Source organism: Cryptomeria japonica, chromosome 7 (genome assembly GCF_030272615.1).
Source record: "Cryptomeria japonica chromosome 7, Sugi_1.0, whole genome shotgun sequence".
Lineage (NCBI taxonomy): Eukaryota > Viridiplantae > Streptophyta > Pinopsida > Cupressales > Cupressaceae > Cryptomeria > Cryptomeria japonica.
The window spans coordinates 176,481,021-177,057,736 of NC_081411.1; the positions used below are offsets into that span (position 1 = coordinate 176,481,021).

At 36.8% G+C, this 576,716-nt stretch overlaps 3 protein-coding genes across 3 annotated transcripts; all 3 read left to right on the forward strand.

The window, feature by feature from the left end:
• The first annotated feature begins 40,859 nt into the window (after window positions 1-40,859).
• LOC131062404 (disease resistance protein RPV1) lies at window positions 40,860-45,374 on the forward strand. Its single transcript, XM_057996056.2, has 5 exons — window positions 40,860-41,697; window positions 41,822-42,908; window positions 43,054-43,392; window positions 43,485-44,762; window positions 44,849-45,374. Exons 1-5 carry the CDS (start codon window positions 40,979-40,981, stop codon window positions 45,281-45,283), a joined length of 3,858 nt encoding a protein of 1,285 aa, XP_057852039.2. The 5' UTR covers window positions 40,860-40,978; the 3' UTR covers window positions 45,284-45,374.
• A 337,962-nt stretch (window positions 45,375-383,336) lies between these two features.
• On the forward strand, window positions 383,337-387,942 carry LOC131057156 (disease resistance protein RUN1). The gene is made up of 5 exons (XM_057991338.2): window positions 383,337-384,178; window positions 384,304-385,387; window positions 385,511-385,855; window positions 385,948-387,228; window positions 387,314-387,942. The coding sequence occupies exons 1-5, from the start codon at window positions 383,460-383,462 to the stop codon at window positions 387,752-387,754; spliced, it is 3,870 nt and encodes a 1,289-aa protein (XP_057847321.2). The 5' UTR covers window positions 383,337-383,459; the 3' UTR covers window positions 387,755-387,942.
• Window positions 387,943-467,701: 79,759 nt separating this feature from the next.
• LOC131057155 (glucan endo-1,3-alpha-glucosidase agn1) lies at window positions 467,702-469,078 on the forward strand. Its single transcript, XM_057991337.2, has one exon. It carries the CDS (start codon window positions 467,702-467,704, stop codon window positions 469,076-469,078), a length of 1,377 nt encoding a protein of 458 aa, XP_057847320.2.
• Window positions 469,079-576,716: the final 107,638 nt, after the last annotated feature.

Below are 576,716 nucleotides of genomic sequence, written 5' to 3' on the forward strand. Positions count from 1 at the left end.
CACACCCTAGCAATGAAATCGCTTAAGTGCTCAAGTTACTCAAAGTTGTCAATATTCAGCATCGCATTTCTCAGCACTCGTTAATCATAAGAATGAGTTGTTTGATTCTACAGGGTTGTGTTATGGAACTCTAAAAAATACTCTCTTAGTTTAGGTAGACTTGGATCCAATTTCTCATGGTGACACTTTCTTGGTTGCAACAAAAAGCGTCATATGAGTTCAATGAAAAGTTGCACAATGCCCCATCCTTCAATCCGCTTGTTGCGGCACCGAACCGCCAGCTCGTACACATCGGGGTGGTTAGGTTTACACTAGGAATGCCTTCATTTTTCTCTCCAACTCATCTGATCGATGCGGGCCACACCCTACCGGCCATCCCATTTAAGTGCTCAAAGCGTGAAAAGTTGTCAAACTTCGGCGATGCGTTTCTCGACGCTCGTGAGACATATGGATGAGTCATCTGATCCTATGGGGTCATGCTATGACACTCTATTAGGCTATGCATTAGATTAATAGACCTAAATACTCTTAAGTATTATTATTTGTTTGGAGTCATTTAAAGTAGCTCTATTAGGGTATGCATTAGATGAATAGAAGTGTATGGGCTATGCAATTTTTTTAGAATGGGTATTGGTACAATGGTGTCTTACATTGTCTAATTTTGGTTCTTTCCATGTTTCCCTTATATAGTCTTATTTCAACTATAACTATTGAATTTGTGTTGATCCCTATAATCTTGTGTCTTGGATTACAAACACATATTTAGGTTCAAAGCTTAAGTAACAATAAACTTTGTGCAATTACTCATTTAATCATTTGTACTGCAATTATGGATAACCATGATAAATGATTTGCATTAACCAAAAAGCTACAAATCCATAAAACATTGTATACCGTTAAAACTGTCAAATATATCCAATAAAGACAAATAGGCTTGCCAAAAGCCATATGGACATAGAATGTCACGTATTCATAAAACAAAACATATGTTCAAAATTGCTATAAAGGCATGCAACATGATATCCAATAAAGTCAAATAGGAGCTTACCACAAGTCATATGGACATAAAATCTCACATATTTCTAATACAAAACATATGTTCAAAATTGCCATATAGGTATACAACATGGTATCCAATAAAGTCAAATGGGAGCTTGCCGAAATCCATATGGACATAGAATTTCACATATTCATAATACAAAACATAAGTTCAAAGTTGCCATATAGGCATACAACATAGGACCTTATTCTATTCATTTCCCTCTAGGGGAAGGAAATAGATCACACGATATCTTTGCCTGTCAAGGGGATGGAGATGTATATGATGCAGGTGTCTTTTGAGTATGCCTACTCGACATCCTCTCCAGACTCTTTTGTAGCTCCACTTGATACAATGAAAAGAATGATGTTAGCATATACAAAAATTGAATTTTAGAACGATATAATAGAATAATCACTTATCGCATACAAATAATCATGATGTTTATCCACAATAGGTGCACGTTCATGACCTGGAGTGACAAGACCCTCCTGTAAGCATCATAATATAAATTAAACTAAATACAAGTGTCGTTAAAATTTTCAATAACATATTATTAAGATAACAAATGTAATGCTAAATTTATTAAATTTATAAATATGTCTCATACTTTTGTTAAAGTAGTTGAACTTGCTACTAGTGCAGCAACATCGTGCTCCATTGACGTGTGAACAACAAAAGGAGTCTTTGATGTCAATATCTGAAAATTAAACAAAGTATATTGATTAATCGCCAAAAGTATCTATATTATTTAATAACAACATTAAAGATAAATTGCTTACTTGGGTGAAAGATTGTCGATGAAATACATTGCAAGGTGTTGATGTTGAAGCTCTAGCATCAAACTATTTGACATCCAAAATGAGTAATTAGAAAATCATTCACATAAGGTTCATCTATCTACATATAATAATTATACTTCTTCACTTGTTGTATACCTGTGGAGTCAACGAAGTCATGAAAAAGGGTGCTACAGGAATGTTGCTAGTATTGTGAACACTTTGACCCTGATTTTTTTATCATAATAATTTACTAATTTAGATACATTCTTAAATTTCCATATAAAATTTAATAAAAAGAATGAAATGAGCTTGTAATGAAATTCACCTGGGTATCAATGCCAAATGTTTCGTTCAGCAAGGATTCTGTCATGACAATGTTCTCTGTAGCAAACTTCGCTCATGCACGTGCATTCTCAGAACTATTAGGATCATAAGTGCAAAGAGAACCACAAGATTGACAAAAATGAGCTGGAACTCGATGCCTAGAAGAATCATCATCATCACTCGCATCACCCTCTACTAGAGGCCTAGCATACTGTATATGGGTCTGAGTGAGTGAGCTAATGGAGTCTAGAGTTTCGACCTCAATACTCTCCTTCACAATGGAAGGAATAATAACATGCTCCACCATAGGTCTGGCAAAGGGCCTTGGTGGCAGATTTGGGTCACGCTGTGCATGCTCTCTATCATGTGAGGAACCCCCAACTCTACCTTGGAAATATAGAAAATCAAAATAGTTTGGGATCTCATTAAGGACAAACTCATAGTACAACTTTCTCAAAAAGTTTGGGGTACCTCATGATTATTGCATGGGGGCTAATGAAATACGATCCACCACCTATCCCCAAAATGATTCTTAATCCCTTCATGATGACAACAATGAATAGGGAATCTCCTACATCCAGGGTGTAAAGGTTGATTTGTTCGGGGGTCCGTAAAAGAGCACACAAGTCAAATTTATTAATTTTCTTTTTCTTCACTGCCGCATATGATAATTTGTCAGCATAAAATTGTTTTTGTTCTTCCTTCTTACTAGACCAAAAATTTATTTGCCCACTCACAGATTGTATGTGAGATACAATAGATTGCAAAGAACTGTTAAGGTTTGTCCTTTGGGAGTTTGTTCCAGTGGGATCTTTTAGCCTTGTGATTAAACCTTCAAGCTCTTTTTGGCTATTTTCTATTTGACCTAATAGGTTTTCTTGTGTACCTATGGGATGTCTAGGGATTGTAGGAGGTTCTTGATGTGCTTCTTCAATTTGGTCTTCATGAGTAGGTGATTGAGTGTTTTCAACATTTTCTTGTCTAATCTCATTTTACCAGTAATGTTAGATTTGAACTTATTCCTTCTGAATCGGTTAACAGTAAATAAAGTTAAAGTGCATAAACCAAATAACACATAAAGAAGCAACACCATAACACCAATATTTATACATGGAAAACCTTGCAAAGAGAAAAACCATGGTGGGGATGATACCCAAAATATCTATATACTTGATCAAGGTATACAAATATTACATTGAGGGGATTGCACATGCAATTAGGCCGACTGCTTAGAGCTCAATGCTCAAATAGAAGTCTCACTGACTTACACAATATTACAAGATTATTACGAACAAGAATGAACTCATAATATGCATCTAGCCATGTTGGATAAGTTTCGGTTCAAGATCTGTTAATCCTCACTTTGTATCGGTTTTGTTGATGCTTTGTTCTGCTACTGGTTTACCCTATACACATGAAACTGCACACACGCACTTCCAATTCTTGGCCAAAAATCATATCATTAATCTTTGAAAGATTTGCAACCAAAATCGCATTCCAAAACTTATTGAATCCATCACTAAAGGGGTCTCCTTAAATATCCATCTATCTTTTTATCATGTCGACTTCAATGAAGAATATAATCCTGTCAGCTATCGGACCACAATGTATTCCATACATAATCCCAATGATCATTTCGGCCTTTGTACATTACCATAAATTCTATGAAACAAAAAATTGGGGCCACAAGATGTCTTAGTCAAGTCCTATCCATAACCGGGTTCCAAATGCACGTTATTGGGATGATGACTTAACCGGTTGTGAAGCAAAGTGAATATTGGTTGAGTGTAGTGAATGTTAGTTAACCCAAAAAAAGCAAAGTGATAAATCAATGAATCCTGATAAGGAATATCAACACCTGGAGATGAGCTGTAGTTATTTGAAGATGAGCTACCATCAATGACAACCCAAAATGCCATTAACTTTATTGGATGAGTGTCAATTGCCAATAATCTCCCCCTTTGGCATTGATGGAAACACTCATGTGAAAAAAGATGTTGTCACTGAATCTACCTCTGAGTTTGCACATCCTCCTGACCTGTATATGAATATTCTATATACATGTGATACTCCCTGGTGCAGAGCACATTCCATTACACATATATTTTCAAGCACATGGTGGTGTCTACAGGTTCATTTATGATGTAATAATGGGTTGGATCACTGATCACCCTTGATGTAATTGAATGCCTATTTGTATGGTCAATAGTCTCTTAGGTGAGCATATAAACCTAGAGGTCTATTAGGCCATGAAGGCTTGGAATTTGGATTTTCAACATTAGTATGTCTAGGATGCTGTCTTAGGAGTTTGGAGTAAATAATGACCTTGGATATGTTTCCATAAGGTCTAGCTGGTTAATAACTGATGTTGGTCCTAAGTTGCAAAATGTTGCATTTGTTGTCAAGCAACTTTTTAAAGTTGTCGGTAGGATGCCAACTACTTCTCCAATGGTCCTAACTATTCAAAAGTTGGTTATGGACATTGGAAAAGGTTTATATATGTTTGGACAACCGTAGGAAGAATAAGAGTCAAAAGTTTTGTAAAGTTTGGTGGAGAAAGTGAATAGAATAAGTTTTATTTCGCCATACAGTGATATTTTTCCATATGATCTATATAGAGTGTGAGAACTACTGATGAATATTTGATCTGGTTAGAAAGAATCCCGAAACACCCTTCCAATGCATTTGGTCTGGCCTCTTGAAGTAAATTTTAGTGGAAGTTATAGGTGTTTATCTTCTATAGGTTTGAAACCCTCCATTTTCAAGGGTCACAATGCAAATAAGACCCTAACTCGCAATCTACTCACTGGGATCCGATGGCCATGGGTAAAATGCAAGTTAGGGACATGTATTTTAAGTTTCTAGAGGGACAAAGTCAGAGGAGCTGGTTGGTGCTTTAGCACCAAGCCCTAGTCTAAACCAGTTGAGGGTTTAGATTAGATTAGATGAGTTTCATTGAGCATACAATGAACAATGATGAGATGATGAGTTGAATTGATGGAATTGGAGTATTTGAACATAGGAGAAAATTCCTGAAGAGTTGGAACCTTCCTATGCTCCCATTATCATATATCTCTTTTGTGATACCGATCTAACCTAATCAATTAGGCCTATGATCTAATTAGGTGTTGAAGAGTGCAGGAATAGGGTGGAAAACAAATCCTTTTGAATCTGATAGTAATCCCAAAAGGGCGTCTGAAACCTAAATTTATTGAGGTGTTGTTTGGTGTTATCTGGAGAAAAGTCCCAAAAGACAGTGAAATAGGGCTACTAACCGGTAGACCTATGTCAGTAAACCTATGAAACCTATGCCGGTAAACTTGTTAAACCTGTGCCAGTAAACTTGTGCCAATAACCCTGTGAAACCTGTGCTGGTAGACCTATACCGGTAGGCTTGTCTAGTACTCAAAAGACAATATTTGTCTTGTGCTTCAAAAATAGCATTGTGGAAGATCTTGATAGGTCTTAGGAAGTGGGTAGAAGTGTTGTGTCATCTCTGGTTAGGGGTAAGAGTTTGATTTCATAGTTGAGGTGTGAATCATAGCCGTGAGGGAGACTCAAGGTAAAGACGACCAAGGTGTGTAGGTGGGTTTATCACCCTATTGCTACCAACCTCTACATAAGATGGTATTAGAGCCTCAGAAGAGCCTTGGAGAAGAATAAAGAAATGGAAGATGCAACAGAGAATAGTGAGGAGATTCCCACTAGACCCCATGTGACAAACATGGAGTTAGCCAAGATAGTGAGGGAGCAGGCGACTAAGAATAAAAAGATGGAGTAAGAGATAGAAAGGTTGAAGAATGACCAGACAGGAAACGGAGTTGCATCAACATCAGATGGAGAAGGAGAAGAGGAAGAAGAGAGACTATTGTTACCGGCAGATCAAAGGAAATTTCTTGAAGCCTTCAATAGGGTAGGAAGAAGAGACAATAGAGCAGAACTACCTACATTCTTTGAAAAGATGAATCCAGAAGAGTGTATGGATTGGATAGAAGAAATGATCAATTATTTTGAATGTGAAGAGGTACCTGAAAACCAAAGGGTGAAGGTGGCTAAATCCAAAATGAAAGGTCCAACTCTTAATTGGTGGAACTTTCTACAAAATGAAAGAGATGAAGTAGGAAAGAGACCTATAATTTCATAGAAGAAGATGGAGATAGAGATCAAAAGGTAGTTTGTACCTGAGGACTATGAGATAATCTTACAAAAGAGAGTACAAAATCTAAGGCAAAGAGATTTGGATGTCAGTACTTACACTGAGGAGCTCCACAGGATGACCCTTAAAGCAAAGATACTAGAGAGTGAAACACAAAATCTAGCAAGGTACATGAATGGTCTTAAGTTCAGTATTCAAGATGAACTGAGTTTGTTTAACCCCGACTTAGTGTACAAGTGTTTTCAGATGGCACTTAGGACTGAGGAGAAGCAAAAAAGGAGAGGAGAACACAATAATAGAGGAAAGGGTACAAGTTTCAGAGGAAAAGGTAGATTCAATGGAAGAGAATCATCTCCTAAACCCCAATGAGTGTCCAGCCATCAGGAAGAACAGTGAGAATTGGGGAACATAGGTAGCTTTAGAGGAAGGAGGGGAAATAGTAGAGGAAGATTCAGTGGGAGAGGACCTATTATCTTTACCGGTAGGTGTTTTTCATGCAACGAAGTTGGGTATCAATCATTCAGATGTCCTGAGAAACTAAGCAATGGTTTCCAAAGAGGTGATAGGAGGGCACATCTAATACAAGAAGAAGATAGTCAAAGCACAAACTCCTACCACACAACAACTTCAAAGTCTGCAGATCCGGAGCAAGGAGAACTCTTGATGATCAATAGGACCCTCTTGAAGGTGCCAACCATCAAAGAACCACCTCAGAGGATGTCTCTTTTCAGAACCACCTGCAAGGTACAAGGTAAAGTTTGTAAGGTCACTATAGATTCCATATCCACAGATAACATAACTTTTGTTGAAATGGTTACTAAACTTAACTTGAAAAAAACACCTCATTCCCATCCTTATAAAGTGTCTTGGTTGAACAAAGGTCAACAACCCCTGATTAGTGAGCAAGTTTGGGTAGAATTTTCAATAGGTGAATACAAAGATAGGGTGTTGTGTGATGTACTAGAAATGAATGCTTGTCATCTGCTACTAGGCAGGCCTTGGAAATATGATGTAGATGCTAGACATGAGGGAAAGAAGAATGTTTACACCATCACCAATAATGGGGTGAACTTCACTATGACACCTCTTATGGATGACAGTAAGGATAAGCACATTGTGACTAGTGTCATGCTAGTAGATGAGAAAGAGTTCACGAAAGGTTTGAAGGAGAAGGATACTCCTTGCTTTTCCATAGTTGTCAAGCCTAGGGATGAACCAAAGAAGCAGCCTAAGAACCAAGAGACAAAAAGGAAAGTAGGTCCTAAAGAAGTTCAAGATCTACTAGATAAGTACAAGGGAATAGTTGCAGAGAGTACCACAGATACCTTACCTCCTCAAAGAGAAATTAATCATTACATAGACCTTATACTAGGTGCTACCCTACCTAACAAGGTAGCCTATAAATTGACCCCTAAACAAAATGCAAAAGTTGCAAGACGGATCCAAGAGTTACTTGAGAAAGGGTTCGTTAGAAAGAGTATAAGTCCATGTGCAGTTCCGACAGTGCTAGCTCCTAAGAAGGAAGGGACATGGAGGTTGTGTATAGACTCTAGGGCTATTAACAGGATAACAATAAGATATAGGTTCCCAATGCCAAGAATAGAGGATTTGATGGATTGTCTAGGAGAGGCCAAGTACTACTCCAAAATAGACTTGAAAAGTGGTTATCACCAAAGTAGGATCAGAGATGGAGACCAATGGAAGACAACATTTAAGACCAATGAAGGCTTGTCTGAATGGATGGTAGTGTCATTTGGGATTTCCAATGCGCCTAGTACATTTATGAGGTTAATGAATGAGGTTTTTAAGCCCTTTATCAATCATTTTGTGGTAGTATACTTGGATGATATACTAATTTTCAGTAAGGATAAAAATGAACATATGATGCACTTGGATTTGGTATTAAAAAGGTTGCATGAGGAGCAGTTGAAGGTCAACTTGGACAAGTGTGTTTTCTTGCAGGAAGAATTGGTGTTTCTTGGATTTGTTGTTTCCAAAGGTAATCTAAGAATGGATCCATCTAAGGTGGAGGCAATCCTCAATTGGCCCACACCTAGATCTGCAAGTGAGGTAAAAAGTTTCCATGGCTTAGCAAGCTTTTATAGGAAGTTTATAAGAAATTTCAATGGGGTTAGTGCTCCTATGATAGATACCATAAAAGGTGGAAGAAAGTGTCAATTTGCTTGGAATGATGAAGCTAACAAGTCTTTTGAGTATTTGAAAACAAAGATTGTAGAGCAGCCCATCTTAGTCCTTCTTGATTTTCATAAGGTATTCACTATTGAATGTGATGCATCTAAGAAAGCTATAGGAGGAGTCTTGAGTCAGGAGGGTAGGCCGGTGGCCTTTTTTAGTGAGAAGTTAACTAAAGCAAAACATAAATATTCAAACTATGATCTAGAGATGTATGCTTTGGTACAATCTCTCTGAAAAGGAGGCACTATCTATTACCTATGGAATTTGTTGTTTATACTGACAACCATGCTTTAATTTTTTTGAATAGGCAGGAGAAAATCAATCACAAACACATGAAATGGATGGAGTGCCTTCAAGCCTTTACATTCACTATCAAGCATAAGAAAGGAGTGGCCAACAAAGTTACAGATGTGCTTAGCAATAGGAACTTGGTAATCCAAGAAATTCAATTAGAAAGCATGGGAATCACTACTATGAAGGACATGTACCAAGAATATGTAGATTTCAAGGAGGCTTATGAGGTTTGTCAAGCTATGAATGAAAGGTATCATACTGATTTTTTTGAGTATATGCTTCAAGAAGGTTTAATTTTCAAGGGTAGTCAACTTTGTATTTCTAATTGCTTAATGAGGGAGAATATTGTCAAGGAAAAGCATTGTGGGAGTTTATTACGACATTTTGGACTTGAGAAGACACTTGAGTGGTTAGAAGATTTTATTTTTGGCCAAGAATGCAATCTATTTTCAAGCACATGGTGGTGTCTACAGGTTCATTTATGATGTAATAATGGGTTGGATCACTGATCACCCTTGGTGTAATTGAATGCCTATTTGTATGGTCAATAATCTCTTAGGTGAGGATATAAACATAGAGGTCTATTAGGCCATGAAGGCTTGGAATTTGGATTTTCAATGTTAGTATGTCTAGGATGTTGTCTTAGGTGTTTGGAGTAAATAATGACCTTGGATGTGTTTCCATAAGGTCTAGGTGGTTAATAACTGATGTTGGTCCTAAGTTGAAAAATGTTGCATTTGCTGTCAAGCAACTTTTTAAAGTTACCGGTAGGATGCCAACTACTTCTCCAATGGTCCTAACTATTCAAAAGTTGGTTGTGAATGTTGGAAAGGGTTTATATATGTTTGGACTACCGTAGGAAGAATAAGAGTCGAAAGTTTGTAAAGTTTGGTGGAGAAAGTGAATAGAACAAGTTTGATTTTGCCATACAGTGATATTTTTCCGTACGATCCATACAGGGTGTGAGAACTACTAATGATTTTTTTATCTGGTTAGAAAGAATCCCAAAACACCCTTCCAATGCATTTGGTCTAACCTCTTGAAGTAAAGTTTAGTGGAAGTTATAGGTGTTTATCTTCTATAGGTTTGAAACCCTCCATTTTTAAGGGTTACAATGCAAATAAGACCCTAACTCACAATCTACTCATTGGGATCCGATGGCCATGGGTAGAATGCAAGTTAGGGACATGTATTTTGAGATTCCAGAGGGGCAAAGTCAGAGGAGTTGGTTGGTGCATTACCACCAAGCCCTACTCTAAACCAGTTGAGGGTTTAGATTAGATTAGATGAGTTTCATTGAGCATACAATGAATAATGATGAGATGAATTGATGGAATTGGAGTATTTGAACATAGGAGAAACTTCCTAAAGAGTTGGAACCTTCATGTGATCCCATTCTCATATACCTCTTTTGTGAAACTGGTCTAACTTGATCAATTAGGCCTATGACCCAAGTAGGTGTTGAAGAGTGTAGGAATAGGGTGGAAATCCAATATTTTTTAATCTGATAGTTATCCCAAAAGGGTGTCTAAAACCTAAATTTCTTGAGGTGTTGTTTGGTGTTATTTGGAGAAAAGTTCCAAAAGACAATAAAATAGAGCTACTAATTGGTAGACCTATGCCGATAAACCTGTGAAACCTATGCCAGTAACCCTGTGAAACCTGTGTCGGTAGACCTATACCCGTAGGCTTGTCTAGTCCTCAAAAGCCAATATTTGTCTTTTGCTTCAAAAATAGCATTGTGGAAGATCTTGATAGGTCTTAGGAAGTGGGTAGAAGTGGTGTGCCATCTCTGGTTAGGGGTAAGAGTTTGATTTCACAGTTGAGGTGTGAATCATAGTTGTGAGGGAGACTCAAGCTAAAGAAGACCAAGGTGTGTAGGTGGGTTTAGCACCCTACTGCTAACAGCCTCTGTATCACTCCCCCTGAGTAATATATACATCTTTCACTTTATTCCTCCCCCTTTGACATCAGTGACAAAGTGGGGTGCCCACAAGGAATTCTATACATCTATAAACACATGTGAGGTCTATACAAGTTTCAAAATGTTTGCATACATAGACTTAAAAAATGAAAATTAAGTATCCCAACCTTTCTTAAGCGAGTCAAGAATGGAGGTAAATCCATTCAAGAGATTGACATAATATTCAATTGCTTTTGATGTAGTGGGATCCTGCTTTTGCATATTAGAAATATATTCTATATTATGAAATAAATGAGTATCCAACCAGGGATCAATGAGATTCCAGAGCTCATTTGCTTGCTTTATTATACTATCCCTTTCCTTCTCTAATTTCAAAATTTGATCCATGATTACCAAAATTGGACCATCCAAAGATTTGGTTAGGTTAGATGTCGGGTTGTAGGAGCTAGAAATCTGAATCAAATTATTCCTACAGTCTAACTATTGCTTGTCGATAGGGGCTGTGAGCTTAGCAAAATCTAGACAAGTCTTGTATACTTTACCTCCCTCCGCCAATGTTGTATCAATGGATTGTAAGAAAGTTTGGAGTTTCCCCTTTTTAGATGCAATCATTTGCAAAAATGTCTGTTTCTGGGCCTCAACAAATTTATCCTTAGCCTCATTTATTGAAATTTTGAGTAAAGAATTATAATGCTTAGGAATAAAATTAATAATCTCCTCTAATTTTCCAGATGAGCTTGGACTCTCTTGATCCTGGAACTTAGGTACCAACCAGTTCAAAACATCAAAACTATGTTCAATTAATTTCTTGTCTTTTGACTCCTCCTGAGCCAACTCCTGGGTTACTTGAGCTTGAAGTGTTACTACTGCTAAAATTTTCTCTGCAGGAGATATTTTGTGGTATGGCTTGTCAAAACTGATAGAAAATTATGACAAATTTCCTTTGGCTATGGTTGAACTGTCAATTTCCAAGCCGAAAGAGAGATCTGTCACAGTTTCCTTTCCCTTGTCTACCAGAGAGGTATCCTTATAATCCTTTTTCTCTTGTGCTTCAGTGGCTTCATCACTTGGTGCCCTATCCAGATCCTGTACATCCTCTATAACTTTATTATCTGTACCCTTATCTACATTTTCCTATGTACCCTTTTCTTCAATATTAACCTCTGTATTTTGTACATTGTCTATACTCGAGCTATCTTTTGCTATAAAATTTGACTCACTAGCCGCTACAGTGGTAGCCGATGGAGTGCTAGTCGGTTGCTTAGTATTTACACTTTTTTGTTCTATATCTGTTGATTTCTTATCCCCTGGTAATTGCATGTTCCGAGACTGTACAAAACTAGGGCTTAATTCATATCCCAAACTTTAAAAAACTCTTACCTAAATGTCTATGGTTTCCTTTTGGATCTCCTCAAACCTTTCCAACATTAGGTTATTTATTTTGTGCTTTGGATTAAATTCAGATGAGTCATTTTTATTTATTAAATCTGCCATCTCTGGAGGAGTTAATGTTGTACAAAGATTAACCAATTTTGTCTCTTTTATTTGTCAGTCCAGAGTTTAAGCATGTAATTTCCTAGCCTCTAGCTTATCATACAACTCCTCGGTATGTGCAGGATCATGGTGTGCCAAAACAGGCCCTTGAAGGGCAATGAAATTTCAAAAAATTAGAGTTATGCAACTTGACATGAAAAATTGAATAAGTTACAAACATTATTTTTAAAATATGTATGAAGAGAATCTATAGAAAATTGAATGTAGTTTCTAAGCTACTAGTTGTTTTTTGAATAAAAAAAATTCTATTTGATGAAAATTTCAAATTTCAATGCAGTGGTACAAAAACTTCAGGAAAAAGATAAGAAGTAGGTGTATGTCTGACACCCTAATCACAATCAAATCATAATATTTTTTTATAAGATTTATAATATAAGTATTAGACTCATGTCCGGATGTGACACATATTTTTTTATAATTTTTTATAGAGTAAATAATTATTTATGAATGTTTTACTACAACTTTTCAGAAATTCAAAAACTCCTACATCTGACCACCTTAACTTGGTCAAAACCTTATGAAATTCAATTTTTAAAATTTTTTGCCTATATTAGACGAAGCATAGGATGTGACGAATGTTTCAGATTCAAAAAATCTTATGCAGTTTGAAAGTTATGATTATTTTTCAATTAGTCTATCAATCAGGACTTTTGTCAGAATTCAATTAGAAAATAAAAAATTATTATTTATTAAATTCGAAATAAGACAAGCCTTATATTGTTGGAAAGCTGAGAACGTCCTTAAAAAACCCATTTCGTTTTATCAATTTTGGCTATAAAAAAAGTCATTAGCCACCAGTGTAAAGTCTAGAAAATCAAGGAATACTAAAAAAAACAGGTTTTTTCAGTTGACTTTCTAGGCTTGTCACTTCCAAGACAAACCTGAACCAAACCTGAACCAAAAGATGGAGGGAAAAATTTGTGTTTTAAAATTGGATATCCATTTTTGAAAAAATAAAAAAATATATTTTAGTAAATTGGGCATAACGTTTGCGTTTTATATCAAAATTTTGATTTTTTATAGGCATTGGAAAGGTAATTAAGAGCTCTATGGTATGGAATAGGTATATTTTCAATTATTTGTTTTAAAAAATTATTATTATTCATTTAAATTCATCCTTCATTTTTAAAACATAAAAAACGCACGACTTTTTCATATGATTTCCCTATTGCATGAAATTTTGTAACAATCATCTCAAAATAAACTAAATAAGTAATTAATTAATAATATAAAATTCATGAATTTTATTGAGTTCGATAAATTTTGATAAACCATGTTATCTGTGTTTGTTCCTTTCTCAACCTCTCTCTCCTAAACCTATCACTTCACCTATTTGTTTCTTCGTCCCTCTCTTTTGTCCATATTTATACATCTCTCTCTAGACCTATATCTCTAACTATCAATGAATACCTCATTCAATCTCTCAAGCTCTACAAGGTGCTTATATTTCTACCTCTTCATAATTTCCTCCTCTATGTCACTCTCTCTTCCCTAAGATCTAGACTAGTCTCTCTGCATTTCCTTCTCATCTCTAGCAACAAAATTCAAAGGGGAGAAGGAGAGGTATAGGGAAGTAACAAAAAAAGGAGAGGGGGAGAGAGGTGAGAAGGAGATATTAATTGGGGGAAGAGAGAGAGAGAGAGAAAGAGAGAGAGCTATAAGTAATTAGGTGGAAGGCGAAGAGAGAGAGGGAGGGGGTGATTGGGGTGAAGAGAGAATGAGAGGGAGAGTTTGAGATTATTAGGAGGTAGGAGGAGAGGGGGAGAGGGGAAAGTATAAACCAAGAGAGAAGAGAGATGGAGACAAAGGTGAAGAGAGACATAGACCCCTTAGGGCACCATATGACACCTTAGGTATTGTTAGGGGTCATATTATGTCTGAACGGGTCATATGGTGTCCTATGACCCCTTAGGGCACCATATGGTGTCGTTGGGGGTTGTATGGTGCGCTAAGGGGTCATATTGTGTCCTAAGGGGTCACAAGGCATCGTATGACCCCTTAGACACCATATGATCCATTAGGTTTTTTTAGGGCTCATACTATGTCCTAAGAGGTCATATGGTGTCCCATGACCCTTTAGGACACCATATGACCCCTTAGGACATCATATGGTGTCGTTATGGGTCTTATGGTGTTCTAAGGGGTCATATGGTGTTCTATAACCCCTTAGGACACCATATGACCCCTTAGGACATTATATGACCCTTTAGGATACCATACGACCCCTTGGGAAACCATATGGTGTCTTAAGGGGTCATATGGTGTCCTATGAACCCTTAGGACACTATATGACCCATTAGGTGTCAGCATGGGTCTTATTATGTCCTAATGGGTCATATGGTGTCGTATGACCCCTTAGGACACCATATGCTTAGGATACTATATGGTGCTATGGGTCATATGGTGTCCTAAGGGGTCATATGGTGTCCTATGACACCTTAGGACACCATATTACCCCTTAGGATACCATTTGGTGTTGTTATGTGTCGTATGGTGTCCTATGGCCCCTTAGGTGTCATTAGGGTTTATTTTATGTCCGAAGGGGTCGTATTATGTCCTAAGGGGTCATATGGTGTCCTATAACCCCTTAGGACACTATATGAAGTTGTTAGGGGCTATATTATGTTCTAAGGGATCATATTGTGTCTTATGACCCCTTAGGACACCACATGGAGTCGTTATGGGTCGTATGGTGTTCCATGACCCCTTAGGACACCATTTTTATGTTGTTATGGGTCGTATAGTCTCCTAAGGGGTCATATGGTGTCATTAAGGGTTGTATGGTGTGCTAAGGGGTCATATGGTGTCTTATGACCCTTTAGAACACCATAAGACCCCTTAGGTATCGTTAGGCTTCATTTTGTGTTGTTAGGGGTCATATGGTGCCCTATGACCCCTTAGAACACAATATGACCCCTTAGGTGTTGTTAGGGGTCATATTGTGTCCTAACGGGTTATATTGTGTCCTACGACCCCTTAGGCCACCATATGGCATCGTTTGGGATTGTATGGTGTGCTAAGGGGTCATATCGTGTCCTAAAGATTCCTAGGACATCATATAAACTCTCACGACACCATATGACCCCTTAGATATCGTTAGGGGTTATATTGTGTCCTAAGGGATCATATGGTGTCTCGTGACACCATATGACCCCTTAGGACACCATATCATGTCATTATGCGTCTTCTTGTGTTCTAAGTGGTCATATGGTTTTATATGACCCCTTAGGATACCATATGGTGTCATAAAAGGGTCGTATGGTGTTCTAAGGGGTCATATGGTGTTCAATGGGGTCATATGGTTTTGTATGACCCCTTAGGACACTATATGACATTGTTAGGGGTCATATTATGTGCTAAGGGGTCATATTGTGTCTTATGAACCCTTAGGACACCACATGGTGTCGTTATGGGTTGTATGGTGTTCTAAGGGGTCATATGGTGTTCTATGATCCTCTAGGACACCATATTATGTTTTTATGGGCCGTATGGTCTCCTGAGGGGTCATATGGTGTCCTATGACCCCTTAGGACATTGTATGATGTAATTATGTGGTGTATGGTGTCATAAGGGGTCATATGGTGTTAGATGACTCCTTAGGACACCATATGGTATTGTTAGGGGTCGTATGGTGTGCTAAGGGGTCATATGGTGTCCTAGGACCCCTTAGGACACAATATGACCCCTTAGTACACCATCCAGTGTCCTTAGGAGTCATATGGTGTCCTATGACCCCTTAGGTGTTGTTAGGGGTAATATTGTGTCCTAACGGGTTATATGGTGTCCTACTGGTGCAGGAGCACCTGAGCACCTGAATGCTCAAATCATAGCAAGTATAGCATTTTGTTGCAAATTAAGAATGTGTGTTTATTTTATGCTTCTAGTAGGTTTAATAGGTTTTTTTTGTGGTGTAATGAGGTTTGGAACTCATTTTGTTTAAGAGTTTCCAAGATTTTTGGTTTTTGCTTAGTGGGCCAAAAATTGTCAATTTTGGGTCCAAATGAGCATTTTTGAATTTTTTTTGTTGTAAACCCTTGAAACGAATTGGAGCATGTTTATTTAGTGTTTCTAAATGATGTTGAGTCATTGGTTTGAGTGCCAAGTCACCGGAAGTCAAAATGCAATTTTTGAGCAACAAAAAGTTGTCAAAAAGTTGTCAAAAGTTGTCAAAAAAGTGGTTTTTGGTGGTTTTGGTTAGTTCCAGCCTGTACCTATCTGTACAAGGGCTTCAATAAGTTGGCACATGTATAAAAACCATGTTCCCATCATTGTATGGGTTGGTCATGTTGGAAAAGTAATAGAAATACTTATTTTGCTCTCATTTTTGTGAGTTTTTAACTAGTTTTCTGCACTTTTGAGAGTACAGTCCATACCATGGCTCCATGAGTCCATACTACTCTTATTACTGTACTCTCAAAAGTGCAGAAAACTAGTTAAAAACTCACAAAAATGAGAGCAAAATAAGTATTTCTATTACTTTTCCAACATGACCAACCCATACAATGATGGGAACATGGTTTTTATACATGTGCCAACTTATTGAAGCCCTTGTACGGATAGGTACAGGCTGGAACTAACCAAAACCACCAAAAACCACTTTTTTGACAACTTTTTGACAACTTTTTGTTGCTCAAAAATTGCATTTTGACTTCCGGTGACTTGGCACTCAAACCAATGACTCAACATCATTTAGAAACACTAAATAAACATGCTCCAATGCCTTTCAAGGTAGGCTCCATGAATGGAAAATAGCTTTCAAGACAAATGAGGGGTTGTATGAATGACTAGTCATGCCATTTGGGTTAACAAATGCACCCAGTACATTTATGAGATTAATGAATGAGGTGTTACATGAATTCATAGGTAGGTTTGTAGTTGTGTACCTTGATGACATCTTAATTTTCAGTCAAACCAAGGAAGAACACCTCCAACATTTGCAGATTGTCTTACAAAGATTGAATGATGAACAACTTACTATCAATCTAGAGAAATGTGATTTCCTTAAGCAAGAGCTGGTCTATTTGGGTTTTGTTGTTTCAAGGGGTGATTTGAAGATGGATCTGAGTAAGGTAGAAGCCATAGTTAATTGGCCAACCCCTAAGAATGCTAGTGATGTCAGGAGTTTTCATGGACTTGCTCAATTTTATAGGAAATTTATCAGAGGTTTCAGTGAAATATGTGCACCTATGTTAGAAACCATTAAGGGTGGTGTGAAAGCAAAATTTCAATGGACAAAAGCAACCAACAAGGGATTTGAATTGCTGAAAGTCAGAGTTGCTACCCAACCAGTGTTGATTCTACCTAGTTTTGACAAATTGTTTACCTTAGAGTGTGATGCAAGTAATATTAATATTGGTGTTGTTTTGAGTCAGGATAATAGACCTATTGCATTTTTCAGTGAAAAGCTTAATGATGCTAAGAAGAAATATTCTTCATATGATCTTGAAATGTATGCTTTGGTTCAGGCACTTAGGAAATGGAGGCATTATCTTCTTCCTAAAGAATTTGTGGTTTACACTGACAACTAGGCACTTAGTTTTCTCAATTCACAAGATAAGCTTAGTCACAGACATGTTAAATGGGTAGAGTCTTTGCAAGCATATACCTTTACTTTGAAGCATAAGAAAGGACAGTGCAATAAGGTAGCTGATGCATTGAGTAGGAGGTTACTTACTGTTCAAGAAATTCAGATTAGAAGTATTGGTATAGAATGTTTTAAGGATTTATATCCACATGATTCTGATTTTGCTGATATTTACAAGGTTTGTCAAGATTTTCAGAATACTTTTCATAGTGAATATGCTGACTATACTTTGCAGAATGGATTGTTATTCAGGGGTGGATAGCTGTGTGTGCCAAAAGGTTCAATGAGGGAGAATTTGATACAGGAAAAGCACAATGGTTGCTTGAGTGGTCACTTTGGTCTTAATAAGACTTTGGAATTGGTTCAGAGGCACTATTTTTGGCCTAAGATGCAGGCAGATGTCAGGAAATATGTTGAGCAATGCATGGTATGTCAGAAAGCCAAGGGTACTAGCACTAATGCTAGTTTGTATCAGCCTCTTCCCATACCTTCTAGGCCTTGGGATTGCATCAGTATGGATTTTGTGGTAGGTTTGCCCAGAACTAAAGCAGGGTGTGATAGTATTTTTGTGGTTGTTGACAGATTCAGTAAAATGGCACATTTCATACCTTGTAAAACCACTAATGATGCTAGTCACATTGTTTTTCTTTTCTTTAAGGAAGTTGTAAGAATTCATGATTTTCCATCCAGTATTGTATCTGATAGAGATGCTAAGTTTTTGGGTCATTTTTGGAAAACTTTATGGAAGAAATTGGGTACTAACTTGTCTTTTGGCTTAGCTTACCATCCACAGACAGATGGCCAAACAGAAGTGGTGAACAGAACATTGGGTAACCTACTCAGATGTCTTACCAAAGAATATGGGCAAAGTTGGGATCAACTCATCCATCAGGCAAAGTTCGCATACAATGACAGTGTAAACAGATCCACTGGTAAGAGCCCATTTCAGATTGTTTATGGAATGCATCCTAGAGGTGTTTTTGAGTTAAATGATGTAACTAATTTGCAGCAAGTGAGTGGTACAACAGAAGATATGGCACAGTCTATGAAAGAAATTCATGAACAGGTACAGAAGTCTTTACAAGAAACTACTCAAAAAGTTAAGGAGAGAGTTGATGCTTCAAAAAGAGATGTTCAATTTTCAGTGGGTGATTATGTGATGGTCCATCTCAACAAGTCATGGTTACAGAAAGGAGTGCCTACTAAGTTGCAAATGAGAAGAGTAGGACCATGCAAAATCTTGGCTAAATATGGCCATAATGCTTACAAAGTTGATTTGCCTAATGAAGTTTCTATGTCTCCTATTTTCAATGTTGCAGATTTGGTGCCATTCAAAGGGGAGCTACCATCAGATTCACAAAGAGTTTCAGATCTTTCTCATGCCCTTTCTGATCTTTCTCTCCCCTCTTCTTCTACTCCCATTCCTCAGCAGGTACTAGATTCAAGAATCATCAAAAAGACAAGACACCATACATACTTGGAGCATCTCATCAAGTGGAAGGATAAACCAGCTTCTGAAGCCACATGGATACTTGAAAGTGACTTTCTCAAAGCTGGAATTCCTCTTTCTTTACTTCCCAAAGGAGTCACATGACTTCTTTGTCCTTAGGGGAGTATGGTGCAGGAGCACCTGAGCACCTGAATGCTCAAATCACAGCAGGTATAGCATTTTGTTGCAAATTAAGCATGTGTGTTTATTTTATGCTTCTAGTAGGTTTAATAGGTTTGTTTTGTGGTGTAATGAGGTTTGGAACTCATTTTGTTTAAGAGTTTCCAAGATTTTTGGTTGTTGCTTAGTGGGCCAAAAATTGTCAATTTTGGGTCCAAATGAGCATTTTTGAATTTTTTTTGTTGTAACGCCTTGAAAGGCATTGGAGCATTTTTATTTATTGTTTCTAAATTATGTTGAGTCATTGGTTTGAGTGCCAAGTCACCGGAAGTCAAAATGCAATTTTTGAGCAACAAAAAGTTGTCAAAAGTTGTCAAAAAAGTGGTTTTTGGTGGTTTTGGTTAGTTCCAGCCTGTACCTTGTAGGATTTGAGAAATACAAATCCACAGAACCCAAAAGAAACCTGCATGCAAGAAACCTGTCACAGAGAAAGAGAGAGAACGAATACAAGGGTTTTGGCTCTGATAAAGAGAAAAGATATTATCAGAGAAAAATATGAATCAAGAATATGAATAATACAAGAGATCAATCCTTATAAAGGAGATCAACACCAAAAGGAAAACCTAACCCTAAGGTGTGAGCATTTAATAATTAAATATTAATTATTAAATGACTAATGTATGCATAAAGAGAAATCTTAAGAGGAGAGCAAAGTTAATTAATTACTTTACTCTAACACCCCCCCTTAAGATGAGCTACAATGCAGCTACAAACAATGCAGAAGAAAGCAAAGGAACTACAATGCAAAAGAGGGTCCCGGCAACAAGGCCTGATGAGGTACCCGAATACAAGAAAATCTCTATAAAGTGGAGTAAAGGAGAAAACCCAGTGGGAAAAAACTCCTCTCCAAAAAGAGATAAAGAATCATGCTGAAAAGAAAACATGAAGGAAGGAAGGCCTCACTGAGACCCCCCAAGGACAACTTCCTTCACCCCAAGCATTGAGCGCAACTGAAGATAGCACGGAGATGCCAAAGGTTTAGTGAAGATGTCAGCAACCTGCTCCTCTGTAGGAATATACTCCAAGATGAGAGAACCATCCTGAATCAACTGTCTGATGAAGTGCATGTGGATTTCAATGTGCTTTGTCCGCTGATGCTCCACTGGGTTGCGTGAAATGTGAATGGCACTCTGGTTGTCACACCAAAGAATAGTGGGACAATCTGGAGGAAACCCAAACTCTATCATCAACTGTCGAAGCCATAAAACCTCCTGACTGGCTAACACTGCTGCTCGGTACTCAGCCTTTGTAGATGATAATGCAATAGCGGATTGCTTCTTACAAGACCATGTGATAGGACCAGAACCAAGGCAAAAAACGAAGCCAGAAGTAGACTTCCGATCATTGACATCACCAGCCCAATCGGAGTCAGTGAAGCCAATGATATGAGGGGATCCTGAAGAGTAGTGAATGCCATAATGTGTGGTGCCCCGAATATATCTCAAAATACGTTTGGCTGCTTGCCAATGGCTCTCATGAGGATCATGGGAGAACCGAGAGACAAGGCCAACCGCAAAGGAAAGATCAGGACGAGAATGTGTCAAGTACAACAGACTGCCAACCAACTGCCTGTATAAAGTGGGGTCTACTGAAGGAGTAGAGCAAGTGGAAGACAAAACAACACCTGACTGAAATGGAGTGGGGGCAGACTTGCAATCAAGCATGCCAAATCGTTGAAGCATATCAAGAGCATACTTCTCTTGAAAAATGGAAATCCCATCCGAAGACTGAATAACCTGTAGACCCAGAAAGAAGTGCAAGAGACCAAGATCGGTCATCTCAAACTGCTCCATCAAAGCTCTCTGAACACTCTGAATCATGGAGGATGAGCTACCTGTAATGATGAGATCATCTACATATAGCACTAGAATCAAAAGATCACCCTCCTGACGCTGAATATAGACTGTGTGATTGGAATGACAGCGTGTGAAGTGCGAGGAAAGCAAGAAGGAGTCCATCTTCTCATACCAAGCCCTGGGGGCTTGTTTGAGACCATACAATGAACGTCGAAGTCTGCAAACCAAAGAAGTGTCCTGCACAAAACCTTGAGGCTGCTCCATATAGATCTCCTCATGTAGGTCTCCATGCAAGAAGGCACTCTTCACATCCATCTGAAACACTGTCCATCCCTGTGAAGCTGCAAGTGAAAGTACCAGGCGTATAGAATTCATCTTGGCGACAGGAGCAAAGGTCTCAGAGTAGTCAATACCCTCTACCTGAGAAAACCCCTTCGCAACAAGACGGGCCTTATACTTATCAATAGAACCATCTGCAGCATACTTGGTACGATACACCCACTTGCATCGAACCAACTTTCTTCCCTTAGGAAGAGGACAAAGATCCCAAGTATGATTCTTCATCAAAGAAGAATACTCCTCATCCATGGCCCTATCCCACTCTGGGTGTCCTGTCACCTCTGAAAACTTTTGAGGATCATCTGAAAGGGTATGACTCAAAAGACTAGAACCAGATGTCTGAGCACGAGTGCGACGAGTATCTGAAGGATCACCTGCCAAAGAACCAGCTGCATCAACAGTATCACAGGCCCACTTCGGCAAAGACGGAGCAACTGGTGGTGGTGGAGATGGTGGATCATGATCTACATCATCCTCAAGAGATAAGTAATCCTCAAGAGATGAAGAGGAAGGAGTAGGCAATGAGGGAGAAGCTGGTGATGGAGAATCCATCTGAGGATAGCACTCATCAAACTGGACATCCCGTCGAAACAAGACCTCTCTGGAATCAGGATCAAACAACCTGTATGCCTTAACATCCTCACAGTAGCCAACAAATATGAGTGGTCGGCTCTTCCTCTCCATGGCTATCCGTTGAGCATCAGGAATAAATGCCCAAGCCTCACTACCAAAAAGTCGAAATGTAGAAACATCAGGCTTGACATGGGTCCAAGCCTCCTCAGGAGTCATATGTTGTAATGCCTTATAGGGCATCCGATTCTGAATATAATTGGCACAATTGACTGCCTCAGCCCAAAATGAAGAACTCATAGCTCGAGACTGTATCATACAATTTGCCATCTCCCGTAAGGTTCTGTTCTTTCTCTCAGCAACACCATTCTGTTGAGGGGTATAAGGAACTGTAAACTAATGTTGTAAACCATGCTCAATGCAAAAATCTCTGAAATCCTGATTTACATACTCCCCCCCATTATCTGTGCGTATCCTCCTGATAGAAAGTCCAGATTGCTTCTCCACAAATGTCTTAAACTTCCTGAAAGAGTCAAAGACATCAGACTTGTACTTAAGAAAGTACACCCATGTACGTCTGGAGAAGTCATCAATAAAAGTGAGTACATAACGAGCCCCTGAAAAAGGAGTTGGAAAGGACATAAGATCACTGTGTACCAACTCTAGGGCTGCCTTAGCACGAGAGGCTCGACCCTTAGGAAAAGGATCTCGATGATGTTTGCCAAGGACACAACCACGACATACACCATCTGTACAAGAAATCTGTGGAAGCCCAATCACAAGTGCCTGTGTACTCATCTGCTGTAGATATCTGTAATTGACATGACCAAAACGCTCATGCCAAAGCCTGCTCACTGAATCTGCATGTGCTATAAGAGAGGAACCAACAGTGTCTGAACTCTCAAAGCCATCAAAACTATATAAGTGAGATGCAGAATCCACACTCCCAGTAGCCACAACCAAGTCAGGATCATGAAGATCTCGAATAACCACATCATGTGGAGAGAACTCAACTGTCTTACCAGAGCCAGAGTGGCAAATCTGATAAACGGATAGAAGGTTTGTCGAAATGTCAGGAACCAAAAGCACATCCTGAAGACAACCACCATCCAATGAAACAGTACCTGAACCCTGAACGGAAAGTTGTGCTGAGTCACCAACTGCAATATGTCTAGTGCCTGTAGGAGCAAGAGCGGTGACCAAATCCTGTGTGTGTGTCATATGGTGAGAGGCACCAGAATCTAGAACCCAAGTGGACGCTGAGGACAATGCTCGTGCAGAAAGAGCATGACCTTTCCCTGTGGGCTGTGAAGGAGGCTGTGGTGCACTGATATTATGCTGCTGCATGGCTTCCTCCAAAGCCTCTAAACGTTTCCAACACCTGGAAATGGGATGTCCTTCCTTGCCACAAAAACTGCAAGGATCACCTGATTTCTTCTTAGTCTTGGAGGAAGACTCACCAGACTTTGAAGATTTGCCCTGTTTAGAATTGGACTGTGGTTTTGAATCAAACTTAGGTGGTGGCTTGGAGGGATTCTCACTAGCCTCTGAATCTTTCTTAGGCTTCGGTTTCTGCTTCTGTTTTCCTTTGGAGGACTGGGCTACCAATGCTTGGTTCTGTGAACCTGAAAGTGAATCCAACTGCTTAAGTTTAGCTTGCTCATGAGTCAGACGATCACAAAAGACCTCAAAAGAAGGCATGACATGTCGAGCACCCAAGGCATCCATGGTGGAATAGAAGGTCGAAGAGAAGATCTGAAATGGACCCCGAAGCTTGGAGAGAATCAGGAAAATGCACTCTGTATCAGTCTTAGTCTTACCACAACCCTGCAAGATAGATCTTTGCTGTTTGAACTTCATCAGAAAGTCCTCAATAGAAGGAAATGAATCAGGTACCAAGGAAGTTAACTCTACCTCAAGCTGCAAAGCTCTGAACTCGTTGACAGTACCAAAAAGTCCCTCAAACTTGGTCCAAATGGCTCGAGGAGTGATACAACCTTCAAGATGAAACTGGAGACTGTCAGAAATGTGTAAAGCCATCAATCCCATAGCCTGATCCATATTGTTCCTATGCTGCATAATCTCAAAAGGATGTGTCAACTGAGGCTGAACCTCATCCAAACAGGACCATAACCCTTTTGACTGGAGAAGAGTCATCATGCGACCCTTCCAAGTGTGGTAATTATGCGGTGTGAGAGATTCAATAGGTCTGTCTGCCATCCTGTGAACTGTGCCTCAACTGCTCTGAATTTTTAATTATTATTAAGTGGTCTTTCAGAACTAGACAGAAGATGCAGAAGGGGGTTTGATTTTTTTGTATTGGTGTTTGTAAATTCTAGTTTTCTGATGTAAATAACAGAAAGCAAGAGAAAACACCCCCCCACAATGCAAAAAACTAATCCCCAGTACAAACTGAAAGCCAGAAAATGATAGAAAGCAATAACGGGTTGAGACAAAATTTGGAGCACCTGAAGATTTTTCTAATGAAATAGACTGTAGATCTGAAAAGAGCATAGAACCACCTTTCCGACGCCTATTCGCTTTCGAAAAACGGAGTCCGTATGCAAAAGATATGGCTCCTGGACTGCAAAAAACTTGTTCTGCTCGGAACCAGCTTTCCAACGCCTATTTTCATTCGAAAATCCGAGCTAAAATGCTCGAGTTATACCCGATTTAGTAAAACTGCTCCAAAAGAGCCCAAATAGGCCCTTTAAGCCCTCAAGGGCTTAAAAAAATAAGCCCCTGGTCCGCTGGGCGACCAGGGGCGGGCGCAGGAGGCGGCGGTGCGGGGGGCAGCGCTGGGGCGGTGCAGCTAGCGGCGGGCGGCGCGCTGGCTGCGGGCGGGCGGCGCTCGGGCGGGGGTTCTCGGTGGGCGGCGCGGTGGGCGGCAGGCGGTGCAGCGGGGGCGCGGCGGGGGTTACCGCCGGGCTACGCGTGCCTCCAAAAGAGGCTGCGCCCGATTTAAACAAAAACTGCGATTTTTGTTTAATTTTTTTGAAATTTTCGCCTCGGTTGTCGTGCCCTAGGGCCGTACGGCCTTGGGGCCAAAAAAAATTTGCCTCCTGGTGCAACTGTGTCCAAATCGGACGAATTTTATATGGAAATAGGGGTTTTTGGGCGCTACGAGCTCAACAGTGAGGTCCGTTTGGGCTCAAAGTGCACCGAAAAAAAAATACCCCCCTATTCCAAAATAAAAAACAGAAGACAAACACAGATCTGATGCAACCAAAACCTGGATCTCAAAATCTTTCAAAAGTCTGAACAAGCTGCAGCAGATCCAGCTCTGATACCATGTAGGATTTGAGAAATACAAATCCACAGAACCCAAAAGAAACCTGCATGCAAGAAACCTGTCACAGAGAAAGAGAGAGAACGAATACAAGGGTTTTGGCTCTGATAAAGAGAAAAGATATTATCAGAGAAAAATATGAATCAAGAATATGAATAATACAAGAGATCAATCCTTATAAAGGAGATCAACACCAAAAGGAAAACCTAACCCTAAGGTGTGAGCATTTAATAATTAAATATTAATTATTAAATGACTAATGTATGCATAAAGAGAAATCTTAAGAGGAGAGCAAAGTTAATTAATTACTTTACTCTAACATACCTGTCCATACAAGGGCTTCAATAAGTTGGAACATGTATAAAAACCATGTTCCCATCATTGTATGGGTTGGTCATGTTGGAAAAGTAATAGAAATACTTATTTTGCTCTCATTTTTGTGAGTTTTTAACTAGTTTTCTGCACTTTTGAGAGTACAGTCCGTACCATGGCTCCATGAGTCCATACTACTCTTATTACTTTTCCAAACATCACTACTCTTGTTTTTCACTGGTATGATCTCTCTTTATGTTTGAGTAGTGATCTCTAATCTTTTCTTGGGGTTTGGAACAAGTTTTGTTTGGAGTGCTCTTGAGAAAGGCATTGTTTTGTGGTTCCAATGGAAGATCTTTCATGGTCCAACTAATTTCTTCAAAGTCTCTTCACCCATGGCTTTGAGGAAATTTGTTGGAATCTTTGTACATACTGTATCATACATCTATTTTCCTTTTCCAGCAATGCACAAGTATTTGTAAGCCCATGGCAAGTGTGTGAAGTGAGCAACTTGGCTTGGGTATTCTTAAATTTGTTTGAATGGTACTTTGTTGTTCATAGCACTGTACTTTGAAATGTTGAAGAAGAACTAAGTTGGAAAGAGTTATCATTTCCTTTTACCATCCTTGTCTCTCTCATGACTTGGTTGGATGCAAGAAGCAAATGTGTAAACAGATTGTAAACAGTGAATCACTGTTTCATTGTTGAAACCTCATTACCTATATTCAAAATGGATAGTATGGAATGATGGATTCCTCTTTTATATATATGGGAATGTATTTTGAAGTGTTTTCAATGCTAAGGAGACAAGGTGCACAATTTGGTTGTAAAGGACCTAAATAAGGATCCTAGGAAAGTGCATCCTCTGTCATAAACTTATGATGCTGTCATACTTTGTGGGATCTTTCAAGTGTACAAATTACAAGATCTTTGAAGAGATCATATGTATTTGTTTTTTCCTTTCCATTAACACCTTTTGCAGGCTAGGGATAGAGTAAAGAAGCAAACAAAACAAAGAAAGGAAGTTGCATTAACCTTATTGCTGTCAAAAATGCAGTGTTCACTGTGTATGAACAACAGTTATAAAAATCCTTTCCCATTTGCCTTGTAGGATGTTCCAACTTATGTCAAGACATGGTTGCATCTATAATTGATATACTTTCATTGTATTTGGTGTACAAAGGTTGAAAATGTATGCAAAACATTAAAATCATCGCCGTCCCAGTCCTCTAGACTGTTATTTCTATGTAAGCGCAGCAGTATGGCATTTGTTTGATGTAATGACAATATTCTAAGTTGGATTTTGGATCCTTGGAAGTGTTTGGAATATGTAAAAGCAAGGTATAAAACATTTAATTGGGTCTAGTATCATGGAGAAGACTTTCATATTGTAAACCCTCACTAAAACCTTTAAAACCCCTTGAAAAGTGCCTATTTTGTGGGGCAGTCCTCAAATAGTCCGTACAGTACTTGCCATAGCAAAAATCCTTGATATTTCATCATCAAATGACCACATCTCCAAGGGTTTTCCATGAAGTTTAGCAGATTGAGCAGGGTGAACAAATTTCACTAAAAACTAGGGCTAATTCTAGTAGCCTTTTTGGAGCAAATTTTACAATTTCATGAAATCGGTAAGGAAGGAGAAGTAAATGATTGTTTCAAATCATCAAAACTGATCAATTAAGACATGAGACACCCTACTACAAGCTCCACAGCATTGCATTAAGTCACTTGATCAAAATGACCACTTGAACCTAGAAGTTGCCTTGAGTAAACCAACGTTCTTTGCATCCAATTTGGATATTTTCACTATTGAAAGGTGAAGGACAGTCATCATACTTTTTAGACCTGTCCAGATGCTCAATCAACACATTAATATGATTTAAATCCTTAAAGGTGCAAACAAGGTTAGGTAAACCATGGTTCTCCAACAGTTGCCCATTCCTGGAAGAGAGGAGATTCAGCCAGTTGGACAACCAAACTTGTTCATTTTTGGTGAAACACAAGAGGACCTCATTTCAGACTTGAATGCCTTAGCATGGAAGGTAAGGAGGAGTGATGTCCAATACAATAGGGTGCAAGCAGTGTTGAATAGAGAGGAGGAGATAGGAGAAAGGTTTAGAAGAATCCCATTTGTGCTTAGGGATTGATTTGGGAAGCACATTGAGAACAAAAGCCCACCAACCTCAAAGAAGACCAACTTCCTTTCTACCTCCTCATCACCTACGACCCCTTAGGAAACCATATGGTGTCGTTAGGGGTTGTATGGTGTGCTAAGGGGTCATATTATGTTCTAAAGGTGAACCTAGGACATCATATAACCCCTTAAGACACCATATGACCCCTTAGGTATTGTTAGGGGTCATATTGTGTCCTAAGGAGTCATATGGTGTCTCATGACACCATATGACCCCTTAGGAAACCATATCATGTCATTATGGGTCTTCTTGTGTTCTAAGGGGTCATATGGAGTTATATGACCCCTTAGGATACCATATGACCCCTTAGGAGACCATATTGTGTCGTAAAGGGTGGTATGGTTTCGTAAGGGGTCGTATGGTGTCCTAAGGGGTCATATGGTGTTCTATGGGGTCATATGGTTTTTAATAACCCTTTAGGACACTATATGACATCGTTAGGGGTCATATTATGACCTAAGGGGTCATATTGTGTTTTATGATCCCTTAGGACACCACATAGTGTCGTTATGGGTCATATGGTGTTCTAAGGGGTCATATGGTGTTCTATGACCCTCTAGGACACCATATTATGTTGTTATGGGTCGTATGGTCTCTTAACGGGTCATATGGTGTCCTATGACCCCTTAGGACACCATATGACCCCTTAGGACACTATATAGTGTCATTATGTGTCGTATGGTGTCCTAAGGGGTCATATGGTGTTATATGACCCCTTAGGACACCATATGGTGTCAATAAGGGTCGTATGGTGTGCTAAGGGGTCATATGGTGTTCTATGATCCCTTAGGAAACAATATCACCCCTTAGTACGCCCTAGAATGTCCTTAGGGGTCATATGGTGTCCTCTGACCCATTAGGACATAATATGACCGCTCATGTGTTGTTAGGGGTCATATTGTGTCCTAACGGGTTATATGGTTCCCAACGACCCCTTAAGACATCATATGGTGTCATTAGGGGTTGTATGGTGTGCTAAGGGGTCATATTGTGTTCTAAAGGTTCCTAGGACATCATATAACCCCTTAGGACACCATATGACCTGTATGGTGTGCTAAGGGGTCATATTGTGTCCTAAAGGTTCCTAGGACATCATATAACCCTTTAGGACACCATATGACCCCTTAGGACACCATATCATGTCATTATGGGTCTTCTTGTGTTCTAAGGGGTCATATGGTGTTATATGACCCCTTAGGATATGATATGACCCCTTAGGATACTATATGACCCCTTAGGACACCATATGGTGTCGTAAAGGGTGGTATGATATCATATGGTGTCCTAAGGGGTCATATGGTGTCCTATGACCCATTGCGACACTATATGATGTTGTTAGGGGTCATATTATGTCCTAAGGGGTAATATTGTGTCTTATGACCCCTTAAGACACTAGATGGCATCGTTATGGGTCGTATGGTGTTCTGAGGGGTCGTATGGTGTTCTGAGCCTCTAGGACACCATATTATGTTGTTATGGGTCATATGGTCTCCTAAGGGGTCATATGGTGTCCTATGACCCCCTTAGGACATCGTATAGTATCAGTATGCATTGTATGGTGTCCTAAGGGGTCATATGATATTCTATGACCCCTTAGGACACCATATGGTGTCATTAGGAGGTCATATGGTGTGCTAAGGGGTCATATGGTGTCATATGACCCCTTAGAACACCATATGACCCCTTAGGTATCGTTAGGTGTCATTTTGTGTCATTACGAGTCATATGGTGTCCTATGAACCCTTAGGACACAATATGACCCCTTAAGACACCATATAGTGTCGTTAGGGGTCATATGGTGTCTTATGACCCCTTAGGACATAATATGACCCCTTAGGTATTGTTAGGGGTCATATTGTGTCCTAACAGGTCATATGGTGTCCTACGATCCCTTAGGACACTATATGTTGTCATTAGGGGTTGTATGGTGTGCTAAGGAGTCATAATATGTCCTAAAGGTTCCTAGGACATCATATAACCCCTTAGGACACCATATGACCCCTTAGGTGTCATTAGGGGTCATATTGTTTCCTAAGGGGTCATATGGTGTCTCTTGACACCATATGACCCCTACGGACACCATATCGTGTCGTTATGGGTCTTCTTGTGTTATAAGGGGTCATATGGTGTTATATGACCCCTTAGGATACCATATGACCCCTTAGGACACCATATTGTGTCGTAAGGGATCTTATGGTGTTATAAGGGGTCATATGGTGTCCCATGACCCCTTATGACACTATATGACCCCTTAGGTGTCGTCATGGGTCGTATTGTGTCCTAATGGGTCATATGACATTCTTTGACCCCTTAAGACACCATATGACCCCTTGGGACACTATATGGTGCTATGGGTCGTATGGTGTCCTAAGGGGTCATATGGTGTCCTATGACCCCTTAGGACACCATATGAACCTTTAGGATGCCACATTGTGTCATTAGGGGTTGTATGTTGTTTGAAGGGGTCATTTGGTGTCTTAGGGCCCCTTAGGACACCATATGGTGTCATTAGGGGTCTTATTGTGTCTTAATGGGTCATATGGTGTTTTATGACCCCTTTTGACATGATATGACCCCTTAGGAAACCATATGGTGTCGTTAGGGGTCATATTGTGTCCTAAGGGGTCATATTGTGTTCTATGACCCCTTAGGACACGATATAACCCCTTAGGAGACCATATATACTAAGTTTCAAATAAGGAGAGATATAAGGGTGAAGAGAGATGAAGAACTAAAGAGAGGGAAAAGAACTAAAGGACAAGGACATAAATAGAGATATAGATATTAAGGAGTATGAAGTGAGAGGGAAAAAAACTAAAGGACAAGGATGGATAGAAAGAGGTAGACATATCTAGATATTGAAAAGGAGAGAGGAAGATAGAGATAAAAAATGAAGAAAAAGGGAGAGGGAGGTGAATAGATATAGAGAAAGAGTGAGGTAAAGACAAAGATAAATATATGAAGAGATGGAGAAAAATGGATAGAGAGGGGTAAAGAGAGAGATAAAAAAGGAAGAGATAGAGAGATATAAAGGAAGGAAATATCAATAGATAGAGATATATAGATAGTGCAAGAGAGTGAGAAAGAGAGATAGAGATTATAGGTAGGGATAGATAGAGAGGAAGAGAGAGAAAGAGGAAGATATAGAGATATATAAAGGAACTATAGAGAAGGATGTGGGAAGAGAGAAAAATATATATAAAGATGGAGTAAATAAAGAGATAAAAGTAGAGAAAGGGAAAGATACTTCAAGAGGGCGATAGAGGAAGAGACAAAGAAGTAGATTAATCATGTATAGAGGAAGATATATAAATATAGAGGAACATATAAAAAGAGAGATCGATAGGGAAAGAGATGGAGATGTGAAGATGGAGATAGAGATAGATATGGATAGAAAGTGATAGAGAGAGTAAGACAAATGGAGGGAGAGATGGAGTGAATAAGTGAGATTTAGAGATAATGAGATATAAATATACATGAAGATAGATCTATAGGGATATAGAGAGAGAGGGGACAAGATAGGGAGAGAAAGGAGGTGATAAAGACAAGTAATATATAAGTATAGGTAGGATAAGGTAGAGGAGGGAGATAAATAGAGAGAAGAGAGATTATTAGAGAGAAATATATAAATAAGGAGTGACAATGATGGAGTGGGAGATGAAGAGATATGAATAAAAAGATGGAGATATATGCAGAGATGCATGTAACTTAGGAATTTATTTATCTACATGGAATGAGAAAATAATTGACATAAGTAGAGAAGAAAGAGATATATAAAATATATTATATAAGTATAGATAGACAAGTGATAGATTTAAAGGAGGTGATAGGAAAAAAATGAGACTTTGTATGCAAAATTTGTGAGCATTTAAAGTTTTAAAATTGAAGGAATAACTTCAAATGACTATAATTAATTTTTATTCTATAATATCATCAAACTAACTCATCCATTTGATAGGTCTCTAAATTACCTTTCCAACACCTATAAAAAATCAAAATTTTGATAAGAAACGCAAAAGTTATGCCCATTTTACTAAACTATATTTTTTATGTTGAGAAAAATGGATATTTGATTTAATCGGATATCCGATTTGAAAAGTATGATATCACAATAGTGACATCAAAATGGTGACATCACAATAGTGACATCACAAATCAGATATTTGATAATATTAGATATCCGATTTGGTTTGGTATTACCAAACCAAATTCAAATTTTGCCCGACCCAAACAAAAAGTCAAAGTGGATTTTGGCGTGTTTGGAAAGGTTGAAAACACATTTTTTTCTCCATTGCCACTTTTTGCCCCCCCATGATTTTGCACATACCCTCCTTAAGAAATTTTTTCTCTAATTCAATCAATTCTCTACTAAAAGAATCAAGCTATAAAAGAATTGCTTCCTCAATCTGCTTTTTATCCTTGCCATCAAACTCAACAAAGAATGTAGAAATGTTGTCTAAGTTACCATCATTAATAATTTGATCAATTAAGTCCTGAGCATCCAATTTCTTCTTATCGGTTCTTCTCTTGGCTTCTGGTTTGGTTTTCTCATCAGACTTGGGCTTACGATTATGTACAATGGTAATTTTGGGTTTCCGCAGAGGCTCTGTAGCCAGTTCTTTCTTTTTCTCTTCCTTCTTTTCCCTCAGTACCCTTGCAAAAATGCCTTTCTTCTTCGAAACTTCTTCGATGTCTTCATCTGATTTTGTTTCCTCAAAAGAGACTATCATGTGTTGTTGGGTTGTCTTTTGCTTTCTCTTTGTAGACTTAGTCGGTTTAGGACTGGTAGGCTCAACTGAAGAAGCTTCTAGTTGCTTGGAAGACTTAGTATGTACCGAGACCACATTGGGAGTGGCCTAAACTGCCTTCCTGGCTTCCCTCTCTTTCTTAATTTTTTGCTTAATTTCTTATTTCCTCCGAGCTTCAAGGATTTTGGATTTTTGTTCTATTTCAACCCTATCACGTCCTTCACTTATTAGTGTTTTAGCTACAACCTTAGTCATCTTTTTTCTGATAGTCAGTGGAACCCGTTCTTGGTGAACCTTTAGCCCTTTCTCCTGGGCTGTACCAAATTTCTCCCTTTTTCATCAACTGGTGCTTGCAGCAAGTGTTGTGCATAGGAATCTAGTGTGGCCTCATCCACCTTATAACCCATAGGCATGATCCAAATTATTCTAGGCTACACAACTTCCATCATGCATTCATTCTTATTTACCATGCAACATATTGTATCCTTGTATTTTTCTACTCTAGATTTAGGGATTCTAGCTCTATTTTTTATTTCCTCTTGAAAAGTTTAAAAAAATGCCCATAAATTAGTTTTAATCTGTTTATCTCCTTGTCTATCCAAAATTTGGGCTATTTGTGTAGCTATCGGGCGGTCAAAGGCCCATTGCATCTTCCCATAATCGGGAACAGTACCCAAAAAGTAGAATGCTAAACAGATAACAAAGGAACCATATCGAAAAGTGTTTTTAGATTATCTTGCTTGATTTTCTAGAGGTTTGTCATTATCTCCTTTAGCATCACACTGTAGAGATCGTAGTGTGCATCCTCCTTTACCATTTGATGAGTAATCAAACTGTTGTTGCTGGAGACAAAGTTTAGCCAGTTAGACTGGTAAACTTTGTAACCTATTATCTTTGCGGTAAACCTAACATCTATTCCATTCACATCATCAAGCCTCATCGAAAGACCATCAAAATTAGCACTAGTGAGTTTACAAAGTTCTATGTTGGAGAGCTTGCACCTAGGACCGGGTACACCCCCAATTTTGTGTAGGCAGGTGGTGTTCTGGATTACTTCCTTCGTGATTTTGTATGGCCGGTCCAGCCAAATAAATTACCCATTCTGCCTCATCAAATGTGGGAAAATCCATGAATTGGGTGAAACCCTTCCTCTGTAAGTGAGTGAATTCCGGTTTCAGCTTGTTGCCCGTGATCAGATTCTTAGTGAAAAAACATGACAACTCATATCCTCTGAGCTCCTTGATGTCACAGTGAATATATGCCCTAATGTCTTCGATTTGAAGAACACCATGGCACATGCTCGAGAATGCGCCTAATGGTTCATCCATAAGTAATTTGAAGGAGTGCTTCTTGAATATAGGATGGGGGTAGTTCTTGATTTCCACTACCAAAGGAGTATCGACATTGGATGAATAAGCCATGATATGTGGATACTGAAACTAGGGTTTCTGCAAATGGAAAATACCTTAAGATACTTCCGGGAGATGAGATTTCTTTTGGAGAGAAAGTGCTTACACAAATTGCCTTGGTCTCTACATTGCTCTAGAAATTTCTCTTCTGAATTCTCAATCACTATGTGAAGAAATTAACTTTACTTTACCCTTCTATCATCATTAACCCTAATTTTCACTCTCATAAATGCTATCGGGAAGTTTTAGTGGGTCACGTATTTTGTGAGTAGGTTCTAGTAAACACTTGAAATTGCCTGAGTATCCATCCGCAATTAGAATTCTCTAACTACAGATCCAATTTGGGGTATTTGCACACTCTTTAATGATTTGCCTACCCCTAAGGTAGAGTACCTTTGTTACCGGTTATTCCTGCTACCAGTGTAGGACCTGATGACTCTATCGGGTGATCTATCGGTTATGTATCTGATCTCTTTACCCATATTTTATCATGCTATTTTTGGATGTATTCCACCTTTTCCTTTTCCTTCTCATCTGTATTTTTATTGGTTACCGATGGGTTCTTACTTCTACAGTATTTAGCAATATGTTCAATCTTGTTGCATGCATAACAAACAATATTGTTCTCCTGAATTGCTCTGTTAAACCCCTAATTTCCTCAATTTTCTTTTGATCTGCATTGGTTAGCCATGTGTCCAAATCTACTACATGCATTCCATTTTACATTTCCAAGACTGGTGATTGATGCATTGTTCCGATTATTCCTATTTCTGCATTGACTAGCCATATGACCACATTTATTGCAAACAAATCATGTAACATTGAATTTGTGAGCATTAGGTTTTCTTATCGGTGATTTCTGGTTCTAGTTGATGGCATGATTCTTTTTCTGTTCAGATGATTGATCTTACTGTGCAGTACCAGGGCTTTCTCCTTCTTCGTAACCAAGACCTCTCTTGTCATTAGCATCTCTTTGATTCTTCAGTAGTTCATCAAGTTTAGTAGATATGTCTCTAAACTTGTCCTTGTACTCATTTGTAGTGACCAATTCATCTCTCATGATTATAATCTGTCTCTCAAGTTCCCGTTCATTGTTCCGGGACTGGGTCAACTCAAGTTTCAGCATATCATTCTCATGTGTCAGTCTGTTGCATTCATCAGATTTGTCCTTCAATGCTTGAGCTAGGTTTTCTTCATTCTTCTTTCTATCTTCAATCTCTTTCACATTCTCATGGTTAGGGCTTGCCTCTCATTCTTCATGATAGTTTTCTCCTAAAAGAGTTTCTGACATTGATCCTTCATAGCATCTTCCTCATCATTGCTCTGATTTTGCAATTATTCACAGAGTTCCTTCCTCTTAGCTTTAACAATTGAAAACTTTCCTTGCAATGAAATGATGTGTTCCTTGTCTTGCTTTAGTTCATTCTTCAATTTACTTTTCTCCATCTTCTCATTATCAAGATCCTCAAGAGCAATTCGAAGTTATTGTTGCGGACCGATTTCCATTGATTCCAAATTTTGGATTTTCCTGAAGTGGTTAAACTTCTTTGAAGGAACTAGCTCTGATACCAATTGTTGGAAACCAAGAACACTGAGAGGGGGGGGGGTTCAATCAGTGTTCTATCGGTAATATTAGATTTGAACTTATTCCTTTTGAACCGGTTAACAGTAAATATAAAGAAGAAACACCATAACAACAATATTTATACATGGAAAACCCCACAAAGGGAAAAACCATGGTGGAGCTGATACCCACAATATCTATATACTTGATCAAGGTATACAAATATTACATTAAGGGGATTGAACATGCAATCAGGCCAACTAACTAGAGCTCACCACTCAAATAGAAGTCTCACTGACTTACACAATATTACAAGATGATTACAAACAAGAATGAACTCATAATATGCATCTAACCATGCTTGATAAGTTTCAGTTGAAGCTCTGTTAACCTTCATTGTGTACCGGTTTTGTTGATGCTCTGTTCTGCTACTAGTTTACCCTATGCACGTGAAATTGCACACAAGCACTTCCAATCACTGACCAAAAATCATATCATTGATCTTTGAAAGATTCGCAACCAAAATCGCATTCCAAAACTTATTGAATCCATCGCTAAAAGGATCTCCTTAAATATCCTTCTATCTTTTTATCATGTCGGCTTCAATGAAGAATATAATCCCGTCGGCTACCGAATCACAATGTATTTCATACATAATCCCAATGATCATATCGGCCTTCGCACATTACCATAAATTCCATGAAAGAAATAATAGGGGTCGCAAGATCTCTTAGTCGGGTCCTATCCATAACTAGGTTCCAAATGCATGTTACCGGGATGATGACTTAACCGCTTGTGAAACAAAGTGAATATCGGTTGAGTGTAGTGAATGCTGGTTAACCCAAACAAAGCAAAGTGATAAATCAATTTATCCTGATAAGAAATATCAACACTTGGAAATGAGTTACAATTACCTGAAGATGAGTTGTCATCAATGACAACCCAAAATGCCATTAACTTTATCGAATGAGTGTCAATTGCCAACACCATCAACATCAAGATGGAATATGTTGATAATTGATGTTGATAAATTATACTGCATAAAGTACACAATTTTTTTTGGGATATTATATGGAGCACAACATAATAAAAATTGTAAACTACTTTAAATAGTTTGAATAACCTCATTTAGGGTATTTGTAAATGCAATTGGATCATTTACTATTACTAAGTTGTCATCAACTAAAGAATAATATATGATTGTATATATTTTATGCATGAAAAATATTAGTTAAAAGTATAGTATGCAGATGTATTTTGGGTGTAAACTTTATATAACAATTGCTCATTTCTACCGTAACCAAGAAAGAAAAACAAAATATTGGTTTGAATTTTTTTTTAGGGAAATAATTGACGTTTTCAATTTTCTGTAGAGCACCTAGTTGGTCTATTTTCTTTATGGCAATCTTAATTTCTTTTATAAAGTACCAAATTTTGTCTTTTAAAAGAAAATTAAATGTTCCAAGTGATTTTATCTTTGGTTGGTTGAGGAATAGAGCTTGTTTGAAACTTGTTGATATGTAAGTATATTAATATTTTTTTTATCGAAATAGACCCAAAAATAAATAGGAACTACCATAGATATGTAAAGATGTCTATATGACTAATAAATAAAATCTTATATCAATTGAATTTGTGTATTGATATTATTGTATAGTTTTTTCAATTAAAATAATACTTTTAAAAAAAGATTTATTGGTTTATTAGGAAAGTTGAATGGTTGAGTGGTCAAGTCTCCTTGAGTGAAAGACCTTTAACACCGTAAGAGATATTCCTTAATGTTTGACTAAAACAAATCAAATCTCTTTAAGTGCAAGAACCTCAACACAACAAAAGTTATTCCTTAATCTCTAATTAAAAATTTCCACACCCCTCTCTCTCTCTCTCTCTCTCTCTCTCTCTCTCTCTCTCTCTCTCTCTCTCTCTCTCTCTCTCTCTCTCTCTCTCTCTCTCTCTCTCTCTCTCTCTATATATATATATATATATATATATATATATATATATATATATATATATGCATGCATGAATGAATGTATGCATGTATGTATGTGTTTGTGTGTGTGTGTGTGCCTATATACATATATATCCACACACACACACACACACACCTACATATCAAATATGTTGGATAGAACTAACAATTTACATGTTTTCATGTGTAAAAGAGTATTTTTCTCTATGGGATCGTCTTGATTTTGAGGTGCTACTAATTTGGAGGTTTCGGTTAGATAGATTTGGAGACAAGAAACTTTAGATGCTTCGTGTTGTGTTCCAAGAAGAATATTAAATTATCTATGTGATTGTATCTCTTAAATAAACTTCTAATTGATGCATTGGATACGTTGAAAGGGCACTCCCTGATTTGCATAACCAAGCCTAAAATGTTTTCTACACAACTGATTTTTAGTGTTAAGCTTGTTTACGAATCAAACTCTACTCCACAATCAATTGCATTTCCAAGTTGAAAGTTAGGCTTCTTTCAAGGTGTACACTGATGACTTGGGGATTACACCTGATCGCAAGATGAAGAATCCTATCTATGACAAAAGTGAAATTCTTATTATTCCACTATTTGCCAAAAGCTAGACAATTTTGACCTGTTTATTACACCAAATGGCACATAAAATGATCCTAGGTGTGTCAATTATGATAGCATAAATCCTACTTTTGTGTACGCAAAAAAGAGGGGTTGCTATAGATAATTATGTATTGGCTCAAAGAGGACTCTTGGACTCTTGGATAGACAAGAATGTGGGGCTATGGGTTTTCCCTCATCTTTGTAGAGTAATTTGAACTAGAATGTAGCATGGAAAGGAAAATATATGCTCCAAAAGTTTGTGCGAAAAGTAGCAAGTGTACGAAATGAATTAGAAAAGGCTATAGTAGACAAATGATTTGAGATCAATACCTTTGACCAAATTTTCCATATAGTATGAAAGATTATAATGCAAGAAATAATTGGAAGATTTTCATCCAAAGATTAGTACGAAATTCAAATACATTATGAGGAAGTGAACTTTCAATAACAACAAACTCTATATCTACTAGGGAAACATTTAATGGGGATTCAAATAATAAAAATGGGCCACATGGAAGATAAGCACGTGGACAAATATAACCTATAAATGTTGCATTACTCTTGATAAAAAGATTCACAAAAAAATATGATAAGAAAAAGGAGCACATAGAGATCCTAAAATATGTTGCTTCAACAAGAGTGTATATGGGTGGAAATAGAATTCAAATCCCCATGCCATCTCAATACATTATTTTTTACTTACCTTATATGGTTGAAAAGGAGCAATAATTAAATATCAACTGGGCCTATCAATTAGTATCAGCCTAGGTGGACCATGATTGAGCAAACATTATGATTATGTTCGGAGTTCAAATTTTATCAAACAGGCTTCCTTTATTGAAGTGATTGTGACAATATGGATAGAAAAGGACACACATGGGTGCAAATTCTAAGTGAATAATGGCAAAAGGACACCTTGAGATGCAATTTATAATTCAAATATTTGTCTAAATTTGATAGTACCCTCCCTATGCATTAGAACATGGAAAGATACAAACAAAATGACCAAGGTAACTAAGTAGCTAGAAATAAAGTCATCACAATTCCTGTACCTATTTTCCCCCACCTAAATACATCTCTTACCAAGACCTTGATCCCTCGAAAAAAGCCTCTTCCAACTTATACAAGAATTCTTTATCCAAGAGAAAACATGATGCAGTAAAATGAGATGATCTCAATTGCTTAATCATCAAGGATTTCTTAGTGTAGACATATGTTCAAATCCCAAAGAGACATTTTAATACTAATATATACAAATGTTGTGTTTAAATTGAATTTTGATTAACTACCACACCCAATTTCAGGTGTGGTAAGTTCCAACAGATGAGGCGAGATTCAATTATTAGGCAAATCTGACATAAGAGATACAACTTGATTGCAACATCTAAGCTAGAGAACTTTCCATAAAGAGAACTCAAAAAATGAAAATAAAAACAAAAAGATACAACTAGATACAACTTCTATTTTAAATACTCATTTAAATTCTAAATCTGATAGCATCTTTCTTATGAATTAAAGATGTAAGAGAAAAAGAATTAACCTAAGTAACTGAGTAGTTGGGACATGAGTCACTTTAATTGCTATGCTCATTTCACTCCACCTAAATTCATCTCGTACTTACCCTAATTGCTGCCCATTAGCTTATGCAAGAATTTCTTATGCAATCACAAAGAACATAATGCAGTGCAATGAGATGACCTCAAGTGGTGAATCACTAGAATACAAAAACAACAACACACTGTCATAAACCCTAGCACCACTACAACAATGAGATGTGAGGAAAAGAGACAAAGTTTCACCGTCAATCCACATTCTCTTGAAATCTTGCAAATATATTTTTAATTTTACCTTTGTGCCAATTTTATTCTTTCTACTAAAATCTCCATGCCCTATAGTCCACTACAATAGTCCACCTCTAAAATGCATACCCAAAAATCATTCCATTATTGCCAGCTATTCCACTCGATCATGGCCACCCAAACAACATTTCCAACATTTTAGTAATTTAGCAAGACGTCGACAATGATAGTCAAACGTGAACAGGATTCCTGAAGAAGACCATGTGCTTTCATGTTCAAAATGCTTCTGCTTTTCTCCCACTCAGTTTTTAACGGTAAGCGAGTTTGTCATTCACTCAATAAATGCGTTTAGTCACTGTCATCTTTATCACACTTAGATTCGCACCCGTATGGTATTTATCTTTATCAAAAGCTCTTAGCGGTTCCTTGAGTCATACCAAGACTCGAGCAATCCGGTTCCTCCACAAGAAGTTAGCTTGCATCTTTAATTATTGACTCAGACAGGCTGTATTCGGCATCTTTAATTATCGAAATTGATGAAGAGGTACACCATGATAGTGATAGGTGCACAGGATTCCTTACGAGGGCCATGTGCTTTCGTGTACAAAGTGGGTCCACCGTCCACCAGTTCGAATTCTTCCACACACCTGTCAGATGATTCTGCTTTTCTCACACTCGATTTACTATGCAAATACGGTCCCATTGACTCAATGAACCTAATCCGTATGGTATTTTTCTCAAAAGCTATTTGCTCCTCATTTCGTCATAGGAAACAGCAATCCGGTTTCTCAACAAAACCCTGCTTGCATTGGTTTATTGTGTTCTATCTTTCCATCGAAGTTCAATCCAACTGCATGGCATCTACTTCAGATATTAACACAGGGTTTCAGCCAGAGAATGAGAATAAAAATGCTTCTCAAGAAATTCAAGCAGTTACATCTACTCCTGCTACTTATTCAGTGGTAAGCCTATTTTCATCCTGCTTTGAATGGTGCTCTCGCTTCTTTTATACGCGTTTAGATCAGTCCAATTCCGTGGCATCTACATCCACCGCAATTAGTCAATCACAGAATGAGGTTGCAAAAGCTTTTCAAGACATGGCACCATACCCATTATCTTCTGGCACGAAAAAGCTGCCCTACGATATATTCATTAATCATCGTGGCCCCGATGTCAAAAGACCGCTTGCAACCGATCTCTATGACACCCTAAATGGCATGGGCTTAAGGGTTTTCCTTGATTCAGAAGAGCTTGAATTGGGGGATTCCCTGCCTAAAGAATTAGAAGAAGCAATGCGCAGTGCTTCACTTCATCTAGCTATATTTTCCAAGAACTATGCCCAATCTCCTTGGTGCTTAGCAGAGCTTTCATTTATGCTCAAAACTGGCACCCAAATTGTACCTGTTTTCTACCATATCAAACCTGATGATGTCCGATATGCAAATGGAGTCTTCGCTGATGCATTTTCCCTGCACGAAAAGAAGGGTAGGCACACGCCAGAGAAGCTTGAGGAGTGGAAGAGTGCACTCTACAATATTCCATATGAAATTTGTCACATTGTTAATACCAAGGAGTAAGTACCAAATATCCTTGCCCTTTTCTAATCAATTTCTTTCCGAATTTATTCAATTCTTTAATCTTTTAATTCTGTTTAATCGAAGTCAGTGTTTGGTTTCGCTGCTGTTGCATATGTATAGTGACGAGGTGGAGCTACCCAAGAAGATAGTTAATTGTGCTTTGAAAGTAATAAAAAATGTGCCGTTTGTGGTTGCCAAACGTCCAATCGGTTTAGATGAAGTTCTAAATGCCTTTGAAATGACAATTCAATCTGCTGAACACTGTCACCCTGTGCATGTTGTGGGATTATGGGGCATGGGTGGCTCTGGCAAGACTACTCTTGCTAAACAATTTTATAACAACAAATATAAATCTATGGAAAAGTCTAGTTTTCTATTTGATGTTAGAGATGCTGCTGATAGAAATTTATTGCATGCTAAGCAGAAAGAACTACTGGAGGCCCTTGGCCTCAAAGATGTACAAGTGGACAGCATAGAAGCGGGGAAGGGTATGATTGCTAGCCGATTGAAATCTGTTCGAGTATTGATGGTGGTGGATGATGTGGATAATGTGAAACAATTAGATGCATTGTTACCTAACAAGGACAGTTTTGGAAGGGGTAGTTTGATCATAGTCACTACAAGAGAACTTGAAGTGCTTAGATCTTGGGGAATTTCCACGGTTTATAAAATGAAAACATTGGATCCACGTCATGCTGAACAACTTTTTTGTTGGCATGCTTTTTTGCAAACCTCACCACTTCGAGGGTTTGAGTTTTTAGTTAAAGATTTCATTAATGCTTGTGGTGGATTACCATTGTCTCTGAAAGTTGTTGGGGCACAGTTATATGGCAATTCTAGTAAAGATTATTGGAAACAACAATTGATTAAGATCTCGAGAATACTACCTAAAAATATCAAAGGAAGGTTAAAAGTAAGTTATGATGCTTTAGGTGATGAAGAGAAGGAAATATTCTTAGATATTGCATGTTTCTTTAATGGAGAGGAGAAAACTTTGGTCCTTACTGTTTGGGATGCATCAAGAGGGAATGGTCTACAAAGTTGGGAAAGACTTCTCAATAAATGTCTTGTTGAATTGGATGATGATGGTGAGCACATTAGAATGCATGACCATTTAAGAGACTTAGGAAGGGAAATTGCAAATCAACGGTCACCATACCGCATTTGGTTTCCACATCAGATAATTAAAGTTTATAATGAAGCACAGGTAAGATTAATACTTCATTTGATTGTATCATTAATGAATAACATGCAGCAATTTTTTCGTACCTGTTTGTTTCCTTGCTTCGATGAGCTATAACTGTTTCTTTAAGGGTTTTGATTTGATTTATTTACTTTTTAAAATTGACAAGAGTATTCGCATTCGAGGAATAGCGTCTACAACAGCTGGATCCAGAATTGGGAGTGAGGAGTTTCCTCGATGCTCGCCGGGCGGGAAGGTCATGGTTAACACAGACGGAGGACCTTGTGAGCTGACCCCATCTTCGCTTGGATTAAAGATTTTTCAGGTGGCAGGAAGTTCTTACAATGAAATAGTTGGGGATATATCAAGAGAGTTGTTATGGCTTCGGTGCTTTGACGTTGGGCAGAGAAATCTCAGCTCATTTCGTTCATTGGAAAATTTGAGGGTATTAGAGCTCCATGAAAAAGATGATAGACAATTAGAAGAACTATGGGAGACTGACAGTGATGTAAGCATCTCCCTTTGAAGCTGTTTTAAAGCTTTATTGCGATATTCTTATAGTTGTATGTTTTTGTTCATCTCATTGAATTTTTTCTGCAGGCTCCTGTACAGTTAAGAGGGTTGGTTATTTCATATTGTTACAAGTTTCAGAGATTTCCAAATTCAATAGGTTGTCTCAGTCATCTAAAAAAAGTAGTCCTTAATAGCGCAAGTTCTCTGAGGGATCTGCCGACAGAATTTGGCCTTCTGCGATCGCTGGAGCACCTGGAATTAATATGGTGCGTTGAGCTATCATCGCTACCCAGCAGTTTCGGCGATTTGAATAACCTGAGACATCTGAGTTTGGAGGGGTGTGAGAAGTTGAGATCGTTGCCAGCCTCTTTTAAGAAGTTGATTTTCCTGCAACATCTTGATCTGAACGAATGTGAAAGACTCAGCTTGCAGTCAGACCTGCTGGAAGAAATGACAAAGCTCGAGTATGTGAACCTTTCTGAGTGCAAGCGAGTGGGACTGTTGCCTTGTGACATCACAAATCAGGAATCGTTGAGGGAGCTTGACTTACGTAGTTGCAAGAGGTTAAGGGAGATACCAGTCAACATTGGTCATCTGGGCAAGTTGCAAATAATGAGCATAGGGAGTGAGCTGCTGACAAGATTGCCGAACTCTCTTGGAGATTTGTCATCTTTGACCGAACTTCGGATTGAAACCTGTCCCGAGCTGGAGGGTTTACCGGACTCTCTGGGTTGTCTTAATAAATTAGAACGTTTGTACATAATCTTTTCAGGAGTGAAATGTTTGCCAAAATCAATTAGGCAGCTGCATAATCTTCAAATACTTGTTATAGGAAACTGCCCTACGAGTGAATTGAACCTTGGGACAGGGCCGTTTCCTTTTTCATTGTGCAACCTTACGTGGATGTCGCTATCGGTGATAGAAGTGTCCAGCATTTCTATATCTCCAGATTGTTGTCCCGTTCTTGAGACTCTTCGAATTAGAAATATTGATAATCTCACGGATATAGAAGTTCTACCAACAACAATCAAGGACTTAGATTTGCTGGGGTGTAAAATTCTGAGGAACATCAGAGGCATAGTTGGGTTGGTAAACATTCAAAAGCTGAAAATAGACAGGTGTCCTATGTTGGAAGTGCTTCCCAGTTTTGCACAATTAGCTTCTCTCCAAGAACTTGTTCTCATAGGTTCCTACAGAGTTCAGAAAATACAAGGCCTGGAATATTGCAAAGCATTAGAGGAGTTGAGAGCAGATACTAGGTGGGAGATACAGGGTATTGAGAGTTTAGGGCTGGAAAAATTGAGGAGTGTAAAACTCAGAGCAAATAGGAGGTCAGGTGTTGAAGTTTGCATTCAAAGTATTCAGGTAATAATCATTTTTAGGAATTTAGTATTTTAATTGTATTCGTCTTATGGGAGTGTGGCTAATATTGTTATGCAAAGGGTTTGCAGAAATGGCCTGGAGAAATGTTAGTATGTACGCGGGCAGTCGGCGATGCTGCCTCACTTGTAAGCTCCTTCGTCTTTCCAACTCTCTCTCTTGTTGACTCTTTTGCCAACCAGCAAATTTCCTCCAAGCCAAAATTGGTGCAGAAGCGATTGCCCAATGTTGACGCCGTTATTGTTTGTTTTGTTATAAATTGTACGACTCCGCGTATGCAATTGCGAATATCTTTCATAAATGATGAAGTATTTTCAACCGAGGTAGAGGAGGGTACATGGTTGTGGATAGGTTTCTTCACACAATGTTCCAGGTCTCAGGCAGCAGAGTACACGATAGAGAGATATTCAGGCGAAGGTGAAGTGGAGAAAGGATTGTTTGTGACTGGAGAAGAGCAGAGACTTGTGGATGATTTTCGCGGTTTATGGTCGCTTTTAGCAAATTGATATACCGGAGAAGTAAATTGAATTGATTTTATTCATCATTTGTATTCTTCTTTTGTTGTTCATTTAAACTTTTGTATGTCTTTCACTCTCATGCGTGTGACCATTTCTATATATGATGAAGTCCACCATAAAGAGCGTTGGAGAAAATTCTCATTCCTGTAATAGTTTTGAGAGTATGTTTTGCATTATAAACTCTCTGGTTTTATTTTGAGTATAATTGAAGATATTTATGCTGGAAACAAGTCTTTCCTGATCAAAGATGGACTGATTCTAAATGGGCAGTAGTTCATGATATAGCATTTCAATAGTTAATGGAAGGTGCTAGAGAGTCTTAATTAATTAAAAGAAACTTCAATATGGTATTAGTGCAAGGTTAACTTAGGAGTCCTGAGCGTTCTATAAAATGGTTTAAGGGGTTGTTAGGAATTGTCTTAAAAGAGCAAGTGGAAGGTCTGAGTTTGCATCCAGGTTGATCATAAAAAAATCAGCATAATATTAGAGCCAAGCTAAGATCCCCAAAATTCTATGAAGTCACTTAAGGGGATGGTGGAAATAAGCCAAATTTGACCTAAAGATGTACTATCCTTAAGAAGTCAACAGTTAATTGGTAGAGCATTCCAACACTAAATAAAAGGTTTCTGATTTGAATATTTCTTGATACACGAAAAACTCAACAATTTCATAAACCATTTTTCTAAACTAGAACAAGCAAAATTGTAGACCCTGCTTTAAATTGCTTTTCGAAATAAATGTAATTTAGAAAAATAAGAATTGACCAATTTTAGAAGATTGAAGGAAATATTTGGTAACATAGAAAAAAAATTGTTTTAAGTTTTTGTTAGATTTGAAAGCTGCTTTCTTGGAAGGGAGGGTAATGAATGGTTCAAAGGTACAATAGATGCTAAAGGTTTTACATATGGAGTAACAAGCGAAAAGGGTTTAAAGTTGGGGGATGTTCCATGATCAAGTGTGCTTAATTTGGAGTAGTACTCAAATGGGTGACATCTCAGGAAGGCTCAATTTCACCTAGATGCAAAGAGTGCTAATTGTATCTTTTATTCTCATGAGAGATGGGTTCTTGTGAAACACTACTCATGAAACATGAATCAATGAAATTGACTTGAAAACTACACAATTGAATCTTATAGCAATATCATAATACTTATGAAATTTTCATCTTCAGCCTTTTGTGTATAATAGACTTTTTGGAAGATATTTAATATCTTCCAACTTACAATAGAAAATGAAGAGTCAAATTATTCAGGTAGTAAGGGTTTTGAGGAATTTAGATTTTTAATTATCTTCATCTTATTGTAGTGTAGCTAATGTTGATATGCAAAGGATTTAGTATGTACGCGGGCTGTCGGTGATACTGCCTCATGTGTAAGCTCCTTCGTCTTTTCAACTATCTGTCTTATTGACTCCTCCGCTAACCAGAAAATTTCCGCCAAGCTAAAATTGGTGCAAAAGCGATTGCCCAATGTTGACGTCGTTATTGTATGTTTTGTTATAAATTGTATGACTCCACGTATGCAATTGCTGAAGACTTGTATGATCAACGATGACTTCAACTATAGGTACAACCGTTAAAAGATTTGTTTCAATTCAAGATTTGCTTTTACTATTTTTAGTTTTTCATCTACTTTGTAATAAACCTATAGTTGTATGTGCAATACGCTTTTAGTTAGTTTATTTGGTTCTTTTAGTTGTTCTTGCACATTGAACTGCAGCTCTTACGGTGGACAGACTTTAATTTAGGCTGTTAGAGGTTTGATTTTGTAATAACAATTACATGCATCTAAATGCATGATGATACTCTTAATTTATAATTGTTACTATTTTGCTTAGTTTTTCTATTCTTAGCATAATCAGTGATCAAACTCTTGTCTGTAAATTTGTATGCTATTAATGATAATAACATTGATTTCAATTTCTGTTGTTCGCATAGTACAGAGTATTATCTGAATTGATTCTTTATTTCTGAGTTTTACTTTCTGCATAGCATAATCAGTGATCAAACTCTTGTCTGTAAATTTGTATGCTATTAATGATAAGAACATTGATTTCAATTTCTGTTGTTCGCATAGTACAGTGTATTATCTGAATTGATTCTTTATTTCTGGGTTTTACTTTCTCGATAGTGTAAGAGCAGTTAATTTTATTAATCTTTCGATTGGTATCAAAGCTAGCTTGCAGATTTATTCTTTGTGCGGATAGCAATTTTTTTGAAGAAATGTCAATGGCAAACAACAACATACCCTTGCAACTTCCGTTGTTCACCGAAGAGAACTATAAATATTGGAGCATAAGGATGAACACTCTACTAAAGTCTCAAGATCATTGGGAAATAGTAAAAAAAGGATACACCGAGCTTGCAGATCAGAATGCTTATAATGCATTGAATCAAAAGCAGCGTAATCAGTTGAGAGATGATAGGAAGGACAATTGAGCTCTCTTCAACATCCAATTCGCATTGGATATTTCAAATTTTTTCTGTATTGTAGGCATGACAAGGTCAAAAGAGGCATGGGAAGCTTTACAAACTACATATCAAGGATCTAACAAAGTAAGATTGGTAAGGCTCCAAACCTTTCAGGGGGGTTTTGAGAATCTCCGGATGAAAGAAGTTGAGTCTATTCAAGAATACATTACTAGGACTCAAGATATTGTTAATCAGCTCGGATCTCAAGGAGAAACTGTCATAGAGTAGAAAATTCTAGAGAAATTTTTACGATCTCTTCCTTCAAAGTTTGATCTAGTTGTGATAGCCATAGAAGAAAGTAAAGATCTAACTAGCTTCCAAGTTGTAGAATTGGTGGGTTCATTGCAGTCACATGAAGAGCATATGAAGTGTTCCATAGAAAGCCTTGCGCAAGCTTTCCAGTCTACTTTGAGAATTGAAGAAAAGTCTTCGAACCCTCCTTTTCACTCTAATAAATCTCAAGGTTCAAGTCTTCTTCAAATAGAGGATATGGTAGAGGAAGAGGAAGAGACAACAATAGAGGAAGATGAAGAGATTATGTGGATTGTAGAAACATCCAGTGTCGGTATTGTGACCGGTATGAGCACTATGAATCTGAATGCAAAAAGAAGAAATCTGATTTGAAAAAATCAAGAGCCAACTATGTTGAAGATGTTGGGATCTAAGAACATTAAGAGCGGGGGGTGAATCAGTGTTCTGCCAGTAAATGTAGATTTTATCTTTTTATACCATAGACATATAAATCGATAAACAAATAAGCATATAACAAGAAACAAATACACCATCCACATAAATGAAAATCATAACATACATAATTTATACGTGGAAAACCTCAATGAGGAAAAACCATGGTGGGATTTGTGATTCACAATATTAGTTCACAGGCCATATGAAAAGATATTACACATAATGGGGGCCTGCACTTTGCTCTTGCAGGAAGGCAAACTGTCTAGAGCATACTTCTCATCACAAAAAAGCCTCACTGACTACAAGCTTTCTGATAAATAAAATTATGAAGAATGAACTCAAGAATGCATCTGCTATGCCAAATAGAGTTCCGATTCTAGCTCTGCTCTGTACCGGTTCATAAATCCTGAACTACTACTGGTATCCCTTCTCCTCCAAGAATTCTTTCCAACCTATTCACATACAAAATGAACTTTATACATATACAGTTCTGCTATATTCTCCTATGTCCACATCATGTTGCATCGCATTATGTCATGTCCTTTTTCAAAATGACCTAGAAGACTAACCTTTATACCCATTACAAATAATATGCCTTATGTCGGCTTACAATACATTTACAAAAGATATTCAATGTCGTCCTAGAAAATAATTATAAAATGATTCACAAAATAAATCCTCCTTGATGTCGACTTCCAGTGAAGTGATGATGCCGGTGTAGCCCTGAATGCTCCAAAGTCGGTATCTGTCGGTATATGCTTCCCAGTACCGGTATATGACTTCCATTTGATCTTGTTGCCATCAATGACAATAAAATGAATTCGATGAGTGTCAATTGACAACAATCTCCCCCTTTGGCATTGATGGCAACACTCATGTGAAAAATGGATTCCCTCCTGGTATGTTCCCTCTGAGCAATACATTCCTTTTGATATCCTGATATCCTTCCCATGTGTTTTATCTGGTGATTCCTTGATATTTTTCACATATACACATACTTCCCCTTTGACATTAATGCCAAAGACCGGTGAAAGAATACAATTAATTTTCACTATAGCTTGACTATCCTTAAAATTTCAGGGTATGCCTTATCCAGCAACTAAAGATATGTATCCCAGCCGGTTTTGAAAGTTTCAAAAATGGATACTAGTCCACTTAGTAAGTGTGCTAGTGTTTCATTCTCTTTGATATCTGCCAGTATAGGTTTAGCAATCATATCCATGCACTCCCTCTTATGAACACCCAAAGAATCCAATATAGGACTTACCAGTCCTCTAAGAGTTCTTGCCCTGCAAATGATCTTTTCTTTTTCTTTCTCCAAAGTAAAACTTTGGTTCTCTAAGGAAAAAATTGTCCATCAACAGATGTGGTCAGTGCAGTTAATCCATCAAAAGAATTAGCAATGCTAGCTATCTTATCATATAATTCCTTCAGCTTGCCATCTACACTAGCGGTAAAAATTTCTATGTTACAACACACTCTGTAGATATTTGTACATTGCTTTAAACAAACCTCAACAGGAGTAAGTTTTTCCTCAATTTTCTTCTTCTCTATATTTATAATCTGATAAAAAATTATTCTCTTAGCTGCTGTGAATTTATCCAATGCCTGTCAGTCTGCAATCTACCCCAGAGATTGAAAATTATTAGAGATATGTTATGTTAGAGTCTCGAGCTTATCGGAAGGGCTTGCTCCATCTTCAATCTGACAATCAGGTATTAATCCGTGCAACACTATGACCGATTGATCAATTATTCCTTTATCTGTAGTACCTTCCTTCAGTAATTTCTGAGTAGCCATCATCATCCATTCAATTGGACTTAACTTAGAGGCTGATTTCTTCACAACCTGAGAAGTGTCAATTGCCAAAACCTTTGTCGGGGAATCAGTTTTAATTGTCGGTGGAGTATTATCCACAATATTTACAATGTCATTTACATTGTCTTGCTCAAAAGTGGTCTATGCCGGTACAGACTGTACATTCTCCTTAATTGCCGGTTGCGTTTGAATATCTATAGTTACTACCGATGGTGTCAAAATTGGAGTCGAACTGCCCAAAATACCTTTCCCTTTTGATTCAGTTAGGAATGGTGGAAGTTGTTGCCCTTGCAAATTCTTCTTGAGATGTGAGAAAATCTGGGTTTTTCTGAAAGAATTTTATCTAACCCTTACTAGTCTCATTTATCACCTCATTTACTCTCCCCATCATAAGACTTATCTGCCGGGGTTTGCTACTGAAAACTGTCCTATTTGCAGTATCTATGCATCTTCTCATTTCTTCATTATTTATAGCATCACACATTTCCAAAAGTGCTACTTCCTTAATGTCCATATCTCTCTTGACAACGTCAAGTCTTCTAGCCTCAAGTTTTTCATACAAGGATAGAGGTATCTCGTTCAAAATTTCAACTAAGGCTTTCTTATAAATGTTTATATACAACAAAATAGCCTCTTCTATTTCATTTTGCTCATTTTCTACTATAACTTCATAATATCTTAATACATTTTTCAATATGTCATCTTTTGTGATTTCATCAATAAGCTCAGGATAGGTCATTATGGTCTTACTGGTTTTACTCTCAACACCTTTCTTCTTTTTTCTTGTGGTTTCCGGTGTGGATGTTACTGGTTTCCTCTTTTGCATAGGATTCCTTGTCGCTGGTGGAGGTACGGTAGGCTTAGTTGCCTTTCTAACAAGTCTCCTCCTAGGCTCTGCCCGCTTCTGCTCTACCAGTGGTTGTACCACTTTTTTCCTTTGTACTCTTCTAAAAGTCAAAGGTTCATTATCCTCAAGGTCAGAATCAAAAGTGATAGGGGAAATGTGAACTTGTGGCTTCTTCACTTCTGCAGTACCAACCTTTGTCGGTTTAGCTGCCTGTTTGGATCTAGATCCCAATTGAGTGTCTATCTTATGAATCACATCCTGTACATATGTAGACATCTTTTCTATTTTCTTCTCTTTTCTCTTCCTGTTAAAATTGGTTTTTTACTTCAAGAGCCTTCTCTCCTGTTGTACCAAAATGCTCTGTTTTGTCATCTAATGGGGCATCTAACAACATTTTTGTATAGAGTTAAAAAATGTTGGCATCTACCTCATATCCAAGTTCTATAACCCATATTGTCCTCAGTTCAGCTGCTTCCATAAGAGTTTCATCAGTTTTTACCATAAAGCAGATATCAGTGGAGTACCTTTTGACAATGTTCTTTGATATTCTCTCTCTTTGCCTCATGTTTTCTTTAAATGTTTTAAAATAAACCCAAAGTTTATCATCTCTGCTAGTACCAAGACCAGTGATTTCTTCCTTGATCTACATACCAACTGGTATGTCATGAGCCTAACGCTTATTCCCTAGACCGAGCAGCTCATTTAGGAAGTAAAGCATTAAACAAACAATCATGTTTCCATATCTAAAAGTGCCTTTCTTGACTCCCTTGATCTTTCCAAGGTTCAACATTAATTCACTCCTCATCCACTCACATAAATCATACTTAACATTATTTCTCAGCATCTGAGTTACCTTGTAACCTATTATCATGCTTGCAAACTTTACATTAGTGTCGGTAATTATGCTTATCCTCATTGATCTGCTGTCAGAAGTTGCGCCAGTGAGTTTTTAGACCTCATTGTTGGAAATTTTTTTGGTCGGTTCTTGCCCGACCTTTGGTAAAATGGTGACTGCTTGAATAGCCTCCTTCGTGATCATGTAAGGTCTATCTAGCCAGATAAATTCATTGTGAACCCTGCTCAGAACGTATGATAACCTCATCTTTGAATTCTGGTATGTACAGAATACTGGTTAACCCTAGATCCTCAATTGTTTCATATTCTGGTTTGATGGTTCCAGAGTCTCCCAATATCATGGATTGAAACATGTTTGAATGTCCTTTGTGCCCAAATCCTCCAGGGTGCAGTGAATGTATGCTCTCACATTTTCAATATACATCACGCCATCAGGAACCCTAGAAAATGCTCCCGCAGAGTTCCCTTTTTAGCAATTTTGGGAACCTCCTTGAATACTAACCTTAACCTATCCTTGACTTAGACAATGGTAGGATTCGCAATGAAAGTAGGAGCTGAAGATGCCATTTTGAAGAATACCTTATAGTGAACGCCGATGGAAGATTGAATGTTTCGGATTACTGCTCAAAATCCTTTCTTACTGCTTTTGCTTCACCTTTTCTTCGCTTTGAATGCTTGAATGCTTAGTGAGTGAAAATGAATTCACTTACCCCCTTTTATCAACAAATAAAACCATAATTTTCTGTAATAAATGTTTCACCAACAACCTTACGGATGTCGGTTTCACAGTCTTGTGTTGGGTGAACCTTTATCGATGATGAACACAACTCTCCAGATCTCTTCTAGATCTCCTCCAGGGGTAATATGCAATGTTTTGCAATGAATTTGCCAACCCCTAAGGCTTATGCCTCAGTTACCAGTGGAGTTTCCTGCTAGTGGGGGAATACCCTATTCTACCAGTGGAGTTACTAGTGTAGATCCATCTCCACTTGGTTCTTCAAATTTTCTAACCCATCTCTTGGTGAGATCTTGTTGTATTTCATCTACCTTCTTCTTTCCTTTTTCATTATCATTACTAACCGGTTGATTCTTGCTTCTACAATACTTAGCAATATGACCAATTTTGTTGCAAGCATAACATGTAACATTGTTCTTTTGAATTGCTTTGACATATCCAGTATTGTTTATTGACCTACAATGATTAGAAAAATGTGCAAACTTTCCACATGCATGACATTTAACATTCATTCTGCAGTCTTCTGATCTATGACCATACTTCTTGCAATTTGTGCATGACTGGAAATAAAATTTTAGTTTTGATTTGCTTTATTTCTACATTGTTTAGCCATGCCAAATTTGTTGCAAACAAAACATCTACCATTAAACTTATAAGAATTAGATTTCCTTACCGGTTTCTTCTGTTATGATGAGTTCTGCATACCGATTGTCTGATCTTCATTTGTAGTACCGAAGTTTTCACCTTGTACAAATCCAAGTCCTCTTGAATCATCAATATATTTTTGTTTTTTCAATAAGTGATCCAGTTGTGCAGCACTGATCCTAAACTTTTCTTTATACTCACTTGCAGTAGTCAAATCATCTCTCAGAGTAGTTATTTATCTTTCAAGTTCTTGTTCATTGTTTCGGGAGTGTGCTAAATCAGTTCTCAATAGATTATTTTCATGAGTTAATCTGCCACATTCATCAAATTTGTTTTTCAAAGATATAACAAGATTATCTTCGTTATTCTTTCTGTCCTCAATATCTTTTGATAGCCTCATAGTAAGATTTTCAATTTCATTCTTCATGAGCATGTTTGCTTGACTTATTTTCTGGTATTGTTCCGTAAGTGCATTCTTCTCCTCATCATCCTTGTTTTGCAAAATTTCTTTTCTCTTGGCTTGAGAAGATGATAACCTTTCTTGCAAGATAAGAATGAATTCATTTGCAAAATTCAATTCTATTTGTAATTTCAGGCTCTTCATCCTTTCAACATCATAATCCTCAAGAGCCATTTCAAGTTGCTTCTCCATAACCATGTTCAAAGATTCCGATTTCAGGATCTTCCTCAAGATGTTAAACTTCTTCCAAGGTACCAGGCTCTGATACCAATTGCTAGGATCTAAGAACACTGAGAAGTGGGTGAATCAGTGTTCTACCGGTAAATGTAGATTTTATCCTTTTATACCGTAAACATATAAATCGGTAAACAAATAAGCATACAACATGAAGAAAATATACCATCCACATAAATGAACACCATAACCCATAATTTATACATGGAAAACCTCAAAGAGGAAAAACCACGGTGGGATTTGTGACCCACAATATCAGTTCACTGGCCATATGAAAAGATATTACATAATGGGGGCCTGCACTTGCAGGAAGGTACACTGCATAGAGCATACTGCTCATCACAAAAGAGCCTCACTGACTACAAGATTTATGCTAAATAAATACTGAAGAATGAACTCAAGAATGCATCTGCTAGGGCAAATAGAGTTCTGGTTCTGGTTCTACTCTATACTGGTTCATAAATCTTGAACTACTATCGATATCCCTTCTCCTCCAATAATTCTTTCCAACCTATTCCTATACAAAATGAACTTCATACATATACAGTTCTATTATATTTTCCTATGTCCATATCATGTTGCATCGCATTATATCACGTCCTTTTTTAAAATGACCTAGCAGACTGACCTATATACCCATTACAAATAATCTGTCTTATGTCGACTTACAATACATTTACAAAAGATATTCAATGTCATCTTTGATAATAATTACAAAATGATTCACAAAATAAATCCTCGTTGATGTCAGCTTCTAGTGAAGTGATGATGTTGGTGCCAGTGTCGGTGCTGGTGTAGCCCTGAATGCTCCAAAGTCGGTATCTATTAGTATATGCTTCCCAGTGGTGGTATATGACTTCCATTTGATCTTGTTTCCATCAATGATAACCAAACGAATCCGATGAGTGTCAATTGCCAATAGAAGAGTCCTTTGAAGAAGCTCAACACTCTACATTCTTTCCATGCAATTTTGTAAAGGAACCTCAAAAAGATGTGTGGTTCCTAGATAGTGGCTACTCAAATCTATAATGTCCCTAGTAGAGACCCTCTTTTCTTGAACTGATTAATAACAATTAAAAAGAATCTCTGTAGGAACTAGTTATGCATTCTAGTATAAAATCTTTAAGAGAAGTATGAGAACAAATATCTTCTGATATATAAGTATACAATTGGGTAAGATAGTACCCTGATATGTATTAAGATTCTTGAACTGAAAATCTATATCTGATACACATAATATGTATACAAACGAAGACGATGATTCTTTGAAATATATATAGTCACTCTAAAATGAAAATGTCCCCTTATGACTTGCAGATGTAATTATTAGTATCCCTTCTATGGTGATAGGTTGTTTGTTTATGATGTATAAGTATAAACTTGCTATAATGTAATGTCAGCGCTATTTCTGCTATGGCGACAAATATCCTACAGATTTGGTGTCTTCTCTAATTATTGACTTTGTTCACTATGCCCTGATGATGTGTCTTATGTATTTGCACCTAAAGAGAGATCCGGTCACACCAGATGATGGGAGAACAACTCAAGATTATTCTATTCTCTTAATCCATGTCTTTGTTTTATTTCTATATGCATTCTCTAGCCTTGCTTTTATACTTGCCTAGACTAGAAATGGAATTTCTTGGTAAAAACCTATTTGATGTCCCCTTCAATGTTCAATTAATGCTAATATATATATATGTGTGTGTGTGTGTGTGGTAAATCGGTTGTTAATAGATTATAACACTTAATAACCTTAAACTAGATTAAGTACCGATAAAGAAGAAATAGATACCGGTAAGCAAGTAAACTTCACAATGCAACCATATCACATAACATCATGATTTGTACATGGAAAACCTAGAAAGGTAAAAACCACAATGGGAAGCCTACCCACAGTCAGATGATACTTTTGCAGAAAGTATGTGATACAACAAGGGGCCTGCACATGTAGGAAGGGAGACTTCCTAGAGCGTATTGCTCATTACAAAAGAGTCACATTGACTACAGAGAGGCTACAACCATCTCAAGATAAATAGACAACAATCCAAAATAATGAACTGCTAGAGATAGCATCTACCATGTTTGATTACAGTCCCGGTTAAGCTCAATACTGAAGGCCTTTGACATCTTTCTTAATCTAAATTGCTTTGCATATGATATTACAATTCATGACCATGATACCCTTTTATTTACACACCGTTTTCTACAATGAGATCTTACATTCATTTATACCAACCCTAAGGCCTAAACCAATTAGCTCGGCGACCTAAAAGATATTACAATAAGATCATTAAATAAATCCATATTACAATGATATGCCACATAGTATTAAGACCAAAACAACAATAACAAATCCATAAATCATCCCAAAACATCCCAGTAACTTGTAGAGTACACGTTAACATGATACCGATCCATAACCTAGATAGGCACTAGACCTATTCTAGGTCCACCACTCCTAATCAATGTCTTCTGGCAGTTAAAGCATGATCAAAGAACATCTTCAACATCCTGAAATGCATCTAGAAGCCGCACCAACATCACTTATGCATCTTGTCATGATTCCTCAGTGAAAGCTTTATCGGTAAAACCTTAAACCAATATTGGTAAGGGTTTACAAGAATGTATGATAGCATCCTATTACCAAGTCAATACCAACTGACCATAACATGCTCTAGAAGAACGTATCACATGTAACAAATCACATTCCATAGATCCAAACATATTGGAAGTGTCCAACAGATAGTCTCTTCTACCAGTAACACTAGATCTTCTACCAGTAACCAGAACCTGTTTGTCGGTAACCAAACATAACAGCTAGTATCGATAACGAACCATTATAGCTAGTGTTGACATCAATGACAAAACATCAATGCAGCACATAATCAATTCATCCATAATGCCAACAATATCCCCCTTTTGGCATTGATGACAACACTAGATGTGAAAAACATCCAAGTACTAAGAAATGTCAAATAGGTCTCCCCCTGTGGAAGACAACCAACAATCTTCTAAATATCAGCAACTCTCCTTGTGTGAATGATATCTCTATAAATTTATGAATATCTCTCTCCTGCTAATGTATACAACTCTTTTTTTTTCACATCAATATCTCTCCCCCTTTGACATCAATGTCAGAAATCGGACAAAAATATCAAAGCAATAATGTAATCGTCTGAATCTCAAAGCTTACCACTCTCCCTGAGTAGTAGCACCACTCATCAGTGCCAAATTGAATAATATCTCTGATAATACATGTCGGACAAATGACAAAATGCATCAATCAAGTCTCTATTGGAGGGGCATAAACCCCTAACCTGTCTCTCAAATACTCAAATGATTCCTTAGACAATGGTTTAGTGAATATATCTGCAATCAGTTCTTTAGTGTTCACATAAACCAATTTGACTTCCTTTCCTTCTACCTTGTCCTTCAGAAAGTTATACTTTATTGATATATGCTTAGTCTTAGAGTGAAATACCAGATTTTTAGACATGTCAATAGCTACAGAGTTATCACAATAGATAACTACCGGTTCACTACAATTTACCCTGATATCCTTCAATATTTGCTTGATGCACAAGACTTGAGTGCAATTAATTGCTGATGCAACATACTCAGCTTTTGCAGTAGATAAAGAAATGCATTACTGTTTTTTGTTGATCCATTAAACCAATTTTTTTCCAAGAAAGAAAGCTCCACTAGAAGTGCTCTTCCTGTCATCAGTATCTCCTGCCCAATCTAAGTCAGTATATGCACATAAAGTGAAATCATCATTTTTTGAATACCATAAGCCATATTTTGTTGTTCGTTACAAATACCAGAATATCCTCTTTACTGCACATTCATGATTTTTTTTAGGATTACTTTGATATCTTGAAACAATACTTACTGCATTCATAATATCTGGTCTAGTCTGAGTTAGGTATAATAGACCACCAATCATAGACTTATACCTTATCAGATTTACCGATGTAGAAGTACCCTTGATAGATAATTTCTCACTTGTCACCATAGGAGTACTTACCAGTTTGGAATTATCCATACCAAACTTCTTCAACAATTCCCTCAGATACTTAGTTTGACAGATAAAAATGCCTTTGTCAGTTTGAGTAATCTGCAAAACTAAGAAAAATTTGATCTCACCAATCATGAACATTTCAAATTCATTCTTCATATTGTTAGCAAATTCCATGCACAATTTATCTTCTCCAAAAATGATATCATCAACAAATACTTCAATAATCAAAATATCATCATTAGTAATTTTGTAATACAAATTACTGTCAGCACTGCCTTTAGTAAAACCAAGCTTCAAAAGATATTTATCCAACCTTACATACCAAGCTCTAGGAACTTGTTTCAAACCATATAAAGCTTTCTTCAATCTGCAAACCATATCTTTATCATCTGTCAGTGAAAATCCATTAGGCTACTCAATGTATACTTCTTCCTCAAGTTCACCATTCAAAAATACACATTTAACATCCATTTGATAAACCTTATAGTTCTTATAAGCTGCATAGGCAAGAAATAGTCTAACAACTTTAATTCTAGCTACAAGTGCAAATGTCTCACCATTATGAATTCCTTCGATTTGAGAATATCCTTTATAAACCAATCTAGCCTTGTTTATTACAACTTGACCATCCTCATTTAGTTTATTCCTAAAAACCCATTTAGTTCCAATAACATTCTTATTTTTAGGCTGGGGAACTAAAGTCCAAGTCTCTTTCTTCTCTATCTGATCTAATTCATCTTCCATAGCCTTTAACTAATGTTTATCCTTACAAGCTTCAATAATAGTTGTCAGTTCAACTTGAGAAATAAGACATACCTCTTTATTTGTCAGTCTTCTTCTAGTCACAAATCCCTTGTTTGTATCTCCAATGATTTGATCTTCAAAATGATTTAATCTTATATACCTTGGTGTCTTCTAAATTTCAGGTTCACTGCTTTGATCATCAGTCACAGTTGAATTTTCTGATTGTGCCGGTGTAACTATCTCAGCTTCCTATACTGGTTGAGGCATTGTCGGTTCAGTTATGATCATTTCCACTATTGGTTCCCTATCATATGATATAGAATGATATTTGTACTGCTCATCTACTTTCACATTAACACTCTCCACAATTTTCTGCAATCTTTTGTTATAACATCTATATGCTTTTCTTTGAATTGAATAACAAAGAAATATCTCTTCATTACATCTAGGATCAAAATTTCCAATTGAATCATCTCTTTTGATATAGCATTTACTTCCAAAAATTTTGAAATACTTAATAGTAGGTGTATGTCCAAACCATAGTTTATAAGGGGCCTTATCAGTTTCACCTTTGATGTGAACTCTGTTGAATGTGTAGATTGTTGTACTCATTGCTTCTCTCTAGTAGATATGAGGCAATTTAGCTTCCATCATCAAAGATCTTGCTGCATCCAAAATGGTTATTTCTTTCTTTCCACTACTCCATTCTGTTGAGGAGTCCTAGGTGCAGATAATTGTCCCCTGATTCCATTTTTCTCAAAATAATTGTTAAATTCATGAGAAGTGAACTCACCGCCTTGATCTGATCTTAGGCATTTGATTTTCAATCCAGATTCAGTTTCAACATTTTCTTTAAAGATCTTGAATTTCTCTAAAGCTTCAAACTTTTCCCTTATAAAAGTCATCCACATCATTCTAGAATAGTCATCAATAATCATCATGAAATACTTATCACCTTGAAATCTTCTAGCCCTTGTTGGACCACATAAGTCAGTGTGAATCAAATCAAGTACATCATTATATTTATCATGTATGCTCTTAAAAGAAGTTTTTACTTGTTTTTCCAATTGACATTCCTTACATACCGGATTATGAGGCTTCATAATCTTAGGTATATCTCTAGCTGCCTTAGTTGAATTGATCTTAAAAATACAATCAAAATTAACATGACACAACCTATTATGCCATAACCAACTCTCATCAATATGAGCAATCAAACATGTCTTCTACCAGTGTTCAAGTGAAAGATGTTACCTCTAGTTTGAGTATCGGTTGTAATCTCCAAACTATTCTTGTTAATGATTTTGCATTTTCTATCTTTAAACTGAAGTTGGAAACCCTTGTCCACCAATTGACCAACACTCAAAAGATTATGCTTTAAACCTTCTACATAATAGACATTATCAGTGTTATGCTTGTCATCCAAAGAAATAATACCTCTACCTTTGATCATACATGCTTTGTCATCTCCAATTTGACTTGACCGACATTGTATTCTTGCAGGGAAAAAAATTTCCCTTTATCTCCAGTCATATGATGTGAGAATCCACTATCAATTACCCATTCATCTTTATCTTCAACTTTTGTTGCCAGGGCCTTTTCTTCATTCTTTATAGCTAGATCCGGTTCATCTTCCTTTAAAGCATAGAACACCCATTCCTTTCTCTATACACCTAAAAATGGTCTGAAGATAATTAATTGAATAAACAATTATTTAATTAATCTCCCTCCCCAATTTAATTGAATTCATCAACAATTCGATTAAATCCTCTCTTTTCATCTACTTATTAATAAATATAAGGATTTATTTAATAGGTTCATTTCAATAATCCCCTTTGATTAATTAATTCAAATTACTTAATTCTTCCCCATCAAATTCATTTCTTCTAATCCTCTAATTAATTAAAACAAATCAACTATGAGTTTTTGAAATTAATTAGTCTTTTCCTATTATTTGAATTTCTAAATTCAAATTACCCACAAATTCTCCTAACTTTTAACCACCTAACCTAACCCCTTCCTAACCTAACCCATTCTATCTAACCACATGTCCCCTTTCCTTGAACACTTTACCCTCTCATGAGCAAAGCATTGTGACACTTGTCACTAAGTGTTCCCTTTCATCTAACCTCTTCTAGAAGCTTTGTGACACTTGTCACTAAGTGTTCCCTTTTATCCAACCTCTTCTAAAAGCTTTGTGACACTTGTCACTAATTGTTCCTTTCATCCAACCTCTTCTAGAAGCCTCTTGACACTTGTCACCATAGAGATGACAAATGTTCCCTTTAATCCAACCTCTTTGCCAACCTCCTCCAATTTCACCATTGATATCTTCAGACTTAATCTTGACTGTTGATTCCTGCCACCTCACCCCTAGCCTTGGAAATCCTATTAATAGACCCCATTTTGGAGCAATAATCATCCCATCTCATTTGCATTCAAGAATTATTACTATAGGCATATAGCTCTTAGCAAATCATTCTTAGCTTTGTTATCATATTCAATTTTAGCTCAATTGCATCTTCATTCTAGCGTATTTTCTAGAATAATCATGAAATCATGTAGCTTAATCATGCTATCATTGCTAGCTTATATTCATCATTTAAATCCTCCATTTAAGTGTAGTCAAGTCACTAGAATTTGAATAGCCAGATCTGAGAGCAAAATTCATACTCGCATTTACTAGGAGGCGATAGATTGATTAGCTATGGTTTTATCTTTCATTGATTAATTTTCTAACCATTGCTTGTAATGATTTATTCAGTGTTCTGTGTTGCAGCTGTAGGTATAACAGGTACACACTTCATAGGCATGAATTTTTGGCACCCACTGTGGGGCCAAAATTATCTTTTTTTGGCCTCTCAAGCTTCATCAACATTCATCTCTGCTGGGTCTGAATCACAATGTCGTACGAGTCCCTTTCTAGCCTAGTACGAAATACTTTGTGAGCTGGAACGACATGAGATCCTAACTTGTACGAGCCTTTGGAAAATTTTTAATGTTGTACTATCTCTCATTCTGACTCTCATCATTTAAATCCTCCATCTAAGTGTAGTCAAGTCACTGGAATTTGCATAACAAGATCTGAGAGCAAAATTCATACTCGCATTTACTAGGAGGCAATAGATCAGTTAGTTATGGTTTTATCTTTCTTTGATTTAAATTCATTAACCATGCTTGTAATGATCTGTTTTGTGTTTGTAGGTATAGGTACACATCACATACACGACATTTTGGCACCCATTGTGAGGCTGAAATCATTATTTTTGGCCTCTTGAGCTTCATCAACATTCATCTCTGCCAGGTTTGGTTCAAAATGTCGTACGATCTTCCTTTTTGGCTCGTATGAACTTATTTGTAAAATGGGATGAAGCTTCATCCTAACTCATATCAGGTCATTTCTGTGTTGTACGAGCTTCTTTTTGTTGTCTCACGAGATCTAAATTCTTATCGTACAAGTTTTTGTCTTGACATTTCTTGACTTGTATTGGCTCATTTATTTGTCGTACGAGCCTGTTTATTCTTATGTGCAAGATCTACAGTTTTGTCATTTCATCTGTTAAAGCATATCGTACGACACTCTGCCTCTTTGATTTTTAAATTGACTAAATTTTAAGGGTTTCATGCTTTAATTGATTACTACTAATGCTAACCCTAGTCTGTTTGTGAGATTTTTGGCAGCCTAACTTGTTTTTGTAGGACGATTTGTCGAAGATTGCACTTGTCAAAGAATCATTGCATAAAACACATCATGACTACTAATGGATCTATTTTGCAAGTTGCCTAAAAAGAATTCAAATAAACTCTATGTCTTCTTTAATCTTTGTAGGCACACTTGATTTCACTAAAGGAATGAATAATCATGTATTTTGTGTTTTTGATGATAGGGGAGTATGCTCTCACCTTTCTTAGGTGATCATAAAGCTAGACTCATCATTTGTTTTCATTAGTGCATATCTTTAGCAGGCCTACCCCCCCGAGGAGCTAATAACTCTTAAAGCCATTACAACCGGTGAGAGGGGAACGACCTAAGTGGGAATGACTAATGCCAAGTAATCCAACCCACTATAAAATAAACATGATTTGATGAAAGTGAAGTCAATGACAATGCTTGGGAATAGCTCTCCTCTGCACCTTTGGGTATATCAAACCTTGGTTTTCAAGGCTGGGAGACCTCTTAATTGAGTATTATACTCGACGCGCCGAATGGATCCCTTACTAGTTCCGGTTAAATTAGAACCTACCCGATTCAACTCCAAAAGGGTGATAATCTTTGTGCAAGAGAGCTAGTAACTCTCCCAAGACACTTGCCATAATGTGCCCCCATTAGCATTTGGAGTCAGATAATACAACATTGAGAATCCATTGCGTGAGACTCAGCGGCCGTATTTTGATTAGCTATTGGGTGTGTACCTAAGTTTGCAAGCAAAGGTTTTCTCTCCTCAGCCAATTTCCTCAAGGTTTAGCATGCTTGGAGTCACTTATCACATCATGTGTTTGTTGTGTATTCATCCCTAAATTGAAAAATCAGACATCTAAAACTGGAAAACATAAGCAAAACATCAAAATTTACTAATCCAAATTCAGCAAAACAAACATATTTTTCATTGTCCTATTCTTTGTCATACGAGTTACATGATTTATCGTACGAGGAATCTGTTTTATCGTATGGTTCATAAAGTTTTGTCATACGAGTCTCTGCTTTTTCAAAGGAAATTTTTGATTCGTCGTCTAATCTTGCATCTTTTGTCGTTTGGGGCTGTGTATTCTGTCATACGAGTCTTTGTTTTATCAGTCTAGAGCTGTTACTTTGCATGACTTTTTCAGGTCTATCATTCTGCTTGATCAATTTTCAGTATTCATAAACAATTTTCAGTATTCATAAACATTTGTTATCTGTCACTTTGTGCTTAAATTGTCTTCTTGGTTTGCTTGTTCAAGTTATCATCCGTCAAAATCAGACTCTAGAAGATAAACACCTCAAGATCTGCAAGTGCTAACCCTCAACAAGTTCAAGATCTAAACATCTCAAAGTGCATTATCACCCTCTTTGAAAAATTGATCACTCAAACATAATTTCTCATCAGGATCAATCATCCTTTATCACAAAACTGAAACGTTTGGTCAGGATAATCTTGTCCTACATCATAGGATATATCGTTCCTGCTGGACTTGGTTCTTAGCAAATCATCATCACTGCACTCCTAAACCGAAAATCGAAAAACTTGCAAACTTTTAAACACTTGAATCATCTTTTCATGTCATATCATTCTAGCGTATCTACATTGACAGTTGATCATTTATCAAAACAATATTTAGACAATCAAACCCCTGAAATGGAAACATAAACATTTGAAATAGCTGAAGATCACATCAACATGACATACCAAAGAAAAATACAAGTAACAAGCCAACATATCAGAGAAATCAAACAAGTTCAAAATTGAAATCCAACTATGTTAAAACCTCACAAGATTCAAATACATCTCAAAAGAAAGGTGGCTCTTTTATGCAACTCTTAAAGATATCCCTAAAGGATTTGGCTAAAAATCATGTACCTATGTCTAGCAATGGCTCATTCCCCCATAAGAAAATTGACTCTCCAAAGGCATCTATTCCTAAACCTCTTGAAAGCTTACAAGAACCTTCCATAGCATCATCACCAAAGAATACATCCAAAGATGAAGTTCCCCAAGGGATATCCATAATTGCCATCAAATCTATTTTAGAGGATCCTATTCAAAGGTCATCTCCTTCATATCCAAGCATTAATTCCTTGCAACATCCCCATAGCACTCACTTGTAAATTGAAGTCCTCATTCATAGAACACTCATTAAACATGTCCTAATAGATGAGGGAGTTGGCTTGAACATTTGCTCTTTGAGTCTTGTCTGTGCTCTAGGTTATTCAGAAGATGTAGTTGATCCCCGGAAAAAGATAAAAATCAAAGCTTATGATGAAGAAGAACATTACTCTAAAGGAATTGCGGTATTACCCCTCAGAGTGGGACCTTTTCTAAAAGACACAACATGCCAAGTTCTAGATTTAGACCTACCATATAACATACTCTTGGGGAGACCATGAATACAGGACATACAAGCTATTACATCCACATGTCATCAATGCTTAAAATTTCCATACAATAGACATGAAATCACAATATCAGCAAACTCAAGTCCATTGCAATGTTGTAATAATCTGAAATCATCTCAAGAGAACATTGTTTCACATAACAAAGAGGCAGCATATTCAAGCACACAATCCAAAGAACAATCATTTGCATCAATTTTGTCAAACATGGAAAAACAAATGCAGCTAAGAGATCAAGGGACTGGAGAATACTTGCTATCAAGGAAAAACAAACAAGAGCAACTTGAAATGGAAAGAGAAGAAGTAGATGTAGAAGTCGATGTAGTTCACACGTATGTGGGGCAAACGTTAGGAACTAGCCTACTTGAATTAGAATCACATTTGGCTGACATGGACTTAACTGAGGATGATCCAAAGTTTCTTATGCGAGGTTATTCTGACGAGAATATTTTTCTAGACCTGGAAATACATATTGAAAGCCTTGACATTGCTATCATGACCCCTAATATCTTTGACATAATCCAACATGAGTATCCTTCATCCTTAATCCCTCCTGAACCTATGGACTGGGAAAATGAAGAACATACAGCCATTGATAACTTACCAAATGACCAGGCCATATCCTTATATCTTAATGAAATCAAACCTGTAACAAATTTCACTAGGGATTCTGCTAACGTATCTTCATGTCAAGTGGGTGTTAAATATCCTAGTCGCAAAAATGAAAATCAAGAAAACAATATCAAGTCTAATGCTGAAAACCATTCATTGGCAACATTAGATCGAGAAAAAGTAAAAACAAAGGATGCATCTAACGGTGAAAACCTCCTCGAAGCACCGGAAGATGGGAGATTTGACACCTTACCTGAATTTTATCAAGAGAAGTTATCTATCCTAATAGAACTAGCAGAGGCAGTTATCATTGACACAACTGATCTATATCCAACAATCTCTCTATCAAAACTAGCAAGATAAAAATATTTTGAATCCTCCAAAGGATGGCAAATCAATTTTACCTGGTCATATATAGAAATTCCAGGGTTCAATCCATATCTTACAATGCATCACTCAAATATCAGTCCAGGAGAAAGCATAAAAAATGGAGCACAACACGAATCAGGAGAAGGTATTCTATTCATCACACCACAAGGTCATACAATCCCAAAAGCATACAAATTAAGCTTTCCATGCAACAATAATACAACAGAATATGAAGCTTTGGTAACATGTATCAAAATGGCTATAGAATGGAACATTACACAACTTCAAGTCTTTGGAGACTCTCAACTCGTTATCAATCAAATTAATGACGATTATCAAATAAAAGACAAAAAATTGATGTCTTATAAGAAGATGGTTGATGATATCAAGAAGTACTTTGTAGAAATAACTTTTTTGCAAATTCCAAGAAATGACAACAAAGCAATAGATGCCATGGCTACACTTTCTTCTCTCCTTCAGACACAAGAAAATCAATAGTGTTTTGAATTCCTAGTGCAAGAATTGCTTTACCCTACTCATAATTGTCTGGATTCCCAAACTATTTATCACCTTGTCGGGCATGATTCATCCCGCTATGGCCAAACTTACACATACCTGAAAAATAATACCCTACCTCTTGTCTTATCAAAGAACCAAAAGAGAAACTTTATTCGCCAATCCTCCTATTTTACTCTTGTCACAGATACCCTATTTAAATGAGGTCTAGACGGTACTCTCTTAAGATGTCTCGAACAAGAAAAATCTGAAAAGGCCTTACATGAAGTCCATAATGGCATTTGTGGCACTCATTCAAGTGGTCTTACCCTTTCGAAAAAACTCATACGCTTAGGCTATTATTGACCAACTATGGAACGAGATTCTTTTTATATAGCTAGAACATGCAAACAATGTCAGATCCATAGGAATTTGATTCATGCACCAGCACAAGAACTTCATTCTTTAGCAACATTTTGGCCTTTTTGTCAATGGGGTCTTGATCTAGTAGGAAAGATAAATCCTTCTTCATCTAATGGTCACAAATTCATCCTTGTAGCTACAAAATATTTTACAAAATGGATTGAGGTAGTACCTCTCACAAACATCACAGGAAAACAAATTGCTGCATTTATCTTGAATTATACCATTTGTCGCTATGGAATACCAATGACCATTATCACTGATAATGGGCGACCATTCAAAAATTAGGATGTAAAAGAGCTATGTGAAAAGTTCAAGATCACGCATAGATTCTCCACACCCTATTATCCACAAGGGAATGGGTAGGCATAAGCATCTAAAAAAACTATTTTGAAAATCCTCAAAAAGATAGTGAACGATGCTGGAAGAGATTGGCATATTCAATTAAACCCTCCTCTATGGGCCTATCGTACCAGTATCCATACACCAACAAGTGCCACACCTTTCTCTCTTGTATATAGATCTGAAGCAATATTGCCAATCAAAGTAGAGATACCCTCTCTATGTGTATCACTAAAAGGTCTCATCCCAGATGAAGAACAACCAATATCTAAACTGCAAGAGTTAGAACTGATCCATGAATGAAGACAAAATGTCTTTGATCATTTAAAGGTATATCAACAAAGAATGTGTCGGAGTTATAATCACAAGGTTAAACTACGAGTCTTTCAAGTCGGAGAACTAGTGCTAAAGGAAAATCCATGCAACCAAGCAGATCAAGAAAAGAAAGGAAAGTTTGAACCAAACTGGCTAGGTCCATTTGTGGTCACAACAGTATTTGGATCAGGAGCATATTAGCTATCAACATGGGACGAAGATCAGCTCGAGGAACCTATCAATAACATGCATCTAAAAAAGTTTTATGTCTGAAAAATCAGAAAAATAAAAAATAGTGAAAAATTAGAAAAATAAAAAATAGTGAAAATTTAGAAAAATCAAAATCATAAAAATCCAAAAACAGAAAAAAAAAATTAAAAAAAATCAAATATGAGAAAAACTGTAATAAAAATATACGGTGAAAACCTGGCAAACAGGAGCTATCTATCCACTAGCTCTTCCATCTATTAGTTCATGCATTTTTCCATTTGCATTCATTCATTTTCCATTAGCGCTGACCATCATGAAGCCTTTATATATACACATACATCCTAGGTGGCTTCTTGCCATGGTTTGGATCATTGGATATATCATAATGACTTTGTTTCTAGGCTTGGGGCAAAATCCTACATCTAGCTAGGGGAAAAATCTTGATCATTTTGAGCTAAATCAAATAGGTAGAAAAACAGTTAGACAACTTTATTCAAACAAAAACTGAGACACATCCAACATTGAACACGAAATCAAACTATCAACTATCAAACTATCACAAAGTCAATTTAAGCACATCACACACTTTTCAGTAGATAATATCTTTTGGATAATGATTGTAACATGATTGTTCAACTTTTCTATATTGTTTTTCGCTATCATGATTTCTGGGTGACTCTAGGATGTCTTTGACTAGAGGAACAAGGAAGGAACATGATATTTTTCTTGTTTGCTATCTGAAAATTAATCATTAATATGTGCAAATTTGTCTCGAGACATGATCATCAGAGTATCATTGAAGACATTTCCAATTTGCATATTAAAATGATTAATACTGCCTATTTTACGTAGAAACACTCAGGTCATCTCGGTTCAATTATACCTCGATGCTTGTGCTAACTTGCTATATCAAAATCTAGGAAAGAACTGCTCAGGTCATCATGGTTTAATTATACCATCGATGTTTGCACTCACTTCCCACATTTCAAAAGCTCAATGATGACAAAATGCAATAATCCAGTGACTGGTCTGGTCGTAGCTTTGCAATTCATAGCATTTTCATTTGCATTTAGCTTGCATTTCATTATTGCATGGGATCCCACATGCTCCTTTCATCCAAGGTTAAATCTATCGCAGGAATCATCAAGGTATCATCACAAGTGTATACACAATCAGACTGATGACTCATATATCTTTAGATATTGTCCACCCAGTGAAAACCTTATGCTATCTCTCTCAACAGAATCAACATCAACATATCTGAATCTTTCTACAACTTGATATCAACAAAGTGTCATTTTTTTATCTAATCAATCTTATCATTTCAATCAATCAATCAAACCTAATCGATTCTATCATGTCTTATACAAGATATATCTTTCCTGAAACTAGACAATCTGATTCATGTCTTATACAGGATGTATCCTTCCTGAAACCAAACGTTGTGATCATGTCTTATATAGGATGTATCCTTCTTGAAACCAAATGCTTTGATCATCTTTGTCTTATACAGGAGGTGTCATTCCTGAAACCAAACTGAATCTCAATCTTATCAATCTAATTAATCAAGCTAATAGAAGAACTCACATTTTCATCAAACACAGTTGCAGAAAGCAACTCATTTCTATCGGGATGTCAATTTCGCAAAACTCCAAAGATCAATTATCTCAATTGATCTCTTGAGGGGGCATCATCATATAGTAATTTAGCAATCAAGAGCTGGGGCATCCTATCAAACCAATATCATCATCAAAATGAGATTATTCTTTGAATCAATGCGTCATCACACCTCGCTTCAAAGAGGGGCAAAATGTATACACCTAAAAATGGTCTGAAGATAATTAATTGAATAAGAAATTATTGAATTAATCTCCCTCCCCAATTTAAATTAATTCATCAACAATTCAATTAAATCCTCTCTTTTCATCTACTTATTAATAAATCTAAGGATTTATTTAATAGGTTCATTTCAATAATCCCCTTTGATTAATTACTTCAAATTAATTAATTCTTCCCTATCAAATTCATTTCTTCTAATCCTCTAATTAATTAAAACAAATCAATTATGAGTTGTTGAAATTAATTATCCTTTTCCTATTATTTGAATTTCTAAATTCAAATTACCCACAAATTCTCCTAACTTTTAACCACCTAGCCTAACCCCTTCCTAACCTAACCCATTCCATCTAACCACATGCCCCCTTTCCTTGAACACTTTACCCTCTCATGAGCAAAGCATTGTGACCCTTGTCACTAAGTGTTCCCTTTCATCTAACCTCTTCTAGAAGCTTTGTGACACTTGTCACTAAGTGTTCCCTTTCATCCAACCTTTTCTAAAAGCTTTGTGACACTTGTCACTAAGTGTTCCCTTTCATCCAACCTCTTCTAGAAGCCTCTTGACACTTGTCACCATAGAGATGACAAATGTTCCCTTTAATCCAACCTCTTTGCCAAACTCCTCCAATTTCACCATTGATATTTTCAGACTTAATCTTGACCATTGATTCCTGCCACCTCACCCCTAGCCTTGGAAATCCTATAAATACACCCATTTTGGAGCAATAATCATCTCATCTCATTTCCGTTCAAGCATTGTAACTATAGTCATATAGCTCTTAGCAAATCATTCTTAGCATTGTTATCATGTTCAATTTTAGCTTAATTGCATCTTCATTCTAGCTTATTTTCTAGAATAATCATGAAATCATGTAGCTTAATCATGCTATCATTGCTAGCTTATGCATCTTTATCATTTAAATCCTCCATTTAAGTGTAGTCAAGTCACTAGAATTTGCATAACCAGATTTGAGAGCAAAATTCATACTCGTTACTAGGAGGCGATAGATCAATTAGCTATGGTTTTATCTTTCGTTGATTAATTTTCTAACCATTGCTTGTAATGATTTATTGAGTGTTTTGTGTTGCATATGCAGGTATAATAGGTACACACTTCACACGCATGACACTTTCCATTACCGGATCCACTAGCAGAGTCTTCTGTCGGTTCATCCCCAGAGTCATCAGTTACTCCTTCATCATTTGCTATATAGCATTGTTTACTTTTCTTGAATCTATATCTTTTCTGGTTAGGCTTAAAATATTTCTTAACTATTTCCTAAAACCTTGCATTCCTTTCAGGACATCTAGATGCAAAATGAACAATTTTATTACATGCAAAACATTTAAAAGGTGTTTTTTATTTATACGTACTTCCTGTAGGTCCTTTAGGTACTCTTCTAGCAAATAAGGCTTCAATTTTCTCAAGCTATTCATCTTCTTTCCTCATGTCTTCCAATTATTTTGCATATAGGACTTTCCAATCACTTTTTCTGGTAGATGATGATAATGATGATGCATGAAAAGAAGGTTCAGACTTTACAACTCCAGAGGATCCAAATTCTTCAAGCTCAAAAGCATATAATTTCCCAGTTAGAATGTCTCTGTTAACTGAAGTGTTTTCTATTGTTCTCAACTCATTAATTGCAGTTTCCTTCATCTTGTAAGCTAGTGGAAGGGCTGTCAATACTTTAGAAACTATTTCATCTTCACTCAAAAAACCTCCACAACATTGAATTTCCATAACAATCTCATTCACTCTTTCCATAAACACATCAATTCTTTTATTATCTTCCATTTTCAAGTTTTCATATCTTACCTGGTAACCATCAAGTTTAGCAATTTTGACAATAGGATCACCTTCATTCAGAGTTTGCAATTTGTCCCACATAACCTTTGCCGATGATTTATCAGTTAATCCCATGATCTACTAATTAATAAGTGAACACAAGAGGGCTTCTTTAGCTCTGCAATCATTATCAATATTCTTATCCAAGTTTGCATGAATAGGATTGCCAAATGTTGGATCATAAGGTATGTATCCTTTCTCAGTGATCTCCCAAATATCCTTGCCAAGATATCTAAGATGAGTCTTCATCCGAATTTTCCATATCCCATTATTTATTCCATCAAGCTTAGGGATTTCCCTTCTAAAAAAAGTTGTCGGTGGATTAGAAGTGTTAGCTGCCATGGGATCTACCTCAAGTAGTTAAGCTTTTGCAAAAGAGGACCAAAGCTTTGATACCAATTGTTAGGATAACCAGTGAACAAATGACCGGGGGGGGGGGGGGGGGGGGGGTGGTGTTGAATCAATTGTTAATAGATTATAACACTTAAGCCACTTAATAACATTAAACCAAATTAAGTACCAATAAAGCATAAACATATACTGGTAAGAAAGTAAACTTAAAAATGAAACAAATGATCAAAATAATGCAACCATACCACATAAGACCATGATTTGTATGTGGAAAACTGGAAAGGGAAAAACCATGGTGAGAAGCATACCCACATTCAGATGATACTTTTGTAGAAAGTATGTGATACAATGAGGGGCCTGCACATGCAGGAAGACACAATTCCTAGAGAGTACTACTCATTAAAAAAGAGTCTCACTGACTACAAAGAGGCTACAACCATCTCAAGATAAATGGACAATAATCCAGAATAAAGAACTACCAGAGATAGCATCTACCATGCTTGATTATAGTCCCAGTTAAGCTCAATACCGGAGGCCTTTGACCTCTTCCTTAATCCCAATTTGATCCTTAGTGATCTACTTGAATTCATTCACATATGATATTACAGTTCATGACCACGATACCCTTTTATTTCCACACCGCAATCTACAATGAGATTTTACATTCATTTATACCAACCCTAAGGCCTAAACCAATTAGGTCGACCACCTAGAAGATATTACAATAAGATCATTACATAAATCCATACTACAATGATATGCCATGTCGCCTTCAGACCAAAACAACAATAACAAATCCATAAATCATGTTAAAACATCCTGATAATGTGTAGAGTACACGTTAACATGATATTGGTCCATAACCTAGATAGGAACCAGACCTATTCTAGGTCCACCACTCCAAAGAAATGTCTTCAATCAGTTGAAGCACGATCAAAGAACATCTTTTGCATCCTGAAATCCATCTAGAAGCCGCACCAACATCACTTATGCATCATGTCATGATTCCTTTGTGAAAGCTCTACCGGTAAAACCTTAAACCAATGGTGGTAAGGGTTTACAAGAATGTATGATAGAATCCGATTACCAAGTCAATACCAACTGACCAAAACATGCTCCTGAAGCACATATCACATGTAACCAATCACATTCCATAGATCCAAACATACCGGAAGTGTCCAATAGATAATCTCTTCTACTAGTAACACTAGATCTTCTACCAGTAACCAAAACCTGTCTGTCAGTAACCAAACATAACAGCTAGTGTCGATAACCAGCCATAACAACTAGTGTTGACATCAATGACAAAACATCAATGCAACACATAATCAATTCATCCATAATGCCAACAATATATTCATATATTCCATCGGGTGTGTCCCTTGGAGGATAGAAACATATCTATTCGTATAATTGTGTCCCTTAGTAATTACATGATTAGTTATATTCACTAGTTTATAGTTATTCATACCCATAGTAGCATAGCTTCCATTTATTTAAATATTCACGACAATCCCTTTGCATATCTATTTCTCCGCCGTATTAGGAAATATCAATCTCCATCTTTCATCCGAATAAGGAGTCGATTTACCTCATCGTAATTTCATTCTTTAAATGAGATTTCCTTTATCATCATTGTATGGTATGACAATGTCTTACCTATCTTCTCAAAGGTCTTAATGGGGACATGACAAAATCACATAACAGGTAAATCTGATCTTTTTGTCAAGTTAGATGACTCTATGAAAAGTCAAGTTAAATTTGTTGATGATAAAGAGGTTAATGTAATTGGAAGAGGTACCATAGCATTACCAATTAAGCAAGGAGATACTACTTTAATTCATGATACTTTGCATGTGCCAAAGTTAGAGCATAATATTTTAAGTAGTGGGCAACTTCTAGAAAAAAATCATATGGTTGTGTTTGAAGATAAGTGCTGCAAAATATTTGATAGAGATAAGGGTTTGGATGCTACAGAGGACTCTTATAATACTTTGTTAGGAATCAGTTCAAAAAATCATCAAGAAGTCAAGAATAGAATGCCTAATTGAAAGAGGCTTGGAAATATAGATAATTTCACTACAATGGGAATTTCGACACCAAATTGTGCTTTTGAAATATTTCATGGAAGCATAAGAACTATAGAAAATAAGAACACAGGGGAGAATTCAATGCAAGATATGGTTTCATGGACTGTGACCATATCAAGTGTTGTATTTGCATTTGTCAAAGTGGGAACTATAACAATTCCTTTATGGCTAGATCGATCTATAATAGAGGAAATTATACATCCTACAATTGAAAATGTTTAGTGGTGATTTCTTAGGCTTGCAAAAGTCAAGAGTTCTTTGGTAATAAGTCTTAATTGTTTTGAGATTTAAAGTGAAATTTGTCCAATTGTTAGATTTTGTTGACTCCAACATAGCTTGGAGAGGACTCATTCGAAGTGTTCTTGAATAAAATTTGTCGAAACTAAAGTATTGTAAAATTTATTTGGTTTTGGTTATGTAAATAGTGGAAACACATGGGATATCATCATTTATAGTTATATAGGTTGGATTTCAAGTGGATATTGTTGAGAATGTGAAGTGCGACAATCATCTAACTGCTCATTTCCTCCATTTCTTCATTTTTTTGTTGTCTCTTTAGATTTATAGAGTTATATTTGTATAGAAGAATGAGTGTAGATTATGTACAGTATACCACAAAAATAGTGAATAAACATACTACCCTCCTTTCTCGTGGAGGTAGCCTTTAACAATGAACCGCATAATTCTCTATGTTATGTGTCTATTTTTTTCATTATTTTTTAATTTATCTATTATTTAAAAGCAACCTAACCCCCCGCCCAACAAAAAAAAAATAAAGTTTTGATTTTTTAATAATTGTAATTGAAGAAGACTAGGGTAGAGGAACCAATAGTTGAGCATGTTCCAATTCTTGTGATAGTAGTTGGTGATTCAATACCCATATTTGTTGATTCAATGTCCATATCTTTTTTTTCTATTATATCTTTTTCTGTGACTGTTATTTAAGAAATTCCAACCAAATAGACTAAAAATATAAATTGAACAATACTCATCTACAATATAGCATCTCAAATTCAATATAAAGAGAAATAAAATGCAATGAGCCAAGGAGTATGAAATTTCACAAATGGAAATCAATATTCCAATAATATGCAACTAAATTAGGAGGATTCACGTATGGGCTGTTATATAACAAAAACAATATGGGTAAGTGCACAAAGATGGTGGTAAAAAAGGGGGGTATAAGTGGACACTTTTTTTTTTTTTTTTTTTCTGAAATCAAGTGAACCTGAACTTCGAGGAAAAATTTGAAAGTCATCCACTCAAGATATGAAGATAATCAAAGAACAAATATTGTAGTACTTTGAATTTAGTTTCCAAACTACTAAAATTTTTCAAAAATTGGATAAGATTAAGGGGGTCAAATCCTCTGCGCACGAAAAATAGACCCTGATTTGTTTTGAAAAACATAGCATAGTGTCTGACATGCACATCAAAAAAGTTATAGTTAGATTTAGTATTTTGACAAATCCTTTAGCAGAAAGATAGTTAAGAGTGAGCACTAGAAGATGTGTATTTTTTTGTAATTTTTTGTTGAGTATTTTTTTTTATGATTTTTTCAATTGAGCACATCCTGAAAAATTAGGTACCTCTTCGTGCACAAAGCATAAGTTGCACTAAACAGATTGAAAATACAATTTATTTTTTTAAATTGTAAAGAATCAAGTGCACTACAATAATATATAATTTTTTAAAAATTTGGATAATTATATCAATTTTTTTTTTAAAAAAATGCTGCACCTATGTCTGTGAGAACTATGGAGACATTGGTAAAAGAAATTCAATAATAATATGTTATTGTTATTCATATTGGAAAAAAACTATATGGTTAGAAAGCTCAAAAGATGTGTGAAAAGATGGTGTCAATTTTAGAAATACCCACTTGATGAAGTGTAAACCTGATGATGACAAAGTCGATAAACCAAGTTGATAAAATAAAACACGTAAAAAATGAGAGAAATAGAGGGAAATCAAACTTCCAAACTGTAGCTTTGTCATCCAGGCCTATTTCCAAGCCTAAACAGTCAAAAGAGCATACGGTTATGGGGTACTTATGGTGTAAGAAGCACGTATGCGCTCTTTTTACTATAAACAACACATACTCGCTATTGTATAATATGACATTGTATATATAATATATGTATATACATATAATATATAATATTTATATATACGTATATAATAATATATAATATATTAAGTATATATATAAACATATAAGTGTATTGTCTCCCCCTCTCAAATGCATACAAGGTCTCTCTCTCTCTCTCTCTCTCTCTCTCTCTCTCTCTCTCTCTCTCTCTCCCTCCCTCTCTCACCCTCTCTCTCCCTCTCCCTCTCTCCCCTTCTCCCTTCCTCCATACCCCATCCCTCTCTCTCTACCTCCCTCTCTCCCCTTCTCCCTTCCTCCATACCCCATCCCTCCCTCTCTACCCTTATCCATTCCTCCATACCCCATCCCTCCCTCTCTCACTCTCTCCCCTTCTCCCTTCCTCCATACCCCATCCCTCTTTCTCTTCTTCTCTCCCTACCTCCCTCCATACCCCACAACAACTGTGTTTGCACTTATATAGAAGTAAGTTAATTTATTTCTTGTCTGCAACTTCCTCTTTTATTTTTATTATCGTGCTCTGTGAAGTGTACTTGTACTTGCAACCACAATGCACTCAATAAATCATTACAAGCAATGGTTAGAAGATATAATCAATGAAAAGAAAAACCATAGCTAATCGACTTATTTCCTCCTAGTAAATGTGAGTATGAATTTTGCTCTCAGATCTTAGTATGCAAAATCTAGTGACTTGACTACACTTAGATGGAGGATTTGAATGTTGAAAATGCATGATCTTGCAAGAATAACATGATTAAGCTAAGATTTAAGCTAAAATTAAGCATGATAACATTGCTAAGAAATGATAAACTAGAAGCTAGATGCCTATAGTAACAATGCTTGAATGAAAATGAGATGGGATCATCACAATGATAAGAATTTTGGGACCAATATTGCTCCAAAATGAGGTCTATTTATAGGATTTCCCAAGGCTAGGGGTGAGTTGGCATGAATCAATGGTTGAGATTGATCTGAAGATATCAATGGTTAAATTGAAGGAGGTTGGCAAAGGGAGCTGGATTAAAGGGAAAACTTAGTGACAAGTGTCAAGAGGCTTCCAGAAGGAGTTAGATGAAAGGGAACACTTAGTGACAAGTGTCACAAAGGTTCTAGAAGATGTTGGATGAAAGGGGACAAGGTGGTAGGTAGAATGGGTTAGGTTTAGGAATGGTTAGGTTTAGGAGTGGTAGAAGCTAGGAGAATTTGAATTTAGAAATTCAAATAATAGGAAAAGGATAATTAATCTCAACAACTCATTGATTTGATTTGTTTTAATTAATTAGGGGATTAGAAGAAATGAATTTGGATGGAGGGAATTAATTAATTAAAGGGGATGAAATGAACCTATTTAATAAATCCTTAGATTTATTAATAAGTAGATGAAAGGAGAAATTTAATCAAATTGCTTAGTGAATTTAATTAAATTGGGGAGGGAAATTAATTGAGATAATTGCTTATTCAATTAATTATCTTCAGACCATTTTTAGGTGTATACATTTATCATGTATGCTCTCCTAAGAAAATTGACTGATGGGTTTGTGTGTCTATTGAATACGAGGAATAAGGTTTGAAATTGAACCACGGGTGCATTACCATGACAAACAAGGAAACCTGCAGCAATATTCTTCTCGAACGTGTTTTTAATGAGCATAATAGATGTGGAAAATAGTGTCAACAAAGCAACATGATGAGTCAGAGTACCTGCAATATGTTTTTCAGAAGGAAACAATCGGTAGGAAGAAAAAGAGGGAGAGTAACACAGATGATGTCATGGAGAATGATAGTGGTGGGTATGCGAGAGTTCCCATGTTGTTACACAAGGTCTATCACCTAAAGAAATTAAAGTTTGTTGTATGCATGGCAGTGGTAGTAAATGATGATCATCACTTGTCAAATGGCTTGGAATGGTACATACCCATGAAATAAATCAAGTGTATAATTCCTATAGTCACAAACGAGATCAGTCCTATAACCTTGCAAATTTAATAGCATTATATGTTTTAGAACTTAGGCAGTACTCTTAGGGTTAGGTCAAGCTCTTACACTTGCTTTTTAGTGAAGCCTCGTTGTTTGTTCACTTGGAGTCTCTCTTATGTTGACAATGGTCTAACTTAGCTATATCAAAACTAAACTACTGATGTTCTATTGTATGATGTTCTATTCATAACTTTAAATTTAATATATCATTTTATTAGCCCACCATATGACCCCTTAGGACACCCTATGACCCCTTAGATGTTGTTAGGGGTCATATTGTATTCTAAGGGTCATATTGCATCCTGGATTCGATCTCTCTTCCTCTCCCTCCCCCCTCCTTCTCTCTCTCTCTCTCTCTCTCTCTCTCTCTCTCTCTCTCTCTCTCTCTCTCCTTCTATAATTCCAATAGTCACAATCGAGATCAGTCCTATAACCTTGCAAATTTAATAGCATCATATGTTTTAGAACTTAGGCAGTACTCTTAGGGTAAGTTCAAGCTCTTAGACGTTCTTTTTAGCAAAGCCTCATTGTTTGTTCGCTTGGAGTCTCTCTTATGCTGAAAATGGTCCAACTTAGCTATATCAAAACTAAACTATTGATGTTCTATTGTATGATGTTCTATTCATAACTTTAAATTTAATATATCATTTTTTTATCCCACCATATACCCCTTAGGTGTCATTATAGGTCGTATCATTTCCCAAGAGGTCATATGGTTTCCTGTGACCCCTTAGGACACCATATGACCCCTTACGATACCATACGATACATAAAAACACCATATGGTGTCCTAAGGGGTCATACGATGCCATATGACCCCTCAAGACACCAATAACCCATAACAACACCATATGGTGTTCTATGACCCCTTAGGACACTATTTGGTGTTGTTATAGGTCCTATGGTGTGCTAAGGGATAATATAGTGTCATATGACCCCTTAGGACACCCTATGACCCCTTATATGTTGTTAGGGGTCATATTGTGTTCTAAGGGTCATATTGTGTCCTGGATTCGATCTTTGTTCCTCTCCCTCCCCTTCCTTCTTCTCTCTCTCTCTCTCTCTCTCTCTCCATACCCCATCCCTCTTTCTCTTCTTCTATAATTCCTATAGTCACAATCGAGATGAGTCCTATAAACTTGGAATTTTAATAATAGAACTTAGGCAATACTCTTAGGGTTAGGTAAAGCTCTTACACTTTCTTTTTAGTGAAGCCTCATTGTTTGTTCGCTTGGAGTCTCTCTTATACTGACAATGGTCTAATTTAGCTATATCAAAACTAAACTACTGATGTTCTATTGTATGATGTTCTATTCATAACTTTAAATTTAATATATCATTTTATTAGCCCACCATATGACCCCTTAGGTGTCATTAGAGGTCTATTGTTTCCTAGAGGTCATATGGTTTCATGTGACCCCTTAGGACACCATATGACCCCTTCAGACACCATACGACTCATAAAAACACCATATGGTGTCCTAAGGGGTCATAGGATTCCATATGACCCCTCGAGACACCAGCGACCCATAACAACACCATATGGTGTTCTAAAGGGTCATATGGTGTTCTATGACCTCTTAGGACACTATTTGGTGTTGTTATAGGTCCTACAGTGTGCTAAGGGATAATATAGTGTCACATGACCCCTTAGGACACCCTATGACACCTTAGATGTTGTTAGGGATCATATTGTGTTCTGAGGGTCATATTGTGTCATGGATTCGATCTCTTTTCCTCTCCCTCCCGCCTCCTTCTCTCCCTCCCTCTCTCTCTCTCTCTCTCTCTCTCTCTCTCTCTCTCTCTCTCCCCTTATCCCTTCCTCCATAACCCATCCTTCTCTATCTCACTTTCTCCCCTTCTCCCTTGCTCCATACCCCATCCCTCTTTCTCTTCTTCTCTCCCTCCCTCTTTCTCTTATTCTGTAAATCCTATAGTCACAATTGAGATCCGTCCTATAACCTTGGAAATTTAATAGCATCATATGTTTTAGAACTTAGGCATTACTCTTAGGGTTAGGTAAAGCTCTTACACTTTTTTTTTAGCAAAGCCTTGTTGTTTGTTCGCTTGGAGTCTTTATTATGCTGACAATGGTCTAGCTTAGCTATATCAAAACTAAACTACTGATGTTCTATTCATAACTTTAAATTTAATATATCATTTTATTATCCCACCATATGACCCCTTAGGTGTCATTAGAGGTCGTATTGTTTCCTAAGAGGTCATATGGTGTCATGTGACCCCTTAGGAAACCATATGACCTCTTAAGACACCATACGAAACATAACATCACCATATGGTGTCCTAAGGGGTCATAGGATGTCATATGACCCCTCAGGACACCAATGACCCATAACAACACCATATGGTGTTTTGTGACCCCTTAGGACACTATTTGGTGTCATTATAGGTCCTATGGTGTGCGAAGAGATAATATAGTGTCATATGACCCCTTAGGACACCCTATGACCCCTTAGATGTTGTTAGGGGTCATATTGTGTCCTAGATTCAATCTCTCTTCCTCTCCCTGCCCCCTCCTTCTCTCCCTCTCTCTCTCTCTCTCTCTCTCTCTCTCTCTCTCTCTCTCTCTCTCCCCTTATCCCTTCCTCCAAACCCCATCCCTCTCTCTCTCTCTCTCTCTCTCTCTCTCTCACTCTCTCCCCTTCTCCCTTCCTCCATACCCCATCCCTCTTTCTCTTCTTTTGTAATTCCTATAGTCACAATCAAAATCAGTTTTGTAACCTTGCAAATTTAATAGCATCATATGTTTTAGAAATTAGGTAGTACTCTTAGGGTTAGGTCAAGCTCTTACACTTGCTTTTTAGTGAACCCTCGTTGTTTGTTCTCTTGGAGTCTTTCTTATACTAACAGTGGTCTAATTAGCTATATCAAAACTAAACTATTGATGTTTTATCGTATGATGTTCTATTCATAACTTTAAATTTAATATATCATTTTATTAGCTCACCATATGACCCCTTAAGTGTCATTAGAGGTCGTATTGTTTCCTAAGATGTCATATGGTGTCCTGTGACCCCTTAGGACACCATATGACCCCTTAAGACACCATACGACACATAACAACACCATATGGTGTCCTAAGGGGTCTTAAGATTCCATATGACCCCTCGGGACACCAATGACCCATAACAACACCGTATGGTGTTCTAAAGGGTCATATGGTGTTCTATGACCCCTTAGGATAGTATTTGGTGTCATTATAGGTCCTATGGTGTGCTAAGGGATAATATAGTGTCATATGACCCCTTAGGACACCCTATGACCCCTTAGATGTTGTTAGGAGTAATATTGTGTTCTAAGGGTCATAGTGTGTCTTGGATTTGATCTCTCTTCCTCTCCCTCCCCCTCCTTCTTCTCTCCCTCTCTCCCTCTCTCTCTCTCTCTCTTGCTCTCTCACCTTCTGCCTTCCTCCATACCCCATCCATCTTTCTCTTCTTGTCTCCCTCCCTCTTTCTCTTCTTTTGTAATTCCTATAGTCACAATCGAGATCAGTCCTATAACCTTGCAAATTTAATAGCATCATATGTTTTAGAACTTAGGAAGTACTCTTAGGGTTAGGTCAAGCTCTTACACTTTATTTTTAGCAAAGCCTCATTGTTTGTTCACTTGGAGTCTCTATTATGCTGACAATGGTCTAGCTTAGCTATATCAAAACTAAACTACTAATATTTTATTGTATGATGTTTTATTCATAACTTTAAATTTAATATATCATTTTATCAGCCCACCATATGACCCCTTAGGTGTCATTAGAGATCATATCATTTCCTAAGAGGTCATATGGTGTCCTGTGACCCCTTAGAACACCATATGACCCCTTAAGACACCATACAACACAAAACAACACCATATGGTGTCCTAAGGGGTCTTAAGATACCATATGACCCCTCGGGACACCAATGACCCATAACAACACCATATGGTGTTCTAAAGGGTCATATGGTGTTCTATGACCCCTTAAGACACTATTTGGTGTCGTTATAGGTCCTATGGTGTGCTAAGGGATAATATAGTGTCATATGACCCCTTAGGACACCCTATGACGCCTTAGATGTTGTTAGGGGTAATATTGTGTTCTAAGGGTCATATTGTGTCCTGGACTCAATCTCTCTTCCTCTCCCTCCCCCCTCCTTCTTCTCTCCCTCTCTCCCTCTCCCTCTCTCTCTCTCCCCTTCTCCCTTCCTCCATACCCCATCTCTCTCTCTCGCTCTCTCCCCTTCTCCCTTCCTCCATACCCCATCCCTCTTTCTCTTCTTGTCTCCCTCCCTCTTTCTCTTCTTTTGTAATTCCTATAGTCATAATCGAGATCAATCCTATAACCTTGCAAATTTAATAGCATCATATATTTTAGAACTTAGGCAATACTCTTAGGGTTAGGTCAAGCTCTTACACTTTGTTTTTAATGAAGCCTCATTGTTTGTTTGCTTGGAGTCTCTATTATGCTGACAATGGTCTAACTTAGCTATATCAAAACTAAACTACTGATGTTTTATAGTATGATGTTATATTCATTATTAGTTTTGTCAATAGTATTGTGATTGTTTAATAGTTTGATTCCAAAAAATAGTGATAAGATGCATATTTATGGTTATTTTTTTATTTATGAACTTTTGTTTACATATATATGTAATATGATTCTATTTAGGACAACCGATATCAAATATGGGAAAGAACAAGAGAGGAATGATGGAATAACAAGAGGTTGAAAAAGAAAGACAAAGGCAACGTATGAATAAATTACATGACATAAGAACAATGGGAGAAGAAGGTATGTCATCCTCAACATCTCAATTCGATTTATCAAATGAACATAATCCACCTAATGTAATTGAAGAAGAGACATTTGATTTACCGTATGAACCTAATGCAATTGAAGAAGATACCACATTGAATAATCAATTAAATTATGAACATACACCTTCTCTATTTGATGAATTGAATGTACATAATGCACCGATGTTAACACCTCTTAGAATCATTCGTAGGAAACCAAAGTATCTAATTGAAATTGATGAGAATATATTGAAGCCAATGCCCAATAAAATGAATGAACGAACTTGTAGGAGAATGGTTAAAATAATATGGCAAAACTATTTTGAAAACTTAAATCAAACTGCAAGATGTCAATTAATTGTTCAAATGATTAAAAATTTGAATTTTAGAGAGACAATGAAAATTATAGGCCTAAGATCATCTAAAAGTAACAGTGAAAGAACTATTGTGAGAAATATATTTGATGCATATCAAGCTATTGGTTCAAAATCACGTACTAAAGATTTTAATGGTACTCAACGTGTCATTACATCAACCATAATGAGCAAGAAAATAAAAAAAAATCGTTTGATAAGAAAAACAAGTAAGTCATTAAACGTATGTAGAACAACATAAAGTAAAGCATTAAAGAGGTGGAAAAAAATAGAGGAAGCTAACAATAATTCTCTTTGGGCATTCTCAGGTAGACTACCACGCAAAGACAAGGTTGTTGTTGATGCACTAAGAAAATTAATTGAAAATTTTTGGCATGACAAAACAAGAGTTTCACCCAACCAAAGAGATGTTGTTAAAAGGTGAATTGGGTCTAAAAATTGTGAGCCACATGCCAAACACTATTTGGATATGACTCAAACTAAATTTTATGAAATATTCCTTCAAAAGTTTCCTCAAATAAGAATTTCTCAAAGATTTTTTGAAATGACAAAACCTTTTTATATTAAGATTAATCATGTATGCACCATGTGTTGTTGTAGGATAAATATTGAATTTTCCATGAAATATGATATTTTTTGTCATATTTGTTCTACTTTGCACACTAATGATGTTTTACAGGAATGTAATATACAAGCACCTCCTAAGTCGATAATAGAATTTATTTTAAGTGTGCTATGTAATAGACATGATGGTTGCATTTATTATAAGATGCCTTGTTTGGAAGGTTTTTATGCTATATGTGGTGGTTTGCAACATTTACCAAGATGCGTACATTTGGAGAGCACACATGAAATTGGTACGAAACTAGTTTCTTTCAAAAAATACAAGACAATCACATATGGAGTTAAAGATGGAAAAGATTTGAAGAGATGCGAGCTAGTGAAAAATGATATATGTGTAGCTGAATTTATGAAAATGTTTCAAGAGGAACTAGCTTATGAGTGTTAGGTCCCGGAGACAACTAAGAGGGGGGGGTGAATCAGTTGTCTAATAAATTCAAACCAAAATTAACTTAACCAAAACTTAATGCTTAATACCGATTGATGCTTTGCAAAAAGGGCAAGTGTTAGATCAAAAACCTGTGGTAGTATAACACACAAACAACAAGAAACAAATGTTAAGGTTAGTGAAATTCAACCAAAGATCAACCTAAGCAGGCATATCAAAAGAGACACCAAGAACAAAGTAAAATATTTAACTACGAATGTAAATGCAAGAAGACATCTCCAAATGCCTTCTACCATACTCTTGGCTCTTTCTCCTTTGTTCCTCTCCTCTCCAAGTTCCAAACTAGTGTAGCTCTCAACAACTTTTTACACTATGGATGCTTATGGAGGTTTGAGATTGAAGTATTTGCTCTAAATGTGAATAAAAAGCTAATACTATGCTATTGATACTAAAATGATTTATTTTAACCAAAATGACAATATATGAGTTGATTATGCTAAAATGCTCTCTTAAAATGCCTATAGCTTAAATGCATACAAGTTTTCAGGATCTGGATTATGAAGAAATGGGCTCTATTTATAGGAAAAATGGAGCAATGGATGGTTGAGATTGAACAATCTCAATAAGGGTCAGGATTGAATGATTTGAGATCCATGTGAGGGCTTTCAACCCAATCCCAGAATGACAAGTGTTAATGTGAGATAGGTTGAGAGGAAAGGGAATAAACATTAAATGCTTGACATGACCTGGGAGTCAACTTGGGGGTTAAGGTCAAGGTTGGGTTGAGTGGATAAATTCTTTATTCAAAGAATAAAGTTTTTATCCAATGGATAAACTCTTGTGCAAAGGTAAAAGGGATAACCATGGTCAAAGCAATAAATGCTTGAGGAGACCCATGAGTGCAAGTTTGAAATAACCATAAATGGTTATGTAAGAGTCATAAGTAGTTTGGAAGACTTTGTAGGTTAACTTGTTGAACACACAAAGCATTTAATGCTTTTCAAAGACTTTGGAGTCTTTGAGAAGTGACTTAAAGTTGCTTAGGAATGTGACAATAATTAGGGGATGGATTAGGCTAATTAGGAAGGGCTTAGAAGAATCTAGAAGTGGGTTTAGGAGTGCAAGTGGATTTGGTGGGTGAGGGAAAATAGGATTTTATTAAAATAAAATTCATTTATTTCAATAAATGGGTGCAAGTTGCATTTGTAGGAAAATGCAAGTGGGGGGGGATTTATGATTTAAATAAATATTTTATTTAATTTATTTAAAAGAGGAAAAAGGGGATTTAATTAAATAAATAGTATTTATTCATTTAATTGATTATGAATTTGGTATAATGAATTAATTAAAATAAATTGAATAATTTATATAATTAATAGGAGAATGTTTGAAGATGATTTAATTAAATATTAATTTAATTAACTGATGGCTAGTGGATTTTTAATCAAATAAATAGGAAATATTCATTTAATTAATTTGGACAGATTTATGTGACTACATTTGCCCCTCTTTGAGACGGTGTGGTTTATCGCATCGTTTCAAAGAAAGAAAAATAGGTGTGGAGAAATGCCCCATAAAATGTAGATTTAATGGGTGGTATGCCCTCTCGAGAGACGGGCCGAATTTTTTTGAAAAATCGGGTGATCTCTTGAAAAAGAATGAAAATTGGCAGGGTGGTAGAAGAGAAGTTAGTAACGCGAGTGAAAAATAGAATAAATCGAGGGTAAAATGGAGAAATGGGAGGCTCGGGAAGTTTACGGGGACGACGGTGGTGAGCGGGAGAAAGTTACGACGACTGCGAAGGGTTTAAATGGGAAGAAAAGGGTGAAAACAGGATCATTTGTTACCATGAAAAGTGTGAAACCAGAGTTCTGATAGTGACTTTTGAGAGGAGCGAGCAGTAGTCAGGATGCCGGTACCTATTGCAGAGCACCATTTCGAGCGAGTCCGTTGGTTCTAGCGGCTAGATGACTATGGACCAGTGGTACGCAAATTTAAAATTTTGAATTTCATGCATTTTTGAGACATGTTTTGCTGAGTACAAGTTGAGTCGGGACAATAGCGCTGAAACTAAGTTTTGGCGCTATTGTGCGAAAATGGCACTATTGTGGTGCTGTTTAAGTGCTTTTGAAAATTTTAGTGCTATTGTAGGCTTGTTTAGGCGCTATTGTAGGCTTGTTTAGGCGCTATTGTTTGTTTAGTGCTATTGAGGGGTCAATTTAGCGCTTTTGGCTTTAATCAGCACTATTGGATAGCTGTTGTAGTGCGTTTTTAGTTTTAGCGTGTTTGCATAGCTGATTAAGCGCTTTTGTTAGGGGTTTAGTGCTATTGTAGGGAAGTAGCACTTTTGTTTGCAAGATAATGGATGCTCCAGTTTGTGTGAAGAAATCTCCTGATGTCAAGGATGGATGGATAGGGATGTGAAGTGGGAGTTGTTTTGAACCATAGCAGCCTGATGAGACTTAGGTCATTAGGATAAATGCCTGTTGAAGTCTAGGTGTGCCATGATTGCTTATCTGTTGAGACCCGAAGATACTTGATCAAAGTATCTATTGATAGTTTGAGGTTTAAACTTAAGAAAGTTTGAAAACAAAACAACTGATGATGATTGATTGATGCCCATGTGCAAGAGGATCTATGCGTGTTATAGTTACATGAGAGACATCCAGTGACACAAGGGTTGTGGGATTGGCTGACAGTGGCCGAGATCGATTGCATTACAGCGACTAGGTTATACGATGTGATGCATATGCCCATGATTCGAATGAATCATGGATTGATTAGAGCTTTAGCAAAGCACTGGCACAATGAGACGTGCACATTTCACCTTGCACAGGGGGAGATGACAGTGACTTTGGAGGATGTGTGGCATATCCTTCATATTCCCATTCAGGGTGAGCTAGTCACCTATGACAGAGCATGGGGAACTATAGCAGTTCAGCGAGTTTTTGATGAGGACGTGTTTATTGATGATGGCTCGATCGCCTGGGAGGATATCGCTGCATTATACGAGCCTCTACCAGCAGTTTTGGTAGGCATTGTGGGAAGACTACTGTGTCTTGATAGACACTCGCATGGTCTGGTTGTCAGATGGGGGTAGGTTATAGAGCAGATGATGATGGAGGGGACTCGATTTGCTTGGGGACCGTGCATGTTGGCACACTTATATCAGGAGTTGCATGAGGTGGTCTACCACGAGGGGGGGGGCTCATTAGCAATGGGAGTGACGCTACTGCACATTTCGACGTGGTAGCACTTACTAGTGACCTTACCAGTGAGTCTGAGATTCTGAGCCGTGGACCAGCCATATATGTTTATGTACAGTGGTATGATGAGTCAACCCCACCTGGGGAAGTTAGAGTGGTGGTGGCGGACATTGGATGATTTGGATGCCGTGATCTGGAGACTGTATTTGGAGTGTGAGCCATGGGAGGATGATGTGGAGGCACTACCATATGTTTTCATGACTCGATTCCTCATTGGGAGGACATCTTATCATGTAGAGAGACAGGTGCCGGGTAGGGTGTCGAGGTAGTTTGGACGACAGCAGGGACTGCCGAGAGGATCAAGAGAGTATGCGAGAGTGGTCCGAGAGAGGTATGCATGGGGGCTAGTACTTCCATATGATCAGGCATTGGCGGAGTTCCGGATGCTTCAAGTGAGACCTTGGGATATATGATCGAGGGTGGTGGATGCAGGGGTATCGGATGAGTATACGTAGTACATGGCGGCTCATCCGATTCTTTGGATATCAGATCCGGTGGAGTCAATGCCCGATTTCTAGGATGATAGGGGATGGAGGAGGAGAGGGGGCTGAGGACCTATGGTAGCTGGACGAGGGAGAGGAGATGGTGGAGATGGAGGAGGAGGGGGGGATGGGGGAGGTGGTGGAGGAGGTGGATTTGGTGGTTTGGGCATTCGGATCTAGCGGAGAGGGAGATGCAGATTGCCACTGTAGATATCACAGGGACCGTTGATGAAAGGAGGAGTCAGATTAGGTGGCCATGGTATGGAGAGGGAGATCCCGATGGATAGAGGGGAGGGAACTACTGGAGAGGCACCTATGGAGATAGGGGAGGGAGCGATAGGGGGTGGTGATCTTGGGAGCATATGATAGCACATTTGCATACTCGATTGATAGTAGCTGAGACACGGGTGGAGGATCTGGAGGCAGAGGTTGCAGCAAGAGATGTGCAGCTATTTGCATGAGAGTCAGAGCTGACTGTGGTGCTCGGGTGGTCTAGTTGCAAGAGAGAGTGAGGGTTTTGGAGGGAGTACATGGATAGGGGCCATCTATGGAGGCATTGGCGAGGGAGGTACGGAGAGCAGGTGGAGAGGTTGATTGTTGGTGGGGTTTATATGAGTAGGTGGTACCATCCAGTCAGCGAGCACTAAGTTATTCACAGAAGCAACAGGCCAAATAAGAGCGATCCCAGAGGATGCAGAGTAGTGGGGGTGTGATGGGTCCTCTACGAAGAGATAGGTCAGGGGGTGCAGGAGCTAGTGGGGGCTTGATGGGGGAGGTGGTGGAGCATCTAGTCAAAGTGGCATTTGAGAGAGCATTTTTCATATATGTATTTTATTTTTGGATTGTATCTTGGATGGCTCTTGTTAGCCAATTTTGTAGACTTCATTGTACTCTGATACATGAGATGATATATATGAGGAGATCCCATTTTTTGATTATATGCATATTGTGATGTATGGATGCTATGCAGGATGGTGTTTTTATGAGTTTATTGCTTAGATGGATATGTGTATATGTATGCATTTATGAGATGATTCCTATACGTGTGTTTTTATGATGATTTATGATATTGGATACTGACATATGAATGCAGGTTTATACATGTGTGCATGTTTTGTTTGATGTAATGCTTTATGTATGTAATGCTATGATGATGATGTATGCTTATGATGATTAATGAATAGGATTTTAGTGTTTCCTGTTTGATATATTTGAAATGATGCATGCAATATAATGAATGGTTTTTAGATAATGATATGTAATGATGTTAATGTAAAGAATGAATGGTTTATGTATGGATGTGCATCTAGATGCTTTTTAGATGAATGTAATATGGATAAACAAATGTAAAGTACAAATGTTTATATGATGATGTCTATATGTATAGTGGATATATATATAAAATGGTATGAACCAATGTTTGAGACAAATGGTTTTATGATTTTAAATGCCTAAATATGATTAAGTAAAAAAATGATAATGTGATGATAATGCAACTTATGGTTTAATAACTGCACCTTAATGCAATTAAAAGGATAATGAATGCAATGTAAATGAATCCTAAAATGAGCATAATAAGACACTTAATAATGGATGAATGAATGCACCTTTCAATTAATGAATAGATAAATGAATGTATGCAATGATAAATGATAAAGGATGATAAAGGAAAAATGATAATTGATAACTGACACTAAATGAATGCATAGTAAAAGGTTAATACAATCAAGGACAAGTTGGTCATATGAATCTAATCATCATGATTATGCAATGATGCAAATGATTAATGAAGACTAATGTCAATAAATTAAATGAGCTGTATGCAATTTTAATGAAAAATGACATGAATGTACTTGATGCAAAATGCAACCAAATACAATGATGATATGACCATGATGAATGCAAGGTTTGTGAAACTTTGCATGATGCATTGATGATGTATCAGAGTACTCAGTCACGATTGTATCCAAGACCAGCTCAATTTTTACATAACTGTCCATATTAACCTTGTTTATATTTGCATATAAATCATACATATGAATGAGTGAATGGATAGGTGATATGCAATAGAATGCATTATATAAACAGATGAGATGAAATGGCGATCCATAGTGCTCTTATTTTCATCATTGAGTTTTAAATGTTGTAAGAAAATACAAGCATCTTGACATAATGATTCAAGATGACCAAAGTAGTTCTTACATGGATTTTGATATAGCAAGTTAATACAAACGACTTGATATAATGGGTCAAGTCAACTAGAGTATTGCTTGTGGAACAGACAAGGGATATCTCTGTTTATGCATGACTTGGATCGTCCTCCTTGATCTTGAATTGATCATATCCTAAGACAAGTTCACACCTTAATAAGAGAAAAAAACCTTTTATCCAAATTGGATGAGGAGGAACCAAAGAAGGAGCATTGTTCTTGGAAGCAGACAGTATGTCCATAAAGAATAAAGAATATGGATCCTTGGTAATGGTTCATGCTCATATGGTTGAGGTATACGCTATAGTCAGCAAGCCGTAGTGATCTATGACTGCATTTTGCATAAGATCATGTAGCTTAGTGAACTTCCCACGTAGACACCATTAGTACATGCCCCAAAACGTCATCAGAATAATGCACAGACGATACACAAACAATGCTGTAAGATCCTGATATAGATAATTAAATGAGTTACTTCACAAATCAACCAAGTATTGGATAGTTTAACACAATTTTCTTGTCAAAGAAAATGTCATTTTGTCTTTGTTTTGGTAAGGAAGGATTCATCCTTGTTGAAGATTGTTTGATTGTTGATGTTGATTATTTGGTCAATTTGAGAAGTGATCATCATGCGAGTATTTGGCAATGCATGTTTGGTATCTGCTTTGAAGAATATATGTACAGGGTGTTGCCATGTTTTTGATTGATTTTTGATGTTTTCTGATGTTTTTGGATTTTGTGAGATAGTTTTCAAATGTTTTTGGTATTTTGATTGTTGTTTTGAATGTTTTCGGATTTTGATGATTGTTTTCAATGTTTTTGGTATTTTGATGATTGTTTTGAATGTTTTTGGATTTTGTAAGATAGTTTTGAATGATGAACCCAATAAATCACAAGATAATGTAGAATCCACTTCTATCAATAGGTTAAAGGCATTGCCCCCATTTTTAGACATGACTATAAAAAAGCGGGATGCAAGATGTATGAAGTACTTTCTTAATTGTAGATTAATAACAAGCCATGGTTTGGACAGATGGATGCATGGATGTAGTGAATGTGATCACAACAAGCCTGAAAGACAATGGATCCATAGCCTTTACGAGTGGCACCTGTTGGCTAGGTTTTCACCATCGTACTTACCCAAGGTGCCACCAAAGTGGTTGTTCACCATTTGGATGCATGATTTTTCTTTACTCTTTTTGGTGTTTTTGTATTTTCTTCAGGTCATTTATCTGGATGTTTTTGGTATTTTTACTAGTATATATGGGAGCCTGATGCTCTGTGCCGCTTATGTATAAAACTATTTGAGGTGCATGCTATTGATTAGATCTGCTAGTGGTTCCCCTTCTGATGTTGCCAACTGATATGCCCCGGACCCAAATACAGGGACCCAGCCAATTTGATTCAAACTTCCCTTGATGTTCTCGGTTGGGTTGGTTACAAGAATTTTCTCAAAGAACAAGATCACCTACCTCGAATGTATGAGGTCTAACTTGATGAGTATAGCTTCTACTCATGCGCTGCTGATAGGCTTTGAGGTGATTGTATGCAGCTTATCGCTTTTCATCAAGTAGCTCTAAGTCTTGAAGACAGGATACTTTGTATTCTTCATCATTGATGAGATTGTGTGAGGAAACCCGTAGTGATGGTATCTCAACTTCAATAGGTAAAATAGCTTCTGCACCATAGACCAATGAGTATGGAGTTGCGCTTGTAGGGGTTCGAATGCTAGTTTGATATGCCCATAGTGATGGATTCAATTGAACATGCCAATCATGACCGACATCATTGACTGTCTTCTTTAGGATCCTCAATATGTTTTTATTGGATGCTTCATCCTGACCATTGCCTTGTGGGTAATAGGGAGTGGAAAAGCGATGTTGGATGTGAAATTTCTCACAGAGTTCATTGACATCTTGATTCTTGAAAGGAAACCCGTTATCTATGATGATGGACATGGGTACACCATACCGGCAGATGATGTAATTGAGGATGAATGAGGCGATCTGTTTGTCGGTAACTTGGGTAAGTGGAATAGCTTCGACCCACTTTGTGAAATATTCGGTGGCGGTAATAATGAATTTATGGCCGTTGGATGAAGATGGATGGATTTTACCCACAAGGTCAAGGCCCCATTGACAAAAAGGCCATGGTGTTGTGATTGGTTAGAGTTCTTGTGCTGGTGCATGTATTAGGTCTCCATGAATTTGACATTTCTTGCACTTCCTGACAAAGTAGTAGGAGTCTTTTTCCATGGATGGCCAATAGTATCTAGTGCGTAGAAGTTTCTTGGCTAGTGACGAACCGCTTGCATGAGTTCCACAAATTCCTTCATGTACCTCTTCCAAGGCCTTTGTTATCTCATCTTGTTCAAGACATCGAAGGAGAGTACCATCAAGACTGAGTCGATATAGGGTTTTAGCGATAATGGTATATCAAGCAGTTTGGCGAATGAAGGTTTTACGTTGGTTATTCGATTGGTTAGGAGGAAGGGTGTGATCACGGAGATAGGTGTAGAACTCACCGTACCATGGGGATTCATAACCGATTAGATGATATATCATCTTGGATTCGGGGATATCATAAGCGGGAATCCAAAGCTGTTCTACCAAGAACTCATAGCATGTTGAATTCTGTGGAAGATCTAGGAGAGATGCGATGGTAGCCATAGCGTCAGCAGCTCGATTTTGATCTCTTGGTATCTGCTCAAAGGTGATAGTAGTAAATGATGCCTTTAATTTGTCCACCATGTTTTTTTATGGCATGAGTTTATCATCCTTGGTCTAATATTCATCAGTTGCTTGTCGAATGACTAGTTGGGAGTCGCCATATACTTGTAGTTCTTGTAACTTCCATTGTACGGCCAGCCTGAGTCCTATGATCAAGGCCTCATACTTTGTTATGTTGTTGGTGCATGGAAATGCAAGCCTATAAGACTTTAGGATGCTGTCACCTTGAGGTGTGATAAACAGAATGCCTACCCCCGAGCCATGCCTAGTATACGAACCATCAAAGTATAGCTTCCATGATTGTGCTTTTGTGATCATGAATATCTCTTCATCTGGAAAATTGGAAATGAGGGGATGATCGCCTATGAGGGGTGCATCAGCCAACTGATCTGCAATAACTTGTCCTTTGATAGCCTTACGGTCCACATACTCGACATCAAATTCACTTAGAATCATCACCCATTTGGCCAAGCGGCCTGTCAATGCTACTTTGCTAAGTAAGTACTTGAGTGGATCGATCTTTGCAATGAGTTGTACTTTGTGTGTTAACAGATAGTGCCTTAGTTTAGTGGCTGCCAGGATTACTGCTAGGTAAGCTCACTCAATAGGTGTGTAATTGAGTTCATAGCCCACCAATGTACGAGAGATGTAGTAAATAGCACACTCTTTCCCTTCTGCATTATGTTGTGCCAATAGTACACCCAATGCTATACTTGTTGCTGATATATAGAGTAGTAATGGTCTGCTTGGATTTGGTGGGATCAATAATGGAATATTTGTGAGATAATCTTTAAGCATCTGAAATGCTTGCTGGCATCTTGCATCCCATTGAAAGTGGATGTTTTTGTGTAGCAGATGTGTAACGGGGTGACACTTATCTGCCAGTTGTGCAATGAATCTGTGGATGGATTGTAGCTGTCCTTGTAATGTCCTTAGCTGACTAATGTTCTTTGAAGGTGGCATGTCCATGATTTCTTTTACCTTTGCTAGGTCGACCTCAATATCTTTTCTTGAGATAATGTATCCTAGAAGCTTCCCGGAGGTTACTCCAAAGACACATTTCTTTGGGTTGAGTCGAACATGGTATTGTTCCAGTCTATCAAAGATTTTATTTAATATGTTGAGATGTCCTTCTCTGGTGAGTGATTTTGCTAGTAAGTCATCAACATAATCATCCACCATAGTATGCATCATGTCATGGAAGATGGTGGTCATTTCTCATTGATAGGTCACTCCTGCATTCTTTAGACCGAAAGGCATTACATTCCAATAGTATGTGCCCCATGGACATGTGAAGGATGTCTTATGTTGATCCTCTGGTGCGATCTTTATCTGATTGTATCCGAAACATCCATCCATGAGTGAAAGCATGGCATGTCCTGTTGTTAGGTCCACTATGATGTCGATGTTTGGTAGGGGGAAGTCATCCTTAGGAAATGCCTTATTCAAATCTCTGAAGTCAGTACAAATGCAGATGCCCCCTTTTGGTTTGCTGACTAACATAATATTGGATATCCAATCTACATAATCAATTGGTCTAATGAAACCAACATCCAGAAGTTTCTTGAGTTCTACTTTGACTAGTACTACAATTTGAGGATGCATCTTACGAAGCTTTTGCTTGACAGGTTTGGCTCCTTCCACTACGGTGAGGTGATGCATGACTAAATCAGGATCAAGTCCAGGCATGTCTGCATATGACCATGCGAAGTTAATCTGGCGCTTTTGAAAGAACTCTATGAATTTAGGCTGTTCCTCTGGAGTTAAAAGAGATGCCAGATGTATGAGGTGAGGAGTTTCAGGAGTCTCCACATTGTATTCTTTGTTTTCCTCGATGAGAATTGTTGATCGTTCCCATTGTGTGTTGCAGGGAAGGATGTCAAACCTTTCATCCTCAGGCACCTCAAAGAGGTTTTCACCGTTGGTTACGCTCTTTCTTTTTTCTTTTGTTGAATCAAATAGTGCCATGATGTGGTTTTCACTGGAAGATCCATGTTTTATTGTTATATTTTTGCAGCTGAAAGGTTTGGCATCCGCCTCAAAGTATGCTGCGCTATTAAGTTCTATGGTGAATCCAGCTTTGTGATCCCTGCTTGAAATGTTATCTTGTAATTCCAAGAATTTGATGATTGCCTCATCATTTTGGAAATGGTCAAGGCATGGGGGATTAGGTTGGATCCATTCGATGAGTTCAGGATGGATAATTGGCATTACCTCATCGATTAGGTTAAGTTAATGAGATGTTTTAGTGAGGGTTAAGACATTATGGGTAAGCTCATCGATGGTACTCTCCCTGTCAAAATCGGGCACAGGATGTGACGCAGGGTCTGTGGAAGATATTTCTAGTTCAGGAACCCAAGTGGTCTTTATCTATGCTTCTCCATAAATAGGGATGTCTCTGCGGGGTGGAGGTAATGATGTATCTTCCTTATATGAAGTATTAAGCTGAATGGAATCAAATTCCCATTCATGTGAGTCAGTCTCTGAATCACTTTCCAGCATCTGATTACTATACCATACTAGGATGTCCTTTGTGTTAAACACTGCAGGTGTGATCGATTGATGTACTTTTGTAGATGAAATGATTGGTGTTGCAGGAGGAATTATGGGGATCAATGAATCCGATACGGGGCATATTGGTAGTGTTGACTCAGTTGCTTCTGCTGGAACTGCTGCTGTTGTAGATGTTGTTGCGGGTTCTGATACAGTTGTTGTTGCTAATGGTGCTATTGATGTTATTGCTGCTGTTGATGGGATTACTGGTTTGATTGGTGGGATGATTGGCATTGTAGATGGTTGTGTTGGGATTTTGAGCCTCAGTGGGGCAATTGTGATGGTGTTTGATGCTTCTTTGATAATGAAAGGTGTCCTCTTTGCAATAGGCTGATATAGTGGTTTGTTGGGTTTTCCTTTGAATCTGAGTTTAGGAAAGATCACCTTTTCAAAGCCTAGGCCTGTATTATCTTTGGGCTTTAATTCGGGCAACAGTGGTTCATGTCTTCCTTGTTTGCAAGATCCCAAAGCACTCTGACCATCATAACCCATTCTTTGCATAATGAGGAGGCCTTTTCCATACTGATCCATGGGAAGTGTAGCTTGCGGCATATCAGTGGTGATAGGATCTTTATAGATCCATTCCGCTAAGTCCTCATCTTTGGTTTCTTCTTCTTGACTCTTCCCAAGGATGAAAGGCATCAAAGCACATGCTGGTGTGATCAGTGGTTGCTGAAGTAACTATTGTGGTTTGCCATGTGTTCTAGGAGAAGTGAGCATTTGTCCCACACAAAAGAGTTGACTTAAGTTGTGTTCCCCAGGACCTTCCTCTGCTATTTTCATTTTAAGCTTTTCTTGCTTGGGTATAGTGGTGTTTGAGCTGGCAAGAGAGGCTGGACTTATATATGATGTGGAGGAAATGGCTTCTCTATTGTTAGTAATGGTAATCTTTGGTTGATGACTGATATTATGACAATATGCAAAGGGATTTGCATCACCTAGGATTGTGATCTCTACACCGTTATGTGGGAACTTGATACATTGATGGTAGGTAGATGGAATGACTTGCATGACATGTATCCAAGGTCTTCCTAACAATAGATTGTATGGCAAAGGAAGGTCTAGAACTTGACAAATGATGTGTTTTACCACAAGGCCCACTCGGATTGGTAGTACCACAACTCCTTTGGATGAACGCTCTGCATCATCATAGGCCTTGATTGTGATCTTCTTATGGGGATCCACTGATTCTATTGCATATCCCAACGCTGTGACCAACTACAGTGTACAAATATTTAGGCCTGCTCCATTGTCGATCAAGACTCACTTGATCCTATGTTGGTTGATAAATCCTTCAATGTGTAGCAAAGTGTTATGAGGTTGTTGGAAGGAAGAGTTGTCACTTTCAAAAAAAGTGAGACAAGGTGATGACTTTAGACTTCCAACCATGGCTTGAAATTGGTTGGTATTCAGGTTTGCAGGGACTGATGCCTCTTGGAGAGATTGATCCAAGATTGTTTTATGAGGTGGAGATAGGTGCAATAGCTCTAAAATGGATATAAGCGCAGGAATTTTGTCTAATTGTTCCACAAGATTGTACTACTTTGGTATGGAGGTGGTGCCTTGTGGAGCTGCCTTTATGGTAACCTTACTATGACGTGTAACAACATTGCAATTGGAGCTAGGATTTTTGATGGTTATAGTTGCAATTTATTCACTGGTATCATACAGGTGATTTACAGTATAATTATACGCAGCCTACGTATAATCAGCGGTATCAGTCTCTCTCTTGGAAGTAGAAGGACCCCTTTGATCTTGTGATGGAAGTGGATTTTTGAACATCAGATGATCATTGTTTGTTGTCTTTGGGTCATGCCCTTTGATTTCAATATCACCTCGGTCAATAAGATCTTGAATAAAATCTTTTAACCTATGACAATTGCTTTTCTTGTGTCCTTTTCCTTGATGAAAATCATAGTGTTTAGTATCTCTCCACCATGTAGGTTTGACTTGTGGTTCATAGTTTGATGTTTTGGGTAGGGTACGTTCGCTTCGGTTTTGGTTGATGTTGTATAGGTTCATCTTGAGATGTGATTCATTCTTGATTTGAAGGAACAACTATGTTAGTCTGAGGTGGGGGATTCTATCCTGCTAATCGAACTACAGGTTGTGCACTTTTGATAGTTCTGGCATCCACAACCCCATCGCTAATGATATTTTTGTTTTTGTTCCAGAAGCTTGGTTTGTCACTATTGAAGCGTGGGTGAGGACCATCCTTTGGTTCATTATAGATTTTGATAAGTCCTTTCTTGATGAGAGCTCGCTAACATTTTAAGCCCTTGGTGATCATGTCATTAAAAGAGTCTCTGTCTTTGACATCCAGGTGAAACTCCATTTCTTCGTTTAATTTGGAAATAAATATTTCCACTAGTTCTTGTTCAGGTAACTGAAGAGAACGTCTACTAGACATTTGACGCCATCGTTGCAGGAATATTGAGAATAGTTCACCTAGTTTTTGTTTAGTGTTACACAGATCAGCCATGGTGATATCACGTTCAATGTTATGAGAGTAATGTGCCAAGAACTTTTGAACTAGCTCTTCAAAGGTCCTAATGCCACCTGGTAGTCAGGAAAACCATGATGTGGTTGTTCCTCCCAGGCTTCGGGGAAAAAGTCATATTAGGTATGTGTCCTCTTATGCCACTTCGAGGCAAGGTGAATTAAATTCTCTAACATGATCGTGAGGATCTCCCTTTCCTCTATATTTTTCAAATTTGGGTGTTTCGAATCCTCATGGAAAAGGTGGCATATAAAGACTCCTATCAAAGGGATAGGGACAGATGTCATTGAGTGAGAATTGATTAGTTTTCACACCACTATGAAGTTGTTGGGTGAGATTTTCAACTTGTTGCCGCAACATCTCTATTTCATTTGGAGGAGGAGGTGGTGGGTTACCTCGAGGAATGTTATATCTGATGGGATCTCTACCTCTTTCTTCTTCATGGCGACTTTGTTGTTTTGATGCTTGTCTTAATTGGGCAAGATCAAAGTCAGAGGGGAGCTTGGCTCCTTCTTGAGCGAGCTTTAAAAAGTGAGCATCTGCATTGCTCCTGAGTATTTCGTCAAAAAGTTTGTTAAAGAGAGGGTTATGCTGGGCCCTTTCTATTGTTGCAGGAGTAGGAGTACTTGGGTTTTCGTCATTCACATTTCCTCCAAGTGCTTCTTGAAATTCATTGATATTTTCCTCCTCTTCTTCTTCAATTTATATTTCTCGTTGCCTTGACTGTGATGGGGTATGAGCCATTTTGTTTATGAGTTTTTGTTGAAGTTGGGTGAAAATGATGATGAGTTGTTGATGAAATGAAAGATTGATGGTTGATGAATTGTGTTGCATGTGGATCTCTAGCACTTAAGGGTAGATGTGACTGAAATTCCTTCTTTGAATTGCTTGTTTGTTTGATAAGGTTTGATGTGATAAGGTGTAGAGAAATCTAAGATGCGTTACAGACTTAACTACCTAGTAATGAGAGGATTCACTCATAAACTAGTTTTAACCTATGTAGATGTGTCTCTTAGGATGAGCTTATCCTAGAGGTAGAAACAATCTAAAAAGTGATGGGATGTGTTTGATTCAAGCAATATCCAAAAGAGAACTTAGGACAAAAACCTCTTAATGTTTTGAGAGTTGGAACAGATTGATGATGAAGGGATGATGTATGAATGAGATAATGGATGAAATGTTTTAACTTCAATAAAAGCTTTGTGTCATAAATGGAACAAATTCTACCTCTTCCCTTTCGGGTGTTGGTGGCATTTCTCGAGTTATGTTGTATGTGATACAAACGTTTGGGAAGAAGTTGGGATTAATCTTGCCTCCTTGGTTTTTGTGATAACTCAAAGCTCTATATTGCATAAAAGCTCTGTGGTTTAATGATTCTGAATCAAATTCGTTTGTTTTGCCTTGAAGGTAGAGATGCATGTGACGTAGAAAAACTCTATGAGAGACAAAGATTTGTCTATTTAGATAGAAGAATTTCCTCCTTTTAATCAAAGCCTTTGAGCTCAATGGTCTTCTTTTCAAGTTGATGTTCTGATGACGATTCTTCTTTCGCAAGATGTGAAGAATGGTCATAAAGTTTGATACTTTTCTCTTTGTTTTTGATCTTTTGGTTGTTTTTGGTTTGATGAATACTTGTTTTGATTTTGGGATTTTATGATGTTTCTTTGACAAGAAAACAAAGCAAGCACACAAGCAGAAGAATGTTGCCTTAAAGGCACAACTGAGTATGGGTCTAGATCAACCCAATCCTTGGACTTTTTATGACCCTTTCCTTTAAGTGTGTTTTAGGTGCTTTTCTTTCCAAAGCCTGAAGTCGGCTCAATTTGCACTTGGTCTTTGACTAAAATGAAAACACTTCAAACACTTTGTATCCCTAAGGTCAAATGGCCAGTTGTGATAAATTCAGCCCACGTCTTGATATTTCTTCGACTTTGGTACTACATACCTTATGAATCCTGTTGTGGCAGGTAAGGATGTGATATACTAAGTCTTGCATGAGTATAACAAATAGATGATCCCTATGATGGGGGAGTCACCACTTTTATCAAGCCACAAGTGACTTTTCAAAATGCTATGTTTCAACTCAAGGAAATATGTATGGTGAGTATCTTGGGAGCAAAACCATCTATGCTCTTGCACTGAATTGCATCTCAAATATTCTCAATCAATAGAATGGGTGGGCTACTACTTAAAGGTGTTTAGTCATGTTCAATGTTTTTGGACATAAGTTCATTCTGTAGTGACTCACTTAAGAGCCTTGTAACTTATGGTGGGGCCCATTTGTCCTTTCGGCAAGTTACACTATAGGAATAGCTATACCCAAGGCTATAGCTTTTGCTCTCACCTTTTTATAGCGGCTCTAAGGATTTACCACGCGAGGTCGTTCCTAAGAGTGATGTGTCTCTTGGCAGGCCTCTCTTAAAAAGATAAAAATTTGAGCATTACTAACACTTTTCTCTAGCACCTAGGACCATGAAAGCCAAGGGAGAGGATAGTGTGTGTTAGAAGTAGGACCACTCGACCAACTTTTTGCACAAGCGTGCCAAACATGAAATGCACTTGTTCTTTTTAACTTGCCATCGCAATGTGTTTTAACTATTTGGAGATGTTGCTCCAACAATCATGGTGTTCTTTTTAACTTCAAAATGCAAAGTTTTGAGTAAACTAGAACTTTTGAAAATCCTAGTCAACTTAATTTGAAGCATGTATGCATGAAGGAAAATCGCTTTGCAAAAATTGAAATAAGTTGATTGTGAGTTTTATTTGCACCAAAACTGAAGTGTGGATTGTAAATTTTTGTTTAAGTTTGATGCTAGAAATAAATTTGTCTTGTTGATTTTAAGCACCAAATGAAAAATTAAGCCTAAACTTGCAATAAACAAAGTTGTTTTATTCAATTTTAGAGCACCAAATAAAAAATTTGATCCTAAGCTTGCAAGAAAGAAAATTTTCAATTTTAAAACACCAAAAATAATTTTTGATTTTTTTAAGGAAGTTGGTTTTAGACCTGCACAAGAAACAAATAGTTAGTAAAAACCGAACCTATGGTGGGCTTCTACAAGCCTAAGAACTTTCACTTTTTCGGTTACAGGGTCTTTTTTTACAATGTTTTGTTACAATAGCGCTACTCTGTGTTTAAACAAAAGCGCTATTTAACACAAACATGCTAATATAGACATAACAACGCTAAAAGTAAAATTCTGACAGCGAAAGCAATAGCGCTAAAACAAGTTCAAAAGTGCCAAAACAATTTCAAACATGCTGAAACAAGGTCAATAGCGCTAATTGGTATAATAGCGCTAGAACAACAAGTTGCAATAGCGCTACAATGTGATCAAAAGCGCTAAAGCGCAACCTGTGTGTCAAATTCAACATTCAAACATGTTAGTTGTCAAAAAAAGAAAGTGTTTTTTAGGTGTTTGGATTCACGTCGGGTTCACCAAATGATGCTTTGCAAAAAGGGCAAGTGTTAGATCAAAAACCTATGGTAGTATAACACACAAACAACAAGAAACAAATGTTAATGTTAGTGTTATTCAACCAAAGATCAACCTAAGAAGGCATATCAAAAGAGACACCAAGAACAAAGTATAACATTTAACTACGAGTGTAAATGCAAGAAGACATCTCCAAATGCCTTCTACCATACTCTTGGCTCCTTCTTCTTTGTTCCTCTCCTCTCCAAGTTCCAAACTAGTGTAGCTCTCAGTAGCTTTTTGCACTATGGATGCTTATGGAGGTTTGAGATTGAAGTATTTGCTCTAAATGTGAATAAAAAGCTAATACTATGCTATTGATACTAAAATGATTTATTTTAACCAAAATGACAATATATGAGTTGATTATGCTAAAATTCTCTCTTAAAATGCCTATATCTTAAATGCATACAAGTTTTCAGGATCTGGATTATGAAGAAATGAGCTCTATTTATAGGAAAAATGGAGCAATGGATGGTTGAGATTGAGCAATCTCAACAAGGGTCAGAATTGAATGATTTGAGATCCATGTGAGGGCTTTCAACCCAATCCTAGGATGACAAGTGTCAATGTGAGATAGGTTGAGAGGAGAGGGAATAAGCATTAAATGCTTGACATGACCTGGGAGTCAACTTGAGGGTTAAGGTCAAGGTTGGGTTGAGTGAATAAATTCTTTATTCAAAGAATAAAGCTTTTATCCAATGGATAAACTCTTGTGTAAAGGTAAAAGGGATAACCATGGTCAAAGCAATAAATGCTTGAGGAGACCCATGAGTGCAAGTTTGAAATAACCATAAATGGTTATGTAAGAGCCATAAGTGGTTTGGAAGACTTTGGAGGTTAAATTGTTGAACACACAAAGCATTTAATGCTTTTCAAAGACTTTGGAGTCTTTGAGTAGTGACTTAAAGTTTCTTAGGAATGTAACAATAATTAGGGGATGGATTAGGCTAATTAGGAAGGGCTTAGAAGAATCTAGAAGTGGGTTTAGGAGTGCAAGTGGATTTGGTGGGTGAGGGAAAATAAGATTTTATTAAAATAAAATTCATTTATTTCAATAAATGGGTGCAAGTTGCATTTGTAGGAAAATGCAAGTGGGGGGGATTTATGATTTAAATAAATGTTTTATTTAATTTATTTAAAAGAGGAAAAATGAGATTTAATTAAATAAATAGTATCTATTCATTTAATTGATTGTGAATTTGGTATAATGAATTAATTAAAATAAACTGAATAATTTATTTAATTAATAAGAGAATGTTTGAAGATGATTTAATTAAATATTAATTTAATTAACTGATGGCTAGTGGATTTTTAATCAAATAAATAGGAAATATTCATTTAATTAATTTGGACAGATTTATGTGACTACACTGGTAAACCAAACTTTATGCCGGTAGATAGTTTATCATTTAATTACAGTACCGGTAAAGATTAATGCATGGAATAGAAAGACAATGACATCTACAACACATAACACCAATATTTGTACGTGGAAACCCTATAAGGGGAAAAACCACGGTGGGAAACCTTACCCACAATTAGATGATATTCCTATAGATAGTAAGTGTGTACAATAAGGGGTCTGCACATGCAGAAAGACCAAGCGCCTAGAGCTCACTGCTCAATCACAAATGGTAGTCACACTGACTACAATTGGATGATTAAATCCAATGATAATGTAGTACTCAAAATAACATCTCCATATGCTAGATTCAGTACCGGTTTAGCTCTGTTATGCCTTTTTCATACCTTCCTTCAATCTTGAATGATGTCTGCATGTATAGCTCTGCTTATATTCACATATACCTTATTACAATCTCTATTCTTGTATATAGTTAATCTCACAAATGAGATCTTACATTTATACCTTAACTTAAGACCAATTGAGTAGGTTGGCTCACTAAAACATATTACAATAAGATCAATTACAAATGAAACAATATCCGATGCATGATGTTGGCTCAATGCATTTACAATAATAACAAATCATCTCCATGATGTATCGTGGTGATCTAGAATAGATAAGCCTCCCGGTGTATAACCTGGACCTATTTTCCTGTAACAATGAATATGCAAACTCAAATATACAAATGAAGAAATCTCTAAGACAAAGTATCTAAACGATGTCTTCGACATAACCAAGTATTCTTCAGGTCTTTCCAAGTGTCGGTGAACATTATATCCTGCTGGTGAACCAAATACCGGTGACTGTGCATAAGTCACTTGCTTGCCAGTGAACATAACCAATTCTCCAAGTGCTGATAGGATGACTAGTATTGATAAGTGTTTGACAAGTGTTGACATCAATGACAAAACCATATCAACATATCCAAAATACCAACAATGAGTACATAATGCATACACATAGATCTCGATGGTTAGGTGAGCAATTAAAGTTATGTAAGGACACATTTCCTCTTGGCACCATTGTCTCTATCATTCATTCCGCTGAAAATTATACACTACAACCTCAAAATGAAGTGCAATCTATGTATTATCACTCTACACAAGTTTCTATTTTCGTACACATAGCATTCATGCATGTAGATGATGGCATAAACGAGGATAGAATGGTTATAAGAGAGTATCACTTCTACATAAGTGATGCTCATATTCATTCATCGGAGTTTGTACAAAGATGCTTTAAAGTTTTCTATGATAGTTTAAGGGAAAAGAACATACGATACAATCGATACTTAATATGGTCAGATAATTGCACTGCATAATTCAAGAATACAAGGATGTTTTATTGGTTGACAAAGATGCATATGACAAGCAGTGTACAACATTTTTGGAATTTCACTGAGGTTTGACATGGTAAGGGGGAGCACGATGGTGCAGAAGCATGTGTGAAAAGAGCCCTAGCTAGAGAAGAATTGAAGTACGAAGGTGGTGCTGAGTTGATAGATGCAGAAATAATTGTGCGATGGTGTAAGTCTATGATGGGTCCAAGTAATCCAGGTACGTTAATGGTTTCTAGATATTTTTGGTTGATCACTAAATCTAACATTGAAAACTATCTAGATTATTGTATAGTTGCAGGATCGAGTGACATGCACTCATTTATGAGTTCAAATTCAAGTTCACTGGTAATTTATACGAGACAGATGGTATGTTTTTTCCCTTCATGCATTTATTGTTTGTGGGAAGAATTTGAATCACAAGAGTGGGTTGACAAATGGTCTTGTAGACCGTTGGTTCCCATTGATTCATATCAAATTCCCAAAGCGCTACAATTGAGCTAGATGGGGAACAATGAAGAAGGAACAAATTACTATTTGTGTCATTGTGTTGAGCCAAAAAGAAATTGACAACCACAATCATTGATGGAGAGGTTATTGAGTACCCAATAGGGTTTGTTGTCGTAATAGGAACATGGCTTCGAAGATACCCTATCAAGAATTTTGATGTTTGGTTGTTCGAGGACTTTGAAACACACAAATATATTCTTCATTTCTCTAACATTGTTGTTGCAACAAATATTCATTTGATGAAGTATCGTGGTAGACCTCATATCAAGATTTTATGGAAAGTTCGTGAATATGACCACGAGGCAATTCTCGACACAATACAAGTTAGAGCTGATCCTGAAGGCTCACTTGATTGATTCTATAGTTTAGTGTAGAATGATTTTGAGAAATTTGTATAAATCATCAACGAATTGTTCTATATTCATTTTTTGTATATATAAATGCCCATGATCTGATTTTTTACATGTTTAGGGGCATAATTTTGTACATTTAAACAACAATGAGCTGATTTGTAAATATGTACATGCCAAATTTTGTATATTAAAATGGCGATGAGCTCAATCGCACATATTGTAATGCCAAATTCTGTATAAAAGCCCATGAGATGATTTGTAAGGCATTTTTTTGTATAATCAAATAGCCAAGAGCTGATTTGACCATATTTAGAGGCAAATTTTTGAATAATATGTGACAATGTTTTGTGACTATTTTGTGTGTCATTGTTTTGTGACTATGTTTTGAGTATATGTAATGTGTCCTTGGTCCATTTGAATCATTATCAGTTCATAGGGTTCATAGATTGAGACTAGATACAATTTGAGAAAAAAATATCATTGTTATCAAAAAAATTGTCAAAAAAGTTGTCAAGCAACTTCTACATTGCATCGGAAGGGTATGACTCTCGGCGTTCCGACATTTTGGGATGCATGACAGGGGAATGCCTAGCATAAAGCTGTCCACCCAAACACAATTGTGACATCAGTTTTTGCACACAATGAACCGAATCAATTCTAGCCAATCTTGCAACTTTGCATTGCATGCAACTGGCGGTTTTTGCAGCAAGCAAAAAAATGCTACCAATTGAAAATGGCTCCGAGTCATCAAAAAATGAGATAGGCCATTGTATAGGAGCCTCACATGACCCCACAGGTTCAAACAGATTGACCCTATTTGTCCTGGATTTGAAGAAACAGTCCGTCAAATTTTGACAATTTTTTGGACTCATGGCACTTGAGAGATCGCCCCAGTACGGTATGACTCTCAAATTTTGAATCTTTGGGATGCATGATAGGGGCATGCCTAGCATAAAGATTCCCACCCAGATGCACTCATGACATCGGTTTGTGCACATGATGAACCAATCAATTCTAGCCAATCTTGCAACTTTTCTTTGCATGCAACTGACGGTTTTTGCAGCAGGCAAAAAAATACTACCAACTGAAAATGGCTCTGAGTCATCAAAAACTAAGATAGGTCATTATAGAGGAGCCTCACATGACCCCACAGGTTCAAATGGATTGACAATATGTGTCTTGGATTTGAAGAAACAGTCCATCAAATTTTGACAATTCTTTGGACTCATGGCACTTGAGAGATTGCCCCTGTACGATATGACTCTTGACGTTTCAACACTTTGGGATGCATGAAAGGGGAATTCCTAGCATATACCTACCCACCCGAATGTGCTCATGATGTTGATTTGTGCACATGACAAACCAAATCAGTTCTAGCCAATCTTGCAACTTTGCATTGCATGCAACTAATGGTTTTTGCAGCAGGCGAATGCTACCAATTGAAAATGGCTCTAATTCATCAAAAAATGAGATAGGCCATTGTAGAGGAGCCTCATACGACCCCACAAGTTCAATCAGATCAACCATATGTGTCCAGGATTTGAAGAAACAGTCTGTCAAATTTTGATAATTTTTTGGACTCATGTCACTTGAGTGATCTCTTCGATACGGCATGACTCTCGATGTTCCAATGCTTTGGAATGCATGAAAGGGGCATGCCTATCATAATCATTCCCACCCATATGCGCTCATGATGTCAGTTTGTGCACACGATGAACCGAATCAATTCTAGCAAATCATGCAACTTTGCATTGCATGCAACTGATGGTTTTTGTAGCAGGAAAAAAATTTATACCAATTGAAAATGGCTCTGAGTCATCAAAAACTGAGATAGGCCATTATAGAGAAGCCTCACACGATGCCACGAGTTCAAATGGATCGACCATATGTGTCTTGGATTTGAAGAAACAGTCTGTCAAATTTTGACAATTTTTTGGACTCAGGGCACTTGAGAGGTCGCACCGGTATGGTGTGACTCTCGATGTTCTAACTCTTTGAGATGCATGACAATAGCATGCCTAGCATAAAGCTTCCCACTCAGACGCACTTGTGACATCAGTTTATGTACACGACGAACCGAATCAATTCTAGCCAATCTTGCAACTTTGTATTACATGCAACTAACGGTTTTTGCAGCAGGCTAAAAAATACTACCAATTGAAAATGGCTTTGAGTCATCAAAAACTGAGATAGAACATTGTAGAGAATCCTCACACAGCCCCATAGGTTGAAAGAAATAGACCATATGTGTCCTGGATTTGAAGAAACCGTCCGTCAAATTTTGACAATTTTTTGGACTCAGGGCACTTCAAAGATCTCACCGGTATGGTATGACTCTCGACGTTCTGGCGCTTTGGGATGCACGATAGGGGAATTCTTAGCATAAACCTACCCACCCAAACATTCTCGTGATGTCAATTTGTGCACACGATGGAATGAATCAATTCTAGCCAATCTTACAACTTTGCATTGCATGCAACTAACAGTTTTTGCAGCAGGCAAAAAAATGCTACCAATTGAAAATGGCTCCGAGTCATCAAAACCTAAAATAGGACATTGTAGAGGAGCCTCACACAACCCCATGAGTTCAAATGGATTGGCCATATATGTCTTGGATTTTAAGAAACAGTCTATCAAATTTTGACAATTTTTTGGACTCATGACACTTAAGAGATTGCCTCGGTATGGTATGACGTTTGACGTTCCAATGCTTAAGGATGCACAATAGGGGCATGCCTAGTGTAAAAATCCCCACCTGGAGATTCTCATGATGTTGGTTTGTGAACACAATGAACCGAATCAATTCTAGCAAATCTTGCAACTTTTCATTGCATGCAACTGACGATTTTGCAGCAGGTGAAAAAATGCTACCAATTGAAAATGGCTTCGATTCATCAAAAACTAAGATAGGCCATTGTAGAGGAGCCTCATGCAACCCCATAGGTTCAAAAGGATCAACCATATGTGTCCTGGATTTGAAGAAACAGTCTATCAAATATTGACAAGTTTTTGGACTCAGGGCACTTGAGAGATCGCACCGGTATGGTATGACTATCGACGTTCTGATGCTTTGGGATGCATGATAGGGGCATGCCTAGCGTAAAATAGCCCACTCGGATGCTCTTGTGACATCGGTTTGTGCAGACGATGAACTGAATCAATTTTAGCCAATCTTGCAACTTTGCATTGCATGCAATTGACGATTTTTGCAGCAGGTGAAAAAATGCTACCAATTGAAAATGGCTCCAATTCGTCAAAAACCAAGATAGTCCATTGTAGAGGAGCCTCATGAAACCCCATGGGTTGAAACAGATCAATCATATGTGTCTTGGATTTGAAGAAACAATCCGTCAAATTTTGACCCTTTTTTGTACTCAAGGCACTTCAGAGATTGCACCGGTATGGTATGACTCTCGATGTTTTGGCGCTTTGGGATGCATGATGTGGCATGCCTAGTGTAAAACAACCCACCCATATGCACTCATGATATCGGTTTGTGCACATGATGAACCGAATCAATTCTAGCCAATCTTGCAACTTTGCATTGCATGTAATTAATGGTTTTTGCAGCAGGCAAAAAAATGCTACCAATTGAAAATGGCTCCGAATCATCAAAAAATGAGATACATGTAGAGGAGCCTCACGCGACCCCATGGGTTCAAATGGATCGACCATATGTGTCCTAGATTTGAAGAAACACTTCGTCAAACTTTGACAATTTATTGGACTCAGGGCACTTGAGAGATTGCACCGGTATGGTATGACTCTCGACATTTAGGCGCTTTGGGATGCATGACAGAGGCATGCCTAGCTTAAACCTATCCACCCAAACATTCTTACGACATTGGTTTGTGCACACGACAAACAAAATTTGACCATTGCGAGCGTGAGGGTGCTCTTGCACCAAACACATATTGTTGTTTATATTCATATTGTCGATTTTTGTTGTTTATATTCATATTGTTGATTACATATGCAAATATTCATTTAAATTTATAAAAGGCCAGCCACCAAATATAACGAATACACAATAATGAACTGAATACAAGGAGTTTTGTAGGGTTAATTCAACATTTTAGAAATTTAATCAAATCATATTCCACGATTGCAATGTTTTATATCATATATTTTTGTTGTTTATTTTCATATTGTTGATTGCATAGGCAAATAATCAATTAAATTTATAAAAGGACAACCACAAAATACAACGAATACAAAATAATGAACTCAATACACATTTATTGGATCAAATATCGACATATATATCTATATATATATATATATATATATATTATATATATATATATATATATATAAGGCATGTCTGGCAAGTCAATACAAGTATTACAAAAATGTGGCATATGCCATGTCCAAATCGACATACAATAAAAATGTAGAATATATCTACATGTATTGGTAATTCTATGACTAAAGCTAACATTATATGATCCTAAAATTGTGGTGGATCATCAAAATCAAGCCTCTTCGATGCAGTACTCGACTCTGTAGATGGTTGCAAAACCACAATTCAAAAGCCAAGTTATAATTTTTTTGTAGAAAATAGTTCACAATTAACAACATAACTATGCATTTAACTATAATTCCTTTGCAACTGAAATGTAGATTACCTCATCGGCTGATCTAGGAGCTAATGTCTACACTCTCCTCTCTTTCTCACTCTTAGGAGTTTTCTTAAAGACATACTTAAATGGATCCACATTATGGCCGTACCGCGAAGGGGTCTATTGTAGATTAAATGTACAATTAATACAATGTACTAGCATAAATATATCAAAATCACTTAAAAGCTATAATATAGAGAACAATGATGTACCTATGCCTAAGATGCTTCTCCAATCGAATAAGGATGACTCACCATCGATGGAGAAACTGTCGCTATTACCTATATAATTTCTTTCAAAGATTAAATACAATTAATATAATGATAAGTATTGTAGGTTAAAAACAATTAATTTTGCATATCAAACAAAAGTGTACCGGATCTTGAGATGCTTCTCTAATGCATGGAGGAGGGTTTTCCATTGATGAAATAGGTATGGATATTTCCTGTATGAAAAAATTATAAGATTATAATATATCACAAGTTCACATGTACGTGTGCATATAATCATGAAATCAAGAAAATAAAGTAGAGATACATACCTCCACCCTCTCTTGATCCATGGGCGAATCAGGTACATTCAACAAATCCACATAGCTCAATGGTCATTGTACATGTAAAATAGACAAAAAAACACTAATCAATCTACAAACCCCAACTAATACTTGATTTCAACATTTTCAAACAATTGTACAACTAAAACTGTGTTCAATTATCTTCTTCGCATGTTTTGGCATCCTCGAGGAATTCTTTTTCTTAGGACGAGCCCTAGACGCAAAGGGGGTACCCTAAAAAACAAAATTAACATGAGATATTAGTATAGATAATAAATTAAATATAATTTTAAAAATCTAAAATGAAATGACTTGCATATTCCATCAAAACAATACATAAAAAGGGTTGTACAAAATATGATACCGTATAGCCTTGTAGGCCAAAATCGATCGCTGAGAGTGTGATGTCATCAATCTGGGACATTTGGTCCCCTGTCAACACCTACAAACCAAAAATTGGACCAAGCATTAAAGATAGTTAGTATATCTTGTATTTTTTGAATTCAAAGTGTACTGTTCTATTTTAACATGTTACAAAATTTATACCTCAGGCATCGAAGTTCCAACTATAGTAACTGGGGGAGGAGTATGGGATACCGCTACTGCATCTTGAAATGCATATTATTTGTCTCAATTTAAATCGATGTATAAATGAAAATTCATTTATGTAATTACAAATTTAAAGTGACTGATAAATAAAATGCTATGAATTCAAATCAACACAGCTATGTCTATTGCTCATTGGCAAACACCATGTCCATCAACTCATCTGTCAACATGAAATCCTCACTCATGTGGGCCTGACATCTACTTTTGCAAATCATGCACAGATGAGATGAGGATCCATCTGCATTGGCTACATCATCTATCCCCAAGCATATCCCCGAGCAACTGAGACACATATGCTGGATGGGCTCTTTTTCTCCACCTAATGGCTCATCATCCAATACAATAGGGTGTGCTAATGATGGCCCATGTTGGATGATGGCACCAGTCAACAATGTGGCCACCTAAAGAGTCTATAGCTCCATTGACTCTTTCATCTCTACTAGGACAACCTGATGCACCTTGGGTTTGGGTGCTAGGGGCGGTGACTCTCCGCGGGTAATCGCCTACGGGTTCCAAGTCTATCTTGGGAAGAGCCATCACCTCTACCATGGAACTCTCTCATGTCAAAAAAGTTTGGGCACACATTAAGCACAAACTCATAATATACTTTTCTCAAAAAATATAATGGCACCTCATAATTATTACAAGGTGGATTATCCAAGACCATCCACCACCTCTGCCAAAAAAGATTCTTCATTTGCACATTGGTACACAAATGTATGGGAAACCTCTTTGCATTAAGAGGTAATGCCTGATCAATTTTGGGATCAACGAAAAGGGCACATATTTGTTGTTTACTAATATTTTTGTTTTTTACTCCCTCATATGATAGCCCATCGGCATAGAATTGATGACACCTATCCCTAAAGCTTCCCCATTTGGTAATTTGTGTGGAAACAACTATGGCACCACTGGCTAATATTTTTAGGCTAGTGGTGAGGGATTGATGATGCTCAAGTTTGGATGTTTTCAATTTAACAATCAGTCTATTGATTTTAGACGTATTTTGTCATAACTGATTAATTAATTGCTCTCGTGTTTTGGGTGTGCAGTCCAAAGGAGGAATTGGGGGTGTATCTTGTGGGTTTTCAAGAGGTGCATTTGGTTGTTCTTTTTGGATTAGAAGAATCTGGTTTTTGAAACAAAAAATGAAAAAACCTAATCAAAATTAATGAAATTAAATTCAAAATGTAAAACAAATTGAACAAACGGGAAAGAAAGACAATAATAAACAAAAAATAACCTTGATCCATAGTATGGAGGAAAAATCTAGCACCTCGTTCGTGGTTTAAGAGAGAAAATGAAGAAAAAACAAAGTAAAAACGCACTATCCATGGGAAAATAAGACCTAGTTTTTTTTAAAAAATTTTTTTGATAGGCACTACGTATGCGGTTCTCTTGGGATTATTAGCACGTATGCACTTATTTTCCTATAAGTAGTGCATACGTGCTCATTTTCCTAGAGGTAGCATGTACGCTCTCATTTTCCTAAAATCAGTGCGTATGCGCTACCTTCTCTAGGCTTGGGAACAACAAACCTAAGCGCGTATGTGGTGAATTCAATCTTTAGAACCGCATACGCGCTGCTTGTTTTTCCATATTTTTTTTTGGGTGGTGTCCACTTTTCTAACCACCATCTTTGTGCACATACCCATATGCAATGATAATATAGTCCACTAGTTCACATCTAGTCAATTGATAATGTGAGACAATTTCAATAAAGTAAACTCATGCTCATCTATATATATGAAGGGTGACTTGAATTTGCATTGAGCATATCTTGGAAGAGCTCAAATTATTTGTATGAGGATGCATTATGTGTTCACATTTATCAACAACAATATCCCATATATTGACTGTTGAAGAAAGTGGGATGAGCGAGAACAAGTGAGAGAGCATGAGCAGTCATGGTAGGGCCTTTGTAGGCAATGTATCTGGTGAAAGGGAGGAGGACAGTGACATAGATGGGGTTGGAGAAGGCCTTTCCTCTTTGTCTTCTACTCATTGTGTTACTAGCATGTCTTGGAGTTGGCTTGGTTTCTATGTTGGGAGGGTTTGGGCTAGTTGCTGAGGGGTGTGGGGTTATGCTTTATGTGTTGGAGTTGAGTTAGTTGGTGATGGTGAGGGCATTGTTTCTTTTGTCATTCTTTTTTCTCCCTCCTTATTTTTGGGTGCTGGATGAAGGGCTTTGGATGGTCTTGGGTATGTGGTGGTGGGCTTTTGAGAATTTATGGTGCTAATAATGAGATGGCCATCTTGTCTTGGTGGTTTTTCTCAAGATTTGAGTCTAGATGGTCCCTTTTGTTTTCGACATTATTGATGGCTCCCATCGATGCTTTGCAGTTCTGGAGTTGGTTGGCCCAACCCTCTGGGGGTGGGGTTCTTAGTTTTTTTGGTGGGCTTGCTATGATTTGTATGTTTCTTAGTTTGTATATGGCCTCCATTCATTGTGAATGGGATGGATCCCTTTGGCTAGGAGTTGTGCCCTGTATGTTGGTTTTATGTGATGGGTTTTCTTTGTGAACCGTCTATTTTTTCCTTTCTTTTTCTTTGGTGTGGGTTTCTCTGGCTCCTCTTGGTATGAGTTTGGAGTCTCTTATTGAGGTGGAGACATATTTTGTGGGAGGAGATGGTTGTTCTAGTTTTGTGGCTTTTTTGCTGGGTAGCAAATGCTTTTGGGTTGGGCAGCATTTGATTTTGTTTCCTTTCCTACAGGACCCTCTCTCTTTTCCCCCTATTGAGTGGGGGGTTGACTCTTTGGAGGAGATAATGATTTTTTCATGTGAAGGGATCGTTTCTTTGGTGTGGTTCCTCTACTCTCTTCTTGCTTGTTCTTTTGTGAGGGTTTTTATTCTCTTCTTACCTATTTTCATGGATCTTTGTTAGAGGTAGTTTGTTCTCCTATAGAGGTGGAGAGATGGCATGGAGATTGGGTCGAGAGTGGGTTATTTGGGGAGTCAATCTACTTACCTATTTATCCTATTGAGGTGGAGAGATGGTTTGTGGGCATTTTTTGGCTGCTTCTCTCTATGTTGTTCATTGGGGAGCCTGTCAAAACCCTCATGAACTATGTATTCAGGTTGTGGGAGCCTTATAAAACAAATGCTAAAGGTTTAGGGAGCCTAGAAAAACCCCATGTTTTTTGTTTCTTTCAAGGAAAGGCTAGATGCTAGCTGTTTTCAAGGGCCCACTCTGGCCAATGTTTATTTTTGGTTAGGATCTAGCTTTATGGTGTTTTGTGGCTTGGATAATTTTTTACAGGTTAAGGGATCTTGGGAAACCTTGCTTGTTGGTTGAGGGTTCCTAGAAAACCCTCATTCTTTGTTTGAGGTCTTTGATTTTCTGATTTAGGTCCTCTGCTTGGGCCAGCCTATCTTGTATTGTTGTTTCTTGGATATTTGGTTGGTGTTTGACTTATTGTGGTTGCTTTATTTCTTGTATTTTCTTTGTACATCCTTGGGGTTGTGGGATCTAGATGCTTGTAAGTCCAGAAGGTTTGAGGTCCTTTCTACAGCCTTTGATTAGCTGCTAGGTTGCCTAGTCCACTTTTAGATGGCAGGTCTTCGACTGTAAGGGTTTCGTGGTCCTTTCAAAACTTGTTTTATCCTAATAAAAAACAACATCCTATATCTTCATAGATTTATCAACACTTGCACTCGCTAAGAAATTTTTGCAGTATTATTTGTAATACATACTAAAGAATTAGTTCAACTCATTAAAGATCCTTCTTAATGGTTTGCATGAGTAATATAACTAAACCCTACAAAGATAGACCTCAACACCCAGCTATACTCTGAATTCCATTCTAGACCAAGGACAACATCTGTCTGACTTACATCTTTATTAATGGCAACCTATAAAATAGGATTTGGTGTTTACACAATTCAAAATTTTAAATAACTAAAAAGTAAATAGTGACACTTTTAAAAACTATTTAGGAAACAAAATGAAGTTATTTTGCTCTAAATTTCTCATAGCTATTTGGTGGATATGGCATGCAAGTGCAAAAAAACTATTACTCAATAGAGACAAAGCATATCTAAGAGTAACGATTAGCGTAAAACATCTAGAGAACCCTTATTTAGTTAGTAATTAACATGGAGACACCCTTGGAAACAATGCATGCCACATGCAAGACCAAAGTGAAGGACCCTAGCATATAGGGTGTTTTGGTTTTGGTCTCTCACAATTCTTGCTAGATAAAAAATTTTTCTCCTTGGTTCTTGATTGCTTTTGGTGTTAATTTGATATAGGGTTGTTTCTATAGACACCTAAAATTGTCCAGTCTAATTAAATAAATATATTTATTTATTTAATTACTTTAGCCTAATTCTTCTATTCATTAAATAAATCTTTATTTATTTAATTAATTCATTTATCCTGTTCTAGCCTTATTTCTCATTTAAATAAATATTTTTATTTATTTAAATTATCATTTTCTTAAATTAAATAAATATCTTATTTATTTAATTGATCCCACTTCCTCTATTAATTAAATAAATATTTATTTATTTAATTAATTCATTAACCTTTTCTACCTATGACACATGTCATTCATCTCTTAATTCATACACTACCTACCCTCTAATCATAACCAACCTCTTTTACACCTCTCAATCTTATCCCTCCATTTCTTATAGTGTCTTCTATATAAGGAGATGCTTCCTTCATTATCAACCCTATGCAACCCGATGATTACTCGACTACACTACGCTTTTGAACTTTCATATGCGATCCTGCTTGCAACCACATTTCCGTTCTTTGTTGAGCTCTTGTGCACATATAAAATATGAGAGCAAATATATCAAGCAAGATCAATGGAGATAGGAAGAATGGAGATCTAAACCCTATTGGACATGTGATGGTATAATCTTTGTGATTTCATTTGATTTGCATTGTCTTAGGTAATCTTCATATGTTATGGTGGATCTTTGTTGTTGTTAGGCTAGGGTTTTGTGGCTGAATTCATTTAGTCTTTCAATATTGTTGTTTCCATTTTCACCATAAACATTTTGGCATGCCCAGTGGGACATGAATTTTTGTTAGATCTGTGTTTTTTGCAGATTTTTCTAACCCTATATTGCTGTTTTGTAAAACAATTTGGAGAATAACCTTGTGTAGCTAGGGTTTTGGACACAAAATCAAGATCTTGGAGAGATTCGATCATATCTCACAAACTGTTTGGAAATTTTGCACCAATTTTTTTTCGTACGTTGAAGACAGTATCAATAGCTCGCAAAGAAAAATTCAGATCTATTGGAACATGTTTTAATTTTCTATGAATATTTTATGAATTTTCATAAAAAAATAAATTTTGAGAGAAAATGAGCAAATTTTTTGGATTTTCTTACATTTTTGGAAATCTCTCATAATTATACATAGGATCTATTCTTTGTGATTTTAATTTTGATGCAAAATATTTCCCTAAAAATCAGATCTTTAAAAATTAGGGTTTTTCCTTATTTTGATCAGATCTCACAAATGGCTTTGAATTTTGGCATAAAATTTTGTTTGCACATCAGACATATTATAAGAAGTGTTTTGTAAAAAGTTAAGATTTTTTGGATCAAATTTTCATTTTATATGAAGTTTTTATGATTTTTCATAAAAAAATAATTTTGAGAGAAAATTAGCGATTTTTTTAGATTTTCTTACATTTTTGGAAATATCTCAGAATTATACATAGTATCTGTTCTTTGTGATTTTAATTTTGATGCAAAATCATTCCTCAAAAATCGGATCTTTGAAAATTAGGGTTTTGCATTATTTTACTCATATCTCACAAACGGCTTGGATTTGTTGCAGAAATGTTTTTATGTAGGTTTGGAAGATCATCAAGACTATTGAGTAAAAATTTTAGATTTTGTGGATCGATTTTGCATTTTATATGAATTTTTTATGATTTTTCATAAAAAATTAATTTTGAGAGCAAATTAGCAAATTTTTCTGATTTTCTTATATTTATGAAAATCTCTTAAAATTTTTCAGGTGGTCTTTTTTTTATTATGAATCAGATCTTTGAATTGGTCAACAAAGTGCATTGTTGAAGACCCCTATTTCACAAAGTCTTTTGGATCTAAAATTTACCTAACTTGTGTGCTTGCAGGGAGGGGTGATCATTTGAAACAATCCAAACTACTAATAAATCTTTGTTGCAAGACCTTGATAAGGATTTTTTTTAAATCTTTATTGTGTGCCTTATTTTCATAGATTATCAAACACTTCAATTGGTGCACTAAAATTGAACCAGTGTCCTTTGTGTGTTGGGCAATAGGCTCTTTTTGTTTAATCTTTAGAGGGCCTGTCTCCCCGTGTGGTCATTAGGACTACTAGTGAGGAGAGAACAACCCAAGTGGTAGCGAGGAAAACCCACCTCTTCCGAACCACTATAAACAACTGTATTCATGGTGAAAACTATGGATAACGTGTGCTGATTAGTTCATACCGACACTATGTCTCCCCATAAACCTGTTTGATCAAATTTATTTGATCATTTCTAGGGCGTAACCCCTACCAGCTGGGAGCCTTCTGTATTTATAGAGCTGAAAGTGCCACATGTATGGCCACATGAGCAGATGCCCTTACTAGCACCTTTTTGTTTTAGAAGCCAAAATCCTTCTAGTTGTTGGGGCAGGAGGTCGGACCTCTGGTAGCGGCCCACACACATACGGTTCTTAGTAGAGATACAAAGTTCGCCATGGAGAGTTTTTGTGGGGACTGATGCTTGGCTACCTCGAGAAGTGAGTGTCGAGGGTGGAGCCAGTGGGGTCAAGCATCTAAGTATCCACTCTGAATAGCATAGCCTCAGGGGAAACTCCATGTGGGATCAATAACTATTGTCCTGGCCAACCATAAGAATTGTGCTTGTCTTATTTTGAACTATCAAACATTCAAGACCAAACATTAAAACATTGTGTCTTTTGTGTCCTCAAGTGTATGCAAAACAAATTTTACATCAAACAACACACTTTTCGTTGAGTCATTTTTGAGTCTAAACACTTGCAAACATTGAGTCCTTGTCAACATTGTGTCCTCTTGTCACCAAAAACAGTCAAAAATTCAGATTTGTTCACAACAACTTCACAAATTGGAAAAATTTATAGTCCAACAAACAAGAGTAACCAATTTTAGAATTCTTGAGCTTCCTAAGCTATCTCTTCAGGTTTTCATCTAGCATTCAACCTATCTTTGGGTCTCACAAAGTCCATCATTGCTTTACACCTTACATTACATTCACATTTGTCTAAACTTGAGTCAAAAGGTCACTTGCTTGTCCTCATCATACTTTGTCAACACATTACATACAACAACATTTTGCTAAGTGGTCCCTCATCAAGGTCTATCACCTTTGGGTCTCATTTGGTCTTACTTAGAGTCAAGGTCAACTTACCTCATCAAGAGAAACTATCATCTCTTTGGAAGCCACACCTACTCTACTACATACATACTTGGTCTTACACTTTGGACATTGCAAGTAAACCTCAGATTCATTTACATTCCATCCAACTCTTGGTCTTCCATACTCTTTCCATTTTCATCTAGTCTCAAACATCTCAGTCAATACCTAGTTCATGGTTGAAACTCGTTTCCAAAAATCTAGGAGAGAAGCTAAAGAGGCTCAAGAGTCCACAAACATGAGTGTCTATCAGTATGACAATGATGTCTTTTTCAATTCTGATCATAACACATTACTTGACATGGATGCCTATAGAAACATTCCAAATGTTGAGAACATGGACACTACAAACAACAATGATATACACAATGACAATATGGACAACATTTTAGTACATTCAACAGAAGTGGAAGACTCCATTATGGATCCCCATTTCAATCGATTGGTTGAGGAAATAATGAGGAGGGATAGACAATATTTCTTACAAATGATGGCACAAAGTGGAGCCAAGATACCTCATGATTTTGACATGTCTCAAATAATGGAAAATTAACCTTTGCAACAAACTCACTCCAACATGGATCAAAGGAGGCCTCATAGTGGAGGCAATAGAGGACCACATCTTGTTCTTGAATCACCATCATCTTTGTTTCAAAAATCGGAGGTCCCATACACACATGGTCAAGCATATGATACTCACCTTTGCAGACCATTATGAAAGTCTTATGCAGAAAAATATGCTCAATCACATACCAATGCTTAAGGATCAACCACCAGAGCAATTGGATATTCAAAGGCATGCTCAAAATTTGGACATAAGGAAACCCCGCATCAAATTTGGGGGCAACACACTAGAACAAACTCATGACATTCCTATGGAGTATGGTATACATGGACAAATCAGATATGTCATTCCTCAACATGACTCTATACTAAGTGGTCCATATATGCAACATCACTATAGACCTCCTCCATATGAACACTTGTATGATCAATACCATCCATATATGCAACATGCTCCTCCTCCACCAGGTGGTTCAGGCATGGGGTATGGTCCAAGAAGTCAGTCACCACCTAAGAACAATTTGGAACAAGAAATCAAGGACTTACAAAAGAAAATGGAGGACATAAATACACCAAAGCCAACTTACACAATGAGAGACATATGTCCCTATCCATTTGACAAAATCATTCCAATGCCTCCATTCCCTACACACTTTGTGACACCTAAGTTTTGATAAGTATAGAGGAAAAAGGGATCCTAAGGCACATATAAGACAGTTTTTCACAGCATGCATTGAGGTAGCAACATAAGAGACATATTTGATGAGATTATTCCCACAAAGCTTAGGCGATCAAGCTATGGAATGGTTCTCCCAGCTTCCACCTGGAATTAAGTCATGGGGTGACTTAGTAGAGGCATTTATCCAACACTTATCATACAACATAGAGACAAACATATCAGTCACTACCTTGTGCAACACCAAGCAAAAGGATGGAGAATCTTTTTCATCATTTTTACAAAGATGGAGAAATCTAGCTAGCAGATGCTCTTGTGAAATTCCACAAAAACAAATGGTAGAGATGTTCACCGAGAATGTTAACAAAGACATTGGCTATGACTTGATAAAAGCTTGTTTGTCTACCTTCAAGGACATCATTGAAAAAGGCTTAGCAACAGAAAAGGTCCTAATTGAGAAAGGCATTGTTAAGATATTCAAGGAAAACAAAGATGACTTTAAAGGTAAAGATAAGCCAAGATTTTGGAATAAAAACAAGAACACAGTCAATGATGGTGTTGTTGATGCCAATACGGTATGACCCAAAATCATTTTTTCTGGATCAAGCTCTACAAACAATCAAGTGAATACTCAAACAACTTCCAGATCACGAAGGAAGTACACCCCATTGGGAGAACCACTTATGTCAATTTTCAAAAAGTTAGTGGCAAACAAGATAATCACAATTCCAGATTTGCCTCCATATGAGCCAAAGGTTAAACCAAATTGGTGGAATGATGATGAATATTGTGAATTTCATAAGAGCAAGGGCCACAAGACAGGAAATTGCCATCGACTGAAGAACATCATACAAGATCTCATTGATAGAGGTGACATTGAGATTGAAGGACACTCATCCAATCAAGAACATGAAATGTTTAAGGAACCATTCCGAAAGCATGACAAGGGAAAAGATAAAGCAACAGATGAGCAGACCAACTATACAAGAGCATCCTATAACTATGATTCAACTGTCAATCACATTTCAATGGATAATTATGTCTCTACCATTATCATCAAGGACAAAACACCTGAGAATTCTACCCAAAGACCCAAGATTGTCCTAAAAGGCATTGGATCTTCTTCTGAACCTACCTCTGAATGTAATGTTACAACTCATCGAGGTAAATTCACTTTGTAAGGTCCTCCAGCTAAAAACACCGCTTCTTCATCAACCAAAGCTGAGTATGACCTTGTAGAACAGTTAGGGAAGAAACCCATGCCCATCTCCATCCTTGAGCTTTTACGCATATCCCCCGCACATAAAGCCATTCTTGACAAAATCTTGAGATACACTGCTTTCCCCACTGATCTGAACGTAGACCATTTTCAAGCCATGGTGGGATACCTTTCCATTCCACACACCCTTACATTCACAGAAGTCGACAACGCCTCCATAAGTTAGCCACATAGTGCACTATTACACATTGAAGCCTTCATACACAAAAATCGAATAAAGCGAGTCTTGCTAGATGGAGGAGTAGGTCTAAACATTTGTACATTGAGCACTATTAAACAATTGGGATATTTAGATAAAGTTGTGAATTCTACAAACAAAAGTACCATCAAGGCATATGATGATTAAGAGCGCTCATCCAAGGGCACAATCACCTTACCTCTCAAAGTTGGGCCAGTTACAAAGGATGTGGTTTGTCAAGTCCTATACCTCGATCTCACATACAACATATTGCTAGGACATCCATGGATTCATGAGATGAGCGCAGTACCCTCAACATATCATCGATGTATCAAGTTTCCACACAATGGAGTTGAAGTGATCGTAAAAGCTGACTCAAATCCATTTATATATTGCAACAATCTACGACCTAGATCATAAATAACAATCCTAGTCAATTGAGAAGCTATTCCTTCATCAACATATGTGGATCCAGAATCATTGAAAGCTTTTACATCCAAACAAGCAGAGCTCAAAGAAAAGTTCAAGATTAAAGACATGGGATGTGGTGAATATATCTTTCATGTTGATCAACTCCCACTATCTTCTAACACATTTAATCAACAGGAACAACTTACAAACAATTTGCAATGCTAAGGATTTAGGTATGAAGCACCTATGTGGCTACTAAGTCTAAATGCAAATCTCCTCTAGTGTGCAAGCACCTCTTGATATCAATAGTCCTAAGAGTGGTTCTAGCGAAGAATCTATTAAGCATATCGCCAACCCTCTTGATGACTCACATAGCTTTACCATATCATCCACTCATTCCATTTCAACTCCACTTCCAGACTTGGGTCAACAAGAATCACAAAAGCCCTCACTTATTGGGGATCAAAAATCAAGCTTTGAAAAGAAAAATCTAAAAGTCAATAATAAAGAAAAGTCCTTTAGTCCAAATCAAAATCAAAAGCTACTAGACTCCACAAAAATCAAAGTCAAGGATTAAAATCCTCTGAAGCAAAAAGAGAAAGAGTTGATCTCCCCTAATATAAAAATAACTAGGGGCAAAAGTTCTAAAATTTCAAGTCAAAAAACATACTTGTTGATCCTAAGTCTCCATCATGCTATCCTACTTTCACTTCTTTTCACAATCATAAGCCTTCATCACTCATCTACTTTTTCCACACATCCTTTCCCTTCTAGCGATACATCATGGACCTTTAATGGAGCTTCCTTGAAGGACTTTGTTATCTGGGATGCCCAAACTTCTTTAGGTGACAAACATATGGGAAAACGTAGTCCACACACTAGTAATTCTATCTCAATTCCTTTATCAAGGAAGATAGTCACTCAAGCTACACATCATTTAGTCAAGGAACAATGCAGTTACAATCATAAAGTCAAGCCTCACACATTTGAGGTAGGTGACTTAGTTCTCAGAGAAAATCCTAAAAATCAGCAAGACAGAGAGAAGGGCAAATTCGAACCAAATTGACTTGGTCCTTACATCATTACAACAACCTATGCATCTGGTGCATATCAGCTCTCAACCATAGAGGGTGAACATTTGGAGGATCCTATCAACAACATGCACCTTCGCAAGTTTCACACATAGCTCTTTAGAGTATCCTAATTCAAAAATTCAAAAAAAATCAAAAATTTCAAAATACAAAAAAATCATAAAATAAAAAAATCATTACTTGGTGAAAACCTGGCAAATAGGCGCCTTGTAACACAAAAAAAAAATTTAAAAATAAAAAAAGTAAACAAAAAAATTTCGTCCAACAGTGAAAACCACTTCGGTGGCGCCCTGGGCAAGTACCATGGTGAAAACTGTGTCACCGACGCCATGTGTAGAGACATTGCACACACTCACAACCTATTCATCCATAATAAACTTAGCCACCCCCATCATGGCTTGTTATTGATCTACCCAAGATTGGTTAGCCATTCATAATAACCCCCTTTCACACCTTCCCATCCATAATAGATCAGCTCATATCTGTGGCTAAGGCAAATCCTACATCTAGTAATGGGTGTGGAACTAAGAAAATCACATGTTTCGAGGAGTACAGTTTCTTCCAGTTTCCTTCAATCTATACATGCACAATCCGCAATAAAGCAACACTTGCATCACCAATTCGCAATAAAGCAACATTTGCATCGCAAATCTGCAATAAAGTTTTGTCTTCTCCGCAATAAAGTATTAGTTTCATGGATATAGTCAGTTTCAGATGAGAGACAATAGCAACAATGGACTTCAACAAATCAAATCTTTCAATAGACTCAAACAACATTATGGTTCAGTGCTATCTATCCTTTTTGTGAAAGTAAACATTGTGACCACAATCAAATAAGACTTATACAAGTGACAAGAGACACTAAACTTGAGGACTATAGTGAATGTTGGTGTCGAGTCTTGGTTTTATTTTGATTTTATCTTTTGGTGACATGTCTTTTAGCTTTTCCAGGATGTCTTTGACTTGAGGTTCTATCTCTAGGATGTCTTTGACTAGAAAGGCGAGGATGGGGTATCCTCACCTATTTTCTTTGTTGCTTGTGGGTTTTCTCTTAGTAATGCTATGACTTGTCCAAGGATATGAGGACATTGTGAGTCTAGTATGAACTAGGGCATTCCTTGTTTGCAACTGTCTTATCTCCATGCAAACAGGTACAATGACTTTCTGGGTCAAACATATGCCTCGATCATCATAACCTACTTGCCATAATAAAGCTCAATGATGATAATGCACAAGAAGCTCTTTCACTTTCATATCTTCTATCTTCCATCCCCATTTCTTGATTGACCTCCATCGTCCTTCTTGAGTCCGTGTAGCCTACTATCACATGTCTGAGTATAATGACATGCCAAATTTTTTTACATTTCATATAGTTGCACCTGCATGACCACATATTAAGCATTTCATACATACATATATATATCACAATTGCATCACATCCTGCACACAACACATGTTAGCACATCTTACATTTTCATCATGTAAATTGTTATTTGCATTATCATATTCATTTGCATTTCATACATTCGCATTTGCATCATACATAACATATAAAACATAAAAGAACAAAAATATTGCATTCCATCATGTACATATTTACATCCATATCATAAGCATCATAAAACATATAAAAACATCACATAGATACGCATGCATATAGCTGCCGCAAAGATGGATCATCTCATATATATAATCATAAGTGTCATGATACAATGATGTCAAAATCATATGGCTACAATCACTCAAAGGTGTCTACATCATCATACAAAATGGTACAAAACTGATACAAAGGAACCCACTAATCACTCCTGCCAACACTGCTGGTAGTGCTAATCCTGTCTATGTCATGGTATCCCAAGCCACATGTCCAGCCCTCATCTCTAGTCTTGGATCCTGAAACACTCATCTCAGTGCATCTTTGTCTCCATCTCGATCGTAAGGAACTAACTCCCCATCGATCGATATCCTCAATATCCTATAAACATCCTCTAAGGTGACTGTCATCTCACCCATCGGCAAATGAAAACTACAAGTCTCTGAGTGCCATCTCTCAGCCAGCACAGCCAACAACCCTATGTTCACCCGAAACTCAGGCACATACAGAATGAATCTCAAACCCATAACCTCAATCAGGGCTCTGTCCTCAAATGTCAGTTCCGGTCGTAACCTCTGAGTTGATGGAAATCTCTCCCGTGACTCCAACATAGGTAGGTACTCCTGCAGTCAAGCAAATCAATTGTGTCAGTCAAAGTGGCATTCACTGTTCATCAAAAAATGCTGCTCTTTATCCTAGTGTTTATATCTATCATATGGCACTTTATTCTAGTGACACTCACTGTTCATCACAAAGTGTTTCTATGTATCCTAGTGGTACTCCCTGTTCATCACAAAGTACTACGTGTTTTGCATTCCCTGTTCATCATAAAGTGCAGCTCATATTTGCACTCCCTGTTCATCACAAAGTGTTGCTCATATTAGTACTCCCTGTTGATCACAAAGTACTATGTCTTGGTACTCACTATTCATCACAAAGTGCCTTGATCTATCCTAGTTTTCCCTAGAGGACCTGCTTGAGTGAATCTTCTTAGTAGCTTATCCAATCGACAACATATGTTCATTACAGAGCTGCCGATTTGCCCTAGAAGACATAAATGCACATTTTTGACACAAACGTGCCTTCATGACATAAACGTGCTTACATATTGCACAAACACACCTGCTCTGCACAGACGTGCCTGAAATACACAGACGTGCCTATGCTCTGCATAGACATGCCTGGCACAAACACAGACGTGCCTGGCCAACCTAGACGTGCCTGGCACCAACACAGACACACCTTGGCATTTTTTGACATTTTTTGGCATACCTAAAATGCATTTATTGCACTACCTAGCATGCATTAATGACAACATTTATTGTGACAAAATACAAGGAGGTTTTGGGGTACTTACTGGCTCTCTTGCATCTACTAGCCTCTGAAATCGGCGAATGCAATCGAATCTGTGAACCAATGCCATCACTGCTGACTGTTGCTACTCTTTTCTCTCTTTGCACTCTGATCTCTTGGATGTGTGGATGACAATGAGGATGTATTCCCCTCGTGGTCTATCTTATAGACTACCCTAGCCCTAGCCCTCATTTCCTGAGTCAGTCTTCTTTATCCCGTGACTCTGTCACTTTATCCGGTCAATCCTTTCTAGCCGTTCTTTCTTATCGACAGATTGTCTGTGACCTTTTTAGACATTTTCATCCAATCTCTCGAGGGGGCATATCATTCCCATCTTGGGGCAACATTGTATCAATTCATCTTGTCTTTTTTGAAACAACGCGACAAGCTACATTGTCTCAAAGAGGGGCAAAATGTAGACACCTAAAATTATCTAGTCTAATTAAATAAATATCTTTATTTATTTAATTAATTCATTTATCCTCTTCTACCCTTATTTCTCATTTAAATAAATATTTTTATTTATTTAAAATATCATTTTCTTAAATTAAATAAATATCTTATTTATTTAATTGATCCCACTTCCTCTATTAATTAAATAAATCTTTATTTATTTAATTAATTCATTAACCTTTTCTACCTATGACACATGTCATTCATATCTTAATTCATACACTACCTACCCTCTTATTATTTTATTATTTTCTTTACCTACCCTCTAATCATAGCCGATCTCTTTTACACCTCTCAATCTTATCCCTCCATTTCTTATAGTGTCTTCTATATAAGGAGATGCTTCCTTCATTATCAACCCTATGCAACCCAATGATTACTCGACTACACTACGCTTTTGAACTTTCATATGTGATCCTACTTGCAACCACATTTCCATTCTTTGTTGAGCTCTTGTGCACATATAAAATCCGAGAGCAAATATATCAAGCAAGATCAATGGAGATAGGAAGAATGAAGATCCAAACCCTATTGGACATGTGATGGTATAATCTTTGTGATTTCATTTGATTTGCATTGTCTTAGGTAATCTTCATATGTTATGGTGGATCTTTGTTGTTGTTAGGCTAGGGTTTTGTGGTTGAATTCATTTAGTCTTTCAATATTGTTGTTTCCATTTTCACCATAAACAATTTCCAAGGTGGGATGAACTACAAACAAGATTTTTCCTTTAAAGAGGTAGACATATGAATGTTATGCATTCTATAAATAATTTATTTTATGCAATTGAAATTTTTGTATGTCAAAGGACTATTAAAAATGCTCTGGTAGACATGTATGAAAAATGTGGAAGCATCAAAAAGTCATGTGAATTGCTTGACCAACCATATGTCTTATTGAGAAGAGTTTAAAAGTCTTTCAATAAAAATCAATTGGGAATAAAAAACCCCTTTGAAACTTTATTCACAGATCCAGAATAACTAGTAGAATTAATGAATCAAATAAACATGAAAGTATACACACATAACAAATTAGACACACAAAACACCAAAATTTATATGGAAAACCCAAGAAGGGAAAAAACACGGAGAATGCTAACTCTCAATACATAAACACCAATTAAGGTGACATTGGTTAAGGTAATTTTTATAAAAGATGGCTCACTGTCAAGATGCTCACTTTTGGAGGGCTCACTACCAAGAAAGGCTCCTTTCTGGCGAGCTCACAGTCGATAAAGAGGCTCATTGCTGAAGAGAGAAAGATATAAGAGAATTCACCATTGAAATATGTTAGATGCTATGACAGTCCCAATGACACTGAGAGTGGAGGGGTGAATCAGTGTCTAACCAGTTGATGAAAGATTTAAACTTATTTTCAACTTTACAACCCAAATTAATATACCGATAAATAAATAATAATGCAGTAAAGAGAAACAGAAGTATAACCATCAATGCACACCATAACACAGATATTTTTTGCGAGGAAACCCGGTAAGGGAAAAACCTTGGTGGGATTTGTGACCCACAATATTTACTCACTAGCCAGTATGAATAAATATTACTTGTACAATAGGGGCTTGCACATGTAGGAAGGCCAACAGCCTAGAGCTCACTACTCAACAACAAAAAGGAGTCCCACTGACTACAAATGGATGGTTAAATCCAAATACAATGCACTACTTTACAATAGCATCTGCAATGCTTGATTCAGTACCTATTTAATCTCTAACAAATACAATAACCAAAAACCTCCCGATGTATAACCTTCACTCTACTCTGCTTCTTATTCATTCTCAGAATAGTTACATCAAAGTGCATAAACAACTATCCTACAATATCTCATACACCACTCATTACATTTCCTTGTTACATTACTACTTACATTACAAAATTACTCACAAGATCTCATACATATATGTCTTTATAATACATCAAGTCGGTTGTACAAATATAATTACAATACAAAACAATATTCTTTCCATGTCGGCTTAGAGTGCCGGTATGATCTACTGTCGGTGTAGATTGGATGCTGGTGTGAAGTGTCTACTAGTGCCAGTAAATGATGTATGTTGCCGGTGTAACCTATGAACCACATTACCAGTTGGTTGCTATCAATGACAACATCAACTATTATCATCTGAGTGTATAATGCCAACAATCTCCCCCTTTGGCATTGATGGCAACACTGATGAGAAAAATCCAAAACTGATATCCAAAAATGAAGTTCAAAACTGATCCAAAAATAAGAGTGCTCCCCCTAAGAAAATGATCCCTTCTATATATTTTTCTCCCACACTACTCCCCCTTTGACATCAATGACAAAGGATATAAAAAAGAATCAAAGAATTCAAAATTTTACCTCAAAGTTTGTAACCGATTATTTACAATTTGAAAGATATCCACCAAAACCAAATTAAGACTCTGCATAAATTTACTAATATTAGAAATAATGGTTTCAGTCTGTCGGATCATCCTAGTCAGATAATGCATTTGTTGTTATGGTGATCTTTCTCCTTGAATAGTTGCTTTAGACAACTCATTCCTGTGTGTTAGTAGGTTGTCCAATCTAGGACCAAGTTTATTTTTCAACTCAAAGGTTTTCATTCTTATCCTTTCTTTTTCCCTTTCTAATTTCTCAATCTTTTATTCAAAAAATGCCATTTCCTGATCCAAAATTGATGTAAGTTCTGAAGAACCAATCATTTTATCTGCGATATCATCAATCTAATAGTTCTAATACTAAATATGATTAGTACAGATGCCAAGTTAACAATATGAGAGGGGGGGGTGAATCATTCAAACTTAATCTTCAATAAAAACAACAGATTCAACATCGGTAACCTTATCAGAAAAACAGTAATGCATGCAGACCCATAAATAGATAAGATCACAAACATATAACACCAGATTTAATGTGGAAACCCAAATAGGGAAAAACCACTGTGGGATTTTGGACCCACTAAGAGATATACTCCTCTAGAGTATGCTTAGTTAAAAGCAAGTCTTGTTAAAGATTACAAACACATTGCTAGATGTGACCCAGTTAAGGGATTTCCCTCAGATCTGTTAGGATCTTCACCTTGTTAGAAGTGACCTTGTTAAAGGATTTCAAACACTCAATAAGAATGTCACCTTGCTAGAGGGTTTTACAAATAAGACTGTTAAGTCCACTCGGTTAAGAGATTTTTTGCTACTTCTCAAAATAACAGTAATAAAAATATGTCTGCAACTTCACATCTAAAAATGCTAAAGTAGATTCTTATTTGTTCAATACAATCTAGACATAGAACTAATCTTGTCTATCTGCTGGGCTCTATACTCTGTTATTCAAATAGGTCTTCAAGCTTCAGTGCTCAGTAATCACTATGTAGCATCCCTATGCATACACTTGCTCGCATACATTGTTTATCAATAGTTTCCTATTTATAAACAATCTTCCAACCACTTAATCTCCTTGATCACATTTCCCATGATCAATCATAGCCATTAGATCTTCAATCTTGTCTAGGTTCAATGTATCCTTCGATTTGAAAATGTTTTACCTCACCTCGAAACTTGGATTTTCTCCTTGGAACTTGTGCTAGGGTATTGCAGTTCAATCTGAGTTGTAGATCTTCCTGTCGATCTTTCATTGCCATAGATTCATTAACAATCTTCATACATGTCTTACCAATCATTTAATCCTCTCCAGCTCATCAGCTTCCTTCATTAAATATCACATGAAAACATTTGATGCATTCTGTTATAGCTCGGTTACAACTCAGTAAATACTAAACTTCACTCGGTAGAAATTTAGCCTTCATTAACTGATAGCGATAACCTTAGGGTTTACCGACTAGGTTCTTTGCTCGGTAACATAGTATAGTATTAACCTTTCAAACAATAGCATATGTAGGATATCAAAACAATCTAAACATCATGATCTCATCATTGTCTAACTCAGTAATACTTTCCCATTGAATAACTTATTTCTCCCCTTATTCATCATATTCTTTATGTGTCTTTCATCGACATCTTTATACTCATCAAATCATACTTATTAAGATATGGCAACATCATACTAAGTCAAAAAATCAATTTCTTGACATCAATGACAAAATAATAATATTAAGACAATAAATATCCTTAATCAGTTATATCGATAGTCATCAACAACCTTCTCAATATCCTTATTGAAATGCCAACATTCTTCTTGTTTGTTATATTGCCAACAATCTCCCCCTTTGGCATTGATGGTAAAACCAATTGATATGACTTTATTGATTCAGATTCAGATTGCTGTGAAATTCTAAAATGCTCTCCCTCTGTCATTAGTCTTCTCCTTCAGTCAGTAGACTTCTCCCCCATACATTAGTCTTCTCCCCCTTTGACAACAATGCCAAAAATGAAAAGAACTAAAAACATAATTTCTTCCTCTGAGAAGTGAATTCCATGCTGTTATGTATCAATTCAGTCTCGATCAGAGCATTTTGTCTTCAATTCCTATTCCTTGTTTATTGTTTCCCGCACACCTTTAGAAAACCTCCTAAAGTGTGTAAATCAGCATCAACTCCTAAAAGATATTTTGTAGAGTCATCAAATTGATGCTTTCATCGAACTCGATCAGTGAATGGAAGATAGGGGTAGGACCCCTAACTGACTTTTGAGATACTCAAAAGTGTCCTTTGGTAGTGGCTTGGTGAAGATATCTGCTATTTGTTCCTTTGTGCTAACATACTCCAACACCACTTTCTTCTCTTGAACTTCTTCTCTAAGATAATGATATTTGATAGAGATGTGCTTTGTCTTAGAGTGCATAACAGGATTCTTTGAAATGTTAATGGCACTAGTGTTATCACATAATATAGTTACTGGCTCAGTAACTTGCTCATTTATACCTTCCAACAGTTGTTTGATCCATGCTATATTGGTGCAATTCAGTGTTGTAGCAACATATTCAGCTTCTGCTGTTGACTGTGAAACACATCCTTGTTTCTTGCTAAGCCAACTCACTAGTCTTTCTCCTAAAAAGAAAGCTCCTCCACTTGTGCTTTTTCTATCATCAATGTTGCCTGCCCAATCAACATCAGTATAAGATTTTAAATCAAAATCATTTCCTTTCTGATATACTAAGCCATAATCCTCAGTGCCTTTCAAGTATCTAAAGATTCTCTTGATTGCTATCATGTGTGTTTCCTTAGGATCTGCAGAAAATCTTGCAACTATACCGATTGCATGTGCTATATCTGGCCTGCTGTGAACAACATATTGCAACTTTCCAATCATAGATCAGTAAAGTGTCTCATCAACAGATGCAAATTCATCATTCTTTGATAGTTTACAGTTGGTAGTCATAGGAGTGCTTATTGGTTTTGAATCCTCCATTCCAAATTTCTTCAAGATTTCCTTTATGTACTTGGATTGGTTAATGAAAATCTCATCTTTCATTTGCAGTATCTGCAGACCTATAAAATACTTTATCTCATCGATTAATGACATCTCAAATTCTTTACTCATTTCATTTCCAAAGTTCTTGCATAGAGAGTCATTTCCACTAAAGATAATATCATCAACAAATATGGCTAAGATCAGTATTCCATTTTCATCATTCTTCATGTACATATTGTTGTTTTCACTTGTTCTTATAAAACCAATTTTGATCAAATATGAGTGCAATCTCTCATACCATGCTCTAGGTTCTTGTTTCAGACCATATAAAGCTTTGTTCAATTTACATACCTGATCTTTATTCTTGTCTTCAACAAATCCTTCAAGTTGTTCAATGAAAACTTCTTCTTCTAATATACCATTCAGAAATGGAGATTTGACATCCATTTGATATACCTTTAAATTCTTGTAAGCAGCATATGCCAACAATGTTCTTACTCCTTCAAGTCTAGCAACAGGTGCAAAAGTTTCACCATAATCAATTCCTTCTTGAGCATAACCTTTGCAAACTAGTCTTGCCTTGTTTCAAATGACCTCTCCTTTTTCATTTAGTTTGTTTTTGAAAATCCACTTTGTACCGATTACATTTTTGTCCTTCAGTCTTGGGATTAGTGTCCATGTGTCATTCTTCTTGATTTGATCAATCTCTTCTGTCATAGCATTTATCCAATCTTCACTATTAAATGCCTCTTTCACTATTCTCAGTTCAAATTCAGATATCAAACATGTGTTCTATCTCAGTTTGTTCCTTGTCATCACTGGATCATCCTTATCTCCTATAATCTGACTTGGTGTATGATGTCTTCTGACATACTTGGCTAATACAGGCTCGGTAGGCTCTGTATGATCTTCTTCATCACTCGATAACTGGATATTCTCTTCATTTTCTTCAACAGTCTGCTCGGTAAGACTTCTCGGTTGAACATAGACAAATTCATCATAGTCTTTTGGTTCTTTGGAATTTCTTTCTGCAAATTTATCAATTTTCACATTTGCACTTTCCACTATTTTGTTAGATGATTTGATCAGACATTTAAATGGTTTGCTTCTAGAAGAATAACCTAGAAATGTTCCTTCTTCACTTTTTTGATCAAATTTGCCATTTCTATCATCTTTGTGAACATAGCATCTACTTTCAAAGATTTTAAAATAACTTACATTAGGTTTCTTATCATACCAGATTTCATAAGGTGTCTTCAAAGTTCCTTTCTTCAGTTGAACTCGATTCAAGGTGTAAACAACAGTGCTTATTGCTTCTCTCCAAAATGTTTGTGGCACCTTCTTTTCAATCATCAGTGTTCTAGCACAATCCACAATAGATCTGTTTCTTCTCTCAACTATTCCATTCTGCTATGGAGTTCTCAATGTAGAGACTTGTCTTTTTATACCATGATCATTGTAGAATAAGGTGAACTCATCAGAGGTAAACTCTCCTCCTCTATCTGATCTAAGACATTTCAGTTGTCTTCTTGTTTCATTTTCAACTCTTGCCTTGTACCATTTAAACATTTGAAAAGCTTCTGATTTTTCTTTTAAAAACATTATTGACATCATCCTTGAGTAATCATCCACAAATAATATGAAATATTTATCACCATAATAACTCTAAACCTTCATAGGACCACAAAGATCAATATGCACAAGATCTAAAATTCCCTTAGAAGTGTAAGATTTACTTGTAAATCTTGATCTTGTCATCTTACCCATTTGGCATCCTCGGCACATAGCATTCTTAGGTTTCTCAAGACTCGGTAGACCTCTTACTCGGTGCTTCTTACTTATTTTGATCAAATTATCAAAATTTACATGACAAAACCTTTTATGCCATAACCAGGTATCATCGATCTTTGCATAAAAACACTTATTCCGAGTTGAGTCAAGGTGAAATGTGTGACCTTTTGTTTGTGTCTCGGTGGTAGCTAACTTTCCATTCCTGTCATGAACTTTGACAATTCCATTTTGAAATTCTATTCAGTAACCTGTGTTGTTTAGCTGTGCTACAATCAACAAATTATATTTCAAACCTTCAACCCAATAAACATCATTGCATCTTGCATTATCAAGAAGTGTTATAGATCCTTTACCTCTTACCAGACATGGTGCATCATTACCAAATCTGACATAGCCTCCATCATAATCTTCTAGCATAACAAACTTGTGTTTATCTCCTGTCATATGATGTGAACATCCACTACCTATAATCCAAGAATCATTTTTACTTATATGAGATAGTAGGGCTTTTTCTTCATACCTTTCTTCATTTGATCCATCCTTGATAGCCACATAAACAACTTCCTTTGTATCAGTCTCATCTGATTTATCATCATTAGATTCCTCATCAGCTATTAAGCATGTCTTCTTATCTCTTCTCCTGAAGTCTCGGTGTCCTCTGTAATGATTATCTTTCTGTCTATCATCTCGGTAATCTCTCTTTTCACTAGATTCTTTGTCAAGACATTTAGAAACCATATGTCCTATCTTATCACAATTGAAACATTTTAAAGGTAGTTTTCTTTTATACTTACCTTTGCCTCTCGGTAACCTTTTGGCTAATAGTGCTTCAAACTCTTCTTGCTTTCTGATTTCCTCATACAATTTGTGTACCTCCTCCATGTTTTTGCGAAATATTTCACTTGCTCCACTGTGATTCCCTTCAAAGTACTTATACTTTCTATCATTGTAATCATTGGTTTCATCAATATGAAAAGAACTAAATGCAGATTCAACTTTATTTATCGATGACCCACTGTTATCAAAGTTGCTTAACTCAAATGCATGTAGCTTACCAATAGTAGCATCTAAAGAAACTGGCATATTGGGTACAGACCTTAATTCATTGATTGCAGAGACTTGGATTGCATAAGCTGGTAGAAGGGTTCTCAACAATTTACTTGTTATATCTTTTTCTTCAATAGTTCCACCTGCTCCTTTGATTTGATTAACAATCTCCTTTAGTCTTGTACTATACTGAGTTATGTTCTCACCTTCATTCATCCTCATAGATTCAAGTTGTCCTCTTAGACTATCTACTTTTGCTCTTTGAACATGTTCATCTCCACCATACACAGATATGAGCTTGTTCCACATTGCCTTAGCATCAATACAACCTTCTAGATCATTAAACTCTGAGTCGATCAATGCAGATGTTATTTCAATCATTGCTTGAATATGTTGTTGCTTTGCCTTTATCTCTTCCATTGTCAATGGATAGGTGCTTGGTGTGATGAAATCATTCTCCAGATAATAGACATCATATTCTCCAATTTTTGATAGATGCAACTTCATCCTTTTCTGCCATGTAGAGAAACTTGACTTATTCAGCTTCCATGCATCCCTCTTATACATCTTTTGATCTTTAACTCAAGTGCCTTTAAACTTTCCTTCTGGAGTCCAAAGCTCTGATACCAATTGATAGTTCTGATACTAAATATGATTAGTACAGATGCCAAGTTAACAATATGAGAGGCGGGGGGGTGAATCATTCAAACTTAATCTTCAATAAAAACAACAAATTCAACCTCGGTAACCTTATCAGAAAAATAGTAATGCATGCAAACCCATAAATAGATAAGATCACAAACATATAACACCAAATTTAACGTGGAAACCCAAATAGGAAAAAACCACTGTGGGATTTCAGACCCACTAAGAAATATACTCTTCTAGAGTATGCTCGGTTAAAAGCAAATCCTGTTAAAGATTACAAACACATTGCTAGATGTGACCCAGTTAAGGGATTTCCCTCAGATCTGTTAGGATCTTCACCTTGTTAGAAGTGACCTTGTTAAAGGATTTCAAACACTCAATAAGAATGTCACCTTGCTAGAGGGTTTTACAAATAAGACTGTTAAGTCCACTCGATTAAGAGATTTTCTGCTACTTCTCAAAATAACAGTAATAAAAATATGTCTGCAATTTCACGTCTAAAAATGCTAAAGCAGATTCTTATTTGTTCAATACAATCTAGACATAGAACTAATCTTGTCTATCTACTGGGCTCTATACTCTATTATTCAAATAGGTCTTCAAGCTTCAGTGCTCGGTAATCACTATGTAGCATCCCTGTGCATACACTTGCCCGCATACATTGTTTATCAATAGTTTCCTATTTATAAAGAATCTTCCAACCGCTTAATCTCCTTGATCACATTTCCCATGATCAATCATAGCCATTAGATCTTCAATCTTGTCCAGGTTCAATGTATCCTTCGATCTGAAAATGTTTTACCTCACCTTGGAACTTGCATTTTCTCCTTGGAACTTGTGCTAGGGTATTGCAGTTCAATCTGAGCTGTAGATCTTCCTGTCGATCTTTCATTGCCATAGATTCATTAACAATCTTCATACGCGTCTTACCAATCATTTAATCCTCTCCAGCTCATCAGCTTCCTTCATTAAATATCGCATGAAAACATTTAATGCATTTTGTTATAGCTCGGTTACAACTCGATAAATACTAAACTTCACTTGGTAGACATTCCGCCTTCATTAATTGATAGCAATAACCTTAGGGTTTACCGACTAGGTTCCTTAGGGTTTATCAACTAGGTTCTTTGCTCGGTAACATAGTATAGTATTAACCTTTCAAACAATAGCATATGTAGGATATCAAAACAATCTAAACATCATGATCTCATCATTGTCTAACTTGGTAATAGTTGCCCATTGAATAACTTATTTCTTCCCTTATTCATCATATTCTTTCTATGTCTTTCACCGACATCTTTATACTCATCAAATCATACTTCTTAAGATATGGCAACATCATACTAAGTCAAAAAATCAATTTCTTGACATCAATGACAAAATAATAATATTAAGACAGTGAATATCCTTAATTAGTTATATCCATAGTCATCAACAACCTTCTCAATATCCTTATTGAAATGCCAACAATCTCTCACTATAATTGGAGTGCCAACATTCTTCTTGTTTGTTATAATGCCAACACAATCTCCTTTTGTATTTTCCTTATATCCTTATCGATATCTTCTGTTAGGTGGTGAGGCTTGCAAGCTTCCTTATATAACTCTTTATATTCCAAAATGGTGGAATTAAGTGCCGGTAATAAAGAATCAATCTACTCTGTACAGTCCTTAATTGTTTTATCAAATAATTCACCTTTCTCCTTATTCACCCTTTCCTTTACAGTCTTTTCATTAATTTTATCTATAGTTTGAATATTTGAAGCAATGAATTTGGACAATGTGTCCAATTTACCTAAAGATCCAACAATATGATCAACTTTGCATGCTAGTGCAATCAATTGCAAAATCGGTAAACAATCATCAATGGCCTTAAATGCTAAGGCATTGCATTCAGTGATCTTCTTTATAGAATCTAGAAGTACATTTATCACATTTGTAGGTCTATAATCCATGGTTGAAGTGTTAGGCGGAGTGTAAGGTTCTCCAATTTGTTTCTTTTAATCTCCGGTTGTCCACACATTATCCTTAACCACTTCTTCTGTTTTATCCTCGACCTTATTTTCATCCTTATTTTCATTCTTGATGTCATCCTTACTGTCATCCTTATTGTCTATCTTATTATCTACCGGTTCAGATACATTTTGATCAAGTCCTATTTCAGTTTTGGTTTTTGTTCTTGCTACTGCTTCTGCTGGTAATTCAGTGTTAGGCTGAGTAGTTTCCTTATCCATTACTATATTGAATTCTTGAGTGTCCACATTCATACTAAAAAGAATGTCTGACTCCGGATCATTGTCATATTTTATCATTTCTTCTTCTTTCTCTTCTGCAGGCCGACTATCTGTTTGTGTCGGTGCCTCTGCAGTTATTGGTGGGGTGTCTTGAGTCGGTGGAGGAAGGTTATCCTTGACCGTGATATCAGGTACACTACCAATTTTCCCTTTTCCCTTATCTACCTTCTGGTATACCTTAGAAAAATACTTATCTACTTTCTGTCTGTCCTTCTCTTCTTTGTTCTCTCTTTCCACATAAAATATATCCCACTTATCTGTCGTTTCATTTGCTATTTCCTTAACTCTGTTGGCCATAAGACTGACTTGTCTATGACCACTCACAAAAAGTATTATGTTTGCCTTTGATATCAAATCATCAATTTCCTGTTTGGAGTTAACATGATGCACAACATGTAGAGATTCTACCTTTAATTTCTTATCTAACTCCATTATTGACATTCTCTTAGCCTCTAACCTTAAATATAAATCATTTGGAAAAACATCTATAACTTCTATGAGAACTTTCTTATATATATCTAAGTATAAAATAATGCTTTCTTCTACGGTTTCTTTATCTTAATCATTGAAAGAATGATAAAATTTATTCACATTCCTAAGGTTACAATCTTGGGTGATTTCATTTATTAACTCTTCCAGTGAAAGAGTATCTAGTGCCTTAGGTTTTGATTTATTCTTTGGAGTGACCTTCTTCTTCAGACCACTGGGCTCTCTTACAGCTTGTTGCTTCTTTCTCTATGTCCTTGACTTCTTGGGAGATGGAGCAGGTGTCGGTGAGTGCTTTCTTTTTTTCCTATCCACTCTCTTGAATTTTGCTGCCTGATAAGTGTCAAAATCAGAAGAAGTAGCTAAAGGGGAAATGTGAGCTACCGGTTTCTGCTTTGATTGACTTTCTTTCACACTATCAACAATACCACCAATATTCATCAATCCTTATTTAGCCTCTTTAACCAATTTAGAAGCATCTTTCATGAATCTAAGATGTGGGAATCCACCTCATATCCCATCTCTATAATCCAGATAGTCCTGGGTCTAACTGCTTCCATCCAGATTTCATCTCTTTTCACCACAAAACATATCTGTTTATCATATTTATCTACAATGCTTTGAAGAATCCTTTCCCTTTGTCTCATTTTATCTTGGAAGTTCTTGAAATAGTCTTTCACCAATTTATCACTGTCAAGTCCTATACCCGTAATTGCAGGTCCTTTATCTGTTTTCCAACAGAAATATAATAGGCAAAATCTTTGTGACCAATACTGGGAATCTCTTTTGAAAAGTAAAGCATTAGACATGCAATCATATTTCGAAATTTGAAGGTTCCTTTCTTATCTCCTTTGATCTTATGCACATTCTCTAACAGTTCGTCTTTTAGCCATTCATAAATATCAATCTTTGCATTGTTTAAAATTATTTCATGTGCACTATGAATGCATGAACTTGACACAAAATTCAACCTATTAGTATGAGAAACTTTATAACCAATGACCATGCTAGCAAATTTAATATTTTTATCCTTTATATCATTGACCCTAAGTGACCAGTTGTCAAATGTAGCGTCGGTTAAGCTCATAACCTCTTTGTTAGGGATTTTCTTCTTCTTGTCAGGCCTAGTGCTGGTGGATGGTAAACCAATAACAACCCTTATAGCTTCCTTGGTAATCTTAAAAACTGAGTCCAACCACATAAATTCATCGTGAACCCTGCTAAGAACATAACAGATGACTTCATCTGAGAATTCCAGCATATTGAGGATATCAATAAAACCTAAATCCTCAACTACCTTATGTTCTGGTTTCACTACCCCATTTTTTTAAGTGATTACATTCATGTACATGTTCTTCAAATCTTCAGTACCTAATCTCTCTATGTTGCAATGTATGTATGCCCTAGGGTCTTCAACAAACACGACTCCCTTCGAGATTTTAGAGAATGCACATCATCTAGTTTTTCTATCTTAGGAATAATTTTGAAAACAAGTCTAGGTCGCTTTATGTTCTCCACAATGGTAGGGTTTGCTACGAATTCAAGAACGAAGGATGAGGAAGCCATTGCAAAAGATAAATACCTCTTAACTTAAGAAAACCTTGAATACTCTGAAACACTTTGCTGCTTTGCCTTAGAATGCCTTTGCTCAATTTCGCTCTCTTCGAATGCTTGAATGCTTGGTGAGTTGAAATGAGAAGTTATAGTGCCTTTATAACCAAAAATTAACTTACAACTGCAATAAATGCTTCGTCGATGAAGTGAAAACTCCACATATTTGTGGGTAAAGAAGAATTATAACTTCTTACCACCAATTGAGGGTAAATGCACAATTTTCAACTTGTTGCCATACCCCTAAGGATTATTCCTTAGTTAGATGAAGAATCTCCCGTCGTACTGCTGCAGAGACAGATTCATCAATTCTCCGATCTCTCTTCTTAATCCATTATTTAGAAAATACTTTCTTGATTTCATTCACCTTTTCTTTTCCTTTGTCATTAGATCCTTTGTTGTTTGTCAATGCAGTCTTACTTCTAAAAAATCTTGCAATATGCCCAACCTTGTTACATGCATAATAAGTTACATTGTTCCTCTAAATAGCTTTTCCATAACCTTGACCGGTTTGTGTTTTGCATTGATTAGATAAATGTCCAAATCTACCACAAGCATAGCATTTTACATTCATTCTGCAATTTTCTAAGTTATGTCCATTTTTAATGCATTTGGAACATTGATTGGTGGGTAAGTTTGTATTCCGATTATTCCTAAATCTGCACTGATTTTCTCTATGACCAAATTTGTTGCAATTAAAACATTTTCCATTGAATTTATAAGCATTAGGTTGTCTTACCGGTTTGCTGTGATCTTGATTGTTTACAGTCTCAGAACTTTCTCCATGTTCAAATCCAAGTCCAATTGTATCTCCATCAAGTTTCTGACTTTTCAGCATATCATCAAGCTTCTCAGAACTTTTCTTGAATTTGTCTTTGTACTCTTTTGCAGTGACCAACTCACTTTCCAGAGTGTTAACTTGTCTCACAAGTTCTTCTTTATCATGTTGCATGTGAATCAATTTTGTCTTAAGCATATCATTTTCATGACTAAGCCTCAGATATTCATCACCTCTTTCATTAAATCTTCTAGACAAATCTTCTTGGTCCCTCTTTCTATCTTCAATATCCTTACATAGCCTCATGGTTAAATCTTGCATCTCATTCTTCATGTTAATGTTCTCCTGTCTCAATTTTTTTACAATATCTCTAAGAGTTTATTTTTATTCATCATCTTGTTTCTGCATTTTCTCACAAAGTTCCTTCCTCTTATTTTGTGCCATAACCAGGTTCTCTTGAAGCACTTTAATGAATTCCTGGGCAGTTTTGATATCATCTTCCAATTTGATATTCTTCAATTTTTTTGCATCAAAATCTTCAAGAGATCCTTTCAACTGTTGTCTCAAACTTTCCATCGGTACCGGTTTCAGAATCTTCCTCAAGCTGTTAGGCTTCTGCAAATAGAGGAATAGGCTCTCATACCAATTGTTAGATGTTATGACAATCCCAAAGACACTGAGAGGGGGGGTGAATCAGTGTCTAATCAGTTGATGAAAGATTTAAACTTATTTTCAACTTTACAACCCAAATTAATATACCAGTAAACAAATAATAATGTAGTAAAGAGAAATAAAAGTATAACCATTAATGCACACCATAAAAAAGATATTTTTGGTGAGGAAACCCGATAAAGGAAAAACCTTGGTGGGATTTGTGACCCACAATATTTACTCACTGGCCAATATGAGTAAATATTACTTGTACAATAGGGGCCTGCACATACAAGAAGTCCAACAGCCTAGAGCTCACTGCTCAACAACAAAAAGGAGTCCCACTGACTACAAATGGATGGTTAGATACAAATACAATGTACTACTTTACAATAGCATCTGTAATGCTTGATTTAGTACCGGTTTAAGCTCTAACAAATACAATAACCAAAAACCTCCCGATGTATAACCTTCACTCTGCTCTGCTTCTTATTCACTCTTAGAATAGTTACATCAAAGTGCATAAACAACTATCCTACAATATCTCATATACCGCTCATTGCATTGCCTTGTTACATCACTACTTACATTGCAAAATGACTCACAATATCTCATACATATATGAGTCTTTACAATACATCAAGTTGGCTATACAAATATAATTACAAAAACAAAACAACATTCTTTCCAGGTTGGCTTAGAGTGCTGGTATAATCTGCTGTCAGTGTAGATTGAATGCCAGTGTGAAGTGACTATCGGTGCCAGTAAATGATGTTTGTTGCTGGTGTAACATGTGAATCACATTACCAGTTGGTTGCCATCAATGACAACATCAACTATTATCATCTGAGTGTATAATGCCAACAAAATACAGTCTACACTATCGAAACTACCTTCGATATCAATCCACAACACAACTCAACACAAAAATTAGATTCTTTCAATGTCGCTTGTCTTCAACAAAAATAGCCACACTACAACTCATCCATATCAAACTCTTATATATGTTGTCTCCAAAAAAATATAATCCTCAATTTTGGCCAAGATGGAGATCTAAAATAGGTCTCTATTAAACATTCTAGTGGTGGAAAGGAATGAGAAGTAGACCTCATCACAACGTTCCTCATCAAATACATGAACACACTACGAACATCATCAAAGCTAGACCTACAACACTATCCACACGCTAAATAATTGCCATAGCATAATATCAACTTTTGGATCAAAATGTTTGACTTCCAAATCAATCAAAACCTTAGGATAATGCTAAATAATATTATCAAAACATCTTCCAAAAATCCAAGACATCAGGGAAACCCAGGAAATCTTCAAATGCTTAATACCATCTCATCCATACACTACTACTCAACATACCACACATCCATACCTAATCTTGACCATGGGATTTGACATAAATGATAACATATAACATAATGCTAACAATCTCCTCCTTTGTCATTGATGGCAACATCCATAAATAACATCCATCAAGACAATACAAAAACATTATACTCTCTCATCATTTGACAACAATGACAATTAAGGTGGGCCAAACTCCCCCTATGAAACTCACTCCTACTCCCCCTGAGAGGAATCACTCAAGCAATAGTCTAGAAAAGAATATGCAAGTTTCTCATTGGGCCAATGCACATGAAAATGTACATTAGTTCAAATTGGGAAGGGGTAATACCACTAAATTTTGTTGAGGATACTCAGAAGTATCTTTTCACAATGCCTTAGTGAATATATATGCAATCTGATCCTTTGTAGGTACATACTCAAGTCTAACTTTATTATCCAACACTATTTTCCCTCAATAAGTGGTACCCGATAGATATATACTTTGTTCTAGAATGTTGTACCAGATTCTTTGAAATATTTATTGCATTGGTATTATCACACATAATTGAGATGTGATCATCAAACTTTACATGCTAATGTCCTTTAAAGTCTACTTCATCCATAAGATCTATGTGCAACATGAGGATGTTGCAATTTATTATGCTTCCATTGTCGATAGAGACACAAAGTCTCGCTTCTTACTTGACAAAGAAACTAATTGGGCCGAAAATGTTGATTATCCTCATCTCTCAAGATATAGAATTTGCTTCTATATACTTTTAAATATTTCATTGTCAGAGTTCTACTAGAGTTTTACCATACCAAAGTTCATAAGATGTCTTCCCATATTTCCTTCGGTACAAAAATCTGTTAAGAGTGTATGTTGTTGTATGAATTTCTTTTAAAGTATACTTTCGGTAATTCTACTCCTTTTATTATAGCTCTAGCTACCTCCTTTATAGTTTGGTTCATAATTTCCACTACACCATTTTGTTTCGATGTCTGCGGAGCAAATAATTATCTTCTAATGCCATGTTTTTCACAGAAGTCATTGAACTCATCAGAAATAAATTCTCCAATTTTTTCAGATCTTAAACACTTGATTTTCTTGTCAACCTCATTCTCAGTTTTTTTCATGAATATCTTGAACTTCTCTAATGCCTCGTATTTCTATCTTGGAAATGCAACCCAAGTCACCCTAAAATAATCATAATTCAGTAACATAAAATACCTCACCTTGTAGGATCCTTGTTCTGGTTGGACCACATATATCTTTGTGAACCAAATCAAGCAATCCAGAGGATGAGTACTCCTTTCCTCTGAATGTGCTCTTTGTCTATTTTCCTAATCGATTTTACTTGCAGATGCTATTCTCTAGTTTAGTCAATCTCAGTAAATATTTCACTGCACTCCTTGAACTGATCTACACTAGGTTGACAAAGTTTATAGATCACATCCTTCAATACCATAGCCAGTTGTCATCAAGTTGGGATATTAAATAGTGTCTTGTAGCTCCTTCCAATTGATGCAGATTTGTATTTGTCCTCCTTCCAGTTGTAATAATTGTTCTGAACTCCTTTTGGATCTCACATCCATTGTCCTAAAAAACAACATTATATCCATTTCCGCACATCTTTCCAACACTCAAAATATTATGATGCAAACCTTTCACATAGTAAACATTGCCATTGTTATGTTTTTCATCAAAAGTAGTTGAGACAATTCCAACAATTTGTGTTGTTTGATCATCTCCAAACCTAACAAAACCTCCATCATACTTTTCAAGCTTTATGAACTTACTCTTATCATCGGTCATATGATTTGAACATCTGATATCAATCAACCATTCATTCTTATCTCTTCTAGCATGAAATGCAATAGCAACAATCTTAGAAATGTCAAATCTAAGAACATCCTTTTCTACTAGAAATAAACAATCGCCTTCTTCATTCTGATTCATCACCTAAGATTCTAGCATCACGCTTAACATAATAATCTTTCTTATTGAAATTTCCTATTTTTCCCTAAACTTTTGTCTAGCTCCCTTTTATAGATATCTAGTAGCTATATGAACAACCTTTCCATATTTGAAACATTTAAAAATTAACATACCTTTGTACTTGTCGGTGACTTTCTTCAGTTTCCTCACAAAATTTGCTTCCATCTCATTTGGTCTTTCTTCATCATCCGGACCATCTTCATATGCTTTGAATGTTATCTCTAATTTATCTTTATCCTTTCCAAACTTTCTTACTTCAAATGCAAGCAGGGTACCAAATAGCTTCTCTCTAGTGAACTTCTTTGGATCATAGGTTTCTTTAGTAGTTGAGGTCTTATCACTGTAAGTCACCGATAAAGTCATCAAGTTTTGTCAATAACATCTTCATCATTTAAACTACCTCCAAGTTCTCTGATTTCATCCACAACGATATCAACCTTCTTAAAATAGCTTACAATGTCTTCTCGTTCTTTCATCTTCAGGTTTTCATACCTTTTCTTATTTGTTAGCCTCTTTATCAACTTTACTCTTTCATTTCCTTCATAGATATATTTCAACTTCTGCCACACCTCATGAGTAGTATTTAAAGAGACAAGTTTTATTAATTCAGTTTTCAATAATACACTAAAGATAGCATATCTTGCCATTTCATTTTGTTCATAAGCTTGAACTTTTTCTAGAGTAGTAAGACCATTCATTAGTTGAACATACTTAGTCTCCACAACCTTCCAAGTATTGTAACCTAGAGAAACCAAATAACGTCTCATCTTCACTTTCTAGAAACTATAATTAGATTACTCAAAGATAAGAATGGATAATTTGTGTGTCATTGAATCAGGATCTACCTCAAGCGATTAAGCTATATATAAAGGAAACAAAGCTCTAATACCAATTGTTGAAGATCTGGGCAATTGAGAGGGGGGTGAATCAGTTGGTAATAAAAATCCCATTTTAAACTTTATTCATAGATCTAGAACAACTAGAAGAATTAATGAAACAGATAAACATGAAAGCATATGCACATAATAAATCAGGCACAAGAAACACCATAATTTACATGCAAAACCCAAGAAGTGAAAAACCATGGAGAATGTTGATTCTCAATATATAAATACTAGTTAAGGCGAGTTTTAAAAAGGATGACTCACTGTTAGGATGTTCATTGCTGGAGGGCTCACTTTCCAGAAAGGGGCTCACTTTCCAAAAAGAGGCTCACTACCAAAGAGAGAAAGATACGAGAGACTCCACCATTGAAATACAATTTGCACTACCAGAACTACTTCCAATAACAATCTACAACAAAACTCAACATAAAATTTGGATTATTTCAATCTCATTTGTCTTCAACCCAAATAGCCACACTACAACATATACAGATCAAAATCTTATATATATTGTCTTGGAAAAAACATAATCCTCAGTTTCAGCCAAGACAAAGATCTAAAATAGGTCTCTACTAAACATTCCGGTGGTGGGAAGGAATGAGAAGTAGATCTCATCACAACATTCCTCATCAAACACATCAACATGCTATAAACATCACCAAACCAAGACCTAAATCATTATCCACAAGTTTAACAATCGCCATAGCATAATCTCGACTTCTAGACCAAAACCTTGATTTTCGGATCAATCTGGACCCAAGGATAGCATTGAATAATATTAGCAACACATCTTCCAAAAAGCCAAGACATCTGAGAAATACAAGAAACCTCCAAACACTCAATGCCATCTCATACATACACTACTACTCAACATACCACACATCCGAACCTAATTTGGACCACAAGATTTGACATCAATGACAACATATATAGCATAATGGTAATAGTTATGGACATCCATCAACTACCTCGATAGTCATGTATGCAAAATATGCAAGTGTAGGCAATGCATGCAGATTGTTTGAGATAATTCCTCAAATAGATGTCATCTCATGGAATTGCATGATTGATTGCAGGATATGCAAGATGTGGAAGCATAGACAAGGCATGCAAGTATATTAGCAAAACAATTTTCAGCAGGATACTTCAAAGAAATGTGTTCTCATTGAATGCTTTGATTTTAAAATATTAAAAAATGGTATTTGTTGAAAAGGGTTTATAAGCTTTCACCTATCCCCTTAATTTAAAGAAGATCAAATCTAAATATTTTTTTTATGTTTTAAATAATTTTAAAGAGAAATTTACTTAAACAAATTAATTAAATCAAGTTAATTTTTTGGTAACTTGTATTTAAGCATTATTTTTAGTAGATTGAATAAATCAAATCTAGCAATGTTATCTTATTGGTAATTAATAAATGACAAGTTTTTGAGGTAGACCATATTTTAATAATGTAATTATATATAGTTATAAAGTACTTTGAATGATAACTATTTATCCTACCAAGACATTTAATCTATATTAAGTCAAGTCATATTGATTAAGCAAATGACATCATTACTATATTTAGTAAATTTTAACTCATAAACTTGTAAATCAATTAAGTAAAACTAATGAGGAAATTAATGAGCACTTAGTGTATCTATAGAAGTATCATTTTAAGGCTATAGTATTTGAAATTAGGTCTCAAGAAGAAATATTTTAAAATGAGATGAGCCAAGACCACTCTCCTACAATTGTTGCTTCGACCCATCCCCACATGTAATCTGAATTTTCTAGCTCATGGCATCTCTGTAAATAAACATATTCCATTTATAAATGGTTGAAATAGACAATTCACCATTTTACCCTTTTTCATATTCATTTACACCTTTTTCAATGAATTTTGTCTTATATTTTTAATCCTCTAGCAAATTTAGTAATTAATAAATTATTAATGTTTAAATACAAATTTAGTAATATAATTTTAAATACATGGTCATTTTCATTCTCTATCACACCATTATATCCTATTGACTTTTTGTCTTCATCATTGCTTCATGCAATCCAAATGTTCCCTTGATTGAGAAAACATATACATAATGTTAATTTCTATTATCTAACAATCAAAATGTTGAAATTTTGCACTGAAATTTGATGTAAATCTTTTCCATGGGTTCAATGTATCTTAATTTTTATAAAGGATCAAAGTGAATGAATAGCCACACAAAATTAGTCTCTTTATAATATGTCATCAAAACATAACAAATCTATAGCAAAATATCTCTTCCAAATCCATATGAAAGTAATGATCAGCTTTACAAAAGATGAAATAAATTTATGTGTGATGCATGAAATCCAATTCCATTTATTAGTAATATAATTTAGAGTTGGTTGTATCATGTAATTAATAATGATATTTAGGAAACATAACCTTAGAAAATTCTAGTAATTTTTCTTATTTACAACAACCCTATTGTAGTATATACTAATCGAAATTCAAGTAATATTGATCTTTATAAGGACCAACATAAGTATGAATAACTTGAACAAAATTTAACTATTCGATATAAGACCATTCATCAAATAGTTGAAAGTATAGTACATGTATGATTGTATTTATATATCCTTGTTATAAACTCCCTTTATACAATCAATCTTTATAGTACCTATAGATATTTTCATTTAATGATATTTTGTCCATCATTTCAAATCAAACAATCATGGTTATTATTGTCAACTAGATTGTTGTGGTTAACGATTGTCAATATATATATTGATGGTTGGATAGTTAGTCATAGATGCTCTAGTTATAAAAAGTTGAAATTAATTATAAATATTAACAAAACTTTTTTTTAATTGTTTTATTCTTAACAACATGATATTTCTAATTCTACATGTTGTATATCAAAATATTATTTTTATTTAATTTTATGAAGGATTTCAGACATTTAATAGTATCTATTTAAATTTATTAATTATTATTATTATTATTTTGCGAAGGGGTAGCTCCCATTGCATTAATCAAAAAAAAAATAGATACATGATTCAATTAGCAAAGAGTGAACAACATGACCCTTATGGCATTTATGAACTCTTGGGATCTCCTAGTTGCTCAAGAGGGAATAGTTTCCCATTTACACCTATCATATACTCACAGGTTTCTAGATTTTTCCTTCTCAAACTATCTCTCAGAGTCATTACAGTAGTATGCATATTCTTGTTTTTCAAAATCTCCTCTATTTGAACAGCATCAATGACCGGACCTTTGATGGCTTCAAACTTAAGCCTCTTCAAGACCTTCACAATTGGGTCATAAATATTGGAGATAACCATAAGCTTGACATCCTTTTTCACTACCTTGTGGTCCCTAGTGGTTCACGCCAGAATGTAGACAAAGCTCTTAAGGAGCTCGACATTATGCACATGTGTTCGAACCAAAAATTCTTCCCCCAGAATCTTCTTCACCACCTCCTCGGTTGCATCCCCATCCACAATAAAAATTTCCTTCAGTTGTGCCTGAACCAAAGCCTGGTTGTAACTACAATTATGCTTGGGAATGATCATAGCATCCAACTCCACATATGCAGACCCCGACATGATTTTTTTCAAAATACATACAAATTGTTTGGTTGCATGCTTAGTTTTTATATCCAAAGGTTGTTTGTTCAAGCTGATAATATTGAGACCTTCCAAACTTCTGGATCAAGATTTGCTAGATTATGAAGTGATAGATATAGATCCCCAAAAACGTCTTGATAATTTTTTTAGTACCATCTATAATGTAATTCTAGTCATAGTCAAATCCTGATGATGGTGTCATTTACTAGAACTACGTGCTTCAGAGTGCATCAAAAGAGGCATCAATAGGACATTGTCATTAAGAGGCCAGACCATGCCACAAATCATTTGAGATGATAGCTTCATTTTCCTGATCTATGACATGATTAGATAGAAAATTTGCCTCTTGGCTTGCTTCACGATAAAAATATTTTATCAAGAAGTTCATTCCTTCTAGAAACTCCCAAATTACATTCACCCACATATTAGATTTCTAACTTAGGGTACTACCAGAGCTAACAACCCAAACCACATTTAGGGATTCTACTTCAATATCAATACCGAGGATACTTGTCTCCTTACATATTCTTAGGCTGCTAAGGAGGGCCACAAATTTGGCATCATTATTGGTTCTACCATGAAGATTAATCAAATCTTCCCATATCAAATTTCTATTGTCACCTCTCACAATGAAACCATCACTACATGATAAAAGGTGATCCTTGGAAGCACCATCAAAGTTAACTTTCAAGCATAACTATTATAATATTTAAAAAATCATATTATTTAATACATTAGATTAGATTGAGAAGATGATATCAAATCATACCAATAAGTATAGGTGTAACTTGTCATTCTTTATAAAATCAACATAACCATTACACCTCCATTACAATCTTTAGGTAAAATTCATAAAGAACGTAAACTTAGGATTATATTTGAAAATTGAATACACAAAAAATTATACTTCTATATAATATATTATAAGTTAATAATCGATACACCTAGGGCTATAAATATTGTGGAGAAGGCCAAACCCATATTCAAAAAGTGTTTACACAAATCTAATGAGAATGGAAAATATGGATCATTTTCTCACATTCCCATTGATGTAATTCATACTAAGGACATTTGCATATACATCCATGCACCCTTGAATAAGTACAATAACTTGAAATTGGAAGATTTCATAAAGAAACATTTGCTAGATGATCAATTCATGTTAAAACTTGAGTATGATATCTTGAAAGAGAAGAAATTAGATGTTGGGAAGAGTTTCCCTATGTTATATGAAGAAGAGATGATCCAAATTATGTTAAATTACGTAAATGAGGAATCTATCTGGTTAGATCAAACCTATATGACCACGAAGGAGGCTATATGAGAGGTAACAAGATTGGGTTCCATTGGAACAATGCCAGCCATCCAATCTGTAAAGAATGATGAAGTTATTAAAAAATTAAGGGTGATGTTTGATAAGATAACTTTAACAATTAATGAAATTGTTGATCTAGGAGTCTGCTATTCCAGCATGAGCATTTCTTATAAGCAGGGTTTACTTTAGTGGCGAATATTCGCCAATGGAAAATATTTCACGTTGGCAACCTCAAAAATGATGAATATTGTACCAATCGGGGGTGACCATGTCACCCAGACTTTATAAATATTCGTCAAATACATGGCCCAATCACTCATTGTTTTATGTAATTAATTGTATCTCTATCAAGATTTCGCTAATAGAACCTAGGTTTTCCACATGGTAAATTCAATATTTTCGCCTACACTTTTCGAGGTTGTCTTAATAGATGGCCATAATTCGCTAATAGCCATTTAAAGATTTATTGGTTAGGAGGACCCAATTCGCCTAGCATTTTGCTGAAGCATGTCTCAATTCACCCCATTTTTTGCCAACTCTATCATAATTGCCAATTAATTGGACGACCCATAATTTTCTCAAAAATTACATAAGACGTGTTATAGTTAAGCCTGATTAACCAAATATTTGTATACCATATAAAATTCCCATTGAATTCTCCAAATAAGGATTGGTATAAATATAGTCAAGTATCAGGTTTATCTCTACACAAATTGGTCATTTTTGAGCTCTCTATTCAGATCACTAGAGAAGTTTCAGACTAGGAACCACCATTGTTACTAATTGCATTGGTGACTGCTAGTGACCTAAAGGTAAGCGATCACATTTTTGAAGTGTAATAATATTATTCTGAATTCATCTCTATCTGTTTGCTTTGTTGAGTTCATTCTATATTTCTCTTAGGAACTTACCCAAAAATTTGAATTTGAAACTACTTTTTTTCTCCCTATATTAAAATCAAACCAACTTACATAAAGATTAACATCATATTTTCCTAACACGCTATCTATTACATCTGACCTCCATTATTAACATATCCTTCTATGCTAGAGATCACCACGTCCCAAAACATAGAAAAACACATATCCTCATCCCCCTTAGATATATTACAGAATGATGGCCAAATGTTCTCCAATTTCCATCATAGCTCCAATGGAAGCCTCCGAGAGCCAGTTATCCCCCCTATCAATCATCCTTTGAAATGGAGCCAGGTTATTGTTTATCACTCCTACCCGATACACCTCCCAAGATTCTTCAATGAACAATATTTTATGTATCTTTTCTTCCTTATTCTGAACAACCTCCTCATCCTTCTCCTCGGACCTAACAGACCCATCCTCCTCTAGATCATCCTCATAGTCCGATGAAACATAGTTGTCGGGGTTGAAAAGGTGTGAAACACACTAGCTCCCAAGTCAGCTTCCTCCAGAATGGCATTGGCTACTACATGCCCATCAACTGCCCCAATGAACTCATCAATCCCTTGGTTGCACACCTCCCTAGAATCCATAACATCTACTAGCGGGCTAATTATAGCCTCATACATGAATCCATCACACCAGTGCCTTCCTACACCAAGCATGCATTCGACTAAGCTCTTCACCACAACAAACACTCTTTCATTTGTATGGAATAATTGTCTACATTGAATTCATAGAGTTCCATCTCTGCACATACAACTCACCCCGAAATGATGAGCCATGCTTCCCCTGTGATGACTCCTTTCCTATACATCAAGCTTCCTGACGTCTACCTCCAACATGGTTCTCTCAATCAAACTGGATAACTTTCAGATCCATCTTCCCTCCCATTTATATCCCATCTCCTTCTAGATTCTTCCATGGATGACACTGGGAAAGGAAAAAGTACTCTAAACCTCTATTCTAGACTCAGGAGACCTCCCTTCCAAATAGCCCATAATCAACTTCATGATACAACTGTCAAAACTAGCAAAGGTCACAATGGTACTAATATTCCTTATCTAACTAAATCCCTTGTCCAACTCCTACTCATGCTCGATCATCTTTGCCCAACTTCGACCAATCCTATTCTCTGGATGATCCTCCCACTTCTACATGATATCTCAAGTCTGAACAAGAGCATATCCTCCAGGGAAAATAACTATGGATGGTTGATGCTAATCAATCCCCTTCCTTGAAAGCAGAGATGAATCTCCACCCTCCATGATACCTATCTCCCTTAATTTCAATAGATTCCTCAAAGGACAAAACCGTGGTTAAAATTTGTTTCTTTTTCTTTCTTTCTTTATTAAAAACATTCATTTATTCCTTTATTAAAACCTTTCATTCTTGACTATGCTCACACATGTCTCTAAGTCTATTCCAGGGACTTTTTGAAGAAACCTGTGTCCTTCACAACTTCGGCCTAGAATAGAACTTATTTCATTGATTAAAATTAATTAAGTATGGACTTAGAGTTAATTAAGTATATAATTTATAATAGTTAATTAATTATTAGACAATGCTCAAACTTGTCTCTATTCTAGTGAATTTTTGAATAAACCTTTATCCTTCAGAACTTCGAGCCGAAATAGAGTTTATGTTGTTGATCTGCGATCATCCAATGGTCATTAAGTTGATTGATTAATTTAATATTTAAATCTAAGTAATGAATAAATTTATATTTTATTTGCATGTATTTTTAATTCTCTATTGGGTAATTGTTGAATTAGTTTGTAGATCTAGGGTTAGTGGTTGGATCTTTAGGGTTTAGAAATAGGTCAATATTTAGCATATATAGATGTATGTACCTATTATGTGATAGTTACACACACACACACACACACACACACACATACGTTTTTACATTATAGATAATTATGGATGTATTTATGATGCCTATATGTAATAATTTTAATCCATATTGTTGGTATTATGGATATTTTTCTTGGTTTTGTCATTAATGTCAACATTTATATCAACACTTATCCTTCTGGAGATCTTTGATTATGTTCATCAGCAAGTTCAATGACTTATGCACAGTCATCGATATTTGGTTCACTGGTAGGTTATATTGTTCACTGCCACTGAGGTAAACTTGTTATCATCTGGAGATCAGTTGGTTATGTCGAAGACATGGTTTGGACACTTGGTTTTGGAGATTTGGTTATTGGTCTAATTAGGTTGACATATTTGTTGTTACCGACAAATTGGTCTAGGTTATGGACCGACATGCATTATCTATTCCAGATCAGCACGACACGTTATGGAGATAGTTTAATCAATTAATATTGTTGTTGAGCTGACATGATGCATCACATCTTGACTTGTTGTAATTGATTTTTATTGTAATATTCTTAGTGAGCCGACCTACACATTTGGTCTTAGGTTTTGATATATATGTAAGATCTCAATTGTGAAACTGATATAGAGGTGGTGGGTAATAAGGTATTATAAGGTTGTGATATTCGGTATATGCGAATATAAGCAGAGCTACTCTAGTAGTCATCAGTTGAAGATTCAAGGAAGGTTTGAAGAAGACAATCAAAGCTTAATCGGTATTGAATCCAACATTAGAGATGCTGCTTTGAGCAGTACATTATCATTGGATTTAATCATCCATTTTGTAGTCAGTGTGACTCCTAGTTTGTGATTGAGCAGTAAGCTCTAGGCAGCTCGCCTTTCTGCATGTGCAAACCCCATTTGTAAACACATACTATCTGCAGTAGTATCATCTAATTGTGGGTAAGGTTTCCCATCGTGGTTTCTCCTTTTATAGGGTTTCCATGTACAAATCTCGGTGTTATGTGTTGTGGATATTGTTTCTCTTTTTGTTTCATACATTAATTTTCATCGATACTATTATTAACTGTTAATCTATTTACCAACATTTAGTTTGGCTTACCAGTATTAAGTATCAAGTTTGGTTAAGTTGTATTTGAGATAAAATTACTAGACAACTGATTCACCCCCCCCCCCCCCCTCAGTTGCCTCCAGGTCCTAACACATATGCTTGTGAATATGATGCTATGGATTATGACCTAACCTTTATGTTGAAGACACCACAAGATTGAGAGGGGGGTGAATTAGTCTAAACCAAATCCTAAACTTTTTTAATCACAAGTACTCATCAATTATCATTAACAAATTAAACATAAATGCAAGATAAAACAAAAAAACACCAAACACATGAAAACCATAATTTTTACCTGGAAAACCTGGTGTGGGAAGAACCATGGTGAGAATCACACTCAAAATATAAATATATTAAAATTTTTAATTAATGACTTTTATATTTTACCCCGCCATTCACTTCCTTTGATATCAATGGTCCAAATCTCTATGCGACTGCGCACTTAGATCAAGATGTGTTAGGATAACCGGTGGACAATTGAGAGGTGGGGGGGTGGTGAATCAGTTGTCAACAGATTGTGAATTTAAAGCATCTAAAACCTTTTACCGAAATGCATAAACCAAATACCAGAATAGAAGATATATCGATTTAGCACAAACATAAATTACAAAGCATTTACCATCCATTCACAACACATAACACCAAGATTTGTATGTGGAAAACCTGATAAAGGGAAAAACCATGGTGGGAAGCCTACCCATAGTTGGATGATACTTTTGCAGTAAGTATGTGATTACAATAAGAGGGGCTTGTACATACAAAAAGGCACATTGCCTAGAGCACACTGCTCATCACAAAAGAGCCTCACTGACTACAAATAAATCCAGACTATAATCCAGAAATAAGAGTGAAATGCAAGAATAGCATCTTCTATGCCTGAGTACAGTTTTAGTTAAGCTCAATACCGAAGATATTAAACATCTTACACAATCCCAATTAGATCATCTATGATTGACCAAAACCTCTACATATTATTACAAATTTATTCGCACATAGATAATCACATAACCCACATTCCGTGATCTACAAAGAGCTCTTACATCATATATATACCAACCCAGGACCTAAACAATTAGGTCAGCCACCTAAAAGATAATACAATAAGTCTATTACATAATCCCACAAACCGATGGCAAACCAAGTCAGCCTAAGATTGAAACAACATAAACCAATCAATAAATCAAATCGGTAACGCATTGGGAGCATCCGCCAACACATTACATAAACTGGTCCATAACCTAGCAGAATAATACTAGACCTAAAATAGGTCACCATAAGACAAATGCAACACCACCAATTAACTGGAATACATACATGATAACCACCAGCATCCAGATAAGGGTATGTGCACAAAGATGGTGGTCAGAAAAGTGGACACCAACCAAAAAAAACATGGGAAAAAAAGCAGTGCATACGCGGTTCTAAAATTTGAATTCACCATGTATGCACTTAGGTTTGTTATTCTCAAGCCTAGAGTATGTAGTGCATATGCATTGCTTTTAGGAAAATGAGCGCGTACGTGCTACACCTAGGAAAATGAGCGCATACTCGCTACGCCTAGGAAAATGTGCGTGTATGTGCTAATAATCCAAAGATAACCGCATACATGGTGCTTGTTAAAAAAAATTAAAAAAAAAAAATTGGGTCTCATTTACCCATGAATAGCGCATTTTTACTTTATTTTTTCTTCATTTTATCTCCTAAACCGCGAACAAGGTGCTAGATTTATCCTCCAGGTTATGGATCAAGGTTAGTTTTTGTTTATTTTTGTCTTTCTTTCCCATTTGTTCAATTTGTTTTACATTTTGAATTTAATTTCATTAATTTTGATTAGTTTTTTTCATTTTTTTGTTTCAAAAACCAGATTCTTCTAATCCACAAGAACAACCAAATGCAACTCCTAAAAACCCACAAGAACAACCCCCAATTTCTCCTTTTGACCGCACACCCTAAACACAGGAGGAATTAATTAATCAGTTAGTACAAAATACGTCTAAAATCAATAGATTGGTTGTTAAATTGAAAACATCTGAACTTGAGCATCATCAATCCCTCGCCACTAGCCTAGAAACATTAGCTAGTGGTTCTGTAGTTGTTTCCACACAAATTACCAAATGGGGAAGCTTTAGGGATAGGTGTCGTCAATTCTATGCCAATGGGATATCATACGATGGAGTAAAAAACAAAAATATTACTAAACAATAAATATGTGCCCTTTTTGTTCATTCCAAAACTAGTCAGTCATTACCTCTTAATGCAAAGAGGTTTCTCATACATTGGTGTACCAATGTGCAGATGAAGAATCCTTTTTGGTAGAGGTGGTGGATGGTCTTTGATGATCCACCTTGTAATAATTATGAGGTGCCATTATATTTTTTGAGAAAAGTGTAGACGGAGGAAATGGATTTGAACACAAGATTCGATCTTCTAACATCCAACAATGAAGTTTTTCCTGTCAAAAACACACATGCAACTTAAAATCTAAACCAAGAACACACATGCATGTTACATAATCCACTCCATTGCACTCCTTAAACCAAGATCTTATGTAGATAATATTGCTCTCAAAAGAACACACAAGAAGCTATGGTTTTTTGGAGATTCAAGATGATTGATGCAAAGGAAGCTAAAGAAAATGAAATGCCAAGATATCGAAGAATACAAACTGACATAAGTTCGACACATAAAGATGAGATCCTCAAATAAGAGAGGGGGGCTTGTTTAAATAGATTTTCTTTGGGCGAGTTCATGTTGTGGGATGAATATGCGATAATACAAGATGAGTGGTATAGGGAAGATGAGTGGTAAATGGTAAATGGTAAGTGGTAAATGGTAAGTGGTATGAGGGGATATTTAAGGATTTTATTAAATAAATAGAGAAATATATATAAGGTGAATACATGAAGGTGTATAAATGAATATGATAAATGTTTTATTTAATAAATTTAATGGATAAATGATGAGATGTTATTAATAATATAATAAAAGATAGAAATTATTAATAATGAATTATGGAGAAATAATAATGTAATAATAAGGACTCGCCCGATGTTTGAAGAAATTTGAAATTAAATGAGGACAAATTAATGGAAATTTTTGATATGTCTACATTTTGCCCCTCTTTGAGACAATGTAGCCTATCGCGTTGTTTCAAAGAAAATGATCAACTGATATATGCCCCAAAGGTGTCTTGGTAAGTGATGGGAATGGGTATGGGATAGACTAGCCTAGTCTATGCTCCTTGATCCTCTCCTTGGATCACCAGGTGTTCCAACCACACCCTAGGGTCTCTAGGACTTCCCTTGCTTGTGGAATCCCCTGACCTTGCCCAATCCACCCACCAACAACCTGTGATTCTTCTCCTAAGGTCACACCTACTCACAAGCTTCAAAAACCCTCACATAGGCTAATAAGGGTTTAGCTCCTCCTACACCTTCTTAGGTCCTAGCAAAGATAGGACAAGTCTTTGACATAGTTTTCCATCCATTCATGTTCCCCCAAGAGATTTAGACCTTCCTATTTGTTACTGATCTCACTATTTTGCTTCTTTCCTACAAAATAGGGCTACAAGGAATGTGCCCAATTAGGTCTCCATTCTGGACTTTTAGGGCTCCCTCTTGCAAACGATGCTCAAACTTGTCAAACTTCCCAAAGGGACTGCTAATAATTTGGAAAAGGCTCAAATATTTTCCTAATTTTGGGGCTCCAAGTGTTCGTACATTGCCTTAGGTGAATTTAGGGGATTTTGAGGGTTTTTATGAGGGTTTTTAGGCCTGCCAGGGTCACGGTGATGGTTTTCTATCTACACTACCTTTTCTGAATTTGTGGAAGCTCCTCCTTCTCACCAATGATGCTACACACACCCCTCTACAACTCCTCCAAAGGGTTCCTCCTTCCTTGTCCTTCCTTGCTCTCACGAACCTCTGCAACCTCAACCCTTCCTAGCCGGGCACAATCCAGTCGCGCCTAGGAGTGGGTCTTTGAAAGGCTTTCCTGCATCTTCAAGGGCCCTTCTTCCTCTGAGGTAATATATAGGGTCTAAATTCCTATTCCCCATGTTTTCATGGTGTTTCCACAATGGGGATAGGAGTTGTCAACCCATTTGCACAAAACAGTCCAAAACTGGACAGTGAAAGAGTAACTCACAAAATATTTACAAAGCACACAAAACCTGCACAATAAACCTAACCTAAATGCTTAAAATGAAATTATAAACATAATACAAGACTCTCAACACCATTTTCTTTGCAAAAAAATCCATTTTTAATCTTTTAATGCTCCATTTGTGCCGACTAGCAACTAAAACATAGTCACAGTCAAGGTCTTTTTCCTTGGGCCATACAATCTGACATCTAACCCCTCATTTTAGGGTTTGCAACCATATATAATATCTTTGCCTTGGTTTATGTGCCAAGTTTAGGGTTCTCCATGCCAAGCTAAGGTTATGACCTATTAGGTGGAAAAGTTACATGACAACTTTGAAAAGTTGTCATGCAACTTTTTGCAACTTTTGAGCAACTTTTGCAATGTTGTTTTTCTTGACTTTTAGGCCTACATTGGGCTATCCTATGGACACAACCATGCTAAAAGGACCCCAAACTCATCAATGGCACACATACCCTCTACTCCATAAGAAAATTCAACCTAGACTTGTGAACCTAGGACCTAAACAAGACCAATGAGCTCTTGGCAGTTATTACATTTACATGGCTTCTTAAAGAAGCAAAATCCCAACAAAATAAAAATGGAGGAAGACCTTAGAAGGGTGCTCCTACACCATACTCGCCTTCTGCACAAAATTAAAGAACTAGGGGAGAGATGAGAGCCGGTTCAATACCAAGTTTCTTGAACTTGCCTTCTTCAACCCAAGTGGCTTCAGACTCAAGTTGACCTGCCCACTTCACCAAGTGTTCCATGTAGACCTGGTGTCTAGTAGACTTCTTCACCCTTGACTCTAATATCTCCTTTGCTATGGGCTACTTCACTTGTGGTAAGGTATTCATATCCAAGTCCTAAAGCACCTTGGCTTGATTCTCAGTTTGCCCTTCTATTTCACCTTTGTATAGTATCAGATCAGCAACATTGAAGACTGGTGATATAGCCAAATCTGAAGGAAGATCCACCTTATAAGAGTTTTCACCATATTTGGATAGAATTCTACAAGGTCCTACCCTCTTCATTTGTAGCTTATTAGGCTTGCCGCTTTGCATTCTAGCTTTACTTAGATGGACCATCACATAGTCACCCACTTTGAACTGAAGCTCTCTCCTTTTTTCATCCACTTTAGCTTTCATTTTTTGAGTAGACTCTAGGATGGCTCTCTTGACCTATTTTTGGACTTCCTTGATGGTTTGAGTGAATTCCTCTGCTTGCCCACTTTTCATCTCCATGGAACCAAGTTCTCTTAGTTTACACACCCCTCTTGGATGTCTGCCATAGACAACCTCAAAAGGAATCCTTCCAATGGTCCTATTTACACTATCATTGTAGGCATACTCAGCTTGTGGAATAACTAGATCCCAAGTCTTCCCATACTCCTTGGTTAGACACCTCAAAAATTTGCCTAACACCCTGTTAATGACTTCAGTTTGACCATTAGTTTGTGGATGGTAAGCTGAGCTAAATGATAAATTAGTCCCTAGTCTTCTCCATAAGGTTTGCCAAAAATGGCCCATAAACTTGCTATCCCTATCTGAAACAATACTTAATGGGAGTCCATGAATCCTTACAATCTCCTTAAAGAAGAGATGTTCAATATAACTAGCATCATGAGTAGTTCTACATGGAATAAAATGGCTCATCTTAGAAAATCTATCTACCACCACATAGATGCTATCCATATCTGTCTTTGTCTTGGGGAGTCCTACCACAAAGTCCATGCTCACACACTCCCAAGGCCTATTTGGGACTGGTAATGGCTGATAGAGGCCTGCATTGCTTGATCCTCCTTTTTCCCTTTGACACACACCACATTGCTCCACATACCTTCTCACATCCCTTGGCAACCTAGGCCAATAGTAGTGCCTCTGTACTAGATCCAAATTTTTATTGATTCCAAAGTGTCCACTTAGGCTTCCATTGTGTTTCTCTTGTATGAGATTTTCTCTCATGGATCCTCTAGGTACACATAACTGATTGTCTTTGAGCAAAAGACCATTTTGAAGAGTGTAATATGCATACTCACCATGAAAATGATTCTCAAATTACTTGCAGACCTTGTAGGTTGATGAGAAGTCCTGATCCTCTTCATAGAGATCCTTGAAACCTTCTATCCCTATGCTTTACAATTGTAATTCTTGGATAGTCAACAACTTTCAGCTTAAAGCATCTGCCACCTTGTTAAGCTGCCCCTTTTTATGCTTGATGGTAAAGGTAAAAGATTGGAGGTACTCCATCCACTTCAAATGTTTATTGCTAAGCTTCTCTTGAGTGTTGATGTAACTCAAAGCCTGGTTATCTATGAACACCACAAATTCTTTTGGGAGTAGGTAATGCCTCCACTTCTTAAGAGACTGAACTAGTGCATATAGCTCTAGATCATATGTTGAATACCTCTTCTTTGCCTCATTAAGCTTCTCACTGAAAAATGCCATAGGCCTTCCCTCTTGACTCAATAGACCCCCTATTGCAATGCCACTTGCATCACATTCCAATGTGAATAGCTTGTCAAAAGTAGGTAAGAGTAGGATGGGTTTTGTGGCTACTTCTTGCTTCAATAATTGGAATGCTTCATCAGCTTGTTCAGTCCATTTGAACTTAGTTTTAAGGCCTCCTTTTATGGTGTCAAGTATTGGTGCACATATGCCACTGAAGTTCCTCACAAACTTTCTATAGAACTGGGCTAAACCATAGAAACTCCTAACTTCAATCCCTATTTTAGGGGTAGGCCAATTCAAGATTGCCTCCACTTTACTTGGATCCATCTTCAAGGTTCCCTTAGACACCACAAACCCCAAGTAGACTAACTCTTGCTTCAAAAATTCACACTTCTCTAAGTTGATTGCCAACTTCTCTTCATGCAACCTCTCTAGGACTAACCTCAAATGTTCTAGGTGCTCCTCTTTGGTTATGCTATAGATGAGTATGTCATCTAAGTACACCACCACAAATCTACCTATGAAGTCCTTCAACACCTCATTCATCAACCTCATGAAGGTGCTTGGGGCATTGGTAAGTCCAAATAGCATCACAAGCCATTCATACAACCCTTCAGTGGTCTTAAAAGCGGTCTTCCACTCATCACCCTCCTTAATCCTAATATGATGATAACCACTTTTAAGTTCCAACTTAGTAAAATACATGGCACCTCCTAAACAGTCCATCAAATCCTCTATTCTAGGAATAGGAAATCTATACCTTATGGTGATCCTATTGATTTCTCTTGAATCAATGCAAAGTCTCCACTTGCCTCCCTTCTTTGTTGCTAGTACTATTGGGACTGCACATGGGTTGATGCTCTTCTTGATCAGTCCTTGATCCAACAACTCCTGCACTTGCCTTGCCACCTCCTTGTTTTGATTAGGTGTGAGCTTATATGTTGCTTTATTGGGTAGGGATGCACCGGGGACAAAGTCTATTTAATGGCTTATAGACCTTCTTGGTGGAAGTGTTGCAAGTGCTCCATCACTCACTATGTCTTTATACTCTTGCAACATTTGCTTTACCTCCTTAGGTACCTCTGTCTGCAACTTATCTTCCTCCTCCTTTGGCTTCATAAAGATGGCACATCCCACTGTCTCCTCTTCTTGTAGCAGATGTAAGAACTCTTTACCAGTACTAAGTAAGACACTAGGTGTTCTTGAGGTTCCCTCATCATTCTTTGTCAGAGACTGAATCTTATAGGTTCTGCTGTCCTTCTTGAAGGAAATAGAGTTCTCCTCTCTATCATAGATCATCTTCCTATCAAATTGCCAGGGTCTACCTAGCAGCAGATGACAAGCATCCATGGGTAATACATCACAAAGGATCTTATCCTTGTATCCTCCAATAGAGAACTCTACCCAAGTCTGTTCATTGACAAGCACACTCTGCTCTTGATTCAACCATGTCACCTTGTAAGGACTAGTGTGGGGTATCTTTGTGAGTTTCAACTTCTTGGCTGCCTCATTTGATATGATCTTATTAGTTGACCCTGAATCAACTATCACGTTGCAAACCTTACCAAGGATTTTGCATCTCACCCTAAACAATGCTCTCCTATGCTTAGGTTCATCCTTAACCAACTGTCTTATCAAGACTCTATTGAACATCAGATTTTCTCCAATCTCTGATTCAATATGGTCCACCTTAGGTGTTTTACTACTTGATGTGTCTTCATGGGCATAAGCAACCCTCTTTCCACTATTTGATGAGGAAGGCTTGTTAGGGCATCTATAGGCCGGGTGTCCCAATTGACCACAATTGTAGCATTTCATGGTTGCAAAGTAGGAATTACCCCTGTTGGTACCTCTGCCCCTATTTGGACCCCGTTGTGCACCTCTTCCATGAGAATGGGCTCCTCTAAGAGTGGTTTCACTATTATGCTCAGTCAACTTGGACTCTCCTTGATTCCTTTGCTCACTTGCCTTGCTTTGGTAACCATCTCGGTGATTCATTTGATCTCTACCTCTGCCTCTACCCCTATTGTTGGAGTCTCCTTTCCTCTTGTTCCTCTCTTCCACCTTAGCAGCAAGCTGATGACACTTTTGGACAGTGGTAGGAGTCCATAGGCTTATCTCCTCCTGAATGTTCCACTTTAGGCCACTTAGATACCTAGCCACCTTGATAGATTCCTCTTCTTGGACTTTGGGCCTAAGACAAAGCTTTTGAAACTCCTCTGTGTAGGAGGCCACATCAAGATCTTTCTACTTCAATCCCTATCTCTTCTTATGAAGTTGGACTTCATAATCCTCTGGCAAGTAGTTCTCCTTGATCTTACTCACCATGGCCTTCTAGTTTGCAATAAGTAGCTTCCCCATGCTAATTCTCTCCTCTTGCAAGTACTTCCACCATGTCAAGGCTGCTCCCCTTAGTCTTGATTTGGCAACCTTAACCTTTTGACCTTTTGTCACACCTTCACACTCAAAGTGGTTCTCCATACCCTCAATCCATTCCATGATAGTTTCAATGTCCATCCTTCCACTGAAATGTGGCAATCCTTCAGAAGCTTTTGTATTCAAAGCCTTGATGGCCTTTACAAAAGGTTCTTCATTGATTAAGGGGTCTGGTTCAGGTATGATGTCCTCTAGATCAATAGATTTCTTGCCTCTGTCACTAGTGTTCGCACCCTAGAGTTCTTGTGCTCTCTGATCAACCACTTCTTGCAGCTTGTTCCTTATCTCACTCATAGCATCTTCAAGGATTCTATTTTTCTCCTTTTGCTCTTCTACCTCCCTAGCCAGCTCTGCATTAGTGACCATTATGTTCTCCCCTATTGATTCACCAGAATATCGAGACATGCACAGTCCACCAAATCTTTAACTTTCTCTGATACCAATCTGATGGGAATGGGTATGGGATAGTCTAGCATAGTCTATGCTCCTTGATCCTCTCCTTGGGTCACCAGGTGTTCCAACCACACCCTAGGGTCTCTAGGACTTCCCTTGCTTGTGGAATCCCCTAACCTTGCCCAATCCACCCACCAACAACTTGTGATGCTTCTCCTAAGGTCACACCTACTCACAAGCTTCAAAATCCCTCACATAGGCTAATAAGAGTTTAGCTCCTCCTACACCTTCTTAGGTCCTAGCAAGGATAGGACAAGTCTTTGACATAATTTTCCATCCATTCATGTGCCCCCAAGAGATTTAGACCTTCCTATTTGTTACCGATCTCACTATTTTGCTTCTTTCCTACAAAATAGGGCTACAAGGAATGTGCCCAATTAGGCCTCCATTCTGGACTTTTAGGGCTCCCTCTTGCAAACGATGCTCAAACTTGTCAAAATTCCCAACGGGACTACTAATCATTTGGCAAAGGCTCAAATATTTTCCTAGTTTTGGGCCTCCAAGTGTCCGTACACTACCCTAGGTGAATTTAGGGGTTTTTAGGCCTACCAGGGTCACAGTGATGGTTTTCTATCTACACTACCTTTTCTGAATTGGTGGAAGCTCCTCCTTCTCACCAATGATGCTCCACACATCCCTCTACAACTCCTCCAAAGGGTGCCTCCTTCCTTATCCTTCCTTGCTCTCATGGACCTCTGCAACCTCAACCCTTCCTAGCCTGGCACAGTCCAGTCTCGTCTAGGAGTGGGTCTTTGAAAGGATTTCCTGCATCTTCAAGGGCCCTTCTTCCTCTGAGGTACTATACAGGGTCTACATTCCTATTCCCCTTGTTTTCATGGTGTTTCCACAATGGGGATAGGAGTTGTCAACCCATTTGCACAAAACAGTCCTAAACTGGACAGTGAAAGAGTAACTCACAAAATATTTACAAAGCACACAAAACCTGCACAATAAACCTAACCTAAATGCTTAAAATGAAATTTTAAACACAATACAAGACTCTCAACACCGTTTAGTCTGCAAAACAATGCATTGTTAATCTTTTAATGCTCCATTTGTGCCGACTGGCAACAAAAACACAATCATTGTCAAGGTCTTTTTCCTTGGGCCATACAATCTGACATCTAACCCCTCATTTTAGGGTTTGAAACCATATATAATGTCTTTGCCTCAGTTTTTGTGCCAAGGTTAGGGCTCTCCATGCCAAGCTAAGGTTATGACCTATTAGGTGGAAAAGTTGTCATGCAACTTTTGCAACTTTTGAGCAACTTTTGCAATGTTGTTTTTCTTGACTTTTAGGCCTATATTGGGCTATCCTATGGACACAACCATGCTAAAAGGACCCCAAACTCATCAATGGAACACATACCCTCTACTCCACAAGAAAACTCAACCTAGACTTGTGAACCTAGGACCTAAACTAGGACCTAAACAAGACCAATGAGCTATTGGCTCTTAAAGAAGCAAAATCCCAACAAAATCGAAATGGAGGAAGACCTTAGAAGGGTGCTCCTGCACCAGTAAGGGTGATGGTTGATTGGTTATGCCCCCTCGAGAGATTGATCGAATAGATTGTTGGAGATTGGTCTCTCAATAGATCATGGGAGAGAAAGATTGGATGATTGATATTGGGCAAGTAATTAGATTGAGATGTACATTTGATGGAAATGCACAGTTGATGAGGCGTAACTGAAAAATTGATGGAAATGAATAGTATAGCCAGGTTGATAAGCTGATTAAGCTGATAGGGATTGATGCTAGCGTAAGATAAGGTGATCCAATGATTGATTGATTGATTGACTCCAAGGGCATTGAGATTGCACGAAGCAAGTTGGTTGAAAAAGAGATTAAAGATTCAAAGACATGCATCGGTTGGATAAAGTGTTTGATCGATCTCACTACAATAAGAAGAATGAAGAAGGTGATAAAAGCAATGATAAAAAAGATAGATGAAAAGGAGGATGAGAAGAGAAAAATGATGATTATGAAGAATGATGAGAAAGAGGATATGAAAGGTGATGATAATTCTTGTGCTTTTTAAGTGCTTGTATCATCATCGAGCTTATTATAGCAAAAGGAAAAAAAAAATAATTTGGATATAAATTAGACCCAAATGAAATAGTCACACCAATTTCGAGAAAGAAAATATATCAGACAGTAAAGGAATGCCTCAGTGTGTATTTGACCAATATGTCATCGATGATCTTAAGCGATCATGTCCTAAGATGTGTCATCATATTCCCAAGGAACATCCTGCAAGCATCAAACAAGTGAACATGCCCCATCCTCGCCTTTCTAATCAAAGACATCCTGGAAAAGCTAAAAGACATGTCACCAAAAAGGAAAATCAAAAACAACCAAGAGAAAATAAGAAAACAATATGTTTCATGTCGAATGATTTTTTTTTTTGTTCACAGTTGATGGGTTTGGGTGTATGAGTTGATCAGACGTTGTCCTGTTTGCTCAATTTAATTCTCATCCTGTCATGAGTTCGTTGAAGTTCCAAAGTTGCATGCTTGTTTGAAGTGTTTGTGTCATTGCAATGTTTATTGCATGTTTTTGGAGTTTTATGATTTTTAGGGTTTTATGAATGTTTTAATTTTTAGGGTTTTTTCAAGAGATTTTATGATTTTTAAGATTTTTTTAGGACCTTTTATGATTTTTAAGATTTTTTCAGAACATTTTATGATTTTTAAGATTTTTTCAGAACATTTTATGATTTTTCAGATTTTTTTTTCAGGACATTTTATGATTTTTAAGATTTTTTTAGAACATTTTATGATTTTTAAGATTTTTTCAGGACATTTTATGATTTTTAAGATTTTTTCAAGACATTTTATGATTTTAAAGATTTTTTCAGGACATTTTAGAAGACAGTTCCTCTGATCGTGAGACATCGACTATCCCAACCCATTCCTAAGGTTAAGAAGATGCCCCAATGAGGGATAAGAATAGCGTGGTATGCACGAGAAGTATTGCATGGGGTATGCAAACAGTCCACAAGCTATGGTGGGGGGGGAGACTACCATGGAATGGGAGAGAAGATATGGATAAGGCATTGATCAAGTAGAGTACTGAATGAAAAAGGAGCCAAATCTTTACACATGGTGCCGATTGCCCGGTTTTCATGATGGTACTTGCCCAAGGCACCTGTTTGCCAAGTTTTCACCAATGGACGAACTTATTTTTCTTTTCTTTTCTTTTTTTTTTTTTCTTTTTTTTTTTGTAGTTTTTTCAGGATCTTTTTCTGATTTTTTTTTGTATTTTTTCAGGATCTTTTAAATAAATTTTATTGAAATACTCAAGCATAGAATCTACGAAGGTGAATGCTATTGATTGGATCTTCAAGCAATTCACCCTTGAGAGTTGCTAGTTGATATGCTCCTGATCCATACACAATAGTGATAATATATGGACCAATCCAATTAGGTTCAAACTTTCCCCTTTTCTCTCTGTCTTGTTGGTTCTTTGGATTTTCTTTAAGGACAAAATCACCAACTTCAAATGTGTGAGATCTAACTCTGTGGTTGTAACTTCTACACATGTGTTGTCGATATGCTCAGAGGTGATCAAAAGCATTTTGTCTTCTTTCATCCAGGAATTCTAAGTCATGCAAGCGAGAGACTTTGTAGTCTTCATCACTGATCAGGCTACGCAAAGAGACCCATAGGGAAGGTATCTCAATCTCAATGGGCAATATAGCTTTAGAACCATAAACAAGGGAGTATGGAGTGGCACTTGTGGGAGTGCGAACACTCATGCGGTAAGCCCACAAGGCAGGGTTCAATTGGATATGCCAATCACGACCAGCTTCATTGACCATCTTTTTAAGGATTCTAAGGATGGTTTTGTTAGAGGCCTCACCCTGGCCATTACCTTAAGGATAGTATGGTGTGGAGAAACGGTGCTGGATATGAAATTTATCACAAAGATCACGGACATCTTGGTTCTTGAAGGGACGATCATTATCAATAATGATGGAAAGGGGAACACTATACCGACATAAGAATTAATTCAAAATAAAGGTGGCAGTTTGTTTTCCAATGATATGGGTAAGAGGAACGACTTCAATCCATTTTGTGAAATATTCAGTAGCAGTGATGATGAATTTGTGCCCATTGGATGAGGGTGGATGGATTTTGCCCACGAGGTCGAGTCCCCACTGACAAAAAGGTCAAGATGTAATAAGCGGTTGCAATTCCTATGCTGGTGCATGTATCAAGTCTCCATGTATTTGGCATTGCTTCCACTTCTTAACAAACTGATAAGCATCCTTCTCCATAGTAGGTCAGTAATAACCAATACGCAAGAGTTTCTTAGCCAGGGTAGGACCACTCGCATGTGCCCCACATATACCTTTGTGCACCTCTCGCAAGGCAGTGTTGGCTTCATCATGCTCAAGACATCTAAGTAAGGTACCATCAACACCTCGACGATATAGGGTGTCAGCTAAAATTGCATAATGGGCAACTCGATGAATAAAAGTTTTTCGGGCTTTGTTGGATAGATCAGGAGGTAAGGTATTATCATGTAAGTAGGCATAAATATCTCCATACCACTGGGAATTAGGACCAACGATAAGACATATCATTTCAGATTGTGGTACATTGTAGGTAGGCTCCAAGAGCGGTTCAACCAAGAATTCACAATATTCGACAATACTTGGCATTATTACAAGGGCGACGATCGTAGCCATTGCATCAACTACTTTGTTGTTGTCCCGAGGAATTTTCTCAATTGTGATTGTGGTAAAGTAAACCTTGAAATCATCCACCATTCTCTTGTATGGCATAATTTTTTCATCCTTTTCCTTATAATCATCATTAACCTATCTGATAACTAACTGGGAATCACCAAGAACATGCAAATCAAAGATTTTCCATTATACAACCATACGGAGCCCAGAAAGTAATGCTTCATATTCTGCAATATTGTTGGTACAAGGAAATTGTATTTTATAAGCCTTTGGTATGCAATCCCCTTGTGGCGTGACAAAGAGAATTCCAGTGCCAGAGCCGCCATGTGTGAAGGAGCCATCAAAATATAAAGTCCAAAGGTTTGAAGATTCCATGTTAAAGATTGATTCATTAGGTAACTGTGTAACAAGTGGATGATCATCTGTGATAGGAGCATCAGTGAGTTGATTAGCTATAGCTTGTCCTTTGATTGATTTTCTTTCTACATACTCAATGTCAAACTTGCTAAGAATCATGACTCATTTAGCCAGTCGTCCTGTAAGAGCTGCTTTACTCAGAAGATATTTAAGTGGATCAATTTTTGCAATGAGCTTTGTTTGGTGTGTAAGCATGTAATGTCACAGTTTCTATGAGGTGAAAACTACAGCAAGACATGCTCTCTCAATAGTACTATACTTAAGCTCATATCCCACTAGGGTACAACTGATGTAATCAATTGCACGTTCTTTTCCTTCAGAGTCATATTGAGCCAAAAGTGCCCCCAGTGCTGTAGCAGTTGTAGATATATACAGTAGTAGAGGCTTTCCATCTGTAGGAGGTACTAACACTGGTGGTGACATTAGGTATTCTTTGATCTCTTGAAAAGCTTGTTCACATTTGTCATCCCAGTTGAATGAAACATTTTTATGTAGTAGGTGCTAAAATGGTTGACACTTATCTGCCAGTTGTGCTATAAAGCGATAGATAGATTGGAGTTTCCCTTGTAAGGATCTCAACTGACAGATATTCCTCGGTGGTGGCATCTCAAGTATGGCTTTTAATTTTTCAAGATCAGCTTCAATTCCCTTAGATGATACAATGTATCTAAGGAGTTTCTCGGAGGTTACCCCAAAGACACATTTCTTTGGATTAAATCGGACTTTATATTTTTCCAACCTTGTAAAGATTTTATTCATGATTTCTAAATGTCCCTCTCTGGTGTAATATTTTCCAAGTAAGTCATCTACATAATCTTCCAAGTATATATGCATCATGTCATGAAAGATAGTAGTCATTGCACGTTGATAAGTAGCTCCAACATTCTTCAATCTGAAGGGCATGACATTCCAACAAAAAGTTCCCCAAGGACAAGTGAATGTTGTTTTGATCTGGTCTTCAGGAGAAATTTTGATTTGATTATAGCCTGAGAACCCATCCATTAGAGATAGCATCTCGTGTCCAGTTGTGGAATCCACTATCATGTCAATATTTGGAAGTGGGAAGTCATCTTTAGGACAAGCTTTATTTAAATCCCTGAAATCCGTGCAAACACGGACACTCCCATCAGGTTTTGAAACTGGTACCAAGTTTGAAATCCATTCAGCATAGTCAACAGGTCTTATAAAGCCATCATCTAGCAGCTTTTGTAATTCTACTTTTACCAATAGTGACACATGAGGATGCATTTTTCTCAATTTTTGTTTGACAGGTTTTGCCCCCTGTGGTAAAGACAAGTGATGCATAACTAAATCAGGGTCAAGTCCGGGCATATCTGCATAGGACCATGCAAAATTAACCTGTCTTTCCTTGTAAAACTGAATATGCTCTACTCTCTCTTCATGGGTTAATGATTCTGCTAGATGTATAATCTTTGGTTTCTCTTTTGTGCCCAAGTTTTCCGGTACTGTCTTTTCCACTAACATGGATGACTTTTCATGGTATAATGCTAGGGGAAGTGTGTCAAGCCTTCCATCCTCAGGTGCCTCAGAGAGGTTTTCACCTTTGGATACATCCTTTATTTTTACCTTTTTGGGGTGTAATAGTGCTGCCAAGCGATTTTCACTAGAAGACCTATTGATATTTTCCATAATTTTGCGACTGAAAGGCTTGGCACCTTCTCCAAAGTAAGCCACACTGTTGAGCTCTATGGTGAATCCAGCCCTATGATCTCCAAGGGGTAAACAACTTCATGCTCCAAGAAATTTTATGATTGCCTCATCATTTTGAAAAACATCTAACTGGGGGTCTCCCTCATGGACCCAATCGATAAGTTGTGAGTGAACAAGAGGTAAAGGATCATGATTAGGCTCAAGGTTATGAACAGGCTCAAGGGTACAAATAGAATCATATTCATATATATCAATGAAATCATTAGAGCCATCGATGGTACCTTCCTCATCAATTTGTGTTGCATTAGAAGACTCCCCTACCTCACTCGAGTTACCCTTAGTACTCAAGGTTTAATCGGTTCAAGTATACCCTAGACCAGGAACCTTACATCCACCATCAAGTTTAATTGGTTCAAGTATACCTTGTTTGTGTAAACCAAGAGGACTATAACCATCATAGCCATATCTTTTCATTATGTTCAATCCCTTTCCATATTGCTCAACTGGTATTTTGACTTCAGGTTCTGTAATTTGTGCTTTCTCTGTATCTTCATCTTTGTATAGCCATTTCAAGAGGTCCTCTTCTTCCATTTCATCATACAAAGCTCCCCATTTTCTAAAAATAGTAGGTTTACAGACTATAGTGGTTGTGTCTGATGTGGTTTTCCATAAGTGCAAGGGGACAAAGGTAGCTTTCCAATTTAGAGAGCACGACTCATAGAATACTCTCCTATTCCATGGTCTTTTACTTTTATTCTAATCTCAGCTTCGTTGGATTTGGAAGTGGATGCTTTTAAGGATTTAGGATCAATGTATGCTTGGGAAGGAGGTGCTTCACGGTTGCTGGGAATGATGGATTCAGTCTTAGAACTCAAATTGTTGCAATACATAAAAGGGTTTGGATCTCCTAGTATAGTTACTTCAACACCATTGTATGGAAATTTAATACATTGATGGTAGGTAGAAGGTACAACTTGCATTGCATGGATCCAAGGCCTTCCAAGGAGAATGTTATAGGTCAATGGGAGATCAAGGACTTAAAAAACCACATCCTTCACCATTGGTCCCACTTTTATAGGCAATGTAACTGATCCCTTAGATGAGCGTTCCTCTTCATCATATGCCTTTATTGTAATCTTTTTCTTAGGATCAACTGCCTTTTCATCAGATCCAAGCTCTCTAATCAATTTCAAAGTACAAATATTTAGACCTGCTCCTCTGTCTATCAGAACTCGCTTGATATTAACTCTATGGACAAGGACTTCAATATGTAAAGGTGCATTATGAGGTTGTTGCATGGACAAGTCATCAATCTCAGTAAAAGTGAGGGTATGAGGGGAGGCAATATGTCCCACCATAGCTTTAAATTGATCTACATGTAGGTCTGTAGGCACAATAGTGGTAGCGAGCGCTTTATCAAGGATGGATTTATGCTCAGGGGATAAGTGTAGCAACTCAAGTATAGAAATCTATGCAGGCGTCTTCCCTAAATGCTCTATAAGGTTGTATTGTGAAGATGGTGTAGCAAGTTTAGAGTTAGATCCCTTAAGAATAAATGTGCCTTTGTGTGTGGTAACATTGCAATCAGTTTCTTTCCCCTTTATGATAAAAGTGTTCACATGATTATCGACCTCTCTGATGTTGTTTATGGTATAGTCATATTTAGCATTGGTATAATTCACACTATCACCAAATTTTGGGGCCTTCCCTTTATCTTGGTCATGCTTGGGGAAAGGATTTTTTAATATCTCACGATTGGAGTTACTGGAAGGAGTATGTCCATCAACTGAAATTTTTCCCTCATCAAGAAGGTCTTGTATGACATGTCGGAGTTTATTACAACTATTAGTCTTATGACCCTTGTGTCTATGGTAGTCACAAAAGTGATCATCATTCCACCATGGGGATTTAACTTGAGGGTTGTATTCTTGTATCTCCGACAATGTTATAAGATTATTTTCAAGGAGTTCTTTCAATGCTAATTCAAGTGGTTGTCCCAATGGTGTAAAATTTCGTTTAAGGAAGCTTCTTTGTTTTTCTTTTTCTTTGTCTAAGGATGAATCCTTAAGGTTGTAAATAGGTGACGATGTTTTAGTATTCTTCGCATCAACAACTTCGTCATTAACCACATTCTTGTTCTTGGCCCAAAATGGTGTTTTATGATTTGAACTTGATCCTTTGTAATATTTATCATCGTTTATCTTTATAGTACAATCGTCAATAAGTGTTTGTTTGATGCAGAATCCCATGTCTATGACCTCAGCAAAGGTGTCCAAACACTTGAGGCGAAGTTCTCTTCCAATTTCCTTGTTTAAATTGCGACAAAAGAGGTCAACGAGTTGCTTATCAGGAATGTCATAAGGTGCCCTTTTGGTCAAATGTCTCCATATTTGTAAAAATGATATGAAGGATTCTCCTTGTCTTTGTTTTGTGTTGAAGAGGTCCATCATGGTCACCTCATGTTCACAGTTGTAAGCATAGTGTTTCATCTACTACAAATTCTAAGGTAACGGTGCAAAATTCTCTCAAGTGATCTCTAGGGTCTCCATTTCCTCTATACTTATCCAATTTTGGTATTTCCCAATGACTAGGAAAAGGTGGCATCGAAATACTCTGATCAAAAGGATAGAGACATATGTCCTCAATAGAAAACTTATGTGATGATGCCTTCTTATTCTTGAGAGTGTCTATTTCTTGTCTCAATGCTCTCAATTCACTCAAAATGGGATCATTGGTATGCATAGGTCTCGATGTTTTCATAGATCTCTTGTATCATGGTTGCAAGTAGAAAGGTCTATGATCTTTTATCCTCTCCTCATTGTTTGTCCTTGTAGGTCTAGACTCACTAACTCTCTGTTTGTCCTTAATTGTGAGAAATGATACGTCAAAATCAGGGGGCAATTTAATTCCCTCGTCAGCAAGGGCTTTGAAGTATGCTTGTGGATCATGTTTAAGCACCTCTTTAAGGAGTTTAGTAAATCTATGGCCGTGAAACACTTCGTCAATAGTGGATTGATTATTTCTTCATTGCTTGTTTCACTAGTTTCACTGGTCGCAACGCTAATGTGGTCCTCTTCATCAAAATTAATAAGGTCATCTCCATCTTGAAATAGATGATTTTGAAACATTTTGATTCTTGAGTTAGGAGACATAAACGATTGTTCTGATCTTTGACCTAGGACAATGTATGAGACTCTAGATGGAATGAAAACCCTAAAATGCAAAGGGGAAACTATATGATATGAGTGAAATTGGGATGCAACTAAGGATCAATGTAAAGATGCAATCTATGTGAGATGACTACTAAAGGATTGATGCAAAAGTGCAATCTATATGATAGGAAAGTGATGTGCAGCTAAACCTTAAATGAGAATGAATGATGCTTGATGCAAGGACTAAGGATACTCTAGGTCTGAAAATATTTCCAATGTGGGATTTGACTTGTCCTATGATGGATAGACACAAGGATAAGTTATCAAAGAGAGGGCATGCTATGATAGGAGATGATGAACTCCAAGCGGAATACCAACTCAAAGACACTAATAGATTCCCTAACTCAAGGAAGATGCACCTCAAGTGATAAGGGGGATTGATGATCAAAAGTTGATGTTAGACCTAAGATGAGAAATCCTAAGTGCAAGCAATGTTTTTGGTTTTTTGGGATTTTTTTTGGGGTTTTTTTAATTTTGGTATGCAAATAATAATGAAATGCTAGGAACAATAATGAAATGACGTAAGGAACTTGTGCAGGGTTTAAGGTTATATCCTAAAGGAATGATGGAAGGTTATGCAAAGATTATGGGTATGATCTAAGGGGATTATGCATGGGTTTGATCTAGGGGGGATATGCAAAGACTAGGTATGATTAAATAAGATATGCAAGGATGAAAGGTGTAACTAGGTGAAGACTATGCAAGGATCTAAAAGGGTATGGGAAACTAGAATGATGTGACTATGGGAGGACCTAAAAGATCAAAACTTCAAAAGCGATGTCTCAAGAGATTTGAAATGATTGTTTTGAGAACACAAGTTCAACATTTCAAGGACAATGTTGTTTTGCAATGTGGATGGATACTTCAAAGCTTAGACCAAATTTTTTGCAAAGTGTTTCAATTTCAAGTGTGGTGTTGATTACGAAATGTTCTAGACAACATGGCAGACAAAATGTTTGTTTGATTTTGTAATAAAAACACATTCAAGCACAATCCTAAGGCTGGCCAGGACAATAATTGTTGAATCTCACTTGGGGGGTTACCCCGAGCTATGCAATTCAAAGCTGATACTTAGATGTTTGACCCCACTAGCTCCACCCTTGGCACTCACTTCTCCGGGGAAGCCAAGCATCAGTCCCCATGAAAACTCCCTGTGGCAAACTTTGTATCTCTACTAAGAACCGTAAGAATGTGAACCGCTTCAGAGGTCTGACCTCCTGCGTCAACAACTAGAAGGTTTTTGGCTTCTAACACAAATGGTGTCTAGTAAGGGCATCCATTCTAGTGGCCATACATGTGGAAGCGTACCCTCCATTAAGGAAGGCTCCTAGCCTATAGAGGTTGCACTCTATAGGGTTTATGGGGAGACATGCAATCGGTATGAACTAATCAGCACTCATTGCTTGCAACTTTTGTCACAAACACATTTATTTATAGTGGTTCGGAAGAACTTGGCTTTAGCCCGTTACCACTTGGGTCATTCCCTCTCACCGAGCCTTAAGGGTTTCTTGGGAGGCAGGCCCTTTAAAAGGTAAACACAAAAGACACTGGTTCAATTTTAAAGCACAAATTCGAAATGTGATCTAAGCTAAAAAATCAGACAATCTGTTTCAAATCACCATTTCTTTGACATGCATCCTGCATCAAACAATGTTAGTAGTTTCAAGATATTGCCTTTGACACGTGAGATTGGATGTCACAAGAGAGAACCTGCACAAGCACACAAAGCAACAAAGATTAGTTCACAAAAAGAGATCAAAACACACTGACACAAAAATAAACATTAGTCTAATTAACAAAAATTTAAAATTTAATCTACTTAACAAAAAAAAAATCTAAACTAACTAACAATTTAAAAATCTAATTCTAATTAACAAATTAAAAATATAATCTAACAAACAAATTAAAACTAATTATTAATAAACAAATTAAAATCTAATTTAACTAACAAATTAAAAATCTAATTCTAATCTAATTAGAAAAATTAATTAACAAACAAAAAAAATCTAAATAAACAAAATTTAAAATCTAACTAAAAAAACAAAACAAAATTCAAAATCTAACTAAAAAACAAAACAAAATCTAAAATCTAATTAAAAAACTAATTAGAAAAATCTAAAAAACTAATTAAAACACTAAATTAAAAAAAAAGAAAACTAACTTAAAAAAGTAAAAAAAGTTAAGTTTTTTAATAAAAAGCTGAGAACTTATGTTTTCTTTTTAAACGTAGGCCTCAAGAGGTAAAGGATAGCCCCTCACGTGGCAGCATTGGCAGCCTCACGTGGAGCTGCTTTGCAGGCTGTATGGGGTGTCTTCCAGGCTGCCTTTGAAAAAGAATTAAAATGCCCCCAAAAAGATGTCGCCCGAAAACAAATGGAAGAAAAACGTCTGCCAAAATGCTTAAAAAAAATTTGTTTTTTTTTCAGTAAAAAGAATTTAAAATGCATGCATCTCCAGGTTCTATTTTTTTTTTTTGAAAAAAAAGTTTCGATAAATATATTGTGCAAAGGATGAAGATTTGGGGCAAGAAGGCTATCTAAAAGAGATCACAGGAAAATATGTGACTACTGTGATTACAGGAAATGCAAAAGTTGAAGATTTGGATAATGGCAAAATGTGGCAACCAAGCTCAATGAGGATTAACAATGAAGAGTTATCTTCAACAACCTGCAAACAAAACAATCAATCCTTCCAGCCAACCTGCAAGTCAAATAGTTAAAAACAAAATGACAATACAAATCAAGTGTTTTCTATCAAGCGAGTAGTAAATCTATGAAAGGACAGGAATGTATGTCCCACCTGGCGTGCCAATTGTAGATGGAGGAAATGGATTTGAACATAAGATTCAATCTTCCAACATCCAACAATGAAATTTTTCCTGTCAAAAACACACATGCAACTTAAAATCTAAACTAAGAACACACATGCATGTTACATAATCCACTCCATTGCACTGCTTAAACCAAGATCTTATGTAGATGATATTGCTCTCAGAAGCACACACAAGAAGCTATGGTTTTTTGGAGATTCAAGATGATTGATGCAAAGGAAGCTAAATAAAATGAAATGCCAAGATACTGAAGAATGGGATGAATATGAGATAATACAAGATGAGTGGTATAGGGAAGATGAGTGGTAAATGGTAAATGGTAAGTGGAAAATGGTAAGTGGTAGGAGGGGATATTTAAGGATTTTATTAAATAAATAGAGAAATATATATAAGGTAAATGCATGAAGGTGTATAAATGAATATGATAAATGTTTTATTTAATAAATTTAATGGATAAATGATGAGATATTAATAATAATATAATAAAAGATAGAAATTATGAATAATGAATTATAGAGAAATAATAATGTAATAATAAGGACTTGCCCGATGTTCGAAGAAATTTGAAATTAAATGAGGACAAATTAATGAAATTTTTTTATGTGTCTACATAAAGTATATTGTGAGTTTGTGCTCAATGTGTGCCCAAACTATTTTGACATGAGAGAGTTCAATGGTAGAGGAGGTGGCTCTGCCCAAGATAGACCTGGAGCCCTTAGGCGATTACCTGCGGAGAGTCGATGCTTCCTATTACCCAAACCCAAGGTGCATCAGGTTGTCCCAGTAGAGCTGAAAGAGTCGATGGAGCTACAGACTCTTTAGACGACCACATCGTTGACTGGTGCCATCATCCAGCATGGGACGTCATTAGCACACCCTATTGTATTGGATGATGAGCCATTAAGTGGTGACAGAGAGCCCATCCAACATATGTGTGTCAGTTGCTTGGGGATATGCTTGGGGATAGATGATGCAGCCGGTGCAGATGGATCCTCATCTTACCTATTCACGATTTGCGGGAGTAGATGTCAGGCCTGTACAACTAAGGATTTCGCGCTGACAAATGAGTTGATGGACGTGGTGTTTGCCCATGAGCGATAGACATAGGTTTGTTGATTTGAATTCATAGCATTTTATTTATCAATCACTTTAATTTTTTAATTACATAAATGAATTTTCATTTATATATCGATTTAAATTGAGACAAATAATATGCATTTTAGGATGCAGCAGTGGTATCCCATACTCCTCCCCTAGTTACTATAGCTGCAACTTTGATGCCTGAGGTATAAATTTTGTAACATGTTCAAATAGAATAGTACACTTTAAATAATAAAAAAATACAAGATATGCTAACTATCTTTAATGCTTGGTCCAATTTTTAGTTCGTAGGTGTTGATAGGGAATGAAATGTTCCAGATTGATGGCATCGCGCTCTCAGCGATCGATTTTGGCCTACAAGGCTATACGGTATCATATTTTGTACAACCCTTTTTATGTATTGTTTTGATGGAATATGCAAGTCATTTCATTTTAGATTTTTAAAATTATGTTTAATTTATTATCTGTACTAATATCTCATGTTAATTTTGTTTTTTTAAGGTACCCCCTCTGCGTCTAGGGCTCATACTAAGAAAAAGAATTCCTCGAAGACGACAAAATGTGGGAAGAAGGTAATTGAACACATTTTTAGTTGTACAATTATTTGAAAATGTTGAAATCAAGTATTAGTTGGGGTTTATAGATTGATTAGTGTTTTTTGTCTATTTTACATGTATAGCGGCCATTGAGCTATGTGGATTTGTTGAATGCAACTGATTCACTCGTGGATCAAGAGAGGGCGGAGGTATGTATCTCTACTTTATTTTTTTGATTTCATGATTATATGCACGCGTACATGTGAACTTATGATATATTATAATCTCATAATTTTTTCATACAGGAAATATCCAACCTATTTTGAATCAATGGCGAACCCTCCTCTGTGCACTGGAGAAGCATCTTAGGATCCGGTACACTTTTGTTTGATATGTAAAATTATTTGTTTCCAGCCTTCAATACTTATCATTATATTAATTGTATTTAATCTTTGAACATTTTTTGTATAGGTAATAGTGATAGTTTCTACATCGATGGTGAGCCATCCTTAGTCCATTGGAGAAGCATCTCAGGCAAAGGTACACCATTGTTCTCTATATTATAGATTTTAAGTGTTTTTGATATATTTATGTTAGTACATTGTATTAATTGTACATTTAATCTACAATAGACCCCTTCGCGGTACGACCATAACGTGGATCCATTTAAGTATGTCTTCAAGAAAACTTTTAAGAGTGACAAGGAGAGGAGAGCGAAGACATTAGCTCCTAGATCAGCCGATGAGGTAACCTACATTTCAATTGCAAAGTAATTATAGTTAAATGCATAGTTATGTTGTTAATTGTGAACTATTTTCTACAAAAGAATTCTAACTTGGCTTTTGAATTATGGTTTTGCAGCCATCTACAGAGTTGCATACTGCATCAAAGAGGCTTGATTTTGATGATCCACCACAAGTTTAGGATCATATAGTGTTAGTTTTGGTCATAGAATGACCAATACATGTAGATATATTCTACATTTTTATTGTATATCGATTTGGACATGGCATATGCCACATTTTTGTAATACTTGTATTGACTTGGCAAACATGCCTTTTTTTTATACATATAAATATCGATATTTGATCCAATAAATGTGTACTGAGTTCATTATTTTGTATTCATTGTATTTTTTGGTTGTCCTTTAATAATTTTAATTGATCATTTGCCTATGTAATCAACAATATGAATATAAACAACAAAAATATATGATATAAAATATTGCAATCGTAGAATTTATGATTTGATAAAATTTCTAAAATGTTTAATTAACCCTACAAAACTCCTTGTATTCAGTTCATTATTGTGTATTTGTTGTATTTGATGGATGCCCTTTTATAAATTTAAATGAATATTTGCATATGTAATCAACAATATGAATATAAACAACAATATGTGTTTGGTGCAAGAGCATCCTCACACTCGCAATGGTTAAATTTTGTTCATCATGTGCACAAACCGACATCGTGAGCGCATCCAAGTGGGTAGGTTTATGCTAGGCATGCCCCTGTTGTGCATCCCAAAGCACCGAAACATCGAGAGTCATACCATACCGATGCGATCTCTCAACTGCCCTGAGTCCAAAAAATTGTCAAAATTTGACGGACTATTTCTTGAAATCCAGGACACATATGGTCAATCCATTTGAACCTGTGGGGTCACATGAGGCTCCTCTATAATGATCTATCTCGGTTTTTGATGACTCAGAGCCATTTTCAATTGGTAGCATTTTTTCACCTGCTACAAAAACCGTCAATTGCATGCAATGCAAAGTTACAAGATTGGCTAAAATTGATTCAGTTCATTGTGTGCACAAACCGACATCACGAGCACATCCGCATGGGAAATTTTACGCTAAGCATGCCCCTTTTGTGCATCCCAAAACATTGGAACATCGAGAGTCATACCGTACCGAGGCGATCTGTCAAGTGCCATGAGTCCAAAATATTATCAAAATTTGATGGACTATTTATTCAAATCCTAGACACATATGGTCGATTTGTTTGAACCCGTGGGGTCACGTGAGGCTCCTCTACAATGACCTATCTCGGTTTTTGATGACTCGAAGGTAGTTTCAATTGGTAGCATTTTTTCGCTTGCTGCAAAAACCATCTGTTGCATGCAATGCAAAGTTGCAAGATTGGTTAGAATTGGTTCGGTTCATCGTGTGCACAAATCAATGTCATAAGCACATATGGGTGTGCAGGTATACGCTAGGCATGTCCCTCTTGTGCATCCCAAAGCACTGGAACATCGAGAGTCATACCGTACCGGGGCGATCTCTAGAGTGCCATGAGTCCAAAAAATTGTCAAAATTTGATGGAGTGTTTCTTCAAATCTAGGACACATATGGCCAATCCGTTTGAACCTGTGGGGTCACGTGAGGATTCTCTACAATGGCCTATCTTGGTTTTTGACAACTCGGAGCCATTTTCAATTAGTAGCATTTTTTTGTTTGCTATAAAACCGTCAGTTGCATACAATGCGAAGTTGCAAGATTAGCTAGAATTGATTTGGTTTGTCGTGTGCACAAACCAACGTCACAAGCATGTCTGGGGGGCAGGTTTATGCTAGGCATGTCCCTGTTGTGCATCCCAAAGTGTCAGAACGTCGAGAGTCATATCATACCAGGGTGATCTCTCAAATGCCCTAAGTCCAAAAAATTGTCAAAATTTGACGGACTGTTTCTTGAAATCCAGGACACATATGGTCGATTATTTTGAACCCATGGGGTTGCGTGAGGCTCCTCTACAATGAGAAAAGGCACAAAGTTGGGTCTCAATCCCACGGAAGTCCATGGGTTGGAAAATGAGCCCGCTAGAAATGGGTGCCCAATTTTTACAAATCGGGCACCCGTTTAGCTTCGGGTACCCGAGCCATAAAGAAACGAGTGCCTGTTTAGCAATGGGTGCCCGAAGCTAAACGGGCGCCCATTTTTGAAATGTATTTATTTATTTTTTAAACCATTTTCCATCATTTTCACTATTTGAAAAACGAGTAGACATTTATGAGGAGCATGGGTACCCGTTTTTTCACCTTGGCTAACCCCCTAGACCATTTTTACCTCCTTCCAGGTATTTAGTTTTATTTTTTATTGTTATTTTTTAATTTTTATGTTTTAAAGTTTGAAAATCGTCTTTTATTTTATTTTATTTCATGTTTAAAATAGTTTTTAGTTTTCAAATATTGCAAAAGACATGAATAGTAAAAACCGTAGGAAAAAAACAAAAAACATGAATAGTATTTAAACCGTAGGAAAAAAACAAAAAACAAAAACGTAAACGAACAATAAACATTAGACACAAAAAAAAGACAATAAACCCTGAACAAAAATATGTACACTAAACCCTAAATAGAAAAAAACAAACAAGCCCTTGGAGAAATTTGACTATCTTGGTTTATTAACCCTAAACCCTAAACCCTAAACCCTAAATTATAATATTTAATTATAATCTTTAATTAAAACCCTAAACATTGGATTAAGATTCAATAGTGGCAATATACCATGATTCCTAGCTCAAGAAAACATTTAGAGTAACATGTATGTTATCAACCACCTTAAGCATTCGTAATGGTGGCTATATTTAGTGTCAAAATTTTTAAAGTTTTCATGTCCTAAGCAATTGAGTTGGACACCATGGATTAATGTTCCTTAACTATTATTGAGGTTTGATAAGGATTCTATTAAGGAGAAAATATAAGTTTTAAATAAATGGTTTTAATTTCATTAGATTAGTGTTCATTTTGTAGAATGCTAATTTAATGGATTAGTAATAAAGGTGGTGCTATAACATTTGAAGGAGTGTTATTGGTGCTTATGGTATTAAATGGTGCTTAGTGATTAGTGTTTTTCCTAGCAGTGTTGTATCAAATGGAACATATATTTAGTTTTTAATTGGAGCTTTTAGAGTTAAATTTAGTTTTTTTTGGTTATAGGAGAGTGTATTTTTCTATTGGATTGGATGATAAGTATAATAAACATAGAGAAAGGAAAGGATCAAAAACCCTGTAATAATTTATTTTACAAAAGGTTTAACCAAATCTTTATTTACAAATTAAAATAAACTCTAGGATTCATGAAAGTTGCACTAGAAGAGACAAGTATGGAGGTAGGTAACATCACAAATTTTTTTTATCTAAGAGGGTTTTTCTTCAACCTAATTATGTTAATTATTAATGTAGGCTTATGAAAATGGATCTTAAGACTCCTTTTAATTATGGACATGAAAATTGTTAAGGGAGAATCAAGGTAGGGTTGTCTAAGAAATGTTTGTTGATTTCTCGAAAGGATTGGACTTAGTGACCTACTTGCCTCAAATGGAAAGCAAGAAAGTATAAATAGAAGGTGTACATCAAGAGTTTGAGGTATTGCAATCTTATTGTAGCAGTATTAGTAAAGTGTTGGCTGGTTTGCAAAATGCACATGAAAATAGTAGAGTGTGTGCTAGAAGTGAATGTATTATATTATGTGAAAGCATTAATTGAAATAGTAAAATAAGAACCAACAAGAAGGGAGAGTTGAGGGTGGTGTCTATATAGGGTAGATAAGTTATGTATTCTAATATATGACAAATTTTCTTGGATAGGTTTCATTATAAACCCCACTAGATTACTTAAAGATTTACATGTCTATATAAATTTATTTTGCCAAGTATATATTAAATTAAAAAACGGATTTTATATTTATATGTGTATGTATCATTTTACATTTAGAATGAATTGATTCTAAATTTTTTATGATAATTGCTTGTATTTCATTACCAAATGTTTATTCTATTTGATATAATTGATGTACATAATTAAAATATATTTTAAAAATTATTTAATATGTAAATAAAAGTTGATCTTAAGTAAATAAATTATTTAATATGATATAATAAATTTCCTCTTAAGTATCACCATCGAAGGGTATGTGATCTTCATCTACAAAGGGAATGAAACAATCTACAATAGGATCCTCTAGGAATGGAGAGATATGAGAGTCTCCATGGATCTCCTAAAGTCTATTCCAAAGTGTGTGGGGGAAATCAATATCCAATGCAATACACATAGAATTATGATCTTGATACTAGATCAAATTGCTCCTACATGGTCAATGATGTTACACCAAGATTATATAATTTCTAGTGTTTCTAGTTTAGGTATGACTCCATACATAAAAGGAAAATGATTACACCACCTAAAACTTATCAAGATACCATTTTACAATAGAATCATAGTTATCCCTTTCTAATTTTTCCACAAAATGATGAATAGAGAAACCTATGATACCTCCTCAAATAAAACCTTAAAAGATAAATAAAATCAATACATATAAAACATATCAAACAAATTCATCTCATGTAAGACGGTCATTTTCAAGTGTCAAGATGTCCAAGTAAATGACTAGAATGTGAAATCACAAAAAATGGTCATTTATTCAAGCTTCAACTCAGTGTAGTACTACTAGTTGCGATCACTAAATCATCGAATGATTCTAGAAAAGAACACAACAAAGTAGTACATGTATTGACAAGTTCATAGATATAACTTATGACTTTAACTTATGATTATTTTTATAATTTTGATGGAACTTATACTAATTCATCTTTAGATGTTAAAAAGTATTGTTTGAGTTGCATGGGCATTATGATGTTTTATTTTATAGAATTCTTCTTATACTTTGATTTAAGTGGATAATATTTCTTAAATGATGTTTATTATTATTAATAATATTATAGATCTATATGTGAGTTTCCTTTTTTTATATTTAAGTTGCTAAATTGTATTTAATTATAAGTTTTTTTGGAAGGTGAAATGTAAATTAAATAGTTTGTAATTGTAAGTTTTCATGTTTGTATATATATGCAGATTATTTTCACATGATGGATGAGTTTGAGATAGATGAGCTATTAGGTCTAGTACCACCTCCACCTCCACCCCCTCCACCTCCACCTCCACCTCCACCTCCACCCGATCAATTAAGAAAGACAATTAGGACAAATATTGATGCTTTGATTAGAGATATTCATACTATTAGGCGTGAGCCTCATCCACCTCCTCAGTTGTTACACCTTGCAGATAGTATGCAAGGCATTGTATAGTTTGTGCAGGCATTAGATAGCGAGCTAGATAGCTATCATAGTTGGTGTGAGGGATTGCGTGCATTTTACGCTGATGGCCTCACATACAAACAAGTTAATGAATTAAAAATAACAAAAATGGATTTGAAAAAATATTTTGTGAACCCTAAGATGGGTGAAGAGATAGATCCAAAGAAGCCACGGATCTCTATTCGATGGTGTAGGCACCCAAGCATTGCTAGCCACTTTTGGGAGCGGTGGTGGATGGTCTTTAACCATCCACCACACTCCAATCATGAGGTCCTGATGTATTTTTTGAAGAAATTATGGGTCAAATTTGAATTTGGCAAAAAGCCCAATTATTTTGATATTAGATCATTTTAGGGGGTTGGGAGAGGCATGCCCTAGGATAGGCCAGGAGCAAAATTGAGTGACAGGGTTAGAAACCGTGTGTGCGATTATCCATTGGTTCCTCTTCCATCACCAGTTGTTCCAGAACCTACCCATCATCAAACAGTGGATTCTACTCTAGGTTCATTGAGTGCCCTGTTGGGCAATTTGGTATAGCAGTTGCGGGAGGTTAGGGTTGCCCCCTACTTAGCACATGTTTGCACGAGCTGTGGGGATGTATGTAGGGGTCCACAGAGTGAGGTTGCCCCTGGAGGAGATGGTGATTTTGATGATGCTGATGCTACCCATGGTGGTTATGATGATGTCGAGGAGGCTACACATGCTGATGTCGTCTCTTCATATGTTGATCTCATGTGGGCAGACGATGATCAGCCTACAGAGGTAAAAATTTATTTGTATAATTTACAGTGCAATATTAAATTCCTTATATATACACATATGAACCATAACATGAGTCATTTTTTTCTGAACAGAGGATGGATCATACCATATCATTGAGGAACCGACAACATGTTACCTCAATACCTAGAGATGTTGGTGCCCCATTTACGGTATGCACTTTCATCTAGATACATTGTATTGATATGTACATTTAAAATAAACAATAAATTTTTTAATGTGATGATTTACATATGATATGTTTTTTCAATTTTGTAGGGTGCTTCATGTAGCACTGAGGTGGGTAGTTCTTCACGTGACCCATGGACCATTGAGGCTCAGCCTCATATACCACTAGTATGCTTTTCATCCATTAATTTGAAGTGTTTACATGCTTACTAATTTATGTACAACTTTGATTCATGTTCGTTATTTTTTGCAATTGTAGGCTTCTGGAATGTTTGATGGCGCATCACATGTATCCCTTCGACCATCAATTACTTTGTCTGCATCACATGTATGCTTTTATGTGATAATCTTGTAGTCTGTATATATATACTTTATAATTTATGTATATATACAAGTTTGATTCATTCTTTATATATGTTGTTCAGGTCCATACCACTACCAATATTGGTACGGCTATGGGATTGAGCCAATGCAACCATCGATATTATCATTTGAGGCACAATGATTACAAAAATAATTTCTAATTTGTTTATACTGTGTACCTGGCTTTTATAGGGATTATCAAAATTGGTATACAATGTTTTTTTTTTTTCAGGACTTGACTATGACCACTTTTCTTGTTCATGATAGTGGACCTCCACATACCAGTGAGGGCATTGTAGAGCACGATCGTATGGTAATTTATTTTAAATTTTTTAGTATTTAATTACTTTATAAGTAAATTATGCAAGTAACTTCTTCTCATGTTAAATCTTTTAATAATGTACAGGAGGGTGCAGACACTAATATTGCATAGGAGGGTGGAGTCATTGATAGTGCATAGGAGGGTGGAGACACTGATACTACACAGGTCCACAGGATGGTGCATCTCAGGACCACATGCGAAAGGATGATTCATCTCAGCCAACTTCATATGGAGTGAAGAGGATTGCAAATGAGATGCACGTGAGTTCTTAGATTGTATATTTTAGATCATGTCATGTTATTGTATTGTGGACTTTTTATGATGACACTTGTTATGTTATCCTGGGACTTGTTATTATGTGATTATATATAGGACTTGTTGTTATGTGATTTCCTTGCTATTATGATATCAAGTCGTGTTATGTGACTATATATAGGACATTTTATTATGTCATTTCCTTGCTATTATGATATCAGGTCATGTTATGTGATTCAACGCACTCTAGTGATTATATATGTGATACATTGTTTTGTTATTATGTTATTTGGACTTGTTTTAATGTCATTTCCTTATTATTATTATTTCAAGACTTGTTATTATGTCATCAGAAATTGTTATGTGATTGTATATAGGACTTTTTATTTATGACTTGTTATGTGATCTATTTATGACTTTATATTTTAATATTGTGATTGATCATCTTATAGTGCAACGGTTTATAATTCAATGTGCACAAAATAACATTAAGAATAAGATAACTAATACAATGTTGTTTATGAAACCAAAATTGTATAAAATGTAGACAAATACAATGTTAAAGGGACAAAGAAAAACAATTATCATGATTTAATATTTAAAAGAGTTCACACAAGTAACACAAACTTACATGCATATAAATTTGATATGAAAATTATAAAAGGATTATTAATTATAAATGAATCTCATAGAGGAATCCAATAGATTGATGGAACTAAGGCTAACCAAATTATCAAGAAGCTACAAACATAGTATCAACTTTCCTCTTAAGTTGACCACACTACTTTACTAGTGTATTGATTAAATATAAAACAGTTCACACAAGTAACACAAACTTACATGCATATAAATTTTATTCAACCTAATGTACCATCTGCATCCTCTCTCTTCTGCAATGCGTCTATGATTACCTCATGCTCTTCTACTGAAAGTGTCCATAATAACTTATTAGTAGGTCTACCTTTGTATCTTTCTAATTTGATGTTTGTTGCCACCACCAAATGAGAATAGTGTATAATCTTCTTTTTTGATTGGTAGTCTTCATAAGCTAGTAAGAAATTCCTTCTTGTTAAGTATTTGCTTAGCCATGTACCAACTACCACAATAGACCCAACTGGATAGTGAAAACTATCATCATCTACTTGATCACATATCAACTTTTTCTTAGGTTCTACACATCTAGCTAGCCAATACTCAACCTTCTCATCATTATCCTCAGGTGCAACAAAAACATACACATGTCCTAGAAAACAAATTTAAGTACAATGTGTAGAAATAAAACTTGTTAGAATTTATAATTCAAATATGTAATCGTAAATTATATGAAAATACATAAAAATAAATAATTTAAAGTTATAAACAATAAATTGAATTAAATTACAAAGTTGTATGAGGTCTGAAACACGATCATAATCTTCTGATGCAAATGCATGATCGGGGTCTTCATTTCTTCTAACATCTTCATATTGTGTCTCAGTAGGTGTTAAGGATTTGTGTTGCCATTCTTCGACCCATTCCATATTCTCGCATTCTTCCCATTCACCTGCAACACAAAATTGACAAAAACATGCAAGCTCTCTAGTCTATATAGTCCAAGTGTTAAAATTAGAACTCTTAAATGAATGCCATCTAGCTGACCCATTTATTTTATCACAATCATATCTTGGAAGGATATTATCCTCTTTAACTAGCCAGAAGAAACGTCTAATTGTAGAGTTTTGACTTGATCCTGTGGATAAATTTGCACTACACCAATCCACAATTGTAGTTGCATTTTTAAATTTAGCCTTTTCCTCGAATTTGAGTTGCTCTCTGCAAAGGGCTCTCTTAACACATGCATCGGCACCATCATGTTCTCCTTTCCCGTTTTCAGCCTAAAAAAAACTCCAAATGTGTTTGATATTAGTTTTCTTATGAATCCTACTCAACCAATAAAATATTCTAGCATTATTGAATTGCCCTGTGCAATTATCAGACCATATTAGATGTTGTGTCATCTGAATTTCTCTCTCCCTCAAATTCTGAAAAAAGGTCTTGAAGCAAAACTGGACAAACTCAGATGAGTGTAATTTATTATCACTCATATAGAAATGGTACTCTCTCAAAATTTTGCGATCCTCTTGTGTACTATCTGGTGCATTCCTATAGACAATATGGACAAAAATCGATACCTGCATTGAATTGTAGTATTGTGATTGTACCTCATTTTGTGGTGCAAGCGTGTAGTTCTCTGCAAAGTCAACAACCGAAAGTATACTACCAATAGGAAATGTATCCTTACATATTCAAAACTAACCATCGAGCCATCTAGCATTTTAAGTGTGTTTAACATATTTAGGTATGATGTCACTCTTGAATTCATTCATAAATGCATGAACACTAACTTTTTCAGTGATTAGATCGCATTGTTTTCCAACCTTTCCATCCTTCAGTGGATACTCAATAGTTTTAAATCTTTTAACATCAATTAATTGTTGTCCAAAATCATTTGAAAGAGTTTCATGCAAACATTCATCCAACAATGCAAGATTGCTACATATATCACATACACCAGAAACACATGCATTGAAAAGAAAATTTTGTTCATTTAGTGTGTTGCAAAACAAACTTGAAATAAACTCCTTTATAGTTTCAGGTGGTATATTTATATCATATTCTTGGAACATTCCATTACTATGCATGGTAACATGTATATATAGAAATACATCATAATAGTAGCGAAATTGACCATGAGTTTTGCAACAACATGTGACTCTTTCCTTGATAATTCGAACATACCAAGGTTTACACTTTTCAAAAGACCTTTGACAAATGCTAATAGTCAACACCTTATCATCCAAATTTTTTTTATACAATTCAGTTTGAGTCATGTCCAATAGGTGTTTTGGATGTGGATCATGAATTTTTGACCCAACTCTTAATTTAAGAACATCTCTAACATTAGGTGATGCTCTTGTATTATCGTGCCAGAATTTTTCGATCAAATTTTTGACTTCACCAGTAAGTTTCATATCAGACCTTGGTAGTCTACCACTAAAAGTCCACAATTTGTTTGCCGGATCACTTTCAAAATTAACCCTTCTTTTTACAGCTCTTGACAAATTTTTGCGATGAATATTAAGATATCCACTTATGTTACTCATCATTCTTTTATTAGAAGTTTTTTGGCTTACTAAAGCTGTTGTTATTGTCCGTCGTGCCGCATTTTTATCTTTATAACAACTTTTATTTCCAATTGTATCAAAGGCGCTAGCAACAGTCAATACAACTTGTTTTAAAGACTCCTCCTTCTTCTTGGGTTTGACATAAAAGCCTAACTTCTTCATCACTTTTTGAATTTTAGTCATTTTAAGTAGTTGTACCATTAATTGACATTGAAACCCAAATTTCTTATTATAAAAAAAATGTCTAAACAATCTATTTGCATGTGTCCTAATCTGTCTCCATGAAACCAAGCCAGGAAGGTTGTCGAGTACATCACTTTTAATTTCAAAATTTTCATTCATTTGATTATCATTGAAACATGTTTCATTTTCAATTGGTGTTTCCATGTCTACATACACATTATTGGTTTTAGTTGCAGGTGGATTTTCAATTTCATTTGGAGTTTCAAATTTGGTTTGAATTTCAGTTTCAAGTTGAGATCTTGTTTCATTTGGAGTTTCAATTTGGATTTCAATTTCACTTTCAACTTGACTTCTAATTTCATTTGACGTTTGATTTTCAATTAGAATTTCATTTAATAAGTAACCTGCTTCTACTAAATCACCAATTTCTTCATGAGATAAAACATAGGGCAGTGAAGACATACATGTATCCAATAATGGATTAGAAGATGCACCTAAATTAAATGGTTTTATTGTGTTTCCTTCGTCAACATTTATGGTCTCATTGATGTTCTCCTCTTCTAAAATGATTGTGGAACTTGAAGCTCCTTGTCTCATTCTTGATCTTCTCTCTCGTTGACGCATTGCCTCCTTCTCCCTATTTGTTGCAATCTCCTCAGTTGTCAGAACCTTCCTTTGCCTCTTTCTATGTTGATTTGATCCCATGGCTATACCAAAATTTGAATTTGAATCAATCTCCTTGCCAAATTGACAATAAGACAAACAAAGAGAATGATTAATCAAAACATTCTCTTTGCAGATCATACCTGTCAGGCAATGATTGAAAAATCATTCAATCATTGGGATTTATGCTTGTGGGCCAAATTCTGGCTCAACGGATCTTTTCAGAAATAGGCACCCGTTATTGAATGAAACGGGTTCTCGTTTTTGAAAACGGGCGCTCGTTTCGCTTTCAATGGTACAAAGCGAAACGGGCACCTGTTTTTTGAATTTAAAAAATGGGCGCTTGTTTTTTAAAATTAGGGGTGGGAAACAACCCTTAGCTTTGTTTTTTGCTTCAGGATAGGCTTGGTCTCACCAAGCCTATGCTTGTACCTCCAGAAAAATGACTAAGGTAAAACAACATTAGATTTCTACCTTGGCCTAATTTTTTGAGGGCCTTTCTAATTAAATTTTTTGACGAAACGAAAACCCATTACATTTTTCAGCATCTTGATTTCAGAAATGTAAATTTCATAGTGATAAGATTACTTTTACTATTTTGTATTATTTATTAATAAAAAATGGAACCTAAACCTAAAATACCAAGGTTCACTAAAACTTTAATAACCTTTCGGTTTTTAGGATTTTAGAAATATAAATCATATGACATCAATCTACATACAATTCCTTTGAATATTTTTTAAAAAATTGAAAAATATGAAATTTTCATCAAATTATGGTGGTCGTACACCCGATGTTTTGAAAATATACTTTATTGTCAGTTAAAAATTAATAAAAAAAATATATTCAATAAAAAAATAAGAAAAAATATTCTCATCAATATTTGGTGTCTTAGGTATCATTTCCCAGAAGGATTTACAAAAATTCATTTATTTGCATCAAAAAAGGGTGGTCGTACACATGCATGGTATGGTCCTGAAACAGGCATTTTAAAAAACTGGTTTTTAAACATGCCTACTAAAAAGGGATTTCTAGCATGTGGATATTAAAATAAATTACATATTTGAAAAGTAGACTCTAAGCACTACATTTTCTATCACTGAAGTTTTTTGAGATTCAATCTCTAAGTGCATCAAATTTTGACATCAATCTACAAAAAAATTGAAAAACAGAGAAAACACTTCCACTTTTTGCCCAAAAGTGGGACTCAACTTCTTGCAGCCACCCCAATGTCCTATCTCAGTTTTTGACAACTCGGAGCCATTTTCAATTGGTAGCATTTTTTCGCCTTCTGCAAAAAACGTCAGTTGCATGCAATGCAAAGTTGCAAGATTGGCTAGAATTGATTTGGTTCGTCGTGTGCACAAATCGATGTCACAAGCGCAGCTGGGTGGGAAGTTTTACGCTAGGCATGCCCCTCTCATGCATCCCAAAATGCCAGAACGTCAAGAGTCATACCCTACCAACGCAATGTAAAAGTTGCTTGACAACTTTTTTGACAATTTTTTTGACAACAATGACAATTTTTGCTCAAATTGTATCTAGTCTCAATGTATGACCCCTATGACCTGATAATGACTCAAATAACTCTCCATGATTATACAAGAATGAAGAATGCTCATGATTGACCAGGGACATGTCACATATACTCAAAACATAGTCACAAAACATTGACACACAAAATATTGTCACATATTATTAAAAAATTTGCCTCTAAATATGGTCAAATCAGCTCTTGGCTATTTGATTATACAAAAAAAATGTCTTACAAATCATCTCATGGGATTTTATACAAAATTTGGCATTACAATATGTGCGATTCAGCTCATCATCATTTTAATATACAAACTATCTCATGGGCTTTTGTATAAAATTTGGCATTACAATATGTGCGATTCAACTCATCGCCATTTTAATATACAAAATTTGGCATGTACATATGTACAAATCAGCTCATTGCCATTTAAATATACAAAATCAGCTCATGGGCATTTATATATACAAAAAAATGAATATAGAACAATTCGTCGATGATTTATACAAAATTCTCAAAATCATTCTACTCTGAACCATAGAATCAATCAAGTGAGCCTTCAGGATCGGCTCTAACCCGTATTGTGTCAAGTATTGCCTCGTGGTCAGATTCATGAACTTTCCATTAAATCTTGTTATGAGGTCTACCACGATACTTCATCAAATGAATATTTGTTGCAACAACAAGGTTAGAGAAATGAAGAATGTGTTTGCGTATTTCAAAGTCCTCGAACAACCAAACATCAAAACTTTTGATAGCGTATCTCCGAAGCCATGTTCCTATCACGACAACAAACCCTATTGGGTACTCAATACCCTCTCCATCAATGATTGTGGTTGTCAATTTTATTTTTGGCTCAACACAATGACACAAATTGTGATATGTTCCTTCTTCATTGTTCTCTTCTGCAACAACAGCATACACATGACTTGCATTTTATAAAGTGTTAATTAATACCAAAAATAAAGTATGATGTAAAACAAAATAAGCCAAAAATAATACTTGCAAAAAAATTAACTCAAAAAATCACTTGAATCCACTAGGTCGGATACATGGTCAAAATCCATTGATGTCTCCATCTGGCTCAATTGTAGTGCTTTGGGAATTTGATATGAATCAATGGGAACCAACAATCTACAAGAGCATTTGTCAACCCACTCTTGTGACTCACAGTCTTCCCACAAACAATACATGCATGAAGAGAAAAAACATACCATCTGTCTCATATAAATTACCAGTGAACTTGAATTTGAACTCATAAATGAGAGCATGTCACTTGATCCTGCAATTGTATAACAATTTAAATAGTTTTCAATGTTAGATTTAGTGATCAACCAAAAATATCTACGAACCATTGACGTACCTAGATTACATGGACCCATCATAGACTTACACCATCGCACAATTGTTTCTGCATCTATCAACTCAGTGCCACTTTCGTACTTCAATTCTTCTCTAGCTAGGGCTCTTTTCACACATACTCCTACACCATCATGCTCTCCCTTACCATGTCCAGCCTCAGTGAAATTCAAAAAATGTTGTACACCACTTGTCATATGCATCCTTGTCAACCAATCAAATATCCTTTCATTCTTGAATTATGCGGTGCAAATATCTAACCATATTAAGTGTCGGTTGTATCGTATGTTCCTTTCCCTTAAACTATCATAGAAAAATTTAAAGCATCCTTGTACAAACTCTGATGAATGAGTATGATCATCAATTATGTAGAAGTGATACTCTCTTACAACCTTTCTATCCTCCTCTGTGCTATCATCTGCATGCATGAATGCTATGTGTACAAAAATAGAAACTTGTGTAGAGTGATAATACATAGATTGCACTTCATTTTGAGGTTGTAGTGTATATTTTTTAGCGAAATCAATGATAGAGATAATGGTACCAAGAGAAAATGTGTCCTTACATAACTTTAATTGCGCATGTAACCATCAAGCTCTATGTGTATGCATTATGTACTCATAAACTAGTTTCTCTTGAAACATTTTCATAAATTCAGCTACACATATATCATTTTTCACTAGCTCACATCTCTTCAAATCTTTTCCATCTTTGTTGGTGGCAATATTGTACATGGAAATAAAACTAGTTAATTAAGTTGTAATTGTGTTGGTTAGTTGGCAATCGAGGGGTGGTAGTTGCGGTGCGACGGTTGGCGCTCGCACCCCCTCAATATCTTTATATACTTCCGAATGTAACTTGTGATGGGAGAACACTTAGGAATGGAATAACATCTGATATATTGCATCTGATATCTATGGCATTATTATTTTGCATTATGTGCTTTATCTATGTACTTTAAGTTATTCACCCGAGAGGGAAAACATTTGGCGTCATTGTCTAGACGTACTCGGGAATAGAAGACGTTGATGGCGCATGGACACGATGGGCCTACCCGTCGGTGAGATTATCCCAGAGGTCGATGACACGCAAATAGAACAATCGTTGTGGGACGCAAAGCATGATGGCAAGAGGTGAAGGGGAAATTGAACCCTGTAATAATCCCGACACAATGTTGAGATAAATTGTGGCTGAAAAGAAAAAAATAAAATAAAAAATTGTGTACATGGCATGTGCTTGCTATGTACAAAAGTGATTTATGCTCAATATATTAAATAAAGATAGAAATAAAAAAGCAGAAACGGACGAGTGGGAGGCCACGCAGAGGGCCTTGATTCTAGAGCAACAAGTAGAACGTAGATAGAGGTTGAGGCAACTTGCCGAAGGATGACTCGCCAAAGGGTGGCCCGAGGGGAACCAAGGAGGTGTCATGGAGGGGAATTTCTACTCGTCGCCAGACCACCGTAGGGTGAGAAGCCACGAAGAGTTTCTAGAGGAAACAAGGTTACGGAGAGATCTAGTCAAAGAGACCCGGGATCGATTCAAAAACTTATCCCTTACACCACAAAGTGAGGATCACCAAAGGGAGCCAGGAGTGGGCACGGGTGAGAATGAAGGGGAGGATAACTGTACGGTAGGTGCCACGCTCGGTAGGCAAAACACCGTACCTCCAGTCACCCATGCAAGACACACCAACGGCACTAGAGGGACCAGAGGGAGCGACACAGGGGCATAGACACAACCACAACCACCTCCAGGAAGATGACCCCCAGCGATGGCAAGTAAACAAAAACTGCCGAAGTTCAATGGCGACAGGAAGGAAGATCCTGTCCACCATTGTCGAACATGCAAAACCATATGGTCAGCAAACGGTGTTACCAACCAAGATGAATGGGTAACACAGTTCCCAGCAACTTTAAGGGGAGTGGCCATAGACTAGTACTCAGACATGGATAAGGTCAAAGTCGGCACATGGCCAGACCTGAAGAAGGAGTTTGGGATAGAGTTCCGCCTCCTGAGAGATGACAACAAAATAGTCGTCGAGATCTATGGAACGAAGAAGAACAAGAACGAGATTGTTTGAGCCTATAGTCGGCGGCTAAAGGAACTATTGGGAAAAATGGAGAGTCAACCAGCAGATGGGTTGAAAAAGTGATGGTTCATGGAGGGACTAAAGCATTCCCTTCGAAAGAAGATGAAAATCATTCCATGTACATCGTACGAAGATGCATACAATAGAGTGATGGATCTCGAGAGTGAGACCAAGACATTGAAGAAAAAGAAGAAGAACAAGGATAGCTCGACCAAGGAGGATGACTCGTCACAGGAAAGAAGCAGCGACAGTGAGGCTGGCAAACGGGTGCAAGTGCTCCAGAAAGACATGGAGTGAATGAGGAGGGAATTCAAAACAATGAGAAGCATCGGTCGGACTAAAGGGGACATATGGTGCACTGAGTGCAAAGAGGAGGGGCACACAAAGGGTACTTTCCTGAAGAAGGCATTCTGTGAGATTTGCCAAGTGATGGGACACTCCACAAAGGAGTGCCCATACAACATGAAAACTCAGAATACGCAAATGAACTAGGTGTTGTTCATGGAGCAGGCCACAACGTCCGCACCAGCGGGTACGGGCCAACAAGCGAACAACAATGCAACCTTGAGAGGCTACCGAGATAACCGGTGGGGAGGATGAAACAATAATAACAAAAATACCAACACAAGGAGCCAAATCCAATACAACTCCAAAGATCGACCGATGGTACAATGCAAAGCATGTAGCCAGTGGGGCACTTAGCCCGGGACTGCCCGAAGGGAGAGGCCACACAATATTTATGCAAATGGTGTGGACCAAGAGACCATGAAGACGCCACCTGCTCGAAGTCTAGCGTCAACTTGCTCAATGTCAAGGAAACCAAAGAAGAGGAAGTGTTGGCCATAACCCACGCCCAAGCCAGACACACAATGTGTCGAGACCCAGAGATAGATAAGCGAAGGGCATGGGAAGCACGGGAAGAAATTGAGAAAGAGATACGAGAAAGGGCGAAGGTAAAGGGTACAACAAGTAATTCCGGCCAACTGGAGGATGAGGATGCTATACTAAATCAAATTTTAAAATTAAAAATGGAGGTGCCTGTGAAGGTACATGACCTCCTCAAGATGATGCCTCAATTACGAACGGCGTTGCTGAATAATCTCTCCCAACCACGCACCAATACCAACCACTACATAGATGTTCCTAGGGGGTCTGCAATAAACCCCATGCTACTGGTAGTTAATACTAGAAGGAATCCAGCCATTGTGGAGATGGGTATCCTTGGCATCATTCTAACCGATACCATCGTTGATGGTGGATCAGGAGTGAATGTTCTTCTAGAAGAAACCTGGTGGAAGCCGACGCTTTGGGCATCTACATTCAATTTGCTTGGAGCAGATCAACATGGAATCAAACCCATCGGGACACTAATGGCCCAACAAGTTACCATCGGGACGCAACCCTTCATACTGGACTTCGTGGTAATCCCACTAAAGAAAAAAGGGTATGATGTGATCTTAGGGAGAGGGTGGCTGGTGGTAGCCAAGGCCACCCACGACTGGAACAAGAACACTTTGTCTATGGAGAATGGAGGAAGGAAGTTTATCATAGACCTCGGGACACAGTTGGTTAGTGAGGAACTGGCATCATCTTCAGAATTGGAGGGTGAAGGAGAAGGCAACCTGAGGAACGAAGGACGACGCTGCAGGGAGCCCAACGACGAAGGGATTCTCAAACTAGGAGAGTGCTACGAGGATGAGATGGGGTCATTGAATGAGCTCTTCCACTAGAAGATGGAGGATTATGAAATGTTCCAGAGCTATAGGCTCGAAGTAGAGGAACTAGAGCAAGTAACAGAGGAGGTGTACCTGCCAGAATGCAAAGAATATTGGAAGGGAGATGCCCCAAACCTCAGTGACATAGATAATCCCAAGATCAATTGTGTTGGAAACAATTGTAACCCTGTGTGGAAGGCCTTAACTTTCAAAATCTTTATTATTCTTCTTCTTCTCATGTACGGGAAGGAGACCGTGGTCCCTGTAGAATTTGTGGTTCCAGGTCTTCGGATGGCCATTTGATGTAGAGCATCATGAAAAACCAATCACAACTCTAGGATAATGTTGATCCATCCATATTTTAATCATGATAACAATTCATTAGAGGCATATTTCATCATTCTTCAACAATCAATCAATCAAGAAAACTTAATCTAGGTATCAAACTTGCCAACTTGCTGCCCCTTTGGATAGACCTATACACAGAGGTCTATAAATTTTTAAAAAGATCTAAAAATCTCAATCCCTTTGGTCCAACCCTGAATAACTATATTATAAAAAACATATCCAAAATTCATAAAGATCCAACGGTGCAATAAAGAGTTATCATCTCTGCACCGAGACTAATTTTGACTGTCATAAATCTAGAAAATGTATGCTTGCTGCCTGCTAGGGCATCATATTTCACAACAAATACTTAGCCAAACTAAAACAATACCATACTAAAATAAAATCCCTCTGAGTCTACTTTCATAATATGCAAGTCATTAATTTTTCCAATGGTGAAATCACAAGATAAGTACAAACCCTTTCCAACAACTCCATTTAAGACAATTTAAAACCAGTTTTCACCAAAATCTTCATAACTTCCACAAATATAAACAAAAATGGCTCACACCAAAGGAAAAAGAAAGATGATTCACATATATTTCCAATAATTCTATTTAGAGGTCTTAATAATATCATATGAGTTCATACCATATGCTGCAATGTGACTATTCTCAGGAAGTATCAAATCTGCAATTAACAACTTTCACCAAAACTTCTATATCTTCTTCAATATTTAAACATAATAACTCCAAACCAAAAAGAAAAGAAAGGTAATTAACATATATAACTATCCATTATACATATGCAAAGGTTTCCAGGCCATACATGGTCGTACAAGGCCTGGAACCAATACAAAAACTGGAAAGCCAACCAAAATAACAATAGTAGAATGCACCAAAATGTATCCAAAATGTTCTCCTTTCTTCTCTATTCTTCCAATAATAATTTGGTTCGACCAATACAACATATTTATAGACTCTTTGGTAGTTATAAACCATCCAACTACCTTTATGACCCTTCGTCTTCCCTTTTACAACTTTATGTGCAATTTTTGCACTTTTGCAATTTTCTTGCAACTTTGACACTTTTTCCTAATGACTCTCCAAATTGTAAAAAACCCCTAAAAATGTCCAAATAATCTATTTAATACCTTTTACATACTTGATATCCTTCTCATGGCCTTTTATACAATTTTGACCATCTTGACCCATAAGGGCTTATATGGACAACTAGGACATAATCAGGACTTGCTTACATTTTTAGGCTTCCAAGCCTTACAAATCATTCCAAATGGATTCAAATAAATTATAAATGACCTTCAAATATCAATTATATTTCAAATGATGAATTTGACCATATATTTGCCTTACACCATGGGTGCTCCTGCACCACCATTGAAAATAGACTTGCCACCAATGGATCCAAATTGAAACCCTACCATGCGAAGCGCGCAGGGGACCCAAGAGGATGGAAGGGGACTTGAGAGGCCAGGCAAGCGACTTGAGAGGCACGGGACCAATGTAGGAGACTCTTGGGTGAGGAAAACCGAGAAGGATGCAGGGCGACCCTAGAGACAGGGGACCCGACCCAAAAACTCTCTAGACAACTAAATTAGGAAATTGAAAATAAATAAATAAATAAAAATAAAAAATAAATAAATTTATGGCCGTACGGGTCTGTACGACAGTTGATTGTATGGCTTGAAAAAAAAAAGAGAGAAAAAAGCCATGGTAACAGTAGCACCACCATGCGGCGGCAACATCGGCGGTGGGACCACCATGCGGTGGCAACACCAACGGTGGAACCATCGTACGGTAGCACCACCTTGCGGTGCCAACACTGACAGTGGAACCACCGTGCAGTGGCACCACCGACGGTGGAACCATCATACGGAAGCACCACTGCGTAGTGGCAACACCGGCAGTGGAACCATCATACGGTAGCACCACCGTGTGGTGGCAACACCGACAGTGGGACCACAGTGTGGTGCAAAACCACCATGCGATGGAAACCACTGCTGCTGCAAGGAATAAAGGTGCGGAGCGCGGAGACATAAACGCAGCACCGCACAAACAAACACAGTCGTACGATGGAGGGGTGTTGACCGCACGGGAAGGTGGCCATACGATTGGAGGTATCAGTGCTATTGTTGATCATACATGGAGGTTGTATGGCCGGGGTACCATCAGGGACATTATAGAGGAAAAAAAAAAATTTAAAAGATGACGAGGATGAGGATGACGACGACGACCAGATTGAAAAATCATTTGATGACATCTGGAGCCAGGACACTGAAAAATATTAGAGTGAAGAAGAAGGGTTTTTGTATCTTAAAATATCACATAAATGATGTGCGCCATGGAATTTCGTATGGTTCTGAGGGTTGTAAATTGGTGTGCTGCCCCTCGACCCCGCTGCCCCAGACTCCGCTGGGGACACTGCTCCCAGACCCCAGTTTATTTTTGAGCTATAGTACACTTGTTGGAGTTGGGCGAAGGGCATTAGAGATGTCACGGGAAGTGTTATGGTTGTCCATACTATGAGAAAGAAGCCTGCAGCTAAGCATTGGCGGGGAAGCCATAAGCCATAGAGGGAGATGGATTTGGAGGTTGGGAACAAACAGAGTTTGAGGGAAGGAATTGCAGGGTAGCGCAATTGTATGACACTAGGGAGTTATTCAGTTTAGTTATTATCCTTTGGGGAGTGTGATGGAGGATTTGAGGTGTCTCCTAGCCTTTGTGCTAGCGGGTTGTGGCCACCTCCAGGCAGGAGTGGTACGCTTTGAGGAACTTGGAGTATGTCTCGGCTGGACGTGAGGTTGCCTTGGTGGATGCAGAGAGGGCTCAGGAGGAGTTGACCACCAGGTTGGAGGCAGTACTAGCATGAGATGTAGCTCAGCATACCCAGGAGTTGGATGCCGAGAGGGCAGCGCGGGTGGCTATCGAGGATAAATTGGCTAGGGAGACAGTATCATTTGAGTAGCAGTTGGTGGAGGCAAGGACTGAAACGTATGTTTTACAGACAAATTTGGTTTAGGCACATGAGGACTTTGATGTCAAAAGAAGCAATAATGGTGAAATCCACACTTGAGCATCGGATGGTAGCAGAAAAGGGTTTTAAGGCGAGGACGCAGCAAGTGTATAAGTTTCAGGCTCGACTAGCGTCAGCAGTTCTGTTAATGTTATCTCTATTTTCTATTAAGTCATCCAGAGATGACTTCTTTTCTTTTGGGGGGGATGATGTTGGCGGCAATATTGTACACGGAAATAAAACTAGTTAATTAAGTTGTAATTGTGTTGGTTAGTTGGCAACCGAGGGGTTGCAGTTGCAATGCGACAGTTGGCACTCGCACCCCCTCGATATCTTTATATACTTCTGAATGTAACTTGTGACAGGAGAACACTTAGGAATGGATAACATCTGATATATTGCATCTGATAACTATGGCATTATTATTCTGTATTACGTGCTTTATCTGTGTACTTTAAGTTATTCACCCGAGAGGGCAAACAATCTTTAACTCCATATGTGATTGTCTTGTATTTTCTGAAAGAAATTAGTTTCGTACCAATTTCATGTGTGCTCTCCAAATGTACGCATCTTGGTAAACGTTGCAAACCACCACATATAGCACAAGAACCTTCCAAACAAGGCATCTTATAATAAATGCAATCATCATGTCTATTACATAGCACACTTGAAATAAATTCTCTTACCGACTTAGGAGGTGCTTGTATATTACATTCCTGCAAAACATCGTTAGTGTGCAAAGTAGAGCAAATATGACGAAAAATATCATAGTGCATGGAAAATTCAATATGCATCCTACAACAACATGTGGTGCGTACATGATTAATCTTAATATAAAAAGGTTTTGCCATTTCAAAAAATCTTTGAGAAATTCTTATTTGCGGAAACTTTTGAAGGTATCTTTCATAAAAATTAGTTTGAGTCATCTCCAAATAGTGTTTGGCATGTGGCTCACGATTTGTAGACCCAATTCGCCTTCTAACAACTTCTCTTTGGTTGGGAAAAACTCTTGTGTTGTCATGCCAAAATTTTTTAATTAATGTTCTTAGTGCATCAACAACAACCTTGTCTTTGCATGGTAGTCTACCCGAGAATGCCCAAAGAGAATTATTGTTAGGTTCCTCTATTTTTCCCCACCTCTTTAATGTTTTACTTAATGTTGTTCTACTAACGTTTAATGACTTACTTGTTTTTCTTATCGAACGCTCTTTTTTTTAATTTTCTTGCTCATTATGGTTGATGTAATGACACATCGAGTAACATTAGAATCTTTAGTACATAATTTTGAACCAATAGCTTGATATGCATCAAATAGATTTCTCACAATAGTTCTTTCACTGTTACTTTCAAATGATCTTAGGCCTAGAATTTTATTGTCTCTCTAAAATTCAAATTTTTAATCATTTGAACAATTAATTGGATCTTGTGGTTTGATTTAAGTTTTCAAAATAGTTTTGCCATATTATTTTAACCATTCTCCTACAAGTTTGTTCATTCATTTTATTGGGCATTGGTTTCAATATATTCTCATCAATGTCAATTAGATACTTTGGTTTCCTACGAATGATTATAGGAGGTGTTAACATCGGTGCATTATGTACATTCAATTCATCAAATAGAGAAGGTGTATGTTCATCATTTAATTGACTATTCAATGAGGTATCTTCAATTGCATTAGGTTCATATGGTAAATTAAATGTCTCTTCTTCAATTACATTAGGTGCATTATGTTCGTTTGGTAAATTTAATTGAGATGTTGAGGATGACATAGCTTTTTCTCCCATTGTTCTTATGTCACGCAATTTCTTCATACACTACCTTTGTCTTTCCTTTTGAGCCTCTCATTGTTCCATCGTTCCTCGCTTGTTCTTTCCCATGGTTGATATCGGTTGTACTAAATAGAATCATATTACATACATATGTAAACAAACAATCAAACTAATAAACAATCACAATACTATTGACAAAACTAATAAAAACAACTGTTAGGTCCTGAAGACAACTGAGAGGGGGGGGTGACTCAGTTGTCAATGATTTTCAAACCAAAACAAAGTTAACCAAACTTAATGCTTAATACCGGTAAATTAAACTTTATGTCGATAGACATTTTTAACAGTTAATTGTAGTACCGGTAAAGTTTAATGCATGAAACAGAAAGACAATAACATCCACAACACATAACACAAATATTTGTACATGGAAACCCTGTAAGGGGAAAAACCATGTGTAAAGCAGAAAATCGCAATCGAACCCTAGTTGCTCTCCCCTCTTCCAACTCCAAGGAGAGAGAAGGGAGGTTCACTAGGGTTGATGGTTTTCACTTAGGGGAGAGACTTTACATTCAAAAGAGGGGTTGAAACCCACAAGATCCAATCCCACGCAGTGCAAGATTGGATGCTAAATGAGTTTCAAGGGTTATGACAGCAAGGCTACCCTCTTTTGTAAAGAATGTTGATAGAAGAATTAAGCTAGGAATGCATAGAAAGTGATAAAGATTCACTTATAAACTGAGATAGGGATATAGGATGAAGCTGCGGACCTGGAATTAGCAGTGAAATGTCGATACGGCACTGTCCTGCAAATTTGAGCAAAAGTTGTCGGGACGATGGCGCTCGGCGCCACGGTCCTCCGAAAAATCCGCGAAACAAAGGGGGATCTGTTCGTCTCTGCACAAGGATTCCAGATCTTCAATTTCAGCCGCGTACCTGCAACCTATACATAGAAAAGCAAAGACGATTGGGGGGTTAGGGATTAGGGGTTTGCCTTTAGGTCAAACCCCGGTTTTGGAATTAACCAAGAAATGAGCAATGCTGTAAATGTAAATGTCTGTAATGTAAAACAAGTACTAATACCTTGTTCTAAGGATGTTTGTATCCTTATGTGCGAAGGTTTAGATGTTGTTGTTTGTTGTATGTTGTATGTTGTATGTTGTATGTAGCATGTAGTATGTGATCTCCTCTTCAATGGTTGAATCATTGTCTTGAATGCAACACTTAGCCTTGAATGGAGACTTGGAATGAATGCTTGAATGCTTGAGTATAGTTTCCACGCTTTTTATCATCATATATCCTTCTTACCCAAATGGGAGAGGAAAATGTAGTTTATATACTTGTCATTTAGGGCTGATAGACTGATTTTCCCGACCTTAGGCCGACCAGGAAAGATAATTTTCCAATTTGCAAACATAAAGACCCAAAGTCCAAAAGAGACCGGGCCCAAAATAGGATCCAGGGACCAGGGCGCTGGGCGCCATGGTCCTGGGGGACCAGGGTGCTGGGCGCCATGGTCCTGAAGGACCAGGGTGCTGGGTGCTCTGGTCCCACCTCCCGGGACAGCAGGGTGCAAAGGAGGTTCAGGCCAGGGTGCAAGAAAATGCAGTTTTCAGTGTCATAATCAGGTTTCGGGGTCTCCATTCAGGTTGCATGTTGCGTTGCCATCATGAAGACCCAAATGTGGTCGAAATTGCAAGTGTCGCAATTTTAGGACGCTACATTTATCCCCCACTTTAGCGGGAGTATAAGCGTATGCTCATACTTCCGGTAAAGTACAAGGAAACAACATTGAAAGACTTTCACCACGTCAAGGAGGCAAGATACACCAAGCCCCCAGTGGACTAAGGATCTTACGACTTCGATTGACAAAGTAAAAGGGAAGATCACGAGGGAGAACCATGACTGTCAGTAGTAAGGTTCCCTCACTATGAGTCATGCAAGAAAGATATCAAAAATTTTCAAGGCAAAGCTAAATTTGTCAAAAAAATTTCAAGTATCTTGAAAAGATATGAACGGGATGTATGCCCCCCTATGTTAAAGCGATCGCACACGCCTCACCGGGGGTGATTGTTTTAACGTAGTGATACATATAAGAAATAAAAAAGGGAAAGGAGCACGTTATCACAAGGATTTAGCCCCCAAGTGTGAGATAAGCCCAAGGATAATAGACACAAAACACAAAGCACAAGGTGACTTCGCTTTCCTTGGGGTCAGTATGCTGTATGATAATTCATGTATATCATATGTATGTATGCATAATTGTTCTTCATTCCCCAATCAAGGAAGGTCACCTAGAAGAAGGGAACACATGTGTCTTTTGAGTCAACATGAGAGAGATCGAGAGATCTCAATGCTTTGCATCGTCCTCAAGTAGACAACACTAAGGACAACAAATAGAAGAATGAGAATAACATATAGAAGAAGTAACAAAAAAGAGGAGGAGAGAATCTCTATGCTAATGTAACTAGTCTAGCACGTCATCTACCCCCCGATCTTGCTGATCAATGTTTCGGGAAGGCAGGGAACACGCTAGAGGAGGAACATTCAACATAGCAGATGGAGCTATCACAAGATCTAAACAAGGGCTATGTTCATATCCCAAGCCGCGGTGTTCTTGTCTAGGAGCTAAGATAAGTGCTTTAGAAAATTCGTTAGATAGATGGTTATCAATATCAACAAGTTCATATTCACTATCAGAATGAACAGGAGAAACATTTTCATCATGAATAACATTTTCATCTATATCATCATCAAGATTTATAAAAATAGGATCTTTAACTCGCACAGGATCAAGACCATCATGCATCTTATGTTTAGGAGATTTCGGCTCAATCGTCGGCTGAGGAGAAAATGGAATAATGCTTGTTGAAGGTGTTTTTGGAGATTACAAAGTTTGAGAAGCAGCTGCTTGAGCTCTAAGACGACGCTTTCATCGGCGTTCACGTGCAGAACGATTTCGTCTAGTCTTAGTAGGAAGTGGAGAAGATTGAGGAGGAGGAATGTTCTCATCCTTATCACTTGGGTGTTTAGGTTGTGGTCTCTTAGGTTGAATAATAGGAGAAGAGGAAGGTCTCTTCTCTCCATAAGAAGAAGGAGGAGGAACTGCTCCATATAAGGGAGGAATATTTGGTTTTGGAAGAAGACCAAGTCCATCATGACGAGGAGGTATAGGTCTACTCTTAGGAGGTTTATTAGATATAGGCATAGTCACATCCATAGGGATGGGTTGGGAATCTTCTTGAGGAAAGACATTAGTTTTATCTTTCAAAGGAAGAACTTCCTTCTCAAGAATGATAGGAATGTCAAGTTTGGGTGTTCTAGGTTCACTTAGAGATAAGATCATATCTATTTTCCACTTTTGATAAGATTTGAAAAGATGATCACTTCGCGGAGGAAGAGATTGGAATTGTTTAGGCCAAAAGTAATCAATAGGAATGCTAGAGGTTCTTTCAACTGGTTTAAAGAGACTATGATTGACAGTAACAACTTCACTATTATGGGGAAATTTTAAACACTTGTGAATAGGAGAAGCAATAGCTTTCATGGAAGATAGCCAAGGATAGCCAAGCTTCACACGAAATTGTTCAGATGAAGGAATAATAGCAAAGATCACATCAAGGGATTTGTTATGGACCTCAATAGGCAATGTAATAGAACCAATTGTAGGAGAAGAAAATGCATCAAATAATTTCACAATCACATCTGTTTTGTCATAGATAACTTGATTCAATTGCAAAATAAAAAGAAATTCTTCAGTAATAACATTAATCATGCACGAAGGATCAATAAGCACTCCACGGCAAGGTGTATTCTTGACTTTTGCAACTATGTATAAAGGACCATCAGGTGCCCTAATGGTTTCACTGGAATCAAATGTGATGGAAGGTTCTTTAGGGTTTTCTTGCTGCTCTACAAAGTTAATCACATTCGGAGTCATAGACACAAGACCATCAGATGAAAGAGAGGACTCATTAGTCTCAATCGCATTAGAGGTATGAGAAGGTAATGGATTAGTAAAAATCTGAAGATTTTGGTTAGGAGGAGCTACAGACGTATTGCCTTTATCATTCACTCCAGCAACACAAATAGTATTATTATCAATCAAATCTTGAATTTTACCCTTTAAAGAAAAACATTTTTCAGTATCATGCCCAGGCTCACAATGAAATTTACAAAAAGATTTGTTATCAAAATAAGGTGAAGTAATCTTTGCAGGATCAATTTGCCTTATAGGAGGAAGAGTAAGCACATTTTGTTCCAATAACTTATTCATAATACTATGCAATGATTCATTCAAAGGAGTATACTTTCTTTCTTTCTTGAAAAATTTAGAAATAGGAGGCACACTTGATGCTGCACTCACATTGTTGTTGATGATGTTTTCATTGAATTTGATGGAATCTCTATTCGGTTTAAACTTCCCAAATGGTTGTTGACTGCTATCACCCTTATCACTCGGAGCCATAGGATGTGATTGTTCCATTTGACTCACAGTCAGTTGATAATTGTGAAGAGTTGCACACAACTGTTGGAAAGAAGTAAACTCAGAAAACAGAAGTTTGTCTCGAATATCTTTTTGTAAATTAGAAATAAAGATTCTTTGAATATCATTGTCAGGCACTGGAAAGGAAATTTGAGCATACAAATGCTTATATCTACCAATGAAATCAGTCACTTTTTCTTTAACACCTTGTTTACAATGCATTAAATCAATCAAAGTAACTTTAGGGCTTATATTGTTTTGAAATTGTTGAATGAAAGCATTTGCAAGTTGTTCGAAAGAAGTAATAGAATAGGAAGGCAACGAGCAATACCATTGTAGGGCTTTGTCTCTTAATGTTCTAGTAAACAGTTTTGCAAGCAAACTTTGGTCATAAGCAAAATCAGTACAAATTGTTTGAAAAGTCTTAACATGTGTTAGAGGATCACCCTTACCATTATAAAGCTCCAAATGCGGGATTTCAACATGTTTAGGGGGGATAGCTCGAACAATGTCAAGAGAAAGTGGGCTCGCAACATCAAATGTGGGCACACTAAACTTAGATTGATTCATAGAGGCAATTTGTTGCTGTAAAGAAGAGACAGTTTGTGCAAGATTGTTAATGGTCGCTTCAGTCGAAGAGTTCATATTAGATGTGTTAGATTGAGATGGAGGTGTTATGTTATTGAAAGAAGGTAAAGAGTAAGGTGGTGGGACTCTATGATAATTAGTCATAGGAGATGATTGGACAAGAGGACCACTACAAGGAGGAATGGAATGGTTAAACGAATTGCCCCCTTGCATCATGTTCATTTGTGGAGATGTAATAGGAACACTCATTGAAGGGACGAATGAAGAAATCGGATTGAATGAAGGAAGAGGGTTAATTGAAGGAGAAGGGTTGCCCCCATGACTGGTGATCACAGGAGGAATGTCTTGTGTAGAAGTAGCCATTATGTTTGATGTAAAGGTAGGTATGCTAGCAATAGAAGTCATCAAAGGAATAGAATGATTGACTTGTGTAGGAGGTTGTGTATAACCTAAAGATTCGGCACAACTCTTTATAGGCATCACATTCGAGTTCACAATGTGTGAAATACCACGCAAAATATCAATTCCATTCTTATCACTTTGAAGCATACGTTTTAGACCCTCAATTAAAGGAAGAGCTTGACTATCGGGGTATTCTTGAGACATCCATTGTCGAAAATCATCAAATTGGTTATCCAATTTTGAAATTTGGTCTTCAGAAACCTCATGGAGAGCTTCTTCGTCATTAGGAGGATTAGAGGAATTACCCATGTCCTCGTTAAAAAGGTTATTCAAATTAGGTTCCATCTCCTCAGTAGTTAAACCTCAGGAAGACTTAATTCTACGGCTTCGTCTAACGGGAATAGTGTAAGTAGGGCTTATTGTATTTAGAGGTAGCAATTTTCAGTAAAATCAGCCAATCTTCCAGATTTAAGCTGTTAAATACAATCAAGACAATCTCCCGAAATTTCAGAAAAAAAGTCTTGGACCGTGGCGCTCAGAGTACAACACGGTCCTTGCAACTTTTTTCGAAATTTGCAGGGATGAAAGGTATGATGATTTTAAAGCTAATTTGAAAAAATTGAGTAATTTTACGATCTGTAGATAGGCCAAATTAAAGTTGCAATCTCGAAATTGAACCCTACCAAGATTGTCGAAAAATGCAAAATTTGAATTTTGAAAAAAAGAGAGGGAAACTGAAATTTTGAATTTTATGATTTTAGAGGGAATGTCAAAAGCAATGCAAGTTTTGAAATTTAAAAATTGACTCAATTTCACGCAAAATTCAATTTTGAAAGCAGAAATTAAAGTTGTTGTAATTAAGCACTTAATTTCAAAAGTCACAAATTGTAAGAATTTGAATAAAGCACTGAAGTTTCGAATGGATGCAAACACACTTTTCAGATTTAGGACAGTAAGAACACAATTTTGACACAAAATTTCAATTTCAATGATTTTTGAATGTTTAGAAGCCTTAATCCAAGCAATCACAAGACCAACTTTGACTGTAATTTTGAAAGTGTTAGATTTGATAAAATCAGCCAAAATTCTGGATTTTAGCAGGAAAATACAGTAAGATCTCGCTCCCGAAATTTCGGAAAAAATGTCGGGGACGATGGCGCTCGGAGTGCACACGGTCATCGCAACTTTTTTCCAAATTTTCAGGGATGAAAGATATTGTGATTTTATTGTGGAATCCAAAGTTACAGTTGATTTGGAGATGTTTTGATCAGTGAAATTGTCGGACAAAGGTTGAATCAAGAGGGTTTCAAAAATTAGGGTTTTGACACTTAACCACTTAATTTTCAAAATTAAAGCATAGATATGAATTGATAATTTGTAATAGAAGGGAAGATCTGAAACAAGCATTAACAATTAAACATTTCACAAGCTTAATTACTAAAAAGAAAATTTAGGGTTTTTATGCAATTAACCTCTAAAATTTTGTAAAAGATCAAACATGGAAATGTAATCAAGGAATCCAATTTTCAGATCTAACTATGAATAATCAAAAAGGATGTTCACGTCGGATTCACCAAAATGTAAAGTAGAAAATCGCGATCGAACCCTAGTTGCTCTCCCCTCTTCCAACTCCAAGGAGAGAGAAGGGAGGTTCACTAGGGTTGATGGTTTTCACTTAGGGGAGAGACTTTACATTCAAAAGAGGGGTTGAAACCCACAAGATCCAATCCCACGCAGTGCAAGATTGGATGCTAAATGAGTTTCAAGGGTTATGACAGCAAGGCTACCCTCTTTTGTAAAGAATGTTGATAGAAGAATTAAGCTAGGAATGCATAGAAAGTGATAAAGATTCACTTATAAACTGAGATAGGGATATAGGATGAAGCTGCGGACCTGGAATTAGCAGTGAAATGTCGATACGGCGCTGTCCTGCAAATTTGAGCAAAAGTTGTCGGGACGATGGCGCCCGGCGCCACGGTCCTCCGAAAAATCCGCGAAACGAAGGGGGATCTGTTCGTCTCTGCACAAGGATTCCAGATCTTCAATTTCAGCCGCGTACTTGCAACCTATACACAGAAAAGAGAAGACGATTGGGGGGTTAGGGATTAGGGGTTTCCCTTTAGGTCAAACCCCGGTTTTGGAATTAACCAAGAAATGAGCAATGCTGTAAATGTAAATGTTTGTAATGTAAAACAAGTACTAATACCTTGTTCTAAGGATGTTTGTATCCTTATGTGCGAAGGTTTAGATGTTGTTGTTTGTTGTATGTTGTATGTTGTATGTTGTATGTAGCATGTAGTATGTGATCTCCTCTTCAATGGTTGAATCCTTGTCTTGAATGCAACACTTAGCCTTGAATGGAGACTTGGAATGAATGCTTGAATGCTTGAGTATAGTTTCCATGCTTTTTATCATCATATATCCTTCTTACCCAAATGGGAGAGGAAAATGTAGTTTATATACTTGTCATTTAGGGCTGATAGACTGATTTTCCCGACCTTAGGCCGACCAGGAAAGATAATTTTCCAATTTGCAAACATAAAGACCCGAAGTCCAAAAGAGACCGGGCCCAAAATAGGACCCAGGGACCAGGGCACTGGGCGCCATGGTCCTGGGGGACCAGGGCACTGGGTGCCCTGGTCTTGAAGGACCAGGGCGCTGGGCGCTCTGGTCCCACCTCCCGAGACAGTAGGGTGCAAAGGAGGTTCAGGCCAGGGTGCAAGAAAATGCAGTTTTCAGTGTCATAATCAGGTTTCGAGGTCTCCATTCAGGTTGCGTGTTGCGTCGCCATCGTGAAGACCCAAATGTGGTCGAAATTGCAAGTGTCGCAATTTTAGGATGCTACACCATGGAGGGAAGCCTTACCCACAATCAAATGATACTACTGCAGATAGTATGTGTGTACAATATGGAGTCTGCACATGCAGAAAGGCCAACTGCCTAGAGCTCATTGCTCAATCACAAATGGGAGTCACACTAACTACAATTGGATGGTTAAATCCAATGATAATATACTTCTCAAAATAGCATCTTCATATGCTGGATCCAGTCACGGTTAAGCTCTCATTTTCCTTCTTCAATACCTCCTTGAATCTTAAATGATGTCTGTGTGTATAGCTCTACTCATATTCACATATACCTTATTATATTTCTCTTCCACTATCACTATTACAATCTCACAAATGAGATCTTTAATTTATACCAAAACCTAAGACTAAATGAGTAGGCCGATTCACTAAAGTTATTACAATGAAATCAATTACAAATGAATCAATATGTGATGCATCATGTCGGGTCAATGCATTTACAATAATAATAAATTATCTTCATAATGTGCCATGTTGATCTAGAATAGATATGCTTGTCAGTCCATAACCCAGACTTATTTGCCGGCAACAGCAAATATGCAAACCCGATTAGACAAATGACCAAATCACCAAAACCAAGTGTCCAAACAATGTCTTTGACATAACCAAGTAATCTCCAAGTCATTCCAAGTGTCGGTGAACCAGATACTAGTGACTGTGCATAAGTCACTGAACATGCCGGTGAACATAATCAAGAATCTCCAAGTGTTGATAAGTGTTGACAGGTGTTGACAAGTGTTGACATCAATGACAAAACCATACCAACATATCTAAAATACCAACAATTTCCTCCTTTGGAATTGATGGCAACACAAGATGAAAAAACCATCTAAGTGCCAAAGCAAAAATGCCAAAAACCAAAAACCAACAATCTCCCAAAGAGATCATTAACCAAAAATACAAATACAAATACAGAGAGTAACAATCTCTCCAACAATTTCTCCATTAATTTCTCCAACAATCTCTCCCCCAATAATCTCCCCAAAGGATAATGTGTTTTTCCATAGATATCTCTCCCCCTTTGACATCAAATGCCAAAGCAATACAAAACTAGATTCAAATAGTTCATTACAAAATACCAACTTGTCAATTTATCCAACTACTCCCCCTAAGAAGTAGCTCTCCTCATCAAGGCCGGGAAAAAAAAAGTTTCTCTGTTAATTCCATGGGTTTGATGCCAAGCATCAATTGTCTAAGTCTCTACTGATGGGGTATAACCCCAAGCTTCTCTCTAAGATACTCAAAAGATTCTTTAGGCAAAGACTTAGTAAAAATATCTACAATCTGCTCTTTAGTATTCACATAAACCAATCTCACTTCTTTTGCTTCAACATTCTCTTTCAGAAAATTGAATTTGATAGAAACATGTTTAATTTTCGAGTGAAATACTAGATTCTTAGATATATCAATTGTTGCCATATTATCACAGTAAATTGTTATAGGTTCCTTGCATTTTACCTTTATGTCCTTCAACATTTGCTTGATCCATAATACCTATGTACAATTAGTTGTTGCTGCAACATATTCTAATTTTGTTGTTGATAAAGATGTGCAACTCTATTTCTTGCTCAGCTAAGAAATTAATCTGCTACCAAGAAAGAATGGTCCACTGGTGGTTCTTTTTCTGTCATCTACATCTCCTACCCAATTTGCATCTATAGATTTGTAGTGCCTTGTAGATACCGAAAAATCCTTTTCACTACTGATTCATGATTTTATTTAGGATTACTCTGAAATATTGAAACAATACATACTGAATTCATAATATCAGGTCTTGTTTGTGTCAAATACAATAAACCTCCTATCATAGACTTGTATCTTGTTGAATTAACAGGTGTTGATTCATCCTTCAATGATAGTTTATCAGTTGTAGTCATAGGTGTACTTACCGGTTTAGAGTTTTTCATACCAAATTTCTTTAGTAATTTCTTCAAGTACTTTGATTGATTTATGAATATACCTTTATCAGTCTGTGAAATCTGCAATCCTAAAAAGAATTTTATCTTTCCAATCATAGACATTTCAAATTCTTCCTGCATCTTTTTAGAAAAATCTTTACATAATTCATCTTCTCCTCCAAAAATTATATCATTAACAAAAACTTCTATAACCGAGATGTAATCATTAGTCACTTTGAAATATAAATTGTTTTGAGCATTTCCTTTAGTGTAACCAATCTTCAAAAGATATTTGTCAAATCTAGCATACCAAGCTCTAGGAGCTTGCTGTAATCCATATAAGGATTTCCTTAACCTGCAAACCATATCTTTGTCATTTGTCAATGAAAATACATCAGGTTGTTCAATGTAAACTTCTTCTTCAAGATCACCATTCATAAATGCACATTTAACATCCATTTGATATACTTTATAGTTCTTGTGGGCTACAAAAGCTAAGAATAATTTGACTGCCTCAATTCTAGCTACCGGTGCAAAGGCTTCCTTATAATCAATTCCTTCTTTCTGTGAATATCCCTTACACACTAATCTTGCTTTGTTTTTTATTACCTTACTATCTTCATTGAGTTTATTTCTGAATACCCATTTAGTTCCAATTACACTTTTATCTTTAGGCTGAGGAACCAATGTCCATGTGTTATTCTTTTCAATTTGTTCCAATTCATCTTCCATAGCTTTAATCCAATGTTTATCTTCACATGCCTCATTAACTGATGCTAGTTCAATTTGAGAAATAACACATACCTCTTCATTTTTCATTCTTCCTCTAGTCATAACACCTTTGTTACTTGTTCCTATTTATCTGATTTTCAAAGTGATTCAATCTTACATACCGGGGTGTTTTTACTTGTTGTTGTTCTTCAGTCACTGTGGAATTCTTAGATAATGCCAGTGTGACTGGATCAACATTTTGTACCGATGTACTCATTGTAGGTTCATTTGATATTATTTCTATTACCAGTTCAGAGTCCATGTACCTTGAATTATCTCTAAACTATTCATCAATCTTCATATTTGCACTCTCAACAATTTTCTGCAATCTCTTGTTAAAACATCTATATGCCTTGCTCTTAGATGAATAACCAAGAAATATTCCTTCATCACTTCTAGGATCAAATTTGCCAATATACTCATCTCTTCTAATATAACATTTTCTTCCAAATATTCTAAAATATTTAAGAGTAGAAGTATTACCAAACCATAGTTCATGAGGGGTCTTACCGGTTTCACCTTTGATGTGAACTTTGTTGAACATGTAAACCGTTGTACTCCCTACTTCTCTCTAATATACATGAGGTAGATTTTCTTATGATAACATACTTCTTGCTGCATCTAGAATAGTTTTATTCTTTCTTTCCACAACTCCATCCTATTGGGGTGTCCAGGGTGCTGATAACTGTCTTCTGATTCCATTCACTTCACAGAATGTATTTGTATATGGTAAAAATGGAAACAACAATATTGAAAGACTAAATGAATTCAACCACAAAACCCTAGCCTAACAACAACAAAGATCCACCATAACATATGAAGATTACCTAAGACAATGCAAATAAAATGAAATCACAAAGATTATAACATCACATGTCCAATAGGGTTTGGATCTCCATTCTTCCTATCTCCATTGATCTTGCTTGATATATTTGCTCTCAGATTTTATGTGGGCACAAGAGCTCAACAAAGAATGGAAATGTGGTTGCAAGTAGGCTTGATCGCATATGAAAGTTCGAATGCTAGGATGGTTGATTAGGATGCATAGGGTTGATAATGAAGGAAGCATCTCCTTATATAGAAGACACTGTATGAAATGGAGGGATAAAATTGAGAGGTGTAAAAGATAAATGGTCGGCTATGATTAAAGGGTAGGTAGAGAAAATAAGAAAATAATGAGAGGGTAGGTAGTGTATGAATTAAGAGATGAATCACATGTGTCATAGGTAGAAAAGGTTAATGAATTAATTAAATAAATAAAGATTCATTTAATTAATAGAAGAAGTGGGATAATTAAATAAATAAAAATATTTATTTAATTTAGGAAAAGGGAAATTTAAATAAATAAATGTATTTATTTAAATGAGAAATAATGTTAGAAGAGGATAAATGAATTAATTAAATAAATAAAGATTTATTTAATTAATAGAAGAATTAGGCTAAAATAATTAAATAAATAAAGATATTTATTTAATTAGACGGGACAATTTTAGGTGTCTACATTTTGCCCCTCTTTGAGACAATGTAGCTTATCACGTTGTTTCAAAGAAGATAATATGAACTGATACAAAGTTGCCCCAAGATGGGAATGATATGCCCCCTTGAGAGATTGGATGAAAATGTCTGGAAAAATCGCAAGCAATCTCTCGATAAGAAAGAAAGGCTAGAAAGGATTGACCGGATAAAGTGACAGAGTCACAAGATAATGAAGACTAACACGAGAGACTAGGGCTAGGGCTAGAGAAGTCTATAAGATAGACCACGAGGGGAAAACATCCTCATTGTCATCCACACATCCAAGAGCTTAGAGTGCAGAGGCAGAATAGAGTAGCAGCAGTCAGCAACAATGGCATTGGTTCACAGATTTGATCGCGTTCATCGATTTCAAAGGCCAGCAGATGCAGGAGAGCTGGTAAGTACCACAAAACCTCCTTGTACTTTGTTGCAATAAATGTTGTCATAAATGCTTGTTAGGTAACGCATTTAATGCATTTTAGAATATGTCAAACAAGGTTAAAAAATGCTAAGGCATGTCTGTGTTGGTGCCAGGCACGTCTGGGTTGGCTAGGTGCATCTGGGTTTGTGCCAGGTGCATCTACAAATGAAATAGTGTTTATGTCAAATGCGAGTGCATCTATGTATTTTAGGCATGTTTATGCTATATGGGTGTGTCTGTGCAGAGCAGAGGCACGTCTATGTATTTCAGGCGCATCTGTGCAGAGCAGGCATGTATGTGTAGTATGTAAGCACATTTATGTCATGAAGGCGCGTTCCTGTCTTCTAGGCCAAATCGGCAGTTCTGTGATGAACATATGATGTTGATTGGATAAGTTGCTAAGAGGATACACTCAAGCAGATCCTCTAGGGAAGACTAGAATAGTAGATAGAGCTAGGATTGACAATTATGTGATAGAACATACGTTGCCAATCAGGAAACTACTCAAGAGGATACACTCAAGCAGAGGCCCTAGGATAGGATAGATCGAGGCACTTTGTGATGAACAGGAAGTACTAAGACATAGTACTTTGTGATGAACAGGGAGTACTAAAAAGAGTAGCACTTTGTGATTAACAGTGAGTGCAAATATGAGCAGCACTTTGTGATGAACAGGGAGTGCAAAAACACATAGTACTTTGTGATGAACAGGGAGTACCACTAGGATAATCAGCAACACTTTGTGATGAACAGTGAGTGTCACTAAGATAGAGTATCATAAGAACTTAAGATAATAAGTCACATTTTGTGATGAACAGGGAATGCCACTATGACTGATATGATTGATTTGCTTGACTGCAGGAGTACCTACCTATGCTGGAGTCATGGGAGAGATTCCCATCGACTTAGAGTTTACGAGTGGAGCTGACATTTGAGGATAGAGAAGCTATTGAGGTTATGGGCTTGCGACATATTCTGTATGTGCTTGAGTTTTGGGCAAACATGGGATTGCTGACTACTTTAGCTGAGAGATGGCACTCAGAGGCTTGTACTTTCCATTTGTCGATGGGTGAGATGACAACCACCTTGGAAGATATATATAGGATTTTGAGGATATCGATTGATGGGAAGTTGATACCCTATGATCAAGATGGAGATAAGGATGCCCTGAGATGAGTGTTTCAGGATCCTAGACTGGAGATGAGGGCAGGACACATGGCTTGGGACACGATGACACAGACATGATTGGCACTACCATTAGTACTAGCAGGAGTGATTAGTGGGTTCCTCTGTCTGGATAGGGCGACATGAGGGTTGGTTGTAGCCATATGTATTTTGACATCATTGTATCATGACACTTATGATTATGATATGTATATGAGATTATTCATCCTTGCGGTAGCTATATGCATATGTACCTACATGATGTATGTTTCTATGTGTTGTTTATGATATGGATGCAAATATGTACATGATGAAATGCAATATTTTTTGTTCTTTTATGTTTCTATATGTTATGCAAATGCAAATGTGAATGTATGAAATGCAGATGAATATGATAATGAAAATAACTATTTATATGATAAGAATGTAAAAAAATGTGCTAACATGAGTTGTGTGCAGTATATGATGCAATTGTGATAGCAATGTGTATTCATGAAATGCTTATATGTGGTAATGCAGGTGCAACTACATGAAATGCAAATATTTTTGGTGTGTCATTATACTCAGTCATGTGCTAGTAGGCTACACAGTCTCAAGGATGATGGAGGTCAATCAAGAAAGGGGGATGAAAGATAGAAGATATGGAAGTGAAAGAGATGCTTGTGAGTTATCATCATTGAGCTTTATTATGGCAAATAGGTTATGATAATCTAGATATATGTTCAACCTAGAAAGTCATTGTACCCATTTTCATGGAGATAAGACAGTTGCAAACAAAGAATGCCCTAGTTCATACTAGACTCACAATGTCCTCATATCCTTGGACAAGTCATAGCATTACTAAGAGAAAATCTACAGACAACAAAGAAAAATAGGTGACGATACCCCATCCTCGCCTTTCTAGTCAAAGACATCCTGGAAAAGCTAAAAGACATGTCACCAAAAGATAAAATCAAAAGAAAACGAAGACTTGACACCAACATCCACTGTAGTCCTCAAGTTGAGTGTCTCTTGTCACTTGTAGAAGTCTATTTGATTGTGGTCACAATGTTTCTGTTCACAAAAGGATAGATAGCACTGAACCATAATATTGTCTGAGTCTATTGAAATATTTGATGTGTTGAAGTCCATTGTGGTTGTTGTACCTCATCTGAAACTAACTAAATCCATGCAACTGATACTTTATTATGGAGAAGATGAAACTTTATTATGGATCGGCAATGCAAGTGTTTCTTTATTGTAGATTGTGCGTGGATAGATTGAAGAAAACTAGAAGAAACTGTACTCCTCAAAACATGTGATGCGCTCAGTTCCACACCCATTACTAGACATAGGATTTGCCTTAGCCACAGATAGGAGCTGATTTATTATGGATGGAAAGGGGTGAAAAAGAATGTTATTATGAATGGCTAACCAATATTGGATAGATCAATAACAAGCCATGATGGGAATGGGTAAGTTTTTTATGGATGGATAGGTTGTGAGTGTGTGCAAAGTGAAAGGATGAAATGGAATCCTGAAGGAGGGAGGAGCAATGTCCCTACACATGGTGTTGGTGACCCAGTTTTCACCATGGTACTTGCCCAAGGCACCACCGAAGTGGTTTTCATCGCTGGACGAATTTATTTCTCTTTACTTTTTTAGATTTTTTTTTTTTTTTTTTTTTTTGAATTTTTTTTTTTTTTTGTATTTTTGAATTAGGATATTCTGAAGAGATATGTGTAAAAACTACGAAGGTGCATGATGTTTATAGGATCCTCCAAAGGTTCACCCTCTGTGGTTGAGGGCTGATATGGACCAGATCCATAGGCTATTGTGATGACGTAAGGAGCAAGCCAATTTGGTTCGAACTTTCCATTCTTCTCTCTGTCTTGCTGATTTTTAGGATTTTCTTTGAGAACTAAGTCACCCACCTCAAATGTGTGAGGTGTAACCTTATGATTGTAACTGTAACATTCCTTGACTGAATGATGTGTAGCTCGAGTGACTATCTTCCTTGATAAAGGAACTGAGATAGAATTACTAATGTGTGGACTACGTAGGCCCATATGCATGTCACCTAAAGAAGTTTGGGCATCCTTGACAACAAAGTCCTTCAAGGAAGTTCCATTAAAGGTCCATGATGTATTGCCAGAATGAAAAGGATGTGTGAAACAAGTGGATGAGTTGTGAAGGCTTATGATTACAAAAACAAGTGAAAGTAGGATGGCATGATGAAGACTTAGGATCAACAAGTGTTCTTTTTTACTTGAAATTGTAGAACTTTTGCCCCCAGTTATTTTGATATTAGGGGAGATCAACTCTTGTTCTTTCTCTTTCATAGGATTTTTATCCTTGACTTTGATTTTTGCGGAGTCCAGTAGCTTTTGATTTTGATTTGGACTAAAGGACTTTTCTTTATTATTGACTTTTAGATTTTTCTTTTCAAATCTTGATTTGTGATCCCTAATGAGTAAGGGCTTTTGTAATTCTTGTTGATCCAAGTCTGGAAGTGGAGTGGAAATGGAATGAGTGGATGAAATGATAAAGCTATGTGAGTTCTCAAGGGGGCTGATGATATATTCAATAGATTCTTTGTTGGAACCACTCTTAGGACTATTGGTATCAAGAGGTGCTTGCACCACTAGAGGAGATTCACATTCAGACTTAGTAGCCACAATACTAGGTGGTTCACTCCCAATTCCTTGGTCTTGCATACTGCTTATAGACTGTTCCTATTGACTGAATGTCTTAAGAGATAGTGGGAGTTGATCAACATGAAAGATATACTCACCACATCCCATGTCTTTAAACTTGAACTTTTCTTTGATCTCTGCTTGTTTTGATGTAGAAGCTTTCAAGGATTCTAGATCAACATATGTTGATGAAGGAACAACTTCTCGATTGACTGGAATTGTTATTTCTGATCTACATTGCAGATTGTTACAATATATGAATGGATTTGGGTCAGCCTTGATGGTCACTTCAACTCCATTGTGTGGAAACTTGATACATCGATGATATGTAGATGGGACTGCACTCATCTCATGAATCCATGGGCATCCCAAGAGTATGTTGTATGTGAGATCTAGGTCTAGGACTTGACAAACCAAATCCTTTGTAACTAGCCCTACTTTGAGAGGTAAGGTGACTATGCCTTTGGATGAACGCTCTTCATCATCATATGCCTTGATGGTAATTTTGTTTGTAGCATTCACATATTTTTTAGAATATCCCAATTGTTCAATAGTGCTCAATGTACAAATGTTCAGACCTACTCCCCCATCTATCAGGACTCATTTTATTCGATGTTTGTGTAGGAAGGCTTCAATGTGTAAAGGTGCATTATGTGGCTGACTTACAAAGGTGTCATTAGCTTCTGTGAATGTAAGGGAGTGTGGAATGGAAAGGTATCCCACCATGGCTTGAAACTGGTCCACGTTCAAATCAGTGGGGACAACAGTGTCTCTCAAGATTTTGTCAAGAATAGCTTAATGTGTGGGGGATATTCATACTTGCTCAAGGATGGAGATAAGTGTGGGTGTCTTCCCTAACTATTCTAAAAGGTCATACTCAGGTTTGGTTGATGAGGAAGAAGTGTTTTTAGCTGGAGAACCTTGCAAGGTGAATTTACCTCGATGAGTTGTGACATTATATTCAGAGGTAGGTTCAAAAGAAGATCCAATGCCTTTTAGGACAATCTTGGGTCTTTGGGTAGAATTTTCAGGCATTTTGTCCTTGATGATAATGGTAGAGACATAATTGTCCAATGAAATGTGATTGATAGTTGAATCATAGTTATAGGATGCTTTGGTATAATTGGTTTGGTCATCTGTGGCTTTAGCTTTTCCCTTGTCATGCTTTGGGAATGGTTCCTTAAACATTTCATGTTCTTGATTGGATGAGTGTCCCTCAATCTCAATGTCACCTCTATCAATGAGACCTTGTATGATGTTCTTCAGCCGATGGCAATTTCCTATTTTATGGCCCTTGCTCTTATGAAATTCACAATACTCATCATCATTCCACCAATTTGGTTTAACCTTTGGCTCATATGGAGGCAAATCTGGAATTGTTATTATTTTGTTTGCCACTAGCTTCTTGAAAACTGACTCTAGTGGTTCTCTCAATGGGGTGTACTTCCTTCATGATTTGGAGGTTGTTTGAGTATTCACCTGATTGTAGAGCTTGATCCAAAAAAAATGATTTTGGGTTGTACTGTATTGGCACGAACAACACCATCATTGATTGTGTTCTTGTTTTTATTCCAAAATCTTGGCTTGTCTTTTCCTTTATAGTCCTCTTTGTTTTCTTTGAATATTTTAATAACTCCTTGCTCAATTAGGACTTTTTCTATTGGTAAGCCCTTTTCAATGACGTCTTTGAAGGTGGAAAAACAAGCTTTTCTTAGATCATAACCAATGTCTTTGTTAACATTTTGGGTGAACATCTCTACCATTTGTTTCTGTGGAATTTCACAAGAGCATTTGCTGGCTAGATTCCTCCATCTTTGTAAAAATGATCAAAAAGACTCTCCATCCTTTTGCTTGGTGTTGCACAAAGTAGTGACTAATATATTTGTCTCTATGTTGTATGAGAAATGTTGGATAAATGCCTCTGCTAAGTCACCCCAAGACTTAATTCCAGGTGGGAGTTGGGGGAACCATTCCATAGCTTGATCACCTAAGCTTTGTGGGAATAGTCTCATCAAATATGTCTCTTCTGCTGCTACCTCAATGAAAGTTGTGTAAAATTGTCTTATGTGTGCCTTAGGATCTCCTTTTCCTCTGTACTTATCAAACTTAGGTGTCACGAAATGTGTAGGAATAGGAGGCATTGGAATGCTTTTGTCAAATGGATAGGGACATATGTATCTAATTGTGTAAGTTGGTTTCGGTGCATTTATATCCTCCATTTTCTTTTGTAAGTCCTTGATTTGCTATTCCAAATTGTTCTTAGGTGGAGAACAACTTCTTGGACCATACCGCATGCTTGAGGCATCGGTTGGAGGAGGAGCATGATGCATATATGGATGATATTGATCATACACATGTTCATATGGAGGAGGTCTATAATGATGTTGCGTATATGGACCACTTGGTATAGAGTCATGGTGAGGAGTGGAATATCTGCTTTGTCCATGTATACCATACTCTACAGGCATGACGTGAGTTTGTTCTAATGTGTTGCCCCCAAATTTGACGTGGGGTTTCCTTGTGTCCAAATTTTGAGCATGCCTTTGAATATCCAACTGCTTTACTGGTAGGTCTTTAGCATTAGCATGTGATTGAGTATATTTTTCTGCATAAGACTTCCATAATGGTATGCGAAGGTGAGTATCATATGCTTGACCATGTGTATGTGGGATGTCTGGTTTTTGAAACAAAGATGATGGTGATTTAGGCACAAGATGTGGTCCTCTATTGCCTCCACTATTAGGCCTCCTTTGATCCATGTTGGGGTGAGGTTGTTGCAAAGGTCGGATTTCCATTATTTGAGACATGTCAAAATCAAGAGGGATCTTGGCTCCACTTTGTGCCATCACTTGTAAGAAATATTGTCTATCTCTCCTCATTATTTCCTCAACCAATCGATTGAAACGGGGATCCATAATGGAGTCTTCCACTTCTGCTGAATGTACTGAAATTTTGTCTGTATTGTCATTGTGTGTATCTTTGTTGTTTGTATTGTCCATGTTCTCAACATTTGAAATGTTTCTATAGGCATCCATGTCAGGTAATGTGGTATGATCAGAATTGAAGAAGATATCATTGTCATACTCATAAGAACTCATGTTTGTGAACTCTTGTGAATGGGTTTCAACCATGAACTAGGTATTGACCAAGATGTTTGAGACTAGATGAAAATGGAAAGAGTATGGAAGACCAAGAGTTCGATGGAATGTAAATGAATCTGAAGTGTACTTGCAATGTCCAAAGTGTAAGACAAAGTATGTATGTAGTAGAGTAGGTGTAACTTCCAAAGAGATGATAGTTTCTCTTGATGAGGTAAGTTGACCTTGACTCTAAGTAAGACCAAATGAGACCCAAAAGTGATAGACCTTGATGAGGGACCACTTAGCAAAATGTTGTTGTATGCAGTGTGTTGACAAAGTAAGATGAGGATAGCAAGTGACCTTTTGACTCAAGTTTAGACAAATGTGTATGTAATGTAAGGTGTAAAGCAATGATTGAATTTGTGAGACCCAATGGTAGGTTGAATGCTAGATGAAAATCTGAAGAGATAACTAGGAAGCTCAATAAGTCTAAAACTGACTGTTCTCATTTGCTAGACTGTAAAAGTTTTTTAATTCTGAACACAAACATGCTTGTATACTTCACAGACACGAATTCCTGACACATACGTGGTTCTGTCAGACACAGACGCATTTCTGAGATGTTGTAAGTGCAATGTTGCTCAAGAAAACATAGACGCATTGCTGCCCTTCATAGACGCAGTTAGATGACACAGACACGGTTCTGTTAGACATAGACGCATTTCTGAAAACTTTGTGCAATTTTTTTTATCTGTGAAGTGACTTGTTGTGACCAAATCTGATTTTTTTGACTATTTTTTGTGACAAGAGGACACAATGTTGATGAGGACTCAATGTTTGTAAGTGTTTAGACTCAAAATGACTCAAAGAAAAGTGTGTTGTTTGATGTAAAATTGTTTTGCATACACTTGAAGACACAAAAGACACAATGTTTTGATGTTTGATCTTGAATGTTTGATTGTCCAAAAGAAGACAAGCACAATTCTTATGGTTGGCCAAGACAATAGTTGTTGATCCCACATGGAGTTTCCCCCGAGGCTATGCTATTCAGAGCGGATACTTAGATGCTTGATCCCACTGGCTCCACCCCTAGCACTCACTTCTCGGGGCAGCCAAGCATTAGTCCCCATGAAAACTCCCCGTGGTAGAACCATATGTGTGTGGGCCACTCCAGAGGTCCGGCCTCCTGCCCCAACAACTAGAAGGATTTTGGCTTCTAAAACAAAAAGGTGCTAGTAAGGGCATCCGCTCATGCGGCCATACATGCAACACTTTCAGCTTTGTAAATATAGAAGGCTCCTAGCCGGTAGGGGTTACGCCCTACAACTAATCAAATAAATTTGATCAAACGGGTTTATGGGGAGACATAGTGTTGGTATGAACTAATTAGCACACGTTATCCATAGTTTTCACCATGAATATAGTTGTTTATAGTGGTTTGGAAGAGGTGGGTTTTCCTCGCTACCACTTTGGTCATTCTCTCCTCACTAGTAGTCCTAATGACAACACGGGGAGACAGGCCCTCTAAAGATTAAACAAAAAGAGTCTATTGCTCAAGACACAAAAGACACTGGTTGAATTTTAGTGCACCAATTGAAGTGTTTTCTAGTCTATGAAAACAAGGCACACAATAAAGATAAAAAAGAAAACCCTTGTCAAGATCTTGCAACAAAGATTTGTTAGTAGTTTGGATTGTTTCAAATGATCACCCCTTCCTGCAAGCACACAAGTTAGGTAAATTTTTAGATCCAAAAGACTTTGTGAAATAGGGGCCTTCGACAAAATGATTTTGCTTTCAAGACAAGTTGCACCACTTTTGTTAGCTAGATCTAAAGATGTTAGCTCAAAATAAACCAGATCTGAAACCCAAATAATGAAAAACTAAATCAAAGAAACTGAAATGCAAAAACTAAACAGAGACGCAATTATCAGTAACACAAACGCTATAAAAATACACAAACGTGCCTAGATATGACACGGACGTGGCTCCTGAACACAGACAGGGCCCACGCACATAGACGCGTTTGGATGCCTCACAAACATGATTAGGGAACATAGACACGGCCCTATAATCTACAAAAATAAAATAATGTCGAAGACACAAACGCGATTCTAGAAGTCACAAATGCGACAAAAAATCAAAAACGCGATCCGAAAGTGCACAGACACGAAAAATGTTCGAAATGTCAGATCTACAACTTCAAAAGCACAAAATCTACAACAAAAGATGTTAAATGTAAAAGGGGTAAGGGTCCCACTGGACGTTCCAAAATGTATACAGTGAAAATGGATAAAACAACAATATTGAAAGACTAAATGAATTCAACCACAAAACCCTAGCCTAACAACAACAAAGATCCACCATAACATATGAAGATTACCTAAGACAATGCAAATAAAATGAAATCACAAAGATTATACCATCACATGTCCAATAGGGTTTGGATCTCCATTCTTCCTGTCTCCATTGATCTTGCTTGATATATTTGCTCTTAGATTTAATGTGTGCACAAGAGCTCAACAAAGAACGAAAATGTGGTTGCAAGTAGGCTTGATCGTATATGAAAGTTCAAATGCTAGGATGCTTGATTAGGATGCATAGGGTTGATAATGAAGGAAGCATCTCCTTACATAGAAGACACTATATGAAATGGAGGGATAAGATTGAGAGGTGTAAAAGATAAATGGTCAGCTATGATTAAAGGGTAGGTAGAGAAAATAAGAAAATAGTGAGAGGGTAGGTAGTATATGAATTAAGAGATGAATGACATGTGTCATAGGTAGAAAAGTTTAATGAATTAATTAAATAAATAAAGATTAATTTAATTAATAGAAGAAGTGGGATAATTAAATAAATAAACATATTTATTTAATTTAGGAAAAGGGGAATTTAAATAAATAAATGTATTTATTTAAATGAGAAATAAGGCTAGAAGAGGATAAATGAATGAATTAAATAAATAAAGATTTATGTAATTAATAGAAAAATTAGGCTAAAATAATTAAATAAATAAAGATATTTATTTAATTAGATGGGACAATTTTAGGTGTCTACAACATTAAATTCCTTAGATGTGAATTCACCTCCTTGATCTGATCTCAAACATTTGATTTTCTTACCGGTTTCATTCTCTACCATCACTTTGAATAGTTTGAATTTCCCAAGTGCTTCTGATTTCTCCCTGAGAAAAGTAACCCAACACATTCTCGAATAGTCATCAATGATTAGCATAAAATACCTATCTCCTTGTAAACTTCTAGTTCTTGCTAGACCACACAAATCAGTATGAATTAAGTCAAGAACATTATTGGATTTTTCTAGAATACTCTTAAAAGTTGTTCTAACTTGCTTTCCAAATTGACATTGCTTACATACCAGATTGTGAGGTTTAACAATCTTAGGTAAATCCCTTACTACCTTAGTTGTACTGATTTTCACAATGCAATCAAAATTTACATGACAAAGTCTCTTGTGCCATAACCAACTTTCATCAATATGTGCAATCAATCATGCCTTCTCATTGTTATTCAAATGAAAGATATTACCTCTATTCTGATTACCGGTTGCAATTTCTAAGCCAGTCCTATTCATGATTTTGCATTTACCATTCTTGAATTGTGACTAAAATCCTTTTTCAACTAATTGACCAACACTCAAAAGATTGTTCTCCAAACCTTCAACATAGTAAACATTATCAGTATTGTGCTTACCATCAAAAGATATAGTGCCTTTTCCTTTGATCAAACAAGCTTTGTCATCTCCAAATATTACTAGACCTCCATTGTATTCCTGAAAGGTTAAGAATTTGCTTTTATCACCAGTCATTTGATGTGAACACCCAGAATCAATGATCCATTTATCCTTATCTTCAATTTTAGCTGCGAGGGCCTACTCTACCGATTGAATAGTAGGTGTCGGTTGATCTTCTATTATCGCAACAAAAACCCATCCATTGTCTATAGGCTCTTCATTAGAATCATCAGTAACTCCTTCATCAACATAGTAACAAGATTTGTCTCTATTCTTCTTAAATCTATATCTCTGATATTCAGGGTTAGGCTTATATGTTCTTTTAGCTTTTTCTTTCAATCTTGCAGGTCTATCAGGACACCTAGATGGCATATGACCAATTTTATTATAGTTAAAACATTTAAATGGTTCTTTACCTTCATACTTACTTCCAATTGGACCTTTAGGCATTTTCCTTGCAAATAGTGCTTCAAGTTCTTCTAGTTCTTCATTCTCCTTTCTTATTTCTTCAAGTTCTCTTGCATAAAAGGCTTTCCAATCAGATTTATCAGATGATGATGATGCCTTGAAAGCTAAATTTGTCTTAATAGTAGCAATATGACCAAATTCCTCAAGTTAAAAAGTTGAAAGTTTTCCAACCAAAGTGTCTCTAGATACTGATGCATTAGGCATTGTTCTCAATTCATTTATAGCAGTTACTTTCATTTTGTATGCCGGTGGAAAGGCTCTTTAAACTTTAGAAACAATTTCATCTTCACTTAAGGATCCTCCACAACATTGTATACCCAAAACAATTTCATTTACTCTTTCCATAAAAGCAAAACTCCTTTCATCATCTTCCATTTTCAGATTTTCATAGCTGACCCGGAAGCATTCCATTTTTGCAATTTTGACTGTGGTATCACCTTCATTCAATGTTTCCAATTTGTCCCAAATAGCTTTAGTAGTAGATCTATTTCATAATCCCATGATTTGCTGATCTGACAATGCGCTCAAAAGTGCATCTCTTGCTTTGCAATTATTTTCTTCATCTTTAGCCAAGGTTGGTGGATTAGGTTGACCTTGAGTAGGAGCAACATAACCATTCTTTGTAACATCCCATGTGTCCTTTCCAATGCAATTCAGATGTGTCTCCATCCCAATCTTCCATATTCCATAACTAGTTCCATCAAGTTTCAAACTGTCCTTCCTGAAATAGTTAGAGGACATTGGATCTCCTCAAGATGTTAAACTTCTGCAAAAAGAGGATTAGGCTCTGATACCAATCGTTAGGTCCCAAATACAACTGAGGGGGGGGGTGAATCAGTTGTCAATGAATTTCAAACCCAAAAAAAGTTAACCAAACTTTATGCCAGTAGACAATTTTAACATATAATTGCAGTACCGGTAAATTTTAATGCATGAAATAGAAAGACAAATAACATCCACAACACATAACACAGATATTTGTACATGGAAACCCTGTAAGGGGAAAAACCACGGTGGGAAGCCTTACCCACAATTAGATGATACTACTCAAGATAGTATGTGTGTACAATATGGATTCTGCACATGCAGAAAGGCCAACTACCTAGAGCTCACTGCTCAATCACAAATGGGAGTCACACTAACTACAATTGGATGGTTAAATCCAATGATAATATATTGCTCAAAATAGCATCTTCATATGTTGGATTCAGTAACGGTTAAGCTCTGATTTGCCTTCTTCATTACCTCCTTGAATCTTAAATGATGTCTGCGTGTATAGCTCTACTCATATTCGCATATAGCTTATTATATTCCTCCTCCACTATCACTATTACAATCTCACAAATGAGATATTTAATTTTTACCAAAACCTAAGACCAAATGAGTAGGTTGGCTCACTAAAGATATTACAATGAAATTAATTACAAATGAACCAATATGTGATGCATCATGTCGGATCAATGCATTTACAATAATAACAAATCATCTTCATAATGTGTCGTGTTGATCTGGAATAGATATGCTTGCTGGTCCATAACCTAGACTTATTTGTCGGTAACAACAAATATGCAAATCCGATTAGACCAATGACCAAATCACCAAAACTAAGTGTCCAAACTATGTCTTCGACATAAGCAAGTAATCTTTAAGTCATTCCAAGTTTCGATGAATAGTATAACTTGTCTGTGAACCGAATATCAGTGACTGTGCATAAGTCACTGAACATGTTGGTGAACATAATCAAGAATATCCAAGTGCTGATAAGTGTTGTCAGGTGTTGAAAAGTGTTGACATCAATGACAAAACCATACCAACAACAACAATTCAATCATTTGAAATCATGCAAAAACAAAAAACTCACTTACTTCTATGTATAAAAAAGGGATAGAAGTGCAGACATAGTTCCAGTGGGGCCTTCAACGACCTCAAAAACTTCTTTTGAGGTCGTTGAGGCTCTTGGGCAACTAAAACTATGTCTATGTACCATGTGCATAATACATTAATAACTGCATACACGTTGTTAGTCCATAAAATGTTGGTAAGCCCAACATTATTCTTTTTTCCCATTATGCACTAATACTTGTAGCCCGTATGTACTCCTAAGCCTAAAAAATGTTATCGCAAGGTAGAAAATAATGGGCTTAGTACCCCGTATGCACTTACAAGTAATAAGTACCACGTACGCACTCCTACACCTTAAAAAATTTATGGCAGTGCAGTGAACTAATAGTTTCAGTACCCTGTACACGCTATTGGTAGTAGAAAAAATGTGAATGAGAAGGGATGGAGGGAGAGAGAGAGAGAGAGAGAGAGAGAGAGAGAGAGAGAGAGAGAGAGAGAGAGAGAGAGAGGCAAGAGTAGGGGGGAGGGGGAGATTAGGGGGGAAGGAGGGAGAGGAGAGGGGGGAGAGGGGGGAGAGGGGGGAGGGGGAGGGGGAGGAAGAGAGAGAAAGGGAAGGAGGGAGAGGGAGAGAGAGGGAGAGAGAGAGGGGGGAAGGTAGAGAGAGGGAGAGAGGTAGAGGGAGAGAGAGGGAGGAGGGAGAGGAAGAGAGAGAGAGGGAAGGAGGGAGAGGGAGACAGAGAGAGGGGGGAGGGAGAGGAAGAGAGAGATGGAGAGAGAGGGAGAGAGAGAGGGGGAAGGTAGAGAGAGGGAGAGAGGTAGAGAGAGGGAGAGAGGGAGAGAAGAGGGGGGAGGGCGGGAGAGAAGAAGGGGTATGCAGGAAGGGAGAGGTAGAGTAGGGGGAGGGAGGGAGAGGAGAGTAGGGAGGGAGGGGGAGGGGGATGAAGAGAGAGAGAGGTAAGGGGGGAGAGGGAGAGAGAGAGAGAGGAGGGAGAGGAAGAGAGAGAGAGAGAAGGAGGGAGAGGGAGAGAGGTAGAGGGAGGGGGAGAGGGAGAGTAGGTTGGAGAGAGAGAGAGAGAGGAGGGGAGGAGGGAGAGGAAGAGAGAGAGAGGGAAGGAGGGAGATGGAGAGAGAGGGAGAGAGATAGAGATAGAGAGAGAGGGAGAGAGATAGAGATAGAGAGAGAGCAGGATGGAAGGTAGAGAGGGAGAGAGGTAGAGGGAGGGAGAGAGGGAGACAAGAGGAGGGAGGAACCATAATGACACCAAATAGCACACCATAGGATCTATAACGACACCAAATAGTGTCCTAAGGGTCATATGGCATCCTATGACCCCTTAGGACACCATATGGTGTTGTTAAGTGTTGTATGGTGTCTTAAGAGGTCATATGGTGTCCTAAGGGGCCACAAGACACCATATGATCTCTTAGGAAACAATACAACCTCTAATGACACCTAAGGTGTCATATGGTGGGCTAATAAAATGATATATTAAATTTAAAGTTATGAATAGAACATCATACAATAGAACTTCGTAGTTTAGTTTTGATATAGCTAAGTGTAAGAGCTTGACCTAACCCTAAGAGTACTGCCTACATTCTAAAACATATTATGCTATTAAATTTACAAGGTTATAGGACTGATCTTGATTGTGACTATAGGAATTACAGAAGAAGAGAAAGAGGGATGGGGTATGGAGGAAAGGAGAAGGGGAGAGAGTGAGCGAGAGAGGGATGGGGTATGGAGGAAGGGAGAAGGGAAGAGAAAGAGGGAGGGAGAGAAGAAGAGAAAGAGGGATGGGGTATGGAGGAAAGGAGAAGGGGAGAGAGTGAGTGAGAGAGGGATGGGGTATGGAGGAAGGGCGAAGGGGGGAGAGAGAGAGAGAGAGAGAGAGAGAGAGAGAGAGAGAGAGAGAGAGAGAGAGAGAGAGAGAGAGAGAGGAGGGGGGAGGGAGAGGAAGAGATATCGAATCCAGGACACAATTTGACGCTTAGAACACAATATGACCCCTAACAACATGTTGCTTTGTTGACACTATTTTCCACATTTGCTCTACTCATTAAAACCACATTCAAGAATAATATTGCTGAAAGTTTTCTTGTTTGTCACCATAATACACCTATGGTTCAATTTCAAACCCTATTCCTACTATTCAATATACACACACAAATCCATCAGTCAATTTTCTTACAAAAGCATACATGATAAAAATCAAAGAGGAAGTTGCAGACAAGAAATAAATTCACTTACTTCTATAGAAGTGCAAACATAGTTGTAGTGGGGTATGGAGGAAGGGAGGGAGAGAAGAAGAGAAATAGGGATGGGGTATGGAGGAAGGGAGAAGGGGAGAGAGCGAGAGAGAGAGGGATGGGGTATGGAGGAAGGGAGAAGGGGGGGGAGAGAGAGAGAGAGAGAGAGAGAGAGAGAGAGAGAGAGAGAGAGAGAGAGAGAGAGAGAGAGAGAGAGAGAGAGAGAGAGAGAGAAAAGAATGAGGGGGGAGGGAGAGGAAGAGATATTGAATCCAGGACACAATATGACCCCTAACAACATCTAAGGGGTCATAGGGTGTCCTAAGGGGTCATATGACACCATATTATCCCTTAGCACACCATAGGACCTATAACAATGCCAAATAGTATCCTAAGGGGTCATAGAACACCATATGACCCTTTAGAACACCATATGGTGTTGTTATGGGTCATTGGTGTCCTGAGGGGTCATATGGAATCCTATGACCCCTAAAGACACCATATGGTGTTGTTATGGGTCGTATGGTGTCTTAAGGGTTCATATGGTGTCTTAAGGAGTCACATGACACCATATGACCTCTTAGAAACAATACGACCTCTAATGACACCTAAGGGGTCATATGGTGGGCTAATAAAATGATATATTAAATTTAAAGCTATGAATAGAACATCATATAATAAGAATCCAAGAGAACAAACAACGAGGCTTCGCTAAAAAGAAAGTGTAAGAGCTTGACCTAACCCTAAGAGTACTGCCTAAGTTATAAAACATATGATGCTATTAAATTTGCAAGGTTATAAGACTGATCTCAATTATGATTATAGGAATTACACACTTGATTTCTTTCATGGGTATGTACCATTCCAGGCCGTTTGACAAGTGATGATCATCATATACTACCATTGTGTTAGTGTAGGTTTTTATTTTCCTAGTTGAGTTTATTATTTTCCCTTTTCCTAGGTTTTTCCTACACTTTATTTAAGCTTGTTTAGGTTAATAAAGCATGTTTACTTAAGACAACTAGGTATTAAGGTGTCGACGTGCTATGAGGAGGTGAATTTACTATGTTTAGACCATCATGGTGGTCTATCCTCATTGGCCAGTATTGCCACCTCCACCCCTCTATTGAGTCTATATAAGCATGCTACCTTGCTTGTATTTTGAGATAGTGGGAGATACCAATCTGATGCTATTTTGCCTTGGAGCACTTCACATCAATTTTCTCTCAGTATCACTATTGTGTTGTTTATTTCATTTGCATTTACAGTTTATTTGATCTCTCTTTCAATTCAATTCTGGGTTGTAATTTGTTTCTCAGATTTTAACATTGTATTAGAGCGCAGGTCATCGATTTGAGTCCCTCAAGCCCTAGACCCTTCATCCACGTAAGCTTGGCTTATCGATGTGGTACGTAGTAGGTACAAATCCTACATGGTACGTGGTTGTATCTAGTTCTATTGTGTGGGGGGGTGTTGGCGTAGCAACTATATCCACGATGAGATCCCTCTCAACCAATAGTACGTGCTTTTAGTGTGATGGCAAGATTTTAACATGGTATCAAAGTTTGTTTTGAAAGATTAGATTATTGTAGAGATCTTATAAAATCCTATTATGTTTTATTTTGCATTTTGCATGATTTGAAAAAACAACAAAGGTTTATGAAGATCCGGTAATATTGTTTTACATATATGCTTTTTTTTGTAAAACAAGGTTTTTGAAGCTTAGATTTCTAGAGAAACTTTCAAATAGTGTGTTTTCAGGCCTAATAGACCTTTCCTTTCTATTTAGAAGGCCCAAAAACCTCTATTTTCATATAAATTTTGTGCAGATCAGATACTAGAAGCTTTGCATGTCATTTTTTCCTTGTTGAAGGCATTTTTAAACACTGTGGCCCCATCTTTGGAAAGTGATAAAGAAAAACTCTTTCTGGGTTTGTTTTGCCGCTGAAAATAACCATCTGGGTTGTTGTCAAATTTGTTATAGGCTCAATAGATCATCTGAAAATCATGTCAGAAAGATTCAGCCAAATCCCTCACCATTGTAGTTTTCATTTTTGCATCTGATCTTCAAATGAGGTTTTCTCAGTCATATAGAAGTATTTTTCAGTGCAATGCTTTTTGAAATGGGGTATTTTTTTGTTCTCTTTGCAGTGGTACAATTATTTATTTCCTAGAAGTTACCAATTTTCCAGAAATTAAGTTTTATCAGCAGATCTGAAGGGCAGTTCCCGTTTTATGAACTTCAAACCACTATAACTTTCACATATGATCTCAGATTCAGGTCATTCATTTTTTGAAAGTGGATATTTTTCAAGTAAAATACATTTATGTTGGTTTTATGCTCATATTTTGAGCTATTATTTTTACCTTCAGTATTTGTGTCCTTTTTTGGACTTTATAAAACTCTAGAAAATATTTCTAGCATTGTAAAGGCACTAAATTATAAAGTGTCACCTTATAATATCTGTGGGGGGGGTGATTTCTAATCTAGTACAAAGGAGGGGTGGTCTAGTGTGTTCTCTCTAAGTTTTTTAGTCTCTCTTTCCTACACAAGAAATCTTACTTTCTAAATTAAAATGGATCAAAGTACAGTACCAATACTCACACCTTACAACTACTATGAGTGGAAATAAAAAATGACACTCTATCTTAAGAATTTGGGGTTGTTTAGAGTAACTATGGGACTTGAAACTGAACCAACACTAATTGCAGAAAAGCCAAAATGGTTTAACAAATGTGATGAAGCTTATGGTACTCTATGTATGTCTGTATCTTTTGATCTTCTTTTTCATGTTGAATCTTCTACAACTCCAAATGATGTATGGACAACATTAGAAGGGTTGTTTGGTAAACAAGATGAGTTAAGGGGACACCAATTAGAGAATGAGCTAATAGGGATAAATCCATGTAATTTTGATACAATTCAAGACTTCTTCACAAAACTGAAGGTTGTAAGATTGCAATTGAAGGCATGTGGGATAGATAAAAAAGATTCACAATTGATTCTAAGCATTCTTTCCAAACTTGGTCCAAACTATTCAGTTTTTGTGTCTACTTTCTATGCTACAAAAAGTGCCTTAGGAACCAGTTTTAAATGCCTTCTCTTGATGATTTTGCAAAAGAACTCACACAAGAATGGGATAAGATGATTCAAATGGGCACAATTAAGCCCTCTAAATCTCAAGCCTTGTTTGCCAACCAAGGTACAAAAGATCAAAATGGGCTTTCTAAGAAACAAAAGAAACAAAAGAACCAAGGAGAAAAGAAGCGAGAACAAAAGCAACTAATGATGCATCTTCTTCAAAGGGTGACAAGCCCAAGAAGAAGAAAACTAAGTGTTCCTATTGTATGAAACCTAGTCATGATGAACATAAATGTCTAAAGAAGCAAATTGATCATTTGACTCATCTTCTAGAAAAGAACAACATCAAGGTGCCTAATTCTGTCAAACCGAGTTCATCTTAGGAATCTTCAAGGGACACAAGTAAGGGGAAAGGAAAGGGAAAGGCCCTTGTTGTTGTTTCTTCCTAGCATAATTCCTGGATTATCGACTCGGGTGCTTCGTATCACATGGCTTCATCAAAGGATAGTTTTTCCTCATTGGAGTCAGGTTCTATGCCATCTATTATGTTAGGTGATGACACTCCTGCTGAAGTGTATGGGAGAGGGTCTGTTGACATGGGTGAAGGAGCATTTCAAGATGTACTTTGTGTTCCATATTTGTCAACTAATCTCCTATTTGTCTATCAGATCACTCACACTAGATCTAGCAAGAGGGTTGAGTTCACTCCAGACATAGTGGTAATTAGTGAGGTACATAATGGGTCTACAATTGTAGTAGGAAAGCCAGATCATCAGTCCAGACTGTATCACTTTGATCACTTTGTTCATGATTCTCCTGTGCTTACATTGCTTACTCACTCAGATGAGGTGAGTCATTTGTGGCATCAATGGTTTGGCCACTTGAACTACCACTACTTGTAGCCGCTCGGTCAACATGACATGGTTATAGGGTTGCCTTCTATTGGATTGCTTGATGGCGTTTGTCAAGGATGAATTCTTGGAAAGTACCCTAAAGAAAAATTTGATAAAGGCAAATCATGGAGAGCCACACATCTTTTGGAGCTAGTTCACAGTGATTTAGCAGGACCATTTCCAAACCCTTCTTTCAGCAGGGCCAAATATGTCTTGACATTCATTGATGATCTTTCTCGGTACACCTTTGTATATTTTCTCAAACAAAAGTCTAAGGTCTTTGAGTCTTTTTAGGAATTCAAAGCCTTTGAAGAGAAGCAATCAAGGAAAACCATCAAGGTTTTGTGCACCGATAATGGGGGGGAATATGTCAACCAGAGGTTTGAGCAGTTTTGTATCTCAGAAGGCATTGATCTTCAACACACAGTTCCCTACACAACAAAATGGAGTTGCAGAATGTAAGAATCGGTCCTTGAAGGAAATGGCTAATTGTATGACCCACTCCAGATCATTGGCACCTCAGTATTGGGCAGAGGCCATCAACTGTGCATGTTATATCCAGAATCGAGTTCCTCATCGTGCTGTGAAGGGGGTAACTCCTTTTCAAGTTTGGACTGGTCGGAAACCCACAGAGAAACACTTCCAAGTGTTTGGGTCTTCTGCATGGGCCCACATTCCAACAAAGAAATGCAAGGCAATGGATCCACAGAGAAAGCCCTGAATATTTGTTGGGTATCCAAATGGTGTTAAAGGCTACAGGCTTCTCCATCCTACCACACATGAGCTTTTCATTGAGAGGAGTGTTCATTTTGAGGAGGATACTTCCAACTCTTCTTCTACCACTTCTCCATCTTTCAGTCCTATGGAGACATTGCAACTTCATGATGACAGTTCTTTTGAGGATTTTAATCCTCCTGATCCTTCTAAGGAGTCTTCTTCCTCCACTTTAGATGACGATGGTGAGGATTCATCTTCCTCATCTCTTAGTCATCTTTCAGAGGGTGATGATTCTCCTCTAGATTCTCCTCATTCTCCAATTACTGGCCCTCTTTGGGCTTGTCAGACATTGGATTCAATAGGTGATTGGGTTGGTGATCCTTCAGATGAGAGAAGAACAAGGTCACAATTTGAGCATGCTCCATATCTCTTTTTTGCTACAGCTTCCGATCCATAGACCTTTTAGGAAGCTATAGGTGTCCCTGAGTGGGATGTAACTATGCAGGAGGAGTTCAATTCCTTGGAGAGGAACCATACTTGGGATTTAGTCCCTCTTCCTGAGGGAAGGAAACTTGTTCGGTGCAAGTGGATCTATTGAGCAAAATTTGTTGCAGATGGGTCAGTTGATAAGTATAAGGCTTGCCTAATCGCTAAAGGATTCTCCTAGGTTGTTGGGATTGACTACTCTGACACTTTTGCACTAGTTTCCAAGATGAATTCCATCTGACTTGTTTTTGCAATTGCTGCAGCGCATCGTTGGGAAGTTCATCAGATGGATGAGAAGAGTGCTTTTCTTCATGGTGACCTTCAGGAGGAGATATATATGGAGTAGCCATAGGGGTTCATCCAGGATCCTTCACTTGTTTGTCGCCTTCAGAAGTCTCTCTATGGCCTTAAATAGGCCCCTCATGCCTGGTATGCCAAGATGGACTCCTTCCTTCTATCAATTGGGTTCACTTGGTGCCATTCTGATCCAAACATCTAAATTTTGCAGCAGGATGATACTCTCACTTTCACTCATCTCGTATCAAGGTAGTCAAAACTGCCCTTCATGATCGCTTCTTGATGTTTGACCTAGGCCTACTCCATTACTTCTTAGGGATTGAGATCACTCAGTCACCTTTTGGTATCTTCATTGGATAGCCTAAGTATGCTCTTGATATGCTCTCAAGATTTTGCATGGCTGACTATAAGCCCGCACCGACTCCATTTCTGTCAGGAGTCAAACTTGAGCCTTCTTGTTCCTCACCCTTGGTAGATGCTACCTTGTATCGTCAATTAGTTGGAACCCTCATATATTTTACTCACATAAGGCCTTATATTTCATATGTAGTGGGCCTGGTCTCCAAGTTCATGTAGGAGCCACATGAGCTGCATTGGAAAGAAGCTAAGTAGATTCTTCACTATGTACAGGGTACTCATAGTTATGGGATTCATTATATAATAGGCATGGATATTGACTTGGTGGGATATACAAATTTAGATTGGGTAGGTGATTCTTAGGATCACAAGTCCACTTCAGGGTATTGCTTCTCTCTTGGTTCTGGTCCAGTTTCTTGGTCGAGCAAGAAACAATCTGCTATTGCTCTTTCATCTACTAAGGTTGAGTATCAAGGAGCAGTTAATGCTACTACTGAGGCCATTTGGATTTAAAACATTTTCACTGAGTTTGGCATTTCCTTTTGAAAGCCTACAATCATCTTGTGTGACAACCAGAGTGCTATTCAGATTTCTCACAATCCAGTCCATCATCAATGGACCAAGCACATTGAGATTCACATGCGCTATATTCGAGAGTTGATTCATGAGAAGGATCTTGATCTTTGGTACTATCCGACATCAGATCAAACTGCAGACATCTTCACCAAACCCTTCACTGAAAGCAAGTTCATTCATTTGAGATCTTTGCTTGGGGTGCCACAGGTGTTCTCTTTTATGGGGGGCGTTTCTTAATTCTTTTTTTTCTCTCTCCCTCTCTATTATGGGGGGGTGTACTCTCCTTTGTTAGGGGGATCTTCTTCTTTGTTGGGGGGAGGACTATGTGCATGGGTACCTCATCAGGCTTCATTTGTCGGGACCCATATTTTCACCCACCTAAGCTATTCTTTAGGGGGGGTGTTAGTGTAGGTTTTTATTTTCCTAGTTGGGTTTATTATTTTCCCTTTTCCTAGGTTTTTCCTACACTTTATTTAAGCTTGCTTAGGTTAATAAAGCATGTTTACTTAAGAAAAGTGGATATTGAGGTGTCGACATGCTATGAGGAGGTGCATCTACTATGTTTAGACCATCATGGTGGTCTCTCCTCATTGGTCGGTATTGCCACCTCCACACCTCTCTTGAGTCTATATAAGCATGCTACCTTGCTTTTATTTTGAGATAGTGGGAGATACTAATCTGATGCTATTTTGCCTTGGAGCACTTCACATCAATTTTCTCTCGATATCACTGTCATGCTATTTATTTCATTTGCATTTATAGTTTATTTGATCTATCTCTTTCAATTCAATTCTGGGTTGTAATCTGTTTCTCATATTTTAACACACTACCATGCATACAACAAACTTTAATTTCTTTAGGTGACAGGCATTGTGTAACAACATGGGAACTCTCGCATACCCACCACTATCATTCTCTAGGACATCATCTATGTTACTCTCCCTCTTTCTCTTCCTACCGGTTGTTTCCTTCTGAAAAACATATTGTAGGTACTCTAACTCATCATGTTGCTTTGTTGACACTATTTTCCACATCCACTCTGCTCATTAAAAACACATTTGAGAAGAATATTGCTGCAGGTTTCCTTGTTTGTCACGGTAATACACTCGTGGTTCAATTTCAAACCTTATTCCTCCTATTCAATAGACACACACAAATCCATCAATGAATTTTCTTAGGAGAGCATACATGATTAAAATCAAAGAGGAAGTTGCAGACAAGAAATAAATTCACTTACTTCTATAGAAGGGCAGACACAATTGCAGTGGGGTATGAAGGGAGGGAGGGAGAGAAGAAGAGAAAGAGGGATGGGGTATGGAGGAAGGGAGAAGAGGAGAGAGAGAGAGAGGGATGGGGTATGGAGGAAGGGATAAGGGGAGAGAGGGAGGGATGGGGTATGGAGGAAGGGAGAAGGGGAGAGAGGGATGGGCTATGGAGGAGGGGAGAGAGAGAGAGAGGGAGAGAGAGAGAGGCACCTTGTATGCATTTGAGAGGGGGAGACAATACACTTACATGTGTATATATATACTTAATATATTATATATATATATTATATATTATAAGTATATACACATTATATATACAATATCATATTATACACATATTATATATACAATAGCGTGTATGTGCTGCTTACAACATAAGTACCCCATATGCGCTTTTGACTATTTAGGCTTGGAAATAGGCCTAGATGACAAAGATAAGGTTTGGAAGTTTGATTTCCCCCCATTTCTCTCATTTTTGATGTGTTTTATTTTATCAACTTGGTTTATCGACTTTGCCATCATCAGGTTTACACTTCATCAAGTGGGTATTTCTAACATTGCCACCATATTTTCACCCATCTTCTAAGCTTTCTAACCATATAATTATTTTTCAATTTGAACAACAATAACATATTAGCATTGAATTTATTTTACCAATGTCTCCATAGTTCTCACAGACATAGGTGCACCATTTTTTGAATAAGTTTTGATATACTTATCCAAATTTAAAAAACTTTATATATTATTGTAGTGCACTTCATTATTTATAATTTTTTAAAAATAAAATTGTATTTTTGATTTGTTTAGTTCAACTTATGCTTCACACACGAACAAGTACCTAATTTTTCAGGATGTGCTCGATTGGAAAAATCATAAAAAATAAATACTCAACAAAAAATTACAAAAAAATACACATCTTCTAGTGCTAACTCTAAACTATCTTTCAGCCAAAGGATTTGTCAAAATACTAAATCTAACTATGACTTTTTTGATGCACACATCAGACACCATGTTATGTTTTCCAGAAAAATTCAGGGTCAGTTTTTCATGCATGAAGGATTTAACCCCCTTAATCCTATCCAATATTGAAAAAGTTTAGTACTACAATATTTGTTGTTTTATTATCTTCATATCTTGAGTGGATGATTTTCAAATTTTTCCTCCAAGTTCAGGTTCACCTGATTTCAGAAAAAAGTGTCCACTTATACCCCCCTTTTTGACCACCATCTTTGTGCACTTACCCATAACTGTCTAAAAGCCACACCAACACCACTTATCAAATCCATCAAAAGATCTTCAACAAAACTTTACCGGTAAAACCCTTACTGGTAACCAAAAGGCTTACTAGAACAAAAGATAGCTTCTAGATCATCAAGTTCCAAACCAACTAAATGCGATACGCAAAAGAATGACATGAGTAACCAATCCAAATCAATTCCACAAACTGGAGAACACTAAAGATGATCTCCAGATCAATATCAAAGACAAACCACTCTACCAAAACCCGCCCTAGATAGCCAAAACAACTAGTGTTGACATCAATGACAAACATCAATGCAACACATAATCAATTCCTCCAAATTGCCAACAATCTCCCCCTTTGGCATCGATGGCAACACTAGATGTCAAAAATATCCAAGTGCCAAGAAATGCCAAAAAATTCTTCCCCAATGGAAGACAACCAACAATCTCCCAAAATAATATAACAATGAAGCTCTAAACCAATAGACCAAACTCTGCCTGTGAATGATATCTCTGTTAAGATCTGTCACTATTTTTCACATGTATATCTCTCCCCCTTTGACATCAATGCTATAAATCTGACATAAACATCAAAGAAAAATCATAAATCCTCTGAACCACACAGATGACTACTCCCCCTAAGTAGTAGCACCAACACATCAATCCAAAATTAATTATAGCTCTGATAAATGCATACTAGACTGATGCCAATCAACATCTCTTAAGTCTCTACCGAAGGGGCAGAAACCCCTAATCTGTCTCTGAAGTACTCAAATGATTCCTTAGGCAAAGGTTTACTTAAGATATCTGCAATCTTCTCTTTAGTGTTCACATAAACCATTCTGACTTCATTTGCTTCAAACTTCTCCTTCAAAAAGTTATACTTGATTGATATGTACTTAGTCTTAGAATTAAATACCAGATACTTTGATATGTCAATAGCAATAGAGTTATCACAATGAATAACTACCGGTTCATTACAGTCTACCCTTATATCCTTTAATATTTTCTTCATCCATACAACTTGTGTACAGTTAGTAGCAGTAGAAACATACTCACCTTCAACAGTAGATAAAGAAGTACATGACTATTTCTTGTTGATCCATGAAACAGGTTTCTTTCCAATAAAGAACGCTCCACTGGATGTTCTCTTCTAGTCATCAACATCTCCAACCCAATTAGCATCCGTATATGCACATAGTGTAAAGTCATCATCTTTAGGATACCATAAACCATACTCAATTGTTCCTTGTAAATACCTAAAAAATCCTTTTTACCGCACTCTCATGATTCTCTCTAAGATCAATCTGATATCTTGATACAATACAAACTACATTCATTATATCCGGTCTAGTTTGAGTCAAATATAACAAACCTCTAATCATAGATTCATACCTTGTAGGATTTACCCAAGGTGCTATATCTTTCTTTGTCAATTTCTCACTTGTAACCATAAGAGTACTAATTGGTTTAGAATTTCCCATCCCAAATTTCTTCAACAACTCTCTAGCATATTTAGTTTGATAGACTAAAATACCTTTGTCATTTTGAGTAATCTACAAACCCAAAAAAAATTTCATCTCCCCAATCATAGACATCTCAAATTCATTCTTCATATTATCAAAGAATTCCATACATAACTTATCCTCACCTCCAAAAATGATATCATCAACAAAGACCTCAACGATCAATATGTCATCATCAGTGATTTTATAATACAAGTTACTGTTAGCATTACCTTTAGTGAAGCCAAGCTTCAAAAGATATTTGTCTAATCTAGCATACCAAGCACTAGGGGCTTGCTTCAATGCATATAAAAATTTCCTTAACTTGCAACCCATGTTTTTGTCATCTCAAAGTGAAAATACATCAGGTTGCTCAATAGAAACTTCTTCTTCAAGATCTCCATTCAATATTGTACACTTGACATCCATCTGATAAACCTTGTATTTCATATGTACAACATAAGCAAGAAATAATCTCATAGCTTCAATCCTAGCTTCTGGAGAAAAAGTCTCATCATAATCAAGTCCTTCATTTTAATAATATCCTTTTCATACCAATCTATCCTTTTTCTTGACAACTTCTCCATCTTCATTTAATTTATTCCTAAAAACCCATTTAGTTCTAATAACATTCTTATTTTTAGGTCGAGGAACTAAATTTCATGTGTTGTTCTTTTCTATCTGATCTAATTCTTCTTCCATAGATTTCATCGAACATTCATCTTTACATGCTTCAACTATAGATGTCGGTTCAATTTGAGAAAATAAACATACTTCTTTAGCTGCCAACCTTCTTCTTGTCACCACTCCTTTGCTCTTGTCTCCAGTGATCTGATCTTCTAAATGATTCAACCTTACATACCTAGGAGTCTTCTTTCTATTTCTCTTCTTTGATCTTCAGTTATAGTTGAATTTTCTAATAGTGTCAGGGTAACTAGTTCAACATTTTGTTCCAGTACAAGTTCTACTGGTTCAGTTATGATCATTTCCACTTCCGGTTCCCTCTCATAAGTTCGGATTTGACCTCTCTATTGCTCATCCACATTGACATTAGCACTCTGCACAATTATCTGCAATCTTTTTTTATAACATCTATATAATTTTATTTCATTATAATAACCAAGAAATATCCCTTCTTCACATCTAGGATCAAACTTTCCAATGGAATCATCTCTTTTGATATAGCATTTACTACCAAAGATTCTGAAATACTTAACTGTAGGTGGATGACCAAACCATAACTCATAAGGTGTCTTACCAGTGTCTCCTTTATTATGAACTCTATTGAATGTGTACATGGTTGTGCTAAATACTTCTCTACAATAGATATGAGGAAAATTAGCTTCCATCATCATAGTTATAGCTGCATCCAAGATAGTTTTGTTCTTTCTTTCCACAACACCATTCTACCGAGGTGTCCGATGCACAGACAACTGTCTCCTTATCCCATGCTTCTCACAATAATTGTTAAATTCACCGGATGTGAATTCACCACCCTGATCGGATCTTAAGCATTTAATCTTCAACCCTATCACTGTTTCAACTTTAGCATTAAAGATCTTAAACTTTTTAAAGGCTTCACATTTCTCCCTTAGAAAAGTAACCCACATCATTCTAGAATAGTCATCAATGATTAGAATGAAATATCTATCACCCTAAAAACTTCTTATTCTAGCAAGACCACAGAAATCAATATGAATAAGATCAAGAATATAATTAGATTTTCCTTGTATACTCTTAAAAGAATTTTTGACTTGCTTACCCATTTGACATTTCATACATACCAAATTATAAGGCTTCAGAATCTTAGGTATATCTCTAACTGCCTTAGTAGAACCGATCTTTACACTGCAATCAAAATTTATATGACATGACTTCCTATGCCATAGCCAGCTCTCATCAAGTTGTGTAATCAAACATGTCTTCTCACTAGAGTTCAAATGAAAGATTTTACCTTTTGTCTAAGTACCAATTGCAATCTCCAATCTAGATGTGTTAATGATTTTGCATTTTCCATCCTTGAATTGTAATTGAAATTCCATATCCATCAATTGTCCTACACTCAAAATATTATGCCTTAAACCTTAAATGTAATAAAAATTATCAGTGTTATGCTTACCATCCAATGATATATTTCCTCTTCCTCTGATCATGCATGCTTTGTCATCTCCGAATATAACGAGACCACCATCAAATTCTTGCAAGGATAGAAACTTCCTTTTATCTCCAGTCATATTATGTGAACATCCACTATCTATCACCCATTATGTTGGAAATTGACACTCATTTGATTGGTTTCATATGCTGTCATTGATGGCAACATATTTCGGCTTAATTCTTTGGATTGATTCTTCACCTACAGACACTTCACTGACACCGGTAGGGAGGATTCTATGGGTAACTGGTTCCCAGAGCCGACATCATTTAGAGGCTAAGAACATGTATTTCAAGATAACATCACTACTGGGTACTGATATTGAAGGTTGACATGATTTGTAGATCAAACAAGGATAATAATTGGCAAAAAGGGCACTGGTATAGGAGGCCAACATCATTGGGATATCTAGAAATTGGAAATTCACTTTTTTATTTATGCACATATGTAATGAGATGACATGAATAATCATTTTTGTATTATCTATGTAAGCCGACATGAATTATAAAAAATTGTAAGGGTATATAGGTCAGTTGTTAGATCATTTTGATATGACATGTTGTTAGATTAAATCAGTAATACGAAGAATATGCATGTTGGATCATATATATAAGAAATTAATATTATGTAATTATCAGTAGATGATCTTGGAGGCGCTCACAGGGCGAAGGTTATTCTAGTAAGGGTTTTTGGGTTTAGAACCGAAACACTAAGAGCTCTAACTAGAACTCAATCTGGCATAGTAGATGCATTATATGAGTTCAGTTTTATGTTTCATTATCCAAAGTGATTGTAGTCAGTGATACTTCATTGTGTTGAGCAGTGTGCTCTAGGCGGTAAGCCATCCTACATGTGGAGGTCCCCATATTATGAAATATCTCTTCATATGGCCAGTGAATTGATATTGTGGGTCACAAATCCCACAGTGGTTTTTCCTCATTGAGGATTTCCACGTATAAATTCTCTATGTTATGGTGTTCATTTATGTGATTGGTTCATTGATTACATTACTTCTTTCAATTATATGTGTATTGGATTACTGGTTGGTGAATGCATGTTTTAATAAGGTTAAAACCTTACATACTGGTAGAACATTGATTCAACCCCCCCTCTTAGTGTTCTTGGATTCCTAGAAATAAGATTCCCAAACACAATGTTGACAAATACTCAACTAACATCTTCTTTATGGTAAAAAAGGATGAAAATTTAATGGAAGCAGTCAAACCCTAGAAGATATGGATAGAGGAGATGGGGCATGAGGTTGATGCTAGATGATTCTGAACGCTTATGCTAAAATGTTGCTTGATGCTCCAATTGATGAGGCTCAAAAGTTTTTTGGTACTACCAAAAAAAAGGAGCAAGAGGTTCAAACTGAATTCAATTGGAAGAAGAGGGAGAAACAATAAGGTAAGGCTATCAAATTTGTTGAAAAATTTTCACAAGACATTAAGGCCATAATGGAAGTTGTTCTGACAAAAGGAAGGAAGACAAAAGAGCCTGAAATCATCATTACCCCCATTCCATTAGACTCTAGAACTGAATATGACACTCCTCTTGAATTCAAGAGAGTATTGAGAAAGAAAGGCGAGGAGCCTAAGGAGAAGGCAAAGGAGGAGGCAAGGAAGAAACCGGTAAGAAAGGTCACAATCAAGGTACCAGCTAGCAAACCTGCAGAACGAAGGCCTACACCAAAGAAAAGAACTCCAAAGGAAACATCTCCCACTCCTCCTGCACCACCCGATATCAGAAAAAGAAAGAAGAAGGAAGACATAAAACCTTCTATTTAAACTGGTAATGTAACTATAGTCCCTCCTAAGATGTACACAAAATTGATTGATGAAATCACCAAAGATGGAATTTTGAAAAATACACAATACTATTATGAACATTTAGATGACGATGAGTAGAAAGAAATCAAGGAAGTAGTTTTCTTACACCTAGATATATATAAGAAGGCTTTAATATAAGTTGAAAATAAAATTCTAAAACAACTATAGAATAATCTAGATGCTAGAAGATTATATGTTGTTGAGGAGGAAAAGCACATAAAAATTCAATATTTATTAACTACTTGTGGTGCAATTACTCCAAAATAGTTGGATATGACCCTTGAAGTTGCAAATAGAACAATTTTTCATAGAAAGAACAAGATAATTAGCCTTATGGCAGGTAGGGTTAAGGAAATAATCAGTGAAACCCATGAGGCATGGGTCAAATTCTTTGTGACAACCCTGGCTTCTTCTCATCACCAGAAGCTAATCCTAAAATTGACACTACCGACATCCCAGTTGAAGGGAAAGGAAAAGGTGTAGTGTGTGCCCCACCCACAATTTTGAAAGATACTTAGGAATTGGATGTAGAGCCCTCAACAAAACCAAATGTACATGACAAAAAGGAGATACTAGTAAAGGAAGATAGTGTACATATACCGATAGATTCACATAATATATAGGTTACAGATGTTGAAGGCAATAGTCCTCCAAATCAAAATGTACAGACTAAGGATACAATTAATGAGGTCCTGACAGTAGCTAATGCTACACCAAGTGGCAAAGCCACTAGTGCAAAAGAGGATGTTATTAAAGAAAAAGAACTAGAGAAGAAAGATAAAGAGAAAAATATTGAAGGAGAAATAGAAAAAGAAATTCAAACTGAAAGAAGTACTTCTGCACAATCATCAGAGAAAAGGGAGAGGAATCTGGTAGGGAAGAGGTAGCCAACACATATTTGTTGTCAATTGAAACCTCCCAAGTTGAGCGGAAGAGCATAAATGAAATGAGTTCTAGACTGAGCTCATGATGATAGTTGCTCAAAAGATGATGAAGGATCAATGGACAAGGGAATAATTGATCAGTCAAGTCCAATTTTCCACAAACTTGTCCCAGAGTGCCAGTTTGACAAAAGAGCAAACCCATCCTCCAAGCTCAAAATAATTACTGAGCACATCTCTAAGGATTTTCAATCATTGCAACAAATATCAAACTGACAGACATTGGAAAGCTTTACTCAAGCTAAGAAAGCCACTTTTGAACAATTGATTGAAACAAATAAGAAATAGATTAACTAACAAATTGAAATTGATTGATAATTCTTTAAGACAATACACAAATATATATAGTATGCTGCAATTCCAAATTAATAATTGTAGATATAGATAGAGGCATTAAAGACACTCAGAATAAAATTACAGGTATAGTAAATTCTTTTGATAGTTCTAATTATTTAACTACATCCATTGATGGGAAGATTTTTTTGTTAGAAGTTCAAAATTTAGCTCTTGAAAGGGATAGAGACAAAATCATTAGGAGAGCTAAAGAAATCAAAGGATTGGGAGTCCCCAGTTGGACTGCCTAAGTGTACATAAAATGGAATGCATAGATATGATAGGGAATCCCACACCGACAAATCTTATGGAGAAAGAGTCCCATGCTCATATACTTAATGAGATTGTATTAGTATCCAACACATTCAAGTCCGGCTGGGACACTTATCTATAATATTTGGAGAAGGCTTATCTAGAAATTTTCAAGTACATTCAGCTGCGGTAAGATGATTTGGGACATATTCTTTGTACATAATTTCACTCATTCATTCATTCTTTGTCCTGGTTTTTGACAATTTTTGGCATTGATGTCAAAAGGGGAGAAGTACAGGTGAAAAATAAATCCTTGACATCAAGAGATAAGGAATATTTGTATAGATCATGATTGTAGATGACATATTGAGCTCAACAAGGGCAATTTTAGGGTGAGTTTGTCAAATGGAAACCATTATCATTTTTCACAAGTGTTGCCATCAATTCCAAAGGGGGAGATTGTTGGCAATTAACACTCCTTTAATTGGTTTCATATTTTTTCTTTGATGGGAACATATTCCTGCTTAATTCTTTGGATTGATTCTTCACCGACAGACACTTCACTGACACCGACATGTATCTTCACTGGTAGGAAGGATTCTATGGGTAAGAGGCTCCTGGAGCCGACATCATTTCGAGGCTAAGAACATGTATCTCAAGATAACATCACTAATGGGTACAGACATTGAAGGCTGACATGATTTGTAGATCGGGAAAGGATAATAACTGGAAAACAAGGTACCAGTATAGGAGGCCAACATCATTGGGAGATCCAACAATTAGAATTTCACTTCGTTATTTATGCACATATATAATGAGCCGACATGAATAATATTTTTTGTATTATATATATAAGCTGACATGAATTATGAATATTTGTAAGGGTATATAGGTTAGTTGTTAGATCATTTTGATATTTCATGTGGTTAGATTAGACCAGTAATGTGAAGAATATGTACGTGGGATCATATATATGTGAAAGCAAGATTATGTAATTTTTCGTAGATGATTTTGGAGGTGCTTAGAGAGCGAAGGTTATTCCGGTAAGGGTTTAGGGTTTTAGAACCAGAACAGTCAAAGCTCTAACCAGAACTCAATCTGGCATAGCAGATGCATTATATGAGTTCAATTTTATCTTTCATTATCCAAAGTGACTGTAGTTAATGAGACTTCATTGTCTTGAGCAGTGTGCTCTAGGCAGTAAGCCTTTTGGTATGTGTCAACCCCCATATTATATAATATTTCTTCATATAGCAAGTGAATTGATATTGTGGGTCACAAATCCCACCATAGTTTTTCCTCATTGAGGAATTCCATGTATAAATTCTTTGTTTTATGTTGTTCATTTGTGTGATTGGTTCAATGATTACATTACTTCTTTTAATTATATGTGTACCAATTTACCAGTTGGTGAATGCATGTTTTAATAAGGTTAAAATATTACATACCAGTAGAACACTGGTTCAGCCCCCCTCTTAGTGTTCTTAGATTCCAACACATAAATCCTTATCTTCAACTTTAGTAGCAAGGGCCTTCTCCTCATTTTGAATAACCAATTCAGGAGCATCTTCCTTGATAGCCAAGAATACCCATTCCTTTCCATTTTTGAATTCACTTGTTGAATCTTGTGTCGGTTCATCATCAAAGTCATCAGTCACACTTTCCTCATCCGCATAGTAGGAGGATTTGTCTTTGCTTCTCCTGTACTTATACTTTTTTTGATATTCTGGTAGATAATTGATTAATCCCAAAGACACTGAGAGGGGGGGGTGAATTAGTGTCTAACTGGTAAATGAAAGATTTAAACTTATTTACAATTCTGTAACTGAGATTAATATGTCAGTAAACAAACAATAATGCAGTAAAGAGAAACAAAGGAATCAACATCAATGCACACCATAACACAAATATTTTGGCGAGGAAACCTGGTAAGGGAAAAAATTCAGTTGGATTTGTGACCCACAATATTTACTCACTGGCCATATGAATAAATATTACTTAGTTAAAAATAGGCCTGGACATGCAGGAAGGCCAACTATCTAGAGCTCACTATTCAACAACAAAAATGTAGTCTCATTGACTAGAACATCACACTGATGTAAACACAAAAATGAACTCTTACAACTTGCATCAAAATGTTGGATGAGTTCGCTGTTATGCTCTATTTGATACGGATTCTACCTCTACCAAAAACCCTATCCTGTATGATGTCAAATGATTATGCTTATATAGAATAGTCTTCACTCTACTCTGCTTTTTATTTGCTCCAAAACAAACACATCAAAATGCATATACAACTATTCGCTACCATATCATATCTTATCTCCTATTACCGCTTACTTTATTTTAAATGACCTACAAGAACTCATAAATATATGATTCTTTACAATACAACCTGTCGGCCATACAATTATAATTTATATTACAATTTATTTTGCATAAACAATATCTATTGTCAAGTCGGCCTGGAATGCCGGTATAATCTTTTGCCGGTGTAAACTGGATCTTGGTGTGAATAAGCCTTGTTGTATCTGTCAGTGTTGGTAGGTGAAGTCTATTGTCAGTTGAACCTGAGGAACCTTGTTGCCATCAATGACAACGTCTACCTTTCTCATCTTGGTGTGAATAAGCCTTGTTGTATCTGTCAGTGTTGGTAGGTGAAGTCTATTGTCAGTTGAACCTGAGGAACCTTGTTGCCATCAATGACAACATCTACCTTTCTCATCCGAGTGTATAATACCAACAATCTCCCCTTTGGCATTGATGGCAACACTCATGAGAAAAATCAAAACTGTGAGTTCTCCCGCTGAGCAAATGATTTGTTCATCTTCTTTTGTTCACTTTTCTCCATGCCTTTCTTAGTACATTTTTCTCACTATACCACTCCCCCTTTGACATCAATGATAAAGGATGTCAAAAAATTTAAAAAATTCAAAAGTTTACTTAGATCTAGTTCATTGTGTACAACTTGAAAAATATTTGCAAGAACTAAGTTCAGACCCTGCATGAACTTCGTACTGTCAGTGATTATTGTTTCCATTTGCCTAATCATTCCGGTAAGATAGTGCATTTTTTGTTCCAGTGTTCTATCTCCTTAAATTGTAGCCTTTGATAGTTCATTCTGGTGAGTGATTAGATTGTCCAATCTTGGACAAAGCTTATTCTTCAACTCCCTGGTTTTCATTTTCAATCTTGCCTTTTCTTTTTTGAGATATTCAATCTTCTCCTCATGTATAGCCATCTCCTATTCTATGACTGATGTTAGTTCCGAAGAACCAATTATGTTATCCGCAATATCATCAATTTCCTTTTGAGTTTTTCTCATTTGATCATCAATATCTTTTGTTAGTCGATGTGGTTGACAAGCTTCCCGGTATAATTCCTTATACTCCAAAATGGTAGAATTCAATGCTGGTAGCAATGTATCAATCTACTGTGTACATTCCTTTATTTTTTTACTAAAGAATACCTCCTTTTCTTTATTAACTTTTTCTTGAATAGTCTCCTCATTTATTTTGTCTAATGACTGAATGTTAGCATAAATGAATTTGGACAATGTGTCCAATTTACCTATCGAGCCAATAATATAATCTACCTTGCACTCTGGTACAATCATCTGCAAAATCAGTAGAGAATCATCTATATTATTAAATTCTAAGGCATTACACTATGTTCTTTTCTTTATAGAATCCAATAGTACTTCTATGATAGTTATTGGTCTGAAATCCAAAACTGAAACTTACTTGGAGAGGTGCTAGGTTTTACATTATCTTTCTTCTCTTCTCCTGATTTCTTTGCCCCTTCCTTTGTTTTCTGATCAACTACCTTAATAATTTCCTCTTCCTTATTCTCATTCTTATCCTTTGCTAGTTTAGATGTTGTTTGTTCTTGTGCTTTATCTGTCGGTATCTCAACATCGATGACCTTAGTAGTATCTATATTTATATCATGCTATGTGTCAACTGCCTTGACCGGTGAGTCAAAGATCTCAACATTTACAAATTCTGATTTCTTCTCCTCAAAACTTTCTTTATTAATTTCTGAAATAGAGGTATTATCCTTTATAATGTTGATCTTCTGAGTATCAACCTTCAATGTGAATAGAATGTTTGACTCGGGATCAAACACATCCGTTCCATTTTCTTCCTCTGATGTCTTTTCTGTAGGCTGATTCTGCACTTCTATGTGTGCCTCTGCTATTGCTAGTGGGGTGTCTAGAGATGGTGGTGGTAAGTTATCTTTTATTGTTAAGTCAGGATCACTTCCAACTTTATTCTTCCCCTTATCCCCTTTTTGGTTTGGTCCAAGTTATCTATCAATTCATGTTTTAACCATTCACAAAGATCAATTTTTGCATTATTCTTTACCATTTCATAAGCATTGTGAATGCATTGATTGAAAACAAAATTCAACCTATTTGTATGTGCAACCTTGTAACCAATAACCATGCTAGCATATTTAACATTGTCATTAGTTATATCACTTACCCTGAGTGACCTGTTATCAGATGTAGCACCGGTTAGATCCATAACACCTTTGTTTGGAATTTTCTTCTTCTTCTCAGGCCTTGTGCAGGTAGAGGGTAAACCTATAACAACTTTAATAGCTTCCTTGGTGATTTTGAAGATGGAGTCAAGCCATAAGAATTCACTGTGAACTCTACATAGAACATATCAGATAATTTCATCTTCGAATTCAGGCATATAAAGGATGTCTACAAACCCTAAATCTTCCACAATCTTATGTTTAGGTTTGATTACACCTTGGTTGTTTGTGATGACTTTCATAAACATGTTCTTTATATCCCCAGACCCTAAATCTTTAATATTATAGTGAATGTATGCCCTAGGGTCTTTTGCGAATGCGGCTGCCTTCAGAATTTTAGAAAATTCTCCAATAGAGTCGTCCATCTTAGCTATCTTAGGAATTATCTTAAAAACAAGTCTAGGACATTTGATATTCTCCATAATAGTAGGGTTTTCTATTAATTCAGGAACAGAAGATGAAGAAGCCATGACACAAAATAAATACCTTTTTGTGTCGAATGCAAGTGAAAACCTTGGATGCCCTAGAAAATATTTGCTGCTTCATTTCTTGAATGTCGGTGCTCTACTTTTGTGCTCTTTGAATACTTGAATGCTTGGTGAGTGAAAATGAGAAATTTCAATGCTTTATAGCCAAAAAGTTAACTAACAACCACATTAAATGCTTCGTCGGTTTAGTGAATTTCCATTGTAAATCAACATATGTGTCGATGAAGAAGGATTATGACTTCTTACCATCATCTAAGGGGCAAAAATGCATGATCTTCAATTAGTTGCCTTACCCCTAAGGATTATTCATTAGTTAGATGAAGAATTTCCTATCAGTGCAGGATTGCTTTGTTATGCTGGTGCAGGGCCAGATTCATCATTTCTCTAATCTATCTTCTTGACTGATTGTTTAGAGAATTTTTGCTTGATTTCATTCACCTTTTCCTTTCCTTTTCCATTAGATCCTCTGTTGTTTGTCGATACATTCTTGCTTCTGCAAAATCTTGCAATATGCCCAATCTTGTTGCATGCATAACAAGTTACATTGTTTCTTTGAATAGCTTTTCCATAACCTTGCCCAGTTTGGGTTCTGCATTGATTAGATAGATGTTCAAATCTATCACAAGCATAGCATTTTACATTCATTGTGCAATTATTTGATTGATGACCATATTTATTGCATTTGGAACATTGACCGGTAAATGGGTTTGTATTCATATTATTCCTATATCCGCATTGATTTTCTCTATGACCAAATTTGTTGCAATTAAAACATTTGCCATTAAATTTATAAGCATTGGGTTTCCTTACTGGTTTGTTATGATCATGATTATTTGTAGTTCAAGAACTTTATCCATGTTCAAATCCAAGTCCAACTGTATTTTTATCAAGTCTTTGATTTTTCAGCATATCATCAAGCTTAGCTGAGCTCTTTTTGAATTTGTCTTTGTATTCATTTGTAGTGACCAACTCACTTTCCATAGTGCTAACTTGTCTCATAAGTTCTTCTTTGTCATGTTGCATCTGAATCAACTCTATTTTAAGCATATAATTTTCATGACTAAGCCTTATAGATTCATCTGATCTTTCATTAAGTCGTCTGGCCAAATCTTCTTGATTCTTCTTTCTATCTTCAATATCCTTACATAGTCTCATGGTTAAGTCTTGAAACTCATTCTTCATGTTATTGTTCTCTTGTCTCAATTTCTCTGCAATATCTCTGAGAGTTTCTTTTTCTTCATCATCTTGTTTTTGTTGTTGCTCACACAATTCTTTTCTCTTACTCTATGCCATGATCAGGTTTTCTTGAAGTGCTTTGATGAATCCTTAAGCAGATCTAAGTTCTTCTTCCAGTTTGATATTCTTTAATTTTTTTGCATCAAAATCTTTAAGAGCCACTTCCAACTATTGTCTCAAATTTTCCATCGGTACTGGTTTCAGAATCTTCCTCAAGCTGTTAGGCTTCTGTAAATAGAGGACCAGGCTCTGATACCAATTGTTAGATAATTGATTAATCCCAAAGACACTGAGAGGTGGGGGTGAATCAGTGTCTAACCGGTAAATGAAAGATTTAAACTTATTTACAATTTTGTAAATGAGATTAATATGTCGGCAAACAAACAATTATGCAGTAAAGAGAAACAAAGGAGTCAACATCAATGCACACCATAACATAAATATTTTGGAGAGGAAACCCAGTAAGGGAAAATCCTCGGTGGGATTTGTGACCCACAATATTTACTCACTGGCCATATGAATAAATATTACTTAGTACAAAAGGGGTCTGTACATGCAGGAAGGCCAACTGCCTAGAGCTCACTGCTCAACAACAAAAATGGAGTCTCACTGACTACAACATCACATTGATGTAAACACAAAAATGAACTCTTATAACTTACATCAAAATACTAGATGAGTTTGTTGTTATGCTCTGTCTAATACTGGTTCTACCTCTACCAAAAATCCTAGCCAGTATGTTGTCAAATGATTATGCTTATACAGAATAGTCTTCACTCTGCTCTGCTTCTTATTCGCTCCAAAATAAACACATCAAAATTCATATACAACTATTCGCTATCATATCCTATCTTATCTCCTATTACAACTTACTTCATTTTAAATGACCTACAAGAACTCATAAATATATGAGTCTTTACAATACAATATGTTGGCCATACAATTATAATTTACATGACAGTTTATTTCGCATAAATAAATTTATTGTCAAGTCGGCCTGGAATGCCGTTATAATCTTCTACTAGTGTAAACTAGATGTCGGTGTGAACAATCCTTGTTGTATCTGTCAGTATCCGTAGGTGAAGTCTATTGCCAGTTGAACCTGAGGAACCTTGTTGCCATCAATGACAACATCTACCTTTCTCATCTGAGTGTATAATGCCAACATATTCATGGTTAGGCCTAAAAGATCTTCTAGCTTTCTCCTCAAATCTTGAATTCCTCTCAGGACATCTAGATGCAAAATGACCTATCTTATTACATGCAAAACATTTAAAAGGTTATTTACCTTCATACTTACTTCCTTTTGGACCTTTAGGTACTCTTTTAGCAAGTAAGGCTTCAAGTTTCTCAAACTCTTCATCTTCTCTCTTCATATCCTCTAGTTCATTTACATATAAAGCTTTCCAATCACTCTTGTTGGTTGATGATGTAGATGCATGAAAAGAAGATTCTATCTTTGCAACTCCAGGAGGACCAAATTCCTCAAGCTCAAAAGTAGATAACTTTCCAACCAGATTATCCCTATTAACACAAGTGTTAGACAATGTTCTTAGCTATTAATTGTAGTAGCCTTCATCTTGTAAATTGGTGTCAAATCTCTCAATACTTTAGAAACAATCGCATCTTCACTCAGAGATCCACCACAATACTGAATTGCCATAACAATTTCATTGACTCTTTCCATAAAAAGCAATAATTTTTTCATCTTCCTCCATTTTTAGGTTCTCATATCTCACTCGGCAACCATTAAGTTTAGCAATTTTAACAATAGGGTCACCTTCATTCAGAGTCTCCAATTTATCTCATATAGCTTTTGTAGATGATTTTTCACTTAATCCCATTACTTGCTAATCAGAAAGGGCCCTCAAAAGGGCTTATCTAGCTCTACAATCATTCTCAATGTTCTTATCCAAGTATGTTGGAGGAGGATTACTAGATGTCAGATCATAAGGAGTATAGCCTTTCTCAGTGATATCCCAAATCTCCTTGCTATGACATCTCAGATGAGTCTCCATCCAAAGCTTCCATAATTTGTAATTTGTTCCTTCAAGCCTAGGACTGTCCTACCAGTAATCAATAGAAATTGAATGATTATTCACCATAGGATCTTTCTTAAGTGCTTAAGCTTCTGTAGAGAGGACCAAGCTCTGATACCAATTGTTAGGATAACCAGTGGACAACTAAGAGGGGGGGTGAATTAGTTGTCAACAAATTTTATAATTTTTGGTATTTAAAACCTTTTACTAGAATGCATAAACTAAATATCGAAATAGCAAATATATCAATTAAGCACAAACATAAATCACAAAGCATTTACCATCCATTCACAACACATAACACCAAGATTTGTACGTGGAAATATCGGTAAAGGGAAAAACCATGGTGGGAAGCCTACCCATAGTTAGATGATACCTCTGAAATAGGTATGTGATTAAAATAAGAGGGACCTACACATGCGGGAAGGTACACTGCCTAGAGTGCACTGTTGATTACAAAGGAGCCTCAGTGACTACAAAGAAATCAAGACTACAATCTGGACATAAGAGTGAACTGTAAGAATAGTATTTCCTATGTCTGGGTATAGTTCCAATTAAGCTTAATACCAAAGATCTAAAACCTCTTACACAATCCCAATTTGATCACCTATGATAGACCAAAACCTATGCATATGATTACAAATTTATTCGCACACAGATAATTTCATAACCCACATTCCATGATCTACAAAGAGATCTTACATTGTATATATACCAACCCGGACCTAAAAAATTAGGTCAGCCACCTAAATGATAATACAATAAATTTATTACATAATCCCACAAACAGATGATAAACCAAGTTGGCCTAAGACCGAAACAACATAAACCAATCAATTAATCCAACTGGTAACGCATCGGGAGCATCTGCCATCACATTACATAAACTGAGACATAAATTTGTACAATAATATAGGACCTAAAATAGGTTGCCATAAGCCAAATGCAACACCACCGATCAATTGTAAGATGAACATGATAACTATTACAATCTAGATAACCTTATAGAAGCTGCACCAACACCAGTTAACAAATCCATCAAAAGATATTCAACAAAGCTATGTCAGTAAAAACCTTATCAGTAACCAAAAAGCTTACTAGAACAAAAGATAGCTTCTGGATCATCAAGTTCTGAGCCAACTATATGTTCAATATGCATTAGAATGACATGAGTAACCAATCCAAATCAATTCCACAAACTAGAGAACACTAGAGATGATCTCCAGATCAATATCAAAGACCAACCACTCTACTAGAACATGATAGACAACCAAAACAATTAGTGTTGACATCAATGACAAACATCAATGCAACACATAATCAATTCCTCCAAATTGCCAATAATCTCCCCCTTTGGCATTGATGGCAATACTAGATGTCAAAAATATCCAAGTGCCAAGAAATGCCAAAAAATTCTTCCCCAATGGAAGACAACCAACAATCTCCCAAAATGATATAACAATGAAGCTCTGAACCAATAGACCAAACTCTGCTTGTGAATGATATCTTTGTTAATCTCAGTCATTTTTTTTACATGTATATCTCTCCCCCTTTGACATCAATGCTAGAAATATGACATAAACATCAAAGAAAAATCATAAATCCTTTGAACCACACGGATGACTACTCCCCTTGAGTAATAGCACCAACACATCAATCCGTAGTGAATGATAGCTTTGATAAATGCATATCGGACCGATGCCAATCAGCATCACTCAAGTCTCTACCAAAGGGGTAGAAACCCCTAATTTATCTCTAAAGTACTCAAATGATTCCTTAGGTAGAGTTTTAGTGAAGATATCTGCAATTTTCTCTTTAGTGTTCACATAAACCAATCTGACTTCATTTGCTTCAACATTCTCCTTCAAAAAGTTATAATTCATTGATATATGCTTAGTCTTAGAATTAAATACTAGGTTCTTTGATATGTCAATAGAAGTAGAGTTATCACAATGAATAGTTAACCGGTTCATTACAGTCTACCCTTATATTCTTAGCATTTTCTTCATCCATAGAACTTGTGTACAGTTAGTAGCAGAAGCAAGATACTCAACTTCAATAGTAGATAAAGAGGTATGTGACTGTTTTTTGCTGATCCATGAAACAAGTTTCTTTCCAAGAAAGAAAGCTCCATTGGATGTGCTCTTAAGGTCATCAACATTTCCAACCCAATCAACATCTGTATATACACATAGCGTAAAGTCGTCATCTTTAGGATACCATAAACCACACTCAGTTGTCCCTTGTAAATACCTGAAAAATCTTTTTTACCACACTCATGATTCTCTCTAGGATCACTCTCATATCTAGATACAATACAAACTGCTTTCATTAAATCCCGTCTAGTCCGAGTCAAATATAACAAACCTCCAATCATAGATTTATACCTTATAGGATTTACCGGAGTTGTTATATCTTTCTTTGTCAATTTCTCACTTGTAACCATAAGAGTACTAACCGGTTTGGAATTTCCCATACCAAATTTGTTCAACAACTCTCTAGCATACTTAGTTTGACAAATGAAAATACCTTTGTTAGTCTGAGTAATTTTCAAACCTAAGAAAAATCTCATTTCCATACATAACTTATCCTCACCTCCAAAAATAATATGATCAACAAAGACCGCAACAATCGATATGCCATCATCAATGATTTTATAATACAAGTTACTGTCAACATTACCTTTAGTGAAACCAAGCTTCAAAATATATTTGTCCAAACTAGCATACCAAGCTCTAGGGGCTTGCTTCAATCCATATAAATATTTCCTTAACCTGCAAACCATGTTTTTGTCGTCTGAAAATGAAAATCCATCACGTTGCTCAATATAAACTTTCTCTTCAAGATCTCCATTCAGAAATGCACACTTGGCATCCATCTGATAAACCTTGTTTTTTCGTATGTGCAACATAAGCAAGAAATAATCTCATAGCTTCAATTCCAGGTAGCAGAGAAAAAGTCTCATCATAATCAATTCCTTCCTTCTAAGAATATCCTTTGCATAACAATCTAGCCTTGTTCCTCACAACTTGTCCATCTTCATTTAATTTAATCCTAAAAACCCATTTAGTTCCAATAAAATTCTTATTATTAGGTTGAGGTACTAAAGTCCACATGTTGTTCTTATCTATCTGATCTAATTCCTCTTCCATAGCTTTAATCCAACATTCATCTTTACATACCTCTTAACCTACCAACCTTCTTCTTGTCATCACTCCTTTGCTCTTGTATCCAATGATCCGATCTTCTTAATGATTCAACCTTACATACCTAGGAGTCTTCTGACTTTCTATTTCTATGCTCTGATCTTCATTTAGAGTTGAATTTTTTGATACTACCAGGGTAACTGGTTCAACATTTTGTTCCAGTACACGTGCTACCAGTCCAATTATGATCATTTCCACTTCCAGTTCCCTCTAATAAGTTCTTATATGACCTCTGTACTGTTCATTCACCTTGCCATTAGCACTCTCCACAATTCTCTGCAATATTTTGTTATAACATCTATATGATTTTCTTTCATTAGAATAACCAAGAAATATCCCTTCATCACATCTAGGATCAAATTTTCTAGTGGAATTATCTTTTTTGATATAACATTTACTACCAAAGATTCTAAAATACTTAGCTGTAGGTGTATGACCAAACCATAACTCCTTATGTGTCTTACCAGTGTCTCCTTTGATATGAAATTTGTTGAATGTGTACACCACCATGCTAACAAGTTCTCTCCAATAGATATGAGGCAAATTAGCTTCCATCATCATATTCCTAGCCACAACCAAGATAGTTATGTTCTTTCTTTCCACAACACCAATCTATTGAGGTGTCTGGGGTGCAGCCTTATCCCATGCTTCTCACAATAACTATTAAATTCACCGGATGCAAATTTACCACCATGATCAGATCTTAAGAATTTAATCTTCAACCCTATCTCTGTTTCAAATTTAGCTTTAAAGATCTTAAAATTTTCATAGGCTTCAAATTTCTCCCTTAGAAAAGTAACCCACATCATTCTAGAATAGTCATCAATGATTAGCATGAAATATCTATCACCCTATAAACTTCTTATTCTAGCAGAACCACACAAATCAGTATGAATAAGATCAAGAATATCATTAGATTTGTCTTGTATACTCTTAAAACAAGCTTTGACTTGCTTACCCATTTTACATTCCTTACATACTAGATTATAAGGCTTCACAATCTTAGGTATATCTCTAACTGCCTTAGTAGAACTGATCTTTATAATGCAATCAAAATTTACATGAAACAACCTCTTATGCCATAGCCAACTCTCATCAACTTGTGCAATCAAACATGTCTTCTCACCAAAGTTCAAATGAAAGATGTTACCTTTAGTATGAGTACCAGTTGCAATCTCCAATCCAGATCTATTAACGATTTTATATTTTTCATCCTTGAACTGTAATTGAAATCGCTTATCCACCAACTATCCTACACTCAAAAAATTATGCCTTAAATCGTAAACATAATAAACATTATCAGTGTTATGGTTACTATCCAATGATATAGTTCCTCTTCCTCTGATCATGCATGTTTTGTCATCTCCAAATCTAATGAGACCACCATAAAATTCTTTCAAGGATAGAAACTTCCTTTTATCTCAAGTCATATGATGTGAACATCCACTACTTATCACCCATTCATCCTTTGTCTTCAACTTTAGCAGCAAGGGCCTTCTCCTCATTTTGAATAACCAGTTCAGGAACATCTTCCTTGATAGCCAAGAATACCCATTCCTTTCCATTTCCAGTTCCACTAGTTGAATCTTGTGTTGGTTCATCATTGGAGTCATCAGTCAAACCTTCCTCTATTGGCATATGATGAATCAATATGATGATAATGTATGTTGTCATTGATGTCAATAAGTGCAGGTGAACTGGTATGAAGATTGAAAGAAGTTGTTATTAATGTTCAATTAGGAGAATCAGTATGAAGGGATGAAGTGGACTCGTGTTAGGGTTTCACTAAGTGTGACTACTGGTTGGTAGTCTTAGCTCTAGGGTTTTAGGTTTGGCAATCTAGCTTGTGCGATGCAACTGGTGACATTTGGTAATAAGTTAGCTAAGAGATAAGGATGAGATCAAGATGCCATGTCAATTTAGTGCACGTGACGGATTTCCTTGAAATTCTTGCATGTGAAGATCGATTGCATTAAATGTCTACCTCAGGAATGAACATTATTCTTAGCGGTATGTGAAGAGAGCGTGGTGGGGTACTGATTTCCATATGCAGTGAAGAATGGACGTTGCAGAATGACTTGTGATCTGTTTGAGATTGTTTTATTCTATGCAAAGTGTTTGAACAGTCAGGATTGGACTACTTGTAGTTGTAAACCTAAAATGTATAGGGTTTAGGGTTTTTTCTACCGACCTAATTGTTTTGTATAAGGTCAATGATGTTTTTTATTGTTTGTGTTGGCAAATGTTGTGTTTGTATCTGAGTGATGAGATACTTGGCAAACCAGTGAGTGGAAAACTATAGAGTGTGATTGCAGAGTAGAGGAGCTGAAAAGGATCTGCCTTAGCATGTAGTGTTGTTATTAGATCGGAGCTTTACCTATTGTCTTCTAACCATTTCAACAGTAGGAAAATCCCTTATTGGGTAGCTTTAACATGCTTATTGCAAATACTCTAACCAGGTGACTCAAGATCATTGAGTTCCTCAAATCCTCTAGCGAGGTAACCTTTAATAGGGTTTCAACTTTTAATAGGGTATATAGCCATCCCTTAACCGAGTGATCTTTAACAGGATCAGTTCCTAACAGAACCTTATTGTAAAGTCTTTAACCAGACTAGGCTCCTAATAGAGAAAGCTTCAAAAGAGTTCAAAAAAAAGCTTGTGGGTATTCATCCCCACCGTGGTTTTTCCCATTTGGGTTTCCATGTGAAAAATCTGTGTGTCATGATTTGTGCATTTTTCATGTGATGATTGAGAAATATTTGTTTAGGTGAATATGCATGCAAAGCTAATGGTTATGGTATTACTGATACGACAAATGCATGAGTATATTGGTGAAGTAGTTATCAAGTGTTGAATGTTATTTGAAGTATTTAGTTTTACTGGTTTAGCTGTTTGAAGTCTTACTGTGTTTAACCGATATTGCCATGGTTAAGTTCAGTGATGAAGACAACCGGTTAGCATTGTTTTAACTTGATAAGTTGTTGAGAAGTTTTTGTATGTACTGATTCACCCCCCCCACTCAGTACTGATTAGGGTATTTTTTGTTCATCATTATTCATCAATTGGTATCAGAGCAACTCTAGGTCCTCAATGATATAGGCTTAACCACTTGAGGTAAAAGATCCTACTTTAATGATGAAGAGGGAAGGTCCTAAGTTAAATAGAGATAACTTCAAAATATGGAAGGATAGAATGGAGATTTATATCAATATTTTGGGTGCTCAACACTGGAGCTATATTGAGAATGTCTATGTTATCCCCACTAGTACTCTAACTGATGATCAGAAAAGAGAGATTCAAGAAAAAGGAGCAAGTCATGGAAGCCCTTATTAGCAGCCTGTTCGATATTGAGTTCATTGATGTACAAGATAAGGACAGTCCTAAGGATGTATGGGACACTCTGGAAACCATTTATGGTGGTGATGAGTATGTCAAGCAAGGTAAGGAAGGGAGTCTTAGAAGAAAATTTGAAGATATTAGGATGGTTGAAGGAGAGACCATTCAACAATATGGCATAAGGATCAAGACTGTGGTTGGAGATATCAAGAGCACTGGTGGAACAATTGATGATGCCACCATTGTTAGTAAATTTTTGAGATCAGTGTTACCGGTTTATGCAATTAGAGTTGCTTCTATTCAAGAGCTAAGGTCTATTGACAAAACCAAGGTATCCTTAGACTCTATCATTGCAAAGTTGTCTGCATATGAGTTGAATAGCTATGATGGCATTGTTCAGAAGACTGAGTCAGCCTTTAGAGCATCTGCTACACCAACTAGAAAAGGAAAAGAAGTAAGTACCAGTTATGAATCTGGGCAATGCAGAGATATGGATGATGAAGAGATTCTAATGGAGTTTGAAGCTCTTTTTACCAAGAGACTTCCAAAAGGCACTAGAAAATATAGAAGTAAGCTTCCTTTAAAATGTTTTTCCTATAATAAGATAGGACATATAGCTATTAATTGTCCTAACAATGACAATAAGGATAAACTGGAGAGGTTTAGAAAGTATAAAGGAGGAGGTAGGATAAATTGTCTTGTTGCAGTGAATGAAGGTGTTACTAATGAAGAATCTGAGGATGAAGAGAATGAGGACATAGTGTTTGTAGTTGTAAAGGAAGAAGTGTCTAACAAGAAAGCCCTTGTCTCTCACATTAACAACTCTAATGAGTAGATTATTGATAGTGGGTGTTCTCACCACATGACTGGTGATCGGAGAAATTTTTTTTCTTTGGAAGAATATGATGGAGGTGTTGTCCGGTTTGGCAACAAGGCACAATGCTTGGTGAAAGGTAAAGGATGCATCTCACTGAATGGAAAGAGCAGTGTGGATGGTGTCTACTGGGTAGAAGGTCTTAAGCATAACCTTTTGAGTGTTTCTCAACTAAATGACAAAGGACTCATTCTGGAGTTCAAAGGTGGAGTCTGAAGTATAATTGGAAAGAGTGGTGAACTTATTGGTACTGGTAAGCAGACCAAAGGTAACTTGTTTCAGTTGAATGCCAAGATTAGTCAATGTCTGATGGTGAAGTTTGATGATAGTTGGATATGGCATAGGAGAGTTTGTCATATAAACTTTGACAATATTGTAAAAGCCAGTAAGATCAAGGAAGTAAGAGGATTGCCTTTGTTGAACAAATTGGAGAATTCTTTGTGTAGAGAATGCCAACTTGGGAAGATGTCTTCCTCAAATTTCAAAGGTAAGTCTTTTTCAGTAGAGAACTTACTTGATCTTGTGCACACCAATCTGTGTGGTCCAATGAAAACTAGAAGTATTTAGGGAGATAGGTATTTCATGATTCTTACTAATGGCTGCTCAAGAATGATGTTGGTCACATTCTTGAAAGAAAAGTCTGAGGAATTTGGAAAGTTCAAAGCCTTTAGAGAATTAGTAGAGAAGGAAAGTGGTCAAAGAATAAAATGCCTAAGAATTGATCAAGGAAGTGAATTCACTTCTGATAAATTCAATAAGTACTATGAAGAGAATGGTATTGAGAGGCAGCTATCTGCCCCAAGAACACCACAACAGAATGGCATAGCAGAAAGGAATAACAGGATTGTAGTTGAAGTGGCTAGAACAATGTTGATCCAAGGAAAGGTTGCTCACACTTTTTTGAGAGAAGTGGTGCACACTACAATCTATACTATGAACCGAGTACTCATCAAGAAAGGTAAAGATAAAACCCCTTATGAGTATTGGATCGAGAAGACTCCCACTGTGAGTTATTTTAAAGTATTTGGCAATAAGTATTATATCAAGAGAGGTGAGCATATGAGAAAGCTTGATGCTAAATGTGATGAAGTAATATTTATGGGCTATTCCACTAATAGAAAAGCTTTCAAGTGCTACAACAATAGGACTCAAAAAATTGTTGAGAGTATTAATGTCAGGGTTGACGAATCCCCTGAGAGACCCGAGGAAACCAGCAGCGAGCAAGTGGAAGATGAACCAAGTGTAATCTTCTGGGAACTCGTTAAGAAAGAAACAAGCAAAGACCTCAGTGTTCCTGTATCAGTAGAAGATGCAGTAGGTGAAGAAGAAGATGGAGAAGAAGAAGAGGAAAAGCAAGCAGAACCAGCTAGAGTCATTCCTAGATATGTGAAACTACATGATGATCCAAAGAAGATCATAGGAGATAAAGATGTAGGGATACTCACAAGAAGAAAGGTGAAAGAAAACTCTTGCATGATTTATGAATTTGAGCCTAAGACCACTAGAGAGGCACTTACAAATGAAGACTAGATTAAGGCAATGGAAGAGGAGGTGGACCAGATAGAAAAGAATGCAACATGGTCTTTGGTACCCAAACTGGAACACAAGAATGTCATAGGTACCAAATGGGTCTTTAGGAATAAGATGAATGAAGAAGGCACGGTTGTAAGGAATAAGGCAAGACTTATATGCAAGGGATATGCTCAGGAAGAGGGAGAAGACTATGGAGAAACCTTTGCCCCAGTGGCTAGACTGGAAGGTGTTAGAATGATACTTGCATTTGCAGCATTTAAGGGATTCAAGGTATACCAGATAGATGTGAAGCTACATTCTTGAATGCAATCCTAGAAGAGGAAGTGTATATTGAGTAACCATATGGGTTTATCTCATCAGAAGATAGTAACATGGTGTGTAGATTACAAAAGGCATTGTATAGATTGAAATAAGCACCAAGGGCATGGCATGAATGGTTACACTCTCATCTTGTGAAGATAGGATTTCAGAGAACAAGTGAGGACAACAACATCTACGTGAAATCTGAAGGTGATCAGATTTAGATTTGTGAAGTATTTTTAGATGACATAATAATTGGAGGAGATGATGAAATGAGCCATGCATTTGCAAATGAAATGAAGAAAGAGTTTAAGATGTCTTTGATTGGAGAGATAAAGTTCTTCATTGGTCTACAGATTCAGCAGATGAAAGAGGGTATCTTTATTACCCAGTCTAAGTATGTCAAACAGGTATTGAAGACCTTTAGCATGGAGGAGAGAAAACCGATTGGTACACCGATGGTGACTGACTGCAAATTGACTAAGGAAGATGATTCAGTGTTGGTGAATGAGAAGGAGTATTGGTCAATGATCGGTAAACTACACTATGTGGTACACATCAGACCAGATATTGCTCATGTAGTGGGCATTGTGGCTCATTTTCAAAAAAGTCCAAGAGAATCCCACTTGGTAGCAGTCAAGATGATTCTTAGATACCTGAAAGGGACAACTGATTATGGATTGTGGTATCCATATAATGGTGATTTTAATCTCAAATTATTTACCAATGCAGATTGGGCAGGTAATATGAATGACTGAAAGAGTACAACCAGTGGAGCATTCTTTCTTGGTGGAAGACTAGTCTCATGGACGAGTAAGAAGTAGAGCTGTATTTCCCAATCTACAGCTGAAGCAAAGCATGTGGTAGCAATTATGAACTGCATTGAAGCAATCTGGATGAAACATGTATTGGATGGTTTCAAAGTACCTATATCTGAACTAGTGAGTATATTTTGTGACAACACAAGTGCAATAAATATTTCCAAGAATCTGGTATTGCATGCTAGAACTAAGCACATTGAGCTCAAGTATCACTTCTTGAGAGAGAAGGTTCAAAACAAAGAGGTGATGAATACTAAGAGGGGGGGGGTGAATTACAAAAATCTTTGCACTTAAACACTTTGCAAGACTAATAGTAAACCGGTAAAATAGTTTAATAGACAAACCGGTTAACAAACATGCAAACCAAATAGCTAATAATGCATTCACCCATAGAAGCACAAACACTATAACACAATAGATTTTGACATGGAAACCCAAATGGGAAAAACTGCGGTGAGATGGAACTCACAAGTAACTATCTGTAGAATAGGAACCAGACTAGTTAAGGTCAGACTGGTTAAGGTCTTACAATGTTCTTTACCAGAACAAATCCTGTTAGGAATCTCAATCTCTGTTAGGAGATAAGTCTGATTAAAGACTACCTTGCTAGAGGATTTTAGATCCACATGTGTGAACCACCTTATTAGAGGATTTACAAAAAAGCTTTTGGGCCTACCCGGTTAAGGGCTACAGACTTGTCAAAGATGTGAGTAATCAACAAGTGTTTGATCTATCTAATAGCACAGACTGCTCAGTTAGATCCTTGATAGCTTGTTCTTAATGCACTCCTGCATTACTTCAGTCTTCTACATATTCATATTCTTTCCAACTCCTCTACCACCTTAAACCCTAGCAACAATATAAACTTTGTTGCAACCTAAACAACAACCTAAAACCCTAGACATGATGTCCTTATAAAGGAATTTGATTTCATGTCAGTCCAATGGGATTACATTACAATTTCCTAGGTTCAATGAACCTGGACATACTTGGTACCATGACACAAAAAGCACCGTCAATGTGTTGGCACCATCAAACAATTGGTGGATGGTAACTCATCACAAAATGTCAGTTGGTAACTCATCATAGAGTATTACCAGTTCATACAAAATGTCGGTTGCCGGTTTCACAAAAATTAAGACTAGTAAAAATGTGTTATGTCACTTTGGTCCTTCGCACCGCTTGGGATCCATGAACCGCTTGGGGTCAACATGCCACTTCAGACCGGGAAACACATTCTACAAAACATCAATAGTCTAAAGACTATAATTCAACATACTAGTTGGAACAAATACTGGTTGTTCTCTAGCTTATACATATAAAGAGGATCTCAATGCAAGTGTGTGTCCATCAAAGACAATCACCACATAAACATCAAAAATGCCAACAATCTCCCCCTTTGGCATTGATGGCAACACTTAGGAAAATAAAATTTTGACATCTAAGTGTTTTACAACAAAATCATGCCATTAGCAAAATTGCTCCCCCTAAGCATATACACTATCCCTTTAACAATACAATGTATAGCATTTTTCCGTATAGAGCATAAACATTGAGATATTCAGAGCATATAATAAAAATTTTGATTACCAGATACTTCTCCAAATAGAATTCTTCTCCCCCTTTGCCAACAATGACAAAGTACAGCTGAACAACCCTATTTTCATGTGATATTAAAATAATAAAAGTTTATGACAAGAAGGAATGATACTTGTCAAAAACAGATTTAAAGTCCTGTAAGAATTGTTTCATCGACAAAGACTAGGACTCAAGTAGGGAGGTGGCTACTTCTTGCTCTATCTGCATCTGGGAGACCTGTTCTTCCATGGCATCAATTGTGCTCATCTCCTGTGTAACTATTAAGGCATCCAGGTTCAGATAGCACTTCTAAAGAATTTGCAATCGTGGGAGTAGAACCAATTGTAGCTCCTACAAATCTCTAGACCGAGTGCTGATCTCTTGCTCCATTTTTGTTGATTGGATGTGAAACCGGTGAACGGTTTGCCCAAAAGTTGTAAAGAAATCATAAGGTGGCTTGAATGTGCTCAAGTAGGACTGCAAGTCCATTTCAAGTTTTTGCTTTTGAGCTAGCACATCATCATAGAACAGACGAGGTTGACAAATCTTGCTGAGTAGAAGATTCCTCTCATCTAGAGCATCCCTTATATCCTTTTGTTTTTTCTTTAGTTCAGTCCAGAGCTCATTCAACGTCTTCACCAGAGCTATATTAAGAGCTTTTGATGCTCCTTCTTGACATTAGCCTCTGCTGCCTCTTCAAGGCTCTGCACCTGATCATCCACTACTATGCATAGGAGCTTGAGTTTAGCTAGTGATGAATCAATGTGTTAGGCTCCAAAGACAACTGAGAGGCGGGTGAATCAGTTGTCTAATAAATTTAAACCAAAAACCATTTAACCAGCTTAATGCTTAATACTGATAAACTAGTTAAGTATGTCGGTAGACAGTGTTAATAGCAAATTACTATACCAATAAGGATTAATGCATGAAACATAAACATAAAGTCATCCACAACACATAACACCAATATTTGTACATGGAAACCCTATAAGGGGAAAAACCACGGTGGGAAACGTTACCCACAATCAGATAATACTAGTGCAGATAGTAAGTGTACATAAATGGGGTCTGCATATGCAGAAAGGCCAATAGCCTAGAGCTCACTGCTCAATCACAAAATGGGAGTCACACTGACTACAGTTGAATGGTTAAATCCAATAAGAATGTACTACATAAAATAGCATCTTCATATGATGGATTCAGTACCGGTGTAATGCTGATATGCTTCTACAAAAACCTAGCTTCACCTTCAAATGATGTCTTCATGTATACCTCTGCTTAATCTCGCATATACCTTCACATAATTCCTTTTTTTTCGCATTCCTCATTCGATCTTACAAATAAGATCTTACATTTATACCATACCCTAAGACCAATTTTAGTAGGTCGGCTCTACAAGATATTATAATAAAAACATTTTACATACAATATAATATTCGATGCAATAACCGATTGAACATGTCAGCTTAATGCATTTTCAACAATAATAAATCATCTTCATAGCGTGCCATGCTAATCTGGAAAAGATAAGCCTACCGATGTAACCCTAGATAACCCTGGACCTATTTGCCGGTAAAAGCAAATATGTAAATATGAATATACCAATGATTAATTCTTCAAAACAAAGTATCCATATGATGTCTTTGATATTACCAAGTGTCTTCCATATCATTCCAGGTACCGGTGAACATTATATCCTATCGGTGAACCATATACCAGTAACTGAGCAATAGTTACTTGCTTGCCGGTGAATGTTGCTAGATCTCCAAAGTGCTAATTATCAGTAGGTGTTGACATCAATGACAAAACCATACCAAAATACCAACAATCTCCCCCTTTGGCATTGATGGCAACACAAGATGGAAAAACCATCAAAGTGCCAAAACAGAAATGCCAAATACCAAAAACCAACAATCTTCTTTAAACAATAATTTCTTATCCAAAGATTTATTTTCATACCAATCTCTCCTCAAAAAGATAATGTTTTTTTCCATAGATATCTCTCCCCCTTTGACATCAAATGCCAAAGTTACAAAAATCAAGTTCATACAAAATACCAACTACTCCCCCTGAGAAGTAGCTTCCTCATCAAAAGACCAGAGTAAAAGATTTGTCTTTTTATTCTACCAGTTGATGACAATCATCAACTGTCTAAGTCTCTACCGGTGGTGGTATGACTCCAAGCTAATCTCTGAGATATTGAAATGTCTCCTTAGGCAAAGGTTTTGTGAAAATATTTGCAAGTTGTTCTTTAGTATTCACATAAACCAATTTTATCTCCTTTTCTTCAACTTTTTCCCTTAGAAAATTAAGTTTGATAGAAACATGTTTTGTTTTAGAATGTAATACCAGATTCTTGGATATATCAATTGCTATAGTGTTATCACAATATATAGTAATGGGTTCCTTGCATTTTACCTTTATGTCTTTCAACATTTGTTTAAGCCATAGTACCTGTGTCCAATTAGTTGCTGCTACAACATATTCTGATTCTGCTGTTGATAAAGATGTACAACTCTGTTTCTTACTCAACCAAGAGACTAATCTTTTTCCAAGAAATAATGCTCCTCCAGTGGTGCTTTTTCTATCATCCACATCTCCTACCCAATTTGCATCTGTGTATGCACATAGATCAAAATTTTCATCTCTAGGATACCATCATCCAAGATTTGATGTGCCTTGTAAGTACCGAAAAATCCTTTTTACAGCTGATTCATGATTTTCCCTAGGATTACTTTGAAATCTAGAAACAATACATACTGCATTCATAATATCAAGCCTAGTTTGTGTCAAATACAGTAAACCTCCTATCATAGATTTGTATCTAGTTGGATTAACAGGTGTAGATTCATCCCTTTGAGATAATTTGTCATTTGTAGTCATAGGTGTGCTTACCGGTTTAGAGTTCTCCATCCCAAATTTCTTTAGTAATTCTTTCAAGTACTTGGATTGACTCAAAAATATACCTTTATCAGTCTATGAAATCTGCAATCCTAAAAAGAATTTTATTTCTCCAATCATAGACATTTCAAATTCTTGCTGCATTTTAGTAGAAAATTCTTTACATAATCCATCTTCTCCTCCAAAGATTATATCATCAACAAATACTTCAATAATCAAGATGTCATCATTAGTTATTTTGTAATATAAATTGCTATCTGCATTTCCTTTAGTAAATCCAATCTTTAAAAGATACTTATCCAACATTGCATACCAAGCTCTTGGGGCTTGTTTTAATCCATATAGAGATTTTCTTAACCTGCAAACCATATCATCGTCATCTGTTAAAGAAAATCCATTAGGTTGTTCAATATATACTTCTTCTTCAAGATCTCTATTCAAAAATTCACATTTAATATCCATTTGATAAACTTTGTAGTCCTTGTGAGCTGCAAAAGCCAAGAATAATCTGACTACCTCAATTCTGGCTATCGGTGCAAAGGTTTCATTGTAGTCAACTCCTTCTTTCTGATAATATCCCTTACACACTAGTCTTTCTTTATTTCTTACAACCTTACCATCTTCATTAAGTTTGTTTCTAAATACCCATTTGGTTCCAATTACATTTTTATCTTCAGGCTGGGGAACTAATGTCCAAGTATTATTTTTCTCAATTTGTCCTAATTCTTCTTCCATAGCTTTAATCCCAAATTTATCTTCACATGCCTCATTGATAGATGATGGTTCAATTTGAGAAATAAGACATACCTCTTCATTTGACAATCTTCCTCTTGTCATTACTCCTTTAAATTTGTTTCCAATTATCTGATCTTCAGAATGATTCAATCTTACATATCGGGGTGTCTTAGTTTGCTGTTGTTCTTCAATTACTGTGGAATCCTCTAATGATACCAAGGTAACTGGAATATTCATTCTATACCAGTGGATTTGGTGTAGGTTCATTTGTCACAATTTTTGTTGCCGGTTCAGAGTCTATATACCTTGAAGTTCCTCTGAATTGTTCATCAATCTTTACATTTGTACTCTCAACAATTTTCTGCAATCTCTTGTTAAAACATCTATATGACTTTCTCTTAGATGAATAACCAAGAAATATTCCTTCATCACTTCTAGGATCAAATTTGCCAATATACTCATCTCTTCTAATATAACACTTACTTCCAAAAATTCTGAAATACTTAAGAGTAGGATTATTACCAAACCATAGTTCATGAGGGGTCTTACCGATTTCACCTTTGATGTGAACTTTGTTGAATGTATAGACAACAGTGCTAACTGCCTCTCTCCAATACACATGTGGTAGATTTGCTTCTGATAACATACTTCTTGCTGCATCCAAGATAGTTCTATTTTTCCTTTCAACAACTCCATTCTACTATGGTGTCTGAGGTGTTGATAACTGTCTTCTGATTCCATTCATTTCACAGAATGTATTAAAGTCCTTAGATGTGAATTCTCCTCCTTGATCTGATCTTAAACATTTGATTTTCGTACCGGTTTCATTTTCAACAATTGCTTTGAATAGTTTGAACTTTCCAAGTGCTTCTAATTTTTCTCTGAGAAAAGTAACCCAACACATTCTAGAATAATCATCAATAATTAGCATGAAATATCTATCACCTTGTAAGCTTTTAGTTCTAGCTGGACCACATAAATCAGTGTGAATTAAATCAAGAGCATTATTGGATTTTTCTGGAATACTTTTGAAACTAGCTCTAACTTGTTTTCCAAATTGACATTCCTTACAAATTGTATTATGAGGTTTCACAATTTTAGGTAGATCTCTTACTGCCTTAGAAGTATTGATTTTTACCATGCAATCAAAGTTTACATGAGATAGTCTCTTATGCCATAACCAACTTTCATCTATATGTGCAATCAAACATGTATTTTCACTGTTATTCAAATGAAAGATATTACCTCTAGTCTGATTACCAGTTGCAATTTCCAAACCAGTTCTATTCATGATTTTGCATTTTCCATTTTTAAATTGTAACTGAAATCCCTTCTCAACTAATTGACCAACAATTAAAAGATTATGCTTTAATCCTTCAACATAGTAGACATTGTCAGTGTTATGCTTACCATCAAGAGATATTGAACCCTTACCTTTGATTGAACAGGCTTTGTCATCTCCAAATCTTATTAAACCCCCATTGTATTCTTGAAAGTTCAAGAATTTGCCTTTGTCTCCTGTCATATGATGTGAGCATCCTGAGTCAATGATCCATTCATCCTTTTCTTCAACTTTAGCTACTAGGGATTGTTCTACCAGTTGAGCAGTAGGTGTCGGTTGATCCTCTGTTATAACAACAAAAACCCATCCATTGTCTGTTGGATCCTCATCAAAATCATCAGTCACACCTTCATCAGCAATGTAACAAGATTTGTCTTTGTTCTTCTTAAATCTGTATCTTTGATATTCAGGATTAGGCTTGTATGTTCTTCTTGCTTCTTCTCTTAGTCTAGCATGTCTATTAGGGCATCTCGAATCCATATGACCAATCTTATTGCAGTTAAAACATTTAAAGGGTGCTTTACCTTCATACTTACTTCCAACTAGACCTCTTGGCATTTTCCTTGCAAATAGTGTTTCAAGTTCTTCATTCTCCTTCCTGGTTTCTTCAAGTTCTCTTGCATAAAAGGCTCTCCAGTCTAATTTGTCAAATGATGGAGCAGATGATGTTGATGCTTTAAAGGCCAAATCTATCTTTATAGTAGCAACAGGACCAAATTCCTCAATTTCAAAGGCTGAAAGTTTTCCAATCAATGTATCCCTAGTTACTGATGTATTAGGCATTGTTCTCAACTCATTTATAGTAGTAACCTTCATTTTATATGCCGGTGGAAAACGTCTTAATATTTTTGAAACAATTTCATCCTCACTCAAAGTTCCTCCACAACATTTAATACCCAAAACAATTTCATTTACTCTTTCCATAAAAGAAGAAATCCTTTCATCTTCTTCCATTTTCAGATGTTCATACCTAACTCAGAAGCTTTCAAGTTTTGCAATCTTAACTGTGGAATCTCCTTCATTTAGTGTTTATAAATGATCTCAAATAGCTTTAGCAGTAGACCTATCTGATAATCCCATGATTTGTTGATCTGATAATGCGCTCAAAAGTGCTTCTCTTGCTTTGGAATCATTCTCTTCATCTTTAGCTAAGGTAGTTGGAGTAGTCTGACCAGCTACAGCAGTAGTATAACCATTCTTTGTAACTTCCCAGATGTCTTTACCGATGCAATTCAGATGTGTCTCCATCCTGATCTTCCATATCCCATAGTTGGTTCCATCAAGTTTAGGACTGTCCTTCCTGAAATAATTTGTAGATATTGGATCTCCTCAAGTTGTTAAACTTCTGCAAAAGAGGACTAAGCTCTGATACCAATTGTTAGGTCCCAGAGACAACTGAGAGGGGGGGGGGGGGTGAATCAGTTGTCTAATAAATTTAAACCAAAAACCATTTAACCAACTTAATGCTTAATACTGGTAAACCAGTTAAGTATGCCGGTAGATAGTGTTAATAATAAATTACTATACCGGTAAGGATTAATGCATGAAACATAAACATAAAGTCATCCACAACACATAACACCAATATTTGTATGTGGAAACCCTGTAAGGGGAAAAACCACGGTGGGAAACCTTACCCACAATCAGATGATACTACTACAGATAGTAAGTGTACATAAATGGGGTTTGCACATGCAGAAAGGCCAACAGCCTAGAGCTCACTGGTCAATCACAAAATGGGAGTCACACTAACTATAGTTGGATGGTTAAATCCAATAAGAATGTACTGCACAAAATAACATCTTCATATGCTAGATTCAGTACCGGTGTAATGCTGATATGCTTCTACAAAAACCTAGCTTCACCTTCAAATGATGTCTTCGTGTATACCTCTTCTTAATCTCGCATATAGCTTCACATAATTCCTTTTTTTTCACATTCCTCATTCGATCTTACAAATAAGATCTTACATTTATACCATACCCTAAGACCAATTTTAGTAGGTCGGCTCTACAAGATATTAAAATAAAAATATTTTACATACAATATAATATCCGATACAATAACCGATTGAACATGTTGGCTTAATGCATGTTCAACAATAATAAATCATCTTCATAGTGTGCCATGCTGATCTGGAAAAGATAAACCTGCTGGTGTAACCCTAGATAACCCTGGACCTATTTGTCGGTAAAAGCAAATATGCAAATATGAATATACCAATGATTAATTCTTCAAAACAAAGTATCCATACAATGTCTTTGATATTACCAAGTGTCTTCCATATCATTCCAGGTATTGGTGAACATTATATCCTGTCGGTGAACCATATACCAGTAACTGTGCAATAGTTACTTGCTTGCCGGTGAATGTTGTTGGATCTCCAAAGTGCTAGTTATCAGTAGGTGTTGACATCAATGACAAAACCATACCAAAATACCAACATAGTGTTGGGAAGATTTGTACCGGGTATCAAACCGGTAAGCGTATCCACAACCGCTTGAATTACATCCTGCTCCTTCTTCTATCGAATGATTTCAAGGTGCTCTTGAGCTACCTTGATGCTTTGCATTATCTCCGTTTCACTTACAGACTGGAGATCGATAAGACTGGAGAGATCAACTGGTTTGGCTTGACTCTCGGTTGCCTTCGAAGTCTCCATCTGGGTGCTCTTCTCCGCTTCTCCTGCCTTGTCCTCTTCTACTTTCTTCTTCTCCACTTCTCTCCTCTTCTCCACTTCCTTATCCTCCTCTTCCTTCTTTTTTTTCTCTACTTCTCTTCTCTTTTCCTCTTCTTTTTCTTCCTCTTCCTTCTTCTTCTTGTCTGCTTCCTTCTTCTTCTCCTGTTCCTTATCTTCTTCTTCCTTCTTTTTCTTTTCATCTTCTCGCTTCTTTTTCTCTTCTTCATCCTTCTTCTTCTTCTTCTTCTCCTCTTCATCTTTCTTCTTCTTCTCCTCTTCATCTTTCTTCTTCTTCTCTTCTTCATCCCTTTTCCGCTTCTCTTCTTCATCCTTTTTCTTCTTCTCCTCTTCCTTTGCTACTTCCTACCTGTCCTTGGCTTGCTTATCAACCTGTTTAGCTTGTTGCTCCTACCCTGTTGCCTCAGATGGTTTATCCTGAGTAACATCCTCAATGTCCAAAGCATCGACATCAATGGTGTCGATCAGTTCAACAACTAGATTTCCTTCATCATCAAATACTTCGTCCGGTTTGGATATAACCGATTCTTTTTCAGCTTGCCAGTTGGCTAGACGTGCTTTGTGAGTCTGGACATAGGTTCTCATATACAAATGAGTGTCTTTTTTGACATCATCAACTCTACCTTCTAACAGCCAGAGTCTTCTTCTTCTAGTGAAGAAGAGTCCTTTATTTTGGTCAATAACATCAAACAATTTAGAATTTGACAGGTCGGGAAAGTACTATGCAAAAACTTTCTCCCTAATTTCCTGTTCCTTTTCTATGGCAATGCACCATTTATTGTCTAATGACATATATAAAGAATCCAGTGTCTGAGACTTAATCTCTGAGGGCGACTGGTCATTGGCACATAAATATTGAATTATTTCCTTTTCAACCGCTTCCTTTTCATCATCATTAAAGTCATCAAAACACTCAATTAAGTCATTTAGCACTTTCCTTCTAATATTCTTTATTGTTCTTTGATAATGTGTCAAAGGTTTGTAGGAAGAGATATCTATATTTACTGGTGCAGAAGATGTCGGTTCATTCTTTGTCTTCCTCTTTGCTTGACATGTTTTCTTTGGCTTTTCTTCAGACACGGTTTCTTCTGAGTCTGGAGAGGTATTCCTTGTCTTCCTCTTTCTCTTTAATACTTTAGCCAGTGTTGCTTTCGATTTCTTCTTGGCTGGTGACCTCTTTGTCACTTTTGGAGTTGCATTAGTAACAGGTGCTGATGCTGCAGGCACTGCCTTTGCCTTCTTTACTGTGGGTTCTTTTTCTTTCATTGCTAGTGGTTCCTCAACTGGTGCTATCCTCTCTAGGTAGGTGCCGATTCTCTTTGCCTTAGGATCAAGTGGTGAGGCAATAAGGGTAGAGGCATACCCTTCCAGCATATCGTACATCACCTCATAGACCATTGGCTCCACTTCTTCTTGTCTAGGCTCAACAGCCTCCATTATGAATTGATCCACCTTGATGGTGAAACGGATATTGTCCTTGTATTTCTTGACGATGTCACCTAATATCCTCACTCTTTGGCTCATTTTCATTCTGAACTCATCAAAATACTTGTTTAGAACATCAGGGTAGATGGTTCCAATTGCTTCAATACTTTACTTAATTTGCTTGGTCACCAAACCATTGGACATCTCCTACTCCTGGAAAGTAGCCTTGGAAATAGAAGAACAACCTAACTAGTAGTTGTCCAAACTTGAACCTAAGTGCATCATCCTATTTGATTGACTTTAGATTAAATACGAGTTGTCTCTACATACCAATGCACAGATCAAATGATGCATCCTCCTTTATCATCCGGTAAGTGGCATTTACCACTGCAGCAGATACAGAGTTAATTCTGTTGGCTGAGAATGTTCGGTATCCAATCACCATGCATGCATACTTAACCAAATCATCCTTTATATAATTTACTATCATGCCTCATGAGTTGCTCACTGAACCGATGAGCTTGGACATTTCAGTTTTTCTTACCATCCTCGGGGCTGGCACTTCCCCTGTGTTGTAGAATCTGGTGACTGCATGAATTGCCTGCGGCATGATATCATGAGTTCTCTCTAGGTACATCTTATCACCATGGACTCTACTCAGAATGATCCTTATATGATCCTCTGTGAAATCCTTCAGGAAGTAAACAACATTGTGGAGCTTTTTCTTCTCCAAAATATTAAACTCTGGTTTGATCTTATCTTTTCCACAAAATAAACCTAACTGGGTGTGGATAGCTAGAGACCCTAGGTCTTCAATCTTGCAATCTATGTAGTCAAAAATTTCCTCTTCTACCATCACACTAGCCAAAAATTGTGATAGGGCATTATACTTGGACTTTCGTTGAATAAAACTTGCAGACTCGACAGATGCACTAGAATTGGTATGAGATGCGGAAGCCATGATATAAATCTTAAGAACTCGAGAAATACCTTTTGAAACACGTGAAATTAGGGCTTGTCGATTCTCCTTCACTTCACACTCTGTCAGTTGTTGAATCACTGCTTTGTGTTCTCTACTTGACCATTTCCATTTTGAATTTGAATCTCCTTTGCGGTTTCTCAATTTCTCAAAATCTCTACTCAAATCGCCTTTTTGTTGCTCTTCTCTTTGAAGAACTTTTCTTTGCTCAAAAATTGATAGTGAGAAATGATTTGAAAAATGCTTTTAAACATATTCCTCACTTACCGTCATTAATGCTCCTCCATTAGGGCATAAACCCTAATTTGCCTTTTTACCATTTTTGGTCTTCTGCCAAATGACAGGTATCACATATCGGTTAAGGACTTTTACCGGTGTAAACCGGGGGTTCAAAAAATTTTGCCATTTTCTCCCCCTAAGCTTTTTGCAACTTAGTTTGTCGATTCCGTGATTTCCATACTAGGTGCAAAAACCAGTTCCTCTTGTAACACCGCTAGTTTCTCCTTCCAGATTTTGTTCATGTCCACTTGAACAGTGTCAACATCAATGTTTCCTTTCAGAGTGACCAGTATATCATCAAATATGTTCCTTCTTGATCTAGAGAATCTGGAAATGTGACCCAGTTTGTTGCAGTGATAGCAGACCAATCCAGGTGCTCTCCAAGGTCCATTGTTCATGTTTCCATTCTTCCTTCTGCATGTTGCAACAGTGTGACCATGACCATGACAGATCATACAATTTTCTCTCCATCTGGTTGCCACTTGATAACCACCACTTCTTGGCTAATGATTGAAGGCATTAAACTGGTTGTGATTCCGGTTCACAAAAGGTTCAGGACCAACTCCTTGGGTTCTCTAGGGATATCTTCTAGTGTTATTCATAACAGACCTGCATTCCGATGCTCTATGCCCATACTTGTTGCATGCATAACAGTTACCAACAAATCTATAGGATCTAGGCTTATCATTTAGGAAATAAGGAAAATTGTTGTAAGCCTTACTCCTACATACATTTGCAGTATGTCCTTCTTTAAGATAGTTGAAACAAACAGGTTTAAACTTTTGCTTACCTTTATTATTTGATGTCGATTGTTTCTTTGATGTTCTAGCATTTGTACCAGATGTCTCACCTTCCTCATGAACGAAATAACCAAGTCCATTAGTATCCTTGACCAGTTTGGTAGATTCAAGCTTTTTCTCTAGCTTGATAGTGCTCTTGTTGAACTTAGCAAGTATTTCCTTTGACTCAGAGAGTTCTTTGGAAATAGCAGCACTCGTTACCAATAGGTTTTCATTCTCAGAGATGGCAGTGTTTAGTTCTCCTTGCATGTCTTCCTTTTCCGCTTTGCTTGCATGGAGTTGAGCATTTAGGGCACTCATCTCTTGTTTCAGCTTGGAGATCTCATGATCTCTTTCTTTCACCAGATCTTCATCTTTCGTCCAGTTCTCAAGCTCTTGACACATCCGAATAGTCAATCCTTCCAACTCTTTTCTTAGGTTGGAGTTTGATTCATTCAACTTAATTACTTCAGCAATTAGGGCTTCCATGTTTGCTTTATCTGAAGAACTATTTTCAGATAGCTCCATCAACTTTTCTGCATGTTCTCTTCTTTTTGCTTGAGATGCCTTGTATTTGACCATAAGATCATCATAGGCTTGCTCAAACTGAGTGAGCCGATGGGTAAGTTCCCTCAAAGTGTATTCCCCCATATCTCTTTCCAAGTGGTTAAAATTATAGAAAAGTTGGCTCTGATACCAATTGATGAATACTAAGAGGGGGGGGGGGTGAATTAGTATGCCAAAAATCTTTGCACTTAAACACTTTGCAAGACTAACACTAAACTGGTAAAATAGTTTAATAGACAAACCGGTTAACCAACTTGCAAACCAAATAGCTAATAATGCACTCACCCACAGAAGCACAAACACCATAACACAATAGATTTTGATGTGGAAACCCAAATGGGAAAAACCACAGTGAGATGGAACTCACAAGTAACTATCTGTAGAATAGGACTAGACTGATTAAGGTCTTACAATGTTCTTTACCAGAATAGATCCTGTTAGGAATCTCAATCTCTGTTAGGAGATAAGTTTGATTAAAGACTACCTTGCTAGAGGATTTTAGATCCACAGATGTGAACCACCTTGTTAGAGGATTTACAAAAAGGCTTTTGGGCCTACCCAATTAAGGGCTATAGACTTGTCAAAGATGTGAGTAATCAACAAGTGTTTGATCTATCTAATAGCATAGATTGCTTGGTTAGATCCTTGATAGCTCGTTCTTAATGCACTCCTGCATTACTTCAGTCTTCTATGCATTCATATTCTTTCCAACTCCTCTAACACCTTAAACCCTAGCAACAATATAAACTTTGATGCGACCTAAACAACAACCTAAAACCCTAGACATGATGTCCTTATAAAGGAATCTGATTTTATGTCAGTCCAATAGGATTACATTACAATTTCCTAGGTTCAATGAACTTGGACATACTTGGTACCATGACACAAAAAGCATTGTTAATGTGTGAGCATCATCAAACAATTGGTGGATGGTAACTCATCACAAAATTTCAGTTGGTAACTCATCACAGAGTATTACCGGTTCATACAAAATGCTGATTATCAGTTTGACAAAAATGAAGACTAGTAAAAATGTGTTATGCTGCTTTGGTCCTTCGCACCACTTGGGATCCACGAACCGCTTGGGGTCAACATGTCACTTCAGACCGGGAAACACATTCTACAAAACATCAATAGTCTAAAGACTATAATTCAACATACCAGTTGGAACAAATAGTGGTTGTGCTCTAACTTATACATATAAAGAGGATCTCAATGCAAGGGTGTGTCCATCAATGACAATCACAACATAAACATAAAAAATGCCAACAAGAGGTTGTATTAGAACATGTTTCCAGTAAGGAGCAGCTAGTAAACATATTCACTAAGCCCTTATCGAAAACTACATTTACCTATTTGAGAGGTGAATTAGGGGTTCTGCCCCTTCATGAAGTAAACTAAATTTTTGTGCTTCACATCAGTCACGTACTATAGTGTCAAATCTTTCAGGATTGATGTGTTGAAGGATGCTACTCCATAGGGGGAGCATCATAGTGGAGAATGGAAGCTTGTGCCTCCACTTTGGCATTGCTGTCAATGGGGGACAAGATATCTGAAGTGATGAAGATATATGATATGGGAGAAGATATATGTTACAGTTACACTGGTCTATGTTGTTTATAGTTGCAATCCTACACTGAGTATTGCCATCAATGCCAAAGGGGGAGATTGTTGGCATATGATGAACCGGTATGATGATAATGTATGTTGTCATTGATGTCAATAAGTGCAGGCGAACCGATATGAAGATTGGAAGAAGTTGTTATTGATGTTCAAGTAGGAGAACTGGTATAAAGGGATGAAGTAGACCGGTGTCAAGGTTTCACTAAGTGTGACTACCAGTTGGTAGTCTCAGCTCTAGGGTTTTTGGTTTGGCAATCTAGCTTGTGTGATGAAACCAGTGACATTTTGTGATGAGTTAGCTATGAGATAAGGATGAGATCAAGATACCATGCCATTTTTGTGCATGTGAAGGATTTCCTTGAGGATCTTGCATATGAAGATTGATTTCATTAAATGTCTACCTCGAGAACGAACATTCTTCTTAGCGGTATGTGAAGAGAGAGTGATGGGTTACTAATTTCCATATGTGGTGAAGAATGGACAATGTAGAATGACTTGTGATCAGTTTGAGATTGTTTTATCCTATGAAAAGTGTTTGAATGGTCAGGATTGGACCTCTTGTAGTTGTAAACCTAAAATGTCTAAGGTTTAAGGTTTTTGCTACCGACCTAATTGTTGTCTATAAGGTCGATGATGTTTGTTATTGTCTGTGTTGGCAAATGTTGTGTTTGTATCTGAGTGATGAGATACTTGCCAAACGAGTGAGTGGAAAACTGCAGAGTTTGATTGCAGAGTAGAGGAGCTAAAAAGGATCTACCTTAGCATGTAGTGCTATTATCAGGTCATAACTTTACCTATTGTCTTCAACCATTTCAAAAATAGGAAAATCCCTTTACCGGGTAGCTTTAACAGGCTTATTGCAAATACTCTAACCAGGTGACTCAAGATCATTGAGTTCTTCAAATCCTCTAGCAAGGTAACCTTTGACAAGGTTTCAACCTTGAACAGGGTATATAGCCATCCCTTAACTAGGTGATCTTTAACAAGATCGGTTCCTAACAGAACCTTATTGTAAAGTCTTTAATCGTACTAGGCTCCTAACAGAGCGAGTTTCAAAAGAGTTCAAAAACAAGCTTGTGGGTATTCATCCCCACCGTGGTTTTTCCCATTTGGGTTTCCACGTGAAAAATCTATGTCATGAGTTATGCATTTTTCATGTGATGATTGAGTAATCTTTTTTTAAGTGAATATGCATGCAAAGCTAATGGTTATGGTATTACTGATACAACACATGCATGAGTATATTGGTGAATTAGTTATCAAGTGTTGAATGTTATTTGAAGTATTCAATTTTACTGATTTAGCTGTCTGAAGTCTTATTGTTTTTAACTAGTATTGCCATGGTTAATTTTAGTGATGAAGACAACCAATTAGCATTGTTTTAACTTGATAAGTTATTGAGAAGTTTTTGTATGTACTGATTCACCCCCCCCCCCTCTCAGTATTGATTAAGGTATTTGTTGTTCATCATTATTCATCATCCTCATCCACATAGTAGCATGATTTGTCTTTGTTTCTCCCATACTTATAGTTGTTTTGATATTCATGGTTATGCCTAAAAGATATTCTATCTTTCTCCTCAAATCTTGAATTCCTCTGAGGACATCTAGATGAAAAATGACCTATCTTATTACATGTAAAAGATTTAAAAGGTGATGTTCCTTCATACTTACTTTCTATTGGACCTGTAGGTACTCAAATAGAAAATAGGGCTTCAGGTTGCTCAAATTCTTCATCTTCTCTCTTTATATCCTCTAGTTCATTTGCATATAAATATTTCCAATCACTCTAGTTGGTTGATGATGTAGATGCATGAAAAGAAGATTCCATCTTTGCAACTCTAGGAGGACCAAATTCCTGAAGCTCAAAAGAAGATAACTTTCCAATGAAATTATCCCTATTAACAAAAGTGTTGGACATTGTTCTTAGCTCATTAATTGTAGTAGCCTTCATCTTGTAAGCTGGTGGAAAATATCTCAATAATTTAGAAACAATCTCATCTTTTCTCAGAGATCCACCACAACACTAAATTCCCATAACAATTTCATTGACTCTTTCCATAAAAGAAGTAATTCTTTCATCTTCCTCCAGTTTCAGGTTCTCATATCTCACCCTATAACCATCAAGTTTATTAAATAAAAATAGTTGGGTCACCTTCATTCAGAGTCTCCAATTTATCCCATTTAGGTTTTACACATGATTTGTCACTTAATCCCATTACTTGCTGATAAGAAGGGCGCTCAAAAAGGCTTCTCTAGCTCTACAATCATTCACAATGTTCCTATCCAAGTCTGCCAGAGGAGGATTACTAGATACTGGATCATAAGGAGTATAGCCTTTCTTAATGAACTCCCAGATCTCCTTGCTAAGACATCTTAGATAAGTTTCCATCTCAAGCTTCCATACTCTATAATTTGTTCCTACAATCCTAGGACTATCCTTCCAGTAAGCAATAGAAGTTGAATGATTATTCGCCATAGGATCTTCCTCAAACGGTTAAGCTTCTGCATAGAGGACCAAGCTCTGATACCAATTGTTAGGATAATTGGTGGACAGCTGAGAGGGGCGGGGGGCGAATCAGTTGTCAATAGATTATGAAATTTAAAGCATTTAAAATGTTTTATTGAAATGCATAAACCAAATACTAGAATAGAAAATATATCAATTAAGAACAAACATAAATCACAGAGCATTTATCATCCATTCACAACACATAACACCAAGATTTGTATGTGGAAAACCTAGTAAAGGGAAAAACCATAGTGAGAAGCCTACCCATAGTTAAATGATACTTCTGCAGTAACTATGTGATTACAATAAGAGGGGCTTGCACACGTAGGAAGGAAAACTGCCTAGAGCACACTGCTCATCACAAAGGAGCCTCACTGACTACAAATAAATCTAGACTGCAATTTAGAAATAAGAGTGAACTACAAGAATAGAATCTCATATGCCTGAGTATAGTTCTAGTTAAGCTTAATATCGAAGGTCTAAAACCTCTTACACAATGCCAATTCAATCACCTATGATTGACCAAAACCTCTCCCTATGTTTAAAACTTTATTAGCACACAGATAATCCCATAACCCACATTCCATGATCTACTAAGATATCTTACATAATATATCTACCAACTCAGGACCTAAACAATCAAGTCAACCACCGAAAAGATAATACAATAAATCCATTACATAATCCCACAAATCTGATGATAAACCAAGTTGGCCTAAGACCAAAATAGCATGAACCAATCAATAAATCCAATCGATAAAGCATGGGGAGCATCCACCAACATGTTACATAAACCGGTCCATAATGTAGCAGAATAATACCATACCTAAAATAGGTCGCCATAAGCCAAATGCAACACCATTGATCAACTGGAACACAAACATAATAACCATTAGCATCAAGGTTACCTTCTAGAATCCACACCAACACCACTTATCAAATCCATCAAAATATATTCAACAAAGCTTTGCCGGTAAAACCCTTATCGGTAACCAAATGGCTTACTAGAACAAAAGATAGCTTCCAGACCGTCAAATCTTGAACCAATGGAATGTGATAAACATCAAAATGACATGAGTAACCAATCCAAACCAGTTCCACAAACCAAAGCATACTAAAGATAATCTCCATATCAATATCAAAGACCAACCACTCTACCAAAACATGGTAGACAAACAAAACAACTAGTGTTGACATGAATGACAAACATCAATGAAACACATAATTAATTTCTCCAAATGGAAAACAAGATTCTCTTTCACCTTAACTCCACAGCCCCACTGCACACATGGCGCATGGGCCCTGCTAACATCAGGCTCTTCTTAAGTGGACCAATAAGATTATACATGTTGGAGGTCAAAGGACATGTCGGAAAGGGTTGGCCCAATCTATCCTCATCTTTAATTAAGTGTACAATTTATAATAGTTAATTAGACATGCTTAGACCTATCTCTATTTTGGTGACTTTTTGAAGAAAACTTTGTCCTTTAGAACTTTGGGCCGAAATAGAGCTTATGTCATTGATCTACAATAATCCAACAATCATTAAGTTGATTGATTAATTTAATATTACAACTTATAGTTAACTAGCAGTTGTAGCTCATTATATGGATGGCAAAAGAAAATTAAAGATAAAATTTAATGTAGTTTAATATTACAAGTGAATAAATTAATCTATTATTTCAATCCAAGTAATGAATTAATTTAAAATCAAAAAGTGCCTCATTCACACTTATAGAGGAGGAATTAATGAAAGAGCATTGATGAGCTTGGCCCCCGATGACGGAGTAAGACGTGAGGAGTATTGATTATTTATTCACTTTTGGTGGCCATTTCTATTAAACGTGTTTAAGATTTCTTTGAGAGAGTGTGTTCTAGAATGTAGGGGCTAATATTGATTTGAAGGGGTGTCAACACTATTGCAAAGGGAACATGTGTCCTTCATGGGAAAAGTGTCCGATAAGATATTGAAGAGCCTATTCTTGTTCAAGGATGAAAGGATTGTGGATATGGTGAAGCTCTTGCTAGGAGAGGAGATTATCCATATCAATCACAGATACAGGACTAATATAGAAATATTTTCCCTTATTGCTGCATGGTGATTATAATTGGAAGAGGATGCGGACAAGGTGAAGAGGGCCTTGCAAACTTTAATTGCACCAGAATAACTAGGAGGGATGGATTCAATTTGGGAATGGGTTGCATCATTTTTGAAGGGTCAATGGAGCTTCTGGACCCACTACCATTTGTTTGCTAGCAAGAGGATGAGTTGAAGGTGAGATGCGAAGATCTTGCAAGAAGAGGATGAGTTGAAGGCGAGATGCGAAGATCTTGCAAGAAGAGGATGGGAGCAGTTATTAGGGTTTCTTTTAGAGTTAGCTTTGATGGTGGCGGGTATAGATAAATGAATTGGATGGAGGTTGTTTGATGACTCCAATCTTTTTGTAATCTTTTTTCAATCTTTAAATCAATAAAATATCATATTACCTACTAGTAGGTCTAGAAAGTGACAATCCGATAAACCCTAACAATAAATAGTTATTTAAGGCCAACACCCATTATAATATATTTTGATTCTCCCGAAGTAATGAAATATTCCCCAAAATAAATCATTTGAACAATTTTTTTTTGATAAGTGAATAGTTGGGTAGGGCCAACACCCATTGTATTAAGACTTAAAAAAAAGATTAAATAGTATTTGTCTTGTATTCAAAAATACATTCCCAGTAGAATTTCCAATGATCTCCCATAACAACCCATAACGCAAAATACAAAATACAAGCATCAAAACAAAATGAAGGATATGCACCATACTTTAGGGATAGGAGACAATCCTAGTCCGCCTTACCTCCTATGTAGCTTCAAGTTCCTCCTTGACTTTCTTGTCTTATAAAATGAGCAGGCAATTCTATTCGCAGTTAGCATGAGCTTCACCTGTTACAATTTCCTCCACACCACATTTGTCATCCTCAATCCATTCCTCCCTACCCAACTCCAACACCCCTACAAGCTCAGCCACATCCTCCTCATCAATTTCATCTTCATTTACCAACCCTTCAGTTGTCAGGTAGTCCCAATTCCAATTGTTCTCCTTGGGTTCCTTGATTTTGGCTACATACATGAGGAAATTGATATTACATAGTATATCACTCCTTCCTGCCTGCAACAATGACACATCTTGTGTTTGCACAATTGGAAGTTTAAAACCTTTCCAATGTAATAGTTCCATTAGAAGGGAATGAGGAGTTTCTGATCCACATTGTCAATGACTGCATCAATGTTGCACAAATATGCATGCTCAAACACCATCTGGGTGAGTTTTTTTTGCCCACTCCTTGAAAACCCTGACATATAACAGGATGACAAGAAAAAAGGCCAGAATATCTGAACTAAGCCTATGCTTGTCATATGCCATTAGAAAATCCAACTCTAGCACTATCTTGACCACATGCATTATGTACGGCTGGTCATCCACCAAGACCCCTTTTATAGTTTATCTATGACTTCACCTACAAACGTTGCCTATGGTTTCATCGCCCTGAGCATAATTGGTGCATCCATCACTAACACCTCAGTGTTTCCAACTTGAACATGTAATGTGAAAATACAGTAATACCCCCAATGCCCAATTTAAAGAAATTTGATCAACTTCAGCATAAATGTCTCATTAAATGCACACTTACCATAAGTTACCTTGAGCGATATATATTAATATTATATATATCTTCTTTTTTTATTTTTCTAATTTTGGATACAAGTACATAAACCCCTGAATAAATTTTCACTTTCACAAGAGATTTGCAAAGATAAATAACAAAACCATTGATATTATTATTCATGTGAGATCAAGAAGTACATTCTGGACACTATATCTATAGTAATTGTCATGACAAATCATACACTAATTAATATTGTTGAAGGAGTATATACATTCTTCATTGTTGAAGACTCCACATTATAACTTAGACACTACTACTATACTTTTTTTCAAAGAGACCAAGATTCCCTTAAAAAACTCTCTTAATTACAGCCTTGGAATTCCTTTTATACGAGTAAGGAATGCAACAAGCTTCAGGCTGTATACAACTACCATGTTCTCATTTGACATATGTTTGTTTTATAAGCATGGAAATGATATATTCCCAATATGAAACCTAAAATAAAACAGGATAACTTATCAAACCATATGACTAAAACTATCATGAAACTATCATGGACCACAGTGAAGAATAAAATATTGTTGAAATTCAACTGTTTGTGTCACGCCACAATCACATTCCTGATAACTTTATGGATGCAAGATTCTAACTATTAAAACTAGAGGATGAGGTTTATAGATGCAAGATTATAGATATAAAAACTAGTGGATGAGCTCCACAAAAACTAGTGGATGAGCTCCAAAGATGGGTATTGTAATCAGAACAAGGGTCTAGCTTTAGTTATCAATTTTAACTAAACAGGCTCTTTCCTAGAAATGACTCTTCCTTGTCCTCATTGTTCTCTTCCCCACTCCCTCTCACTCTTAGGCTTTAGGAGATGAGGGGCCGAATATAGGCAACCAGGGAAAGGACATTTGTAGTTGTAGATGGCCTTTGAAAATACCTTTAGCTACCTTCTCTAATTTGAAAGTCCCTTTAGCTACAAAGCAATTTGTTGTGCTGCTATAAACATAACCTTCCAGAAATATTTTCCACTCAGTGTCATTAAACCTATATCTTATGAATACACAGGAAACATCTACATATGGGCATTCCATTTCTGATACTACTCTTGAACAAGTGTAGAGGGAAATAATTATAATGCTCCTTGATAAACTCAACTGCTACCAATTTATGAAAAACCTCAAAGCTCTAAATTTAGAAGTTCTAAATATTCCTTTTCACCTTTTTACCTTTCCAAAGAATCAAAACTCTTCATATTGGCATGCAACTCTTCATGCCACCTAATGAAAGGATAAAAAATCATCAATCTTCTATAATCATTTAACTATCAATTCAATATTTTCTTCAAGAACAAGCTAACATTCGTACCCATGCAAATCTTCATGAAAATGACAAGCATAAAGTCCTCTGATAGGAGGAGTGTTTTCTATGTGAAAATATTGCTTAGAATTTGAGATGAAGATTTCATATCTGCTACAAAGTACGTTTCTAATTTCAATGGATATGCAAAACACTTTCTATATGGGTTATTTTCCAAAAATACTGTGAAAGATGTTCCTTAATTATTCTACATTTAGTTGGAATTTGATTTTGATATATTTCTAAAACAGATCTTGGAGTCGAATATGAGATCAAGATTGCAAACCCAACTTCATGTTAAGTTGCACAAATTATTCTTATAGATCCATTATATTACTCCAAACTTATAGTAACTTACAAATAGAATGTATTTCCTTCCTAGAAGGAAATCCACATTCACACTACACAGTCAAACATTGACAATGAAATTTCTAAGACAAATCAAAATATCGTTAATATTATGATTCACCATTAATGTAATATCTGAAATAAAAAATGAAGACAATGTTAGAAAGAATAATAAATATAGTACTCTATTCATGAACTAATTGAAAAACTACTGAAAGAAAGTGTACATTCTTTCACCATGAAACCATCCCACACACTAGACAAGACAAAGCCCCATTTCTAGTTCTACTCTCCTCGAAGATGAGAAAATTACAGAATCCTTCTTTATGACCTTGATATTCCTTTTATGATCATAAGGAATGCAACAAACTACCAACCTTTTACAAGATTGTATAACATGTATTGCAACAATGCAATGTCGTAAAACCTCTAGGCAGTTATTCATGAAAGCTTTGGTTTAGAGACACAAAAATATTCCATGAATGTGAACTACATTAAGAGTCATGCCACTATCACACATTTATGGTTATTGATGTAGAGAATACCAGGATACAATATTCTCATTGCATTTCTTGGTAGGGTAGAAATTTGAGATTTTTGGTCAAGAAGGCATGCTTGACTCCAAAACCCCATCTCTTGTGTCTTACCCAACTTTCTCTCTACATTCTACCCATTATAAGGGGGACATGGTGGTTTCCAAAGAAATTGGAATTATTTGCAATTGCACTCAAGCCTTTGAATAACCCTCTGGTTATCTTTAGCTATTTTAATAACCCTCTGGCTGCAAGGTAAGTCATTAATTTTCTTTATTTCATGGTATATGCATCTTCTATGCACTTAATTTTAAAACATTTGCAAGAAAAAAAACAAGACTTCCTAAAAACTTATCTCTAGAAAATGTTTATCATCTACATTCTAAAATACAACATGTGAATGATATAACTTCTATCTTCTACATTTTGAAATGCAACATGTATATAATGACCTTATTTCTCGATTTCCAAAGTGGCGGCAATTGACTATCACATCTATACTTTGGATTATTCCTTATACTATATTAATCTATGTGATATTTACTTCTCTCATACAACAAGAAATCTTTCATTCCAATAGTCTCGACCCTTGTACATGACTCACAAACCTCAACACGGATTAAGACTGCTAGCTTCTCATTGAATATTAAATATGTGCTATCCTTCGTATTTTTCTTTCTCTGACGTACACAATGTTTTGAGTTTTCTATGCAAAAGGATAGCAAAGAATCCTTGATCAAGATTTCATGTGCCAAAAAGTGGCTTTCTAAAAGATTTCATACGAATATGCAGGACACTTACAACTAAGATGTGATGTGTTTTCTATATTAGTTTTTTTTTCCAATTAGTAAGGAAGATTAGCCTTAATTATTCTACATTTTTTATGTGATTGAAAAAGATTCTCCAATGTAATTATTATTTTTCCCCAAAAATAATGAATGATTTGCCTTAATTTTTCCACATTTTTCCTACAATATGAACAAAATTGCCAATGTAATTCTTATTTTTCCTCAAAAATAATGAAATATTCGCCTTAATTTTTTTTTAAATTTCATGCAAAAGAACAAGATTTGCCAATAAAATTAATATTTTTCCCAAAAGAATGAAAAATTTGCCTTAATTTTCATGCAATTCTTACGCAACTGAGAAAAATTCACCAATGAAATTTAATATTTTTTGCCTATTTAAAAAAAAATAACCAAAAAATTAATATTTTCTCCCAAAATATTGAAATATTCACCAGGATTTTACACATTTACCTAGGGGAGTGGCTTTCTTAATGTTATCCCTTCTTATAAGATATACTTTACAAATAGAGAGGGCTCTGCCACTACACCAACTATCCACATAGCATATTAGATGGTTAAAGAGGGAAAAGTTTTGTTCTTTGTGAACTACTATGGTTGTGACTATTGGACTTCTAGTATGGGTCTCTAATTATCTTCTTAATGATTTATCCAATAAAATAATTGCCTGATGTAAAGAATATTATCTAAAGGAAATATATTCTTATAGCTTTTCAAATTAGAGATCATATACACAACTTTTCAAATGGTAAAACTTGTGATGCTACTTATTGGGGTTTCTTCAAAACATTCCAAAGGGAAATCCAAATGAGGCATAGAATTCCTAGTCAAGTTTTAGAGGGGTATAAGGAGGTCATTACATTCATGTTTGACAAATATGATTATTACATGGAGGTGGTTGAGCCCAAAACTATATAGTTTTCATAACCACCACATGAGGTTTCCAAGCTTGAATAGGGTGCTTATGTTGATATTTTGGTCAATAAGAAAAAGGATCCTAATGCTAAAAGGTTTGGTACATATGAGGAAAGTACAAACTATTTAATCAAGAAAAGGGTAGGTGAAAGATTTGAAAAGGTAAAGGCTAATCTAGAGAAGAAGTTAGGGGTCCAATCTAGAAGTACTATTAAGGTATGTCAAACTCTAGCAAATGCCCCACATTCATCCTTTGGACCTAGAAGAACCAAAAGTCTGCCACTATCATTGCTATTCCTACCAAGTCTTCCAAACCTACGTAGACTCTACCTAGTAGAAAGAGGTCTGCTCTAGTTGTCCTTGAACAATTTGAGATTCCTACTAAAAAGAAAAAGAAAAAAAAGGCCTAAGAAAATAATTAAAAGAGAAAAGTTCAACTTGTGAATATAGAGATTTATGATGAAGAAGAGGAAGAAAAGGAAAAAGAAGCCTTTGTAATAAAAATAAGAGAAAATAGAATCAAACAAGGAGAGGAAGAAAGCTCTAAAGGAAAATATAAGGGAGAAGGAAATTTGAAAGCAAAGGAAAAGAAGACCAAGAGGATACTTGAGACACCTAAATAAGATCCCTTCAACCTAGATGCAATCATTAATGCAATTGAGTGTCATGGGGTATTAGAAGAAACTTCTAAACTATATCTTGATGTGCCTCTATATAATCAAGAAGTTTCGGGTTAGTGCAGGATCATGGGGGGGCAAAAAGTGGTGATGTGAAAAAAAAAAGCATTCTCCAATCGCCTAAAAATGCAAAAATCCGTGTTGACTTTTTGCTTGGCCTATGTGTCAGTACACCTTGACATGGTAAACACATAAGAAAATTGGATATTAGGTATCCGATTTTTATAGGCAATTTTAAATTAATAAATAAATTATATAGTATATAATGTAATATAATAATATATTATATATTACATATTATATAATATAATATATATAATGTAATAATATATTATATAATTATATAATATATATTATATAATATATTATTATATTATATTATATATAATATATTATATAATAATATATTATTATATTATATATTATGTAATATAATATATAATATATTATTATATTATTATATAATGTAATAATATATTATTATATAATGTAATAATATATTATTATATTATATAATATAATGTTATTTTAAAATAATTTAAGTATAAAAATTGGATATCCGGTTTTCTAAGACAATATAATTGGACTGTGATAGCCCATGAGTTTTTTAACCCATGGGTTGCATGATGTTTTTGGAATCCGATATCCGGTTATTTGACCCAAATTTGCTAAAAAATACATTAAAAGGTAGGATTTTTATTGTTTTCAATCATTTTCATTCAATTTTTATATTTTTTTTAATGTTTATTTGTTTTTTCATTGAACATATGGTTTTTTTTCATGAAAACTAGGTTTTTTTAAATCAAATACAAAATTGTTCAAATTTGTTAACTAAATTCAATTGTTTACATTCAATTAGGTTAAAAATGGGGGATAACGGTGAAAACATTGATCAACCACAACCGTAACAACCAAACTCTCCTTTGCCAAACCCCCCCTCAATTCAGGATTTAATTGCACAAAATTTGAACCAATTGAGGGGGACTGCAGATGTCTATCATATGATCCCTCACCTAAACCCAATGTTTTATCCCCTCACGTCAATCATAAAGAGTATGGAAACCATCACTGAGGAGCACAATTTCACTCTTTTGTGGCGAGATTCTATGAGGGAGCAATATGCGGATGGCTTATCCTATAAGGAGATCAAGGATCTTGAGATATCCACAGCTGCTATCACCACATTGTTTGTCAAGCCCCACACTGGTCAACCCATAGACCCCAAAAAAACAAAACTTTCTATTAAATGATGCACTAATGATGGTATTGTAAAACAATTTTGGGATCGTTGATGGATGGTTTTCGATAAACCACCCAACAACAATCTCGATGTCCCCTTCTACTTCATAAAAAATTATATGCTGAGTTTGTTTTAGGAAAATATGTGAACTACTTTGACATCCAACCTTTCCAGGGTGTGGGTTTAGGTATGCCCCAAAATAGACCTAGGGCAGTCAAAGTAGTATAGGGCCCATGTGTCCCCCCTCCTCCTACTGATCCCCCACCTCCAATGCAACATCCATATATCATTTGTGAGGCCACATCAAAGACCATATTAGCTATTCACTCTTTGAGTAGACTTTTGTTTTCTCAGGTTGGGTTAATAGCTCAGCCTACTTTTGATGGTAGTGGTGCATCTAGTGGTGCTGACACGTCCTCCTCAGCTCCACACATTTGCGTGGGCCATAGTTATGTCATGTGTGGGCACGTATGCTTGGGTCTAGTTGGACAACCTATTGATCCTCCTGCACACAATGCAAATTATGAGGTGCATGAGATGCATGATGCACCAGATGTTATGACACATACTAGAGGATAACCTAGAGAGTCCTCACATGGTAGAGGCAAGGAGGCACCTTCATCATACATTGATGTTGTAGTGGTAAGATTTGTATTTTCACAGTTCATTCTATATTTTAAATGAATATTTATAACCTAGATAATATTAAGTACTAATTTTTATTTACATGGTCTATTTAACAGATGATGACCGAGGAGGAGTTGACATAGATTCAGGAGGGCACCTTGACGACCATTTCATTTGGCCTTGATAGCTTAGCGGTACATATATTATTGCACCTAGTCATTTGTATTTTATTGTACATACATGCTCATCATTTATATTGGTATTAATTAGATTATGTAGTAACTTGCATGTATATCTTGTTTTACTCTTGTAGGGCACAAGCAACACGAGTGTGGGGCTGTGTGATTTAGGATATGGTAGTACAGTTGGAGACAAGGGAAAGGTAATTGAATACAAATATGATTGAATGAATAATTTAAATAACTTATAGTGATTATACACGTCTAGACATAGATTGATAGTTTCATATACTTGTTGTGTATATGTACAGAGTGTTGGCATTATGTGAACCGGTATGAGGACATGATGACATTGTATGTTGTCATTGATGTCAATATGCTGAAGAAGAGAGAACTGGTATGTTACCAAGAATCGGTATAACATTGTGAACCGGTATATGTGCCAAAGTGAAGCGGTGTGTTTGTTCAAGGTGAACCGGCATGTTGATATGGAAACCGGTACATGGAAGATTTGTATGACTACCAGTTGGTAGTCTTAACTTCAAGGTTTTCGGTTGAAGTGCTTCAAGCCTGTGTGACTCAATCGGTGACTTTGTGTGATAAGTTAGCATTATAATGAAGAACAGATCATGTTGCCACGTTAGTCTTGTGTGCATGAAGGATCTTGCATGAAGGATATTTTTCCTATCTACATCGGGAATTTGCAAAGTCTGTAAATGGTGAAAACAAGTGATGGGTTATCAACCGCCATGAAAGCGGTGGAAAATGAAAGATGGAGAACATCTTGAGATCGGTTCAAGACTGTTGCATTTAATGTAATGTGCTCAATAGTCAAGATTGAACCATTTGAATTGCTTAACCTAACAGGTTTAGGGTTTAGGGTTTATGCTACCGACCTATCTATTTTCTATAAGGTAGATGTTGTGTTTCTTTCTGAAGTTTTTGGCAAAAGTTGTGTGTGTGTATCCAAGTGAAGAGATACGTGATTCTTGTCAGACCAGAGGAGAGAAGTGATACCTGCAGAGTGTAAGTGCAGAAGGTGAAGAGGAGCTAAAGTGGATCTGCATTGGTATTGTGTTGTTACCAGATCACTGTAATACCTATTGATCTCTAACCACTTCAATAGTTGGAAAATCCCTTAACAGGGTAGCTTTAACTGACTTACTGTAAATCCTTTGATAGGGTGACTCAAAACCATTGAGTTCTTGAAATCCTCTAACAAGGTAACTTTTAATAGGGTTTAACCCTTAACCGGGTATTCTAGCCATCCCTTAACCAGGTGATCCCTAACAAGATCAGTTCCTAACAGAACCTGTTGTATCAATCTTTAACTGGACAAGGCTCCTAATAGAGCGGACTTCTAAAGAGTTCAAAAACAACTTGTGGGTATTCATCCCGATCGTTGTTTTTCCCAATTGGGTTTCCATGTGAAAAATTTGTGTGTCATGTGTGGTGTTATTCATGTGATGGTTTAAGTAATTTGTGTCTAAAGGTAAATCATGTTGATCTAGCTGTTTATATATTTTGATGATAGATTACCTGTTCATGCACTAGGGTGAAATGGAAATGAAGTATTAGATTGTATGAAAAGATAAGTGTCAACCAGTTTATGCTTGTCTCAGTTACTCTAGGTTTTTGCCGGTTGTACTCTATCTAAGACCGGTGTTACTGTTTGTCTACCAAAGCATAGTGTCTGCTGACAAACTGATTTTAGGAATGTAGTTTTGTCTGTACTTATTCACCCCCCCCTCTCAGTACCGGTTTGGTACTATCTGTTCATCATTGAGTTATCAATTGGTATCAGAGCGTCCTCTAGGTCCTTTGTGTTATAAGCTTAACCTCTTGAGGAAAAGATCCCAGTCTAATGATGAAGAGGGAAGGTCCAAAGTTCAACAGAGATAATTTCAATATATGGAAAGATAGAATGAAGATATACATCAGAAGAATGGGTGCTCAACACTGGAGATATGTTGAGAATTCTTATGTTGCCCCTACTGATACTCTCATCGATGACCAAAAGAGAGAGATGTAGGAGAATGGGCAAGTCATGGAAGCCCTAATTAGTAGTTTATCTGACATTGAGTTTATTGATGTCCAAGATAAAGTAAATCCCAAAGAAGTATGGGATACTCTTGAAAATATCTATGGCGGTGATGAGCATGTAAAACAAGCTAAGGAAGAAAGCCTTAGAGGGAATTTTGAAGACATGTGGATGGTTGAAGGTGAGACCATTCAATAGTATGGAAGAAGAATCAAAACTATTGTCAGAGATATCAAGAGTGCAGGTGGTAAAATGGAAGAGTCCATTGTGGTAAGCAAAGTTCTGAGATCCTTATTACTGGTCTATGCAATAAGGGTTGCTGCTATTCAGGAGTTGAGATCAATAGACAAGACAAAGGTATCCCTAGACTCCATCATTGCAAAATTGACAGCCTATGAGCTAAATAGTTTTGATGGCAGTGTTCAAAAGACTGAATCAGCTTTTAAAGCTTTTGCTGTACCATCCAGAAAAGGAAAAGAAGCAAGCACCAGTGGTGAACCAATACAGAGTAGAGAAATGGATGATGAGGAGATTCTGATGGAATTTGAAGCTCTTCTTGCTAGGAAACTTCCTAAAGGAACCGGTAAATACATAGGTAATCTCCCTTTGAAATGCTTTTCTTGTAACCGGATAGGACATATTGCTATAAATTGTCCTAATGGTGACAACAAGGACAAACTGGAAAGGTTCAGGAAATTCAAAGGAGGAAACCAGAGAAACTATTTTGTGGCAGTTGATGAAGGTGTCATAGATGAGGAATCAGAAGATGAAGAAAATGAAGATATTGTGTTTGTTGCTGTCAAGGAAAATGTGTCGGACAAGAAGGCTCTTGTCTCCCACTTTGATAATTCCAATGAGTGGATTATTGACAATGGTTGTTCTCACCATATGACTGGTGACTAGAGAAAGTTTCTATCCTTGGAAGAGTATGATGGTGGTGTGGTTTGCTTTGGTAATGATGCACCATGTATGGTCAAGGGCAGAGGGTCCATCTCTTTGAATGGAAAGAGTAGTGCTGACAATGTGTATTGGGTTGATGGTTTCAGACACAACCTTCTGAGTGTTGCCCAGCTGAATGATAGTGGTCTCACTTTGGAATTCAAAAATGGTGAATTGGTGGCCACTGGCATGCAGACCAAAGGTAACTTGTTTCAGTTGAATGCAAATATCAGTATATGTCTTATGGCCAAGTTCGATGACAACTGGATATGGCACAAGAGACTCTTCCATGTAAAATTTGATAACATTGTGAAGGCCAGTAAGATCAAGGCAGCCAGAGGGTTGCCAGTGCTGAGAAAACCAGAAAATACCTTGTGCAGAGAGTGTCAACTAGGGAAAATGTCTTCCTCAACCTTTAAAGGTAAACCTTTCACTGCTGACAATTTACTTGATCTTGTGCATACTGATTTGTGTGGTTGTATGAAAACTAGGAGTGTGCAGGGTGATAGGTACTTCATGATTCTCACTAATGACTACTCAAGAATGATGTGGGTCACATTTTTGAAAGATAAGTTTGAAGCTTTTGGAAAGTTCAAAGCTTTCAGAGCATTAGTGGAGAAGGAAAGCAATAAAAGGATCAAGTGCCTTAGAACTGATCAAGGAGGGGAATTCACTTCCGATGAATTCAACAAGTACTATGAAGAACATGGCATCAAGAGGCAACTATCTACCCCCCGGACTCCACAATAGAATGGCCTAGTAGAGAGGAATAACCGAACTATGGTTGAAGCAACAAGAACAATGTTGATTCAAGGAAAGGTTGCTCACACATTTTGGAGCGGTGAGCACTGCAGTCTACACAATGAACTGGGTACTCATCAAGAAAGGTAAGGATAAAACTCCTTATGAGTATTGGACCGGTAAGACATCTATGGTTAGCTATTTTAGAGTGTTTGGTAGCAAATGTTACATCAAGAGGAGCAAACACCAAAGAAAATTTGATGTGAAATGTGATGAGGGAATATTCCTAGGGTATTCCACCAAGAGAAAAGCTCTCAAGTGTTTCAATAATAGGACTCAGAGAGTTATGGAAAGCATTAATGTTAGAGTTGATGAAAATTGGAAAACTTGAGGAAACCGACAGTAAGCAAGTAAGAGATGAACCAATAGTAACCTTCTGAGAACTAGTTGCTAGTCAACCAAGTACTAGTAACGGTGTTCCTACACTCGTAGATGTAGATGTTGATACTGATGGAGATGAGGATGAAGAAGAAAAGCAAGAGGAATCTGTTAAGACCATTCCTGGGTATATCAAGTTTAATCATGATCCTAAGTAGATCATAGGAGATAAGGATGCAGGAATCCTTACAAGAAGAAAGGTCAGAGAAAAATCATGTATGATCTCTGAATTTGAGCCTAAATCATTGAAAGAGGCACATAAAGATGAAGACTGGATCAAGGCAATGGAAGAGGAACTTGACCAGATAGAGAGAAATGGTACATGGTCTTTGGTACCTAGACCGGAGCATAAAAATGTCATAGGTACCAAATGGGTTTTCAGAAATAAGCTAAATGAGAATGGCATAGTGATTAGAAACAAAGCTAGGCTGGTGTGTAAAGGATATGCCCAAGAAGAAGGAGAAGACTATGGAGAAACCTTTGCTCCTATAGCCAGATTGGAAGGAGTTCGTATGCTTCTTGCATATGCAGCTTTTAAAGGATTCAAAGTATATCAAATGGATGTTAAATATGCATTCCTAAATGGTTTACTTGAAGAGGAGGTGTATACAGAACATCCAGATGGGTTTGCCCTATCTGAAGACAGTGACATGGTGTCTAGGCTACATAAAGCCTTATATGGTCTAAAGCAAGCACCTAGAGCATGGTATGAATGCCTGCACTCCCAGCTTGTGAAGATTGGATTTGAGAGAACAAGCAAAGATAGCAATATCTACTTGAAATATGAAGGAGATGAGATCCTAATCTGCGAGGTATTTGTTGATGACATTATCTTTGGTGGAGATGACAAGATGAGTCATGAGTTTGCAGATGAGATGAAGAAAGAGCTTGAGATGTCACTCATAGGCGAGATTAAGTTCTTCATTGGACTACAGATTCAGCAGATGAAAGATGGAATCTTTATCATTCAGTCCAAGTATGTCAAAGAGGTGTTGAAAACCTTTGGAATTGAAGATAGCAAACCGGTTGGTACACCGATGGTGACCGGTTGTAAACTATCCAAAGAGGATGACTCAACATTGGTTAATGAGAAGGAATACCGATCAATGATTGGTAAGTTGCATTATGTAGTACATAGAGTACTAAATATTGCACATGCAATTGGCATTACTGCAAGGTTCCAGAAAAGTCCAAGAGAATCCCACTTGGTTGTAGTCAAGCGGATTCTTAGGTATCTGAAGGGAACTATTGATTATGGATTGTGGTATCCATATAGCAAGGATTTCAACTTGAAAGTATTCACAGATGCTGATTGGGCAGGTAATGTGGACGACCAAAAGAGCACAACCGGTGGTGCATTCTTTCTCGGTGGTAGACTGGTCTCATGGATGAGTAAGAAGCAGAGTATGTTGCAGCTTTCATGAACTGCACTTAGATAATTTGGATGAAGCATGTATTAAATAGCTTCAGAGTTCCTCTATCTAAACCGATAAGTATATTTTGTGACAATACTAGTGCAATTAACATCTCCAAGAATCCAGTTTTACATTCTAGAACCAAGCACTTTGAGCTTAAGTATCATTTCTTGAGGGAAAAGGTTCAGAACAAAGAGATTGCACTGGAACATGTTTCCAGTAAGGAGCAGTTAGCAGACATATTTACCAAGCCTCTCCCAAAGGCTACATTTATGTACTTAAGAGGTGAATTAGAGGTGTTTCCCCTTCAGGAGGTGAACTAAAGGTATATGCTCCACATCAGTCAGGTATTGCATAGTCAAATTTTTTATAGATTGATGTGTTGAAGGATGCTACTCTTCAAGGGGAGTAGCATAATGGAATAGGGAAGCTTGTGCCTCCACTTTGGCATTGTTGTCAAAGGGGGAGAAGAAGTGAAGCGGAGAAGATATCTGGAGAAATTGGGGGAGAAGATGTGAAGCGGAGAGATATCTTTGTATATTGCCATCAATGCCAAAGGGGGAGATTGTTGGCATTATGTGAACCGGTATGAGGACATGATGACATTGTATGTTGTCATTGATGTCAATATGTTGAAGAAGAGAGAACCAGTATGTTACCAAGAACCGGTATAACATTGTGAGCCGGTATATGTGCCAAAGTGAAGTGGTGTGTTTGTTCAAGGTGAACCTACATGTTGATATGGAAACCGGTACATGGAAGCTTTGTATGACTACCGATTGGTAGTCTTAACTTCAAGGTTTCCGATTGAAGTGCTTCAAGCCTATGTGACTCAACCGGTGACTTTGTGTAATGAGTTAGCATTATAATGAAGAACAGATCATGTTGCCACATCACTCTTGTGTGCGTGAAGGATCTTGCATGAAGGAGATTGTTCCTATCTACCTCAGGAATGTGCGAAGTCTGTAAATGGTGAAAACGTGTGATGGGTTATTAGCCACCATGAAAGCGGTGGAAAATGAATGATGGAGAACATCTTGAGATTGGTTCAAGACTATTGCATTTAATGCAATGTGCTCAATGGTCAGGATTGAACCGTTTGAATTGCTTAACCTAATAGGTTTAGGGTTTAGGGTTTATGCTACCAACCTATCTATTTTCTATAAGGTCAATGTTGTGTTTCTTTCTGAAGTTGTTGGCAAAAGTTGTGTGTGTGTGTCCAAGTGAAGAGATATGTGATTCTTGCCAGACTAGAGGAGAGAAGTGATACCTACAAAGTGTAAGTGCAGAAGGTGAAGAGGAGCTAAAGCAGATCTACATTGGCATTGAGTGTTGTTACCAGATCATTGTAATACCTGTTGATCTCTAACCACTTCAACAGTTGGGAAATCCCTTAACAGGGTAGCTTTAACCAGCTTACTGTAAATCCTTTGACAGGGTGACTCAAAACCATTGAGTTCTTGAAATCCTCTAACAAGGTATCCTTTAACAGGGTTTAACCCTTAACCGGGTATTCTAGCCATCCCTTAACTGGGTGATCCCCAACAGGATCGGTTCCTAACATAACCTATTGTATCAGTCTTTAACTAGACAAGGCTCCCAACAGAGCGGACTTCTAAAGAGTTCAAAAACAGCTTGTGGGTATTCATCCCCACTGTGGTTTTTCCCAATTGGGTTTCCATGTGAAAAATTTGTGTGTCATGTGTGGTGTTATTCATGTGATGGTTTAAGTGATTTGTGTCTGAAGGTAAACCATGTTGATCTAGCTATTTATATATTTTGATGATAGATTACATGTGCATACAATAGGGTGAAATGGAAATGAAGTATTAGATTGTATGAAAAGATAAGTGTCAACCAGTTTATGCTTGTCTCAGCTACTCTGGGTTTTTGCCGGTTGTACACTATTTAAGACCGGTGTTACTGTTTGTCTACCAAAGCACAGTGTCTACTGACAAACTAGTTTTAGGACTATGTTTTTTGTCTGTACTGATTCACCCCCCCTCTCAATACCAATTTGGTACTATCCATTCATCATTGAGTTATCATAGAGAATTCTTGGCTTCACATCCTTGTTGACTACACCCAATATACCTGAAGATGAATAAGAAGAAGAAGAGATGCCTTGAGTACCTGTGTGTTTATTTTATTTTGTGTTTAGTAGATATAATTTGTTATTATCAGTGACAATTACATGCTAACTTGTATCAATGTCATGTTTGTGAACATATGTAGGTTGTGTATGAAAATATTGAAAACATACCTCCTCTACCAAAGACATACATCAAGAGTGCTGCAAAGTTGAAGAGAAAATGTGGAGATGAGGTAAACAAGAATAGTTCAATTATAGTTCATTTTTATGTTAACTTTTCGAATGTGAGTTATATAATATAACTAATCTTAATTGTGATTTGTTTTTTCTTGTGCAGGATCATTCAGAGCTGAGCATTGCGATGAAGAGGATTGATTTTGATGATCCATCAGTAGGTTAGGATGTTATAGATAGTTTTGGGATGCTTACATGTCAAGTTGGCATGTATATTTTGTATATGGACATACATTCACATATATAGACATACATTTTGTTTGAGTTGGTGTTTATGCTATATTTGTGTATGGACATACACTTGTAATCATTTGACATTTTCATATATATAGAAGTTGATATTTGATCATATAAATTCTTACTCATCTATGCAAGGTGTTATCATGGAAACATTTAATCTTACTTCCAATAATTAACAATGGTTAATAATGGTTATTTAATGAAAAATACAATTCATTTCATTTCATTGTAAGTGTTGTTTGTATAATGAATAACACAATACAATTCATTTAATGAACAATATAATAAAATTCATTATTACCCTATGCATGCTCCTATTTTTCCCCCCCACTTGGTCAAACATTCAGGGTCATACCCTACCGACGTCGTCCCTTGAGCACCCTAAGTGCTAAAAATTGTCAAACTTTGATGAGCCTTAATTCGGAATCTGTGACACTTGCAAATGACCCATTTGAACCAACGGGGCCATGAGAGAGGTCCCTACAAAAGCCTATCTCAGTTTTTCAAGTTTCCCTATGGTTTTATAAGGGCAGCATTTTTCGCTTGGCGAAAACATCATCAGTCTCATTCAATCAAATGTTGTCGCGTGGCCAATTTCTCATTCTTCTTGTCGTGATAACAAACCATTGGCTCTGATATGTCCAGTTAGGCATTATTACCCTATGCTTTCTCCTATTTTGTCCACCCACTTGGTCAAACACTCGGGATCATACCCTATCGGCATCGTCCCTTGAGCACCCTAAGTGCTAAAAATTGTCAAACTTTGACAGGCCCTAACTCAGAATCCATGGCACCTACGAACAATCAATTTGAACCTATGAGGCCATGAGAGGGGTCCCTACAAAATCCTATCTCAGTTTTTCAAGTTTCCCTACGGTTTTATTAGGGCAGCATTTTTTGGTTGGCAAAAATATCGCCAGTCTCATTCAATCGAATGTTGTCACGTGGTGAATTTCTCGTTCTTCTCATCGTGATAACAAATTGTCGACTCTGACATGTCTAGTTAGGCATTTTTTCCCTATGCATTCTCCTATTCCCCCCCCCCTCTTGGTCGAATGCTCGAGGTCATGCCCTACCAGTGTCATCCCTTGAGCACCCTAAGTGCTAAAAATTATCAAATTTTGATGGGCCCTAACTCAAAATCCATGGCACCTGCAAATGATCCATTTGAACCTACAAGGCCATGAGAGGGGTCCCTACAAAAGCCTATCTCCATTTTTCAAGTCTCCATATGGTTTTATTAAGGCAGTATTTTGTTCAATTTGCAAAAAAATCATCAGTCTCATTCAATCAAATGTTTTTGTGTGGCCAATTTCTCATTATACTCATCTGATAACGAACCGTCAGCTCTTAAATGTCTAGTTAGGCATTATTACCCTAGTCATGCTCCTATTCCCCCCCCCCCCCACACTTGGTCGAACGCTTCGGGTCATACCCTAACGACGTCATCCCTTGAGCACCCTAAGTGCTAAAAATTATCAAACTTAGATGGGCCCTAATGCAGAATCTGTGGCACCTCTGAATTATCCATTTAAACCTATGGGGCCACAAGAGGGGTCCCTACAAAATCCTATCTTATTTTTTCAATTTTCCCTACGGTTTTATTAGGGAAACATTTTTTTGGTTGGCAAAAATATTGTCAGTCTCATTCAATCAAATGTTGTCGTGTGGCGAATTTATCGTTCTGCTCATCATGATAATGAACCATTGGCTCTGACATGTCTAGTTAGGCATTATTACTCTATGCATGATCCTATTTTTCCCCCCCACTCAGTTGAATGCTTTGAGTCATACCCTACCGACATCGTCCCTTGAGCACCCTAAGTGCTAAAAAATGTCAAATTTTGACAGGCCCTAACTCGAAATCTGTGGCACCTACAAATGATCCATTTGAACCTACGGGGCCTTGAGAGGGGTCCCTACAAAAGCCTATCTCTATTTTTTAAGTTTCCCTACGGTTTTATTAGGGCAGCATTTTTTTGGTTGGCAAAAAAATCGTTAGTCTCATTCAATCAAATGTTGTCATGTGGAAAATTTCTCATTCTATTCATCATGATAATGAACTGTCAGATGTGACATGTCTAGTTAGGCATTATTACCCTATGCATGCTCCTATTTTTCCCCCCCACTTGGTCGAATGCTCGGGGTCATACCCTATCGGCATCGTCCCTTGAGCACCCTAAGTGCTAAAAATTATCAAACTTTGACGAGCCCTAACTCGGAATTTGGGGCACCTGCAAATGATCCATTTGAACCTATGGGGCAATGAGAGGGGTACCTACAAAAATCTATCTTGATTTTTCAATTTTCTCTACGGTTTTATTACAGAAGCATTTTTTGAAAAGTTGACAAAAAAATCGTCAGCCTCATTCAATGAAAAATATAGATAAACAAGCATTACACTGTAGACACATAATGATCATCAATATTTCTATGTCTTGTATATATATAATTACCATTACACTTTCATGTGACATCCATGAAGGGATATGCAAACATGATTTTTTTTCATTATGAATACAACTACACCAATGTACTCATGTACATATACATTGTATATCATCAATATAACTAAACCAATTTGCTCATGGAAATTGTATATCATCATAACAAAGTTACATCAATTCACATCCATATACAAATATAACATCACACTTCATCTGCATCAAACATCCTCATGTCCTAAGAGAAAAGCTTACGTACAACAATGCCTACATATAAATGAAGACCAAAATAAGTAACCTTTTTATGCAGAATGAATGTGCTACAAGAAACAAATTATAACACTTAATATAAATTATTTTTTCAAATTATAAATAGATCATTTGAAACATTTTTAAGACATACAAGATTGTATAATTATGAAACTTACCAGTTTATTTGCCAAGTATACAAGCATAACTTTGAAGAAAGACACATGTTGATTAAAGCCCTCGTCATTGCATTTCTCTGCATGGTTGAAGATGATGGTAGATATGGTAATTTCTAAATAGCAATACATTCACTTGAATAAGTGTTTATGCACAAAATTTAATCTCATTAACGCACAAAAGAATATGTACCATCACCAAGAGTAAACCAATCAATGGTGAATGATCTAGCATGAACCTGTATTTTTAAGAATTGTTAGTCTACACATAAAATGAATGGATGAACATAAAGGCTTTATGATAATCACTTCAACTAAAATGCATGATAATAAATGAAAAGGTTGGATTATATACCATAAAAATACATCCCTTTGACTTATATCAAGAGAACCCACTATGTTGATGCAAAAATCATAATGTGATACTATTGTATATCATCAAAAAAGACCTACATGAGCATAAAGGTTTTGCGATAATTATATTATCAAAAATTGTTAAATAGTGTTGTGGTGCAGGAGCACCTCATCAACAAGCTATTCATGACCCTGAGGATGAAGACTAGGATCATTAGGGTGTGTTAGTGTGTCTTATATTTCATGTATGCAAATAAACCCCACCATGTAAGCTCATGTCACCAATTAGGCAATTTGAGAAGCTAGTTGGGACAATGTGGTAAAAAGGGGTAGTAGATGGTTTAGATTTATGTTTAGTAGGTTTTAGGCATGTTTTTGTGTGTGTTCGGTTGGTCCATGTGTGTGGACCCAAACCTTAGGAAGTATAACAACTTTGTGAGCAAAATTGCAAAAATGTAACTTTCGAGTGCAAAAGTGGAACTTTGTGTAATTCGGTTGGGGAAGCCTTTCAATGGCTCCAACCTACTCCAAATTTGGTGGGAAACCATTGGAGAGTTGTATAAGACTTGTGGGCTCAATTCCCAAGGTTGATGTTGTTGGAGTTGGAATTTGAGAATCAATATACACAAATTACTACAGTTTCCCCATAAATTCTGAGTTTGCACCTGTTGTACGTGACCGTACAGACTGATTAGAACCCCACCCTCCATGGAGTAGAAAGAAAGATGAATTAATGATAGAGAGGCTACCTATTTACCATTAAACAAGTTTCTTTAATGGTTTTCTTCTATCCCTTTCCAGGTTCCAAGTATACCCCTCTAGACTTCTAAGGGCTTCCTTAACATTTGTTTGCTTAACTCACCTTCTTCAAGCTTACAAAGTAAGATTTTTCACTAAATCCTTGCAAGGGTGAAGGAAACACACATTCTTTCTCTCTTTGCAGAAACCACCCATCTTTTTTGGTTTAGCAAACTTTCCCCCTTTGGTTACACAATGTCTTGATTTCAGGCTTGTAGCCTTCTGGATCTTCTTTGAGTTCTCAACAATTTCCTTCCCCTGTAAGTTATCTCCTTCAAATTACTGACATCTAGCCAGACTATCACCAAGCTCACCTAGGCTCAGTATGTAGAAATGGTGATGGCTATTTCCTAGTTTCCTCCTACTGCTACTCTACTCTTACTATACATTTTCGGCTCTCCCTGAAGAACTCTAATGGCCACGTGGATCCTACAGTGGAGGTTCAAGACATAGCCATATTTACACTGTGAATTCAAAACAAAGAAATGAACAATAAAAAGGAAGCTTTAATTTACAAAACTGTAATGAGTTTTAACAAAACTGTGTGGGAGAAAAAGTGACACTAAGCAAACATGCCCTAATCTCACTTTCAACCACACACTTGTGGAATACGAAAGAGCCTAGAGGTATCACACAATTGGCTACTTCTTCTTGTGGAAGAGAGAGCCACGGGCTACCTATTAGGATTTCTATTCCTTTGTTGTAAATGATAGATAGAATGATGCAAGTTCAATCCCTAAACCCAAAGTGCAAGTATGAACTAATAACGAGATTGCAGAATTGAACTTAAACAATGGAAAGATGTAAACACAAGGACAAGACAAGAATGCAAATGCGTACTCAGAGTTAAAATCTGACTGAAAATGTTCGGGACGGGGGCGCGGGCGCCACTGTCCTGATTCTGCCCCTAAAACTGCTCCGGAAACTGTTGTTTTGCACTCTAGAAAAGCTGTCAAAAATGCTGAAAACTGCTGTCTGTTAGGAGGACCAGGGCGCCCAGTGCCCCTGTCCTGGCAGGACCAGGGCGCCCCACGCCCCTATCCTGGTCTTTTGCTTTGATATTTGGTGTGTTGTTTGGTCTCCGTCTGCTTCTTCCGGATCTATAACTTGCAGCGTCGTCCGAGTCCTGAAACCTGCACTTATATCTGAAAAGGTGTTTGGGCAGCTATATAGGGTTTTGCCTTAGTCAAACCCCCACTTCGGTGATTTCCACCTCCACGAATAGCCAAGTTGTATTGTAAAATGTATTGTGTGTGCAGACCTAGTGTGTGTGCAAGGTCCTTAAATGCAAGAAAGCAAACTAGAGCAACCTAGAAAGTAAACCCTAATTGCTTGTAAATGATAATGTAAATGCTCTAAATCAAGATGCAAAGTGATCTAAAGCATGAATAAAGGATATATTGAAGCTTATGCAAAGACATGAAAACAACATGAAATCATACCCAACCCTCAAGGGAGGAGTACAAGCCAATCTTCAGTCGGTAATCTCCTATTGTTCTTCAATGTCTTCAAAGCCCTAAATGGATGAATGAAATTGATAAATGCTTGATAGAAGGATGTTGAATGTTGTTGAAGTCTTCAAAGATCTGCTCTTTCGCTGCATATGAGGTCCTGAAAACAAAAATCGGATCCCTTCAAATGAGGAAAGAGAGCTTTTATGTATGAAACCCTAGGTCATAAATTCATATTTTGGCCGACCTAGAGATTGAATATCCCACCAATTTCTTGGGGTTAAGCTTTATTTTATGATTGGATCGCGCTCCTAAAATTTCGGGAAAAATGTCCGGGACCATGTGCACCGGGCGCCATGGTCCCGACAACTTTTCACCAAATTTTCAGGGCCGTCGGATATGATGATTTTAGAGAGAATACCAAAGTTACAGCTGATTTCGAGATGTTTTGACCCCCGAAATCAAGCCCCCAAGTTCAAAATAGGACCTAATTAGGGTTTTTGATTAAATGATGTATTGGAGGAATAAAATGAAAGGGGCACACTTTAATGAAAGGGCCCAACTTTATGATGTAGGAAATGATAAAATAGGACCTTAGACCTAATTAATTTAATTAATTAAGTGCTAAAGGGGAAATGCAATGCAAAATACAAAATGCGCCAAGGCGGGTGCTAAACTAAGTGTGAAATTGTACCACCCTAGCAAGTGCGTACAATTTACGACGCTACAAAAACAAAACAGTACAACACTCAGTGATAGAAAACCAGAAAATAGACTTCAGTGTATTTCTTTAGTGTTTGTTCTAGTCTCGAACCGTCCAACCCTTTTACAAATGTTGGTTGGGTCTTTTTATACATTCCATCCATTGTGAAACATAGATAGTTATAAATTGAAAACCAATTTCTTTATTGGCATAGCCTCAGAACCTAGCTTCTGATGCCCGTTGTCAACTTTCCATGCTCCGCACTTCCTATCGGGTCATCGAGAAGACTTCAAAACTTTACTTCTGATGACCGATGAAAATTTCCACCACTCCCACTTTTCCCATCTGGCATCAAGATAGAAAGAAATCCCTTCATCCGATAGCTGATGCTTTCCTCCGCTTCCTGGGCATTTCCATTGAGTCATCGGGACTCCTCCAAACATGTTAGCCCAATCGTCTGATCTTGCTCACGTGGCACCCCCTGATTGGCTCCGAGGTCTCTGTCCTTCCACCTTAGCATGGCCTCTCCAACTACTTGAAATGAAGCTCTTCTCTCTAGCTGGGTCCCACCATGGTCGCCAAGTCATGGTAGATAACTTTCGAGCATCTTTATCATGCAGCATAATGTCTGTCGTTGATCCACCTTCAACCTGCAGGGTCATTAAGTCGCCTCTTTTCAATGCACGTGCTTTGTCATCAAGATAACACTGAAGCGTTCCTTCTAATAGCTTATGACTTACTCCGGTCCATCCACTTTTCCATTGGGTACGTGGGATAACATGGAACCACTCTCCTTGTTACCCGATAACTCCCATCGGGTCATCAGTGAAACGTGCAACACCTCTTGTCGATACCTGATGGCTCATTTGGTCATTGGTGTAGAAAGAAAAATCTTCACTCCATGCCTATGCTTTCTTATCGGTTCATTGAGGTAACTTGAAAATACACCTGCCGATACTCGATACAACTACTCCAACTCTGGCGACCTCATTGGGGTAAGACTTTCCGATCAGGGTAGATTTTGCCGATAAGGAAAAAATTCAAAAACTGCCAAAAACAATCAAACAAAATGGATTGGGGCCAGTCCTTAAGTATGTACATGACCACTGGAAGGTCTCAAAAGCCAAAATAGGTTAAGGGCATTTCAACCCTTCGGTACTCTTATACCAATTAACTTTCTTTTGGTGGTGGTTTGAGGTCTTAGTTGTTTGGGAGTAGAGAGAAACCTTCATTCTACTGACTGTGACCCAGAAGGTTAGGGTTTGGAGAGGGTTTTGAAGCAAAATGGCTTTATCTTGCACTCCCATCCATTAGTAGACTTTTCCTTTGGAGGGATGCAGGATTAGCCTTTATATTTTAGTGTTTTTTTGTTTTTTTGTAGGGGAGACTTTGTTGTGTGGAGAGATGAACATATTTAGGTAGGCATCTTTGTGTGACTACCTAGGACAAGTTTTAGGATAGTCATCATAATTTTTCTCATTGATGGATTCTAGGTGTGCAACCTTGGAATTAGAAGTTTATCACTACCCCCCACATGCTTGTTAAGTTGATTTTTCATTTGATTTACTGGTAAATGTAGTTGCTTTGGAAAATGGGGCTAATTACTCCTATTAGGTCTCTTAGCCTCTAAAGGGAGCAAACCTTATTTTTGTAGATCTGATCAAACCATTTTGGGGATCTTTACAACTCCCAAGAGGGTGTCTGAAATGATAAGTTGTTTGTGTCCGTGTGTGTAGTATTTTTGAGTTAAGGCCAAAACACCGGACTAGAATGACTACTAGTAGGAGGGGTAGGTTTACAAAGGAGGTATAAGGATTGGATTCCCAAGATCAAAACTAGTGCTTGAAAGAGGTCTTAGATGTTATGCATTGACCAAATTCCAAATCCCAAGGAGTGGAGGTCACCGATAAATCCTATTTGAGGAATTGAAGCCTTTTACTCATCTTATCGGTAAAGTCTAACCGATAAAACCTATTTGAAGAGTTGAATCCTTTTACTCATCTTGAGTAGGCCTAAGACTAGGGAATGTGTGTGTAGTTTCATCCAAGGTGTAGAGTCCTTCCTTACAGGGCCCTTATGAGTAGTTGAAGGGTCACTAGCCTAACCTGATTTGGGCTTGCTATTTGGAGTTTTAGGTAGGCCTCTGCATCATGTTGTCTAATAACAAAAATTGTAAAGCTCATCAAATGCATGATAATAAGTCATGCTGCAAAAATACATCCCTTCCAATTATATTGAGGGTACCCACTATGAGCATGCAAAAACCATGTTGCCAAAAAAAAACATTCATCAATAGACCTGCATTTTGAACACATCCTTAATACACACATTAAAAACTTGAACATTAAGGTTTAATGATCATTGTTTGAAATGAAATGCATGATAAAAAAAATAAGGCATCATTAAAGACCTACTACTCAAGTATGTCTGAAGGGTCATCTCTTTGCTTAAGAGTATCCAGTATTGCTTCATGATCAGAAGTAGTCACTGTCCATAGCTCTTTGGTCTTCCGTTTTGCTTGATGCTTCAACAACCTGACATTTGTAGCTATAATAAGGTGTGAATATATTAGAATGGTGTTGTGTCTCCCATAGTCTTCAAATGTAGGTATGCCATTCTTTCTAATCATTTATGTTCGCAACTAAGTTACCACAACAACAACTGAACCTGTAGGATATGTGAACCCATCATCATCTATCATTGGATATGTGAACAATAACAAAATACATTGAATGAATTAAAGCATTATTTAATGAAGGAAGCTAATGAGATGGCTATGATTAAATGATTGGTATGCCATGCATGAAGTTTGTTAAAGAATCTATGGCAAAAGGAAGATTGGCAGGAAGATCTACAACTCAGATTGAACCACAATACCCTAGCACAAGTTCCAAGAAATGTATGCAAGTTCCAAGGTGGGGTAAAACATTTTTCAGATTGAACGATACATTGAACCTAGTCAAGTTTGAAGATCTGATGGCTATGATTGATCATGGGATATGTGAACAAGGAGATTAAGCGGTTGGCAAGTTGTTTATAAATAAGGAACTGTTGATAAACAATGTATGCAGGCACGTGTATGCATAGAGATGCTACATAGTGATTACCAAGCACAGAAGCTTCAAGACCTATTTGAATAACAGAGTATAAAGCCTAGCAGATGGACAATATAAGTCCTATTGTATTGAGCAAATAAGAATCTACTTTAGCATTTTTAAATGTGAAGTTGCAGATAGATTTTTATTACTATTATTTTGTAAAGTGACAAAAAATCTCTTAACCGAGTGGACTTAACAGTCTTATTTGTAAAACCCTCTAGCAAGGTGACATTCTGATTGAGTGTTTGAAATCCTTTAACAAGGTCACTTCTAACAAGGTGAAGATCCTAACAGATCTGAGGGAAATCCTTAACTTGATCACATCTAGCAATGTGTTTGTAATATTTAACATGATTTGCTTTTAACCGAGCATACTCTAGAAGAGTATATTTCTTAGTGGGTCCTAAATCCCACAATGGTTTTTCCCTATTTGGGTTTCCACATTAAATCTGGTGTTATGAGTGTTATGATGTTTATATGCTTATGAGTTTGCATGTTTAGCAGTTTTGGTATATTATTGAAGTATATGTTACCGAGGTTGAATCTGTTGTTTTTATTGAAGGTTAAGTTTGTATGATTCACCCCCCCCCTCTCATCTTATTAGCTTGGCATCTATACTAAAAATTTAGTATCAGAACTATCAATTGGTATCAGAGCTTTGGACTCTGGAAAGAAAAGTTTAAAGGTACTTGAGGAAAAGATCCAAAGATGTACAAGAGGGATGCACCAAAGCTGAACAAGTCAAGTTTCTCTACATGGTAGAAAAGGATGAAGCTACACCTATCAGGAGTTGGAGAATATGTTGTATATTACCTAGAGAATGATTTCATTACACCGAGCACCTATCCATTGACAATGGAAGAGATAAAGGCAAAGCAAGAACATATTGAAGCAATGATTGAAATAACATCTGCATTGACCGACTTAGAGTTTAATGATCTAGAAGGCTACAATGATGCAAAGGAAATGTGGGACAAGCTCATATCTGTGTATGGTGGAGATGAACATGTTCAAAGAGAAAAAGTGGATAGTCTAAGAGGACAACTTGAATCTATGAGGATGAATGAAGGTGAGAACATAACCCAGTACAGTACAAGACTAAAGGAGATTGTCAATCAAATCAAAGGAGCAGGTGGAACTATTGAAGAAAAAGACATAGCAACTAAGTTGTTAAGAACCCTTCTACCATCTTATGCAATCTGAGTCTTTGCAATCAATGAATTGAGGTCTGTACCCAATATGCCAGTTTCTTTAGATGCTACTATTGGTAAGCTACATGCATTTGAGTTAAGTAACTTTGATAACAGTGGGTCTTCGGTAAATAAAGTTGAATCTACGTTTAGTTCTTTTCATATTGGTGAATATGATGATTACAATGATAGAATGAGTAAGTACACTAAAGGGGATCACAGTGGAGCAAGTGAAAGATTTCACGAGAACATGGAAGAAGTACACAAACTGTATGAGGAAATCAAAAAGCAAGAAGAGTATGAAGCACTATTAGCCATAAGGTTACTGAGAGGCAAAGGTAAGTATAAAGGAAAACTACCTTTGAAATGTTTCAATTGTGATAAGATAGGACATATGGCTTCTAGCTGTCTTGAAAAAGATTCTACTGAAAAGAGAGATTACTGAGATGACAGACAGAAAGATAATCATTGCAGAGGACACCGAGACTTTAGAAGAAGACATAGAAAGTCATGCCTAATAACTAATGAGGATTCAAATGATGATAAATCAAATGAAATTGATACAGAGGAAGTAGTTTATGTGGCTATCAAAGATAGATCAAATGAAGAAAGGTATGAAGAAAAAGCCCTAATATCTCACATAAATACTAATGGTTCTTGGATCATAGATAGTGGATGCTCACATCACATGACAAGTGATAAACACAATTTTGTTACATTAGAAGATTATGATGGAGGCTATGTAAGATTTGGTAATGATGCACCATGTCCGGTAAAAGGTAAAGGATCTATAACACTTCTTGACAATGCAAGATGCAATGATGTTTATTGGGTTGAAGGTTTGAAATACAATTTGTTGAGTGTAACACAGCTAAACAATGTAGGATACCGAATAGAATTTCAGAAAGGAATTGTCAAAGTTCATGACAAGCATGGAAAGTTAGCTGCTACCAGGACACAAACAAAAGGTAACACATTTCACCTTGACTCAACTCGAAACAAGTGTCTATATGCAAAGATAGATGATACCTAGTTATGGCATAAAAGGTTTTGTCATGTGAATTTTGATAATCTAATCAAAATAAGCAAGAAGCACCGAGTAAGAGGTCTACCGAGTCTTGAAAAACCTGAGAATGCTATGTGCCGAGGATGCCAGATGGGTAAGATGACAAGATCAAGCTTTACAAGTAAGTCCTACACTTCTAAGGGAATTTTAGATCTTGTGCACACTGATCTTTGTGGTCCTATGAAAGTTCAAAGTTATTATGGTGATAAATATTTCATATTATTTATGGATGATTACTCAAGGATGATGTCAATAATGTTTTTAAAAGAAAAATCAGAAGCTTTTCAAATGTTTAAATGGTACAAGGCAAGAGTTGAAAATGAAACAGGAAGACAACTGAAATGTCTTAGATTAGATAGAGGAGGAGAGTTCACATCTGATGAGTTCAACTTATTTTGCAATAATCATGGTATAAAAAGACAAGTCTCTACACCGAGAACTCCACAGCAAAATGGGATAGCTGAGAGAAGAAATAGATCTATTCTGGATTGTGCCAGAACCCTAATGATTGAAAAGAAAGTGCCACAAACATTTTAGAGAGAAGCAATAAGCACAACAGTTTACACCCTGAACCAAGTACAACTGATGAAAGGAACTTTGAAGACACCATATGAGATCTAGTATGACAAGAAACCTACTGTAAGTTATTTTAAAATCTTTGAAAGTAGATGCTATGTTCACAAAGATGATAGAAATGGCAAATTTGATCAGAAAAGTGAAGAAGGAACATTTCTTGGTTATTCTTCTAGAAGTAAAGAATTTAAATGTCTGATAAAATCATCTAACAAAATAGTAGAAAGTGCAAATGTGAAAATTGATGAATTTGTAGAAAGAAATGATGAAGGAAATTCCAAGGAACTAGAAGATTATGATGAATTTGTCTATGTTCAACTGACAAGTCTTACCGAGAGAACTATTGAAGGAAATAAAGAGAATATCTAGTTACCGAGTGATGAAGAAGATCATACAGAGCCTACCGAGCCTGTATTAGCCAAGTATGTCAGAAGACATCATGCATCAAGTCAGATTATAGGAGATAAGGATGATCCAATGATGACAAGGAACAAACTGAGACAGAACACATGTCGGATATCTGAATTTGAACCGAGGATAGTGAAAGAGGCATTTAACAGTGAAGATTGGATAAATGCTATGACAGAAGAGATTGATCAAATCAAGAAGAATGACACATGGACACTCGTCCCAAGACTGAAGGACAAAAATGTAATCGGTACAAAGTGGATTTTCAGAAACAAGCTGAATGAAAAAGGTGAGGTCATTCGAAATAAAGCAAGACTAGTTTGCAAAGGTTATGCCCAAGAAGAAGGAATTGATTATGGTGAGACTTTTGCACCTGTGGCAAGACCTTAAGGAGTAAGAACATTGTTGGCATATGCTGCTTACAAGAATTTCAAGGTATATCAAATGGATGTCAAATCTGCATTTCTGAATGGTATATTAGAAGAAGAAGTTTTTATTGAACAACCTGAAGGATTTGTTCAAGACAAGAAAAAAGCTTAGGTATGTAAATTGAACAAAGCTTTATATGGTTTGAAACAAGTGCCTAGAGCATGGTATGAAAGATTGCACTCTTATTTAATCAAGATTGGTTTTATAAGAACAAGTGAAAATAGTAACATGTACATGAAAAATGATGAAAATGGAATATTGATCTCAGCCATATTTGTTGATGATATTATCTTTTGTGGAAATGACTCTCTATGCAAGAACTTTGGAAATTAAATGAGCAAAGAATTTGAGATGTCATTAATTGGTGAGATAAAGTATTTTATAGGTTTAGAAATACTGCAAATGAAAGATGAGATTTTCATTACTCAATCCAAGTACATAAAGGAAATCTTGAAGAAATTTGGAATGGAGGATTCAAAACCAGTAAGTACTCCTATGACTACCAACTGTAAACTATAAAAGAATGATGAATCTGCATCTGTTGATGAGACACTTTACCGATCTATGATTGGAAAGCTACAATATGTTGTTCACAGCCGGCCAGACATAGCACATGCAGTAGGTATAGTTGCAAGATTCTCTGCAGATCCTAAAGAAACACACATGACAACAATCAAGAGAATTTTCAGATACTTGAAAGGCATTGAAGATTATGGCTTAGTTTATCAGAAAGGAAATGATTTTGATTTAAAACTTTATACTGATGCTGATTGGGCAGGCAACATTGATGACAGAAAAAGAACAAGTGGAGGAGCTTTCTTTTTAGGAGAAAGACTAGTGAGTTGGCTTAGCAAGAAACAAGGACGTGTTTCACAGTCAATAGCAGAAGCTGAATACGTTGCTGCAGCATTCAATTGTACCAACATAGCATGGATCAAACAATTGTTGGAAGGTATAAATGAGCAAGTTACCGAGCTAGTAACTATATTCTGTGACAATACTAGTGCCATAAACATTTCAAAGAATCCTATTATGCACTCTAAGACAAAGCACATCTCTATCAAATATCATTATCTTAGAGAAGAAGCTCAAGAGAAGAAAGTGGTGTTGGAGTATGTTAGCACAAAGGAACAAATAGCAGATATCTTCACCAAGCCACTACCAAGGGACACTTTTGAGTATCTCAGAAGTAAGTTAGGCATCCTACCCCTATCTTCCATTCACTGACCGAGTTCGGTGAAAGCATCAATTTGATGACTCTACAGAATGTCTTTTAAGAGTTGATGCTGATTTACACACTTTATGATGTTTTCTAAAGGTGTGCAAGAAACAAATACAGGGAACAGGAATTGAAGACAAAATGCTCTGACCGAGACTAAGTTGACACATAACAGTAGGAAATCACTTCATACAAGAAGAAATTATGGTTTAGTTCTTTACTTTTTGGCATTGTTGTCAAAGGGGAGAAGACTAATGTATGGGGGAGAAAACTGATGATAGGAAGAGAGCATTTTAGCATGTTAGAAATCTCACAGCAATCCAAATCAATTAGGTCAAATCAATTGGTTTTTCCATCAATGCCAAAGGGGGAGATTGTTGGCATTATAATAGACAAGGAAGACTGTTGACATTTCAATAAGGATATTGAGAAGGTTGTTGATGATTATGGATATAACTGATTAAGGATGCTTACTATCTTAATACTATTATTTTTTCATTGATGTCAAGAAATTGATTTTGTAATTCAGTATGATGTTGCCATATCTTAAGAAGTATGATTTGATGAGTATAAGATGTTGGTAAAAGACATAGAAAGAATGTGATGAATAAGGGGAGGAATAAGTTATTCAATGGGCCACTATTACCGAGTTAGACAATGATGAGATCATGATGTTTCAACTGTTTTGATATCCTACATATGTTATTGATTGTAAGGTTAATACTATACTATGTTACCGAGCAAAGAACCTAGTTGGTAAACCCTAAGGTTATCACTATCAGTTAATGAAGGAAGAATGTCTACCGAGTGAAGTTTAGTATTTACTGAGTTGCAACCGAGTAATAACAGAATGCATTGAATGAATTAAAGCATAATTTAATGAAGTAAGCTGATGAGCTGGCTATGATTAAATGATTGGTATTTCATGTATGAAGTTTGTTAAAGAATCTATGGAAAAAGGAAGATCAGCAGGAAGATCTACAGCTTAGGTTGAACCGCAATACCCTAGCACAAGTTCCAAGAAATGTATGCAAGTTCCAAGGCAGGGTAAAACACTTTTCAGATTGAAGGATACATTAAACCTAGTCAAGTTTGAAGATCTGATGGCTATGATTGATCATGGGATATGTGATCAAGGAGATTAAGTGGTTGGCAAGTTGTTTATAAATAAGGAACTGTTGATAAATAATGTATGCGCGAAAGTGTATGCACATAGATGCTACATAGTGATTATCGAGCACAGAAGCTTGAAGACCTATTTGAATAACAGAGTATAAATCCCAATAGATGGACAAGATAAGTCCTATTATATTGAGCAAATAAGAATCTACTTTAGCATTTTTAGATGTGAAGTTGCAGATAGATTTTTATTACTGTTATTTTGTAAAGTGACAGAAAATCTCTTAACCGAGTGGACTTAACAGTCTTATTTGTAAAACCCTCTAGCAAGGTGACATTTTGATTGAGTGTTTGAAATCCTTTAATAAAGTCACTTCTAACAAGGTGAAGATCCTAACAGATCTGAGGGAAATCCCTTAACCGGGTCACATCTAGCAATGTGTTTGTAATCTTTAACATGATTTTCGTTTCACCGAGCATACTCTAGAAGAGTATATTTCTTAGTGGGTCCGAAATCCCACAGTGGTTTTTTCCTATTTAGGTTTCCACGTTAAATCTGGTGTTATGAGTGTTATGATGTTTATATGCTTATGAGTTTGCATGTTTAGCAATTTTGGTATATTACTGAAGTATATGTTACCGAGGTTGAATCTGTTGTTTTTATTGAAGGTTAAGTTTGTATGATTCACCCCCTTCCCCTTCTCTCATCTTATTAACTTGGCCTCTGTACTAAACATTTAGTATCAAAACTATCAACCATATGGTGTTGTAAGGGTTCATATGACCCGTATAGACATTGTTTAGAGTCGTAAAGGTTCATATTGTGTCCTCAGGGGTCATATGGTGTCTTAAAGGGGTCATATGACACAATATGACCCCTTAGAATACAATATGACTCATAATGACACAATTTGGTGTGTTAAGGTGTTATATGGTGTCTTAAGGGGTCGTAGGACACAATATGACCCCTTAGGACACCATATGACCCATAATCTCTCCCTCCCTCTCCCCTAATCTCTCTATCTCTCTCTCCCTTACCTCTACCCATCTCTCTCTCTCTCTCTCTCTCTCTCTCTCTCTCTCTCTCCCTCTCCCCTAATCTCTCTCTATCTCTCACCCTTCCCCCCTCCTCTCTCTATCTCTCCTAATCTCATATGACCCCTTAGAATACAATATGACTCATAATGACACAATTTGGTGTGTTAAGGTGTTATATGGTGTCTTAAGGGGTCGTAGGACACAATATGACCCCTTAGAACACCATATGACCCATAATCTCTCCCTCCCTCTCCCCTAATCTTTATATCTCTCTCTCCCTTACCTCTGCCCATCTCTCTCTCTCTCTCTCTCTCTCTCTCTCTCTCTCTCTCTCTCTCTCTCTCCTCTAATCTCTCTCTCTCCCTCTCCCCTAATCTCTCCCTATCTCTCGCCCTTCCCCCCCTCTCTCTCTCCCCTAATCTCTCTATCTCTCTCCCCTAATCCCTCTCTCTCTCCCCCCACTCCCCCCTCTCCCTCTCCCTATTATCATATACTAATTTATTTATAAATTAATATATTAAAATATTAAATATTAATATATTATTAAACAATAGATTAATTATGTGCAAATTTAGTTAGTGAATTTACTTATTAAAATTGGATATCCGATTTTTGTTGTACAAATTTCAAATTTGAAATTTTGGCTTGGGAATGCTTTGGGATTTGGCTTGGAAGTGACAAGCCTGGAAAGTCAATTGAAAAAATGTGTTTTTCAATATTCCTTGATTTTCAAACTTTATACTGGTGGCTGATGACTTATTTGTAGCCAAAATTGATAAAACGAAAAGGGTTTTTTAAGGACATTCTCATATTTCCAACAATATAAGGCTTGTCTCATTTCGACTTTAATAAATAATTATTATTTATTTTCTAATTGAATTCTGACAATAGTCCTGAGTTATAGATTGATTGAAAAACACTCATAAGTTTCAAACGGTATAACATTTTTTGAATCTGAAACATGCATCACATCCTGTGCTTCGTCTACTATAGGTAAAAATTAAAAAAATTAAATTTCATAAGGTTTTGACCAAGTCAAGGTGGTCAGACGTAGGAGTTTCTGAATTTCTGAAAAGATGTAAAAAATTCATAAATAATTATTTACTTTATAAAAAATTCTAAAAAAATATGAGTCACATCTGGACATGAGTCTAATACTTATATTATAAATATTATAAAAAATAATTATGGTTTGATTTTGATTAGGGTGGTCAGACTTACATCTACTTCTTATCTTTTTCCTGACATTTTAGTACCACTACATAAAAATTTAAAATTTTCATCAAATAGGATTTTTTTTTTCAAAAAACAACTAGTAGCTTAGAAACTACATTCAATTTTCTATAGATTCTCTTCTTACATATTTTAAAAATCATGTTCACAGCTTATTCAAATTTTCATGTCAAGTTGCATAACTTTGATTTTTTGAAATTTCATTGCCAGTTAAGGGCCTGTCTTGGCATACCATGATCCTGCACATACCCTTCTTCAACAAACAATAATTATAAATATGATAAAGTACAAATTAATCTTGAGTGACATATTGGATCAACTTCTAGAGGGCCTTGTTGATGTATTGTTGGAGAAAAAAGATGAATTTTCTATTCTTAAGGTTGAAATAAGAGAACAAGCTCTCAAACATGTTAGTTCCTCAATAATTAAGGATGAATTAACGAAGATTACACATAGACAATCTCAGGTGTTGAGAACAAAGAAAAGGGTGAAAGTCCTAATGAGACCGAGGTATGATAGTTAAGATAAAGTGCAGGATGAAAAAGAAGAACTCACTGCAAGGATCCTAAGGGAAATGGAGAAATAACAAGCGACAATTGAGAATGATACTAACTTGGAAGATATTGCAGATGTTATTACACATAACATTGATGTGACAATTTTTTATTATGTTTTGACAAATCATGGTGGTAATGAGATGAAAGATTATTTTGCGACAGTTGAGGAGACTTATCCTTTGGAGAAAAATGATACTGGTGCACAAAACAAGAAAGTAAAGTGGATTTCCCTCCTCAAGAGAACATAAACCAAAATATAGAGAAAAAACTAAAGAAAACACATGGAATGTTGAAGTGAATACAAAAATTAGAGGTGGAGAAGAGAAGGAAAAATATAATCTAGAGAAAGGTTAGGATCCAGTTGTTAAGACTAGCGATAAGTGAGATGCTTCCTCTGGGACAAAAGATATAGATGAGGGATCCTCCTTTGATTCCTTCAATGACCTATTAAGTCTATAAATGCAATTTGAGCTTGTGGTGACACTACAACTATTGTACATTCCAACCTTTGAGGGATAAATTGACTTCTCAAACATTTCACCTGATAGGCTTAACCTAGTTTGCTCTCACTTCACCTGGTTGGTGTTGCTTAATTCCACCAACCTCACTAGGTCTAGCTATACTTCAAGACCTCCAAGTCCTTCCCAATATTTTCTAGGAATTTCTCTTTACCAATCTTAAGGTGTTTGCAACAAGTGTTTTCACTAGGTACTCTACCAATTTAATGTGCTTCTCAAATACTCATCTTGCATCCTTGACAACTACTTGTCAACTTCCCACTTTTCACCCCCATACTATTATAAGATCTTGCAGGGGTGTGGAGGTGGTATTTACCATGGAAGAAGCTCAACTAGGTCCATTTGGGGTTGTGCAATCTTCAACTCCCTTACCGTTTTCATAAAATTGCCTAGAAATAGGGCTACAAGGATGAGGCCCAATTAGGCCTCCTAAATCTGGTTTTTAAGGGTTTTGGATTTTACGATCCAAAATAACTTGCAAGGATTTTTATTTTTATTCAATCACTCACCCTTAATCAATATATTTTGGTGGTTTTAGCCTCCCAACTTTCTGTATAGTGCCCTAACCCAAAAATGAGGCTTTGACTAGGGTTTCAATGGTTTTTCGAGGACAGTGATTGTCCAACTTTGTGAAAAGGGTATCAAAAGAAATTGTAAAGGATTCCCCTTGTAACTACAAATCTGTATAGACCTCATGAACCATCCCAAATTATTAGGTTAGGGTTTTGAATCCACCCCTTCAATATACATTCAATTTACACCCTGTTTTCTCTAGCCGGGTTGCTCTTGGACTCGCCTAGAACAAGGTGGAAACTATGATGAATTTCACTTCCAGAACTCCTCCCTGCATATTTATACTATACATAGAGTGTCCTTCCATTTACCAATAATCCATGATGGTAGCAAGGAGGGATTTTATGGGGCAACCATTTTTACACAAATTTGCTATTTACAAGCCAAAATTGGCTATTTGAAAACAAAACAGTAAAAGTAATAACAAACACTATCAACAAAGCATGAAATGAATCAAATGGCACCAAAACACACCAAAGTAAAACTATCCAAAGGTGGATCAATGGATTCAATCCATTTGTGTTCACATTTTTTCAAAATAAGACCAAAACAGTGATAACAGTCCAAAAATGAGTGGTTTCTGATTGTTATTCACCAAAAATAAAACTTTCAACCTTGGTGACTGTGCAAGAGGAGGTTTAAATAGTCTTACCCATGTGTGGAGTCATATTAGGTCAATGTATTAACCCTAACTCCACCACTAAGCTCTTTAGGAACAAAGTTGTCATGACAACTTTTACAACTTTCCACATTTTGTCTTTTCAACTTAAGCAACCTATTACAAGTCATTATTCATTTCTTTTTCAACATTCCTAAGACTATTTTAAACCTCTCTAATTCTCTCACCAAGTTATGCCTCTTTTGACCAACAAGAAGGCCATTTTAACTACTCACCCTAACACATACTCACAAAGCGAAAACCTAGAAAGAAACTAACTCAACTAGGCCTACACTTGACTCAAACCAAACATTACACACACACTTTGGACCCTCCTGGAGTCCTAATTAGAAACCTAACTTGGCTAAGGTTAGTACAAGACAAAATTGTGGAAGGACTATGAGCCTAAGTCCTATTTTCTCCTGCACCATCACCCCTTATAAGTTTTAGCTTGGGAACATTCACCATGCATCTACAAGAAAAGAAATGCTACCAAAATATGCAAAGAAGGCACACCTAATTGATGATGTTGTGAAAATAATACAGGAAGGCTTACCAAAAGTAAACATTGATACCTCTTAATCTTTGGAACAAAAACTAAAGTTACTAATGGATTCTTTGAAGTATCCTTCATCACAAATCAAGAAAAAAGTAGAACAAGATGCCTTAAGAAAATTCAATGATAAAAGAATGGTAGAGATATTTGACTAGTGCACTAATGCACAAAATAAATTGTAGGAAAGTATTAAAGAGATCTAAGATGGTGTTGATGAGGCAACTGCTCTTTATCAATTTTTTTTGAAGTGGCCTAATTCTACAAAGAGCATAAAAGTTAGATTGACTCAATTGACTGACAAATCTTTTAGTTGTCTAGAGACTCTAATTTAAAAAAGCATAAGCATGGATTCATTGTATTTCAAGTGGAGAAGCTTAATTTGTAATTATATTTATTGTAGGACTAGGGAGATCAAATAAAGAAATAATATACAGTTTATTCAAAGAAATAATAAATTTGAGGTTGTCTTCATTATCTTGGGTGCCAGAAGAAGTAAAGAAGATAGAACAAATGATGGAATAACTTGATAATGTAGATGAGGCTAAAGATTTGTATATATAATTTGAGTGTTAAAACTAAATTATTTCTTCAATAAAGGCTATCTATGATGCAACTCTAGCACATCTCAAGGCAATGTATAAGCGTATCCTACCCTCTAAGGGAGTTTCTAGTACTTTTTGCAATGGGTTGCAGTACCTTTTTTGGATATTGCATCGATTTTTTAGGGTTCTCAATCTAAGGGGTAGAATTTTGTTATGGGTGCATAGAGATAGGGGAGTATATGCAATATTTTTTAATTGTTAGTATGCGCTTTGTCTTTGATCTCAAAGGGGGGGGGGGAAATAGCTGATTGTTTTGTTTTATTTATTTAAAAAAGGGGGAGTGTGTGCGGTTAAAAAGCTTTTTTATAGATAATTGTGTGTTTCCATCAATGACAAAGGTAGAGAGTGTTGTCACTAATGCCAACTCAATATGTGTTTTCATTGATGTCAACTTGAGGTCATTGGTGAAGTTGAAGTGACAGAAAAATTGTAGGAGATGAGACATTTGAGAGTGAAGGTTTGATATATGCATTCGACATGATTGGAGATAGTCTGAAAGTTCAACAAATCGGTATCCATAGTAGAATATCAGTTTAAATAACTGGTAAGTATATGGTAACTCTTTGCTATATATGCTTCATTTTGTGTTTATGAGATGCGATTGCATTTTTTGATGGTTTCATGTTCAAGGAGATATTTGGTAAATATTTGGGATCAGGTTCATTTTTCTCAGATTAAGGAACTATTTCCAAGGCTTTAATAGTGCATTTTTCCATGTCTGGGAGTTAGTATTTTGGTCCACATCTTGTTGCATTGCATGTTTTGGTTTTGCAGTTATGGGGTTAGGATTTATGGTGTGTAAGGTATCCCTTTCTTGGATTTAAAGACAAATGTAATTACACAACAAGGATTATAAGGGTATGTTCTTTGGATCACAGTTCAACAGTGTATATATCTTAGTTGACTCACTAGAATGCTCTTCATTTTTTCTCTGTAATTGGTAGGATTGTGTGGATTTGGTAACATGTTTAGAAATGTAAAAAGATTCAATGATATGAGTTTCAAATTAATTGGTGTGTTAGACACAATGCACCATTGAGAGGGGGTGAATTAGTGGTTCTTAATCTTTTCTCATTAACTATCTTATGTGTGCATATCGGTTATTAGATCTAATTCAATGTAGACTTACCAGTTAGTGGGGAGACTAATCAAAAATGCATTCACACATAAAGGGAAATCACATAACACCAGCATATACAAGGAAAACCCAAGATGGGAAAAACCTTGGTGAGAAATGCTGCTAGATACTACTGCTCCAATTCAGCCTCACAATGAATCTCTTATTACAATATTTAGGGCATCAACCCAAGGAGCACCAAACCAAGGAGAACCAACCCCTTATTTTAGGGAACCAACCCAAGGATCTACAACCCCTTCACCTAGATATAACTCAGTGAATACAAAACATAATCATTTACTAGTTAATTGCCTTGTTACTGTCGTGCTTTGTGAAGTGTACCTGTATCTGCAACCACAATGCACTCAATAAATCATTACAAGCATGGTTAGAATATTTAAATCAAAGAAAGACAAAACCATAGCTAATCGACTTATTGCCTCCTAGTAAATACGTGTATCAAAAATGCTCTCAGATCTGATTATGCATATTCCATTGACTTGACTACACTTAGATGGATGATTTGAATGAATAAAATGCATGATCTAGCAAGAATAGCATGATTAAGCTATATGAATGATTGATCTAGCATGATTAAGCTAATATTTAAGCTAAAATTGAGCATGATAACATTGCTAAAACTGATAAACTACAAGCTAGATGCCTATAATAACAATGCATAAGATGAAAATGAGATGGGATCCAATCATGATATGCAAAAATGATATGAAATTGGGACATGAAATTGAGACATGAAATTGGGACATGAAAATTAGGACATGAAAATTGGGACATGAAATTGGGACCCTTTGTGCTCCAAAATGAGGTCTATTTATAGGATTTTCCAAGGCTAGGGGTGATGTGGCAAGAATCAATGGTCAAGATTAATCTGAAGATATCAATGGTTAAATTGGAGGAGGTTGGCAAAGGGGGTTGGATTAAAGGGAACATATGTCATCTCTATGGTGACAAGTGTCAAGAGGCTTCTAGAAGGGGTAGGATGAAAGGAAACACTTAGTGACAAGTGTCACAAAGGTTCTAGAAGATGTTGGATGAAAGGGGACATGGTGGTAGGTAGAATGGGTTAGGTTTAGGAATGGTTAGGTTTAGGAGTGGTAGAAGTTTGGAGAATTTGAATTTAGAAATTCAAATAATATGAAAAGGATAATTAATCTCAACAACTCATGAATTTGATTTGTTTTAATTAATTAGGGATTTAGAAGAAATGAACTTGGATGAGGGAATTAATTAATTAAAGGGGTGAAATGAACCTATTAAATAAATCCTTAGATTTATTAATAAGTAGATGAAAGGGAGATTTAATCAAATTGCTTAGTGAATTCAATTAAATTGGGAAGGAGGATTAATTAAATAATTGCTTATTTAATTAATTATCTTCAGACCATTTTTCGGTGTATACATTTACAAATGGATTTTGTAAAACATCTTCAAATCTCTCTGATAGATCTTCTATCTAGTTTGCTATCGGTTCTCTCTTTTGGTTGCCTCTTCTCTCAACTTCTTTGCTACTCTCCACCGGTACTATCTTCTGTCGGCTCTTTTCTTGCCTACTCTGCAACTCTCCACTACCGGTTTTATCACCACCGATTACCTCACTGTTATTAGTTAAACTTATTCAACCCTAGACTCTTCTCACACTCAGTCTTTCTTCTAGTACACGTTGAGTAGTTTACTGACTTCTCTCAAATAAAACATCCCTCATTCAACAGCTTGCCGGTCACTTTAACCTCACCGGTTAAACCTTCGCCACAACCTACTATCGGTTGTCTCCTTGTTGCTTGACATATATGCTCCTTTTTAGATATTACACTTCATCTTCTTCTCTATTTGGCCTTGTGCATCACTTGGAAACATCTCTCTCTTGAGGCATCATCCAATCTATCTTTGGTCTGCATATTTGTATGCATTCTTTCCTGCCAAACAAAATTCAAACTTAGCACCTTGCAATTTCTTCTGTTGATCATGAGGCACATCAAATCCAATCAAATCTCATTCGATCTGAGCTCCAAGATAACTACCTGCACATCACTACCATTAACGTGCCTTCCAATACACGTTTTCTATGTTTAGTAAACACGACCCTGTATATTGACCTGCATCTGTCAAACACCATAAATATCTCAACTGATTTCTTTGACAAGAAAGCACCAAGATCAGATCATCCTTCCTTGATCAACTCACCAACATGCTCCTTCAATCTTCTTCGAGCCGCAAACCCCTGCAGTGCACCCCATGAATCTCATAGTTGACATAAATGTTAACCTGTCACCATCTACCTCACCGCCTGACACTTCACTGACTCAACACACCAACCTATGCATGTGTGCCACTTAACCTCCACATGGAATCTATGATGTTGTCTTTCACAATAAAAACCTTTGTGTCAGCCTAGATAGGTTCATGAACCAAACGCTCAATCGATCCTTCCAATCTGTTGGTATCTCAAATTTTACCCGTTACCATTCATGTCTGCACTTTGTTGATCTACTGGTGGAACACCTTGACTGGTCGTGAGACATGTCTATCCATAACATGCTCCTTATCATCAGAAAGAAGCATATCACTTAGCCTCTTTGCTTCCTTACCGGTTCACATATTCACTGGTAGCCATCCCAATGACACCTTTGCCATCAAACTTTGACCAATACCAACTAAGGCATCTGCATACCAGTTGCATTCTCTATTTGCAGTTGCTCCACATTGCCTTCTTCACCATCAAACTGGACATCATCTTAGTTGGTTTGTCAAGTTGACAAACTCATCAATTATTTAGTCTCCCTTTTCTATCTTGGTGGCGTAACATGCCTTTCATGTCAGTCCAGTGCATATCCCTGATTTCATGCACTTGAGGTATTCCTTTGATTCATCAGTAGATCTAGTGTGAGCCTTCAAAGACTTACCTTTGCCTCTTCTTCCTTATCTCTCAGAACTATGATGCACACTTATGCATAATAGGAGATAAGCTCCACTTACTAGTGGAAGTGAATCATTGTCATCTGCATCCTGCAATGCACTCATGTGGCTTCCCTGTTTGTGCAACATATCTTCAAATAGGAACATGTGATCCAATGTGGGCATGTTCACTATCAGTCATCTCTTCACATGGTGACTGAATCTTTATCTAGTGGGATTCCTTTTGTTCTACACCCACACAACATACCGGTGACCTGTACATTCTTCTGCTCCCGTGTTGATGTGATTTAGGTACCATTTTGCCTTTTCATCACAAACAACAACTCAACATCTTTCTCACTTATGTTTGTACACTAGTCATAAGCTTGCTGGTTGGGAACTACTCACTGTCAACATAACTCTTACTAGTTTACATCCTTTCCTTCCCGGTGATAGACTGTACTAGTAACCTATCCATTTCATCCACACAAGTCAAACACTAACTTGTGTACTGGTGACCCAACTGTGACTCCAATGGTCATTCCTTTGAATGGCATTCTTCTTCTTTACCTATGGCCTGCAACACTAGTTGACATCAATGACTACACATCAACAATATTCCCACATCGGTTGTCCTTTTATACCGGTTGACATCAATGACAACACAATGCCAATATTGGTGCTCTATAGTGCTATATCTTATATCTTGAAGTGTCACTGATTATCTAGGTTAACCTATTTCTACCTATTCAGTGAGTTCATTCATTTGAACCATCATTTAATGATTAATTTCTTCAAGAGATGATTGTAGAGATATAATTTTTATGGCCTTCAATAATTTCATTTTGTCTTGCATGATGTTTTTGGTTTCTCATTTGTGATGTAAAGGCAAACAAATAATAATTTTGATAGTGATGTTGATATTTGGATTGAAGGGTTGAGTTCCTTCAATTGCAGTTGATCATGACCTACTCTAATTTCTTTAAAGGATGTGATAATATGTGGTTGAGGTTATCCATTCCTTCGTTGAATCACAACCTAATCTTAGTTTGTGAAATATATGTTTGGAGCTGACTTTTATTGGGGTCACACATTTCATTTGATAGGTTCTATGGATGCCAATCTAATTAATATTTTGGTGTGTTGTGTAGATTATATAAAGAATGATAAATCATTTGTGACAGTGTGGTTGTGTGTTTTTATGTGCAAAATAAACCGATAATGAGTCAGTTGAGTATGAAGTTTGTGAAATCAATATGATATAGTAATTGTGCTACAAAGAGTACTGCAACTTCAACATATCTCAGATGCTTTTACTCTAATAGTTCATGTTACATATCTCATTATAATATTCATGTATCTTTCTAGTGATCTTCCTTGGTAGTGTGCCTAAAACAAATATTGTAATTTATATTTCATATAGTGTGTATCTACTCACACCATGGTTTTTCCCTCCTTGGGTTTTGCATGTAAAATTCATGGTGTTCTTGTGTGGTGAATGCTTTAGTTCTCTTATTTTTTCTTCGAATTTGATTTAATATTTAAATATTCAATGAATGCATAAGTTTGAGTTAATGTGGATTCATGCCCCCCCTCCCCCTTTTAGCATCTAGGTGTGTTCAACATGAAAATATATTTATGCTCCATTACTCTAAATCAAAGACAAAATAAGTCATGAATTGCATTAATGATAATTGGATAATTCATAAGGCAAAATATGCCTCCAAAATGTGAAGTTTTTACATACATCTAAGTTGAAGGAGGATTCTCATAATACCATTACTTTGTTGAGAAATGTGGTACGGAAACTAATTGCAAATGAATTCTATGCTTAGATGTGCTTCTTCATTATGTCCATCCTAGTCAAGAACAAAATTGTTTAGTCATATTTATCAATAAAAAGCTACATTAGACACTAATTTAGTTCCAAGAAACAACAAAGATCTATATGAAATCTACCTAGTCTATGTGCTTTCCTACACAGACAACTTGCTAGATTTGAATTAAGTAGGATAGATATAACTTGATGGATTCATTTTATAAGATTATTACCTATGGATAGACTTGAATGAATGATAAAAAAGCTAAATCAAATTAAATAATGTGTCACTAATGCATTTGGCCTAAAATTCTGATGGAGGTTTCCGATGGAGAAGGTATATTGTGACCAAATTTGATTTTTTTTTAGAAAATACCCGCATTCGTAGGAATTCCGACGATAATTCAACATTTGGTTTCGACGGACTAGGAATTGGCAATGAAATTTGTAATTTTTTTAGAAAACGTGTCTGCATTCATCGAAATTCTAACGATCACGGGCATTACTTTAAAAAAAAAAAACCAAGTCGTTTGATAAACATTATTCCCGCCTCTTCATCCTGTCGACCTCTTCCATCACAAAAAAATTGGGGGAGGGAAACAGCTCTGGATTGGGCTGCCACCAAGATCCGGTTGAAGAAAAAAGGTAGGATAATCAACCAATTCATTCATAGGATGTTTTCTTGAAGAAAAAAATGTTATGTTTGTAACAATGTGTTGAATTTTCTTGATGTAGTGATGAAATTGTTTGATTTTTTTTCATACAAATGCTTCACATCAGCCGTAGACAATACTTAGAGGGTTTAGGCATAAATACACTACCATTGTAGTAGATGGAAGAAAAGACAAGCCCTCAAAGTTGATTAATAACAAAGCCTTTATTGTATCCACAATGACCCCTGCGACAACTATAGAACAGTTAAAGGATCATACACTCTTCATGAAGTGTGGCAGAGGTTGCCCCAATAAGACACTCATGGAGTGGTGAATTAACAACTTCAAGGTAGTGTAAGTATTAGAACCCTCCTGAATGAATTGATTCTAGTTGAATGCATTGGTTCTTCTCTAAAGATTTTTTTGTAATATTGGAGTCTACTCTTCTTTGAGGGTTTAAGCTTAAATTACATAGATTGGGTCCCCAATTTCTCCAATGAAATATAAAATTAGGAACCCTTTATGTGGATCAATCTTGCCGAACTTCTTGTGAAATATTGGAACATAGAAGTCCTAATTTAAATAGGAGATTCCCTTGGTTGCTATGTGGGGATAGATAAAGATTTTCTTCATGGTAGGCCATGCTCAATGACTAAATTAGTCAGTTAGTTTGATTTGAATGTTGGGATCATGGAGGAATTGGAGATTATATATTTAATAATGAGATATGTTTTAGAAGGTTGTTGTAGAAAGGGGTTGGTTTGAAGAATGGTGCCTCCCAAAGAATAGCTCTGAATCTAGATGCTCATTAGGAGAACCAAAAGAGTCATAGGTAGGGAGAAAGGGGTTTGTAGTGCCCATATATTAGAAGAACCATAATTAAATCTTGAACATTCTCAAGGAGACAAAGGTTGGATATGCCAAAGAAGAATAAGGGGAAAGGAAAGAGCATTGTGATAGAGGAAGAAAACATGGAGATTACTAAAAAGCATAAAATTTCTTTTCTATCTAAACAAGTGTCAACATCTCCAAGAAAACCCTCTAAGGTGGAAGGATACTGAATCCCTACTTAGAATGCCACACTATTTAAATCCTAAAAACTCTAACAACCACTCCTATCAGCAGGAAAACAACAATAGAAGATAGGGAGAGACTAGATAATTTTTGGTTCCCTTATTAGGATATCAACAATTAGTTGATGAGGATAGCATGTGGGTGCTTGGATTTATTAGAAAATGATAAATTGAATGACCCATGGTTAGGGGCGGACATTATAGAGGAAGATGGATTATAAGGAGAGGAGCACAATATTTTGTTTGATATTTTATTAAAGAAAGATATTGAGGATAGTGAGGATGGTTCCTAGATAAAGATAGCTATTAAATAGACACCTTTTAATAAATATATCTTAGATTGAGGAAAGAGAAAATAGAAATATAGGAAATTATTATATAAATTGAGAACCAAGGATGGTGAAGTATAGAGAAAGTTTTAAAAAGTACTATTACTGAGATCATAGAAGGGTGCCCACTTCCCTAGTGGGCATGAAGATCCTATCAAGGAATTTTAAGGGCTTTAATGCCCATAACAAACAACGCTTGGTCAAGCATAGGATTGAGTTTGAAAAGGCATATATAATATTACTACAAGAAACTAAATTGTCCACATTAGAAATGAAGACATTTTCCAAGAAAGAAAAGAATGTGAAGCTAGGGGCGAACCAATTTGAAGGGGCATCTAGCAGCCTAGCTATCTTTTGGAGATCTTCTCCTATAGCTATGGAGATGATAGGAAAGGGTGTAGTGTTAGGATTTATTCTTCTTCTCTATAGTTTGTAATTGTATGGATTTGTCTCTTATACCAAAATACCTTTTTCTCATTACATCTTAGGTTTATATTTTAATGCTATCCATATTTTATGAACTGTCTCTACCAATTCATTCATATGCCTTTAACTAGTACACAACCTTAGATACACAATTCAAAAATATTGATATCATACCAATGGATAACAATTAGATCTAGGAATCATCAACCTTGAAAAAAATATGAATTTAAACAACTAAAATTTGGACCATGTCCATTATCTAGCCTAAGGATAAAATCATATATGTGATTCTTATATGATAAAAAAACTAGCACATATGAATTTTTAAATCTTGCAAGATCAAACTGCAAAAGGTCAAAAGGTAGGATTCTTATGTCTAAGACTTTTGTTGTGGAAGTTAGGGTGGTTGTCACCTATGTTGCCTTTACTTGATGAAATTTGTAGCAATTTGTTGAATCTTTACACCTCAAATTAATCATTGATAGTGTTGAGTTGGTTGATGATAAGTGATGAAATGAGGGTAGAAACAAATATTATCTCCCTCATCTTGTGTCTATGTCTATTTGGCTTGTGGTACACTAGGTTATCCTAAAGCAAGACACATGTCAAGGTTCGCATAAGAGTGTATGTGATTGTAGTGTGCTTACTATGTAGAATGTTTTTTTTTTTGAAGATCGATTAACAAAATAAAATTAGAGTACAAAGTAAAGTTACAATAATAGTGACCAAGTTGATTACTCCATCAAATCCCCAACCAAGCTAAACCACCTTAAAATTAGAAGCAAAAAAAAGAAACAGTTTATACGATTAAGAGTAATGTGTAGAGCTTTGAGTCAACATCAAATTACATCAATATTATATCATCTATTGACAAAATATTCAAAAGGATAGATTGTAATAGCTTATTAAGATTCATTATCACTATCATTATGTGGATTCTCCTCTTTCTCTTAATTCTCTCCATCTTCATTATTAGCTTCTTTGTCTTTTCCTTTGCCATTATTATTAGGTTCAATCCTACTAATTTGGAAAGTATCAAATTCTCTTCCAAGGGGCATAAAGATCCTCTCTCAACTAGAGCAATCAAAGTTTTGGTGAGCCATTTCTAGGCGTATTATAGCTTCACCCCTCTTTAATTGATATTGGTGTTCTTTTTGGTATTTATTGTAAAAGTCTATATACTCTCCCTAGAATTTCTTCCCTATCTTTCTTAGATCTTGGGGTCAATAGGTTGTTAAATTTAAATGCTAAGATGTTAAACAAATTAATTAACTATAATATGACTATGAATAAACAGTAACAGTAATGAAACACAAGACACAAGACATCAATACCCTGGGAAAAGCTCCCTCTTGGAGGTGAAAAACCCAACCTTAAACTATAAGATGCATTAAATCAATGGTAGGAAATTACAATATGACAGACTTATCTCTGATTGTTGTCCTAACAACAAGTTGCCAAGATGATAGATGATGCAGCACTAACCAACAGTAGATGACCAAAGGAGCGGATCAATAGAAGATGGCTTCAATAGGATGAAGCAAATTCTTGACAACTTCACTTAATAAGTCCTTGAGGTTAACCAAAGTGCAGACCAACAGATTTGCTAAGGATAGAAGAGCAGATCACTAACATAGAAGAGAAGAGATAGGAAGAGCAGATCGCATTTTTGCAAGTAATGAAAATGTGTTTTACTTCATCTTGAAGTTTTTATATATATATTCTTCTTTTGTCGGTAGATCTCCTCAGGCCGGCTTGCATCATTATTAATTTATTGTTATATTGTCATTGATATTTACCACATTGGATATTTGGGTCTAGACCAATGCCTTAGCATGTTACTAAGTCCTCTAGTACTTTTGTATTCAAATCTTGGTCATCTTCCCTCTGAATCAACCTACCTGTCTATTGGGTTTTTGTCCACCAACTATTAAGGACAAGCCTATTCTTTTCACACATTTCCACAGAAACAACACAAATTAAATGTATCCCAAGTCGATGCAAAGCAACCTCTTCTCTACCAATACTAAAAAATAGAGAAATAACTTTAATGCCATCAGGATAAAATTCTTTCAAGACAGATAAATGGTATGCAATTGTATCTATTTGGAATGCATTACCCAAATAGTGCAATCGATCAGTCGCACAAGAAGTTCCACGAGTGTGATCTTTTTCAAATCTTAATATAATTTCTATCTCGTCAATCTATAGAAGATCCACCTGACCTAGCCCCATCCAAACCAAGTTCCACTCTTCACACTTTTCAAGAATGTATTTTTGTTCACTATCTTGTAGTTTCCCTCATGAATTTTCAAATATAGTACAAAGTTCTTCACGGAGGACACTACCACATCATCTAGAGTCTATGCAATTGAATTTTTTTCTTTGATCCCATGGAGGCTAATAGTCCTTTGTCTAAGGAAGTGCTTCCTAAGTATTCATGGGGGTGAGGTAATGCTTGAAATCGCCCTTCTATTGGGAGATTGTGTACACAACCTCTTGGTTTTCTGGAAGCTGAAAAGTAATTCGAGTCCACCAACTCTGGTTACACACCATAGAAATTTTTCAATAGTGTCTTCCAAATATCCTTAGGTGCAAAAGCATCATTCTCATAATAGAAAAAAGGTGGCCCTTGCATGAACACATTGATTTCCTCCAAGTGTGGTCCAATTGGTTTCCCCAGAACTCTAAAACCAGTTAGTCCCTTTGGACATAAATTGGAGACCACATCACACACTCCACACATTGTTTGTTTGTATTGCTTACTCTCTATGTACTTATTACCCTTTAATACTTTCCTCTACTTTTCTCCAATTGCTCTCTTTTGGGTAGCTGATGAGCTTGTTTCCATGTATTTCAAGATAATTCTTGCTTGCTTTCTTTTACAAAATTTACTTGCACATGACTCTTTAGCTTGTATCTTCTGCTTCTGCAAAGTTTCTGATTCCGTCAGAATTTCGACAACAACTACAGAAATAGTCGACAAGGATGTTGTATGTCTAACAACACTTCCTTGTCGGATGGTCCTCTATGCATGGTAGTGGGGGAGTGTTAGCATTCCGATGCTCCTTCAATGACATTTGTGGCCAGACGAGTGATCATAGCCACCGTTGAAAGATTTCATGACGTGGTTAGAATTTTGATGTTCAATGGCATCGCCGGGAAGTCTGACGATGAGTTTTTGACGACTACATTTGTCACTAGTCTGACAAAAAATAGTCAGACTTCCGACAATAGGCCGTCAGAAATTAGCCCTGAATGTACTAGTGTGTTCATCTTCTCAATCATCAAATACTTAGAAAATGACTACACTAAAATGTCATCCCTTAGGGAAAAATTGTAATTATCCAACCAGAGAGGTGGTTCACACAATTTACAATCTTCTCATATATAAGAATAGAAGGATCACATAAGGAATATTATAAGCTAACATATTTCTTCAATAATAAGATTAATTTTTTAGAAATTTATAGACAATTCAAGGAAATACAAAATGTGATATTATACAAGAAAAAGGTAGACTTCCACCTCTTATGGAATCCTATTTCTATTTTAGCATGCACTATCTATAAATTTTAGAATACATTAATACTCATTTATAGAATATTGTATATGGTGAAAATGGATAACAATAATAATGATATTGAAAGGCTAAATAAATTCAACCACAAAACCCTAGCCTAACAACAACAAAGATCCACCATAACATATGAAGATTACCTAAGACAATGCAAATCAAATGAAATCACAAAAATTATACCATCACATGTCCAATAGGGTTTGGATCTCCATTCTTCCTATCTCCATTGATCTTGCTTGATATATTTGCTCTCAGATTTTATGTGCACAAGAGCTCAACAAAGAACGAAATGTGGTTGCAAGTAGGATCACCTATGTTCAAAAGCGTAGTGTAGTCAAGTAGTCAAAAGGGGGCTTGATAATGAAGGAAGCATCTCCTTATATAAAAGACACTATATGAAATGGAGGGATAAGATTGAGAGGTGTAAAAGGAGGTCGGCTATGATTAGAGGGTAGGTAAAAGAAATAATAAAATAATGAAAGGGGTAGGTAGTGTATGAATTAAGAGATGAATGACATGTGTCATGGGTAGAAAAGGTTAACGAATTAATTAAATAAATAAAGATTTATTTAATTAATAGAAGGAGTGAGATCAATTAAATAAATAAGATATTTATTTAATTAAGGAAAAGGATAATTTAAATAAATAAATGTATTTATTTAAATGAGAAATAAGGCTAGAAGAGGATAAATGAATTAATTAAATAAATAAAGATTTATTTAATTAATAGAAGAATTAAGCTTAGATAATTAAATAAATAAAATATTTATTTAATTAGACTGGACAATTTTGGGTGTCTACATTTTGCCCCTCTTTGAGACAATGCGGCTTGTCGCGTTGTTTCAAAGAAGATAAGATGAACTGATATAGAGTTGCCCCAAGATGGGACTAATATGCCCCCTCGAGAGATTGGATGAAAATGTTTGAAAAGACCACAGACAATCTCTCGATAAGAAAGAAAGGCTAGAATGGACTAACCAGATAAAGTGACAGAGTCACGAGATAACGAAGACTGACACAGGAGACTAGGGCTAGGGTAGTCTATAAGATAGACCATGAGGGGAAAACATCCTTATTGTCATCCACACATCCAAGAGATCAGAGTGCAGAGCGAGATAGAGTAGCAGCAATCAGCAGTGATGGCTTTGGTGCACAGATTCGATCGTGTTTGCCGATTCCAGAGGCCAGTAGAGGCAGGAGAGCCATTAAGTACCACAAAACCTCCTTGTACTTTGATGCATTTATTGTTGTCATTAATGCATGCTAGGTAATGTAATAAATGTGCTTAGAATAGGGTCCAAAAAATGTCAAAAACATGTAGGCACGTCTGCATTGGTGCCAGGTGCGTTTATGTCATGAAAGCACATTTGTGTCCAAAAATGTGAATTTGTGTCTTCTAGATCAAATCGGCAATTCTGTGATGAACATATGATGTCGATTGGATAAGCTGCTGAGAGGATACACTCAAGCAGGTCCTCTAGGGAAAACTAGGATAGCAAATAGGGCTAGGATTGACAATTCTGTGATAGAACATACGTTGCCAATTAGGAAACTACTCAAGAGGATTCACTCAAGCATAGGCCCTAGGATAAGATAGATCAAGACACTTTGTGATGAACAATGAGTACCAAGACATAGTACTTTGTGATGAACAAGGAGTACAATTAGGAGCAGCACTTTGTGATGAACAGTGAGTGCAAATATGAGAAACACTTTGTGATGAATAGTGAGTGTCACTAGGATAGAGCATCATATGTATGTAGATAAAAAGTAGGATTTTGTGATGAACAGTGAATGCCACTATGACTGACATGATTGTTTTGCTTGACTGTAGGAGTACTTGCCTATTTTGGAGTCATGGGAGAGATTCCCATTGACTCAGAGTCTGGGAGGAGAGCTGACAATTAACGAGAGAGTAGCAGTTCAGGCTATGGGCTTGAGGTACATCTTGTATGTGCCTGAGTTTCGGGAAAACATGGGGCTACTGATTGTGCTGGTTGAGAGATGGCACTCAGAGACATGTACATTTCATTTGTCGATGGGTGAGATGACAGTCACCTTAGAGGATGTATACAGGATACTGAGGATACTGATCGATGGGGAGTTAGTACCCTACGATCGAGACGGAGACAGGGATGCATTGAGATGAGTGTTTCAGGATCCAAGACTGGACATGAGGGCAGGACATGTAGCAATGGACATGATGACATGGATAGGATTAGCACTATTGGCGATGTTGGGAGGAGTGATCAGTAGGTTCTTATGTATCAGTTTTGTACCATTTTGTATGATGATGTAGACACCTTCAGGTGATTGTATCCATTTGATTTTGACATCATTGTATCATGACACTTATGATTATATATATGAGATGATTCATCTTTACGGCAACTATATGCATGCGTACCTATGTGATGAGATGTTTCATGATGTATGTTTCTATGTGATGGTTATGATATGGATGCAAATATGTACATGATGAAATGCAATATTTTTTTTTGTTCTTTTATGTTTTTATATGTTATGCCAATGCAAATGTGAATGTGTGAAATGCTAATGAATATGATAATGCAAATAATTATTTACATGATAAAAATGTAAGATAGCTAACATGTGTTGTGTACAAGATGTGATGCAATTGTGATATCCATATGTATGTATGAAATGCTAACATGTGATAATACAAATGCAACTACATGAAATGCAAATATGTTTGGCGTGTCATTATACTCAGTCATGTGATAGCAGGCTACACGAACTCAAGAAGGATGATGGAAGTCAATCAAGAAATTGGGATGGAAGATAGAAGATATGGAAGTGAAAGAGCTTCTTGTGCATTATCATCATTGAGCTTTATTATGGCAAGTAGGTTATGACAATCAAGGCATATGTCTAACCCAGAAACTCATCGTACCTGTTTGCATAGAGATAAGACAGTCGCAAACAAGGAATGCCCCAGTTCATACTAGACTCATAGTGTCCTCATATCCTTGGACAAGTCATAGCATTACTAAGAGACAATCCACAGATAGCAAATACAAATAGGTGACGATACCGCATCCTCGCCTTTCTAGTCAAAGACATCCTGGAGATAGAATCTCTAGTCAAAGACATCCTGGAGATAGAATCTCTAGTCAGAGACATCCTCGAAAAGCTAAAAGACATGTCACCAAAAAGATAAAATCAAAAGAAAATCAAGACTCGACACCAACATCCACTATAGTCTTCAAGTTTAGTGTCTCTTGTCACTTGTATAAGTCTATTTGATTGTGGTCACAATGTTCACTTTCACAAAAATGATAGATAGCACTGAACCATAATGTTGTCTGAGTCTATTGAAAGATTTGATTTGTTGAAGCCCATTGTTGCTGCTGTGTCTCATCTGAAACTGACTGAATCCATGAAACTGATACTTTATTGTGGAGAAGATGAAACTTTATTGCGGATTGTGCGCGAATAGACTGAAGAAAATTGGAAGAAACTGTACTCCTCGAAACATGTGATGTTCTCAGTTCCACACCCATCACTAGATGTAGGATTTTCCTTAGCCACAGATAGGATCTGATTTATTATGGATGGAAAGGGAGGTGAAAAGGGAGGTTTATTATGAATGGCTAACCAATCTTGGGTAGATCAATAACAAGCCATGATGGGAATGGGTAAGTTTATTATGAACAAATAGGTTGTGAGTGTGTGCAAAGTGAAAGGATGAAAGTGAATCCTGAAGGAGGGAGGAGCAATGTCTCTACGCATGGCACTGGTGACCCAGTTTTCACCATGGTACTTGCCCAGGGCGCCACCGAAGTGGTTTTCACCATTGGACGAAATTATTTCTCTTTACTTTTTTTATTTTTTCAATGTTTTTTTTTTTTTGTGTGTCACAAGGCGCCTGTTTGTCGGGTTTTCACCAAGTAACGATTTTTTTGTTTTATAATTTTTTTTGTATTTTTGAAATTTTTGAATTTTTTTTTGTATTTTTGAATTAGGATACTTTGAAGAGCTATGTGTAAAACTTGCGAAGGTGCATGCTATTGATAGGATCCTCCAAAGGTTCACCTTCTGTAGTTGAGAGCTGATATGCCCCAGATCCATATGTTGTTGTAATGATGTAAGGACCAAGCCAGTTCGGTTTGAACTTGCCCTTGTTCTCTCTGTCTTGCTGATTTTTAGGATTTTCTCTAAGAACCAATTCACCTACCTCAAATGTGTGAGGCTTAACCTTATGATTATAGCTGCATTGTTTCTTGACTGAATGATGTGTAGCTCAAGTGACTGTCTTCCTTGATAAAGGATCTAAGATACAATTACTAGTGTGTGGACTACACAGGCCTGTATGTGTGTCACCTAAAGAAGTTGGGGCATCCCTGATAACAAAGTCCCTCGAGGAAGCTCCATTAAAGGTCCATGATGTATCGCCAAAAGGGGATGGATGTGTGGAACAAGTGGATGAGTTATGAAGGCTTATGACTGTGAAAAGAAGTGAAAGTAGGATAGCATGATGGAGACTTAGGATCAACAAGTATGCTTTTTGACTTAAAATTTTAGAACTTTTGTCCCCAGTTATTTTGATATTAGGGGAGATCAACTCTTGTTCTTTTTCTTTCATAGGATTTTTATCCTTGACTTTGATTTTTGTAGAGTCCAATAGCTTTTGATTTTGATTTGGACTAAAGGACTTTCCTTTAGTTTTAACTTTTAGTTTTTTCTGTTCATAGATTGATTTTTCATCCCCAATGAGTAAGGGCTTTTTTAATTCTTGTTGATCTAAGTCTGGAAGTGGAGTGGAAATAGAATGAGTGGATGAAATGGTAAGGCTATGTGAGCTCTCAAGAGGGTTGGTGATATGCTCAATAGATTCTTCATTGGAACCACTCTTAGGACTATTGATATCAAGAGTTGCTTGCACCACTAGAGGAGATTTGCATTCAGACTTAGTAGCCACAACACTAGGTGGTTCACACCCAATTCCTTGCAAATTGTTTGTAGATTGTTCCTATCGACTGAATACCTTAGGAGATAGTGGGAATTGATCGACATGAAAGATATACTCACCACATCCCAAGTCTTTAACCTTGAATTTTTCTTTGATCTCTACTTGTTCTGATGTAGAAGCTTTCAAGGATTCTGGATCCACATATGCTGAAGATGGAAGAACTTCTCGATTAACTGGGATTGTTATTTTTGATCTAGGTCGTAGATTGTTGCAATATATGAATGGGTTAGGATCAGCTTTAACAGTGACTTCAACTCCATTGTGTGGAAACTTGATGCATCGATGATATGTTGATGGTAGTGCACTCATCTCATGAATCCATGGGCATCCCAAGAGTATGTTGTATGTGATCTCTAGATCAAGTACTTGAAAAACTAAATCCTTTGTGACTGGCCCAACTCTAAGAGGCAAGGTGACTATTCCTTTGGATGAATGCTCTTCATCATCATATGCCTTGATGGTAATTTTGTTTGTAGAATTCACAGTTTTATCTGAATATCCCAATTGCTTAATAGTGCTCAATGTACAAATGTTTAGACCTGCTCCTCCATCTATCAGGACTCGCTTGATTCTATGTTTGTGTATGAAGGATTCAATGTGTAAAGGTGCATTATGTGGCTGACTTACGAAGGTGTCATCGGCTTCTATGAATGTAAGGGAGTGTGGAATGGAAAGGTATCCCACCATGGCCTGAAACTGGTCCACGTTCAGATTAGTAGGAATGACAGTGTCTCTCAAGATTTTGTCAAGAATGGTTTTATGTGTAGGGGATATGCATAGGAGCTCAAGAATGGAGATGAGCGTGGGTGTCTTCCCTAATTGTTTTACAAGGTCATACTCAGGTTTTGTTGATGAGGAAGTGGTGTTCCTGGCTGGAGCACCTTGCAAAGTCATTTTACCTCGACAGGTTGTAACATGACATTTGGAGGTAGGTTCGGAAGAAGATCCAACACCTTTTAAGACAATCTTGGGTCTCTGGGTAGAATTCTTAGGTTTTTTGTCCTTGATGATAATGGTAGAGATGTAATTATCCATCGAGATGTGATTGATAGTTGAATCTGTTGGGGTTCCCACAGATACTGAGAGGGGGGGATGAATCAGTATCTGATCGGTAATGAGATTTTCTTGAAATAGAACATGCAAAACATAAAGTAACAGTATACCGGTATGCAAGAATCAATGTAAATAACAGAATCAAAAACATCCACATGAAAAGAACACCATAACACAAGATGTTTAACAAGGAAACCCGGTGTGAGAAAAACCTCGGTGGGATTTGTGACCCACAATATTCACTTACTGACCAATAAGAGAATATTACTTACAATAGGGGCCTGCACATGCAGGAAGGCCAACTGCCTAGAGCACACTACTTAATAAGAAGTCACACTGACTTACAATGAGGATTTACACAAATCTAATATTCTATATGTAGCGTCGTAAATTGTACGCACTTGCTAGGGTGGTACAATTTCACACCTAGTTTAGCACCCGCCTTGGCGCATTTTGTATTTTGCATTGCATTTCCCCTTTAGCACTTAATTAATTAAATTAATTAGGTCTAAGGTTCTATTTCATCATCTTCCACATCATAAAGTTGGGCCCTTTCATTAAAGTGTGCCCTTTTCATTTTATTCCTCCTATACATCATTTAATCAAAAACCCTAATTAGGTCCTATTTCAAACTTGGGGGCTTGATTTTGGGGGTCAAAACATCTCAAAATCACCTGTAACTTCGGGATTCTCTCTAAAATCACCATATCTGATGGCCCTGAAAATTTGGTGAAAAGTTGTCGGGACCATGGCGCCCGGAGTGCACATGGTCCCGGACATTTTTCTCAAAATTTTAGGAGCGCGATCCAATCATAAAATAAAGCTTAACCCCAAGAAATTGGCGGGAGATTCAATCTCTAGGTCGGCCAAAAGTTGAAATTAAGACCTAGGGTTTCATATATAAGAGCTCTCTTTCTTCATTTGAAAGGATCTGAAATTTTGGTTTGAGGAACCTCATATGCAGCGAAAGAGCAGATCTTTGAAGACTTCAACAACATTCAACATCCATCTATCAAGCATTTATCAATTTCATTCATCCATTTAGGGCTTGGAAGACATTGAAGAGCAATAGGAGATTACTGACTGAAGATTGGCTTGTACCCCTCCCTTGGGGTTGGGTATGATTTCATGTTGTTTTCATGTCTTTGCATAAGCCTCATTATATCATTTGTATTCATTTTTTAGATCACTTTGCATCTTGATTTGGAGCATTTACATTATCATTTACAAGCAATTAGGGTTTACTTTCTAGGTTGCTCTAGTTTGCTTACTTGCATTTTAGGATCTTGCACACACACAAGGTCTGCACACACAATACTTTTACAATACAACTTGGCTATTCGTGGAGGTGGAAATCACCAAAGCGGGGGTTTGACTAAGGCAAAACCCTATATAGCCGCCCAAAACACCTTTTCAGATATAAGTGCAGATTTCGGGATTCCGACGACGCCGCAAGTTACAGATCCAGAAGAAGCAGACGGAGACTAAACCACACACCAAATTTCAGAATAGAAGACCAGGACAGAGGCGTGGGGCGCCTTGGTCCTACCAGGACAGGGGCGCTAGGTGCCCTGGTCCCTGGGACAGGGGCGCTGGGCGCCCTGGTCCTTCTAACAGACAGCATTTCTGACAGTTTTCCAGAGTGCAAAACAGCAGTTTCAGGGGCAGTTTCCGGAACAGAATCAGGACAGTGGCGCCCATGCCCCCATCCCGAACATTTTCACTTAGATTTTAACACCAGGTACACATTTGAATTCTTTTTTTGTCCTTCTATTTACAGCTTTTCATTGTTTAATCTCAATTCTGCAATCTTGTTATTAGTTCATACTTGTACTTTGGGGTTGGGAATTGAACTTGCATCATCTTATCTTTCAATTGCAACAAAGGAATAGAAATCCTAATAGGTATCCCGTGGCTCTCTCTTCCACAAAAAGAAGTAGCCAATTGTGTGATATCTCTAGGCTCTTTTGTATTCCACAAGTGTGTGGTTGAAAGTGGGATTAGGGCATGTTTGCTTAGTGTCACTTTTTCTCCTACACATTTTGGTGAACCCGACGTGAATTCCAATCTTCTCTAATTCTGATTTAGGTTTTCAAATTTGAGTGTTTATGCTATTTCAAAATCAAATTTGTATTTACAAGTTTTAATTTCTTGCAAGATTCAAAAATCTAGAGGAAATTTTTGCTAAAACCCTAATTTTTCAATTCAAAGTTGAACTTGTGGATAGCTTAATTGGATCAATAATTTCAAATCTGATTTAGGGACTCATTTGAATCATAAATTTCATTTTCTAAATCTACATTCTAAGTGCTTACATTGGTTAAAATTAAACATTTCCTTCTATTTTGCATGTGTTATCATTTGAAAGAGGAAAATTGTTGTCATGATGCATTCATCTCATAGATGTGATAATGGGTTAGCTTCCCTTGTTTCAATTTTCCCTTCTCCTAAATAACCTCCCCCCATCTATAACAACATTTTAGTGCCTAAAAGAGTTGTCACCAATCCCTTTGAGACTCTCCCATGCTCTAAGGATGAAGACTTTAAGAGTGATCTTGACAATTCTCCTAAAATGTGCCCTTCCTATTTAGCTATCCTAGAGGAAGAGAATGATATCATAAACACCTTTCTTAATGTTACTTCACCTTCCCTCCATGATGCCTCTCTAAGTGAAAAGGTATTGATGGACATTGACTTATTTTCTCCTAAAGTTGGTCCTTCCAATGGGGGCATGTTAGTGCAACAAGAGGTTATGAACACTTCTTTCAAAGATCTCCTTCCTAAGCATGAATATTTGGAGAAGTCTATTCATGTTCCTCCTAAAAAACACTCCCTTCATGAGGATCCTTTTGTGCAAGAAGATGACATTATCCCTACATTTCCTAGTAATGGCATTTCCTTTTCCAACAAAATTCCCACTAGAGATGATGAATTAATGATAAATGCTTACCCTTCTCCTAAAGTTTGTCTTACCCATACGCATCCCTTAGAGAAAGAAGATGAAATAATAAGAAATTTCCTTAATTCTCTCTCCCCTAAAGATCATATTGAACATATTTTGAGGAAAGAGGATGAGTTTAACACATCTATTGATTCTCTCCCTCCTAAGGATGAGGAATCAATAAATAATGTTATCTCCTCTCTTGAAATTAACAATACTTCAAACATTCCTTTCAACAACTTCACTATTTGGGATGAACCATTAGAAGAAGGTGTAGATTATTCTCTATCCCATGAGAGAACCCTAGCCAAAGGGGATGAAATCAAGATTGAAAACTCCCTTGATAGTTTCTCACCTTCCTTGAATCTCAATTATTCTCTCTCTAAAAATAAAGCATCTCCCCCTCCTCAACTTGGTTCTACTCATAAGGATACCCTAGTTCAAAGCAAGATGGTTAACATCTCTTTCAAAGATCTCCCTCTCAAAAGTGAGACTTTAGAGAGTAATGTTGATCCTTCTCCTAGAGAGTTTATTCCCCATGTAGATCCTTTGATGATAAAGGATGATATGACCTTTCCTAGTATTACTCTTCCTACTAGAACATCAATGCCCACCCCTTGTCTCTCTCCTAAAATTGATTTAATCTATGATAGGATTTTAGTGCAAGAGAATACTATCAATAATTCTTCCAACACTTTTGTTCATTCCTCTAAACCTCTCTTCACTGTCCAAGGTGCTTGTCCTTCTCAAAATTCTCAACCTTTAAATAAGCCTATCTTAGTGGTTCAAGGTGGTTATGCTAATGATTCTTTTTGCACTCCTAAGAAACCTATTATTACTGTGCAAGGAGGTTACTCTACTAAGAGCCCTTATGAGTATGCTAAGCAACTGACTAGAGAGAGTTATCATGCGATTTCCCATACCTATAACACAAGAAACAATAGGCAACCTAATCCTCCTCCAGTTATCCCAACTTCACTTCCTCCTTCCCAACCTATTCTTCCTCAAGCTCCACGTATTTCACAAATGCTTAGTAAGGACTATGATCTTATTGAACAACTTAAAACTACTCCTGCTAAGATATCCCTTTGGGATTTGATCCAAACTTCTTCCGCTCATCATGGAATGTTACAAGATGCCTTGAAAGATTTGAATGTTCCTCCACCTAATACATCTAGTAATATAGTATCTTTGGTTAACTCTGTGATGAATCCTAAAGCTCAAATTGTGTTTACTCAAGATGAATTGCCTACTAGTGAAATTCAACATCAATATGATCCCTTGATGATTGTGGTTATCATAAATGACACTGCTATAAGACGAACACTGGTAGATAATGGCTCTGGCCTTAATGTGTGTAGCATTAATCTATTGCATAAGATGAATGTGGATACATCCCTTATTGAGCCTAACTCTTGTCCCATTCGAGGCTTTGATAATGTGGCTAAGTCTTCATTAGGTATTATCACCTTACCCATCACAGTGGGACCTGTTACTTTGCCTACTCCTATTCATGTTATGTCGGGAAATCTAACATACAACTTGTTATTAGGGAGACCTTGGATTCACAGTATGCAAGCTGTCCCCTCTACATTGCATAGACAAGTTAAATTTATTTATAACAATAAGACATATACCTTGATAGGTGATACTAATTTTCAAGCTTGTTTGCAAACATCTACTTCCAAAGGGAGTTCTTCTAAATCTTCCTCTTCTAATGATGACTCTTTAAACAAGATACCTATGGACGGATCACCACCCTCTGATAATCAAAATTCTTTGGATGAGCCTAAAGTTCCTGAAGAAAATTCTTCTCAACTTGAATCTACACATGAGAGGGCTTTTGATCCTGAGAAGGTTCTAGCAGAAGACGATTGGGGATCTCTTGATTTTAATCCCACCTTTGTAGGTGAGTATAGGGTTCCTCCTAAAGAGCTTAAAGTTAAAAAGAAGGAAGAAACTGGACATCAATCAGTCTTACCTGAACCTATGAACAATAATTTTGTGGCTACTTCTCAAACTTCTTCTCCTCACATCTCTAATTCTGAAGAATTTGATTCTTTGTCTTATGAAAAACTACCTTCTCTTTCTAAAATGGCTAATCGTTATGGTCGTGGTTTTCATATTTTGGCTAAGAGTGGCTATAGTGGAAATGGTTGTGGCACAAATGAACAAGGAATTAAAGTTCCTTTAGAACATAACATGCATGAATATTCATTTGGACTTGGATATAATCTTTCTAAGCCCACCAAAGCATCTAAAAGACCATCTCTCAATGTGAATGCTATATTTAGTAGTGATGATGATCTCACTTCAACTAAATCATCTTCTACTTCTATCAACTCTCATTCCCCTCATAAGGAAATCCTGGCGATGGACAAATCTCTTTATGAATCCCCTCAAATTTCTAAATCCACTTATGAATCTTTATCTCATATTCATCATAAAGTCCTTTCCTCCAAGGATAAGGCTCTAATAAATTACACTCATCTTTCTTCTAAGATTTCTCGTAACTTTCCTTCTTCAATTTTTATCACTTTATACATGTTTTTGATCTCACTTATAGTTGAGCATTTAGCATGTCATATTCAAATACCTCATTCAGTCTATCATGTTTTTAAATAACATTAATGGCTATTATGTTGCTCATCATTATGTGACATTGGTAGCTCATGTACTGGGGGCTCATTGTCATTCATGATGGTACAATTTCAAGTGCAATCATATTTTTTAAGAAACATAATAGCCTAATTTTTCTATGTTATCTCTTGTTCCTATGGGGACAAGAGTGATTTCATACATCTCTTCTTTATATGGTTTAAATTTCCCTTTGGGGTAATAGTGTGGAAATATTGATCATCTTTTCTTTAGAATCCTCTTTTCCTAGATATGGGAGAAGATGTGTATCCTCTTTCTTATCCTACCCACTTCTTGTGAGAAGCATTTTACATACACTAATGTCTTGCTTGCATGAACTCATATGAGTATGTGGTACATTTTGCTTATGTCTAAATCTCTCCCTAGAAGATTGTGTAAGTCCTTCTCATTGAGGCAATGATCTTTCCTTATTTTTATCTAAGGATCCACTTTTTCCTATTTCGTGGATGGTGTGAACTTTATTACTTGATGTTATTCCTTGTATGCACTTGTTGTTGTTTGTTCAAGGATTCTCTCTTACAAGAGGTGTAAGTCCTTGACTACAACCTCTTTTGCACTTGGTAAAATACATCCATAATGAATTCACTCTCCCAATTGGGTTAAAAGGAGCGTCATCCTTCATTAAGAATCACTTTCACCTCGCAAAAGAAGGAAGTATTGCATTCTTATTCTCTTCTTTGTCTTATTCTAGAAGATGTTATATTTGTCTAAGACAATTCCTCTCGGGGATAGGTGTCTTTTGTACAAAGATCTCTTCTCCTCTAAGAATCTCCTTTACACATACTACAAGATATCCCTTTTCAACTATCTTATCCTTGCTTAAAGAGTGCAAAACTCTCTTGCTTGGATCTATGACATTGTTGCACTTTTGGGGTATCTTCTTTTGTGATGAAGGTAGGTATCCTTGTTCTACTTTACTTATGACATAAACATTACACTTTTTGAGAAATGGGTCATTCTCGGAACCAGAGCACAGACTCTTAGAGCGAGATGTCTCCATTTTTCTTTTATGCAAGGTGATTATTCTCGGAACCAGAGCACAGACTCTTAGAGTGAGATGTCACGCTTTTGTACTATACATATACAGGTTGTAGCATACTCGAGCATAGACTCCTATGAGGTGCTTCCAACCTCCCTTACACACACATGCACGAGGTTGAGTGGAACTAGCAGCATAAGGCTAGACTTTCTCACTCTCCTCCCTTACATGGATCACCTAGATAGACTCTAGGGGCTAGTTTTCCATGTCCTTTTTCCCATGGATCACCTAGACAAGATCTAGGGGTGAGAAGTCCATGTTTTCTCTTTCACTATTCTTCTCATGGATCACCAATGTGTGTATTCATGCTTTTTTCTTTTCTTTTATTCTCTTTTCATTTTGTTTCCATTTACATCCTTCATCTTGTGTTAGAGAAATCTCAAATCCTCACACTCTTTGTTGTGTTGGCATTGAGATTTAGTCCTCTTTCTTACCAAATGATTCTCCATTAGTTTTTGATCTCATATCAAATCTTCTTGTGAGCATTTGTCATCAATATTCCATAACAATTCGAAGTGGTAAACATGATACCCTGTTTCAACTCACTAAAATTAGCAAGCCGAAACAGGGGGGGGCATATAGCTACCCTTGAATTTTCATCACCTTCCTTAGTAAGCATTAGGTGATTTTGTGATCGAACCTATGTTTTGTAGGGTGCGGTTCCTAACTGTGTACTGCAGATACCACTGGGGGCTTCGTTCGACAGACTTATGGATATATCCTTTTTCAAATAATGTTTACTTTTCTGTACTTTAGCTTGCATATGCACGTAGTGTTCATATGACCACTAAAGTGGGGGCTAAATGTAGCCTCGTAAATTGTACACACTTGCTAGGGTGGTACAATTTCACACCTAGTTTAGCACCCGCCTTGGCGCATTTTTGTATTTTGCATTGCATTTCCCCTTTAGCACTTAATTAATTAAATTAATTAGGTCTAAGGTTATATTTCATCATCTTCCACATCATAAAGTTGGGCCCTTTCATTAAAGTGTGCCCTTTTCATTTTATTCCTCCTATACATCATTTAATCAAAAACCCTAATTAGGTCCTATTTTGAACTTGGGGGCTTGATTTCGGGGGTCAAAACATCTCGAAATCACCTGTAACTTTGGGATTCTCTCTAAAATCACCATATCCGACGGCCCTAAAAATTTGGTGAAAAGTTGTCCGGACCATGGCGCCCGGAGTGCACATGGTCCTGGACATTTTTCCTGAAATTTTAGGAGCGCGATCCAATCATAAAATAAAGCTTAACCCCAAGAAATTGGCGGGAGATTCAATCTCTAGGTCGGCCAAAAGTTGAAATTAAGACCTAGGGTTTCATATATAAGAGCTCTCTTTCTTCATTTGAAAGGATCCAAAATTTTGGTTTGAGGAACCTCATATGCAGCGAAAGAGCAGATCTTTGAAGACTTCAACAACATTCAACATCCATCTATCAAGCATTTATCAATTTCATTCATCCATTTAGGGCTTGGAAGACATTGAAGAGCAATAGGAGATTACCAACTGAAGATTGGCTTGTACCCCTCCCTTGGGGTTGGGTATGATTTCATGTTGTTTTCATGTCTTTGCATAAGCCTCATTATATCATTTGTATTCATGCTTTAGATCACTTTGCATCTTGATTTGGAGCATTTACATTATCATTTACAAGCAATTAGGGTTTACTTTCTAGGTTGCTCTAGTTTGCTTACTTGCATTTTAGGATCTTGCACACACACAAGGTCTGCACACACAATACTTTTACAATACAACTTGGTTATTCGTGGAGGTGGAAATCACCAAAGCGGGGGTTTGACTAAGGAAAAACCCTATATAGCTGCCCAAAACACCTTTTCAGATATAAGTGCAGATTTCGGGATTCGGACGATGCCGCAAGTTACAGATCCGGAAGAAGCAGACGGAGACTAAACCACACACCAAATTTCAGAACAGAAGACCAGGACAGGGGCGTGGGGCACCCTGGTCCTGCCAGGACAGGGGTGCTGGGTGCCCTGGTCCTTCTGACAGACAGCATTTCCGATAGTTTTCCAGAGTGCAAAACAACAGTTTCAGGGGCAGTTTCCGGAACAGAATCAGGACAGTGGCGCCCGTGCCCCCGTCCCGAACATTTTCACTCAGATTTTAACACTAGGTACGCATTTGCATTCTTGTTTTGTCCTTGTGTTTACAACTTTTCATTGTTTAATCTCAATTCTGCAATCTTGTTATTAGTTCATACTTGCACTTTGGGGTTGGGAATTGAACTTGCATCATCTTATCTTTCAATTGCAACAAAGGAATAGAAATCCTAATAGGTATCCCGTGGCTCTCTCTTACACAAAAAGAAGTATCCAATTGTGTGATATCTCTAGGCTCTTTCGTATTTCACAAGTGTGTGGTTGAAAGTGGGATTAGGGCATGTTTGCTTAGTGTCACTTTTTCTCCTACACACTATACTACTTTACAATAGCATCTTCAATGCCAGATTCAGTACCGGTTCTTGCTCTGTTCTTTACATATACCCTTGACCTACAATTCGCACATTAGGTCTGCCTTATAATTTTCTTTATACTTCCTATCCATACATTACAAATGTCTACAATGATCTCTTTTATATACAAGAGTCATTTTACAATTTGCCAAGTCGTCTTACAATAATAAACAAAATATTACATATCAAAAATCCTATCGGCCTCTATGTCGGTGCCGGTGTAGAGTGATCTTGCTGATGCCGATGCACTGTCTTGCTTGAATAATGTTTTACCGATATAATGTCTTGCCGGTGCCATAGGATTGCAAGGTTGCCATCAATGACAAAACCTTCAATCACACACAATGTCTCATTGGAGTGTCCATATGCCAACAGAATCATAGTTGTAGGATGCTCTGGTATAGTTGGTTTGATCATCTGTGACTTTAGCTTTTCCTTTGTCATGTTTTGGGAACGGTTCCTTAAACATCTCATGTTCTTGATTGGATGAGTGCCCTTCAATCTCAATGTCACCCCTATCAATGAGATCTTGTATGATGTTCTTCAGTCGATGGCAATTTCCTATCTTATGACCCTTGCTCTTATGAAATTCACAATATTCATCATCATTCCACCAATTTGGTTTAACCTTTGGTTCATATGGAGGAAAATCTAGAATAGTGATTACCTTGTTTGCCACTAGCTTTTTGAAAACTGACTCAAGTGGTTCTCCCAATGGAGTGTACTTCCTTCATGATTTAGAAGTTGTTTGAGTATTCACCTGATTTGATCTAGAAAAAATGAATTTGGGTCGCACTGTATTGGCATCAACAACACCATCATTGACTGTGTTCTTGTTTTTATTCCAAAATCTTGGCTTATCTTTTCCTTTAAAGTCATCTTTGTTTTCCTTGAATATCTTAATGACTCCTTGCTCAATTAGGACCTTCTCTACTGCTAAGCCTTTTTCAATGACGTCCTTGAAGGTGGACAAACAAGCTTTCCTTAAGTCATAACCAATCTCTTTGTTAACATTTTGGGTGAACATTTCTACCATTTGTTTTTGTGGAATTTCACAAGAGCATCTGCTGGCTAGATTCCTCCATCTTTGTAAAAATGATGCAAAAGACTCTCCCTCTTTTTGCTTGGTGTTGCACAAAGTAGTGACTGATATGTCTGTCTCTATATTATAGGAGAAATGTTGAATAAATGCCTCTGCTAAGTCACCCCATGACTTAATACCAGGTGGAAGTTGGGAGAACCATTCCACAGCTTGATCACCTAGGCTTTGTGGGAATAATCTCATCAAATATGTCTCTTCTGAAGCTACCTCAATGCAAGCTGTGAAAAACTGTCTTATATGTGCGTTAGGATCCCATTTTCCTCTATACTTATCAAATTTAGGCGTCACAAATTGTGTAGGAAAAGGAGGCATTGGAATGCTCTTGTCAAATGGATAAGGACATATGTCTCTCATTGTGTATGTTGGCTTCGGTGTATTTATGTCCTCCATTTTCTTTTGTAAGTCCCTGATTTGTTGCTCCAAATTGCTCTTAGGTGGAGATCGACTTCTTGGACCATACCCCATGCCTAAGGCACCAATTGGAGGAGAAGCATGTTGCATATATGGATGATATTGATCATACACATGTTCATATGGAGGAGGTCTATAGTGATGCTGCATATATGGACCACTTGGTATAGATTCATGTTGAGGAACGAAATATCTATTTTGTCCATGTATACCATACTCTACAGGCATGTCATGTTCTAATGTAATGCCCCCAAATTTGACACGGGGTTTCCTTGTGTCCAAATTTTGAGCATGCCTTTGAATATCCAATTGTTTTGGTGGTTGATCCTTAGCATTGATATGTGATTGAGCATATTTCTCTGCATAAGACTTCCATAATGGTCTACGAAGGTGAGTATCATATGCTTGACCATAAGGGACCTCTAGTTTTTGCAACAAAGATGATGGTGATTTAGATACAAGATGTGGTCTTTTATTGCCTCCACTATTAGGCCTCCTTTGATCCATGTTGGAGTGAGGTTGTTGCAAAGGTCGATTTTCCATTATTTGAGACATGTCAAAATCATGAGGTATCTTGGCTCCACTTTGTGCCATCATTTGTAAGAAGTATTGTCTATCCCTCCTCATTATTTCCTCAACCAATCAATTGAAACGGGGATCCATAATGGATTCTTCCACATCTACTGAATGTACTGAAAAGTTGTCCATATCATCATTGTGTGTATCATTGTTGTTTGTAGTGTCCACGTTCTCAACATTTGGAATGTTTCTATAGGCATCCATGTCAGGTGATGTAGTATGATCAGAATTGAAAAAGATATCATTGTCATACTCATAAGAACTCATGTTTGCGGACTCTTGAGCCTCTTTAGTTTCTCTCCTAGATTTTTGAAGATGGGTTTCAACCATGAACTAGGTATTGACCGAGATGTGTGAGACTAGATGAAAATGGAAGAAGTATGGAAGACCAAGGGTTGGATAGAATGTAAATGAATCTGAAGTGTACTTGCAATGTCCAAAGTGTAAGACCAAGTATGTATGTAGTAGAGTAGGTGTGACTTCCAAAGAGAGGATAGTTTCTCTTGATGAGGTAAGTTGACCTTGACTCTAAGTAAGACCAAATGAGACCCAAATGTGATAAACCTTGATGAGGGACCAATTAGCAAAATGTTGTTGTATGTAGTGTGTTGACAAAGTATGATGAGGACAAGCAAGTGACCTTTTGACTCAAGTTTAGACAAATGTAAATTTAATGCAAGATGTAAAGCAATGATGGACTTTGTGAGACCCAAAGACAGGTTGAATGCTAGATGAAAACCTGGAGAAACAACCTAGGAAGCTCAAGAATTCCGAAACTGATTGCTCTTGTTTGCTGGACTGTAAAATTTTTCCAATTTGTGAAGTTGTTGGTTGTGACCAAATCTGAATGTTTGACTGTTTTTCGTGACAAGAGGACACAATGTTGATGAGGACTCATTGTTTGCAAGTGTTTAGACTCAAAATGACTCCAAGAAAAGTATGTTGTTTGATGTAAAAATGTTTTGCATACACTTGAAGACACAAAAGACACAATGTTTTGCTGTTTGGTCTTGAATGTTTTGAATGTTTAAAATAAGTCAAGTGCAATTCTTATGGCTGGCCAAGACAATAGTTGTTGATCCCACATGAGGTTTTACCCCCGAGGCTACGCTATTCAGAGCGGATACTTAGATGCTTGACCTCACTGGCTCCACCCTCGGCACTCACTTCTCGAGTCAGCCAAGCATCAGTCCCCACGAAAGCTCCCTGTGGCAAACTTTATATCTCTACTAAGAACCGTATGTGTGTGGGCCGCTACTAGAGGTCTGACCTCCTACCTCAACAACTATAAGGATTTTGGCTTCTAAAACAAAAAGGTGCTAGTAAGGGCATCCGCTCGTGTGGCCATACATGCGGCACTTTCAGCTCTGTAAATACAGAAGGCTCCCAGCTGGTAGGGGTTATGCCCTACAACTGATCAAATAAATTTGATCAAACGGGTTTATGGGAAGACATAATGTCGGTATGAACTAATCAGCACACGTTATCCATGGTTTTCACCATGAATACAGTTATTTATAGTGGTTCGGAAGAGGTGGGTTTTTCTCGCTACCACTTGGGTCGTTCTCTTCTCAGTAGTAGTCCTAATGACCACACGGGAAGATAGGCCCTCTAAAAGATTAAACAAAAAGAGCCTATTGCTCAAGACACAAAAGACAATGATTCAATTTTAGTGCACCAATTGAAGTGTTTGCTAGTCTATGAAAACAAGGCACACAATAAAAATCCAAAAACCCTTGCCAAGGACCTGCAACAAAGATTTATTAGTAGTTTGGATTGTTTGAAATAATCACCCCTTCCTGCAAGCTCACAAGTTAGGTAAATTTTAGATCCAAAAGACTTTGTGAAATGGGGGCCTTCAACAATGCATTTTGTTGACCAATTCAAAGATCTGACTCATCATAAAAAAAGACCAACTATAAAATTTCAAGAGATTTCCAAAAATGTAAGAAAATCCAAAAAAATTGCTAATTTGCTCCAAAAATTAATTTTTTATGAAAAATCATAAAAAAATCATATAAAATGCAAATTCGATCCAAAAAATCTGAAATTTTTACTAGAGAGTCCTGATTGTCTTCCAAACCTGTATAAAAAAATTTCTACAACAAATCCAAGCAGTTTGTAAGATATGAGTAAAATAATGCAAAACCCTAATTTTCAAAGATCTGATTTTTGAGGAATTATTTTGCATCAAATTTAAAATCACAAAGAACAGATCCCATGTATAATTTTGAGATATTTCCAAAAATGTAAGAAAATCCAAAAAATTCGCTAATTTGCTCTCAAAATTAATTTTGTATGAAAACTCATAAAAAATTCATATAAATTGAACAAGTGATCCAAAAAATCTAAAATTTTTACTTGTTCCTTCTGATACTTTTCCTAACCTGCACAAAACATTTGATGCTAAAATTCAAAGCCGTTTGTGAGATCTGATCAAAATAAGGAAAAAACCCTAATTTTTAAAGATCCGATTTTTAGGGAAATATTTTGCATCAAAATTGAAATCACAAAGAATAGATCCAGTGTATAATTATGAGAGATTTCCAAAAATGTAAGAAAATCCTAAAAATTCTCTCATTTGCTCTCAAAATTAATTTTTTATGAAAAATCATAAAAAATTCATAGAAAATGAAAATGTGCTCCAAAAATTCTGAATTTTGGATTGAGAGTTCCTAATACTTTCTTCAACCTGCAAAAAAATTTGGTGCAAAATTTCCAAGCTGTTTGTGAGATATGATCAAATCTCTCCAAGATCTTGATTTTGTGTCCAAAACCCTAGCTGCACAAGATTATTCTCCAAATTGTTTTACAAAACAATAATATAGGGTTAGAAAAATCTGCAAAAAACACAGATCTAACAAAAATCCATGTCCCACGGGGCGTGCCAAAATGTATATGGTGAAATTGGATAACAATAATAACGATATTGAAAGGCTAAATGAATTCAACCACAAAACCCTATCCTAACAATAACAAAGATCCACCATAACATATGAAGATTACCTAAGACAATGCAAATCAAATGAAATCACAAAGATTATACCATCACATGTCCAATAGGGTTTGGATCTTCATTCTTCCTATCTCCATTGATCTTGCTTGATATATTTGCTCTCATATTTTATGTGCATAAGAGCTCAACAAAGAACGGAATGTGGTTGCAAGTAGGATCACCTATGTTCAAAAGCGTAGTGTAGTCAAGTAGTCAATGGGGGGCTTGATAATGAAGGAAGCATCTCCTTATATAGAAGACACTATATGAAATAGAGGGATAAGATTGAGAGGTGTAAAAGGAGGTCGGCTATGATTAGAGGGTAGGTAAAAGAAATAATAAAATAATGAAAGGGGCAGGTAGTGTATGAATTAAGAGATGAATGACATGTGTCATGGGTAGAAAAGGTTAATGAATTAATTAAATAAATAAAGATTTATTTAATTAATAGAAGGAGTGAGATCAATTAAATAAATAAGATATTTATTTAATTTAAGAAAAAGATAATTTAAATAAATAAATGTATTTATTTAAATGAGAAATAAGGCTAGAAGAGGATAAATGAATTAATTAAATAAATAAAGATTTATTTAATTAATAGAATAATTAAGCTTAGATAATTAAATAAATATTTATTTAATTAGACTGGACAATTTTGGGTGTCTACAAATATAATGTGTAAGTTGAGGAACAAGTCCAATCCAACTAGTAAATAATTGGCTTACTTTTCAAGCATCAACCTAATATTAAAGAATATTAGGATTATTTCCTATATGAATATGAGGTGAGGATAAGTATTACTAGTGGATGACCTTCTAAGTGGTAGATTAATAATAAATACATATAGTTATCATTGGACTTCATCAACATGGAAAGGTGGTAGACCATTCCTATAGTAGAAAAAAAATATTTAGCCAAATAATAGATATAACTAATTGGTACACTACAGAATAAGTATTTATTGGTAGGCTTGCACCTCCACATTATCCCATTCATGATCTAGTTCCTTCACCTCCATTCCCCATCATGGTTGTGTCCCTTCATTTTCTCTTTCTCCTCTACATGTTCCTATCCCTCATTCCACATAGGTTGATATAAAAAAAAAATATGCATGGGATAATGAGTAGTGGGGTATGCCACAAGAAAAAGTGCATACATAAGATAATATGTCAACACCTATTATGACATAATAAAATGGTTTGTTATACCTTGAATGTCTCTTAATGAGGGTTCTCAATTACATGCAAATACCTAGATGAAGGTTCACTCACCCTTATTCTCTTTTGGATCAACTTTGCTAAAGGTTCCCAGTCCACATCCTTTCCCTCCTCAATAACATATAAGAGAACCATCATTGGAGGGATCTTTAAGGTTATAAATATGGTTAGGATCTATTGTAAGGTGTGCATCCTTGGTCTCCTTGTGTTGTGCAGTGTAGTGCTTGGGTTTGTGACATAGCTTAATTTCCTCCTATGGATTCATTAAATCTCACAATTGTATTAGGCATTACCAAGTAAATATTTTTGGGCAAAATGAACCATGTTTCTAACAAGTGGTATTAGAGCCTAGGTCATAGGTTCAAACCACTAACTTGTGCTAGAAAATTCAAATAACTGGAAGACAATTGAGAGGGGGAGGTGAATCTTTTGTCACAGATTACCAAAACATTTAACAATTAAAACTTTAATACTGGAACCCAAAACATTAATACTGGAAATGCTTAAACCAAATATTGGAATAGCAATTAAACCATTTAAGCATAAAGAATAATCACAGGATAAATAACATCTACATGACACCAAGATTTATACGTGGAAATCTTGGTAAAGGGAAAAACCATGGTGGGAAGCCTAGCCACAATCAGATAATACTTCTGCAATAAGTATGTGATTAGAATTGAGGGGCATGCACTTGCAGGAAGGCCAATAGTCTAGAGCACACTACTCACCACAAAGGGAGCCTCACTGACTACATAGAAATCCAAACTACAATTCGAAGAAGTGATTGAATTGCAAAGATAACATCTCCTATGCCTAGGTACAAAGCCAGTTAAGCTCAATAGCAGAGGACTAAATCCTCCTACATAAACCCAATTCAATCTCCAATGATCGACCAAATCCTCTACCTGAATGATATTATATTATTCACACATTACATCCCTTTAACATAACCATGATGATCTACAATGAGATCTTACATCATATGTACAAACCCGCGACCATAAGCAATCATGTTGGATACAAGACACTAAATCAATTACATAATTAAAAAACTTATCGGCCTTAAACCAAAAAATAATATCCAACACTTAAGACATCTCAGAAACACATTGAGAGGTCCAATCCACATGTTACATTAAGCCGATCCATAACCTAGATCAACCAGGACGTAATATAGGTCCACACACTAAAGAAATAATCTCCAACAACCAAGGTAAGTGCACAAAGATGGTGGTAAAAAAGTGGGGTATAAGTAGACACTTTTTTTCTGAAATCAGGTGAACCTAAACTTGGAGGCAAAATTTGAAAGTCATCCACTCAAAATATGAAGATAAACAAATAACAAATATTGTAGTACTCTGAATCTAGTTTCCAAAATAATGAACTTTTTCAAAATTGGATAAGGTTAAGGGGGTCAAATACTTTGCGCATGAAAAACTGACCCTGATTTTTTTGGAAAAACATAACATAGTGTTCGACGTACGCATCAAAAAAGTCATAGTTAGATTTAGTATTTTGACAAATACTTTGGCAGAAATATAGTTAAGAGTGAGCACTAGAAGTTGTGTATTTTTTTGTAATTTTTTGTTGAGTATTTTGTTTTTAATGATTTTTCCAATCAAGCACATCCTGAAAATTAGGTACTTGTTCATGCGGGAAGCATAAGTTGCACTAAACAAATTGAAAATACAAATTTTTTTTAATTGTAAAGAATTAAGTGCACTACAATAATATATAAAGTTTTGTGAAATTTGGATAAGTATATCAAAAGTTATTCAAAAAATGGTGCACCTACGTCTGTGAGAACTATGGAGACACTAGTAAAAGAAATTCAATAATAATATGTTGTTGTTCAAATTGAAAATAAATTATATGGTTAGAAAGCTCATAAGATGGGTGAAAATATGGTGGCAATTTTAGAAATACCCACTTTATGAAGTGTAAACTTGATGATGACAAAGTTGATAAACCAAGTTGATAAAATAAAACACGTCAAAAATGAGAGAAATGGAGGGAAATCAAACTTCCAAACCGTATCTTTGTCATCCAGGCCTATTTTCAAGCCTAAACAGTCAAAAGCAAGTACGAGGTACTACAAGTTTAAAAAGTGCATACGAGGTACTTATGGTGTAAGCAGCGCGTACGCGCTTGTTTTCCTATAAAAAGTGCGTATGCGCTCTTTTTACTATTGTAAAGCGGAAAATCGAACCCTAGGTGTTCCCCCACTCCAAGGAGAGAGAAAGGAGGTCACTAGGATTGACGGTTTTCACTTAGGAGAGACTTTACATTCAAAAGAGGGGTTGAAACCCACAAGATCCAATCCCACACAATGCAAGATTGAATTCTAAATGAGTTTCAAGGGTTGAGACAGCAAGGATACCCTCTTTTGTAAAGAATGTAGATAGAAGGATTGAACTAGGAGTGTATATAAAAGTAGGAAAGATTCGCTTGTAGATGGAGATAGAGACATGGGATGAAGTAGCGGACCTGAAATTAGTAGTAAAATGTCGAGACGATGCTATCCTGCGAATTTGAGCAAAAGTTGACGGGACAATGGCGCCCGGAGTGCACACGGTCCTCCAAAAAATCCACGAAACGAAGGGGGATCTATTCGTCTCTGCACAAGGATTCTAGATCTTCAATTACAGCCGCGTACCTGCAACCTACACACAGAAAAGAGAGGACGATTGGGGGGTTAGGGATTAGGGGTTTGCCTTCAGGTCAAACCCCAGTTTTGGAATTAACCAAGAAATGAGAATGCTGTAAATGTAAATGTTTGTAATGAAATCAAGTACTGATACCTTGTTGTAAGAATGTTTGTATTCTTACATGCGAAGGTGTAATGATGTTGTATGTTGTATGTTGTATGTTGTAGGTGATCTCCTCTTCAATGGTTGAATCCTTGTCTTGAATGCAACACCTAGCCTTGAATGGAGACCTAGAATGCTCAATTGCTTGAAGGAATGCTTGAATGCTTGAATGTTTGAATGTTTGAATGTTTGAATGTTTGCCTATCGCTTCCACCTCTTGTACACATATGTTTTTTTTCCCTTTTTTTCTGGGAGGGGAAATGTAGTTTATATACTTGTCAATTGGGGTTAGGAGACTAATTTTTCCGACCTTAGGCCGACCTAGGAGCATTATTTTCCAAATTGCAAACTTGAAGACCCGATGCCCAACAAGAGACCGGGCCCAAAATTGGGCCAGGGACCAGGGCGCTAGGCGCCATGGTCCTAAAGGGGCGCCATGGTCTCACCTCCCGGGATAGCAGGGTGCAAGGAGGATTAGGCCAAGGTGCAGAAAGATGCATTTTTTGATGTCGTAAACAGGTTTCGGGGTCTCCATTCAGGTTCAACGTTACGCCGCCATCATGAAGACCCAAATGCAGTCAAAATTGCAAGTGTCACAATTTTACGATGCTACATTTAGCCCCCACTTTAGCGGGAGTATAAGCGTACACCCATACTTTCGGTAAAGTACAAGGAAACAACATTGAAAGACTTTCACCATGTCAAGGAGGCAAGATACAACAAGCCCCCAGTGGACTAAGGATCTTACGACTTCAATTGACAAAGTAAAAGCGAAGATCACGAGGGAGAACCATGACTGACAGTAGTAAGGTTCCCTCACTATGAGCCATGCAAGAATAATACCAAAAATTTTCAAGGAAAAGGTAAGTTCGCCAAGAAATTTTTAAGAATCTTGAAGAGATATGGACGGAGTGTATGCCCCCTACGTTAAAGCGATCGTACACGCCTCATCAGGGGTGATTGCTTTAAGGTAGTGATACACATAAGAAATGAGAAGGGAAAGGAGCATGTTATCACAAAGATTTAGCCCCCAAGTGTGAGATAAACCCAAGGATAATAGACACAAAACACAAATCATGAGGTGACTTCGCTTTCCTTGGGGTCAGTATGCTGTATGATAATTCATGTATATCATATGTATGTATGCATAATTGTTCTTCATTCCCCAATCAAGGAAGGTCACCTAGAAGAAGGGAACACATGTGTCTTTTGAGTCAACATGAGAGAGACCAAAAGAGATCTCAATGCTTTGCATCGTCCTCAAGTAGACAACACTAAGGACAACAAATAGAAGAATGAGAATAACACATAGAAGAAGTAACAAAAGAGATCAAGAGAGGAGGAGAGAGTCTACTATGCTAATGAACTAGTCTAGCACATCATCCACCCCCCGATCTTGCTGATCAATATTTCAGGAAGGCAAGAAACACGCTAGAGGAGGAACATCCAACACAGTAGATGGAGCTATCACAAGATCCAAACAAGGGCTATGTTCATGTTTCTAGCCATGTTGTTCTTGTCTAGGAGCTAAGATAAGTGCTTTAGAAAATTCGTTAGATAAATGGTTATCAATATCAACATATTCATATTCACTATCAGAAGCAAGAGAAGTAACATTTTCATCATGAATAACATTTTCATCTATATCATCATCAAGATTTATAAAAATAGGATCTTTAACTCGCACAGGATCAAAACCATCATGCATCTTATGCTTAGGAGATTTTGGCTCAATTTTAGGCTGAGGAGAAAATGGAATAATACTAGCTGAAGGTGTTTTTGGGGATTGCAAAGTTTGAGAAGCAGTTGCACGAGCTCTAAGACGATGCTTTCGTCGGCGTTCACACACAGAATGATTTCGTCTAGTCTTAGTAGGAAGTTGAGAAGTTTGAGGAGGAATGTTCTCATCCTTATCACTTGGGTGTTTAGGTTGTGGTCTCTTAGGTTGGATAATAGGAGAAGAGGAAGGTCTCTTCTCTTTATAAGAGGAAGGAAAAGGAACTACTCCATATAAAGGAGGAATATCTGGTTTAGGAAGGAGACCAAGTCCATCATGGCGAGGAGGTATAGGTCTACTTTTAGAAAGTTTATTAGACATAGACATAGTCACATCCATAGGAATGGTTTGGGAATCTTCTTGAGGAAAGACATTAGTTTTATCTTTCAAAGGAAGAACTTCCTTCTCAAGAACGATAGGAATATCAAGTTTGGGTGTTCGAGGTTCACTTAGAGATAGGATCATATCTTTTTTCCACTTTTGATAAGATTTGAAAAGATGATCACTTCGCGGTGGAAGAGATTGGAATTGTTTAGGCCAAAAATAATCAATAGGAACGCTAGAAGTTCTTTCAGCTGGTTTAAAGAGACTATGATTGACAGTAGCAACTTCACCATTATGGGGAAATTTCAAACACTTGTGAATAGGAGAAGCAATAGCTTTCATGGAAGATAGCCAAGGATAGCCTAGCTTCACACGAAATTGTTCGGATGATGGAATAATAGCAAAGCTCACATCAAGGGATTTGTTATGGACCTCAATAGGTAATGTAATAGAACCAATTGCAGGAGAAGAAAATGCATCAAATAATTTCACAACCACATTTGTTTTGTCATAGATCACTTGATTCAATTGCAAAGTAAAAAGAAATTCTTCAGTAATGACATTAACCATGCAAGAAGGATCAATAAGCACTCCACGGCAAGGTGTATTCTTGACTTTTGCAACTATATATAAAGGACCATCAGGTGCCCTGATAGTTTCACTGGAATCAAATGTGATGGAAGGTTCTTTAGGGATTTCTTGCTGCTCTACAAAGTTAATCACATTCGGAGTCATAGACACAAGACCATCAGATGAAAGAGAGGAATCATTAGTCTCAATTGCATTAGAGGTATGAGAAGGTAATGGATCAGTGAAAATTTGAAGGTTTTGATTAGGAAGAGCTATAGATGTATTGCCTTTATCATTCACTCCAGAAACAGAAATAGTATTATTATCAATCAAATCTTGAATTTTACCCTTTAAAGTAAAACATTTTTCAGTATCATGCCCAGGTTGACGATGAAATTGACAAAAAGATTTGTTATCAAAATAAGGTGAAGTAATCTTTGCAGGATCAATTTGTCTTATAGGAGGAAGAGTAAGCACATTTTGTTCCAATAATTTATTCATAATACTATGCAATGATTCATTCAAAGGAGTATACTTTCTTTCTTTCTTGAAAAATTTAGAAATAGGAGGCACACCTGATGCTGCATTCACATTGTTGTTGATGATGTTTTCATTGAATTTGATGGAATCTCTGTTCGGTTTAAACTTCCCAAATGGTTGTTGACTGCTATCACCCTTATCACTCGGAGCCATAGGATGTGATTGTTCCATTTGACTCACAGTCAGTTGATAATTGTGAAGAGTTGCACACAACTGTTGGAAAGAAGTAAACTCAGAAAACAGAAGTTTGTCTCGAATATCTTTTTGTAAATTAGAAACAAAGATTCTTTGAATATCATTGTCAGGTACTGGAAAAGAAATTTGAGCACACAAATGCTTATACCTACCAATGAAATCAGTCACTTTTTCTTTAACACCTTGTTTACAATGCATTAAATCAATCAAAGTAACTTTAGGACTTATATTGTTTTGAAATTGTTGAATAAAAGCATTTGCAAGTTGTTGGAAAGAAGTAATAGAATAGGAAGGCAACAAGCAATACCATTGTAGAGCCTTATCTCTTAATGTTCTAGTAAACAGTTTTGCAAGCAACCTTTGGTCATGAGCAAAATTGGTACATATAGTTTGAAAGGTCTTAACATGTGTTAGAGGATCACCTTTACCATTATAAAGCTCCAACTGCGGGATTTCAACATGCTTAGGGGGGATAGCTCGAACAATGTCAAGAGAAAGTGGGCTCGCAACATCAAATGTGGGCACACTAAACTTAGATTGATTCATAGAGGCAATTTGTTGTTGTAAAGAAGAGACAGTTTGTGCAAGATTGTTAATGGTCGCTTCAGTCGAAGAGTTCATATTAGACATGTTAGATTGTGATGGAGGTATTATGTTATTGAAAGAAGGTATTGATTGAGAGTAAGGTGGCAGGACACTATGATGGTTAGTCATAGGAGATGATTGGAAAAAAGGAGCACTACAAGGAGGAATGGAATGGCTGAATGAATTGCCCCCTTGCGTCATGTTTATTTGTGAAGATGTAATAGGGACACTCATTGAAGGAATGAATGAAGAAGTTGGATTGAATGAAGGAAGAGGGTTGATTGAAGAGGAAGGATTGCCCCCATGACTGGTAATCATAGGTGGAATGTTTTGTATTGAAGTAGTCATTATGTTTGATGTAAAAGTAGGTATACTAGCAATAGAAGTTGTCAAAGGGATAGAATGATTGACTTGAGTAGGAGGTTGTGTATAACCTAAAGTTTTGGCACAACTCTTCATAGGCATCACATTCAAACCCACGATGTGTGCAATACTACGCAAAATATCAATTCCATTCTTATCACTTTGAACCATACATTTTAGACCCTCAATTAATGAAAGAGCTTGACTATCGGGGTATTCTTGAGACATCCATTTCTAAAAATCATCAAATTGGTTGTCCAATTTTGAAAGTTGTTCTACAGAAACCTCATGGAGAGCTTCTTCATCATTAAGAGGATTAGAGGAATTACCCATGTCCTCGTTAAAAAGGCCATTCAAATTAGGTTCCATCTCCTTGGTAATTAAACCTTGGAAAGACTTAATTCTAAGGCTTCGTCTAACGGGAATAGTGTAAGTAGGGCTTATTGTTGTAAAACTCATGCACTAGAGAGGGAGAGAAGATTTTGAATTTTGAAAAATAAAGTTGGCAAAATTGAACAATGAGATAATGATTATCCAATTTGAAATTTGTGAAAGAAGAGGGAAACACAATTTCCAAGAAAGGTAGGCACAATTGAAAATTAGGGCCAAGGGGGGTAGCTCTTAATTTTAATTGTTATCTTGAAAATTGAAATCTTGAATTTTGAATTTATTTTTGAATTTAGAGGTAGCAAATTTCAATAAAATCAGCCAATCTCCTAGATTTAAGCTGTTAAAAGCAATCATGACAATCTCCTGAAATTTTGGAAAAAATGTCAGGGACCGTGGCGAACGGAGTGCACACGGTCCTCGCAACTTTTTTTGAAATTTTCAGGGATGAAAGTTATGATGATTTTAAAGCTAATCTGAAAAAATTGAGTGATTTTACGATCTGGTAGATAGGCCAAATTAAAGTTGCAATCTCAAAATTGAACCCTACCAAGATTGTTGAAAAATGCAAAATTTGAATTTTGAAAAAGAGAGGGAAACTAAAATTTTGAATTTTATGATTTTAGAGGGAATACCAAAAGCAATGCAAGCTTTGAAATTTAAAAGTTGACTCAATTTCATGCAAAATTCAATTTTGAAAGCGGAAATCAAAGTTGTTGCAATGAAACACTTAATTTCAAAAGTCACAAATTGCAAAAATTTGAATAAAGCACTGAAACTTTGAATGAATGCCAACACACTTTTCAGATTTAGGACAGTAAGAAACACAATTTCGACACAAAATTTCAATTTCAACAATTTTTGAATGATTAGAAGCCTTAATCCAAGCAATCACTAGACCAACTTTGACTTTAATTTTGAAAGTGTTAGAATTGATGAAATCAGCCAAGATTCTGGATTCTAGCAGAAAAATACAGTAAGATCTAACTCCCAAAATTTCAGAAAAAATGTTGGGGACAATGGCGCTCGGGGTGCACACGGTCCTCGCAACTTTTTTCAAAATTTTCAGGGATGAGAGATATTATGATTTTGTTGCAGAATCCAAAGTTATAGCCGATTTGGAGGTGTTTTGATCAGTGAAATCGTCGGTCAAAGGTTGAATCAAGAAGGTTTTAAAAATTAGGGTTTTGACACTTAACCACTTAATTTTCAAAATTAAAGCACAAATATGAATTGACAATTTGCAATAGAAGGGTAGATCTAAAACAAGCATTAACAATTAAACATTTCACAAGCTCAATTACCAAAAAGAAAATTTAGGGTTTTTATGCAATTAACCTCCAAAATTTGCAAGAGATCAAACATGGAAATGTAATTAAGGAAGCAAAATTTTTCGATCTAATCATGAAAAATCAGAATTAGGATGTTCACGTCAGGTTCACCAAAATGTAAAGCGGAAAATCGAACCCTAGGTGTTCCCCCACTCCAAGGAGAGAGAAAGGAGGTCACTAGGATTGACGGTTTTCACTTAGGAGAGACTTTACATTCAAAAGAGGGGTTGAAACCCACAAGATCCAATCCCACACAATGCAAGATTGAATTCTAAATGAGTTTCAAGGGTTGAGACAGCAAGGATACCCTCTTTTGTAAAGAATGTAGATAGAAGGATTGAACTAGGAGTGTATATAAAAGTAGGAAAGATTCGCTTGTAGATGGAGATAGAGACATGGGATGAAGCAGCGGACCTGAAATTAGTAGTAAAATGTCGAGACGATGTTATCCTGCGAATTTGAGTGAAAGTTGATGGGACGATGGCACCCGGAGTGCACACGGTCCTCCGAAAAATCCACGAAATGAAGGGGGATCTGTTCATCTCTGCACAAGGATTCCAGATCTTCAATTACAGCCGCGTACCTGCAACCTACACAAAGAAAAGAGAGGACGATTGGGGGGTTAGGGATTAGGGGTTTGCCTTTAGGTCAAACCCCGGTTTTGGAATTAACCAAGAAATGAGAATGCTGTAAATGTAAATGTTTGTAATGAAATCAAGTACTGATACCTTGTTGTAAGAATGTTTGTATTCTTACATGCGAAGGTGTAATGATGTTGTATGTTGTATGTTGTATGTTGTAGGTGATCTCCTCTTCAATGGTTGAATCCTTGTCTTGAATGCAACACCTAGCCTTGAATGGAGACCTAGAATGCTCAATTGCTTGAAGGAATGCTTGAATGCTTGAATGTTTGAATGTTTGAATGTTTGAATGTTTGCCTATCGCTTCCACCTCTTGTACACATATGTTTTTTTTCCCTTTTTTCTGGGAGGGGAAATGTAGTTTATATACTTGTCAATTACGATTAGGAGACTGATTTTTCCGACCTTAGGCTGACCTAGGAGCATTATTTTCCAAATTGCAAACTTGAAGACCCGATGCCCAACAAGAGACCGGGCCCAAAATAGGGCCAGGGACCAGGGCACTGGGCACCATGGTCCCACCTCCTGGGATAGCAGGGTGCAAGGAGGATCAGGCCAAGGTGCAGAAAGATGCAGTTTTTGATGTCGTAAATAGGTTTCGGGGTCTCCATTCAGGTTCAACGTTGCGCCGCCATCGTGAAGACCCAAATACAGTCGAAATTGCAAGTGTCACAATTTTACGATGCTACAACTATAAACAATGCATACACACTATTGTTAATATGATATTCTATATATAATATGTGTATATACATATAATATATGTAATATATAATATGTGTATAATATGATATTGTATATATAATATGTGTATATAGATATAATATATAATATATTAAACATATATATACACATGTAAGTGTATTGTCTCCCCCTCTTAAATGAATACAAGGTGCCTCTCTCTCTCTCTCTCTCTCTCTCTCTACCTTCCTCCATACCCCATCCCTCTCTCTCTACCTCTCTCTCTCCCCTTCTCCCTTCCTCCATACCCCATCCCTCTTTATCTTCTTCTCTCCCTCCCTCCCTCCATACCCCACTGCAACTGTGCCTACACTTCTATAGAAGTAAGTGAATTTATTTCTTGTCTTCAACTTCCTCTTTGATTTTTATCGTGTATGCTCTCCTAATAAAATTGACTGATGGATTTGTGTGTGTATATTGAATAGGAGGAATAGGGTTTGAAATTGAACCATGGGTGTATTACCATGACAAACAAGGAAACCTGCAACAATATTCTTCTTGAATGTGTTTTTAATGAGCAAAGTAGATGTGGATAATAGTGTCAACAAAGCAACATGATGAGTCAGAGTACCTACAATATGTTTTTCAAAAGGAAACAACAGGTAGGAAGAGAAAGAGGGAGAGTAACACAGATGATGTCCTGTAGAATGATAGTGGTGGGTATGCGAGAGTTCCCATGTTGTTACACAATGCCTGTCACCTAAAGAAATTAAAGTTTTTTGTATGCATGGAAGTGGTAGTATATGATGATCATCAATTGTCAAACCGCTTGGAACGGTACATACCCATTAAATAAATCAAGTGTGTAATTCCTACAGTCACAATCGAGATCAATCTTATAACCTTGTAAATTTAATAGCATCATATGTTTTAGAACTTAGGCAGTAGTCTTAGGGTTAGGTCAAGCTCTTACACTTTCTTTCTAGCGAAGCCTCATTGTTTGTTCACTTGGAGTCTCATTGTATGATGTTCTATTCATAACTTTAAATTTAATATATCATTTTATTAGCCCACCATATGACCCCTTAGGTGTCATAAGAGGTATTGTTTCCTAAGAGGTCATATGGTGTCCTGTGACCCCTTAAGACCCCTTGGGACACCAATGACCCATAACAACACCATATGGTGTTCTAAAGGGTCCTATGGTGTTCTATGACCCCTTAGGACAACATTTAGTGTCATTATAGGTACTATGGTGTGCTATAGGGATAATATAGTGTCATATAGTGTCCCAGATTTGATCTCTTCCTCTCCCTCCAACCCCCCTCCTTCTTCTCTCCCTATCTCTCTCTCTCTCTCTCTCTCTCTCTCTCTCTCTCTCTCTCTCTCTCTCTCTCTCTCTCTCCCCTTCTCCCTTCCTCCATACCCCATTCCTCTCTCTCTCGCTCTCTCCCCTTCTCCCTTCATCCATATCTCATCCCTCTTTCTCTTCTTCTCTCCCTCCCTCTTTATCTTCTTTTTTAATTCCTATAGTCACAATCGAGATCAATCATATGATGTCCTGTGTCTTTTCTCTCTCCCTCTCCCTCCTTCCCTCTCCCCTCTTCTCTCCCTCTCTCCCTCCCTCTACCTCTCTCCCTCTCTCTACCTTCCCTCCCCCCTCTCTCTCTCCCTCTCTCTCTCCCTCTCTCTCCCTCTCCCTCCTTCCCTCTCTCTCTACCTCTCCCTCTCTCTCCCTCTCCCTCCTTCCCTCCCCACTCTTCTCTCCCTATCTCCCTCCCTCTACCTCTCCCCCCTCTCCCTCTCTCTCTCTCTCCCTCTATTCCTCCATACCCCTTCTTCTCTCCCACCCCCCTCTTCTCTCCCTCTCTCCCTCCCTCTACCTCTCTGCCTCTCCACCTTCCCTCCCCCCTCTCTCTCTCTCCCTCTCTCTCCCTCTCCCTCTCTCTCTCTCTCTCTCTCTCTCTCTCTCTCTCTCTCTCTCTCTCTCTCTCTCTCTCTCTCCCTCCATATCCCTTCTTCTCTCCCACTCTCCCCCTCTTCTCTCCCTCTCTCCCTCCCTCTACATCTCTCCCTCTCTACCTTCCCTCCCCCCTCTCTCTCTCTCCCTCTCTCTCCCTCTCCCTCTCCCTCCTCTTTCTCTCTCTCTCTCTCTCTCTCTCTCTCCCTCTCCCTCCTCCCCCCTCTCCCTCTCCCTCTCTCCCTCTCTCTCCCTCTCCCCCCTCTCCCTCTCTATCTCTTTCTCTCTCTCCCTCTCTTGATCCATACCCCTTCTTCTCTCCCAACCCCTCCTCTTCTCTCCCTCTCTACCTCTCTCCCTCTCTATACCATCCCTCCCCCCTCTCTCTCTCCCTCTCCCTCCTTCCCTCTCTCCCTCCCTCTCCCTCTCTCTCCCTCTCCCTCCCCCCTCTCTCTCTCCCTCTCCCCTCCCCTCTCCCTCCCCCTACTCTCCCTCTCCCTTCCTCCATACCCCTTCTTCTCTCCCACCCTCCCTCCCTCCTTCCCTTCCTTCCCCCCTCCTCTCTCCCTCCCCCCCTACTCCCCCCCCCCCTCTCTCTCTCTCTCTCTCTCTCTCTCTCTCTCTCTCTCTCTCTCTCTCTCTCTCTCTCTCTCTCTCTCTCTCTCTCTCTCTCCCTCTACCTCTCTCCCTATCTCTACCTTCCCTCCCCCCTCTCTCTCTCTCCCTCTCCCTCCTTCCCTCTCTCTCTCTCTCTCTCTCTCTCTCTCTCTCTCTCTCTCTCTCTCTCTCTCTCTCTCTCCTCCCTCTCCCTTTTCATTCACATCTTTTCTACTACCAATAGCGCGTACGGGGTACTGAAACTATTAGTTCACTGCCCTGCCATAACTTTTTAAGGCAAAGGAGCGCATACGCGGTATGTATTACTTTTACTAAGCCCATTATTCATTACCATGCGATAACATTTTTTAGGCTTAGGAGCACGTACACGCTACTTATTAGTCCTTAATGGAAAAAAAGAATATTGTTGGGCTTGTCAACATTTTATGGACTAACATCGCGTATGCGGTTATTAATGTAGTGCGTACATGGTTTATAGACATAGTTTTAGTTTCCCAAGAGCCTCAACGACCTCAAAAGAAGTTTTTGAGGTCGTTGAAGACCCGACTGGAACTGTGTCTGCACTTCTATCACTGTTTTATACATAGAAGTAAGTGAATTTTTTGTTTTGCATAATTTCAAATGACTGAATTATTGTTCTTATTAGTTTTTGTCAACAGTATTGTGATTGTTTAATAGTTTGATTCCAAAAAATAGTGAAAAGATGCATATTTATGGTTATTTGTTTGTTTATGAACTTTTGTTTACATATATATGTAATATGATTCTATTTAGGACAACCGATATCAACCATGGGAAAGAACAAGCGAGGAATGATGGAACAATGAGAGGCTCAAAAGGAAAGACAAAGGTAGCGTATGAAGAAATTGCATGACATAAGAACAATGGGAGAAGGTATGTCATCCTCAACATCTCAATTCGATTTACCAAATGAATATAATGCACCTAATGCAATTGAAGAAGAGACATTTGATTTAGCATTTGAACCTAATGCAATTGAAGAAGATAGCACATTGAATAATCAATTAAATGATGAACATATTACACCTTCTCTACTTGATGAATTGAATGTACATAATGCACCGATGTTAACACCTCCTAGAATCATTCGTAGGAAACCAAAGTATCTAATTGACATTGATCAGAATATATTGAAGTCAATGCCCAATAAAATGAATGAACGAACTTGTAGGAGAATGGTTAAAAGAATATGGTAAACTTATTTTAATAACTTAAATCAAACTGCAAGATGTCAATTAATTGTTTAAATGATTAAAATTTGAATTTTAGAGAGACAATGAAAATTCTAGGCCAAAGATCATCTGAAAGTAATAGTGAAAGAACTATTTTGAGAAATCTATTTGATGCATATCAAGCTATTGGTTCAAAATCATGTACTAAAGATTCTAATGGTACTTGACGTGTCATTACATCAACCATAATGAGCAAGAAAATAAAAAAGATCGTTTGGTAAGAAAAACAAGTACGTCATTAAACAATCCATATGTGTCCTGGATTTGAAGAAACAGTTTGTCAAGTTTTGACAATTTTTTGGACTGAGGGCACTTGAGAGATCGTACTGGTACGGTATGAGTCTCAACATTTCGGTTCTTTGGGATGCATGAAAAGGGCATGCCTAGCGTAAAACTACCCACCTGAATGCACTCGCGACGTCGGTTTGTGCACACGACGAATCGAACCAATTCTAGCCAATCTGGCAACTTTGCATTGCATGCAACTGACGATTTTTGCAGTAGGCGAAAAAATGCTACCAATTGAAAATGACTCTGACTCCTCAAAAACCAAGACAAGCCATTGTAGAAGATCCTCGTGTGACCCCACGAGTTCAAATGAATTGACCATATGTGTCCTAGATTTGAAGAAATAGTCTGTCAGGTTTTGACAATTTTTTGGACTAAGGGCACTTGAGAGATTGCACCGGTATGGTATGACTCTCGACATTCTGACGCTTTGGGATGCATGACAGTGGCATACCTAATGTAAACCTACCCACCCGGACGCGCTCGTGATGTTAGTTTGTGCACACGACGAACCAAATCAATTCTAGCCAATCTCGCAACTTTGCATTGCATGCAACTGACTGTTTTTGCAGCAGGTGAAAAAATGCTACCAATTGAAAATGGCTCTGACTCATCAAAAACCAAGATAGGCCATTGTAGAGGAGCCTCACATGACCCCATGAGTTCAAATGGATTGACCATATGTGTCCTGGATTTGAAGAAACAGTCCGTCAAGTTTTGACAATTTTTTGGACTCAGGGCACTTGAGAGATCGCAACGGCACGGTATGACTCTCAACATTCCGACAATTTGGGATGCTCAATGGGAGCATGCCTAGCATAAAATTTCCCACCTAAACATTCTCACGATGTTGTTTTGTGCACATGACGAACCGAATCAATTCTAGCCAACCTGGCAACTTTGCATTGCATGCAACTGACTATTTTTGTAGTAGGCAAAAAAATGCTACCAATCAAAAATGGCTCTGACTCATAAAAAATAGAGACATTCCATTGTAGAGGAGCCTCATGTGACCCCACAGGTTCAAACGGATTGACCATATGTTTCCTAGATTTGAAGAAACAATCTATCAAGTTTTGACAATTTTTTGGACTCAAGGCACTTGAGAGATCGCACCAGTACGGTATGACTCTCAACATTCTGACACTTTAGGATGCATGACAGGGGCATGCCTAGCATAAAACTGCCCACCCAGACACTCTCACGACGTTATTTTATGCACACGATGAACTGAATCAATTCTAGCCAATCTAGCAACTTTGCATTGCATGCAACTGATAGTTTTTGCAGCAGGCGAAAAAATGCTACCAATCGAAAATGGCTCCGACTCGTAAAAAATCGAGATAGGCATTGTAGAGGAGCCTCATGCGACCCCATAAATTCAAATGGATCGACCATATGTGTCTTGGATTTGAAGACACAATCCATCAAGTTTTGACAATTTTTTGGACTTAGGGAACTTGAGAGATCACACCGGTATAGTATGACTCTCGATGTTTTGGCACTTTGGGATGCACGAAAGGGGCATGCCTAGTGTAAACCTGCCCACCTAGACGTGCTCGTGACCTCGATTTGTGAACACAATGAACAAAATTTGACCATTGCGAGCGTGAGGGTGCTCTCGCACCAAACACATATTGTTGTTTATATTCATATTATTGATTACATATGCAAATATTCATTTAAATTTATAAAAGGGAAGCCACCAAATACAATGAATACACAATAATGAACTGAATACAAGGAGTTTTGTAGGGTTAATTCAACATTTTAGAAATTTTATCAAATCATATTCCACGATTGCAATGTTTTATATCATATATTTTTGTTGTTTATATTCATATTGTTGATTACAAATGCAAATATTCATTTAAATTTATAAAAGGGAAGCCACCAAATACAATGAATACAAAATAATGAACTCAGTACACATTTATTGGATCAAATATCGATATTTATATATATAAAAAAAAGGTATGTCTGCCAAGTCAATACAAGTATTACAAAAATGTGGCATATGCCATGTCCAAATCGATATACAATAAAAATGTCGAATATATCTACCTGTATTGTTCATTCTATGACCAAAACTAACACTATATGATCCTAAACTTGTGGTGGATCATCAAAATCAAGCCTCTTCAATGCAGTATGCGGCTCTGTAGATGGCTGCAAACCCACAATTCAAAAGCCAAGTTAGAATTCTTTTGTAGAATATAGTTCACAATTAACAACATAACTATGCATTTAACTTTAATTCCTTTGCAATTGAAATGTAGATTACCTCATCAGCTGATCTAGGAGCTAATGTCTTTGCTCTCCTCTCCTTGTCACTCTTAGGAGTTTTTTTGAAGACATACTTAAATGGATCCACGTTATGGCCATACCGCGAAGGGGTCTATTGTAGATTAAATGTACAATTAATACAATATACTAACATAAATATATCAAAAACACTTAAAAGCTATAATATAGAGAACAATGACGTACCTATGCCTGAGATGCTTCTCCAATGGACTGAGGATGACTCACCATCGATGTAGAAATTGTTGCTATTATGCATATAATTATGCATATAAAAAATGTTCAAAGATTAAATACAATTAATATAATGATAAGTATTGAAGGTTAAAAACAATTAATTTTACATATCAAACAAAACTATACCAGATCCTAAGATGCTTCTCCAGTGGAAGGAGAAGGGTTCACCATTGATGAAATAGGTATCGATATTTCCTGTATGAAAAAATTATAAGATTATAATATATCACAAGTTCACATGTACGCATGCATATAATCATGAAATCAAGAAAATAAAGTAGAGATACATACCTCCGCCCTCTCTTGATCCATGGGCGAATTAGGTGCATTCAACAAATCCACATAGCTCAATGGCCACTGTACATGTAAAATATACAAAAAACACTAATCAATCTACAAACCCCAAATAATACTTGATTTCAACATTTTCAAACAATTGTACAACTAAAAATGTGTTCAATTACCTTCTTCCTACATTTTGGCATCTTCGAGGAATCCTTTTTCTTAGGACGAGCCCTAGATGTGAAGGGGGTACCCTAAAAAAACAAAATTAACATGAGATATTAGTATAGATAATAAATTAAACATAATTTTAAAAATCTAAAATGAAATGACTTGCATATTCCATCAAAACAATACATAAAAAGGGTTAGACAAAATATGATACCGTATAGCCTTGTAGGCCAAAATCGATCACTGGGAGCATGATGTCATCAATTTGGGATATTCCATCCTCTGTCAACACCTACAAACCAAAAATTGGACCAAGCATTAAAGATAGTTAGTATATATTGTATTTTTTGAATTTAAAGTGTACTATTCTATTTTAAAATGTTACAAAATTTATACCTCAGGCATCGAAGTTGCAGCTATAGTAACTAGAGGAGGAGTATGGGATACCGCTACTGCATCCTGAAATGCATATTATTTATCTCAATTTAAATCGATGTATAAATGAAAATTCATTTATGTAATTACAAATTTAAAGTGACTGATAAATAAAATGCTATGAATTCAAATCAACACACCTATGTCTATGGCTCGTGGGCAAAAACCATGTCCATCAACTCATCTGTCAATGTGAAATCCTCAACCATGTGGGCCTGACATCTACTCCCACAAATCGTGCACATATGAGATGAGGATCCATCTGCACTGGCTGCATCATCTACCCCCGAGCAACTGACACACATATGCTGGATGGGCTCTTTGTCGCCACCTAATGGCTCATCATCCAATACAATAGGTTTTCTAATGATGTCCCATGCTAGATGATGGCACTAGTCAATGCTATGGCTGCCTGAAGAGTTTGTAGCTTCATCGACTCTTTCAGCTCTATTGGGACAACCTGATGCACCTTGGGTTTGGGTGCTAGGGGGCGGCAACTCTCTGCGGGTAATCGCCTATGGGCTCCAGGTCTATCTTGGCTAGAGCCACCACCTCTACCATGGAACTCTCTCATGTCAAAATAGTTTGGGTGCACATTGAGCACAAACTCACAATATACTTTTTTCAAAAATATAATGGCACCTCATAATTATTACAAGGTGGATCATCAAAGACCATCCACCACCTCTGCCAAAAAAGATTCTTCATCTCCACATTGGTACACCAATGTATGGGAAACCTCTATTCATTATGAGGTAATGACTGACCAGTTTTGGGATCAACGAAAAGAGCACATATTTGTTGTTTACTAATATATTTGTTTTTACTCCATCGTATGATAGCCCATTGACATAGAATTGATGACACCTATCCCTAAAGATTCCCCATTTAGTAATTTGTGTGGAAATAACTATGGCACCACTAGCTAATGTTTCTGGGCTAGTGGCAAGAATTGATGATGCTCAAGTTTAGAAGTTTTCAATTTAACAATCCATCTATTGATTTTAGATGTATTTTGTCCTAATTGATTAATTAATTTCTCTTATGTTTCAGGTGTGCAGTCAAAAGGAGGAATTGGGGGTTGTTCTTGTGTGTTTTCAGGAGGTGGATTTGGTTGTTCTTGTGGGTTTTTAGGAGGTGCATTTGGTTATTCTTGTTCTGGATTAGAAGAATCTGGTTTTTGAAACAAAAAATGAAAAAACCTAATCAAAATTAATGAAATTAAGTTCAAAATGTAAAACAAATTGAACAAACGGGAACGAAAGACAAAAATAAAAAAAAACTAACCTTGATCCATAGCTTGGAGGACAAATATAGCACCCCGTTCGTGGTTTAGAAGAAGAAATGGGTAAAAAATGAAGTAAAAACGCACTATTCACGAGTAAATGAGACCCAGTTTTTTATAAAAAAACTTTTTTTCCAGGCACCACGTACGCAGTTATATTTGGATTATTAGCGCGTACGTGCTCATTTTCCTATGAGCAGCATGTATGCGCTCATTTTCCTAGGCGTAGCACATACGCACTCATTTTCCTAAAAGCAATGCGTATGCACTATCTTCTCTAGGCTCGGGAAGAACAAACCTAAGCGCGTACGTGGGAATTTTACATTTTAAAACCATGTACACACTGCTTGTTTTTCCATGTTTTTTTGGGTGGTGTCCACTTTTCTGACCACCATCTTTGTGCACAAATCCACCAAGTCTCGAACACGATCACCATCAATATCCTGAAACTCCACCAGGAGCTGCACCAACACCACTTATGCATATCATCAAAGATCTTCTTCAAAATCTCTATCGGTGAAACCCTCATCAATACCACAAGCCAAGCTTCTAAGAACATGATAACATCCGATCACAAAACCAGAACCAAATTACAAAATATGAACATGAGAATCATGAATAAGCCAATTCTATAACCAAATCATACCAGAGCATATCGGATCATGTCGAATCCAAACCAACCAAAAACCATATAGCCTATCAGGACTAGAAGGGTGTTGGTAGAGTATCCAAACAGCTAGTGTTGACATCAATGAAAAAACATCTATGGAACACATACTCAATTCCTTCAAATGACCAATAATCTCCCCCTTTGGCATTGATGGCGACAATAGATGTGAAAAACATCTAAGTACCAAGAAATGCCAAAAAAAGTATTCCCCAATGTAAGACAACCAACAATCTCCCACACACAGATGTAGCAATGAAGTCTTGAAACAAAGATCAGAATCCCCCTCTGAATGATATCTCTGTAAAGCTCTGAATTATACATATATCTCTCCCCCTAATGTATATAACTCCTTAAGTTTTTCTTTTTCACATCAATGCCAGAAATCTGACAAAAATATAAAAGCAAAAGCATAAACCATTGAATCATAAATCTTACTATCCCCCTTGAGCAGTAGCATCCCCACATCAGTGCCAGAATGAAAAATATCTCTAATAATGCATACCAGAATAATGCCAAACCACATCAATCAAGACTCTACTGAAGGGGCAGAAACTCCTAATCTGTCTTTGAAGTATTCAAATGATTCTTTAAGCAAAGGTTTAGTGAAAATATCTACAATCTATTCTTTAGTGTTCACATAAACCAATTTGACTTTATTTTCTTCCACCTTCTCCTTCAAAAAGTTATACTTGAAAGATATGTGCTTTGTCTTAGAATGAAATATCAGATTCTTTGATATGTCAATAACAACAGAGTTATCATGGTGAATAACTACCGGTCCAGTGCAATGCACTTTGATATCCTTCAACATTTGCTTCATCCATAAAACCTGTTTACAGTTAGTAGCAGCAACAACATACTCATCTTCAACAATAGATAAAGAAGTACATGATTGTTTCTTGTTGATCCATGAAACCAACTTCTTTCCAAGAAAGAAAGCTCCACCGCAAGTGCTTTTTCAGTCATCAACATCTCCAGCCCAATCAACATCTAAGTATATGCACATAAAGTAAAGTCATCATCCTTAGGGTACCACAAACCATATCCTGATGTACCTTATAAGTATCTAAAAATCCTTTTCATTGCACTCTCATGATTTTCTCTAGGATCACTCTGAAATCTAGATGCAATACAAATAGCATTCATTATGTTAGGCCTAGTTTGAGTCAAATAAATCAGACCTCCAATCATAAATTTGTTGGTGCAAAAACATCTTTTCTTGTCAATTTCTCACTTGTAGTCATAGGAGTACTTATCGGTTTAGAATCTCCCATAACAAATTTCTTCAACAATTCCCTAGCATACTTAGTTTGATAGATGAAAATACCTTTGTCATTCTGAGTAATCTGCAAACATAAGAAAAATTTCATCTCCCCAATCATAGACATCTCAAATTCATTATTCATATTGTTAGCAAAATCCTTACACAACTTATCTTCACCTCAAAAAATAATGTCATCAACAAAGACCTCAATAATCAGTATATCATCATTAGTGATCTTATAATATAAATTACTGTCAGCATTACCTTTAGTGAATCCAAGCTTCAAAATATATTTATCCAACCTTGCATACCAAGATCTAAGTGCTTGTTTCAATCCATATAAAGCTTTCCTTAACCTGCAAACTATGTTTGTATCATCTCATAGTGAAAAACCATCAGGTTGCTCAATATAAAATTTGTCATCAAGATCCCCATTAAAAAATGCACACTTAACATCCATTTGATAAACCTTGTAGTTTTTGTGGGTAGCATAGGCAAGAAATAATCTTACAGCTTCAATCCTAGCTACGGGTGCAAAAGTCTCTCCATAATCGATTCCTTCCTTCTGAGAATATCCTTTACAAACCAATCTAGCCTTATTCCTTACAACTTGACCATCCTCATTCAATTTATTCTTAAGAACCCATTTAGTTCCAATAACATTCTTATTTTTAGGCCGGGGAACCAAAGTCCATGTGTTATTTTTCTCAATTTGATCTAATTCTTCTTCCATAGCTTTCAACCAATATTCATCTTTACATGCCTCAATTACTGATACCGGTTCAACTTGAGAAATTAAACATACCTCATTAGTTGTTAGTCTTCTTATCATTATTCCATTGTTCTTATCCAATTATCTGATCTTTTGAATAATTCAATCTCACATACCTAGGAGTCTTCTGACTCTCTGTTCCTCTTCCCAATTCTTCAGTTACTGTAGAATTTTTTGATACTATCAGAGTAACTGGTTGAACACTCTGTTCCAGTAAAGGTGCTACCGGTTCAAATATAATCATTTCCACTGTTGGTTCCTTCTCATAAATTTTGATTTGACCTCTATTCAGCTCATCCACTTTGACATTAGCACTTTCCATAATTCTCTGAAATCTCTTGTTATAACATCTATATGCATTTCTTTGATGAGATTAACCAAGAAATATGCCTTCATCACATCTAGGATCAAATTTACCAATGATATCATCTCTCCTGATATAACATTTACTACCAAAGATTTTGAAATACTTAACTATAGGTGTATTGCCAAACCATAATTCATAAGGTATATTACTGGTTTCTCCTTTGATATGTTCTCTATTCAATGTATAAACCATTGTACTCACTGCTTTTCTCTAGTAGATATGAGGTAGACTAGCTTCCACCATCATTGTTCTAGCAACATCCAAGATAGTTTTATTCTTCCTTTCCACAACTCCATTCTGTCGAGGTGTTCGGGGAGTACAAAATTGCCTTCTTATACCATGCTTCTCACAAAAGTTATTAAACTCACCGGATGTGAATTCTCCACCTTGATCTGACCTCAAACATTTAATATTCAATCATGTCTCAGTTTCCACTTTATCCTTAAAGATTTTAAACTTTTCAAATGCTTCATATTTTTCCCTTAGAAAAGTAACCCACATCATTCTAGAATAATCATCAATGATTAGCATGAAATATCTATCACCTTGAAAACTTATAACTCTAGCAGGTCCACATAAATCAGTATGAATAAGATCAAGAACATCATTAGATTTATCTTGTATACTCCTAAAAGAGGTTCTGACATGTTTCCCCATTTGACATTCTTTACATATCGGATTATAAGGCTTCACAATGTTCGGTATATCTCTAACTATCTTATTTGAACTGACATTCACAATGCAATCAAAATTCATATGACACATCCTTTTATGCCATTGCCAACTGTCATCAATTTGTGCAATCAAACATGTCTTATCACTGGACTTGAAATAAAATATATTACCTTTTGTATGTGTACCAGTTGCAATCTCCAAACCAGATCTGTTAATGATTTTGCATTTTCCATCCTTGAACTATAACTGGAATCCCTTATCCACCAATTGTCCTACACTCAAAAGATTATGCCTTAAACCTTCAACATAATAAATATTGTTAGTATTGTTCTTACCATCCAATGATATAGTTCATTTTCCTTTGATCATACATGCTTTGTCATCCCCAAATCTAACCAGACCACCATTAAATTATTGTAAAGATAGAAACTTCCCTTTATCTCTAGTCATGTGATGTGAAAATCCACTGTCAATTACCCATTCATCCTTGTCTTCAATTTTAGCAACAAGTGCCTTCTCTTCAGGTACATTCTCTTCTAGTGTCAGAACATCTTCCTTGATAGCCAGGAATACTCATTCCTTCTCATTGTCGGAAACACTAGTAGAGTCTTCTACCGGTTCATCATCAGAATCAGTAATGCCTTCCTCATCTGCTATGTAGCATGATTTGTCTTTGTTTTTCCTATACTTATACTTGTTCTGATATCTAGGGTTAGGCTTAAAAGATCTTCTAACTCTTTCTTCAAATCTTGAATCCCTTTCAAGACATCTACATGAAAAATGACCAATTTGATTACATGCAAAATATTTAAAAGGTGCTTTTCCTTCATACTTACTTCATGTCGGTCCTTTAGCTACTCTTCTAGAAAATAGTGCTTCAAGTTGCTCAAACTCTTCATCTTCTCTCTTCATATCATCCAATTCTTTTGCATACAAAGCTTTCCAATCTTGCTTATCGGTTGATGATGTAGATTCATGAAAATAAGGTTCAAACTTCACAACTCTAGAAGGTCCAAATTCTTCAAGCTCAAAATCAGATAATTTCCCAATCAAAGTATCTCTGCTGACAGATGTATTAGCCATTGTTCTCAAATCATTAATAGCAGTAGCCTTCATCTTGTAAGCTGGTGGTAGGGCTCTCAAAACTTTAGAAATAATTTCATCTTCACTCAGAGTTCCACCACAACATTGAATTCCCATAACAATCTCATTTACCCTTTCAATGAATGCGGTAATCCTTTCATCTTCTTCCATCTTCATGTTTTCATATCTCACTCGATAACCATCAAGTTAAGCAATCTTCATTGTAGGGTCACCTTCATTAAGAGTCTCTTACTTATCCCATATAGCCTTTCCAATTTATTTGTCAGTCAACCCCATTATTTTCTATTTAGAAAGTGCACACAAGAGGGCTTCTCTTGATCTACAATCATTATCAAGCTCCTTATCCAAGTTTGGCGGAGGAGGATTTTCAGATGTCAGATTATGAGGTGTAACACCATTCTGTATGATTTCCTAAATCTCCTTGCCAACACATATCAGATGAGTCTCCATCTAAATCTTCCATACTATGTAATTTGTTCCATCAAGCCTAGGAATATCTCTCCGAAAGATAGCTCCAGAAGAACTGGATGAACTTGAACTATTAGTCGTTATAGCATCTGATGGTATGATGAAAGAATAAGTATCTGATAGATTACTGAGAGGGGGGGTGGTGAATCAGTAAATAGAAAAACTGATAGTAACTTCCCAAACTCAAACCCACAAAGTAAACTTATCAATGAAATACCACTTCAAAATAAATACTCATAAAAATACTAGTTGACTGTTAGAGCAACTTAACAATAAACAACATTCAACTTGTAAACATCCAAATGCTTCATTTCTCAATGCTTCCGGTTATCATGTCTCATCAGAAATAGTTAAGTAGTTAATCAAATCAACAATAAGATCATAACCACAAAAAAATTCACCACATGACACAAGTATTTATACGTGGACAACCCAAATAGGTAAAAACCATGGTGAGATGAGACTCACAAGAAAAATATTTGAACTCTTCTGAAGTTTGCCCTATTAGGAGCCTAGCCTGTTAAAGCTTTTACAAAAATTTTGTCTAGAACTAATCCTGCTAGGAATCACCTGGTTAACAGATTGACTACAAATGCCTTGTTAGAAGCAAATACCCTATCCTGTAAGGAGTAACCTCTGTAGAGGATTTGAGGATCCAATCTAATGGACCACCTTGTTAGAGGATTTAATAAGTAACCAATCTTGTTAGAGCTTACTCGGTTAAGGGATTTTAATTCTTCTGTAATTGTCAGAAAATAATAGGAGTTTCTTGATATGTCTGAATAGCACTACATTTGCTTGATAAGATCCATTTAAGCTTTTATTGCCTTTACTCAAACTGCAGACTCATTCTTCAGTTAGGCAATCGCACACTCAACTGATTTCTGCCAAGTTTTGCCAACACCAAAATAAAACAATTTCATCAACCTTAAATACAAATCAATTAAGTCGGTAATACAACAAAAATCTAATCTTCTCATCATTGAGATTACAAACAAGTTGGTACAAGCATAACCGTTAGATTGCATAGCAATTTCTTCACATCAATCAGGAAAACCTCAACCACTCCTTGATTACTGTTTTATCGAGCTCAGTAACTCATCACGCACTTTACATTAGATGCAATACACTTTTCTCCTTCCCAAGACAAACAAACATGCCAAAACAATTTGAAGTTTTCTTCATACAATGATCTTACGTGTCACCATCATTACTACTCAAATCATAAACCAACATAACCAATTCAACAACCTTAATCGGTTAGGGTTTATAGGGTTTACCGGTTACCTAACATAGAAAGGGTTTAACCTTATACACTGGTTTACCGATTCAACTTACAAACTTACATACTAGTTTACAACATCTTTTACAAAGTTCATCCTATCGGTTATAAGACAATATCAATATTAACAACAATATCAGCAATATCATTAATATCAGTACCGATTCAATTGACATCAATGACAACATAACATACAAATACCAACAAGCATCTTCCTCAAGCAATTAAGCTTCTGCAGAGAGGACCAAAGCTCTAATACCAATTGTTAGATTGTTCAAATACCCAAAAGACAACTGAGAAGGGGGGTGAATTAGTTGTCACAGATTACTAGAACATTTAGCAATTAAAACTTTAATATGGGAACCCAAAACATTAATACCGGAACACTTAAAATAAATACTAGAATAGTAGTTAAACCAATTAAGCATAAACAATAATCATAGAATAAATACCATCCACATGACACCAAGATTTGTATGTGGAAAGCCCGGTAAAGGGAAAAACCATGGTGGGAAGCCTACCCACAGTCAGATAATACTTCTACAGTAAGTATGTGATTATAATTGAGGGGCCTGCACTTGCAAGCCAACAGCCTAGAGAACACTGCTCATCATAGAAGGAGCCTCACTGATTACATAGAAATCCAAACTACAATCCAAAGAAGTGATTGAACTGCAAAGATAGCATCTCCTATGCCTGAGTACAATTTTGGTTAAGATCAATACTGGAGGACTAAATCCTCTTACATAAACCCAATTCAATCTCCAATGATCGACCAAATCCTTTACTTGGATGATATTACATTATCCACACATTACATCCCTTGACCATAACCATGATGATCTACAATGAGATCTTACGTCATATATATACAAACCCTCGACCATAAACAACCAAGTCGGCTACCAGATAATAAACCAATTATATAATTACAAAACATGTTGGCCTTAGACCAAATAAATAATATCCAACATATAAGACATTCGGAAAACACATCGAGAGGTTCAATTCACATGTTACATTAAATTGGTCCATAACCTAGATCAACCGAGACCCAATATAGGTCCAAGCGCTAAAGAAATGATCTCCAACAACCAAGTCTCAAACACGATCACTATCAGCATCTTGAAACTCCACTAGAAGCTACACCAACATCACTTATGCATATCATCAAAGATCTTCATCAAAAGATTTGCCGATGAAACCCTTGTCGATACCACAAGCCAAGCTTCCAAGCAAATAGGATAGCATTTGATCACCAAACCAAAACCAACTTACTGAATATGAACATGAATATCATGAATAAGCCAATTTCATAACCAAATCATACCGGAGCATACCGGATCATGCCGGATCCAAACCAACCAGAAAGCATACAACCTACCGAGGCCAGAAGAGTGCCAGTAAAGTATCCAAACAACTAGTGTTGACATCAATGACAAAACATCAGTGCGACACATAATCGATTCCTCCAAATGGCCAACAACTTGTGTTTGGGTGAATTGTTCCAAGATGTTTTCCCTTGGCTTCCTTGTGTTGTGTAGTATAGTGCTCAAGTTTGTGACATGGCTTAATTGCCTCATGTTGATTCATTTAATCTCACGATTGTGTCAGACATTAATAGGCCAATATTTTTGTGCAATGAGAACTATGTTTCTAACAAGATCCACCATTAAGAAGAAAAAATCATAATACTTTTAGCTAATCATTATCTTCTTGAAGATAGTAGAAATGACCAAGGCACAACTAAATCTAAAAAGGTCAACTATATTATTTACTATCCTGATAGGTTCACAAGGGAAAATGATTACATAGATAGCTTCATGTATGGTAATTAAAGAGGAATTGCATATGTAGTTAGGGAACTAGCAAGTGCTACGGAGGAACTTCGGTCATGTGTTCGGTCATTACACATGAGAGAGAGAGAGAGAGAGAGAGAGAGAGAGAGAGAGAGAGAGAGAGAGAGAGAGAGAGAGAGAGAGAGAGAGAGAGAGAGAGAGAGAGATTCCACCATCTTGTTTAGAATAAGAAAATATGAGAAGACCAAAGAAGAACTAAAGTCTTAGGTTGGTGAATTAACTTTATACATTGAATACCTCAAGGGATCACAAGAATTCAATACACCAAACCCAAGCCTCCTAGTAGCATAAGAGAAAATGTCTCAAGGAATGGACAAAGGAATACCATTCGGATGATATTCCCTTGTAAAATATAAGGTTAAAAACCTAAAATAATCCAATTAAATGCTCAAAATGATGATTAATTGTGAGATCTTGCTAGGTTGCTAGGTTTAATCCAAACTTGTTGAAACATGTTGCACATATGTACATTGAAACACAAAGTAAATATGATGATATGGAACTGACAAGTGACAAAAATCTACAAATAACTAGAAACAATTAGAAAATGGATGTGGATCTCATCAAGAATGCCAAAGATACATACAAAATGTATGCATACATGAACAACTTAAACAATACATATTATTCTACCTTGCACAATATATGTAGCTATTTAATTAAGCATAAGTATTAGAAAACATTAATAAAAATATAATTTTCTCACCAATACTAAACCTTGTTGCACTAAGTAATGGTGGTCGTGCTCCAAGATGATATATGAGTACCACTTACTAGTATCATAACATTACATACTTGGAGCATATCTTATTTAAAATATTTAGGTTTATGCTAATTTATAGATTTCTAAATGAGAATAGGATGGATAGGATCGATTTTAAGGATCAATGAATCTCATTGCTTGGAATTGTCATGAGAATGAGAAGAGGACAATTGTTTCCAAATATTTAGTAGATGGAAAGTTGTCCATGATTAAAGGGAAATCAATAGTTGAGGAGTCTCCTAGAAGAAGTGGATGGATGTGATTTGAACAGTGCTTTGGAGTACTTTGAGGGTATAGGCATATCTTGACCCATGTGACACGCACCTAGGCCCATGCCATATGATATGAACAAAGGCTTGTGCCCATATACACCTTTAGAGAATGTGGAATATTTGATTGGATTAATAAGGATTAAGAATGTGCAAGTGGGAGATCAATAAGTTAATTGATTTTAGCTCACTCAATGAAAAGAAGATGAAAAATGAGATTAAAAAAATTATAACTATATATATATATATATATATAAAAATAAAAAAATTTCAAGATGAAGATAAGCAACTTAAATACATATATAATTGAATTTATTTAGAAGAAGGATGATTAATGACTAAGAAGTGGAAATATTATAAATAGCGATGAACAATAATTTTATTAAAAAATAATAACAAAATATTATTTAACTAATAAAATGAAAATTAAATAATTAATTTAATATATAACATTCATATTGTTGCGATGTGATATACAACATTATAGGGAAAAATAGTAGTTTAACAGGCCCTAAAAAGATAAAGATGAAATCTGAACAGTTTAGATTGTAAAATATTGTAATTGATTGAAGCTTTACAGGCGTATTAAACTTGTGGAATTGAGCAAGACTATTGATATCTTTACCAATTGCAATTAACCGAGAATGGCGGTCTGCATGATCTTTAATTACTGTAGTATAGTGATAGGTGCACATGATTCCTTATAAAGGCCTCGTGCTTTCATGTACATAGTGGGTCTACCTCTTAGAATTCTTCTACACGCCTGTCAGATGATTCTGCTTAAAGTGGGTCTACCTCTTAAAAGTCTTCCATTCTCGCACTTTGTTTCCTGTGCCAATACAGGATATCATTTACTCAGTCAGTAAAGGCATATAGTCACTGTCATCTTTAACCAATTAGTATCCGTATAGTATTTAGCTTTATCAAAAGCTCTTTGGTACTCCTTTCGTCATACAATGGGGTTCCTTAACAAGAAGCCTGCTTGAATTTGTTAATCTTTTGTTCTTTCTAACTGACGAAGCTCAATCCAATTCCATGGCCTCTACTTCAGGTTTTAACAGTGGGCGTCAACTGGAGAACGAGAATACAGATGTTTCTGAAGCAACTCCAGTAGCTCGAACCACTCCTGCGACTTACTCACTGGTAAGCATATTGTCATCCTGCTTTGAGTGGTGTTCTCTACTTTTCCCTTCGCGTTCAGATCAATCAAATTCGTTAGCATCTACATCCACCACAATTAGTCAATCACAGAATGAGTTTACAAATGCTTTTCAAGGCATGGCACCATATCCATCTACTTCTGCCACGAAAAAGCTGCCCTACGATATATTTATTAATCATCGTGGCCCAGATGTGAAAAAGACGGTTGCAACCACTCTCTACAATACCCTAAATGGCATGGGCTTAAGGGTTTTTCTTGATTCAGAAGAACTTGAATTGGGGGATTCCTTGCCAAAAGAAATAGAAGAAGCAATGCGTAGTGCTTCACTTCATCTAGCTGTATTTTCCAAGAATTATGCCCAATCCCCTTGGTGTTTAGCAGAGCTTTCATTTATGCTCAAAACTGGCACCCAAATTGTACCTATTTTCTACCATATTCAGCCTGACGATGTCCGATATGCAAATGGGGTCTTCGCTGATGCATTTTCCCGGCACGAAAAGAAGCGTAGGCACACGCCAGAGAAGCTTCAGGAGTGGAAGAGTGCACTCTACAATGTTCCCTATGAAATTGGTCACATCGTTAATACCAAGGAGTGAGTACCAAATATCCTTACCCTTTTCTAATCAATTTCATTCCGAATTCATTCATTTTTTTAATATTTTAATTCTGTATAAATTGAAATCAGTGTTTGGTTTTGCTGCTATTGTATGTGTCTAGTGACGAGGTGGAGCTGCCCAAGAAGATTGTTAATTGTGTTTTGAAAGTAATAAAAAATGTGCCGTTTGTGGTTGCCAAACATCCAATCGGTTTAGATGAAACTCTAAATGACTTTGAAATGACAATTCAATCTGCTGAACACCAACACCCTGTGCATATTGTGGGATTATGGGGTATGGGTGGCTCTGGCAAGACCACTCTTGCAAAACAATCTTATAACAACAAATACAAAACTATGGAAAAGTACAGTTTTCTATTTGATGTTAGAGATGCTGCTCATAAAAGTGCATTGCATACTAAGCAGAAAGAACTATTGGAGTCCGTTGGTCTCAAAGATGCACAAGTGGACAATATAGAAGAGGGGAAGCGCATGATTGGTAACCAGTTGAGATCTGTTAAAGTATTGATAGTGGTGGATGATGTGGATAATGTGGAACAGCTAGATGCACTATTGTCTAATAAGGATAACTTTGGATGGGGTAGTTTGATTCTTGTTACTACACGAGAATTTGAAGTGCTTAGAGCTTGGGGTATTTCAACGGTTTATAAAATGAAACCGTTGGATCCACATCATGCTGAACAACTTTTTTGTTGGCATGCTTTTTTGCAGTCCTCTCCATTTCAAGGGTTTGAGTCTCTGGTTGAAAATTTTCTTAATGTTTGTGATGGATTGCCGTTGTCTCTGAAGGTTTTTGGAGCACAATTGTATGGCAACCTTAACAAAGATTACTGGATGCATCAATTGGATAAGATCTCCAGAATACTGCCCAAAGATATCAAACAAAGGTTAAAAGTCAGTTATGATGCTTTACATGACGAAGAAAAGGAGATATTCTTAGATATCGCCTGTTTCTTCATCGGAGAAGAGAAAACTTTGGTTATTAATGTTTGGGATGGATCAAGGTGGAATGGTCTTCACAGTTGGGAACGACTTCAGAATAAATGTCTTGTCGAACTTGATAACAATGATCACATAAGAATGCATGATCATCTAAGAGATTTAGGAAGAGAAATTGCAAATCAACAACCGCCTTACAGAATTTGGTTTCCATATCAGATTATTAAAGTTCATAATGAAGCACAGGTAAGATTAAAATTTAGTAAATTGTTTCACTAATTGAATTTTATAGCAGCCTTCGTCCTTGCTTTTAGGAATTAATAACTGTTTTTATAAGCTTCTGATTTTTTCTTTCTTAAAATTGATAAGAGGATTCGCATTCGTGGAATAACATCTACAATACCTGGATCTACAAGTGGCTTCAAGGAGTTTCCTCAATGCTCCCTTGGCGGGGAGGTTATAGTTAACACTAGCGGAGGATCTTGTAGCCTTTCACCGTCTTCACTTGGACTAAAAATTTTTCAGGTTAGAGGAAATTATTATAATCAGGTAATTGGCGTTATGTCAAAAGAGCTACTGTGGCTTCGTTGGTTTAACATAGGGCAGAAAAGTCTTCGTTCATTGAATCTGTTGAAGAATTTGAGGGTTTTAGATCTGCGTGAAAAAGTAACGAGAGATAATCACTTAGAAGAATTGTGGGAGATTGACACTGATGTAAGCATCTTCCTTCAGGCAGTTTTAAAACTTAATTACAATATTTATATAATTGTATGTTCTTTGTCCATCTAATTAACATTTTGCTGCAGGCTCCTGTGCAGTTAAGAGGGTTGGTTATTGATGAATGCTCTAATTTTCAAAGGTTTCCAAACTCAATAGGACGTCTCATTCATTTGAAGAAAATAGTCGTTAAGTTTGCAAAAAGGCTGAAGAGTTTACCAGAAGAATTTTGTCTTCTCCAGTCGCTGGAACATCTGGAATTAACTGCTTGTTCTGAGCTATCATCACTACCCTGTAACTTTGGCAATTTGAAAAGACTGCGGTATCTAAGTTTGAATGTGAACCGGGAATTTGGATTGTTGCCAGATTCTTGTAAGAATCTCATACTCCTACAACATCTTGACCTATGCTACTGTGATAAACTTACCTTACAGTCAGGTATTCTGGAAAACATTACAAAGCTTGAGTATGTGAAACTTTCTGAGTGCAAGCAATTGGAAGTATTGCCTTCTCACATAACAAAACAGGAATCGTTGAGGGAGCTCTACTTAGGTGGTTGCAGTAGCTTAAGGGAGGTGCCTATGGACATTGGTCAACTGAGGAAGTTGCGAGTGTTGGAGATAGGGAGTCAGCTGCTGACAAGCTTACCGACTTCACTCGGAGATTTGTCCTCCTTGACTAATCTTAGGATTGAAAACTGTCCCAAGCTGGAGTGTTTGCCGGACCATGTGGGTAATCTTAATCTTTTAGAGAATTTGGACATAATCTCTACAGGCCTGAAATCCTTACCAAACTCAGTCAGGCAATTGAAAAATCTTAAAAAATTGGTTATATACAGGTGCCCAATCAGCGAATTGAATCTCAAGATGGAGTCATCTACTTCTTCGTTGTGCAACCTTAAATGGATAACGCTCTCTGGCATAAAAGCGTCCAAAATTTCCATCTCTCGAGACTGTTGTCCTGTCATTGAGACTTTTGAGCTTAGAAATATTCACCAGCTAACGGAGATAGAAGTCCTCCCAACAACGGTAAAAGACTTGTGTTTGCAGGGTTGTAAAATTCTGAAAAACATCAACGGTATTGTTGATATGGTGAACATTGAAAAGCTGCGGATAATTAAGTGCCCCGGAGTGGAGGGACTTCCCAGTTTTGCACAATTAGCTTCACTCAAAGAATTTGTTCTTCAAGGCAGCTATGGAGTGAATAAAATACAAGGTTTGGAATATTGTACAACATTGGAGGAGTTGACAGCTGATACCAGGTGGGAGGTGCTGGGTATAGAAAGTTTGGAGCACATGGAAAGATTGAGAAGAGTGGAACTCAGAGCAAACAGGAAATCAGGTGTTGAAATCTGCATTCAAAGCATTAAGGTAATAATAGTTTCCACAATTTTGAATTCTAATTGTTTTTGTTGATTGTGATGCCTTTGAATATTGATGTGCATAGGAATTGCAGAAATTGGCAGGTGAAATTATAGTATGTACCCAAGCGGTCCCTGATGCTGCCTTCCTTGTAAACTCCTTTGCCTTTCCGAGTCACTCTCTCGTTGACTCCTTGGCTAACCAAAAAATTGATTCCAAACCAAAATTGGTGCAGAAGAGATCGCCCAATGGTGATGCCATTATTGTATGTTTTGTTATAAGTTGTAGTACTCCGAAGATCCAATTCCGTATATCTTCTGTCAGTAATGAAATATTTTCAACGGAGGTGGAGGAAGGTAGATGGGTATGGGCAGGTTTCTTCACACAACGTTCCAGGTCTCACAGAACAGAGGAGTACAGGGTAGAGAAATGGGGTTCGGGCGAAGGTGAAGTGGAGAAAGGATTGATTGTGATGGGAGAAGAGCACAGATTGTTGGAGGCTTTTCGTCGTTTATGGATGCTTCTAGCATTTTAGAAGTAATTATTTAAAAATGTACATATCGTCATTATATTTTCCATATTCTTCTTTTGTAGTCCATTTAAATTTTAAGAAAAGTCACCTTACTGTGCTATGTCTTCCAGTTTCATATGTGTTCATATTTATATTTGGTGGTTCTCATATACGATGAAGACCGCTACAAAGAGTTTCGCTGACATTTACTATCCATGTATACTTCTTTCGAGAGTTAGTTTTGCATTACCACTGGTATTTTTAATTCTGCGCACGATGGGACATACTTTACAGCCATTTTTTTAAAGCAGGACGATTGAAATTTTCTGGCTCTGCTGAAAATTGCTTTTTAGGACAACCATTTTTTAGTTGAGGATTATGAGTTTTTAGTCTGGTCCAAATTCAGTGAGATCATTTAAGGGAATCTCTTTTCAATGGCTTTATTATCCAGATCACTGTCGGGGACCTCTGTCACTTAGAGTAGTATTACCTATGTTCAAATCTGTAACCTCAACGGTCCAGGAAAGGCCTACAGTCAGTGGGGACAACGGCCTTCCTAGCGAAGGCACACATTCTTTAAGCATGTTAGTTCAGCAAATGCACATGGTCAAGAGCTCAGTGGTCTGGTAAAAGTCTGAACCTTAAATCATTACAGTATGCCTTTATCAACAAGACAACCTAAATTTTTTCACACATACACACATGCACTCTCACTTTCACACACAATTTTATTTAATAATAAAAATTATATATTATCTACTTGTAATTTTTTATTGTCTAATGATTGAACTAAATGACTCTATGGTTACATTTATGAAGAAATAATAGTTGCAATTTTTTTTTATTATATACTATTAAACAAGACTAACATGATAAAATAGACAGAAGTATCATATTATATTTTTATATAAAAATATCATATTATTTGAGGTAATATAGTGTTAGATTTTATTCCTTAATCATATAGCTCACAATGATCACCTGCAATTAAAATCTATCACATAAAGAAAAAAATAACTATGGACACCAAATTGTTCTAGAAATAGGAATCATCATTAATGTGAAAAACTCACTAGTGTGAATAATGATATAATGAATCCTTATAAAATGAAAACCAAAAATAAAATACAACCATAGAAAATCCCTACGTAAGAAAAATATATCATGACATGCATCCTCATCATATCAATTTGGCCACAAAATACATTACCTAATTAATATTTATCTCTAGAGTGAAAAGGGACCTACGATACAACACATTTTTACTCTAACACCCCATCTTAAGTGTAACTTAGGGAGTAGCTAAAACCTCTAAATATAAATGCATAAAATGTCAAAGATGGGTCATACCAACTAAGGACCTGATGAGGTACCCATGTGTAAATAAAAATATCTCTCACAATGAGAGGAAATGAGGAATTCTCATGGGAAAAAATCATCTCTGAAATAGAGAAATACAAAATGAAGGAATAAGAAGCCTCCAGAAAAATGTTCCAAAATGAATAGGGACATAAAAAAACATAACTAAAATATGAAGAAGCAACAAAAAAGTTTCACATGATGACTACTATGGTGATAAACATTAAGAAACTCCTCAGAAATCAAAATGAAGATTAGGATCAAGAAGACAAAAATATGTATGAGTGCCCCTGGTGACACTATTTGGACAACAATAATTGAAAAATAAAGGAGAAATATCTAAAGATAAAAGATACAGGTAGAACATGAATCTACAAGAGTGATCCCAACAACACTACTCAACCAAGAATAACAAAGTTTCATTCAAAAATATAAGTGCTAATAGTTTGAGGAAATTAATTGATTGAGGATGGAAGGTTACCTCTATAATAGGAATATAAAAGGCTTCTATTTAGTAACTTCTTCATCTCATTCAATATTTTGTGTGGAGGATAATCACTTAATAAAGGTGTGATGGAAAAAATTAAGGAATTACACAACCCCTGTGACATTCTATGATATAATACAAGCAAAAATTATAGCACAATATGATGTGTGAAATCTCAAAAAATATGCACAAGAGTGAGACCTTATCTTAATGGGTCCACACAAAAAAAATTAGTATCTACAAGATGAAAGGAAACTTGCAACCAACTTTTTGACAATTTCCATATAACCCAATTTAAATCTCAACAAAATAAACTCATATAATACACATGCAAAGAATAGACAACATACCCATGAAAATGTGACACAAGATATCCCCTGGGAAAACCCTCATGAGGGAAAAACCTAGCCTCCAAAAGCATCATCCACCATGTATTATCAACAATGCATCCATTACAATATAAATATGGAAAGCCTTCGAGAACCCAACCATAACCAAGAACTCCATGTGACCAAGCATGAATCCACACATCCCATGTCATGCTTCGTCCTTCACAAATGCTAACCTAGCTAACTGACCAACCCAAACAACTACCCTTGTGGTTGCTTTTATAAACACAAGCTCTCACAAAACCACTAAGTGCTATTACATCAAAAACATGTGACAATAAAATATAATATTTTTCCTACCTACCCCTTGACCCACATTTAATATTGGGTACTTCATCACAATTACATTTCCAAATATTAAATAATACTAATGTGTCGATACAACTCATAAAGTGGTTACAAGAATATTCCAAGGGAATCTCTACATGTTGCATGTCCATCTAGGTGCTCCTAGGTGCAACAATACAATATGATATTACAATATAATTCCATGTCCACCTCACACAATAATAAAATATTACAACAATAAAACATTACTATGCAAGGTGTACAACACCATTTTCCCAACAAAAGATACCTACAATGGCCAAAACAAAAAATATGTTTAAAAATAAATAGAGAAAAATACAAGAAAAGTCACCCCATATTAAAAAAAAAAAAACTTTCAAAGTGTGAAAACATCCAAGTAATCAATCAAAATTTGAGAACATAAAAAGTGAAATAAATCATGTACACCTAGGACAAAATCTAGAAAAAGTGCATGGATGGTGTTAAGAATCTCTATTGGGGAGATTTTTTATTCTCCTATAAAAAAAGATGTAAAATCTAAAGATTACTAGTTAATCATCATCTAAGAGTACTTGAAGAAGATTTGGAATCAAATGAGGTTTGCAAACAAGCTTGTAAATTGGTATGTAAGCAAAGTATGCATCTTGCTATTGTAAATGAATTTAACTTGATGATGAAGAGTAGAGGGGGGTAAGTGCACAAAGATGGTGGTCAAAAAGGGGGGTATAAGTGGACATTTTTTTTCTGAAATTAGGTGAACCTGAACTTGGAGGCAAAATTTGAAAGTCATCCACTTAAGATATGAAGATAATCAAAGAACAAATATTGTAGTACTCTGAATCTAGTTTCCAAACTACTAAACTTTTTCAAAACTAGATAATATTAAGGGGGTCAAATCCTTTGCACATGAAAAAATAAACCTTGATTGTTTTTTAAAAACATAACATAGTGTCTGACGTGCGCATCAAAAAAGTCATAGTTAGATTTAGTATTTTGACAAATCCTTTGGCAAAAAGATAGCTAAGAGTGAGCACTAGAAGATGTGTATTTTTTTTGTAATTTTTTCTTTAGTATTTTTTTTTTATGATTTTTCCAATCGAGCACATCCTAAAAATTAGGTACCTACTCGTGTGCGAAGCATAAGTTGCACTAAACAAATCGAAAATACAATTTATTTTTTTAAAATTATAAAGAATCAACTGCACTATAATAATATAGAAAGTTTTTTTAAATTTGGATAAAGTACATCAAAAATTATTAAAAAATGGTGCACCTATGTCTGTGAGAACTATGGAGACACTAGTAAAAGAAATTCAATAATAATATGTTATTGTTGTTCAAATTGAAAAAAAATTATATGGTTAGAAAGCTCAGAAGATGGGTGAAAATATGGTGGCAATTTTAGAAATACCCACTTCATGAAGTGTAAACCTGATGATGACAAAGTCGATAAACCAAGTTGATAAAATAAAACACGTCAAAAATGAGAGAAATGGAGGGAAATCAAACTTCCAAACCGTAGCTTTGTCATCTAGGCCTATATCCAAGCCTAAACAGTCAAAAACGTGTACGGGGTACTTATGGTTTAAAAATCGCGTACGAGGTACTTATGGTGTAAGAAGCGTGTACGGTGTCTTTTTACTATAAACAACGTGTACGCGCTCTTTTTACTATAAACAACGCGTACGCGCTAGTGTATTATATGATAGTGTATATATAATATGTGTATATACATATAATATATGTAATATATAATATGTGTATATACATATAATATATGTAATATATAATATGTGTATAATATGACATTGTATATATAATATGTGTATAATATATACATATAATATATAATATTTTTATATATGTATATAATAATATATAATATATTAAGTATATATATGCACATATAAGTGTACTGTCTCCCCCTCTCAAATGCATACAAGGTGCCTCTCTCTCTCTCTCTCTCTCTCTCTCTCTCTCTCTCTCTCTCTCTCTCTCTCTCTCTCTCTTCCTCCATACCCCATCCCTCTCTCTCTCTCCCTCCCTCTCTCCCCTTCTCCCTTCCTCCATACCCCATCCCTCCCTCTCTTCCCTTATCCCTTCCTCCATACCCCATCCCTGTCTCTCTCTCACTCTCTCCCCTTCTCCCTTCCTCCATACCCCATCCCTCTTTCTCTTCTTCTCTCCCTCCCTCCCTCCATACCCCACTGCAACTATGTCTTCACTTCTATAGAAGTAAGTGAGTTTATTTCTTTTCTGCAACTTCCTCTTTGATTTTTATCATGTATGCTTTCCTAAGAAAAGTCATTGATGGATTTATGTGTGTATATTGAATAGGAGCAATAGGGTTTGAAATTGAACCATAGGTGCATTATCGTGACAACCAAGGAAACCTGCAGCAAAATTCTTCTCGAATGTGTTTTTAATGAGTAGAGAAGATGTGGAAAATAGTGTCAACAAAGCAACATGATGAGTCAGAGTACCTGCAATATGTTTTTCAGAAGGAAACAATCGGTAGGAAGAGAAAGAGGGAGAGTAACACAAATGATGTCCTAGAGAATGATAGTGGTGGGTATGTGAGAGTTCCCATGTTGTTACAAAACACCTGTCACCTAAAGAAATTAAAGTTTGTTGTAGGCATGGCAATGGTAGTATATGATGATCATCACTTATCAAACGGCTTGGAATGGTACATACCCATGAAAGAAATCAAGTGTGTAATTCATATAGTCACAATTGAGATTAGTCCTATAATCTTGCAAATTTAATAGCATCATATGTTTTAGAACTTAGGCAGTAGTCTTAGGGTTAGGTCAAGCTCTTACACTTGATTTTTAGTGAAGCCTCATTGTTTGTTCGCTTGGAGTCTCTCTTATGCTGACAATGGTCTAACTTAGCTATATCAAAACTAAACAATTGATGTTCTATTGTATGATGTTCTATTCATAACTTTAAATTTAATATATCATTTTATTAGCCCACCATATGACCCCTTAGGTGTCATTAGAGGTTTTATTGTTTCCTAAGAGGTCATATGGTGTCCTGTGACCCCTTAGGACACCATATGACCCCTTAAGACACCATATGGCCCATAACAACACCATATGGTGTCCTAAGGGGTCATAGGATGCCATATGACCTCTCGGGACACCAATGACCCATAACAACACCATATGGTGTTCTAAAGAGTCATATGGTGTTCTATGACCCCTTAGGACACTATTTGGTGTCGTTATAGATCTTATGGTGTGCTAAGGGATAATATAGTGTCGTATGACCCCTTAGGACACCCTATGACCCCTTAGATGTTGTTAGGGGTCATATTGTGTTCTAAGGGTCATATTGTGTCATGGACTCTCTCTCTCTCTCTCTCTCTCTCTCTCTCGCTCTCTCTCTCTCTCTCTCTCTCTCTCTCTCTCTCTCTCTCTCTCTCTCCCTTCCTCCATATCCCATCCCTCTTTCTCTTCTTCTCCCCCTCCCTCTTTCTCTTCTTCTGTAATTCCTATTTGCCCACCATATGGTGTCCTAAGGGGTTATATGGTGTTCTATGAGCCCTTAGGACACTATTTGGTGTTGTTATAGGTCCTATGGTGTTCTATTTGGTGTCGTTATAGGTCCCTCCCTCCCCCCTCTTCTCTCCCTCTCTCCTCTCTACCTCTCTCCTCTCTACCTTCCCTCTCTCTCTCTCTCCCTCCTTCCCTCCTCTCTCCCTCCCCCTACTCTCCCTCTCCCTTCCTCCATACCCCTTCTTCTCTCCTCTCTCCCTCCCTCTACCTCTCTCCCTCTCTCTCTCTCTCTCTCCCCCCTCTCCTCCCCCTCCCCCTCCCTCCCCCCTCTCCTCTCCCTCACTCCCCCTACTCTCCCTCTCCCTTCCTCCATACCCCTTCCTCTTCCACCCTCCCCCCTCTTCTCTCCCTCTCTCCCTCCCTCTACCTATCTCCCTCTCTCTATCTTCCCTCCCACCCCTCTCTATCTTCCCTCCCACCCCTCTCCCTCTCCCTCTCTCTCCCTCTCCCTCTCCCTCCATCCTCTCTCTCTCTTCCTCTCCCTCCTCCCCTCCTTTTAGTTTTGTCAATCATATTGTGATTTTTTAATAGTTTGATTCCAAAAAATAGTGACAAGATGCATATTTATGGTTATTTGTTTGTTTATGAACTTTTGTTTACATATATATGTAATATGATTGTAATTAGGAAAACCGATATCAACCATGGGAAAGAACAAACGAGGAATGATGGAACAACGAGAGGTTGAAAAGGAAAGACAAAGGCAATGTATGAAGAAATTATGTGACATAAGAACAGTGGGAGAATAAGGTATGTCATCCTCAACATCTCAATTCAATTTACCAAACGAACGTAATGCACCTAATGCAATTGAAGTAGAGACATTTTTATTTACCATATGAACCTAATGCAATTGAAGAAGATACCACATTGAATAATCAATTAAATGATGAACATACACCTTCTCTATTTGATGAATTGAATGTACATAATGCACTGATGTTAACACCTCCTAGAATCATTCGTAGGAAACCAAAGTATCTAATTGACATTCATGAGAATATATTGAAGCCAATGCCCAATAAAATGAATGAACTAACTTGTAGGAGAATGATTAATAGAATATGTCAAAACTATTTTTAAAACTTAAATCAAACCGCAAGATGTCAATTAATTGTTCAAATGATTAAAAATTTGAATTTTAGAGAGACAATGAAAATTATAGGCCTAAGATCATCTGAAAGTAACAGTGAAAGAACTATTGTGAGAAATCTATTTGATGCATATCAAGCTATTGGTTCAAAATCATGTACTAAAGACTCTAATGCTACTCAACGTGTCATTACATCAACCATAATGAGCAAGAAAATTAAAAAAGATCGTTTGATAAGAGAAACAAGGAAGTCATTAAACGTTAGTAGAACAACATTAAGTAAAGCATTAAAGAGGCGGGAAAAAATCGAGGAACCTAACAATAATTCTCTTTGGGCATTAAGGTTGTTGTTGATGCACTAAGAACATTAATTGAAAATTTTTGGCATGACAACACAAGAGTTTCACCCAACCAAAGAGATGTTTTTAGAAGGGGAATTGGGTCTAAAAATCGTGAGCCACATGCAAACACTATCTATATATGACTCAAACTAAATTTAATGAAAGATTCCTTCAAAAGTTTCCTCAAATAAGAATTTATCAAAGAGTTTTTGAAATGACAAAACCTTTTTATATTAAGATTAATCATGTGCGCACCACATGTTGTTGTAGGATGCATATTGAATTTTCCATGCACTATGATATTTTTCATCATATTTGTTTTACTTTGCATACTAACGATGTTTTGCAGGAATGCAATATACAAGCACCTCCTAAGTCGGTAAGAGAATTTTTTTCAAGTGTGCTACGTAATAGATGTGATGGTTGTATTTATTATAAGATGCATTGTTTGGAAGGTTCTTGTGCTATATGTGGTGGTTTGCAACATTTACCAAGATGTGTACATTTGGAGAGCACACATGAAATTGGTATGAAACTAGTTTCTTTTGGAAAATACAAGACAGTCACATATGGAGTTAAAGATGCAAAAGATTTAAAGAGATGTGAGCTAGTGAAAAATGATATATGTGTAGCTGAATTTATGAAAAATGTTTCAAGAGAAACTAGTTTATGAGTACATAATACATACTCATAGAGCTCGATGGTTAGATGATCAATTCAAGTTATGTAAGGACACATTTCCTCTTGGTACCATTGTCTCTATCATTGATTTCACTAAAAATTATACACTACAACCTCAAAATGAAGTACAATCTATGTATTATCACTCTACACAAGTTTCTATTTTTGTACACATAGCATTCATGCATGTAGATGATAGCATAGAGGAGGATAGAAAGATTGTAAGAGAGTATCACTTCTACATAAGTGATGATTATACTCATTCATTGGAGTTTGTACAAGGATGATTTAAAGTTTTCTATTATAGTTTAAAGGAAAGGAACATACGATACAACCAACACTTAATATAGTCAGATAATTGCACTGCACAATTAAAGAATGCAAGGATGTTTTATTGGTTGACAAGGATGCATATGACAAGCGGTGTACAACATTTTTGGAAATTCACTGAGGTTGGACATAGTAAGGGAGAGCACGATGGTGCAGGAGCATGTGTGAAAAGAGCCCTAGCTAGAGAAGAATTGAACTACAAAGGTGGTGCTGAGTTGATAGATGCATAAATAATTATGTGATGGTGTAGGTCTATGATGGGTCCAAGTAATCCAGGTATGCCAATGGTTCAAATATATTTTTGGTTGATCACTAAAACTAACATTGAAAACTATCTAGATTGTTGTACAGTTGCAAGATCGAGTGACATGCACTCATTTATGAGTTCAAATTTAAGTTCACTGGTAATTTATACAAGACATATGGTATGTTTTTTCTCTTCATGCATGTACTGTTTGTGGGAAGAATGTGAATCACAAGAGTGAGTTGAAAAATGGTCTTGTAGACCGTTGGTTCCTATTGAATCATATCAAATTCCCAGAACACTACAATTGAGCCAGATGGAGACATTAGTGGATTTTGACCATGTATTCGACCTAGTGGATTCAAGTGATTTTTTTAGTTAATTTTTTTGCAAGTATTCTTTTTGGTTCATTTTGTTGTACATCATAATTTATTTTTGGTATTAATTAACACTTTATAAAATGTAGGTCATATGTATGCAGTTGTTGCAGAAGAGAACAATGAAGAAGGAACAAATTACTATTTGTGTCATTGTGTTGAGCCAAAAAGAAAATTGACAACCACAATCATTGATGGAGAGGGTATTGAGTACCCAATAGGGTCTGTTGTTGTGATAGGAACATGGCTTCAGAGATACACTATCAAGAATTTTTATGTTTGGTTGTTCGAGGACTTTGAAACACGTAGACATATTCTTCATTTCTCTAACCTTGTTGTTGCAACAAATATTCATTTGATTAAGTATCGTGGTAGACCTCATAACAAGATTTTATGTAAAGTTTGTGAATCTGACCACGAGGCAATACTTCATACAATACGGGTTAGAGCCTATCCTAAAGGCTCACTTGATTGATTCTATGGTTCAGAGTACAATGATTTTGAGAATTTTGTATAAATCATCGACAAATTGTTCTATATTCATTTTTTGTATATATAAATGCCCATGAGCTGATTTTTACATGTTTAGGGGCATAATTTTGTATATTTAAATGGCAATAAGCTGATTTGTACATATGTACATGCCAAATTTTGTCTATTAAAATAACGATGAGCTAAATCACACATATTGTAATCCCAAATTATGTATAAAATCCCATGAGATGATTTGTATATTAAAATGGCAATGAGCTGAATAACACATATTGTAATGCCAAATTTTGTATAAAAGCCCATGAGATGATTTGTAAGACATTTTTTGTATAATCAAATAGCCAAGAGCTGATTTGACCATATTTAGAGGCAAATTTTTGAATAATATTGTAAAGCGGAAAATTGCGATCGAACCCTAGTTGCTCTCCCCTCTTCCAACTCCAAGGAGAGAGAAGGGAGGTTCACTAGGGTTGATGGTTTTCACTTAGGGGAGAGACTTTACATTCAAAAGAGGGGTTGAAACCCACAAGGTCCAATCCCACGCAATGCAAGATTGGATGCTAAATGAATTTCAAGGGTTATGACAGCAAGGCTACCCTCTTTTGTAAAGAATGTTGATAGAAGAATTAAGCTAAGCATGCATAGAAAGTGACAAAGATTCGCTTATAAACTGAGATAGGAATACAGTATGAAGCTGCGGACCTGGAATTAGCAGTAAAATGTCGATATGGCGCTGTCCTGCAAATTTGAGCGAAAGTTGTCGGGACGATGGCGCCCGGCGCCACGGTCCTCCGAAAAATCTGCGAAACGAAGGGGGATCTGTTCGTCTCTGCACAAGGATTCCAGATCTTCAATTTCAGCCGCGTACCTGCAACCTACACACAGAAAAGCGAAGACGATTGGGGGGTTAGGGATTAGGGGTTTGCCTTTAGGTCAAACCCCGGTTTGGAATTAACCAAGAAATGAGCAAGTGCTGTAAATGTAAATGACTGTAAAACAAGTACTAATACCTTGTTCTAAGGATGTTTGTATCCTTATGTGCGAAGGTATAGATGTTGTATGTTGTTGTAGTATGTAGTAAGTGATCTCCTCTTCAATGGTTGAATCCTTGTCTTGAATGCAACACTTAGCCTTGAATGGAGACTTGAAATGATCAATTGCTTGAAGGAATGCTTGAATGCTTGAATGCTTGAGTATAGTTTCCACGCCTTTTCCATCATATCGAATGAAAGAGGAAAATGTAGTTTATATACTTGTCAATTAGGGCTGATAGACTGATTTTCCCGACCTTAGGCCGACCAGGGAATGTAATTTCCAATTTGCAAACAAAAAGACCCGAGACCCCTTAGGAGACCGGGCCCAAAATAGGACCCAGGGACCAGGGCGTTGGGCGCCATGGTCCTAGGGAGCAGGGCGCTGGGCGCCCTGGTCCTGAAGGACCAGGGCGCTGGGCGCTCTAGTCCCACCTCCCGGGATAGCAGGGTGCAAGGAGGTTCAGGCCAGGGTGCTTGAAAAATGCAGTTTTCAGTGTCGTGAGCAAGTTTCGAGGTCTCCATTCAGGTTGCGTGTTGCGTCGCCATCGTGAAGACTGAAATGCAATCGAAATTGCAAGTGTCACAATTTTAGGACGCTACATTTAGCCCCCACTTTAGCGGGAGTATGTATGTTCATACTTCCGGTAAAGTACAAGGAAACAACATTGAAAGACTTTCACCACGTCAAGGAGGCAAGACACACCAAGCCCCCAGTGGACTAAGGATCTTACGACTTCAATTGACAAAGTAAAAGGGAAGATCACGAGGGAGAACCATGACTGTCAGTAGTAAGGTTCCCTCACTATGAGTCATGCAAGAAAGATATCAAAAATTTTCAAGGCAAAGCTAAATTTGCCAAGAAATTTTCAAGTATCTTGAAAAGATATGAACGGGATGTATGCCCCCTACGTTAAAGCGATCGCACACGCCTCACCGGGGGTGATTGTTTTAATGTAGTGATACATATAAGAAAGGAGCACGTTATCACAAGGATTTAGCCCCCAAGTGTGAGATAAGCCCAAGGATAATAGACACAAAACACAAAGCACGAGGTGACTTCGCTTTCCTCGGGGTCAGTATGATGTATGATAATCATATGTATGTATGCATAATTGTTCTTCATTCCCCAATCAAGGAAGGTCACCTAGAAGAAGGGAACACATGTGTCTTTTGAGTCAACATGAGAGAGATCGAGAGATCTCAATGCTTTGCATCGTCCTCAAGTAGACAACACTAAGGACAACAAATAGAAGAATGAGAATAACATATAGAAGAAGTAACAAAAGAGAGGGGGAGAGAATCTGCTATGCTAATGTAACTAGTCTAGCACATCATCTACCCCCCGATCTTGCTGATCAATGTTTCGGGAAGGCAGGGAACACGCTAGAGGAGGAACATCCAACACAGCAGATGGAGCTATCACAAGATCCAAACAAGGGCTATGTTCATGTTCCGAGACACGTTGTTCTTGTCTAGGAGCTAGGATAAGTGCTTTAGAAAATTCATTAGATAAATGGTTATCAATATCAACAAGTTCATATTCACTATCAGAAGCAAAAGGAGTAACATTTTCATCATGAATAACATTTTCATCTATATCATCATCAAGATTTATAAAAATAGGATCTTTAATTCGCATAGGATCAAGACCATCATGCATCTTATGTTTAGGAGATTTTGGCTCAATTCTCGGCTGAGGAGAAAATGGAATAATGCTTGTTGAAGGTGTTTTTGGAGATTGCAAAGTTTGAGAAGCAGCTGCTTGAGCTCTAAGACGACGCTTTCGTCGGCATTCACGTGCAGAACGATTTCGTCTAGTCTTAGTAGGAAGTGGAGAAGATTGAGGAGGAGGACTGTTCTCATCCTTATCACTTGGGTGTTTAGGTTGTGGTCTCTTAGGCTGGATAATAGGAGAAGAAGAAGGTCTCTTCTCTCTATAAAAAGAAGGAGGAGGGACTGCTCCATATAAAGGAGGAATATTTGGTTTAGGAAGAAGACCAAGTCCATCATGACGAGGAGGGATAGGTCTACTTTTAGGAAGTTTATTAGATATAGACATAGTCACATCCATAGGGATGGGTTGCGAATCTTCTTGAGGAAAGACATTAGTTTTATCTTTCAAAGGAAGAACTTCCTTCTCAAGAAGGATAGGAACATCAAGTTTAGGTGTTCTAGGTTCACTTAGAGATAGGATCATATCTGTTTTCCACTTTTGATAAGATTTGAAAAGATGATCACTTCGCGGGGGAAGAGATTGGAATTGTTTAGGCCAAAAGTAATCAATAGGAACACTAGAGGTTCTTTCAGCTGGTTTAAAAAGACTATGATTGACAGTAACAACTTCACCATTATTGGGAAATTTCAAACACTTGTGAATAGGAGAAGCAATAGCTTTCATGGAAGATAGCCAAGAATAGCCAAGCTTCACACGAAATTGTTCGGATGAAGGAATAATAGCAAAGTTCACATCAAAGGATTTGTTATGGACCTCAATAGGCAATGTAATAGAACCAATTGCAGGAGAAGAAAATGCATCAAATAGTTTCACAATCACATCTGTTTTGTCATAAATCACTTGATTCAATTGCAAAGTAAAAAGAAATTCTTCAGTAATGATATTAACCATGCACGAAGGATCAATAAGCACTCCACGGCAAGGTGTATTCTTGACTTTTGCAACTATGTATAAAGGACCATCGGGTGCCCTAATGGTTTCACTGGAATCAAATGTGATGGAAGGTTCTTTAGGGTTTTCTTGCTGCTCTACAAAGTTAATCACATTCGGAGTCATAGACACAAGACCATCAGATGAAAGAGAGGAATCATTAGTCTCAATCGCATTAGAGGTATGAGAAGGTAATGGATCAGTGAAAATATGAAGATTTTGATTAGGAGGAGCTACAGATGTATTGCCTTTATCATTCACTCTAGAAACATAAATAGTATTATTATCAATCAAATCTTGAATTTTACCCTTTAAAGAAAAACATTTTTCAGTATCATGCCCAGGCTGACGATGAAATTGACAAAAGGCTTTGTTATCAAAATAAGGTGAAGTAATCTTTGCAAGATCAATTTGTCGTACAGGAGGAAGAGTAAGCACATTTTGTTCCAATAACTTATTCATAATACTATGCAATGATTCATTCAAAGGAGTATACTTTCTTTCTTTCTTGAAAAATTTAGAAATAGGAGGCACACCTGATGCTGCATTCACATTGTTGTTGATGATGTGTTCATTGACTTTGATGGAATCTCTGTTCGGTTTAAACTTCCCAAATGGTTGTTGACTGTTATCACCCTTATCACTCGGAGCCATAGGATGTGATTGTTCCATTTGACTCACAGTCAGTTGATAATTGTGAAGAGTTGCACACAACTGTTGGAAAGAAGTAAACTCAGAAAATAGAAGTTTGTCTCGAATATCTTTTTGTAAATTAGAAATAAAGATTCTTTGAATATCATTGTCAGGCACTGGAAAAGAAATTTGAGCATACAAATGCTTATATGTACCAATGAAATCAATCACTTTTTCTTTAACACCTTGTTTACAATGCATTAAATCAATCAAAGTAACTTTAGGACTTATATTGTTTTGAAATTGTTGAATGAAAGCATTTGCAAGTTGTTCGAAAGAAGTAATAGAATAGGAAGGTAACGAGCAATACCATTGTAGGGCTTTGTCTCTTAATGTTCTAGTGAATAGTTTTGCAAGCAACCTTGGGTCATAAGCAAAATCAGTACAAATTGTTTGAAAAGTCTTAACATGTGTTAGAGGATCACCTTTACCATTATAAAGTTCCAAATGCGGGATTTCAACATGTTTAGGAGGAATAGCTCGAACAATGTCAAGAGAAAGTGGGCTCGCAACATCAAATGTGGGCACACTAAACTTAGATTGATTCATAGAGGCAATTTGTTGCTGTAAAGAAGAGACAGTTTGTGCAAGATTGTTAATGGTCGCTTCAGTCGAAGAATTCATATTAGATGTGTTAGATTGAGATGGAGGTGTTATGTTATTGAAAGAAGGTAAAGAGTAAGGTGGTGGGACTCTATGATAGTCAATCATAGGGGATGACTGGACAAGAGGAATACTACAAGGAGGAATGGAATGGTTAAATGAATTGCCCCCTTGCGTCATGTTCATTTGTGAAGATGTAATAGGAACACTCATTGAAGGAATGAATGAAGAAGTCGGATTAAATGAAGGAAGAGGATTGATTGAAGAAGGGGGATTGCCCCCATGACTAGTGATCACAGGAGGAATGTCTTGTATTGAAGTAGTCATTATGTTTGATGTAAAGGTAGGTACGCTAGCAATAGGAGTTGTCAAAGGAATAGAATGATTGACTTGTGTAGGAGGTTGTGTATAACCTAGAGATTCGGCACAACTCTTTATAGGCATCACATTCGAGTTCACAATGTGTGAAATACCACGCAAAATATCAATTCCATTCTTATCACTTTGAAGCATACGTTTTAGACCCTCAATTAAAGGAAGAGCTTGACTATCAGGGTATTCATGAGACATCCATTGTCGAAAATCGTCAAATTGGTTATCCAATTTCGAAAGTTGTTCTTCAGAAACCTCATGGAGAGCTTCTTCATCATTAGGAGGATTAGAGGAATTACCCATGTCCTCGTTAAAAAGGCTATTCAAATTAGGTTCCATTTCCTCGGTAATTAAACCTCGGAAAGACTTAATTCTATGGCTTCGTCTAACGGGAATAGTGTAAGTAGGACTTATTGTTGTAAAACTCATGCACTAGAGAGAGAGAGGAAATTTTGAATTTAGAGGTAGCAATTTTCAGTAAAATCAGCCAATCTTCTGGATTTAAGCTGTTAAATGCAATCACAACAGTCTCCCGAAATTTCAGAAAAAATGTCCGGGACCGTGGCGCTCGGAGTGCAACACGGTCCTTGCAACTTTTTTCGAAATTTGCAGGGATGAAAGGTATGATGATTTTAAAGCTAATCTGAAAAAATTGAGTGATTTTACGATCTGTAGGTAGGCCAAATTAAAGTTGCAATCTCGAAATTGAACCCTACCAAGATTGTCGAAAAATGCAAAATTTGAATTTTGAAAAAAAGAGAGGGAAACTAAAATTTTGAATTTTATGATTCTAGAGGGAATACCAAAAGCAATGCAAGTTTTGAGAATTAAAAATTGACTCAATTTCACGCAAAATTCAATTTTGAAAGCGGAAATTAAGGTTGTTGTAATTAAGCACTTAATTTCAAAAGTCACAAATTGCAAAAATTTGAATAAAGCACTGAAATTTCGAATGAATGCAAACACACTTTTCAGATTTAGGACAGTAAGAACACAATTTTGACACAAAATTTCAGTTTCAATGATTTTTGAATGTTTAGAAGCCTTAATCCAAGCAATCACAAGACCAACTTTGACTGTAATTTTGAAAGTGTTAGATTTGATAAAATCAGCCAAAATTCTGGATTTTAGCAGGAAAATACAGTAAGATCTCGCTCCCGAAATTTCGGAAAAAATGTCGGGGACGATGGCGCTCGGAGTGCACACGGTCCTCGCAACTTTTTTCCAAATTTTTAGGGATGAAAGATATTGTGATTTTGTTGCGGAATCCAAAGTTACAGCTGATTTGGAGATGTTTTGATCAGTGAAATTGTCGGACAAAGGTTGAATCAAGAAGGTTTCAAAAATTAGGGTTTTGACACTTAACCACTTAATTTTCAAAATTAAAGCACAAATATGAATTGATAATTTGTAATAGAAGGGCAAATCTGAAACAAGCATCAACATTTAGACATTTCACAAGCTTAATTACTAAAAAGAAAATTTAGGGTTTTTATGCAATCACCTCTAAAATTTTGCAAAAGATCAAACATGGAAATGTAATCAAGGAATCCAATTTTCAGATCTAACTATGAATAATCAGAAAGGATGTTCACGTCGGGTTCACCAAAATGTAAAGCGGAAAATCGCGATCGAACCCTAGTTGCTCTCCCCTCTTCCAACTCCAAGGAGAGAGAAGGGAGGTTCACTAGGGTTGATGGTTTTCACTTAGGGGAGAGACTTTACATTCAAAAGAGGGGTTGAAACCCACAAGGTCCAATCCCATGCAATGCAAGATTGGATGCTAAATGAATTTCAAGGGTTATGACAGCAAGGCTACCCTCTTTTGTAAAGAATGTTGATAGAAGAATTAAGCTAAGCATGCATAGAAAGTGACAAAGATTCGCTTATAAACTGAGATAGGAATACAGTATGAAGCTGCGGACCTGGAATTAGCAGTAAAATGTCGATACAGCGCTGTCTTGCAAATTTGAGTGAAAGTTGTCAGGACGATGGCGCCCGGTGCCACGGTCCTCCGAAAAATCCGCGAAACAAAGGGGGATCTGTTCGTCTCTGCACAAGGATTTCAGATCTTCAATTTCAGCCGCGTACCTGCAACCTACACACAGAAAAGCGAAGACGATTGGGGGGTTAGGGATTAGGGGTTTGCCTTTAGGTCAAACCCCGGTTTTGGAATTAACCAAGAAAAGAGCAAGTGCTGTAAATGTAAATGACTGTAAAACAAGTACTAATACCTTGTTCTAAGGATGTTTGTATCCTTATGTGCGAAGGTATAGATGTTGTATGTTGTTGTAGTATGTAGTAAGTGATCTCCTCTTCAATGGTTGAATCCTTGTCTTGAATGCAACACTTAGCCTTGAATGGAGACTTGAAATGATCAATTGCTTGAAGGAATGCTTGAATGCTTGAATGCTTGAGTATAGTTTCCACGCCTTTTCCATCATATCGAATGAAAGAGGAAAATGTAGTTTATATACTTGTCAATTAGGGCTGATAGACTGATTTTCCCGACCTTAAGCCGACCAGGGAATGTAATTTCCAATTTGCAAACAAAAAGACCCGAGACCCCTTAGGAGACCGGGCCCAAAATAGGACCCAGGGACCAGGGCGCTGGGCGCCATGGTCCTGGGGACCAGGGCGCTGGGCGCTCTGGTCCCACCTCCCGGGACAGCAGGGTGCAAGGAGGTTCAGGCCAGGGTGCTTGAAAAATGCAGTTTTCAGTGTCGTGAGCAAGTTTCAGGGTCTCCATTCAGGTTGCATGTTGCGTCGCCATCGTGAAGACCGAAATGCAATCGAAATTACAAGTGTCACAATTTTAGGACGCTACAAATATGTGACAATGTTTTGTGATTATTTTGTGTGGCAATGTTTTGTGACTATGTTTTGAGTATATGTGATTTGTCCCTGGTCAATCATGAGAATTCTTGATTCTTGTATAATCATGGAGAATTATTTAATTCATCATTGGGTCATAGGGGTCATAGATTGAGAATAGATACAATTTGAGCAAAAATTGTCATTGTTGTCAAAAAAATTGTCAAAAAAGTTGTCAAGCAACTTCTACATTGCGTCGGTAGGGTATGACTCTCGACGTTTCGACGCTTTGGGATGCATGATAGGGGTATGCCTAGCATAAACCTACCCACCCAGATGCACTCACGATATCGGTTTGTACACATGACGAATAGACTCAATTATAGCCAATCTCATAACTTTGCATTGCATGCAACAGACAGTTTTTGTTGTAGGCGAAAAATGCTACCAATTGAAAATGTCTCCGAGTCATCAAAAACCAATATGGGCCATTATATAGGAGCCTTACACAACCCCATGGGTTCAAACAGATTGACCATATGTGTCCTGGATTGGAAGAAACAGTTAGTCAAATTTTGACAATTGTTTGGACTCCTGGTACTTGAGAGATCGCCCCGGTATGGTATGGTTCTTGACGTTCTGACACTTTGGGATGCATGATAGGGGCATGCCTAGCATAAACATGCCCACCCAGATGTGCTCGCGATGTCATTTTGTGCACACGACGAACCAAATCAATTCTAGACAATCTTGCAACTTTGCATTGCATGCAACTGATGATTTTTGCGGCATCTGAAAAAATCCTACCAATTTAAAATGGCTTTGAGTCATCAAAAACTGAGATATTTCATTGTAGAGGAGCCTCATGTGACTCCATGGGTTCAAACGGATCGACCATATGTGTCCTGGATTTGAAGAAACATTCCCTCAAATTTTGATAATTTTTTGGACTCATGGCACTTGAGAGATCGCACCGGTATGGTATGACTCTTGATGTTTCGATGCTTTGGGATGCATGATAGGGGAATGCCTAGAATAAACCTGCCCACCCAAATGCGCTCCTGATGTCAGTTTGTGCACACGATGAACCAAATCAATTCTAGCCAATCTTGCAACTTTGCATTGCATGCAATTGACGGTTTTTGTAGTAGGCAAAAAAATGCTACCAATTGAAAATTGATCCGAATCATGAAAAACCAAGATAGGCCATTGTAGAGGAGCCTCATGCAACCCCATGGGTTCAAATGGATTGACCATATGTGTCCTGGATTTGAAGAAACAGTCTGTCAAATTTTGACAATTTTCTGGACTCTGGGCACTTGAGAGATCGCACCGGTATGGTATGACTCTCGACGTTCCAACACTTTAGGATGCATGACAAGGGCATGCCTAGTGTAAACCTAGCCATCTGGACATACTCACAACATCGGTTTGTGTACACGACGAACAAAATCAATTCTAATCAATCTTGCAACTTTGCATTGCATGCAACTGATGGTTTTTGTAGCAAGCAAAACATGCTACCAATTGAAAATGGCTCTGAGTCATCAAAACTTGAGATAGTCCATTGTAGATGAGTCTCACATAACCCTATGGGTTCAAACGGATTGACCATATGTTTCCTGGATTTGAAGAAACAATCCATCAAATTTTGACAAGTTTTTGGACTCAGGGCAGTTAAGAGATCGCACCGGTATGGTATGACTCGATATTTTGATGCTTTGGGATGCATGACAGAGGCATGCCTAGCATAAAAATGCCCACCCAGATGCACTCATGATGTTGGTTTGTGCACACGATGAACAAAATCAATTCTAGCCAATCTTGCAACTTTGCATTGCATGCAACTGACGGTTTTTGCAGCAAGCGAAAAAATGCTACCAATTGAAAATGGTTCTGAGTCATCAAAAACCAAGATAGGAGATTGTAGATGAGCCTCACATGATCCCATGGGTTCAAATGGATTGACCATATATTTCCTAGATTTGAAGAAACAATCCGTCAAATTCTAATAATTTTTTGGACTCAGGGCACTTGAGAGATCACACCGGTATGGTATGAGTCTCGACGTTCTGACGCTTTGGGATGCAGGACAGGGGAATGCCTAGTGTAAAATTTCCCACCCAGATGCACTCTCAATGTCGGTTTGTGCACATGACGAACAAAATCAATTCTAGCCAATCTTGCAACTTTGCATTGCATGCAACTGATGGTTTTTGCGGCAGGCAAAAAAATGCTACCAATTGAAAATGGCTCCAAGTCATCAAAAACTGAGATAGGCCATTGTAGATGAGTCTCACGCGACCCCACGGGTTCAAATGGACCAACCATATGTTTCTTGGATTTGAAGAAACAGTCTGTCAAATTTTGACAATTTTTTAGACTCGGGGCACTTGAGAGATCACACCGGTATGGTATGACTCTCGACGTTCTAGCACTTTGGGATGCATAAGAAGGGTATGCCTAGCATAAACATTCTCGCCCGAACAGGCTCACAACATCACTTTGTGCACACGACGAACAAAATTTGACTATTGCGAGCATGAGGGTGCTCTCGCACTAAACACATATTGTTGTTTATATTCATATTGTCAATTTTTGTTGTTTATATTCATATTGTTGATTACATAACAAATATTCATTTAAATTTATAAAACAGAAGCCATTAAATACAACAAATACACAATAATGAATTGAATACAAGGAGGTTTGTAGGGTTAATTTAACATTTTAGAAATTTTATCAAATCATATTCCACGATTGCAATGTTTTATATCATATATTTTTGTTGTTTATATTCATATTGCTAATTACATAGGCAAATGATCAATGAAATTTATAAAAGGACAACCACAAAATACATGAATACAAAATAATGAACGCAGTACACATTTATTGGATCGAATATCAACATTTATATATATATATAAGGCATGTCTACCAAGTCAATGCAATTATTACAAAAATGTGGCATATGCCATGTCCAAATCAATATACAATAAAAATGTAGAATATATCTACATGTATTGGTCATTCTATGACCAAAACTAACACTATATGATCCTAAACTTGTGGTGGATCATCAAAATCAAGCCTCTTCGATGCAATATGCGACTCTGTAGATGGCTGCAAAACCACAATTCAAAACCCAAGTTAGAATTCTTTTGTAGAAAATAGTTCACAATTAACAACATAACTATGCATTTAACTATAATTCCCTTGCAATTGAAATGTAGATTACCTCATCGGCTTATCTAGGAGCTAATGTCTTCGCTCTCCTCTCCTTGTCACTCTTAGGAGTTTTCTTGAAGACATACTTAAATGGATCCATGTTATGGCTATACCGCGAAGGGGTCTATTGTAGATTAAATGTACAATTAATACAATGTACTAGCATAAATATATCAAAAACACTTAAAAGTTATAATATAGATAACAATGATGTACATGTGCCTAAGATGCTTCTCCAATGGACTGAGGATGGCTCACCATCAATGGAGAAATTGTCACTATTTCCTTATACAAAAAATGTTCAGAGATTAAATACAATTAATATAATGATAATTATTGTAGGTTAAAACCAATTAATTTTACATATCAAACAAAAGTGTACCTGATCCTGAGATGCTTCTCTAGTGCACGGAGGAGGGTTCGTCATTGATGAAATAGGTATGGATATTTCCTATATGAAAAAATTATAAGATTATAATATATCATAAGTTCACATGTACGCATGCATATAATCATGAAATCAAGACAATAAAGTAGCGATACTTACCTCCGCCCTCTCTTGATCTATGGGTGAATGAGGTGCATTCAACAAATCCACATAGCTCAATGGCAGTTGTACATGTAAAATAGACAAAAAAACACTAATCAATCTACAAACCCCAACTAATACTTGATTTCAACATTTTCAAACAATTGTACAACTAAAAATGTGTTCAATTAATTTTTTCCCATGTTTTGGCATCTTTGAGGAATTCTTTTTCTTAGGACGAGCCCTAGACGTGGAGGGGGTACCCTAAAAAAACAAAATTAACATGAGATATTAGTACAAATAATAAATTAAACATAATTTTAAAAATCTAAAATGAAATGACTTGCATATCCCATCAAAATAATACATAAAAAGGGTTGTATAAAATATGATACTGTATAGCCTTGTAGGCCAAAATCAATCGTTGAGAGCATGATGTCATCAATCTGGGACATTTGGTCCCCTATCAACACCTACAAACCAAAAATTGGACCGAGCATTAAAGATAGTTAGTATATCTTGTATTTTTTTGAATTCAAAGTGTACTATTCTATTTCAACATGTTACAAAATTTATACCTGAGGCATCGAAGTTTCATCTATAGTAACTGGTGGAGGAGTATGGGATACCTCTACTGCATCCTGAAATGCATATTATTTGTCTCAATTTAAATCAATGTATAAATGAAAATTCATTTATGTAATTACAAATTTAAAGTGACTGATAAATAAAATTCTATGAATTCAAATCAACCCACTTGTGTCTATCGCTCATGGGCAAACACCATGTCCATCAACTCACCTGCCAGCACGAAATCCTCAGTCGTGCGGGCCTGACATCTACTACCGCAAATCTATCCCCAAGTATATCCCCGAGCAACTGACACACATATGCTAGATGGGCTCTATGTCACCACTTGGAGCACCTAATGGCTCATCATCCAATACAATAGGGTGTGCTAACAATGTCCCATGTTGGATAATGGCACTAGTCAACGTTGTGGCTGCCTGAAGAGTCTGAAGCTCCATCGACTCTTTTATCTCTATTGGGACAACCTGATGCACCTTGGGTTTGGGTGCTAGGGGGTGGTGAATCTCCATGGGTAATAGCCTACGGGCTTCAGGTCTATCTTGGGCAGAGCCACCGCCTCTACCATCGAACTCTCGCATGTCAAAATAGTTTGGGCACAAATTGAGCACAAACTCACAATATACTTTTCTCAAAAAATATAATGGCACCTCATAATTATTACAAGGTGGATCATCAAAGACCATCCACCACCTCTGCCAAAAAAGATTCATCATCTGCACATTGGTACACCAATGTATGGGAAACCTCTTTGCATTAAGAGGTAATGACTGACCAGTTTTGGGATCAATGAAAAGGGCACATATTTGTTGTTTACTAATATTTTTATTTTTACTCCCTCGTATGATAGCCCATCGGCATAGAATTGACACCTATTCCTAAAGCTTCTCCATTTCGTAATTTGTGTGGAAACAACTATGGCACCACTAGCTAATGTTTTTAAGCTAGTGGTGAGGGATTGATGATGCTCAAGTTCGAATGTTTTCAATGTAACAATCAATCTATTGATTTTAGACGTATTTTGTCCTAACTAATTAATTAATTGCTCCTGTGTTTCAGGTGTGTGATCAAAGGGAGGAATTGGGGGTGTATCTTATGGGTTTTCAGGAGGTGAATTTGGTTGTTCTTGTGGGTTTGCAAGAGGTGCATTTGGTTGTTCTTGTTGTGGATTAGAAGAATCTGGTTTTTGAAACAAAAAATAAAAAAACCTAATCAAAATTAATGAAATTAAATTCAAAATGTAAAACAAATTGAACAAATGGGAAAGAAAGAAAAAAATAAACAAAAACTAACCTTGATCCATAGTCTGGAGGAGAAATCTAACACCCATTCGTGGTTTAGGAGAGAAAATGAAGAAAAAACAAAGTTAAAACGCGCTATTTACAGGAAAATAAGACCCAGTTTTTTTTCAAAAACTTTTTTTGACAGGTACCGTGTACGTGGTTATCTTGGGATTATTAGCGCATATGCACTCATTTTCTTTTAAGTAGTGTGTACACACTCATTTTCCTATAGGTAGCGTGTACGTACTCATTTTCCTAAAAGAAGTGCGTACGTTGCTTGTTTTTCCATGTGTTTTTTGGGTGGTGTCCACTTTTCTGACCACCATCTTTGTGCACATACCTAGGGATAGCTTGCATACTATGAATCCAAGGTCGTTCTAATAGAATATTGTAAGTAATACTATCGAGGATGACTTGGATAGGTGTAGGTAAAATAACAGGTCCTACCTTTATAGGAAAGGTTAAAATACCTAAAGATGCTCTAGCAAAATTATCAAAACCATGAATAGAAAGAGATTCATGTTTAATGAGATAAGTATCCACATTAATCTTATGAAATAAATAAATGCTACAAACATTAACACTAGATCCATTGTCTACAAGGGTTCATCTTATACCATTATCATTTATAAGTACAACAATCATAAGAGGATCATATTGATTTTGAATTTCCTTTGGTAACTCATCTTGTGAGAACACGATTTGAGCTTTAGGTGTTTTTATAGAGTCAATAAAAAAAGCCATATTATTAGGTGTCACTGCAGATGGGACATCTAAGTTCTTTAAACTATCGTGTAACATTCCATGATGTGTGGATGAATTTTGATCAAATCCAAAAGGGAAATCTTAGCAAGAGTAGCTTTAAGTCGATTGATAAGATCAGAATCTTTACCAAGATGTTCTAATAAATGAGGTGTTGGTGGAAGTATTGGTTGAGGAGAAGGAATAATCGAAGTAGGATTAGGTTGCCTATTATTTCTTATATTATAGGTGTGGGAAACTGAATTATAACTCTCTGGAGTGATTTTTTTAGCATACCCATAAGGAATCTTGGTGGAATAACCTCCTTGCATAATAATAACTGGTTTGTTAGTAGTGCCAAAGGTATCACTACTATAACCACCTTGAACCACAAAGAGAGGATTGTTGAGAGGTTGAGAAATTTGAGGAGAACTAACACCTTGAACCACAAAAAGAGGCTTATTAGGTGTTTTTAAATTAGGTTCATAACCATTCACATTTATCATGTTAATCAATCCTTTAGACATAGATGTGTTTAACTTGTTTGAAGAATTTTTAGTAGAAATGAAATCATTAAGAACATCATCTAGCATAACATAGTCATGACTGCTAAATGGCTGATCATTGGATTGAGTGGGAGGTAAATCATCATAAAGAGGATTGTCATATATCACCATGTTATTAGATCTAGAGGATGACTTGGTAGGGATGTATTCGTGAAGAGAATCATCCAACTGATCTAAATCATCACTATGAAATGACATAATAACTATGTTGATGAGCATTTAGCAAAATTAAAATTGTAATCAAGAGCTTCATCAATTTCTTCCTTATTAAAATTGTAATCATCATAAGCAAAAGGATTATTATGTGTATGAAAATCTTGCAAATAAAGAACTCAAATTGTTAAAAACTAACTTTTGAAATGAAAATTGCATATAAATGTAAACACTTAAAATGCATAAAACAAGATTTTTGACATTTTTTATGATGTTGACATGGAAGAAACATGCAATGATAAGATATAAATAGAAAATGCAATGTAATAGAGTCATGTTCACTAAAATGTTTTGGATAAAAATGGAATGGAGTAATAGGAGGACCTAAATACACTTTCACACAAACATTAGAATACAAAAGCACCTAGAGTGAGCATCCTTGACTAACTCTTGTGAAAGAGATTCAAGGGATACTTATAGGGTTTCTATTCCTTCATTGTTATGGATGAGGATACAAAAATATGATGAGTGTACAAAGAAAAGTAAGTGTAAAGGTATTGCAATAGACTTACAAATAATAGATTTTTGAGACAGTGGCTATAGATCTAAGAATATGGTTCTATTGTCCACCTATGATTGAAATCATGAGCAAAATTGATGGGACCAGAGAATTGGGTGCCCTGGTAAATTGAGTTGTGATCTAGATGGATAATTCCTGATGCATTTTAGATTAGATTAAATTGAGGATTGAAGTTGAACAAGGAGGACCATGGCATGGGGGAGCCATAGTCCTTAAAAACCAGGTGTGAATTCTAGCAAAAAACCTGCACCCATGTCCTAAGTTCTTCTAAAATTTTCTGCTCTGTCGGCTACCTGTAACTATATTTGTAAGCTAAGAATCATAGGGTTGTGGTTATATAGGATTTTTCCTTTATCAACCCCCTTTTTTTGTGATTTCCACCTCCACAAATAGCCATTATTGTAGCTGAAAAATTGTGCATGTGCTCTTGAATCTTAATTATTTGTAAGATTGCTACGAGCTAAAGGCAAACTAGATTTGTACTGAAGTGTGTGAGAGAAAATCCTAAATGATAGTAATCAATTTTCTATAGATCACAATTATGATGCAAACCTAAAACATTAATGTAAGTCTGAAAACTAATGTGATGTAGATCTGAAGCTCAATGTAGAGACAGAAGAACAACATAACCAAATCCTTTATAAGAGGTACAAGCCAATCAACATTCGGTGATTCCCTTATTATCTTCCAATATCTCTTAAAAATTCCATGATTGATGAACACTTGAATGATGGATAAATTTGCAAGTCTGAAACTTCACATATAACAACACTTTCCCTTCATAAGAATCTCCTCTTGAGAGCCTAGAATTAGATCCACAAATGAGGGAAAGATTTTCCTTATATATGAAACCCTAGGTTTGAATTTGATAAAAAGATTACTTAGAATTAACATAATTTGACATGGAGAGATATTTGAATCAGAAAAGACTATCAAATATCCTCCCAAAATTCGAGGAAATTTTTTTAGGACTGTGGTGGTGGGTTACCCTAGTCCTATCAATTTTTTTTCAAATTGTTAGGGATGCAGGATAATGGGATTCTAATACCAACTCCATCTTGGTGGCTCAAACTAATATGTGTAAATGTGCAGTATGTGATTTGAAGATTGAAATTAGGGTAAGATTAGAATTAAATCAGGATTAAATAAAAAGGGGAACACTTAGGATCAAGGGCTCAATTTTATAATATATGTGAATTGATAAGAGAGTACTTAATTTTAATTAAATTTATTAATTAAATGCCTAAATAAGTCCTATAATGCAAAAATCAATGAGACACACTAAGGTGATTGCTAACTAAGTATGGAATTGGACAACTTAATTAAGGGTGTACAATTTACAATACTAAAATAGCAACATATCATAATATTCATCCTCCTTAATCTCAAACCCTGCTAACTTACAATAATATTATTCCATTACAATCCAATGTGTCCAACTCCAGCCCATCCATCGAAGCAACTATCAATAACTTATCTCAAATGGTTTCATCCTTACAACACCAATTGGCTTCATTAACTCAATCCAAATTCAATGTTCCCACATTTGCGTATCGAGCCCACTATCTGATGAGATTTTTTGTGTGTTTCCTCCTAAACATATAGAAATTTCTCAATTGGAGTTATACAATGGAAAAGGTGACCCCTTGAATCATGTGAATACTTTTCATGCCTTGTGTAGTGATTTCTATCATGATCAAAGACTCATAGCAAAATTATTTACTCAAACCTTTAGAGATAAAGCCTTGCAATGGTATTTTTTTCCCCTTATTCTATTACCTTTTTTTAATGATTGGTTAATGATTTAATTCAAACATTTCAAAATAACATTGATCCTAAGATTACTTTGATTGATTTGATTTATTTTTAGCAAGGATTTCAAGAAAAATTGACTAATTTTATTGGTAGATATAAACATTTTCATTCACTAATTTCTTATCCTATGCCTGATCATGATGTTCGAAGAATTTTTATTGCCAATTTACATAAGGATATTAGAGATAAGATTTTATTTTCTAGGTTTACTTCTTTCACATAATTGTGTGTATTGATTCATAATTATTAGCTTCAAGTGAGTCAATTTGAATCATCTTCTTCAATAGCTCTAGTTGATAAGAATGCACAAGAGATCGACAATAATTTATGAAGTTAAAAGACAATAAATGTTTTCATCAAGATAAATAACAACATCAACACTCAAGTGGTAGCCACGAACTAGGTGTGGCCCCTCGATCCAAATACATTAGAATAGAATTAACTCCTCTTTATAAGTCTTTGTAGAATATAATGTTGAGTTTTATGAATTCTAATGTGTTGCAACTTCCTCCCATCAAAACAATTGATCATTCTTAACCATTTTGCAACTTCCCATGATCCTAAATATTTTTGTCAATATCATCATCAACTAGGTCATGACACTAAGAAATACATTAGGAATTGAGGAATAAGATTCAAGACTTTATTGATAACAATACTATATTCGTAGCTAGTGTCAATGACAAGGGGAATAAATCCATAGCTCCTACTAACCAAAATCTCCAAACCTTCACCAATTTGTTGCCTTCTCATTCTACTAATGTTGTTGAGTTTGAGCTACTTGCCCTCTCCTCTAATGACCTTATTAGAGAATCTAATAATATTGTAAATCTCATTGACAAGCCTAAGCCTAAAAAAGACATGCATTTCTTTCAATCCTAGTGAGACTATTGTTTCTCCTGATGGCCCATTATATATTACTATGAAGATCAAAGACAAGCTCTGACGAGGGGTTATCATTGGTCTAGTATGTATGGTGAATGTGATTACCTGAAGACATCTTTTTACTCAACAATTACGTCAAAGAACAGATGATAAATTCGATGTTATGGTTAAGGTGCATGATGGTTTTTCTTGCCCTACTATTGGTTCTATTACTCTTTCCTACTAAAGTTGGTACTAAGTTCTTATATTTCACGTTTGGTATTATTCCTACATCAGATCAATTTCATGGGAAGTTGGAACATCCTTGGCTCTCTTCCATGAAATTTATCCCTTCTATAATTCATAAAGGTTTGAAATTCCCTCATAATGGTATTATTGTACTGATTAAGCATAGCCTTTACCAACCCACAACACAGTATGGAAATTTCACTCTTGATTACTTTTGGCCTAAACAACCTAAGCCCTTAAAGCCTTGAAATGAAATCCGTTTTCTTATTTTACCAAAAATGAAAAAATGAGATGATATCACCCTTGAGTAAACCTAGAGACCCTACACCCATGGATATTCCTCTTCCTAATCTCAGACCTGGTGTTCTTTCTACTCCTTCAATTCCTCCTATAAATGCCACAGTCCCACCTCCTACCTCCTATAAAGGAAAGTGCTTGGCATCATGTATCTCTCAACCTATTAGGGAAAATAAACCTATGTTGATTGATCCTAAACCTTCGCAAGTCTAGACTAAAACTAAAAGGAATTTTTGTGCGAGAGATCACCAATTAATACATTGTGCTAACGCTCACGAGATTGCTTCCCAAACCCTTTCCTCCCTAAAGACACTAAATGTTGACTTGGTCCCATTTATCCAGTCTTCGCCTAACCTGAGGGAGGAAATTTAACTCAAATCACCTAAATTAAAAATGCCCACGAAAAATGAGAGTTCAACTTCTTTTGTATTAAAGATCCTTTTATGATTTATTTATAATATGATATGGATGATGATAATAATACTAATGTTGATGACCCTAATGATTCGGATGATATGTATGAGTTTATTGAGATTAATCATGAATTATTTTCACATTATTTAAAAGCATTAATCCTAACTCCTAGTGACAAACAAAAAGATTCATCATTAGAGAATGGTTCTTATTTGGAATTTGTGGTAGCTCCATCTACCATGATCAATGTGGCTCCTCTTGCATCTTGCATAAGGAAAAGCCTTATCCATAACCCTTTTTCTTTGTTTTAGTGTGGAATAAATTGAATTAGGTGTTGTAATCAAAGATTCCAATAGAATAGATGATGACAAATAGGTTCAACTTTAATAAGAGAAAAAATTGGAGGACTAGGTAGCCTCACTGTTGGACACAATGGATCACTAAGAGTGGGGTGAATCAGTGATTCAAACACTTTCCTTACCAAGGGATATACCAATAGAATATAAAACAAACAATGGGTAGATCGGTTACTCAAACAATACAAACTAAGTGTGAAGGAAGAATAGTAACTAGATCAATAATACACACATAAAATTTGCATCACATAACACCAGATATAGGAGGAAAACCCAATGTGGGAAAAAACTTGGTGATAATAGTTGTTGGAGATCTTCTGCTCCAATCCAACCTCACAATGAAAATGATCTGTTTACAATTTTAGGGCACCAACCCAAGGAGCACCAACTCAAATGAGTTACAACCCCTGCACTAAGCATGAACTTCGTGATCAAACTGATAGATTTTGAATATAGTAATAAATCCTTGTTACAAATAAATTTAGGTAACTCTTATGTACTCTGTTCTATCGATTTCACCTTTACCGGTCACTTTCACAATCACTTTTGCTTCTCTCCCTCTCTATTGGATCTCACACTCTTCGTAGTCCTTTTTGCCTCTATTGGATCACACTAGACTTCTGCAACATATCCATCGTTTCTAACTCTGTAGGTATTTCTTACCTTTGTATTCTTCACACAGACTCTACTAGTATGAGCACCTTTACCAATTTATTTCCTATGCTCTAGTATCACACAGTCACTTAGAACTTTCAATCCAATTGTTTTGACTGCACACTCATCACCCTTCTTCACACTCTCTCATCATCAATAAAAGTATCAAGTTGGTATATTTAAACTTGAGCCTTCCCGCCAAAAACCAATTTAAATGTAGGGTGGTTAGGGTTTCTTCTCAACGACCAAATTTGTCTCCAATCCAATCCAATCTACTTCATTGTGATCTTGTTAACATTCCACCTCTTCATCATAAATAGGCAAGCAACCTTCATACATACCAGTTTCATGCCTTGTCGGTATTTACTTAACATGCCAACACACTTCTTCACATCACCTCTTACTTGTGATAACTCATGCTTACACCATACTGGTTGACATCAATCTCTAATTCCAACAACCTCCTACTCAATGGTTGACATCAATGGAAACTGAATGCCAACAATCTCCCCCTTTGGTATTGATGTCAACACACACTACATCTCTCTCTCTCCCCCTTTGACAACAATGGCAAAGGGAGCCTTGGTCTAACACAAATCATGCTAGCAACCGATAGGACACATTCTCCCCCTGTGTCTAGGCTTAATGATTCAAGGGTTCTAAAAATTATGGCAATTGTTGAGTCCCCCTGAACCATACATCTCCCTTACACATTAAGTGTTGCAAGATAGTGAGACAAATCCCATCTTTTGTCTCAATTACTCAAATGTGTTCAAGGGAATTGGCTTTGTAAATATATCAGCAATATGCTCACTGGTTGGAACATATTCTACTATTACCTCTTTGTCTTCTACTTTCTCCCTCAAGAAGTGATACTTGATTTCAATGTGTTTTATTCTTGAGTGCATTGCTAGATTCTTTGAGATGTTGATTTCACTTGAGTTGTCACACCGGATTGTAATAGGATCAAGTATATCCACCTGCATGTCCTTCAATGTCTGCTTCATCCATAACACCTGTGAACAACATGTAGCAACATCTATATACTCAGCCTTAGTAGTGGATAATTAAACTGAAACTTGCTTCTTGTTGTGCCATGACACTAGTCGGTCTCCTAAGTAGAATGAACCTCCACTTGTGCTCTTCCAGTCATCAACACAACTAACCCAATCTACATCAGTATATGCATGCAAAGTGAAGTCTCCTTTCTTTGGATACCACAGGCCACAACTGATTGTTCCTTGCAGATACTTGAAGATTCTCCTAACTGCATTTAAGTGAGACTGTTTGAGGGTGTCTTGAAATCTTGCAACCATGCACAATGCTTGTACTATATCTAGTCTAGATGTTGTTAGATATAACATGCTACCAATCATAGACCTGTATAATGTCTACTCTACATTTGGTGACTCGTCATTCTTTCTCGATTTACAACCAATCAACATGGGAGCACTTACCGGTTTGTTGTCCTCCATTTGAAAATTTTTTATCATTTCCTTGGCATACTTGGTTTGGGAGATGAATATGCCTTTCTTCTGTTGTGAAGTTTGCAAACCAAGAAAGTAAGACAACTCACCTAGCATGGAGATCTCAAATTTTGTCTTCATCTAATCTACAAAATCCTTGCACATGATGTCCTTGTACCCACCAAATATGAAGTCATCCACATACACAACAACTATAATCATATGATCTCCATTTACCTTGATGTATAAGTTGTTGTCACCATTCCCTTTCTATAACCCTTGCACCTTCGAGTATTTGTCTAACTAGGAATACCATGCTCTGGGGCCTGCTTCAAACCATACAAAGCTTTCTTTAGCCTGCACACAAAAGGTTCATCATCATGTAACTGAAACCCTTCTGGTTGCTCCATGTAAACTTCTTCCAAGTTTCCATTTAAGAATGCAGATTTTACATCCATTTGATAGACCTTATATCCCTTGTAACCTGAAAAAACAAGAAACATTCTAATAGCCTCAAGCCTAGCAACCGGTGCAAATGTTTCTTCAAAATCTATTCCTTCTACTTGAGAATACCATTTGCATACTAGTCTAGCCTTATGCCTAACAATATTACCTTCCTCATTCATCTTGATTCGGTATACCCACTTGGTACCTATGACATTCTTGTTTGTTGGTCTAGGAACGAGTTCCCAAGTCTCATTTTTCTCAATTTGCTTCATCTCTTAATCCATAGCATTTACCCACTTCTCACTTTTGTTGGCCTCATCAAAATTTTTGGGTTCCATCTCTGTCATGAAGTAGAAATTGATTTGCTCACTGTTTCGAGCTAGTCTCCTTCTTGTCTGCACACCATCATCTTTATTTCCTATGATCTAGTCCTTTGGATGATTCTTCTACACATACCAATTTGTTGTCTTTCTTGGTGCATCTTCTTCCGATTCATTCTCAGGTTGTCTTTGATCTTCATCATTTGAGACTTCAGTGCAAGGTGCCAGTAATTAATTTCCCTTGAATGAATCCTTATCCACTTTGACAATCACACTTTCAACTACTTTTCTTATCCTCTTGTTATAGCATTTATAGGCCTTGCTATGAGTTGAGTAGCCTAACAAGATACCTTCATCACTCGAGGACTCAAATCCACCTAAATCTTGTTCATCCCTTTTTATGAAGCACTTACTGCCAAACACCCTGAAGTGCTTTAATGATGGTTTCCTGTCATACCATAGGTCATAAGGTGTACTCTCAACTACACCCGGTTCAATGTGTATACTACAGTATGAACTGCTTCCTTCCAATACCTATCTGGTAGGTTGGCTCCATTCAACATAGTCCTAGCCATCTCCTTTACTATCTGATTCTTTCTTTCTGCAACACCATTTTGCTGTGGTGTCCTTGAAACTGAGTATTGCCTCTGGATTCCATGCGTCTCACAATAATTCATAAATTCATTTAAAGTGTATTCTCCACCCCGGTCAGATCTCAAACACTTTAACCAATAACCACAGCCATTTTCTACCACCTTCCTAAAAATATTGAATCTCTCAAATTCTTGTGACTTGTCATGCAGGAAGGTTACCAAATTCATTCTTGAGTTTTTATTCATAAATAGCATGAAATGTCTCTCACCAACCAATCCTCTTATCCATGTTAGCCCGCACAAATCTGTATGTACTAACTCTAAAGGTCTTGAGGTATTATATTCCTTTGTTTTGAAGCTAACCTTTGCTTGCTTGCCTCTAACACATTCATCATAGAATGTACTTGCTAGTTTTATTATCAAAGGTATGTGTCTCACATACTGATTCTTTCTTATCTTCACCAGATTATCAAAGTTCACATGGCCCAACCTTATGTGCCATAACCAGCTTGCATCTACCTATCCCATCATACATTGAGACTCAAAGCATTCCCTCATATTGTATACATTACCATTTGTCCTATTTCCTTCTGCTACAACCTGACCGATACTCTTCTTCCTTATCTGACAACCGGTAGAGTAAAAAGTGAATTTGTATCTGATGCTCTACAAAAAGGATGGTTAGGATATTGTCAAGACAAAACACAAAACAACAAGCAACAAACAAGTGTTACTGCTAGAAATCACAAATCAAAAACTATCCTAAGCAAGCATATCAAGAGAGACACTACACACAAAACAGAAAGCTTGATAAACCTAAGAAATGCAACAAGACATCTCCAAATGCCCTCCACCATGCTTGTAGCTTCTCCTCCCTTGTTCCTCTCCTCTCCAAGTTCCAAATGAGTGTAGCTCTCAGTAGCTTTTTGCACTATGGATGTCTTATGGAGATTCAAGATTGAAAATGCTTTAAAATATGCAATGTAAGTGTAAAACAAATTAAATATGAGATATTATGTAATTAACTAAGATTAATTTTAGCCAAAAGACAATGTGAGTTGTTCTAGAATGCTCTCTAAAATTCAGTATAAGTTAGATGCATACAAGATTTCAGGATCTGGATTATAAAGAAATGAGCTCTATTTATAGGTAAAATGGAGCAATGGAGGGTTGAGATTGAGCAATCTCATCAAGGGTCAGGATTGAGAGGTTTATGATCCATGTGAGGGCTTTCAATCCAATCCCAGGATGACAAATGTCAGCATGAGATGGGTTGAGAGGAGAGGGAATAAGCATTAAATGCTTGACATGATTTGAGGGTTAACTTGGGAGGTAAGGTTAATGTTGAGTTGAAAGAATAAAGCTATTATCCAATAAATAATGTATTTATCCAATGGGTAAACTCTTGTGCAAGATTTAGTGAGGATAATCATGGTCAAAGCAATAAATGCTTGAAGAGACCCATGAGTCAAATGAGGGTTGAGTTAGAGATAAAGTCTCTAACCATGGGGTCAAGTAGATTTAACCATAAATGGTTATGTAAGAGCCATTAATGGTCATGTAAGAGCCATTAGTGATTTGGAAGACTTTAGAGGTTATCTTGTTGAGCAAATAAAGCATTAAATGCTTTTCAAAGACTTGAAGGCTTTGAGAAGTGACTCCAAGTTGCTTAGGAATGTGACAACATTTAGGGGATGGATTAGGCTAATTAAGAATGGTTTAGAAGAGTCTAGAAGGGGATTTTAGGATTGCAAGTGGGTTTGGTGGGTGAGGGAAAATAGGATTTAAATTAAAATAAAATTAATTTATTTCAATTGTGGTTGCAACTTGCATTGGTAGGAGAATGCAAGTGGGGGGGAGTTTTAATGATTTTAAATAATTTTTTTAATTATTTATTTAAAAGAGGAAAGGGGATCAAATTAAATAAATAGGACTTATTCATTAAATTGATTGTGAATTTGGTTTAATGAATTAATTGAAATAAATTCAATAAATATTTTAATTTAAAAGGAGAATGGTTGAGGATGAATTAATTAAATGTTAATTGAATTAACTATTGCCTAGTGGGTTTATTAATCAAATAAATAGTAAATATTCATTTATTTAAATGGACAAATTTATGTGACTACATTTGCCCCTCTTTGAGATGGTGCGGTTTATTGCGTTGTTTCAAAGAAAGAAAAATAGGCGTGAAGAAATATGACCCATAAATGTTAATTTAGTGGGTGGTATGCCCCCTCGAGAGATGGGCCGAAAAATTTCAAAAAATCGGGCGATCTCTCGAAAAAGAACGAGAAGTGGAGGGGAGGCAGAATAGAAGAAATGAGCAATAACGGTGAAAGAATGGAAGAAATCGAAGTGAATATGGAGAAACAATTTGCCTCGAAAGTACACAGGGGTTACGGTGTGAATGTAGTGTTTGTGCTTTTGATTGATGCTATACAATTGATCAAAATTGGTTAGACAATCTGGTGCAATCGGTTTAATTGCCCTGGTCGAGTCAAAGCATGACAATTGATGTCAGTTGTTGCTTGGACAAGATAAAGTCTGAGTAAGTGAATCAAAGTGACTTGTTGGTGACTTAGACAATTGATGTAATTGTCCGATGAAGTCAAGGTATCTGAAGCAAAATACTCATTAAGACTTATACAATTGATGTAATTGTTCGTTATGATTGTGTTGGATTGATTGAGAAATTGATAGTGTGTGCATGTGATGGATGGTTGTGGTGAATCATAGCAGCCCCATTGAGACTAGGTCATTATGATAAATGCATGTTGTAGTCTAGCTTTTCCATAATCGATTACCTATTGAGACCCAAAGATACTTGATTAAAGTATCTATTGATAGTCTAGGTGTGTGTGAGTCGATGTGCCTTTGTAGGTAGAGTAACTGGCTTGATTGGGTTGATGAGAATCGATGAAGGGATTATGATGAGGACCTAGATGTGGAGGGTGAGGGCGGATTTGATGTTAGATAGAAGATATGGAGGACCTAGGACCCATTCCTATGGAGAAGATCAAAAAATAGAGTATCCATCCATTGTCATTACTATGTATGAATGATATGCAACTATTATGAATGTATGGATGGATGGAATGCAATATATACAGATGAGATGAAATGACGATCCATAGTGATTTATTATTCATCATTGAGCATGGTAGTATCAATCTTGGACGAGCCAGTAGGAACCAAGTTCGGAGCATTGTACCTATAAGCAAGCAGCATAGATAAAGAATATGGACCCTCCATTCTGGTTCATGTGCAAATGGTCGAGGTATATGCTGTAATCAGTAAGCCATAATGATCCATGACTAGTTTTTTGCATATGATCATGTAGCTTAGTGAACTTCCCACATAGACACCATTAGTACATGCCCCAGAACTTCATTGGAACAATTCACAGATAATAAAAAAATAATACTTACGAACCATCTCGGCTACTCTAATCACTTGTAGATATCCCGAAGTAGCGTAGGAACCTGATATAAATGAATAAATAAATTATCAAAATAACCAAGTACTTGATAGCTTAAACATAATTTTGTTGTCAAAGAAAACGTTATCATGTCTTTGTTTTGGTAAGGAAGGACACATTCTTGTTAAGACAGTTGTGTGTACTTGTGTTGATTGTTTGGTTGAATTGATAAGTTGTCATTGTTTGAGTAGCTCAAAATGTTTGTTTGGTGTCTATTTGTGATGCGTATGTACAATGGTTATCATGTGTTTCCATGTTTTTAGTTGATTTTTTTATGTTTTATGATGTTTTTGGATTTTGTGAGTGTTTTGGATGTTTTTGAATTTTGTGAGTGTTTTGAATGTTTTTGGATTTTGTGAGTCAATTTTGAATGTTTTTGAATTTTGTGAGTCAATTTTGAATGAAGAACTTAGTGAATCACAAGTATTGCAGAATCCACTTCCATCAATAGGTTAAGAGCATTGCCCCCAATTTAGATGTCACTATGAAAAGTGAGATGCATGACACATGAAGTACTAACCTTGATTGCAGATCAATAACAAGTCATGGTTTGAATGATGGATGAATGGATGCAATGAATGTGATCACAACAAGTCTGAAAGACAATGGAGCCATAGCCTTTACGAGTGATGTCTTTTTGCCAGGTTTTCACCATCGCACTTACCCAAGGTGCCACCTGAGTGGTTGTTCACCGTTTGGATGCATGATTTTTCTTTTACTATTTTGTGTTTTTTTTGTATTTTTCTTCAAGACTTTTATCTGAATGTTTTTGGTGTTTTTCTGGTATGCATTGGATCCTGATGCTCTTGTACAACTTATGTATAAAACTATTTAAGGTGCATGTTGTTGATCGGATCTATTAGCGATTCTCCTTCTGAAGTAGCCAACTGATATGCCCCAAACCCAAATACAACAATGATAACATATGGACCCAACCAGTTTGATTCAAACTTTCCCTGGTGTTCTCTATTTGGTTGGTTACGAGGATTCTCTCTAAGAACGAGATCACCTACCTCAAATGTACAAGGTCTAACTCAATGATTATAGCTTCTGCTCATTCCCTGCTAATAGGCCTTGAGGTGGTTGTATGTAGCTTGTCGCCTTTCATCAAGTAGTTCCAAGACTTGAAGATGAGAGACTCGGTATGCTTCATCATCAACCAAATTATGTAAAGAAACTCATAGAGATGGGATCTCAACCTCAATAGGTAGAATGTCTTTTGCGCCATACACTAGTGAATAGGGAGTTGCACCTGTAGGGGTTCGAATGCTAGTTCGATACGCCCATAGTGCTGAATTTAATTGAATGTGCCAATCATGGCCAGCATCGTTAACTATCTTCTTAAGGATTCTTAATATGTTTTTATTTGATGCTTCAGCCTAACCATTGCCTTGTGGGTAATATAGGGTGGAGTAGCAATGTTGGATATGAAACTTTTCACAGAGCTCACTGACATCCTAATTTTTTAAGGGGAGTCTGTTATCTATGAGGATGGACATGAGTACACCATACCAGCAGATTATGTAATTAACAATGAATGAGGTGATCTTCTTGTCGGTGACTTGGGTAAGTGGAACAACTTTGATCCATTTTGTGAAGTATTCAGTGGCAGTAAAAATGAATTTGTGATCATTGGATGAAGATGGATGGATTTTTCCCACAAGGTCAAGTCCCCATTGACAAAAGGGCCATGGTGTTGTGATTGGTTGCAATTCTTGTGTTGGTGCATGTATCAGGTCTCCATGAACTTAGCACTTCTAATATTTTTTGGCAAAATAGTAGGAGTCTTTTTCCATGGACGGCCAATAGTATCCAGCGCATGATCTTCCTTGCTAAGGAAGGACCGCTTGAGTGAGTCCCGCAAATTCCTTCATGTACCCCTTCCAAGGCCTTTGTTATCTCATCTTGTTCCAAACATTGAAGGAGAGTACCATCAAGACTGCATCGGTATACAGTTTCAACAATGATGGTGTGTCGAGTGGTTTAGTGAATGATTGTTTTGTGTTGGTTATTTGATTGGTTAGGAGGGAGTGTATGATTGCATAGGTAGGTGTAGAACTCACCATAACATGGGGATTCAGAACTAACAAGGCAACATATCATCTTGGATTCGGGGATATCATAAGCAAGAATCCAACGTTGTTTGACCAAGAGCTTGTAGCGTGTTGAATTTTGTGGAAGACCTAAGAGAGTTACAATGGTAGCCATGGCGTTAGCAGCTCGATTCTGATTCTAAGGCATCTTCTCAAAGGTGATAGTCATAAATGATGGTTTTAAACTGTGTACCATTTGCTTGTACAACATGAGTTTATCATCCTTGGTTTGATATTCATTTGTGACTTGTTGAATTACTAGTTGGGAGTTGCCATATATCTGCAGCTCTTTTAGTTTCCATTGTATGGCTAATCTGAGTCCTATGATCAAGGCCTCATATTCTGCTATGTTGTTTGTACATGGAAAAGTTAGCCTATAAGACTTCGGGATGCTATCACCTTGAGGTGTGATAAACAAAATGCCTACCCCTAAGCCATGTCTAGTATAGGAACCATCAAAATATAGTTTCCATGGTTATGTTGCCATGATCATGAATATCTCTTCATCCAAAAAATTGGAAATGAGAGAATGATCGCCTATGAGAGGTGCATCGGCCAACTAGTCTGCAATAACTTGGCCCTTGATAGCCTTACAGTCCACATACTCGATGTCAAATTCACTTAGAATCATCACCCATTTGGCCAAGCGGCCTGTCAATGCCTCTTTGTTGAGTAATTACTTTAGTGGATTGATCTTTGCAATGAGTTGTACTTTATGTGTTAACAAGTAGTGCCTCAGCTTAGTGGCTACCAAGATTACTACTAGGCAAGCTCGCTCAATAGGTGTGTAATTGAGTTCATAGCCAACCAGTGTGCGAGAGATATAGTATACAACACACTCTTTCCCTTACGCATTATATTGTGCCAGCAGTACTCCTAATGTCGTATTTATTGCTGAAATATAGAGCAATAGAGGTCTACTTGGATCTAGTGGGATCAACAGTGGTGTATTCATGAGATAGTCCTTAAGCATCTAGAATGCTTGCTGGCATCTAGCATCCCATTGAAAGTGGATGTTTTTGTGTAATAGATGTGTAAAGTGATGACACTTATCTGCTAGTTGTGCAATGAATCTTCAAAATGATTGTAGTCACCCTTGTAATGTCCTTAACTGACTGATGTTCCTTGGAGGTGGCATGTCCATGATTGCTTTGACTTTTTCCAGGTCGACCTCAATGCCTTTGCTCGAGATAATGTATCCTAGAAGCTTCTCTGAGGTTACTCCAAAGACACATTTCTTTGGGTTGAGTCGAACATGATATTGTTCTAGTCTATCAAAGATTTTATCTAATATTGCAAGATGACCTTCTCTTGTTAATGATTTTGCCAGTAAGTCATCAACATAATCCTCCATTATGGTATGAATCATATCATGAAAGATGGTGGTCATAGCTCTTTGATAGGTCACCCCTACATTCTTTAGACCAAAAGGAATCACGTTCCAATAGTATGTTCCCCATGGACATGTGAAATCAGTTTTATGTTGATCCTCCAGAGCAATCTATATTTGGTTGTACCCTAAAAAGCCCTCCATGAGAGAAAGCATGGTATGTCCAGTTGTTAGGTCTACGAGCATGTCAATGTTTGGTAGGGTAAATTCATCCTTAGGACATGCCTTGTTCAAATCTCTGAAGTCAGTACAGATACGGATGCCCCCATTTGGTTTACCGATAGGTACAATGTTGGAGATCCAATCTGCATAATCGACTGGTCAGATGAAACCAACATCCAAGAGTTTCTTAATTTCTGCTTTGACTAGTACCGCAATCTAGGGGTGCATCTTGCAAAGCTTCTATTTTACCAGTTTAGCTCCTTCTACCACGATGAGGTGATGCATAACCAAATCAAGATCTAGAACATGCATGTCTGCATATGACCATGCGATGTTGATCTGACGCTTCTGGAAGAGTTCTACAAACTTAGGTTGTTCCTCTGGAGTTAAAAGAGATTCTAGATGTATTTGGTGAGGAGCCTCAGTGGTTCCCAGGTTGAATTCTTTGGTTTCCTCGATGAGGATCGTTGATCGTTCCTGATTTGTACTGGAGGGGATGATGTCAAACCTTTCATCCTCAGGTGCCTTAGAGAGGTTTTCACCATTGGATACGCTCTTTCTTTTTACTTTTTTGGGATCAAATAGTGCCACAGTGTGGTTTTCACTGGAAGATCCATGTTTTATTGTGATATTTTTGTAGTTGAAAGGATTGGCATCCGCCCCAAAGTATGTTGCACTATTAAGTTTTATGGCGAATCCAGCTTTGTGATCCCCACTTGGTATGTTATCTTGTAGTTCCAAAAAGTCAATGATCGACTCATCATTTTGGAATTGGTCAAGGCATGGGGGATTAGGTTGGTTCCATTCGATGAGTTTTGGATGGATAATGGGAATTACCTCATCGATCAGGTTAAGTTCATGGGATGTGTTAGTGAGGGTTAAGACATTATGGTGAAGGTCGTTGATGGTACTCTCCCTATCAGATTAGGCATAGGATGTGACATAGGGTCTGTGGAAGGTGTTTCCAGTTCAGGAACCCAAGAGGTTTTAATCTGTGCTTCTCCATAAATAGGGATTTATTTGTGAGGTAGAGGTGGTGATGTTTCTTCCTCATATGAAGTATTGAGATGTACAAAATCAAATTCCCACTCGTGTGACTCAGTTTCTGAGTCACTTTCTAATATCCGATTACTATACCAAACCAGGATATCTTTTGAAATGAACACTACAGTTGTGATTAGATGATGCACTGCTAGTGATGGAATTGTTGGTGTTGTGGGGAGGATTATTTGTATCATTGAATCTAATACTGGGAGTATCAGTGTTGTTGAATATGCTATTTTTGATGGAATTATCAATGTTGTCGATATTGTTGGGGGTTTAGATACTACTAATGGTGCGGTTGATGTGGTTGTTGCTGCTGATGGGGTTGGTTTGATTGGTGGTATGATTGGTGTTGGAGATGGTATTGATGGGATTCTCAGCCTCATTAGGGCAGTTGGTGCAATTCTTGGTGCTGCTGATATAATCAAGAGTGACCTCTTTAGAGTATTAGGCTGATATAGAAGTTTGATGGGTTTCCCTTTGAATATGAGCTTAGGAAGAGCCTCCTTTTGAAAAGATAGTCCAGTGTTATCTCTAGGATTTAATTCAGGTTGCAACTGATGAATACTAAGAGGGGGGTGAATTATTATGCCCAAAAACTTAACCAAACTCTTAAGTAATTTTACTGCAGATCAATATAGTAGTTTAAAAATCAAAACGGTTAAAACACAAATAAGCCAAATAGAAAATAAAACATTCACCCATAGAAGCGCAATCAGCATAACACAAGATATTTTGACATGGAAACCCAAATGGGAAAAACCATGGTGAGTAAAACTCACAAGTCAACTATCTACAGAATAGTAACTAGACCGGTTAAGGCCTTACAATGTTCTTCACTAGACAAGATCTATTAGGAATCCAAATCTCTGTTAGGAGATAAGTCCTGTTAAAGACAACCCTGTTAGAGGATTTCAGATCCACACCTGTGAACCACCTTGTTAGAGGACTTACAATAGGCTTGATTGGGCCTACCCAACTAAGGGTTTCAGACTTGTCGAAGAGATTAGTAATCAACAAGTGAATGATCTAGAAAGTAGCACCGAATGCTTGATTATATCCTTAACTGCTCCCTATTAATGCATTGTAGCATTACTTCAGTATTCTATCCTTTGCATGTTCAATCTCTATCACATGATGCTTCTATAACAACTTCATTCTTCAACACACACATACATACTAAAACCCTAGACATGATGTCCTTAAATAGGAAGTTGATTTCATGTCGGTCCAATGAGATTGGATTACAATTTCCTAGGTTCAAAGCATCTAGATGCATTTGGTAACATGACACAGAAACACCAACAAAGTATCGGTGGATGATAACTCATCACACTTTACAAGTTTACCGGTTTAACATAGTATACAGATTACCGGTTAACAAACAAAGACTGGTAAACTGGAATATAGTGTTTCAATCAAAAATATTAACTGTCGCTAGGGGTCCTTGTTCCACTTGAGGTCTTCTACCACTTGAGGTCTTCATACCACTTGAAGTCTTTGGTCATGCTTTGACTGGTAAGCTTCTTCTGCATAACACCGATAGTCTTCTACAAGCAAAGACTATACATACAATGGCATATAATACCGATTTGAACAATACAACACATATTACCGGTTGAGAATAACTCATACATAAAATAAGTGCATGTCCATCAATGACAATCACAACTAAACATGCCAACAACCACCTCAACTAAGTACAAACATTATCAAAATGCCAACAATCTCCCCCTTTGGCATTGATGGCAACACTTAGGAAAATTTTGACATCTAAGTGCTTCCAAAACAAAAAAAGATGTCATAATCAAAATTACTCCCCCTAAGCATATACACTACCCCCTTTGCCAAAAATTATGTGCAAATTCAATGCTACTCTCCATAAAATTTTCATGATAGAATACTACTCCCCCTTTGCCAACAATGACAAAGTAAAACATGCCTCAGAAATTGACCAAAAACATATTACATAATCATGAAAACAGAGTATGTGTCTATGACAATAAGGAATAAAATTTCTCAAAAAAAAATTTAAAGTCTTTCAAGAATGATTTCATGTCTATGGACCAAGTGTCTAGGAGTGAGGCTGCAATTTTACTCTATGTCTTCATCTGAAAGGCTAGGTCCTCCATGTAATCCATAGTACTCATCTCCCGAGTAACAATGATAACTTCCATGTTTAGAAAGTATTTCTGAAGAATCTGTAACTTAGGTAATAGGAGTAGTTGTAGCTCCTGCAGATTTAGAGCCTGCTTGCAGATCTCCGCTTCAATATTTGAAATTTGTTGTTGGTTATTCTGAATGGTCTTCCCATACAATATGAAAGATTCATATGGTACTTTGAAGGTCTCCACATACTGCTTCAGTTCCGATTGGAGTTGACCTTTCTTCTTCAAAGCATCATCATAGAATAGATCGGGCTGGCATATCTTGCTCAAAAGCATTTGTCCTTCAGCCATTGCTAGACTGATATCATCTTTCTAATGGATCAGTTTGGTTCTATCCTCCTCAATTTTCTTCACCAGTGCAACATTCAGTTCCTTTTCATGGTTTTTCTTTACAGTGGCATGGGCAACATCTTCTAGTGATTGAACTTGATCATCCACTACTGTGCATAATAGTTTTATCTTGGCCAACGAGGAATCAGTACTGGGGAAGTTAGTACTAGCGATTAGATTGGAAAGAGTGTCAACAACAAATTGAATGACATCTTGTTCTTTCTTTTTCCTTAGTTCTTCCAATCTATCTTGAGTTAGTTGAATGCTCCTCAACAGCTAATTTTCATCTAACAATTGGGTAAGACGGGCAAGAGTCAAGGGTATGTGCAGGATCATGGTGTGCCAAAACAGGCGCTTAAGTGGCAATGAAATTTTAGAAAATTAGAGTTATGCAACTTGACATGAAAATTTGAATAAGTTGTGAACATTATTTTTAAAATATGTAAGAAGAGAATATATAGAAAATTGAATGTAGTTTCTAAGTTACTAGTTATTTTTTGGAAAAAAAAATCCTATTTGATGAAAATTTTAAATTTTAATGCAGTGGTACTAAAATTTCAGGAAAAAAATAAGAAGCAGACGTACGTTTGACCACCCTAATCAAAATCAAATCATAATATTTTTTTATAATATTTATAATATAAGTATTAGACTCATGTCCGGATGTGACACATTTTATTTTTTATTTTTTTACTACAGCTTTTCAGAAATTCAGAAACTCCTACATCTGACCACCTTAACTTGTTCAAAACCTTATGAATTTTTTTTTTTTTTAAATTTCCCTATAGTAGACGAAGGGATGTGACGCATGTTTCGGATTCAAAAAATGTTATACCGTTTGAAAGTTATGAGTGTTTTTAAATCAGTATATCAATCAGGACTATTGTCAGAATTCAATTAGAAAATAAATAATAATTATTTATTAAAGTCGAAATAAGACAAGCCTTATATTGTTGGAAAGCTGGGAATGTCCTTAAAACCCTTTTCATTTTATCAATTTTGGCTACAAAAAAATTCGTTAGCCACCAATGTAAAGTCTGGAAAATCAAGGAATATTGAAAAACACGTTTTTTCAATTGACTTTCCAGGCTTGTCACTTCCAAGCCAAATACCAAAGCATTCTCGAGCCAAAATTTGACTATAGAAATTGGATATCCGATTTTTATATATAAATTTGTGGTCCCCAAAAATTATCTCGTTGCCGTCTTTTATTTACTGAACTGCCACATTAATGGCGATGCCAAAAATCCGATATCCGATTTTATTAGAGAGAGAGAGAGAGAGAGAGAGAGAGAGAGAGAGAGAGGAGAGAGAGAGAGAGAGAGAGAGAGAGAGAGAGAGAGAGAGAGAGAGAGAGAGAGAGAGGAGGGATAGAGAGAGCTTAGGGGAGAGAGAGATGGGGAGGGGGAAGGGAGAGATGGGTAGGGGGAGGGAGAAAGAGAGAGATAGAGAGATGGAGAGAGATGGAGAGAATAGGGGAGAGGGATAGAGAGAGATTAGGGGAGAGAGAGAGAGAGACAAAGACATAGAGAGAGAGAGGGAAGGGAGAGAGAGATGGAGAGGGAGGGAGGGGAGGGAAGGTAGAGAGAGATAAAGAGATTAGCGAAGAGAGAGAGAGATTAGTGGAGAGATTAGGGGAGAGAGAGAGAGACAGAGGGAGAGAGATGGGGAGGGGGAAGGGAGAGAGAGAAATAGAGAGAGATTAGGGGAGAGAGATAGATGGAGAGATTAGGGGAGAGGGATAGAGAGAGATTAAGGGAGAGAGAGAGGAGAGAAGGAGAGGGAGAAAGAGAGAGAGAGAGAGAGAGAGAGAGAGAGAGAGAGAGATTAGGGGAGAGGGGAGAGAGAGATATTAAGACATCATAGGACATCATGAACCCTTATGACCTCTTAGGACACCATATGACCCCTAATGACACCATATTGGGTTGCTTTGGGTCATATTGTGTCCTAAGGGGTCATATTGTGTCCTAAGGGGTCCTATGGTGTCCCAAGACACCATATGACCCCTATGGACACCATATGACCCCTAACGACACCATAGGACCCCTTAAGACACCAAATCATATTGTTAGGGGTCAAATTGTGTCTTACGACCCCTTAGGACACAATATGACCCCTAACCACACAATTTGGTGTCTTAAGGGGTCCTATGGTGTCCCAAGACACCATATGACCCCTATGGACACCATATGACCCCTAACGACACCATAGGACCCCTTAAGACACCAAATCATGTAGTTAGGGGTCATATGGTGTCCTAAGGGGTCGTAGGACACAATATGATCCCTAACGACATGATTTGGTGTCTTAAGGGACACCATAGGACCCCTATGGACACCATATGACCCCTAATGACATGATTTTAGGGGTCATATGGTGTCCTAAGGGGTCGTAGGACACAATATGACCCCTAACGATATGATTTGGTGTCTTAAGGGGTCATATGGTGTCGTTAGGGGTCATATGGTGTCTTCGGACACCATAGGACCCCTTAGGACACAATATTACCCAAAGCAACCCAATATGGTGTCATTAGGGGTCATATGGTGTCTTAAGGGGTCCTTTGGTGTCTTAAGGGGTCCTATTTTGTCCATAGGGGTCATATGGTGTCTTAGGACACCATACGACCTGTTATAACACCGTTATGGACACCATATGACCCCTAACGATACCATAGGACCCCTTAAGACACCAAATCATATCATTAGGGGTCATATGGTGTCCTAAGGGGTCATAGGCCACAATATGACCCCTTAGGACACAATATGACCCAAAGCAACCTAATATGGTGTCATTAGGGGTCATATGGTGTCCTAAGAGGTCATAAGGGTTCATGGGACACCATATGACCCCTTAGGACACCATATGACCCCTAACAACATGATTTGGTGTCTTAAGGGGTCCTATGGTGTCGTTAGGGGTCATAAGGTATCCATAGGGGTCATATGGTGTCTTGGGACACCATAGGACCGCTTAAGACACCAAATCATGTCGTAAGGAGTCATATTGTGTCCTACGACCCCTTAGGACACCATATGATTGCTAACGACATGATTTGGTGTCTTAAGGGGTTCTATGGTGTCGTTAGAGGTCATATGGTGTCCATAGGGGTCATATGGTGTCTTCAAATACCATAAGACCCCTTAAGACACCAAATCATGTCGTTAGGGTTCATATGGTGTCTTAAGGGGTCGTAGGACACAATATGACCCCTAACGATATGATTTGGTGTCTTAAAGGGTCCTATGGTGTCGTTAGGGGTCATATGGTGTCTTTGGACACCATAGGACCCCTTAGGACACAATATGACCCCTTAGGACATAATATTACCCAAAGCGACCCAATATGGTGTCATTAGGGGTCATATGGTGTCCTAAGAGGTCATAAGGGTTCATGGGACACCATATGACCCCTTAGGACAACATATGACCCCTAACGACATGATTTGGTGTCTTAAGGAGTCCTATGGTGTCCCAAGACACCATATGACCCCTATCTTTCACCCCCTCTCCTCTCTCCCTCTCTCTCTATCCCTCTCTCTCCCTCCCTCTCTCTCTCTCTCTCTCTCTCTCTCTCTCCCCTTATCCTCCTCTCTCTCTCTCTCCTTCTCTCCCTCTCTCTTTCTCCCTCTCTCTCTCTCCCCCTCTCTCTCTCTCTCTAAAATATGACTAATAAAATCCAATATCAGATTGATTTCTACCATGTGGCAGTTTACTAAATAAATGGTGGCAACAGGAAAAATTTTGGGGACCACAAATTTTTGTACGAAAATCGGATATATAGGATATCCGATTTTAGTACAAAAAACTAGGAAAAAAAGGGTTTGTGGGCCATTTTGTAGATTCCAACGGCCCAGTGTCTTCATATTTTGTTTTTTGTCGAGGATCATGGGTTTTCAGACAGTTAGAGACAAATTTGTACTTTTGGGAGATTCTTAAAGTGAAAACTTACATTATCAATCACGAAGGAGCATGTGTTGAGGGAAATGGGGAGTAGTAGTCGTCGAAAGTCTAAACGCAAAAGAAAACTTTCAAATGACCAAATTCAAGTGTATAGAGAAAGAGATAGAGAATGTCATAGGAGGAGAAGACAAGGTATGTTAAATATTGATAATGTTACTTCAACTGAAGAGGAAATTGAATTTGAAAATGTGCCACAAGTTATTGAAAATGAAAATGTAGATTTTGAAACTGAAAATATTGAAAATTTTGAAAATGTTGAAAGTGATAATGAAAATGCTCAACATGTGGAAAATTTTGACATAGGAGGTGAAAATGTGGAAAAATTTAACATTGAAGGTGGAATTGCTCAACCAAGTGAACCATATGTAACACCTAATTACTTTAGAAATGAAGACCCTCTCATGGATGAAAGACAAATTCCAAATCCAAGACCTTCAAGAACCCCAAAATGGTTATTTGAAATCGATGAGAACATTATTGTGAATCTTGAAGGCAAGAGGTCAACAAGAACCGTTCGGTTGTGGGCTACACAACTTTTCAACCAAAATTTTAGCAATAAGACATTGACCAAGCAATGCCAACTCTTTATTCAACTGCTAAAGATGATAAAGATGAGACCATTGCTAAACAAATTAAAGATTCGTATGAACAAGAAGATGGAGAGAAATTCTATCATTGCAAAAAATCTATTTGACGCTCTCAATTCTATTGGAAAGAATACTAAAGAAAGAGATAAGAGAGCTGCTTGAAGAGTGATTACAACCTCCTTAGTAAGCCATCAATTGAGGAAGGCTCGTCAAATGAGACAAACTTGTGTTGATTTTAACATAAACCGTAAAACTTTGGAGAGAGCACTTGCACGAAGACAAAGACTTGATGATCCACTTCAACAAGATACATGGGAATTTGGTGGGAGGCTTCCACGTGTTGATAGAAAGTTGACTGACAATGTGAAGAGATTCAACAATTTTGGCACTCTAATTATAGAGTGTCACCCAATGTAAAGGACATTTTGAAATTAAGAATCGGCAACCGAGACCGCACACAGCATCCCAAACATTTCTTGGAATCAAGCCAAACAATGTTGTAGAAATTTTTTTGTGAATTACATCCAACTTTACAAATATCACAAAGGGCCTTTAAATCTTTGAAACCATTTTATTGTGTTCCTCTTAAGATTCGCAATACTTGTTGTTGCAAGTACCATGTGGAGTTTTCAATGTACCATGAACTTTTATGTCATATTCGTTCTATTATGCATACTAATGAGATGTTGCAGGAGTGTGGTGCAATGCTATTTCCGAGATCATCAAGAGACTTGCAAGATCTATTTTTATGCCCTAGAGATGATGGCTGCTATTTCTATAGAAATGATTGTTTGAATGAGAAGTGCTTTTAATGCGGTGGGTTGTCAAAGTTTGTTTCATGTTTTCATGAGGGCAGCGAACATGAGTTTGGAAATAAATATATTGAGAAAAAAAGATACGAGACAATGAAATATACTTTGAAGAGTGGAGGTGAAGGTTCTAGATGCGAATTAGTCTCAAGAGAAGTGAGTATTGCTGATTTTATTTTGGATTTTAAGGAAAATCTTTTCTTCAAGTATGCAAGGTACACCCATAGGTCTCAATGGTTGGATCAACAGTTCAGGATGTGTAAGAACTCTTTCCTGATTGACACTATTGTGTCGGTGGTTGATTTTGCAGAAAACTATATATTGCAACCACGGAATGAGGTACAGTCTCAATACTACAATTCAGTCCAGATTGCTATTTTGTTCACATTACATATAGACATGCTCCTGATAGTATAGAAGAGGATAGGAAGATAATCAGGGAGTATCATTTTTATATGAGTGATGATAGATCACACTCCTTCGAGTATGTGCAACATTCTTTCGAGAATTTTTTTGAGTTCTTGCATGAGAAAGATATTGCAATTGACTGACATATAATATGGTCAGATAACTGTACGGGTCAATTCAAGAATTCCCATATGTTTTATTGGTTGAGTAGAATGCATGTGGAGAGGTGTATACCTCATATTTGGTGTTTTTTTAATGTAGGGCATGGGAAGGGAGAGCATGATGGAGCAGGTGCATGTTTGAAGAGAGCTCTAGTTGAGGAGCAATTGAGGATTTCAGGTGCAAATTTCTCTGATGCACATTCTATTGTTGATTGGTGTAGGTCAACATTGTCACATGGAGGTACTCTTGAATCAGCAATGAGCAGATTCTTTTGGTTGGTTGAGGAGGGAACAATGGGAGATAGATTGGATTTTCAAACAATTAAAGATTCTTCAAAGATGCATTCATTTGTCAGCTCAGATGCAAGTACATGGACCATTTGGACAAAAGTGTTGGCTTGTTTTTGTCAGAGTTGTGTTTGGTGTGATTGGGATCAGTGCGAGTCAAGTGAGTAGGTTGATACGTGGGTTCCCCACTATCTAACTCCTTTATCTCAAACAACATCCTTGTCAAATGATGACATGGAAATTTCACTTGAGTATGATCGTCTATTAGATCTTGTACAGCTAGGACATGTTTTTGCAGTTGTTGCACTGCAAGGGAATGAAGAGAGATCAGAATATTGGTTGGCACGATGTGTACAGGGAAAACAAAAGCTAATACAACCAGTGACAGATGATGACGGGTTCAGTTGTTGTTGTGGGAACTTGGTTGTGAACATACATGATTAGAAAGAATGGCATACCTGCATTTGAAGACTATGAGAGACAGAAAACCATTATAATGTATTCACACCTTATTATAGCTACAAATGTTAATTTGTTGAAGCATCAAGCCAAACCGAAGACCAAAGAGCTATGGACAGTGACTACTGTTGATCATGAAGCAATACTGGATACTCTTAAACAAAGAGATGACCCTTTAGGCACACTTGAGTAGTAGGTCTTTAATGGTGCCTTATTTTTTTAATCATGCATTTCATTTCGAGCAATGATCATTAAACCTTAATGATCAAGTTTGTTACGTGTATATTAAGGATGCCTTGAAAATGCAGGTCTATTGATGAACATTTTTTTTTTGCAACACAGTTTTTGCATGCACATAGCGGGTACACGATATAATCGAAAGGGACATATTTTTGCAACACGACTTATTATCATGCATTTGATGAGTTTTAAAATTTTTGATGATATAATTAGCGCAAAACCTTTATGCTCATGCAGGTCTTTATTGATGATATACAATAGTACATCACATTATGATTTTTGATGATATACAGGTTCATGCTAGATCATTCGTCGTTGACAAGACCCTCTCTTGGTGATGGTACATATTCTTTTGTGCATAATTGAGATAGAATTTTATGCATAAACATTAAGTCAAGTGAATGTATTGCTATTTAGAAATGACCATATCTACCATCGTCTTCAACCATGCAGAGAAATGCAGTGAGAAGGGCTTTAATCAACATACGTCTTTCTTCAAAGTTATGCTTGTATACTTTGCAGAGAAACTGGTAAGTTTCGTAATTATACAATCTTGTGCGTCTTAAAAATATTTGAAATGATCTATTTATAATTTTCCAAACTAATTTGTATTAAGTGTTATAATTTGTTTCTTGTAGCACATTCATTTCGCATAAAAAGGTTACTTATTTTGGTCTTCATGTATATGCAGGCATTGTTGTACGCAAGCTTTTATCTTAGGCCATGAGGATGTCTGATGCAGATGAAGTGGGATGTTGTATTTTTATATGGATGTGAATTGATGTAACATTGTTATGATGATATACAATGTCCATGAGAAAATTGGTTTAGTTATATTGATGATATACAATGTATCTATACATGAGTACATTAGTGTAGTTGTATTGATAATGAAAAAACAATCATGTTTGCATATCCTTTCATGGATGTCACATGCAAGTGTAATGGTAATTATGTATATACAATACATGGAAATATTGATGATCATTATGTGTCTACAGTGTAATGCTTGTTTACCTATATTTTTAGCACTTAGGGCGCTCAAGGGACGACGTCAGTAGGGTATGACCCCGAGCGTTCAACCAAGTGTGGGGGGGGAATAGGAGCATGCATAGGGTAATAATGCCTAACTAGACATGTCAGAGCCAATGGTTCATCATCACGATGAGCTGAACGAGAAATCGGCCACGTGACAACATTCGATTGAGTGAGACTAACGATTTTTTCGCCAACAGCAAAATTGTTGCCCTAATAAAATGATAGGGAAACTTGAAAAACTAAGATAGGATTTTGTAGGGACCCCTCTCGTGGCCTGGTAGGTTCAAACGGATCATTTGCAGGTGCCACGAATTCCGAGTTAAGGCCCATCAAAGTTTGATAATTTTGAGCACTTAGGGCGCTCAAGGGACGACACCGGTAGGGTATGACCCTGAGCATCAGATCAAGTGGGGGGGCAAAATAGGAGCATGCGTAGGGTAATAATGCCTAACTGGACATGTTGGAGCCGATGGTTCATCATCACGATGAGCAAAATGAGAAATCGGCCACGCGACAACATTCGATTGAGTTAGACTGACTATTTTCTCGCCAACAAAAAAATTGCTGCCCTAATAAAACCGTAGGGCAACTTGAAAAAATGAGATAGGCTTTTGTACGGACCCCTCTCGTGGCCCCATAGGTTCAAACAGATCATTTGCAGGTGCCACGGATTCTGAGTTAGGGCCCATCAATGTTTGACAATTTTGAGCACTTAGGATTTACAAAATATAATATTATATTATATAATATTATATAATATTATATAATATAATATAATATTATATTATATTATATTATATTATATTATATTATATATAATATTGTATTATATAATACTTATTATATATTATATTATATTATATGTAACATATAATATATTTTTAAAATTAAAATTACAAATAAAAATCAGATATCCGATTTGCATAGGTAATTGCCAGGCCAAGGTGTACTGACACCCAGGCCAAGCAAAAATTCAACATGGCTTTTTGCATTTTTAGGTGAGTGAGGAAGGCTATTTTTTTCACATCACCACTTTTTGGCCCCCCTTGATCCTGTACTAACCCTCAAATCAGTGTGACCGGTGGGATCAACCTGCTTAGCTTGATCTTCAATTTCCTTAGGAGTCTGTCCTCCTTCCTTTGCCTTGATCTCCTCTTGTCTTTTCTTCTCCTGCTCTTCTTTTTCCTGGGCTTCCTTGTCGGCCTTCTCTTTCTCCTCTTTCTCCTTCTCCACTCTCTTCTTCTCTTCTTCTTTCTTCCTCTCTTCTTCCTTCTTCTTCTCTTCTTCCTTCTTCTTCTCTTCTTCCTTCTCCTATGCTCTCTTCTTCTCTTCTTCTTTCTTCTATGCTCTCTTCTTCTCTTCTTCCTCACTTTCTTTCTCTTCTTTCCTCTTTTCTTCTTCTTCCTTCTTTTATTTCTCTGCTTGAATGTTAAGTGCAGTATCCACTAGTGGAGCATCTAATGAATCTACATCAATAGGAACAATTTCCTCATCTTGTCTATTAGCATCAGAGACCTTTTTCACCTAGACAACTTCTTGAGCTCGTAGATGAGTGTCTTTTTCCACTACATGAATTTTTCCTCCGAGTAGTTGAAGCCTTCTTCTTCTCATGAAAAAGATTCCTTTGAACTTATCAATAATCTCAAACATTTCTGAATTTGAGGCAGAAAACATTTTCTCCCTGATTTCTTGTTCCTTTTCAATGGCAATGCATCATTTATTGTCCAAAGAATCATACAAAGATTTAGAAGCAACTGATTTAATATCGGTAGGTGGCCGATCATTATCACATACATATTTAATAAGTTTATGTCCAACATCCTCTTTTTCACTATCATTGAAATCATGAAAATATTCTTTTAAATCATCAAGAACTTTCCTTCTAATATTCTTTATGGTCCTTTGACAATGTGTCATAGGCTTGTAAGAAGAAATATCTATATTTACTGGTGCAAAAGTTGTAGATACATTACCGGTAAGCTTAGTCTTCTTAACCAGTAGCCTCATCTTCTTTATTTCTTCTCCTGATTCACTGTCTCCTGAATCATGTGCTCTGTTCTTGGTTTTCCTCTTCCTTTCAAATACCTTTGGTGGAATAGCCTCCGGTTTCTTTTTGGCTGGTGACCTCTTGGTCACTTTAGGACTGGTAGCACTTGTAACTAGTGCTGATGCCGATGGCACAACTTTCCCCTTCTTCTGCTTTGGTATAACAGTAGGATTAATCCTCTTAGTGTAGGTACCGGTCCTTTTATCCTTTGGATCAAGCGGTGAATCAAGTAGGGTATAGGCATACCCAATGATCATATCATTCACCACTTCATAGCCCATAGGATCAACTTCCTCTTCTTTGGGATCAACCGCTTCCATTATGCAGTGATCCACTTTGATCATGAAACAAATGTCATCTTCATACTTCTTGACCAGTTCACTTGATATCCTTACTCTCTGCTTCATCTTCAATTTTAACTCATCAAAATACATGTTCAGAGTCTTCGAATAAATAGGTCCTACTGCTTGTAGACTCTCCTTGATTTTTCTTGAAACCGGTAGGTTACTGATCATTGAACATCACCAACTCCTAGAAAATACCCTTGAAAGTAGAAAAACAACCCAACCAGTAGTTGACCGAATTTAAATTTTAGAGAATTATTCTCTTTGATAGATTTCAAATTATCCATGAGTTATTTTGCATACAAGTACACAAGTCATACTCAGCATCATCCTTGACCATCCGATAAGTGACATGCACCGCAACTATAGGAACATAGTTCTTCCTGCTAGCATAAAATACTCTGGAACTGATCACCATGCACACATACTTCACGAAGTCATCTCTTATGGTGTTAACAGTCATTTCCCGCTTGTTTCTCACAGAACCGGTGAGCTCTATCACTTTGGATTTGGTGATCTTGTGAAGGACAGGGACTTCTCCAATATTGCAGAAACCGGTCATGGCATGGATTGCCTCCGATGTGATATCATGGGTTCGCTCAAGATACATCTTATCACCATGAACCCTGCTGAGAATGATTCTTAATTGATCATCTATGAATTCTTCGAGAAAATACACTGCATTGTGAAATTTCTTCTTCTCGATCGCACTATATTCTGGTTTAATCTTCCTGTCTTTTCTACAAAACAAACTTAAATAGGAGTGAATCACTAGAGACCCTAGGTCTTCTAGTTTGCAATCAATATAACTAGAAATATACCCTTCGACAATGACTCTGACGGGAATTTGAGATAGGGCTTTATATTTCACCTTCTTCCTAAGAAACTCGGATGACTCTTCAAGTTCGGTAGAACTAGGAGAGGCTTTGGATGCAGAAGCCATGCCTAAATAATTTTGAATGATAAGAGTGAATCAATGAAAAAAAAACCTTTTCACTCCGAACTAGGGTTTTCCGATGTTGAGCACAACATACTTCTCCAAGAGCTTACATTACCGATCTGACTTCCACACTGTTGCTTGAAATGGCTGCAAAATCTTGTGCAAGATTTATTTGTGGATTCTTTCGAATGCAAAATGAATCACTCTTGTTGCACTGCTCAAGCTAGAAAAATTCTTCTTCGAAAAATAGGTAAGTAAAAATGACAACAAGAGTCACTTTTAAACATGCTCCTACCTACCATAATAAATGTATCACCGCTAGGGTACAAACCCTAACTTTACCACTTCATTTATTATGTCGGTTGATAGGTAACTGATACAGATAAAAACACTTTACTGATATACACCGAGGGTAGAAAACATTGTTACCGATATGTTCCCCCTTAAGCTTTGAGAAGCTTAATTTGCTTGTTTAGGGGTCTCCACACTAGGTGCAGAAATTGGTACATCTTGTGGCTTCTCTTCAGATTTCTTCTTCCAAATTTAATCCATATCGGCCTAAACGGTTTCAACATCAACCTTTCCTTCTGGGTCAACTGGTATGTCTCCCAATGGATTCTTTTTCAGTCTTCATGTTCTGGCAATATGTCCCGGTTTGTGACAATGATACCATACCATACCAGGTGCTCTCCATGGTCGAGTGTTCACATTTCCATTCTTCCTCCTGCATGTTGCAGCAATGTGACTAGTACCACAACAGATCAAATAGGTTGCTCTCCAACTGTTTTCCGCTCCATAACCATTTGACCGGTTGTCATAGGTTCTGTACCGGTTTGGGTTCCGGTTCATAGGAGGTTCCAAGACAACTCCTTTAGATCTTGGTGCATAACTTCTAGGGTTGTTCATAACTGATATGCACTCAAAATATTTATGCCCAAACTTGTTGCATGCATAACAATGACCATTAAATCTACTGGTTCTAGCATTGTGGTTGTACACATTGTTTTGCATGTAAGGAAAATTATTGTAAGTCTTACTCCTACACACATTGGCAGTATGTCCTTCCTTTTGACAACTAAATCATACAAGTTTGAATTTTGGCTTACCTGTGTTTGGTTGATCTTAGGTGTCGATTGCTCCTTTGGTGCACCAGTCTTAGTTCTAGAGGTTTCACCTTCCTCATATGCAGAGAAACCAAGTCCAGAGGTATCCTTTGATGGCTTCATTTATTATAGCTTTTGGTCCAACTTCACAGCACTCTGATTGAACTTTGTAAGTATCTCCTTTGTCTCAACAAATTCCTTGGAAAGAGCTTCATTGGTCTTCATTAGGGTTTCATTATGAGAAATGGTTGCATTCAGTTCTGCTTGCATTTCTTATTTCTCTTCCCTACTCTCTTGCAGATAAGCAGTGATGGTACCAATCTCTTGTTTCAGCTTAGATATCTCATGCTCCTTGTCCTTCACTAGATCTTTAGCTTTTCTTCTGTTCTGTAGCTCCTAACTCATCCCGATAGTCAGTCCTTCCAGCGCCCTCCTTAGGTTGGTTTTGGACTCATTCAGTTTCTCCACTTCTTGGACTAGGGCATCCATGTCTCCTTCATCAGAAGAGTTGTTCTCAATAATTTCCATGATTTGCTCAACAAACTCTCTTCTTTTGGCTAAAGAGTCTTTATACTTTATCTTAAGTTCATCATAGGGTCTCTTAGATTCAGCCAAATGGTGAGTCAGTTCCCTCATGTTGTATTCCCCCACATCTCCTTTCAAGTGGTTAGACTTAGAGAAAGGTTGGCTCTGATACCAATTGATGAATACTAAGAGTGGGGGTGAATTAGTATGCCCAAAAACTTAACCAAAATCTTAAGTAATTTTACTACAGATCAGTATAGTAGTTTAAACAACAAACCGGTTAAAACACAGATAAGCCAAATAGCAAATAAAGCATTCACCCACAACACAATTCCATAACACAAGATATTTTGACTTGGAAACCCAAATGGGAAAAACCACAGTGAGTAAAACCCACAAGTCAACTATCTGCAGAATAGTACAACCAGACCGGTTAAGGCCTTACAATGTTCTTCACCAGAGCAGATCCTATTAGGAATCCAGATCTTTGTTAGAAGATAAGTCCTGTTAAAGACTACACTATTAGAAGATTTCAGATCCACACTTGTGAACCACCTTGTTAAAGGATTTACAATAGGCTTGACTGTGCCTACCCGATTAAGGGTTTTAGACTTGTCGAAGAGATTAGTAATCAACAAGTGAATGATCTAGAAAGTAGCACAAAATGCTTGATTAGATCATTAACTGATCCTTGTTAATGCATTGCAGCATTACTTCAGTCTTCTATCCTTTGCATGTTCAATCTCTATTGCACGATGCTTCTATAACAACTTCACTCTTTAACACACACATACATACTAAAACCCTAGACATGATGTCCTTAAATAGGAAGTTGATTTCATGTCGGTCCAATGAGATTGGATTACAATTTCCTAGGTTCAAAGCATCTAGATGTATTTGTTAACATGACACAGAAACACCACCAAAGTGTCGGTGGATGATAACTCATCACACTTTACAAGTTTACCGGTTTAACATAGTATACTGATTACCGGTTAACAAACAAAGACTGGTAAACTGGAACATGGTGTTTTGATAAAAAAATATTAACTACCGCTAGGGGTCCTCATTATGCTTGAGGTCTTCTACTGCTTGAGGTCTTCATACCGCTTGAGGTCTTCGGTCATGCTTTGACCAGTAAGCTTCTTCTGCAATACATCGATAGTCTTCTACAAGCAAAGACTATAGATGCAATAGCATATAATACTGGTTTGAACAATACAACACATATTACCGGTTGAGAATAAATCATACATAAAATAAGTGTGTATCCATCAATGAAAATCACAACTAAACATGCCAACAACCACCTCAACTAAGTACAAATATTATCAAAATGCGAACAACAATGGCTCGTGTTGTCTTTGCTTGCAAGGTCCCAAAGCACTCTGACCATCATAGCCCATTCTTTGCATAATGGTAAGGCCTTTTTCATATTGATCTATGGGAAGCTTAGCCTGTGGGACTGTCATGGTGATATGGTCTTTATAGATCCATTCTACTAAGTCCTCATCTCTGGTCTCCTCTTCCTAACTCTTTCCAAGGATAAAAGGCACCAAAGTGCATGCTGGCTTGACCAGTGGTGGTTGAAGTAACTTTTGAGGCTTACCATGAGTTCTAGGGGAAGTGGGTAATTTCCCAACACAAAAGAGTTGGCTTAGATTGTATTCCCCAGGACCTTCCTCTGCCATTTTCATTTTTAGCTTCTCTTTCTTTGGTATAGTGGTGTTTGAACTGTAAAGAGAAGCTGGACTAACATATGATGTGGATGGGATACCTTCTCTATTGTTAGGAACGGTAATCTCTGGTTGATGGTTGATATTGTTACAATATGCAAATGGATTTGCATCACCAAGGATTGTAATTTCTACACCGTTATGAGGAAACTTGATACACTGGTGATAGTTGGATGGAACGACTTGCATGGTGTGTATCCAAGGTCTTCCTAACAACAAATTATACGACAGATGAAGGTCCAATACTTGATATATGATGTGCTTTACCACTGGGCCCACTCAGATTGGTAACACAACTGCTCCTTTTGAAGAACACGTTACATCATCATAGGCTTTTATGGTTATCTTTTTACGGGGGTCCACTGATTCAACTGCATATCCCAATGTTGTGACAAACTATAATGTACATATATTCAGACTGGTGCCATTGTCAATCAAGACTCGCTTGATCCTGTGTTGGTTGATAAATCCTTCAATATGGAGTGAGGCATTGTGAGGTTGTTGGAAGAATGTATTGTCACTTTCAAAGAAAGTGAGACATGGTGATGACCTCAGATTACCGACTGTACCTTGAAATTGATCTGTATCAAGATTGGCATGGATTGATGCCTCTTGGAGAGCTTGATCCAAGATTGTTTTATGAGACGAAGATAGGTACAAAAGCTCTAAGATGGATATAAGTGTGGGCATCTTATCTAACTGCTCCACAAGGTTATACTGCTTTGGGATGAATGTTGTGCCTTGTGGAGCTGCTTTAATGGTGATCTTTCTATGACGCATAACAATATTGCAGGTATGGTTCCGATCTTTGATGGTGATGGTTGCAATTTGTTCATCGGCATCATATAGGTGATTCATAGTATAATTATAGGTGGCTCATGTATAATCAATGGTATCTATGTTTCACCCTGAAGTGGAAGGACCCCTTTGATCTTGTGATGGAACCGAAGTTTTAAATATGAGATGATCATTATTTGAGGTTTTTGGGTCGTGTCCGTTGATTTCAATTTCACCTCGGTCAATAATAGCTTGAACAAGATCTTTTAGTCTATGACAATTACTTGTTTTATGCCCTTTCCCTTGGTGGAATTCACAATGTTCATTATCTCTCCACCATGCAGGTTTAACCTGAGGTTTGTAGTTAGATGTCTTGGTAATGTCAGTAGATTTGAAGAGACCAATTGACATAACATTGTTTCAATGGGTTCCCCTAAGGGTGTGTATGTACGTTTTGGTTTATAATTTTGTTTTCGTTGTCTCGGTTCCTCTTGCGGTGCATTGCAACCTTGAGTTTGCAAAAGAGCTCAATCATGTTGTTTTTAGGAGGGGGATTTTGTCTCGCAAATCAGACCATAGGTTGTGCACTCTTGATAGTCCTTCCAATCATTGATGATGTTCTTGTTATTATTCCATAAGTTGGGTTTATCTCTATTAAAATGCGGGCGAGGGCCATCTTTTGGCTCATTGTATATCTTGATAAGTCCCTTTTTTATAAGGGCTCATTCACATTTTAATCCCTGGGTGATCATGTCAGCAAAGGATTCTATGCCCTTCATGTCTAGGTGGAATTCTATTTCATCATTCAAGTCAGAAATACATATTTCCACTAGCTCTCATTCAGGTAGATGAAGAGAACATCTGCTAGATAGTTGTCTCCATCATTGCAAGAAAGCTAAAAATAGCTCCCCTAGCTTTTGTTTGGTATTGCACAGATCTGCCATGGTCACATCGCATTCTATGTTGTGTGAATAATGTGCGATGAACTTGTGGACTAGTTCTTCGAATATCCTAATGCCGCCTGGCAATCGGGAAAACCATTGTGTGGCTGTCCCTCCCAAACTTTGAGGAAAGAGGCGCATTAGATATGTTTCTTCATATGCCACTTATAGGTAAGCTGAGTGAAATTCATTGACATGATGTCTAGGGTCTCCTTTTCCCCAATACTTTTCAAACTTAGGTGTTTCAAACCCTCACGGAAAAGGTGGCATATGCAAATTCCTATCAAAGGGATAGGGACAAATATCATTAAGTGAAAACTGGGTAGTTTTCACACCACTGTGGAGTTGTTGGCCTAGATTCTTGACTTGTTACCTCAACATGTCTATATCATTAGGAGGAGGAGGAGGTGGTGGATTTCCTTGATTAAGGTCATACTGAATTTATCTCGACCTCTTCCACCCTCATTACAACTATGGTTTTCTGATGTTTGTCGTAATTGTGCAGTATCAAAATCAGAGTGTAGTTTGGCTCCTTCTTGAGCAAGTCTCAAAAAATGAGCATCGGTGTTGTTTTTGAGGATTTGATCAAAAATTCAATTGAAGAGGGGGTTGTGTTGTGCCCTTTCTATTGCTTCAGGAGTGGGAGTACTAGGATTTTCCTCATTTGCATTTCCTCCAAGGGCTTCTTGAAATTAATTGAGATTTTCATCCTCCTCTTCTTCGAGCTCTAGTTGTCTAGTTCTCGATCTGGTTTGAGCCATTTTGTTTGAAAGTTGTTTTTGAAGTTTGGTGAAAGTGATTATGAGTTGGTGATGGAATGAGAGATAAATGTTTGGTGAAGTGTTTAGCATATGGACCTCTAACACTAAAGGTTTGATGTTACCAAAGTCCTTTTATGAATTTCTTTTTGTGTTGTCAGCAATGTTTGATATGATAAGGTATAGCAAGGTCGGAGATGTGTTACAAACCAAGCTACCTAATAATGAGAGGATGCACTCATAGACTAGTTTTAACCTGCGTAGAAAATGCCTCTTAGGACATGAGTTTATCCTAGATGTAGAGACACTCTAAAAAGTGATGTGTTGTTTTGATTCAAGCAATATCTAAAAAGAACTTAGGACAAGACCTCTTTATGTTTTGAGAGTTGAGATGGATTGGTGATGTACGAATGTGAGTGAATAGAATGTGAACTTAAATAAAAAAATTCTGTTACAAATGGGACAAATTCTTCCTCTTCTTGCGCAGGGGTTGGTGGTTCTTCCCGAGCTATGTTATTGTAGCGTCCTAAAATTGTGACACTTGCAATTTCGACTGCATTTCGGTCTTCACGATGGCGACGCAACACGCAACCTGAATGGAGACCCCGAAACTTGCTCACGACACTGAAAACTGCATTTTTCAAGCACCCTGGCCTGAACCTCCTTGCACCCTGCTGTCCCAGGAGGTGGGACCAGAGCGCCCAGTGCCCTAGTCCTTCAGGACCAGGGCGCCCAGCGCCCTGGTCCCTGGGTCCTATTTTGGGCCCGGTCTTCTAAGGGGTCTCAGGTCTTTTTGTTTGCAAATTGGAAATTACATTCCCTGGTCGGCCTAAGGTCGGGAAAATCAGTCTATCAGCCCTAATTGACAAGTATATAAACTACATTTTCCTCTTTCATTCGATATGATGGAAAAGGCGTGGAAACTATACTCAAGCATTCAAGCATTCAAGCATTCCTTCAAGCAATTGATCATTTCAAGTCTCCATTCAAGGCTAAGTGTTGCATTCAAGATAAGGATTCAACCATTGAAGAGGAGATCACATACTACATGCTACATACAACATACTACTACAACAAACAACAACATCTAAACCTTCGCACATAAGGATACAAACATCCTTAGAACAAGGTATTAGTACTTGTTTTACAGTCATTTACATTTACAGCACTTGCTCATTTCTTGGTTAATTCCAAAACCGGGGTTTGACCTAAAGGAAAACCCCTAATCCCTAACCCCTCAATCATCTTCGCTTTTCTGTGTGTAGGTTGCAGGTACGCGGCTGAAATTGAAGATCTGGAATCCTTGTGCAGAGACGAACAGATCCCCCTTCGTTTCGCGGATTTTTCGGAGGACCGTGGCGTCGGGCACCATCGTCCTGACAACTTTTGCTCAAATTTGCAAGACAGCGCCGTATCGACATTTTACTGCTAATTCCAGGTCCGCAGCTTCATACTGTATTCCTATCTCAGTTTATAAGCGAATCTTTGTCACTTTCTATGCATGCTTAGCTTAATTCTTCTATCAACATTCTTTACAAAAGAGGGTAGCCTTGCTTTCTTAACCCCTTGAAACACATTTAGCATCCAATCTTGCCTTGTGTGGGATTGGATCTTGTGAGTTTCAACCCCTCTTTTGAATGTAAAGTCTCTTCCCTAAGTGAAAACCATCAACCCTAGCGAATCTCCCTTCTCTCTCCTTGGAGTTGGAAGAGGGGAGAGCAACTAGGGTTCGATCGCGATTTTCTGCTTTACATTTTGGTGAACCCGACGTGAACATCCTTTCTGATTTTTCATGCTTAGATCTGAAAAAATTGATTACATTTCCATGTTTGATCTTTTGCAAAATTTTAGAGGTGATTGCATAAAAACCCTAAAATTTCTTTTTAGTAATTAAACTTGTGAAATATTTAATTGTTAATGCTTGTTTCAGATCTGCCCTTCTATTACAAATTATCAATTCATATCTATGCTTTAATTTTGAAAATTAAGTGGTTAAGTGTCAAAACCCTAATTTTTGAAACCCTCTTGATTCAACCTTTGTCCGACAATTTCACTGATCAAAACATCTCCAAATCAACTGTAACTTTGGATTCCGCAATAAAATCACAATATCTTTCATCCCTGAAAATTTGGAAAAAAGTTGCGAGGACCGTGTGTACTCCGAGCGCCATCGTCCCCGACATTTTTTCCGAAATTTCGGGAGCGAGATCTTACTGTATTTTCCTGATAAAATCCAGAATTTTGGCTGATTTTATCAATTTTAACACCTTCAAAATTACAGTCAAAGTTGGTCTTGTGATTGCTTGGATTAAGGCTTTTAAACATTCAAAAATCATTGAAACTGAAATTTTGTGTCAAAATTGTGTTCTTACTGTCCTAAATCTGAAAAGTGTGTTTGCATTCATTCGAAATTTCAGTGCTTTATTCAAAATCTTGCATTTTGTGACTTTTGAAATTAAGTGCTTAATTACAACAACTTTGATTTCCGCTTTCAAAATTGAATTTTGCGTGAAATTGAGTCAATTCTTAAATTTCAAAACTTGCATTGCTTTTGACAATCCCTCTAAAATCATAAAATTCAAAATTTCAGTTTCCCTCTCTTTTTCAAAATTCAAATTTTGCATTTTTCGACAATCTTGGTAGGGTTCAATTTTGAGATTGCAACTTTAATTTGGCCTATCTACAGATCGTAAAATCACTCAATTTTTTCAGATTAGCTCTAAAATCATCATACCTTTCATCCCTGCAAATTTCGGAAAAAGTTGCAAGGACCGTGTTGCACTCCGAGCGCCACGGTCCCGGACATTTTTTCCGAAATTTCGGGAGACTGTCGTGATTGCATTTAACAGCTTAAATCCAGAAGATTGGCTGATTTTACTGAAAATTGCTACCTCTAAATTCAAAATTTCCTCTCTCTCTCTAGTGCATGAGTTTTACAACAATAAGTCCTACTTACACTATTCCCGTTAGACGAAGCCATAGAATTAAGTCTTTCGGAGGTTTAATTACCGAGGAAATGGAACCTAATTTGAATAGCCTTTTTAACGAGGACATGGGTAATTCCTCTAATCCTCCTAATGATGAAGAAGCTCTCCATGAGGTTTCTGAAGAACAACTTTCAAAATTGGATAACCAATTTGACGATTTTCGACAATGGATGTCTCATGAATACCCTGATAGTCAAGCTCTTCCTTTAATTGAGGGTCTAAAACGTATGCTTCAAAGTGATAAGAATGGAATTGATATTTTGCGTGGTATTTCACACATTGTGAACTCGAATGTGATGCCTATAAAGAGTTGTGCCGAATCTCTAGGTTATACACAACCTCCTACACAAGTCAATCATTCTATTCCTTTGATGACTTCTATTGCAAGCATACCTGCCTTTACATCAAACATAATGACCACTTCTATACAAGACATTCCTCCTGTGATCACTAGTCATGGGGGCAATCCCCCTTCTTCAATCAATCCTCTTCCTTCATTTAATCCGACTTCTTCATTCATTCCTTCAATGAGTGTTCCTATTACATCTTCACAAATGAACATGACGCAAGGGGTCAATTCGTTTAATCATTCCATTCCTCCTTGTAGTGTTCCTCTTGTCCAATCATCCCCTATGATTGACTATCATAGAGTCCCACCACCTTACTCTTTACCTTCTTTCAATAACATAACACCTCCATCTCAATCTAACACATCTAATATGAATTCTTCGACTGAAGCGACCATTAACAATCTTGCACAAACTGTCTCTTCTTTACAGCAACAAATTGCCTCTATGAATCAATCTAAGTTTAGTGTGCCCACATTTGATGTTGCGAGACCACTTTCTCTTGACATTGTTCGAGCTATTCCTCCTAAACATGTTGAAATCCCGCATTTGGAACTTTATAATGGTAAAGGTGATCCTCTAACACATGTTAAGACTTTTCAAACAATTTGTACTGATTTTGCTTATGACCCAAGGTTGCTTGCAAAACTGTTCACTAGAACATTAAGAGACAAAGCCCTACAATGGTATTTCTCGTTGCCTTCTTATTCTATTACTTCTTTTGAACAACTTGCAAATGCTTTCATTCAACAATTTCAAAACAATATAAGTCCTAAAGTTACTTTGATTGATTTAATGCATTGTAAACAAGGTGTTAAAGAAAAAGTGACTGATTTCATTGGTACATATAAGCATTTGTATGCTCAAATTTCTTTTCCAGTGCCTGACAATGATATTCAAAGAATCTTTATTTCTAATTTACAAAAAGATATTCGAGACAAACTTCTGTTTTCTGAGTTTACTTCTTTCCAACAGTTGTGTGCAACTCTTCACAATTATCAACTGACTGTGAGTCAAATGGAACAATCACATCCTATGACTCCGAGTGATAAGGGTGATAGCAGTCAACAACCATTTGGGAAGTTTAAACCAAACAGAGATTCCATCAAATTCAATGAAAACATCATCAACAACAATGTGAATGCAGCATCAGGTGTGCCTCCTATTTCTAAATTTTTCAAGAAAGAAAGAAAGTATACTCCTTTGAATGAATCATTGCATAGTATTATGAATAAGTTATTGGAACAAAATGTGCTTACTCTTCCTCCTATAAGGCAAATTGATCCTGCAAAGATTACTTCACCTTATTTTGATAACAAAGCCTTTTGTCAATTTCATCGTCAGCCTGGGCATGATACTGAAAAATGTTTTTCTTTAAAGGGTAAAATTCAAGATTTGATTGATAATAATACTATTTCTGTTTCTGGAGTGAATGATAAAGGCAATACATCTGTAGCTCCTCCTAACCAAAATCTTCAGATTTTCACTGATCCATTACCTTCTCACACCTCTAATGCGATTGAGGCTAATGATTCCTCTCTCTCATCTGATGGTCTTGTGTCTATGACTCTGAATGTGATTAACTTTGTAGAGCAGCAAGAAAACCCTAAAGAACCTTCCATCACATTTGATTCTAGTGAAACCATTAGGGCACCTGATGGTCCTTTATACATAGTTGCAAAAGTCAAGAATACACCTTGTCGTGGAGTGCTTATTGATCCTTCGTGCATGGTTAATGTTATTACTAAAGAATTTCTTTTTACTTTGCAATTGAATCAAGTGATTTATGACAAAACAGATGTGATTGTGAAACTATTTGATGCATTTTCTTCTCCTGCAATTGGTTCTATTACATTGCCTATTGAGGTCCATAACAAATCCCTTGATGTGAACTTTGCTATTATTCCATCTTCCGAACAATTTCGTGTGAAGCTTGGCTATCCTTGGCTATCTTCCATGAAAGCTATTGCTTCTCCTATACATAAGTGTTTGAAATTTCCCCATAATGGTGAAGTTGTTACTGTCAATCATAGTCTTTTTAAACCAGCTGAAAGAACCTCTAGTGTTCCTATTGATTACTTTTGGCCTAAACAATTCCAATCTCTTCCCCCGCGAGGTGATCATCTTTTCAAATCTTATCAAAAGTGGAAAATAGATATGATCCTATCTCTAAGTGAACCTAGAACACCTAGACTTGATATTCCTATCATTCTTGAGAAGGAAGTTCTTCCTTTGAAAGATAAAACTAATGTCTTTCCTTAAGAAGATTCCCAACCCATTCCTATGGATGTGACTATGTCTATGCCTAATAAACCTTCTAAAAGTAGACCTATCCCTCCTCGTCATGATGGACTTGGTCTTCTTCCTAAACCAAATATTCCTCCTTTATATGGAGCAGTCCCTCCTCCTTCTTTTTATAGAGAGAAGAGACCTTCCTCTTCTCCTATTATCCAGCCTAAGAGACCACAACCTAAACACCCAAGTGATAAGGATGAGAACATTCCTCCTCCTCAATCTTCTCCACTTCCTACTAAGACTAGACGAAATCGTTCTGCACGTGAACGCCGACGAAAGCGTCGTCTTAGAGCTCAAGCAGCTACTTCTCAAACTTTGCAATCTCCAAAAACACCTTCAACAAGCATTATTCCATTTTCTCCTCAGCCGAGAATTGAGCCAAAATCTCCTAAACATAAGATGCATGATGGTCTTGATCCTGTGCGAATTAAAGATCCTATTTTTATAAATCTTGATGATGATATAGATGAAAATGTTATTCATGATGAAAATGTTACTCCTTTTGCTTCTGATAGTGAATATGAACTTGTTGATATTGATAACCATTTATCTAATGAATTTTCTAAAGCACTTATCCTAGCTCCTAGACAAGAACAACGTGGCTCGGAACATGAACATAGCCCTTGTTTGGATCTTGTGATAGCTCCATCTGCTGTGTTGAATGTTCCTCCTCTAGCGTGTTCCCTGCCTTCCCGAAACATTGATCAGCAAGATCGGGGGGTACATGACGTGCTAGACTAGTTACATTAGCATAGCAGATTCTCTCCCCCTCTCTTTTGTTACTTCTTCTATATGTTATTCTCATTCTTCTATTTGTTGTCCTTAGTGTTGTCTACTTGAGGACGATGCAAAGCATTGAGATCTCTCGATCTCTCTCATGTTGACTCAAAAGACACATGTGTTCCCTTCTTCTAGGTGACCTTCCTTGATTGGGGAATGAAGAACAATTATGCATACATACATATGATATACATGAATTATCATACATCATACTGACCCCGAGGGAAGCGAAGTCACCTCATGCTTTGTGTTTTGTGTCTATTATCCTTGGGCTTATCTCACACTTGGGGGCTAAATCCTTGTGATAACGTGCTCCTTTCTTATATGTATCACTATGTTAAAACAATCACCCCCGGTGAGGTGTGTGCGATTGCTTTAACGTAGGGGGGCATACATCCCATTCATATCTTTTCAAGATACTTGAAAATTTCTTGGCAAATTTAGCTTTGCCTTGAAAATTTTTGATATCTTTCTTGCATGACTCATAGTGAGGGAACCTTACTACTGACAGTCATGGTTCTCCCTTGTGATCTTCCCTTTTACTTTGTCAATCGAAGTCGTAAGATCCTTAGTCCACTGGGGGCTTGGTGTGTCTTGCCTCCTTGACGTGGTGAAAATCTTTCAATGATTGTTCCTTGTACTTTACCGGAAGTATGAGCATGCATACTCCCGCTAAAGTGGGGGCTAAATGTAGCGTCCTAAAATTGTGACACTTGCAATTTCGACTGCATTTCGGTCTTCACGATGGCGACGCAACACGCAACCTGAATGGAGACCCCGAAACTTGCTCATGACACTGAAAACTGCATTTTTCAAGCACCCTGGCCTGAACCTCCTTGCACCTTGCTGTCCCGGGAGGTGGGACCAGAGTGCCCAGCGCCCTGGTCCTTCAGGACCAGGGCGCCCAGCGCCCTGGTCCCTAGGTCCTATTTTGGGCCCGGTCTCCTAAGGGGTCTCGGGTCTTTTTGTTTGCAAATTGGAAATTACATTCCCTAGTCGACCTAAGGTCGGGAAAATCAGTCTATCAGCCCTAATTGACAAGTATATAAACTACATTTTCCTCTTTCATTCGATATGATGGAAAAGGCGTGGAAACTATACTCAAGCATTCAAGCATTCAAGCATTCCTTCAAGCAATTGATCATTTCAAGTCTCCATTCAAGGCTAAGTGTTGCATTCAAGATAAGGATTCAACCATTGAAGAGGAGATCACATACTACATGCTACATACAACATACTACTACAACAAACAACAACATCTAAACCTTCGCACATAAGGATACAAACATCCTTAGAACAAGGTATTAGTACTTGTTTTACAGTCATTTACATTTACAGCACTTGCTCATTTCTTGGTTAATTCCAAAACCAGGGTTTGACCTAAAGGAAAACCCCTAATCCCTAACCCCCCAATCGTCTTCGCTTTTCTGTGTGTAGGTTGCAGGTACGCGGCTGAAATTGAAGATCTGGAATCCTTGTGCAGAGACGAACAGATCCCCCTTCGTTTCGCGGATTTTTCGGAGGACCGTGGCGCCGGGCGCCATCGTCCTGACAACTTTTGCTCAAATTTGCAGGGCAGCGCCGTATCGACATTTTACTGCTAATTCCAGGTCCGCAGCTTCATACTGTATTCCTATCTCAGTTTATAAGCGAATCTTTGTCACTTTCTATGCATGCTTAGCTTAATTCTTCTATCAACATTCTTTACAAAAGAGGGTAGCCTTGCTTTCTTAACCCCTTGAAACACATTTAGCATCCAATCTTGCCTTGTGTGGGATTGGATCTTGTGAGTTTCAACCCCTCTTTTGAATGTAAAGTCTCTTCCCTAAGTGAAAACCATCAACCCTAGCGAATCTCCCTTCTCTCTCCTTGGAGTTGGAAGAGGGGAGAGCAACTAGGGTTCGATCACGATTTTCCGCTTTACAGTTATATGTAATGCAAATGTCTAGAAAGAAAGCAGGGTTGATTTTTCCTCCTTTATTTTTATGATAGCTCAAAGCTTGATATTGAGTAAAAGCTCTGTTGTTCAAAGGCTCTTTATCAAACTCGTTGGATTTTCCTTGAAGATATAGACACATATGCCACAAGAAGGTTCTGTGATACAAAAATTTGTCTATTGAGATAGAAAAATTTCCTTCTTTTGATGAAAGCCTTCGAACTTAATGGTCTTCTCTTCAAATTGACATGCTGATGAAGATTCCTTTTTCTCAAGATTTGAAGGATGGTCATATAATTTGATATCTTGTTTTGCACTTTTTTTTATGCTTGTGTTTGTTGGTCAAATGTTTGATGGAAATTTGTGTTGGATGAATACTTGGTTTAAATTGGTTTTGGATTTCTTTGACAAGAAAACAAAGCAAGCACACAAACACAATAATGTTGTCTCAAAAAGGCACAAATAAGTGTGGGTGTAAATCAACCCAATATTTGAACTTTTTGACCACTTTTCAAATGTTTTTGTATGTTTTTCCAAAATCCTGAAGTCGACTCAATTTACCATTGGTCTGACACAAAATGAAGACACTTCAAACACACTTTATCCCTAAGGTCAAATGGCCAGTTGCAATAATTTCAGCCGACATCTTGATATTTCTTCAACTTTGGTACTATATACCTTATGAATCTCACCGTAGCAGGTAAGGATGTGATATACTAAGTCTTGCGCAAGAATAACAGATAGATGATCCCTATGATGGGGGAGTCACCACTTTTATCAAGCTATAGGTATCCTTTCAAAAAGCCCTATTTCTACTCAAGGAAATATGTATGGTGAGTATCGTGGGAGAAAAAATATCTATTATCTTGCACTTAATTTATCACAAATATCCTCAATCAATAGAATGGGTGGGTTTCTATATGAAAAGATGTCTAGTAATGTTCGATGTGTTTGGACATAAGTTCATTCTGCAGTGACTCACTTAAGAGCCTTGTAGCTTGTGGTGGGGCCCATATGTCATTTCGGCAAGTTACACTGTAGGAACAACTATACCCAAGGCTACAACTTTCTCTCACACCTAATTTATATGGCGGCTCAAAGGATTTACCATGCGAGGTCATTCCCAAGAGTGATGTGTCTCTTGGCAGGCCTCTCTTAAAAAGATAAAATTTTGAGTGTTACTAACACTTTTCTCTCGTACCTAGGACCATGAAAGCCAAGGGAGAGTATAGTGTGTGTTAGAAGTAGGACCACTTGACAGAATTTGCACAAGTGTACCAATCACCAAAAACACTTGTTCTTTTTAACCAAGTTTATAGCAATGTGATCTAACTATTTGGAGATGTTGCTCCAACAAAAATGGTGTTCTTTTTAACTTCAAGGCAAAAAGTGTTGTAATCTAGGAACTTGAAATCCTGGTCAAGTGAATTGAGAACACATTTTGCTTGAAGTAAATGGATTGAACTTGAAGGGACAAATGGCTTATTCTTTTTAATCTTTCCCAAAATGAAATGTTGATTGTGAATTTTAATTGGATGCAAGAAATAAAAATTGTCTTGTTGATTTTAAGCACCAAATTCAAATTGTCCCTAACTTGCAAAATATTTTTTATTGGGTTTGGAATTAATGGTTCTTTTTAACTGGACAAATGAGATTCTTTTTATAAACCCAAACAAAATATTTGATTTATTTTATCCCCAAAAAGAAGTGAAGTTGATTTTAACCAAGAAAAGAAAGTGAATTCATCTTATCCTAACTTTTAAAGACAAAGTTAGCAACATAAATAAATTTACTTCCTAAGCTTGAATTTTTGAAATCCTACAAAAATGGGGTTAGTCCAAACCTGCACAAAAGATAAATAGTTAGTAAAATCTGAATGTTTGGTGGGCTTCTACAAGCCTAATATTTTTTGGTTTTTTGGTTACAAGGAATTTTTTTACAACTCTCTATTACAATAGCGCTACTCTATGTGGAAACAAAAGCACCAAATAACAAACACAGGCGCTAAAATAAGTGCAAGCACGCTATAAAAAGAGATATTAGCCTAAAAAAACTTTGTCAAACAGAATTAATTATGTCAAACAGCAAGTTGAAAGCACTAAAACTAGGAACGATAGCGTTATAAGAAGGACAATAGCGCCAGTTGGGGGACAATATCGCTATTATTAGGAACAATAGCACTAAAGTACCAACTTTTGAAGGCACTAGAGCATGAACAACGGTGCTAAAGTGTGACTTGTGTGTCAATTAAAACATGAAAAAGCTAGTAGTTTTCAAAATGATTATCAAAAGGTTGCGTGTTCGATTCACGTTGGGTTCACCAAATGATGCTCTGCAAAACGAATGGTTAGGATATTGTCAAGACAAAACACAAAACAACAAGCAACAAATCAAGTGTTAGTGTTAGAAATCACAAATCAAAAACTATCCTAAGCAAGCCTATCAAGAGAGACACTACACACAAAACAGAAAGCTTGATAAACCTAAGAAATGCAACAAGACATCTCCAAATGCCCTCCACCATACTTGTAGCTTCTCCTCCCTTGTTCCTCTCCTCTCCAAGTTCCAAATGAGTGTAGCTCTAAGCAACATTTTGCACTATGGATGTCTTATGGAGATTCGAGATTGAAAATGCTTTAAACTATGCAATACAAGTGTAAAACAAACTAAATATGATATATTATGTAATTAACTAAGATTAATTTTCACCAAAAGACAATGTGAGTTATGCTAGAATTCTCTCTAAAATTCACTATAAGTTAGATGCATACAAGATTTTAGGATCTGGATTATGAAGAAATGAGCTCTATTTATAGGTAAAATGGAGCAATGGAGGGTTGAGATTGAGCAATCTCATCAAGGGTCAGGATTGAGGGGTTAATGATCCATGTGAGGGCTTTCAATCCAATCCCAGGATGACAAATGTCAACATGAGATGGGTTGAGAGGAGAGGGAATAAACATTAAATGATTGACATGATTTGAGGGTTAACTTGGGAGGTAAGGTTAATGTTGAGTTGAAAGAATAAAGCTATTATCCAATAAATAATATCTTTATCCAATAGATAAAATATTGTGCAAGAGTTAGTGAGGATAATCATGGTCAAAGCAATAAATGCTTGAAGAGACCCATGAGTCAAATGAGGGTTGAGTTAGAGTTAAAGTCTCTAACCATGGGGGCAAGTGGATTTAACCATAAATGTTTATGTAAGAGCCATTAATGGTCATGTAAGAGCCATTAGTGATTTGGAAGACTTTAGAGGTTAGCTTGTTGAGCACATAAAGCATTAAATGCTTTTCAAAGACTTTGAAGGCTTTGAGAAGTGACTCCAAGTTGCTTAGGAATGTGACAACATTTAGGGGATGGATTAGGCTAATTAGGAATGGTTTAGAAGAGTCTAGAAGGGGATTTTAGGATTGCAAGTGGGTTTGGTGGGTGAGGGAAAATAGGATTTAAATTAAAATAAAATTAATTTATTTCAATTGTGGTTGCAACTTGCATTGGTAGGAGAATGCAAGTGGGGGGGAGTTTTAATGATTTTAAATAAATGTTTTAATTATTAAGCGGATCAAATTAAATAAATAGGATTTATTCATTTAATTGATTGTGAATTTAGTTTAATGAATTAATCGAAATAAATTCAATAATTTATTTAATTAATAGGAGAATGGTTGAGGATGAATTAAATACATGTTAATTTAATTAATTGTTGGCTAGTGAGTTTATTAATCAAATAAATAGTAAATATTCATTTAATTAAATGGATAGATTTATGTGACTATAGTATCCTTTATCACATTAGACTCACACTCAGCAAGTTATGTTTTAGTCCTTCTACATAATAAACATCACGTGCCTTCAATTTTCCATCTATGTTTAGAGTACCTTTTCCTTTTATCTTGATGGAGGAGTTGTCTCCAAATCTCATTGAGCCTCCATTCCAATCTTCAAGCTTCATAAATTTCTTCTTATCTTCGGTCATGTGATTTGAACATCCATTGTCTGCTAACCATAAATTTCTTCTTTCTACATGTAGGACAATCTGCACAATCAAACTTGATTCGGATTTGTTCTTGTCTTTCTCAATCCAAACCAATTTCTCTTCTTTGTTCTTCTCAGTTGCAACATTTTGTTCCGGTTTTGTTTCTGCCTTCTGATCCGGTACTTCCTTCTTCTTCTTATCAGTCCTCAGTTTACAATGCTTTGCTATGTGACCAAAGTTTTGACACTTGTAGTATTTCACATTAGCATTAAAAGGTGTATTCATAACATTCTTGTAGGACATCTGCAAGTTTCTCCTACACACATAAATCTTATGACCAAACTCATTGTAGTTATAACACGTGACATTTGTACTTTATAATGCAGTAAATGAGTTTCTACTATCAAAACTAGGGGTTACATTCATCATCCTACATTTTGTCACTCTATGACCAAACTTATTACATTGATGACAATAACCATAGAATTCAAGTACATATCGGTTTTGTCTACTAGGAGCAATATGATTCTGTCTTACTGGATATTTGTTCCTCAACTGATGAACTCTTGTAATCCCTTGATCATCAACATTCTTCATGCCTTTGTATCCAGCATACCAGTTTGTATGTTGACCCTTTTGGCCCACAACAACATTCTACTTTACAGATTGATTCCTTATAGAAGCAACATATGTCCTCTTCCTCTCAAGATTGTTGACAATAAATACATGTTTGTCCTTGCTCTCTTCTGATGTTGTGAATTGTATTTCCTTACCGGTTGAGTCCTTTCTCTGAGAACTTTGTCCTTATTAAAACCCAAGTCCACCGGTATCCTTTGATTGCTTCTGATTGCTCAACATTTTGTCTAGGGCCTCTGTGTTGCTTTCATACTTGCTTCTCATCACTAATTCCTTTTTTCTCTTCTCTAATTTCTTTCAGAGCTTAACAATTTCTTCTTCCAAATTTATGCTCCTTCTCCTTTTCACTCAAACCAGTACTAGTAGCTTCACAGATCCTCTTGGCCTCTTCTAGTTGAAGTTTTAGATCTGCAATTATTTTCTTGGATTCATCAAGAGATCTCTCCAACATCTCTTGTTCTTCAGTTGCAGCCTTTTTCACCTTCTTTAGATCTCTTCTTGTTTTCTTCAGCTCCTCCAAGGCACTAATGAGCTCTGCTTCAAGATCCACTTCACCTTCTCCTTCTTCTTCTTCATCTACTTCCTGAACCAGGACACCTTGGGCCATAAAGAGATTTGCTTTGACTTCTTCTTCACTGCAACAGTTGTCTGAGACACTCTCCTCATCTGTGACATCACCTTCATGAGTGCAGAGGCTTATTTTCTTTCAGTTGCCTCTTCTTTCTTGCCAATAGACATTCTTATTTTTTATCTTTACCGGATGATCTACATAAAATTTGTTGATCATTCGCATCCTTATCATTATAAGGACATTTGGCAGTAAAATGTCCTATCTTTCCACAATTGAAGCATTTCAAGGGAAACTTGCCTTTGTATTTGTTGGAACCCCTCTTGAGTCTTCTAACAAAGTTAGCCATGATATCATCATAATCTTCATCAGTTCCATCTTGAGCATAATCTTCTTTCTCTTTCCTTGATGTGTTGAATCCAGCTTCTTTCTTCACAATCTCAGTACTAACAGTCATCATCTCATAAGCAGTTAGGGAGCCATATAGCTCATCCATTGTAAAGGTTTTCAGATCTTTTGCTTCTTCTATTGTTGAAACCTTTGTATCATACTTAGATGTGAGAGATCTAAGTACTTTCATCACTACCACCTCATCTTTCACTTCTTCTCCAAGCTCTCTAATGGTGTTTGTTGTTTCATCAATCCTTTGGAGGTAGTCAACAATCTTCTCTTCATCTCTCATCTTCAAACCCTCAAATAGTGCTCTCAATGTGTGTAACTTGGCTTCCTTGACTTTAGCATCACCTTCAAATATTTTCTGCAACTTATCCCAAGTTTCTTTGGCAGATGAGCAGTGCATAACTTTAACAAACTCATTATCAGACAACCCACTAAGAATGACATTTTTTCTTTAGAATTATTCTCATATTATTTCTTAGCATCTGGATCAGTAGGGGGTACATTTGGGACTATATACCCATTTTTAACTAACATCCAAGCATCACAACCTAGAGAGGACAAATAGGTTTCCATTCTTCTACTCCAAAAGGCATAGTTGACACCATCAAACATAGGAGCTTTTGAGGAGACAGAATCATTTATTGCCATTGTGTACACTTGATAGGATCTACCCAAGCTAGAGAACGCTTTGACAAAACAGGCCACCTAGGCTCTGATACCAATTGTTTGACACAATGGATCACTGAGAGGGGGTCAACTAGTGATTTAAACACTTTCCTTCCCAAGGGATATACCGATAGTATATAGAACAAACAATGGGTAGACTGGTTACTCAAATAATACAAACCAAGTGTGAAAGAAGAATAGTTACTAGATCAATAATACACACACAAAAATTGCATCACATAAACTAGAAACCCAATGTGGGAAAAACCTCAGTGATAATAGTTGTTGGAGATCTTCTACTCCAATCCAGCCTCACAATGAAAATGATCGATCCGTTTACAATTTTAGGGCACCAACCAAAGGAGTACCAACCCCTGATTTATGAGCACCAACTCAAAGGACCTACAACCCCTACACTAAGCATCAACTTAGTGATCAAACTGATAGATTTCAAATACAGTGATAAATCCTTGTTACAAATAAAGTTTTGTAACTCTCATGTACTCTGTTCTATAGGTTTCACCTTTACTGGTCACTTTCATAATCATTTCTACTGCTTTCCCTTTCTATTGGATCTCACACGCTGATTAGTCCTTTTTGCCTCTGCTAGATCACACTAAACTTCTACAACATATCCACCGGTTCTAACTCTGCAGGTATTTCTTCCCTCTATATTCTTCACACACACTCTATCAGTATGAGCACCTTTACTGGTTTTCTTCCTATGCTCCATTATCACACACAGTCACTCAAAAATTTCTTTCCAATTGTTTTGACTACACACTGATCACCCTTCTTCACACTTTCTCATCATCAATCAAATTCTCAAGATGGCATATTTAAACTTGAGCCTTCACGCCAAAAACCAATTCAAACGTAGTGCATTTAGGGTTTTTCTCAATGACCAAATATGTCTCCAATCCAATCCAATCTTCCTTGAATCGATCACCTGCATTGAGGAGATAAATTTGTACTTGTTTTTTATTTGTCCAATGCATGTATGCTCAAAAAAGAAAGCCTAACCCTACTCTTCTGCTTTGATTTTTTGTTGACCATATTTAAGATCTAGATGTTTCTTGTTCGAGGTCATCATGTAATCTAATTCCATGCTTCGATCATGATGCCAACAACTCTCTCATCTTCTTATGTCATTCATTCTTCATTGAGCCGCAAAACTTCTGATCTTCAATCCGTGAATCAAGGGGGACTTCATTAAATGCTTACATGTCCCTACAACTACCTTGCCTCGATGATACAAACACACTGACATCTCCCTTCTTGTCACCTGGCATATGACCCACTCACCGACATAGGGTCGTTTCATACTTGTTCATCCAACAAATCCTTCTACCGGTACATACCCTTACTGGTATGTCCGACACATTGAACATTTTCTTTTACCGACAACATAACACATCGACAACTCACCTTATTCTTCGGTATACTGCTTCATTATGATCTTGTTAACATTATGCCTCTTCATCACAAACTGGCAGGCAACCTTCATACATACCGGTTTCATGCCTTACCGGTATTTACTTAACATTCCAACACACTTCTTCATCTTACCTCTTATCAGTGATAACTCATGCTTACAACATATCGGTTGACATCAATCTCTAATGCTAGCAACCTCCTACTCACCGGTTGACATCAATGGCAACACTCACTTCCTTAGTCAAGATCTTCTAATAATAGATCATTTGCATCTCCTTGATCCAGAAAATATCTTGCTTGTTTGTTCTAAAGTTGTAGGACTAGGTCACACTACCACCCTGGTCTCAATAATTCGGCCCAAAATTTTAACTACATTTTTTTATTCACTTTCTCTTCTCATATCTATATTTGTTTCATTGTCTAAAATATGGAACACAAGATGCTATTATTATTTTTCTCTAATTCTCTAGTGTTTTACCCTAGAACTTTACAATCCAAATCTAATTTTGACTCTAAAAGGCCAAACAAAAAATAAATAAATCTAATCAATATCTCAACCCTTTTTCTAATTTAAATATTGCTAGATCTATTGGATTTACAACCCCCTTTTTAAATGTATGGTTGATTTGGTGAGATTCGTGGTTTTATTATCCTAATTAGTGAAACGCTAATTTTTACCGCTAAAAAATATCATTGACATGACATTTGTCTAGTTTGTAGATACATTTGACCATATTTCAAAAATAAGTGTTCAACTTTTCTAACATCCTCGACTAAATTTTTGTTCCACTATGCCCAACTAATCCCTCATTCTGTAGATAAACCCTATTATAACTCAAAATAATTTGTCGGCTCATTATTAAGAATTAATTTTACAATATAAAAACAATAGATATATTCTAACCAAGGCCTCTACATTCATAATGATATGTGCTATTTATTTCATGTCTTCTAAATTTTCAAATCCAACCCAATTTAAATATTCTTACAACAATTCTCAAAATAGACTTATAAATGCTACTAAGACAAGCCTTCATATCATATCAACCATTAATTAATATTGCAAACCCCATTTAAACAATCATACACTACATATCATATCACAATAAAATTTGGTATTCAAATTAGATTTCATATCACTTCTACCATTGATTTCACCTATGCACAATAGGAATTCCATCCATGAATTCATATCCTTCCATTTGCTCCATATTATCCAATCAAATGCTTGTAATTTTATTATCAACTAATGAAATGCAACCCCACTGATCAATATAGCAAAATGTAACCACATAAACAACAATTGAATAATGAAATTCTTGTAATTTCATAATTATAAGTTCTACTCTATATTAAATGTTTCATAGTTTTTAACTCCTATTATAGCTTCAAACACACTCATTTCAACATCAAATGCACCTCTAGCAACTTTAAATCTACTTGTTGCAGCTTCCAAAGTATGTATATTTGTAATCATTTATTGCAGACAAGTGCATGACCAAGTTTTATAGACGAATATAGATTTATGCTACATTGATTATATGTATGAATATGCTTCATACAAGTGCACGAGAAAGTATTACAATAGAACAAACTTGATTAAATTGTTGCATACATGTTTATGGTTCATATCTGTCGTGATTTATTTTAAGAAATATTACTACACATATATTTTATAACAAGTATCAATCTTATATTTAGAATATTGATATTTATAAAACATCCTTGCCAAACTTTTTTATTCCTAAAAAAAAATGAAAAAAATATCTTCTTTTAAAAATAATAAAATTTCCACTTTCGCAAGATTTAAAACATAAAATATTTAACCTTTTATTATCAAATGAAATTTACATTAATTATACCTCTTTTCAAATTGTGACTCTTTTAAATTTAAAGGGTAACTATTTAGACATGTAATTTTTGGTTATCCAAACATATAAATAGTTCCCAATGACTTTAGACTTTCCATGTCATTTTAAATGCTAGAATTTTTGAAAATTAGAAGTTTTTTCATTTTTATTTTTTAAATTGTAAAACAATAAAAAGTAAATTTTTGTTTCTTATAATTTGATAATAGCTATTTATACATCATAGTGCACATCAGATCAATTTATTATTTAATTAAAAATTAAAAATATTTATTCTAATTTTTAATTAATTAATAAATATGTTCAAATATACATTCCAATATCTAAAATGTTAAAAGTTATTTTTAGATAAGAAAATATTCGGTATAATAAATATTTAAAAATAATTTTAAATAAAATATAATTTCTATCAGCATAATCACTACACCGTATTAAAAGAAAAGTGCAAGTTACAATTAAACAATGGTTCATCTTATCTGGAGGGTTTATGTCACGCTCATATCAGAATCGAGTATTTACAGAAGTGATTCACCGTCCACTGAACTAATATCAAGACCGTACCCAAAGTACCTAGCTGGCATCATTGACTAGGAAAATAGTATTCTACCAAAAAAAAAAAATTGTGCCTCAATTTGAACAATACAAATGTATGCAAATATTTTAAAACAGTGTCACGTCATTGACTATCTTAAAAACTGATACATTCAATGCGCATTGAATGCATTAATAATCCTGAATATGGACAAGAACTAATAAAATATAAATTCTATCCACATAATCAGGGCACTTACTTCCAGCAAAAGCGCTAGTTATAATTAAACAATGGTTCATCTTTATCTAGAGGGTTTATGTCACGCTCAAATCAGAATAAAGTATTTAGATACAGAAACGTCTCATCGTGCACACTGATACGAGTAAGATTCGTCGTATTCAAAGAACCTAGCTTGGGATCATTCAGTAAAGAGAGAATTCGACAGTTTAGGAATTTCCCACGGAGGCACTTGCCTGTGAAAAATTCCGTTTTATAGGCAGAGATGGTCGTCAAATTTTTAGCCGATCTTGAAGGTCAACTAAGTTCTAAAGTCAAGAAACGTGAAAGCCCACACAGATATTTTCCTTGGTGGGAGCCGCGTACCCACTACATCATCATGCATATCTCATTAACTCCCATCACGGCGGCTTAGAAAAACTTTAAAAATGCCCTAACTGCCTTATCCGCAGTGGAATGTGAGTCACACCGCCGACCAATTTGTATAAATATATCTGCAGACATACAGATCTAACAGTGCAAGATTGTGATCAATGGGTATGAGCAGTGCAGCAATGAAGGCCTTTGCAATTGTCTTAATTGTCACCTGCGTTTTTCTCTGCCCAGCAAGAGCCGCAGATCCGCGGCTGGTGTTTGCCCACTACATGCTCTTTGCCAACGACAACATAGATGTGCTCAAGCAGGAGATTCGAATTGCGCAGAGCAAAGGAATTGACGCTTTCGCTCTCAATAGCAATGTGTGGCGCCAGAATCTGGTAGACAATATGTACCAGGCAGCTAGAGAAGTGGGTTCGTCTTTCAAGATCTTCTTCTCCGCTGACATTCACAAGGACGCCAATGGCAACCTCACGCCCGATCAACTAGTGACCATGCTCACCCGCTATGAAACCCACCCCAACCAGATGAAATACCGAGGCAAACCCTTGTTCACCTCCTGGCTCGGCAACGACGATTCCTGGTGGGCAGAATACGGCTACTCCTCTGCTCTCAGCGGATGGAACGACGTATTTCAAAGAGCCGGAGGCAGAGGCAAGTTCTTCTTCGTCCCCTTTTTCCCCACGGACGGCTCCTACTGGGGAGTCCGCGGCACGGCGGAGAAGTTCACTGATGTTGTCGATGGGATGTTTGCGTGGGACACGTCAGCGTGGCCCTACATTAGCCCGGACTTCCAGAACCCTTCCGGCTCTAAGGACCAGAATTATCTGACCGCCTGCAATGATATCGGGAAAGTGTACATGGCGAGCCCTAGCCCCTGGTTCTTCAAGAACATTCTAGGCACCTGCTGCTCCGATGCCTGCAAGGCAAAGGATCTCAACAGCTGTAACTGTCAAGTGAAGGGCAATTACCAGGGTCCGGGGCTCTGGATCAAAAAGTGGGAGCAGCTCATACAGCTAAGCCCTCCTCTCGTCGAGATCGTGACATGGAACGACTGGGTGGAGAGCTCCTATGTGGCACCGCCACTCAGCACGGCTTCTGCCGACGTGGCGGGGTTTACCCACCGTGCTTTCTTAGAGCTGGGGCAGTATTACATCAGCTGGTATAAGTCTGGCAGCCCACCTGCCATCACGCGGGATTCGCTCTTCATGTTTTACTACACCCATAGTAAAAACGTTATTCTGCCGGCTGACGGGTGCCAGGTGTTATATTCCGACCAGCTCACTGATAAATTGTACGTGACATCGATGCTGACTGGTCCTGCCACGGTGGAATTACGATCTGGAAGTTCGTCTGCAACGTTCAACGCTCCAGCAGGCGTATCCACGTGGGCACTGGATTTCGAGGATGGGCAGCAGGTGGCCGTACTGAGGCGTGGAGGTAGCGTGATAAGTACGCTGACTGGAAGCAAACCCATCGGGAGTTCCGTAAACTACAATTTCAATGTTTACTCGACCTGCACAACATGTATATAAGGATGCCACCGTGATGGAGAGGTGCTAGTCTATACAATAAGCTCTTTCTTGGTGGGCGTTACTTAGAATGAATATTATAATACGTTTACGTTTAGTGTTTGGCTTGCTACCCTCCAATTTTTTGGGGGAGGTTTTGTCATTTTATGTGAGAGCATGAGTTTTAGAGTTTTTAAGGTTCATGTGTCTTTTGGCGTACAATTTCAGTTTCATCTTTTATGATATTAAGTTTTATATTAAACAAGATTTATTTTTGTGGATTCATTTAGTATCATTTAATTTTATTAATAAATTGAATCTACTATCACTTACAATTTTTTCATTGGAAATGGAAATGGATCATTTTGTAGTCTATGATACTAAGTGATATGTTTTTAGGTACATGGTATAGTATATAAGACTATCCCGCATTCTATGCAAGAGGCACCTAATTATGCTACAAATGAGGTGTACATACCCTACCTATAGAAGACTTGAAGTTGTGACCTCTCTTCCAAGACCACAAGTTCTCCCTTGCACTTGTCAATTGTTTTACTTTGTTATTTGATATCTTTAATAATTTTTACTTAAGAAACATGATTAGAACTCAGATTCCATCTAATAGCAAAGCAAGATTTATACTAAATCAACAAATCTTTATGTTGGCCAATTACAAACCAAATTTTATTTATATGCCATACTACAATTTTGACTTCTATTGCAAAAAATTTGCTTAAAATTATAATTCTTTTTACATTATTTTTTTAAAGGAATTCTGCTTGCTATATATTGCAAGAGTCTAAATAGTTGTTTGTTCATATAACATGGAACTTTTTATGCTTAGCTTTATATGTTAACATGCCAACTTTTTATGCTTAGCTTTATATGTCGACCTTCAAATTTTTAAAATTATTTTTAATTATATATGTTTAAACTATAAATGGAATCATAGGATTGTTTGATTACTTATTTATCTCTAATTTTCAGGGGAATTTGATTTAGGAGGGTACTATTATGTTTCATAGGGTTGTTGTATTGTTGATGTTTACTTTCATATTTTGTATAATTATAGTTAATATTTACACATACTTTTTGTATTATTATAAATATACCATAATAATATTCAATTTGTATTATTTTTACGTGTGATCACCTTAACTTATACCTTCCATTCAAAATAGTTCTAAAATCCTTATCATAAAAGAAAGATTGTTTCATTTTTTTTAGGATTTCTACCCTTCTTGACTAGACTACAAGTGTAGTTGTGAAACAATTGGAAATGAGATCCTAAGACAAACTATGTAATCTAAAGATCTCAATTTCTTTCTCGTAAAATTGGGGAATAGGAATAGGCCTAACTATTATACTTAGAGGAGAGCTAGGTATTGATGATTCTTGTTCCCTTTTTATGATGAGAAATGAGATAGTGAAGTGTGTGTATGTGATCAAGGTTGACTATAAAAAATGATTTAGTTTCATAGTATTTTTAAGTAAATATACATAGTGGAAAGAATAAACAATAAGACAAACATGAAACAAAGACTAAGAGAGGAACTAGATTTGAAATCTGATGTTGACTATGCAGTACAAAAGCACTAGGAGCCCTAGTCTAGAGATGATAGAGGCTTTAGAAGAAGGTCAAAAATAGAATTAGAAGGCTCTATACGATTGTCTTTGAGGGTCACTATAGTAGTACAAGCACAATGGGTTCCCTATTATGGGGATTTTTGTTTGTTCATTTTTTTTTGGTGTATGTTGTTGTTTGCTCTGTGGTCATATATAACTCTCTTGTTGTTGAATCTATACCTACACACATGAAAATCAGAGAAAAATGGTTGTGTTGTATAGGTTCTTTCCTAAGTCAAACCTATGTTGGTGTTCTCACCTCCACATAAACAATGATGAATGATAAAGTGCGTGCCCTCGCAAGGACAAAATTTGAATTAATGATAAATTTTGAAATGGTAGGCTTACCTTAGGTCTGAAACCTTTCCAAGGATCTCCACATAGATGTGGTAATGCAATGATCTTTCAAGGAAGTCCTACAAAGTGTTAGTGCAATAACATAATCAAAATACATGATAAACTTAAATCTATACTTGAGTGTAAAATTATTTTAGTCCATATCTTGATAGCTTATTGTTGGAATCACCGTTGTCGTTACGCCAAAATCTCAAGCTATCAAAGAACATCACAATGACCAGAGATGAGGATCCACGGGAGGCAAGAGGAAGCGCATGTCGCGAATCCCGAGGTCAGCATCGAACACCTCACTAACTAGGGGGGCAGCTCACTTCCAACAATCCCCCCTCAACACGACCTGTGGGATTCAAACCCATAACCCAGCGCTCTGATACCAATTGTTGGAATCACCACTGATGTTACGCAAAAATATCGAGCTATCAATGAACATCACAATGGCTAGAGACAATGATCCATGGGAGGCGAGAGGAAGCACATGTTGTAAATCCCGAGGTCAGCGTTGAATGCTCCACTGACTAGGGGGCAACTCACTTCCAACACTTATTCATTTGTATTACTTCTCTAGATTGGATTAGATTGTAATACCTACCAACTTAATAGTCCTTATGAATGATAGAAGATGTTATTTATATAGAGATCTAGTGTTGTAAATTGCACCCTATGTAATTCTATGCTACATAAGCACCTCTTCTTTACGTCGATTGGAGACCTTCTTGACCAATTTGTCCTTTTATCCATCTCACTTGCCTTGTACTTTTCTCGACTTTGCTAACTGTTTCACCCATAGGCACTAGTGCACAGTAGAGACATCCACGCATTGTTCTAGCATTCTACGAATTTGACAGTCTAAAGGTGGATGTTTGAGAGTTACACATGTGCCTAGAATGCCTCTCATGACCATTGACACCCATTTTTGTCCCAACATGTTTATCTTCTCGCTTTGGTTTCATTTTTTCTCTCTACTTTTCTCTCTAGCTTTCTCTTTAGAATTTTATTCAATTTTCGTTACTTCTACTCACTCATATGCTTGTTCACTCACTCACTTTGAAGCTCTCTTATTGTTCTATTGGCTCTCACATACTTCTAGCATGTTTACTACATTTTGAAGAAGATCGACTTATTCTTCTTCTTCATCTAACAAGCTTCTCGCTTTAGGTGTGGAACGGAAGTCTTCTTCTTCCTCTATCTCTCATTATATCCATAGCACATTCATTAAGATAGTGTTGCTAAATCTTTTATCTATCTATCTTGGGGGTATGTGCAGGATCATGGTGTGCCAAAACAGGCCCTTAAGTGGCAATGAAATTTCAAAAAATCAGAGTTATGCAACTTGACATGAAAAATTGAATAAGTTATGAACATTATTTTAAAAATATGTAAGAAGAGAATCTATAGAAAATTGAATGAAGTTTCTAAGCTACTAGTTGTTTTTTGAAAAAAAAAATCCTATTTGATGAAAATTTCAAATTTCAATGCAGTGGTACAAAAATTTCAGGAAAAAGATAAGAAGTAGGTGTATGACTGACCACCCTAATCACAATCAAATCATAATATTTTTAATAATATTTATAATATAAGTATTAGACTCATGTCCAAATGTGACAAATATTTTTTTTAATTTTTTATAAAGTAAATAATTATTTATGATTTTTTTTACTACAGCTTTTTAGAAATTCAGAAACTCCTACGTCTGACCACCTTAACTTGGTCAAAACCTTATGAAATTAAATTTTTTTTATTTTTTCCCTATAGTAGACAAAGCATAGGATGTGACGCATGTTTCAGATTCAAAAAATGTTATGCGGTTTGAAAGTTATGAGTATTTTTCAATCAGTCTATCAATCAAGACTTTTGTAAGAATTCAATTAGAAAATAAATAATAATTATTTATTAAAGTCAAAATAAGACAAGCCTTATATTGTTGGAAAGCTAAGAACGTCCTTAAAAAACCCTTTTCGTTTTATCAATTTTGGCTATAAAAATAGTTGTCAGCCACCAGTGTAAAGTCTGGAAAATCAAGGAATACTGAAAAACACGTTTTTTCAGTTGACTTTCCAGGCTTGTCACTTCCAAGCCAAATCCCAAAGAAAACCCAAACCAAATTATGGAGGGAAAAATTTATGTTTTAAAATTGGATATCCGATTTCATTGGATATCAAATTTTTGAAAAAATAAAAAAGTACATTTTAGTAAATTGGGCATAACTTTTGCATTTTATATCAAAATTTTGATTTTTTATAGGCGTTGGAAAGGTAATTAAGAGCTCTATGATATGGAATAGGTAGATTTTCAATTATTTGTTTTAAAAAATATTTATAATTCATTTAAATTCATCCTTAATTTTTAAAACATAAAAAACTCATGACTTTTTCATATGATTTCCCTATTGCATGAATTTTTGTAACAATCATCTCAAAATAAACTAAATAAGTAATTAATTAATAATAGAAACTTTGTGAATTTTATTGAGTTTGATAAATTTTGATAAACCATGTTATCTATGTTTGTTTCTTTCTCCACCTCTCTCTCCTAAACCTATCACTCCACCTATTTGTTTCTTCCTCCCTCTCTTTTGTCCATATTTATACATCCCTCTCTAGACCTATATCTCTAACTATCAATGAATACCTCATTAAATCTCTCAAGCTCTACAAGGTGCTTATATTTCTACCTCTTCATAATTTCCTCCTCTATGTCACTCTCTCTTCCCTAAGATCTAGACTAGTCTCTCTGCATTTCCTTCTCATCTCTAGCAACAAAATTCAGAGGGGACAAGGAGAGGGCATAGGGAAGTATCAAAAAAAGGAGAGGGGGAGAGAGGTGAGAAGGAGAGATTAATTGGGGTGAAGAGAGAGTGTGAAAGAGAGAGATATAGGTAATTAGGTGGAAGGCAAAGAGAGAGAGGAGGGGGTAATTGGGGTGAAGATAGAATGAGAGGGAGAGTTCGAGATTATTAAGGGGTAGGAGGAGAGGGGGGAGAGGGGAAAGTATCAACAAAGAGAGAAGAGAGATGGGAATAGAGGTGAAGAGAGACATAGAGAGTAATTAGGGGGTAGGTAGAGGGGGAGAGGGAAGTATCTATAAACCCATAGGAGGAGAGAGGTGATCGAGGGTAATTGAGGGAAATAAATAATGTGAGAGAGAATATGGTGTCCTAAATGGTCATATTGTGTCTCATGAACCTTAAGGACATGATATGACACCTTAGGACACCATATGATGTTTTTATAAGTCTTATGGTGTCCCTAAGGGGTCATATGGTGTTCTATGAGCCTTTAGGACACCATATGGTGTCATTGGGGATCATATGGTGTGTTAAGGGGTCATATGGTATCCTATGACCCCTTAGGACACCATATGACCCCTTAGGTATTGTTAGAGGTCAGATTGTGTCTGAACGGGTCATATGGTGCTGTTGGGGGTTGTGTGGTGTGCTAAGGGGTCATATTGTGTCCTAAGGGGTCACAAAGACATCGTATGACCCCTTAGACACCATATGATCCATTAGGTTTTGTTATTGCTCATACTATGTCCTAAGAGGTCACATGGTGTCCCATGACCCTTTAGGACACCATATGACCCCTTAGGACATCATATGGTGTCGTTATGGGTATTATGGTGTCCTAAGGGGCCATATGGTGTTCTATAACCCCTTAGGACACCATATGACCCCTTAAGACATTATATGACCCCTTAGGATACCATACGATACCTTGGGACACCATATGGTGTCACAAGGAGTCATATGGTGTTCTAAGGGGTCATATGGTGTCCTATGAGCCCTTAGGACACTATATGACCCATTAGGTGTCATCAGGGGTCTTATTGTGTCCTAATGGGTCATATGGTGTCGTATGACCCCTTAGGACACCATATGCTTGGGAGACTATATGGTGCTATGGGTCGTATGGTGTCCTATGACACCTTAGGACACCATATGACCCCTTAGGATACCATTTGGTATTTTTATGTGTCATATGGTGTCCTATGACCCCTTAGGTATCATTAGGATTTATTTCATGTCCTAAGGGGTCGTATTGTATCCTAAGGGGTCATACGGTGTCCTATGACCCCTTAGGACACTATATGACATTGTTAGGGGTCATATTATGTCCTAAGGGGTCATATTGTGTCTTATGACCCCTTGGGACACCACATGGTGTTGTTATGGGTCGTATGGTGTTCTAAGGGGTCATATGGTGTTCTATGACCCCTTAGGACACCATTTTTATGTTGTTACGGGTCGTATTGTCTCCTAAGGGGTCATATGGTGTCCTATGACAACTTAGGACACCATATGGTTTCATTATGCATCGTATGGTTTCCTAAGGGGTCATATGGTGTTCTATAACCCCTTAGGACACCATATGGTGTTATTAAGGGTCATATGGTGTGCTAAGGGGTCATATGGTGTCCTATGATGTCTTATGACCCCCTGGGACATAATATGACCCCTTAGGTGTTGTTAGGGGGTCATATTGTGTCCTAACGGGTCATATAGTGTCCTATGACCCCCTAGGACACCATATGGTGTCGTTTGGGATTATATGGTGTGCTAAGGGGTCATATTGTGTCCTAAAGATTCCTAGGACATCATATAACCTCTCAGGACTCCATATGACCCCTTAGATATCGTTAGGGGTCATATTGTGTCCTAAGGGGTCATATGGTGTCTCGTGACACCATATGACCCCTTAGGACATCATATTGTGTCATTATAGGTCTTCTTGTGTTCTAAGGGGTCATATGGTTTTATATGACCCCTAAGGGGTCATATGGTTTTATATGGTTTATGGTTTTATATGACCCCTTAGGGACACCATATGGTGTTGTAAAGGGATGTATGGTGTTCTAAGGGGTCATATGGTGTTCTATGGGGTCATATGGTTTTGTATGACCCCTTAGGACACTATATGACGTCGTTAGGGATCATATTATGTCCTAAGGGGTCATATTGTGTCTTATGACCCCTTAGGACAACACATGTTGTCGTTATGGGTCATATAGTGTTCTAAGGGGTCATATGGTGTTCTATGACCCTCTAGGACATCATATTATGTTGTTATGGGTTGTATGGTCTCCTAAGGGGTCATATAGTGTCCTATGACCCCTTAGGACACCATATGACCTCTTAGGACACCATATGGTGTCATTGTGTGTTGTATGGTGTCCTACGGGGTCATATGGTGTTATATGACCCCTTAGGACACCATATGATCCCTTAGGACACCATATGGTGTCGTTAGGGGTCGTATGGAGTGCTAAGGGGTCATATGGTGTCCTATGACCCCTTAGGACACAATATGACCCCTTAGTACACCATACAGTGTCCCTTAGAGGTCATATGGTGTCCTATGACCCCTTAGGACATAATATGACCCCTTAGGTGTTTTTAGGGGTCATATTGTGTCCTAAGGGGTTATATGGTGTCCTACAACCCCTTAGGACACCATATGGTGTCGTTTGGGGTTGTATGGTCTGCTAAGGGGTCATATTATGCTCTAAAGGTTCCTAGGACATCATATAACCCCTTAGGACACCATATGACCCCTTAGGTATCGTTAGGGGTCATATTGTGTCCTAAGGAGTCATATGGTGTCTCATGACACCATATGACCCCTTAGGACACCATATCGTGTGGTTATGGGTCTTCTTGCGTTCTAAGGGGTCATATGGTGTTATATGACTCGTTAGGATACCATATGACCCCTTAGGAAACCATATGGTGTCGTAAAGGGTGGTATGGTGTCTCAAGGGGTTGTATGGTGTCCTAAGGGGTCATACGGTGTCCTACGACCCCTTAGGACACTATATGACGTTGTTAGGGGTTATATTTATGTCCTAAGGGGTAATATTGTGTCTTATGACCCCTTAAGACACCACATGGTGTCATTATGGGTCGTATGGTATTCTAAGGGGTCATATGGTGTTCTATGACCCTCTAAGACACCATATTATGTTGTTATGGGTTGTATAGTCCTCTAAGGGGTCATATGGTGTCCTATGACCCCTTAGGACACCATATAGTGTCATTATGCATCGTATGGTATCCTAAGGGGTCATATGGTGTTCTATGACCCCTTAGGACACCATATGACTCCTTAGGACACCATATGGTGTCATTAGGGGTAATATGGTGTGCTAAGGCAAATGGTGTCTTATGACCCCTTAGAACACCATATGACCCCTTAGGTATCGTTAGGTGTCATTTTGTGTCGTTAGGGGTCATATGGTGTCCTATGACCCCTTAGGTGTTGTTAGGGGTCATATTGTGTCGTAATGGGTCATATGGTGTCCTACGACCCCTTAGGACACCAGATGGTGTCGTTAGGGGTTGTATGGTGTGCTAAGGGGTCATATTGTGTCCTAAAGGTTCCTAGGACATCATATAACCCCTTAGGACACCATATGACCCCTTAGGTATCGTTAGGGGTCATATGGTGTCTGGCATATGGTGTCCTCCTGACACCATATGACCCCTTAGGACACCATATCATGTCGTTATGGGTCTTCTTGTGTTATAAGGGGTCATATGGTGTTATATGGCCCCTTAGGACACCATATGGTGTCGTAAGGGGTTGTATGGTGTTCTAAGGGGTCATATGGTGTCTTATGACCCCTTAGGACACTATATGATCCCTTAGGTGTCGTCATGGGTCGTATTGTGTCCTAATGGGTCATATGACATTCTATGACCCCTTAGGACACCATATGACCCCTTGGGACACTATATGGTGTTATGGGTCGTATGGTGTCCTAAGGGGTCATATGGTGTCCTATGACCCCTTAGGACATTAGATGATGTTGTTAGGGGTCATATCATGTCCTAAGGGGTAATATTGTGTCTTATGACCCCTTAAGACACCACATGGTGCCATTATGGGTCGTATGGTGTTCTATGACCCTCTAAGACACCATATTATGTTGTTATGGGTTGTATGGTCCTCTAAGGGATCATATGGTGTCCTATGACCCCTTAGGATACTGTATAGTATCATTATGCATCGTATGGTGTCCTAAGGGGTCATATGGTGTTCTATGACCCCTTAGGACACCATATGACTCCTTAGGACACCATATGGTGTCATTAGGGGGTCATATGGTGTGCTAAGGGGGTCAAATGGTGTCCTATGACCCCTTAGAAAACCATATGACCCCTTAGGTATCATTAGGTGTCATTTTATGTCGTTAGGGGTCATATGGTGTCCTATGACCCCTTAGGTGTTGTTAGGGGTCATATTGTGTCCTAACGGGTCATATGGTGTCCTACGACCCCTTAGGATGCCATATGGTGTTGTTAGGGGTTGTATGGTGTGCTAAGGGGTCATATTGTGTCCTAAAGGTTGCTGGGACATCATATAACCCCTTAGGACACCATATGACCCCTTAGGTATCGTTAGGGGTCATATTGTGTCCTAAGGAGTCATATGGTGTCTCCTGACACCATATGATCCCCGAGGACACCATATCATGTTGTTATGGGTCTTCTTGTGTTATAAGGGGTCATATGGTGTTATATGACCCCTTAGGATATGATATGACCCCCTTAGGACACCATATGGTGTCGTATGGTGTTTTAAGGGGTCATATGGTGTCCTATGGGTCATAGGACACCATATGACCCCTTAGGTGTCGTCATGGGTCGTATTGTGTCCTAATGGGTTATATGGCGTTTTATGACCCCTTAGGACACCATATGACCCCTTGGGACACTATATGGTGTTATGGGTCGTATGGTGTCCTAAGGGGTCATATGGTGTCCTATGACCTGTTAGGACAACATATGACCCTTTAGGATGCCACATTGTGTCATTAGGGGTCCTATGGTGTCCTAAGGGGTCACTTGGTGTCTTAGGACCCCTTAGGACACCATATGGTGTCATTAGGGGTCTTATTGTGTCTTATGGGGTCATATGGTGTTTTATGACCCCTTAGGACACCATATGACCCCTTAGGAGACAATATGGTGTCATTAGGGGTCATATTGTGTCCTAAGGGGTCATATGATGTTCTATGACCCCTTAGGTCATGATATAACCCATTAGGAGACCATATATACTAAGTTTCAAATAAGGAGAGATATAAGGGTGAAGAGAGATGAAGAACTAAAGAGAGGGAAGAGAAATAAAGGACAAGGACATAAATAGAGATATAGATATTAAGGAGTATGAAGTGAGAGGGAGAAAAACTAAAGGACAAGGATGGATAGAAAGAGGTAGACATATCTAGATATTTAAAAGGAGAGAAGATGATAGAGATAAAAAATGAAGATAAAGGGAGAGGGAGATGAATAGATATAGAGAAAGAGAGAGGTAAAGAAAAAGATAAATATATGAAGAGATGGAGAAAAAAGGATAGAGAGGGGTAAAGAGAGAGATTAAAAAAGGAAGAGATAGAGAGATATAAAGGAAGAGAAATATCGATAGATAGAGAGATATAGATAGTGCAAGAGAGTGAGACAGAGAGATAGAGATTATAGATAGGGATAGATAGAGAGGGAGAGAGACAAAGAGGAAGATATAGAGATATATAAAGGTACTATAGAGAAGGATGTGGGGAGAGAGCCAAAGATATATAAAGATGGAGCAAATAAAGAGATAAAGGTAGAGAAAGGGAAATATACTTCAAGAGGGCGATAGAGGAAGAGAGAGAGAAGTAGATTAAGCATGTATAGAGGAAGATATATAAAGATAGAGGCACATATAAAAAGAGAGATTGATAGGGAAAAAGATGGAGATGTGAAGATGGAGATAGAGATAGATATTAATAGAAAGTGATAGAGAGAGTAAGACAAATGGAGGGAGAGATGGAGTGAATAAGTGAGATTTAGAGATAATGAGATATAAATAAACACATGAAGACATATCTATAGGGATATAGAGATAGAGGGGACAAGATAGGGAGAGAAAGGAGGTGATAGAGACAAGTAATATATAAGTATAGGTAGGATAAGGTAGAGGAGGGAGATAAATAGAGAGAAGAGAGATTATTAGAGAGAAATATAGAAATAAGGAGTGATAATGATGGAGTGGGAGAGGGAGAGAGAGGAATAGAAAGATGGAGATATACGCAGAGATGCATGTAACTTCAGAATTTTTTTATCTAGATGGGATGAGAAAATAAGTGACATAAGTAGAGAAGAAAGAGATAGATAAAATATAATATATAAGTATAGATAGACAAGTGATAGATAAAGCAGGTGATAGGGAAAAAATGAGACTTTGTATGCAAAATTTGTGAGTATTTAAAGTTTTAATATTGAAGGACTAAATTCAAATGATTATAATTAATTTTTGTTCTATAATATCATCAAAATACCTCATCCATTTTATAGGTCTCTGAATTACCTTTCCAACCCCTGTAAAAAATCAAAATTTCAATAAGAAACGCAAAAGTTATGCCCATTTTACTAAACTATTTTTTTTATGTTGAGAAAAATGGATATCTGATTTGAAAAAAGTATGACATCACAATAGTGACATCACAATGGTAACATCACAATAGTGACATCAAAAATTGGATATCTGATAAGGATATCCAATATTAACGGATATTCGATTTGGTTTGGTATTACCAAACCAAATACAAATTTTGGCCGACCCAAACAAAAAGGGTATGTGCAGGATCATGGTGTGCCAAAATAGGCCCTTAAGTGGCAATGAAATTTCAGAAAATCAGAGTTATGCAACTTGACATAAAAATTTGAATAAGTTGTGAACATTATTTTTAAAATATGTAAGAAGAGAATATATAGAAAATTGAATGTAGTTTCTAAGCTACTAGTTGTTTTTTGGAAAAAAAAAAATCCTATTTGATGAAAATTTCAAATTTCAATGCAGTGGTACTAAAATTTTAGGAAAAAAATAAGAAGTAGACGTATGTCTGACCACCCTAATGACAATCAAATCATAATATTTTTTTGTAATATTTATAATATAAGTATTAGACTCATGTCCGGATGTGACACATATTTTTTAAATTTTTTTTATAAAGTAAATAATTATTTATGAATTTTTTACTACAGCTTTTTAGAAATTCAGAAACTCCTACGTCTGACCACCTTAACTTGGTCAAAACCTTATGAAATTTAATTTTTTTTAATTTTTCCCTATAGTAGAGGAAGCATAAGATGTGACGCATGTTTCGGATTCAAAAAATGTTATACCGTTTGAAAGTTATGAGTGTTTTTCAATCAGTATATCAATCAGGACTATTGTCAGAATTCAATTAGAAAATAAATAATAATTATTTATTAAAGTCAAAATAAGACAAGCCTTATATTTTTGGAAATTTGGGAACGTCCTTAAAAAACCCTTTTCGTTTTATCAATTTTGGCTACCAAAAAAGTCGTCAGCCACCAGTGTAAAGTCTGGAAAATCAAGGAATACTGAAAAACACGTTTTTTTAGTTGACTTTCTAGGCTTGTCACTTCCAAGCCAAATACCAAAGCATTCCCGAGCCAAAATTTGAAATTTGGAAATTTGACTATAGAAATCGGATTATTCAATTTTTATATATAAATTTCTGGTCCCCAAAAATTATCCCGTTGCCGCCTTTTATTTTCTGAACTGCCACATTAATGGTGACGGTAGAAATCCGATATCCGATTTTATTAGTCATATTTTAGAGAGAGAGAGAGAGAGAGAGAGAGAGAGAGAGAGAGAGAGAGAGAGAGAGAGAGAGAGAGAGAGAGAGAGAGAGAGGAGGGGAGAGAGAGAGAGAGATTAGGGGAGAGGGAGAGAGAGAGGGAGAGAGAGAGTGAGATTAGGGGAGAGAGAGAGAGAGAGAGAGAGAGAGAGACGTTAGAGGTCATATTGTGTCTTACGACCCCTTAGGATACAATATGACCCCTAACAACACAATTTGGTGTCTTAAGGGGTCCTATGGTGTCCCAAGACACCATATGACCCCTATGGACACCATATGACCCCTAACGACACAATAGGACCCCTTAAGACATCAAATCAGGTCGTTAGGGGTCATATGGTGTCCTAAAGGGTCGTAGGACACCATATGACCCCTAACGACATGATTTGGTGTCTTAAGGGGTCCTATGGTGTCGTTAGGGATCATATCATGTCCATAGGGGTCATATGGTGTCTTGGGATACCATATGACCCCTTAAGACACCAAATCATGTCGTTAGGGGTCATATGGTGTCCTAAGGGGTCATATGGTGTCCCATGAACCCTTATGACCTCTTAGGACACCATATGACCCCTAATGACACCATATTAGGTCGCTTTCGGTCATATTATGTCCTAAGGGGTCATATTATGGCCTATGACCCTTTAGGACACCATATGACCCCTAACGACATGATTTGGTGTCTTAAGGGGTCCTATGTTGTCCATAGGGGTCATATGGTGTCTTGGGACACCATACGACCCATTATGACACTGTTATGGACACCATATGACCCCTAACGACTCCATAAGACCCCTTAAGACACCAAATCATGTCATTAGGGGTCATATTGTGTCTTACGCCCCCTTAGGACACCATATGACCCCTAACGACATGATTTGGTGTCTTAAGGGGTCCTATGGTGTCCCAAGACACCATATGATCCCTATGGACACCATATGACCCCTAATGACACCATAGGACCCCTTAAGACACCAAATCATGTCATTAGGGGTCATATGGTGTCCTACGACCCCTTAGGACACCATATGACCCCTAATATGACCCCTAACAATATGATTCGGTGTCTTAAGGGGCCCTATGGTGTCATTAGGGGTCATATGGTGTCCATGGGGGTCATATGGTGTCCATAGGAGTCATATGGTGTCTTGGGACACCATAGGACCCCTTAAGACACCAAATCATGTCGTTAGGGGTCATATGGTGTCCTAAGGGGTCATATGGTGTCCCATGAACCCTTATGACCTCTTAGGACACCATATGACCCCTAATGACACCATATTGGGTCGCTTTGGGTCATATTGTGTCCTAAGGGGTCATATTGTGGCCTACGACCCCTTAGGACACCATATGACCCCTAACAACATGATTTGGTGTCTTAAGGGGTCCTATGGTGTCCCAAGACACCATAGGACCCCTTAAGACATCAAATCATGTCCTAAGGGGTCATATGGTGTCCCATGAACCCTTATGACCTCTTAGGACACCATATGACCCCTAACGACATGATTTGGTGTCTTAAGGGGTCTTATGTTGTCCATAGGGGTCATATGGTGTCTTGGGACACCATAGGACCCCTTAAGACACCAAATCATGTCCTAAGGGGTCATATGGTGTCCCATGAATCCTTTTGACCTCTTAGGACACCATATGACCCCTAACAACATTATTTGGTGTCTTAAGGGGTCTTATGTTGTCCATAGGGGTCATATGGTGTCTTGGGACACCATACGACCCATTATGACACTGTTATGGATACCATATGACCCCTAACGACACCATAGGATCCCTTAAGACACCAAATCATGTTGTTAGGGGTCATATGGTGTCCTAAGGGGTCGTAGGCAATAATATGACCCCTTAGGACATAATATGACCCAAAGCAACCCAATATGGTGTCATTAGGGGTCATATGGTGTCCTAAGAGGTCATAAGGGTTCATGGGACACCATATGACCCCTAACAACATGATTTGGTGTCTTAAGGGGTCCTATGGTGTCCCAAGACACTATATGACCCCTATGGACACCATATGACCCCTAACGACACCATAGGACCCCTTAAGACACCAAATCATGTCGTTAGGGGTTATATGGTGTCCTAAGGGGTCGTAAATCACCATATGACCCCTAACGACATGATTTGGTGTCTTAAGGGGTCCTATGGTGTTGTTAGGAGTCATATGATGTCCATAGGGGTCATATGGTGCCTTGGGACACCATATGACCCCTTAAGACACCAAATCATGTCGTTAGGGGTCATATGGTGTCCTAAAGGGTCGTAGGCCACAATATGACCCCTTAGGACACAATATGACCCAAAGCAACCCAATATGGTGTCATTAGGGGTTATATGGTATCCTAAGAGGTCATAAGGGTTCATGGGACACCATATGACCCCTTAGGACACCATATGACCCCTAACGACATGATTTGGTGTCTTAAGGGGTCCTATAGTGTCCCAAGACACCATATGACCCCTATGGACACCATATGACCCCTAATTACACCATAGGACCCCTTAAGACACCAAATCATGTCGTTAGGGGTCATATGGTGTCCTAAGGGGTTGTAGGACACCATATGACTCCTAACAACATGATTTGGTGTCTTCAGGGGTCCTATAGTGTCCCAAGACACCATATGACCCCTATGGACACCATATGACCCCTAACAACACCATAGGACCCCTTAAGACACCAAATCATGTCGTTAGGAGTCATATGGTGTCCTACAACCCCTTAGGACACCATATGACCCCTAACGACATGATTTGGTGTCTTAAGGGGTCCTATGGTGTCGTTAGGGGTCATATGGTGTCCATAGGGGTCATATGGTGTCTTGGGACACCATAGGACCCCTTAAGACAACAAATCATGCTGTTAGGGGTCATATGCTGTCCTAAGGGGTCGTAAGACACAATATGACCCCTAACGATATGATTTGGTGTCTTAAGGGGTCCTATGGTGCCGTTAGGGGTCATATGGTGTCCATAGGGGTCATATGGTGTCTTGGGACACCATAGGACCCCTTAAGACACCAAATCATGTCATTATGGGTCATATTGTGTCCTACGACCCCTTAGGACACCATATAACCCCTTAGGACATAATATTACCCAAAGCAACCCAATATGGTGTCATTAGGGGTCATATGGTGTCCTAAGAGGTCATAAGGGTTCATGGGACAACATATGACTCCTTAGGACACCATATGACCCCTAATGACATGATTTGGTGTCTTAAGGGGTCCTATGGTGTTCCAAGACACCATATGACCCCTATGGACACCATATGACCCCTATCTTTCTCCCCCTCTCCTCTCTCTCTCTCTCTCTCTCTCCCTCTCCTCCTCTCTCCCTCTCTCTCTCCCTCTCTCCCTCCCTCTCTCCCCCTCTCTCTCTCTCTCTCTCCTCCTCTCTCTCTCTCTTTCTCTCCTTCTCTCCCTCTCTCTTTCTCCCTCTCCTTCTCTGTCTCTCTAAAATATGACTAATAAAATCTGATATCCAATTTAATCAGATATCAGATTTCTGCCATGTGGCAGTTTACTAAATAAATGGCGGCAACGGGAAAATTTTTGGGGACCACAAATTTTTGTACTAAAATCGGATATCCGATATCCAATTTTAGTACAAAAAACCAAGAAAAAAAGGGTTTGTGAGCCATTTTGTAGATTCCAACGGCCCACAGTCTACATATTCTGTTTTCTGTTGAGGATCACGGGTTTTCAGACAGCTAGAGACAAATTTGTGCTTTTGGGAGATTCTTAAAGTGAAAACTTACATTATCAATCATGAAGGAGCATGTGTGGAGGGAAATGGGGGGGAGTAGTCGTCGGAAGTCTAAACGCAAAAGAAAACTTTCAAATGACCAAATTGAAGTGTATAGAGAAAGAGATAGAGAATGTGATAGGAGGAGAAGACAAGGTATGTTAAATATTGATAATGTTACTTCAACTGGAGAGGAAATTGAATTTGAAAATGTGCCACAAGTTATTGAAAATGAAAATGTAGATTTTGAAAGTGACAATGAAAATACTCAACATGTGGAAAATTTTGACATAGGAGGTGAAAATGTGGAAAACTTTAACATTGAAGGTGGAATTGCTCAACCAAGTGAACCATATGTAACACCTAATTACTTTAGAAATGAAGACGCTCTTATGGATGAAAGACAAATTCCAAATCCAAGACCTTCAAGAACCCCAAAATGGTTATTTGAAATAAATGAGAATATTATTGCAAATCTTGAAGGCAAGAGGTCAACAAGAACCGTTCAGTTGTGGGCTACACAACTTTTCAACCAAAATTTTAGCAATAAGACATTGACCGAGCAATGCCAACTCTTTGTTCAATTGCTAAAGATGATAAAGATGAGACCATTGCTAAACAAATTGAAGATTCGTATGACAAGAAGATGGAGAGAAATTCTATTATTGCAAAAAATCTATTTGACGCTCTCAATTCTATTGGAAAGAAAACCAAAGAAAGAGATAAGAGAGCCGCTCGAAGAGTGATTACAACCTCCTTAGTAAGCCATCAATTGAGGAAGGCTCGTCAAATGAGACAAACTTGTGTTGATTTTAACATAAACTGTAAAACTTTGGATAGAGCACTTGCATGAAGACAAAGACTTGACGATCCACTTCAACAAGATACATGGGCATTTGGTGGGAGGCTTCCACGTGTTGATAGAAAGTTGACTGACAATGTGAAGGAAGAGATTCAACAATTTTGGCACTCTAATTCTAGAGTGTCACCCAATGTAAAGGACATTTTGAAATTAAGAATCGGCAACCAAGACCGCACACCGCATCCCAAACATTTCTTGGAATCAAGCCAAACAATATTGTACAATTTTTTTTGTGAATTACATCCAATTTTGCAAATATCACAAAGGGCCTTTGAATATTTGAAACCATTTTATTGTGTTCCTCTTAAGATTTACAATACCTGTTGTTGCAAGTACCATGTGGAGTTTTCAACGTACCATGAACTTTTATGTCATATTCGTTCTATGATGCATACTAATGAGATGTTGCAGGAGTGTGGTGCAATGCTATTTCTGAGATCATCAAGAGACTTGCAAGATCTATTTTTATGCCCTAGAGATGATGGCTGCTATTTCTATATAAATGATTGTTTGAATGAGAAGTGCTCAGAATGTGTTGGGTTGTCAAAGTTTGTTTCATGTTTTCATGAGGGCAACGAACACGAGTTTGGAAATAATCATATTGAGAAAAAAAGATATAAGACAGTGAAATATACTTTGAAGAGTGGAGGTGAAGGTTCGAGATGCGAATTAGTCTCAAGAGAAGTGAGTATTGCTGATTTTATTTTGGATTTTAAGGAAAATATTTTCTACAAGTATGCAAGGCACACCCATAGGTCTCAGTGGTTGGATCAACAGTTCAGGATGTGTAAGAACTCTTTCCCGATTGGCGCTATTGTATCAGTGGTTGATTTTGCAGAGAACTATACATTGCAACCACAGAATGAGGTACAGTCTCAGTACTACAATTCAGTCTAGATTGCTATTTTTGTTCACATTACATATAGACATGCTCCTGATAGTACATAAGAGGACAAAAAGATAATCAGGGAGTATCATTTTTATATGAGTGATGATAGATCACACTCCTCCGAGTATGTGCAACATTCTTTCGAGAATTTTTTTGAGCTCTTGCATGAGAAAGATATTGCAATTGACCAACATATAATATGGTCAGATAACTATACGGGTCAATTCAAGAATGCCCATATGTTTTATTGGTTGAGTAGAATGCATGTGGAGAGGCGTATACCTCATATTTGGTGTTTTTTTCAGGCAAGGCATGGGAAGGGAGAGCATGATGGAGCAGGTGCATGTTTGAAGAGAGCTCTAGTTAAGGAGCTATTGATGATTTCAGGTACAAATTTCTCTGATGCACGTTCTATTGTTGATTGGTGTAATTCAGCATTGTCACATGGAGGTACTCTTGATTCAGCAGTGAGCAGATTCTTTTGGTTGGTTGAGGAGGGAATAGTGGGAGATAGATTGGATTGTCAAACAATTAAAGATTCTTCAAAGATGCATTCATTTCTCAGCTCAGATGCAAGTACATGGACCATTTGGACACGAGCGTTGGCTTGTTTTTGTCAGAGTTGTGTTCGGTGTGATTGGGATCAGTGTGAAGGGAGTGGGTTGATACGTGGGTTCCCCACTATCTAACTCCTTTATCTTAAACAATATCCTTGTCAAATGATGACATGGAAATTTCACTTGAGTATGATTGTCTATCAAATCTTGTACAACCAGGACATATTTTTGCAGTTGTTGCACCGCAAGGGAATGAAGAGAGATCAAAATATTGGTTGGCATGATGTGTACAGGGAAAACAAAAGCTAACACAACCAATGATAGATGATGATAGGTTCACATATCCTATAGGTTCAGTTGTTGTTGTGGGAACTTGGTTGCGAACATACATGATTAGAAAGAATGGCATACCTGCATTTGAAGACTATGAGAGACACAAAACCATTATAATGTATTCACACCTTATTATAGCTACAAATGTCAAGTTGTTGAAGCATCAAGCAAAACCGAAGACCAAAGAGATATGGACAGTGACTACTGCTGATCATGAAGCAATACTGGATACTCTTAAACAAAGAGATGACCCTTCAGGCACACTTGAGTAGTAGGTCTTTAATGGTGCCTTATTTTTTTTATCATGCATTTCATTTCGAACAATGATCATTAAACCTTAATGATCAAGTTTGTTACGTGTATATTAAGGATGTCTTGAAAATGTAGGTCTATTGATGAACGTTTTTTTTGGCAACACAATTTTTGCATGCACATAGCGGGTACACAATATAATCGGAAGGGACGTATTTTTGCAACATGACTTATTATCATGCATTTGATGAGTTTTAAAATTTTTGATGATATAATTATCGCAAAACCTTTATGCTCATGTATGTCTTTATTGATGATATACAATAGGGTGAACTCACAATACTAGTTCCCACTTTTTGACCAACTTTGACACTTAGATGAACATTTTGCAAAAAACCTTCACTTTCCGACACTTATAAATTTTAAATCGTTAATAATTTGAAGATGATGTAAACTAGTGATTTGTAACATCCTTTTTGTAGATTCTAAATATATTTTTTTCAAATTTTTTTGAATAAAATTTTATTGATTTTTCCATCTCCCTCAAAAGTAGTTTTTTACAGGAAACAACATTTTTTAAGAGTGATGTGCATCCCGAAACGTATAAATTTTTTTTTATAAATGATAAAAACTTATCTCTTTTAAATTTTGGTTTGTAACATCAATACCCAGGGCATTCAGTTGGTTTGATAGTGATATGTTGAATATTTTTTATTTTATTAAGTTTTGAAGTCCGACTAATTATAATTTAGATATAGGTGTACGTTTGAACACATAACTTGCTCTATATATATCAAAATTAAGTTTTATTTTTTTTGTTAGAAAGAAGACATCAATACCTAGGGCATAGATATTTTTTTGAATTTTTTTGAATTAGTTTGCTATTTTTCCCAATGCATTGAACAAAGAAGTTCATGTTCGGTGAAAAACCTACATTCATAAAAAATAAAATTAAAATATATTAATAAACTTAAATATATTAAAAATTATACTATTTGGAAAGCTTATAATAAGGACTAAATCCTTAAGAAAACAAAACTTCTAAATGAATTCGTTTGACCCCTCAAAAGCTAATGTAAAATTGGTTTTTAATCAGCATTTGATAGAGGCAAAGGAGACTCCATTGTAAGTATGATTTAGAAGTAGAGAGGTTCTATCCAAGAAATTTTGATCTAAGAGCCTTTGATCTAACTCTGTTCAATTAATTACTTCAAATGGGACCTCTTAAAGCTTAAATAATTATATTTTCCAAAAAATGTATGATTTCAGCAAAAATCAGGATGTACCAAAAAGTGGGAACCAGCTTTGTGAGTTCACCCAATAGTACATCACATTATGATTTTTGATGATATACAGGTTCATGCTAGATCATTCACCGTTGACAAGACCCTCTCTTGGTGATGGTACATATTCTTTTGTGCATTATTGAGATAAAATTTTGTGCATAAACATTAAGTCAAGTGAATGTATTGCTATTTAGAAATGACCATATCTACCATCGTCTTCAACCATGCAGAGAAATGCAGTGAGAAGGGCTTTAATCAACATGTGTCTTTCTTCAAAGTTATGCTTGTATACTTTGCAGAGAAACTGGTAAGTTTCGTAATTATACAATCTTGTGCATCTTAAAAATGTTTGAAATGATCTATTTATAATTTGCCAAACTAATTTGTGTTTATGGTGAAAATGGATACAATAATAACAAATATTGAAAGGCTAAATGAATTCAACCACCAAACCCTAGCCTAACAATGAACAAAGATCCACCATAACATATGAAGATTACCTAAGACAATGCAAATAACTCAAAATCACAAAGATTATACCATCACATGCCCAATAGGGTTTTGATCTCCATTCTTCCTATCTCCATTGATCTTGCTTGATATATATTTGCTCTCAGATTTTTATATGCACAAGAGCTCAACAAAGAATGGAATGTGGTTGCAAGTAGGATCGTAGTGTAGCCAAGTACTCCAAAATCAGTCATTAGGGTTTGACAATGAAGAAAGCATCTCCTTAAATAGAAGACACAATAAGAAATGGAGGGTTAAGATTGAGAGGTGTAAAAAAAGAGGTCGGCTAGGATTAGAGGGTAGGTAAAAGAAATAATAAAATAATGAAAGGGGTAGGTAGTGTATGAATTAAGAGATGAATGACATGTGTCATGGGTAGAAAAGGTTAATGAATTAATTAAATAAATAAAGATTTATTTAATTAATAGAAGAAGTAAGATAATTAAATAAATAAGATATTTATTTAATTTAGGAAGAGGATAATTTAAATAAATAAATGTATTTATTTAAATGAGAAATAAGGCTAGAAGAGGATAAATGAATTAATTAAATAAATAAAGATTTATTTAATTAATAGACGAATTAGGCTTAGATAATTAAATAAATAAAATATTTATTTAATTAGACATGACAATTTTAGGTGTCTACATTTTGCCCCTCTTTGAGACAATGCGGCTTGTTGCGTTGTTTCAAAGAAGATAAGATGAACTGATACAGAGTTGCCCCAAGATGGGAATGATATGCCCCCTCGAGAGATTGGATGAAAATGTCTGAAAAGATTGCAGACAATCTCTCGATAAGAAAGACGGGCTAGAATGGACTGACCGGATAAAGTGACAAAGTCACGGGATAATGAAGACTGACTCGGGAAATGAAGGCGAGGGCTAGGGTAGGCTATAAGATAGACCACGGGGGAAAATACATCCTCATTGTCATCCACACCCTTACAAGATCACAGTGCAGGGCGAGAAAAGAGCAGCAGCAGTCAGTAGCGATGGCCTTCGTTCATAGATTCGACCGCGTTCGCCGATTCCAGAGACCAGCAGATGCAGGAGAGCCGGTAAGTACCAGAAAACCTCCTCGTACTTTCACGCATTTCAAGTTTTGTCATTAATGCTCAATAGGTAGCAATAAATGCGCTAGGAATAGGGTAGTTAAAAAATGCAAAAATGCGCAACCGCGTCTGTGTCAGTGCCAGGCGCGTCTGTGTCGGTTCCAGGCGCGTCTATGCCTGGGACCGCGTTTGTGAGTAATGCGAGCGCGTTTGCGAATTCCAGACGCGTTTGTGATCTTTAGGGGCGTCTGTGTTCCCTAGCCGCGTTTATGAAAGATTTAGGCACGTATGTGTTCAGAAAGCGCGTCTGTGTTGCAGAAGCGCGTTTGTGCAGTCTATAAGCGCGTTTATGTGTCAAAAATGCATAGTTTGAGTCGTCTAGGTCAAATCGGCAGTTCTACGATGAACATACGCTGTCGATTGGATAAGCTGCTGAGAGGATACACTCAAGCAGGTCCTCTAGGAAGACTAGGATAGATCAAGGCACTTTGTGATGAACAGGGAGCACCCAGATAGGCAGCACTTTGTGATGAACAGGGAGTGCGAATGTGAGTAACACTTTGTGATGAACAGGGAATGTCACACACGTAGTACTTTGTGATGAACAGGGAGTACTACTAGGATAGATAGCAACACTTTGTGATGAACAGTGAGTGTCACTAGGGTAGATAGCCATATGCATTTAGATAGCGAGTAGCATTTTGTGATAAACAGTGAATGCCACTATAACTGACATGATTGAGTTGCTTGACTGCAGGAGTATCTGCCTATGCTGGAGTCACGGGAGAGATTCCCATCGACTCAGAGATTGCGACCAGAGTTGTCGATTCAGGACAGGATTGCTATTGAGGAGATGGGCCTCAGACATGTGCTATATGTGCCCGAGTTTCGGGCAAACATGGGTTTGCTGACTGCACTGGTGGAGAGATGGCACTCCGAGGCTTGCACGTTTCACTTGCCTATGGGAGAGATGACAGTGACCCTCGAGGATGTGTACAGGATACTGCATATACCGATCGATGGAGAGCTGATTCCATATGATCGAGATGGAGACAGGGAGGCGCTTAGACGGGTATTCCAGGATCCCGGTTTGGAGATGAGAGCAGGGCACGTGGCATGGGATACCATGACCGCGACAGGTTTAGCGCTGCCAGCTGTTATTGGAGGAGCCATCAGTGGTTTCTTGTGTCCAGACAAGGCTACATGGGGATTGGCAGTGGGCTGGGGAGGAGCACTGGAGATACTGGTGACTGAGCACACCAGATATGCATGGGGGCCATGTGTCCTGGCACACTTATATTATGAGCTGCATCAGTTTGTCTATCACGGATCAGTAGGACTGGGCTGCAGAGTGACTCTGTTACAGGTGTGGGCATATGAGCACCTTCCTATCACATGGCCTATTCATTTCAGGGGCAGAGGACATGGACGGAGTTTTGTACATTTGTATGATATGATTACGTCACAACCTCGGATTGGCCGACTGGAGCACTGGAGGCGGGTTATAGATGACATTGACATGGTCATTTGGAGGCCGTACCTGGGGTGCGAGGAGTGGGAGGACGATGCCGTGGAGCTGCCCTATACGTTCAGGAGCAGGTATCTGATTGGGCGTACGCCCTACATACTGGAGAGGCAGCTGGTTGACAGGGTTGGGAGACAGTTCGGCAGGATCCAGAGGATGCCGCGAGGCTCGGGCATGTATGCCCGCACAGTCAGGGATCAGGCTCAGTTCGGACCACTGTTATCATATGATCAGGCCGTGACACAGATGACAGAGATGCTGCCACTACCTTGGGATATGTGGCCAGAGGTGGAGGATGTAGGGATGGACGCAAAGTATGCTGCGTATTGGGCAGAGCATCCATTTCCGAGGTTGACAGAGCCGGGAGAGCTGTTGGAGGGAGAGGTTGGAGGGGATGATGATGATGATGGTGGAGGGGATGGAGGTAGGGGCCGACGGAGGCGGAGAGGAGTAGTGGGGGAGAGGCGAGTGGCACCTTGGAGGGAGGGAGGACAGGAGGGAGCAGCTCAGGTGGTGAGGGGTCGAGGTGGATTGCCCCTACATGTACCAGCAACACAGGGTCCTAGAGCACAGGGACCTAGACAGGTGCAGGGACAGGGACAGGTGCAAAGACAGGTGCAGGCTCCCAGGCAGGGTCAGAGATAGGTACCTATTCAGGCACCTAGACAGGTACAGGGGGAGGCATAGGTGCAGGCACCTGCAGAGGAGGAGCCACAGGCAGAGGCTGAGGGTGGTGATCCTGAGGAGGATGAGCTGCTAGAGCTGAGAGAGATCTGCCAAGGCCAGGCAGACGAGATTGCGGATTTGGAGCGGGAGAGGGATCGCCTCAGAATCAGGCTCAGGGACACAGAGCGAGAGAGAGACCAGGCCATCCAGCGATATACTGAGGCCGAGGCAGCTCTGAGGGCAGGGAGGCAGGCGGAAGAGGACGCAGGAGCAGGCTACGCATATGTGCTGCGAGCCGGAGGGGAGATTGGCTATTGGAGAGACCTGTACTATGGTGTCGTGCCAGCGGATTAGCGGGCGAGGAGCTTCCATAGATCGTCGCGCACAGCGACGGCTACGGGAGGGAGTCGTAGGAGGCAGGCATCTAGCGGTGGGGTCATGGGTCCTCCACCACCACTAGATAGGCAGGGAGATCCTGGAGCAGGTCCATCTACAGCTCAGCGTCCGTCGAGGCCAAGCGGCTCCGAGGGAGGGAGTTCATCATAGCCATAGAGGGCTCCCCTTTGTATCAGTATATGTACCATTTTTGTATTGTAGACACCTGCGGGTGATTTTGTAGCCATATGATTCTTTTGACATCATTGTATCATGACACATTTTGATTATATATGAGAGATGATTCATTTTTGCAGCAGCTATATGCATGTGTACCTTATGTGATGTATGCTCTTATGTGATACATGTTTTATGATATGGATGCTTATATGATGCAATGCAATATATTTTTGTTCTTTTATGTTGTATATGTGATGCATGATGCAAATGTGAATGTATGTAATGCAAATGAATATGATAATGCAAATGATTATTTACATAATGAAAATGTGAGATGTGCTAACATGTGTTGTATGCAGGATGTGATGCAATTGTGATATCTATATGTATGTATGAAATGCTTATATGTGGTGATGTAGGTGCAACTACATGAAATGCAAATGTTTTTGATGTGTCATTATACTCAGTCATGTGATAGCGGGCTACGCGGACTCGAGAAGGACAATGGAAGTCAATCAAGAAAGGGGGATGGAAGACAGAAGATATGAACGTGAAAGAGCTTCTTGTGCGTTATCATCATTGAGCTTTATTATGGCAGAATAGGTTATGACAATCAAGGCATTTGTTTGACCCAGAAAGTCATTGTACCTATTTGCATGGAGATAAGACAGTCACAAACAAGGAATGCCCCAGTTCATACTAGACTCACAGTGTCCTCATATCCTTGGACAAGTCATAGCATTACTAAGAGACAATCCACAGACAGCAAATACCAATAGGTGACGATACCCCATCCTCGCCTTTCTAGTCAAAGACATCCTGGAGATAGAATCTCTAGTCAAAGACATCCTGGAAAAGCTAAAAGACATGTCACCAAAAAGATAAAATAAAAAAGAAAACCAAGACTCGACACCAACATCCACTGTAGTCCTCAAGTTTAGTGTCTCTTGTCACTTGTATAAGTCTTATTTGATTATGGTCACAATGTTTACTTTCACAAAAAGGATAGATAGCACTGAACCATATGTTGTCTGAGTCTGTTGAAAGATTTGATTTTGTTGAAGCTCATTGTTGCTGCTGTGTCTCATCTGAAACTGATTGAATCCATGAAACTGATACTTTATTGCGGAGAAGATGAAACTTTATTGCGGACCTGTGATGCAGATGTTGCTTTATTGCGGATTGTGCGCGAATAGACTTGAAGGAAGCTGGAAGAAACTGTACTCCTCGAAACATGTGATGTTCTCAGTTCCACACCCATCACTAGACGTAGGATTTTGCCTTAGCCACAAATAGGATCTGATTTATTATGGATGGAAAGGGATGTGAAAAGGGAGGTTTATTATGAATGGCTAACCAATCTTAGGTAGATCAATAACAAGCCATGATGGGAATGGGTAAGTTTATTGTGGATTAATAGGTTGTGAGTGTGTGCGAAGTGAAAGGATGAAAGAGAATCCTGAAGGAGAGAGGAGCAAAGTCTCTACGCATGGCGCTGGTGACCCAGTTTTCACCATGGTACTTGCCCAGGGCGCCATCGAAGTGGTTTTCACCGTTGGACGAAATTATTTCTCTTTACTTTTTTCGATTTTTCAATTTTTTTGTGTCACAAGGCGCCTGTTTGCCAGGTTTTCACCAAGTAACGATTTTTTTGTTTTATAATTTTTTTTGTATTTTTGATTTTTTTTTTTTTTGATTTTTTTTTTGATCCTCAGTTAGTAAGGGCTTTTGTAATTCTTGTTGATCCAAGTCTGGAAGTGGAGTGGAAATGGAATGAGTGGATGATATGGTAAAGCTATGTGAGTTATCAAGAGGGCTGGCGATATGCTCAATAGATTCTTTGTTGGAACCACTCTTAGGACTGTTGATATCAAGAGATGCTTGCACCACTAAAGGAGATTTGCATTTAGACTTAGTAGCCACAACACTAGGTGGTTCACACCCAATTCCTTGGTCTTGCAAATTGTTTGTAATTTGTTCTTGTTGACTGAATACCTTAGCAGATAGTGGGAGTTGATCAACATGAAAGATATACTCACCACATCCCATGTCTTTAAACTTGAATTTTTCTTTTAGCTCTGCTTGTTTGGATGTAGAATATTTTAAGGATTCAGGATCCACATATGTCGATGAAGGAACAGCTTCGCGATTAGCTGGAATTGTTATTTCGGATCTAGGTTGCAGATTGTTGCAATATATGAATGGATTTGGATCCGCTTTGACGGTCACTTCAACTCCATTGTGTGGAAACTTGATACATCGATGATATGTAGATGGGACTGCGCTCATTTCATGAATCCATGGGCGTCCCAAGAGTATGTTGTATGTGAGATCTATGTCTAGGACTTGACAAACCACATCCTTTGTAACTGGCCCAACTCTGAGAGGTAAGGTGACTGTGCCCTTGGATGAACGCTCTTCATCATCATAAGCCTTAATGGTGATTTGGTTTGTAGAATTCACAGCCTTGTCAGAATATCCTAATTGTCTTATGGTACTCAAGGTACAAATGTTTAGACCTGCTCCTCCATCTATCAGGACTCGCTTTATTCGGTGTTTATGTATGAAGGCTTCAACATGTAAAGGTGCATTATGAGGCTGACTTATGGAGGCGTCATCGGCTTCTGTGAATGTGAGGGAGTGTGGAACGGATAGGTATCCCACCATGGCTTGAAACTGGTCCACATTCAGATCAGTAGGGACGGCAGTGTCTCTCAAGATTTTGTCAAGGATGGCTTTATGTGCAGGGGATATGCGTAAGAGCTCAAGAATAGAGATGAGCGCGGGTGTCTTCCCTAGTTGTTCTACAAGGTCGTACTCAGGCTTAGTAGATGAAGGATTACTATTCTTAGTGGAGGTACCTGGCAATGTAATCTTACCTCGACGGGTTGTAACATGACATTCAGAGGTAGATTCGGAGGAAGATCCCACACCTTTTAGGACAATCTTAGGTCGCTGAGGAGGATTCTCAGGATTTTTGTTTTTGATAGTGATAGTAGAAATATGATTGTCCATCGAGATGTGATTGATAGTAGAATCATAATTGTAAGGTGCTCTAGTGTAATTGGCTTGATCATCTGTGACTTTGCCTTTTCCTTTGTCATGTTTTGGGAATGGTTCCTTAAACATCTCATGCTCTTGATTAGATGAATGTCCCTCAATCTCAATGTCGCCTCTATCAATGAGATCTTGCACAATGTTTTTCAATCGATGGCAATTACTTGTCTTATGACCCTTGCTCTTATGAAACTCACAAAATTCATCATCATTCCACCAATTTGGTTTGACCTTTGGTTCATATGGAGGAAAATCTGGAACTATGATCACTTTGTTTACCACAAGCTTTTTGAATACTGATTCAAGTGGTTCTCCCAATGGGGTGTACTTCCTTCACGGTTTAGCAGTTGTTTGATTGTTCACCTGATTGTTGGTAGAACTTGATCCAGAAAAGACGAACTTTGGTCTCACTGTATTGGCATCAACAACGCCATCATTAACTGTGTTCTTGTTCTTGTTCCAAAATTTTGGTTTGTCCTTTCCCTTAAAGTCCTCTTTGTTTTCTTTGAATAGCTTGATAACTCCTTGTTCAATTAAGACCTTTTCTGTTGCTAGGCCCTTTTCAATAACATCCTTGAATGTAGACAAACAAGCTTTCCTGAGATCATATCCAATAGCCTTGTTAACATTTTGTGTGAACATTTCTACCATTTGTTTTTGCGGGATTTCGCAAGAGCATCTGCTAGCTAAGTTTCTCCATCTCTGTAAAAATGTTGCGAAAGATTCTCCTTCCTTTTGTTTCGTATTGCACAAGGTAGTAACTGAGACATCTGTTTCAATGTTGTAAGAGAAATGCTGAATGAATGCCTCTGCCAAGTCGCCCCATGACTTAATACCAGGAGGTAATTGAGAAAACCATTCCATAGCTTGATCTCCTAAGCTCTGTGGGAACAACCTCATCAAGTATGTTTCTTCTGCCGCTACCTCAATGCAAGCTGTGAAGAATTGTCGTATGTGTGCCTTGGGGTCTCCTCTCCCTCTATATTTGTCAAATTTTGGCGTTACAAAGTGTACAGGAAATGGAGGCATTGGAATGCTCTTATCGAAGGGATAAGGACATATATCTCTCATAGTGTATGTAGGTTTTGATGTACTCATGTCCTCCATCTTCTTTTGTAAATCCCTTATTTGTTGCTCCAAATTATTCTTGGGAGGAGATTGATTTCTTGTAGCATACCCCATGTTTGAAATGCCCATTTGAGGAGGAGCTTGTTGCCTGTATGGATGATACTAATCGTAGACATGTCCATATGGAGGTCTATATTGTTGCGACATATATGGAGCACTTGGCATAACTTCATGTTGAGGGACTCCATATCTGTTTTGTGTATATAAACCATATTCAATAGGCCTTTCATTTTCCATTGTGTTGCCCCCAATTTTGACATGAGGTCTCCTTGTGTCAAAATTTTGAGGATGTCCTTGAGTATCCACTTGTTTTGATTGATCCACACCTTGAGCATGTGTTTGAGCATAAGGCCTCCATGATGGTCTTTGAGTGTAAGTATCATATGTTTGAGCTTGTGTATGTGGGATTGCTGGTTTTTGAAGCAAAACTGATGGTGACTCAGGCATCATATTATTCGGTCCTCTATTTCCTCCACTATTTGGTCTCCTTTGATCCATGTTGGGTTGAATTTGTTGTGAGGGTCAACTTTCCATAAGTTGAGATAAGTCAAAATCATGTGGTATTTTAGCTCCACTTTGTGCCATCATGTGTAAAAAGTATTGACGATCTCTCCTCATTATCTCTTCAACCAATCTATTGAATTGAGGATTCATTATGGATTCTTCTATGTCTGCTGATAGTATTGAAGAATTGTCAACATTGTCATTGTGCGTAGCATTGTTGTTTATAGTGTTTGTGCTTTCAACATTTGGATTATGTCTATAAACATTCATGTCTGGTAATGTAGTGTGCTCAGGATTGTAGAATAGATCATTGTCATACTCATAAGAACTCATGTTTACGGATTCTTGAGCTTCTTTAGCTATTCTCCTAGATTTTTGAAGGCGGGTTTCAACCATGAACTAGGTGTTTGACCAATATGTGAGAGACTAGATGAAAAATGACAAGAGTATGGAAGACCAAGAGTTGTATGGAGTGTAAATGAATCTTGAGGTGTACTTGCAATGTCCAAAGTGTAAGACCAAGTATGTAAGTAGTAGAGTAGGTGTGACTTCCAAAGAGAGGATAGTTTCTCTTGATGAGGTAAGCTGACCTTGACTCTAAATAAGACCAAATGAGACCCAAAGGTAAGAAACCTTGATGAGGGACCACTTAGCAAAGTGTAGTAGTATGTAGTGTGTTGACAAAGTATGATGAGGACAAGCAAGTGACCTTTTGACTCAAGTTTAGACAATTGTGAATGTAAAATGAGATGTGAAGCAATGATGGACTATGTGAGACCTTAGAACAGGCTGAATGCTAGATGAAACCTGAAGAGACAACCTAGGAAGCTCAAGTATGCCGAAATTGATTTTCTTTTGTTTGCTGGACTGTTAAAGTTTTCAATTCCTGACACAAACGCCTCTGTATACTTCACAGACGCGATTCCCAGACACAGACGCCTCTCTATTTGACACAGACGCTGTTAAAGACACAGACGCTATTCTGCCCTTCACAGACGCGCTTATATGACGCAGACGCGGTTCAAATAGACACAGACGCGTTTCTGTAACCTTAGTGCAATTTTTCCAATGTGTGAAGTTGTTTTGTTGTGACCAAATCCGACTGTTTGACTGTTTTTCGTGACAAGAGGACACAATGTTGATGACCCAATGTTTGCAAACTATTTAGACTCCAAAAGTGTGTTGTTTGATGTAAAAAGTTTTGCATACACTTGAAGACACAAAAGACACAATGTTTTGTTGTTTTGTCTTGAATGTTTGAGTGTTTAGCATAAGACAAGCACAAATCTTAGGGCTGGCCAAGACAATAGTTGTTGATCCCACATAGGGTTTTACCCCCGAGGCTACGCTATTCAGAGCGGATACTTAGATGCTTGACCTCACTGGCTCCACCCTCGGCACTCACTTCTCGGGTCAGCCAAGCATCAGTCCCCATGAAAACTCCCCATGGCGAACTTTGTATCTCTACTAAGAACCGTATGTGTGTGGGCCGCTACCAGAGGTCCGACCTCCTGCCTCAACAACTAGAAGGATTTGGGCTTCTAAAACAAAAAGGTGCTAGTAAGGGCATCCGCTCGTGTGGCCATACATGCGGCACTTTCAGCTCTGTAAATACAGAAGGCTCCCAGCCGGTAGGGGTTACGCCCTACAAATGATCAAATAAATTTGATCAAACGGGTTTATGGGGAGACATAGTGTCGGTATGAACTAATCAGCACACGTTATCCATAGTTTTCACGATGAATACATTTGATTATAGTGGTTTGGAAGAGGTGGGTTTTCCTCGCTACCACTTGGGTCATTCTCTTCTCACTAGTAGTCCTAATGACCACATGGGAAGACAGGCCCTCTAAAGATTAAACAAAAAGAGCCTATTGCTCAAGACACAAAAGACAATGATTCAATTTTAGTACACCAATTGAAGTGTTTGCTAATCTATGAAAACAAGGCACACAACAAAACTACAAAACCCTAGCTAAGGCCCTGCAACAAAATTGTTAGTAGTTTGGGTTGTTTCAAATGATCACCCCTTCCTGCAAGCACACAAGTTAGGTAAATTTTAGAAAACCCAAAAAGACTTTGTGAAAAGGGGCCTTCAACAAAAACGTTTTTGCCTCCAAAGCAAGCTGCACAAACTTGGTTAGCTAGATCTGCAAGGGTTAGCCGAAAAATAAACCAGATCTGAAACTCTAAGCACAAAATCCGAAAACCCGAATCAAAGAAAATTGACAAATTTGCAAAACAGAAAACACAGACGCTGCTATACCAGACACAGACGCGTCTGTATGACACAGACGCTGTTCTGTGATTCACAGACGCGATCAGAGTTCATAGACGCTGTTAAATGACACAGATGCGATCTGATGCAGTGCAGACGCGGTTTGGAATCATAGATGCACCTTTCGGAAACTTGCAAAACAAAAATTGGCAAAAACACAGGCGCGATTCACGATATTGCAGACGCTTCTGAAACACAAAAACGCGATCCGAACGCTCGCAGACGCGGAAAAAACCTAAAATGTCGTCGAAGATTGTCCAATCTGCAACTTCAAAAATGCCAAATCTGCAATAAAAATGTTAAATGCAAAAGGGACAAGAGTCCCACCGGGTGTGCCAAAATGTTTATGGTGAAAATGGATACAATAATAACAAATATTGAAAGGCTAAATGAATTCAACCACCAAACCCTAGCCTAACAATGAACAAAGATCCACCATAACATATGAAGATTACCTAAGACAATGCAAATAACTCAAAATCACAAAGATTATACCATCACATGCCCAATAGGGTTTTGATCTCCATTCTTCCTATCTCCATTGATCTTGCTTGATATATATTTGCTCTCAGATTTTTATATGCACAAGAGCTCAACAAAGAATGGAATGTGGTTGCAAGTAGGATCGTAGTGTAGCCAAGTACTCCAAAATCAGTCATTAGGGTTTGACAATGAAGAAAGCATCTCCTTAAATAGAAGACACAATAAGAAATGGAGGGTTAAGATTGAGAGGTGTAAAAAGAGAGGTCGGCTAGGATTAGAGGGTAGGTAAAAGAAATAATAAAATAATGAAAGGGGTAGGTAGTGTATGAATTAAGAGATGAATGACATGTGTCATGGTTAGAAAAGGTTAATGAATTAATTAAATAAATAAAGATTTATTTAATTAATAGAAGAAGTAAGATAATTAAATAAATAAGATATTTATTTAATTTAGGAAGAGGATAATTTAAATAAATAAATGTATTTATTTAAATGAGAAATAAGGCTAGAAGAGGATAAATGAATTAATTAAATAAATAAAGATTTATTTAATTAATAGACGAATTAGGCTTAGATAATTAAATAAATAAAATATTTATTTAATTAGACATGACAATTTTAGGTGTCTACAATTTGTATTAAGTGTTATAATTTGTTTCTCGTAGCACATTCATTCCGCATAAAAAGGTTACTTATTTTGGTCTTCATTTATATGCATGCATTGCTGTACGTAAGCTTTTATCTTAGGCCATGAGGATGTCTGATGTAGATGAAGTGGGATGTTGTATTTGTATATGGATGTGAATTGATGTAACATTGTTATGATGATATACAATGTCCATGAGCAAATTGGTTTAGTTTTATTGATGATATACAATGTATCTGTACATGAGTACATTAGTGTAGTTGTATTGATAATGAAAAAACAATCATGTTTGCATACCATTTCATGGATGTCACATGCAAGTGTAATGGTAATTATGTGTATACAATACATGGAAATATTGATGATCACTATGTGTCTACAGTGTAATGCTTGTTTATCTATATTTTTAGCACTTGGGGCACTCAAGGGACGACGTCGGTAGGGTATGACCCTGAGCGTTCAACCAAGTGGGGGGGGAAAAATAGGAGCATGCATAGGGTAATAATGCCCAACTAGACATGTTAGAGCCGACGATTTGTTATCACGACGAGCTGAATGAGAAATCGGCCACGTGACAACATTCGATTGAGTGAGACTGACGATTTTTTTGCAAACAGAAAAATTGCTTCCCTAATAAAACCATAGGGCAAATTGAAAAACTGAGATAGGCTTTTGTAGGGACCCCTCTCATGGCCCCGTAGGTTCAAATGGATCATTCACAGGTGCCATGGATTCTGAGTTAGGGCCCATCAAAGTTTGACAATTTTGAGCACTTAGGGCACTCAAGGGATGACGTCGGTAGGGTATGACCCCGAGCGTCAGATCAAGTGGGGGGGAAAATAGGAGCATGCATAGGGTAATAATGTCTAACTGGACATGTTGGAGCTAACGGTTCATCATTGCGACGAGATGAACGAGAAATCGACCACGCGACAACATTCGATTAAGTGAGCTTGACGATTTTTTCGCCAACAGAAAATTGCTGCCCTAATAAAACCGTAGGGCAACTTGAAAAACCGAGATAGGATTTTTTAAGGACCCCTCTTGTGGCCCCGTAGGTTCAAATAGATCATTTGTAGGTGCCATGGATTCTGAGTTAGGGCCCATCAAAGTTTGAGAATTTTGAGCACTTAGGGTGCTAAAGGGACGATGTCGGTAGGGTATGACCCCGAGCATTCAACCAAGTTGGGGGGGGGGGGGAATAGGAGCATGCATAGGGTAATAATGCCTAACTAGACATGTAAGAGCTAACGGTTCGTCATCACGACAAGCTGAACGAGAAATCGACCATGCAACAACATTCGATTCAGTGAGACTGACAATTTTTTCACCAACAGAAAAATTGCTGCCCTAATAAAACCATAGGGCAACTTGAAAAAATGAGATAGGCTTTTGTAGGGACCCCTTTCATGGCCCTGTAGGTTCAAATGGATCATTCACAGGTGCCATAGATTCCAAGTTAGTGCCCATCAACGTTTGACAATTTTGAGCACTTAGGGCACTCAAGGGACGATGTCGGTAGGGTATGACCCCAAGCGTCAGATTGAGTAGGGGGGAAAAATAGGAGCATGCGTAGGGTAATAATGCCTAAATGGACATGTCGGAGCTGACGGTTTGTCATCACGACGAACAGAACGAGAAATCAGCCATGCGACAACATTCGATTGAGTGAGACTGACAATTTTTTTGCCAACAGAAAAATTGCTACCTAATAAAACCCCAAGCATTCGACCGAGGTGGGGGGAAAAATAGGACCATGCATAGGGTAATAATGAATTGTATCAAGTATTGTTCATTAAATGAATTATATTGTATTGTTCATTAAATGAATTGTATTGTTCATTGAATGAATTGTATTGTATTGTTGATTAAATGAATTGTATTGTTCATAAATTGTATTGTTCATTAAATGAATTGTATTGTATTGTTCATTAAATGAATTATATTGTTCATTATAAAAACAACACTTACGATGAAATGAAATGAATTGTATTGTTCATTAAATAGCCATTGTTAATTATTGGAATGAAGATTAGAGATTTCCATGATAACACCATGCACATATGAGCAACAATTTATATGATTGAATATCAACTTTTGTATATATAAAAATGTCAAATGATTACAAATGTATGTCCATACACAAATATGGCATAAACGCCAACTGAAACAAAATGTATGTCTAAATACGTGAATGTATGTCCATATACAAAATATACATGCCAACTAGACATGTAAGCATCCCAAAACTATCTATAACATCCTAAGCTACTGATGGATCATCAAAATTGATCCTCTTTGCCGCACTGCTCGGCTCTGAAGGATCCTGTACAAGAAAAAAAAACCATGATTAATATTAGTTATATTATATAATTCACATTCGAAAAGTTAACATAAAAATGAACTATAATTGAACTATTCATGTTTACCTCATCTCCACATTTTCTCTTCAGCTTTGCAGGACTCTTGATGTATGTCTTTGGTAGAGGAGGTATGTTTTGAATATTTTGATACACAACCTACATATGTTCAAAAACATGACATTGATACAAGTTAGCATATAATTGTCACTGATAATAACAAATTATATCTACTAATCAAATAATAAAATAAACACACATCTACTCGAGGCATCTCTTCTTCTTCTTCAGGTATACTGGGTGTAGTCATCAAGGATGTGAAGCCAAGAGTTCTCTGTATATATACACAAGTATATGAAACTATCAATCTATGTCTAGACATGTATAATCACTATAAGTTATTTAAACTATTCATTCAATCATATTTGCATTCAATTACCTTTCCCTTGTCTCCAATTGCACTACCAGATCCTAAATCACACTGTACCGCACTCGTGCTGCTTGTGCCCTACAAGAGTAAAATAAGATATACATGCAAGTTACTACATAATCTAATTAATACCAATATAAATGATGAGCATGTATGTACAATAAAATACAAACGACTAGGTGCAATAATATATGTACCGTCAAGCTATCAAGGCCAAATGAAATGCCCGACAAGGTGCCCTCCTGAATCTGTCTCAACTCATCCTCAGTCATCAACTGTTAAATAGACCATGTAAATAAAAATTAGTACTTAATATTATCTAATTTATAAATATTTAATTAAAATACAACAACATGAACTATGAAAATACAAATCTTCCCACTACATCATCAATGTATGATGACGGTGCCTCCTCGCCTCTAGCATGTGAGGACTCCCCAGGGTATCCTCCAGTTTGTGTAATAACATCTACATCATGCATCTCATGCACCTCATAATCTGCACTGTCCATAGGAGGATCAACAGGCTCTCCAACTGGACCCAAGCATACGTGCCCACACATGACACAACTATGGGGCATGCATTTATGTGAAGCTGAGGATGACATGTCAATGGCACCGGATGCACTGCTACCATCAAGAGTAGGCTGAGCTACTGATGCAGCCTGAGAAACCAAAAGGCTACTCAAAGAGTGAATAGCTGATATGGTTCATGAAGCCGCCTCACAAATGATATCAGGATGCTGCACTGCAGGTGGGGGATCAACAGGAGGAGGGGGGACATATGGGCCTTGGACTACTCTAATTGCCCCAGGTCTATTTTGGGGCATACCTAAACCTACACCCTGGAAAGGTTGGATGTCAAAGTAGTTCACATGTTTGTTTAAAACAAACTCAGCATACAATTTTTTTATGAAATAGAAGGGGATATCAAGATTGTTGTTGGGTGGTTTGTCGAAAACCATGCACCAACGATCCCAAATTTTTTTCACAATCCCATCATTTGTGCACCATTTAATAGAAAGTTTTATTTTTTTGGGATCTACGGGCTGACCAGTACGGGGATTGACAAACAATGAGGCGATTTCGGCTTTGGATATCTCGAGATCCTTGATATCCTTATAAGACAAGCCATTTGCATATTTTTCCCTCATTGAATCTCGCCACAAAAGGGCGACATTGTGCTCCACAATCATGGTTTCCATACTTTTTATGATCGACGTGAGAGGATCAAACATTGGGTTTAGACGAGGGATCCTACGATATACTTCTGCAATCCCCCTCAATTCATTCAAATTTTGTGCAATCAAATCCTGAATTGAGGGGGGTTTGGCAAATGAGGGTTTGGTTGTTGCAGTTGTGGTTGGTCAGGGTTTTCATTGTTATCCCCCATTTTTAACCTAATTGAATGTAAACAATTAAATTTAGTTAACAAATATAAACAATTAGGTATTTGATTTAAAAAAACCTAGTTTTCATATGAAAAAACTATATTTTCAATGAAAAATCAAATAAAAATTAACAAAAAATACAAAAAATGAATGAAAATGATTGAAAACGATAAAATTCTTACCTCTCAATCTATTTTTTAGCAATTTTTTGCCAAAACACCAGATATCGGGTGCACCAGATATTGAATTTTGATGAAATCACGCGGCCTGTGGGTTAAAAATGACTCACAAGCTGTCACTGTCGAAATATAAAAGTCTCAGAAAATCGGATATCCGATTTCTATACTTCAATTATTTTTAAATAACATATATAATATAATAATATAATAATATATTATTATATTATATAATACGTATTGTATTATATTATATATATTATAATATATAATATAATATAATATAATATAATATAATATAATATAATATTATATATATTATAATATATAATATAATATAATATAATATAATATAATATAATATAATATATAATATATAATATAATATAATATAATATATAATATATAATATAATATAATATTATATAATATTGTATTATATAATACGTATTATATAATATATTATTATATTATAATATAATATAATAATATATTATATAATACATATTATATAATATATTATTATATTATATAATACGTATTGTATTATATAATATATAATATAATATAATATAATATAATATTATATATAATATAATATAATATAATATAATATAATATAATATAATATAATATATAATATAATATAATATAATATAATATAATATAATATTATATATAATATCATATAATATAATATATATAATATAATATAATATATAATATTGTATTATATAATACGTATTATATAATATATTATTATATTATAATATAATATAATATAATATAATAATATATTATATAATACGTATTATATAATATGTAACATATAATATATTTTTTAAATTAAAATTACAAATAAAAATCGGATATCCAATTTTATAGGATATCCGATTTGCATAGGTAATTACCAGGCCAAGGTGAACTCACCCAGGCCAAGCAAAAAGTCAACACGGATTTTCGCATTTTTAGGCGAGTGAGGAAGGCTATTTTTTTCACATCGCCACTTTTTGACCCCCCTTGATCCTGCACTAACCCAAAAGTCAAAGCGGATTTTGGCGTGTTTGGAAAGGTTTAAAACGCTTTTTTTTTTTTCCATTGCCACTTTTTGGACCCCCATGATCTTGTACATACCCTTGGTTGTCTGTGGAGGTGGAAACAACAAAATAGGGGTCTAACTATGGCAGGCCTCTAAAACACAGCCACACAATTTTCATCTTTGTTCACCTTGTGTGTAGGTTGTCAAGAAAATTTGGGGAGATAGCAAGAGACTTCAAGCATGAAACAGTTGTGAGATCATACCTCCTCTTCCCTTTTTTTCTATTTGATAGTTAGTCATGTTTACTATTTGAATTGTTATTTCATTCAATTTTATTATCTAGGCAAATTTCTGTCATAGTTCATTCTATGTATGGAATCAGTAACTATGTCCATGGAGGATGCCATTGCATTGTACTATCATCTGCATGTGTGTTCCTTTAGATAAATTTCATCTCCTATATCTTTTATTCATTATTTTACCTCTTTATCATTTCTAAATCATCAAACTATGAGTTAATTGGTGGCCCATTTATAAATATGATCACTATCACTCCAATCTCACTTCCTAGCCAGAGGGTGCAAAATAAAGACATATCTTTCACACCTCTAGATGCTCCTCATAGTGGGGACCCCACCCCATTATACATTCTAACTAAGATCAACAATCATAGTGTCACAAGTACGATGGTACATCCTTCATGCCATGTTGATGTTATTACAAAGGAGACCTTATTCATTAATGGTTTGCAGAGGGCGAGATATGATGAGTGTTGTTCTTTTGTAGACATGACAAGCTTTCTGTTCCAACTCTCAATAATACCACTTTGATGGTCCTTGTGGGACCCAAAGCGATCTCAACTACTTTCATGGTTATTTTTTAATTGAACTTGTTTTGGGTTAAGCTAGGTATTCCCTAGTTAATCACCATGGAATTAGTCCCTTTAGTTCTGCATAAATGCTTGAGGTTTCCTCACGAGGACATTGTGCATAGTGTTCAGGACACTAGATTTCAATCGCTGATTGCCCATGGGGGTTTTAGATTAGACCATTTCTATCCTACTCTGGTTAGGCCTATGCTTCCCCATGGAGACTAATTGTACATAGATTATTACAAGTATAAGATGGGGGAGTTAGTCTCTTCATTTACCCAACTTATAGTCTCGTTACCTCCTACTACACTAGTTTTCACTCTATCTATTCCTATGTTGCAGTAGGTTGTATGTCCTTCCCTTCCTCATTGGGGGCTGAGGTTAAACATGTTCCCTAGGGTAGAGCTCCTCACCAACCTAGGACCATGCAACCTCTAGTGGTGCCTTTTGTTCATTTGTTTGTACTTGAAACAAACAAAGGAAAGGCATCCATGTTGCCATGGTCTGCATGCCACCCTCCCTTCGAGCTTCCCATCCTTGCATACATCCCTCATATTGCCCAATATGGTAAGAGTAGGTGTTGACCTTGTGTTTTCTCATCTCCATTGGCTCTTGCATCACAACCTCTAATGGTACCTCTTATTTGTTAGACTACTCCTAGAGAAAAATGAGGAAGGGTGCCCTTGGTTATGAATGTGAGATTTGTATCAGTTGCACATCTTGCTTCACTGATTGGGCCTTCTCCTTTGTTGGTTATGACTCAAGAGGCCTCTCCCATGGAGAATGATGCTACTGAGCCTCCACAAGCTTTCATTCCTGGACTCCATCCATGTTGTAATTATTGATTGCATGAGTATAAGCCTCATTGGTGGATGATAGCCCACGAGCATGAGGCTGCTTTGAGAGCTATGAGTGAACCCCTGGTGTTTGTTCCTACCTCTTCCATTTCCATTTCCATTTCTACTCCTGCTCCTATTGATCCTACTGCCCCTCCTCCCGCTTCATCCTCTAAAATATTGTTGCCCACCTTGAGGAGTGTTTATGAGCCTCACCCTAAAAGGGTATATCTTTTTATCACTCCCTCCATATAACCTCCTCTCATTACCTCTATACTTGATGTTCCTTCATTTTTCTAGCTTGTAGATGTGCTACATACATAGGTAGCTTCTAGTGTAGCCTAGTCCACTCATCCTGCTTCATAGCTACCTCTGCATTAGATTTTTCTTAGGGTACTTGAGCTCGCAATGGTTTATTGAAGGTCTACACCTCTACAAAAACCAAAGAGAAAGTTTGAGCAAGGCCCCATGTCTAATTTTTATCTCTAAAAGTTGACACAAGTGCCTCAAGTTTCTATTTCTTTGCCAATATCTATTTTAGTTTTGTTTTCTTCTTTTGTGTGTTTTATTGATGAGGTTCCACCTTCTCTAGAGTTTATTTCTACCCCTCTTTCAAAGGCCAACAATGTGGCTCTTGTTTTGCTTCCTTGAGCTGAGTCACCTGCCTCTTCTATTTAGGGGCATTTATTTGACTCTTTAAGGATATCCTAGTATTGTCTATGATATTTACATGATTGTTGGCTCTCTCCTCTCAAGAGCTCTGGGATTAGAATGTAGAATCTAGCTCATCCTTAGCTCTAGCTGTTGGTGTTTGTTGGCATTCTACACTCTAGTGAGAAATGAAGGTGTTGTCATTGATGGCAACCTACCGACAACCTTTAGGTAACCACCCGACATTCATCTAGTAAAGACACCGATAGGCACTGGCAGCGGCAGACACTTCACTGGCAGCGACAACAGTGTATATTGACACCCCAACCGACGAGAATAAAGTTTTGTTTATTGTATTTAATTGTAAATATATTTTGTAAAGATGACATAGCATATTGTAATAAGACTCATATATGTATGAGATCTTGTAAAACATTTAGATAGATAGATGGATGGACATATGATGGATATGATGAGCGAATATTAAGGCAGATTTTGTATAAGGGTTTATGGTTATAGTATGAGCTTAAATCGGTACTGAACCTGGCTCTGATACCAATTGTTAGGATTAATGATAGTCCCAAAGATACTGAGAGCGGGGGGGGGGGGGGTGAATCAATATCATTCCCGAGATAGCGAAACATGATGATTCCCTAGGTGCTTTTTCTAAAATTTCAAAGGGTATTGCTTATGCTGAAGACCCTAGAATCTATATTCATTGCCATATTGAGGAATTAGGTTATGAGGAAATATTGAAAATGTTTAAAACTGTTATCTGTGATGAAAGTGGAAATGTGAAACCCGAACACAAGGTAATTGAAACTTTAGGTTTTGTGGAGATCTTAGACATCACGGAATTTCCTAAGGAGGTAGTAAGAATTGTCCTTAGCAGAGTTCATGGAGAATTCTTTTGGCTAGATTCTATTTGCAAAATCACTAAGGAAGCAGTTAGGGCAGTGACTGGTTTACCCTCCACCGGTAACAAGCCAGATAAGACTAAGAAGGTTCCTAATAACATAGTGATGACATTAACAGGAGCAACCTATGATAGTAGATCCCTAAGAGTAAATGATGTTAAGGATGCAAATGTCAGATTCATAAGAATGATCTTAGGTTATAAAACCACACATGCAAACCGACTGAACTCAGTTTCCAGTCTATGTATTAAAAGTGCATATGATATGGTCAACAATGATGCAAAAATAGATGTATGTGAGTGGTTAAAGGATGAATTGATGGATAATCTGTAAAAGATAAAAGGAGACAAGAAAGGAACTTTTCGTTTTGGCAATCTCCTAGTATGTCTGATGTTGTATCTCACAAAAAAAGTTCCCGGTATTGGTAAGAAAGAATTTGGTTATGATATACTGGTAGGCAAACAACTGTTAGAAATCTTCACCGGTATGGGCACTGATAAGGATAACAATATAACAAAGTATTTCAAAGCCTTTAAAGCAAAAATGAAAACAAGAGAGAGATTACCACAAAGTATTGTAGACAAGTATGAAAAAGAAATATGTTTTGTAATTAAAAAGGATGAGATATGGATGGAGGCAATTCTTCCTAGAACTGAATGGGTAACTGAAATGAGGTATGAGGCAGATGTAAATATCATTGAAACTTATGCTAAAGCCCTATTAGAAGCCCCTAGAGAACCGAAAGAAAAGGTTTTTGGTAATGCAGAATCAATTGAGAGTGATGTACAGACATTGAAACAAAGGAAGAAAAGAGAATAGTACATTAGGAGTGCAACCAAACAAGCAAAGGAAATAAAGGAAAATATCTTGAACATAACTAGTATTAAGGAAAGTGACCTAGAAGGATTACAACCGGAGGCACATCTCTCACCGGTTGGTACATCCTCTGAGAGTGAAATACTTGCAAAATTTAAAAGAGTTGATAGGGAGAGAAAACCATCACCGGTACCCTCTCCTCCTCCCAAGAAAACAAGAACACCAAGACAAAAGCAACAGGCAATGAGACCACCGACAAAGAAGTTGACACCAAAGAAGAGGAAACAAAAACAGGTCATACCACCATTGGATAACCTATTGAGTGAAATCACTGATGACGACAATCTATCTAATGTGAACAAACTGTACAGTACATTTACAGATGCAGAGAAAGAGAGTATTGAGAACAACATAATTTTACATCCTGACATTTACAAGAAAGTATTAATTGTAGTTGTAGATGATTTGCCTAGTGAATTATATAGGCGGTTAGATGCCAAGAGGTTAGCAGTTATGGATCTAGATAAGAAACTAACGATTGAAAAACTTTTGGCTGTTCATCCGGTTAACTCTGTTGAAGAAATTGATGAACTAATTAGTGAAGCTAATAGATCAGTTTTCTCAAGTGGTCACCGACATGTAAGCCTAATGGCTTGTAGAGTAATTGAAATTGCAGAAGAAACAACAGACAAGTGGGACATTTTCTTTGTTGAGAAAGAAAAACAGGAAGAGTTGAAAAGACCAAAAACTTTCAAAGTTTATCAAAAGGATAGAGACAAGGGGAAAGGTAAAATTTGTGGATTACCAAACATTAAAGTGACTAACAACTTACCACCACCACCTTTGATTAGTACACCGACAAATATTGAGGGCACGCTGACTACTGAGAATGGGGATACACCACATGAGGATACCAACCCTGAGTCAGAAATTTTGTACACTATGAATATTGACACTCAGGAAGTAAGCATTATAGTTGATAAGGAGAACACAGAGGAAAAGAAGAATGATATTGCTACTGAGCCACCGACAGATAATATTGGGATTGAAACTCAAACAGAGAAGGCAGAACAAGCAGAGCATTCAGTGGAAACCTTGGACAGTGGAATGGCTACTAGTTATACTGATGCAAGCACAGAGAAACCAGCAGAGACAGTAACAGAGACACCAGCAGTGGATAACATAGTAAACAACCAGAGAAACCGGTAGATTCACAGGTACACATTGAGGTAGTGAAACCGACAATAATAGAGAAACCAAAACCATTGCTAGTGGAAATGCAAACACAGACTGACCCACCAGAGGTCGATTCAGGCAAATTGGTTACTCCCATCGGAAGCACAAAAATTGTAAAAGTAGTTGGCTGGACATCTGGTACTTCACTAACAGAATTTAGATCTACTAATGTGACTGAAGTACTTCTAGATTCAATAAAGAAAATAACGGACTGTAATGCATTGGCCTATAAGGCAATTGATGACACAATTCCTATTCTTAAGTTGGTTGCACCCAAATGCAATGTAGACAATGTAAAGGACTCTTTAGGATAGTTAGACACATTGTCTAAATTCATTTCGAGAAACATACTGGCAGTTGATCAAATAAATGAAGAAACATTCAAGGAGAAAATGGAGAAGGAAAAAGGAAAATTATTTGAGGAAACAATAAACAAGTCAATACACTTTTACCGGCATTGAATAAAACAATTTTGGAGTACAAGGAACTGTACATAGATACTTGCAAGACAAATCTATTGACAGTTAACATTGATAAGGAAATAAGCAAAGTTCAAAAGGAGATAGATGATATAGCTGATAATATCATTGGTTCATCTGAACCTATATCATTTATTGAGAAAGAAATTACTGGATTTGAAGAAAAACTAGAGAAGTTAGAGAAAGAGAAGGAAAGGATAAAGGGAAAAGCCAGAGAGCTTAAGTGCAAACTCAATCCTAAGTTAGATAACCTTATCTCTCTAAGGAAAGAAATCTCCGAGGCATTGATTCAAGGACAAAAGACACTAGAGGAACATATGCATCATCTCACCGATACAATTCAAAGAACTGAGGCAGCTATGAAGGACAATTATAGGTTTATTCAGAGCTTAAACTTGGTATTAGCAGACATATTTCAGATTGTAACCAATTGGTTACAAAGTTCAAGCTGAAATCTGCACTAATTTGACAATTTTTTGACAACCTTTGTCATTGATGTCAAAGGGCGAGTAGTAGACAGAGTAAAATGGTATTTAGAGGATATCATCTGCTTAGGGGGAGCACACATTTTTGGTAAAATTTTGGACTTCATTTTTGGAAACAAATTTTTGGATTTTTCTCATGAGTGTTGCCATCAATGCCAAAGGGGGATATTGTTGGCATTCTACACTCTAGTGAGAAATGAAGGTGTTTTCATTGATGGCAACCTACCAGAAACCTTCAGGTAACCACCCGACATTCATCTAGTAAAGACACCGGCAGGCACCGACACCAACAGACACTTCACCGGTAGCGACAACAATGTATAAAGTTTTGTTTATCGTATTTAATTGTAAATATCTTTTGTAAAGACGACATGGAATATTGTAATAAGACTCATATATGTATGAGATCTTGTAAATCATTTAGATAGATAGATGGGCGGACATATGATGGATATGATGAGCGAATATTAAGGTAGATTTTGTATAAGGGTTTATGGTTATAGTATGAGCTTAAACCGGTACTGAACTTGGCATAGCAGATGCTGAATTGTAGCAGTACATTATATTGGATTCTCATAATCCATTTTGTAAGTCAATGAGACTTCCTTTTGTATTTGAGCAGTGAGCTCTAGGCAGTTGGCCTTCCTGCATGTGTAGGCACCACATTGTAAGTAATATCCACTCATTGGCCAGTGAGTGAATATTGTGGGTCACAAATCTCACCAAGGTTTTTCCCACACCGGGTTTCCTCGTTAAACATCTTGTGTTATGGTGTGCTTTCTATGTTGTCTTTATTGTTCATATTTACTACATTAATTCTTGTTTACTGGTACATTGTTTTGGAATGCAAAATACTTAATAAGGTTAAAGAATCTGTTAACTGGTTAGATACTGATTCACCCCCCTCTTAGTATCTTTGGGACTATCATTAATCCTAACAGTGTTGGGCCAGATGATGCCTTCACAATTGTCCCTCTTTGGTCTCGACCTCCCTCCCCATATGATCAAGATTGGGAGGATGAATATCTGTTGGTGGATGGACTGTAGGATAGTGCCTTTTTTTTCTTTACCTTGTCTATTAGAGTCTATCTACCTGTGTTCCCCTCGTACTTTCTCTATATGTGTTTGTATATCGTTCTATATTATCACCGATCAAATTTACACATTGTGCTCCCACTTTAGCATGTCTTATCCTCTTCCCCTCTCTAGGTCCATACGGGCCCAATTATCCAACTTTTGATCTCACATGTACACCCTTTGGTGAGTTCCACTATGAGATGTCTACACCCTTGATTGGTCATTCTAGTCCTCTTTGAAGAAGGACTAGGATGTGGAATGCCCTAGTCTAGACTAGGGCGCCCCAAAATGCATCGATCCCTCTCAACGAGACCCCAATTTGAAATTAGATGTTTTATATCTCCTTACTAGAGTTTGATCTCCAATGCGACACATGACCATTGTAGGTCAGCGTAATTGGTAAATTACCTAGGGTACCCTATATAAAGACATCCTATCAATTCATTTTGCATCCATCATCTATTTATGACATTCTTGTATTCGTGAAGCATTCATTATCAAGCATCTTCAGTGTTTCAAAGCTACATATTCATCATCAACCATTGTGGAGCAAAAAATAACATCAATGTTTATGCAAGCATGTGTGTGTGATTAGGGTTTTTCACGTTCATGTGTTTGTCATGCCATTACATTCAACACTTGTGATTACATTCAAAGAGCATTGCATCATCATCATCATCAATTACAGATTTTAGGTATATTTCCTTAGCAGTTATTTCGATATTTGCATTATTTCAATATTTGAAGGACGAGGGTGAATCTGTGCTACTTGGTCCCAAAAAATTAGGTCAAACTTCAAAGGATGGGTTTTAGATATCTCATTTTGCTGAAATCCAGGGTGGTGGAACTGTGTGACATCTGTAGCTCACTATTTCATTAGATCACTTTAATAACCCCTCAATTTAACTTAATTTCGTAACCATTATAATTCAACTTAGAAAGAGGATTAATTAAACCCCACACCCCAAATTGAATCCAATAAAAAATATTAAATCCTTTTCCATCAAGGATTGAGCCTAGATTTATCGAGTTCAATCCTCTTTCAATGTATGTGGATTAATTGAGATATTTAGTGGTTTTATTATCTTAAATCCTAATTCTAAATTTTCTCCACATTACATTTTGGTGAACCCGACTCATTGAACGTTTATTTTTTATTTGTGGTCTCAGATCTGATTTTTAGGTGTTTGATAAATTAATTTTTCTCTCATAGATCATAATTACATAAATTTGGTGGTTAATTTCATAAAAACCTTAATTTATATTACTAATTTTGGCTTGTGGGTTTCATAATTTTTCACCTATATTTTCAAATCCGATTTTAAAGAACTCATAATGAAAATTACTAAATCTGATTTTTTTTTTCTATTTCACTTATAATTACATTGCTTTTTTATTATCTTTATAATAATCATGTGTTGGATAATGGCTTCTTTCATTTTACATTGGTTATTTTCATTCATAGTAATTTTTCATATTGCATTTTTAGGGTTTCTAGAATGTTTTCTACTTGCAAATCATATTTCAAATCTTTTATCCATGTTATATGTTGTTTTACAATGACAATATTTAAGTACATGCATTACATGTGTAGATCACATAAAGGATTTTGTAGATAATTATAACCCTAAAGATGACATCAACTAACCTAATACTTGTACCTCTCCTAGGATATCTAATGTGAATAAGGAAAAAGTCAATACTCCTATCAATGATCTCTCTAATGGAGAGAAAGCATTGAAGAGCAACATGACACCATCATCTTCTCATAGGCATATCATACTGCAAGGGGGAAAAGATCAAAATATTGCTCTACCAATCCCTTTAGATCCTCCTTATTCTCCTAGAGCTTATCTTAGTCATCAAAACATTTGTAGGGAAGATGTTGTTATGCATTGTATTCATGATCTATTCCCTCATATAAAATTAAGAAAATGTGGATCCTTAGATGATAAGGGTTTTCCCTCTCAACCTATCAAAGAGGATATGACTAATGCTGATAGAAAGGAGAAATTCCCTACAAGAGATATTCCTTCTTCATTTAATTCTCTCTTTGGTCCTTCTATGCGTCCTTACACTATAAATTTTTAAGAAATCCTTGCTAATGGTCCTTCTTTTGCACAATTAAAAATCTCTTATAGGAGTGGTTATAACATAATATCAAAACAAGGTTATAGAGGACAAGAACTTCGAAAATATGAAAAATGAATCAAAGTCCTGAAGCTAGTACTAAAGGTATAGGACATCATCATCATTCACGTATGGAATATCTCCTTAGGATTAAAAAATTTGAGTATCTTGCAAGACATAGAACTTATCTTCATCTAAAGGTGCTTTTTCTTCAAATAATCCTTCTTCTGCAAATTATCATGACCATCATGCCTATGATAGTCCTAATTCTCAAAAAGGAATACAAGGACTCATTGATAATGAAACCATCAAAATCATAGAAGACAACCCCCCTCCTTCTAGGACCCCTTTTCCTACATCTCAAGAGACAAGACCTACCCCTATTGATGACCAAGAGAAATTAACTACTAAAATATTTTGGAGATTGGCGTATGATAAGAATGTTGTTTTTTCTTTCATTAGACTTAATTACAATTATAAACATAAGAATGGTGATGAACATTGCCTTTTTCATCGTAGTTATTCTCATTCTCTTAGAAATTGTAAAGCATTTCAAACATTTTCTCAAGACCAATATGATAGAGCTTGCATAGCTCTTAGGAGTGGTCTTGCACTTTTTCTTGGTGAAGAGGTACTGCCTTAGCACTCCATTCACCCTCCATGTTGCTCCTCACCCTATGAAACAAGTAGTTAACTTCATTGGGGGCTCTTTGTCATGAGTGGTGACGTTATTTCAATAACAAACATTTTTGGGCAGAAACGCATATTTCTTCCTTGTTTCCTCGCTTGGGGAGAAAGGACAATAGATATCTATTTCTCTCTTTATCTTTGAATATTACCTCTTCTTTAGAGTTGTATTTTGCATATCTTAATGTCTTTTCTTGCATTGAATATTCCTTCATGCGAGTACACGTACATGTTCCTTGTTTAGGACCTTTATTTACTTGGAATAGTGCATTTTCTTATACATATAATCTCTCCTTAGAGGTTGTGTAACTATTATTATTTGTCCCTATGCTTGGGGGGAATTGATCTCTCCCCTATCCTTTCTAAGGATCCGATTTTCTTTTGTTGAGTGGTGTTTTCTTGTGATACGATGTCATTCCTTGTGTGAAGTTATCGTTTGCTCAAGGATTCTCTCTTATTCAATAGGTGTGTATCCTTTTTGACAACCTCTTCTTCACTTGGAAATTTATATCTATCATAAATAGACCCTTCAATTTGGGGTGTTATCCTTTATCAATAATCCCTTTCACTTAGCAATAAGGGGAAGGTATGCATTCTTGTTCTCCTTCCTATCTTTTGGCTAATGATGTGCTATTTTTGTTCAAGAACTCCTCTTGGAGGTAGATGTCTTTTGAGCAAGGATCTCTTCTCCTCCAAGGATTCTATTTACACTTGTTGCAAGATATCTCTTTTTCAATTATCTTTTCCTTGCTTATAAGAGTAATATCTCTCTATCTTGGATTTATGAACATTGTTGCCTATCTAGTTAACTAGGACAAATAAAAAGAAAGCTTGTTTAGCCCAATTTTTACAGTATGGTAGTGTTGGTATCTAGTAATAGCTTTGGTTTTTTATCAACCATTAAAATAATAAACCACTATAGATTAGACCCACAAGTTCATTAACTAGGTCACATTTGGATAGGTGGACTTTGGTAAGTGCATATATCATTTGGTTATTCCTACACTTTTATAACTTAGGTAGTGAGAAAAGGAATAATTTTATTATTGGTGGTAATATATCTCCTTGGGTAGGCTATATCTATGTTGGGATAGTGCTTTTATTTATTCATATGTATTCATTTTCATTCAAAAAGAATATAACCTTAGTTCCTTCCTTTTCTAAGACAACAAGAGATACTCATCATTATTGCACCCTATTAAGATAACAAAATAGACTATAATAATTTTCTCATAAACTAATTTGCTAACTTTGATCATTCACACATAAAATCAAATATCTTATGAACTTAATTAAAGAACACTTACAACTAAAATGCATACATTAAAGAAGTTTAAACTAGTCCAACATATTAAATACATGTTATGCTAAAATAATAATTAAGTATTCCATTAAAGTTAGATCAAATCAAAATAAATCTCTAATTTATAAATATGTAAAGTTTTCCAAGGTACAGTCTTTTTGACAAAAAGAATAAAATATATTAAGTAAGAGTTCTAAGAAACATACAAAAGGATTTCAAATAGTCATAGCTATAGAACAAGAAAAACAAGAAGCCAAAAAGAAGTCACACGAATCTACCAACTCTAAGAACACATAACCCGAGCAAAACGAATAGCTATGACTGTTTGAAAGAGTAAAGTTTTCCAATACACAATTTTTTGACAAAAAGAATAAAATATATTAAGTAAGAGTTCTAAGAAGAATACAAAAAGATTTCAAACACTCATAACTATCAAAACAAGAAAAACAAGGAGCCAAAAAGAAGTGGCACAAATCTATCAACTCTAAGAACACATGACCGTAGCAAAAACCAAGAATGAAGTCCAATAGGGGAAAGGACCCAGTAGTTGAGCATGTTCCAATTGTTGTGAGGGTTGTTGATACCTTTTGTTCCAAAAATTGAACAAATAAAACCTATTGTTTGAAACAAAAAATATCAATTTTTGTTAGGAAATGTACCAACAGTTGTTAGGAAATGTACCAATAGTTGTTAAGAAATGTACTAATATTGTAAAAAGTAACCAATCAGGTGATGCCACATCGGCTGCACAACTATTGGGGTCTCTAATGCACGCCTATTGGTCTCACTTTTTTTTGGGGCTATTTTGGACACCTTGGCAAAAAGCATGCTGATGTGGCATCATATTTGATGATGTGGCCCTGAAACCTTAGTTATAAGCAGGGGACTTGCCAAGTAAGCTGCTGTAAAAAAATCGGAGTGATTCGAAATTTCCAAGTAGGATTTTGAGAAGCGTGAAGTTAGGGTGCACGACTACTGGGTCCTTTCCCCTAATTAACCCACATCATTCTCAAACAAGACACACACAATTTCAAAAATAATAATTAATTAAAATTTTAAAACATATTATTTTGGTTTTTTCAAAAATGTGCATCTAGTCTAGATAGCCACCCTTAAACAGCACACACTAAGCTGACAGACTGCTTAGGTGGCTCTTGTGGGGTCCATTCAATCATCTACGCCTTTTTCCGTTTTCCGTTCCCGTGGGCAGTCCCGTTATCGCGCGCATAAGCCAAACAAAATTCAAACTAATTACTCTTCCCAGCGCTGCAGTACTCCACGTGCCCAGTCGCTTCCAGCCCGTACTACAAGGGGAGATTCTGATAATGGTGTCCTGATAAATCAGGATATAGGCAAAATGGATTTGTTGAAAGGATTTCAGAAACTTTCAAGCAAATGCAATTGGCAGGTGTAAAGCCACGGTCTGCAGCCTTTTCCAGCATTCTCCTTGCCTGCCCCAAAACAGAAGATTTCGATCAGGATATGGACATCTTTCAAAGCTTAATAGGTTTTTTTTTCCAGATTTTAAAGTTCATACGCTCTGATGTATATGTTTGCAAAGTGTGGAAGCATGGGTCAAGCGCGCGAACTGTTTGACAGAATGCCTCAGCGATGTCATTCCATGGAACTCAATGATTGCAGGATATGCTAAAAATGGATTTCGCAAGGATGCTCTCTAATTCTTTGATTCAATGAAAGTACTCTGAAACACATTCTAACATTGTAAGCTTTGCTTGTGTATTTTCACGCAGCCATGCGGGTTTAATGACTGAGAGCTGTGCATAATTCAATCACATGATTAACCCTTATTGCAATCCGTTACAGGTTAAAGCAAAGAGGATTTTGTAGCTGCAACTAGCCTGGTAGACATGTATCCAAAACGTGGAAGCATAGAAAAGAAACATGAACTGTTTGACAGAAGTTTAGAAATATTGTTAGGTGATTCAAATTGCTAGGATAGGTTTGATTATATTTATTTTTTAATTTCAATTAAACTGTGAATGATTATCCTTTCAATTTTGAATATTTCCTAATAAGAGCAATGATCAAATGATTAGATTTCAAGATTAGGACATCATAGAAATGAATGCAATGAATTTTTTTGTATGAATGGGTGTCTATTATATTACTTAATGATATATAATATATATTTTCACAAAAAAAATGAGTGGAAACAAATCACACCCTGAAATGTTTAGGGAAGGAAAATCCTCAAATGAAATTAGATAGAAAAAAATGGTCAAATTGCTAATCCACAACATGGTTATAAAATCATGAGGAAGAGGAGGCAAGCCACATTGAAGGGGTTTCCATTAACCATTTAGGAAGCCCTACCTATCACGGATTGGCTTCCACCCCTTAATCATAACTTCTTAATCTTCTTTGCTTAGATGAGGAATAGTTCTTATTAGAGACATAAACAAACTTACATTGTAGCCCTTTGGGTATCAATAAGACCAAAAACTCAAGAGTAATGGGGAAGAGAATACAGTTCCTAAGTGACTTTGTGGAAGCCCTTTCCTTGCTTAAGAGAAGCCCATACAAAATTATTTAAAATATTTTTTCAATTTCTAGTAGGAGTTCGTACAAGGATCCCACATAAATTTACCACAAGGACATAAAAATTGGATAGTGAATTTACTTTCTTTCCTTTGGATCATCAAAATGTAAAAAAAAATTAGAATAAGGACATAAAATTAAGAGGAATTTATGTTTGTGCTTGAAATCATGAGCATGATTTATTGGCTTCATACCCAAATCCATCAGAAACCATAATAAAATGCTTCCATGCACTTTCTTTGCTTCTTCGTTCTTTTAAGACTCAAAATAAAGGCATTTTACAACTTCATTTTATCAACTAAGTGTGGTGATTGAATTGATTAAAGATGTCAATCAATAAATTTCCTAGCGTGACTTCTATTGTTGTTTTCTCCTATAGTTCAAAATTTTAATGTTACAATAAATTTATTTTGAAAGAAGTATAAAGGAGAAGGTATTTATGTTACATTAGTAGATATCCTAACCACTCTCTCTTGTTATAAGCAAAAAGGAGAAGGTATTTATGTTACATTAGTACATATCCTAACCACTCTCTCTTGTTATGAAATTTTATCTTTCTTCAAGCATACTTACCCAAATGCATGTTTATCACTCTTCTAGGTGGGATCCTTGTAAGGGCTCCTACTAGAAACTTAATAGTATTTTAGATAATTTTGTATGGTTTTTTTTTATAACAAGGAAAGGGCTTTCACAAAGTCACCTAGGAATTGTATTTTCTCCCCTATTACTCTTGAGTTTTTTGCCCTATTGATACCCTAAGAATTACAATGTAAGTTTGTTTATGTCTCTAATGAGAACTATTCCCCATCTAAACAAAGGTGATTAAGAAGTTGTGATTAAGGGGTGGAAGCCAATTCGTGATAGGTAGGGCCTCCTAGATGGTTAATGGAACCCTCTTCAATGTAGCTTGCCTCCTCTTCCTCGTGATTTTATAACCATGTTGTAATTTAGCAATTTGACCACTTTTTTCTATCTACTTCTATTTGAGGATTTTCCTTCCCTAGACATTTTAGGGTCTAATTTGTTTCTACTCACCTTTTTTGTGAAAATATATATTATATCTCATTAAGTAATATAGTAGACATTCATTCATACAATGAAAATTCATTGCATGCATTTCTATGATACCATACTCTTGAAATATAATCATGCGTTTATCAAGAAAGATCCAAAATTGAAAGGTAAAATCATTCACATTTTCATTGAAATTAAAAAAAATATATAATCAAACCTATCCTAGTGATGTGAATCACCTAACAATATTTCTAAAATTCATGTGCATATTTGAAGCTTGTATTCCATCAAGATGCTCCTAAATACTCCAACTTTTAGATGAGAGAAAACTTTTGATTGCATGATGTAAAATATCTTTTCCTAGCAATCAACTTTCTTTATAATTCACATAAGAGAACCTAGAATCGACATAGCAAGAATTTATGGATATAAAATACGAACTTATAACTTTCATTTTAGTTCCAAGTTCATGAGGTCAACCAAACATCCAAAAAGAAATATTTTGATTATGATCCACATACAAGACTACTCGAACATCTAAAAATTTTAACCATACAAACTTCATTATCTTCATCAATCAAGAGTCAATCTTTAATCATAAAATTAATAATATCATATTTCATTAGTTACTATTTTGTGATATGATTAAATTTACGACTTAATATTTACTATTAATTAATCTTTTCTAATTCATTCCATCTAACCCTCATCAAAACAACAAAAAAATGATTCCTTAGAATAATTCATACTTGAATATGGCTAGTTAACTTGAGAGCCCATATTCCAAATAAATATAACATTGCCAACACAAACATATGCAAAAGCAGATATAAATTCTCCACAAATTTAGCCTAAAATTCTAACAATCATATAGAGAAAATACAAAATTTGAAGTAAAATTAACCTCACAAATGCCTCTCAATCACAAAAATTAAATACAAATCTTACCAAATTCTAGAGTAACTATGCATACCAATCATAAAGACCAGATTCAAGTCCTTACTAAGTTAAACAAACCAAGCCAGATACAAATCATAAAGACCATTACAAACCATCAAGAACAGATACATATTGTTGCTCAACTCATATAATAAACACAGCCAATGACACAGAAAACGCTCTGACATTTGGTTGCAAGTTTCTAAAACCCTTTCAACAAATCCATTTTGTACGCTCTGACATTTGGTTGCAAGTTTCTAAAACCCTTTCAACAAATCCATTTTGTACATTCTGGGATAATGGCATTTTATCAAGCAATTCTTGAAGGCATTCTGTCAAACAGTTCATGTTTCTTTTCTATGCTTCCACGTTTTGGATACATGTCTACCAGGCTCGTTGCAGCTACAAATTCCTCTTTGCTTTAACCTGTAACGGATTGCAATAAGGGTTAATCATGTGATTGAATTATGCACAGCTCTCAGTCATTAAACCCGCATGGCTGCATGAAAATACACAAGCAAAGCTTACAATGTTAGAATGTGTTTCAGAGTAGTACTTTCATTGAATCAAAGAATAAGAGAGCACCCTTGCGAAATCCATTTTTAGCATATCCTACAATCATTGAGTTCCATGGAATGACATCGCTGAGGCATTATGTCAAACAGTTCACGCGCTTCACCCATGCTTCCACACTTTGCAAACATATATACCAGAGCGTATGAACTTTAAAATCTGGAAAAAAAGACCTTCTATTAAGCTTTGAAAGATGTCCATATCCTGATCGAAATCTTCAGTTTTGGGACAGGCAAGGAGAATGCTGGAAAAGGCTGCAGACCGTGGCTTTACACCTGCCAATTGCATTTGCTTGAAAGTTTCTGAAATCCTTTCAACAAATCCATTTTGCCTATATCCTGATTTATCGGGACACCATTATCAGAAGCTCCCCTTGTAGTACGGGCTGGAAGCGACTGGGCACGTGGAGTACTGCAGCGCGGGAAGAGTAATGAGTTTGAATTTTGTTTGGCTTATGCGCGCGATAACGGGACTGCCCACGGGAACGGCAAACGGAAAAGGGCGTAGATGATTGAATGGACCCCACAAGAGCCACCTAAGCAGTCTGTCAGCTTAGTGTGTGCTGTTTAAGCCAGCCCAGATAGACATTGGTGACCGTCAGTTCCAAGACCTTCTGGAAATTGGAAGCGTCGTTAATTTCAACTCAATTACTAAGTCCAAACAAAACGTAGGCGCCGAACAACGTGCTTCTTATCGGGAGCCGCCGGCCACCAAAGTCATTCGGTCAATGGCAAATACGTGTGCATATAAAACTCAGCTCCCAGATCTTTATTGACTTCCTAATAATCATCCCTCCTGACCTCACGACGAATGACAATCGCCTCATTACACCCGGCCGATTTCCCTCTATATATACAAATTGAACCCAATTTTTTTTTTTATTATTGGCTTGTGAGCTGTGCAGCTATGAAGTTGTTTCTTTTAATCTTAATCCTTTCCTCCCTTTCCATCCACCCCTCACGGGCAGCAGATCCAGGGCTAGTGTTTGCCCATTACATGCTCTATGCCGACGACGACATTAGTGTCTTCAAGCAGGAGATTCAACTCGCCCAGAGCAAAGGTATAGATGCCTTCGCTCTCAACAGCAATGTATGGCGCCAGACGCTTGCGGACAGAATGTACCAGGCCGCCGAAGAAGTGGGTACCTCTTTCAAGATCTTCTTCTCCGCCGACATTCACAAGGACGACAACGGCAATCTCACGCCCGACCAGCTCGTCACCATGCTCAGTTCCAATTACACTTCCCACCCCAACCAGATGACCTACCAAGACAAACCCTTATTCACCGCCTGGCTCGGCAGCAGCGATTCCTGGTGGGCAGATTACAACTACTCTTCTGCTCTTGAAGGATGGAAGGCCGTCTTTGAGAACGCCGGCGGAAAGGACAAATTCTTCTTTATTCCCTTTTTCGCCACGGACGGCTCTTACTGGGGAGTCCGCGGCACGGCAGAGACGTACACTGATGTTATCAACGGGCTCTTTGCATGGGACACGTCAGCCTGGCCCTATTTTAGCCCCGATTTTCAGACCGTTAACGCTTCCAAAGACGAGAACTATCTGAGCGCCTGCAATTACGTGGGGAAAGTGTATATGGCTAGCCCTAGCCCTTGGTTCTTCAAAAACATCGCGGGTTCCTGCTGTTCTGACTACTGTAACAATAAGGACCTCAGCAATTGTAACTGTCAGGTTAAGGGCAATTACCAGGGTCCGGGTCTTTGGATCACTAGGTGGGAGCAGCTCATAAATCTGAGTATCCCTCTCTTGGAAATCGTGACGTGGAATGACTGGGTGGAGAGCTCATACGTGGCACCCCCACTCAGCATAGCTTCTGCCAACGTGTCGGATTTCACACACCGTGCGTTTTTAGAGCTGGGGAAGTACTATATCACATGGTACAAGACCAGAAGCGCGCCGGCGATCACGGAGGATTCGCTGTACATGTTTTATTACACCCACAGTAAAGATGTAATTGTGGCGGCTGATGGGTGCCAGGTGACATATTCCGATCAGCTCAGTGATAAATTGTACGTGACGACAATGCTGACTGCGTCTGCCAGCGTGGAATTGCGATCTGGGAATTCCTCTCAGACGTTCGATGCTGCGGAGGGGGTATCCACTTGGAGCATGGATTTTCAGGAAGGGCAGCAGGTCGCTGTTCTGACACGTGGAGGTGCGACGGTGAGTACGCTGATTGGGAGCGTAAACATAAGTAATTCCAACGTGGAGACATATAATTTCAACGTTTATTCCACGTGCACCACATGTAATTAACGTCGCCAATTGGATTGGTGTTCGTTTACTGAATAAGCTCCTCGTCTCGGACTCTAGAAGGGCAGTCATTATAATATTATTTAAGTATTTGTTCTATTGTATGCTATGCTTTTTGTCTCTCATTATAAACATTGTAAATCAAGCATTTTTGTCAATGCTTGGCAGCTAAGTCTTTTTAAATTATTGATAATTAGACATCTATTCAGTTAAAAAAGGTCTTCTCGAATTCGAAATACGACATTGCTTTTCATTTAAACAATGTTTAGATTATTTATAGATCATTCCACTGGACTAATGGTTGGTTGTATACCTTGTTCCAGTCTTGTTAAGTTTCAGCTTTATGGAGGCTGCTTGTTTTGCTACGATAGCTTACGGTATACTATTATTGTTTCTCTTCTTTGTATTTTCCTTTTTCATTATTTCAATTAATTAGTTCGTAGTAAACTTGAAATGTTTAAAAGACATTATAAAAAGGTAAGTTTATATAAAGAAGAATCTTTTACATATATAAAAATAATAACTATTTAATAATATGGATATTTCATAATTTTTAATTATCTGATAGGGTTTATGTGCGAGTTTTGCTCTCAAGAAATCGTTTTTATGTTAGGAAGTTGTCAACCCCCATGAGTTTTTTGCCAATAATCTAGTTGTCTTTGTTGTAAAGCTTATTGCTATCCTCTATTTTTTGTCGATGATCCAAATGTATTTACTTATGTCGCCTTAGATGCTATCCTTTTTTGTCCCTATCGTCCCTCGACAGTGAGCACATGGCAAATAGTGGTCTGCCAATCAACCATCCAAATTTGCAAATATTAAATCCTAACCACATCAAAAGTAAATTTATTCTCAATAACAAAAGATGACAAAAATCATTGACAACATTCTTGTAGCGAATTTCCAAAGCTAACATGATAATCTAGGTATGATTTTTGTGCTATTGAAGGATATTCAATGAGATTTCCTTTGAGTCTTCACTAAAACACATGTTTGGAGCTCTTGTCTACTCTTGTATTGCTATTTCTATTACTAACTGCTATAACCTCTAGCCTCATTTGCCTACTTTTGGTCACCTATGGACATTAATATAATTTGTTTATTTCTTTTTCTTTCTTCTATAATGTCATACACCTTTGACATAGATGTATTTTAGTGTCAAAGAACTGTTACTCTTAGTGTCAAGGCACACAATTTTGACTTTCTAAGTGAGCTTTTTAGTCCCCCAAAAGTAACGAATTTTCATGACATGCAACTACGTATTATGGGTGTGATTTTCACCTTGAATGTTTGACTGTTCTATTTCAACAAGGTGCATGATTTTGGCATTACCAGTTAGCTCTAAAAATTCCATGAATTTATATTATATATGAGATTGTTCACTTTGAAAAATTTAGTCATATTGATGTTTTTAGTCATCCTTCATGCTTTGTATACGAGTTTTAACATCCTTCCAAATTTTCTTCCTTTATACAATGCAAAATTGTATATGATTCTACAATTTAGGTTTGAAACATCTACCTATTCTTTCTCATGTTTCATTAAACTGCCATGCAATCTTCAAAACAAGCTTATACATCATTTGGTATGTACCAAACTGTGTCAATCATTCTTTTTCCTTTTTTTGGATTTGGTTTTGATATTCGCACATGGTTTTTTTTTTTCTTTACAGTTTGAGTTTGTCATCAATTGGTGTTCATCTATCCCATATTTTTTAAATCCTCTTCTTCTGCTTGTATTGGTGTACCTTGATATGTTGAATTATCTTTTCAAACCTTCCATTTACTTCATTTTCTAGTGAGACATGTGCTAGTCGATGGAAATCTTTAGACCTTGATGAATCTCAACATACTTCTTCATTGTTTAAAGCCTTATTCTTCACTTTGAGAAAAAAAACTCATATAGGTAGAACAAAGTTACACTTTTAACTATTCATTTTTGCTCAATCCTCTTGAGGAATGTCACCACATTTCAAGGGAATTGCTTTGAAGGAGTTGCACTTTGACCTCATCCATGAATATTCTAGATTTAATTGTCACACTTGTGTTGGAAAATATGATGTAAAAAGGCTAGGCTTGAATAACCACAAAAACTGTGATAGCAGAATACAAAAAAATGGATTCTATAACCAGCAGTTAGAAAAGGATTAGCAGTTAACAATAGCAGTAGTAGTTCAATACAAAATTAGGAAGATAAAAATATGACTTTTGTTTTTTAAAAACAAGTTATGTTTAGAGATTTTTATTTTATTGTTATAAATAAAAAGGTTTGACCATTTTTTAGATAGTAGTGAGAGAGTAAGACAATAAAAAATATTTTGATTTTAAGCTCAATATGATGCTAAAGGCTGAAGAAGAGAAGAAGGTTGATTAAATTTAATATAAGAGAAAAATGTTCTAGAAAAGTCTTAAATGTTTTGAAGTTGTGGATGTAATCAATGATTTTATGTTTCTTGATTACATAAGGTTGTTGTCCTACCTCTATATGAATTGTGTTACATGTTTTGTTCTATATTTTAAATGTGTAGTTACTTATTTTAATTTTTGTTTATTCTTGATATAGAAGTAAAATATTTGTTGAATCATGCCCTGCAAAGTATTATAGGACTTAGTCATTTAGTGTATAATCTGATGTAAACACAGTCACTAATATTGTCAAGTGAATTGGGCATTATTGGAACAACAATCCAAGGAACCACTTTCTATTCCTTCTACCCAAGAGCAGCCTAATGAAATAGGTGCACACCTTGGCCTAGACTATGAAAAAGATATCTTGGCTTTTGCCATGGTGTTTAGAAAGTATCACTTGTTTTTTTAGTAGTGAGGGATTCAAAAATAAAAAAATCATATAGTAATTAAAAGGACATTAATTATTTAGCTATTTAAAATGTGATATAACTTGTTGACTAGTGTTCGATTTGTATAAGCTTGTGATAAAGCTGAAATCAAAGATTTTGCATATAAAAATTCTCTGTCTTCCACTATTTCATGTAAGTGTTGCATTTCATTTATAAGACTGCAAATGTTGCTCTTTTGTTAGTTATAACTTGTTAGTTTCATATTAGAAGTGGCTTTCTCTTCACGTGCATCTTGTAAGCATGGTAGTTGATTTGGTTTCACTTGGAAATATCATGGACAACATACCTTAAGAGCTTAATTTGTTATGAAATCTATTTCTTGATGTAATTTCATTAGTCTACATATAACTATTTGTTAATCAATTAATCATAGAGAAAATTCACATTTACATTCAATCACGTTAAATTGTAACATTTGGAATTAATAGTAAATAATTGTATTTTCAATGTGAAATATGTTTCATTGTATTTGTTTAACAAGACTCTCTTATCTTTTCTAATGTTAGGTTTAGACATTTAGAAGCATGCCAAAGATTTGAAGAGTGGTGCAACTCATTTTTTATTCTTTTAAATCACTATTTATACCTAACAAATGTGAAATAGGTGAGGTTAAATATTTTACAAAGTGTAGGAAATAAGGGATCAATTATACTCAATATGTTTGTTTAATATTGTGCAACAAATCTAAAGCTCACTTTCTCACTGTATTATTAATTCAATACAAAGTTTCCTTGATTTTAGGGAATACGAGACTGATCATGCTCAATCTATTTGTTTAATATTGTGCAACAAATCCAAAACACAAATGCTTACCGTATTTTAAATTTAATTAAAAATGTCCTTGATTTTAGAGAGATGAATCTAATTCACTATTCAATGTGCCTTTTTTTCATCTATGCATCAATAAAAGTATTTACCTTCATGCTCATCTCTTTCAAACATTAGTGAGATCAATAAATAGTAAATTATGTCTCTGTAGGTTGTGCAAATGGAAACATAGTTGACTACAAATGCAATTCATTTTATCAATGCTAGAGATGTTGTTTCATCTCCACTTCTTCAAGTCTTATCTTTTAAGAAATTAACTACCAATTAAAATCAAATTGAATGGCACAAGCTTGTGTTTTTTGATGAAAACCACATGCAATTAGCCCCACTCCCAAGAATACTCAATGATCTCTTCCTTCAAAACCACTGAAGATAGAATCTATAGTGTCATTAAAAAATTACAACTACAGTTCTGCTCTTTATAAGACTATAAATGTTTCTCTTTTGTTAGTTTTAACTTGTTAGTTTAATATTTGAAGAGGCTTTCTTTTCATGTGAATCTTGCAAGCATGGTTGTTGATCTAGATTCACTTGGAAAAGTCATGGACAATATACCTTAGAACTTAATTTGTTATGAAACATATTTCTTGATGTAATTTCATTAGTCTACATTACTATTTGTTAATCAATTAGGCATACAAAAATTTACATTTACATTCAATCACATTGAATTGTAAGATTTGGAATTAATAGTAAATAACTATATTTTAATGTAAAATATGTTTCATGGTATGTTTTGAACAAGACTCTCTTCTATTTTCCAATCTTAGGTTCAAATATCCACAAGCATGCAAAATATTTCAGGAGTAGTGCAACTTATTTTTTATTCTTTTAAATAACTATTTATATACCTATAAATTGGGAAATAAGTGAAGCTAAAACTTTTACAAACTGCAACAAATAGTGGATTGATCATACTCAATCTATTTGTTTAATGTTTTGCAACAAACCCTAAGCACAATTGCTCACTGTATTATTAATTCAGTACAAAGTGTCCTTGATTTTAGGGAATAGGGGACTGATAATACTCAATTTATTTTTTTAATGTTGTGCAACAAATCCTAAGCATAGATGCTTATCATATTTTAAATTCAATACATGTTGTCCTTGATTTTAGGGATATGAATCCAATTCACTACATTACTATGCATCAATAAAAAGTATTTCCCTTTAGACACATCTCTTTCAAATATTAGTGATATCAATAAATAGCAGATTATGTCTTTGTAGGATGTGCAAATGGAACCAAAGTAGAATACAAAGGCAATTCATTCAATCAATGCTGGAGAAATTGTTTCATCTCCACTTCTTCAAGTCTTATCTTTTAAGAAATTAACTACCAATGAAAATCTAGCTGAGAGACACAAGGTTGTGTTGTTTGATATAAACCACATGCAATTTATCACACTCCCAAGGAAAAATAGTGATCTCTTATTTTAGAAACATTGAAGATGGAATCTATAACATCTTTAACAAATAGAATTTATCAAAAATTGGATATTCGACGTAGGCTGTGACACTCCAAATTTTCTTTTTTTTTTGTGTACTTTTTATCCATATTTTTTTTATAATTTTATGGAAGATCTTATTTTCCTTTCAAAATAGGAGCGTAATAATCTTCAATCTATATGTCATCCATACAAATTGTCAACTGCTTGAAATCTCAAGTATCTATATAAACTCTAAGAACAACAAATGTAGTTAGAATAGACAACTAGTTCATCTAGCCAAAGTAAAAAATTTGGTATAAACTTACCTTATATGCAACACGATGTCCCTGAAAGCATCACTCCTACATATATTTAAACCCTTATCAGAATATGTGGACAATAAAAGGGTGTGTAACAACTATAAAATACATACATCAATTTATTAACAAAATAAATAGTGGATAGGTGTTCAACTTTGATATAAGAGACAGTGAAGACACAAAAATCAAAATAATTTGCTTCAATGACATTGTAGAGTTGCATTATGATAGAGTAAAGGTAGGGGCATTATATAGTATTTGTAAATGCTCGATTAGGGAAGCAAACGAGAAATACAACAAATTAAAGAGTTGTATGAAAGTCACTTTGGAGGAGACCTTAATACTAAAGCACTACGAGGATGACATATCTATTGCAAGTAACACTTCCACTTCACTCAAATTAATGAAATTGCAAACATAACCAACAATTGTTTAGTTTACATTAAAGGACGTAGATATTGTTGGAGATATCTTGATAATAAAATGAAGAGATGAAACTAAATGTTTGTGAAGGGGTCTAAAGTTAAATGACATGTCATCTTACACCACTAAAATAATTTTATGGGGCTTAGTTTTCCAAAAAAATAATGAAGAATTAAAAAAAAAAAATTGTAGGCTTCTAAGAGGGTTATTGTACTTACTATTAAGAATGGTTGTGTAGATGAGTTCAAAGGAAAAGTTATCAATAATAATGTACCAAAAATAGTGAGTATAGAGCCTACCATAGAAGCTAGAAAGACAAGGAATTGACATAGCTTCACCCTCATCAACTCCTACATAGGTTCTTGGATCATTTAGAAGGATAACAATTGCACAAAAAATTGATAGAAACTTTAGAAACCATAGTGAAAGAAACTTTCAAATTTATTAAGTCAAATGATTTCTATTTTCTTGCCTATCCATTAGAAATCAATGGTAAAGAATGTAAAAAAAATATGTGTATTAAATGATGATAACACATGGGTTTTCTCTAGATGCCAAGTTAGTATAACAAACTGCAGCTATAAGTGCCTATTATACATAAAGATTCAAGATCACATGGGTATAATTTGGGCCATTTATGTTGATGAGGTTGCAAGTGATCTACTACAAATGTCTACTAAAGAAATCTACATGCTCCAATATGACATCCATGCTGAAACAAATCCTCTAGCTATCGTCAATATTATGAATTTAAATCATTTTATCTTTACTCTATTAGGTAGAAATAATATTTACACCTCCCAATGTAGAGCCAAATCAACCATCACTAAAGCTACAAAACTAGACTTCTAGGCTGAGTGCAAGTCCTTAATTTATGAAATATCTAAAATGTCTGCCTCCAAATAAAGCTATCGTAAAACATCCATTTTACTCACACATATCTGTGTCTGTACATATCTTAACTAATAATATTGATGATTTTACATATTGTTATAGGAACAAAGACTTGGTTGTAATATATTTTAGTTTTGAGAGATTTGGATTGCCATTTGTTGATAAAGCTATTTTGAAACATTCCATCTTACTTGTACATATCTACCTTTGTAGTGTTGGCTAGAAATACAAATCTATTGTTTGTTCATTTGTTGTTAGCTTCCCCTTGACAAAAGTGTTCAATTTTTTAATTGTTACTTGGTCTTTGTTTCTACTCATTATACAACTCGTTATTGTATGAAACATGAACACATTTGTTGTCATTATTAATACTAATGTACTACATTTTGATTTGATGAATGTCAAAGTTTTTTTGGTGGAATATATGTGAATTTTTTACACACAAGCATGTCACAGTAAACATTGCACATTAAAACAACTCTCTTTAGTTGATATACATAAACTTCTCGATTAAATGTCTATTCATTAAGCTTGGAAAAAAAAGTGGAATTCTTTTGTATAAAATCAATAAGGGTTCTTACATAGAAAAGGACATTTAGTGAGATTTCCTTTGAGTCTTCACCAACACACACATTTGGAGCTCTCGTTTGCTCTTGTATTTCTATTTCTATTACTAACTGTTGTAACCTCTAGTCTCATTTGCAGCTACTTTTGGTCACCTGTGGACATTACTATAATTTATTTATTTCTTTTTCTTTCTTCTTTAATTGCATACACCTTTGAAACAAATGTATTTGGTTGTCGAAGACCTAATATTCTTAGTGTAAGGGCACATAATTTTTACATTATAAGTTATTTTTTGAGCCCCTCAAAAGTAATTCCTTTTCATGACATGTGAATATGTATTCTTGGTGTGAGTTTTACAATGAAATCTTGTCTATTCTATCTCAACAAGATGCATGATTTTGACATTATCAGTTAGCTCTAGAAATCTCACGATTGTACATTATATATTGGATTGTTTAATTTAAAATAATCATTCATATTGATGCCTTATAAAGTGCTTGATGCTTTGTATTCGATTTTTAACATCCTTCCAAATTTTCTTCCTTTATACAATGCATAATTGTATATGATACTACAATTTAGGTTTGAAACATGTACCTATTCTTGGTTGTGTTTCATGACACCACCTTGAAATCTTTATAATAGGCCTATCCATCATTTGGCATGCATGAGATTGTAACAATCATTCCTTTTTCCTTTTTTGGATTTGAGAGTGATATCCCCACATGCTTATTTTCTCTTTACAATCTAATTCTACTGTGAGTTGGTGTGATCTATTCTAGATTTTTAAAATCCTTTTCTTCTACCACACTTTGACTTCTTGATTTGTGCTTGCCCCTCTCAAGTGATGACACCACATTTGAAGAGAGTTACTTTGGAGGAGTTTCACTTTGAACCCATCTAGATGAATCTTCTTGATTTAAGTGCACACTTGTATTGGAAAATATGATGTCAAAAAGGCACACCCTAAACAACTACATCAAACTATGACAATAGAATATCAATCAAAATAGAAGAATGCAATCAAATTAAGTTCAAAAACCAATAGTTTAAAAAATTATCAATAGTTAAGAATTCTAGTAGCAGTTAAATAAAAAATTAGGAAAATAAAATTATGACTTTTTTTTTTTTTTTAAACAAGACTATGTTTAGAGTGTTTTCTTTTATTATTATAAATAGAAAGGTTAGATTATTGTTAGGATAGTAGTGAGAGAGTAAGCCAATAAATTTTTTTGATTGTAAGCTTAGTATAATGTTAAAGGCTAAAGAAAAGGAGATTTATTAAATTTAATATAAAGAGAAAATTGTTCCAAAAAGTTCTTATCCTAAAAAAATGCTTAATGTGCAAGTTGTATATTGTAAAGAGAATAGGATAACCCACCTTAGGGGTATGTTATTCAACAATGTTTATTTATGTTTGGGCTAGATCAAGCGAAGAAGAAAATTTTCTAACATTAATAGAAGATGTTGAAAGGAAAAAGTCCAAAAAGAAGTAAAGAAATCATTTGTATTATTGCTAGGACAAAAAAAGTTTTTTGCAAGGCATTGTATCCAACACTTAAACCAAAATGCCACCCCATGTATATAAATAAAGTAGAAAAATCTAAAACCATAGTGGCAGAATTTAATTTAGTAGACTTAGCATCCATTGCACAACATGACCTTACTAATATGTTAATTTCTATAATAAAACAACCCCCAAAAAATGAAAGGAAAAAACAAAAACAAATTCAATAAATGAAAATTTCAGAATTTTTACACAACATCAGTATTACAACATCCTAAACCAAATTAGATCGCAAAATGGAACAATGCCTAGATTTAGGACTAAAGAGATTTTCTCATAAAAATACATAGAAGAAATAAAATATTTTCGATAGAAAATCAATTCACTATCACTTGTTAAGACATAAACCATATTAAAGAAACCTATAGTGGAATGTCCATTCAAACAAATCATCCACAGGCCATATGTATTAGATATTTTGCTAAAAAGGGGTATACCATTTCTCTACAACAAAAAACTTAGAACAAAGTGAAAAACTAAAGCTATTGCAAAAACTCACTCAAGTAGAAGAGATGTTTATAGCTAGAGTAATAGTAGTTCTACACGTTACTCATGTAAAAGTAGGATAATACAAATATAGTGGTCACACCATAAATTTTCTTGAGGATATCTCAAGCATTGCCCATCTTTTACATCAAAGATTTCAAGACCTTAAAATCATCAGTTTTGGAAGTACCAACATTGAAGGAAAGAACTATGATTGTTACATAAAGGACCTCCTTAATAATAAAATATGAATAAATTATTTTACTTCTAACACTGTAGGGATCTCCTTAATAATTAAATATAAAATAATACATAACAAACTTAAATTAAATTGGCATGCTCAAAATATAAGAATTGAGACATGGGATTAGAGCACGACTGAGATGTCTAAGTACACAAGCTCAAAGGCTACGCAAACAATTAAGAAATTATTTCCTTCACATGAAGACCATATGGTCAAGTGCAACAAAAATATAAGTACACAATGAAATAATTTTGATAGGTACTTCTAATAGGTAACCTCCACATGAGAACTCCATAGGCAAGAAGATCAGTAGAGTTCTTTACCACCCAACAATAAAGCATATGGTTCCTTGAAATCCCTCAAATGAAGAATATACAACCTACACAAAACTTCCTAGCAATCTAAAACCAACTCAAGTGATGAAATCTGGTGTAGTGTGACATATCTAACATTCTACATGCATAATGAAATTATAATGTATTGATATCACAATATGCCAGAAAGATAACAACAATCAAATAGTACATATTTACTAATGATTAACAAGAATTGGCCAAAGCACCTTTTAAGTTGACTATCAATTGGTGCATTAATAGAAAAAAATCTACCCTTCTTTATTGCTCCATATTTGACACCCATCTAGGTTTGATCAAAATAAAAGAATTATACTCAAACACACAAATTTCACTAAATTCAAGGTTAAGATAATCTTCAATCAGCTAGATTAACATAAAACATCAAGATAGCATCACTAAGACACACATGCAAACAATATCCTTGTACTCTAAATTAGTTTGAATGTTATTGCGATCTAGTTTAGATTAAAGGAAGACAAGGGTTCATGTCACAGTTCAACTTGAAAGCTAATTATACTTTAATTCCTAAGAAAAAGTAATTCTATCATACTCTACTACAAAAGTAGGAATAATACTATTGCTTCAACTAGAATTCCAAATAATTACTCAAGCATAATTGTAAGCTTAATCCTATGAAAATCTACTTAAGACTATGCTAATTATGCAATTACAAATATCTTAAGAACAAATACATGATAACTAGAACATGAGTTATAGATAAATAACATAATGATATGATTGTTAATTGCCAACTTAAGTTATGCATGATGTGGCAACAATGATAAGCACCATGAATTCATATGCGTTCGATAATCAAGGAATCACATCCATAGATCCAATAAGTGAAGATAGAAGGTATCTACATTATAATCTTAAATCAATGCCTATAGACTATAAATTAATTTAATTTCACATTACCATTTCCAAGGTCTTAACAATAAAATCAAAATGTTTTAGTGTTAAATAACATCTAACAAGGACAATAATAAGAGAACAACCGATATATCTCACTTTACTTCATAGAATTTATTTTCGTAAAAATTCTACAAAATTACTTTACCAATCCAATTCCAATCTATGATTTCATAATACATAGCTTTGTGCATATTTCTATTGATCTATGCATGTCTATTGAATTCATAATTAATTCTCATTTTCTTGACATAAGATATTACACATACATACATAGTGTGAAAAGGAAAGTATCTTAAATCATTTTTAATGGTTTAAATTCACATAATTGGAAACAACTTAGAGATACTTTTCATTATTGCATTCTACTAAGATAACAAAATAGAATATAATGTTATTCCCATATAAAATTAAATATTTCATGAATTTACCTAAGAACAATCACAATTAAAATACACACATTAAAGAAGTTTAAACTATTCTAAGAAGTCTAAAAAATTTGAGAGAGCTTTTAGAACATGCATACTATCTAATACAATAATTACTTAAATCCTTTTAAATAAATTCCTTCTAAAATCTAACATTATTACTAGAATAGTAATTAACAATTTCATTAAAGATAGATCAAGTCAAAATAAATCCTTTATCTATGAGAGACAATTTAAAAAAAAATAATTGACTGTTCTTTAATAAAATGTTCATCAAGTATAGATAGACATTGGTGACCGTCACTTCCAAGACCACCTGGAATCGTCGTTAATTTCAACTCAATTATAAAGTCCAAACAAAATGTAAGTGCCGAACAACACGCTTGTTTATAGACGGACGCCAGCCAAAGTCATTCGTCAATGGCAAATGCGTGCGCGTCTCAAACCCTCACGATGACTGGCTATTGACCCAGCACACCAGGCCGATTTTCCTTTATATACAGATCGTGTAAAAAAAATATTATTATTGGCTTTTGAGCTGTGCAGCTATGAAGGTGTTTCTCTTTGTCTTGATCATTTCCTGTCTTTCCATCTGCCGCTCATGGGCGGCAGATTCAAGGCTTGTGTTTGCCCATTACATGCTCTATGCCGACGACGACATTAGTGTCTTCAAGCAGGAGATTCAACTTGCTCAGAGCAAAGGCATAGATGCCTTCGCTCTCAACAGCAATGTATGGCGCCAGACGCTTGCGGAGAGAATGTACCAAGCCGCCGAAGAAGTGGGTTCCTCTTTCAAGATCTTCTTCTCCGCCGACATCCACAAGGATGACAATGGCAACCTCACGCCCGACCAGCTCGTCACCATGCTCGGTTCCAATTACACTTCCCACCCCAACCAGATGACCTACCAAAATAAACCCTTATTCACCGCCTGGCTCGGCAGCGACGATTCCTGGTGGGCAGATTACAACTACTCTTCTGCTCTTGAAGGATGGAAGGCCGTCTTTGAGAACGCCGGCGGAAAGGACAAATTCTTCTTTATTCCCTTTTTTCCGACGGGCGGCACCTTGGTGGAGGTTCAGGACATGCTGAAAAAGTACACTGACGTTATCGATGGGTTGTTTGCGTGGGACACATCAGCATGGCCCTACTTTAGCCCCGATTTCCAGAATCCTTCCGACTCCAAAGATCAGAACTATCTGAGCGCCTGCAATGACGTGGGTAAAGTATACATGGCGAGCCCCAGCCCCTGGTTCTTCAAAAACATCGCTGGTTCCTGCTGCTCCAACGGTTGCAAGGCAAAGAACCTCAACACCTGTAACTGTCAAGTTAAGGGCAATTACCAGGGTCCAGGTCTTTGGAAAACTAGGTGGGAGCAACTCATTCATCTGAATCCGCCTCTCTTGGAAATCGTGACGTGGAACGACTGGGTAGAGAGCTCATACGTGGCACCGCCACTCAGCACAGCTGCTGCAGACGTGTCGGATTTCACACACCGTGCGTTTTTAGAGCTGGGGAAGTACTACATCAGCTGGTACAAGACCGGAAGCGCGCCGGCGACCACGGAGGATTCGCTGTACATGTTTTATTACACCCACAGTAAAGATGTAATTGTGCCGGCCGACGGGTGCCAGGTGACTTATTCCGACCAGCTCAGTGATAAATTGTACGTGACGGCAATGTTGACTGCGTCCGCCAGGGTGGAATTGCGATCTGGAAATTCCTCTCAGACGTTAGATGCTGCTCAGGGGATATCCACGTTGAGCATGGATTTCCAGGAAGGACAGCAGGTGGCTGTTCTGACACGTGGAGGTACAACGGTGAGTACGTTAATTGGAAAAGTAAACATAAGTAATTCCAACGTGGAGACATATAATTTCAACGTTTACTCCACGTGTACCGCGTGCAACTGACGGCACTAATTGGAGAGATGTTCATATTTTCAATCAGCTCCGTCTCGGACTCTCGAAGGGCAGTCGATAAAAAATATGTCCTATTTCATGTTATGCTTTTCGTCTCTATCATAAAACATTGTAACTCGAGCATTTTTGTCAATGCTTGGCAGCAAAGTCTTTATATTTTATTTTCTCGAAGGGCAGTCGATAAAAAGTATGTCCTATTTCACGTTGTGCTTTTCGTCTCTATCATAAAACATTGTAACTAAAGCAGTTTTATCAATGCTTGGCAGGTCTTTATATTTTATTTTAAGGAAAAAAAATAAGTCTTTTCGAATTTGGATTATAATATTGCTCCAATTAGGCAATGTTCCGATTATTTATACGTCATTCTAATGGCCTACGGTTAGTTGTGTATCTTGTTTCAGTTCTATAGAGACTTTTGTTTTGCTATAACAACTTACAATGTACTAGTTGCACTTGCACTTGTTCCTAAAATCTTTAGTTTTGAAATTATAGAAACATTACATAATTTAAATAAAGACAACCAAAAGACTGCAGAGATTAAAAAACTCTATAAAGAATCATTTTTACACACCTCAAATACAAAATTGCAAGAGATCAGTCAGAATTCAAGTACCCATCAAGCCAAAAACCATAATGCTCAACTGAATATTTTTGCAACTTTAAAAACAAAACCAAAATTGAAGGTAATGTCCAGGCTTTATTGTTTCTATGTTTGGCTTTTGACATACTTCATTTAAAGAGCGATATGATGTGATAAATCTAGGGATGGTGACCATTGCATTACAAACAACTGAATTTTATCAACATGGAAGCACAAGACAATGGGTAAAAATTACATGTATTTGGCTACAAAAGGCTGGCGTAATGAAGTAAGGCAAGGACATGACAATAATGGTTCCTGCCATTATTATCTGAAATAAAATGTTGTATCGAAATGTCTTACCAACCAGCCACATTGAAAGTGTTGATGCTAGAAAAAAATCAAGACACAAACTCATTGACCCAATACACACAAATACAAGTCCATTCACACTAAAAGTCGTTGCTTCGCAATCTAAGACTAGTGTAATCACCTATCAAAAGGAACATATTAAGACGTTTATGAGAAGGAAAATACTATTTTAGAGCAAGGGTAGGCAATATCCATAATTTTTCTTCCAACCTTAAATGCAAGAACAAAACTAATTCCAATCTAAATATGCACAAACCAATGATCTCATCAAATTTAGCAAAAAGTGTAGAATATTCTAAATCAAGTTGAGCTACACAAGGTTGTGTTGTTCAATGCAAACCACATGCAATCAATCACATTCTCAAGAAAACTCAACGATCTCTTCTTTCAAAAACACTAAAGATAAAATCTATAGCACCATTAACAAATTGTGTTTGTCGAAAACAAGAGATTTGAGATAAGGGGAGCATAATATTTTTCAATCTATATGTCATCCATACAGACTATCAACTTCATGGAAATCCCAAGCATCTATTTAAACACTAAGAACAACAAATGTAGCTAGAATAGACAACTAGTTCGTCCAGTAGAAGTCCAAATTTTGGTATACACTTACCTTATAGGCAACATGATGTCCCTGAAAGAATCACTCTTATAAAGATTTAAACCCTTATTAGTGTAGGTGGACAATAAAAGGGCATGTAAAATCTAAAAAATAGATGCATCAATTTAATAATAAAATAAATAGTGGACAGGTGTTCAACTTCGACATAATACATAGTGAAGGCACAAAAAATGAAATAATTTTCTTCAATGGCATTACAAAGTTGCACTATGACCTAGAGTAGAGGTAGAGGCATTGTATACTAAATCTAAAGGCTTGGTTAGGGAGGCAAACAAGAAACACAATAAGTTAAAAGAGTCATATGGAAATAACTTTGGTGTAAGCGTCAACACAAAATCACTATGAGGATGACATATCTATTGCAAGTAATCACTTCCACTTCACACAAATTGATGAGATTGCAAACATAAGCGACAATTGTTTATTTGACATTATTGGATTTTTAGATAGTGTTAGGGAGATCTCAACAATAAGACGAAGAGATGGCACTGAAGTTTTGTGAATGGGTCTAAAGTTAAATTATATTTCATCTTCCACCATTGTAGTACATTTATGGGTCCTAGTATTCCAAAAAGATGTTGAAGAACTAAATTTTTTGAAGACTTCTCAAAGGGTTGTTGTACTTTCTATTAAGAATGTTCATGTAGCTGAGTTAAAAGGGAATGTCAATACTACTCTACCAAAAATATTGAATATAGAGCCTACCATACCTAAAGAACAAGTCCTGAGGTTTAAGGTAGAAAAACATGGAGCCGATGCAACTTCGTACTCATCAACTCTTGCACATGTTTATGGATCATTTGGAAAGATGACAATTGCATCTATTTTAGAATGTTTTTTTTTTATAACCCAGTGGTATCCCCAACCTTATGGTTTGCGAATCTGCCCAGCAACCTCAACCACCCTTGCCCTAGGCTTATTTTTTGTGCCAGGTTTTGGGGGATGGAGGGGGTGAGCGGAGGCAAGACTAGTCCATTGGAGCTGCAAGTCGAGGCTCAAATATGACGTGCAGCAGGGTAAACCCGACCAAAGTGAATCGAACCTTGGACCTACATGGGACAAACCCAAAGCCTTAGCACGACCATGCCAACCGTTTTAGCTAGCAGGCGAACCCTATTTTAGAATGTTGCATAATAGTTCAACTAAAACTTCAAAAACCATGGAGAAGATAACAAAGAAATTTATTAAGTCAAATGCTTTAGTTATCCTATTTGTCCATTAAAAATTAATGGTAAAGAATATAAAAAAATGTGTCTTGAATAATGATAACACATGGTTTCTCTCTAGATGCCAAGTTCATCTGGCAAACTGCAACTATAAGTACCTATTACATTTAAAGTGCTAAGATAACATGGGTAGCATTTGGGCCATATCTGTTGATGAGGCTGCAAGTGATCTACTACAAATGTCTACTAAAGAACTCTACATGCTCCAATATGACATCCATGATGAAACAACTCCTCAAGCTATCATCAATACTATGATTTTAAATCATTTTATCTTTCCTTTATTAAGAAAAAAAATATATGTACAACTCTGAATGTAGAGCCAAATCAACAATCGCTAAAGCTACAAAAGTAGACTTCCAAGATGAGTGGAAGTCCTTACTTTTTTAAATATTTGAAATGTCTACCTCCAGATAAATATATTGTAAAATATCCATTTTACTCGTACATATCTACCTTTATACACATATTAAGCAAGAACAATGTTGATTTTACATATTGATATAGGAACAAAGACTTGGTTGCAATATATTTTACTTTTGAAAATTTTGGATTGCCAATGGTTGATAAAGCTATTGTAAACCATCCATCTTACTTGTACATATCTACCTTTGTAGTGTTGGTTGGAAATACAAATCAATTGCATGTTTATTTATTATTATCTTCTCCTTAAAAAAAGGTCATATTTTTTATTGTTACATGATCTCTATTTTTGCTCCTTATATAGCTCATTGTTGTATGAAACATGAAGGTTATCTTATGTCGTTATTAATGCTAATGTTCTACATTTTGATTTAATGAATACCAAATTTTAGTTTGTGTAATATATGTGAAATTGTTACATGCAAATGAGCCACAATAAACATTGCACATTAGGCAACTCTCTTCAATTTTTACATGCAAATTGTTTGATTAAATGCATATTCATTAAACTTAAAAAAAAATGATTTTTTTTTTATGAATCAATACATGTTCTTACATAGACAAGAATATTCGATGAGATTCCCTTTGAGTCTTCACCAAAATACACATTTGGAGCTCTTATTTGTTCTTGTATTGCTATTTCTATTTCTATTTCTAACTATTGTAATCTCTAATCTCATTTGTAGGTACTTTTGGTCACCTATAGACATTAATATAATTTATTTATTTCTTTATCTTTCTTCTTTTATTTCAAATAAATTTGAAACAAATTTCTTTTGGTGTCAAAAACCTATTATTCTTAGTGTCAAGGCACATAATTTTCACTTTCTAAGTAAGTTTTTGAGCCCCCCAAAAGAAATGCCTTTAATGGCATGTGACTATGTATTCTTGGTTTGATTTTCATAATAAGGTTTTTTCTAAAAATGCAATGACTCTACATTATATATGAGATTGTTTACTTTAAAAAATTTAGTCATACTAATGCCTTATGACGTGCTTGATTCTTTGTATATGATTTTTAACATCTTTCCAAATTGACTTCCTTTATACAATGCATAATTGTATATGATACTACAATTTAGGTTTGAAACATGTACCTATTCTTGGTTGAGTTTCATGACACGACCTTGTAATCTTTAGAATAGGCCTATCAATCATTCAGTATACGCCGGATTGTGACAATCATTCTTTCTCCTTTTTTTGGATTTGAGAGTGATATCTCCACATGTTTATTTTCTCTTTACAGTATGATTCTACCATGAATTAGCGTGATCTATCCCATATTTAATTTGAAATCTTCTTCTTCTACTACACTTTGATTCCAACACTGATGGAAGATACTGAAATGAAAAAAATCCAAAAAGAAGAAATGATATCATCTTTATTATTGCCAACACAAAAAAAAATATTTTTGCAAGGCATTGTATCCAATGCTTAAACCAAAAGACTGCCCCATGTATAGAAACAACAATAGAAATTAGTAAAATCATAGTGGCAAAAAACAATATAGTAGACTTAGCATCCATTGTACAACATGACCTTACGAATATATTGACTTGTACACTACAACAAACCCAAATAAATGAAAGGAAAAAATAAAGACAAATTCAATCAATAAAAAATTTAAATTTTTTTACACAACATTCTAACAAAATTAGATCACAAAATGGAACAATGCCTAGATTTAGAATCAAAGAGATTTTATCATAAAAATACTCAAAAGAAATTAAGTATTTTTTACAGCGAATTGATGCACTATCACTTGTTAGGACATGCACCATATGTAAACAAAGCTATAGTGGAATGTCCATTTGAATAAATCATCCACAAACTATGTGTACTAGATGTTTTGCTAAAAGGGGGTGCAACATTTCTCTATAAAAAACAACTTAGACCTAAGTAAACAACGAGAGCTACTAAAAAAACTCACCCAAGTAGAAAAAAAAGCATATAGCTAGAGTAATATCAATTCTACTAGTTACTCATGTAAATGCAGGATACTACAAATATAGTGGTCACACCATGATTTTTCCTCAAGATATCTCAAGCATTTCCCATCTTTTACATTGAAAATTACAAGATCTTGAACTCATAAATTTTCAAAAACCAACATCGAGGTAAAGAACTATGATTGTTACGTGAAGAAACATCATGTTATGGATGCACTTACATACCAAATTAAAAATGACCCATACTATAATGATGTTACTATCAATATTATGTGCTCGGCCAATTGCCTTTTATTACCATAGATGTATTAAACATGCTTCATACCTTAAGAGGGCACACCCAAGAAACAACACTGGATGAAATGGAAACTACCTCTAATATTGATAATGAATATGACTTAGACAATTCATCATCATTCATTCAAAAACTGCATATGGACAACAGGAGTTGCAGGCCATAAAAGAAATACTACAATTCGAAAGCAATGATCATAACATTACACCTATAGCATCGGTGAGCATGTCTGTCTATTCTTTGAGCTTGAAGGGAATGTTTGATTAGTATTTAAAGCCAATGCCAAAGGGTACATGGCCTATTTTGAGTGTAGTGCAGAAATGTCAAAAAGTAAGTTCTGATGACGGCCCATTTCGTCATTGACTCTAGATGCATGTAGGATTACTTTTAGGCTAGTTTGAGATGAAGTTGTTTTAGAACCAAAAAAAATTAGGCTGGGCCCAAAAGGGGAGCTGACATGCACCAGGCATCCTGAAGTCATAAGAGAATTCTAATTTGATTTTAAAGTATGATTATAATTTAAATCATTTTTTATTTAAATTATAATGATCTTATAAATTGAGGTAATCTTGAAGCTTGATCTGATGAGCGCGAAAAGGGAAGTATCTTAAATCATTTTTAATGGTTTAAATTCATATAGATGAAAACAAAATCATAAATTAATTAAAATATTTTTGAAATAATTTCACTATATATATAAATGTTAAAATAAGTTGAAAGGCTTACAAAAGTGTGGGCCCTTTCTCCCCACTCACATATTGAATGTAGGATGAAACCCTAATTTGGGAGCGAGTATGCGGGGCACCATATTGCAATTAAAAAGAAAATGCCTCGTTATCTCATGAGGTAAAGGAGGTCAATGCAAGGTTGACTACAAGAACACAGGGTGTACCCCGCATTGGAATGACTTAAGCCACACACAATAAGATTACACTTCTAGGCTTAAAAGTGTTAAACACTCAGAGTTGACTAACATTTTCTAGGCTTAATATGCTACTTAATGTATGTGATCACACTAAGAATGCACTTCTAGGCTTAAAAGTGTTGAACACTCAGAATTAACTAACATTCTCTAGACTTAATATGTTGCTTAATGTGTGGGGTTTAAGGCTTCCTCACACCCCACAAAGAAATTAGGGAAGGTCAAGGAATCACGCGGGAGAGTACGGGAGGCAATGTTTTAGGGTTTCCTCCTTGTATGGGTGTTGTAGTTTGAGTGGAAATGCTAGTTAACAGGCTATGGGCATTGTAATCTTCAACGCAATGGATAGAGACTCAAATAATAGTATTTTTCACTAGTTGGATTGATTCTCCAATGTGGTGCAGGAGCACCTAATAGGTCTTCATGGCACAATGAGATCAAGCTCATACAAGGTTGGTGTTGTTGAGTCTATTCTATGTAATAAGATAAAAAATGATCATTTGTGATGTAATAAGTGTTAATGAGTCCATTTGATGTGGTTTTGAGTCCAAATGATGTAATGTTGACAACATTGTCAAAGATTGTCAAGATAGTGCAAATTTGTGTAAATGAGTCTTGTAAAGAGAAATTATGATGTAAAAGGTTATTTGTGATGTAATTGGACCTATTGAGATCCATTTTGAGTCATTTGAGTCATAGGTTTTGTCTAAGTTGATTTTATGCAAAAGTTGACAAAATGTGGTCATGGAAAAGTTGTATTTTGAAGGCAAATGATGTAAAGATGTTAAGAAAGAAGTTGTAAAGTTAGTTATGGTCAGTTGAAGGTCTTTATGGGTCTATTTAAAAACCTTTTCCATGTGATTTGGTTGAATGGTTGGATGTAATACACAAAATATTAATGAAAATTATTGATTCCCTGCACTTTTATGAGTAATTGTAATGTTGTAGTCTGATATCTCCTTTATTTTGCATTGAAAATTCATTGTTTTGAATCCCAAATCATTGGGATATGAAAGGAGAGTGAATATACATCAATCTGGGCTTTGTTTCATTTATTTTCATTGAGTTTTTAATAAGTTCTCTCAATTTTACTAAAACCTTGTCAAAACCCTCATAAGGGTAAACAATGAATAGAATAAAATGTATTTTGAGTTAGTTCCTAATTGAATGGCCACAATAATGGATGTAACCTTTTATTATAATTTTTTTTTTTTTCTGGTGATCATGGTTGCAGGGGTTCATGCTGAAGTTGGTACGTGCAAACTAAGGGTTTGATGACTGTAACAAGGTGTTGGACTATAAACAACAGATTCGTTGGAAGATTGGAGTGAGTTGGAGAGTGGAATGATAAGTTGGAAGTTTGATGAAGGAATTAGAGGGTGTAAGTGACATCATTAAATTTTCCTTTAGCTTGTTGGTCTATTGAATGTTGGTTCATCCTTGTTGGTTGGGACTTGTGTTGTAATGTTAGGGAAGACCCTAGGAATCCCTTATAATCCCATTGGAGATATTGAAGAGTGTCAAGAATCCATATGTTATTGACTATCCCTAAGTGTGTTATGATTGTCATAAAAATAGAGTGTTTGTAAAGAGGGCATACGTTTTTATTGCACCATTGGATCTTCATAAAATATTGACATTATTTTCATATATAGGTTTTCTACATTCTCACCAGAGGGATTTGTGTTATAATATTCAGTGTCAAATTTATGAATGACAGACTCATGTACTATCAAGTTGTTCTCCTTAATAGTGACAGTTTGCAAGTTAAACTTAAGTGAAAGTTGTCAAGTTTGAATGACTTCAGATCATCCAAGGTATGTGTTGTGTTTGAGAGTCTTGAAGGAATTCCAATGGGATTTGGTGTTTTTTTTGGAAGAATCCATTTCTTGTTGTGAGTTGTACTAGTGAATTAAGAAGAACCTACAAAGGGGCAGCCTTAGTTGAATAACCATATGTGGTTAGTGATTGTTTTAGAGCTGTGGTTCATGGATATGCATTCAAGAAGGTTGAATGGAAATGGAGAATGTGTCTAAGAAGGTTGGATATGTGTGGGACAATGAGTTTGAATGGTTGGATGAGAGATTGAAAGCCTTGAGTAGGTTTTGGGTTAGTGAAGCCTTGTGAGTAGATTTGAGAAGTTGTGAGAGATTGAGTTTCACCTATTGAGTTGGTGAGTTGGGAGAAAAATCTCCCTAATTTTGCTAAGTATCAAGATCCTCTGCATCATAGTGGTATCAGAGCTAGCAAGTAGATCAAGGGGATATTGAGAAGTTGAAGGAGTTTAAACCATCATGGAGAATATTGAAGAAATGATAATAAGGTATGTCAAGTTGAAGGAGGTGACTCAAAGGCGATCCATATTCAGGACTAGATGCAAATATCAAGGTAAGGTATGTAATGTGATTGTTGACAATGGTACATTGGATAACACAGCTTCATTGGAAATGTTATCAAAACTAGATTTGCCAAGGAAACCTCATGAAACACCTTACATACAATATTGCGTAAATGATGATCAATATGTTGATGTTAGAGAACAAGCATTTGTGGATTTCAAAATTGGTTCATATTATGATACTGTACTTTCTGGTATTATGCCTTTGAGGGATTATCATTTGTCTTGTGTAAAGTTTGGCATTTTGATAGACATGCATTACATGATGGTTGGAATAATGCATATACTATTGACAAGGATGGGAAAAAAATTTTGTTGACTCCATTGCAGGATGTTGAGACACCAATGAAGGTGTCAAGGAAAGGGTTTATTGGAAGAAGAGAGTTCCTAAGTCAAGAGGAAAATGAAGATGAAGAAGAAACAAAGATGGAAGCTACTCCAAATATTGAAGAGAACAAGGAAGAACTCCATGAGAAGGAGAAAGGTGAGTTAGTCAAGCATGAAGAGGTTGTGCAAATGAAACGTCCATTGATAGGACATGAAGCATGTGGATTAGATGAGTCAAGGGTATTGAAAAATGAAGAAGATGAAATGAGTAAGAGTGATAGTGTATCGCCAATGACAAGGCAAGGTTGGCCTAATGGGGTCATAGTGGGAGATATAGTTTGTTTGTTGCTTGAGAAAGAGAAAGAAGAGTTGAATGAAATCAAGAAGGAAGATTTTACTGATGGGAGTACTGATGTGACAAAGGTTATAGTGATAGAGAGGAAGCTTACTATGAGTCTGGAGAGTGATGATGTGATAAAGACAACATTTAGTCCTTTAGAAGTTGATGGGCAATTAATGGTTGCAGATGTAGAGTATCCTCAGTTTGAGAATGAGGTGAAGACAGAGGTAGAGTTCCTAGTGCAAGGCAAGCAAATGGATGATGTGGTAAACCAAGGTGAATGGCAAGAGCTTGACAAAGAGTTTGAAGAAGTAGATAAGATGAAGGAAGTTGTCATCACCCCAAGAGGTGAAGAGGAAGAATTAAAGTTGGTAAGTGTGGAAGAGGTCTCCAAGGTGAGTGAGACTAGTGAGGATGAAGAGTTGGTAGTGATTGGCCTTGAGAAGGCTAATGAGTTTGTGTGGTCTCCAAGTGAGATGAAGAGAGGATATGCTGATATTGCAGCGGTGAGTTGTCTTTGGATGGTGAGTTTACTTGTGAGGAAGATGTATGTTGTTCTAACAAAGCTTCCAAGCATGAGGAAGTTGATAAGGCATGTGAAGAGGAAAGGTAACGAAAGGTAAAAGGAATGTGTTATTACTTCTTGTTTTTGTTGATTTTGTTGATGAATGCTTAGCCAAAAGTGAAAATGAGAGTATGCAGTTAGAGTACAGATTTTTTTGACCTCAAATAAGTTGAGGTACAGGTTGGAAACATGTAGAAGAAGGCAGGTCAGAGTATGGGAAGGCAGATCCAAGTGGATGGAGCAAGTGTGAAGGGTTGTAGTGTGAAAGAGAGTATGAAATTTTAGAAAGAGGATAAGTACAAGCCTAAAGTGAAGACGAAGCTAGTATACAGACTTAGAAGTGCATTTAATATGATTTATTTTGCAGGTACAACAGTTCCAAGAGACTTGGAAAACTTTCAAGACCAGGAGTATGGTGCAGGAGCACCTAATAGGTTTTCATGGCACAGTGAGGTCAAGTTGATACAAGGTTGGTTATGTTGAGTCTATTATATGTAATAAGATAAAAAAATATCATTTGTGATGTAATAAGTGTTAATGAGCCCATTTGATGTGGTTTTGAGTTCAAATGATGTGGTTTTGAGTCCAAATGATGTAATGTTGACAAAATTGTCAAAGATTGTCAAGATAGTGCAAAGTTATGTAAATGAGTCTTGTAAAGGGAAATTGTGATGTAAAAGGTTATTTGTGATGTAATTTGACCTATTGAGACCCATTTTGATTCATTTGAGTCATAGGTTTTGTCTGAGCTGATTTTATGCAAAATTTGTCAAAAGTTGACAAAATGTGGTCATCTAAAAGTTGTATTTTGAAGGCAAATGATGTAAAGTTGTTAAGAAAGAAGTTGGAAAGTTAGTTATGGTCGTTTGAAGGTCTGTATGGGTCTATAAAGGCCTTTTCCATGTGATTTGGTCAGATGGTTGGATGTAATACACAAAATATTAATGAAAGTTGTTGATTCCCTTCACTTTTATGAGTAATTCTAACGTTGCAGTCTGATATCTCATTTATTTTGCATGGAAAATTCATTGTTTTGAATCCAAAATCATTGGGACATGAAAGGAGAGTGAATATACATCAATCTGGGCTTTTTTTCATTTATTTTCATTGATTTTTGAATAAGTTCTCTCAATTTTACTAAAACCCCGTCAAAACCCTCATAAGGGTAAACAGTGAATAAAATAAAATGTATTTTGAGTTAGTTCCTGATTGAATTGCGACAATAATGGATGTAACCTTGTATTATACTTTTTTTTTCTGGTGATCATGGTTGCAGGGGTTCATGCTGAAGATGGCACGTGCAAACTAAGGGTTTGATGACTGTCACAAGGTGTTGGACTGTGAACAACAGATTGGTTGGAAGATTGGAGTGAGTTGGAGAGTGGAATGATAAGTTGGAAGTTTGATGAAGGAATTAGAGGGTGTAAGAGTGATTAAAGAAAAATTTCCTTGGGTTTGGAACCAAGAATAATAATTCAAAACACCAAATGCGATGACTTTCCGTGGATTTGTATAAGGTTGTCCTATTATGACAGAATTAAGTTTTCCTTTAGTTTGTTGGTCTATTGAATGTTGGTTCGTCCTTGTTGGTTGGGACTTGTGTTGGAATGTTAGGGAAGACCCTAGGAATCACTTATAAGCCCATTGGAGATATTGGAGAGTGTCAAGAATCCATATGTTATTGACTATCCCTAAGTGTGTTATGACTGTCATAAGAAAAAAAAACAGTCTCAGTACAAAGGGCATAAGTTTTTATTGCACCGTTGGATCTTCATGAAATATGGATATGATGTTCATAGATAAGGTTTATACATTCTAACCGGAGGGATTGGTTTTATAATGATCTATGTAGAAGTTATGAATGACAGAGTCCTGTACTGTCAAGTTGTTGTCCTTAACAGTGACAGTTTGCAAGTTAACCTTAAGTGAAAGTTGTCAAGTTTGAATGACTTCAGATCATCCAAGGTGCGTGTTGTGTTTGAGATTCTTAAGGAATTCCAACGGGATTTGGTGTGTGTTTTGGAAGAATCCATTTCTTGTTGTGAGTTGTACTAGTGAATGAAGAAGAACCTACAATGGGGCAGCCTTAGTTGAATAACCATATGTGGTTAGTGATTGTTTAAGAGTTTTGGAACATGGATATCCATTCAAGAAGGTTGAATGGACATGGAGAATGTGTCTAAGAAGGCTGGATATGTGTGGGACAATGAGTTTGAATGGTTGGATGAGAGATTGAAAGGCTTGAGTAGGTTTTGGGTTAGTGAAGCCTTGTGAGTAGATTCGAGAAGTTGTGAGAGATTGAGTTTCACCTATTAAGTTGGTGAGTTGGGAGAAAGATCTCCCTAATGTAGTTGAGTAATGTGGTTGAGTATCAAGATGCTCTGCATGACAATGTGTGGTCAATGTTGTTTCATTGTGAATTGTGAGTGGTGACATATGTATTGAATTGACCCAGTACATATACAAAGAATTGATGAGGGAAATAGAGTGCCATTCGTGAGATTGCACATGGGGATGATTGAATCCATATGTTCTAGTTTTACTTCAATTTTTTTTAAGCTGGATATGGGAAGCAAGGCGAGTATGTGAGCTAGAAATACGATGTAAGAAAATGGTAGTGGGTTGTGCGTGCATGAACAACATTACATGGGCAACGGAAAATGTGTTTGGGGCAGCTTGCAATTTCCTTTGCTTGTTCGCAGGAGCAAAATAATGATGAAGAAGATAATTATAACCATAAACGTGTTCGATGAGCTATTGATTCAGCATTTCTGGATCAGGGTATACGAGTTTAAATTGAAAAAGGTTATCAGGAAAAGGAACAGGCCTATTAGCAATGTTGAATGTATACAAGAGAGTGACATTGAGATATGCAAGCCTGCCAAGGAATTCATGCCATTACCCACAGACGTAGACGTGTCAATGGAACATTTTTAAAGCACAATGAATCATTTTCAAATACCAGAGACACCATTAAATTTTCATGCCTGAGTTGACCAGGCTGAGGCTTGCGCTAAGGATGATGTGCATGTATATGGGAGTGTTTCTTGTAAAGACTCCAATGATGAATACATTGTGCACTATCTGTAAAGAAAATGGAAGAAAGGCCGCTGCAACCTAGAGGAACATGTACATAGTGTGTTGGTTACGTTCCCACAGACCTAGCCATGTGAGCGGTGTCCCATCATAAGTGAAGGGAATATATAATGAGTAGAACTTGTGCTGAGAGGGAGAGAATCCTCTTCAAGATGCAAAAGGAAAAAGTCGAGAATGAAGAAAGACATCAGACACGACAATACCCGTTAGTTGCAAAATGAGCAAAACCAGTATGTGATTAATTACGCAAGGCGTAGTAGATTTGTAGATATGTGGTGGCACTATGTTCATTCATGTTTTCTTGATGCAACTCACAAGGATTGAGGTCAAGGAAACCCATATTTTTTATTAGGCAGGGAGAGTCAAATGGAGTGCGATGAATTGTATTCTCTCAGTTATGCAATGTTTGAATTTTTCTCAGCAAGTGAAGGGTTTTCAATGGGTTTGGGGGCCATAAAATTTAGGGCTACGTGTGCTGAGAATGGTCTGAACTTGGTCAGGAGGCAACTTAGCTAAACAGATGAATCATTTGGTGAATTAGGCTTTAATGAAATAATTAGTGAAATTGGGGAATATTATTTTCATAAAGCATGGACATAATGTGGCATCATGTAAAATGATTTCACTCAGGGGTTAAAATGTTTTTGACATAAGGAGACAAAGTAATATTTAGTGTGAATAAAGATTTCTTTACAAGTAGCTAGCACATATAATTGTTCATAGAACAAAATTAAGGATGATGAAGTGATATGATGATTTTCATCAAGTTGAAAAGTTTTTATAAGGTGTCCCAAGGATAGTTGTGTAAACAAAGTGCAACAAGGATGAATAATTTTCATTAGGTAAAACTATTTAGGAGAAGAGATAAATTATAGATATAAAACAAATAATGTGTTTACCAAGAGGGAGGTGAATGATTTTTCACTCATAAAGAAGATAAAAAACAAAGTGATGCAATACAATGTTTTTTTTCAAAAGTGAAAGAGCTTTCACATGAACACTTAATGAAAGGGGAAACTCTTGTAGTTACTCGCAAATAATTTTCATAAAGTGTGAAAACATTTCATGGGAATAAGCTAGATAGGGGAAATTATACTATTGGCCAAGGGTATAATGTAGCAAAGAATATTTCTTAGAGTGAAAGTATGTTTCACAAGAAAGAGCAGGCCAAGCCGAAGGAATGAAATAAAGACATAAGAGAAAATTCAATTGTGAAATAGAAGAATCAAAGAGGAAGTGCTAGGATTTTTCTCAAACAACCAACTGTCACATAGGGAGAGCAAGATATCATAATTAAGTTGCAAAATGAGGAGCAGATAGATAGAATAAGGGAGGGAGAATATTTGTTGTGAATTTGATTTTGAGGAAGGGACAAATATCAACTACAAAATTATTCTGGAAGTTTATTCTTCTTCTATATATTCTTTGTTTCTCTCACTATACAAGGTCCCAAACTTTTGAATGTTCTGCAAGGCAAACAAAGGCATTGTATAAAATTGTATTTAATGACTGAATCAGGGTCAAGTATATAACTGTTAGTCATTTGGTTGCAACATTTCTATGCTTTGAATTGTACTTCATGAATCAATTTTATCTAGTGATTGTTTCCATGGTTGAGATGTAATATCTTTTTAAATTGAAATAATCAAGGATCATTCATATGTTTCATTCAAATTTATTGGATAGAATTACATTTTTGATTGCTTGTTGTTCAAGGATTTGTTTAAATGCTTTTATGAATGTAATGGAAATGTTACATTTCTAGGTGGATTATTAAGAACAATTGTCTGATATGTTCAAGTGGTCTTGTTATCATAAGGCGATAATACTTTAAAAGATGTTCAAAACATTTCTAATGGTGTAGCATAAAATGCTTGTTATATGACTCTGTTGCTCTCTTCCTAGAACTTGTCAATCTTATGCACATTATGTTTTCAGTTTGTCCCAAACATAAATCAAATCAAGTTTTATTTCATGTTGTCTAGAGTAGGTGTAGATTAGGTATTGTTCTCAGTGATTTACAAGGAAAATAGGATTATGCTTGAATTTAGTGAAATATGAAACACCCATCACCATACATTTGAGAACCAACCACTTTTTGAGGTTTTTAGTTTACTTTTGTTATGTGTTTATCATTTATCCACACCTGCAAGTAGGATTACCCTCCTATGTCCTGTGGAGCTAAAAACACAAAAAGATTCCATAGCCTTATTCATTGACTTTTATTGTCCTTGGTCTATTAATAGTGCAAGATATTTGTGTGAAATACTTTATCCCAGTATTTAACCATTGTGTTTTTCCTTAGGACTAAGGGTTCTAAGAAAAAAAACCAACACAATCTAAAACTGCAAATGGACAACAATAGTTGTAGAACATTAAAGAAATACTATAATTAGAAAGTGATGATCATAACATTAAACCCTATCCTAACATCAATTTCTCACCATTAAATAAATATAATACTAAAGAATTACTAAGCATGGCTTTTTCAATAGTGTTTCCAAATGGAACTACACTCCCTCTCCAGCCAAGGAACAAACAAGTTCATTTTCATGAATATGCTTTGCATTTAATGAGATACCATGATAACAAATTTAATCTCTCCAAAGTACCTTGGTGTAACTCCTCTATCTATTCCATATACTAGCCTCCTAGGATAAGAAACTGGACACAATCTAAAGATCATTCCTTTGGTCAGGGCTTGAATAAAAAAATAGAATATCCTTTCTTGACTGGGATTAGGTATACACTAGTAAATAATTTGGAGGCCTAAGAATTAGAGATTCTCACTCCCTAAATTTGGCTCTCCTTGAAAAAATTGGGTAGAGACTCATTTCAAAGAAGTCTAATTGGGCTAATATGTTGAAAACTAAATACCTTCATAAAGTAGACAACAAATCCTTTCTATTTTATGCTGTTCTAACACATGGATCTCACATATGGAACAATCTGATCAAAACTAAAATGTTGCTTTAGGAAGGTACTCTCTGAAATATTTGTAATGGTAGGAGTGCTAGATTTTGGAAGGACCATTGGTCCTCTTCTACTCCTTTGTAATATCACCTAATCTACTCAATAATTGAGAAGGTGTTGGTTAATAGATTTGGGATCTTTGTTAAAGATTATTGGAATCCTACTTCTTCCTTTCCCTCAAAGAGATCAATCCCCTACATTTCGATCAACTATTATGGACAACTACTAAAGAACTTCTCAGGATTATAAATAGCTTAAGGTTCTTTAGAATCTTTAGAATCAATGCTAAAGATAATATAGTTTGGTCCTCTTCTAAGGATGGGAACTATTCTATTAAGTTTGGGTTTCATCTCCTATTCCCCCTATTTCCTTCACAATTCAAATGGATGAACATTTGGAGCACTAAAATGATCCTAAAGATTTGGTTCTTTTGGTGGATGGCTAGATTTGTTTCATTGCTAATACTCTTAAAACATAGGTGAAAAGATTATGAGCATTTTCTCCATGTGTTGGGTGTAGCATATGGACCCTAAGTTGGTCTCCTCCAACTAGACCCCTTGTCAACTCATACCTTCATTAGGGAACTCTAATGGTAGACCTTCCTCCATACTAGGTGGAGTATATGGAAAAATTGTAACAATATAATATTTAGGTATAAAAAAGAGACAATGGGATGCTTTAGCTTGCTCCATAAATAGCCACTCTAAGGAAAATATTAAATTTTTTATAAAGTATAAAAATACTCTTCCACCCTTGACCTTAGATTGGTATATTTCTAGAAGATGGGAAATGTTTGATTCCCCCTCTCTTTTTATTCTCCTCTAGTTGGGCATAGAAATAATATCAAATGCATACCCCTCAACATCAGTTGGTTAAAATTAAAATTTGATGGGTCATCTAAAGGTAAAACAAGTTAGTCGGGAGGAAGTGTGATCACTAGGGACCCAAATGAAAAGTTGATCTTGCCCTATGTGGTTAACCTTGGTACTCAAACATTTAATTATGAAGAAGTGGCAACAACCTTTTTATGGGATCTCAATTACTAAGGATAGAGTTTATAAAATAATTATTATAGAGGGTCACTCAAACAACATCATCATGATGCTTCAAGGTAAACCTATGTTAGGCTAGACTATGAAAGACCTCATCACTAAATGCCAAAGTCTCCTATCTATGTTTGGCCAAGTAAGAATCAGCCACACCCTTGGAGAGGGGAACAAATATGTGAACATGTTGGAAAATTTGTGTCCTTTCCCCAACCATATTAAAATATGGATAGCATTACACAAGCTACTTGATGACATTTGTGTCGTGAAATTGGCAAACATAAATCCCAATGATGTATAAAAATATATAGATTGCGTTTATTATTTTTCTTGTCCATATTGTCTTTCAATCATTTAATGATATGGACATGGATTATTAAATATAGTGAAAGCAACAACTCTCCTAATACTATCATTTGTTGTCCTTTTCCTCAAACTAGGTTTCATAACCCTTTCCTAGTCACTATTACGAATTTTCCTAGGGATAGACTAAATATGGGGGGTGATTTCATCCAAATAGAGCCAAATAATTGTGATAGGTTCAAGTGGAATGATGTTCTTAGGCATGAGGTTGTGAAAGGTAACATTTCAGCCTATGTTGAGGGTATGAAGGGTTTTAACCCTTCTCTCTTGGAATAGTTTTCTTACTCCTGAAATTAAGGAAAAGTTAGTATTGGAGGCATGGTGTTTATTGTGTCCATATAGTCTACTTTTGTTGCTATTGGTCTCATTGCAGAAGGTGTTATCTTCCCCAAAAAACCTAAGGGACAAGTTACAAAGTTATTTTCAAGAGGTTCATAGATCCGGGTGAAAAAACTGCTCATCTACAAAATGGTTTTAATAGGGAATATATTCCTGACATCTGGAAGGAGGTTGCACTACTTATAATGAAATAAATTACCTTGGATGGTATATTCAAAGGTTTCCACTCTTAATTATTCATAATGCTAAATCATCTCAAGTATGGTGTGAAAATGAACTTTCCCAATTGGACTTTTTCTTCCATTTTATGTTGGATTTTGTCATGCATTCTTGTTGCCAGGACATGTTGTCATTGATGTCAACATATTCCGGTGTATTTTTTTTTGTGATTGCAGATTGGGAGGATCTCATGATCCAGTTTGTAGTATTGGTTTGTTGATCATTGTTTTGTAGAGTTTGGTATATCCTTTGGTATATTCCAGTGTGATCAGATCTAGTGTTGAGCTTTTGGGATATTGTTTGGGATGGTATTGTATATCTTCATTTCAAGTAGATCATGATTTGGTACTCCGCAAGTTATCCTTCTTCGTGACAGTTTCTCATTGGTGGTGCTCTTGAGCTTTTGGATGTTGATCGATGAAGATTTGATAAGCAATGTTGGTGTAGCTATTCCTGATGATTCTAACGTGTTTGTTGGTATTTCCTAGTCATTTCATATTTGTCTTGGTGATTTGCATTGATTGTTGTGTTTTTTTGGTGGTTTATATCAACCAATGATGGTTTGCATGTTATGCAGTATTTCTGATGGTGTAGTGTGTTGTGGTTGATCTTGGCATGATTTCTGGTGGAGTTGTGCACTTGAGAATTTGATTTAAGACAATTTTGTTCTATGTAAATCATTATATTGGTCCACTAGTCGATCTTTGTATCATATGATGTAATTTTGTAATTGAGAGTTGAGGGTTTAGCCGATCTTGTTGTCAAGGTTGATGAATTGTATATATAGATGATATAGTCATGTAGTTTGGGTGTTTATGTTGTGTTTGCATTATCAGAGAGAGGATTATGCATGTGAACAAGTGATTTATCCTTCGACATTGAGTTTGTGGTGAGATTGGTGTTGTAGGGCAAACATCTATGCTTAACTGGAACTATAATCAGGCATTTGGAGATGTTATTCTTTCAGTTCACTTCTTCTGGATTGTAGTCTAAATCTTATTGTAAGTCAGTCAAACTTCCCTAAGGGTTGTAGCCTTTTAGGCCAATATTATTTGAGCAGTGAGCTCTAGGAAATGTTCCTAAATGCATGTCCATTCCCCATTGTAATATTTTCACATACTACTATAGAGTATCATCTTATTGTGGGTAGGTTCCCACCGTGGTTTTTTCCTTAACCAGTTTTCCACGTCAGAATCTTGGTGTTGTTGTAAAGCGGAAAATCGAACCCTATGTGTTCTCCCCCACTCCAAGGAGAAAGGGGGTCACTAGGATTGACGGTTTTCACTTAGGAGGGACTTTACATTCAAAAGAGGGGTTGAAACCCACAAGATCCAATCCCACACAATGCAAGACTGGATTCTAAATGAGTTTCAAGGGTTGAGACATCAAGGATACCCTCTTTTGTAAAGATCGTAGATAGAATGATTGAACTAGGAATGCATGTAAAGTAAGAAAGATTCGCTTATAAACAGAGATAGGGATACGGGATGAAGTTGCGGACCTGGAATTAGCAGTAAAATGTCGAGATGATGCTGTTCTGCAAATTCGAGTGAAAGTTGACGGGACGATGGCGCTCGGCGTGCACACGGTCCTCCGAAAAATCCGCGAAACGAAGGGGGATCTGTTCGTCTCTGCACAAGGGTTCCAGATCTTCAATTACAGCCGCATACCTGCAACCTACACACAGAAAAGAGAGGAAGATTGGGGGGTTAGGGATTAGGGGTTTGCCTTTAGGTCAAACCCCGATTTTGGAATTAACCAAGAAATGAGAATGCTGTAAATGTAAATGTTTGTAATGTAAACAAGTACTGATACCTTGTTGTAAGAATGTTTGTATTCTTACATGCGAAGGTGTAATGTATGTTATGTGTTATGTTTTGTAAGTGATCTCCTCTTCAATGGTTGAATCCTTGTCTTGAATGCAACACCTAGCCTTGAATGGAGACTTAGAATGCTCAATTGCTTGAAGGAATGCTTGAATGCTTGAATGTTTGAATGTTTGAATATCGCTTCCGCCTCTTGCTCTTACTTATTTCCTTCCTCCCTTTCTAGGAGAGGAAAAGTAGTTTATATACTTGTCAATTAGGGCTGATAGACTGATTTTTCCGACCTTAGGCCCACCTAGAAACAATATTTTCCAATTTGCAAACTTAAAGACCCGATGCCCAAAAGAGACCGGGCCCAAAATAGGGCCAGGGACCAGGGCGCTGGGCGCCATGGTCCCACCTCCCGGGATAGCAGGGTGCAAGGAGGATCAGGCTAGGGTGCTGAAAAATGCAGTTTTTGGTGTCGTAAACAGGTTTCGGGGTCTCCATTCAGGTTCAACGTTGCGCCGCCATCGTGAAGACCCAAATGCAGTCGAAATTGCAAGTGTCGCAATTTTAGGACACTACATTTAGCCCCCACTTTAGCAGGAGTATAAGCGTACGCCCATACTTCCGGTAAAGTACAAGGAAACAAAATTGAAAAACTTTCACCATGTCAAGAAGGCAAGACATACCAAGCCCCCAGTGGACCAAGGATCTTACGACTTCGATTGAAAAAGTAAAAGGGAAGATCACGAGGGAGAACAATGACTGTCAGTAGTAAGGTTCCCTCACTATGAGTCATGCCAGAAAGATATCAAAAATTTTCAAGGCAAAGCTAAATTTGTCAAGAAATTTTCAAGTATCTTGAAGAGATATGAACGGGGTGTATGCCCCCCTACGTTAAAGTGATTGCACACGCCTCATCGGGGGTGATTGCTTTAAGGTAGTGATACATATAGGAAATGAGGAGGAAAGGAGCACGTTATCACAAGGATTTAGCCCCCAAGTGTGAGATAAGCCCAAGGATAATAGACACAAAACACAAAGCACGAGGTGACTTCGCTTTCCTTGGGGTCAGTATACTGTATGATAATTCATGTATATCATATGTATGTATGCATAATTGTTCTTCATTCCCCAATCAAGGAAGGTCACCTAGAAGAAGGGAACACATGTGTCTTTTGAGTCAACATGAGAGAGACCAAAAGAGATCTCAATGCTTTGCATCGTCCTCAAGTAGACAACACTAAGGACAACAAATAGAAGAATGAGAATAACACATAGAAGAAGTAACAAAAGAGAGGAGGAAAGAGTCTGCTATGCTAATGAAATAGTCTAGCACATCATCTACCCCCCGATCTTGCTGATCAATGTTTCGGGAAGGTAGGGAACACGCTAGAGGAGGAACATCCAACACAGCAGATGGAGCTATCACAAGATCCAAACAAGGGCTATGTTCATGTTCCAAGCCACGTTGTTCTTATCTAGGAGCTAGGATAAGTGCTTTAGAAAATTCGTTAGATAAATGGTTATCAACATCAACATATTCATATTCACTATTAGAATGAAAAGAAGTAACATTTTCATCATGAATAACATTTTCATCTATATCATCATCAAGATTTATAAAAATAGGATCTTTAACTCGCACAGGATCAAGACCATCATGCATCTTATGTTTAGGAGATTTTGGCTCAATTTCTGGCTGAGGAGAAAATGGAATAATGCTAGCTGAAGGTGTTTTTGGGGATTGCAAAGTTTGAGAAGCAGCTGCCTGAGCTCTAAGACAACGCTTTCGTCGGCGTTCACGTGCAGAACGATTTCGTCTAGTCTTAGTAGGAAGTTGAGAAGATTGAGGAGGAGGAATGTTCTCATCCTTATCACTTGGGTGTTTGGGTTGTGATCTCTTAGGTTGGATAATAGGAGAAGAAGAAGGTCTCTTCTCTCTATAAAATGGAGGAGGAACTGCTCCATATAAAGGAAGAATATTTGGTTTAGGAAGGAGACCAAGTCCATCATGACGAGGAGGTATAGGTCTACCTTTGGAAAGTTTATTAGACATAGACATAGTCACATCCATAGGGATGGGTTGGGAATCTTCTTGAGGAAAGACATTAGTTTTATCTTTCAAAGGAAGAACTTCCTTCTCAAGAACGATAGGAATGTCAAGTTTGGGTGTTCTAGGTTCACTTAGAGATAGGATCATATCTTTTTTCCACTTTTGATAAGATTTGAAAAGATGATCACTTCGCGGTGGAAGAGATTGGAATTGTTTAGGCCAAAAATAATCAATAGGAACGCTAGAAGTTCTTTCAGCTGGTTTAAAGAGACTATGATTGACAGTACCAACTTCACCATTATGGGGAAATTTCAAACACTTGTGAATAGGAGAAGCAATAGCTTTCATGGAAGATAGCCAAGGATAGCCTAGCTTCACACGAAATTGTTCGGACGATGGAATAATAACAAAGTTCACATCAAGGGATTTGTTATGGACCTCAATAGGTAATGTAATAGAGCCAATTGTAGGAGAAGAAAATGCATCAAATAGTTTCACAACCACATTTGTTTCGTCATAGATCACTTGATTCAATTGCAAAGTAAAAAGAAATTCTTCAGTAATGATATTAACCATGCAAGAAGGATCAATAAGCACTCCACGGCAAGGTGTATTCTTGACTTTTGCAACTATATATAAAGGACCATCGGGTGCCCTGATAGTTTCACTAGAATCAAATGTGATGGAAGTTTCTTTAGGGATTTTCTACTACTCTACAAAGTTAATCACATTCGGAGTCATAGACACAAGATCATCAGGTGAGACAGAGGAATCATTAGTATCAATCACATTAGCAGTATGAGAAGGTAACGGATCAGTAAAAATCTTGAGATTTTGGTTAGGAAGAGCTACAGATGTGTTGCTTTTATCATTCACACCAGAAACAGAGATAGTATTATTATCAATCAAATCTTGAATTTTACCCTTTAAAGCAAAACATTTTTCAGTATCATGCCCAGGTTGACGATGAAATTGACAAAAAGATTTGTTATCAAAATAGGGTGAATTAATTTTTGCAGGATCTATTTGCTTTATAGGAGGAAGAGTAAGCACATTTTGTTCCAATAACTTATTCATAATACTATGCAATGATTCATTCAAAGGAGTAAACTTTTTTTCTTTCTTGAAAAACTTAGAAATAGGAGGCACACCTGATGCTGCATTCACATTGTTGTTGATGATGTTTTCATTGAATTTAATGGACTCTCTGTTCGGTTTAAACTTCCCAAATGGTTGTTGACTACTATCACCCTTATCACTCGGAGCCATAGGATTTGCTTGTTCCATTTGACTCACAGTCAGTTGATAATTGTGAAGAGTTGCACACAACTGTTGGAAAGAAGTAAACTCAGAAAACAAAAGTTTTTCTCTAATATCCTTTTGTAAATTAGAAATAAAGATTCTTTGAATATCATTGTCAGGCACTGGAAAATAAATTTGAGCATACAAATGCTTATATCTACCACTGAAATCAGTCACTTTTTCTTTAACACCTTGTTTACAATGCATTAAATCAATCAAAGTAACTTTAGGACTTATATTGTTTTGAAATTGTTGAATAAAAGCATTTGCAAGTTGTTGGAAAGAAGTAATAGAATAGGAAGGCAATGAGCAATACCATTGTAGAGCCTTGTCTCTTAATGTTCTAGTAAACAGTTTTGCAAGCAACCTTTGGTCATGAGAAAAATCGGTACATATTGTTTGAAAAGTCTTAACATGTGTTAGAGGATCACCTTTACCATTATAAAGCTCCAATTGTGGGAGTTCAACATGCTTAGGGGGAATAGCTCGAACAATGTCAAGAGAAAGTGGGCACACTAAACTTAGATTGATTCATAGAGGCAATTTGTTGCTGTAAAGAAGAGGCAGTTTGTGCAAGATTGTTAATGGTTGCTTCAGTTGAAGAATTCATATTAGATGTGTTAGATTGTGACGGAGGTATTATGTTATTGAAAGAAGGTATTGATTGAGAGTAAGGTGGCGGGACACTATGATAGTTAGTCATAGGAGATGATTGGAAAGGAGGAACACTACAAGGAGGAATGGAATGATTAAATAAATTGCCCCCTTGCGCCAGGTTCATTTGTGGAGATATAATAGGGACACTCATTGCAGGAATGAATGAAGAAGTCGGATTAAATGAAGGAAGAGGGTTGATTGAAGAAGAAGGATTTCCCCCATGACTGGTGATCATAGGAGGAATGTCTTGTATCGAAGTACTCATTATGTTTGATGTGAAAGTAGGTATACTAGCAATAGAAGTTGTCAAAGGAATAGAATGATTGACTTGAGTAGGAGGTTGTGTATAACCCAAAGTTTCAGCACAACTCTTCATAGGCATCACATTCGAATTCACAATGTGTGCAATACTACGCAAAATATCAATTCCATTCTTATCATTTTGAACCATACGTTTTAGACCCTCAATTAAGGGAAGAGCTTGACTATCAGGGTATTCTTGAGACATCCATTGTCGAAAATCGTCAAATTGGTTATCCAATTTCAAAAGTTGTTCTTCAGAAACCTCATGGAGAGCTTCTTCATCATTAGGAGGATTAGAGGAATTACCCGTGTCCTCATTAAAAAGGGCATTCAAATTAGGTTCCATCTCCTCAGTAATTAAACCTTGGAAAGACTTAATTCTAAGGCTTCGTCTAACGAGAATAGTGTAAGTAGGGCTTATTGTTGTAAAACTCATGCACTAAAGAGAGAGAGAAGATTTTGAATTTTAGAGGTAGCAAATTTCAGTAAAATCAGCCAATCTCCTAGATTTAAGCTGTTAAATACAATCAAGACAATCTCCCGAAATTTCGAAAAAAATGTCCGGGACCGTGGCGAACGGAGTGCACACGGTCCTCACAACTTTTTTTGAAATTTTCAGGGATGAAAGTTATGATGATTTTAGAGCTAATCTGAAAAAATTGAGTGATTTTAAGATCTGTAGATAGGCCAAATTAAAGTTGCAATCTCAAAATTGAACCCTACCAAGATTGTTGAAAAATGCAAAATTTGAATTTTGAAAAAGAGAGGGAAACTGAAATTTTGAATTTTATGATTTTAGAGGGAATACTAAAAGAAATGCAGGTTTTGAAATTTAAAAATTGACTCAATTTCATGCAAAATTCAATTTTGAAAGTGGAAATCAAGGTTGTTGTAATTAAACATTTAATTTCAAAAGTCACAAAATGCAAAAATTTGAATAAAGCACTGAAATTTCGAATGAATGCCAACACACTTTTCAGATTTAGGATAGTAAGAAGCACAATTTTGACATGAATTTTAATTTCAACAATTTTTGAATGATTAGAAGCCTTAATCCAAGCAATCCCTAGATCAACTTTGACTTTAATTTTGAAAGTGTTAGAATTGATGAAATCAACCAAAATTCTGGATTTTAGCAGAAAAATACAGTAAGATCTAACTCCCGAAATTTCGAAAAAAATGTCGAGGACAATGGCGCTCGGGGTGCACACGGTCCTCGCAACTTTTTTCCAAATTTTCAGGGATGAGAGATATTATGATTTTTTTGCGGAATCCAAAGTTACAGCCGATTTGGAGGTGTTTTAATCAGTGAAATCATCAGTCAAAGGTTGAATCAAGAGGGTTTTAAAAATTAGGGTTTTGACACTTAACCACTTAATTTTCAAAATTAAAGCACAGATATGATCTGACAATTTGCAGTAGAAGGGTAGATCTGAAACAAGCATTAACAATTAAACATTTCGCAAGCTCAACTATTAAAAAGAAAATTTAGGGTTTTGTGCAATTAACCTCTAAAATTTGCAAAAGATCAAACATGGAAATGTAATTAAGGGAGCAAATTTTTCAAATCTAACCATGAATAATCAGAATTAGGATGTTCACGTCGGGTTCACCAAAATGTAAAGCGGAAAATCGAACCCTAGGTGTTCTCCCCCACTCCAAGGAGAAAGGGGGTCACTAGGATTGACGGTTTTCACTTAGGAGGGACTTTACATTCAAAAGAGGGGTTGAAACCCACAAGATCCAATCCCACACAATGCAAGACTGGATTCTAAATGAGTTTCAAGGGTTGAGACATAAAGGATACCCTCTTTTGTAAAGATCGTAGATAGAATGATTGAACTAGGAATGCATGTAAAGTAAGAAAGATTCACTTATAAACAGAGAGAGGGATACAGGATGAAGCTGTGGACCTGGAATTAGCAGTAAAATGTCGAGATGATGCTGTTCTGCAAATTCGAGCGAAAGTTGACGGGACGATGGCGCCCGATGTGCACACGGTCCTCCGAAAAATCCGCAAAACGAAGGGGGATCTGTTCGTCTCTGCACAAGGGTTCCAGATCTTCAATTACAGCCACGTACCTGCAACCTACACACAGAAAAAAGAGGACGATTGGGGGGTTAGGGATTAGGGGTTTGCCTTTAGGTCAAACCCCGATTTTGGAATTAACCAAGAAATGAGAATGCTGTAAATGTAAATGTTTGTAATGTAAACAAGTACTGATACCTTGTTGTAAGAATGTTTGTATTCTTACATGCGAAGGTGTAATGTATGTTATGTGTTGTAAGTGATCTCCTCTTCAATGGTTGAATCCTTGTCTTGAATGCAACACCTAGCCTTGAATGGAGACTTAGAATGCTCAATTGCTTGAAGGAATGCTTGAATGCTTGAATGTTTGAATGTTTGAATATCGCTTCCGCCTCTTGTTCTTACTTATTTCCTTCCTCCCTTTCTAGGAGAGGAAAAGTAGTTTATATACTTGTCAATTAGGGCTGATAGACTGATTTTTCCGACCTTAGGCCGACCTAGAAACAATATTTTCCAATTTGCAAACTTAAAGACCCGATGCCTAAAAGAGACCAGGCCCAAAATAGGGCCAGGGACCAGGGCGCTGGGCGCCATGGTCCCACCTCCCGGGACAACAGGGTGCAAGGAGGATCAGGCTAGGGTGCTGAAAAATGCAGTTTTTGGTGTCGTAAACAGGTTTTGGGGTCTCCATTTAGGTTCAACATTGCACCGCCATCGTGAAGACCCAAATGCAGTCGAAATTGCAAGTGTCGCAATTTTAGGACGCTAGAGTTGTGTGTTGTGTTGTTAATTTGCTTATCTATCTTATTGTTACAGTTTATTAGATCTGTGTTTTGTTTTTTTATTTTGGTGAAGACTGATTCACCCCCACCGTTCTCAGTCTTCCTTCTTAATTGCTGCTAACTATTGGTATCAGAGCTAGACCCTCTAATAGAAGCTTAATCACTTGAGGAGATTTGGGCTGGCAAATCAAGGTGTAATCTTTAAGAAGGACAGTCTGCGATTTGATGGAAGTAAATATGCTATGTGCAAGGACCAGATGGAAGTGCACTTGAAATATCTTGGTGAAGATTATTGGAAGATTAGAGTGAAGAAAGCATTTCTTAGTGCCTTGACAGATTCTAAGATGACTAATGTGATGGGACTTCACACTGCACATGAGATTTGGGTGAAGCTTGAAGTGTTGTATGAAGGTGATAAACACGTGAAGGTTGCTAAGTTGCAAAGTTTGAAAGGAAAGTATGAGTCATTGAAGATGGGAGATGATGAGAACATGCACTCTTTTATGGCTAAGGTGAATGACCTTGTCCTAGGTATCAGATGTGTCGGTGGAACTATTGAGGAAGATGAAATTATTGCTAAGGTGTTGAGATATTTTCCTCCTACCTATAAGCATAAGGTTGTTGCTATTGATTAGATCCAGAGTGTGACTACTGTGACAAGAGATATGCTGGTTGGAAAGCTTGATGCATTTGAGCTAAGTGAGTTTGGAGAATCACATGGAAAGTCTGAGATGACATTCAAAGCATCTACATCTGTATCCGAAAAGAAGAAATTTGATCCTAATGAGTGCAAAATATCTAGATATGAAAGAGAAAGAAGAGAGATGGAAGAGAAAGAAAGGGAGCTAGATGAAATTGAAGCTCTGATTTCCCAAAGATTGCCTAAAGGTGTCGGTACGTATGGTGGAAAGTTATCTTTGAAATGTTTCTCTTATAATAAGATAGGGAATTTTGCTTCTAGATGCCCAAAGAGAATGACTAAGTATGAACGACATGATAAGTTTGATAAGCATGATATGACTGATAGATATGACAAACATGATTGGTATGACAAGTCTTACAAACCTAACCGGAAGTTTAAAATCAGAAGACCTGTTATTATGTTGATGATGAAGGTATTGCAGCTGAAGAATCTGAAGGAGATGAAGTTGTATTCCTTGCCACTAAGGAAAATGGACCTATACCTATTGATTCCAATAGCTACACTATTGAGGAGAAAGCTTTAGCAGCTAAAGTTGAAGAGAAAGATGAATGGGTAATTGGCAGTGGTTGTTCACATCATATGACTAGTGATAAAAGCAAATTTGTGACTATGGAAAGATATGATGGTGGAATAGTTAGATTTGGAGATGACAAAGCCTGTGTAATCCATAGGATAGGTTTTATTTATTTTGATGGTAAGCATAACACTGATGCTGTCTTCTATGTTGAAGGTTTGAAGAATATTAAGTGTTGGACAAATGGTTGATAAGGGTTATGATCTCCAATTCAAGGATGATAAATGCAAGATCTTGAATGCCTCCGGTATAGAGATTGCATCCAAAACTAAGACTAAAGGTAATATTTTTCATTTGAATGCTGGTGAGGAAAGTTGTTTGATTGCTCAGATTGATGAGAGTTGGTTGTGGCATAGGAGAATGTGTCATGTGAATTTTGATTCAATAATTAAGATCTGTTTTACACATGTTGTTAGAGATCTACCTAAGATTGATAAGCATGCTAATCCAATATGTAAGGAATATCGGTTGGGTAAGAAAACAAGATTTTCTTTCACAAGCAAACAATATACATCAGAAAGACTACTAGATCTTATACATACTGACCTATGTGGACCTACAAATGTTAGAAGTGTGTAGGGTGATAGATATTTTATGTTGCTAATTGTTCATTATTCAAGGATAATGTGGGTTGTCTTTTTGAAGGATAAATCAAAAACATTTGATAGATTCAAGATATTCAAAGATAAGGTTGAGACCAAGTCTAGATTAAAGGTGAACTGTCTGAGATCTGATATAGGTGGAGAATTTTGTTCTAGTGAGTTCAATTCATTCTATGAGAATCATGGGATTAGAAGACAATTATCTGCTCCTAGAACCCCTCAGCAGAATGGAGTTGTTGAGAGGAAGAACATAACTATTTTGGATGTTGTAAGGACTATGCTAATTGAAGTAAATATTCCAAAGATCTACTGGAGAGAAGCCATTAGCACTTCTATTTATACATTCAACAGAGTTCACATCAAAGGTGATACCAGTAAGACCCCTTTCAAGCTTTGGTTTGGTCATGTTCCTACTGTGAGATATTTAAGAGTATTTGGTAGCAAATGTTATATCAAAAGAGATGAGGACATAGGAAAGTTTGATGCTAGAAGTGATAAAGGTATTTTCTTGGGATATTCAACAAAGAGCGAGGCCTACTAGTGCTACAATAAGAGATTGAGAAAGATAGTAGAGAGTGCAAATGTGAAGGTGGATGGGAACCTTGGGAAAGAGATCAGAACATGTGGTTATGATGATGGTCAATATATTGTTTTAATGCCTATTCATCCTAAAGAGCCTAAGAAGAATGATCTCGTAGAGATTGTGAATCCAGATGTTGCTAGTGAAGGAGTGTAGGAACCTGAAAAATCAAAACAATTAGAAGACTCTGAGGTATATAAGATTGAATCATTCTGAGAATCAAATTATTGGTGATAAGAATAAAGGTGTGATGAATAGAAGAAGGTTAGCTGCAAAAGAAGTATGTTTGATTTCTAAAGTTGAACCTAAAGATGTTGTTGAAGCCTCTAAAGATGAGAGTTGGATGAAAGGTATGGAAGAAGAACTAGATTAGATTGAAAAGGATAACACTTGGGAACTTGTGCCTCAACCTAAGGATAAGAATGTTATTGGTACTAAATGGGCATTCAAAAACAAATTGAATGAAGTCGGTGAAGTTGTCAGAAATAAAGTAAGACTAGTCTACAAAGGGTACTCAGAACAAGAAGGAATTGATTATGAGGAGACTTTTGCCTCAGTTGCTAGACTTGAAACTGTTAGATTGTTGCTTTTTTATGCTGCTTATAAAGATTTCAAGGTATATTACATGGATGTCAAATTCGCCTTTTTGAATGGTGATCTTGAGAAATAAGTATACATTGAACAACCTGATAGATTTTCACTATCGGATGATGGAGACATCGTATGTAAATCGAAGAAAGCTTTTTATGGACTGAAACAATATCCTAGAGCTTGGTATGCTAGACTAGATAAGTACTTGTTGAAATTGGGATTTAGTAAAGGTGTTGTTGACAACAATCTATACTTTAAGATAGAAAATGATAACATATTGATTGCTAAAGTCTTTGCTGATATAATCTTTTTTTGGTGATGATAACTTGAGCATTAAGTTTGTCGGTGATATGGAAAAATAATTTCAGATGTCTATGATTGGTGAGATGAAATTTTTCTTAGGTTTGTAGATTGCACAGACTAGAAAATGTATATTCATATCTCAAACTAAGTATGTGAAGGAATTTTTGAAGAAGTTTGGATTACATGACTCCAAACAGGTTGGCACTCCTATGGTGACTGGTTGTAAATTGTCCAAGAATGATGAATCTCCTAAAGCTAATAAGAGGTTGTACAGATCTATGGTTGATGGACTGTTGTATCTTACACAGACTAGACCAGACATTATGTATATTGTGTGCATGGCTGCTAGATATCAAGTTGATTCTAAAGAGAGACATGTCACTATTGTGAAGAGGATATTCAGATACCTGAAGGGAACTGTAGACTATGGATTAAGGTATCCTAGGAATGATGATTTCATTCTTTGTGCCTATATTGGTGTTGATTGGGCTGGTGATATTGATGATCAAAAGAGAACTACCGATGGAGCATTATTTTTGGGTAAGAAATTGGTTTCATGGGCTAGCAAGAAGTAAGATTCAGTGTCTTTATCTCCTAATGAAGCTGAGTACATTGCTACTACTAGTAATTACATTCAGGTAGTTTGGATGAAACAAATGTTGAAGGATAAGAATTATTTATGATGAGCCTACTATTATATACTGTGATAATTCCAATACTATTAACATGTCAAAAAATATGGTGCAATATTCAAAGACTAAACATGTGTCAATCAAATATAATTACTTGAGAGAGCAAGTCAATGAAGAGAAGGTGAAGCTAAAGTATGTATCTACAAAGGAACAAATTGCTGATATTTTCACTAAACCTTTGCCTGCAGATACATTTGTCTATTTGAGAACTCAATGCATTGAGTTGCATCAATCTGATGGATTTAGGAGCTTTATCTCTTTATCTGTATTGGTGAGTTGGTGTTGCTCCTCTCCTGAAGTAGTCTGTGTTTAGGGAGAGAGATTCATGTTTCCATTTGGTTTTTTGTTTTGTAAGCTTTGGCATTTATGTCAAAGGGGAGAGAGATCATGTGAAAAAATTCCTTCTTAGTCCTGATCTTAGGGGGAGTTTGCTGGAGTTTGCTGGAGATATTTTCTTTTCTTTGCATTGATTGTTTTTCACATTCGTATGTTGCCATCAATGCTAATGGGGGAGATTGTTGGATATTGTCATGCATTGCTACTGTCAGGAGATGTTGTTGTCATTGATGTCAATATATTCCTGTATATTGTTCTGGTGATTGCAGATTGGGAGGATCTTATGATCCGGTTTGTGGATCAATATTTTGTAGAGTTGGGTATATTCCGGTGTGATCAGATTTGGTGCTGAGCTTTTGGGATATTGTTTGGGATGGTCTTGTGTATCTTCATTTTAGATGGATCATGATTTGGTACTCCGCAAGTTATCCTTCTTTGTGACAGTTTCTCATTGGTGGTGTGCTTTCAGATGTTGATTGATGAAGATTTGATAAGTGGTGTTGGTGTAGTTGTTCTTGATGATTCTAATGTGCTTGTTGGTGTTTCCTAGACGTTTCCTATTTGTCTTGGCAATTTGCATTGATCATTGTGCGATTTTTTGGCGGTTTCTATCTATTAGTGATGATTTGCATGTTATGCGATATTTTTGATGGTGTAGCGTGTTGCAATTGATCTTGGCATGATTTCTGATGGAGTTCTTCATTTGGAAATTTTATGTAGGATCATGCTATGCTATGTAAATCATTATAATGGTCTGGTGGTCGATCTTTGCATCGTATGATGTAATTTTATAATTGAGCGTTGAGGGTTTAGCTGACTTTTTTGTCAAGGTTGATGAATTGTATATATAGGTGATATAGTCATGTAGTTTGGGTGTTGATGTTGTGTTTGCATTATTAGAAAGTGTCTTATGTGTGAACAAGTGATTTATCCTTTGATGTTGAGTTTGTAGTGAGATTGGTGTTGTAGGGAAGACATCTGTGCTTAATCGGAACTGTAATTAGGTATTTGGAGATGCTATTCTTCCAGTTCACTTCTTCCAGATTGTAGTCAGAATCTTATTGTAAGTCAATGAAGCTTCCCTGAGGATTGTAGTCTTTCGGGGCATTATTATTTGAGCAGTGATCTCTAAGTAGTGTGTTTGAATGCATGTGTATTCCCCATTGTAATATTTTCACATACTATTGCAGAGTATCATCTTACTGTGGGTAGGTTCCCACCATGGCTTTTTCCTTCACCGGGTTTTCCATGCCAAAATCTTGGTGTTGTGTGTTGTGTTGTTAATTTGCTTATCTACATCTTACTACTACAGTTTATCAGATCTATTTTTTTTTTATTCTGGTGAAAACTGATTCACCGGCCTCTTAGTTTTCCTTCTTGATTGCTGCTAACAGTTTCCAATCTTTTGTTATTACTATAATTTTTCCAAAGTGACCCTGCAAAGAGAAGGACTATGATCCCTTGAGAGCCAATTTCACAACACACATTCATATATCTCTAATTAGTGAAACTGGTGAAGATATCTAATTAGAGAAATTGAAAGAGTAGACACAAAGTGTATTTGGTCTAAGTCTAGGAATCTCGGTCAATGACACCAGTGCAACACGTGGACGTCTGCACATTGCGTTGTATTCTCATACGAACCACGAACATAAAAGACTTAGAAACACAAAAACTCAACTCTATGTTTTAATTAACTTGCAAAATCCAGGAGTTAGAAACATAGCAGCAAATACCAGATGATAAATACAAATAGAAATGAATATAATTGAAATAAATAAAACAAAAGCAAACTCACATGCATTTGAATGCCTCTAATAAACCTACACACATGAAGAAGAGGAAAAATGTTAGGGATTTTGTTTAGAGGCCTACCTCAATTAGACCCCTATTTTGGTGTTTCCACCTCGACTGACAACTCAGATAGATAAATAGATCAAAAGGTAAATAACTAGAATGATAAAATGATCAAATAGGTAAGGGGTGCGATATATCACAAGTTGCTCAAAGAAGGGATACATAGAATGATAGAAAGATATTATCGAAGAGGCTTGAAAAAGTCAAGAGAGTTGCAAAAGATTATTGTGAGAGCTTGAGAGCGTTGTAGAAAACTAGAGATTGTTGTAGCAAGAGAGAGAGAGAGAGAGAGAGAGAGAGAGAGAGAGAGAGAATTGTGAGAGCCCAAAGAATGAGAGAACCAAGAGAGATTGAGTGGAGAGAAAAGATAGATTTGAAAGAAAGAAGAGGAGGGAAAAGAGGGTTGTCGAGTTGTTTTCACCGACGAAGATAGGTGACAAGTGTTGAAATGTGCAAAAGCAACATATGAATGTTAAGATGTCATGGGACGAAGGTGCAATAGATAGACATTAGAATGGCATGCTAGTATCCAAACGAACTATGCCCAAAAATGACAAGTGGCAAGAGAAACATGTGGCTAACATGAAACAAAAGTTGAAGGATAGATGTTGAAAAGGTGTCTTTAGCATCCTGAGAGGGAAATCGCTGGTGCAAGGGCTGAAATGAGCCTAGACTCAAATGCTATGAGAATGGATACTAAAGTGGCTATAAAAGTTGTAAAGCGGAAAAATCGCGATCGAACCCTAGTTGCTCTCCCCTCTTCCGACTCCGAGGAGAGAGAAGGGAGGTTCGCTAGGATTCGATGGTTTTTCACTTAGGGGAGAGACTTTACATTCAAAAGAGGGGTTGAAACTCATAAGATCCAATCCCACGCAATGCAAGATTGGATGCTAAATGAATTTCAAGGGTTAGGAAAGCAAGGCTACCCTCTTTTGTAAAGAATGTTGTTAAGGAAATTAAGCTAAGCATGCATAGAAAGTCATAAAGATTCACTTATAAACTGAGTTCGGGTTATAGGATGAAGCTGCGGACCTGGAATTAGCAGTAAAATGTCGATACGGCGCTGTCCTGCAAATTTGAGCAAAAGTTGTCGGGACGATGGCGCCCGGCGCCACGGTCCTCCGAAAAATCCGTGAAACGAAGGGGGATCTGTTCGTCTCTGCACAAGGATTCCAGATCTTCAATTTCAGCCGCGTACCTGCAACCTACACACAGAAAAGCGAAGACGATTGGGGGGTTAGGGATTGGGGGTTTGCCTTTAGGTCAAACCCCGGTTTTGGAATTAACCAAGAAATGAGCAAGTGCTGTAAATGTAAATGTATGTAAAACAAGTACTAATACCTTGTTCTAAGGATGTTTGTATCCTTATGTGCGAAGGTTTAGATGTTGTATGTTGTAGCATGTAGTATGTGATCTCCTCTTCAATGGTTGAATCCTTGTCTTGAATGCAACACTTAGCCTTGAGTGGAGACTTGAAATGATCAATTGCTTGAAGGAATACTTGAATGCTTGAATGCTTGAGTATAGTTTCCACGCCTTTTCCATCATCATCGAATGAAAGAGGAAAATGTCATTTATATACTTGTCAATTAGGGCTGATAGACTGATTTTCCCGACCTTAGGCCGACCAGGGAAAGTTAATTTCCAAATTGCAAACAAAAAGACCCGAGCCCCTTAGGAGACCGGGCCCAAAATAGGACCCAGGGACCAGGGCGCTGGGCGCCCTGGTCCTGAGGGACCAGGGCGCTGGGCGCTCTGGTCCCACCTCCCGGGACAGCAGGGTGCAAGGAGGTTCAAGCCAGGGTGCTTGAAAAATGCAGTTTTCAGTGTTGTGAGCAAGTTTCAGGGTCTCCATTCAGGTTGCGTGTTGCGTCGCCATCGTGAAGACCGAAATGCAGTCGAAATTGCAAGTGTCGCAATTTTAGGACGCTACAAAAGTGTAGGTGGAATTGCAAAGGGGTATGCAATTTTCTACTCTACAATTACTAAATCTAATAATGTTCTTCCCTTGAGTCAGGGGTTAATACTGAGACTTTATAATTTCCACCTGAATTTGACCCCTTCTAGCTGGCCCTCCATTAACCCCTCTGGTCTCGTCCCTAACCCCACCTTAGATGTGGAACTTTTTGAAATCTTTGATTGCAATGATACCCCTAATATGATGAATACCCTCAAGTCTAAATGGATACCTACCCATGTTAATCCAACTACTTTGCTAAAAATAAGAACTACCCCACCTCTCCTAATTAGACTATCAGATTTTAACATAAACTAGGCTTGCTAGCTTACACAAAAACATTAAACATCTTATGAATTTACTTAATAAACACTTCCAACTAAAACACATACATTAAAGAAGCTTATTTCACCCAGGATTCGCTGTACATGTTTTATTACACCCACAGTAAAAATGTAATTGTGCCCGCGGACAGGTGCCAGGTAACTTATTTCGAGCAGCTTACTGATAAATTGTACTTGACGACAAAGCTGACTGCGCCTGCCAGCCTGGAATTGCGATCTGGAAGTTCCTCTCAGACGTTCGATGCGGGGCAAGGGATATCCACGTGGAGCATGGATTTTCAGGAGGGGCAGCAGGTGGCGGTTCTGACACGTGGAGGCATGACGGTAAGTACGTTGACTGGAAAAGTAGGCATAAGTAATTCCAACGTGGGGAGATATAATTTCAACGTTTATTCCACGTGCACCACATGTAACTGACGGCAGCAATTGGAAAGATGTTGGTATACTCAATAAGCTCCGTGACCGTCGAAGGGCAGTCCTTAAAAAATATTTGTCTTAGGTATTTCATGCTATGCTTTTTGTCTCTATCATAAAACATTGTAACTCAAAGCATTTTGTCAATGCTTGGGCCTAAAAGTCTTTTAATAAATTAATAATAAATTAGACAGATGTTGAGCAAGGAAAAGTTTTTTCAAATTTGGAATATAGTCAATGGGCTTTTGGTTTGCTTGTGAAGTTGAAAGGTTCTAAATGAGCGCAAGAGAGATCAAATCTTGTTGAGTGCAAGGTCCCAATACAATAAAGGATGGGGTCGGGATTAGGTGGATTTTGGTGGAATGGATACCCCTTGGTCCTTGACTCTTAGCTGTGAAGGACTTTTTTTTTTCATTATCTCAATAAAAAATAATACTAATGTTAAAATATTTGTTTTGGTTCAATCTATAGGTTAAAAAATGTTATAAAAAGATTAATTTATACAATAGAAATTCTTTTACATAAACCAACAAAAATAAACATTAAATAATATTGATATTTTCATAATCTTTAATCTTCAATTAAAATAACAAGTATTCATACACCAAATGATAAATCATTTATTAATTTTTAAATAAATTTAAAAATTATATACAACTGTAAATATATATTATTTCATTATCATATTATAATGTATCAATATTTATTTTTATCTTCATTTATATATGGTTTTAAAAATTATAACTTTCAAAAATTACACTAAAAGAATTGAATCCATCTATTTAGTGAACAAATGCCACCTTTGTTACTTCAAATTTACCCTATATTTATCTCTAGTAAAAAAATATTTGAGTATTGTAATGTTCAAAGTTGTAACTTCAAACTAAAAGTATAGAGTTGGTGGTGGTAATTGTAGAGCTTACTTGATTTAATATTATTTTGTTACAATAATTAATAATTTCTTCAAAAAGATCATATTTAGAGCTACTTATTCCGCTAATTATATTTAAAATACATATTTTATCCTAATTAAGAGGTTAGAATCAACATTTAAACATCTATTACAATGAAAATTGAAACCAATTTACATATCTTATATCAAAGTATATCCCACTTTGAGAAAGCTATAATTGCTAAACAAAACCTGATGGGAGAGGAGTTTCTTTTTACATAAAAAAAAGGGAGATAGATTATAATCTCATTAGCTTTCCCAACCAACATGGATGAATAACGAATGGATAGTAACACTATTATCATC

Bases quoted from the DNA above. Each gene is read 5' to 3' on its own strand.
- LOC131062404 (XM_057996056.2), top strand. From the start codon at position 40,979: ATGGCATCTACTTCAGATATTAACACAGGGTTTCAGCCAGAGAATGAG. The intron at 41,698-41,821 runs GTAAGTACCAAA...GCATATGTATAG, and splicing joins CACATTGTTAATACCAAGGA to TGACGAGGTGGAGCTACCCA. The intron at 43,393-43,484 runs GTAAGCATCTCC...TTTTTTCTGCAG, and splicing joins TATGGGAGACTGACAGTGAT to GCTCCTGTACAGTTAAGAGG.
- LOC131057156 (XM_057991338.2), top strand. From the start codon at position 383,460: ATGGCCTCTACTTCAGGTTTTAACAGTGGGCGTCAACTGGAGAACGAG. The intron at 384,179-384,303 runs GTGAGTACCAAA...GTATGTGTCTAG, and splicing joins CACATCGTTAATACCAAGGA to TGACGAGGTGGAGCTGCCCA. The intron at 387,229-387,313 runs GTAATAATAGTT...TAGGAATTGCAG, and splicing joins TCTGCATTCAAAGCATTAAG to AAATTGGCAGGTGAAATTAT.
- LOC131057155 (XM_057991337.2), top strand. From the start codon at position 467,702: ATGGGTATGAGCAGTGCAGCAATGAAGGCCTTTGCAATTGTCTTAATT.